The sequence below is a fragment of the Podarcis melisellensis genome (assembly GCF_964234715.1).
Source record: "Podarcis melisellensis genome assembly, chromosome: 13".
Classification (NCBI taxonomy): domain Eukaryota; kingdom Metazoa; phylum Chordata; class Lepidosauria; order Squamata; family Lacertidae; genus Podarcis; species Podarcis melisellensis.
The window spans coordinates 29,661,947-30,231,274 of record NC_138545.1 but is presented as its reverse complement, the minus strand read 5'-3'; the positions used below and the strand labels follow the sequence as shown (position 1 = coordinate 30,231,274).

The 569,328-nt window shown below is 46.1% G+C and overlaps 10 protein-coding genes and 4 long non-coding RNA genes across 31 annotated transcripts; 8 read left to right on the top strand and 6 right to left on the bottom strand.

The window, feature by feature from the left end:
- The first annotated feature begins 14,889 nt into the window (after nt 1-14,889).
- CCR7 (C-C motif chemokine receptor 7) lies at nt 14,890-30,752 on the top strand. 3 transcript variants are annotated; one of them, XM_081886392.1, is made up of 3 exons: nt 14,890-15,371; nt 20,569-20,618; nt 28,567-30,752. In XM_081886392.1, exon 3 carries the CDS (start codon nt 28,573-28,575, stop codon nt 29,641-29,643), a length of 1,071 nt encoding a protein of 356 aa, XP_081742518.1. In that variant the 5' UTR covers nt 14,890-15,371; nt 20,569-20,618; nt 28,567-28,572; the 3' UTR covers nt 29,644-30,752. The 3 variants fall into 3 exon arrangements, with proteins under 3 accessions (XP_081742518.1, XP_081742517.1, XP_081742516.1); XM_081886391.1 differs by lacking the exon at nt 14,890-15,371 and adding an exon at nt 19,088-19,250; XM_081886390.1 differs by lacking the exon at nt 14,890-15,371 and having other exon boundaries at nt 20,248-20,618.
- A 31,362-nt stretch (nt 30,753-62,114) lies between these two features.
- Nucleotides 62,115-83,693, top strand: TNS4 (tensin 4). Its single transcript, XM_081886268.1, has 12 exons — nt 62,115-62,710; nt 68,442-68,853; nt 69,486-69,901; nt 71,017-71,103; nt 72,184-72,291; nt 73,865-73,957; nt 74,646-74,723; nt 75,487-75,558; nt 76,578-76,746; nt 77,849-77,917; nt 79,849-79,875; nt 81,664-83,693. The coding sequence occupies exons 1-12, from the start codon at nt 62,227-62,229 to the stop codon at nt 81,791-81,793; spliced, it is 2,145 nt and encodes a 714-aa protein (XP_081742394.1). The 5' UTR covers nt 62,115-62,226; the 3' UTR covers nt 81,794-83,693.
- An 11,829-nt stretch (nt 83,694-95,522) lies between these two features.
- LOC309355605 lies at nt 95,523-142,222 on the top strand. The gene is made up of 4 exons (XR_014162554.1): nt 95,523-95,902; nt 136,402-136,653; nt 138,762-138,942; nt 141,478-142,222. It is a non-coding gene; the product is annotated as an uncharacterized lncRNA (long non-coding RNA).
- Nucleotides 105,420-144,153, bottom strand: IGFBP4 (insulin like growth factor binding protein 4). The gene is made up of 4 exons (XM_081886534.1): nt 143,696-144,153; nt 111,429-111,595; nt 108,733-108,867; nt 105,420-107,613 (listed from the first exon to the last, which is right to left on the bottom strand). Exons 1-4 carry the CDS (start codon nt 144,042-144,044, stop codon nt 107,479-107,481), a joined length of 786 nt encoding a protein of 261 aa, XP_081742660.1. The 5' UTR covers nt 144,045-144,153; the 3' UTR covers nt 105,420-107,478.
- On the top strand, nt 142,505-196,203 carry LOC309355420 (uncharacterized protein). Of its 6 annotated transcripts, XM_081886238.1 has the most exons (30): nt 144,287-144,426; nt 147,994-148,073; nt 150,538-150,693; nt 151,780-151,849; nt 153,168-153,738; nt 162,413-162,537; nt 168,735-168,881; nt 169,395-169,463; nt 169,962-170,033; nt 170,533-170,601; nt 174,486-174,554; nt 175,392-175,457; nt 175,666-175,722; nt 177,200-177,364; nt 178,498-178,848; nt 179,462-179,572; nt 182,168-182,209; nt 184,522-184,548; nt 184,728-184,796; nt 185,994-186,038; nt 187,070-187,150; nt 187,384-187,425; nt 188,052-188,079; nt 188,694-188,746; nt 190,514-190,648; nt 191,062-191,124; nt 191,699-191,767; nt 192,700-192,894; nt 193,172-193,287; nt 194,092-196,203. In XM_081886238.1, exons 5-30 carry the CDS (start codon nt 153,450-153,452, stop codon nt 194,285-194,287), a joined length of 2,751 nt encoding a protein of 916 aa, XP_081742364.1. In that variant the 5' UTR covers nt 144,287-144,426; nt 147,994-148,073; nt 150,538-150,693; nt 151,780-151,849; nt 153,168-153,449; the 3' UTR covers nt 194,288-196,203. The 6 variants fall into 6 exon arrangements, with proteins under 6 accessions (XP_081742366.1, XP_081742369.1, XP_081742364.1 ...); XM_081886240.1 differs by lacking the exons at nt 144,287-144,426; nt 147,994-148,073 and adding an exon at nt 142,505-143,560; XM_081886239.1 differs by lacking the exon at nt 147,994-148,073 and having other exon boundaries at nt 144,300-144,426.
- Nucleotides 196,204-199,573: 3,370 nt separating this feature from the next.
- On the top strand, nt 199,574-223,904 carry TOP2A (DNA topoisomerase II alpha). Its single transcript, XM_081886203.1, has 35 exons — nt 199,574-199,852; nt 201,465-201,617; nt 201,931-202,021; nt 202,322-202,385; nt 202,734-202,879; nt 203,173-203,270; nt 203,835-204,047; nt 204,235-204,408; nt 205,109-205,210; nt 205,759-205,896; nt 206,059-206,197; nt 206,605-206,762; nt 207,706-207,831; nt 208,803-208,913; nt 209,048-209,153; nt 210,249-210,358; nt 211,634-211,726; nt 212,526-212,640; nt 213,282-213,403; nt 213,749-213,897; nt 214,134-214,365; nt 215,004-215,138; nt 215,238-215,438; nt 215,557-215,752; nt 216,226-216,317; nt 216,890-217,045; nt 217,155-217,238; nt 217,596-217,793; nt 217,949-218,057; nt 218,271-218,417; nt 218,702-218,804; nt 219,402-219,466; nt 221,106-221,237; nt 222,780-222,997; nt 223,633-223,904. Exons 1-35 carry the CDS (start codon nt 199,820-199,822, stop codon nt 223,774-223,776), a joined length of 4,653 nt encoding a protein of 1,550 aa, XP_081742329.1. The 5' UTR covers nt 199,574-199,819; the 3' UTR covers nt 223,777-223,904.
- Nucleotides 221,204-222,783, bottom strand: LOC309355601. The gene is made up of 3 exons (XR_014162550.1): nt 222,650-222,783; nt 221,573-222,302; nt 221,204-221,322 (listed from the first exon to the last, which is right to left on the bottom strand). It is a non-coding gene; the product is annotated as an uncharacterized lncRNA (long non-coding RNA).
- A 5,125-nt stretch (nt 223,905-229,029) lies between the features above and the next one.
- On the top strand, nt 229,030-237,536 carry GJD3 (gap junction protein delta 3). 2 transcript variants are annotated; one of them, XM_081886507.1, is made up of 2 exons: nt 229,030-229,164; nt 234,219-237,536. In XM_081886507.1, exon 2 carries the CDS (start codon nt 234,224-234,226, stop codon nt 235,139-235,141), a length of 918 nt encoding a protein of 305 aa, XP_081742633.1. In that variant the 5' UTR covers nt 229,030-229,164; nt 234,219-234,223; the 3' UTR covers nt 235,142-237,536. The 2 variants fall into 2 exon arrangements, with proteins under 2 accessions (XP_081742633.1, XP_081742634.1); XM_081886508.1 differs by having other exon boundaries at nt 229,033-229,164; nt 234,222-237,536.
- Nucleotides 237,537-244,318: 6,782 nt separating this feature from the next.
- LOC309355617 lies at nt 244,319-246,479 on the top strand. The gene is made up of 2 exons (XR_014162566.1): nt 244,319-245,217; nt 245,248-246,479. It is a non-coding gene; the product is annotated as an uncharacterized lncRNA (long non-coding RNA).
- Nucleotides 246,480-433,314, bottom strand: RARA (retinoic acid receptor alpha). 4 transcript variants are annotated; one of them, XM_081886353.1, is made up of 10 exons: nt 433,143-433,314; nt 432,899-432,971; nt 357,170-357,660; nt 262,835-262,983; nt 259,813-259,954; nt 254,809-254,969; nt 252,786-252,962; nt 251,089-251,293; nt 248,435-248,593; nt 246,480-247,582 (listed from the first exon to the last, which is right to left on the bottom strand). In XM_081886353.1, the coding sequence occupies exons 3-10, from the start codon at nt 357,345-357,347 to the stop codon at nt 247,368-247,370; spliced, it is 1,386 nt and encodes a 461-aa protein (XP_081742479.1). In that variant the 5' UTR covers nt 357,348-357,660; nt 432,899-432,971; nt 433,143-433,314; the 3' UTR covers nt 246,480-247,367. The 4 variants fall into 4 exon arrangements, with proteins under 4 accessions (XP_081742479.1, XP_081742478.1, XP_081742477.1 ...); XM_081886352.1 differs by lacking the exons at nt 432,899-432,971; nt 433,143-433,314 and adding an exon at nt 403,795-404,036; XM_081886351.1 differs by lacking the exons at nt 357,170-357,660; nt 432,899-432,971; nt 433,143-433,314 and adding exons at nt 302,328-302,424; nt 303,757-304,257.
- On the top strand, nt 340,434-347,945 carry LOC309354662. The gene is made up of 3 exons (XR_014162370.1): nt 340,434-342,613; nt 343,358-343,497; nt 347,698-347,945. It is a non-coding gene; the product is annotated as an uncharacterized lncRNA (long non-coding RNA).
- A 14,051-nt stretch (nt 433,315-447,365) lies between the features above and the next one.
- On the bottom strand, nt 447,366-471,408 carry CDC6 (cell division cycle 6). 3 transcript variants are annotated; one of them, XM_081886335.1, is made up of 12 exons: nt 471,286-471,408; nt 468,356-468,541; nt 467,092-467,352; nt 460,529-460,728; nt 459,429-459,604; nt 458,256-458,362; nt 457,043-457,182; nt 456,214-456,314; nt 453,321-453,385; nt 452,063-452,280; nt 450,964-451,104; nt 447,366-448,495 (listed from the first exon to the last, which is right to left on the bottom strand). In XM_081886335.1, exons 2-12 carry the CDS (start codon nt 468,531-468,533, stop codon nt 448,409-448,411), a joined length of 1,674 nt encoding a protein of 557 aa, XP_081742461.1. In that variant the 5' UTR covers nt 468,534-468,541; nt 471,286-471,408; the 3' UTR covers nt 447,366-448,408. The 3 variants fall into 3 exon arrangements, with proteins under 3 accessions (XP_081742461.1, XP_081742462.1, XP_081742460.1); XM_081886336.1 differs by having other exon boundaries at nt 471,282-471,372; XM_081886334.1 differs by having other exon boundaries at nt 471,248-471,353.
- A 7,538-nt stretch (nt 471,409-478,946) lies between these two features.
- WIPF2 (WAS/WASL interacting protein family member 2) lies at nt 478,947-504,323 on the bottom strand. 5 transcript variants are annotated; one of them, XM_081886386.1, is made up of 9 exons: nt 504,185-504,307; nt 497,139-497,322; nt 487,741-487,853; nt 487,465-487,597; nt 485,422-485,535; nt 483,167-483,829; nt 481,652-481,864; nt 480,411-480,512; nt 478,947-479,086 (listed from the first exon to the last, which is right to left on the bottom strand). In XM_081886386.1, exons 3-9 carry the CDS (start codon nt 487,795-487,797, stop codon nt 479,046-479,048), a joined length of 1,323 nt encoding a protein of 440 aa, XP_081742512.1. In that variant the 5' UTR covers nt 487,798-487,853; nt 497,139-497,322; nt 504,185-504,307; the 3' UTR covers nt 478,947-479,045. The 5 variants fall into 5 exon arrangements, with proteins under 5 accessions (XP_081742512.1, XP_081742511.1, XP_081742509.1 ...); XM_081886385.1 differs by lacking the exon at nt 497,139-497,322 and adding an exon at nt 502,795-502,886 and having other exon boundaries at nt 504,185-504,301; XM_081886383.1 differs by lacking the exon at nt 497,139-497,322 and having other exon boundaries at nt 504,185-504,323.
- Nucleotides 504,324-505,895: 1,572 nt separating this feature from the next.
- Nucleotides 505,896-559,024, bottom strand: RAPGEFL1 (Rap guanine nucleotide exchange factor like 1). The gene is made up of 15 exons (XM_081886286.1): nt 557,604-559,024; nt 536,456-536,534; nt 533,992-534,145; nt 533,665-533,762; nt 532,361-532,473; nt 531,657-531,824; nt 529,799-529,896; nt 528,430-528,552; nt 527,139-527,317; nt 522,807-522,897; nt 519,044-519,094; nt 518,173-518,260; nt 517,402-517,466; nt 511,888-511,942; nt 505,896-509,611 (listed from the first exon to the last, which is right to left on the bottom strand). The coding sequence occupies exons 1-15, from the start codon at nt 558,019-558,021 to the stop codon at nt 509,487-509,489; spliced, it is 1,905 nt and encodes a 634-aa protein (XP_081742412.1). The 5' UTR covers nt 558,022-559,024; the 3' UTR covers nt 505,896-509,486.
- Nucleotides 559,025-569,328: the final 10,304 nt, after the last annotated feature.

The window sequence follows — 569,328 nt, the reverse complement described above, 5'->3', positions numbered from 1 at the left end:
CTGGGCAGGCCTCTAGATAGCCCACCAATCCCAAGGACGCTGGAGGACAGAGCCAGCCAGCTGTCTCAGGGCCCACAGCAGAAAAGCCTGCGGCGCTCCAACAGGCTCTGCTCCACTCGACAGAGGCTGTCGGCTGGCCTGGCTCTTCAATCCCCGGACTCCAAATCTCAGCTCCAGACTCTAGGCCTGGAGCCCCTGAGAGCTCGGCGCCCGGGTGCCCCGCACCCCTAGCACCTATGGGTAAGCCGGCCCTGATCCCAGTATATTGATAAATCCAGTGCCTGGATGGAAACAGCTCTGGGTCTCCAAGGGGAAAACAGCTTAATTTCTAAACTGAGTATTGCAGATTCCTAAACCTGCCTGGAGGTTATAGTGTGTAGGGTTTTTTAAAATCCTAGATTCAGTTGTATATCATAGAGGAGGGTAGTTGCCCTTTCAATGCAAGGCATTTTGCACATGCTCATATAAACTTTAAGGGAGGGGAAAGCAACCTTCAGCTATCCACGAGCCAAGCCATGGTCTCAATGCCACGGCCTCAGGCCCTTTGCCTTAAATTCAGCCTGCCGGATACAATTCTCTCGCAAAGGTATTTTTGTGCTTTGTTTCTCTGGCCAGAGAAATTGATTGTCAAAGCCTCCAACGAGCAAGACTCATGCTTCCAGCAAAAGACAGCCAAACTTTATTGTACAGAGACAGATTATTAGGGGAAAGGGTACAGTTTGATTGGTGATCTTATTACTGAAAAATTGTAACATGCTTCTCTCCCACCCCCACCCCCCTGCCTCATTGCCCAGTTTTCTTCTGTGCTTTCAGTTTGACGCTCTTATACTGAAACGAATAACTTGCGTCCATGTTACAATCCTATACTGAAAACAACCTACAAAGACAGGACGCTGGTTTATACTGAATCAGGCCATTGGTCCATGAAGCTCAATATGTGCCTGCACTGATTGGCAGAAGCTCTCCAGGGTTTCAGCCCTGCAGAGGTCCGAGGCCTACCTGGAGATTCTGGGAATTGAACTGGCAACACTAGGTCAGTGCATCTGGTTGTTAACCAGAAGGTTGGTGTTTCGAGCCCCCCGCCACACCGGGATGGCTGTGGGCAGGATGCAGGGGGTTGGACTAGATGGCCCCAGGGACCCCGCCGAACTCTATGGTTCTATGATTCTATGGTTCTATGATTCTATGGTTCTATGATTCTGATTCTAATTGCAAAGCGGATGCTCTGCAACTGAGCAGAAATCAAGGATTTGCATGCCTCTGCAGTGTAACCACCTTGATTGTGGCAAGGTTTTAATTCCCCCTCCCGGCCACTCACCTCCCATTCAAAGCCATTTTGGGTTTTCAACAGGTGCCCAAATTCTCATGGCAGGTTTTAATTAACAGTAATTAGCGGCAAAGACAGAATGTCTTGCTGCAAAAGGGCGTGTTGTGCAAAAGGGGAGAAGTAACACGTCTTGTTAATTTTTTCCCACAATAGAAGTGGTGAAACGGAGTAGCCTGAACCTCGGAGGATCTGCTTGGACGAAACCACCAAGTGAACAGCTAAGCCGCTAAGTCGCCGCGCTCTCAGTAACACGAGATCAACTTGTCAGATGAGTCATCGCTGTGTTCGTGCCGATGACGGGCTGGCGCTGTTGTAACGGTGGTTAAAGATCATCGTACGCAGACGCAAGCTGGCTCTCCGAGGCTGGCCTGCCACTTAAGTGCCTGTTCCACATAAGTAGCCTGGTATTTTGCAGGGCACGCCTTAGATCAGGTAGGCTTAAAGGCGTGTGGGCAATGCCTCCAGAGCTCAGGAACACAATACTAAGGCAATCCAAAACCATTTTGTTGCCACAGGAAAAAGAGAATCCTGCTGCCTGAAGCACCACCACCCATGGATTCGGGAGAAATAGATGAATTGCACATGCAAAGGCGTGATACAGTTCTCCAGCATTTGCACTTTCTGAAATAATTTGCAGACCTGAAGCACAACTGCCCTTTGAAATCCACGCTTCTCCGAAAGCCGCAACGCAATTCTCCAGCCAAGTAATGGGTCCAAAAATGCAATACAGGAAAGCGTGCACAAAAATGCAAATATTAGTGAAAAAAAGCAGAACGAAATGCATTCTATCTGGGGCCATTGCTTTGCAAGAAATGAGTACATTAGGCAAAATGGCGCACAAACCAAATGTGTATATTACAAGGAATTTGTTCTAAAGTGCTGGTGAATTTTCGTGAGGGCTTAAAGAAGAATTGTATACTGATGCGGAATTGTGGAGAACTGAATTTAAGGTTGGGGGAAAAGGTATTTATTTATTTTCATTTAACAAAATCAATACACCACAGAGTAGCTGGGAAAACCCAGCCAGAAGGGTGGGGAGTAAATAATAAATTATTATAATTATTACTTGATTGGGGGGGAAACACACCCTCAAAGCGGTTCACAAAAAGGTAAAGCGATAAAATCAGGAAAAATATCCTACTTTAAAACATACAACAGTTAAAATACTGAAACAGATTAAAATTACACCAGCTTTCTAAGCATCTGAGTAGGCTTGTCAAAACAAGATATATATCTTTTTGCAGGCACCAAAAACTGTCCAGGGGAATGAGAAACTGAGAGAAATGGAAACTGACAGAATTGCCCATTCCTACCCACACTCCAACTCCATGTACCAAACCTCATGGGACTAGTAGCTGACTCTTCCTTATTAGCAACAGGAGAGCAACTTCTACCAAATCTGAAGGCGGCAGACTAGCTTGGGGGGCTCAGACGAGAAGGCAGGGAGCTGTTCCACCCCTAGCATCTGCCAACTAAAACAACAGCCTCACGGCAGGGCTGGCCCTCACAGAAGAACCCTGCAAAGCCAGGCCAGAGTTTCCCAGACTTCAGTCTCCAGCTGATTTTGGACTACAACTCCCATCATCCCCAGCTGGCAGGACCAGCGGTCAGGGATGATGGGAACGGTAGTCCAAAACTGCTGGAGACCCAAGTTTGGGAAACAGTGGTCTAGTCCCACACCCTGTTTCTCACAGGGACCAAGCAGATGCTTCTTTCATATTGTTCTGAGTGATGCATTTTGTGTACAGCAAGCCCACAATTCACATGCATTTAATTTGTGTGCTTTCAGCTTTAAGCACGTGGCAAAAAAATAAATAAAAAGGGGGCAGAAAGAGGGTAGGGTTCTGGGGAAAATGACTTTGTTATAATCAACAGTTAATTCATAAACAATTACAGTGGTACCTTAGGTTACAAACACTTCAGGTTACAAACGCTTTGGGTTACAAACTCTGCTAACCCAGAAGTAGTTGCTCTGGGTTGCAAACTTTGTCCCAGGATGAGAATGGAAATTGCACGCCAGCAGCAAAAGAGCGCCTCAAGTTAAGAATGGTTTCGGGTTAGGAATGGACCTCTGGAATGAATTAAATTTGTAACCCAAGGTAAAAGGTAAAGGTAAAGGACCCCTGACAGTTAAGTTCAGTCGCAAACGACTCTGGGGTTGTGGCACTCATCTCATTTTACTGGCCGAGGGAGCCGACGTTTGTCCACAGACAGTTTTTCCAGGTCACGTGGCCAGCATGACTAAGCCGCTTCTGGCGAACCAGAGCTGCGCACGGAAACGCCGTTTACCTTCCTGCTGGTGCGGTACCTATTTATCTACTTGCACTTGACGTGCTTTTGAACTGCTAGGTTGGCAGGAGCAGGGACCGAGCAACGGGAGCTCACCCCATTGCGGGGATTCGAACTGTCGACCTTCTGATGGGCAAGCCCTAGGCTCTGTGGTTTACACCACAGCGCCACCCGAGGTACCACTGTAATTCATTACCAAAGCAATACAAACACACCTTTTGGGGTAGACGATGATGAGGGGGTTTAGTTAGGGGGCATGGGAGTGCAAGGGCAGGAGAAATCAAAACATACGAATACACGGACTCTCAAAACGATTCTCCACTTAAGCCCACAGTGGTGTCAGGGCAAACGTCTGCTACTTTATATACTGTAACTTCATATAATTAGATCCAAGGGAAGCTGAGAAGAGCTTGCTGTTTCACAGCAAGCCCACAGGAGGGCACTGGAAACAAACAGATAGAGCTGCCTTGTCAGTCTCGTAACTATATACACACCATTTCCTTCTGGCGGTGATCAGTGAGCCATTCTTCCAACAGTATGTCAAAATGCAAAAGCTTTTCGAGCAGACCCTGGCTTTGTTACTTGTTCCAGCAAGCCCTACTCTAAAACACCCCCAGGAATGTTGATAAAAGTTTCTCAACACGTTTAGAAAACCCTTTTCACAAAACCACGGGAAGGGATTGTCCCTAACGCAGCCCTGGCATACCAAGATGCTCTCGATATTATTTAAGTGCCAGCCATGTATGACACAGAATTTGTATTTGTTGACAAACTTAGGGAATATCACCAGAGGTCGGTAACAAGAGGCGGTTCCCAGCCGCCCCTCGTTGTTTTCTAAAACTACAACAATTTTGCCTACTTAAAAAATGTGTGCATCATCTACGTTTTGCTACAGAGACAGAAGGAAATAGAGATAAAAAAAGGACACCATTATTGCCTTGCTGTTTCAGACGCAGGTCCATTTAGGCTGCAATCCCAAGCCTGTTTACCTTTCGGTGAGACCCGCTGAGCTCAGTGTAGTTTACGTCTGAGTAGCGAAACATAGGATTGCAATGCAAACCCACTGTTCCATTTCCAGGGTAGTGGTCAGCCAGCCAAAAGTAGGGTTTCAGGAAGACCCGCAGTTTACCACTGAATTTGAACCAAACGGCTATCGGGTTTTCTGTAGATTGCTGTTTGTTCCAATTCAGCAGTAAAGAGCAGGACTGTTTGTTTAGCCCAATCACTCATCAGTGTGCAGAATTAGTGAACTGGCCCAAAATGAAGGTATGATAGTGGCCAAGGATCCTGCACCTTTAATAAGCATGTGAAAAAAAGATTTTAAAAAACTTAATGAGAAATTTATGAAATCAACAAATCTTATCACATTCTTAGTATTTCCCCCTCTGCCATTTTAACAAGACCAACTATGTCTATGGGTGGATCTACACATTGGGGGGGGCACGCTATAAATAAGTCAGAAATTAAATCATTATAACAAAAAAAAACCACTATGTAAGAATTGCATAGTAAATTCTTTTGTTCTTTGGCAACATCTGGTGTTGCAAGTTTATAACACATTCAAAGCATTGCTTTTTGACTAATGTAGCTGAGTCCTATGTATTCAACTTTATATTAAATTCTCTTTAAAAAATACTTACTGGCTACTCTGCTACTCCTTCCTTCCTTCCTTCCTTCCTTCCTTCCTTCCTTCCTTCCTTCCTTCCTTCCTTCTTTCTTTCTTTCTTTCTTTCTTTCTTTCTACAATTTCAGATTAGGTAAAGGTAAAGGGACCCCTGACCATTAGGTCCAGTCGTGGCCGACTCTGGGGCTGCGGCGCTCATCTCGCTTTATTGGCCGAGGGAGCCGGCGTACAGCTTTTGGGTCATGTGGCCAGCATGACTAAGCCACTTTTGACGAACCAGAGCAGCGCACGGAAATGCCGTTTACCTTCCCGCCGGAGCGGTTCCTATTTATCTACTTGCACTTTGACGTGCTTTCGAACTGCTAGGTTGGCAGGAGCTGGGTCTGAACAACGGAAGCTCACCCCATCGCAGGGATTTGAACCGTTGACCTTCTGATCAGCAAGCCCTAGGCTCTGTGGTTTAACCCACAGCGCCACCCACGTCCCTAATTTCGGACTATAGTAATCTAAAATATAAAAATGTGAGTTTTCAACTACAGCAAGAGAAATGAATAAAACAGGTTATATTATAATGGTTTGACTTAATTTGAGGCGTTGAGTTTAGATGGCATAGATTTAAAAAATGGAAATTTATATCAATGTCAGAAAAATTTACATTTTCTTTTCCATCTTACATCACTAAAATGTATTGCTACATTACGAGGGAAGAGACGGTGTGTTTGCCTAGGTGCAAAAGACCCTTACGATGGCCCCGTCTTCTTTTGACTCTGGCCACCCCATAGCCACCCCACCTCAACAAGAACTCTGTTTTTAACAAGCATACCTGTCTTCAGCATGGCACGCTCACTGCAGGAAGAAGGGGGCCTCCCGGTTAACAAACATGCGAGTGTTGTGGTTGATTCAGAGATGCAGTGTGAACAATCAGCCCCAAAGCCTGCAAAACCACCTTGAAAACAAACAATCCAGGATCTCGCAACCATCACCAAGCAAGGCTTGGGATCGGACACAGCTTGATTTAATTTTCTTGGGAACTTCACCCTTGTCCTTGTCCCATTTACTGGTATATTGCACCTTTTCCTCCAAGGCGCTTGAGGTGGTGTATGTTGTTTTACTCCCGCTCCCCATTTTGTCCTTGCCACAACAGCCCTGTGAGGTAGGCGGAGAGCCTGCCACCAGCCCAAGGTCACTCAGCGAGCTTTGTGGCAGAGTGGGGATTTGAACCCTGGTCTCCCGGGGCCACAGTCCGACACTCTAACCATTACGCCACATGTGCCCACTAAAATGCTTTCACCACCCTTCTCTTCTATAGAGAGCCAAGTCTCACGAGGCAGTCTGGACATAGGGAATTCACACGGAGCTGAATTTGGAGAGGGGGAGGCAGCAGTGGGGTTTTCTCCCAGGCAGCATGTTGTTTTTTGCTTTGGTGCAGAAGTTTAACTTGGGTGTTTACTTCGTTTAAGCGTAGGGCTGACACTGCTCTAATTAATGGGGAAATTGAAGAGGGCAATACTATTAGTGCCCACAGAGCCTATACTCTCCCTCCTCACTTTCTTGCTCTGTGTCTCTGTCTTTTTGCTTCCATCTTCCCCTCTGCTTTCGTTCTCACAGCCCCTCCTTTGCCCTTTCTTGCAGCCCCTTTGAAGTGGCTTCTTGTTTTGCAAGGCTGTGAGGTTTGGGCTACTGAGAGGAACACACATACGTTTGGCTCCATGCGGTTGCCAAGGGGTCCTCACTTTGCAGTAAGAACAGAGAGCAGAGAGAATTGTCATCTCATGTACCTGGATGCAGAGCTGTCCCCGGGCAGGTGGGCAGTGGGAAGTAGCTAGTACCAATCACACTTGCGAAGGGGGCGCCCTCATAGGGATGCTGTAGAAACTCGGTTCAGTTGACATTTAAAAGTAAACCTACCCAATACACACTTTTCAGAACAACGTGAGGACCAGAGCACAGCCATCCAGCCGTTTTCACAATTGTAAGTCGCTTTGAGCAAGTAACAACGTGGCAATAAATGCAATTCAGCAACAATTAGAGTCCTTTGAAATTTGCACTTCTCTGAATTTTTCAGCGCAGGTTTTCCAACGAGGTGATGTGCACTGAAAGACATGGATGAGGGTAAAGTGTGCATTAAGATGCATTTATTGGTGGAAATAACACACTCAAATGTCTCCCATTTGGGGAAATCTCCCTGTGGAGGTGTGCATATTAGGCAGAATTGCAAACATACATGTGAATGGTAAGAAATTCACTCTGAAATGCTGATGAAGTCTCATGACGGCCATAAATGTGGAGAACTGAACTTAAGGGTGGAGAAATGGAAAACAAGGAGCAATCGTAGAATTGTAGTGTTGGAAGGGACCACGAGGTTCATCTAGTTAACCAACTGCAATGCAGGAATCTTTTACCCAATGTGGGGCTCAAACCCACAGCCCTAAGATTATGATTCCTTCTAGCTCAGAGATAACCAGTGTTGTGGACTAGGGCTCCCAGCATCGCAAGGCAGTTTGGCCAGTGGTCAAGGATATTGGGAGTGGCAGTCCAAAACATCTGGAAGGCACCTCACTGTTCTAGTGGATCCCTGCCCTAGTGGATTGAGCTGGCCCTGATCCCTGCAGTGTATTCCAGAAAACAGAGGGCTGGATTTGGATCAAGGAGATCCAGGTTTAAATCTCACCATAATAATACTACAGAAAATGCAAGTATGTCTCATTAGAGATTGGTTCAGTGACATTTACAGCAGCACAGTAAGTTGGCCTGGGAGAACAGTGGCTTCCCAGTAAATCCACCATGGAGCCAGAATTTGAACCAAGACCTCTTGGTTTGCATGTCACACCCTGAACAGGCTCTTTGGCACATGCTGCTGAAATGTTCCAGCCTTGCCTTGGTGGCAACCATTCTAGAAGGACTTTGTGATAACATGCACCTCCGTGGGGAAGCAAAAGACACCCTTAGCTGAAATGTATTTAATTCACATTTATCCCCTGCTTCCTCCAAGGAAATCACATCAACCGGGAATTTTCTAACAAAGAAAATGCAGGGGAAATTCCGCCCTGCAGTCCTTACAAATCCCTCCCACTCAAAGTGCCCTTTTAATACTACGGTTTACCTTTTGGGGATCTGACATTGTCTAATTTACTCCAAAGCGGTGCCAAACGCCAGCAGAAGGCCCCCAGCAACGTTTGGCAGTTAAAACCCCATGTTTCATGTGGACAAAGAACAAATCATGAGTGTAGGCCTTGACTGAGGTCATTATGGGCATGCAAACCGTATTTGTTTACCTGTAAGCACACACCTTTAGTTTATCTTTTTAAAATAAAAAATACAAGTTTCTCAATCTACCAGCTTTGCACAAAACAGCAGCCGTGTGTGTGTGTTGCTCAAAGCCAGGAAACCTGGTATTCATGGGTATTTGTTCACATGTGCACATATACCTTTTGTGATCTACCATGCTTGCACAAAATAGCAGTCCAAAAATAAAAAATAAGCAATGCCTCACTCCAAACTAGGTAAGGATTTGGAGTTGTTCACATGAAAGGCTACCTGTCACTTTATTTCCTCCCCGTCTCCTCTACCCATGGGCATAGCCAAGGGGACAGCAGGGAAAAGGCAGACTGTGACCTTTCCTTTAGTCAGATGGAAACAAAATGGAAGTAGGGGGCATGGAGGGAGACAGCACCCAGCAAAACATCACCACAGAGAGGGGTGGGTTTTTTCCCCACCGTAACTCACAAAATCACAAGTCAGGCACCTCTCAGGTGGGCACCACTGACATTGTAAGAAAACAATGTTTGTGGTGATTTCCGGTACATCTTATTCTGGAAAAATAGCACTGACCACAGATTACTCAAAGCAGGAAATATCCCAACCAAACAGGTCTTCCCCACAAAAATACCCCAAATTTCACAACATAGGAGTGGTGTGACTGGAGACTGTGACTGGAGACCCCGGGTGGAGTAACAGGGGCAATCTCGTCCTTTTCTTCCACGCTGTGGCTCCAGACCAAATCATCTGTCAGGATAGCTATGGCAGTCACAACTTCACCGGAAACCCTATGAACCTGTGTTCATCTGTGTCATGAAAGGCACAGTCAGGGGAGCTGTGAGCTATGACCTGGTCAAAACAGATGCCTAGCCTAACACAGGATTCAAATTAGGCCTCAGTGTTTTTCTTGCAGCAGCACCCTCATGGGGGCCTCCTTTCATGCCCCCACCTCTGCCAGAGAGGTGGTGCCAGTATAGGTGCTGATTTCCTGCAAGATCTTGCGAGATCTCATCAAAGTCTTGCAAGATATCAAGGAGGGCAAAAGATCTCATGAGATTTGGGTGAGATCTTGCAAGCTCTTTCAGGGAATCGGAGCCAAAGCCAGCACTGCAGTGCTGGTACAGCAGCCCCTACAAGTGTCCCTATTTTCCAGGGATGTCCGTGATTTAGAGAAGCTGTTCCGGTTTCTGATTTCATCCCAGAATGTCCTGCTGTTCCTTAGGATGTCCCTATTTTCATTGGATAAATGCAGTGCTGGTACAGCAGTCCCTCTAAGTGTCCCTATTTTCCAGGGATGTCCATGATCTCGTAGGGTGTCCCTATTTTCATTAGAGGACACAGGCCTGGCCAGGACAGCCTTCCTGTTATACATTCTGGGCATGACGAGGCATCTGACACTCACCTGAGTCTACTCCAGCTGAGGAATCACACACCTGCTTCCCAAGCTAGTGAGCCCCACCTGGGCTGTGGGTCTGTGTCCTGACCAGGCCATAGCTCATAGCTCTCCTGCCAGACTATTTGGTCTGGAGCCACGGTGTGGAAATAAAGGATGAGATTGCTCGCCATATACCAAGCACTCTACTATCCCAATTAGGCCCCCAGTGGTTTTCTCATAAGGCCCTTCTCAATGTGCCTAATTTGCCCACCTTGCTTTGGCAGGTCTGCTATAATCCTGAAGTCTCTTATGTCCAAGTCCAGATGAACACAAAAGGCTTGGACATAGAGATTTCAGGATGATAGAAAACCTGTCAAAGAAAGGTTTGGTGAGAGGAATGGAAATTAGACCTTGTAAAGTTGACCTGAATAGTGAAATATGTGAAAGTTGTTTCTTGGGGAAGGGAACAAGACCTTCTACCTGCCAAGCAAAGCCAGGAAAGTCCAACAGAGTCTTGGCAACTTATTCATACTGATATATGTGGTCCAATTCAACCAATGTCTCATGGGAAAACAACAAAATGGGAAAATAATTTTTCTGCTTATATATGTTGATAATATAATTTTGGTTACTGAGAACAAACAAATGCAGATTTAAATGTTGTTCATGTTTTCCTCTAGGCTCTGTGATTCAGGATTTGACACCCTGTTTTAAGCAAAACCTCGGGTACCCATGTGGGCTGAATTAGACCTGTTACTTTTGGAAGACTCAAGACTTTCAAGCTCTTGCATGCAGACTGGTGTGGGCAGGGATTCAGAAGTCGTTTTGACTATGAGTGGCAGGAGTAGAATTCAGAGTGAGTTATTCATATCTGAGGGGCTTTCAAATCTATACGGAGGCAGGAGCTCACTTACAATTGTGTGTGTTTTTCATTATCAATGTTCTTTTCTAGAACGTAATACAAATGTGTCAGGTGCTCCATTTCCCAGCAAGCTGCCCAGCAGGGACTCTTCCCTCACTTTCTCAGCAATCCTGCCTTTGGAGGTTCAAGAGCCTAGATGAAAGAAAGTCTGTTGCTTGTTTGGACTCTCCAGTTACAGTTTTAAAAGCCTGTCCAAAGAAAGTTTTAAACTTGATCCCATCTTGGACCACAAGCTTAACAAGAGTCAACAGTGTGATGCAGTAGCAAAAATAAGCCAATGCTCTTCTAGGTTGCATCAACAGAAGTGTAGTGTCCGGATCAAGGGAAGTAATAGTACTACTCTATTCTGCTTTGGTCAGACCACACCTGGAATACTGTGTCCAGTTCTAGGTACCACAATTTAAGAAGGATGTTGACAAGCTGGGATGCGTGCAGAGGAGGGCAACCAAGACGATAAAGGCTCTGGAAACTTACGAGGAGCGGTTGAAGGAGTTGGGTATGTTTAGCCTGGAAAAGAGAAGACTGAGAGGAGATATGATAGCCATCTTCAGATATCTTTAGGGCTGTCACATGGAAGAGGGAGCAAGCTTGTTTTCTCGTGCTCTGGAGGGCAGGACTCAAGGCAATGGCTTCAAGTTACAAGAAAGGAGACTCTGACTAAACGTCAGAAAAAACTTTTTGACAGTAAAAGCTGTTCAGACTCTCCTTCCTTGGAGGTTTCTAAGCAGAGTTTGAATGGCCACCTGCCATGGATGCTTTAGCTGAGATTCCTGCATTGCAGGGAGCTGGACTAGATGACGCTTCCAATGCTACAATTCTATGTTTCTATTGTGCTAAGGTGGTATCTGCAGAATGCCCTCCAGGTATGTAAGATCCTCTTTCGGGTATTCTGCTTCCAAACTGTGCAGCACTTAGCCTGGTAGCTGACTGGCACCCCGTGTAATTCTTTCAGCAACAGCATAATATGATGACAACATTCTGCCCCAGCGAGCCACTGAATTTTGCGCTGGCTGCAGCTACTACAGAGCACTCTCGTCTGTAAAGCAGGGCAAACAGCCAGCCTACCTTCACTACTTAGGACAGAAGCTGCTGTTTCCTTTGCTGAAGTCTTTGGAGAGAGGTCAGTGGGCATTAGACGATGCACCACACAATCGCCACTTCCCTGCAAAGAAGCTGATCTTAAATGCTCAGCATGTTATGCATGCACACCGTGGTGGAAGATGCAAGGCACTGGTGCATAGCATAGCATAGCCGACAGGCAGAACGGCTGGCTGAACCTTTCCTTTAGATACGTGCATATATATATATATAGCTTGCAATGCAGTGTAACAACAAAAGGCAGGTTGTGGTTTGGCTTTGTTTTCCATCTTTAGCAGCAGCCAGGAACAGAAGAACCATTTGCATAGAGTGCACAGAGAATATTTTTTTCTATGATTTGGGCAGTGTTGTTGTTTTGACAGCGCAACAGCACCTTTGTGGGGGCTCCAGGGCTTAGGGGACACCAAACTCTGTGTGGACCAGTTTGACTCCTATGGCTTCTTCCAAAGGGCCCAAAGCATTACAATTTCACTAGCCGAACCTTATCACCAGGAGCTAACTGGTCCACACTGAGGGGATAAGCCTGTGCTGGGGGGTGGTATAGCACTTCAAGTGAGGCAATTCACATTATGGAATTCTTGCAGGGGGTGGAATGCTCTCCACATAAAAAACTCAGTCAGATAGAAGTGTTCAGCCCTAGCCTTCTCCCTGGTTTGTAAGCCTTCTAAGAATAAAAATACAACCCAATGGAGGAGCAGAACATCTTGCACACAAATCTTGAAGTGTTGTAGGACAGAGCTGTTTGCGCCCCACATGGCCTGCAACTCCTAGGACAACCTGCTGCCCTCAGGAATGGCGGATAGCACCATTCCATTACCACTGTTGAACTATTATTTCGTGAAGGCTGCCCTATTGAGGCAAAAGGGGCCTTGCTCCCTCAACCAGCCTCCACCTCCCTCCCTTCTGACTTTACAACCAGTCCAGGGGGTTTACAACCAGTCCTATCCGCTTCTTCATTCTCCTTAGTCTCATCATTGCCTTTGAAGAAACTCAGCAGGCAGCAGGATGGAGGCAGAGTGAGAATTAGTTGGCTCTGCCTTTCTTTAGCTGGAGTCACCTAGCATTTGGCCTCTCTGCTTTCCATCCCACCAGCCTCAAGGGGAACCCAGCCACCATGGGCAACTTTCACCTCCCAGTTGCGCACTCAGCTTTCCACCTGGGGCCAGCAGCCGCTGACATGTGGGGTGGCAGGACACATTGGGGGAGAGGAAGGGTTGAGACAAGGCCCTGTTTTGAAAAATAAACCTCCCCATGGCTGCTACAAGGAATTAAAAAATGACAAGATGTTGGAGCAAGCTCAACATCTCGTCTAGCTTGGTCCCACAGACTATGGCCTTATTGGCTGTGGCACCCTCCCTGTGCAATGCCCTCCCATCAGATGTCAAAGAAATAAACAACTCTGACTAATTTTAGGGGACATCTAAATGCAAACCTGTTTAGGGAAGTTTTTGATGTTTGACGTTTTATTATGTTTTTAGATGTGCTGGAAGCTGCCCAGAGTGGCTGAGGAAACAGGAAACTCAGCCAGATGGGCAGGGTATTATTATTATTATTATTATTATTATTATTATTATTATTTATTTTAGTGTCCATGTGTCTCTGCCTTATGAAAGAGCAGCAGCACTCACCTTTGCTGGCTGAAGACAGCAGAGAGATGCCTGCACTTCATCCTAACCCTTCCCTACTCAAGCAACCAGCATTGGGGTGTTAAGGGTGCAGCCTTGATCCTATTGAAAGAAATGGAACTTAACGTAAGCTGTGTTTGACTAGTCGCATTGGTTTCAATGGGGCCCAAATTCAGCTAGCTTAGTCTGACTCCAACCCACTGCGACTATAAATGAATTGAGACCGGCAGAGATCTCTTATGCACAAGGTTGTACAGTATTGTTCTTGTGGGTTAGACATTTTTACAATTTCCTGCTCGTGCATACTCGGTGCAGAACCTTTAAGATCCATTTCCTGGAAGTGGTTTTTAATTTTTCTTTTTTTATAAAAAAAAATCTCCAGAAGATAGATAATACACCTGTTTCTTCTGCAAAATATGGCTGTGCGGTTACAGAGTAAAGCAGTTGCTAAACCATTGAATGAATCTTTCCGCATTTAACAGATAAAGAAAAGGGCAAATCAGGCCGCAGCCGTGCAGAGCGATAGCAATCACCTGAAGCAAATTTTCAAGGAGAGCTGGTAAAATCACTCACGGGACACTCTCTGTAGCCATGCTTTCCACAGGGAGCAAGGTGAAAAGGGTCTTCCTTCATGGCCTTTCCCCTGAGGAGGTTGAGGTTTTTTCCTCCTGCTGCTGCTGCAATGGCTAAATTTAAGTAACTGTTCAAGTCCTCAAAGGTCCTTGAAAGTAATTAACACATATTGTTTTATTCTAAGCAAACTAGCTTGTTGCAAAAGATGGGGGGTTTAAAGGGGAGGGGTCTAATATAAATAAGCAAACAAACCGCTTGCTTAGTGTGGGCCACACTAAGATACACAATAATTGCCCCATGGTTACCCATTTTTGTGGAGGAACGTGTGATTTTGCCTCATCTTTTAGTGCCTCATCTTTAAGCTGGGGCAACAGTGGCAAAAGTGAGGGTGCTGCTGTTACCTCTGTAGACACATTTTTGCGTGTGGTGAAGGAGGGCTAGCTGCCTCTGCCGTATTTCGGATTTGCTCATGGTTTTTATGGTCCCCCTGTGTTTGTTGTTTCAGTTTATATTTTAGAAGATAACTCATCCCGATATCTGTGCCCCTCTAGAGTGCGAATTTTGTCATATTTTATTTCGTGGTGTTTTTTTAAGATTGTGCAAACTGCTTAGAGGTTTTCTTTCGAAACATGAAGTGGTATACCAATTGCCCAAATAAACCTGCCGTAAACGGAGGCCGTGAGAGCTAAGGAAGACGCATGCGGACCTACAGGGCTAGTCATGAAGGGCACTGTCATTTCTCCCAAAGTTACGGCATACCTCTGTGCCCCACTCCCAAGGCTGATTCTCACATGGCAACCACAAAACACTCTCTCTCTCTCTCTCTCTCTCTCTCTCTCTCTCTACCTGAAAACTGCCGCCCCCAGTTCTCCCACACATATACATACAGTGAGCAAAGTTGTCTGGGGATTTGGAGTGAATACGAGTCATCAGCATGTTGATGAAACTTAAGCCCTCTTTCTCCTTTTCATCTAAACCAGGCGAGACTCTGAAAGTGTTGATGGTGAACACGCCATAGCTTTGAAACAAATTCAAAGACTTCTGGTGGCTGTGGTTTGTGAAGGGTTGCTGGGAATAGTAACTCTGTGAGGGGTAAACTACAGGGCCCAGAATCCCCTGAGGGAATGTTATAGAAAAAATTGGGGGTTTGGCTTTTGCTGCCCAACTCCCCAAGGGACCGAGTCCCTTAAGTCCATGATCGGTCAAAGATGAACGGGTGGAGGCAAGGCAGATCTTTATTTTTCTGTTGCAACAGAGTTCCCTCCCCTCTTTGCAAGGAGGTAAGAGAGACCCAGAAAAATGGTGTGCAAGCCCCTATAAATAATTTTGAAATTGCCCACCCTATACCACCCCCAAAAACCAGAGGCATGGGAAGGTCAGGTGGTACCCGGTGCAGAAAATTTCTTGTCACCCCCCCCCCCCACACACACAATTGATTTTTTCTAATTTATATTTTTGCCTGCAAAAATGGTTTTATGTTATTTCATATTTTCTTACAAAGGAATATGGATTCTGGGCCTCTGAAAACAAGTAGGCAACTATGGACAGATACTTCAATCTACAGGGTGGATTGTGTTTTTGCTTGTGTTATTTTATTTATATTTATTGTTTATTTATTTAATAAAATTTATTTTTAAAAACCTGCAAAATGGTTTACCAAAAAAAAACAAAACACAGCAGTAAAATCAAGAAAAATTAACAATCCTACTTTAAAACATACAAAAGCTAAAATATTAAGATTAAAATCACTTCAACTTCCTAAGCATCTAGGTCTGCTTGCCTAAAGAAGAATGCTTTTAGCAGGTGCCTGAAAAGAGTCTAGCAAAGGCACGTGCTTTGTTGCAATAGGCAGAGAGTTCCAAAGTGCAGGTGCTGTCACAGTCAACAATGCAGTACAGATATTATGTGGAACCTGTAGTAGTGCTTGAAACTACTGAAGGGGACGGTTTTCTTTATTATGACTTCACCATGCTCTGTATTATCTGAAAAGGAAAACATTTATTTAAGAAACAGGACTGCACAGCAGCAATCTAGTCTCATCATGATCAGTGGGACTTATTCCCGAGCCGACAGTGCATAAGATGGGCTGCAATCCTATGCAGATACAAGGGAGATACAGATACACAAGCACACAGCACACAGAAGTAAATAATCCAGCCTTGGGGAAATTTCGGCCTTTACGACATAGGAAAACGGCCAAGTAAACAGCTTTTTTCGTGGAGGAAGGCCAAGATATTAACTGATATGCATGAAATTTCATATATAGCTATATAATCCCTAGTGTAGTAAGATAAGACCTTTGCAGCAGGCATTTTCAAAAAAAGGTTTTTAATGAACCGCCCTAGTAGGGCAGTAATTGTTCCTTGATAATTTGTCACCCCCCTCCATGATGGCACCTGGGGCAGCCCGGACCCTCCACCCCCCTTTCCTATGCCCCTGCCCAAAACATCACAGAAGGAGGCGGTCTCCAGCAGAATTCTGAGTGTTGCTTCTCTCCTGTCTGCCAGGATACCTGATAATGCCTTACTTGATTGCATTTCCTGGGTAGCCTGGCCATTCCTTTGAGATGGTAAATACTTTAGTTCCTGAATCTCTTACACATATTGATAGTTTGCTCAGCTTAACATATACTTGCCAGACTGTTTTTGCAGGGAAATGTAAGCCCCTACATTCCAAATACAATTGTAAAGCTTTTCCCGTTTCCTTCCTCCTTGCAGAGAAATATTTGAGGTCAATTTGGGAGAGTCAAAATGGCTTCAGGATTGCTCTCCTGTGCTATTTCAGACACATGGTTTATGTACTGTAATGATCTCAGGCAGGCAAGCAAGCTTCGATAAGAATTAATGAGTCTCTGGCAGTTTTATGGTACGTTTATTTACAATTAACATCCAGAGAGTAGTTTTGGGCCTGCCACTCTTATCTATGAGTCTCTGCCCCTTTTGCAGCATGAAGGGTGCCAAAGTCCAGTCCTTTCTCTCTTTTAACCCTTTCAACTCTTCTGCTTTGGGGAGAAGGTGGGTAGACTCCCCCCCCCCCGCTCTCAAATGAAGAGCCATCTAAATGCTGCCTCCCTCCTGGTTGCATAGCAAGCCCCTCAATGCCGTCTATCTCCTCCCCCCCTCTGCCTGTGATCTTTCCGGGTCTGCTGCTCTATCTGAGTCAGGGAACTCTTGATGAAGGAGGGCTAAACTAACCCACTCCTGCTCTATCTGTGGCTGCAATCCCTTGTCTCCAGAGTCAGACTCTGGCTCCCTCTGTATTGGCATTCCTTCATCTCCAGAGTCAGACACATCCCAGGCTTTCGATTCAGCCACGTCTCTGACATATACTTATGTATGTGTTTGCCTTGTACATTTATGAACATTTATTCTGTATCTGAGACCTTCTTATAACAGAAATAAAACTAACTCTCAAAAGATCATCAAATGATAATTAAATAGAAATTCACTCTCAACAATTACAATAATTATTAAACTATGATTTTAAAAAATAACTGCAAGGCACAGTGCATACAATGCCACAATAAATCCCTACTTGAGACCTTTTTTAATCCAGGCAAAAGCATTTCCAGTTCCCGAAGCCTTTGATATGTTACCTGAGTTGCTTTTCTTCTACTGGCCTTGCTTCTTATACTTCTGCTGCTTTAACTATGTTGATTAAATGTACAACTTCCCCCAAAGAATCCTGGGAGCTGTAGTTTGTTAAGGGATGCTGAGTGTTATGTACTGAAGTTCTCACCCTGGGTCAGCAGGGAGATACTGTAGATAGTTTTCACTCAGGTCCACATATGCAAATAAGGGATTGAAAGTGACGTTCAGTGATTGGATAGTTACAGAAAGTGGTTACAGTTGTGTTGGAGTGGAGCTCTATACAGTGGTACCTCGGGTTAAGTACTTAATTCGTTCCAGAGGTCCGTACTTAACCTGAAACTGTCCTTAACCTGAAGCACCACTTTAACTAATGGGGCCTCCTGCTGCCAGTGCGCCACCGGAGCACGATTTCTGTTCTCATCCTGAAGCAAAGTTCTTAACCTGAAGCACTATTTCTGGGTTAGCGGAGTCTGTAACCTGAAGCGTATGTAACCTGAAGCGTATGTAATCCGAGGTACCACTGTATAAGCAGGCTGGCTAAACCCTTCAGTGCAGTTCTGTTCTGGCCTGTGAATAAAAAAGAGCTGTTTGAAGAATCGCTGTGTTGTCTGATATGTTCACCCACAACTTAACACTGAGAGTCGCGGGGAGGCACCTAGTTCCCTCCCCCGCCCCGAGCTACGATTTCTAAAGTGGCTTAACAATCAGAGGGAATGCTGGGAATTGTAATTCTGGGAAGGGAATAGGAGTCTCCTAACAGATCTCAGTAAAGTTCGAACAGATTTGCTCATCCTTATGAGGCATAAACCTGACCTAGATGGTGCAGGATGGTGTTTTCATGTGCCCTGGGTTTGTCTTTAATCTCGTTTGTTGTTGTTGTTGTTGTTTGTTTGTTTGTTTGTTTGTTTTTTGGTATTGCTTTATTCTTCTTCTGGAAGTCACTTTGCGGCAGCACCAAGAAAAATAGATAGAGGGGCACAGAAGTGGGCAGCGTGCCTTTTTGTCCAATGTTTGGTTCCTGGAAGAAAGAAAACTCTGTTTGGGGACAAAGGCAAGTTACTTATTGCAGGGGGTGCTTCCCCTCCTCTGGTGGTCCTTGCGTGCTTTGTGGGCCTTCCTGGGTGAAAAGCGGGGGCTCGTAAGAATATAAATATATATGACACCTGTTCCTCGGAGACCACAGAGAAAGCCATTTTTCACCCTTTGCCAGAGGATGACTTGCAACAATTCATTCTGCAGGTTGTTCTTCTCGAAAAGGGCAAAGATCTCCTTATCACTTGGGCCATCTGCATTCTCTCAGGGCAGCAGGAAACACCTGAGGCTATCAAGGGCCTCCTCAGTGAGGCTGTGCTCCAGGCAGGAGAAGGAACAGCAAGTAAAATCTCTGCCTCTGAGCGCAACGCATCATGTGCTCCGTCCTTGCAAGGGTATGAGGGCTGAGCCAAAAAGAAAAAAAGAAAGAAAGGAAGTTCCTATAAATTGCTCTTCGCATAGTATCATTCTAAGCTCCCTTTCACTAGCTGTCATTGTCTGGTTACGTGGCAAGTTAGCAAAAGGCCATGGACAGAGGTAAGTCCTCTCTCAACCTCAACTTCAGGGTTCAAATTGAGTCAGAAGCTAGCTTCTGAACCTGTTTCTAGCTCCAAATCTACTAGGGAACAATCACCATGGCAGTGTGTTTCTGGGCATGTGCAGAGTAGAATTGGCTTGCCATTAAACGATGGCAGCCTTGTGCTCAGACGCCCATCTGGGAATGGGGGCAAGGGCTTCCAAGTGAAGGGGGGGTCAGGTTTAAAAGCCCTGCCATCTCTCCTTCCTTGGAAGGTGTGTGTTTCAATGAACACAATGTGCTACTTACTGCCTTGCCTTGGCTCCCAGTACAGCTGTTAAAAGAAGCCCAAATTTCAAAATACAAGACAGAGGAAAGGACCACAATGTGGTGTTTTGATTTATTCATGTTAAAAACCTCTTCTGTTAAAAGTGATAAACTCCACCCCACCCTCATTTCTAAAGCCAGAGGGTATAGAGGCTCAGACTATCTTTTCTGAACAGGAAGACCCTAATCTCTAAGGACCTACACACTCAGTGATAAGTGAGGCTTTCTGTGCATGCTCAATGGCACATACTTCTGAATGAGATGCCACTTTGATAGGAAAAATAAACATATATGTATTTTCCCCCAGCAACATTGGTTTGAATGATGTCAGTTCTGTTTTCTGTTGTAAATAATAATAATAATAATATAAATCACAAAGGGGGGAATAAGGAATGAACTGGGCAAACTGCTTTAGATAAGATGATGCAGAGCTCATGCTTGCTTGGGAAGCTGCTTTCGGAACAGCTTTTTGTAGTCCTCTGGGCACAATGCAAAGTGCAGTTTTGGACTTCCAAGCCTCCTGTCTTATGGTCACAAGCTTTGGCGACCATAGGATAGGTGTCAGCAACTGCTACCCTAGGGCCAACTCTGGCCTTGCAACTGCCATCCTTGAGGCGGAGGGGGAGTAGGGGTTGGGGGAAGCAGCAGCTATAACAGGGGCACACCTGCCAGCAATATAATTTGCCTGGAGTGATGGTGCAGCCATCGTCTACAACTCCCCCTTTGAAACAGCCATCCAGTGAAACCACTTTTGAACCTTAGAAACCACCTGCTCCCCTCTACGAAAATAAATCCCAAATCACAGCCCTGTTTATCACACCTAACGCATGATCTGTCCTCATTGCAGCCTTTTCTATAAGCATTTCAGAGTGGGCATGAACAACTTTGCTGAAAGACCACGATATTTCAGCCGTCACTTAAATTTGCAAGGCTGCCTTCTCTTCATGTCCTCTTCTGTGTTGTCCCAGCCGCTTTCTGTGTCACTGTGTGCATTGTGTTTCCCTCCTCTAGATAAAAAGCTGAGAGCGGTCATCGTCTTGAACTTGCCTCTCCTTTTCCAGGTAAGGAGCTGACCCAAACGGCCGGTGTCCCTTGAGCACTGCTGCTGTGGGATGGGGTGAAGTCATTTGATACAGGGTCTGTTGCATGTTCCCTTGCTCCACCTTCCCATGTCAGTAAAGGGAAGAAGTTGGGCAATGGGAAGGATTAAAGGTTCAGGGTGTTTGGCAAATGGCCACCGGGCAATAGAACTTTGATTCAGCTTGCATTTAAAGGCGAGCCTAGCTGGACCGCATGCTCTGCAGAGACGCATGCACCAAACCACAGCCATCCTTTGAAATCCACACTTCTCAGAATCTTGCCAAACCGTTCTCCAGCCAAGCAATGCGTACAAAAATGCATATACTCAAGTCAAGTGTGCAGGTGGGTGCATACATTACTAAAACATAACCTACAGAGATGAATGATTTTAGGGGGCATTGCAAAAATTAGCAAAACCGCATACCCAAGAATGTGCTCATTAGGAGAAATCTGCGCTAAAACGCTGGTGAATTTTCATGAGGACTATTTTTATTGGTTATAGATTAGTAATTCTTTATTGTAATTGATAAGTGTAAAGTGTTTAATTACTATCTGCTGGTGTTTAATTTTACTGCTTACTATTGAATTCCAATGGGTTACTGAATATCGCTTAATTGGATATAAGTTGTTTATTTTTAAAGTTATTGTGATTTTTTAAATATCGGATCAGATTGTTACTATTAATGTTTGACTTTTTTATTATTATTTATATGAGTTGGAAGCTGCCTAGAGTGGCTGGGGCAACTCAGCCAGATGGGTGGGGTATAAATAAATACATTATTATTATTATTATTATTATTATTATTATTATTATTGCCAAAATGTAGAGAACTGAAGTTTAGATTGGAAAAATGGGAAATGGAAAAGGGGCAGCTTTTCCCATCCTCCTGGGCAACCATCTCAAGGCGCATTTTATCCCCACCTCTGAAGAAAGGCGTGTTGCTAAGTTGTGAACTGAGGTTGACTCTGGAGCTCCTCTTTCCCTCATTCTCGCATCTTTCTCACTTTCATACAGGCTCTCTCTCACTCTCTCTCTCACACACACACATTCAAGGGAGAGGGTGGAGGTGTTTTGTGGTGGGCTGCCTCTCTTTTCTTTCTCTTTGGGCGATGCTCCTTCTGCAGGTCCACCCACAGGATGTGGTAGGAGCCCTCGCTCACAAGCCCACCGCAAGGTTTTCTTGCAGGCCTCAGAGCTCGGTGTGTTTTCCCTTTTAAACTTTGTGTGGCCGGTTCGCCTCCCAACCCGCTGCGGTTCTTTCTCTCTGCACCTCTGCCACTCCTCACACCCGCCATGTGTGCAGTACATACCCCTTCTCCCTCCCTCCCTCACTACAGATCCCTCTCCCCAATCTTTTGCTCTCTCTCCTTGCTATTTTTGCAACAAAACACACTAGCAAAGTCCCCAGTAGTTCCTGTCCCTTTCTCCAACCCCGCTTCCCACTGACCCTGTTCCTTCTCCATCTCCAGCACTGCTCAGACTCAGTCCTGGAATATCATGCCTCTTCCACGTTTGAAAATGGGCAACCCCAGTGTGTTGTTTTCATTGTCTGGACTTTCCAATGCAAATGTCAGGGAAACACACACCAAGCTTCCCATGTGACATAGCAAGGGACTGTAAAGACATGAATCACAGATCACATGCTGTGGTCACCCACAAGTGGCAGAGGGATTTGGAATCACCCTTTTCTAAGTGGAGGGAGAGCTTTTGACCACTAAACAGGCTTTTAAAACCTGTTATCTTAAGAGTGCATACATCATGCCAAAGTTAAACAAAGGATGATGGACACTTAGCTATGGTTTGGTATGATGTCTGAGCTGATAGACCATAGTTTGTGAGAGGCCAGCTAACCTGAATCAGAAACCATGGTTTGAAGTGCATGAACAGACCATGGCTTGTGCCAATTATGGTTTAGCACAATGACAGAACTCATCATGACCTTCCTTATGGTTACTTCTCTGCTGCCAAAGATTGGTGTGCCAAGGGATGGATGGATTTTTGGTTTGGGTTCATGTCAATTTTGCATATGTTTGTTCCTAAGTCTTTCCCACCATTTCCCCACATTAATCTGCGCTAAAATTTGTATTGAAATACTGCTTTATGACGAAGTACCTAGCTGATACATATTTTATCTCGCAGTACACCTTTCTTGAGGTATTTTAGTCAGAAATACACATGCTTTTGGGGAGTTGCTTCCCCCTCCCTTAATGCCATGAATAGCATCACAAAATCCCAAGCAATGCAAAATCCAAAGGATAATGAAGCCCTAATCCACACCTTTAAAAAGCAGAGACATCCCCTTGCCACCAAAGGTCCGTATAGTAAAAGCTATGGTTTTCCCAGTAGTGATGTATGGAAGTGAGAGCTGGACCATAAAGAAGGCTGATCGCCGAAGAATTGATGCTTTTGAATTCTGGTGCTAGAGGAGACTCTTGAGAGTCCCATGGACTGCAAGAAGAACAAACTGATCCATTCTGAAGGAAATCAGTCCTGAGTGCTCACTGGAAGGACAGATCCTGAAGCTGAGGCTCCAATACTTTGGCCACCTCATGAGAAGAGAAGAGAAGACTCCCTGGAAAAGACCCTGACGTTGGGAAAGATGGAGGGCACAAGGAGAAGGGGACGGCAGAGGACGAGATGGTTGGACAGTGTTCTCGAAGCTACCAGCATGAATGTGATCAAACTGCGGGAGGCAGTGGAAGACAGGAGTGCCTGGCGTGCTCTGGTCCATGCGCTCACAAAGAGTCGGACACGACTAAATGACTAAACAACAACAACAACAACAATCTACACCTACGTCTAGGAAGTGAGAATCAGGGCATTTCAATTCACATAACTTGAATTCCCCAAGCATTCTCAGCTTGCTTTCTTAATTTATTCTTGCATTTCTATCTCACTTTTCCTCCACGCCATTTTATCCTCCCAGCAACCCTGTGAGGCAGGGCTAAAAGATGGCAACTGGCCCAAGATGATCATGACGACAATACTTTTCTTTTTTTGTACCCCACCCATCTGACTGGGTTGCCCAACTGGGCTTCATGTGGCTGAGTGGGGATTTGAACCCTGGTCGCCCAGGGTATCAGCCCCATATATGCTACCTTGAGCTTCTTGGAGGAAAGGCGAAATATAAATAAATGAGTATATACTTTCCCACCAGTAAATATATTCACAGATAGGCACTCCAGACCATATCACTTGCAATGGCGGTTCTGATGCCTCTTCTCCGTTAGATTTAGTCACGCACAATCTTCTCATTCTGAACTTCGCCAGCAGGATCATGTCCCTAGTGCTGTCGGATCAGCACCATGAGGAATGTAGTGGAGAAAATATTCGTTCCATGTAACGAAATAGGTACTTTTCTCAGGGCAAAACTCAGCAACGGGACACTAATCTGGACTGCTGTCCAAGACCAGGTATAGATCACATAAACCAGGAATATTGGAAGGGGTGCCCTCCAGATGGGGTTGGACTCCAACTCCCATCAGCCCCAACCAGCAAGGATGATGGGAGCTGGAGTCCATCAACCTTTGAAAGGGGAATTCCATGCACTACCTTTGCCGTTAGCTTTTTGTTGTGAGTGAAACAGCTGGTGCAGACACACCTTTGTTTTTGAAATATTTCCACCACCATCCCCGGAACATCTTTTGTAATGATGTTTAGCGTGTATGTAGCATTTTCTGAGTGTTTTAAGGTGTTTCACCCACATTATCAATACTGTAATCTCTATACAACAGCCCTTGGCAGGAGATCAATGTTATTATCTGTATACTGCAGATAAAGAACTGAGAAAGAGTGGCTCATTTAACACCCACACCTGCTGAGCTCATGATAGGGATAAGATCTGAACCAGGAATTACATGATTTCTAGCTCAGTTCCTAAGACACAACCGTAACCCAGCTACTGCCTGGGAGCAGGTCCTGTTGAATTCAAAAGTAGGCAGCTATAGGATTCTGTTCTATCTCAGTTAACTGTGCCAGTAGCTAAGGAAGCATCCTTCATTTATTTTATTTCGTTGGGAAACTTTGGTGTAAGTACTGCACATCACATTGTCCTTATGTGGGGTCAGAAACTCCAAGTTTGAAAAAGAGAACCTCTTCTGCCTATGATGACATCCTCAAAAAGGAATGAACCAATCGCACGTGACCCTTCATAAGGCAACGCTCACATGTCCAAATCAGAATTTCCTCCTTGGTATCTCACAGGCCCAAATGTGGCAATTTTCGAAAATTTAACCGCTGTCATGAATTATTGTTCCGTCTGAAAATGGCAGACATTCCCTAAAGATAGAGTTGTTGTTTCTCCCCATTGATTTGCATCAGTTGTTGTTTTTTCCCAGAAGTTGATAGCCCTGTCATAAACTCATTTTAGTGATCCCCATGTTCCTCTTTTTACTGAGGACAATTCTCTATTCAACCGTGGAACAGTCTTCCTCGGGAGGTGATGCACTCTCATTCATTGGAAGGTTTTTTGGTTTTATTTTGTTTTAAATATTTTTATTAGTTTTTTAACATATCATTTTCAACAATTATTAAACATACTTTTATATCTTATTCAATTTTTTTGACTTCCATCAATCACATCTGAAAATTTTCCAATCTTAACTAATATCTCTCTTCTTTCTCTTCTTTGCAATATTTCATATATTCCTCCTTACAAAACTTCTTGTGGTCCTACTAGCGTAATTTGTTGATTACACTTGCTCTTCAAATAATTCGTATATTTCTTCCAATCTTCTGTGAATCTCTGGTCCCGCAGGTTTCGAATCCTTCCTGTCATTTTGTCCAATTCTGCGTAGTCCATTAATTTCATCTGCCATTCTTCTTTCGTTGGTATTTCTTCTTCCTTCCATTTCTGGGCCAACAATACTCTTGCCCATTCATTCATTGGAGGTTTTTAAAGCAGAGGTGCTTTAGCTGAGATTCCTGAATTGCAGGGGGTGGGACTAGATGACCCTCAGGGTCCCTTCCAACTCTACGATTCTATGATTTTATTGGAGAAGGTGCCAAGACAAAGTCAAATTTAAAGGTAAAAAAAAACTTTAAGAGGCGAGTGCAGGAGGGGGCCCCAGCATTGCCCATCACCTGGGAGCACCAGGGCAGCAAACTGAGCTGGCACAGAGCAGGTAGCTACGTGAGAGTGAGTTGCTCTATGGAGAGACATGCAACACATCTATATGAACATGGCAATACAGTGGTACCTCAGGTTAAGTACTTAATTCCTTCCGGAGGTCCGTTCTTAACCTGAAACTGTTCTTAACCTGAAGCACCACTTTAGCTAATGGGGCCTCCTGCTGCTGCCGTGCCACTGGAGCATGATTTCTGTTCTCATCCTGAAGCAAAGTTCTTAACCTGAAGCAATATTTCTCGGTTAGCGGAGTCTGTAACCTGAAGTGTGTGTAACCTGAAGCATATGTAACCCGAGGTAACACTGTAGTTATTTCTGCATTTGCATCTATAAATATAAATTAGCCTGTGCATTTTGTGTGCATGTCTGTGTCAACAGCACATTTCTAGGCAATACATTTCCTCTTTTTCTGGCAATGTAATTTTTGCTTGGCTATACAATTCCTGGAAAGCTTCGTTTCTGTAAGCATATGCCTGTTAGGTGGCAGGCATTTCTGCAAAATAAAAATGCTTTCAAACGTCACATACTGAAAATTCCCTTTACGTAGAAGTCATCCCGTCTTGGTGGGTGGGAGAAAAAACGGTTCTTACAGAAGTGGTTCCCAGCTGGTGGCTCACAGACTCCAGGGAGTCGGCGTAACCCACCCAGGGGATCTGTGGCGCCATTTGCACAACAAAAACTACTAGAGAGATATCATAGTTTTCAAAAATAGGGGGTCCATGTAGCTTGGCTTTTGCAAAACAAGGGGGTCTGCAGTACTTAGCTGATGGAGAACCACTGTGCTACAGTGTCAATCAGAGAGAAAGAGACCTGAAGGTCAAACCGGGTGTGACGTTATTCACGTCTTCAGTCCTTACACAGCAGGTTTGTTAAACAATTAGCCACTATGGTGGGGCTCATACTGGGAAGCTGATGGGGAGCAGGGGCGTTTTAACACTTTTGCCCTTCAAACCAAATCTGGATTGGGGCCAAGCGTTGATATTTGAAAGGAAGTGTGTACAGGAAGCCAAACAGATGTCTTATAAGCCTGCCCCCAAAACACAGAACCCACTTCTGTTCTCCCAACACACACACACACACACACACACACACACACACACCAGTGCCTCTGCGGAGTGTTCTTCTTGAGACCACACAGTTTACTCTCTTCTCTAATACTCTCTCCACTTGGGGCTGCAGGGATGAGCAACACAGAGAGTAGCTCTTATTTGCTCCAATCTCAGTCCTCTATTGTAGGGTTTTTATCTACATCACAGATAGTCAGCAGGACAAAGGCTGTCCTCACTTCAGTTTCAGTTCATCTCGCTTATTAATAATAATAATAATAATTTATTATTTATACCCCATCTGGCTGGGTCCCCCCAACCACTCCGGGCAGCTTCCAACATTAAAAGCTTCCCTGAACAGGGCTGCCTTTAGATGTCTTCTAAAAGTTTGGTAGTTATTTTTCTCTTTGACATCTAGTGGGAGGGCGTTCCACAGGGCAGGCGCCACTACCGAGAAGGCCCTCTGCCTGGTTCCCTGTAACTTGGCACAGGGAAAGAAATCAAACTATTAAGTAGCATACTGGCGACTTGCATTGGAAGAAAAGCTTCCATTGGTGCACATTTGAACCTTTCCAACTTGGGTGGCTTTACAAAGAGGATTAATCAAACTCTTGGCTGTGAATGGCTAGCTATGATGGCATTGGGGCATGAACCCTCCAATCTCTGTGGCACCTCCCTCCCCAATCTGGAGAGCTCATGGTCCCCCGTCCCCATCCCTATTTACTTTCTAAACAGCCTTTAATGCAGTTAAAGGCTGTTTAGCCTTTCGTGTGAATGGCTGCTCATCTAATGTGGAACCTAGAGACTTAAAAGTGGGCATCCACTCATCCCAGGAAATCCTTGGAAGTGTAGTCTCTGTGTGGCTAGATAGCTCTGAGAGCACCCTCACCTGGCAATGACCTCCAGGAGACCTTCATAGGATCATAGAACTGTAGAGTTGGAAGGTACCCCGAGGGACATCTAGTCCAACCCCTAACAATGCAGGAATCTCAACTAAAGCATCCATGACAGACGGCCATCCAACCTCTGCTTAAAAACTTCCCAGGAAGGAGAGTCCACAACCTCCTGAGGGAAACTGTTCCACTGTCGAACAGGTCATACTGTCAGAAAGTTCTTCCTGATGTTTAGTCGAAATCTCCTTTCTTGTAACTTGAAGCCATTGGTTTGAGTCCTGTCCTCCAGAGCAGGAGAAAACAACCTTGCTCTATCCCCCATGTGATAGCCCTTTAGATATTTGGAGAAGGCTATCATATCTCCTCCCAGTCTCCTCTTTTCCAGGCTAAACATACCCAGCTGCCTCAACCATTCCTCATAAGGCTTAGTTTCCAGTCCCTTGGTCATCTTGGTCACCCTCCTCTGCACACATTCCAGCTTCTTAAATTGTAGCACCTAGAACTGGACACAGTACTGCTAGTGTGGTCTGGCCAAGGCAGAATAGAGCGGTACTATTACTTCCCTTGACCTGGACACTGTACTTCTGTTGATGCACCCTAGAATATTATTAGCATTTTTGTTGCTGCTGCATCACACATCTACTTGTGATCTACTAAGACCACTAGATCCTTTTGAGAAGCCATGATAGTTAAACTGCGAATCAAACAATTATACCTAGATATAATTCCTCGATTAATGTGCCCCCTGATCTGAAGATTGCTTCATGGGGTTTTTTCGGGGGGGGGGGTCACTTGGCAAATGCTGCAGAGATGTTATCCCCTCCAGTGTGCAAGTTGTAACTGATTCTTTTATCTGCCTCCTAGCTCTGCATGAGCCAGACTGTGACAGCTGAATACGACTACAATAACAACTTCACAATTGACTACGATGCATATGCAGACATCTGCAAGAAGGATGAGATCCGGCGATTCCGTGCAGTTTTCTTACCTGTTGTATATTCCCTTGTGTGTTTTGTGGGGCTGGCAGGCAACTGCCTGGTCATGGTGACGTACATCTACTTCAAGAGGCTCAAGACGATGACAGATATCTACCTCCTCAACCTCGCCATAGCGGACATCCTCTTCCTGCTGACTCTCCCCTTCTGGGCCTTCAGCGCAGCAAAGTATTGGGTCTTTAAGGAGTTTGGTTGCAAAGCCATCCATTGTATCTGCCAGATGAGCTTCTTTAGCGGAATGTTGCTGCTGCTCTCCATCAGCATCGACAGGTATTTCGCCATTGTCCAGGCCCCCTCAGCCCACCGCCTCCGGTCCCAGAGAGTTTTTGCCAGCAAGGTCACCTGCCTCTCCATCTGGATACTAGCTTTCGTCCTCTCCATCCCTGAGCTGGTCCACAGGGGCATCTATGAGTCTGACCAACAGAAGCCACGCTGTAGCATCCTAGCACACAACTTGCTGGCCTTCAGTACCGGCATCAGGATTTGCCAGATGCTCTTCGGCTTCCTGATGCCTCTCCTAGTGATGACGTTCTGCTACTGTGTCATCATCAGGACCTTGTTCCAAGCCCGTAGCTTCGAGAAGAACCGGGCAATCAAGGTCCTCATCGCCGTGATGGTGGTCTTTGTCCTCTTCCAGCTGCCCTACAACGGCGTCGTGCTAGCTGAGACCATCTCGGCCTTCAACCACACCAATGGCGAATGTGAAGTCATCAAGCGCATGGATGTGGCCAATGACGTGACGTACGGCCTGGCGTGCTTCCGCTGCTGCCTCAACCCCTTCCTGTACGCTTTCATTGGTGTCAAATTCCGCAATGACCTGCTCCGGCTCCTCAAGAACCTGGGCTGCATCAGCCAAGCGCAGCTCTGGCAGTGGTCAACGTACCGGGAGAATGCAAGGTGCTCCATTGCCACAGAAACAGACACCACCACCACTTTCTACCCCTGAAAGGCCCCATGGACCGCCAGTCAACTTGGTGCCTCAACAGCAGCCTTTTCCTTTGGCCAGCATGAGAGATTGACACTTGGAACCTTTGAATCTCACCCGGTGGGTATGTTTCCAAGTTGCCTGAAGGGCCCAACGGACCGCCCCCTCCTCCACAGATCAACTCACATAATTCAGACTGTTGTATAGAGTAAAGAGATGTGGACTGCAGAAAAGTTGCTCACAGATCTCAAGGAAGTGAGCTGATGGCGGGGACAAAACTCTGCCTATGAACTAGAAGAGTGAGCCCAAATCAGGGTTTCCCAAACGTGGGTTTTCACCTGGTTTTTGTCACTACAATACCCATCACCCCGACCACTGGTCCTGCTAGCTAGGGATGATGGGAGTTGTAGTCCAAAAACAGCTGTAGTTGCAAGTTTGGGAAACCCTGGCCTAAATGAATGTAAGAAAAGTTGTGTTGGATCAGGCCAAAGGCCCATCTATCTAGTCCAGCATTACTGTTCTCACAGTGGCCAGGTACCTATCTGCCTTCTCACACAGGACTTGGTCTCCAGGCCCCTCCCTAGCTTTGTCTGTGGGACTCTCTATCGTTTCTCGGTGGTGAGGTAAACGCACTCTGCAGCTGCTCAGGGGCCCATTTAATCTACTCTTACTGAATATTATCATGTGTTTTCTAGCAGATTGCTTTGAACACAGCTATCCTGGGGGTTTACCTTAACGCAATACCTGTCCAGAGTCTCAGACTTGTCAGAGGAATGTTCATAGCTCGTTTTGTTCAGGAAATGGTCTCTCAGCAGGAGCCAAATCTTAGAAGACGGCCTCTTGAGACAAGAATATGTTCTAAACAGGAGAAACCCAGGAGAGATTGGGTGATGCAGCATACCTTCCCTATTCCCTCAAGTTATGGAAGGTCCGTGTTGGGGAGAGAAGCCGCAGTTAGTGACTGGGACTCAGAAGAGATCTTTGAACTCAGGAAAGTACTATTTTGAGGGCTGCCTCTCTAGCAGTCTGATGTGGGATGGTAGCATTTGCTGCTTGTAAGAGGGTTAAGCTCTGCCTCCACCTGTGTTCAACTTGTACATTTATAAATAAACTCAAAATATTAACAGACAGACCATAAGCCTCTGGTTATCTCTCCCTTCAAGAGGAAACAAGTGCTGCCCTTGGACCTTCTCCTCTCTTATTGTTATTATTGATCATCATCGTCGTCACTGAGTTATTAATTGCCTTCTAAACCACTGCCTCTTGGCAATTTGCATATAAGAGAATTCAAAGCAGTTAAAACCACAAAAGGTACATTTAAAACATGACCGGAAGCCTGACAAGCTCATGGAAAACCCACATTGGTCCAGCTGGGGAAAGCCTGTTGGAACGGGGGGGGGGGATGTCTTTAATTGTTTCCAGGAAATGCAGTTATTGGCCACCTGTCCCTGGGCACTTCCATAGAACAGGGGCAGCCGCACTTAAAGCCCTGCAATTTGTGCTTGGGATGTTATTGGGGCAGTTATACCCGATCCTCCTTTCAATGCTATCTGCACCTGCAAAAAAGGAAGGAGCGGATGGACTGCTTCTTTTCCAATTAGTGCATGCCCATAACTTTTTTTTTTTACAGCACAAATGTCTCGAGGGTGGTGTTCTGCCTAGACACTGAGATCCAGCTCTGAGGGCCTTCTGGTGGTTCCCTCACTGTGAGAAGCAAAGTTACAGGGAACCAGGCAGAGGGCCTTCTGGATAGTGGCACCCACCCTGTGGAACGCCCTCCCGCCAGATGTCAAGGAAATAAACATCTATTTGACTTTTAGAAGACATCTGAAGGCAGCCCTGTTTAGGGAAGTTTTTAATGTTTGATCTTTTATTATCTTGTTGGAAGCTGCCCAGAGTGGCTGGGGAGGCCCGGCCAGGGCTATAAGTATTATTATTATTAATTTTGCCCCACACTGGGAGAGCATTGCCGAGCGACTAATAAAGCAGAATGATGTATGGATGGTCCTGTATAAAACCACCACTAATACACTATTATTGTGCCCAGGCCATGTTGCAGAGTACACTTATGAAAGAAAGGGATCCCAAAATGTCTGGAGGAAACTGCGTAGACTGACCTCCATTCCAGAGCAGGTGAAGTAAATGCACAACAGGTGTGAAACTGGCCCTTGCGAACGAGGTGGGATCTTCCACCAGAACAGCAGCGCATGGGCTCTGAGCTTCCTTTCACACGGGCGCATTGATTATTCAAGGGAAGCTGAAGTGAAACTGTTTCTGAAACTGCGATCGAGATGTGGGGTTTCCCCACATGCATACTTCTCATTTCACTTGCTCATGCCACCCCCAAACATCAGGGAAATGGAATCCGAAAACAGGAGGCCGGTGAAAAACGTTTGGTGGTTTCACTGCAAAGCAATGAAGTCTCTCGTTTCCAGAAGCTGGTTGGTAAGATAATGGAAAATGGGGGTGGGGTGGGGAATGAGGGACTGAAAAATCAGCACTCCCTTTAAATAAAATAATGTGAATGAATGACACTTGACTTCAAGCCGTGGCCAAGCAGAGCAGCCATTGACAAACACACAGACACACACACTGAGAAAGGGGGGGGGGGCAGACTTGCATAAAACATATGTGCATTGATTCGTATGCTTCCTGATGTATGTTGTGCTCTAGGAGGCTTAATTTGGTCAGAATCGAGTATACACTTCCAGAATTGACCTTGAATACATTACGTCTGGTAAATGAGCCACCATTAGCCACTAGAGGAACGTGAAAATATGTGTCCTGGGCTTTTTAGACTCGTTTACCCATGTACTATCTGAAACCAAGGGGACGCATTGGTTGCCAGATGTGAAATAGATTAGCCTTATGTCCAGCTCTCCTATCCCTCTATAGACTTTTCTTCTAAAAACAGAGAAGGCGAGAAACTTTCTTTCAAAGTGAAATTTGCAATTCTCAAAATCTCACCTCCCCTATCAGCTTGGTCTGCTTGCATTTCATGCCTGCCCGTCTGTGCATGGAACATGCACCTTGATAATCTCCCACGCTTTGCACCTAGGTCGCGCCAAGTGAACGATGGAGATTAAAAGAGGCCTCGAGTTTTCCTACCCTTGCTTTCTGCCAACAGAAGCTGGCGAGCAGAAAAGATAACAAACAATCTTGCGGTGCCTTAACAGACTTAACAGATTTATTGTGGCACAAGCTTTCGCAGAATGAGACTCGGCTAGATGCTATCGGCAAGAGAGCGATGATGGAGGAGAAATCTGAATGAATCTGACCGAACACAGGAGAGAATTCATTCTGCAGCTGCTCCACGGTGGTTGTGGTGGCGGCGACAAAGAGATTCTACTTTGCACTCACCACTGTTGCACTGGTGCAGGCCTGTCCAACAGAACTGTTCTGAGTTTTACAACTTGTCACTCGGTGGGTTCCTCAATGACTCACATTTGCAAGATGTTTTGCACACAAAGTTGCTCATGGATGGTGATTTCCACAAAGTATTCGATGAAAGTGTTTCTACCCACGATGTGGATAGAATTCTTGAAAGTACCATATTTTTCGCTCTATAAGACACACTTTTTCCCTCCTAAAAAGTAAGGAAAAATGTGTGTGCGTCTTATGGAGCGAATGCAGTGCTCCGTCTCGCTCTTCTAGCTTCGGGGTTAGCTGCGCAAAGCCTCTGCAGGGCAGCGGGGGGCCTTCATCCTACTGCCCTCCGGAGGCTTCACGGGCTGTTTCAGGAGTCTCTGCAGGGCAGTGGGGATGAAGGCTCTCCGTGCCCTGCAGAGGCTTCGCGGGAAGCTAGAACAGCTAGAGGGAGCGCTTATTCTGGCTTTTGAATGGCCCTGTGAAGCCTCCACAGGGCACAGGGATGAAGGCTCCCTGTGCCCTGTGGAGGATTTGTGCAAAGCTAGACCAGCTATCCCAGCAGCTATCCCAGAAGCCAGAACAGCAAGAGGCTATCCCAGAAGCCAGATCTCTCTTGCTGTTCTGGCTTCTGGGATTCAGATCCTTTTCCCCTTGTTTCCTCCCCCCCAAACTAGGTGCGTCCTATCATCTGGTGCATCCTATAGAGCAAAAAATACGGTGTATGACTGGTCACTTGTATGCTCACATTTATTTCTTGGACTGGATGATCAAAAAGATCAAGGTTGGGTTGCCTGAATAGATAAGGCAGGAAATTTCTTGTTTTCTTCAGAAAGAGGGCTTGGCTCCAGCAATTCCAAAGGAAGCAATAGTCAGAGTTGGGTTGCCTGGTTAAATAGGGAAAGTATTTTAATGTAGGTGTGGGTTTGTTTTTTTGTTTTTTTTGCAGAAAGAGGGCCTGGCACAGTAGTGCTGAACCAAGTATTTGGAATTCTGAAATTTCAACCTGAATTTGGAGTGCTTTAAAAAGGGGACATGAAATTGTACCCCCTCCTTCAGATTTCAGCAGATTTTGAGAGTAGGGTGCAAAGCTCCCTGGTGCTCCTTTAGTTCCTGTTGGGGGTACATTTGAACCCCCAGAATGCTGCTGTGTAACAATGTGTCAAGGGCCACTGGCAGCTGTCCTGGGTGGCCACTATTTTTCCCCAGAGTGCCCTGCAGAATGATGCTTTCTTCTGATGCAATCTCAAGTCATTACAGAGATTTATGGTAAATGCAGCAGCCAGCAGAAGGGAGAATCCAAGAGGGTCCTTGATGCATATTGCCCCTTGACGCTCAACAAATAGCTGTCATGGTTGCCCATTTTCATGGTCTGTGAGTGGATCTATAAAAATGTGGGGTGGGAAAGGTTGTTGTTGGTTTTTTTGGGGGGTGTTTTTTTTTGCAGTGATACCATTATGGGGGGGGAAGTCCCTACTATTTTAGATCATCTGCAGCTGGCACCCATCACCCAGCTCCATCCCTAGCATTAGGCAAAGAGGGAACTGCCTTGGCAAAAGAAGGCGGCTGCAGGAGCCTAGATGTTCTTCCTGAAGCCCTCTGGTCATGACTTTCTGCTGGAAGGCAGAGTTTTGAGGGCTACATGGCCTGCCTTGCACCCCGATAACTAGCCCCGTTGCCTTCCTATGCATCACCCCCTTGCCAGTAGCAAACTAAGATTCCAGTGCCAGTCCATTTTGTCCTCTTTAGACAGCAAAATATATTGAACCAGCCCTGCAAACAGCCACCTTTGGGTTGAATGCTTGAATGCGGTGGTGTCTCCGTTCCGTGCTTTTCTGGATATGACTGATCAGATCCGTTTCAATCCGATTCCCAGCCTGGTTTTGTATAGAATCATAGAATTGTAGGGTTGGAAGTGACCACGCAGGATCACCAAGTCCAACCCCCTGCAATGCAGGAACCTTTTGCCAAGTCTGGGGCTCAAACCCACAACCCTGAGATTTAAGAGTCTCATACTTTACCAACTTTACCAACTGAGTTATCCCACATTTCTTCTTTTAAGTCCATTGTATTCTTCTTTTTGTGACATGGGTGGCACTGTGGGTTAAACCACAGAGCCCAGGACTTACCAATCAGAAGGTTGCCAGTTCAAATCCCCGCGACGGGGTGAGCTCCCGTTGCTCGGTCCCTGCTCCTGCCAACCTAGCTGTTCGAAAGCACGTCAAAGTGCAAGTAGATAAATAGGTACCACTCCTTCGGGAAGGTAAATGGCTTTTCTGTGCGCTGCTCTGGTTCACCAGAAGCGGCTTAGTCCTGCTGGCCACATGACCCGGAAGCTGTACGCCGGCTCCCTCGGCCAGTAAAGCAGGATGAGCGCTGCAACCCCAGAGTTAGCCACGACTGGACCAAATGGTCAGGGGTCCCTTTACCTTTATTCTTCTTTTTAACTATGCTTCTGGTTGCTGGCCATGTTGATCATCTCTCTGTGGGTGGAAAGGCAGAACAGAAAGATGTCTACAAAGCTAAAAGTATTTCATACTGTTATATTCATTTGGAATATCAAGCTTGAAATATATCGAACAGCAGAGGGCAACATAACAACATCTGGCTTTCTGCAGTTTGAAATTCCTGCTTCTGTAGACGGAGATGGCATGACATTCTGCAGCAACCTCCATACATACTCTAGTTTGAGTAAATAAACTCATTGGCTTCAAAACAGAAATGTAAACCTTTTATGAAGGCAACACTGTTTTTATTGTTTTTTAATCTGGTGCCCCGAGGTGGGTTTAGAGTGACAGCCGTGCTGTTTCTCCAGTGATTGCAGTTGTCGCATAACAACCATGTTGTGGGAAGATTTTGTGATGTGATGGTGACCCCGGGGAACAGATAAGAAATGCTTTGTTTGGCAGAGCTTTATCAATCTCTTCAAGCAGAGACAGTGAAACAGGCAATATTTTTCTAGCCCAAAGTTACTTTGTCTAGAGCAAGGAGGGCCAACTCTGGCTATTTGATTAAATAAGTATAACCCACAACAAATACTCAACATTTTGCTACAAACATTGGCTGTACTCGGTCCTCATTGAGCTGTTTTTGGGCGAGGGGAAAGCTTATGGAGTTTCCCATTCAAGTTTTTTTAGGGGATGGGGGGTATTTTGCTTTTGTTTTGTTTTGACTTCTGGAGATCTTGGGATTCCCCTGAGCCTGTCAACACATCCCTTTTCAGTAAGGGCGTTTCCATATTGGCTACATAAGGGGAATTCAGTTGCAATAGGTTATATACTATAATAGCATTAGTATATACTAATGTGGCCTGGCCAGGGCGAAGGCCTCTTATATACCTGCTGGGATTGACAGGGCATCTGACCCTCACCTGAATCTCATAACTCTCCTGACAGGTGATTTGGTCTGCAGCCACAGTGTGGAAATAAAGGATGAGATTTCCCACCAGATACCAGGCACTCTACTATTCAAATTAGGCCCCAGTGTTTTTGTTACAACCCCCTTCTCGAGTAAGTAATCAATTTTAATCTAGAATTTAAATTCTCAAAATTTTCTTATTTGTTAATTCGAGCAAGTAAACAATAGTAAAGCAAATAACAATCCGCATTGAAATAACAAACATTGATAAAACCCATCGGTTTTTCTCTTTTCATCATTCGGCCCGTCCCCTGCCCATCGTGAGATTTGCTCAACCGCAGTGTAGTGTGCTCTCGGCCTACGTCACCCCAATGTCTTTCCCAGCAATCCAGTGGAGCACCTCCCTTCCCTTGCCAGGAATGGTCGAGGTGAAGCCAATAACAGCATGGGTTCCTCCTATAAAAACTCTGGGGCAAGCATGATGTGGGCTTCCCATGCATTTGCATGAACACAGGGAAAGGCCAACCACAAATAATCCCGTTCTCGTAAACACTAGCCGACCCCAGGTTTTCCCACAAAGCGATGCAGCCAATGCCGTGAGAAAAGCCCTACTGCTGTGTCCCTCATGGCCAACGGGGAAGGCAAGAAGCCTTCCAGCTCGACACATAGGTCAGCCCTCCTGGTCCCCAGCTGCTAGCTGGGAGTTCCAAGTGGGAAGCTCTCATGATACAATCTCCTTTTCCCCCTTTGAAAGTGGCAGTTGTTCTCAACCCTTTTCTTTTATTGAGAGGGCGTGGAAAACTGCTGGGGGGTCTTGGCAGACTATGTAAAAAACTCTTTGCTGGTCGTTCTACAAATCAAAGCTCATACATAGCGCATGTTTTAATAACTAAAATATACTCGGAGTCGAGAGTGGATTTCATGCTCTTTATTCAGCTCTTAGTGGTGAGGAGGAATAGAAGTTCCCGCCCCAAGATGTCTGCTTTATATACATTATTTACACAATGGGCTGCACGTGATTGGCTAATTCCTGGAGTCTCCTGTAGGCCAATCAGACTGCGGATTCACTTCCACCTGGAGCTGGATTGGGTGGCTCCTGCGGACCAATCAGACTGCTGCATTTTGGATCCTATTGTTCTAGGACCAATAAGCCTGCTGCATTTTGAATCCTATTCAACTCAGTACATAACAATAACCATCTTGGTTTCCTGTTGTGATGGAGGAAGGAAAACAAAGTAACTGCACTGGCATCATAATCAAAACCAGCGCTATGGCATGAAATCATGGGCCTTAGGTAGAAATGCAGATTCACCAAGTGTCTCTATTTTCCATGGACGTCCCTGATCCTGGTTTCTGATTTGATCCCGGAATGTCCCAACTTTTCCCTAGCCACACTTGGATTTCTGAACATTTTGAAAGTCAAACGGACTTCCAGAACAGATTCCGTTCGACTTCTGAGGTACCACTTTATTATGAGCCAGATCAGGGATAACTTTCAGGTGCTTTGAGCCTTGGAGTTTAAAGGGCAACAAACAGATCGTGCACAACTGTAGAGAATGGGTTTTGGTGTAAGCCAATTCTCTTTTCAATGCCCTCCCTTATTAAGATAGAGCCAGTGAGTAATCCATTGTCTCAGGTGCCTTCCTTGTGGGCAAACCACCAGGAATGCATGATGCCACAAGGTACAAGACAAATAGGCCTATCAGGGATGGTGAAACAGATGGTGAAGACAGCACATGCCTCTCGGAGCCACAATGACACAAAAAAGCACATGCTATGTAACGTGCAGAGCCGAGATGATGTGGCAAGGACATGCCCAACTCCCATCGCCACCACATCATGCGCATGATAGACTCCCTTGCGGAGGAAGTTGCCATAAGTAGTGGGCTAAAACTGCTTTTCTATTAATAGCCTCGCCTCCTTTGAGTAACTACAAAACTTTCTCAAAATTGGGGAAGTGGCAGCGTCACTCTACTAAGACTCATTGAGGGTGTTGAGATGAAAAAGATGTTGAAATATACATTTTTTTTAAAAAAAAGAAGCATTTTTAACTTGGTATTATAGGTCAGGACATTAATAGGCAAGATGTTAAATTGTTTTTATATGCAACAACTGCGGAAAGAATATTGTTAGCCCAGAAATGGAAACAAGAAGAAATTCCGACGAAAGAAGAATGGCAGACGAAATTAATGGACTATGCAGAATTGGACAAAATGACAGGAAGGATTCGAAACCTGCGGGACCAGAGACTTACAGAAGATTGTAAGAAGTATATGAATTTATTTGAAGAGCAACTGTAATCAACAAATTACGCTGGTAGGACTACACGAAGTTTTGTAAGGAGAAATATGGGAAGTGTTACTAAGTAGAAAAAGAGATATTGGTTATGAGTTTGAAATGTAATAGGGAAGATAAGAAATGCATACTAAGAGATTAGATTGGAAATTTTTCAGACAGGTTTGATGGAAGTAAAAAAAATTGAATAAGATGTAAAAGTATGTTTAATTACGTACTGTTGAAAATTATATGTTAAAATACTCTCTCTATATAAAATAAGACTCATTGAGGGCGTAAAGGGCACAGGAGTGAGGAGATTTCAGGCTTGTTGGGTCAGCTTTGTTTTGCTAGAACCCTGAGATCCAGCAACCAGAGTCATGTGCAAAATATACACTGCAAGGACTAAAGAACTCGGTGCCTCTGAGTACGTCCAGAGCCTAGGAATTTTGTTTTCCAGACCCAGAACTGAACTGAGCTTATGTGAACGTTCTAGGAAGCTTCTTGTTCCAGCAGTTAAGTTGCCTTGTTGTTTCTATATTACTAAACCAGGGGGGAGGGGGTCAAAAGTGATCCACTGCAAATAACCCAGAGCTATATCAGTCGATCCCCAGAACACAACAGTCAGCTGGATCAGGTCCAAAGCCCACCTAGTCCAGCGCTACATCCAGCTATAGTGCTTCTGGCAATGGAAGTTCAACATTGTTGTCATATCTAGGAGCCTTATCCTCATGAATTTGCCTAATTCTCTTTTTTATGCAACCACTGCCTCTTGTGCGAGTGAATCCCATTTTTTAACTATGAAGAAGTAGTTCTTTTGTCCATCCTGAATCATCCAATATTCAATTTTGTTGGACGTCCCCAACTGCTAATATTGAAAGAGAGGGAGAACAACTTTCCCCCATCCGCTTCCTCCATAACCGGAATCATTTCGCACACCTTTATCATGTTCCCCCTCACTTGTCCTTTCTCAAGTAAAGGTAAAGGGTAAAGAGACCCCTGACCATTAGGTCCAGTCGTGGCTAACTCTGGGGTTGCGGCGCTCATCTCGCTTTATTGGCCGAGGGAGCCGGCGTACAGCTTCCGGGTCATGTGGCCAGCATGACTAAGCCGCTTCTGGTGAACCAGAGCAGCGCACGGAAACGCCGTTTACCTTCCACCAAAGCGGTACCAATTTATCTACTTGCACTTTGATGTGCTTTCGAACTGCTAGGTGGGCAGGAGCAGGGACCGAGCAATGGGAGCTCACCCCGTCGCGGGGACTTGAACCACCGACCTTCTGATCAGCAAGTCCTAGGCTCTGTGGTTTAACCCACAGCGCCACCCACGTCCCTAGATGTCCTTTCTCTAAAAAGCCCCAAATCTGCCTGCTACCTTCTGTTCAGCCTTGATCTACACTGCTAATTTTGGGCATGCCCAGGTTACAAGCTTACGCTGGTTTCAAGTTTGCTTAGGGGTGTCTTCATGGAACCCTGGAATCCTGGATAGAATAGTACTGGGAAGTGCTGCCTAGAAAATGGAGTTGAATGTGGAAATCCTGCAAGTCCCACTTTTAAATTGGCTCAGTTCACAAGTCCATAGCTAACCATACATGGAGGAAACAAACCAGGGGTCATGGACTGGCTGGATGCAGAGGAGTGGGGGGAAGCACAAGCTGGGGAACCCCCCCCCCCAGGAACCCCCCAGGGGAAGAAGACTCAGAGCCAGGGGATTGGTGTTGGGACAATGAGGAGTGGTCAGAGGGAGAAGAGAGAAAAGACTGGGAGGAGGTGTCAGAAACTGAAGAGGTAACAGGCTTTGGTGAGCAGGAAGAGGCTGTGGCAGAGGGCCATCCAGACTCAGAGGCAGGAGAGGAGGCTGGTGAGGAGGGGGGCAAGAGGCAGAGTGGAAGCAGGCTGCTAAAGAAGCCAGGGAGTCTCCCACTCCTTCTGCAACCAGCTCCCCTCCCCCCCTGGTTTTCCAGAACCAGAAGAGGTATGCAGAGGGTGGAGCAAAGAGAGACAAGATGGAAGAGCCTCAGATTGCTGAGGAAGGACCCAGAGGATGAGTCTTAGAGAACGGTGGGAAAACATGCAGTTACTGCCTCTTTGGGTCAAGACCTACTAGGAAGAATTGCTGTGATTGCTGGACCTGTGCTGTTTTGGTTTCTTTGACTAAAGAGTTAACGTCACTGACACTGGGTCATTGCTGACGTCATTGCTGACGTGCCCCTGACTCCGGCTCCTGACCCCAGGATCCCAGGCTCAGCGGCATGTCTAAACCAGACTAAACTACAGATGATGGTTTGTTGGGAGCAAAACGAACCATGATTCCCTGGTGCAGACATAACGCTAAACCAGAGATTGTGGTTCGTTTCCCCTGCGTGATAGCAAGGAGGAGCAAAGCAGGTGTTCTGTGGGAAGGAGGCCATGTTTCAAGTCCTCATGGGTAAAAAGAAAACTCTGGAATAGTGAGGGTGTGTATGCCTGTGTGTATCCGCTCAATGCTTTAGAAAACGAGCAGGGGAAGAGACGTTGAGAAGTGAGGTATAGACATGCCTCAGCACGTACAAACCTCCTTGGACCCCTCAGTGCAAGGCTCGGCTAGCTACTGTAGCTCCTTATATAGTCTCCTTCCTTTGTGAGACTCAGAGTCCAGGGCACCTGGAAAAGATGAAGTGGCTCTTTCTAGTCTTGTATTGCACCCTAACTAACGCTACCTTTTCCCCGAGGGCGACAGACAATGCACAACCCGGTGTGATTCACCCCTCTTCACTGTTACATAAACAGGGGGACGTGTTGGGAACTGTAGCAGGAGTCCTGCGTGCGATGACGTCCCCATTTCCGAAGAGGAGGAGGTCTGCATCGCCGTGTCATCTGGCACAGCGATGTAAGTAGGGGAGACTCTTTGAAAAGCCCAGGAAACACAGTGAGGAGATCGGAAGTCATACTAGAATTAGTGAAGAATTAACTCAATTCCGGATGTAAGAAATGTAAGCTTTTTTCGGATTGCTTTTTGTTGAGTACTACATATTTGACTTGTTTTTCTTTGTTATGCTATGTTTTTTCTTTCAAAACGAATAAAGCATTAAAAAACCAATTTTTTTTAAGAAGAAAAGCCCATTCTAACACACCGCCAGCAAGCTGATTTACATGGGCCTGTGCTTCGCTTGATATCTCTGTGACTCAGTGCTTGATTACTTGCAGCTGGGAGCATCAATAGCCTTCCTTCAAAAAGCGCTGGGTTTGAGTTCATTTGAGGCAAACAGAGGAGCTCTGCCTATTGACCACGCTGGCTGCTTCACCCAAGCACATCGTCACTTGGTGATGCAAAGGGATAGGCATGCAATGGTGGGTTCTCCTGGAGGGGAAAGACTGGGCTTGCATTTAGGGGAACCTGGCCTCTCCCTGCAGCCAGCAGCCACACAGGGCTAATTTTGTGGTGACTGGTGGATCACTGTTCCTCAGCTGCAATCCTCCTCAGCTGGAAAACAACAGTGACTTCGCCCAACAGTTCCCAAAAGGAAAACAGATTGGGCAAATGAAGGCTAGGCAATGGGTACCACTGAGCTTGGGGCCCTTCAGACTGGTATTTTTGGCAGGTGTGTCCTGTCACACGTCAATGACGCAATGAGAGCACATTAGTGGTGGGTTCGTACTGAACCATTCACATGTCATTCCACTTTAATAGTTGACCTGTGATGCTTCCCCAATGTTACTTTATTACTCCTGGCTGGGAGGTGCTCCTGCACTATACAAAAGCAAGTCAACAACAACAACAACCCAAACTATTTGTGATATACGAAGTTACAGTAAGCTATGGGGTGTGCACTGATTGGAAACAAAGTGGAGCTAGTGTGGTGTAGTAGTTAGAGCTTTGGACTAAGACCAGGGAGACCAGGTGTAATGGGAGTTGGGGTTGCTTGTGCATAAGCCACGAACTGCTCCACGCTGGTTGTATGGCTAAACCTTTCCCTGGCTTGACAGCCCCCTTAAAACTCGACTGTCTCAGTCACTGGCAGAATCCGTCAGTGGGCATTTCCTAAACTTTTTCCAACATAGAAATTCCTTGTCTCCCAGTCTCCTCCTAGCTTCTCTGCGCGGAAGCTTTCTGCGCAGCGTAGGCGTGCCAAGCGGAGGTCCTGTGCTCTCCCCGCTGATCTCACTGGAAGAGTCTTGGAGCCTTCCCTCCGAAGTACTCTCAGCCTCCCCTTTCTTCCTGTTGTCACCTTGATTTCCTTCCCCAGTGGAAGCTCTCCTTCTCTCCTTGCTAGTTCCCTCTCCGGCATCATTAGGGAGCCTTACCTCTCCTCTTGGCTCCGATGGCAGTTCCCTGACACCAGGGTTCATAATCCTCACTCCACCATGAAGCCACTGGGCTCCACCACTGGGTGACCTTGGACCTGTCATAGAAACATAGAAGTTACCCTCAAGGGTCAACCCCCTGTAATTCAGGAATCTCAGCTAAAGCAACCATGACAGATAATAATAATAATTTTATTATTAATACCCTGCCCATCTGGCTGGGTTTCCCCAGCCACTTTGGGCTGCTCACAGCATATATCAGAACATACTGAATGTCCATCCAACCTCTGCTTAAAAGCCTCTAAGGAGGGAGAGTCCACAATCTCTTGTGGTAGCCGTTCCACTGTCGAACAGCTCTTGCGGTCAGAAAGTTCTTCCTCGTGTTGAGTCGGAATCTCCTTTCTTGTAACTTGAAGCCATTGCCTCGAGTTCTGCCCTCCAGAGCAGGAGAAAACAAGCTTGCTCCTTCTTCTTTGTGACAGCCCTTCAGATATTTGAAGATGGCTATCCCATCTCCTCTCAGACTCCTCTTTTCCAGGCTAAACATACCCAGCTCATTCAACCGTTCCTCATAAGGCTTGGTTTCCAGACCCTTGCTCATCTTGGTTGCCCTCATCTGCACACATCCCAGCTTGTCAACATCCTTCTTAAATGGTGGCACTCGGAACTGGGCACAGTATCCTAGGTGTGGTCTGGCCAAGGCAGAATAGAGTACAGTGGTACCTCAGGTTACAGACGCTTCAGGTTACAGACTCCGCTAACCCAGAAACAGTACCTCAGGTTAAGAACTTTGCTTCAGGATGAGAACAGAAATTGTGCAGCAGCGGCGCAGCCGCAGCGGGAGTCCCCATTAGCTAAAGTAGTACCTCAGGTTAAGAACAGTTTCAGGTTAAGAACGGACCTCCAGAACAAATTAAGTTCTTAACCTGTGGTACCACTACAGTACTATTACTTCCCTTGATCTGGACACTATATTTCTGTTGATGCAGCCTAGAATAGCATTAGATTTTTTTGGTGCTGCATCACACTGTTGACTCATGTTAAGCTTGTGGCCTACAAAGACTCCTAGATCCTTTTGGCATGTACTGCTAGAGTCGTTGTGCCTCTCAGCCTAACCTATCTCACAAGGTTCTTGCAGGGATTAAAAGAGAAGAAGGGTGAACCATGTATTCCATCTTGAGCTCCTGGGAGGAAAAGGTGGGATGAAAATGCAATGGATAAATGATTGCCCCAAACAGATTTCAAATTGGGATTGCACAGAACTGCTCCAATACCATCATGAGCACAAACACAAATGCATCCAGAGGTGCTCTTACTTCTGAGTAAGCATGCATAGGCTTGCACCATGTACAAGACAAGGAAGCAGTGTTGGCACTCAAGCAAGTTGTTATCACCATAAGAGAGGTAGGGAAGAATTGAAGCTGAATTTGGAAACATGATCATTTGAAAGTGGCTCGAGAGAGGCATACAGAGTGAATTTTAAAAAGAAAGATATCTAACTTGGCCATTGTTAAGCAGAGTCGTATCTTGGTTTTCGAACAGCTTTGTTCTCAAACATTTTGGTTCCCGAACACGGCAAACCTGAAAGTGATTGTTCCGGTTTGCGAATGTTATTTAGGAACCCAAATATCCAATGGGGCTTCCGCAGCTTCTGATTGGTTGCAAGAGCTTCCTGCAGCCAATCAGAAGCTGCACTTTGGTTTCCGAACGTTTTGGAAGTCGAACAGACTTCCGGAATGGATTCTGTTCGACTTCCAAGGTACTACTGTACACCTATTGTTAAGCACATTGATTTCAACAAGACTATTCGTTTTCAGACTCAGTTCGAGAGTATTCAATATTTTTTTTAAATAAGAGTTTTTTTAAAAAAATATGTGATTTTTATAAAAAAAATAAAAATAAAAGAATTTTCTGTTATATTTAGTTTCATCTTACCTGCTTTTCAAAATAATATATATATCTAATACCAACAAACATCTTCCAAACCAGGAATGGGGAATCTCACTTTCTTTCACATCTGAGGTGAAAAATTATGAATATGAAAGTATGGTATTCATCACGGATGCAAATTATGGATGTTATGACTCTGTCAACCAAACAGCATGGATATTTCCTTCCCATCTTATGGAGAAATGCTGCTTTGCCTCGTAATTACTAGCCTTGCTCTTGAAAGTTATTGGCACTAAGTATTTGTTTCCACATAAATGGTCTTGTAAAATTACCATCTGAGTGATTTACCAGCAACGGGCCCCAGAAGATCAGGATTCTTGATGGCAAATGGGGACAGCTGGAACTGCAGGGGCTCTTTGTCAACTCGCTTCAACTCTGACTCACCCCACGAACATAAAAATTCAAGGGTGGTAAAAGCTCCAGCGTTGTCAGCCCAGCTTAAATAGGCCCTTAAGGATGAACCTATAATGCCAGAACAAACTGTGGAGCATTGCTTTTTGCTTCCTTATCCTGGTTCTTCTCAAAAGGCTGATTTCCAGCATATGCTCCTACCTGTGCCCATTTATCAAGCACCAATCCCTCAGTCTGAATCAGTGGCTCCATTTTCTTCATGCTTTACCTTTGCATAGGCAAACTCGCCCTCCAGATGTTTTGGAACTACAACTCCCATCATCCCTAGCTAACGGAACCAGTGGTCAGGGGTGATGGGAGTTGTAGTCCCAAAACATCTGGAGGGCCGAGTTTACCTATGCCTGTTTTAGGAGATGTGGGGAGGGCTCTTTAAAAAAAATATGCTTGTATGCAAGAATGGACGAATCTATCAGATTTCATTTATTTTGCATAGTCTTAAATTCAGTTCTCCACGCCATTGCATCAGTTTGCCTTCTCAAAAAAGTCCTCGTGAAATAATCACCTACATGTTAGTAGAACTTAGAAGATTCATAATTTGGGGATGCCAGATTTTGGCATTGCGCAGGGCGCCATGTTATGAAAGATTGCCAAACCCCGTCCCTGCAGTCAGAATGAATGCTCAATAATCCGGATGTGAGTTGAGGCTGTTAACACTTTGCAGTAAGAACGAAGCAACTGAAGCCTTGCCTCTAATTTTACCTGTGAAATGCTAGCACTTACTGGCTCCTCTTAAGACTTTGACTTGCATTTCGTAACTGCCTTCCCTATCAGCCTGGTATTCTGTGGAACTGGGTGTGGTAGCCTCAGGGCGGAGAGAGTGGGCAGACTGGGAGTCGGAGGCAGCTTCCAGTAAAGGTTTATAGAATTAAGTCACTGATATGTTCAACCGCAGCTGGAGAAAAAAAGGAAAAGCCATGAAGGAACTTTGAAAAATGCATGGTTGGGGTGGGGGGAGGGGGTTATTGGTTGGCTGTCTTGCACTGAGTCAACATGTTTTACAGCCCATTTAAAAAGACAAAAGTGAGTCACTTGAAAATCAAAAGGGAACGAGCAGAACCTACAAGCTTCTTAGGAACAGATTTTTTCCTTTCTAAACTATCTAAAATAGGGTTGCGAAGTCTCAGGGTCTGACTTTGTTTCAGGGGTTTAGCCTTCTTCTCTCGGTTCAGACATAGAATCGTAGAGCTGGAAGGGACCTTGAGGATCATCTAGTCCAGTCCCCTGCAATGCAGGAATATGCAGCTGCCCTTTACGGGGATCGAACCTGTGATTTCGGTGTTAAAAAGCACCACAGTCTAACCAACTGAGCTATCCAAGTTCCCAGAGCAAGGGAAAGAGTCAAATCTGTTGCTGCTGCTGCTGCTGGCATTATTATTGATGTACCATTTATATGAATGAGGGGTCAGGTTGTGGTTGTTGTTCACCATTTACCGTATTTGAATTATGCTTTTGAATTGTGGTGCTGGAGGAGACTCTTGAGAGTCCCATGGACTGCAAGAAGATCAAACCTCTCCATTCTGAAGGAAATCAGCCCTGAGTGCTCACTGGAAGGACAGATCGTGAAACTGAGGCCACCTCATGAGAAGAGAAGACTCCCTGGAGAAGACCCTGATGTTGGGAAAGATGGAGGGCACAAGGAGAAGGGGGCGACAGAGGACGAGATGGTTGGATAGTGTTTTTGAGGTTACCAGCATGAGTCTGACCAAACTGTGGGAGGCAGTGGAAGACAGAAGTGGCTGGCGTTCTCCGGTCCATGGGGTAACGAAGAGTCGGACACGACTAAACGACTAAACAACAACAACAACAATCTTCACTTTTTTGGCCAAATTAAGGTGCACATTAGATTCAATGGCACATTTATATTCGCCAGCAAATAATCTTTTTTTTTTTTGTTTCAATGTTCTGGAAATTGAGGTGTGCATTAGATTCGATGGCGCATTAGACTCGAGTGAATACTGAATTTATTATTACATTTGCATCCTACCTTTCCTACCAGGAGATCAAGGTGACATGCGTGGTTCTTCCCCCACCCCCTGCCTCTATTTTTATCCTCACAACGGCCCTGTTAGGTAGGTGAGGTTGAGAGGCAGTGATTGACCAAAGCTCAGCCAGTGAGCTTCGTGCTGAGCGGGGATTTGAATCCTGGTTTCCCAGGGTTCCCTACATTACAGTGCATTTCTGTAAAACTTATACAGGGTCTAAGATAGTTTCCTGCCTGAGGCAAAGGATAAGACAACATCCAGTGTATAGAAGCTAATCATTGAATCTTTGTTCAGAACTGGTAATGCAAGAGCATTTTTGCATCACAAAGGGCAGCAGACTAGCTTAGAGGGCAGGCCCTACGGTGTACGCAACTCTGTCTCCCAACACCTTGCTGCTGCTCTCCACCCTACACTATCTGCTGCCTGAAGCAGTCACCTCATTTTGCCTAAGGGTAGGGCCAGGCCTGGCAAGGAACAGGCTATGTTCTACTTTCCTTGAGGGTTTTCTCCTTGAAATACAAAGTCCAATCAGGTTCTCCTCCTGACCACAAGTACCATCCTCTACCTCGACCAAGCACAACCTTCTCTGTGTCTTGGCAGTAGAACCTATGCTTTTCGCACAGAATATTCCAAATTCAATCCCTGGTCTGTCAAGAAATGGCTGTCAGATGTCTTCCTGTCCCGTCTATAGTAGCTTGTAAGGTGGTAGGCAAATTGGAACACGTTCAGAGAGGTGGGTAAGAAAAATGGTTTAGTTGGTATGGAAAACGTGGCCTATGGGGAAAGGTTGAAGGAACTGGATATGTTTACGCTGGATAAGAGAAGACTGACAGGCAACTTGATGCAACTCTTCAAAACTCCAAAGGGCTGTCACTGTTAAGTTGTGGGTGAACATATCAGATGACACAGCGATTCTTCAGACAGCTCTTGTTTATTCACAGGCCAGAACAGAAGTGAACTGAAGGGTTCAGCCAACCTGCTTATATAGAGCTCAATGACAAAGCAACAGTAACAATTTTCTGTAACTATCCAATCACTGAATGTCAGTTTCAATTCCTTATTTGCATATGCAGACCTGAGTGAAAACTATCTACAGTATCCCCCTGCTGGCCCAGGGTGAGAACTTCAGTACATAACAGTCACAAAGATGATTAGGCTCTGTTACGCATTATACTTTTAAAGCACATTCAAAGCCTGTTTCCCCTCTCAAATAATTTTGGGCACTGTAGTTTATTAAGGGGCTGCTGGGAATTGTAACTCTGTGAGGCGTAAGCTACAGTACCCAGAATGCTTTGAGGGAAAGGATGAGTTTTGAATGTGATCTAAAGCTATATAGCATGTGCACCTTCTCTGCTGCTCCAGGTAACTGGGTTCAAGTTGTAGAAGATAGATTTCAGTTGTACAGTAGGGGAAACATTTTAACGCCCTAACATTTAAAAGCCCTGAAGTAAGGTTACCAGACGTCCCCGTTTCCCGGGGACAGTCCTCGGATTTACAATCAGTCCCCTGACAAAATCCATCTATTTAGTAGGAAGTTGAAAAGTGTCCCAGGATTCATTGAAAAATTGTTGTTTGTTTGTTTGTTGTTATATTCTTTGTTTTTACTTCTTTTTTCTAACTTTTTTGTTTTGTTTTGTTTTTCTTTTTTCTAACTTTTTTGTTTTTTGGTTGTGCAACATTTGTTGCAGTATGTGTTATATTTGTATAAGACTTAATAAAAAATATTGGGGGGGGGGAGGATTCATTGAAAAAAATCTGGTAACCTTACCCTAAAGCCCTAAACGGCCTTGGCCCAGTATACCTGAAGGAACGTCTCCACCCCCATCATTCTGCCTGGACACTGAGGTCCAGCTCCGAGGGCCTTCTGGCAGTTCCCTCACTGCGAGAAGTGAGGCTACACGGAATCAGGCAGAGGGCCTTCTCGGTAGTGGCACCCGCCCTGTGGAACGCCCTCCTATCAGATGTCAAAGAAATAAACAACTGTCAGACATTTAGAGGACATCTGAAGGCAGCCCTCTTTTAGGGAAGTTTTTAATGACTGATGTTTTAATGTATTTTTAATCTTTTGCTGGAAGCTGCCCAAAGAGGGTGGGGTATAAATAATAAATTATTATTATTATTATTAGTGAGGGCGCTTCCAGGGAACCTGATTCTTGAACATTTGTCCTGATTTGTTTTCATCGGGACGTTGGCTGTTTAAATCAATCTTCTTTCTGAGTTATTTGTGGGAAGGCTAGAGGACGACGTGTAAAAGCACATGCCGTCCCCTGCTTTTCAGGGCATTTCCCCCTCACTTTTTCTAACCACAAAAAAATTGATCTTTTGGGGAAGTGGGGTTTAATTGCGTAACCTGAACTGGCTGGCATATGATTGCATCCCAAATGAACATGGTGATGCAAGCATCCTATGTGTAGCTTAACAATAGAATCAATTATCAGGATGTTGATGCTTTTTTTTAAAAAAAGAAAAATTTAAAACAGCATTTCCCCCTCACTTTTTCTAACCACAAAAAAATTGATCTTTTGGGGAAGAGGGGTTTAATTGCGTAACCTGAACTGGCTGGCATATGATTGCATCCCAAATGAACATGGTGATGCAAGCATCCTATGTGTAGCTTAACAATAGAATCAATTATCAGGATGTTGATGCTTTTTTTAAAAAAAAGAAAGATTTAAAACAGCATTATAGTGTTATAATGATATAACACTCTTTTATCTATGTGGTACCCACTAATGGGTTAAACATCATAGTGAGAAATGTATTTTAGTACTGTTTAAAATATTATTATTTATTACTATCATTAATTAAATTTGTGTACCTCCCTTTACCCAAAAATCTCAGGGCAGTTTACAGTATAAAATTAGAATATAAAAAATACATAAAATACATAATATAAGTAAGAACAGAAACAAACCAATAACACACACACCCTTTCACAACACATTTAAAAGGGCATTGGATGTCAGTCGGCCAAAGGCCTGGTTTTCATGGTGTGATAAAATGCCACACAAGTACAAAGGTCCTAGTGTATATATGTGCTGAGCTTCAAGTGACCATGTGACCTACTCTCAGCAGCTGTGTCATGCTCACTTCACTAGTGTGAATGGAACATAGAGAGGTTCACATGTACAGGAACAGTGCAGTACTCTGGACAATGAGGAGCCTATTGCAATTCTGCTTGTAGCTTACGATGGAAGATCAATGCTTGGGTAAGGCCAGCAGCCCCCGACACTTCTTACTGGATGTTGTAGTGCAGAACAGGGAAATATTCTGCTTGTTCTGGAGAAAGTAGAACACAACAAACAGCCTTTATAGAATTCCTTCAATGCCATAACAAGTACAAAATGAAATCTTTAGTCTCAAAGTCTCTGAAAATCCTTAAATGATGCGAGGTACCAGACTTTGTACGATGAAAGACAAGCTGTGAAGCTTTTTGTATTCAGCAAATATGATGTCCAACACTGAACAGTGATTCCGGATATTGACTACTGTTTCGTAGAATTCTTCATCAGCGTGGTGGGAGGATATAGAATTGCTTCATAAACCCATCTTATTTTGAATGAATGTACGTAAATGAAAATATCAAATGCTGTGAAACAGTGCTCATGTCATAATATAGTCACTGCATATACCCTCCCACCACGCTGATGAAGAATTCTACGAAACAGTAGTCAATATCCGGAATCACTGTTCAGTGTTGGACATCATATTTGCTGAATACACAAAGCTTCGCAGCTTGTTTTTCATCGTACAAAGTCTGGTACCTTGCTTCATTTAAAGATTTTCAGAGACTTTGAGACTAAAGATTTCATTTTGTACTTGTTATGGTTTTGAAGGAATTCTATAAATTTGAAGGAATTCTATTGCGTATATACATGGTCATCGTGTTGCCTAGATATTGCTGATATTCTGGAGAAAGGCAAGAGAACAGTAGAAATGTGGAAATGGTTTGTAACTACACCACTGATACGAACACAAAGACAAGCATTGGTATATACAGCATCTCTCTCTAGTGTGGAGCATCTATCACCTTTCCGGTGTGTCAGACGAAGTGATCAAAGCCTGCTAGCAGCAGGGGCGGAGGAAGGGGGATGCGGTGGGGCAGTCCGCCCCAGGTGTCACCACTGAGGGAGGGTGACAAAATGCCAGGCGGCACTCACTGCGGGGCCTGCAGCATGCCCGAGCCACGCATCTCTCCTAGGAGTGACACAGTGGCTTGGGCAACCACAGGCTCCGTGCTGCTCCAAATGGTCCGCCCGCCGCTTCCCCCTCAGTTGTAGGGCAGCTGAGTGGGAGGAGGCAGGCAGAATCATTGGAGGCCCCGTCCCGGCTTGCCGTGCCCCACAGGCAGCTGGCCCCACCCCTGGGCGCAGGGCACGCGCACCGCCCCAGGTGCCCGATCGGCTTGCTCCACCGCTGGCTAACAGACCTCTTGTTTATCCAGAGAGTTTTCAATAATTTTAAAAGTGTGCTTCTTTATGTGTTCACTGGCCCAGCGAGACATATTATTTGTGCCTGTTTCCTTGTCTCCTGTTTGAACAGCTAGTATGAAAAGCAGCCTCGTAAAAGCCCTGCCATAAAAGGTTTCCTATCTGTAGGTTGCTGGCTTGTTTCATTACAGTGATCAGGCCCTTATCTTGGATATCACACCTTGGAGTTCTGCAGAACTCAGAGCACAGAGATAGGGGCAGAGGGCAGAGCAGTTGGAGGCAAGAGGGAAGGGAAGGCTATAAATAGGAGCTTTCCCCAGGATGGGATAGCTCAGTGGGCACAGCATGAGACTCTGAATCTCAAGTTTGTGGGTTTGAGCCTCACACTGGGCAAAAAGTTCCTGCATTGCAGGGGGTTGGACTAGATGACCCTCGGGGTCCCTTCCATCTCTACAATTCTATGAAAAGCACCCAGCATACTGGGCAGAGGCTGGACTTCTTGCACACATCGTCCCATTTTGCTAAGCAGCATAAGGCCCACTGCAAGAATCAAGTCATCCGCACGGTGACTGCAGGAATATAGATGCTCAGCCTGTGCTGAGTCCCAGACCCAGCTACATCAGCTCAGAATTAAGCACATCCACATCCACCATCATTGCCAGAACAGTGTCAAGTTAAAGGGCTATGTTGAATTTGGTGTGTGTGCTGATGATATACAAGTGGGAGCCCCAGCAGGCTTACCTGGCTGGCAGCAGTGGCAGAGAGTGTCTTCCCGCAGACGCTCTAAGTGCCCCTATTTTCTTTTTTTATATTAATTTTTTATTAAATTTTCTGTTTAGGAATTTAGAATATTCATTTAAACACCCTCAAAATATCAACGACTTCCCTTCTTCTCTTTCCATGGTTCATTTTGCATAACATAAATCCCTGCATATTTTACATAAACTAAACCATTCAGTGTTCCATAGTTACATCCATCAAAACTTATTTACACTGTTGAATTTATCTTAATGCTGCCAGCGTTTTCAAGTGCACACAATTTCCCCCCATATAGTCAATAAACATTTTCAATCTTCTCTAAACCTATGTTCTTCTTGTTCTCTTATTCTATATGTTAGATCTGCAAGCTGTGCATATTCCATCAGTTTAAGTTTCTATTCTTCTTTAGCAGGGACCTCGCTCCCTATTTTCCAGGGACATCACTGATTTAGAGAAGCCGCCCCAGTTTCTGATTTGATTGCAGAATGTCCCCTTTTCCTTAGGAGGTCCCTATTTTCATTGGAGAAATGTTGGAGGGTAGGTTCCCAGCGCCCAAGATGGGCATGCGGGGGCAGAGAGTGGAGGGCGACATGAGGAGGACACAGCAAGACAGGCACACGCCCTTCCAATCCACTCAGTCGCTCTAATTGGAAGTCACATGCTTGTTGCGTCCTCCTGACACCCTGCCAGCCCCACACTGCTTCATGAGGCTGGGATGTGGGGTCCGATTTGCAAAGTAGTGCAGGGCTGGCAGGGGCAGAATGTGCCCTCGGGGAAACTGTGCCTGGGGCAACGCTCTGCCCACGCTTTTCACCACACGAGTTCTTGTTGGTGAGTGAAGGGCGCTCTGCACATTCTCAGGAACACTCTCTGTCTGTTATTCCAGACTGTGAATGAGGGAGCCTGGATGCCAGCCAGAGGGCACTAGAGGGTATTGTTCTCCCTCCACCTCTCATTTACCAGAAATCAGGATAAAATCCCCCCACCTCCTTTTGTCAAATGCCCAGATTCACTTCTTTATTTCTCTGTTTGTTCATTCCCCCTTTACATTATGCAGCCATTTGTCTTCCTGCTAAGTGAAGCAACGAGTTGCGGTGGAGGGAGCATGCCTGGCCGGCTGCCAGCTTCCACAGTCAACTTCTTGGGCTTTTTTTCATTACTCCTGGACATGACTCGAAGAGACACGCCTTAGCAATCCAGGTGTGGCTGCCATGAGCTCACCTGGCATAGGCGGGACGGGACGACCATTAAAGCAACAGCACCCTCAAGGCACTCATATCTTCTCACACTTTCCCTTTGCCACACTTCGGAGTGAGTATATCACAGAAAACAGCTGCTGCAGCTTAGGTAATGGAATGATTCTTTCTCTTTCTTTCTTTCTTTCTTTCTTTCTTTCTTTCTTTCTTTCTTTCTTTCTTTCTTTCTTTCTTTCTCCCTCTCCCTCTCCCTCTCCTTCTCCTTCTCCTTCTCCTTCTCCTTCTCCTTCTGCCTTTCTCTTTTTTGTTTACCCCCTGTTCTTCACTTACGGTTGCAACTTTTTTCCAACGTCCCGTATTAAGTTGCATAATATCTGTCCCACTATGATATGTCATGTCTGATGGATTGGAATGTAAAATGCGGAGTCCCTCCATCCATTTTTTTCTTGTGACTGGTTTGGGTCCAGAGATCTAGAACACGGTGATAAAGAAACCCCCAAACCCTGCAGAATCCTTTCGGTTCTAGAGCAGTCATACTCTTCATTATGCATGTAGTATGCAAAACGTACGCGAAAGAACTGGAGTTGCTTGTTTCGACTCTTGACCTCACTTTTCTCTTCTACCTTTGCAAGTGCTGCTGGCACAGGGCGGGAAGGACAGCCTGGTTGCACCTGGCCTTTATTCACAGAGCAAACTGGATAATATGGGTTGATGTTCAGAGGAAGAGTTAAGTGGGTTTTGGCTTGTCAGGGGAAATTGTGGGGGATCCTAATTACTGCTGGACAGGGTGAGCCCTGACACTAGCTATGAACTTCCAAAACCTGGGGTGCTTCAGTATCAGGGATTTAGTATGGAATTGTCATGCTTCGTTGGCTCACTTTTTATGGGGCAGCCACATGACACCATCGTCCTGTCATTGTCATCCTGTCTTTTCTCAGGGTTCCTCCAGATGATGTTTATCGAACATTTGCCCAGATTTTCTTGCACAAAGCTTATGTGGAGGGTAGACTATGCATAGTCTTTTTTGAGCATTCCTTTTGATTTGTTTGCAGGGAGATTAAGTGTTCATCCTGATTTGTCTGTGAAGTGTTTATATGTTTTCCCGCAAATTATTTGTTCCGCCCACACTTTTCATTGGATTTTCCCGCCATTTTCCTAACAATGAAACGCCTGCAGTTGTTTTCTGTTTGAAGTGAGTTTGGCTAAGTAAGCACTATACCTTTCCAGTACATTTGCAGCACGTTTTCGCTGAATGAATTTTGGGCACTGCAGTTTACCTGTCACAGAGCAACAACTCCCAGCAACTCTTAACTCTGTAAGGGGCAAACTACAGTGCCCAGAATTTTGTGAGGAAAAATATATGCTTTAAATTTACACTGTGTATGGGCCCTTAGTTACATAAGAGTGCTAAAGTGCTGTAATCCACTTTAATCCAAACACCATGTCTTTAAAGCTTTCCCCCACAAATCCTAGGAACTGTAGTTTGTTAAGGGTGCTGGGAACTGTAGCTCTGTGAGGGGTAAACTGCAGAATCGCTGACTGCAAAAAAAGGGAAGGCTGGAGGGTCATGGAAATCATGGTCTAGATAGGGGAAATGGAATTAAAGGGCTGCTGACAGGACCAGAGTAAAAATAGACATGGGTTATTTGGATATGATACACTAGATTTTGATCCAAGCTCTGTAAGCTATTGAGAGCAATATTGCTGCATCAAACACTGACCTATAGTTAGGAAAGCGGGGTGGGATTTGTTTGTAAATTTGCACTTCCAAAACAATATGTGAACCAAAGCTCGGTTCTCCTTCAGACTGGGTCTGAATTTTGCAATTAGGTTCTCCAACCACAAGAACGTGTACAAAAATTCATGTTTAGGGGGTTTTGAGGGGTGGGTGTTGTTGATCTTGTTGGTGTTAATTTTTTATATCTATATTTTGGATCTTGTGATTTATGTGGAATTTTTCAGTTTGGGTGTGTACTTTTTGATTTTTTTATTGTTAATGACTAGTTTTGTTATGTTCGTAGCTATTTAATTTTTTATACATTGTAAACCGCTTTGCACATGGTGTGAACTTTGGAAAGGCTGCAAACAGAAGAATAAGTGATTGATTGATTGATTGATTGATTGATTGATTGGTTGGTTGATTAGTGGAAATAACATGCTGAAATCCATGCTGTTACAAGAAAAAAAATGTTCTTCCCCCTCAAAAAAAATGCGTAGACGAGGAGAAATGTGTACAAATTTTCAACTTTAAAACTTTAAAACAAACAAACCTCAAAAATATGTGTGTGAAAATGGAAAGAACTGAATTGAAGATTGTAAATATAGAAACTGAGAGAAACTGGCATTAATAACTTCATCCCTGTTTAACAGTGGGGGCCAACATTTATTCAAAGCTGACTATTTAGTCACTCTTTTTTGTTCTTCCCGCTTGAAATTTGAGCTGCAAAAGCAAACAAGCCCATTTCCTTATCCTAGAAATAACGTGGGAAGGAAGGCCGGATCACAGATTACACGCTCCTTAATCATCATTGGGTTCCTTTGTGGCGCTCCTGGATTAAGAGGGTGTGCCGGGGAGATGGCGGAATACCGTTGCCATACTGAGGCTTGTTTGTTTTGACTATAGTAACAAGAAGCCATGTTACTAGTCACACAGCCTAATGTTAATATGCCTCACGGACTTGGAGACACAAAGCACAAAACGGTGTGACTTTAGAAAGGCCCAGGGTGATTGTCTGTAGTCCTCATGGCAGGAATTTGACCCTCCTATTAGACAGGGTGAGTCAGCCGCCTCAGGCAGTCGATTTGGGGCATCATGAAAGGGCCGCAAATGGTCGGTTAATTCAGTTTATCCATATTATGTGTTTATTGCCAGAGAGGGCAGTTTTTGTGGTGTGTTCAGCCTCAGGTGCCAAAATAACATGGACAGCCATGGACAGCTTAACTTGGAGTGGGGGTGGGGTTGCTTTACCTCAGGAAGCAAAATATCTTGGCTGGTCCTGTTTGAAGGACTGGTAGTGTGAAAAGGGCTAGTAATAAGGGACAGGCATTTATAGCCTGCCTTTAAATTAAGAAAATGTCCAAAGCGACTCACAATAAATATCATCTCTGCCCTCCCCCCATTTATTTTATTAACTGGTCAATGACACCTCTAATAAACCACTAAATGCCTGGTAGTTAAAAAGAGCTTGTCTAGTATGGGGGCTAAGAGTATTTGTTGGAAAATTTCTGGGTCAAATCTCGCCCCACCCCTGAACTTACTAGGGGACTCCAGATAAGCCACTGTTCTCTCAGCTACCTATCTTCAATATGAAGATAATAATACTGGCATAACTTGCAGGACCGTTGTAAGGTTAACAGGAAATATGCCTATGAAGCATACTGAGCATTTACAAAATGTCTCCCAAGAAGGCTCTGTGTTTCAAGCAACCTGGGCTCCCCTGTTCTTATTGTTGTTCAACTCTTCCCAGACATTTAATTCCTAAGTATGAATCTCAGGACATGGTCTGCTAGCTAAAAGTGGTGTGTGTTTTTCTTTCAAATAGATTGTGTAGACCAGGGATGGGGAACTGGATTCCTCCAGCAGGTCATAGTCTGACTTCGCCAACCGCCCACCACGAGCCAGATTCTGACATCCCCACCACATACTCCATGTCCCACTTTTCACACCCACTTGTCAGTCGTCTGAAACCATTATGATACGCTTCCGAACCCCACGACCAAAGGAAACATTTCTTTTGCTAATCAATTGCTCTCCAAGGAGAGCTTGGGTTAGTCACTCTCTCCCAGCCTTGCAGGGTTCTTGTGAGAATGAAAATGGCGACATGCGGCCTTGAGCCCTTTGGAGGAAAAGTGGGGTATAAATGTTGTAAAAATCTTCTGCAAAGGGCTATGTTTCTACCTATTTTCTTTAGCTCCTCCTTGTCTATCTTGCAACATCATCTTCGTTTTACTATACAAAGCTCTTCAGATTTCTACTGTTCTCTTGCTCACTTTCTTCCCACTTTCCAGCTTTCTAACATTTGCACTACTCCATCTCCTCCTATTTATTTAAAGCAGCACCTGCAGCAAACTCATCTCCTTCTCACGGATTTTCCAAGAAAAGAGCTTATGGCCTGCAGCTTTCCTCCTTTCCATTTGTTTTTTTGCTCCTTATTGTCTGTCGCTATCAGATTGTGAGCCCGCAGGCAGCGCTCATCTCCTTTCAGCTTCTGAACAGTGCTTAGTTGTTAAAAAGCTCTAGAAATAATACCAGGATTCCCTTACTGTTTAGCAGTTGAAGAGGCTCTCTGGGCAAACCTCTTGGGAGGAAGGTTTTGCCCCGCTGTTTTTTCCTCCACTTCCAGTACTGTGCTCAGTTGTTGTTTTAATTATGCACACATCAGTGACGTACGGTGGGAACTTCTCCAGTGTTTCATTTCTCTGTGGGAATGTTTTCCATTCCACAAGTTCGTTAGCAGCAATGAGCGGGTGCCAACCGCAAATAAAATTTTGGACAAGTGTTTTGCTACAAGTAAATTCAATGGGTTATATTAGATCGCTCTCAGAGGCATCAGAAGAAGAATAAAAAACTCTGATGCAAATGGAAAAAGTTCCAACGTAGATTACTGTATTCGAATTAGCCTGATTTGCATAGGACAGGGGTCTGCAAGCTTTAAGACAAAAAGAGCCACTTGGACCCATTTCCGAAGAAGAAAAAAACTGGGAGCCGCAAAACTCGTTATTATAAAAATAACTTTTTTGTCACTTTTTTATTATTTCTTTGTTTGACCCCTCAGAATTACTCCTCCTCATAGAAATAAACGTTAAATTAACAAGTTACCTTTTTGTGTGTGTGTTCTTCAATCCCCTTCAAAACAGTGACCAGCGTACATGCCCCTTACAACGTAGCGGGCAGGCGGGTGGGAAGGTGACGTTGGGACAGTGCGTGACTAACGCACGCACCGCCCCCAAGCAACGTCACAGCCAGTACAGCACCCGCCACAGTGGGGAGTGTCGGGGCGCACAATGCGCCTCCTCCCCTCGCTAGTATCTGCCCCGGAGCCGCGGCAAAGGTGTAAAAGAGCCACATGTGGCTCCGGAGCCACGGGTTGCAAACCCCTGGCATAGGAAATTGTTGTGGTTCAAAGTTTTCCAAAACAACAACAGCAACCCATCTACACTGGGTGTGTGAGGGTGTCTGAATTTTATTTATTAATTTGTGACGTTTAAATCCAGACTTTCCTCCAAGAAGCTCCCCAGAACAACCCTGAGAGATTGTGACAGGCTCAATGGGCAGTCGATGAGTCTCATGGTCTAATGGTGGGGGGGGGATGTTTGAGCCTGGGTTATCCCACTCCTAGTGCAACATATGAACCACTGCATCACCCTGGCTCTCACTCAGTCCCCAAATCATCCCAACCTTATTTTTAATTTGGTGTGTTGTTCTCAGAAAAAGGCTGTGGGGGAGGGGACTGCTGCTCTATTTTAGCAATGCTGTGAAGCACTCCTTAGATCTTGGAGTAAAATCGTACTTTGACTCCCGAACGCCTTGGGAGTCAAACGTTCCGGCTCCCGAACAATCAAAGACCAGAAGTGATTGCTCCGGTTTTTGAACATTATTTTGGAAGCCGAACGTCTGACAGGGCTTTCACAGCTTCCTGCAGCCAATCAGAAGCCGCGCTTTGGAAGTCAAACATTTTGGAAGTCAAACGGACTTCCCGAACCGATTCTGTTCGACTTCCGAGGTACAACCGTAGTTGGAAATTCCAGGGAGTGACTGTACCCAAGCTTGGTTTCTTTTGCATGGGAGAGCAGTGAAGTTGATGACCTCTAGGCTCCTTTCCAAGCTTAACATTCAATGAGATCTCACCTCACCTTCATCTGAAGATGTGCAATCTTTGCAAGCATCTGATGGGCATTCCAAAACACTAAGAAATCCCTAATAATTTCTAAACAATTAGCTCTTACTATTGAGGAGACAATAGTCCATCCTGGACTATTATATAGAAATTTACCTATGAAAGGAACAGTCAAAGGTGTAGCCAGTATTAGATTTAAAAAGAAGTTGTGTGCAGGCAGCAGGTTTGGGGGGAGACTGTAGCACATGTTCAGTCCACCAACATCTCAAGGAAGGGCCGGGAAAGTCTCCTGCCTGAGCCCTGCACATCTGTTGCCAGTCTGTGTAGACAACATTGAGCTTAATGGAGCAATGGTCAGTCTCTATGTAACGCAGTTTCCTTTCTTCTTGGGTTGCTTCCAACGGTGCATGTAAAACAGATCATTGGTATGGAAGGGGCAGGAGATGGGTCATGTTTAAAAAAGGAACAAGTTCAAAAAAAATGTGAGAACCTTTCTTCCCCACCCCCGATTGTGCAAATCCTTACATATCTATGTAAAATGGCAGTAAACCTTCTCCCAAATCAGAAATACCTATTATGTGGGGGAGAAAGTCCTCTGAAATGCATTGATCTCTAGTTTCCTTTCCAGAGAAAAGGGGGACAGAAAGGAGCCGTTTTTGTTCACGTCCAACAGTTATATAATTCCCAGAGCATAACGTCCTGGCTATTCGTCAAGCCTTTTTTCATCTGCCTCTCTCATCAGCCTTCAGGGCAGTAAGTCAACAGTTGCTAGACATGACGTACGGCAGCAATTGCAGCCCTTACCTTCTCCCTGCCTTGAGCCTAAGCTATAAACTTAGCCTGACACCCATTTGTCTGTTCCTGAAAGGGCTTGCTTCGGTAGTGGTGAAAGCTTTGGAGTATCTTAAGCAGGCTTGCAGAAAGTTAACTTTATGGGTGCGCCTGAGGTCCAACAAGGAAAGAAAGGTAAACAAAGAAATACATAGCGGTGAACCTTTCCACAGTTGTTCTGACCACCTGCAGAGGAGCATGGTGTTAGCTGATACGAGTTACATCCCGTTTGGATTACTGTAATGTGGTCCTCATGGGGCTGCCTTTGAAAAGTGCTCAGGAGCTTAAATTGGCTCAAAGAGCTGCAGCCGGCTTGCTGACCAAGGCTGGTTATAGGGAGTACAGTGGTACCTCAGGTTACATACACTTCAGGTTACATATGCTTCACGTTACAGACTCCACTAACCCAGAAATAGTACCTCGGGTTAAGAACTTTGCTTCAGGATGAGAACAGAAATCGTGCTCCAGTGGCACGGCAGCAGCAGGAGGCCCCATTAGCTAAAGTGGTGCTTCAGGTTAAGAACAGTTTCAGGTTAGGAACGGACCTCTGGAACGAATTATGTACTTAACCTGAGGGACCACCGTATACAACTGTCTTGCTAGAACAGCTCCACTGACTACCCTTCAGTTTCCAGGTGCAATCCAAAGTGCTGATTATTACCTATAAAGCCCGAAATGACTTAAGTGCAAACATATTAAGTCCAAAGATTGCATTTGCTCACCTGAACCTGCCCAGGTTTTGAGATCTTCAGGGGAGGCCCTTCTCTTGGTCCTGCCCCTCTCACAGGCATGTTTGGTGGGGATGCAGGAAAGGGCCTTCTTGGTGGCTGCTCCCAGTCTCTGGAATTCTCTCCCTGGAGAAGCTAGACTGGTCCTTACTGTCCTTCTGCCACCAGGTTGAATACCTTCTTGTTTTAATTAAAGAACTGGTGCCGTGCTGCTTTTATTGTAATTTGTAAGCAGATTTTATATATGTAGTTTTAATTTTATTAATGTTTAATTGTTTTTTCAGTGGTAGTTCTTTCTGCTTTTAGCAATTCTTGTTTTTATCTGTAAGTTGCCCTGAGTCCCATCAGGGGAAAAGGTGGAGCATTAGTAATAATAATAATAATAATGGGAAGAAGCGGCAGAGTTTGGGGCGGGGGAGGGTTTTAGTGGGAAACCACAAAAGTGTACTTTTACCTGACTATTATATTCTCAACCCTGCCCTCTACTGACTGGAGCCATTCAAGGTTGCTTATACCCATCTCTATTCTCTGTCCACTTGCAAGGAATCACAGTTGTTATAGCACGGGTATGCAAACTAAGGCCCGCGGGGCCGGATCCGGCCCAAACGCCTTCTAAATCTGGCCCATGGACAGTCGATGAATCTGCATGTTTTCACATGAATAGAATGCGTCCTTTTATTTAAAATGCATCTCTGGGTTATTTGTGGGGCATAGGAATTTGTTCATTCCCTCCCACACAAAAAATAGTCTGGCCCCCCACAAGGTCTGAGGGACAGTGGACCCGCCCCCTGCTGAAAAAGTTTGCTGACCCCTGTGTTATACTTACATTTGTTAATAAAACTTTGGGCTCTGCATCTATTATTCCTACTTTGCTCAAGGACTCCATGTCTTTTCTTTAAAAAACAAACAAACCTGTTTTCTTCCCCACCAGCACTGCCTGAAAGAAATGCATTTTCTTCTGCTTACAATTAAATAAGTAAGCTGCCTTTCTCCCTCTCTGCCCCATTACCTGCCGTTCTGAAACTAAAGTGTACTACCAGAGTGCTCATAACCATTTATCTTCTGTTTTAACATTCTGTTTGCACAGGTTTCCTCCTTTGATGCTCCAGGAAAAGTTTGCAGGTGTTTGCAACATCTCAGCCGCTCAGAGAGAGAGAGAGAGAGAAGATAAACAATCCTTGAAGACTTCACACCCGAAGGATGTCAAGGGTGATGCCAAACCATGTGCTTAGGGTCGGACAGACAATATGTGTTTCGTCCCAAGAAGACCACGCTCGCTTGCAGCCTAACGGTTATTCGCCTTGCCACACTTCGCCATCGCAGTATTTATATTATTCTGTAGAAGGCTGGGACAGACAGATCTCATTGACCCAAGGCAAAGGAGGTCTACTGCCCAAGATGGAACTCTATGACTCCTGTAAGCCGGCAGAGGCCACACCTATGAAATCCCCAAATTTGGGGGATAAATGTCTGCCAGAGGAGCTGACAGAAACGGGCAATGACAGCTGCCCAGAATTCTCTCCCACTTTGGATGTGTCCATTGATAAACTGAACCGCCTGATCTTGGAAATTGACCCCACTTTCCAGCCTCTCCAGCTGAATCCGATCCAAAGCCAGAGTTCTAACCAAGCTGTTCCACAAAGCAGCACAGCAGTGGCCCCAAAACAGGAGCCAGAATCCCCAGGTAAGTTGTGGAATTCATTGAGTTACAGGGCTCAGTCTGCTGAGCTGATGAGAGGGTCAAATCACCGAGGGTTGACCTTTCTCCCTGTTGCCTGCCCCCATGGGAGTTTATTGCGTGGTGTCCCTCAGAGGAGCTCTCACTCTCCCAAATCGCTGGAAACTTAGCTCCCACCCAAAAACAGCTTCCATAAACCTGTAGTGGTGAATGTTTCACCATTCTGACAAACAGCAGACGCGGTGACGAATCTGTGACTGAGTTCAGGGCCAAATCAACCACAAGGCTAATAAGTAGCCTTAAGACCTCATAATTTTTAGGCTTTCAATTTCCCAGCTCAGCCAATGAAGCTGAGCTTCCCTGGACTAGTCATCTGCCCTTCGGCTTCCCTTCCTCATAGGTTGCTGTATCTGAGAATAGCAGAAGGATAGGAAAGCTGATAGTCTTCTACAGTAGTACCTCCGGTTACGTAACCCTCTGGTTACGTAAACTTCAGGATGCGAAAGCGGCAAAACCAGAAGAATTTGACTGGGTTTCGCCACGCATGCATTCGCAGAAGCGGTCCTCAGGTTGTGGAAACCTCGGGATCCGACCAGATCTCTGGAATGAATCCCCTCCGCAACCGGAGGTACCACTGTATTAGCCTTTGGTCTTCCATACCTTTAATCTAGGCTTGACCTGAGTTGTATTTCTTCAGACTGTAGATGGGGACATCATTGATTGCTCCACCACAAATGCACGCACACACACACACACCCAACCACTAAGGTTGCCATATTTCAAACAGTGAAAATCCAATGTTTTTAGCCAAAGTTGTTGAGCAAATTTTCAAAAAAAGAGAGAAGTTTTTGAGCTATTTTTAAGGAAAATTCTGGAAATTGTAGCTCTGTGAGGAGAAGTCTCAGTGGCCTTAACAAACTACATTTCCCAGGATTCTTTGGGGCAGGCCATGCCTGTTTAAAATGGTAGGAAGCTGCTTTAAATGTGCAGTGCAGATGGGACCTTTGACGAAGTTCAGTTCAGATGATGTTGACCACCTCACTGGCAGTTTGTGACCACTAGGCCTATGATGCATCCATTGACTTGTTCTAGTTTGTGGTGTTTCTCCCCTCTCCCCAATCTAAACTCCATATGATTGTTCCCTCTAACACACCTGATTGATTTTGCTTGATTGGATTAGATGTGCCAATTAAATGCAGCATCGTGTGTTTTGCCCATGACATGGGCTGGGGGTGGGGAGGAGCCTGTTGAGACAAGTCTGCTTAGTCATTTTTTAAAAACTCAGTGGTGATGTCTCAGAGGGTGTTCCCTGCGATGATTGCCAAGGGCAACATGAGATTAACTATCGTCTCCCCCACAGATTTATCTTTGAGCTGCAATAACCAAGCATGTCAGGAAACTAGGAATAAATTGCTTCTTTCCATCCCACACACTTCTTTTTTCTATGTTGCTGGAAAGGTTTGCACACACAATAGATATTCTTATCTAAAATGGAAATGTAGCCAATGATGTCTCAGCCCACATCACAAGATTTCCTGAGTGATGTCCCAGAACCCACTTGGCAACACCCAAAATTCAGGAAGCCACGGGGCAATGCATAGTTTTTCATATAAAGCCCGGCCTAAATGATTTGGGACCAAGGAATTTGAAGGCCCCCCTCTTCCTGCATGAACGCGCTCATCAACTCATCAACAGTCATCTTCAAAGGGAGCACCTACTCTGCACTTTGCCATCAAGGCAGGTGTCTATGGCGGGGATGTGAGACAGGGCCTTTGCAGTGGTAGCACCTTAATTGTAAGACTCTATACCAAGGAAGATTAGACCTGCTCCTTCTCTGTTGTCCTTTAGGTGGGAGTTTAAGACATTTTTGTTCTGGCAGGCTTTTAAATGTGTTGTTATATGGTTTACTTATCAATTTTATTTTGGCTTTGTGGGGGGTTGGATTAGATGATTAGATGACCCTCAGGATCCCTTCCAACTCCACAGTTGGGAAATCCAGCCAGATGATAATAATACACTTCTATGATTCTGTGACCTCCACTCTGGCAGGTGGCTATCATGCTCCCACTCGGTGCTTGAACCAGCTAATTGCCCATTAGAGCTTTCTGGTCCCCATCGATGATGACCGTGTCATGCTAAGCCTAAAGGAAAGGCAGAGACACTTTGCATAACAAGGCAGCATGACTCACACCACCCTGCTTTGTACTTTGTACTTTGTACTTTTTTGTACTTTGTACTTTGGCACTACTTTCAGAGTACAAAATACAGACACATCGCATCATTTCACAAAGGATGTGCATAGGTTATAAATTGCTATGTTGCCCTCTTGCAAAAAGCATGCAATTTGCTATCAGGAAAGATTCACGAGTGGGAATTGCGCACCTAGGACCCTGTTGGGCAACAATGGGCAACCTGTGGTCCTCCTCATGTTGCTAGACTACAACTCCCATCATCCCTGATCATTGGCCATCCTAACTGGAACTCATTAGCTTGTGAACTTTTTTTGAGGTGGGAAAAATAAGAGTATTTGTAAGTAATAGGTAGTTTGTCTCTCTATTTCAGTGTTTCCCAAACTTGGGTCTCCAGCTATTTTTTTGTGCTACAACTCCCATCACCCCTAGCCAGCAGGACCAGTGGTCAGGGATGATGGAAATTGTAGTCCAAAAACATCTGGAGACCCAAGTTTGGGAAACACTGCTCTGTTCTGTCAGGTTCTGTCTTCCTCCTACCCCTGCCCATGTGAGGATAATTGTACAGTGGTACCTCGGGTACCTCTGGAGGTCTGCTTTTAACCTGAAACGGTTCTTAACCTGAAGCACCACTTTAGCTAATGGGGCCTCCCACTGCTGCTGCGCTGCCAGAGCACGATTTCTGTTCTCATCCTGAAGCAAAGTTCTTAACCCGAGGTACTATTTCTGGGTTAGCGGAGTCTGTAACCTGAAGCGTATGTAACCCAAGGTACCACTGTACTGACCAAACATGAATGAAATAATATGATTCTGCAGGCCGGGGCTGATGGGAGTTCAGCAACATCTGGAGGGCTACAGGTTCCACGCAGCGGCTATATGTGAAGAACTTAGAGCACCCAAAAAGTGGTTGTAAAAAGTGGTTAGAACTTTGCCTCCTGTTTAGCGCAATTCCTTCTCGTTCTGTATACTTCCAAATCAACTGAAAAAAATAACATCTTCAGTGCAGATTACAGTTGTTGGATTGCAATCTAATCTCTAGAAAGAGATCAACTGCAGAGAAGAGAAAAGATTGAAATGGGAAGCCTTCCCAGAAGAATTGGGCAAAAAAAAAACCGCTGGGAGTTTTTGTGCCTCTATGTCCAAACTGAACAAATGTGTCACACACTTGTTAATAAAAGCAAATTTGTTCCCACCCCCCACACCCAAGGTTATTCCTCCAGGGTTGGTAAAGTGGCACTAATATTATGCAAATCCTGCACAAACTCATTGATGCTGTGATAGTTTATTTTATTTTATTTTTATGTATATGTATGTAATTGTGTATAACAAGGTTGGGAAACCTGTAGCCCTCCAGGTGTACAGCATTGGACTCCAATGGCTTAAGTCAGAATGGCCCATTGATGGCCCAGGATGATGGGATTTGAAGTCCAACAGCATATGGAGGGTCACAGATTTCTCCACCTCTGGAGAATATCAGAAAAAGATATTTCAAGATCATTGCCAATGCTGAGGTGTGGTTTTGCTTCTGATGTATTCTTGGGGAGTCACCAGATGTTCTTCATCTGGAGTCAGGTACAGACAGGACCTATGAGAAAAACTAAGGCATCAGCCACACCCTCCCATACAGGTGCCAACAAGTAATGGGCTCAATGATCATGACTGGAATGACTCTGTATAACCCATGTTTTGGCAGGGCTGTTTGCCTTCCAGATCCTGGAGGTCGTTTGTACCTGGAAAGGGAAAGTACCTGGAATTAAGCCAGGAGTGACCTTTGATCTCAGTTTGCTTCTTAAAAGGTTTATAAAATGCATTTCAGGGCCCTTGCCTTCATAAGCAGGGTACAAAATAATTCCACAGCAAACATTTAAAGCCTATTAAAAGCCACATTACATTCCTTAAAATGGGCAGTAAAACTCAACAATTAATTAAACCAGCTGATAAATTCTTTTTAAAGTCTCCAGTGAAATGGCTGTAAGCAATTCCATTAATATGGGGCCATCACTGAGAAGGCACTGTCCCTAGTTCCTGTCAGCCTAATGCTTCTTATTGACAGCCCAGATGGATTGCCCCATACCCCAAACATTCTTGTTTAGTTCCCTGTCTTTTTGCAGACCTCAAAACCTAGACTTATTTATTGAGCAAAGAGAGAACTGAATAGGAAAACGAAAGTAACTGCAAGAATGGTCTGAAGGTGGAATGTTTAGCTCTAACCCAACATAGTGAATGCATTTACTGTTTAACCCCATCATTTCCCATCACTACACTCTGCACATGCCCGGAGTCTTGCTCTTGGCTGCTTTTCTTACTGTGTGTATCCCAACACCAGGTCCTGGCATTGAAAACAGGTTCAAGGACAGAGGCATGATTTGAATGCGGCTTTGAAGTATCAGCAGCTATAAACATTTGAGCGTCACTGCGCAGCTGCTTGCAGTTTGATGCTGTAGGGTTGAGCTGGTTGAAAGGGGTTGAGGCGTTTCTGCAACTGGGGCGTTTCTCCAAGATTTGTCCCGAGGCAAATCTAACTGCCTCTCAGGTAGTGGATGTACCTTAAACCAGAAGTTCTGTCCTCTGCCCCCAAGTCATCCTACTCTCTTGTTAGGAAAGAAACAATAACTTTCATGAAAGATCAAAGAGAACAATGGGGAAAGAAACAAAAAGAGTCCATTTTTTAAAGAGTAGAAGCAGCCTTCAAATTGGGTTGGGGAGGGGCAGCCAAATTTTGAGCTCTTGAGGAAGTGACTCACACAACAGGCAACCAAGGGGAGATGGGAGCACGGTGAATTCTAACATTTGCAGATTCCTCTTCGTGAAAATGGTTTTCATCGAGTGCCTTTTCCTGGAGCCAGCCAGGATGAACTGATGAAAGCCAGTTTTAACTCATGAGTTATTGCTGCAATCTGCTCTGATTGTATATTTTATCTTTATGAACACTGTTTTTATTGTGTTATGTGAGCTGGTCTTTGACTATAATAAATTATCTATCTATCTATCTGACTGCCTCTCAGAATTTGCTTTAAGGGTGAGAGTAGCCAGAATTTTCCCGCCCCTCTAGCATTTCACAGTTGCTGAAAGCCAAATTCATGAAGGATGCTTTTCCTCACTCTACAGAGCAGTGGTGGTGGTGATTTTGCTGCAAGGATTACTGAATCATAGAATTGTTCAGTTGCAAGGGGACCCCATTTAGTCCAGCCTCCTGCCATACAGGAATAGTGTGAAATAGTGTAAAGCTCTTTTTACAATGCGCTCTCTCTCTCTCTCTCTCTCTCTCTCTCTCTCTCTCTCTCTCTCACACACACACACACACACACACACACACACACACACACACACTGCCCTTCCATGATGCTTCCAGGGCAATTTACAAAAGTACAGAACAAAACGCAAATATATATATAGATGTGAAAATATATATTGCTTCTTAGTGTAGCAAAAAAGGTATATTGTTAAAAAAAAAAAACAGGGTTGGAGACTAAGCTTTGCTGAGCTCTATTTCATCTTGTCTGTTGCTCTTTTTTGCTTCTGAAGTTTTTGATGTTTCTTTCTGCCAGATATAAAGTACATCGAAATGACACCTGCCAGAGCAAAGTGCCAGGAGTCTCTGCAGAACTCAGCGAGTCCATCCAGCGCTCCACATTCCACGTCTCCCCCAAACCACTGCCCTTTGTTCCCCCATGGAGGAACCCGCTCCAGTGGCCACATGACCTTCATGGTTGGCCACGATCCTGGTGGCCCCCAGTATCCCACAGGGAGGCAGTCGCCGGCTTGCATCCGAGTCTCCGAAAGCATCTCCATCCCGCAGCAGGACCAGAAGGGCTACGGGTCAAGCTCCCTCCTGGCTTCCTCCCCAGGCTTGGAGAACTTACGGAAGCTGTCTCAGCATGGGAGGCTGGTGCAGCGGTGCAGCGAGGCATCTCTGCTGTCGACAAGTCCTGGGTCGGACACCAGCTACATTCTTGGAAGGTAAAGTTGTTGCTTGGGAATCCTTTGTACCTGATCTAAAAGTTAACTCATTCGGGTTTCTGTACCTTTATAACAGCAGTTGTGCAGAAGAGGTGCTTTCAGTAGATGGAAGCTTATCATGCACATCTATTAAATGTACAGAAGCTCTATCATCTGGGCACCCTTATGCTAACTGACTATTATGGGAGAGGACTAGGAATTGAATGGAGTATCCTGGGGGAAAAGGGACTGGTTGAAATTCTGAACTGGAGCACTCCCCACTGCAACCTTTTGTTGCAGATCCCTTGCCTACTTGCAATTTTTGAGTTTGGAAGATAAGAGGCACCACATACTTTAAGACAGTAGCAAACAGGATCTGGTTGAACAGACTGGATCCTGAGCTTCACCACCTCCCCGCAGGTCATTGTGACAGGTGGGTGGGGCGGCACTACCTGTCAATTACCATGGTGTAAAGTCACTAAGTTTCCGAGGAATGTGTGCTCTAAGCACACTCCCAATTCTTTCCACAAGGCACAATTTGTGACTTGACAGTGCCCTTCAGGCCAGAAAGACCTGCAGGCCTTGACTTGGTGCTAATAGTTTTATGCCTCCTCCTTAATGCCTCCTCCTGTGTTTCCTTTCGTCTTTTGCAGCAGCTCCCAGTCACTGTCCAACAATGAGCCCGACACTCCTCAGACCAGGTCAACGGGAAGTCCTTCCTCTGTTGGATCCCTCAATGGTTCTTCCCTTGGTTCCTGGAGCTCAGGTTCCTACTATCCTGGTGTCAGTTGCTCCCAGAAAGGGAATTCTCCCCTACCTCAGCCGTTCCAGAAGGGACAGACCCATAGCTGCTCTCCTTCACCCGTCAGAAGCTCCCCATCCCCTGTGCCCATTGTGCTTATCAACGGCCGTCTGGAAGACAGTGAGATGTCCTCCAAACTTTACAGGAATCACCCAGGTTCTTTCAAACAGAAGATGGTCCCACCCAGTTCTGGCTCATTTTCAGGTGCCAGCAGTTCCAACAAAACCTCTTCAGAGAGCTCGCTCTCATCTTCTTCGTCTCTGGACAGTAAGTCATCTGACCCCTGTGATTAGAACCTATATATATTTTAAATTTCAAAACAACTTTGTTGCAAATGGGGCACATGGAAAGGATCAGTGCTTGGAATGTTTATTTGAAAAAAACAAACGAATTCAAGTTTGTCCCATTGAAAAGGAACCGGTTTGAGTTCATCCTTTAATTAAACAGTTCAAGTTCATCAAAATGAACTTTTTAGTTTATAAAAAGTTTGTCTTCAGCAAAATAAAATCCAACATTCAGAATATTACAAACTGTTCTGCTCACGTAAGGGGTCCAAAAGCAAATTGGGGGCCACACACAAGTAAAAAGATATCGTGACAGATAGAATGGTGGTGAAGCTTTCCCCAGAATTTTATTTACATACTAGAAAAGGCTTGCCCTGTTTAATTTGTACCAGCCACACACATGTCAAGGGCACAATGCATCACAGGCTTTTTTTCCTGTACTATTTGGTGCAAGCTACTCCTGTTGGAAGAGGGAAAATCCCTTTAGCACAGACAATACCAGAAGTGCCAGACATTCCTTCCTTCTGATTGCTTAGCAGCAGTAATTAAGTGACTTGGAGATCTTAGCAACAGCAGCATCTCCGTATCTGCCTAATAAGCCTTAGAGCACAGCCTCCACTTTTTGCTTTCTAACTTTCTTTATTTAAAAAAATGAAAGCTAAGTATTCAGTCATACTGCAGAGGGTAGGGAGAGAATGTGAAAATGAATTAGATACCTTTAAAAGATCTACCCTAAAATTAATTTACCTTTCATTCACCCGGCATTAAGGGGACTACTTTCAGGTATAGTTCAGTCAATGGCTAACATCTTTTAACAATGAATTCAACAGGTTAATTTTTGTTCTGAGAAGAGGTAACTTTCCTCTTACAGTATTGCCATAAATCTGTTGTCTAGCCATTTCAATGGATGGTTCATTTCAAATAATGTGTCTTTTTCCCCTGGATCTTTATGATTTCATAAGTCCCCTTCAGACCCCACTTAAGCCATCTGTTTTCCTAGCCTAAAATTTAAAGGAACAATGATTAGTCTCTCTGATCAGTGCAGTCGCTTTTTGGACATTGCTTCCAGCTTTTCCTGTATCCTCTTCCCTCTTGCAGGCTATTCCAAAGAAACCCAGACAACGATGAAGTTCGTGATGGACACCTCCAAGTATTGGTTCAAGCCTAGCATCACAAGGGACCAAGGTAAAATAAGTTCATGAGGGGGGTGAGGGAATAGCAGGGAATTTAAGAAACAGTGGGCGAAGCTGCAGCCATATTTTCTTCCTCTGATATAGCAGGGCCCAGGGTCATCCTTTTCAGTCATTTTTCCTAATTCGACTGGGCAGTCGGGGCAGGGGTGGGGAGGGTTAAGGATGCTCTCCTGAGCACTGTTTTCCCCAGCAACAGTGCCAGATTTATGTATAGGCTAAGTAGGCTGAAGCCTAGGGCCTCTAAATCTAGGGGGCCTCACCAGACTGCCCTCTCTCCAGTGCCACAGTCTCCCCTCTCCCAAAATTGCAAACCCAAGACTTCATGCAAGGGCAGGGCAACTCAGGCCTCTACATCTAGGGGGCCTCACCAGCCTGCCTGCTCCCCAGTTGTGAGGGTGGGAGTGGGGGTGGGGAGGAGCCTCACAAGTGGAGTAGCCTAGGGCCTCTCTTCATTTAAATCCAGCCCTGCCCAGCAAACGCCACTACCCCTGCCCTGGCTTTACAAATCAGGGGTAAGCACAAGTTGGACAATCCTCCTTCGCTTATTCTGAAAGTACCAAAGAGAGAAGAACACTTGCAAGTCCACATATACAAGAGAAAGGGTACCTATAGCCCCCCTGATGCTGATAGACTGCAACTCACATCATCCCAGACCACCGGCCATCCCAGACCACCTCCAGACTCCAACAACATCTGGAGGTCCAACCACAGGGTTCTTGCAAGGATTACAATGAGGGCAGGGAACTTCAGTGCAAAGTGGCCCTCCAGGCTTCTCTATCTGGCCCACAGAACTCTCCCTATCTCCACAGCCCCTCCCCCCGCACTGCCGCACACTGGTCTTGCTGTGCATAGAAAGTGTTTTTGCCTGCAGAAATGTGTCCCTTGCATTTACACAATGAAATGTTTTGAGCACTAGAAAGCACCATACACATTATTATTATTATTATTATTATTATTATTATTATTATTATTATTTATTATGAATCACAATATTGCCATCCCGCCTGCCTTCATAAAATAACGCCCTTCTTTGGTTATGGCGATGCTTTGCCTACTGTGTGCCGTTAAACAGCTGTCCAGATGCTAGCTGATGAACCTCCTGGCACTTTCATCATGCGGGACAGCACATCTTACCGTGGCTCGTTTGGCCTGGCCATGAAAGTCTTCGGCGGCAAAACAGGTACTGAGGCTTCCCTTTTGAGGGGGGGGAGGGGGTTGGTCTTGCTCAAGCAGGGGTGTGTGGTCAGTGGATTGTTCCCCTGGCACCTTCTTCCCAAAGCCCGAGAAGCTTCTGCCCAGCTTAGGGGGGGGGAGGCACAATGCTCATGTATGCAACATCGCCAACCCCCCCCAAAACCCCTAACAAGCTGCTGCTTCTGGCCCTGTGTTCCCCTATGAAAAATTTCACTGCATACCACTGTGCTCAGGAGCTTCTATTGCAAGTCCCTGCAGGGTTTACTGCCCTGAGGTTTCCAGTCTTAGTCTTGACAATATAGATAAAGGAAGGGGAACATAGAAAAGGAGATCTGAATACAGTGGTACCTCTAGATACGAACATCTAGAGGTAAACGTATCTAGCTGCGGCATGTCTGCGTACGCGCACGTCGCGTTTCGCCCCTTCTGCGCATGCGCGTGAAGTCACTTTGAGTGTCTGTGCATGCGCAAGCAGCGAACCCTTGAAGTAACGCGCTCCGTTACTTCCAGGTTGCCGCGGAGTGCAACTTGAACACGCTCAACTTGAAGCAAATTTAACCCGAGGTATGACTGTATGTGTCTTCCCCAAACTTCTGCTGGCTGAGGTGCACTTTAAACACAATAATAAAAAAATAAAACTGGAACCACACATCACTCTTGCAACTGGAAAGATGTGGTTTTAGGGTGTGACAGTGCCTACTGTCTATGGTCACATCTGCACCACCCATTTAAAAATACAAGGTTTTCTCAGAAGAATCCTGGGAACTGTAGTTCTTTAAGGGTGCAGGGAGTTGTAGTTTCTTTGAGGGTGAACTACTGTGACCTGGATTCTTTGGAGGAAGCCGTGTGCTTTAAACGTATGATGTGGGTGTTGCCTGTGTGTCTCTGCACATAGGATGTTACCTATGTAACTCTTGTTTTGCATTCAGGATTCCAACTAAACAGCTTACATTGAGAATGCATTTGAAATGGTATAACCTTTATTTCTATCATTTCTTTATAACATTTCTTTAAACAGATTTTAGGAACAGCTCTTAAAGTTGGTGGCAGATCACACGGCTCCTTTCACGAGAGACAATAAATAGTTGGGTTTAAAATAAAATGAAATCCATGTCTGTAAAACAACTGGGAGGTGGGAGAGGCAAATAGTAAATTCTCCCTCTCCAGCTGTTTTAATGTTGTACCACAGACATAGCATCGGTGATTAAAAAAAGAACAAAAGGCCAAGAATTTAGGAACAGAATATGCTTTGCTATGCTATGTTTGTTTTAATTTTTTGTTAAATGATACCTTTCTGTACAAAGAATACACAAGACAGTGTTCAGAAACTAATGGGTTTATTTACGAACCACTACTTGTGATTTATAATTTGTAAATATATATTTTTTTAAATGTGAAATAGCACTAAAATGAGTAAGGGGAAGGGAGTGGAAAGTGAAAGCAGAAGAGGATGCAAAGACACGAGCCAATTTTTAGAAGCCAGTTCAGTTTTTGCAAAGTCTCTGGTGCAAGAGTTGCATTTCAAATTCGTTTCAGCACTATTTGTTTTTGCTTCAAAGGGGAAGATGGCAGTGATCCCATCAGGCACTTCCTCATTGAGTCTTCTGCCCGAGGAGTACACCTTAAGGGCGCTGAAGAAGAACCCTATTTTGGTAAGACAGCCTTCCTGATGCATCTATTTGTTAAATGTCACTAGAGTTGGTTCAGGAGTTGTTGTTAGGAAGCTGTGTGTAACATGAGTGTTTCTGAAGTTACTGCATTTTGCTGTTAAGAAGAACCCAACGGGATCAAACCAAAGTTCCATCCAGTCCAATGTTAACACTCTTACTAAACAAGCCATTCTGCTTGTTCCCACTCTGGCTTTTGCTAAACATTTGGGGTGGGTCTCCAAAGTAATGAGCTGGCTGGTTTTCAAGGACAGCAGCAAGATCTCATATTTACCTGTTTCTGGACAACCCTCGGAAGAGCAAGGATGGATATGAGACATGATAAACTCTGGTTTGTCTCGCAATGTCCCGAAAAAGACATGTTATCTCTGAAAACTGTTTTCTGTTAGTTCTTCGATGGCTCCCCTATAACAATTTCCCTAGTTCATTAACAAACATTCAGTGCAGCTGAAACAAAATTTTAAAAATTCCTTCCAGTAGCACCCTAGAGACCAACTGAGTTTGTTATTGGTATGAGTTTTCGTGTGCATGCACACTTCTTCAGATACACATTCGGTGCAGCTGTTAATCAGTGGCAGAATGCAGGGGGGAAATGAGAATTTTGGCAGAGATTTTGGGTTCAGAGGTTTAAGAACACCGTGTACAAACCTCTTCCTCTACCTCTTTGTTACAGGAAGTCTCTCGGCGTTTGTGTATCAACACACCATCATGCCTTTAGCATTGCCCTGCAGACTGGTTATCCCCAGCCAAGGTACGTTTAGGAACTGAAGCAAATAATTGCTGAAGCGCTGAAAGGAATAGTGTGCTCTGTCTAGTATTCATGCTAGACATAGGAGAGGGATAAGGCTCTCCTGATTTACGTGCCGGCTGGGGCTGGACGGCCACAGGTTCTTGGAGAAGGGAATTTGACATATGTGGGGCCATCACCTGAAAAGGCCTTGTCTTCAGTGCCCACCAGCCTGATTAATCTTAGTAGGGCCTCTGAGGCTAATTTTAGGACTCAGGCAGGTTCATATAGGCTGTCCATCAAGCAACCTGATTTGTTCAGGGACGTAACGGTTTGTAACAGTCTTTTAAGCTGAGGCCGAAAATTCAAGCCAATTCAACTGACGCAAAATTGGTGTGATATGATAAAATCTTCTAGTTCTCACAAATACAAGTACCACCTTCAAAAAATAAAAAGGCAAACAGCCCACCTAAAGCACCGGGGGGGGGGCGGGGGGGATAGCTAGGTAACAACTGGATCGGCATTTGAATCACTAGTAAATGTGACTGTTAGTAGCACTGTGAAGAGGGAGAGGTTGCTTCATCCTGCAGAAGAATGAAGCAACTCCTGTTTTTATGATTCGGCTTTAGTTTTGATTTTGGTATGCATCTTTAGAGACTGATGTGGTGGTTCCCCTGTGCATCAAAACTGAAAATTAGAACAATGTGGATTGTAACTGGTACATTTTTGCCCTCTGTCTGATTAGTTTTTTCCTACTTTGATTTCCCCACCTCCAACCTCACTTCAGATTTCTTTGGAGGAAGAGAAAATCCTGCTGTGGGTTCAGAAGCCACTCTTCCAGTTTCAATGAAAGCTGCAGGTAAGTGAAATGGGAACATGCACACCTATCTGTTCAGTTTGTAGGGGTTGTTTGGAGTATCGGAGCCGAGTGTTGTAAATTCACACCTGTTCTTCTGTCTACATGCAGCTACATGCATGCTGTGAAGATATCCCATTTTGCCATCACTCAGACCAGCCTCATAAGTAAACTTAGCCAAGCTAGTAGCCTGCAAAATAATAATAATAATAATAATAATAATAATAATAATAATAATTAATAATATATTTAATGTACAGTATATCCCACCTTTCTCCCAAACTAGGATTCAAGGGAGCTTGCAACATTTAATTTTTTATATATATAAAATACGAAGTAATGGAGACAATCTAGTTAAGAGCAATAATGAAAATACAACGGAACACAATTGCCGTGATAGCAGCAGCCCAGTGATCTGCATCGTCTGTGCCTTAGTTTTCAAAGCCCTGCCTGAAAAGGAAGGTTTTGCAGTGTTCCCCAAACTGAGTACTTGATACCCAGAGGAGGAGCTAACTGTTCTGGCACCCAGAGCGGTGTGCATGCTGTGCACCCGGGGGCGGGGCAAGCGTCCCAGGGGGGTGGAGCGGCAATGTCACCCCCACCCCCCAGGGATGACACCCAGGGCAGGCTGCACCCACCATTCTCCTCCAGTGTTGATACCTCAATCCCGGGTTTGTTGATGCCCTGGCTAGAGGACAGATGGTAGCTCTTCTCCCCAGCATGCCTTAACCACACACACACACACACACACACACAAACGGGCTGTCCAACTCCAGGAATGCATATCTGGCCTTTTTTTTAAAAAAAGTGAGAAACACTAGCAACCCGAATACCTTTCCCATCACAGCCATTTGGAGGGATTTGGGTAGGGGGGGAGAGTTTAATTTCATTTTTACATTTATTAACATCACCCCCGGAGGTCAACAGCCACAACAGGTCATTAATCGTCCTTTCTTCTTTCTCTCTCTCTCTCTCTCTCTCTCTCTCTCTCTCTCTCTCTCTTGGCTTTCTGGCCTTAACAGTCTGCAATCTCCTGTACCTGCATTCCCTGACCATGGAGACGCTCACTGGCAAAGCAGCAGTTCGGAAAGCCGTGTCTGCCACTTTCGAACTGGAGGTCCCGCCTACGCCCACCATCGTCCACTTTAAAGTGACTGACCAAGGAATCACCTTGACAGATATCCAGCGGAAGTAAGGAAGCCGAATAGGACAGCAGGTGGCAGAGGAGGAAAGAGCAACTTTTATTACAGAGTTGCTTGCTCTGTTAACTTGTTGGGGGTGGGAAAGAGGGCAAACCTTTTGCAATGTCAGAAACAAAAGCAGAGGTGCTCCTGGTGTCTATTTGCAAATGGGAACATGCACAGGAACCGGGCAACACCCAAGGATTTCCGCCCAAGGGGGATATCAGAGAACTCCGACAGGAGGGGAAATGGCCGGTCTGTCCCATGTGTGAAATGGGAATCAAACCAGTGAATATGATCAATATTCGCTGCTGTTGTTGCCGTCCACAGAATCACGGAATTGTAGAGGTGGAGGGGACCCTGAGATTCCAGGAATCTCAACTAAAGCATCCATGATAGATGTGGCTTTCTGTCCACAAACGTTACATGATTGATTACATCCTCCCCACACCACCACCCCCACATTTGCATTCTGTTTCCTTTGCATTGAGATGAATAGGGCATAACCATAATGCAAGGTAAAGGTAAGGGGACCCCTGACCATTAGGTCCAGTCGTGACCGACTCTGGGGTTGCGGTGCTCATCTCGCTATATTGGCCGAGGGAGCCGGCGTACAGCTTCCAGGTCATGTGGCCAGCATGACTAAGCCACTTCTGGCGAACCAGAGCAGCGCAAGGAAATGCCGTTTACCTTCCCGCTGGAGCAGTACCCATTTATCTACTTGCACTTTGATGTGCTTTCGAACTGCTAGGTTGGCAGGAGCAGGGACCGAGCAATGGGAGCTCACCCCGTCGCGGGGATTCGAACCGCTGACCTTCTGATTGGCAAGTCCTAGGCTCTGTGGTTTAACCCACAGCGCCACCCGCGTCCCAACAACCATAATGTAATTTTCATCAATTACGTAAGTTACGTAATTTCATCACTAAGGGCAAGACAAATAATGTAGGGGGGGGGGTTCAGTGCAGCAGAAAGGAAACAGCACTGAATAGTGCACATACAAGGAGGGATAGCCATTTTTGAACTGACTTCTTAAGTAACTCATTGGTTTTGTTTTGGGTGTTTTCCTTTTTTTAAAAAAGTAAACATGCTTGATTTTTGCCTCCTCTCTACAGGGTTTTCTTCCGGCGGCACTATCCACTGGCTGCCATCAGTTTTTGTGACATGGACCCTGAAAACCGAAAGTAAGTGACCAGGCTGCTCCTCCAGTATTGCAACCAGCATTAACAGGAGGCCACATGCAGCAATTTTGATTTCTCCCCACCTCACCCACACAGTTTATTTCCCAAGCATCTTTTATTTTAGGGCCAGTGCTTTCTCTCCATGTGGTTGGCCATGGGAGGCTGAATACCAATACCAATACCAATACCAATAATAATTTATTACTTATACCCCGTCCATCTGGCTGGGTTTCCCAGCCACATCAGTTACAGATAGGTAGCCGTGTTGGTCTGCCATAGTCAAAACAAAACAAAAATTCCTTCTAGTAGCACCTTAAAGACCAACTAAGTTAGTTCTTGGTATGAGCTTTCGTGTGCACTTCAGGTATCTGAAGAAGTGTGCATGCACACGAAAGCTCATACGAAGAACTAACTTAGTTGGTCTTTAAGGTGCTACTAGAAGGAATTTTTTTTTTTGTATTGAAACATCAGTCATTAAAAAACTTCCCTAAACAGGGCTGCCTTCAGAAATAATAATGGCTCTCTATGGCTACTCCCAAAAGGGTGGGCAGACTTAAAGCTTGTCAGACCCACTCTGCCTGTTTGTTCCGCAAGATCTACCAGCCAGAGCCAGCTGCAAAAGACATAGAGTTGGAACTGAAGAACAGGGTGCCTTATTAGCCTAAGGAATTGTTTCTCAGTACCAGAACTGAACTGGGCTCACAGCCTTTTCACAGCAAACTGCACTCCTGGGACTCTGCTATACAGCTGCAAATATAAAGTTTTAAGTGCATTATACAAATGTGACACTAGATGGCAATGGTGCACTAATGGCAAATTCAATATATATTTTTAAAACTTTTTTTAAAAAGCGTTTTCACAGCGGGTTTGTTTTTATATGTGTCTAGATTCCACCTTGGTTAGCTTTTTTCATTTCACTAAGTGAGAAAAGTTAATTTGTTGTTGCTATTGCTTTTTTTTAAAAAATTAGTTTTTATAAAAAAATTTAATTATACATATCAAAATAAACATTTTACGTAATACCATATATCCAGTGACTTCCCTCATTCTCCTTCCATGGTTCATTTTACTTGCCTACCATTCCTGCATATTTTACTGTAGCCGTTTTAGTCAGTTTTCCAATTTACATCATTCAAATGTTAATCAAATTGTTGTATGTATCTTAATGCTGTCGTTCTTGCTGTTGCTAAACCATTGGGAGCCAGACACCCTTGCCTATCTGCTGCCAGTCACCAGGAGATCTACTAGTAGTAGATCCCAATGCACTTTCTGTCCACCCATGTTCCAGACTATTTCCTAGCAACCTACGTACCATATTCTTTGCTTTCATCTGGAAAACACTGGGTTGCAGTGGTTTGGCAGCAACCTACCCTGGATTCTTCATAAAAAAGAATGGCTGAATCAAAAAGGGGAAGCACAAATGTTGTGTTTTAAGCACCTTCTTCCAAAGTTTAATTGCTATAGTATGGTGGATCACAGCTGGCCCAATACATTTTGGCATCTGACACAAACCCCCAAATAGCGTCCCCCTCCCTACCAGGGAATAAGAGCTGCAGGAAAATCTGTACAATGGTACCTCAGGTTAAGAACTTAATTTGTTCTGGAGGTCCGTTCTTAACCTGAAACGGACCACTTTAGCTAATGGGGTACCACTTTAGCTAATGGGGCCTCGTGCTGCTGTTCTCATCCTGAAGCAAAGTTCTTAACCCGAGGTATTATTTCTGGGTTAGCAGAGTCTGTAACCTGAAGCGTCTGTAACCTGAAGCGTCTGTAACTCGAGGTACCACTGTATCAGGAAGGGGGGGCAGGGACAAAGATCTGCATCAAGATCTGCTGCCTTATATTGAGTCAGACTGTTACATTAAACAAGCCTGCTAATGAAATGATTTGTTGAATATGAAGTCTAATTCCCCCTTCCTCTCTTTTTTGTAAAGGTGGCAGAAATTTTCCAAAATTTCCAGGTAAGCTATATGGATGGGATGAGCAGCTTCATGGAATGAAGGCTATACGATGATATGAGGAATTAGAGATTGCTTAGGGAAGGCATAAGCAAACTCGGCCATCTAGATGTTTTGGGAATACAACTCCCATCATCCCTGACCACTGGTCCTGTTAGCTAGGGATGGTGGGAGTTGTAGCCCCAAAACATCTGGAGGGCCAAGTTTGCCTATGCCTGGGTTAGGGCGATTGTTTTCTCATAAAGCATATTAGTAGCAGCACAATCATGCATTCCTGCTCAGAAGGAAGTCCTACCGAATTCAGTGGGACTTGCTCCCAGTTAAATGTGTATATAGGACTGCAGGCTAAGGGTTGAGAAAAAGGCAGCAACAGAAATTCAACTAAAAGGTACCCTCATGGTAAGCTAGCACCCAGATGCTGAGGGTGCTTCCAAATGGGGGTTTCTTATGGAAGTGGGGGCTTCTCTGCATGTTTTTTCGCAGCCATTGGCATCAACAAGCCAATATGTAAATCCGTGCCCCACCCCCATTTAATCTGGATTTCCTTTCTGGGAAAATCCAGGTTTTTGTTTTTTTTTAAAAAGGGGGGGGAGCTAGTGTGTCACAAACACACACCCATTCCTGATACCTGATCCAATTCATTTACAATATTGAATCCCTGTTTCCTTGAACGCAAGTCCCGTTGAATTGAATTGAACTGAATGGGTCTCACCTGCGGACATGTGCTTAAGATTGCAGCTCCTGTCCCTTTGCTTTCTATACCCCTTCCTTCATTAATTTTGGATTTGAACCTTAATCTTCTGAGCCTTACTTTTCTAAAACAAATTATATAACAAAAGTGATTAAAGGGGTGAGTGGAGGTGGGTGTGGGGAGAGAAATAGGGCAGTCAGCGTAGGTGAGTCACCCTGGGCGTTGCCACCTCCCAGCTCCTTGCGTTCCAAGCAAGATGCCATTTGAACAAAGGAATGGAAGAGAAAAGGGGAGTGGGAATGCCTTTTGTAACTCTTTGCCCTTCCCCATGACTACCAGAAGCAGAATATATTCTGCAAAATGAGGACATGGAAAATTCCGTAAACCACAGAGTAATGCACCACCGCTGGCTGTGCATATGCGAAATAATAATAATAATAATAATAATAATAATAATAATAATAATAAATAATAATAATTTATTATTTATACCCCGCCCATCTGGCTGGGCCTCCCCAGCCACTCTGGGCAGCTTCCATAGAAACCAAAAATACAGTAAAATATCACACATTAAAAACTTCCCTGAACAGGGCTGCCTTAAGATGTCTTCTGAATGTCAGGTAGTTGTTTATCGCTTTGACATCTGCTGGAAGGGCGTTCCACAGGGCGGGCGCCACTACCGAGAAGGCCCTCTTCCTGGTTCCCTGTAGCTTTGCTTCTCGCAATGAGGGAACCTCCAGAAGGCCCTCGGCGCTGGACCTCAGCGTCCGGGCAGAACGATGGGGGTGGAGACGCTCCTTCAGCTATACTGGACCGAGGCCGTTTAGGGCTTTAAAGCACATTTCCTTCCCCACCCACACAATAAAGAATATTGGGAACTTTAGTTTGTTGTGGGTGTTGGGAGTTATAGTTTCAGGGGGTAAAATATAGTTCCCAAGATCATTGGGGAGGAAATGCGCTTTAATGTGCCCAGCCAGAGGTGGTGTGTTTCTCTGCGGTTTAAGGAATCATGGTGTGTCCAATGCTTGAGCATTTCTTCATCTGTCATGAGCGTAAACCTATCGCATAGGGATTTATTTCCTCTCTGTTTCTCGCCACAGGATCTTCGGTGTCATTGCCAAAAGCCCAGCAGACTCTGAGAATATCTGCCACCTCTTTGCAGAATATGACGCAGTGCATCCAGCTTCCCATATCGTTGACTTCATCAAGAAACTTCTACCTGCTGCTTAACGTTGCCCAAATGCTGGGGTACTCTGTTTCCTAGCAATGCTGCCCCACCACTCCCTATACCCCACCCCACCCAGAAGCGCAACAGTGCGCTCTTGGTCTTTGAAAGCTCTCTGGGTTGCATTTCGAAAAGGCTCTGGAGACAAACCATGGCTGTATGAGTGTTGTGAGGGCTGCAACAGAAATGTGGCAGTGGGAAGCAGCAGCAGGTCATATGTACTTGCAGGAATGATTCAGTGACTGGATTGCCTCTCTACAGGAAGGCCAACCGTGTAATTTCTGGGCTCCTATTTCAACCAGAATACTCTTTAGGCCAAAAAAGGTGTTTTTCTACCCTGTGGAAAAAAGATAGTCTTGCAACATGCAAAGTTGTACTGATTTGCCTTGGTAATAGCAAGACTTTGAGATAGGTCTGCCAACAGAAAAACCACTACAGGGATCTATGCTCAGTTTGCGCCTTGACTGGACTATTGTAATGTGTAAATACTTTACGAAGAATATTTAGAAGCTGCAATCGCTGCAGAATGCAGCTGTCAGAGTGTTAAGTGGTTTGGCACCAGCCTGCTCATGTAATGAGATCAGCAGCAGAGGCCCTTCTTGTTGCCCCGTTGTTAGGGGATACCCACAATGCAGGGACACAAAATAGGAGGCCACCATGGAGAAGGCCCTGTTTATGGAACTCACTTCCCTTTGCTATAGGGACAACACTGTCTTTATTCAACTTTTGTTGCTGGGTAAATATACCCTTTTTTCACCCAGCCTTTGAGAAATGGTTGAGCTGAGAGGGCCAACTGTAAACATGGCTGCCGTAGTGTGGTTATTTTGATACTGTATATTATTCTTATTAAATATATACTGGCCATATCAATAACTTCTATATGAATCTTATTACTGTAATCTGCTCTGGAACCAAGAGCGGCTGAAGTGTGGGCTAAATGATCAAAATCGTCAATTAATTAATGTCACCCCAGTTCTGAAAGATCTGCAGCGGTTGCCTCCATGTTTGTGTTTGGCTTACAAAATGGCCTGCTCCGTGGCAACGCAGGTCTCAGACTGGGTGCAAGGTGAGATTGAGACTGGATACAGAGGCAAGACGAAACAGGAAAAGGATCAAGCTTGAAGCCAAGATCCAGCAGCAGTAACAGGCGGTATGGTGGGGCAGTGGTGCTCACCTAACCGTTGAGCCGCTGATGCTTACAGGGAAGGAAAGAGCAGGGAGAAGTAAGGCAACAGGGAGGTTTGTGCAGTGCAAACACACCGGCGAAGCTCGTCTGGCTCTCCTGCTGGTAAGCTTGCACCGCACCAACCTTCCTGCTGCCTCACCCCTTTGTCGTTCTCAGTAAGCAGCAGCAACTCAGCCGTCAGGAGGCCAGGTGAGTGCCACCGCCACACCATTTGCAGCTCTAGAAATTCAGGGCTGTGATGTTGCTTGAGCAAGAAACAAGTCAATACTGAGCCCTGTAGAGCTCTATCCTAATGGTTGGCCCCCATCCACATTGTAAGGTGCTGCTTTAATTGAAGGGGCCCAGCCCTCTCCAGGAGTCGTCTTCTGCAGTACAGCAGGGGAGCTTTTGGCCTCTTCCACACTAGAATACACTGAGGCCAACATTGCTGCATCCTCAAGACATGAGACACTGTCCCCCACACCCTTGTTTGTTATGGTAGAAACACTTCTGGGACTGGCTCTGTGCTCCAGACAGCTCCATTCCATCACACGAAATGGATTTTAATTTCGTTTTCGCTTTTAACTTGTTTTTGTTTTTTTGCTTTTATATGATGTTATTTTGGGGTTTTGATGTTTTTATATTGCTGTGAACAGCTATAAAATTTTTTTAATGATACTGCAGTATATAAATATTTTTATAACTAAATAAATAAATCTGACTTCTGGTCCTGGACATAATGCCCTACATGACTTTTGCTTTAAATACCTGGAGTAGTGCCCCTCCCTGTACCAGCCTGCCTATGCCTTCTGATCTGCAGAGGAGGCCCTACTTACTGTCCCTCTGTTGGGAGAGATTCACTATGGAGTGAGGTAGTAAATGGCCTGTTGTACACCCTCCAAGTGTCCCTATTTTCCAGGGACATCCCTGATTTAGAGCAGCTGTCCTGGTCTCTGATTTGATCCTGGAATGTCCCACTTTTCCTATTTTCGTTGGAGAAATGTTAAAGGTTATGAAGTTATCCAACTCCCAAGCCATCTAAAGGCAATCCTGTATAGGGACTTTTTAATGTTTAATGTTTTATTATTGTTAAGTTGTGGGTGAACATATCAGACAACACAGCGATTCTTCAAACAGCTCTTGTTTATTCACAGGCCAGAACAGAACTGAACTGAAGGGTTCAGCCAGCCTGCCTATATAGAGCTCCACTACAATCACTTTCTGTAACTATCCAATCACTGAACGTCACTTTCAATCCCTTATTTGTATATGTGGACCTGAGGGAAAACTATCTACAGTATTCCCCCTGCTGGCCCAGGGTGAAAACTTCGGTACATAACAATTATTATTATTATTTATATGTTGGAAGTTGCCCAAAGTGGCTGGGAGTCGGGGGTGGGGAGCCAGTAAGATGTGTGAGGCATAAATAGTAAAATTATCATGATATTTCTGGGTTGCCCCAGCCACTCTGGGCAGCTTCCAACATATATAAAAACATAATAAAACATGAAACTTTTTTTAATAAAAAAAACACCTTTCCTATACAGGATTGCCTTCGGATGACTCGGAGGTCAGATAACTCCATAATCTGCAACATTTCTCCAATGAAAATAGGGACATTCTAAGGAAAAGGGGGACATTCCGGGATCAAATCAGAAACTGGGATGGCTTCTCTAAATTAGGAAGATCCCTGGAAAATTGGGACACTCAGAGGGTCTGGGCTAGCATTAGCGATATGTATAAAACCAGGGTTTTACGATCCTCTGAAAGGCTCCAAAAGAATGATGCCAGCAGCTTTTAGGAAGCAATGGCACAAAAAAACTCTCCCAACAAAAGGGCTGAAGTGCATTTCTTTGACTGATTCTGCTTCTCTTGCCCCTTGTGACTGACCCAATTTGACCTTCTCAGTGTTCGTCAGTATTGCCAGCGGCAATGATTTGCGTATAATGAAGGGGGGGCTGCTCTTGTGTTCTTGGCCCCTCTGCTGGAGATGTTTATGGAGCGCCTGGGTAGTGAGATTTCTCTGAGGTTTTTGCTCTTTTTCCTCATTCAGATAACAAAAGCACTCAAGCTAGGCCGCAGCCTCCCACTGGCAAGGGGGCCTGATTCATCCTAAACTGCAGGGGGTGCCAAAGTGTCAGATTTTAGCTGCATTCCCCCCTTTTTCCCCTTTTTATTTGCTCACCCTCAGTCCAAAGCATAGGAAGGGTCTACATTACTGGTTAGCGCAGGGCTATTTTGATTAAAGCAAAAACATAATCACTCTCATTAATGTTCAGTTTGCTTTCCTTTTCCCCCCCTTTTTCCTGGCACGTTGCAAGCTGAGTCTCCGAGGGAACCTGGAAAGCTTCTTATGCAATCTGTGAACAAGGCTCTGCTTTTTAATTCTGCAGATATTTATGACAATTCTCTCCCGTGAAAACACATTTATCATCACAAAGGGGGTTATGAAGAGGCAAACGAACGCTCTGGCTCCCCAGCTGTCAGCGGAATGGGCCACTTTCTAGACTGGCTGTTTGCCTTCTGTTTTGGTCGGTTTTTCCTTTCCTTTGACTTGGATTTTGGTTTCTGTTCCTATAATGGCCTCTGAGGCACTATCCCAAATTTGCAGCGGATGGGAGATTTGGCACTTGCGGTCAGGTTTCTGCTGCGGGGGGGGGGGCTGCGGCATGCGGATCTGGTCTGCTCTTAGTTCTGCTTAGTAGCAATGCTGCATAAATCCAGAAACCGTAAAACAAGACATAAAAAAGAAAAGGCCTCTTTTTCAAACTACATCCCACATTTCCTTAATTGCATTTAGATCCCAGCTTAAGAACCTGTGGCTATCACGGGGAGGGGGGTAGCCTGGAGCGGTCACCCCTTCCATACCCTCCAAGATTTCTCTGATGAAAGGAAAGACGTGCTCTCCAATGTTTCACCGATAAAAATAGGGACGTTCTAAGGAAAAGTGGGGCATTCCGGAATCAAATCAGAAACTGAGGCAGCTTCAGTAAATCCAGGACTGTCCCTGGAAAATAGGGACACTTGGAGGATCTGACCTCCCCACCCTGTTAAAAAGGTTGCCAGCAGGGCAACCAGGGGTGAAATGCTCCTTTTGCACTGAGCCAGCCATCACAACTGTTCGTATATTGCTCCTTGTGTCAAGTCTGCTTGCCATCTAAAAAATAATTTCTTTTTGCAATTCTTCTAAATTTTGCATATGTCTTTTGCTATCTTTGCTAGGCTATAAATAGAAAGTCTATGGTTAAAGATGTACCAGGTTCAGTTTCAAGATTCGTTCTCTCCATTGCAATGGCTCCCCAAAGTTCATTTTGTTTGGAGGATCAGCCTTTCTAACGAATGCTTTTGAAAGTCACATTTGGTGTTAGCCTGGCATCTCCCACAATGTTCTTTAACAGCCATTAAGCATAATAGTGCTGTACACAATTACATACATGTGGTTTATCAGGAAAACCCACTTGTTCCTTGACATATAATATTTACAGTTATTATTCCTTTCCTTTTTCTTTTTTGAATTGTGGGTTTCTAGTACCACAGAAAAACCAGGACTTGGGCATGTGATGAAGCAATGAGATGCAGCCCAAAGGTGTGCCTGGATTCCCTTAAGCCACATTTTTCTAACTGTTTGTGGAGGGCCAAATTAGCTTTGAGGAGAAGGTGTATTTGGGGTGGGTTGGCAGGGCCACAATGTTCTTTAAGAATCGTTAAACACAACTGCATTGTGCAGCGTTATGAATTATCAAGGACATGCATCTTGCAGAAATGGAAAGCATCTCTTGCCATACCCTACCCCCCGCATTTTGCACATGCGGCACATCGAATTGCATTGATAATGGGGTTGTAGGTAAGGGTGGGCGAGAAATGTGAGTCAGTTCACACTCACCTAATCCACACTTTCTGAAATAATTTGCAAACTGAAACGCACATCCTGCAGTCTTTTAAAATTCGCACTCCTCCGAATTTTGCAGCACTCCAGCAATCCAGTAAAGCAATGTGTAGCCAAATGCTACACAAGCATTTGAGACAAATTGCCCATATAAAAATAAAAAATAATATAACTGCAGGTGTTACTGAAAACAACATACCCCCAAAATGAGGGTCATTGCTTTGCAAAAAATATTAGGCAAAACTGCATACATTCGCTTTATGTTGTGAACTGCGCTGTGCTCTCCAGATGAGGAGCAGTCTACAAATAACAATAACAGTAATAATAATACAGAACTTTATACCAAAATGCTGATGAAGTTTCCTGATTGCAAGGTTGGAATGTGCAGGACTAAATTCAAGATTAAGAGAGGAGGGTTGGATGGGAAACAGACTAACTGAAATAGACAGTGGGGCTGCGCCTCTGAGTCCCTGCCCACAAAGCCTTGCAGCACTATGACACCTATGTGTCAGAAATGGACATCTGCAAGCAAAAGCCGACACGTGTTGACTTTCTCTGTGTTCTAGGACCCTGTGTGATGTGCAGAGTGCTGACACTCACAGAAGTCTTTCCCTCGCAAATGCCATGCCTGGCATGTGGACGTCACAGACAGAGTCCACCCCCACCACCATGCAATCTGGGGAGGGCCGGATTCTTTATAAACATACACAGGATCAGGCCCGACGTCTTACTATGATAAGCCCACCTATGTATATGCACACGGACCCCCAGATGTCCTGGCACCCAACACGCCTTTTGCACGCTCTGATAAAAGGAGCAGAATCCTCTTGCCGAGACAGATTTATTCAGTGGGAAAATGGTTGTCAGGTGCCAACTGGGGGAAGGGGGAGGGATCCGGGGAGGGGAGTCTCAGTGCCACGTCCTGGCACGTGTGTGGCAGTGGCGGGAAGGCCTCCTTTGCCCTGGGGGCTTAATTGAAAAATGATGACAAAGGCTGTCAGGTTTGGATCGCGAAGCGGAGTCCAAGGGTTTTTCCGAGCTGGAATGTTTGCTCTCGGCTGCCCTCACACTCCCCTTAATTGCTTTTTGAAAAGGAAAAGAAAACAGTTTAAAGATGGACTTTGGGAGGGGAGGCCGAGCCAAGGCCCCCCACTCCATTATCGCCCTGCCACAAAGGCTCAGCTCAGGGAAAACATTTGCGAGGGGAGGAAAGGCGGCTGGAGAGGCTTTTAAGCAGATCCAATTTCCAGGGGCTCTTTGCAAAAATAGACGGGCCTCTCACTTTGCAGCTTGTATTGCTTTTTCTTTTGTCACTGTAGTTTGCTAACACTTCTTAGGCTGAGGTTTAAAAATAAAATCTCCGCCTCGCCCCCTCCTGTGGACTTCAGCTCCTTTGCTGTTTCGGGCAAAGGGGTGGGGGAAAGGGAAAGATTTAGGAACAATGTTTCCCCACCGCCTGGTCAGCAACAGGGAACACAGCCTCGGAAACATCTGAAGTCACAATAAAGAAGGAAGTGCCTCTGAGCATCTGCAGAGTGGCTTTTCTTCCATTCCTGAGTTGTCTAGCCACAACCTGGAGGATTTGGGGGCGGGGGGAGGGCTTCTTAGGAAGAAAATGTGATGACCAGGAAAACGTTCCTTTCCGTTTTTTACGCCAAATGTTAGTCATTTTCCCTCCTCTATTCGGCCAACTTGTTACTTGAGGGGATGAGGGAAGTCATTACAGTTGGTTACCTAGCAATCATAATGTGGCAAAATGAGGCCTGTTGGGTGAAATGGCTTTTGACATCCCCAGATCCCCTTTTGTTGAGAGGATGGGCTTTTACAGGTGATGTCAAGGAAACTAAATAGGCAGCGGCCCTTCTGGAAAAGGACCCCCTGTCTCTCCCCTCCTCTCTCCCTCCCTTCCTCCCCCTCTACCTCTTACCCTGGATGGAGGTGATGTCATTCAGGTGCCTATGTAGGAGAAAGAAAAGAATAGACCAGCAGTGTTGGAACCGAGTCTGAAGCAGACAGAGCGAAAGAGATGCTCTGTGATGAGTGAATGCTATAGCACTGGGGAATCGCTTTGGGGAGCAGAATATGTTGGAGCAAGCTAGAGTGAACTCTTTATTCACAAGAACACAATCTGCACAGATTTGACAGGAGTGTCAGGACTAATGAACAGCTGATCCCCAGTAGGCCTTGCCCCATGGATCAGTTGCTGAGAGTGAAAGTCCCCATCTCCCCACAGCCATCTCAGTCCTAAGGTTTTTCCCGAGAAATTGGAGACCACGCCTGTGTGAAGACAACCTCTCCTCTGCCCTTTTCACGCCTCTTCTGGTTCTGGGAGACAAGCAGGAAGGGGAGCTTGTCTCAGCAGGAGGGGGATACACCAGTGACTCCTTACCAGCCTGACTTATCTCTGCCTCTTGGCCTCTATCCTCCCCTTGTGTCAGCTTCTGCCCCTGATTCTGGACTTCTACCACAGACTCTCCCTGCTCACTAAGCCCTGTTAGCTCTTCAGCTTCCAACACCTCCTCTTCCCAGTCTTCTCCCTTTGTCATCCAACCACCACTCCCCAGGCTCTGGTGGTTTCCTAGCTAGTTCCTCCCACCATTCCTCTGCGACCAACCAGACCCTGGCAATCTGTCATCACAGAACTACAGTATGTCTTAAAGAACCTTGTTCCAGAGAAGCCTACAGCTCAGAGATTGGGGTAAGCAAAACAACAGCATCCCTTTCTCAGGATGCCTTAGGACAGCTTTAGGATTTAATTGGACAAGATACTCTAAGTGGGATGACCTCCTCACCATTGTCAGCCAAGTGCCTTTCTCATTCATATAATCATGGAATTGGAGTGTTGGAAGGGACTCCAAGGCTCATCCAGTTACTAGCCTCTCCTTCTGTATCCAATGCCATCACCTCTGAAAGGGGAGGGAAAATTTGTTCCAGAACACATTAAAAAGCCGAATCTCTCCAATTCACATTTTCCAAAACAACATATGAACCGAAACTCAGCTATCCTTCAAAATTTGCCTTTATCCTAATTTTGCAAGGCAGTTCTCCGGCCAACAACAAGGCATCTATTAAGGGAAAGAATGCATAGAAATAGATATACAGTGGTACCTCGGGTTCAGGTTAGAGACTCCGCTAACCCAGAAATAGTACCTCGGGTTAAGAACTTTGCTTCAGGATGAGAACAGAAATCGTGCTCCGGTGGCGCGGAGGCCCCATTAGCTAAAGTGGTGCTTCAGGTTAAGAACAGTTTCAGGTTAAGAACGAACCTCCGGAACAAATTAAGTACTTAACCCGAGGTATTAGTGAAATGCACTTGATTCGGAGGAAATGGCTTGTAAGGATGTGTGTGTTAGTCCAAACTGCAAATAAAAATGTGTCTATTAGGAGAAATCTGCATTAATTTTCATGATGAGCTTTCATGATGAGCTTTTTTTTAAAGAAACAAATGGGTCACAGATATAATTTAAGATTGGAGAAATGAGAAACTGAGGAAATCGAAGTGGTCAAGTTCCTTCCATCCTCAGGTGTGCATAAACATAAGATAGGAAGTTGAGAAGCTTCCCTGCAATGTGAAAGCTCAGTGGTAGAAAACCTGCATTGGATGCAGAAGGTCGCAGGTTCAATCCCTGGCCTTTCCAGGTAGGGCTGGGAGAGAGACACCTGCCTGCTATCCTGGAGAGCTGCTGCCAGTCAGTGCAGACAATGTATAGCTAGATGGCCTAATGGTCTCCCTATGTTCCTACATACCCCAAAGCCCAATACATCCTTTCCACCTATTACAATTTCTGTCAGAAAATGTGCCCAAAGCTGTTGCAAAGGGAAATGCTCGATTTTGCAGCAAAGAATAATGTATGTAAATTTTTGTCGTATATTTTGCTCACGTCAACCTTGGTTCCTCCTCCACCATCCTGGCCCCCAAGTCCTCGATACAGAACTTTGGCATTCTTAGGACTCTGGAAGCTTTTCTTCGAACTTTCTGCTTCCTTTAATATTCTACCAGCGCGCAGCAGTTGAAAACTTTACTCCTGGCCAAAATGCCTTGCAAAAGGATCCTGGGGTGGGGGAGAGGCCGAGGAAGAAGAGTTATAATTTGATTCACTCTCGCTTTGCTCCAATTGTTTACAGGATCGAGGGTCACGGCGTGTTCCCCTCCTGTCTCCAAAAATGTATCTGGGGAAAGAACAGGCTGTTAACTACGAACAACAAACGCTGATGCCTCACGCATTGTGTTGGGCGCCGGGTGAGCAGGAGTTTGTTTTGGAACAACTCGAGGCCCAGTGGGGACCAGAAGCCATAATATAATGCCTGGGGTAGCATTTCTCATATTGTCCCTGACTCAGCTAGGAAGCCATGGCGTGCGCATTCAAGAAAGGCTTCACCTTTGTTCCGTCCAATTAACCGATGAGATTAAATTCCATGCATATAAACAGGAACTGAAAAAGTGAAGGCAGAGGGGGAGGGTGTCTCCTTTAGCAAGAGTTGACTAAACCTTGCATGCACTCCCAAACGCACAAAATGTTGAAAAGCAATTGCACTTTATCTCTGGATGAATATTGGAGCTAAAGTACTACTCTCTGTGATTGTATACACACCAACTTATATGTAGCACAAAAAATGTAGTTTTTCTTCATCCAGTATGCTGCTTTCAGTCAAGAGTGATTCTAGATCCTGCTGCCCACAGGGGTGTGTGTGTGCTTTTGAAAAAAAACCCTTTCCTCCCTGCAAATGCCCCAGAAGAAGGATGTGGAGGTTGTGATATTGATATATGCCCACATCATTGAGCAGTTGTGGATACATTCACCTGTTTTTAAATGGACAGGCTGTGGGGCAATACAGAATCAATCTGCAATCAGCTTTTATTTCCAGAATGCAATCAGCTTCTCAAGACACACTTTCCAGGGGCAAAAATATATATGCAATAGATCTAGACAGTGTGTGGACTATGGGGGGGAGTGCTCAGTCTCCATTGGTTCTAGAAAAATAATAATAATAAAATGTGTGTATAAAGCCTTATAATATGAGAAATCAGGTCAGTCAATTGGCAGTAGCTGTGAGTTAGTGGTTTGGAACCAGTTCAGCTGGGCTACAACTCCCATTATCCCTGGCCGTTGGCCGTGCTGGCTGGGGCTGATGGGAGTTGGAGTCCAACAACATCTGGCAGACCTCAGGGCTGACAAAAGGGAGCACTTCTTTGCTCAATGCTTGATTAAGTCACAGGATTCTTGATGTGGCACCTCTGTGACATAACACTGTTATGACTCTTCATAAGAAGAAAGTGAGGTGGAGCTCTCCAAAGCAGGATACATCTCTGCATATGCCGGAAGAGGATATTCAGTTTCTGTTTCAACATGGCTGCTGGTCTTTCTTCCAGAGATGCTACAACAAATGAAGACGTTGTGGACCTCCAGAGATTGGTCAACCAACTCCTATCAGCTCCCGCCAGCAAGGAAAGATAGGAGCTGGGAGTCCAACTAACCTATGGGAAGAGAAGCACACAAGTTCCTCTTCTCCACATTAGAGCATCTAGTAGTATCTATTCAGGAGATCTAAACAGAACCTCCACACTGAGAAGCAAAATACCTCTGAGTCCTAGAAGCCAGGTGTAAATAACAGAGGATGGTCATCCCTTCATCCGAAAGCAGAATGCTTGACAAGTTGTGCCTTGATCTGATCCAGCAAAGCATTTTCTGGTCCTTTTTCCTCACTTCCATGCTTTGATTTGCATGTATCACAGGGCTGTCCGGTCTGTGTGCATGTAGACAAGAGCTTTCTGGGAAATCTGTGAGTGGGTCTTGATTTCCTCCTATTGTTCCCTTGCCTTTCAGGCTGCTTCCCTTGCCACAAACTACCCATTCATCCCACCCTCAGATGAGCTACTAACCGGTGACAGTTGATGGACAGAGGTGGGTTGGCTGCTCAGCAAAGCTAGGGTATGGGGAGCCAGAATCACTTCTCTTCCTTCCCCCGCTGTAGCCTGGTGGAATATTTTATATTTCTCTGTCGAATCCTTGATGCAGAAGGACTGGTGAGATATAACCAGTAGCCATCAGTTTGAGTCCAGTGTGAGTGTGTGCCTTCCCAAGAAAAGCATCATCCAGGAATTCTGGGATGTCTGATCCCTGCTGTTCCCGCTTGCTGCCAATCTGATGCTCAGGGCTGGAAGGTGGAGATGCCAAGGATGTGATGCGTTCGTCTCATGGCTCATGTACATCCTCCCCCCCCCGGCCGGAAGTCACCCACCTGGAGATCATTCCAGCAAAACAGAAATCCATGTGAACCATTTCAGATTCCTAACATCTGCAGGAAATATCCAGTTACTAATGCTTTGCTTATTGCTAATGGCTGCGGTTGTAATTTTCCTTTTGGATGGTCAAAGAATTTTTTGTGAGGAGGAAATCTATTAGCAGTGGTGGTAGCATTAATAATAATATAATCATAACCTCTCTCCCCTTTTTCATATTTCTTTTCTGGACTTGTTTCATTCAAAATAAAAATGCCAGAGGCTTGGGTTGGCATGAATTTCTAAGGCTGGATTTTTGCATTCCTGGCACCCATTTCTCCCTCTTGGCTTTAACTGTTTCCTCTCTCCTTCAACAACAATTTTCTTCCGACCAGGCTAAATTGGTTCATCAGAAAGCCCTGCTGCCTCCTGGTCTGTTTAAGGATATTCATAGAATTTATAGAATTGTTTTCAAATGTTGTTTTTAATGTGTGTTTTTTCCTGAAGGCAGCCCTGTATAGGGAAGTTTTTTTATGTTTGATGTTTTGTGATGTTTCTATATATGCTGCAAGTCGCCCAGAGTGGCAGGGGCAATTTTCGTGGTTGCTGCTGTTCGATGCCTCATTTCTCAAAGCAGCTTCACCCAGCCCTGAAGCTGTTTGTAATCTAATTTGCCTCTGGCCAGAGTGTGAACAGTCAGAGCCATGCAGAAAGGGTCAAGGCACCACACACACAAAAGTGAATTAAGTCATGATGGTGTAAACAGTTAGGAGGAAAGAGCTGTCAAATGCATGGTGGACAACTTCACTGCACTTTAAGGTCCTAATGTGAACACAGTTTTTATTTAATAGCAATTAGCACTCCAAAGGGGAAGGAGGAAGTTCATTCTTAACCTCCTTTCCGAACCCAGAGGCTCAGGCCTGTGCTCCCAGTTGCTAGTGGTGAACAGGGCAGAGGCTGGAGGAAAAATGGGAGTGGGCTGTCCTTTTTCTGTCCTTAGCATCCCCTGAGAAACTCAGCAAACCTACTGGACCTGGAAGTGGATGGGACAGTGCAGCTGACTGCTTAATGGGACACAGCTGTGAGCAGGCTGAGGAAAAGCTAGTCACCTCAGACCTGCCCATCAAAAGCAAGCCTGGAGGGAGAAACTAGGGAGATCTTAGAAGCAACCCTTCTCTTTTGGGAGGCTTTTATCAGGTGAGCTGAGAACTTGTTTGGAACCTGAGTGAGAGCCAGGGGGCATAGGCGCCAACTCCATAGGGCTGAGGTGTTTTCAGCCCTCCTCCCAAAATCTGTTGGGAAGAGGCTAAGCCTCCCCACACCCCACCCCACTGGGCCTCACAGTAGCAACGGGCCTTGCAAGGCCTTGTGGTGGTGGCCTCCTCCTGGCGCACGATGCCAGTGACGTCACACGTGCATGACAGACACCCCCCCCCAATGTTGGGTGCAGCTCATCGCCTCTGCCAGGGTGGAAGGTGTGTCCAAAGGCCAAAGAATTGATATTGGTTTATATTTATTATTAATTTTGTATTAATGTAACATTTTGAGACGTTTACTCTGCATTTTTTATAATATCTGTTGATTTTTTCTGCTGTTGCTGTAGTTTTCTCTATACTGCTTAGAGATTTTTTTATATATCTATTAAGCGGTATGGAATTGGTGTAAATAAATAAATATTTGGAGCTCCACACAAGATGGCAAAACTAAAGCTTTACAATAGTCTTTTCAGTTTCACACGTGGATGGGGTCAGTTTTACAGAGGGATGGGTTGCTTTCCCCCCTGCTTGTTAATTTCACTATTCTGCCGCAGAGCAATTGCAATTTAAAATCAGAAAAATAAAATAAAGAGTAGCATCTGCAGCAGAGCTTGAGAACGGTAGCCTGCCAGGATTAGAGCCAGAACCTACACAGCTGTACCTGCTGCTGTTTTCTATGTAACCAACAAATTAAATAGCCAACTGAAGTGTGTGGGTTGTGGAAGCGTCATATTCCAGGAAGCAATTAATTAAGGTTGGGAGCCTGTAGATCGGGGAAAGTTTGCCTGGACATCCGTGAAACAGCCTGAAGGAGGTATGATGCTTGCACATTAAAAACCTCGTCTGGAGAAATCTATGCAGTTTTTGTACAATAAGTGCAGCCAGAATGACTGGACAATGAAACATCCTGTTGAGCACTTTAACACGCGTGTTTTATATATACAGAGAGAGAGAGTTCAGTAATGCAAATGGCTTCAGAAGCCAATGCAGAACAGCCTGTTTTCATAGAATCATAGAATTTTAGAGCTGGAAGGGACCCTGAGAGTCATCTAGTCCAACCCCCTGCATTGCAGGAATCCCAACAGTTTCAGCCTTCAGCTCAAGCACGCCCTTCTCCCTCTTCTGGGTTCCAGTTCCCTCCCTGGCTGCCAGTTTGTAGGCAAACCATGGTTTGCATGTGCTCTCCAAACCAAAACTGGAAACTAGTTTGAATAGGATTTATACTAAGCTAGGGTTGCCATACGTCTGGGATTTCCCAGACATGTCCTCTTTTGGCAGGTCAGCATGCCCGTTTGGGCAGATTTTTCATGGATTATCTGGATTTCGGGGTTTGCTTATTTTGGGGTGGGGCACATGCATGCTCAGAAGGCGCTGTGTCCCAAAATGGGAAGCGCCGCATCGGATGGCCTTGTGCGGCCTTCCCGGGGCCGTGCTATGCCTTGCGTTGCTCCCTGGGGCTGGCAGGCCTTGCCTGCGGCCTTCCTGGGGCATGCAAGGCCTCCCGCTGTTTTGAGTGGTCTCCAGGCCTTGCGCCACGTTCCCAGTGCCGGGCAGCATCTTCTGAGCAGGAGGCCGAAGACAGCAAAGGTAAGAAGAGCGAAGCGAAGGAGGGGGCGAGCAGACGGGCAAGGAAGTGGTCAGCGGCAGGGATGGGGCGAACAAAGGAGATGCAGAATGGGGGGGAGGTGTTCTGTGTTTTTTGTTCTTCAGAATATGGCAACCCTATACTAAGCCAACCAGACAATCCCATAAACAAAGACTGTTGGCTCTCTGTCTTACTGATGTATTCCCCTGCCCCCATCTGTTTGAGAGGTTGCATACTTCAGTGTTTTTCAACCACTGTTCCGTGGCACACTAGTGTGCCGCGAGATGTTGCCTGGTGTGCCGTGGGAAAAATTGAAAAATTCAAAAGATTTTAAAATAAAGTATTTTATAATTTTTCATATTTCTGTTTACTTACTATTTCATAATAAAGTAATTATAAAATACTTTATTTGTGTTTATTTGATTCCTATTCAAGAGAATTACTTTATATATAGTCAATATAGGCACAGAGTTAAATTTTTTTAACATTTTCTAATGGTGGGGTGCCTCGTGATTTTTTTCATGAAACAAGTGTGCCTTTGCCCAAAAAAGGTTGAAAAACACTGGCATAGTCGATAGGCCTTCAGTTTTGTTTGTTTAAAAGCATTTTTAGGCAAAGAAGAAGAAGAGGTTTTCCAGAGCACCAGAGAAATCTTAATGTGAGCCCGCAGGTGGCAGGGATTGTCCGGTCTAAAAATGGCTTGACACAAAAGGGACAGCGATTGGTTAGAGGGGAGGAAAAAAGCAAGCTCAGGCTTGCTAGCCCTTAGTTGTTACACATTTGTAGTGACCAGTGGGAACAGAACCATCGGGAGAGGAGGCACCAAAAGTTGCTGGTTATTCAGGAGAGTCAATGGAGAGGCCCTCTGGATGTTGTGAACTCTAACTTCCATCAGCTCCAGGCCACTAGAGCCAACGTCAGCAATGCTGGGAGTCGGAGTCCAACAACACCAGCCAAATGCCCACCACTATATGCTCTTTCTAGAAGGAGGGTCGCCATCGATCAGCTACTTGGCGCTGTGGGATCAATGCTGACCCATGGCATGTTCCCCCTGCCATGGAAATGCCCTCTGGCCGGGGTGGAGTCTGGGTGGGTTCCATGACGTTCATGCAGCTGATTATTGGTGATTTTAAACTCAGCATTGAGAAATCCCAGTGATGAACTGTTGGGGTTTGGTACAAATGTGCCCATAAAGCACTTGAGGAGAAGAAAGGAGGCCTAGGGCTTAGACAGTCTCCCGAGCCCCTTTAACTATGTAGGCGAAAGGGGACCCTTCTCGTTTGTTTTGGCTCTGCTCCTCAGTCCTGTTCTCATCCTGCTATAGTCCTCCTCCTTTGCTACTGTTGGTGCTCAAACGATTTCTAGACCCAGGCCTTGCATCGTTTCCTGCATTTCCCCCTTCTGTTTTCTTTGTAATATCTGATAAAGGGGGGGGAGCGTGAATTTTCTGAGCAGTGCTTGCAGTGGCCATTATGAAAACACAGGCCCGCGTCCCCTGCTGAATCTCTTGTTTTCACAGCCTCGTATTTATAGTAAAACAAAGTGCCCCCCCCATGAAGATCAATGGGAGCTTGATGAAGACGAGGGGTCCTGCTGTGGCCGGTTGGCTGACGTCGTTGCAAAGGGGGCGGGAGTCATCTTGGGCTCCAGCCAGCGATGTCATGGCGGGGCAGTGACTGTATTCGCTTTGGATAGGAATGTAGGGCCCCTTCGGACGCCCTTCGAAGATTCAGGACAGATAAAAGAATTTATTCACATAGCGCCGAGTTAAACTGCGGAACTCCCTCTCACAAGGAGGCAGTGGTGGCTGCCATCTTGGATGGCTTTAAAAGAGGATTTTAAAAGGGGATTCCAAGTACCAATTGGTGGAAACCATTGGGGAGAAGGAAGAACATGCTTTTGTGTTCAGTTCCCCCTTGCGGGCTCCCTAAAGGCATCTGGTTGGCCACTGTGAGAACAGGATCCTGGACTTAGAGGGGCCATTGACCTGATCCATCAAGCTCTTCTTATATTTTTATACTCTTATGACAACCAATATCTGCCACCAGAGGACCCAATCCAGACTATGGTGTGGGAGGGAGGAGTTGAACCTTTATTCCTTCACAGTGTTTCCTGGATGAAAACAGATGACAACCTTCCCACCCCAAAGCTGTTGTTTGCTCCAGGAAGGATAAGCTTTTGGAAACAAATAGTGGCTACCCTTCCAGGGCAAATAAACAGCTTCATGAAGAAAATTGAGAAAATGGTGTTACATATTTAACATATCTAGTTTGACCAATAAGAGTTCTGATTCAGGAACCATATTCTCACATAGAACTTTTTGTTTCTCGGATCAGAGAAAGAGATGCAGTTCTTTAGCATCTCTCTTTCCTGCCTATTTTTGGTATTCCTTACACAGTTGCCTGCCTAGCCCTCTCTTCAGTTTTTTGCTTGCTAATAGCCGGGGATGGCTGGTGTTGAATGGGTGAAAATGATTGGAGTTATTTTCCTGAATGACAAATTTACCTACAATCATTGTGTGTCAGGGAGCGAGGGAAGAAGGAGGAGGGTGGCATAGATTTGAAGATGGAGATAGAGGTTAGATTGGTGTTTTGGCTTGTGTTGACGACAACTAAAGCATCCTTGGACGGCAAGTGTTCTCTTTTGAAACCTGATAAAGGACTAGCAGTTTCTTGCCAGCTGTAGGACTGTGTATTTGCTCCCAACAGTGCTCATTTCAGATATTACATGTTAAGTTGTGGGTGAACATATCAGACGACACAGTGATTCTTCAAACAGCTCTTGTTTATTCACAGGCCAGGACAGACTGAGCTGAGGGGCTCAGTCAGCCTGCTTATATAGTGCTCCAGTACAACGTTACTGTAGCAACTTTCTAAAACTATCCAATCACTGAACGTCACTTTCGATCCTTCATTTGCATAACTATCTACAGTATCCCCCTGCTGGCCCAGGGTGAGAACTTCAGTATGTAACATTACAGACGACATCAGCAGTTGTGGTTTCTTATTATCTAGGTTTTAGGAAATAGTATTGAAAGTTTTTATACGTTTTTATATCAATTTTCTTGATTTTGTTCTTCAATTCCTATAAGCAAACATCAATTGCATAATACAAAGCATCTTGTTCTTTCTTAGAAAGAAAGAAAAACATGAAACCACTGTAATCAATACGTATTAGTATGAAACATACAATTCCACAACCTCGTTGGGCTCACAACAGCATTTGGCTTAAATCTATATTGGATACTCCCTATCTCTCTTTTGATATATGTTACTTCAGGTACCAAATTGGTCGCTATTTCTATAGTTAATTCACCAGGTTGCATCTATGCAGTTAGATTTATAATTTCCATCCGCCCCTCTCACCAATTTCCCTAACTAAGTCTAATTTCTTTGGTTCTTAGTGGGCAGAATGCAGAGTTCTCAGTAGATATGAGCCACCCCTCCACCCCATCAAAACATTGAGGCTAGTTTTTTTTAATTAGGCCATCTGGGCTCACCCTGATTTTAAAGCATTGCAGGTCTTGGGAAGCAGTAGGGCAGAAATGTACATAAAAGATATAGCCTCAGTGCAATTTTGGATTCTTTCTGGATTCAGTCCATGTTATAGATACCTGGCAAACTACAGGCAGCCTGTAGTTTAGGCAGCTGTTTCACATTTTGGATGGATGTCTGTAGAATAACTTGGGTAAAACAATTATATATTTGTGGGATGGAGAAAACCCATTTTATGTCAATTAAGTACTCTTGGCTCTAAAGTTCCCCATTCTCTCACTAATGAGAAACAATATTTTTCATATGCTCACCACTTTCCTAAATCAAAAGAAGTCAAGCGGTGGTGCAATGGGGTTTAGTTTCCTGTGGATGAAAAATAGTAATAGATCATTTATTTATTTTTAAAAAATATACTGCTCAATATAATCAAAATCTCCAAGCAATTTACATAAAAACAATAATAATTGGGGAGAAATTTGGTTTGGTTTACATTTTAGCATGAACCTACATGAAGTGAGTCTTGGGCAAATTAACAACTGCTTCAACACCTTCTGCATGCACTGTTTCAGGAAGATTTTGGGTATCATATGGCAGGACAGAGTTTCATGCACAATGTGCTCTCTCTCAAGCCCACATTCCCAGCGTGTTCGCACTCCTGTCTCAGTGATGTCTATTCTGGCTTGGTCACGTTCACCAAATAGAAGATGGCAGGATCCCCAAGGACGTGCTCTACGGGGAGCTGGCTTCAGGCATCTGGCCTGTTGTCAGACCAACTCTATGCTACAAAGATGTCTGCAAACGTGACATGAAGATGGGCAATATCAACCCCACCAGTGAGAATCCCTGGCAGATGACTGCAGTGCCTGGAGACAGGCAATAAGGTCATGTATACATAGCAGTGACCAGAGGAGGATTGACCGCTGGGAGGAGCGTAGAGAGAAGAAAGGCCATAATGCATCTGCAGCAGCAGCACAACCGGGCGCATTCATCTGCCCCAACCACAACAAACATGTCTCTCCCGCATCAGTCTCTATAACCACAGCAGTCGCTGCAACCTTCCAATAGTTTGACTCCACCCCCAAAGGCACACTCTATTATCTTCTGAGACAAGTGGGTGCCATCTCTTAATTGATACTTCCCAAAACAATACAGGAACTGAACTGCAGCAGTCTTTTAAATAATCCATCCAAATAATCTGAACAGCAACAAAAAGTGTGTTAGGGGAAAGTGTGCATCTATAATTTGTGGAAAACAACGCATGCAAAATTGGAGAAAATCCATTGCAAAAATGTGTATTGGGCAAAATGGGATGTCCAGGAGAAAAGCACACTAAAACACTGACAAAATTTCGTGAGTAAACTGTTGCAGAAAGGTGAAAAAGATGACTTGAATGGAAAAACGAGAAAATGAAAGAAACCTAGGCTTGAGTTACCCTATGACCTATGTGATGTAGAGTTAACTGTTATACTGCTATTCCAACTACAGGTGGCACTGTGTCCAGCTGAGGCATTCAGTCATGCTGTTGCTGCTCTAGACCAGGCATAGGCAAGCTCAGCCCTCCAGATGTTTTGGGACTACAACTCCCATCATCCCTAGCTAACAGGACCAGTGGTCAGGGATGATGGGAGCTGTAGTCCCAAAACATATGGAGGGCCGAGTTTGCCTATGCCTGCTCTAGATCGACCATTCTTGTTTGCAATAAAGCTGTTCCTCTGTGAAGCATCCAACTTCGCCTGGCCTGCTCTCTGAAATAACACAGCACCATACCACAAGGCAGGTGAGTGTTTATGTGCCTGGCATAAAAATAAAAAGGAGGAATCCACAAGTGGATGGCCTCCGAAGGCTAGTGCTGATGGCAACATGTATTTGCCTCCAGAATCTATTTGTGCACACAAAAGGCTCTCCTTGTAGCAGGTCACTGTCTCCAGTGTTTCCGTATTTCATGCAGGAACTGTTTGTACAAGAATGATGCATCATTGTCTTATTTCTGCATGAGTGGAGTTCCAAGTTGTCTTTGCTGGTTTGAGAACAGCTTCTTCCGTATTGATTCCATTGTTTCAGAAAGCCACCTTGATTTAAAAGGTAGAGAATCTAAATGTTATTGCCAACCTACTGGGTGGGTCCCCCTGCCCCCCTTTGGAAGTTGAGTAGCTGCTTCAGCAGCAGCAGCCCTCCATCACAGAGATGATATCTGGACAAGCTGGTACAAGGCCGAGGGTGTGATTTTAATAGACCAAGAAAAGTTGACTCTCCTGCATTCAAAATGCAGAAGCCTGTGGGATTCAAAACACACAAGCTTATTCCTGCTGGGTGAAAACAGCAATGTTGTTTTTGTAGACACCTTCTGGAAATGTAAAATTTCCAAAAGGTAAAATCTAAGATTTCCATGTTGGCTATCTCCGAGCCTGTGTGAATGACATTTATATAATGCCACATGATGAGAGACAGCATAATGAATTGGATTTTGGAGCTGTGCAAGTGTACTAGATGACTTATGGTGGATCAGGTGATTGATCCAACTAACTGTCAGGGAGCCAGCCACCAATAAATCACACGGCGTAAGTGAAGTTAACTCTTTATTAGAAGAAACAAGGCCTGCTCAGGAGTGCCAGGACTAATGAGCACAGCAACTATTCTTGGTAGGCCTCGCCCCATGAGGCAGTTGTGGAGGGAGACTGAACTCCCCGCCTTCCCACAGCTGCCTAATCTCCTCACCACCACCCCAAGTCATTCCCAAGCAATCTGAGACTAGGCCAACAAGCCTGTCTCTGCTCCTCCCTCTTCATATCTCTTCTGGTTCTGGGAGCCCAGGTGGGAAGGCAGCTTCTTGCAGTAGAAGGAGGAAACATCCTTCTTCACCAGCATGACTCATCTCTGCCTCATGGCAGAGCTTGAACTTCTGATTCTGGACTTCTCTCTGCCATAGACTCTCCTTGCTCACTAACTCCTGTTCATTTTCAGACACCTCCGCCTCCCAGTCTTCTCCCTCTGACCACTCATCCCACCAACACTCTCTAGGCTCCGAGACACCTTCCCTTGGGGTTTCTCCAGCTGGTGCCTCCTACCATTTCTCTTTGTCCAGCCAGTCCACGAAACTAGCCCAGTTTGCCTTTTCAAACTGCTTTGGGAAACCTTGGTTCCTCCAGTAGACCAGGAATGATGGACAAGTTTCCTTGAAAGGCAGCCCTCCCACCAGGACCAACGTTATTTTCAATGAAGAAGAATGTTGGGTATATTTCCGAGCAAAGTTTCACGTGGGTCAGCCCTAGTTGAAGCAAGTGTTACTGATGGCGAAATGCCTGCGTTGGAGAGCGATGAGGAGACTGATGAGGCTCATTGAGACCCAACACAGGAATCTCATCATCGGTCCCCTGCCCTCTGGTTGTGCTCATTCTTGGAATCAGCTCTAGGCTTCTCTTCCTGGATGCAAGCAAATCCCCTTCAGTGTTCACCCTAGAAAATTCCCCGCAATCCTTGACACAGCCACAGGGATTCCTTGGCAGACAAATCCATTTGGGAAAGCATTTCACGAAGGTAGACATTTCGAAAAGAGATAGAGTCTCAAGTAGGAAGGGTCTTTTCCTCTCCCAGATACATGAGATGATTTAATTGGAGATGCCTGGGATTTAACGTGAGACTTCCTAAATGCCAAACATGTGCTCTGTCACTCCAAATGCTTGGCCCTTCTCCAAACACCGGCTGGGAATGAATACATATTTTGACTGGATCCCCCCCCATCTCCCCCCCAAAAAAAAGCTGAAAGAGGAAGGTTGGCAACAGAACAAGCCCATTCATGAGAGGCAGGGCTGAATCTCAGGGTGGAAGTGACTCATGCAAGTCCGTTGTGGCACAGCTGGCATGATGTCAGAGAGTCCTAGGGCGTCACCACCACCCTCTCCCATCGTTCTTTGGGCTTCTCAGTTTCCTGTAGCGAGGTGATAGAGAAAAGATTGGTTGGATTGCTTGCATCTAGGTAGAGCAGGGGTAGGCAACCTAAGGCCCGTGGGCCAGATGCGGCCCAAACGCCTTCTCAATCTGGCCCACGGATGGTCCAGGAATCAGCGTGTTTTTACATGAGTAGAATGTGTCCTTTTATTAAAAATGCATCTCTGGGTTATTTGTGGGGCATAGGAATTTGTTCACCCCCCCCCCCAAAAAAAATATATTGTCCGGCCCACCATATGGTCTGAGGGATGGTGGACCGGCCCACGGCTGAAAAAGGTTGCTGACCCCTGAGGTAGAGCATGTCCCAGGTTCAATGCCTAGCATCTCCAGGTGCGGCCTGGAGAGCCACTGCCAATCAGTGCAGGTGATATTGAGCTAGGTGGACCAGTGCTCTGACTCAGTATGTGGCAGCTTTCTGTGTAGAGAGTTCAGGAGATACAAATGTCCCTTGCTTGTCAAGAGCTGAGGACAATTGCTTTGTGGGCCGAATGTTGCCTAATAAAAATGTTTTCTTCCTATTTGGCGCGCGCAGAATTCTTGAAACCGACTTGCACGGGAGGGAGGGAGGCAGCTGCGTGTTTTCCAGGCCTTTCTACCCCTGCCTCTGTAACTCTATGATGATCTCACTGTCTCCTCTCCTCTCCATCCCTCGCTCTTCAGAAAACCGATATGCCCAAAGAGGCAGGACAGCCTGCCAGAGGTGAAACGAGAAGACTTAGCAAGCGGCTGGCTTTTGTTCAGGATTCATGCTGATGGGGCCCTTGGCCAGCTGCCTCCATCTTGCGCAGCTTTCCCTCTCTCTGTGTGTTTATCAGCCGAGTCCTACAAGAAAGGTGGGGCAGGCCGGGAGGGGAAAACAAACAGGCCGAGTGCTCTTGGCCAGCTTGCCAAGAAAACGAAGGAGCAGCTGGAAACGGCATTTATCTTATCAGCACGTCATTCCCAAATGGAAGGGTCATTAAAATGAATGATTCCAGTGTGAAGGCCCACAGAATCTTCCTTATGAGTTGGCACCGAAGGCAGGGCGGAGAGTCGTAAATCTAACTATTTTCCGCAGCAGCCTCGCTGCAAGCTGAAGCAACAGGCATCCATTTGCTCAATCATAACAACCACAACCATCACCACCACCACAGCCAACACAAAGCTCAACAACCAGGTCAGGATTTATTTAGCCAGATTTGGGGAGCAGGGCAATGGGGGAGAAAGGGAGACTAGCTTGTTGTGCAGTAGGCATTGCCAGTAAAGATTATGGGGTTATAATTTTTGATCAACTGAGTCCTGGCACAAAAAGGGCACTCTAAGCAGATGAAGTGTTGGGCCCAACTGACTGTAGTGATCCGAAAGCATGGATTAGAACAAGGATGGGGAATATTTTTGGCCCAGCCGGCCAGAATCAATCCCCACCCCAAGAGGCCAACTTTGTCCGGTGAATGGAACAACCCACTCGTCCCTCACCTAGCATCATTAGTACATCAGATAATTGCCAGGTAGCTTGTGCTCCCCCAATACATGCACAAAGTCGTTGTGTGGCATTTTCCAAGTGCCTAACAGCCACCTTGTGCTTGGTATCCCTCAGGCCTTCCCTTCAGGGATGCAAACCATCAGTGTAGCTCCTCTGTATGCAGAAGTTGAGAGAAGTGCAGTGAGGAACTCCAACCAGCAGATGGCAGCAGAGAGGTGGCCGCAGGGTTGCAAGAGGGAACCCTCAACAGGTGGCAGGAGATGATGGTTTCTGGGGAAGATAGTAGGAATTGCCAAGCCAGGTATAGGGTAGCTCTAAGCTTCCCCTCCTAGGTGGCTTTCAGCAATAGTGATTTCAGCCAGTAGTGTTTCAGCCTGTGAAGTTAACTGAAGCATTCTAAAGGAGACCCTTTGTTCTTCTGTCCCTCACAGAGAAAGACTCCTTTTCCTTGACCAGATAAGTGATTCCTCCTCTTCAGGTTTATATTTGGGGCTTTTTGAATGTAGGCTCCTCACCTCAGGGCAATGATAGGAGATTTCCATTTCTCTGGAAGTGGCCACTCATAGTACTGAGTTTAGTTTTTGTTTTTGGATGAGAGAGAGAACAGGAGACTTGCAATATCTTTGTGACATTTCCTTTATTTACAAATATACAAGCATACAAGTGGAAGCAAACGGGCACTCCAACTGCAGGTAGAATATCTTTCGGAGAGCAACTGGAGCAGTTCTCCAAAATGGCATTCCTAGATTTCGGCTCACGCCACATAAAAATCCTCAGAACTCCCCGGAGCCATTCAGATGAAACACAAAATCATGGCTTGCTGTTACACGATGACCATGCCCTGAGTAATTTTAAGTTTGCGCACTCTATTCTCCTTCTCTCGTTTACCTATGTACAGCTATGCTTTTGATCTTTGCTGTGGCAAACCCCCTCCTCTGAAAATGTAGTTTACATTGGGAGGAAATCCCCCATTGGTGCTAAAATGGGGAGGTTTTCTCCAAATATTAGCTTTAGAGGACAACAGCAGGGAATGAAAAAATTAACCTCCCCCTCTGTGTCTGCTGGAATCCCAATAATTTCTCCCTGCCCACCAACCAAGACTTGAAATCCTGCATTTTAAATGCAAAGGCACATTTAATATCACACCTAGTTTGGATCTAATTGCTTCTCCTACACACCCACCACCACATACCTGCTTTTCAGGGTACTGGTCTAAGACCACCACCACCTCTCCAGGTGAATTGTCTAGGAAATACCCACAGCCATCAAAACAGGAATGGAGAGCCTGCTGCCCTCCAAATGATGTTGAACTACAAATCCCATCAGCCCCAGCCATCATGGCCGAATGGTCATGGATGTTGGGAGTTGTAGTCTAGCAATAGCTAGAAGGCTGCAGGTTGCTCGACCTCTTCATTTAACAAGCATTAGGATCCTTTTGCTTAAAATACCTGACTGTCATTGGGTGTCTTGATGCAAAACCATAGCAGTAGACCAATTCACAGTCATTGAGACCAGGTAAACCAGGTTACCTTATCATTGCTAAAGGAGGCTTTTCTTTATGTCAGTTCTCCTCCCACCCCCCACCCCCACTGCAAAGCCCAATTTAGCTTGCTAAGAAGTGTACCAAGTATACGGACCGTTCCTCGTTGTGCTGGATGTTCCTGGTGTGGAAACGATCCACACCCGTCACGATTGATTTCGATTTGTGTATTGCTTATTTTACCGTTTATAAATAGCTTTCCCGAGAAATGCTCAGACTAGGCGATGTACGACAACCATAACATTTTTAAAAAAAAGAAGTTTCAATAAACAATGAAGAACAGTAATATTCACAGCAATTTTTAAAACATTGCGACCAATATATTAGCAGATAATCACAGCACTAATTGCACGCGGAAGCCTGGTAGAGAGGCAGGGCAAGAAGAGTCGCCATGCAGCAGTATAAAGTCACATGTAGACTTTAGCCCTTAGTTGAAACTCATAAGAGAGGGATCATAATGAATGTACAGGGTTGACACCAACTAGATGTCAGAAAGAGGAAGATGGCTGCCTCTCTCCCAAGCCACATCTCCCTGTTTGCTGGGGTGGGAGGGTGAAGAGGACTCTGATGATGGGGATCTAGATCTTTCTCTCCAAAGCAAGGGCACTCAACATGGTGCCCTCTGAGTGTTAGGGCCCAACTCCCACCATCCCCAGCCATTGGCCATGTTGGCTGAGGAGATGGGAGCTGATGTCTAACAACTTCTGGAAGGCCATGTGTTGGCTACCACTGCTCTAAAGGCCAAAAGCGGAAATGGACCTACCTGGGGGGCAAACACTCTCAAAAGACCCATCCAAGTACTTAAGGTTAAAGCTTATACCTCTCCCCCACCCCCACCCCATGATGGCAAGTCAAATGGAATGTAGTTTCCAGAGAATCTGTGAAGAAGGAACCATGGTGGCTAATTCTTACCCAATTAAACACCAGAGAGATGTGGATGGGCTAGATCATGTCAGGCTTAGATTAATGTAGTTGTGAGGGGGTAGGGGCAGGTGTAACTGCCGTTATCAGTCCCCCTAAAGAACAAAAAAAAGAGAGCATTGTGGTAACATCCCCATTTGTGATCCATCTGTTCATCAAACAGCGCTATGGCAGTTCATCAAGGAAAGCCTCAGCGTCCTGTTCTCTTCAGTCAAGTCACTCTTGCACCCCATCTGCAGGTTGGTGGCAATCCAAGTCTCCCTTCAGCTCCAGGCTTCCCGGCAACTTGACCCCGGTTTTCCGATCTACACACCAACATTTGCCTCGTTGCCCATCCAACGCTGGATGACACTGAAAGGGCAAAGGAATAAAATTAGAATTGACAGTTCTTTATTAGGATTTAAAAGTACCTGATCCACCTGTGTCCACCTAGAGCCGCAGGGAAGAATATATTCTCAAGCAACATTTCTCCAAAGAAAATAGTGACATCCTATTCCATAATAATAACAACAACAACAACAACAACAATAATAATAATTGTTTATCCTCTACCCATCTGACTGGGTTGCCCCAGCCACTTTGGGTGGCTTCCAGCATAATAAAACATTAAACATTTTTTAAAAATTCCGTATACAGGGATGCCTTCAGATGTCTTCTAAAGGTTGTATAGTTACTTATCTCCTTGGCTCAGGGGTTGCATACCTCCATACCCTCCAACATTTCTCCAATGAAAATAGGAATGCCCTAAGGAAAAGCGAGGGTGGCGCTGTGGGTTAAACCACAGAGCCTAGGTCTTGCCGATCAGAAGGTCGGCAGTTCGAATCCCCGCGACGGGGTGAGCTCCCATTGTTCGGTCCCAGCTCCTGCCCACCTAGCAGTTTGAAAGCATGTCAAAGTGCAAGTAGATAAAGGTAAATGGAGTTTCCATGCGCTGCTCTGGTTCGCCAGAAGCGGGCCACATGACCCGAAAGCTGTACGCCAGCTCCCTCGGCCAATAAAGTAAGATGAGCGCCACAACCCCAGAGTCGGTCACGACTGGACCTAATGGTCAGGGGTCCCTTTACCTTTATGGAAAAGCGGGGCATTCCAAGATCAAATCAGAAACTGGGATGGCTTCTGTAAATCCAGGACTGTCCCTGCAAAATAGGGACACTTGTAGGGTCTGGCATTCTCCGTGGCAGTCCCTAAGTTGTGGAATTCTCTCCCAACAGAGGTGCATCTGATGCCTTCACTAAACAGCTTTCAGCAATTGCTGAAGATGCACTTCTGTACTTTTGGCTTTGCAAGGCTTGTTTTGTTTTTAAGCTGGAGTTGCATACTTGGGCTCACTTAACACAGCCTGGTTATGTCTTAACTAGTAAATACATAGCATATGCTCATGATTTATACACTAAATGATGCTGGTGAATCAAAGGGCAGACAACACAAAACTGGGGTCCACCCATCTTTCAGCCAATGCTCCAGTATTACCTGTTTGGGGTGGAAGTTCCCATTGTGGTCACAGTTGGGAATGGGGATTATGTACAGGTCCTCGTGGGTTCTGGTTTGGGAAGCTGCTAATCTCTCCAGCGCTCTGTGAAGTTCACTCTGACATGAGCCTTGGACCTGTTGGCAAAACAGTAGGAGGCAACCGAGTCAGAATGTGGACGGCAAGAAGTGGAGAAGGCATGGAAGCCCCAAGCAGAAGCACCACTGTGCTTGCAGCCTCCTTGTTGGAAAGGATGGAAATATCTCCAGGGCTGAACTGTATTCCCCTTTTTTCCAGCATAGGACAATATATAGCTGCTATGCAGCAAAAATGCCCTGCTCTATCTTTGCAGCTCTATCTTAAACATAAGCTGGAGTTATGAATCAAATGAAGGTGATTGCTTTGTGAGAGTGGCCTTGATTTGGAGAAAAGGCTGATGGGGATCTACACAAGCAGTGACCCACATAGCTGAACACAGCCTACCAGGCGTGTATGGTCACATATCAGTGGCTTGATAAACCCGTTTTGCTGCCTTACCTGGAATTGTAACCATGCACTGTAAACATGGTTGGTGGGCTGTGTTCTGCTTGGTAGGTCACATAAGGTGTGCTGCACATATGTAAACCAAATCATGGCGCCGTGTTGCAAAAGGCTGGAAAGTTAAGGCCTCCCAATGACATTTTTTTAATCAGCCACATTCTCTCTTGCACAGCCTTTCTCGGATCTCTGCTACTGAATTGTTCAATGGGATATGATGTTGAAAACTTGAGATTCATAGGTCTGCTTGTAGAACTACTTCCTCTTTGTGGTACACATATGCACAAGTGACATACTCATTCTGATTTAAGTTACAGTTTTCTGGGTTGACCTGCTGCCTCTTGGCCTGCACATCCTACTTTAGCAACAACTGTGAGAAAAACACTGGGCCTAATTTGAATAGTAGAGTGCTTGGTATCTGGTGGGTGGGCCTTGTGTGTTCTGCTCCGGAATTGGCCCCTCCCTTCAGTGTGTGTTTTGTTAAGAATGTCAGTTAAGAGGGACTAACTGCCTCTTCTTGTTTCTTGCCTCACACTTGCCTCATGATGCTGTATTTAGTTTCTCTCAGACATGTTATTTTGTTACAGTTTTCTCTCAGTTTATTATTACAGTAAATCTTATTTACGTTTACGTGAGCCACTTATTTTGTTCAAAGAAAAAGAAACTACTGAAGAATGGTGGAATATCCTAAACTTGGGTGAATGAGGGGATATTCCTAGTTTGCCAGGAGGATTGATTTTGTAAATCATCCCACCTCCACAACAACTTGTACATTTCTACAGAACCATGCTCCTCGCTATTAACATTAACATGTGATTTAGAAAATTCCATGGCTTCATTCATAACGCACTGGAGTTTTCTTGGATTATTATTTAGAAATATATATATATATATATATATGCAGGTTTTGGTGTCCTCGGGTGTCTTCCCGTGTAAAAGTTGGGGTGTCTAGGCGACGTTTCGACGAGGTCTCACTCGTCATCTTTGAAGATGACGAGTGAGACCTCGTCGAAACGTCGCCTAGACACCCCAACTTTTACACGGGAAGACACCCGAGGACACCAAAACCTGCATTCCTGTACCCGTGAAAATCTACGAAAGCATATATATATATATATATATATATATATATATATATATATATATATATAAAACACACCCTACTTGCCATATGTTCAGGTTTCCCCCAGACATTTTGCCAATTCAGCAAAAATCCACCTGGACGCCATTTTGCTGCCCAATTCCCGGATGTGTCCGGGAAAACCCAGACATTTGGCAGCCCTAGTTGAAGCAAGTTGGATGATGCCTTTATTAAAGCCATTGAGAGGCAGAAATGTTGCTTTACTTAGCTCTGCTGTGAAATAAGGAACATGTGGCCCTTCAGATGCATTTGGACTACAATTCCCAATCTCCTTGACCACTGGCTATGCTGTCAGGAGCCAATGGTAGTTGGGGTGCTTCCATTTCTGGGTGGAATTCAATCATATACTGGCAAATTCAGGTTGCGCAGTTGAAGTTGATTCAGAGCTAAAGTTTGCACAGTTGAAGTTGATTCAGTTACAGATAGGTAGCCGTGTTGGTCTGCCATAGTCAAAACAAAAAAAATTCCTTCCAGTAGCACCTTAAAGACCAACTAAGTTAGTTCTTGGTATGAGCTTTCGTGTGCATGCATGTGTATCTGAAGAAGTGTGCATGCACACGAAAGCTCATACCAAGAACTAACTTAGTTGGTCTTTAAGGTGCTACTGGAAGGATTTTTTTTTGTTTTGAAGTTGATTCAGTTGAACCCTGCACCCACCCCCAAATATGGACTTTTTGCAATAAGGAAAGAGATGGGGAAGTGCACTGGGTAGTGTAGGACGACACTTGCTTGTGGCAACACTATATTACCTCCCCTCAAGCAAATCAGAAAAATGCTCAGTAAAGAGCCATTGCCATTTCACCTCCCCACAAACTCTGGCCATAATCCTGATCTGAAAGCACACTGAAGTGCTCACAAAATCCGGACAAAATGTTCATTAAATGGCTCATTTGGAAGCAACCTTGGAGGGCCAAAGGTTTAAAGGACAGCAAAGTCAGGCGACAGAAGTGGAGGTACCTAATCTGCTCAGATGGTGGCTTTTCGTTCCCCCACCCCTGAAGAGAAACCAGGACACCTCACCACTGGCCGGGTATCCTCCCGGATGGGCAGGTTCCCACTGGTCCTCATTTTGACAACAGTGTTTATCCGCTCACGGTTCCTTGCTTGCTGCTTCTGACGGCATTTTCTGTCTTGGATGCTGCAGGGGCTGAAGTTGATGGTGGGCGGGAGGTCAACCTCCTCGGGATCTAAATAGGAATGAAGTCACAGCGGCATGAAAATAATTGCCAGAGGGGATTTGTTTTAGGGGCTGGAGCTTGCAAAAAGCAGTCTCAACAGGTTTTTGAGGACACGCACACCCCAACAGTTAGCCGCCGCGTTGGTTGCTTTACAGGGAATGTCAGTGTGGGGGCTTCCTGAGTCCAAAAGATTCTCCTCTTTCCCTGCAGTTCTCACTGTGAGGAAGCCAGGCACATTGACTATGCAGCTCATGCTGACCATTGTCGGATGTGTGGACCAGCTGGTCCTGCATGTTTGAAACAAGGCAATATGCTCAAGCAGATTGGTGCAGTTCCTAAGAGGAAATATATCTCAGGTTCAAGGCCTGTGACTGAGAAACCTTCCCCTGTTCACCTACCATTGCAAATCTGTCTGGGGTGCAAAGCAAATTATCCCTGCATGTTCCTAGCACTGAAAGCAGGTTCCATAGCTAATCCCCGGCTGAGGTTTTGCTCAAAAGCAAGCACCCCTGGAGTGGTGAGGCAGAGGCATTCTGCACATGCTCAGAGGCTAATACTTCACATATTCCAGCGATGGCAATCAAAAGAGGAGCTGGGCCTGTGTCTTGGCAGAAATCAAGTCTTAGAGAGGATGTGTGGCTAGCAAACTGGGCCATGAAAGGTATTTTTTTGCCAACCCTGCTCTGAGTTGGCACACATACAAGCCTTTCATGGATTGCCTCAGCCTCCCTCCCCTCCATCCTTTCTCTCTTCTAAAGCCTGCCCAGTTGGCTTCCTCTGAGTTTCCAAAGTATGGCTGTTCTCCCTTTAATCCCTCTTTTCCAAATGGGCCGCATCCAAGTTTCCATTCATTTATGTGCAACTTTGGATCAATTTCTCGTCAGCTAGCAAACACTGGAGATGCGGCTTTGCTTGCCTGTAGAGCAAGGGGGCAGGGTTTTTTCCTGTAGGTAAGATCTCTGCTGTTCCCTTCCAAAAAAAAAAAAACATAGGAGGCAAACTTCACAAGAGGCTGAAGAAATAGGATAGAAGTCTATTTTACAAAAACTCTCCTGTTTTCAGTTATTACACTTAACCTGTTTGAGTGTCAACTCTTTGTCAGATTCAGTAGTCTCCTTATGAGGGGTTCCTCTGTAGAAAACTCACACTGACCTTGTTAATACTTCATTCTAAACTATGGTTTGGCACAGGACAGGGGACCTTTCACCTTTCAAGTGTTGCTGAACTACATCTCCCATCAGCCCCAGCCAGCATGACCATGGGGGTTATAGTGCAACAGCAACGGGAGGGCCAAATGTTTCCAACCCCTGGTATATCATGGCATGCAGAAGCAAGACCTTTAGCTCTTCATCTGAGCCCTCTTTTGGGTGCCCCTTCTGAGGGAGGCCTGAAGGATGGTGGCAAGGGGGGAGAGCCTTTGCAGTTGTTGGTCTTCGTCTCTGGAATTCTCTCCCCAGTTAGGTCCACCTGGTGCCATCATTAATTTATTTCTGGTGCCAAGTTTAAAAAAACAAAAAAACTCCCTCCTCCCAGGCATTTGATAGATAATGGTGATTTTGCTATATGAATACAGTATATGGTTTTGCTGCTGTTTTATTGGCTCCCTTCTCTGGATTATTGCATGTCTTTTATGGTAATAGATGGTTCTTTTTTCTAATGTTATTATTTATTACCAACCTAAAGTCTCCAGTCAGGTCATAACCATTTACAATACATTAAAAACATTTTAAAACAAATCACCACCACAACAATAGAGTAGATCTTACAAATATACCTCTCAGGTACCAAATGCCAGAGTAAATAAGGCTGGGCAATATCTGGTTTTCAACATTGTGATATATCACCAGCTAAACATTACAATACAGTGGTACCTCCGATTCTGAATGGGATCCATTCCGGAGTTCCGGTCGGATCCCAAAGGATACGTAACCGGAGGTGCACGTAAGTAGAGGTACCACTGTATACCGATATATCACAATGTTTGAAATAAGGATGGACCTATGTAGAGGCATTGGCTGGCTTCACGGTTTTCCCCACATTGTGTTTTTTGCATAGCACGCACACACACATCATGAATAATAATATATATTGCCAGGTCAAAAATTATGAAACCGATATCACAGTATGGATTTCAAACCAGTTTTGGTCGATATATCATCCAGCCCTACTCTTCCACATTCACCAAAAACTGTATAGGGAATGTGCCAGTTGCACCTCTGTGGAGAGGGAGTTCCACAGTTTAGGGGCTGCCACAGAAATGACCTCTCCCAAGCAACATCTCCCCCCAGCATCTGGGGGGCGTCAGACCCCCCCCCAGTGGGCCCCCTCTCTTTTCTTAACACACAAGAGGCTCTGTAGGGAAGGAGATGGTCTTTCAGACACCTGGAGCTTACCTTCAAATTTTGTAAGTCACTTAATGTCTCTTTATGCAGCAAGCATAAAGAGTGTACAGCCGAGGGAAAGATCTTATGAGCTTTCGTTTCCACTTTTTTTATGTCATTGGGACCCAGAATTGCAGTTACAATAAACAGTGGTTAAATTCAACCTAAATTGCACTAGGGAGGATAGTCCGCCTCAGAAACCACGGTTTGAAGTTGGCTTGTTTGAAACTAACCGTAGTTAATAGAAACTGGAGTTTGTCATTCCAAGTGACATAACTTATCCAAATCAAAAACTCCTGAGCTCCTTCCTTTTGTTGCACAGGCAGAGGAGAGAGGATGAGGACAAGCCCAAGGCTTGCTGTGGCTCGTTCCTGCTTGTACACCTCCACAAAGATGCAGCTGCTATGCTCTTCCTTGTTCCCCCTCAGCCTTATAACCTCCAAATCTGCTTAGTTGGGATGCATTGTATGATCCCAGCCTCCCACTGAAGACAGCCAGAGAAGGCCTGTTCAGAATCGCTATCCATCATCTATGGGGGCAAGTTTGATGAGACATTCATCCTTTTTTCTAATATATGCTGAGCTTTCAAATTCTTAAAATTCTGCTGTTCAGGAGCCAGACTGCGTATGCATAACCAGCAGAAAATGCAGCGAGGTTGTTTCCTCCTGCCGTGTTTCAAATCGCATTTGCACGTGACTGTGCACATCAGTGTAGCTGAATGTGTTTCCAAGCCACCTGCTTTTCTGTCCAGACCAGCGGGTGGTGATGGGGCTTGAATGTCTTTGCATGGCTTTTTGTTTTCAAATCGGATTAAAGCTGGTTTGAGAGGAAATGCATCAATACATAGTATTTCTCAAGAAACTACAGGGTAGATGTGGATTGTGGCCAACTTCGCAAACCAGCAATGGGAGTGCACTGAAGGCAGAGTAAACGGGAGTGTGTACACAGCCTTTATGTTGCACTAGGGAGGTTCATCATTTGTATTTGCTAAATTAGCAGATACATATTTTTTAGGCACTAGGCAAAGGTGTAAGTTGAAGTGCGTGTTTTCATGAGGGAATGGGTCACATGTGTGAGAGTTTAATGAGACATGCCAACTCAGTCACCAAAGCCTCACGAAAGTTAGTTTTTTCTGCACTTTGCTCTCTTCTGTTGTGAGGGGCTATTATTTTGCCTCATGTTAAATATAATATAACTTGAGAGAGACAGACTGGGATTAAGGGTATGAGGAGCCTAAGGCAAATAGGAATGAAGAAGCTAAGTTACACTACTTCATACATTCCCTCTTCTACAAAACTATCAAAGGTAAATTATCATTGCAAATTTCGTTACCCTTGCTCTGGGCCCTGGAGGTGCTACTTGGGTCACATTACCCCTACACCAATTGAAGCACATAGCCTTTTTTTTTTTTTTGACCACACATCCTCACGTTCTGAGTGAAATGGTTGAGGAAGTGCCATTAGCTAGACAAAATCAGCACCTGAGGAGCCAGTGAGCAGCAGCAGAAGAAGAAGAAGAGGAGGAGGAGTTTGGATTTGATATCCCGCTTTATCACTACCCTAAGGAGTCTCAAAGCGGCTAACAATCTCCTTTCCCTTCCTCCCCCACAACAAACACTCTGTGAGGTGAGTGAGGCTGAGAGACTTCAGAGAAGTGTGACTAGCCCAAGGTCACCCAGCAGCTGCATGTGGAGGAGCAGGGAATCGAACCTGGTTCACCAGATTACGAGTCCACTGCTCTTAACCACTACACCACACTGGAAAGGAGATTGTTGCCTTTCATTTTCCACAGGTGCTGGGTGAGAAGCAGCACCTTGCAAGCTCAAGCTGGCCTGCAGAGGGGATGAAAGGGGCCAGAGTAATGTGGGCATTGTAAGTGGCTTATGGGCTGTAAGTCGGCCATCTCAAATATATGCCACCAGACTTCAATAATCAGCAGTGGCTGCAGGTTTATTTTGGCTCCTCCCGTTGCTGTTACCTGTGCTGCCATTATCTGCCCCCCTGCCCCTCTTCAGTGGCACGTCCAGCTCAGTCTTCCTGACTGTAGATCTACCCACTCCCACCCCAGGCCCAAAGAGAGAAGCCATGTTGGCTGGAATCAGACTGACACTGGAGAAAGAGGGCTGGCAGGATATTTCATGTTTGAAATGTCTGCATGCTCAGTATCTGCTTTCTCTTACTCTCCTTGGGGGCAGCCCAGCTCATTTCGCCACCTGAGGCAAAGCAGGAATTGCTGCCTCCTGGCACACTCCGCCCTAGTTCTCGCCAAATCCAGCAGGAATTGGGGCACTACTCAAAGTGTTGCTGCTGGCTTGGCTTTTCAGCTCTGCCTCTCCTCCAGCCCATACTGAGACCAGCACTGATTGTTATCAACCCTAAGCAAAACATGGGGGTAGGTGAGTCAGCTCTATATTAGGAATCTCTTTACCTACCACCTGCAGGGAGGGTTAAAAAATAAATAGAGGATTTCCTTGCAACAGCAAGGTACCTAGGATTATCAGCAGATAGTCGTGACAATCCCAGGCAATTTGGGACAGACAGCAGGACTCTGCAAAGCACTATGCACGTTGATGGCGCTGGAAATAATGGTGGTGACAACGGCAGCACCTTGAACATCTTAGCTTTTGTTGAAAAATAAGCTTCTAGCCCATATGACTACGGGAGAAAAACAGTTGCTGACATCATAGGAAGTGGGTATGGGCGAGCAGGACTTTCAGTGGACATAGAATAGATCATGGGTAGGCAAACTAAGGCCCAGGGACTGGATTCGGCCCAATCACCTTCTAAATCCAGCCCGCGGATGGTCCAGGAATCAGTGTGTTTTACATTAGTAGAATGTGTCCTTTTATTTAAAATGCATCTCTGGGTTATTTGTGGGGCATAGGAATTCATTCATTATTTTTTCCCAAAATATAGTCCGGCCCCTCACAAGATCTGAGGGACAATGGACCGGCCCCCTGCTGAAAAAGTTTGCTGACCCCTGGAATACATTGTCACTCTTCTGGATGCTGGCTTCTATACTAGCAGCACATCTACTGACAATCTCCTCCGTTTCGCCCCAGTCTCCAAAATCTTTGAAAGCCTGGCTCTTGGAAACAAAATAAATGGTACAAAGTAAGAAAACATAAGCCACATGCAGAGTTTATTCTGCAGGATCTAAGCCTCTTTGGTGTAGCGCTTGACTTCCATTAGTGCCAAATGTTAGGGATCCTAAAACTGTCTCTTAGGCGATAAAGCCCAAGCTGTGTCTCTCTGGAAAGACTCAGGGTTTCCTAAGGTGCTCTGACTTTACAGCAAGGAAGTGTGTATTGATAATGCCTCTGGCTAAGATTACATGTAAACACTGTCTGTTTACGCAGAGCCCATCTTTGGTTTTCTGTTGGTGCTAATTGCATTTAAATGCTTGTGACTGGGTGCAAGACAAGCAGGAAGGAAAGTGGGGAAGCAGCAAACCTATTTTAAAGCGGGGTGGGGGGTGGGGGGGTGGATGTGTGGAAGTGGGCCATAATATCTCACATCAAAAACCTGATATCAGCAGTACAGTTTAACAAACAATACACTCGTTCTCATACTGAAATAATAACTAAAATAAGTCATCCGGAAGAAAAAGAAATGTATTTTGAGCCAGTGACTGATGAAGGGCATTAATAATAAGGTTTCCGTTAAGTGAGGAGAAATAAATCTGAATCTGTCAGGAGTGCATGTATATTGCCTTCTTGGGCTGCCAGAAAAGTGGGAAATGCAACCCACAACTCATAAAAAGGAATCAGATTCCTCCCTGTCCCCTCATTCTTCAAACCTGGCAAGTTAACCAGCATAATTATTATATCCCGTAATCCATCTACCGGTTCGGGGTAGAGGAAGTAACCACTTCCCTTACAAGCTAAATCCACTTTGACTGCCAACAAAATACTGAAAAATAGAGCTTTATGTGGAAGCAGTGGGCTCTCAGATGGCAACAAATGAAACAGAATGATGTTAGGATATTTCTCTGTTGGCCTATGTAGAATAAAGCCGTGTGTTTGTAAAATCTGTTCCCAATAAGTCTGTTTCAGTGGGTGCTCTCACCAAAAACAGTGAAAAATCTCCAACAGCCCACACATTTTCCAACTACCGGTGATATAATGAAGTTGAATTAGATGCAGCTTGAAAAGTCTTGCATACCAGCAACTAATAACATTACATTCTAGGCTCCTGTTGCTATTTTATTAGTGGGATTCAAGCGGATACAGGCAAATTCAAGTTATGAAATTAAAGTGGATTTTGCACTTTTGCACAACAAACCCACTTCTTATTTAAAACAAAAACAAAAAAAACCCACAGACTTTCTGCAATAAGGAAAGCGATGAAAAAATGCAGAGGAAATTATAGGATGGCAATTTCTTGACATGACATTGTACAACAGAACTTTCCAAGCTTTTCATGTTGGTGACACACTTTTTAGACATGCATCATTTAGCAATTCAGTTTTACTAGCAAACCAGAGGTTAAACTAACCCCTTTCCAACCCTGGGAGGATCACGGGGAGCGTTCACATGGCACACCTACAGACTGAAAGCTGACACACGTAACATGTCGCGACACACAGTTTGGAAAGCTCTGCTGCACAACCTCCATGTAAACAAATCAAAATAGAGAGGATACAGAGAGAAGTTTGGAGGGAAGGCGAGCTGGATCTGGAATTTGCCTTAATATTGACAGATGTCTTCTGATGAAATTTAAGTCAAAGCCAAAGTCAGGGAAAAGAACGGGAAGTAGTCCAGGAAATTGTTATTGCTTATGTGCAAAGTATGGTAGATATTGGTACATTAGCAGGCTTTGATTAAACGTTTGCAATTAGTAGAGATGGGGATAAAACTAGAAGAAAAAAATAATAGTTAAGCATAGATGTGGAATGCATGCATGTGCGGCGAAACCCGGTAAAATACTTCCGGGTATGCCGCACGCGCACCCCAAAGTTTACGTAAACAGAGGGTTATGTAAATGAACAAAAGTACAAAGATTCACAAAATGTTTAGGGCTATGCGTACCCCTCCCAGAAAAAAAGCACTGAACTTTGATCATGTCACCTCTTCCTCACCTTTTCCCTAAACTAAAAAGTCTCAAACACGACAGCTTTTCCTCATACGGGGAATTGCTCCACCCCCTTAATCATTTGGGTTGCCTTTTTCTGAATCTCCAGTAATATTTTTGAGGTGAGCTGACCCAAACTGTACATAGTATTCGAAATGCAATTGAACCATTGATTTGTATAACAGCATGATATTGGCAGTTTTATTTTCAACTCCTTTCCTAATGATCCCTAGTATGGAATTTGACTTCTCTGCAGCTGCTGCATACCGGATCAATGTCTTCACTGAGCTATCTACTATGACCTCAAGGTCTCGAACATAGATGTGAAATTAAATATATTTTTTGCTATGACATGCATAACTTCACACTTATTACATTGAATTGCATTTGTCATTTTACCGCCCACTCTCTGGGTTTGGAAAGGTCTTTTTGGAGTGCTTCACAATTTCTCTTTGTTTCGGTAACCCTGAACAATTTATTATCATCAGCAAACTTGGCCACCATGCTGCTCATTCCTAACTCTAGATTGTTTATGAACAAGTTAAAAGGCACAGTTTCCAATACTGATCCTCGGGGGACTCCACTTTCTACATCTCTTCATTTGGAGAACTGTCCATTTATTCCTATACTTTACTTCCTGCAACTTAGCCAATTCCTGATCCACAAGAGGACCTCTCATCTTATTCCCTGACTACTAAGCATCCAATATCAACCCATTCACCTCTGTCTATATGCTTGATATTCTCAAAGAACTTTAATAAGTTTGTGAAACAGGACTTGCCCTTTCAGAAACCATGCTGGCTCTGCTTCAGCAAGGCTTGTTCTTCTGTATGCTTGTTTATTTTATATTTCCACCAGTTTTCCTGGGACAGATGTTAAACTAACTCTTCTGTAATCTCCAGGATTCCCCCCTGGATCCCTTTTTTTAAAAAAATTGGGTTATATTGGCTATTTTCAGTGCTCAGGGATGGAGGCTGATCTGAGGGACAAGTTACATGTTTTGTTAGAAGACCATCAGTTTCACATTGCAGTTCTTTTAGAACGCTCATGTGAATGCCATCCAGACCTGGTGATTTGCCAGTTTTAAATTTTGTCTATTAGGCCTTGAACTTCATCTCTTGTCACTACTGACTGCCTTAATTTCTCTGACTTGCCTCCTACAAAGATGAGGAGTATTCAAGGTTCTCCTAGCAACTTCCAGCAGCCTTAAAGAACTACAGTTCCCAGGATTCTTTGGAGGACACCGTGACTGTACAAAGTGGTATGACGCTGCTTTAAATGTATAGTGCAGATGAAGCCTATGAAGAGGTGGAGTTTTGACATTTTGGGAGGCCAGGCTCTGGCACCATGCCTCTTCATCTCCTCACCTGGATAAACCTTCATTTCCCTCCACACCAAAGGTGGGAAACCTTTTTCAAAACAAAAAGGTTTCTAGGCATCCTTTCTGGGGCAAAGTGCCAATGGTAGTCAGATGCAAAATAAGGCAAAGCAATGAAGGTGAATTTTACTGTTGTATAGTAGGCTGCTTTCTGCAGGCACTTGAACCTCCCTCTCTGTCATCCAACCGGGCAAGCAAGAAGCATTATCTGAATTCAAGGACACATTTCAGGCCAGCAAAAACACTCAAGGAGGGTGGGAAGCAAGACTAGTGAGGGATGATAGCCTAGGGAAAGGCACAGTGGCTGGTAAGGGTCCCAAGGGCCAGATTGTGAAGCTTGGCCACATTTAACCCTCTGGGAGCCAGTGTGGTGTAGTGGTTGAGAGCGGTAGTCTTGTAATCTGGGGAACCGGGTTCGTGTCTCCGCTCCTCCACATGCAGCTGCTGGGTGACCTTGGGCCAGTCACACTTCCTTGAAGTCTCTCAGCCCCACTCACCTCACAGAGTGTTTGTTGTGGGGGAGGAAGGGAAAGGAGAATGTTAGCCGCTTTGAGACTCCTTAAAGGGAGTGAAAGGCAGGATATCATATCCAAACTCTTCTTCTTCTTCTTCTTCTGAGCTCTATCCTTGGCCATTTTAGCACAATAGTCTGTGTCTCTGTTTTTTTAAATTTAATTGGCACAAACCCATCTATCTTTAATTAAATCATCATCATCATCTGCTGCACTATTTCAGCTAAGGATGAAAAAGCAGCCAAAGAGTTAAGATTCCCAGCAGAAGCTGAAGAGTTAACAACACAGGCGACAGGCTTTCATAAACATTATTGTTGGCTTGGTGCCCCCACCCCACCTCCCGCTTTTGGCGGGTGAGTCCATATGTGCTCGCGGTGGTGTCCATATGTGTTTGCGGTGGTGTCCTGCACTCCCTGCCTGATTTCTTCCTGCCTGCTGACCCAGGGCTATGGCTACCCCCACTGTCTCTCCAGACACGCCCCCATTTTAGCACCCTGCAGTGTTTTTAAAAAGCAGCTTTTAGGGAGCTGGGGTCGTGGTGGGGGGAATGAGGTGAGGCACCCGCTGAGTGGGTCTCGGCACCGTTTGAAGAGCACAGCGGGCTGGTGCCATGCGCCCCTCCCCGAGGCCGCTGGTACCAGACCGTGGAATAGGTGTTCATCAAGGTGGACATGCCTCAGGGGACCCGCACAAGGAGTGTGGACCAGGAACTGATGCGAATCACCTTGACAAAAAAGACAACAAGTTCTTTGCTTGAGAATAAGTATGCTGCTGATCCTTGGGTCCAGAACCAGATGCAGAGGAAGCTGATGCTAGAAAGGTTCCAACAAGAGAACCCTGGATTTGACATCAGTGGGGTATAAATTTCTGGAAGCTACAGCAAAGGAGGGCCATATTTCTCTAGTCTTGGAAGACAGCTGTCTGTTTTTCAAATGTAATCCCTTGAACTCAAGCAAAAATGTTGTAGAATTGGCCAAAGAACTCACCTGTGAGAACTAGGCTTAAGAATAAAAGGTAAAGGGAGCCCTGACCATTAGGTCCAGTCATGACTGACTCTGAGGTTGCGGCACTCATCTTGCTTTATTGGCTGAGGGAGCCGGCGTACACCTTCCAGGTCATGTGGCCAGCATGACTAAGCCGCTTCTGGCGAACCCAAGCAGCGCACGAAAACGCCGTTTACCTTCCCATTGGAGCGGTACCTATTTATCTACTTACACTTTGACGTGCTTTCGAACTGCTAGGTTGGCAGGAAGGCTTAAGAATAGTTCACTGCTTCTTCTAGACAGCTTTAAGATCACTGAACGATAATAAAAAATGGGGGGAAAGGCAGCTTTTAATTGGCACTCATGCAATGTGGCGAAATTGCTCAAATTTAAGAGCAAAATTAAAAATGCTAAATATAGGAAGTGGTAAAATCATTTAAGAGGGGAGGGGTAAGGAAGCAACATCCTAAATCAACTTGAGGAATGCATCAATTGCACTTAGCGGTGGCTGCTTTGGACGCTTTGGGAGAAGTGGAGGCGTGGAGGGAGAGGAAACATCTTGTTAAAGCTGATTTAGGCTTAACCAGGCAGCAGGACCAGCCCAAGACATGCTGCTGCCTGGGACTAAGGACAGGGTGGCGCCCCACAAACCCACACCCCAAATTTCACGCATGGAAGCCAGCTGGAGCAGCAATTGAACCTTACTTCAACACTGCCAGTAGGACAACAACAGGCCTGAGAGCAACAGACTGAGCTTACGGGGTACACACATAACCTTGTCTTCCAAGGCATCATTGCTATTCCCTATCCCAAACGTTCCTTGACTGAGGCAGCTGCTTCACTCTGCCCAATGACGGGGTCGGCCCTGCCAACCAGTCCCTTTATTCTCATAGCCAAAAGGTACGAACACCTTTCCCAACAGGCTGTAGGTCAAGGCTGCTCAGTAGCTACCCCAGAAAAAGCTTGATAACCATTGTAAAAGCCATCACCCACTTCCCTCCCTCCCCTACTTCTATTTATGTGCCTCTTAAACCATAGCAGTCAGAAGGCACTGTGCCAGGGAAACAGCTGCTTGAAGTTTAAAGGAGGCTGCGGTCTCCCACCAAGGCCCTGAAGAAGAGCCCTGTTGAGGGGAGATTGGCATGCGGTGCTTGCAGGCTGCCTGGGGGCATAGAAGGCTTACATCCCTGCAGTGCCACAGATTTCCTTGTGTGGATATGGGCAGATCAGCTTAGCCTATCTGTCCCTAGCCTTCCTCTTTTTTTATTGGGTTGATTTAATTGAGATTAATTCAGAAACTGTTAAGGAACCCTGATGTCCTTTGGAAACGTTTGTCATATGAGCAGGAGCAGTGGAGAAGTTTTTCTAAAAGACACCTTGCCTGAAATTTAAGAGTTTTCCTTTATTTTGTTATTTGTTCTTCACATTTATATCCCACTTTTTCCTCTGGGGCGCTCAAGGTGGTGTACTCTTATCATTTATGTCCACTTATTCACTTTGATCTGCAGAACAGGCACTATTACAGATGCCACAGAGTGCCTGTTCCATAGTTGTGGCCAGGTGGGGATCTGAACCTGGACTGTCCTAGTCCAACAGTCTAACCACTACACCACACTGTCTCTCTCCGAGTTGAGTGGATTCCAGGGCACAGTGCTAGTCGGTGGTTCGAATCCCTGCGACGGGGTGAGCTCCTGTTGCTCGGTCCCTGCTCCTGCCAACCTAGCAGTTCGAAAGGATGTCAAAGTGCAAGTAGATAAATAGGTACTGCTCTGGCGGGAAGGTAAACGGTGTTTCTGTGCGCTGCTCTGGTTTGCCAGAAGCGGCTTAGTCATGCTGGCCACATGACCCGGAAGCTGTACGCCGGCTCCCTTGGCCAATAAAGCGAGATGAGCATCACAACCCCAGAGCCGGCCACGACTGGGCCTAACGGTCAGGGCTCCCTTTACCTTTACCTATTGCCTGATCAAGACTTTATTGAGCTGCATGTACGCCTGTCCTCTCCAAAACAGCCTGTGTCCTGCACTAAGCCATTAGGTGGCTTCGTATGATGACCTGTTGCATGACTCTGCAGAATCAATGTGAAAAATGTTTCCCGAAGGCAGAATGTTTGAAAACCACTGGTTTGATTATTCATCCTGAACGATTAAGTAATGCAATGTAACTGGAAAGTGGCCAGAGTTAACAGCAGTCTGTTTGTTTTTTAAGTGTTTGCGGGTATTTAAAGAAATAACAGACCTGCCTGTCCACAGTAAATTTGTGGAAAGCATTACAAATAAGGCTAGAATTGTTAAACAAACAGGAAAAAAGCCATAAAAACAGAGGAGAACCTCCTTATATGGAAGCAGTATAGTTCCAATTACCAGGTGCTGGGGGGGGGCAGGAGCAGGACTCCATGGAAAGGGAACACAAAGCAGCAAATTTCAATGACTTATCCCCCACCCCCAAAAGGGGAATGGCATTATCTGTATGAACATCAGGGCAATTGATGGGCCCTCCTTACTCTGTCAAGGGAATGAGGTGATAATGGGGCTTTCAGGTCTGTTGTGGCCGGTTAGCATAGATGAAATGGGAATGAATGGATGAATCTTTATTTGTGTCAGCCATCGGCCATAGCAATAAAACAACAATACTATATACAAAGAATAGAAATACCAATAAAAGGTCAGTAATGAAATGGGAGAATGAGGAGGATAAACAAGCAAAGGCAAGATGCTTCTTTCCTTTTACAGAGATCCTACTTCGCACTAGCCATTTAAAATAGCAGCACTTCTTTGCAAGAGAGTTTGCACTTCTAATTAAAAGCTAAAGCTTGCAATTCAGCTGGCTGGAGACCTTTTGTCAAAGCTTGAAGTATCTTGCAAGCCGAATTTATGCAGTCAGAAGTAAACACAACAGAGTTCAGTGCAGCTTACTCCCAGGAAACTATTCACTCAGCATGGCAGTCATGCTAATCCTAATAAATTTGATTTTATGCAGTGTAAAGGTAAAGTAAAAGGGACCCCTGACTGTTAGGTCCAGTCGTGGATGACTCTGGGGTTACGGCGCTCATCTCACCGGCGTACAGCTTCTGGGTCATGTGGCCAGCATGACTAAGCCGCTTCTGGCGAAACCAGAGCAGGGCATGGAAACGCCGTTTACCTTCCCGCCGGAGCAGTACATATCTACTTGCACTTTTGACATGCTTTCAAACTGCTAGGTTGGCAGAAGCTGGGACTGAGCAAAGGGAGCTCACCTCGCTGCGGGGATTCGAACCACTGACCTTCTGATCGGCAGGCCTTGGACTCAGTGGTTTAGACCACAGTGTCACCCGCAACCTGCATTATGCAATGTACAGCTACTTTTTGGTGAGTATATGCATATGTGTGTACACAAACACCCCAATACTCACACAAGCAGAAAGACAGATGTATCTTGACCAACTCTGCTGCCTGCATTTTTTTACTGTCCTTGGGCACTGTCTCTGTGAGCTCTTGTGTGTTTCCCGTTGTCAGATCGGTAGCTTCACTCCACTTATACGACGTTTCTTCACCAGCCATATTTTCAGAGAGCCAGGGTAGGATGTTTCCACATTCAGTATCCATGTTAGAGATCATAGAATCATAAAGCTGGAAGGGACCACAAGGATCATCTAGTACAACCCACTGCAATGCAGAAATATTCCACCCAATGTGGGGCTCAGACCCACGGCCCTGAGATTAAGCGTCCCATGCTCTACCAACTGAGCTATCCGTCCTGTGTTCCCTGGTCTCCTGGATGGCCAGGCTGCCTGGCCATTGAGGAGATCCAGCATTGTACCACAGTCTGAACAGGTAAGCGTCAAGGAACCCCATGCTTAGTCCTGGCAAGTTGCAAACTGTAGCTTGTTTGACAACATGAAAGGGGAGCTGGGTGGGAGGGGGAAAGGCCAAAAGCAAATTTCAGCCGCGTAGAGTCTTGGCAATAAGCTTTCTGGGTTAAATGTGATTCCAGCGGTGGAATAACCAGATGTTGGCAGACGGGGAGGCGAGTGTCAAGAGAGCACATCTGCTTAGTTTGACATTTCTTGAAAGGGGAAGCAAGCCCAGGATGCTGTGAAGCCAGGGCATTTAAAGCTTCATATTTTGGTAGAGTAAACATTATTTCTCCCCAATGTGCGTGTGTGTGCGTGTGTGTTCTCCTTCGCTCTTCTTGCTGAACTTATCTGCAGCTGCAAGGTCGAGATGTCATGCCGCGAAGCACACGCTCCCACGCCCGCTGCAGTCTGCATCGAATTATCGATCTCTGCGAACGTAAAGTGTTCCGTGGCGCTTTTGCTTTGAGGATGAGCAACCCTGGCAGACTGAAACAAAACTGTCTGCCAGAAGAACCCCAGGCCTCTTGCCAGCTCTTTTGAATGAAACTGAACAGGGACCCCTCTGTGGAAGCCTTTGAACGTTACAGGACATGTTTTAGCACTGTCAGAGTGAGGCAGGCTAGCTCCGCAGAGGGTAGGCCTGAAATATTGCTTCTACAAGCCGTTGGAAGAAAAACACAGCTGACGACCCTCGATTATCCAGGGACGGGTATCCCATTTTATCCTGAAGATTTGAGTGTGGAGCAAATGGAAACTGAGAAGAAAAGGCGAAAAATAAAGATATACCAAGAACAGGGCTGTCCACACAGGATACTGAAGGCTCCTCAGGCAACTGAGCACTGGTTGTGCCTTGAATTTATGTTTCTTCTTATCAAATAGAAACCTTGGAAGAATACAGAAGAGGCTAACTTTGGGAGAGACTGATCATTGCCTTCTACTAAGCCGGCCAAAACTAAGTGTTGGATTCCATTCTTGGTTAAACACAATTCCATAAGTGGGATGTAACCAGTTTATTGGTTAGGTGTGAAGTAAGCTTGGTGTCTTTCCTGGGCACACAACCTGGCTCAGCCTAGCCTTTCCCAACCTGGTGCCCTCCAGATGTTTTGGCTGACAAGGGCTATACCGCAGTGGCAGAGCATCAGCTTTGCATGCAGAATGATCCTTGGCATCTCTGGGTGGGGCTGGGAAACCCTGGAGAGCTGCTACCTGTCAGTGTAAACAATACTGAGCTAGATGGAACACTATAACTGTTAAGTTGTGGGTGAACATATCAGACGACACAACGATTCTTCAAACAGCTCTTGTTTATTCACAGGCCAGAACTGAACTGAACTGAAGGGTTCAGCCAGCCTGCTTATATAGAGCTCCACTACAACGCAACAGTAACCACTTTCTGTAACTATCCAATCACTGAACATCACTTTCAATCCCTTATTTGCATATGTGGACCTGAGTGAAAACTATCTACAGTATCCCCCTGCTGGCCCAGGGTGAAAACTTCAGTACATAACAATAATCCACTATGGCCATCAGGTTGGAGAAGGCCAATCTAGCCTGAAACTGTCTACACAGTCTCTCTCTCTCAGGTTAAAGACATTCTCAGCTCTACTACCTCAGGCCCGGTTTTTACAGACATGAAGCAACAAGGGAAAATATTTTAAAAGTATGGTTTGGCATTTGAGGACAACAATGTCATGTGGACCCTGAAACAGAAAATGCTTGTGGGCATGAGCAACACAAGATTTCCTATCTGGAAACAACCCCAGTCTTGCTTGAAGCTGTGGCTTTTCTTAGAGAAGTAGTCATTGCTGAAGAGATAATGTGAGGTGAAACTGAAATGATGGCCATGTCTGTTGTAAATTAATTTCCCTGTTCTGAGATGCACTGAAAGATGTACAGGACTGCCCTGCTTCAGCCCACTTCCCCTCAGGGTTAAAGTCTGGTACCAGTAGCTGGTAAAATTTCTTTTGCTGTTTCCTTTTTTCAGCCTGCCCTCCCCCTTCTGTTCATTGTTTCCCATGGAAAGGAAGGGCTGCCCTCCAGAATACCAGCCAAGAGGCCTGTCAAGGCCTACGCTTGCAAATGTCAAATGATATTCTAAAGGTCCCTCCCTCCTTCTGAAACATGAAAGCTCCCTCAGTATTTTGCGGCATTTTTGGTTGGTTCTAAAAAATGCTGTTTCCTAGCTGTGGATTTTGGAGTTTTTTGGACCAGGACGGCTGCCTTTCCTTTTTATGTCCTTCTGCCTAGACACACCTGGGAATTATAGTTCCGAAAACCAGGCTAAGGGTTTCTCAATAACTCCTCTGCTTTATGTGTATACGACTATTACCAGGGGCCTTTCAGGGAAGCCACAGTGTCCCCTCCAACATTTCTCCAATGAAAATAGGGGCGTTCTGAGGAAAAGCAGGACATTCCAGGATCAAATCAGAAACTGGGACAGCTTCTGTAAATCTGGGGCTGTCCCTGAAAAATAGGGATACTTGGAGGGTCTGCCTTAGCAGCTGAAACAACTCCAGGCCTGGTTAAATCCATGTGGTGGCTTTTGACATGCTGGAGGACAGAAGTTAGCCTTAGAAGTTAGCCTGAGTTTAACTTGTTACTGAACTTCTTTTACACTACAAAACTTGTCAGGCTGCAGAAATAGTGGGTAGGTTAAAAAGAGTGTCTACATACCTTGTGGGATTGTGGGATAAGCTTCAAATGCATCCCCCCAAACCCCAGCCTGACCAAACTGCGTAACATGCAGAAATGTTTGCCTTTCTGGTGCCCATTACGGAAACTGCTTGGGGCAGAGGAAGTGGTCTTGGCCTGTTCTGCAAAAATTGAAGTTTCTCCCTTTCTCTCTCGATCTCCAAGAGTGTTGAATTTAAATGGGAGCAAATAAAAACATTTTGAATGGAACCAGATACAAACAGAACCTTTTTAAAATAAGGTCACTGGAACGTGGAAAGGAGGATGGAGGGAAGGAGGGAGGAATTGGCCACAACTGGGAAAGGAAATTTGATCACAGGTGCAGATCTGGAAGGAAAAGCTGGCCCTAATTTCCTAGACTGCACCATGACAAAGGCCTGTTTCCCAATTTGTCAATGTTCCTCATGCGGCAAAAGTCAGCAGTCTCACATCCCAATTCCTTAAGGGAGGTTATTTGGATTCAAGAGCAGAAATAGCAGTTTTCTGGCTTGGCGTCACAGAACTAATCTGCCTAGGCCTAGGTGGGATGTAGGTATGAGCTTAAAAAGAAGTAGTCACGTGTGTGTGTGCGTGTGCGTGTGTGTGTGTGTCCCTTATTTTATTCCTCATAGACCAAAAGTATAAAGTCTAGTGGTTCCAGAAAAGTCTGCCGGATATGGAGTCACCAAGTTACAGAGGACAATTTTTAAAAAGCCAAAATACTTCATATTTATAACAGGGTCTTTCCCCTTCATCTAAATATATATTGCGTGAAGGTGGCTGACACCAAATCATGCCATATGTCTGTCAAGCCCAGTACTCTCCAGTTATCAGTGGCTGGCCATATTTTTAACTGCTGTAACAGAATATACTGCTTTGCCATTTATTGTCTGAATAATTAGCGTTGCCGCCTTTCCTCCCCTCACACAGCTCTTTTCCTTTAACAGATGGAAAATCTAAACACTCTGCTAATTAATCTCCAGAATGTGGCAGTGTAGAGATGACCAACTTTTCAGCAAAAGGAATCGTGTATTTTAGAAGAGGGAATTGGCAAAAATGTATTTTCAAACCCTGGCAGCACTGAGACATGTCAAACTGGCACAGCATGAAATACCAACAACTTATCAGACGTGCAAGATCTCGAATGGTGGGCCATTCCTGTCAGAGACATACTACTGGCAAGTGGCTCAGTTGTCTTTGCACATTCCAAAAGGTGCACACTTGGACCTTTTGCAGTGTCAGCAAAAAATCTGAATGTCATACTCAAGTTTCTTCTATGACAATGCAAAAAATCCCATCGCCAACCTCAGATGACATTTATGGCTACATTTATATGGCCACCCCACCCAGAATCATCTCCCTAAACAACCGCTGCTTGAGTAGTAGACTCCTTGCTAGTAGACTGTCCATCTGGTTTAGATGGCTAAGTACCACCAGATCAACAATATTTATTACGGCCGTAGGCCCATACCGGTAAAAACAACACATAAATAACAGCCCTTCATTTAGTTATCAGTAGTTTGTTTTTTTTAAAGCCTTATTATGATTATGATGATGATTATCATCATCAATAATAATAATTCATCACATTTTGGCCTGCGCAGATTTGGGTAATATTCACTGGGGAAACAAAGGCCTCAGCCTTTGATTAGGAAAGTGGAAGCAGAGTAGAGAGAAAGTTGATCCAGAACAGGTCAGCAGCTGTTTCATCAAAGCCAGCAAGGGAGACCATGCCTGACTGAGGGGAAAGGACAAAGGGAAATTAAAACATATTTGGGCTGGTAGAGTATTTGTGAAAAAGCACAGAACCAAATTGGTAATACAGTGGTACCTCAGGTTAAGTACTTAATTTGTTCCGGAGGTCCGTACTTAACCTGAAACTGTTCTTAATCTGAAGCACCGCTTTAGTTAATGGGGCCTCCTGCTGCCGTCGCGCCGCCGGAGCACGATTTCTATTCTCATCCTGAAGCAAAGTTCTTAACCTGAAGCACTATTTCTGGGTTAGCGGAGTCTGTAACCTGAAGCGTATGTAACCTGAAGCATATGTAACCTGAGGTACCACTGTACAGGTATCTATACCATGAAAAAGACATAATTCAGTTCCTTCTACTACATCAAGGGTGGAAACCTGCAGCCCTCTAAACGTTGCTGGACTACAGTTCCCATCATCCCATGCCATTGACCATAATGGTTGGGGCTGAGGTAAGTGTGAGTTTTATCATCTGGAAGGCCACTGGTTCCTCAGCCCTGCATTAAAGAAGCATCCCTAATACCTGATAATACTTACAATGGTTAGTAACCACCACAAGAGGGGGACACAGTTAGCTGAAGAATTTTCAAATGTCTTCTTCCGTCACCATCACCAATACTCATTTAAAGTCATGTTTTTAATCTTAATTGGTTGCCTTTGCTTACTGCCAAAGAAAGTGACACAAAGTACTTTCCCCTTTACATCAGACTTGGGTCAGCAACAGGTAGACAAAGAACCTTCTTCCCAAAACACGGGCTTTTTAAAAAAAAAAAAATCCTAGAAAAGCAACCCTTTTGCCAACTTGTGCCTTTAAATCAACTTTGCTCCATTCCTCCCTCGGCACCCTCCTCCTTTCCTATCTCTGCCTCCTTCCTCACCACCACTGCCAAGGGCATCGATTACCCTTTGTCACCCTACAAAGGACAGAGCCAAAAATAACAGTTTCAGGAGATTCTGTTCCTGGTAGTGAGGAGACACACGAGGCATAAATGTTTGCTCTCTGGGCTACACATTAACCCACTCACCCAGCAATGTCTGATGGGTAGAAAATACAAGCAAGAAATCAGCAGTTTGGTCCAGGAGGATTCCACTCATCCATGTAAAGTTCAGGAATGGCGTTCCAGATCAGCACACTGTCTCGCGTGGCAGCTGGACATCCTAGGGATGTTCATCGCAGGAAATGTCTACAAATCTCTCTTGTTGTTAGACTTTAAAATACAATCTTCTGGCTCTCAAAGTTAGGAGCCACCAATAGACCTATCCCCTCACATATGTATGTATGTATGTATGTATGTATGTATGTATGTATGTATGTATGTATCAAGGAAGGAAGGAAGGAAGGAAGGAAGGAAGGAAGGAAGGAAGGAAGGAAGGAAGGAAGGAAGGAAGGAAGGAGAGAGAAATTATGGTAGCTGCCAACCCTGTTACAATGATTTCTCCACAGAAATCTTTAGTAAAAGGCAAAAGATTTATGCGATCTGATGAGAAACCAGGGTACCTTGGTTTCTCCTCAGATCGTTACAATGATTTGAAAATAAAACTGAAATTATATCAATTTATGGTGCAACCACATTTAGAATACTGTGTACAGTTCTGCTCACCTCACCTCAATTTTTTTTTAAAAAAAATTAAGTAACATACGGTTTGCAGATCTTAATTAGACCTTACATCTTAAGCGTGTTACCGGTACTCAGTTTAGAGGACAAACTGGAAGGGAAGCAAGCACACAACTTTATTTATTTAGAAAGTTTTATCATACCCTTCATCTTTATACACGCACAAATAAATATTAATTATTGTTCTATGTTATTATTATTTTCATTGATTTGTTATTATTTTAAATAATAAGATAATGATAATGCAACACTTAGCGCAAAAGAAATAGGTAAAACTGGCAGTCAAATCAGTTAAAATGAAGAAAATCAAGGTTTGCTCTTAGCTCTCATCATTTGTTTGGCAAGAAATCACAAGTAATGATTTGCACACAATGCTAAGACAACACTGGCTTGTTTTCAGCTTAGGGAAATGAGAAGCATGGCAGGTGCACATATGCATGAGCACAGTTGCTCGTTCATGGCGAGCCACTTTGACATACCACAATGTGCAGTTGAGGTCACTTCTCAATCCCAACAAATGATGGGAAAGTTTTTCCTGTCCGCTGATGGAGGAAGCCTTTCCGCAGCCTTCATTCTCAAAAAGTGTGGTCCTATGATGCCTCAGCTGTTTCCTGGATGCCTTGTCTTCCCAGTTTCCACTGGAGGCAGGGAAGCCAGTTTCCTGCTGCGATTTCCAGGGTTGCATCCTTTGGGATGCCATGATTCGAACCAAACAAATCCTTCATGATAACTCAAGTCTGAGAAGCAGCTGGGCTTCTGCTCTCTTTGAGCCAAACATCAGGAAGATATGTGCCCACACACTATCCAGCATGGGGAAAACAGGACCATCAAGAAAAGTAATGGGGGAAAGAACCAACAGAGGCCTTCACAATGCCTGCATTATAAGAAAAAAAAATCCCCCATTCCTAGTCAGGACTTCTGAATCTTTTAAGATGCAGTGATTTCAGGTGCAAGGCCAAATTATTTGAGCAAGATGGCATCTTTGACAAGGCAAACCTGTGCCAAACTGACCCTACGTTTGTGACTTGCACGAAGTGTGTTAGCTGAGCAAATGTTCGTGCATTTCTTATCCTACCATCTGGTGTGGAGCTTGGCGTGGTTCTGAAGCCCCATGCCTAGACTAGCAGAAATCGCATCCAGAAACCGCTCCCGTTTCTGTGACGCCACCAGGCATTGCCCACATACGTTCAAGACTCTGAGCAACTAGAAAGCCAAAAGTCTATTCTCGGGATGCTAACTCACCTGTATGTTTTCAACTCCCTGGATCCTTAATCCATGAAGACTTTTTGAAAGCCCTTGATCACACATTTCCACACTCAAGGGTACTTAAAGGCAGCCATTTAAGTTATATATTTTTTCTCAAAGGAAGAAGTTGATTTATTGCGTTGAATGAATGGGGTTGTGTAGAAGACTTGCAGCCCTCTGGCCAGTTGCCAGTAAAGATTCAGAGGCAAACAGCACATTTCTTTTCGTGTGGCGTAATGTGTGTTAGTAAGTAAGAGGGGCTGAATCTAGCGCAAAATGGTCATGAGTCCGTCCCCCCCCCATCATGCATCCTCAGTTCACTGGGACACACATTTGCTTCCATCAGTGGAAGCAAAAAGGAGACAACATAAATAATCAAGAGGTCACACTAATACTCCAATACAAAACTTATTAACTCAGAAGTAATTCTAATTTCAGTAGGGTTCATAAGCTTGTACGTTGGTGAACATTATTTTTTTCATTTAAAAATCTCAGTTGCCGTCTCTAGGTGTGCTTTCAATGCAATGTTAGGTTTCCCCCTGCCTAGAGAACAATACCAGGAAGCATTCTTGGTCAGTCTTAAATAATTGCATGCCTTTAAGAAGATGTTTTTCCCTGATGGAAATGAAGTGATGGGAAATGTCACCTCTTGAACTCTGCTTGTCATCCTGCTCTTTAAAGATGCAGAAGTCCTGGCTAAGAATGGAGGATTTTTCTTTTTATTAAAACAATTCAGATGCTTTAAGTAAATGAGCCAGTCAACATATTTCTGAATGGCGCGGCAAGTGAAGACACATAAGGGAAACATGGAAGGTAGAAGACATAAGAGGAGGGTTAAATATGTATTTAAAATCATGGGAAGATCCACTGATGTACAAGATCCCATCTTTTTCTTCCGTCTTTAGTTAACTACTACATTACAGAAACATTCCCTAGTCAGTTCTGCTGTTGAAATGTCCCATGGTGGTTAGGCCACTTCTGGATCCAGCCCTCTGGTTTAAATCTTTTAGGATCATCAGTTGCCCTGAAGAGTTTGAGGCTCTTCAGCATTTCAATCTAGAAGTAAAGGTAGCACAAAAGTACACTTAAGCGAGAGAAAGGCTCTCAAACTAGAGTTGCAATGGAGGAGACCATTGCTGGAATCTCAGCTTGCGTCTGAAATAGTATGACCTCAATGATGTCCAAGGTAAACCTACCTAATTCACACTTTGCGAAACAATATGTGAACCAAAACACAGCAATCCTTCAAAATTCGCCCTTCTCTGAATTGTGCAGTGCAGTTCTCCAACTAAACATTGCTTACAGAAATGTTTGTATTAGGCGAAAGTGCGGATAAAATGCATACATAGAAAATATGTTACATAGAGGGAAGTCCTTGCAAAAGTGTGTACCTTATTGAAAACTGCTTACAAAAAGTTGTAGGTGAAGTTAACACTAATATGTTGTCAAATTTTCATGATTTTCTTATAAATCAAAAATTGCTGCAGAAGTGTGGATAACTGAATTTAACATTGGAAAAATGAGAGAGAGAGAGAGAGAGAGAGAGAGAGAGAGAGAGAGAGAGAGAGAGAACCAAAATTGATAGATCTAGCCATCCCTACATTCCACACGAGACTGGCCCTACTGTTTGGCAGGGTGGGGCAGCTGCCTTGGGTAACAGATACGGAGGGAAGGGCAATGAGATGTTGAAGGAGAGCTCTCTATGTTACATAGAGCCCCCTAAGTGTACCTCCTTCCCTCAGGTGTGCTATCCTATCACCAGTGTTGAACTAAGAATCAATTGTTGCTCCAATCTACTTCTCTACATGGAATGGGAGGTGCCATTTTGTCCGCCTCAGGCAGCAAGATGTCTTGAGCCAGCCCTGACTTCACCTCTGTAGGCTCAAATTAAGCCAGGACCCTGATGTAGACATTTAAGTTCTTTAACTCATTACATTCAATGAAACTATATGTTGGGAGACTCAGGACAGAAATTTAGCAAGTGATGCCTTCTACACTGTTTAGGTCTGTGCCAATATATAATTTCTGCAGGTTCAGGCTGTTGCTAGAAGCATACCAACAGGACCAGCCCTTCCATAAAGCAGAGTGAAGCAGCCACCTTGGTTGGCTGATGCTGCAGAGCAGAGTGGCAGTGGCAAGGTTTTGGAGAAGAGAGGTGCGTGCCGTGTGGCCTGCCCTTTGTCCCCTGAGGTGGCCTGTCGCCCTCAAGTGGATAGAGGATGTTGTTGTGTTGCCAGTGCTGGAATTCAAATTCAAGTGGCTGGCATCTGTACCAGGAATAGGGACTGTTAGTGGCACCACCTTGTCTCTTGCCTCACACTGCCAAGTATCTTGGGCTGCCTCTGAGGCGTAGCTACACACCCCAGAAAGTGGTAACCCTCACCCTCATATTTCACAAATGAACACAGAGCGCCTCCTGTGTATTTGTAACTAAAACTGCTGTGCACACATTGCTGGCTTAAACACAGCGAGGTGGCTCAATTCCCAATTCGGTTCGAAGTCGGTTTGAGGTAGGAATGCATCAAAAGGCGGCATTTCCTGAAGAAGTGACAGGATGGGTGTGGCGTGTGGCTAATGTTGTGCAAAACTGTGGTTGGGAACATGCCAGATGCAGAGTAAAGGGTACACAGCCTCACACCAAGAATCACTGCCTCAGAGACCGCACAAATCACCAGCAGTTCGGATGAAAGCCTTTTCTGCTTCCCGTGTGCTGTGCTATTTATTTTACCCTGAGGGTGCTTCCAAACCACCTGTTTACCGAGTATTTATCGCGATCTGTTTTGCAAGGAGGGCGGTTAGATGACGTCGTGTCAAAGCAAGTGCTAGCCAATGGCATTTCCCCATCATTTGCCTTTTGGCAAAAGTCTTATCGCTGAGGGAAATGGATTTGCTGAGCAGGACTTCACCATCAGCTATCATGGCAGAGCCTGAATTTGTTGGTAGGTCCCACCCCCCAAGAGTGAAAGCCTGGAAGCGCCCTGAATCTAAGCCCATACACTCCGACATTCCTCAAGTGAAAATAGGGACATATCTCACTCCCCCACTCCACAACTGAACCTCCTCAGCCCCCCCCCATTTTTTGCCATCCCCCTGCCAAGAATTTCCTGTCAGAAGAAGGGTGAATACTACTAGCACTACATCAACGAGACCGAGCACACATGCCTTCCACTGTCCTGAGGAAACCCCTTAATACTGATTTTATTATTTGTAGATTTAGCAAAAGAAAAACACACCATAAATACATTTTAGAAAGGGGTAAGATTAGACGCAAAGCATTAAAAATAATAATTCAAGATTCCTTGTGCGCCACTCCTCTCCCCCTTTCTTCACGCCTTACTCTCTGTTTGCTTCTCAGAGCCGGCGCATCATGCAGAGCTGGGCCTTGGTGGCAGCAGCCATATCCACTACGAGCTGCCCAAGGGAGGAGGCCATCAGCAGTGGCCATGGAGAGGCAATGGGATGCTCCCTTTCTGCCACTCAGGACAAGGGCCGACTCATCCTCCTTCCTGAGCTAAAAGGCAACAGCACTGGCGGGGGAAATGGGGACATTTCAGAATCAAATCAGAAGCCGGGATGGCTTTCATAATTCTGGAACGGTCCCTGGAAAATTGGGACACTTGGAAAGGTATGATAGCCGCTGCATCTGAAGCAGTTTGTGTTAATAAGCTGGCCATAGGGGTTAAGGCTGGGGCTGGGGTTGGAGCTGCGAGAGCTTGAAGTTTAATATAATGTTCCACCCTGCCATGGATCGGATGGTACTCACCGCAGAATCAAAACACATTCAGCAACCTTAACACTCTAGGGTGTGTTGGCAGAAACTAAGATAGTGTACATGTGAGCACTCTACCAGCACGTTCTTTTAAAGGTATCCCTTCCCCCAAGGCATAACAGAGAGACAGCAATTTGCCAGGGACAAGTACCAGGAAATATGGAGTGACCATGATAAAATGCAGACAGTAGGAGCATCTAGCAACCTCCTGTTGTCAATCCCTCCTTAATCTCCTTGCATCCTGATTGATAATGGATGGCCCTTACACCAGGCAGTTCATGCTAAAGGGGAAAGTGATCTCAGTTACTTGATCCCCAGGCCACACATAGGGAATAAATTGCATTTCCTACCCAAAGGCTCATATACAAATCTGCCTTGCAAACAAGGACTCTTATCATTGCCATGGTCTGCTTTTTGATTTATACTAGAAAGGTAGAGTTGGGAAAGTACCACGAGGGTCATCTCCGATCTTGATTTGGTTTGGTATTTGCATTTCACTTTTCCAACAAGGTTGAACCCAAGGTGGTTTTCCAAGGAGCTCAAGATGTTAAATACAGGAAGGCTGCAACTTACGCGCAACTTATGTGCATTTAACTTCAACTTTATGCACTTGGCAAAATATATGAATAAAAGGGGTTGGAAAGGAGGTGGGCATTGGGGGGGGAAACTTTGGCATTCCCACCCACTGGAGTGGACAGGACATGGTGAGAACAACCCTGAAATTAATGCCATTCATTCTGTGGTCTGTAAGGTGCACTGCAATTACAGCATACAGACAATTTCATCTGACTTCCCAGTAGCATACCAAGTTTTATTATTTTTTGTGCTTGTGCGACACTTGGTGTATGTTACCATCAGTGGTGGACAGCCAGAGTCTAAGCTTACATACCCTCCAACATTTCTCCGATGAAAATAGGGACAGCATCCCATTCCGTAATGATAACTTTACTATTTAAATCCCACATATCTTACTGGGTTGCCCCCGCCACTCTGTGCAGCTTCCAGCATATATAAAAAGACAATAAAACCTTTTTTTAAAAAAAACTTCCCTATACAGGATTGCCTTCAGACGGCTCGGGGGTTGAATAACTCCATACCCTCCAACAATGCTACAAAGAAAATAGGGACAACTTAAGGCGCAAAGGAGGGACGCGGGTGGCACTGTGGGTTAAACCACAGAGCCTAGGGCTTGCTGATCAGAAGGTCAGCAGTTCGAATCCCTGCGACAGGGTGAGCTCCCGTTGCTCGGTCCCTGCTCCTGCCAACCTAGCACTTCGAAAGCACATCAAAGTACAAGTAGATAAATAGGTACTGCTCGGGCGGGAAGGTAAACGGCGTTTCTGTGTGCTGCTCTGGTTCGCCAGAAGCAGCTTGGTCATGCTGGCCACATGACCCGGAAACTGTCTGCGGACAAACACTGACTCCCTCGGCCAATAAAGCGAGATGAGCGCCGCAACCCCAGAGTCGGTCACGACTGGACCTAATTACCTTTAAGGTAAAGTGGGACATTCAGGGATCAAATCAGAAACAGGGACAGCTTCTTTAAATCAGGAAAGTCCCTGGAAAATAGAGATTCTTGGAGGATCTGAGCTTAATGGTATTTTGAGAGGAGCTAGACGGCCATGCATATTCTCCATTTGCAAGGCACACAGCTGAACACTTCCTCCGCTGCCAAACTGTGCTTTATAACTAGTTCTATGTCCATGGCAAGTTAAAACAACAAAAACTTAACTAGAGAGCCAGTTTGTCAACGGTGATTTTAAAAAAGGAGTCTTCTGAGCGGGATGTATGCATTGTCAATTAAACATCTAGTATATGGCCCCTTAAAAAGAAACTGCTGTGACCCAGGAAGCCAGTTCCTGGAGAGCAGCTGACTCAGAGGTGTGGCCTGGCTGGGTTAGTTACTGCTGGGTGCAGGCTCCCAAGCCTCATCAAGAATAAAGTTTGAATTTGCATTAATGCAGCTTGTGGAGAGTTCATACAGGAGACGACAACACATGGTGTCAGAAGTCTGTTGGACCGTGACCTTCACACAGAGCAACACAACAAACCTGCCACCTGTGGATTTCAAGACTGAAAGCACAGCAGAGAACCAGACAAGATGGAAGGAGTTAATGGATCTGGTATTTGCAGGCCCAGAGGCAGGTAGGTGGTCTGCATTCTGGCCCCCCACCCCAGTCAAGATTCTTATTTGCTTATATGTGTTGGGCCAAAGGGCAAGGATATCTGCACAGCATAGATTTCCAGCAGCCAACTTACAGAAATTGAAGTTCAGACATTAGAGCCAACTCCTAGGGTCGAGACCCCTTTGCTCCCCCCCCCCCGAGACCCCCAAAGTTGATGGGAATTGCCATTCAAATAGTGAGTGTGTGTGGTCTTGTGGTTGGAGGGACACAGGTGGAGCTGTGGTCTAAACCACCGAGCCTCTTGGGCTTGCCATTCAGAAGGTCGGCGGTTCAAATCCCAGTGATGGGGTGAGCTCCCGTAGCTCGGTCCCAGCTCCTGCCAACCTAGCAGTTCAAAAGCACGCCAGCGCAAGTAGATAAATAGGTACCACTGTGGCGGGAAGGTTAAAAGTGTTTCCCTACGCTCTGGTTTCCATCACAGTGTTCTGTTGTGCCAGAAACTGTTTAGTCATGCTGGCCACGTGACCTGGAAAGCTGTCTGTGGACAAACACCAGCTCCCTCGGCCTGAAAGCCAGATGAGCGGCACACCCCATAGTTGCCTTTGACAGGACTTAACGGTCGAGGGGTCCTTTTCCTTTACCTTTACCTTGTGATTGATTATGCAGTGTGGGGCTTACCTGGGACCCACAATATTTTATTCAAGTTGGTACCCCTGTGTTCCAACATTTTGCACGGTAATTTTTTCAATAGAAACACTGTGGGTTTTTGAAAAACACACAGAAGCATAGAACTGTAGAGTTGGGAAGGAACTAAAAGGAATTACTGAAGGAATTACTGATGTCCATCTGCTCTCCTTTTAGAAACCTCCAATGAAGGAGAGTCCACCACCTTCCAAGGTAGCCCATTCCACTGTCTAACAGCTCTGTCAGAAAGTTATTCCTGGTGTTTAGTCAGACACTCCTTTCGTGTAATTTGAATCCATTGGTTTGGGTCCTACCCTCTGGGGCAGCGGAAAACAATCTTGTGCCATCTTCCGTGCAACAGGTATTTGAAGAAAGTTGTCATATGCCTTTCAGTGTCCTCTTTCCCAGGCTAAACATACCCAACTCCCTCAACCGTTCCTCATAAGGCTTGGTTTCCACCTTGGTCACCCTCCTCTGAACATGTTCTATCTTGTCAATAGCCTTCTTAAACTGTGGTGCCCAGAACTGGACACAGGACTCCAGGGGTACACGAGATCCCTTAGTATGGTATTTCTTTGTATGTCACTGAAAATGTAGCACATTTAAAGGTACCCCTGACTGTTAGGTCCAGTCGCGGACAACTCTGGGGTTGCGGCGCTCATCTCGCTTTACTGGCCGAAGGAGCCAGCGTGCAGCTTCCATGTCATGTGGCCAGCATGACTAAGCCGCTTCTGGCCAACCAGAACAGCGCACAAAAATGCTGTTTACCTTCCCGCCGGAGTGGTACCTATTTATCTACTTGCACTGGCATGCTTTCAGACTGCTAGGTTGGGAGAAGCTAGGACCGAGCAACGGGAGCTCACTCCGTTGTGGGGATTCGAACTGCCAACCTTCTGATTGGCAAGCCCTAGGCTCTGTGGTTTAGACCACAATGCCACCCGCGTACATTAAATGTAGCACATTTAAAGCCCATTAATCCAAGGTTGCCAACTGACTCTCATGTCAGCCCCATTGCTGTGCCTTTTAGTGGATGGATCAGTCGCAATTAGGAGATGATATTCTCCCTCTCTACGCTGAGGAAGTATCACTTGCCAGTGGCTGCCTGTCAAGCTTCTGGCTGCTCGTAAAGGCAGAAGAGCTGACCAGGTGGATTGGGCCAGGCCATTGTTGCAGAACCTGTCACTTGCAGCCATATATGTTCTTAGAACACCAGCCAATGGTTGCTTCCAGACAGGAGCCTTCCAGCACTAACCATTCTCTTATTTCCCAGTATTTGCTGAATGCTGCAATCGCAATGTGCCTTGCACAGCATAGAATGAATCACATCCTTTCAGTGCCTTCTCCACCCCTCCATCTCACCACCATGCCCTGTCCACTCCAGTTGGTGCAGAGTAAGGCTTCACCTCGATTGCCTCTCCTCTCTTCCCACCCCCCTCCAAAGTGTTTTGTTTTTTAACTTTCTGGGCATACGCAGGTATAGGAACCAACTCATAGGAGCTGAGGGGTCTTCAACTCCCCTCTAAAATATTTGATGGGCATTGCCATTCAAATGGTGTGCATCATGTGATCGATTATGAAGGTGGGGCTTACTTGCCCCCGCCCCACAAAATTTTTTTATTCAAGTTGGCACCCCTGTATATAGGTGTGGGTACACCTTTCTGTACCAGTATGTGCACTGGTTATGTTTTTTCTACAGCATGATTGCACAATAGTGAAACATTTATATATCACTCACATGACTTCTAACACCATTCTTTGTGCATCTCGAAGGTTTGTGCATTGCTTCTCAAAAAAAATGGGTATGAGAGTTATGGGGTGGCAAAGAGGGAATACAAACCAAATTTCTTCACTGAAATTTCTTTCCTCCCAGTTTCAACGGAAGAAAAAAACATCGTTTGTCACTTTATCTCCAAGATCGACCTTCCATTCTTTCTCTCTTTAAGGTTGTGGCTCTATGCAGCAGAAATAGGTGGTCCTGATTGACACTAGCACTCCAAGACATTCCGGGTCAGAGGCACTGAACAGTCATGGCTGAATACTATTTACATGCCCTTGACGCGTGTGGTCTGCAACTTCTTGGCACAGCCTACGCTCTAGAAAGGTTTTGTATTGGCATGTTTGCATATCGGATCAGTGCACTGAAACAGTTGTTACTGGGGCAATTAGACGTGAAGGACTTATGCTAACACTGAAGTAGAGATGTTTTGTGTGGAAATAAAACAATTTAAAAAAAAATCTGGGATTTTCTTTTTAAAAAAAAAAAAGAAAAGAAAACCCCCTACATAGAATCATAGAACTGTAAAGGGTCCCAAGAGTCATTTGGTCCAACCTGCTACTCCAAGGCTGCAGCCTCAGTTACCCCTTATGTACTTTAGGCTGCAGTCCTCTGTACATGCAAATTACCTGGGAACCCGTTCCCACTGAATTTGAGCGTGTCCGAGTTAGATGTGTACAAGATTTCCCTGCACGCCTCCCTTTGGTAGCTGAAAGGAAAAGGAAGCTGAAATCTACAAGGGCGCATCTGATCTCCATTAGGAGATCATTAGGAAACAGCTTCAAATAAAGTGACAAATCACCTTCTTGTCCAATACTGGAGGGGGTGGATGCACTGCACTGGCGGAGGAAGAGGAGTGTGGGGGGAGCGCACTGCCCCTGGCAGTGCGATCCCGGTGGGGTGCCATAATGGCTGACCCCCCCCCCTGCACTGGGTGCCACGCCAGCCACGCCCCTGCCTGCTCTCCGCCCCCCGGTGCCAGAGCATGAGGCTCCGCTACTGGGTGGATGATAGGGTGGCTGGAAAAGCCTCCTGTTAGATATTGTGGGGTTCAGTGTTCTCCTTTACCTGCAAGCTTTCCCACAGTGTCTATGCGTTGTGGTCAGCATCAAAACATCAGCGTTTTCCCTCCTACATATTTTCAAATAATTTTTATTAGTAAGTAATGAACACTACCTAAAAATGAACAGTGAAAAAACTAAACAAGAGAGGTGCAAGCCATTGCTTAAACAGTCATGCCTTGCTGTAGTCAGAGAATCATAGAATTGTAGAGATGGAAGGGACCCTGAGGATCATCTAGTCCAACCACAAGGAATGGAGGGATCTTTTGCCCAACATGGGGCTCGAACCCGGGACCCTGAGATTAAGAGTCTCATGTTCTAATGACTGCGCTGTAAGCAGACAGGCTGTATTAATATTTGTTTTTCTTTCCCCATCCCAAGTTTGACCAGCATCACGTCTGTGCAGTTCACGTTTGAAGTGTGTACAATCCAGCAAGTTAAAACGAAAAGGGGGGTGACCCCCGCCACATGTTGCCAACACCCCATTTGCCATATCTGAAGGGCCCCCGTTTACAATAGTAAGCTCCTGTCTGGAATCGCCCTGTTTCTCCCATGTGCCAAAACCTATGCCGAGAGAGCTCTGAAGGTAAACAAAAGGAACTCGAAATACCAGTTATTTTCAGCCCCATTATATCCCCCGACTATTCACGCATAGGAAAAGGACTACCGCGAACCATGCTGCGCTAACAGTAGAACATACGAAATACATGTTCAAATCTTTCACCACAGAGCAGATGATCTCCCCACCACCACTATCCGCACATGTGAGCACACTTCCCTTGCCACAGAGGACAATGCACTAGGAAAATGCAGCCCTTGGAAACTCGACCTGCAACAAGTATTTTTTTTGCCACTTGTCGTTTTGAACATGCGCGCAGGTTATTTTTGTGTTACAAGTTGGCAGCCAAGAAGCATATTGTGAGCCTGACATGCAGCACAAAGCTCTCTGAAGGGTCCCAAGAGAGAGCGTGAAGTTGTTAAATCTAGCATCGGTCAAGGGTGCAGTGATGGTCGATGTGGCGTCAGTTTCCTTCCAGGTACTGGCCAATAGCTGTGGTTGTGCCCGTTTTCATAACTGGCAACTTGAAGACTGTGAAAGCAAGCCATTAGCCACAAAGGTAAGGTACCCCCAGACAATTCCACCCTTCCCCGCATCCAAACCATAGTACAGCATTTCCTCTGCGCCACAACTGGTGCGGCCAGTAGACCTGCCTGCCAGGCTTATGTGCCTGAGAGCCTGATGCCCCTCTTACCTGTGGACTGCATGCTCTCTTGGATGGCTTCCACTTCAGCCAGCTCCATGCAGACCCCTTGGCCGTGCATGAGTGTGTGCAGAGGCTTCTCCACTCCCTGCGGCGGGTAGCACCGCAGCCCAGAGCCGCAGCGCGGTGTGTAGACCCCGCAGGGCATTCCTTTCGCCAAGGCGCAGGTGGCGCAGCACCCACAGCCGGGCTCCTGCACAAGCTCCTCACACCCGGTGGGCGCCCTGCAGCGCGCCAGCTTCTCCTCGGAGCATGGCGGGCACTGGATGGCGTCGAGGCTCACGGAAAAGCCCACCTGTACCAGGAGCAGCAGAGTGATGGGCGCAGTCCCCGAGTGCATGGCAGGCAGGCAGGCAGGTGTTACAGGGCAGCAAGGGACCGACAGGCAAGGCGATTGCAAAAATAAAAATTAAAACAAAATAACTGTGTTGCTGGCAGAGCAGAGAATCTGATCTCCTGTAGAAAGGGGGACTCTGTACTGAAGGGGGGAGAAGCTCTTTCTTTGGACTTTATACCACTCTCTGGCCACACCTCCCTGTTGGAGGGAGAGGCAAAGGAGAACAGCAGCAGCAACCAAGGCAGCTTGCCCCACAGCTGAGAAAAGACCTCATTTGCCCTGAGGAAGGAAGCACAAAGAGCTTGCAGCTGCTGCAAAGACGGAAACCTGTGCCGGGACTGGAAAATAGCAGCAGCCCTCCAGCCATGCTTCTCCTATTACTTTGGTAAGTTACGAGTGCGCCTTGCCAGTGCCTGTTTGGTTTCTCTGTGAAAGGGAGGGTGGGGAGGCTGGGCTGGGGGGGTAGGTGGGGGGGAGAGAGAGAAAGAATAATGCCACAATTATATTATGCATGCCTCGTCTGAGGTTGTGGCCACACAGGCGTTGCATTGATTAGGCTCAGAACATGAGAATGGTCATGCTGGGTCCGGTGTTGTGGTTAGGTAATTTTAGATTTTGGATTTTAATGGGACTCTAGGAAGAGGAAGGGGGCTGTAAATTTGTGCTGTTTTGCTTATTTAAAAATGTGGTGGGCCACTTCCGCTGGGCTTGGGGAACCTCCTGATCGTTCTACTGAGTGGGGCCTTCAACGCCTGCCCTAAAGTCCTGTCCCAGTGGTACCACTGCCTGTGTGATATGATGGATCCATCTAGACCAGGCATAGGCAAACTCTGGCTCTCCAGATGTTGGGACCAGTGGTCAGGGATGATGGGAATTGTAGTCCCAAATATCTGGAGGGCTGGAGTTTGCCTATGCCTGATCTAGTCTCTTAAGAGTAGCCAGCTCACAAGCAGGCTCTAAAAGGGACGGCCAGCTCCTGTTTGTTTATTCCCATCATCCAGGAATCAGAGGTATACTGCACTTGGCTGTGGAAGTTCCATTCTTAGCAGCTGTGGTGTCTAGTGATTGATAGATGTACGGTATACAGTGGTACCTCAGGTTACATACGCTTCAGATTACAGTCTCTGCTAACCCAGAAATAGTGCTTCAGGTTAAGAACTTTGCTTCAGGATGAGAACAGAAATTGTGCTCCGGCGGCGCAACAGCAGCAGGAGGCCCCATTAGCTAAAGTGGTGCTTCAGGTTAAGAACAGTTTCAGGTTAAGAACGGACCTCTGGAACAAATTAAGTACTTAACCTGAGGTACCACTGTACTTCCATGAACTTGTCTAGGCTTAATTTATTTATATATATATATATATATATATATATATATATATATATATATATATATGCAGGTTTTGGTGTCCTCGGGTGTCTTCCCGTGTAAAAGTTGGGGTGTCTAGGCGACGTTTCGACGAGGTCTCACTCGTCATCTTCAGGCTGGTGCTTTCGGCTTCTTGTTACTGGAACAGAGCAGGATCTCAGTGTTTGAGTTCCTATAAATACTGTTGAGGGGGTGTGGTGTATAGCCTCCAATGTTCTGGGCAGAGAGGAAGTTCCCAGGCTAGTGTGCCTTTTCTTCTTTTGTTCCTTAATTACTTGAGGGATATCTTGAGTGATTTCTTGAGTGATATCCTGAGTACCACTTAGGTGGGTCATTAGGTGTGGATTAGTTGCTAAAGTCTTTGTGTCTTGACCTCTTGAACTTTGTGAAGAGTTTTTCTGAGAAGATGGCTGTACTGCACTTAGTTGTGCTCTGGCTTGGCTTCGTGTATAGGGGCGAGCTGTGGTTTTGTGGCCTGTGTCAGCCAGATCTGTGTAGGGATTGCAGGGGGGTGCAGCATCCGGAGGTGCCACCATGGTTTGGCTACTGGATGGTGTCTGTAATTTATCTGTGGAGAGGGTCTGGGTTTGGGTCTGGTGTGGTTGATTGGTGATAGCGTTCTGTGTGCCTCTGGATCTGGTGTCAGTTTTTGTGGGGAGGGCTAATTTCCAGATGTCTGGCAAGCGGGATGTGTCGTCACGCTTGTTCATGTTGTGAGGGTGTTTCTCTATCTCGATGGCTTCCATGATTATTCTCTTGTGGTGATGTTCCATGTTAAAGAGCAATTTGGAATCTGCAAAATTAATTTCGTGTCCTGTTTCTTTCATGTGTTGGAAAAGAGAGGAAGTTTTTTCTTCTTTTTTGACGGCATTCTTGTGTTCTGCGATACGTGCATTTATTCGTCTGTTTGTTTGTCCAATGTACGTGGCTGGGCAGACTTTGCAGGGTATTTCATAGACCCCTTGGTTTTCCAACTGGATTTTATCCTTGGGGTTTCTGAGGATATTGGCTATTTTTTGGTTGGTGCAAAAGGCTGTTTTGATATTGTGTTTATGGAGGATTTTGCTAATTTTATCTGTAGTGCCCTTGATATAAGGAAGGAGGGCCATGCCATTGTTTTCTTCTGTGTCTTGGTTTTTGGGGGGTGTTTCTTTTTGGATTAGCTTCGTAACCCTGTTTTGCTGGTATCCATTGGCAATTAACACATTTGAGAGATTCTGTAACTCAGTTGTCAAGTGGTCTTTGTCAGCCAGGCGTTTGGTTCTGGAGATGAGAGTCTTGGCTACGGAGTTTATTTGTGCAGGGTGGTGGTGTGATTGTGCATGTAAGTAGCGGTTGGTGTGTGTTTTTTTCCGGTAGATAGTGTGTCCTAGGGAGCCATCAGGTTTTTTGTAGATTAGGACGTCAAGGAAGGGAAGTTGGTTGTTGGCTTCTATTTCCATAGTGAATTGTATTTTGGGGTGTAGGCTGTTGAGATGTGTGAGGAAGCTATCCAGTTTTTCCTTCCCGTGTGGCCAAATTACAAAGTCTGCCCAGCCACGTACATTGGACAAACAAACAGACGAATAAATGCACGTATCGCAGAACACAAGAATGCCGTCAAAAAAGAAGAAAAAACTTCCTCTCTTTTCCAACACATGAAAGAAACAGGACACGAAATTAATTTTGCAGATTCCAAATTGCTCTTTAACATGGAACATCACCACAAGAGAATAATCATGGAAGCCATCGAGATAGAGAAACACCCTCACAACATGAACAAGCGTGACGACACATCCCGCTTGCCAGACATCTGGAAATTAGCCCTCCCCACAAAAACTGACACCAGATCCAGAGGCACACAGAACGCTATCACCAATCAACCACACCAGACCCAAACCCAGACCCTCTCCACAGATAAATTACAGACACCATCCAGTAGCCAAACCATGGTGGCACCTCCGGATGCTGCACCCCCCTGCAATCCCTACACAGATCTGGCTGACACAGGCCACAAAACCACAGCTCGCCCCTATACACGAAGCCAAGCCAGAGCACAACTAAGTGCAGTACAGCCATCTTCTCAGAAAAACTCTTCACAAAGTTCAAGAGGTCAAGACACAAAGACTTTAGCAACTAATCCACACCTAATGACCCACCTAAGTGGTACTCAGGATATCACTCAAGAAATCACTCAAGATATCCCTCAAGTAATTAAGGAACAAAAGAAGAAAAGGCACACTAGCCTGGGAACTTCCTCTCTGCCCAGAACATTGGAGGCTATACACCACACCCCCTCAACAGTATTTATAGGAACTCAAACACTGAGATCCTGCTCTGTTCCAGTAACAAGAAGCCGAAAGCACCAGCCTGAAGATGACGAGTGAGACCTCGTCGAAACGTCGCCTAGACACCCCAACTTTTACACGGGAAGACACCCGAGGACACCAAAACCTGCATTCCTGTACCCGTGAAAATCTACGAAAGCATATATATATATATATATATATATATATATATATATATATATATATATATATATATATATAAACACCTATGCTAGTGGCCATTGCCAGATATTGCATAAAATGGATTCCTGTTTTTGCAGGTTACCTGGACAAGAGAAAAAGGGAATTCACAAATAAAGTATCCATTGGTTTTCCTTGCTTCCACATGAGGCGTGTGCAGGTGGGGACCTTGTGCATCTCCTGCATTCTAGCAGAAAACGGGGAACCAGATGGGCAGATCTCCTACACATGTGCTTTGCTTCCTTTGCAAGAATGTCTGAAGCTGCTCTAAGGCAATTATGTATTCCTAAAAAAACATTTATTTATTATATATCTGTAAGGTCCTTTACCTGTCCTTCAGCATAAGGTCCCAGAGTGGGTTACAACAATGCAATACACAGTTCAAAAAACAAACTAAAGCCTTCCCACTGGAAGAGAAGAGTCAAAATTCGGCAAAAGAGGTGGGTCCCATGGAGTAAATACAGTGGCACCTTGGTTTACGACCTTAATCCGTTCCGGAAGTCCGTTCTTAAACCAAAGCGTTCTTAAACCAACGCATGCTTTCCCATCGCAGCGGGGGACTGAATTTACAAATGAAGCACACTCAACAGGAAGCAAAACATGTTCTGCTTCCAAGACAAAGTTCACAAACCAAAATACCTACTTCTGGGTTTGCAGCGTTCTTAAGCTGTTCTTAAACCAAGGTACCACCTGGTTTAAAGACCTGGGTAAAGTGGTACATCTTCAGCATACAACAAAAGCTATACAACAAAGACACTAGATGCATCTCTGTGCAGTAAATCACTGAAGACCATATTTCCCAAACTTGGGTCTCCAGCTGTTCTGAGACTACAGTTCGCATCAACCCTGACCACTGGTCTTGCTAGCTAGGGATGATGGGAGTTGTAGTCCAAAAGCAGCTGGAGACCCAAGTTTCGGAAACACTGCTTTAAACACTAAAGCGAGACCATTTCCTTTTGTTTGTCCACTGGATAATTCCAGAGAAGAGAGGATATTCACTCTTTTCACCTTTTCCCTCATTCTGCAAACTTGTGGTGTGTGTGTACCTCCCATTTAGGGCAAACACAAACATTTCCAAACCACTGTAGCCCAAGGATAGGGGCCTGTGGCTGCTCAGATGTTGCTGGACTCCAACTCCCATCAGCCACAGCCATCAAAGCCAATGGTCGGGGATGATGGGAGTTGGAGTCAAATAATGTCTGGAGGGTCCCGAGTTACCTATCCCTGCTACATCCTGATGGGGTTTTTTCCAGCTTGGGACAAGAATAAAGAAAGGTGAGAAGTAGCAATGGAACAACTGAGGGATGGCTGAGTTGGTAGAGGGCGAGATTCTTAATCTCAGGCTTGTGGGTTTGAGCCCCATGCTGGGTAAAAGATTCTTCCATTGGAGGGATTTGGAGTAGACGTGATCCCTTCCAACTCTATTCTATTAATTCTTTTCAAGTCCACTGTTTCCCTACCCTGAATTGCACCACCCTGTGGGGTCTTCAGACATGTTTGTGTGATTTGAACTTTAGATGATATATAGAGAAGCTAAAATAAACCCTCTCATACTGACAATACTTCATTTAAAAATAAAAAAGCATACGTACTTCTCTGGGGCTCAAGCTTGCCCCAGAGTTATGTCTCTGAGCTAAGTGACCTTAGTGGCAATTTCAGATGTATAGAAACTGGTTGTGGGCACTTGGTGATGATCAAGGAGAGGCATGCTGCTCAAGACTCAAAAGTAGGCTGTTCTGTGTTACTACTTCACTTGTTCTGGCTTTGAAAATAAATTCCAGGACAAAAACCTGGTGAGACCTGATTTATAGACCACCGTAGGTTTCTACAGGTGTATGTGAGCTTCTGACTTTAGCAGAACTCTTCTGTCCAACACAGAGTTCTTTGTTCCCTTTCATATGTTTCATAAACAAGAGCAGTGTGTTGTTACACCCACCCACACAGCAACACATGCCAAGCTTACCTGGCTTAACACATGACTTCCTGCCTCTGTAGTCAAATTAGGCACTCTCATTGTGGGTCTGTCTCTCAGAATTTCTCTTGTTAGAATATCTGCAGCTGCCTGACACTTTCCTAAGTGCAGTGAGTGTTCCACACAGTTATTTGTTCCACTGTTATTTCTTCGAGTTGTCTACTGTCATTTCTCAAAAGCTAAAAAACACTTTAAAAAATAATAACCAAAGCTTGCATATGCCTTTCATAAGTTAAATTGATCCAACTAGGAAATGATATCATGCCTACTTTTATCAAGAGTATATAACAGGTTGAAAACGCATAATCATAATGTTAAACAGACTGATCTCGTGCATATTTACTCAGAATATATTCAAAGGAGTTTACTCTCTGATCAAACATACATAAGAGTGGCACTGTCAAAGTTTCCTTCCTTCCTTCCTTCTTTGTTTCCTTCCTTCCATCCACCCTGTTTTGTTGAACCAGATAATTTAAGACAGTTGAATCACAGAGTGATAACCTGGAGTTCGAAGCTGAAGTGCAGCCATTGACAGTGTCTTCCTGCATAAGCCTTAAAGTGGCTTTTCCTTTGTGAACTAAATGTATATCTTGCATTGTCCAAAATGCACATTTGCATCACAAATGACTCTCCTCTTCTTTACCTTCTTTAGGGACAAAATAAGCATAATGTCAACTTCAGCCTCCTATGAAAAGAACCTGTCATCTATCACCTTGCCTGCCTTTGCTGCTAAATGAGAGTTGGAATATGGAAGAAACCAGAGAGAGTTATTTAGGCTATGTACACCTTACCGTGAGGGACGCGGGTGGTGCTGTGGTCTAAACCACAGAGGCTAGGACTTGCCGATCAGAAGGTAGGCGGCTCGAATCCCCACGAGAGGGTGAGCTCCCCTTGCTCGGTCCCAGCTCCTGCCCACCTAGCAGTTAGAAAGCACGTGAAAGTGCAAGTAGATAAATAGGTACGCTCCAGCGGGAAGGTAAACAGTGTTTCCGTGCACTGCTCTGGTTCGTCAGAAGCGGCTTAGTCATGCTGGCCACATGACCCGAAAGCTGTACGCCAGCTCCCTCGGCCAATAAAGAGAGATGAGCGCCCCAACCCCAGAGTCGGCCACAACTGGACCTAATGGTCAGGGGTCCCTTTACCTTTACCTTTACACCTTACCTCTGGTTCCAACAAAGAGTTCCCGCAGCTGGCATTTGAACATGGCGTTGCCCACAACCCTGTAGTTTCTTGAGAAAATACAGCTATTTGGTGCATTTTCCCTCAAACCAGCTTCAACCCGAAAGGAAAACTTAAGCCACACTCACTTTGCAATTGAGCTTTTACATCCTGCTTTTTCTTAAAAGACTGTTTAAGCTTTTTTTTTGAGAAGGGGGAGAGATTAAAGTCACTTAAAAATAACTTTTTCCCCCTCCGCCAAGTTTACATTCCTCCCCCCCTCAGTTTGATAACTTGCGGCAACCCTCCTTATGACCTTCCATTAAGACAAAATATTCTCCAGTAATTTCCCTTTCTTCTTTGCTTGATCAAGCCAAATCTGATATGGGACCTCAAGCCAGCAGTCTATCCAACTGGCAGGCACAACGCGGAAGACAACTCACGCCTGGTATCTGTGTGATAACATGCTTTTCATGTATCATGTATTTACACACTGCCAGCCTTCAAGTCTTCGTGAATGGCGCCCTCATGAGGTTTTAAAGATTACTCCTTATTTTGGGTACAGATGTGAGCAGGCCCCACTAGCTCAGCAATCTCCAGATGTGCCTGCAATTAATCAGGGTGTCCCTGATGATTTCAGAGCCTCCAAGCATCCCTGTTTTCCAGGGACAGTCCCAGATTTACAGAAGCCATCTTGGTTTGGGATTTGATCCTGGAATGTCCCGCTTTTCCTTAGGACGTCCCTATTTTCATCAGAGAAATGTTGGAGAGTATGGAGTAAAGCGATCACCAAGCCAAGAAAATAGGTATCTATACAACCTTTAGACAGCAGCCCTATGTAGGGAAATGTTTTGTTTTTTAAAAAGTTTAGTGTTTTAATATGTTTTTATATGTGTTGGTAGCCACCCAGAGTGGCTGGGGCAACCCAGTCAGATGAGCGGGGTATAAATAATAAAATGATAATGATGGAATAGGGTGTCTCTATTTTCACCGGAGAAATGTTTCAGGGTATGTTCATTTCCCCATTTTTTCCCTTCAAGATGAAGAGTTTTGCCAGGGGTCGGCAACACTTAACAGCCATGGGTCGGATCACTCCTGTAGAGATCATCCGTGGGCCGGACCGACGCAGCGCGACATCAGAAATCACATCTGTGCATATCCACGGTGCCGGAAATAGCTTCTGTGCATTCCCAGATGCCAAAAGTCACACCTGCAGAAGCGATTTCTAATATCTGCGTGTGTGCAGACGCGATTTTCCAGCGCCGTTCGGCAAGTCCCCGCACTGCACTGCGGAGGTTTAGCACAGCATGCAGGGAAGTTGCTTGGTTCGGGGGCAGCTCGGGGGCCAGTAAAACGGACTTCGTGGGCCGGATCCAGCCCATGGGCCACACGTTGCCGATGCCTGAGTTATGCAGTCCAAAAGCTTAAAAGTCATAAAGCATCTCAGTCCAGTAAGCCATTCATATTCCAGAGTCAGTGTTACTTAAAAGGTTTCCATTAAGCTATTCCTAATATAATGAAATGTAAGAGTCAGTGTGCTGTAGTGGTTAGCGGGTTGAACTCGGACTTGGGAGAACAGGGCTCAAATTCCCACTTGCCCATGAAGCTCAATGGGTAACCTTGGGCCAATCACTCACTCTCAGCCTAGCCTACTTCACTGGGTTTGTTATGTATTGAAGTTCTCACCCTGGCCACCAGGAGTATTGTGTATGTAGTTTTCACTCAGGTCCACGTCAGTTATTTTAGGCGGGAAACTCTGGGTTGTTGTTGCTACATTGTTGACAGCTGGCTGCCTATAAAACAGGCCGGCTGAGCTGTTTGCTGTTCAGTTTTCTGTTCCAGCTTACAAAAGAAAGAGCTGCTTTGGAGAAATCGCTGTGTCGTCTGCCATGTCTACCCACTATTTAACAGGGTTGATGAGAGGATAAAATGGGGAGGGGGGATAACTATGTATGTCTCCTTGAGATACATAGATAGAACCATGTAGGACGACAAAAAGACTTCCAGTGCCTCTTGCACTGTGGCCGAAACACATTCCTGAGCATTAGAGAGAAATTATGTATTGCAATAGCCTAACAAATAGAAATGTGTTAGAGAAAAATTAACAATAGATTACTTTGGCAGGCCGAGAATGCAGCAGGTTGACTGCAAGCTTCAGAAACAGCATCCAAATGAAAAGGAAGCCAGCCGGGCTGGGCTAACATCTGTGGACCAGAGGCATGGTGGTTTTGAATCCTGCAACCAGATAGGAAGCGATGCTAAAAAAGAGTCCCAGATAATTGTTTTCATCCAGAGATTCCCAGAGCTGAGTCAAGCAAGCACTTTGCGCAAGCACAGAAGATTATAAAATGACCAGATGCAACAACATGCTTTAAAGGGACCACTCCCTCCCACAAGGGAGTGTTAATGTCATTTTCAGTCCAGTTGGCCAGGACCTTCTCTGGCTACTTTAACCAGCCAGAATGGACAAGGGTCAAGTGCACACAGATGGTCAGCTGTATACTTCTAAAGAATTCTGACCACACCTGCAGGCCTCACAAATGGAGGAAAAATATCCACAGAAGTTGGACAAGAAGATGTGAATGGTGTCTCCACTGGTGTTCCATTCAATGTAAAATCAGGGCAGGGTGCAAGCAATTTTATTTGGAAAGAGTCTCACAGCGGGCAGAGGAGGACTTCTCCAGGAGGCTGGAAGGTAACAAATGGAAACCGCTCCAAACGGCAGGTGCAATGGTGGCAGTTGTCTCCACAAAATAGATCCTAAAATGTGCTTTAGTCTGCGTTTAGTCAGATTCAGTTTGAGGTTTTCTCCGCCATCTCTCCAGCAGCATTTGCTGCCATTTCACTTACCGGTAAGTAAGCATGCTTTGGAAATCTGTGAAGCGTTGCACTTATTCTAAGCAGCGATATCTAAATGTGCCCCAAGATTCCTAACTCTCCTTCAAAACAAGCTATTTGTTAATACACTTCAGGGGTGCTATGGACTGACAGAGCAGAAGGTGAGGTCTGGGAATATCCCAGGGGAGAGCGAGAACCCTCTGGGTATTGGACAAACACACTTTCTGCATTTCTGTTTCCTGCATTTTCACAGATGTCCACCTGAGGGCACCAAAGCAGAGAGGGAAAGTGAAAAGAAATGGCAGTTGTAAATTAATTTCTGCCAAAATCTTTTTGGGCCTGGTTTGCCAACAGATGTCAACACCCACCCACCCCATTTCCCATGCTTTGGGCATCCCTCAGCCCTGAAGCACTAAGATGTGACATGCTCCACCTGCCAAAAAGGCCTTGTTTTACCTGCCCAGAGTGATACCCATTGACAATGCCTCACAGCACCACCACCTCCCAGACCCGCTTAGTCAGCCAACTTCAAAATGTACCATGTCTAGCAACAACTTTTGTTAACTAGGGGCGTAAATGGGGAGGGAATCAATGGCAGGGGTGGGGAACCATTGAAGAGGAAAAATTGAAACAGAACGGACTAACTGATCAAAACTAAAATGGCCTTAACTGCTGTAAATGACGAGGACATTGCCCAGATAAGTTATATAATTTAATACAGTGGTATCTCGGGTTAAGAACTTAATTTGTTCTGGAGGTCCGTTCTTAACCTGAAACTGTACTTAACCTGAGGTACCACTTTAGCTAATGGGGTCTCCTGCTGCCTCTGCACCACCACCACACGATTTCTGTTCTCATCTGAGGTAAAATTCTTAATCCAAGGTAATATTTCTGGGTTAGCGGAGTCTGTAACCTGAAGCGTCTGTAACCCAAGGTACCACTGTACATAGGCGCCGACTCCATGGGGCCTGAGGGGGCCCGAGCCCCCTCAAAAATTCGTTTGGGGGGCTCCGCCCCCCCAATAATTTAAGAAAATTATTAGTTATATTATGCTTTGTAAAATCACAAAATTATGTTGGTATTTTTTATTTTCCTTGTTTGACGATAGTTACCTTTTAAAATACATTCAGTAATGAGTTAAAACAAAGCCACTCCCGATCTAGAGAGGGGGTGGGGTTGCGGGCTCTCGACCCATCAACAATCTCGCGGGGCTGGCGTCAGCCCCGCGAGAAGCGGGGATTCCCCCTAACTCATTAATATTCACCGCCCATGGCGGCAGCCAATCGGCTGCCGCAAAGGGCGGGCCCTCACAGGTTCACTTAAGGTCGGGGCAGCCCGGGGCTCGCCCCTTTCGTTCCCCCAGCAGCAGCGGTTTGGAGGTCTTGGGCCCCCCCAATATTTTTTATAAGTCGGTATGGGCCCCCGCCCCCCCCAATATTTTTTATAAGTCGGCGCCACTGTACATCAATATCTCGCACTTACTTGAAAATGCTCCGGCCAGGGGACATGCAGGTTTTGTTTTTATTTGTCATTTTAAGTCTCAGAACAATCCTGCAAGGTGAATTAGGCTCAGATGCAGGTCTTTTCCACACCTGCGCTTGTCCTGTGCTGAAAATAGTTGTTGTTATTGTTGGTAGTATTGTTGTTCTATTTATACCCCACCCATCTGGCTAGGTTTCCCCAGCCACTCTGGACGGCTTACAGCATATATAAAAAATTGTAAAATATCAGACATTAAAAATTTCCCGATACAGGGCTGCCTTCAGATGTCTCCTAAAGGTCAGATAGTCATTTATTTCCTTGATGGGGGGTGCATTCCACAGGGTGGGTGCGGATCTTAGCAGTTTTCTGCTTGCCCACACTTTGTAGGCACAGATCTGGGTTGTTTTGCCTTTGCTCTGCCTCTTTCCCCCAGAAAACCTGCTCTTTAGCACTAAATCGAAATGAGCAAAGCAATCTGCGGAAAAACCTGACGGGCAGTTGTTCTAATTCAGCACTAAAGACTGGGTTTCCCCTGGGTTTCCCTAGCAGGGCAAACAGAGAGGTGTGGATAAGTTAATAGTGACAGACCGCAGGTCAACCAGCAAACTGCAAGGCACAAGGAGTCTGCCACTCACACCACCATACCCCACTGACTGTTGAGGTTATTTTCTGCAGTGCAGACTGGTCCATTAGAGCATTAAAGGAAGAGGAACTACCCTGCCCTCAGCCCTCCTCTGGTCAGCTTGGCAGGGATCTCTTTCTCTGCAGGAAAAAGCTCCTGTTTGGGCTTCTTGACCGCTCTTGCGGTTGTTTTGTATGCTTTTGGCCTCTTGGCCTCTTCTCCTTGTTGTTGTCTTTCCTTCACTGAAACATAAGACATTTTAAAATCCCGAATGAAACGCCTGTGGGAGTGGAACTTTTCATCAGGCTGGATGTTAAGCAGAGGGTTGTGGGTGGGGAGAAAGAAAGCTGGCTTGATGCTGAAGCCACAAAGCCTGCATTTTGCCACACTCTGAAAATGGAGTAGAGGAGGGAGATAGCAGACGAGAATGGGGCGAGGCTGTCGTAGGTGCTAGGCAGATTTCACATTGCACTGGGGGACATAAGCTTGCTGTGCCTTGGATTCAAGCAGAGATCGGGCATGGCTCTGTCTCTCTGGCTTCCCAGCTTGCTTTCTCCTGCTTCTAGCTCTCACGCCTCCACTCTGGCCTTTTGTCTTTCTAACTGCCAGAAAGTTGAGGGAGAAGAGCCCACCCATGTGTTCTCTAGCACAGAGCCACTTCCTTTGTTACCTTAATGACTCATAGCATGCCTGGCTATTTCCACAGTTGAATCCCGGTTGGATCCATGACCTCAAGCATACAGCCTCCCCCCTTCCCCACCCAAAATCACAACACTATGTTGGGATTATGCCTCCCTTGACCTCCTTAAGACGTTTCAAAGAGATGCTAGAAAACACTGGATTTATTTTCAGCTGCTAACAAATGAAGAAGAAGCATTATGCCTTACAGAAAAAAGAGATTGCCATCAAACATGTATTTGTTGTTGTTGTTTAGTCGTGGTCAAACTCATGTTCATAGCTTCGAGAACACTGTCCAACCATCTCGTCCTCTGTCGTCCCCTTCTCCTTGTGCCCTCCATCTTTCCCAACATCAGGATCTTTTCCAGGGAGTCTTCTCTTCTCATGAGGTGGCCAAAGTACTGGAGCCTCAGCTTCAGGATCTGTCCTTCCAATGAGCACTCAGGGCTGATTTCCTTAAGAATGGATAGGTTTGATCTTCTTGCAGTCCATGGGACTCTCAAAAGTCTCCTCCAGCACCATAATTCAAAAGCATCAATTCTTCGGCAATCAGCCTTCTTTATGGTCCAGCTTCATTTCAATACATCACTACTGGGAAAACCATAGCTTTAACTATATGGACCTTTGTCGGCAAGGTGATGTCTCTGCTTTTTAAGATACTGTCTAGGTTTGTCATTGCTTTTCTCCCAAGAAGCAGGTGTCTTTTAATTTTGTGACTGCTGTCACCATCTGCATTGATCATGGAGCCCAAGAAAGTAAAATCTCTCACTGCCTCCATTTCTTCCTCTTTTGTTTGCCAGGAGGTGATGGGACTCGTGGCCATGATCTTAGTTTTTTTGATGTTGAGCTTCAGACCATATTTTGCCTTCTCCTCTTTCACCCTCATTAAAAGGTTCTTTAATTCCTCCTCACTTTCTGCCATCAAGGTCGTGTCATCTGCATATCTGAGGTTGTTGATATTTCTTCCGGCAATCTTAATTCCGGCTTGGGATTCATCCAGCCCAGCCTTTCGCATGATGAATTCTGCATACAGTATAAGTTAAATAAACAGGGAGATAATATACAGCCTTGTCGTACTTCTTTCCCAATTTTGAACCAATCATTTGTTCCATATCCATAACTGTAGCTTCTTGTCCCACATAGAGATTTCTCAGGAGACAGGTGATCAGGCATTCCCATTTCTTTAAGAACTTGCCATAGTTTGCTGTGGTCAACACAGTCAAAGGCTTTTGCATAGTCAATGAAGCAGAAGTAGATGTTTTTCTGGAACTCTCTAGCTTTCTCCATAATCCAGCGCATGTTTGCAATTTGGTCTCCGGTTCCTCTGCCCCTTCAAGATCCAGCTTGCACTTCTGGGAGTTCTCGGTCCACATACTGCTTAAGCCTGCCTTGTAGAATTTTAAGCATAACCTTGCTAGCGTGTGAAATGAGTGCAATTGTGCGGTAGCTGGAGCTTTCTTTGGCACTGCCCTTCTTTGGGATTGGGATGCAGACTGATCTTTTCCAGTCCTCTGGCCACTGCTGAGTTTTCCAAACTTGCTGGCATATTGAGTGTAGCACCTTAACAGCATCATCTTTTAAAATTTTAAATAGTTCAGGTTTTACTGGAGCATAAAAATATGGAATACATAGTTGTGGTCTCTGAATTTAATCAACAGAAGTCCATGTTCACGAAGGTGGGGAGCAGCAAGATAATGTTTGCTAGGGCATTTTTGGAATGATAAATGTGTCGGGTATTTTTAGTTTTTCTTTCCTCTTTTTAATATTTTGTTTTTCGAGAAAGAGAGAGGTGGGATATACTTTTGCCATGCAGTGGCGGAGAGGAGGCAGGCATCCCGGGGGCGGGGCGCGTGTTCTGGGGGCGGAGGGCCCAGCACGGGGGGGGGGGGGCAGCCGCAATGGAACCCCACCAGGATCGCACTGCCGGGGCGGTGTGCTCCCCCCGCCCCCTCTTCCTCTGCCAGTGTTGCCATACACTGAAGAAACTTCCACAAAGGAAATATGCTCTTCCTTAAACAGCTATTGGAGTGAACTCTTCCCCAGTTCCTCTGCCCTTCCTCTCAGAAGACAGAAGAGTTTGTCAGGCAGCCTTGAGCTGTTTGCAAAAAACCCAAACAGGCACCCTCACTGCATCAGAACTTTATCACCCAGTGGGATGGTGTTTAGTCTGTAACATGCTCACTGACAGAGGCAAAGGGCAGGGAGATGAACTTTTGGGGAACTAAATATTGGAACTGTAGAATTGTAGAGTTGGAAGGGACCCCAGTGGACATCTAGTCCAACCCCCTGCAATGCAGGAAACTCAGCTAAAGCATCCATGATGGATGGCCACCCCCTTCCCAGTTCTAACCTGCTATTCATCCATCACTGATACCAATCCACACCACTTCTTTTTCTCTTGCCCCAACCCCAAATATGACATTGCTCCTTGAACATCATGATTCCCCCCCAGCAAGCCGCAAACAGACCCTTTAATGTGAGTGACCCTTCCCTCTGTTAAATCAGCCCTTTATGAAGAACAGTTAGGAGTGGAATTTTCACTCTGAAAGGAGCATACATGGTTTGCATGCAATAGGTCCCCAGTTCTCCAAGTAGGGTTGGAAAAGACCATTGCCTTGCCCGGAGAGCTTTCTCTATGGGTTTCCCAAACTTGAGATTCCAATTGGTTTTGGACTACAACTCCCAGGACTAGTGGTGAGGGATGATTGGAATTGTAGTCCAAATGCAGCTAGAGACCCCAGTTTGAGAAAGCCTGATGTAGACAGTAGTGAGCTGGATGGACCATTGGTCTGACTTAGTATAAGGCAGATTCATAGGGATGCAGGTGGTGCTGTGGTCTAAACCACTGAGCATCTTGGGCTTGCCGATCAGAAGGGCTGCAGTTCGAATCCCCACATTGGGGTGAGCTCCTGTTGCTCTGTCCCAGCTCCTGTCAACCTAGCCATTCAAAAGCATGCCAGTATAAGTAGATAAATAGGTACCACTGTGGCGGGAAGGTAAACAATGTTTCTGTGTGCTCTGGTTTCTGTCACGGTGTTGCATTGTGCCAGAAGCGGTTTAGTCATGCTGGCCACATGACCTGGAAAGCTGTCTGTGGACAAACACCAGCTCCCTTGGCCTGAAAGCAAGATGAGCACCACAACCCCATAGTCGTCTTTGACTGGACTTAACCGTCCAGGGTCCTTTACCTTTTTACCTACCTAGGTACCAGGGAAGCAGTTAGGGCTCCTCTTTAATTCTGTGTTTTATTAAACCCATGACTTAGAGCAGCTCCCCAAACTATGATTGATATTTCAGGGTTTTTTAAAAAAATAGCAATCATGCAATGCAGCCTTCACAATCCTGCCCCCTCCAGATGTTGTGGAATCTTATTTATTTTAGATCTATACACCACATTCTCATAAAATATCAAGCTGGGATACAGCAATGTAAGCTTTTGCTGGGTGGGGCTGCTGGGAGTTGTAGTCCAGTGCATCTGGAGGGCACTGGGTTGGCAAAAGTTGATGCAATGTGTGGAACTCATCCAACACAAATGTTCACAAAGCCTTAAGCACTGGTGGACTACTAGGAAACGTGTGCTTTTCCCTATGTTTTCCTGATTCTGGTGTTTAAAGGCACATCGACCCCTGTGTGTGACATCTGCCTGGATAGCTCAGTTGGTTAGAGCGTGGTGCTGATAATGCCAGGCTTGCAGGTTCGATCCCTGCATGGGACAGCTGCATATTCCTCCTTAGCAGGGGGTTCAGCTAGATGCTCCTCAGGGTCCCTTCCAATTCTTCTATGATTCTACAGATTGTTGTAGGCATTAAATGAGGAGGGGGAGAACCATGTAGGCCACCTTAAGTCCCTGGGTGGGTGGGTGCAAGGAGAGGTGGGATATAAATACAACAAAAAACTAAAACTCAAGAGCAGCAACTGAGCACAAGAGTCCTCTACCCTCCTGCTATTTCCAACAACTAGTATTCAGAACTGTTACTGCCTTTGTGGACGCAGAGCCTAGGCATCATGCTGATGGAGAGAACTGACGTTTAAGTTTTGCCTGCCTTTTCCCCCAGAAAAGGAGCAGGCTTTGTATCTGTGGCCACCGATTGCTCTGTGCGGTGCCTTCAGCAGTACCAAGCAGTGCTGTGTTGTGAGATGCCAGCTGATTGGCAGAGAGCGCCTGGTGGGCGGGCATCCTAAGCAGATAAGAGCTTGGATCAGAAGTGCCAAAGGTTGGTCTGGGGAGAGAGAGGAGAGTGTGCCTGAGTTTGGGAAGCGCTGGGAAGAACACAGACAGAATCGCAGGATCATAGAACTGCAGAGTCGCAATGGGCGCTCTCAGGGCAGCCCCGTCTTTGCGTTGGCTCTGCATCGCCCTGGTGCTGGCCGGGCTGGCTCCCCTCACTGCTGCTCAGTACTGGTGGTCTTGGGGTCGACAAGAACCCACAACTGTGATGATGCCAACAACCCCCAAAGGTAGGTGCAAAAGGCTTTCCATTGCTCTTCTATGCGGTGAAGGGGTTGGAAATGTAGGAGGCTCCAGAAAGGTTAATCTCAGGTGTTTGGAGCAGAGAGGGCTTGGAGTCAGTTCACATTGCTTGGTTGGGTTGTAAACAGAGCAAGGTGGTACAGATGGGGGAAAGGGACTAGGAGTTTGCAACGGGAGGTATTCGGACTGCAGCTGTTTGGGGTTTGAGCGACCGCCATATAGTTGTGTGGCAGGCAGGATTTCAACAGGTGCTGCTTTCCCCTGCGTGGAGATGCAGTGCGATACACAGCTTTTGCTCCCAAAAGTTGCACATCATCTGTGGACAAGGGTCTGCCTGTTGAACAGCTGCCTTTTCTGCAGCTATGAGAGCTACAGGAGCTTTGCCAGGGGAATGTTGGGGAGAGTGCTGTGTGGTGGATAGCATGCTCTGACAGGGGAGACTTGGGTTCAAATTTCTGCTTAGCCCTGATGCTTCAAGAGCAGTATAGGCCAGGTTGGTCTCTGGCCTGATCTACCTCACAAGGTTGTTGTCAGCCCTACCCTGAGCACAGAAGGAGGAAGAATTGCAGAAGGAGGAAGAATGTACGATAAGAAAAGTTAGGAAATATGATTTGACTGTGATGTGGTTCAATGAAATAATGATACTGGAAACTGCTACATATAACTACTAAGAAATTCAGATGGAAGAGATTTGAGGAAGTCAAATAATATGTTCATGAAGATGGATTTTAATTAATTAAGTGTTATTGTAGTGATGTTTTGTTTTATTTTATATTCCATATTCTTTTTTCTTTTTCTTTTTTCTATTTCTCTCTTCTTCTTTTTTAGTATTGTTAATTTTTTTCTTTTTGTTATGTTTATGTATGAAAAATAACAAATATTATTGGGGGGGAGAGGAAGAATTGGATGTACTTACTTTTACTTACTTACTAAATATGTATGCCGCCATATACCTGTAGGTCTCAGGGTGGTTCACAATTGGATGCAGCAATAAGAAATAAAACGAACATGACATTCTCCTACTTTTGGCTTTTCTTTACTGATAGCTCAGTTGGTAGAGCACGATACTCTTAATCTCAGAGCCCTGGGTTCGAGTCCCATGTTGGGTGCATTGCAGGGGTTGGACTTAGATGATCTTTGTGATCCCTTCCAGCTCTTATGATTCCATGATTCCGCTGCTCTGGAAAACGGGTGTCAGAAATGGAGCGGTTTCCTTTTACATTTAGGATGCTCTGATGTGGTGGTAGCCCCCAACATGGTTTTATTTTGCCTTCCCAGCCACGGAAGCAGATGTGGAAGAACTCACTGAGAAAATGGTCCTGAGCACCCCCACCCTTTGGGACACACCAGGGACATTTACAGAGGTGGTGGCGGTCTCCTCTGAAGCAACAACACCAGACCTGGTAAGCAGTTGCTGTGGGATGGCTGGGTAAGGCCAGGGCATGCCTAGCCCCCATGTTCCTGGCGAATCATCTAGCAAATTTAGCAGAACTCTAGAACTGGAGGGAGGCCATCAAACTTGTACAGCAGGCATGGGGAATCTGTGGGGCTCCAGGTGTTGCTGCACTACAACTCCCAACACCCCTTGAGATACTGGATGGGGAATCCTGGGAATTGGAGTCCAACAACATCCAGGCAAGCCACAGGTTCCCTGTCCCTGCACTACAGCACAAGAAACCTCTGGTCCTCCAGATGATGTCTGGCACTAGTTCAGATCAGCCTCAGTCAGTGGCTAAGAATGACAAGAGTTATACAGTGGTTCTCAACCTGTGGGTCCCCAGATGTTGTTGGACTACAACTCCCATCATCCCTGAGCTCTGGCCTTGCTAGCTAGGGGAGTTGTAGTTCAACAACATCTGGGGACCCACAGGTTGAGAAAGGCTGCTTCCAGAGGGTCACAGGCTCCCCACCCCTGATCTGGTGTAACCCTTGGCTTCATGCAAGTGAGCAGGGTTGGTTTTTTTCATCTGGGAAGGCTCCTATGCCTTTAAGAGCAGTGTGGCAAGCAGAGAGTTGACGCATTCCCCAGCCATCACTATACTTCTATACAGAATAAAGCTTTCACCTCCTAGATTTCTGGCTTCCTCGCAGCTTCCTAATAAAGCAAGGGTTTGACAGTGTGACAGTGTGCCTGTGACAGATGTGTAAAATCATTATGAAGAGAGAGCGCGCTTCAAAGGCGTGTGTTGGTAACTGGGTGCATATTTGTTTTGTTTTACTTCTGTTTGTTGCATATCTATTCCACCTTTTGTATTCCAAGGAGCTCAAGGTGCCACAAAATATTCTTTCCCCCCCCCTTACTCATTTAATCCCCACAACAACCCAGTGAGGTAGGTTAGGCTGAGAGGCAGTGACTGGCCCAAGGTCACCCAGTGAGCTTCGTGGCCGAGTGGGGATTTGGAACCCTGGCAAGTAATAGGAGCAATTTATTATTTATTTTATATTGTAAAATTTATACACCTGTTGATGGTAAAAAAAAACCGAAACACCTTAAATTGCTTTACAAAATAACACTTTGCGTTTATGTAGTGTGTTCAAATCATACCATTTTGCGTGATTTCCGTAATCTTTTGTTTAGTTAGCCACCACTATCATCCCCCCTGTAATATAGGTTGTCGGAAGAGGACTATGGTTATCAAGTTGTATGTCCTCTGTGCACACACACATGGAATCCTGGGAACTGTAGTTTGTTAAGGGCGCAGGCAATGCTTTTTTTCTGGGGGTATGCATACCCCTAAACATTTTGTGAATCTTTGTACTTTTGTCCATTTACTGTATTTATTTTTCCCAATTTGAACTATAAAATGGTGACTTTATTGAGTCAAAATGAGAGTAAACATTTTTGTAGAGGAAAAAAAAGCCCTGGGCGCAGGGAATTGTAGCTCTGTGAGGGGTAAACGACACTTCCCAGGGCTTGGGGTGGGTGCGCTTTAAATGTATGGTGTGTGTGTGTTCATGTCCGTAGCTCAATTTGAACTGAGGACTTTCAGGCCAATAGCCAATGTTCTTCACTAGCCAGAGGTGATGTGTCTGACTTTGCATGTGAAATAAGTTTGTTTTTGAATCTGGATGAGTGAATTCACAAGTGAGTGGGTGAGTGTGTAGCGGAAATAAGAACAACATTGTACCCAGAGAGGTCACCCAGTGTATGTTCTGGCCTCTGGAAGGGCATAAATAAGCTTTTGCTAAAAGAACAACCCAGAATCAGGACCAACAACCCTATCTTTTTCATTTTTAAACACTTGTGTAAGAACTTGTCTAGTATCCAAAGTCTGTTTGGGGGCCTAATCCGGCCCGCCAGTTGGTTTAATCTGGCCCGTGTGGCAGTTTATTTGCTGGGGTAAAATCAAAATAAATCCTCAACAACTTCGGCCCCCACGGCCCTTCACTTTATCAAATCTGGCCCTCTTTGCAAAAAGTTTGGACACCACTGGTCTAGTGCAATATTAAATGTTCCATAATTATGGATATGCTTCATGTTCACACTTCACGTGCAAGAATGGGAGATTATATAGCGGGTTGGAAAAAGAGAGAGAAGATTCATCCTTTTGCAAGTTCTTCACTCCCTGAGCAGAAAAGATTTTAGAAGTACTGTACTGTATATCCATGAACACTATTCAGTGATTGGTGACCTGAAAGCTGAATGCCTTTGAATGAAGCTGCAGCTTTCAGCACATGTTGTCTCATTACTACCTGAGAAGGGGCGTATATACAAGATTGCAATCCTGTATGTAATAATTAATCTGTAGGAGCAACCACCTCCTCATTCCATTCAGTTATAAAAGGGGAGGGGAGCCCTTGGCCGTGAGCAATGAAGAAAGCATGAAGGACACACAGCAATCAAACAGTTCCTCTATTAAGTTCACTGAAGGAACTGGCATGGAAATAAGGAACTGGAACCCACTGCAGTGTAACATGGAGGTTCTGTTCTTTACTGTGCAAGACATTGATGCATCTGGCTGCGTATTATCTCCCCCAGGGAGAGGACCTGTAATCTAACAACATCTGGAGGACCACAGGCTCCCCATCCTTGGTCTATATCTGGTGTGGGGAACCTATGACTGTCCAGATGTTGCTGACTACAATTTCCACCATTCCTGTTTGCTGAGGCTGGTGGGCATTGTCCTTCATCAACATCTGGAAGGCCAGGGTTCCCCCTCTTTGATCTACACTAGCAGTAACCGTCCAGGGCTTCAGAAATAAGTCTTTCACCATCTTTACCTGGAGATCACCAGCAATTGAATCAGCACTGGATAGCTCAGTGGTTAGAGAGTAGTGCTGATAACGCCCAGGTGGCAGATTTTATCCCTGTATGGGACAACTGCATATTCCTACTGCCGTTGGACTAGATGATGCTCAGGTCCCTTCCAACTCTAAAGTCCTATGATTCTGTGATGGAACCTGAGATCTTCTCAAACAAAGCATGTGTTTTACCTCTGAGCTATGGTCTCTCTGCCCTGCCACCCGGTAGTCTGAGGAAATGGGGAATTTTTACATGCACACCTTTAAGGTAAAGGTAAAGGGACTCCTGACCTTTAGGTCCAGTTGTGGCTGACTCTGGGGTTGCGGCGCTCATCTCGCGTACAGCTTCCGGGTCATGTGGTCGGCATTACTAAGCCACTTCTGGCAAACCAGAGCAGCGCACGGAAACACCATTTACCTTCCTGCCGGAGCGGTACCTACTTGCACTTTGACGTGCTTTCAAACTGCTAGGTTGGCAGGAGCAGCGACCAAGCAACCGGAGCTCACCCCGCCACGGGGATTCGAACCGCCAACCTTCTGATCAGCAAGTCCTAGTCTCTGTGGTTTAACCCACAGCGCCACCCACGTCCCGTTGTGCACCTGTAACGCAGCATATAAACAGACTGATCAGTTATCCTTTAACCACCATGTTGTACTCATAGCCAAAGTGCTTCGAGAGAGGCATCTGCCTGCAAAGAGAATGCAAGACGAGACGGACCTTTGGTCTAATCCAACAAGGCAATTCTTGAGTTCTAGGGGTTGTGAGCGGCAGCACAGGAACATACGTGTGGCTGTGTTTCCACGCACACACCCTGTAAAGTACACCGTCCTCCTTTGCACTCCCACACCCTGCAGTTTAGGTGCACTTGCTGCCCCACAGCCTTTCAGCCTCCCTACCCCCTTGGCATCTCAGCATGAAAGGCTTATGGCAATTCAGGCCAGACAGCTGCTCATCTGAGCATGCTCCCGATGTGGGAGATGCAGAGCAAAGTCCCAAGGCCAGCTCCCCCACCCTGAGACACACAATTGCTTGCTTTTCTCTCTTGGTTCCTTTCTCTCCACTTTATCAGCAACCAAGGTCCTGTCAGACACAACAAATCCTTGGATTCAGTACATGTACAGGGCTTAATTGGCCAAAGGGAAATGGCTAGAAAGGGACCAGCCCAAGCAAGCGTTGTGTGTCCTGCTTTTACAGAGGAGAGTCCTCTGTTTTGAAAGGCTGACAGGACATGCTCCTCTGTTTGATGGTGTCTTCCATTGGAAGGTGCCCTTCCTCTTCCTAATTTTTAAACATTACTTTTTTAAGTGTAGGTTTTTGCCTTTATTTGGGCTGCTTGGTTGGGATGGCATTGCCTGTTTGGGCAGGGACAACGACTGATGTTTCCTGCTGGGGTTTTTTAGCTCTAGATTATTTGTTTGGGGGAAGGGTGGTGCTTTGCCCGTTTTGGATGGCGGTGGTTCTGAGCATTGCCCTTTTTTTATCCTGCCAAATGGGTAGTTTCTGGTGCCCCCCAAGAGTTGGTGTAGAATACAATGGCCAGACCGGGAACTTCCACCTGAGAACATGTGACACCATTGTTAAAACAGCTGCCCTGGCTGCCCACTTGCTACTGAGAGAGGTTCGAGCTTCTTGTGTTAATTTACAAAGCCCTGAACAACTTAAGCCCAGGGTACCTCAGGGATTGCCTTAACCCTTGTGTTATATCCCAGTAGAGGTTTAGGGTTTATGTGTGTGGTTTCTTTTGTAAAAAAATAAATTGGAATTTTTATGAAAGTGATACAAAACAGTACCAAGAACAAGGCAAAAAAATTTAAAAATACAGAATAATCAAACCAGATGTTCCTGATCCCAGTCACTGAGATCATCTGCAAGAGCATCGTCGGTCATTCCCTATGTTGGTGAGGCTTGTTTGACAAGATACTGAGCCTTTAGTGTCATCTGTGATGTTTCTATGTTTTTAGAACTGGGATTTTTGTATACTGCTACATTTGCTATAGAATTACTGTTCTATTATTGCTGCTATTATTAAATTATTCTTGCAATCTGTTAGTTTGGTGATGCCTTGCCCTGATTGTCACTTTCAGCATAATTTTGTGTGTATGTGAAAAGGTGTCATACAGATAAATTGATTATGATTTGGAATTTTCTGCTTGCTTTGCAGTTAATATTAGTTAGGCATAAGTCCAGTTCTAGGGATGTAGGTGGCGCTGTGGGTTAAACCACAGAGCTTAGGACTTGCCGATCAGACGTTTGGCGGTTCGAATCCCCATGACGGGGTGAGCTCCCGTTGCTCGGTCTCTGATCCTGCCAACCTAGCAGTTTGAAAGCACGTCAAGTGCAAGTAAATAAATAGGTACCGCTCTGGCGGGAAGGTAAACAGTGTTCCCGTGTGCTGCTCTGGTTTGCCAGAAGCAGCTTAGTCCTGCTGGCCACATGACCCGGAAACTGTACGCCGGCTCCCTTGGCCAATAAAGCGAGATGAGCACCGCAACCCCAGAGTCGGCCACGACTGGTCCCTTTACCTTTACCTAGGCCCAGTTCTGGTATCTCTCTCCTCTCCCAATCCCATGTTATTAACGCTGTATGAATAGGAAAGTGGGGGGAGCACTCTCACTGCCCCCCCTCATTGCGTCTCATTGCCATCCTGCTCCCACAGCCACTCACATGCCGAGAGGACTGAACCTCTGCCATGGGGAGCCTTTTTTCTACCCCATAGGCTCTCTAGATTTTCCACTGCAGGATTGGTTATTCTCAGCTATAATTGATCTCGCAGGTGGAGAATACTTATAAATCTTTATTATCTGTACAGCGAATATTTGTATGATTGAATGCTTTGTTATCCAGTTGTAGCTGTGCTGTGTCTTTGTACTTTTGTCCTTCTAGACTGTGAGGCTTTATAGTTTAAATTTCTGGTTCTTCTTTTCCCCATCCTTTTTTGTTATGCTTACCCTTTGTTTTCTAATAAAAAATAAAATTAAAAAACAAAACAATCAGGGGTGCTAGGGAACACGGCCCTTTTTCACCCTTACATGATAATTGTGTGAGGGGGGGAAACCTGAAGAGGACTATAGGGATTCAAAATTTATATATATATGGTCTTAACCCCTTCATGCATTAATTAGACCAGGGTTCCCAAACTTGGGTCTCCAGCTGTTTTTGGACTACAATTCCCATCATCCCTGACCACTGATCCTGCCAGCTAGAGATGATGGGGGTTGTAGTCCAAAAACAACTGGAAATCCAAGTTTGGGAAACATTAAATTAGACTGAAGCATGTTGGTTATATGAGACTGGTTATCCCACAAACATTATGTCAGGCTGTGGTGTGCCCACAAATTCCATTTTCCCCCCTCCCAGGCTACCTCTGCAGCTGACAAGGTGGAAATGTTTCATGGCATGGATTTTCCCTTTCAAAACATCCTTGAAGGCAGCACTGAGGATGAAGATGATGAATTTTTACACAGCCTAGTAACAGCACCGGGGAAGGAGGTGTCAACTGAGCTGGTACGCTTCGGTTATTTTCTGTAGCAAGTGGGTTGTTGTAATCTAAATATCTTCATCTGCCCCTGAAGGCTGGCTAACGCGACAGCTGCTGCCTACCTAGTTTTAGGGCTTATCCACATCTCTGCTCTTCCCAGGCATGGTCCATGCTTTAGAAAAACTCAGTGTTCAAGTGCCTTCTTTCTCTCTCTCTCTCTTTTGCTCCAGATGTTTCTCCATGGAAACCTGTTCTTTAAAGTTCAATCGAAACAAATGGCATTCCATGGAAAAACCTCTGCAAATGACTAAGCAAAGGGAGTGAAGAAAGCAACAAATTAAAGAATCGGCTACCATTTTGAAAAACAGAGAGATGTGTGCGTTGTGTAGCTCATGGGTCTTCCTACACCATTAGAAGATAGCAGCACTTTGCTTTGGAGGGTGGGAGGCCTGCTCAGTGGCAGGGAGGAGAAGACTTGGCATCGTAGTTGGTGTCTTACAAAATAGGATTTCCTAACTGTCACCATCTTGTTATCTCAGGAAGATGCAAAACCCTCAATGTCTTCAGTTCACCAAACCACAATCCAAGAAGATTCTGAGACAAAAGAGGTACCTTTGGGATTCTGTTCTGGAAAAAACAGTGCCACGTTGAAATAAAGGAATAGGGGGTGGGGGGAGTTAAAGGGATAGTAACCAGAAGAAGCAAGTCCTTTATTCAACGGAACCTATATCTGAGTAAACATCCATTAGTTTATTGCCTTCTGGTGGGGGGGGGGTTTGCTATGGTGAATATATAGCACTAAAGTGCCATGGGGAACCACCATTTTAATTCCCACTCTTTTTTTATGAGGCACTGAAAATTCTCTGTTAGAGAATCCTTGCTTTCCTTCAGAGACCTACAATTCTCAAGGTTCCTTGTGGAGACAGAGTGAAGCCAGTTTTAACCTGCAGTATGGATAGAATCAAAGTGGCTGGTCTTGAATAGCAACCATCATCAGAGATGCACTGTTTAGAGAATTCCCAGTTTCTTCATTTTGCCCAGTTAGAAAACACTTTTCTTTAAATCTCCCAGAATGTCTACTAACAGCTCCTCTGTACACCTTTCAGGCACAGCCTGTGACTGAAAAATCTTGGTGGCCTCCAGCGACTGTTACAAAGGAGCATCCTCAGAAGGCTGAAGTGAGTCAATACAGGGTTTTGGTAGTCCATGGGGTTTGGTAATCCATGCCATATTTTTGTGAGGCATCATCACCAATACAGTTAATCTCAGCCACTCCTCTGTAGGTATATTGCCCAGGACTTTTTGAAATATTTCAGGACCTCCCTGGTGATTTAGGAAGATACATTGAAATACATTGTACTGGTTATTTGGAAGGCCTACCCACCCACATGACACAGTCATTGACACTGAGACATAGACAGAAACAGCTTTGCTCAAAAACAATATGGCGTATTTTTCAGGATTCTACGAGTGGTTAATTTCTAGAGAGTGAAATGCCAGGCCTTGACTCTCTGACCAAGCTCCATGACCTCTGACTGACACTTCCCTCACCAAATCCCAGATTGATATGAATGGTTATCTTGATAGGTCTAACTACATTTTCATTACAAATATGCACCTTAACAATGTAAACAGGCAGGGAGGTTATCTGATTTTTGTCATTGTCTTGTGTCTCAGGAGGACCCACATGTCTCGACTCCTGAAGTTCACCAAACCGTGGGCAGGGGAGACTCTGTGGCGAAAGAGGTATGTAGGGAGTTCGCTATCAAGAAGCCAATGCCACTATAGAAGAAGGGGGAAAGGGGGAAAGAACTCAAGGGACAGTAACCAGGATAAGCAGAACCGTCATGTTTGCTATACCAGCTTCCTGGAAAGTATATGTGTATGTTTTGCAGGTAAGGTTTACTGGTAGATTTGGTTCGCATTTTAACACAAACTCTACCTAACCTTCACTTTGCAAAGCAATACACTCAAGATGGCGGGGGCGGCAGCTTTCAGCCTGAGGGCTGCATTCCCTTCTGGGCAAACTTCCGAAGGAGTCATGGCCTCCTCAAAGAATTCCAGGGACTGTAGTGTGGAAGGATATCGATCTTCCCTGATCGATGGGGCCGCGACCTCAGACAGCTTTACGATCCCAATCAATCATTTACAGCGGTCCGGCACGCTTCCTCCGAAGCTGCGCAATAACTCCTGCTGTCTCTTCTCAGTCACGGCTTGTAGCAGAGTAGCGTGTAAAGCAGCCTAGTTTCCAGGCAAGCACACATAGACAGGTGTGTCTATTTACAGCTCTTTATTCAAACATTACAGCATTAAAGTCCGTCACTCTTGGCCGCCATTACTCTCTCTCAGATACACAGAGAGTATGTCTTTCTCCCCTCAGGAGCACAGGGGAACTGAACAATACAGGGATTGTCCCGCCCAGCTTCTGTCTCCGCCCAGCTGTAAGCTGACGTCAGCAGGTGACACACACCAGGGGAATTTAACCAGATAAATTCTGAACTATAACACCCCCCCTTGTGTCCCTGCGTGATACCTGTGTAACATCTTCGGTAACACCTTGTGAGATCGATCCCTTCCCCAATGCCTTGTGCCCTCCCTTGGCAAACCTGTTTGGCATTTGTGGAACTACCTCACAACTCTCAGAATCGCACTGTGCGAAACTTACCCACGCACCTGTGGCTTGATACCTCTCTGGTGGGATACCTTTCGTTGTGCGACTGGACCTCCTAGGCACAAACTCAGGTGTTCCCCCTGACTCATTTTGATCAGCAGGTGTATCCTCTGCATCATGGGATTCACTCTCTGACTTAAAGCGTCTTCGAATCCTCTCCATTACACTCACAGGAGAACTAGGTTCACTTTTGGGCAGTCTCTTAACAGCTTGTGGAGATGCCACATCCTGCTCTTGACCCTGGTCAGTGACCTGGTCGTCATCAGCAGCCTCAGCCTCTTCTTCCTCTGCCTCATCAGAACTGTCTTCTGGGTCAGAGAGACAATCTGAGAGAACATCACGCCTGACAGGAGTCTTTGACCTCACCTCCTCCTCTAAGAACTCAGCGTGTTTACTGATCAGCACCTTACTCTGATCACCTGACGGGTAAGCAAACCGCCATGCACGGGCTTCTGGCTCATACCCACAGAAGATCATTTTCTGGACTTTGGCTCCATCTGGCCCTTGCAAAGCCTTAGGCAAAGCGACAAGCGCAGGAGTCCCAAAAGTCCGCAGAAAGTGAACCTGGGGTTTGCGGCCATTCAACAGAGAAAATGGAGTGTCACCTACCAATGAGTTGTAGACACGATTCCAGGTGAATGACACAGCCCTAGTAGCCTCCAGCCAAAACTCAGGAGGTAACCTGGCTTCTTTCAGCATCACCTGTACAGCCTTAACCAGAGCTCCACTCCTCAGCTCTGCCACCCCCCCTTGCTGGGGTGAATTAACTGTGTGACGTATCCCTCTCTTCAGAAAGAACTTCTGCAAAGCAGAACCAGTGTACTTAGCATTTCTGTCACTGATGATCGCTTGAACCCTGGTGGAGAACCTCTGTTCCACCCCCTCAATCCAGCTCTTGATCAGCTGTGCTGCATCCTCCCTGGATTTGAGACCGTGAGTCCAGGAATTCTGCGAGAAATCATCCAGAAAAGTTAGGAGAAACCTGGCCCCCCCAGACTTGGTTCCTTGACAGGACCGGCCAAATCTATGTGTACCAACTCAAAAGGTTTAGTGGCCACACGTTCCACCTTTGGGTAACTGCACCCTCTCACCTTTGCTTGCTTGCAAGTGTCACAATTAATGGCACTTTGACAATTTTTAATCTTACAACCTGTAACAACCTCAGGCAACGCCTGCAAATCCTCTAAAGGATTGTGAATCGCTCTCTGATGCCATACGCATGCACATGTAACATTATGAGCGGGAACTGTAGTACGCTGGTTGGGAACTGTAGCACGCAACGCTTGTGCTTTCTCAACCTTCCCCTCATCTCCAAGAGACGTTTTAAGAATGAAAAGGTCATTCTGTCCCTTCTGCACTTTGGCCAGTAACCTCCCCCCTTTGGAGATTGTGCAGACATCATTTTCAAAACAAACTTTGAACCCCTTACTTAACAAATAAGGCACAGATAGCAAACAGTGATGAATCTCTGGAACAATACAAAAATCCACCGTCTCCTGTAAAACAGAAAGATAGGCATTAGTGCATTTGAGAACTCTAGTTTTCTGTCCATTCGCGAACTTAATAGTTTGTCCCTTCGGAACTGCTGTGCAATTCCACCTCTCGACTGCAGGGGTCTCTGGAACCATGTTGCGGTTAGCTGCAGAGTCTATTACAAGGCTGAGCTGGAAATTTTCCACTCCGCCGTCTTCAAACACTGCCATATTCGCAGAAACTTGATAAGACTCTTCTCCCTGCTGTTTACCCCGACCACCTGGCTCAGTTCCACGCCTGCTCCAGCTGCTGGCCGGCTAAGGGGTGATTTTGGCTCCCATTGACTTGCTTCCCAGACGCCTTCAACCAAGAACCATCCCCTTATTCTTCTGGACCACGTTGCCCAACTCTTTAGAGTGAGCTTTTCCAGCGGTATATTCTGGCTTTCAGCCATCTTCTCCCGTTCTCCCAAGGTGCCCCAAGCTGTACTTACTCCGTACCAGCTTCCTCCGGCTTACCCTTCCGTGGAGAAACGATATTTCAGCTGCGTCTCAGCCTTCAGCTCTTTGTGTATCAGAAGCTCTCACTGTCTCACGGAAGCAGGCAATTAATCATCCTTGCTCTCCGGTACCCACGCTGACTTCAAAGCGTTCCTGGAGCTCACACCAACTGCTTTACGAGCGTCTTCTGACCCCATAACCTGTGGAAGGATATCGATCTTCCCTGATCGATGGGGCCGCGACCTCAGACAGCTTTACGATCCCAATCAATCATTTACAGCGGTCCGGCACGCTTCCTCCGAAGCTGCGCAATAACTCCTGCTGTCTCTTCTCAGTCACGGCTTGTAGCAGAGTAGCGTGTAAAGCAGCCTAGTTTCCAGGCAAGCACACATAGACAGGTGTGTCTATTTACAGCTCTTTATTCAAACATTACAGCATTAAAGTCCGTCACTCTTGGCCGCCATTACTCTCTCTCAGATACACAGAGAGTACGTCTTTCTCCCCTCAGGAGCACAGGGGAACTGAACAATACAAGGATTGTCCCGCCCAGCTTCTGTCTCCGCCCAGCTGTAAGCTGACGTCAGCAGGTGACACACACCAGGGGAATTTAACCAGATAAATTCTGAACTATAACATGTAGGAGATCCCTATTCCACTCAGAGAGCTACCAATCCCAAAGTGGTTTAACAATCAGCCCCTCTTCCTAGGGAACTATGGGATTTCTAGCTCCATGAAGGGAACAAGTCTCCCAACAACTCTTAATACCCTTAGCAAACTACAGTTCCCAGAATTCTCTGAGGGGAAGCCGTGTCTGTTCAAAGTGCTATAACACTGATTTAAACGTATACTGCAGATGGAGCCTTATTTTTGTCAGATACTGTCCCTTCCAGATCTGCAGTTACATGGAAAGTAACAATGCACCTTTAGCAACGTAAAATGGCAGGGAGGTTATTCGATTTCCTAACTGTTGTCATCTTGTATCTCAGGAGGAACCGCAACTCTTGACTCCTTCTGTTCACCTGACCGTGATCAGGGGGGACTCTGTGGGAAAAGAGGTATGTAGGCAGTTCACGATCAAGAAGTCAATGTCATGGTGGAAGAAGAAGCCTAGACAGAATTATGGCAGCCTGACAGAGAGGCCTGGAATGGCAGCACTATTTCTTTTAAATCAGTATTGTGACATTTATATCCCACTTCTCTTCCGTAAAGTTCAAGATGGCATATGTGGTTCTCCTACTCATTTTTTTCATCCTCACAACAATCTTGTGAAGTAGGTCAGGCTGACCATGTAACTTGGCCCAAGGTCACCCAGTAAGATAAAATATTGTCAGATAAGATATTGTCCTTCCAGTTCTACAGTTACATGGAAAGAGGGAAAGAAGAAAAAAAAAATAAAGTCTGGAATAATCAGGTGGAAATGACCCAGAAGGAAGGAACTCTGATGGGATGAAATAATAGGGTAGATTTAGAAAGTTGGGGGTGAGTTGTCACACACACACAGAGAGGGGGGGTGTCTGCTTTAAAGTTTCTGATATGGCCCTGGAGGGCCTTGAGGTGTGTCTATATTAGGGTTGCCACATTTCAAGTAAAAATCTGGACACAAAAAATGGTTAAACTTTTTCAGGGCAATCACCTGATAGCATTTCCACCACTGCCAAGCCTAAACCAGAGCCTGGGTTGCCAGAACCTGAAGCAGAGCCACCCATGCACATTTAAACAAAAAAAATCCAGGACATTTGCTTTAAAATGTAAAATTCTCCCCAGATGGGTATGTAGGACCCGCAGAAGAGGACATGTCCAGGAATTCCTGGACGTATGGCAACCCTAGATTACTGACCTGGTGAAAAAAGTTTTAAATGTATAATTTATTTATATTTTTGGCTTTTTGACAGGTGATTACAAAAGAGGAAACCTCATCCATTTCCCCTCCCAAGACAGCCGCTGCCTCCATTATTGGGGTAAAAAAGGGGAAAGTTGATGTTTGGGACTAAAATTCCCATCATCCCTGACCACTGGTCCTGTTAGCTAGGGATGATGGGAATTGTAGTCCCAAACATCTGGAGGGCCGGAGTTTGCCTATGCCTGCTCTCTGGGTTATGACCTTCCTCTCTGTGCTCCATTGGTGAGAGGTGATCTATTGCTAACTACTTTTTCTGTTTTTCTTAGATGCATAATCTTTCCCAGTGTGTCTGTCCGGCAACACCAGGCCCTCGTGGTGCAAAGGTGCGCATCTAAGCTTTCTCCCCCTGTGTTGGGTTGCTATGGTAATGGCAAGTCCAGGCCAGTCTGCAGCTGAGGGTGTGTCTAGTCTACAAAAGGCAGTTTCAAACACCGTCTTAAAGAACATGCATAAGGCAAATGAAAACCTATTGGGCTACCCCAGCCATAAAGAAGTCCACATCTATACTACTATGGTTGCTACCTCCCCCCACCCACCCACCCAAAGAATCTGTGCCTTTTGAGGGTGGCACAATAACCAGGCACCCAAAAGCTGCAACTGTCCCCCATCTCTGTATATCCTTGCTGAGAAGGGTTCATGCTGTTGAGCTGTACTGATCTATTGTTTTGGAGCTGTTAGTCCAGCCTTCACTAAAGGGCATCCTGGTGCTGGGACTGATGGGAGTTGTAGTCCAAAACATCTGGAGGGCAGCACCTGGTTGGCCGAATGCTGTGTTACTATGGGGACTCTAGCTGTTAGACAAATAAATCTCAAGTGGGAAGGATGCTATTGCACTTAGGTCCTGGGCGCCTCCTAGGCACCTGCCTGGCCACTGTGACAACAAGATGCTGGACTAGATGGGCCATTGACCTGGTCCAGCAGGTCTCGCCTTATGCTCTTTGCCTACAGTGAGCTGAGAAATATTTCACTCTGTATGGAAGAATCGTAGAATTGGAAGGGATCCCGAGGCCCCTCTAGTCCAACCCCCTGCAATGCAGGAATCTCAACTAAAGCATCCATGACAGATGGCCACCCAACCTCTGCTTAAATACCTCCAAGAGTCCTGTGGAATCCAGTTAAGATGACTTTAAAGCCCTAAACGACCTCGGCCCAGTATACCTGAAGGAGCGTCTCAACCCCCATCATTCTGCCCAAACACTGAGATCCAGCACCAAGGGCCTTCTGGCAGTTCCCTCGCTGTGAGAAGCCAATTTACAGGGAACTAGGCAGAGGGCCTTCTCCGTTGTGGCACCCACCCTGTGGAACGCCCTCCCACCAGATGTCAAAGGGGGGGGGGGAACTACCAGACTTTTAGAAGACATCTGAAGGCAGCCCTGTTCAGGGAAGCTTTTAATGTTTAATAGCTTTTTGTATTTTAATATTCTGTTGGAAGCTGCCCAAAGTGGCTGGGGAAACCCAGCCAGATGAGCAGGGTATAAATAATAAATTATTATTATTATTATTATTATTATTAGTCCCTAAAGCAACAGCCATGGCCCATTTAAGTTTCCCCAAAATATGTGTGCATAAGCTTCTCCCAGAAGCCATTCAAAATAAGTGTGCCAAAAGCAGACCATGAGTTGCCTGCTGGCATTGGCTCCAGTCTGCCTGTCTAAGCAAGTCCAAGACTCCAGAGGTTTCTAAGAGAGAAGGGAAGCGCTTTGCACAGCAGGAGATTGAGCACAGACCTTTGCTGTAGATATTGACTGTTGCCTGAATCCACAGTACACGCCTCTCATCCCATGTTCTTTCCTATGGCAGGGAGACAAAGGTGACCAGGGTCCTCCAGGAGAAAGAGGACTTCCTGGGGAAAGAGGGCTAGCAGGCAACCCAGGCCAACCTGGACCTGCAGGACCCCCAGGACTCCCAGGCCAGGCCCTTCCAGGAGCTCCAGAATGTGGTGGTGCCAATGGTGGAAATGAAAAGGTGAGACTGGGTCAGGGGGAGAGAACTGAGGTCACTTCCTCATGAGTTGTTTGTTGAGCATTCATCCTGATTGGCTTCCACAAAGTTTGTGGAGAGGTTAGACAGCTCTGAGCACTTATTCTGATTTATTGGGGAGGGGGTTATGACGTCACATGAAGCAACTATCATCACACACCTTCCTGTGTGTTCTCCCATCACTTTGGTTATCACACAAAAAAGACTGATGGAGGGGGAGTGTGTTTGTTGTGCAACAGCACCAAATCCACTTTAATTGGGAAACCAGAATGTGCCAATATGTAATTGATCCACAGCGGAAGATAGCAACACTTTGGAAGCACAGAGGCCAGGGGGGTTTTAGGGCCATGTGCGTTAAAATCTTTTTCCAGCGCTTTGAAGTATCATCAACTTTATGAGCAAATGTTTTCAGGCTTTCAGGGAGGTTTCTAACACTTTGGCCCATGCTACAGTCCCAATCTGGATTGGCGGAGGCAGCACCGGTTATTTGCATGGAAAGAAAAGTTTCCATTTGTGTTAACTGAAGCTTTTCTTCCAGGCATAGGAGAGATGTCCAATCCAGATTGGGACTGCAGCAGGGGGAAAGTATTAAAGCCCTCCCTTCCAGGTTCCCAATGCCTGCCGTTTATTTATTTTTTAAAAGCCATTCATGCAGCTGCTATTTTTTGGGAACGGCTTCTCTTCTGCTTTGGCCCTACAACACTCACACATGCATTATATCAGCACAAGGTAGACATGGAATTGCAGCCCTGTCATGTCTTGTTTAAACCTAGTTCTTACTGAAGCGATAAGCTTTTATCAGGACTTCGGATTGTGGGTGGGAGCACAAAGAAATTCCCTGCACACTGCGCCAGTCTTCTCCCTTACATGCTAGCTTTCTGCATTTGGGGTTTTTTGTGGAGGGAAATATTATTGTGTTGCTCCCACCTCCCATCTGAAGTGATCCAACTCAGACCCAGGTATATTCTCTTAGGAAGAACTAGATCTTAGCTTTGGTTTCCTATGAAGTCACAAATCTTGACAAATGCATTAGCAACTTCCCAAAGACGCTGAACGATATTTCTTCTGCCTCTTAAAATATCAACAATACACCTTGTGCCTCTTGTCATTTTTCCTAGGGGGTCAGCATCATGGAAGGGCCCCCTGGTCCAATGGGCTACCCAGGTCTTCCTGGACCTCCAGGATACCCTGGTCAGGAAGGACCCCAAGGGCCCCCAGGCCTTCCAGGGCATGAAGGTCAGCAAGGTACTCCAGGCCTCCCTGGCACACCAGGCCAGCCTGGCCCACCAGGATCCACAGGGCCTGCAGGCATGCCGGGGCCAGTGGGGGCAGAGGGGATTCCCGGAGCCATGGGCCCTGAAGGGCATCCAGGACTTCCAGGCCACATGGGACCACCAGGACCACCAGGCACCCCTGGGCAGAACGGGCCTCCAGGACGAGAAGGGCTTCCAGGGAAGGACGGGCCAAAGGTAAGCAGCGCCGAAAGTGGGGTCATGGGTGAACTGTCAGAGGTGGGCGGCCTAATAGCAGGAAGGCAGGATGGAAGGGAGGGAGAGGAAAGCTAAATATGACGGGCAGGAACAGGGACGTGAACTTGCAGCCCTCCTCCTACCTACGCCCTGTAACAATGACAGGTATTTTGCTAGCGGGTAGGTAAATGCCTGAATTTCCAAAGCAATTTGAGTGGGTCTCTGCTTGCCTTGAAGCAGAGGGGTGGGTGGGTGTGAGTCAGAGGCAAGGAGCACCAAGCCTACATTTCTCATAATAATAATAATGATGATGATGATGTTGGTGCAGTGGTACCTCAGTTGTTGAACGTCATCTATTCCGGAAGACCGTTCGACTTCCAAAACATTCGACAACCGAGGTGCAAAGGGCCATCTGCAATTTCCATTGAGAAAACTAAAAAACACACAGCAGAAGCCGTTCAGCTTCTGAGGTGTGTTCGAAAACAGAAGCAATTACTTCTGGGTTTTCGGCATTCAGCTTCTGAGATGCTCGGAAACCAAGGTACCACTGTACTTACAAACCTTGGGTTTCTGTTTTAGGACTTGTGATAATGTTCGTGGTTTATTCTTGCAGGGTGAGAAAGGTGAGGTTGGCCTACAGGGCCCTCCTGGCAATCCAGGTGTGAAAGGTGAAATGGGGCCTCAGGGTGTACCTGGGCCCATGGGTCCTCCTGGCGAAAATCAGGTCAGTGGAAGTACGCTTTGCTCTGAGCTAGCATGCTCTCTGATACCCATCTGGGATTGCTTACTTATGGCACACTAAGGCCGTGTACACATTCCTGCTTACTCTGCATCCAGTGCTCTCCCACCGCTGGTTTGTGAAGACACACGACACTAACCACAATCCACACCTGTCCTGTAGTGTCTTGAGGAACATTGCATTTTGACGTGTTTTCCTCCCACAAACCAACTTCCATGTAATCATGAAAGCCATATGAAGGCATTAGGGTTACCTGACCTCCAGGTCTGACCCGAAGTCCTCAGGTTTGCCAGGTGGCAGGTGGATGGTTTGAATGTCCAGGTGGATGGGAGTGCCTTTAATAATAAAAATTATTATTATTAACAGAACTGTGCATTCAGCTTGCAGGCTCTAGCCCAGCAGGAGCTGGCTGTAAATTATAGCATAGACACTCTGGGCGATCTGCCCTCCTTCTCCTCTCCCCTGTCTCCATGATCCACCGAGGGCCTCCCCCAGAACATCAAATAAAGAAATAAAAAGGAGTATTCTTTGCCTGGATCCAGGTTTGGGGCAAGTACTCTTTGGTTAGAGGAACCCCAGCAGAGATTTAAAATCGCAAAATGTGCAGCAAAGTAAAGAGTGGAAATATAGGTTATTAGATCTTTAAAACAATCCCTTCTAAGTTGCTTCCAAAATTCCCCCCAGTGGCAGACTTTGAGTTCTCAAATTTCAGTAGCACCATGTGCAACACTAAAATTCTGCACGCATCCTGCCTCTTGCACTCCATTCTAAAGCATTGTTTTAGCGCCTCCTGCAATGCGGGGCCCAGTGTGACCATACCGGTCATGCTACCCTTAAACCACTTCTGTTCCCTCTTCCCTTAGCACAGAAAGAGACCGCATATAAGTGGTTTACTTACAATCTCTTCAACAGTCATATTCATGTGTTTTTCCATACATCGGTAAGAAAACACAGGCAGTAAAACATAGGTTCCAAAGTGGTGAATGCTTCTAAATTATTTGTATAGAAACAGAAAGATAGCTTGCTTAAGCCACACAGCCTTAGCTTGAAGCATCCAACTTAGACCTCTTTACAGGTAGGGTTCCACCCAACGTAAGGGGGAGTGACCTAGCCAAGCCTGGCAATAATAATAATAATTTATTAGTTGTACCCCGCCCATCTGGCCGGGTTTCCCCAGCCACTCTGGGCGGCTTCCATAGAAACCAAAAATACACTAAAATATCACGCATTAAAAACTTCCCTGAACAGGGCTGCCTTAAGATGTCTTCTGAATGTCAGGTAGTTGTTTATCACTTTGACATCTGATGGGAGGGCGTTCCACAGGGCGGGCGCCACTACCGAGAAGGCCCTCTGCCTGGTTCCCTGTAGCTTTGCTTCTCGCAATGAGGGAACTGCCAGAAGGCCCTCAGCACTGGACCTCAGCGTCCGGGCAGAACGATGGGGGTGGAGACGCTCCTTCAGGTATACTGGGCCGAGGCCATTTAGGACTTTAAAGGTCAACACCAGCACTTTGAATTGTGCTCGGAAATGTACTGGGAGCCAATGTAGGTCTTTCAAGACCGGTGTTATGTGGTCTCGGCAGCCGCCCCCAGTCACCAGTTTAGCTGCCGCATTCTGGATTAGTTGTAGTTTCCGAGTCACCTTCAAAGGTAGCCCCACGTAGAGCGCATTGCAGTAGTCCAAGCGGGAGATAACTCGAGCATGCACCACTCTGGCAAGACAGTCCGCGGGCAGGTAGGGTCTCAGCCTGCATACCAGGTGGAGTTGGTAGACAGCTGCCCTGGATACACAATTGACCTGCGCCGCCATGGACAGCTGTGAGTCCAAAATGACTCCCAGGCTGCACACCTGGTCCTTCAGGGGCACAGTTACCCGCTGCACACCTGGTCCTTCAGGGGCACAGTTACCCTATTCAGGACCAGGGAGGCCTCCACACCAGCCTGCCCCCTGTCCCCCAAAAACAGTACTTCTGTCTTGTCAGGATTCAACTTCAAGACAGCTTGCTCTATGCCTTCGTGCATTAATTAGACTTAAGCATGTTGGTTATATGAGGCTGCTTATCCCACAGAAGTGGGGTGAGATGGCCCCAAAGGCAAGCTTGTGTATAACTTATTTTCATAGAAACTTTCAAGACATTATGACCACAGACACGAGCCTGCCAAAGCATAAGGTGATCCTGGTTACATTTTAGAAGCTAAATGGAAACTGGAATTGTGATAGTTATGAGGCTTCCGTTGCTTCCTATTGATCCTTGGGCCCTTGCCCCTCCATGCATGCAGGACAGCTTTTTATTCTTCCTTGCCCCTTCCATTTCCGCCTTCCACTCCCCCAGTTGTTGCAAAAAAGAGAGGAGAAAACCCGGGGGGGTTTTCTTAAGGGAAGATGAATGGACTTTGAAATCTATACATATGTTTTATAAATATAAACAGGCATGTGCAAAAATTGTTCTTAATTGGCACATAAACACCAAAGTCTGACAAGAACACAGGTCCGAAGGATCTGTCACTTGTGCATGGGCAGTTGTTGGGGGGTGGTGTTCCTTATGGGTTGCATCAATGCCCTTCTCTTCTCTCTTTGTAGTGCAACACTCATGCAAGAGTTCCTGGGCCTCCAGGTCCTAAGGTGAGTATGAAGCCTATCAAGCAACACGGCAGAGATGGGGGGAAGCAGTGGCCTTCCAGATGTTCTTGGGCTCCAACTCCCTTCAGTCCCAGCCAGCAATGTCAATGGTGAGGGATGATGGGGGTTGTAACCTGGCCTCTGCAGGGCTGCAGGTTCCCCTGCCCTACTTGCACTGGCATGCTTTCGAACTGCTAGGTTGGCAGGAGGATTCGAACCGGGGGGGATTCGAACCGCCGACCTTCCGGTCAACAAGCCTAAGAGGCTCAGTGGTTTAGACCACAGCGCCACCCTTTCCCCCCATCCCTGTCATACCAGCAGGAGAAACAAGGTGGTGCAGGAAGGGCACCCAAAATCTCTGTGTGTGGGCAACCACTGCAAAGACAATGGCGTGTAGTTAAGTTGTGGACTAGAGCTGACTTTGGATACCCTGGAAATTATTTTTCTTCCTCACTTTCACCACCCCCTGCCCCCAGTTACAAGAGGGAAGAGTGGAGAGATGGGTGGGGGGCTGCCTCTCCTTCCTTTCTCTTTGGGTGATGCCCCTTCTTCAGAAGGATGCGGTAGGAGCCCTCGCTCACTGAGCCCACCTCAAAGTTTTCATCATGAGCTGAAAGGATGGGAAAAGTGGGAAATCCAGAGAACCCATGATCACGAACTCTATTCATCCTTGTTTGTAGCTGTGTTTATTTTTGCTCATATCCTCTTGTGATATGTGTCTCTTCCTCCCGGAAAAAAACATCCTTTTGTGTGTCTCTTCAGCATTTATATTCCTGCCGTCTTATCTTCTCCCTGCTCTCTAGTCTCTGCTTTGCCTTATATCAAAAGCAGAGCGGGTGTGAGTCAGAGGCGAGGGACTCCAAGTGTACATTTCTCTTTTAAAAATAAAAAATTAGTACTTACAAATTTTGGATTTCTGTCCAACTCTCTCTCCCTTTCCCTCCACCATCCTCTGCTTCTGCCTTGCCTCTTGCCTATGTTTGCATTAGTGCTTTAAAATGCAGCAAGGTTTGCTCCAATTCAGCTGTAATATGGGAAAGTGCCGGGACAAAAAAAAACAACCCTGCTCCTACGTGGAGTACTAAAGCACAGATCTGTGCCTGGAAAGTGCAGTGCAAAAGGGAGTATAGCTAAGCCCTTAGTTTCAGGCCCACAGGGGGCTTGTCTAATCAGTTAATCGTGGATTAATCCTGGAATTGTTGAGCTGGAAGGGACCCTGAGGGTCATCTAGTCCAACCCCCTGCAATGCAGGAATCTCAGCTAAAGCAGACATGCAAGATGGCCATCCAACATCTGCTTAAAAACCTCCTAGGAAGGAGAGTTCTCTCCTTGCGAAGAGCAGTGAAAAATAGCCAATTCTAAGAACTTTTGGGTATGAGTTTGTGTGTGTGTTTGACTACAAGGCCACGGACTTCCTGAGTTCATACTTTAAGGTGCAGGGAAGCTGCCTGCTTTGCTAAAGGTAAAGGTAAAGGTACCCCTGCCCGTACGGGCCAGTCTTGACAGACTCTGGGGTTGTGCGCCCATCTCACTCAAGAGGCCGGGGGCCAGCGCTGTCCGGAGACACTTCCGGGTCACGTGGGCAGCGTGACAAGCTGCGTCTGGCGAGCCAGCGGAGCACACGGAACGCCGTTTACCTTCCCGCCAGTAAGCGGTCCCCATTTATCTACTTGCACCCGGGGGTGCTTTCGAACTGCTGGGTTGGCAGGCGCTGGGACCGAGCAACGGGAGCGCACCCCGCCACGGGGATTCGAACCACCGACCTTTCGATCGGCAAGCCCTAGGCGCCGAGGCTTTTACCCACAGCGCCACCCGCGTCCCTGCTTTGCTGGGTTGTGGCAAAAGCCCGTTTACTACTCCAGCCATGTATTCCCCTGCAATCTTTCCAGAAGCAAAGAGCTGCAACGAAACCTAGGGGACAAAGCAGCAGTTAATAACCCGGTTAGCCTCATCACACCCCAAACAGAATCAGCAGCGCAAGTTTAGGCGAAGCTGCTGTTTTGAACCTAGAGACTCTAAATACGGGGTGATTTAGAGTCCTCACGAACCATCAGCTTCAGGCAGTACTGCCCACATGTTCATTGAAGTGTCCCTTGAGTCGGTGAACCACCCTGTCTTCTTCCCAAAATTGGGTTAGGGGGGGAAAGGACCATCCCCAGGAGTGTTGTTCTCTAACTTGAGAGCTCCTGATCCTGGTTATATCATAAGCTTATGAATAGGCTTGTCGCTGTGTCCCTGGCTGTACAGTACTTATAAGTGTGTCATGGTGATTTGCAATTTGACCTCCCGTTGGTTGCTTTTCTTCCCCCTTGCAGGGTGAAAAAGGAGAACCTGGAGAACGGGTACGTAGTAGTGCAAAGAGGACCCACATCTTCAAGCACTGTGATGCATTCTTCTTCTCCTCCTCCTCCTCCTCCACTTCTTCTTCTTCTTCTTCTTCTTCTTCTTCTTCTTCTTCTTCTTCTTCTTCTTCTTCTTCTTCAACTCATTCTAAGGCCCTTCATTGTGTTTTCTTATCCAGGATTGCTGCAACTGCCCTGGAACAGCAAAAGCTGACTCGGACTCCTGGACACCTTTTACCTACCAAGAGGTACACTGAAATATGTTTGCCCCCACCCTGCCATTTAGGATCAGTGGTCTTAACGCTGAGTGCATGGGGCAGTGTTTCCTCCAAGGATCAGCTAAGGGGAAACTTGTGCTGAGTATCTACTATAAGCCTTTGTCTGTGGAGGAACAAAAAATAAAGGCGGAAGCCAGTGTAGGGTGAAAGGTATTTTAATGGGTTTTCAGTGCTAGTCTGGATTGTCATGGGCCAGGGGTCAGCAAACTTTTTTAGCAGGGGGCCGGTCCACTGTCCCTCAGACCTTGTGGGGGTCGGACTATATTGGGGGGGGGGGGATGAACGAATTCCCTTTCCCCACAAATAACCCAGAGGTGCATTTTAAATAAAAGGACACATTCCACGAATGTAAAAACATGCTGATTCCTGGACTGTCCAGGCCGGATTTAGAAGGTGATTGGGCCGCATCCGGCCCCTGGGCCTTAGTTTGCCTACCCATGTCATGGGCCTTATTGGAGGAGGCATTTCCCCAGCATCTCCTCTTAGGGTGCACACAGGTTGTAGAAAAAAACACCCCAAAAAATCAACCAACAATTCTTGAACGTGTCCCACTGCTTCTCCTCATCCCCAAGAGTTCCATCATATTGATACATGCAGTGGCGTAGCGTGGAGGGGTGCAGGGGGGGCCGGCCGCACCGGGCGCAACATCTGGGGGTTAGGGAAATCCATGGGTTAGGGGGCGCAAATTACTTGCCTTGCGCTGGGTGCTGATAACCCACGCTACGTGACTGGATACATGCATGTTCCAAAGCGATACCAATATTAATATTTAGTCATGGCTTAGTAAAAAAAAAAAGTTGCCACCGCTACTGGCCAATTTATTTATTTATTTATTTATTTATTTATTTACTTATTTACTTACTTACTTACTATTTCATGTCACAAGATTTATATGCCGGTTGACTGTAACAAAGCCTCAAGGTAGTTTATAAAAAGAGCCAAAAGTGCAGTGTCAGGAGACTCTCCCAGCCTTTGCTGACGGTGGTTGTGTTCCATAGTGTGCCCTGCCATGGGTGTAAACATCCTGAATTTCTGCAGTCATTAGGGAAAGAGGCAGGGGTGTGTGTGGATTATGTATTAAGTAAAAATGACATGGGTGGGCAAGATGTGCCCATGAGCAATATCAAGATATTGAGTTGGCGTCTTTTTCTTCTCCTCCTCCTCCAGAATGGCAAAGGAGACCTTGAGATATATGGCTCGATTGCCAGCCGTGTAAGCCACCCATTTCATCTTCTCCAACAAACCTTGGTTTGGTTTTGGTTGTGTGTTTTTTTTTTTAAAAAAATGTATCTTGCCTTCAGAATGTGCTGTCTTCCCAATCTTGGCCTTTTCCTTTAAAAAAACAGAACAGAACAGATAAAAAGAAGCACTTTTGCCTAAATTAGGAGTAGGGAACCTTTTTCAGTCTGAGGGCTGGCTTCCCCCGTGGCATCCTTATGGGGTCCGTGTGGTGGGTGTGGCCAGAGGCAAAAGTAGGTGGAGCAAGGGATGCGACTCCTACCTTTGAATAGAAGGATACATTCCAGCCATGCAAAAGTCACAAGTTTCAGCACACACGCATACAAACCATCCCTCCATCCAGGCTAGCAGGCAGGGCCAGCCCAGGACGCTAGAGGCAAAACAGAAATTGCTGCCCCTGTCCCCTCTGCTGCATGCTTGCATGCTGCTGTGCACCCACCACGCACCTGCCTGGCATGCGCCCGCTGTCGCATGCACGCATGGGCATGCGGCTGCGAGTGTACGGTGGGGGGAGAGAAGATCGTGATCATGATGGGTGTGCTCATCAGAGGCCGGACCTGCTGCCCTCCCAGCTGTCCAGAGCTTGCTGCCCTGAGGCGACTGCTTCTTCTTGCCTCATGGGTAGGCTGGTCCTCCTAGCAGGAGACGTAATCACAGTTCAAGGCACAGTCCAGCCAGGCAAAAGCACTCGAGAAGGGCTTCGTGATGGGATGCGGGTAGAGAGCCCCAGAGGGCTCTGCATTTGACCTCTTGGTCCCAGTTTCCACCCACCCACTCACCACCCCAGACTAAATGAGCATTGTATGGAACCAAAGATCCCAGGCTGACTTCCTTAGAGCACTGGAGTCCACCTGAGTCTTGCACGAGAAACAGTTGTGCAAGCAGGCAAGCTATTCACCAGCCCATTCAGATGTCAAGGTGTGAAATGTAATGGTGTTTGCAAAGTTCGGTTTCAGAATGCAGATAACACCCAGTGTCTCTGTTCCCTTCTCTGCTTCTTCTAGGGTCCTCCAGGCCCCGCAGGAAATCCTGGCATGCCTGGGCCCCCAGGCCCTCCTGGACCACCAGGAGTTATTTACCTTAATGTAAGTGATCATCATCCCTCCCCCCCAACCCCCCCCACCTCAATGTTAGGAGAGATGGAGCAGCCACATGGTATTTAGAGAGTGGCTTGTGGGAAGTTAGAGATCTGTCTCTTCAACTGTTTTTTAAACATCACATATGTGGGATGGGGGTTTTCTTGCTTTGTGGGATTTTGTATCTAATACTGAAAGCTTTAACTTGTGTTCTTACCTTCTCCTGCCTCCCATCTGTCCAGAGGGTGATCCCTATCCCACCCAGGAGGCATTGCAAGCAACCGGTGAGTTGGCAGGGCCAAATGGCTGCTTTTTCGCTGCTCTCTAATACGTCTTGCAAAGACAAGTAGCACCAGGCACCACCCAAAGCATTGTTCAGCAATCCAAGCCTCTGCTGCATGAGAGGACCGGCCAAAGGAATATTTCCTGTGTGGAACAAACAGAAATGTTTGGTTCTGGTGTAGCAGCAGCCTTGGCTGAAGTATTAGTAGCGGTGGTATTTATTACATAATTGGCAAATACATTTCATTAATTAATTGCCCTTTACAAAATAAAAAAAGGTCTCAAAGCAGCTTGCAATAATTTAAAATACAAAGTACCATAAGGTGAAACACAACCAAAATTTACAGAAATGGTTGGGTACAACACACTGTGTGTAAACAGGAAGTGCTGGTCTGCAGACAAAATTAATGCTGCTGGCCCCTGAACTTGGTAGAAGCTCCCCACACATAAGACGCAGCCCTGTGGGTTAAGGGTGCCTTGCTCAGCAAGGAGGCCGATTTAAAAATCTTTTGATTCCATTTTTCACTGAGTCCCACCCCAAACTGGGCAAGGTGTTTTCTGCACAGTCCATTCGTCTCTATAACTTGGCTAATGTGGTCTCATCTCTGTGCTCTTTGTTTTATTCCAGTTGAGCCAGGACCCATCTTTGGATTCAGGTGCGAGCCGTTTTCTCTCTGGCTAATAATGTGTGACTTCTCTTGCTTATCTGCTCTACTGCGATTTGATGTGGCTTGCATATCTATCCAGCATATGGCCAACCGGCAGCCTGGGAGGGCGCGAGGATATAGTCTGCAGAGGGTTTTTCTCTGACTCTGCAATCTGTGGTTCCACCAGTTCTTTGCTAAATGCAGCCTGTGGATGACACAATATTAGCCCAGGACTTGCATATACACTTCTAGTAGACGTTTAGCCCTAGCCAGTCCCTTCTTCACCACCTTTACAAAGGGAAGAAAAACTTGCGGAAATGCATGCAATGTGCCCTATTTGGGTGTTTTCCCACAGTCTTCCTTGCCACCACTGGCAGCATACTGGTCTTGGAATTTGAGCTGTGAGTGTGTTGCCAAGTCAGTAAGGAAGAATTGTTGTCTGCCAGCCATTCTGATTTAGAACCATAAATATTCAGCACTTCAGGATGTTGTTTACAGACTCTCCTCTTTGGGGGCAGGGGGTGGGGAGCTTTTCCTTGTACAGTTGATGGAATATTTTCTTCCTGCCACAAAGGGATGGATGGTGGCTGGTTAGTTCATTCTGACCTTTTTCTGCTGTGCAGATGATGGGCTGTCTTTGAAGGATTCTTCCAATGGAAACCAGTATGGGTTTAAGGTATGTCACCTTCATTCTTCTCCTTTCTGATACTCCCTCCAAGAGTTAGTCCAGAGTAAAGAGCTGAACAAGTACAGGTAGAGGGAACCAGGCAAAGGGCCTTCTCAGTGGTGGTGCCCGCCCTGTGGAACGCCCTCCCATCAGATGTCAAGGAAATAAACAACTACCTGACGTTTAGAATACATCTGAAGGCAGCCCTGTTTAGGGAAGTTTTTATGTTTGATGTTTTATTCTGTTTTTTCTGCTGGGAGCCACCCAGAGTGGCTGGGGAAACCCAGCCAAATGGGTGGGGTACAAATAAATTATTATTATTATTATTATTATTATTATTATTATTATTGTTATTTTCCTCCACCACCAGCTCCTCTGCACATGAGATTTAGAAATTCACTTCACATAATCTGGATTTCTTCACACCCTCAATGAAATCTCCTTCACCTATCTCATTTCTCAGTTATCAGAGAAATGTTTTTCTCTGTCCTGAGACAACATGCTTCTTATCTGAAAGCCAGGGGTTGCAGGTGGAACAAAAGTTATAAATTCTGCTCAAACAATACACAACTGCTAAGTGTTGGGTTAGTAGCTACTAGATTCTACAATAATAATCTAAGGATCACTGAAGCGGCTCGGAAGCACCCCTTTCGTTGAGTAGCAAAAACCAAACAAATACATTTTGCTAGTATAAACCTAAAACTTCTGTAACTTATCAAAATGACAGTAGTTGAACTAAAAATGTAAAGCATGGCATAAATTATCCACCTGATGAAGTCTAGCCCTGTGCCAAATTTCAAAATGATCCACTGAAAATCACCAACAATACGGTAAGTTAAAAAGTGCTGAAAATTGACACATTGACCCCTTTTACTCCAATTTTTATACAATCTTGTCATATATTTGTTTCCAATTTGGGTGGGAAGCTATGGAGTACCGGTAATTCAAGCTCCTTGAAGACATGTTTTCATTGGTTTCATGACGTTCTGAGGAGCACTTCAAACGTTATTATGGTTTTATTGCCCTGTTAAGGCCTATAATAGCCACTGTTGGCAAAATAATATGATGTGTGTGCCGTATAAATACTGAAGCAATATTCATGGACCGTTCTTCAGTGTTTGCAGAGGGAGCCACCTAGCGAATAGGATATGTAATGCTTGTTGTTTCAGTTGTGGGACCGACCAGGAGACACCAGCCGTTGGGCTGTGATCACATTTGGAAGCCTGATAAGTTACTGTGGGCACCGCACAGATCCCCCAAGAACATGATGTGCACATTCTCACAACCACACACATCCTAAAACACACACACACATTGCTACCCCACACATCCCAGCACATACACAGAAACACGCACACCACAGACACTCCACCCAGGCATAAACAGTTTACTCACTGAAGGATTCCTGTAGCAATATGGCAAGGCTCAGGTGTTTCATAAGTCATTACAGGGCCAAAACAACGTGGAGCATCTTTGCAGGTCCAGGCACTTCATTGAGGCCTGAGAGACCAAAGAAAAACGTGGGGGCACGGATGGCAAATTTTAAGCAAGCCCAGCTTGTGATGTGTCACAACTGTTGACGCAGCATGTTTCTCAAAGCATCGGCCTTAGCTTCCTGTTTGCTGAATTAGTGGAGCTTGAGAGGCAGCATGAGATAGCCTTACCTCTGGTCAGCCTTAACCGAAAGGTCTCTTGATCGCTGAATTGCAAAGCCTTCCACCAGTTGAGGGTAAGTGTGCTTTTAATAAAGGCACCTGCTCTTCCTTTACTTTCCAGCACTCCACGTGGATCTTCAAGTCAAAAGAGCTGATGTTCAAATCGGCCTCCTCCATTCCTGAAGGCAGCTTGGTCTACGTCAGTGAAGGGAATGAAGCTTTCTTCCGAACCCCCAAGGGATGGAGCAGGCTTCTGGTAGGAAAACATTGGGACACTGATGTGCATGACTCTGTAGATGTGAAGCACTCAGACTCGCTCAAGCATCTGGATGGCCACTATATGAAACAGGAGAATGGGCAGCCAATTACCAGGGATGATGTTGTAGTGGGTTTATTGCATCAACAGGAGGTAGGACTGCTCTACGATTCCCTGGACTGTTTAGACCCTTTGCCCTGATCCAAGAGTGCTGCTCAGCTGCTCTCTTTATTTTTAAAAATCAGGATGAGATTAAGTTATGCTTTTGTGGCTCGCTTGCTTGAGCTACCTGGGCAATGCTTGCCCTGATGGCATTTAAAAAAAAACTTTTCGCACATGAGAACAAATGCTCGTTTTTTTACACGTTTCGGTCCAGCCTTATCCCTGTTATGTTTCTATTGTCTCTTGATCAGCTGGAGGATTCAGAGTCTTTACTGGTTGGAGATGACCCTTCGGTGTCTACAGACAGAAATCAGGTGTGGACTTCTTCCAACTTGTAATGCTTTGCCATTGCCTGTTCAGCAGGTCTCCTGGGTTTTGCTGTGGCATAAGTTAAAGGGCTGAAAGTGGGGAGAGCAAAGAAACCGAAAGCCCATACAATTTTACATCCATTTGGGTGGCGCACTTGCAGAAGAGCATAGTTAACTGCTGGATAAAGTAATGATGAAATTAAGTGATATAAACCCCTTTGAGTAATAAATTTCATCTTTTTGTAAAGCACCTGCTCTACACACCAACAACTCCTTACTCCAGCCTCAGTGGGTCTATTTAATTCTTCTCAACAACTGCCCCACCACAGCTACGGACAGGCAGAAAACTCTTACTGGGAAGAGGCTGCATGCACTGCTGCTGCTAGCACCTTCATCACCTTCCTAGTTCTCTTACACTCCGTGCATAGCTAGTAGGAGGGGCAGATGGTGTCTGGGGGTGACAATATTTGCTGCAGTTTATGTGCGCATGCATTCTAAGGGCTCGTTGACACAGCATTTGAGTTTAAGCTGAGTCACATTAAAAAATGGTTTTGTTTCACCATGTATCCTGTCTTCCTAGGTCCCAAACGACAAGAGCCAAGCAACCGTCCAGACTGTACCACCTAGCATCCCCCAGAGGATCCCTTCAGTAAGTTCAACAGAAGAGGAGTATAAGGCAGTCAAGCTGCTGGCACAACAGCTTGCCTTTTCTTCCTCTTTTTGAGTGTTGTCTCAGGCAAAGAATTTAGCAGCAGTGGGTGGGGAGGGACACAGGTGGCACTGTGGTCAAAACCACTGAGCCTCTTGGGCTTGCTGATCAGAAGGTCAACAGTTGGAATCCGCTCAACAGTGGTGAGCTCCCATTGCTCTGTCCCAGCTCCTGCCAACCTAGCAGTTTGAAGGCATACGAGTGCAAGTACAGTGGGACCTTGGTTCTCGAACTTAATCTGTTCTGGAAGTCCGTTTGACTCCCCAGACCATTCGAAAACCAAGGCGTGGCTTCTCATTGGCTGCAGGAGCTTCCTGCACTCAATCAGAAGCCGCCTCAGACGTTCGGCTTCCAAAAAACGTTCGCAAACCGGAACACTCACTTCCAGGTTTGCAGCATTCGGGAGCTGATTTGTTTGGGGGCCAAGCCGTTTAACAGCAAGGTACCACTGTAGATATATAGGTACTGCTGCGGCGGGAAGGTAAACAGCATTTCTGTGCACTCTGGTTTCCTGGTTTCTGTCACGGTGTTCTGTTGCGCCAGAAGTGGTTTAGTCATGCTGGCCACATGACCCGGAAAGCTGTCTGTGGACAAACGCCTACTCCCTCGGCCTGAAAAGTGAGATGAGCGCCACAACCCCATAGTTGCCTTTGACTGGACTTAACCATCCAGGGGTCCTTTACCTTTTTTATAGACCTTGCTGTACCAATCTCTTCTTTCTGGAGGCCCCCTTGAAGATATGGTGCAAAACCTGGCAAGGCCATAACAAGAACCTGACTGGTTGATTGACACCACTCCTCTGGTTGATCTTCTCCACCTTGTTGTCCTCCTTAGGTGTCAGGTGTTTAACTAAAATCCCTCAATTTTTGTAGCTCCGCCTAGTGGCCCTCAACATCCCCCTGACTGGTAGCATGAATGGGATTGGTGGCGCTGACCTGCGGTGCTATCGGCAGTCACAGGAGGCGAAGCTGCGTGGAACTTTCCGGGCCTTCCTGTCATCATCCACTCAAAGCCTAGTCTCCATCGTGAAGAGAGCTGACAGGAACCTGCCTATTGTCAACCTTAAGGCTAGTAGCAACATCCTGTTGAATTCTTGATTTGATGCAGACATCTTTTCTGAGGAGAGCACTGGTACCTGGTGAAAAAGGCATGTGGTGCTCGCCTAGAAACTGCTTCTTATGGATAAGTGATGACCCTAGCAGGCACTCCTATGTTTTGGGGAAGGGCAGGATTCTTGTGCCTTCCGCTGCTGTGGCTGAGGCACTTGGGTTGTAGAATAATGTTGTGGGGCCTACAGCCTCTGTTGACTGTTTTCTAGCTTGAAAAGCATTGTTTCTGTTGCAGGGCCAGCTGCTGGCAAAGAGTTGGAATTCCCTCTTCAGTAGTGCTGCTCGTTTCAATTCCCCAAAGTCCCCCATCTACACATTCAATGGGCGCAATGTCATGACAGATCCTATGTGGTGAGTAACATGTGGGGAAAGAAAGCATCTGTAGGGATATGTGACTATATGGGAGGTACAAGCAGGGCATCCAAAACTATATTCACCAGTTCCCCCATAAGTGGGACTGTACCTAATTGTGGAATATCTAGGTGGGGGAAATATTCAGGAGGCCCAGAAGGGGCAAGTTAATGGGTAACGAGGTCAACTTTGTCCAGCATATTAGATTTCTGGGGAAGGTTTTTGAAGCACACAGGTGAGGAGTTCAGAACCTACATCTTGCCTATTGCGTACCTCCCCTGCTCCACAGCTTGTCTCTCCATGTGCTTTTCTTCTCCACTTACTACGAGTAATGGAAGGAACCATGACCATGGACTTAGCTATACAGCTGCAAATAAAACGTTTTAAGTTTGCTGTAAAGTGCAATACACAAATGTGACACTAGATGGTGACCATGACCTATGGCACATTCAATATATTTTTCAAAACTTTTTTTAAAAAGCATTTTCACAGCGTTTTTTAAATATGTATGTAGATTCCACCAATCTATGAAAAACACCTGGGCAGAGGAGCTGCTGGGAGGTGTAAATGGAATCTGCAGGAAACACTGGGCTGTGCTTGCCTTTTGCTGTTAAATTCAGATCCAACCTCTTTCTATGCTATTGGGTTGATAGTTCCAAATTTAAACACGTGCAACCACGGCCATTGTGTCTAGTTTGGCCCTTGGGAATAATGAATTGAGATAAGTCAGGATGGGTGCCTTTTTGTGCCTTGCAGTTGACTTCAGCTATCCACTTTTGTATGTCCTTCTATTTCTATGTTCAGGAGACAAAAGGCAGTCTGGCATGGTGTCAAACAACTGGGAGGCCAGGCCGAAAATCAAGACTGTCAGGAGTGGCGAACAGCCTCCAGCCAATCCAAAGGCCTTGCCTCACCTCCAGCCGGAGGCAAGTTCCTCACAGCGGACGCACATAGCTGCTCAGACTTCCTGGTTGTTCTGTGCGTGGAAAATGCCTTCTGAGATGAGTGCAGCTTCAGATCAGCAAGGAACAGCAGAAGGAGCCATTTGCTACAAAGGCTGGATCAGGATGAATTACCTGATTCATTCATTGACCCTTAAGACACATGAGGTGGGAAATGCAGGTACCCATCCTTCTACCCCAGCTGGGAAAGAATGTTTGAGAGGAAACCATGCATCGCCTGCACCTCAGCAAGCTGCCATGTGTGCTGATGTGTAGAATCAGCAACTCACGCGGGCAGGTGCAAAAGGGGCTTCTGCTTTGTTACAATGTGTGTACCTGGACTTACATGTGCACCACCAGCACTCATGTACAGTATGCTCATATACACACTGCTGAGAGGTTTAGGAACTTTTGCTGGAGTTATGATGTGTGCTTGTTATGGATGTGTGTTAACCCTTATGCCCACAAGAAGCTCTCACATGAAGAAACAAAGAAAGCTTGGTTTATTATACAAGGTGTGACCGGAATATTCGGTGAATGGTCACAGAAATCGGACAGCGAGAAATATTCAAACATACATACCTTACAGGCCTTCAAAGTAGGCCCTCTCTGATACAGTGCACCACTGACAACATTAGTACAGTAGAACTGTTGGAAACGTCTGGAGAAGTCCTCTTTTCATACTGCTTTCAGTTCCCTTGCACCTTGGAAGTGTGAAATGTTGAAAAATCTGTGCCCTTTCAGTGCAAATTTCAGTTTTGGAAAAAGAAAGAAATCCGGTGGGATAGGATTAGGAGAATATGGAGGATGGGACAACTCAGTAACCTCAGTAACGATTTCGCACGGAATATGCAATTCTTCCACCATCATTCAGACGGACAAACACCAATCCCACATCAATAACGCACAAACTATGTCAACATTTGCCGCCGTTCTGCTCATTGACAATCTGCCAGACTGAGGGTTATCTTCAGTGGTTTGCCACCCTTCATAGAAACACTTAAACCACTCATACACTGTCTTTCGAGTTACAGCTTCATCTCCGTACACAATTGTGAGCATTTTGTGAGTTTCCGGTGCTGATTTACCCAATTTGAAATAGAATTCCATATTGACTTTCTGCTCCATTTTCAATCACAACGCACTGCACTGTTAACAGCTACTAAACGCTACCACATGAACGTAGGCCTGTTAACAAATGCCGAGACACGTGCATATATGTTAGCTGAAATATGGATGAATGCCTACCATGTATCTCCGCGAATCCAGCAGTTCTCATTATTGTATACAGGGGTGATTCACCCAAATTACTGGTCACAGGAGCGACAGAATATATAAAAATGCTGCTTTAGACAGCAAAGTTACAGTCTAAGCAGGTAGCAAATTACAATACATACACACTTTGATTGGAGATTCCCTAACTATTCTAAAGGCCTACAGAAGCATGGGCATGACAATTTTGCCATAATCCCACACTAGAAGGAAGGTGGGGAAGGAAACCATACCTGTCCTTAAAGCAAAGCAGATATGTGCCGAGTCCTAAATATCTCTGGGTTAAGTGCTGTCCTGTTGGAGCTGTGAGAGCTAACAAACCTTTGAATCTAGGTTTTTAAAATACCTTTATGCCATGATCTACGGAGATAAACCACATCATAAATTCAGATTCACACACCCTTCTTTACAACTTCATCACATAGGTAAATCTCTCAGAAGATATGTGTGTGTGTGTGTGCATTTGTGTGCACGCACTCACAGAGATACATGTGAGTGCACATAGTTTCCCAACCTGTTCTGTTTAGCAAAAAAAAAATGTGGCAGAAGGGATGTATTGTGCTCAGGAATTTTTATGGAATGTTGTAGCTTTTCCCCCACAGTGTTCCTGCATAGGCAAACATAGATCTCACGAAGAAAAGGCAGCATCTAGGTTGCAGGCACATTTACATTTTTGGAACTATTTAATTCTACAGCAGGGAGGTGTTAATAATAATAATAATAATAATAATAATAATAATAATTTATTATTTATACCCCGCCCATCTGGCTGGGATTCCCCAGCCACTCTGGGTGGCTTCCAAAAAAATATTTAAATACTGTAATACATCAAACATTAAAAGCTTCCCCAAACAGGGCTGCCTGTTAACATCTGTGGGGCAGCTCCTGCACACTCCTGCACTAGCAAAATGACCTGCAACCAAAGCATTCCTGGCAGGTCGAGCATCCTCTTGAAAACAGCCCAAAGAACTGCAACAGCGACCTTTCTAGGCAGCTTTATCTGTTCCTATACTGTGTTTATAAGGCTGATACTACACTGTTACATATCGCAAATACTAGTACGGAAAACCCATACAGTAGAGTTGTCATACGTCTGGGGAAACCTGGACATGCCAATCCAGGTGGATTTTTACATTTTAAAGGAAATGTCTGGGGGTGGGGGCTCGGGCTAGGGCAGCTTGGACTTGGGCTGCTCTGCACACCACAGCTGCTGCCAGCCTGAGTCAGGGAAAGAGCCATATGGGGAGCAGCAGAGGCCTCATGCACCCACATGTCTCTTTCTTCGCCTCAGGCTGGCAGCGGCTTGGGCTGCCCTCTTTTTTGCTCTTCAATATATGGCAACCCTATCATACAGTCACCTTCACACATAAAGAAAAGTTGCACTTCTTGATCTGAAAATTTGGTAGAGTGTTATTTTAACTTCAAAATGCCGCCCCCATGGGAGAAAGTTTGGTTGCTTGTTTCTTTTTAAAAACTGATTCCAGTTTAATAAAGATGCTATTTTGAATAACCTTCTCCAGCTTTCCCTAAACCTAACAAAGTTGGTTGATTTGAGCATATGAAACATCAGTTATAACAATGATAATGAAATGAATGAGAGGCTCTTTATGATCTACTGGGATCAGATAGTCCAGCTAAACCCAAAATACTCTCAAGAGTGACAAGAGGATCAATATATATAGAAAATTCCCTAATTGCCACGAGGTTCTCATTCTAGCAATGTGGAATTCATTTGTCCTGGACTCTGAACAACACCAGTGCAAATCTGGAATCATTCCATTACATCTATTAAACTTAACTGGTGAAAGGTGCCATTCGTGTAACACTTTAATCCCCCCCCCCTCTTTGATTAGTTGCAATGCAGTTACTTATTTTATTATGAAAAACAGATCCTCATTGTCCTATAATTTCCTCCCTACAATCCTATTTCCTCTCACCTTCAACTTTTGAATCTGTTCCTTGTTTCCTCACTCCTGTTTTAAGTCATTTTACTGACTGTATATTTGTTTACAATATATCAAAAGAAATTAATTTATGTTAGCACAATATATTTTTCAACAAGTTTTTTTAAAAGGATAGCTTAATTGGTTAGAGGGGTTTTTAATCCCATCCATCTTTTGACATGTTTCTTCACACTGTAATAAAGCTCCATGATGGAGAAGGTCTGATGTGAAATAAAAATTGTTCGTTTGTCATTCTCTTTTGCTTCTGTGTCATGCCTTTTCAACTGTCAGCATCCAACTACTAGTGGACTTTTATAGCGCACAATAAACAAAGTTGATCAGCATAACACAACCATAAAACAGCATAAAAATACTGTTCAATGGAGTCTCACAGACGGGTCTCTCCTGGGGATTTGTAGTAGCCCAAAGCTTATTGAGAGTTGTGCATACCTCGTTTTTTATTCTTTAGTTTCTATGTATTTTAGAAATTATTGGCATGAAGGAGCCATGCTTGGCAGTGGGCTTGTCCACACTTCCCTTGGGAAAACCCACTCTTTACTGCTGAATCAAAGCACACATCAGTTGGGCTTTTTGTGCATCTGATTCAGTGATAAAGAGTGATTTTTCCCAGGGGAAGTGGTGGGGCAAACGGAAAACCACTTGGTCTCGTGTTTTCTAGGCGTGAGACAAGCAAAGTGTGGACAAGTCCAGTGTCTTACATCAAAAGGAAGAAACATTGGGCAAGAGACAAATCTCCTAGAGCAGTGGTATTGAACTGGTGGGTCAGGAGAACCCACTATTAGGTTATGGCTTGATCTAAGGTGGGTCACAACAGCAGTGTTACCACCATGCAAATATACGGCCAAAAAAAGCCATAAGAAATGGGTCCCCAAATGCATGTTTGGCTTGAAGGGGGGTCCTGAATTCAAACAGGTTGAAGGCAAGTTAGAGGACGCTTTCCTGATGCATGTGCATTCGTGATGACCCAAAGCTTAGCATACCCAGAGTTACTCATTTTTTGGGTCACCACACATTAATGAGCATTTCCAAAACAAAAACTAGTGGTTTTGAATGGAGAGGATTCCTCCGTTGAACTCAGTGGGGCAGCTTCCCAGTCACCAAGACGAAACATACAAAGCAAATTTGGGGGTGCACCTTTAGTTTCCTACCAAGTTTAACAATCAGGCTGCTTCAAACTTTACTGGTGAATAAGGAGCTGGGAAAAATAGTAACTGACTTCAGAACGGCATGAAAACGTCCATCATGACATAAGTCACGACGATGCTGGGAATGATTTGCCTTAAGATTATATGTATGGTATTCAGCAAGTTAGGCCGAAAGGCAATAACAGGGGCCAGGGCCGACCCACCCATGAGGCAAGGTGAGGCGACTGCCTCAGACAGCAGGATCCACAGGGGCACCAGAGCCAGCCTCCAAGAAATGCATCACCCACTGCTGCTGTGGTGCACTCACTGAAGGACAAATTTGCTCCCCCTCCATGCCACCTCCACAGTTCCCTTTTGGTCAATAGGAGGCACTGTTCGTCTCCTCCCTCCTTTTTCCGCCTTCCCCCCTTTTTCCCTTGAGGTGGGGAGGGGAGGGCGGTGGGCGCCATTTTGTGGTTCGCCTCAGGTAACTGTGGCCCGTCAGGCTCCATGTCCACTACGCCACACTGACTTTAAATGCATGAGAGAGAAAGGGAAAAAATCATTGCACTCTTATATGCTGAGTGCCAGCAAACATCTAACAAACGATTAACGAAGAAGAACGATAACTTTTAACAAGCGCCTACAAAACAAAACGTGCAATTCAATCCATCGCGCTGGCGTCGGGTTCATTGGCCCAGCCCCACGCCCATCAACGCCATTCCACACGTCTATTGGTGGAACTGAGCGGTGCGCCTGCCCTCGCTTTTAAACCTGGGAGATAACAGTTTGTGCTTTTGAAGAGCGGTGTACTGTTTTTCGGCTTTTATTTTTTCATGTGTTCGAACGCTCAGACTTTCGTTCCGATTGGCTGCGCGAACTCTCCTTCCCCGCCTCCTTAATCCGTATTTCCCTGTGCCGAACGGCGATTGGTCCGGCAGCTAAAGCAGGCCGGCGGGGATTGGTCGCGGCCGTTTGAGCGGGCTGAGGCGACGCTTTTCGAAAGCGCTCTCTCTCTCTCTCCCTCCGTGAAGCGTTTCCTGCCGCCTTTGTCCGGCCTCATTCGCAGCCGCTTGGCTGAGGGAAGGTGGTTGGCTCTGCTCACAGCGCTCGGTGACTGCCAGTCTGAGGGACTCGGCCGCTGCTCCCCTCTCAACGGCCGCTTCCCACCCCCACAATCCCCGCTAGCTCTGTTGTTTCCTCGACACCCCTCGCTCCGACCGGGTCCACCATGGACTTAGAAGACTCCTTTTCCCCGCTCAAGGTGAGTCTCCCCCCCCACACACACACGTTATTTCACACACCCGCCCTCATACCGTCTTCCCAGTCCCACGTAACTCAATATCGACTGAGGGGTTTTCATTCAGGACAGCGCCATTGAAATTAAACGGGCCTTAATTAGTGGCGGCCTTTAACCTCGAGCGTTGGGCCCTTCTAATTCATTCTTAATCCCAGCCATCTTACTACTTCTCTATCTTAAAAAAAACCCCAGCGTCCGCATAGATGCCTCCAATTCCCTTGTTTCCTGTTTTTTTAAAAAAAAATTTATTTTAGCTTAATATGTGTTACAACAATCCCATCATGACCCGCGGTTCCTTTTTATCTCTCAAAAAAAAAACCCCTCAAAAAAATACGTGCTGGTTTGGAGGTCTATCCTACAGAGACATTACGATAGGGACAGGCTTCTCATGGGAGGGGGTGCAGAACCTCAATTCATTGAGGTTCATGGAGCTTTTCAATAATTTTTTGTGGATCTAGGGGGGCAAATTCCTACCCAAATTCACAACAACGTTTGATTGTGGATGTTTTTGTAGCTTCAATATATTGCTGATGCTGGACGTAATAGGTTTTCTTTCTAGAGAAAATATAAAGTCGTTTGAATGTGGGGATTAGTATCCCAAAAACGTAAAACTGTTAATGGCTCTGCTGGATTACATCAGAGATCCATCTATTCTAGCTTCATCTTTTTAAGAGTGGCCAGCCAAATGTCACAGGCATGACATGGCGACAACTTCTTTGTCTGAACAGTCTGATGTTCAGAGATAGATGTCTTGAATCTCAGGCTTGTGTCTGTAAAAGGCGAGCACAATCTTTTATCCCCTTTCTCATCCCAGTTTCAGGTGTATGGGATGTTAGGAGAGGGCTTGTACCTTTGGTGGGCTGGCTAAACTAGGTGAGGGGGACTTCCCCTGCATGTAGACAGGCTCAGGAAGGTGGTTTCTGCATGTGCTGTAGAAGGAAGTGAGGGGTAGATGGGGCTACTCAGCGTGGGAATGAAGCCCCTCTAGGAGAAGGAAAACTGATCCTAAACCTCTGCTGCTATTTTTGGGAGACGAAAAGGCTAAGGAGTAATCCCTGCACAAGTCCCCAAGGAATCTGGATGGTGCCTTGTCTGCCACCTTCCAGCAACTCCTGCAGCCAAGCAGGTGTCAAAGGTATTGCTCTGTTTTCCTTTGGACCACATCAGCAAGACCAAGAGGGGTCTAGTCATATTTTTATGTGGAAATTGTTCAGTTTGGTTATGTAGTTTTTAATGTGTTGAGCATTGTTTTAACTGTGGAAAGGCAGCATGCAAATAAAATTATGATGGTGATCTGGGCCGCCCAGGACCTCCATAAACACTGACCAGATGTGCTCCCTGCGGAGGTCACTTCAGTGCTTCTAACTCAGCAGTTTGACTTCACCCCCAAATGTGCAATCTGTCTCGAGACAGATGCCTACAATATCTGTTTGTATTCCTTCTTTCAAAACTAGCTTGGTGGTAAATTCATGTCTTGTGTGTTTTTATTTCCATCCTAGCATTGTTGTTACAGAAACCCACAAAGTTAGCTCATTTATGCAGTGACTTACGATGTTTTCATTTTGCTTCCATTCAGCCAGTAGATGCAAACCCTAAAGTGGGTAAGATCACGGATGGAGATTCAAAAAAGAGGCTATCTGTTGAAAGAATATACCAGAAGAAAAGCCAGCTGGAGCATATATTGCTTCGGCCTGATACCTACATTGGCTCTGTGGAACAAGTGACTCAGGTAAAAAGCTTTTTGTTTGGGGAGTTAAGGTAGGGATTGAATGAGAGGGAGCTTTTCTAATTCGTTTGTTTTGCTAATTGCAAATCAAGTTCTAGTATCACAGAGCAGAGCTTAGACTGTTATAATTTGGGGAGTTGAGAGGGTGATTTTTCCACAACTGTATTCCAAGGTCATGGCATCTTAGGACACCTCCAGTCAGGCCACATGGCTTATGGGAATCACTGGACAATGCTGACCTTGTGTTCACTGAATGAGCAGAGTAAAAGTGTCTGCTTTTTACTGAATATCTTCTTATTTTTAATTATCTTTTCAGCAAATGTGGGTGTTTGATGAAGATATTGGACTGAACTGCAGGGATGTTACCTTCGTACCTGGCCTTTATAAAATATTTGACGAAATCCTAGGTATGGTGAGAGCAACATCTTTTAGTTCCAGTGGACTGTCAGTGGGTTGAATTACAGAGGAATTGCAATTGATGTTAAGTTGGCTTGGGGAATTTTCTGGCTTATCCACAAGCTCAGTACTTTAGCAAGTTGCTACCATAGCCATAAAATGGGAATTGCAGTACTGTAGTGAATGGCACAACCACAAATGCAGTTAACTTGTGATTACTGGGACTGGTTCCTAATGCCAAGCTAAGAAATATCATTAAGTACTTCATTTTTTACTAACAAGCTTTGTTTGTGTTTTCATTTTTTTTTCAGTCAATGCTGCTGATAACAAGCAGAGAGATAAGAAGATGTCATGTATCAAAGTTATGATTGACCCGTAAGTCCTATTCAAATCCTTTCTGGTAAACTATTTTAAGAATTGCAGGCTTAGATTGCCCCCTGTTGTCTGTTGCTCATTTTTGCAGAATTTGTATATAAATACGACTTTCATTTCAATTATTTATGATGGGCTTAGTTTTGAATTCTGTATTTGTAAACAAACCCAATAGTGGGTTTGCAGCTGAAAATCATAAGGTGAATAAGAATCTTGTTCGGGGTCTTTAGAGATGAGAAATTTCTGGAGCAGTGGGCAGGCGGTCATTGCTTGTGTAGAATAGGGAGCTAATTCCATTAACGGAGGTTTTTTGTGTTCCTGATTCATAAAGAGTTTGGTTTCTTTTTCTAGAGAGAATAACACAATCTCTGTGTGGAACAATGGAAAAGGGATTCCTGTTGTAGAGCACAAAGTAGAGAAAGTCTATGTGCCAGCTCTTATTTTTGGACAGCTTTTAACCTCCAGCAATTACGATGATGATGAGAAGAAAGTCACAGGTAGAGGAAAACCTTAACAGAAAATATTAACCACCTGGGAAATTATGTCTTAAGGGACTAGCCCTATTGAAAAACCTGTCTCTTCACTACAGCTTTGTCTTTTTCATTATGTGCAGAAGAGTGGTTGAAGGGTAAAGAAGAGTTGATTTAATATGCATTGGGAGAAAGCTTCTAGTGCCCTCATTGGGACTTATTTCTGAGTAAACATGCCTAGGATTGGGCTGTATACCTCCTAAACTCTGCAAAGCTTCATGGTGTGTAAGTAACTTGATTTGTTTTATACATTGTTTTAGGTGGCCGAAATGGTTATGGAGCAAAACTCTGCAACATCTTCAGTACCAAATTTACTGTGGAAACTGCATGCAGAGAATATAAGAAGCACTTTAAGCAGGTACATGGAACCTTGTAAGGATAGGTATTGTACGCTTTTAAGATCCTGGGCCCAAATGTTATTTGGGTACATACATGGACACATGCGCATGTGCACATTAAACCAACTTCTAAATTTACTCCACATACAGTGGTACCTTGGGTTACATATGCTTCAAGTTACAGACTCCTCTAACCCAGAAATAGTACCTCGGGTTAAGAACTTTGCTTCAGGATGAGAACAGAAATCAGGCTCCGGTGGTGCAGCAGCAGGAGGCCCCATTAGCTAAAGTGGTGCTTCAGGTTAAGAACAGTTTCAGGTTAAGAACGAACCTCCGGAACGAATTAAGTCCTTAACCCGAGGTACCACTATATTGTAAAGGTTCAGGCATCAGCTGGTCAGCATTTTTAACTGTTGTGCTTGTACATCTTCAGTACCTAACTGAAAATTGCAAAAGTGACTAAGCTAAAAGTAGAGCCCACAAAAAATTATATGCTGTTCTTTGATTAGGAACTATCAGCTGTAGCTAAAGAAATTCATCTAGTTGTTTCTGTACATAAAATTGTAAACTGTTTTCTTCCTCAGAGTTGGACTAATAATATGTCTAAGGCTGGAGAGATGAAATTGAAGCACTTTGATGGTGAGGACTTCACATGCATCACCTTCCAGCCTGATCTGTCAAAATTTAAAATGACCACACTGGACAAAGATATTGTGGCTCTAATGTCTCGGAGAGCTTATGATATTGCAGGATCAAGTAAAGGTGTCAAAGTTTTCTTGAATGGAAAGAATCTACCCGTGAGTGAATGACTTTCACTGTTTTTCTTCCCCTTTTTGGCAATGAGGTGTTGGATTGGGATTTGGGGAAACCAGTCTTAAAATGTTTTAGAGTTAATTGGATGGCTATACCCATCTTCACCTAACACGTTAACAAATGAGGTAAAAGCTTTCTGCAAACATTGCAACATACCTATCTCATTTACAGATCAACGGATTCCGCAGTTATGTAGATCTGTATATAAAGGACAAGGTGGATGAAACTGGCAATCTACTGAAAGTAGTCTCTGAAGAAGTGAATGATCGGTGGGAAGTCTGTGTAACAATGAGTGAAAAGGGCTTCCAGCAAGTCAGCTTCGTCAATAGCATTGCTACAACAAAGGTAACCAGCTACAGCTCTGTAGTCTGAATATGTTTAATCTGTCTTGTTTATGGCGAAACAGTTATGGTATTGCTAAATTATAGGAAAACAAATCATCCGTTTAAGAGGGGAGAGAATCTAATATGGTAGCTATTGGATTTGGAAATGAGACCTTAAACCTAACAAGTCTCCTTGATTTATTATAGAAGCATTGTAAATGTTTTTACTGTATTACATAATACAGTAAATATATAATATCATTGGGGCCATTAGCTTACAGGCCAGATCCATTCTTGAAGCTAGTTTGGAGCTTTTATTCCTCAGCCAATCTATCTCTATCTAATTAATTACTAGATATAGCAAGGGTGGAGAACCTGTGGACCAGATCCTGAGCTTCCCCCATAGGCCATTTTGACAAGTTAATGAGGCTGTCTGCTTGTCAGTCACGTGACTGTTGCATGTCCATGAAGTCAGATGAGTGACCTTCAAAGGAAAGGATTTGGAGTATGTTCCAATCATTTCCTTCTTTTGCAGTCCAGCTTGAACTCAAGTCAGGCTGATCAGCAGGAATTGGCTCCATCCAGGAGCTCTAATTTCAAAGCTGCTGAATACAAATCCTGCTTGCCAAGGCACACACTTTAAGACTCCCCAAACGCATGATATGTTGTGGTAGGCTCTCCTTGAAACTTTTATTAATTCTTGGATTTTCTTTTCGTTATAGGGTGGTAGACATGTAGACTATGTCGCTGACCAGCTTATCGCCAAACTCATTGACATGGTAAAGAAAAAGAACAAACTTGGAGTGTCAGTGAAGCCTTTCCAGGTATAAATCTCAGATTTCCCTGTTTAAGCTTAGGCTTCTTAGACCTCATTTTGAAAGTTTGCCTCTTTGCTGTCTTACAGCACCCTACAATTCTAGTTGCAGATTAGGCAATAGTTTTAACAGAAAAATTCCTTAAATAAAAGCATTGCTAGATGCTAAGGTAGATGGACCTCTTGTACCTTTAATTGTTATATAGAAAATGGAACATTGTTATATAAAACTTACCTGATACAGCTTTTGTTACCTGTGCCTGAGAAGCTCAACTTGGTAAAAATGCTGCTTCCTACATGTTAGTTATTTTTGTCATGTTCTCACATCTTGTTTGAAGGCATCTTGCTTCACACACCCCTCCCCACCATCACTTTTTAAATAAACTTCTTTTGGAAAACAATTTCCATAACCTGGGAATAGATTCTACTAAATGCCAAGTTAGTCAACTTAATTAACAACATGGGTACATATCACATTTGCAGCTGGGGAAATTTGAGAGATGGGGTTGTCCAATAAACTAAACATTAGTAGTTTATAACACCTCCATTTAATTCTAGGTGAAGAATCACATGTGGGTCTTTGTAAACTGCTTGATTGAAAATCCAACTTTTGACTCCCAAACAAAGGAGAACATGACCCTTCAAGCAAAGAGCTTTGGCTCAACATGCAAGTTGAGCGAAAAGTTTATCAAGGGGGTAAGTGCTGTAGGGGTGCATTGTGTTGTCATCTGTTTAATTGTTTTGGAGATGTCTTGAGCTGGAATTGGGTGCAAAACAAACTGAGAAGCAAAAAAAAAACTTCAACCTTATGTTTTGTATCATATTTGCTTCTACAGACAGCTTTTTCTTTCTTTCTAGGTAAGCAGTTGTGGCATAGTGGATAACATTTTGAACTGGGTCAGATTTAAAGCCCAGGCTCAGCTGAACAAGAAATGTTCTTCTGTAAAATACAGCAGAATTAAAGGGATACCTAAACTAGATGATGCCAATGATGCTGGTATGTATCGCAGTATGGTTACAAGCATAAAAGCCTTTTGATACTTTTTAGAAGTTAAATACCCTTCTGTACAGGAACCCAGATTCCTGACCAGTGGTGGCAACTGGCCTGATTGATGATTAAGGACTTAGAGAGAGAAAGGACTGACAGCTTTGCTTCCACATAAGCTGCAGTTTGGGAAAGAGCCATATCCTTCCTTCTGTGCATATAGAGCTTTCTTTCATCATGGGTAAAGCTGCTGTCTGTTGTCTTGCCCAATACTCTATGCTTTTGCTAATTGTGCCTGACTGAAACATGAGACAGATCTACTCTTGCAATCAGAAACTTGACAGCCAGTCCTGATTAAACAGGATGAGCATGTAGGTAAATGGAGTTGTCTGGATTAAGGTGCTCAATTCTCATTCCAGGGAGCAAGAATTCTACCAGCTGTACCCTTATTCTGACAGAAGGTGATTCAGCTAAAACTCTAGCTGTTTCTGGTCTTGGAGTTGTGGGCAGGGACAAATTTGGAGTGTTTCCTCTGCGTGGAAAGCTGCTGAATGTTCGGGAAGCCTCCCACAAACAGGTGAGTTGGCAATACTTTGCAAACTCCATCATGAATCTTACTTGGCCTTGATTTGCTTTAGGTATTGTATATAAAAGCTGTCAACTGTTTTCTAAATTGTAACAGGAAAGAGATTGCGTTTCCAACCTTGTCACAATGGAAGCTGTTGACAAGGACAACTTGTGCTCTGCTCAGTGGATACTCACTGGATTGTGAGGTGCAAAATCTGCTTGGTTAAAGTGCTTTTAAAATGAGTTAAGCACTTTGAGACTAGTAACCTATGGCTCAGGTATCTCCAACCATTTCAGACTCAGGACCCACTTTTAAACTAAACATACATTTTGGGGCCCATTTCTTAAATATTTTACCATATTTTTGCCTGGTGGTGGTGCTCCTATTGCAACCCACTAGTGGATCCCAATTTGCCCATTGTGGATCAGTCTTCTAGACAAAAAGGGGTTGAGCCAAGTTTAAAAGCAAGATATCAATATCTGTCTAAATGGGCAGCAGAATCCATAAATTGATAGTTCATGCACTGAATCTTAGGGACGCGGGTGGTGCTGTGGTCTAAATCACTGAGCCTCTTGGGCTTTCCGATCGGAAGGTCAGCGGTTCGAATCCCCGCAACGGGGTGAGCTCCCGTTTCTCGGTCCCAGCTCCTGCCAACCTAGCAGTTTGAAAGCACACCAAAAAGTGCAAGTAGATAAATAGGTACCACTCTGGCAGGAAGTTTCTGTGCGCTGCTCTGGCTTCGGTGTTCCACTGCGCCACAAGCGGCTTAGTCATGCTGGCCACATGACCCAGAAAAATTGCCTGTGGACAAATGCCGGCTCCCTTGGCCTGTAAAGCAAGATGAGCGCCGCAACCCCAGAGTTGCCTGCGACTGGACTTAACTGTCGGGGGTCCTTTACCTCTTCCCCCCCACCCCCAATGAATCTTAAAGAGAAAAACCAATCCTTTTCAGATAATGGAGAATGCTGAAATCAACAACATTATCAAGATAGTTGGCCTGCAATATAAGAAGACCTATGATGATGAAGAATCACTAAAGAGTCTGCGTTATGGGAGAATAATGATAATGACAGATCAGGTCAGTCTTTTTCTCATGGGCAAGTATATCTCCTGCCAACAGTAACAGTACAAATATTTTGTTTGCACACGTGGCTGATAAAATAGTTAAAACTATAAGGGTTGGGGGTATATGAGGTGTTAGTGGAGGGGTAGTACCACTAGTGGGGGACATGTTGTGCTCCTTCTGGGGTAGTTTTGTCCACCTTTGGTCCCTACCCTGCACTCAGCTTCTAAGAACCACAGGTGAAAGCTATCAGCATGGAACAGTACTTATCTTTAGTTACCACACCTCTGTATTGCTTTATAACTCAAAATTTCTAAATAAAACAAATTTTAATTGTTAATTTTATTATGAAAATTAAAAAATGAAGCAACAATAAATGCACACTTCTAGTTAACATCCCAAATGTCTGATGGAGCACCTTTAAAAGAAACCTGAAGAAAGACTGGAGGTGGGCCCTTTAAGGGAGTGTTTTAAACACCTATCAATGGAGTTGTTCCATCATGTAGCCCACCTTTTGCTACGTTGGACCTGCTATCCTCTATTTAATCCTTTCCATGTACAGTGGTGCCTCGCAAGACGAAATTAATCCATTCCGTGAGTCTCTTCGTCTTGCGGTTTTTTCGTCTTGCGAAGCACGGCTCTTAGCGGCTATTAACGGCTTAGGGGCTTTAAGAAAGGGGAGGAGAACTCGCAAGACGATAAGGAAATTCGTCTAGCGAAGCAACGCAAAAACCGAAAAACCCTTTCGTTTTGCGAGGCATTCGTCTTGCGGGGCACCACTGTACAGATCCAACTGAATATGTAAGAAGATCCCTTGACTCAACCATAGTGAGTTAGAACCTAGTCCAAGGCCAAGTGTTTGATCATACTGGTAATCGTAATGAGTTGTTGGCTAGCACTGGTCACTGAAAAGATGGGTGCTGCATGCTCTTGAGTTCTACTTTCACATTGCCAGTGGCTAAAATTTGTCTTCTGAAACGCTTTAGGATCAAGATGGTTCTCACATCAAAGGCTTGCTTATTAACTTCATACACCATAACTGGCCATCTCTTCTGAGACACCGTTTCCTTGAAGAGTTCATTACTCCCATTGTAAAGGTAAGCTTGCTCTCCCTCCACCCCCCTTCCTGAGTGACCACTTGAGCCAGTTGAGAATATTTCCCCTAAATTCCACTATTTAGAATTTTAGGTCTTAAAATGTTTTCCCATTGTTACTTTTTACTTCAAACTAGGTTTCCAAAAACAAAGAGGAGATTTCTTTCTATAGCATTCCTGAATATGAAGAATGGAAAGCCAGCACTCCTAACTACAAAAACTGGAAGATCAAGTACTACAAAGGTTTGGTTAAAACTATTTTTAACACAGCTAACTTGAATCATATGAGAAGTGTTGGGTGTCTGCTAGATAGTTAAGACTAGTAAACAGCCTCCAAGGAAACATGAAATATTCCATGTAAACTCTGGCAGAAAAAGCAATTGAAGGGCTTTATAACCACATTTCCAGTTTCTATGTAGAAAAGACGGAGAATGTGAAAGGGATATCTTGGAGCACTTAACTTACCCTAAGCAACCCAAAGGTCAGCTGAAAGTACACTTGACAATACCTCTGCTATACAGGCAGTGACCATTTTGCAAGGGGGTTCCCCCACATGTCAGCCAAGCACACATAAGCCTGCCCCATTTCGACTTCCATTTTGTCCAAAAGGATCCGCACATTGCTGGTCATGCAACAATTGGATTCATCCAAAATGGTCTCCACCTATAGTAACATAAACAGTTGGTGTTCTGTTTGGAACTCCCTTATCCTGGAGGCAGGAGTCTACCAGAAACCTAATATATTTTTATATATTGTATGGACTGGCATTTTGATTGCCAAAGTTTCAACAAATAAGGTACTTACCTAACATTTTTGTGTCTGCTAGAGAGAGCTATGATAAGCTTACATGAGACATACCTGAAAAAGGAATCCCGCTATTGTACTTAAACCACCTTCCCTGCTGCAATTCTTTCAAAACAGCTGTCTTCTTCCTCTTTGTAGTGTTCCATATTGGGTTGATGCACTGTTTAATATTGGACCTGGACTGCAGTTGTAGATGATACAAAGAAAATAAACTGCATAGCATGGCACCTAATAGCTATGGGATACTAACTCTGCAGCCTTTGGTTTGGTTTTTTATCTCAGGGGTGGCTAACCTGTCATCCTCCAAATGATGTTGGTTTCCCATCAACCCAAACCAGCATTGCAATGATCAGGATGGTGTGAGTTTGGAATCCAACAATATGTGCAAAAGCTTAGCCACCCCAGATTTATGTAAATGTGCATTGCTTCAAGATATATATAGAGAGAGACTTGTACACGCAGTGGAGAATGTCTTAAGTTGCCTAGGTTTTATTTGAGGATCTTAGTGGTGTTATCTGTCTTTAATCTCTCTAGGTCTGGGTACCAGCACAGCAAAGGAAGCGAAAGAGTACTTTGCAGAGATGACAAGGCACCGAATACCTTTCAAGTATTGTGGCCCTGAAGATGATGCTGCGATTACTCTGGTAACAAAATTGCTCCTATCCTCTATTGCTTGGGGATTACACCTGCAAAATAGTTAGGCAATAATCATCTGCTTTTAAAATGTTGAGTGATCCTACCAGAAATAAGCCTTTCTCTTTTTTAAAGTTGGAACTATCTGATATATCCATATATGTCCCTGGACAAATTTGTCAAGAATTCTGCTCAATATTGATCCAGAGCAGATTCTAACATATAGTTGGAGTAAAAAAGACTTAGACACATTGCAGGATTTCAAAAAGAAGAAGAAAAAAGACCAGAGGCAATTAATATTTCATCCATCGGAGCTTTCCTGCTACTGAAGGCAAATGTGCACAACGGTCACAAATCAGATACATCTGGATTAGCACTATCCATAAGATAAGTTGCAGCAGGTTTAACCTAAACTTACAATAACTTATAATAAGACTGAAAGCTTGACATGTAAGTATGCTATGTAAAGAACAGCACACGAGAAGGAAAGAGAAAGGGTGAAACCCAGGCTCCTTCTGGCCTGTTACTATACTCAGCATGACCTTGAGTGAATAACAAACAGAATGAGTTTAAACCAGCTGTTCAGCTTCTCTGAAGGAATATCCCAAACATCAGGAGCCTTCTGCTTGTTTCTAGGCAGAATAGAAACTTGCGTGTCAACTAGAAGCTTCCAGCTTGCATCATGCAGAGAAGCTTCCAGAGTCAATTAGAATAAACAAGAAGAGCACTACACTTTAGATAGCCTGGAAACAAACGTTCAGAAACTTCTGGTAGCTGAATCTGGCCATTTCCCATCATTAAACACCAGCAAAGCTTGTGGTGTTTGACTTATCAAAGTTTGGAGAATGTCTTTCTGGCATGTAATAGCCCAGCGTTGGGGGGGACAGGGAGCGACTTCAAGATTTTATGGCAGTTAAATTGACAGTGAAGTGAGGGGAAACCCCATCAATTACCAAAGCTGTACATATTTGCATTATGGTTGGCTGCAATGTAGATAAGCCCTCTAACTCAATGGCCTTCCAGGGTGTCTGACTGTATTTGTCCATATTCCTGATCTTGTATGTCTCTTGATTTAAGCTGGATCCAGTCATTATTTGACTTTACTAACTTCTCTTAGTGGACTTTGGTACTGTCCAGCTCTGAGAGAGAGTTCTAGACTGGCAACCTAAGCCTGTGGGTAATTTAGTGGAAACTGAGAAGAATTTCAACGGCTTCAGTAAGTGACAATATTTTTCTCACTCTCCATCCCAGACTAGTCTGAGTTAATCATTTTGTTACTGTCCTAGGCCTTTAGCAAAAAAAAGGTTGATGACCGAAAGGAGTGGCTGACAAACTTCATGCAAGATCGAAGGCAGAGGAAGCTTCATGGCCTTCCAGACGTGAGTTGCCATTAGAACAGCATGGGATTCTCACTACATGGTTTGGGGAAGGACTAGTTCAATGGCAAAACACATGCTTCACACGCAGAAGGTCCAGGGTGAATCCCTAGCATTGGCAGGTTGCAGGAAACTTGAGAGAGATTTCTGCCTGGATCCCTGGAGAGCTGCTGCTAGTTAGAAGGAACAGACCAGACATAAGGCACCTTCTTAAAAGACTAAGGTTTTTGACAGTCAAGCATTATTTCAGTAGTTGGCCCAGGGGGTTAATGCACTGTGGGTAAAATGCAGGACAATAGAGCAGTCACCTTTCTTTTCTTTGGAGCTAATGAAAAGGTAAGGAGGAAGAAGCTTGTTTTATGGTGTGGTAATGGATTAGAATGGAAGTAAAGGAAGAAGGGCTAAAGTGTCGCTAGCATATAACAATTGAAGTTTCCTGCAATTTCTTCCTGTGCCCTCTTGAGCTCAGAGTTTGTTGCATGCATGTTCATCACTGTACAGCAACAAATACCCAGCTGCCAGGGCTAAACACAGACCAAGCTTTTCACAGCGGTTGTCATATTAAACATAAGACCTCAATGCAGGCAGTTAACATTTTCACTTGGGAGGCAGCAGTGATGAGCTCAAATGATGACTGCATTGCTGGATCTGCCCTTTGCTAGCAGTTCTCAGTACCTATATATGTTTGCATCAGAGTATATTCTTTCCTTTGTGCTATGATGGGGATAACACTTGAAGGCTACTATAGTAGAGGCAACAGTTTTGAAGGTTTGATAACTTAATCTTGCTTTGTCACTTGTAGGTTTACTTATATGGCAAAAGTACAAATTACCTGACCTACAATGATTTTATCAACAAAGAACTTGTCCTCTTCTCAAATTCTGACAATGAGCGATCCATCCCATCACTGGTTGATGGTAAGTTATCTGTTATACTTCTTCATAATCTAAATCATGTTTCAAATTATTTCAAACATAGTTCCCCTTATAAACATAGCTGTCATTATTTTATTAGCAGACCCAGGCAACAAGGGCAGGTTGAGCGGGAGGGGGGGACATAATAATAACAACAGGTGTAAAAGTATAATAATTTTATTTTGAACACTCCTGCTTGAAGCAGAATTCAGAGTACAGTATTTGAAAATGTAAACTACTTTAATTATTTGCTGTGATATAAGGTGGGTGGGTGAGTGTATAGAAAACCAGTGCTAAGAGAACAAAAATAGGTTACTGCACTTCTGTTTGCACCTAAGTATTCAAAGTGATGCAGCATTGGAGAGAGTTTGGGTTTTTTTATCCTACTTTTCTACTAATTTATCCAAGCAGCCTGTACAGTAAAAAACAAAATACATCATAGGAATAAAAACAAAATTAAAAAATGTGTATCAATAACCACTAAAATGTGGGAGCAGCATTTGTCTATAGGTACCAAACTATCAAAGTTTCCAGGGAATCTTGTGTGCTGAACTGGCATCCTTGCCTTAACTGAGAGGTGCTGGTTATCGAAGGAAAGAAGCCTATTGCTTGACCTGAAGCAACCTGCTTGTCGTTCTTTTCAGGACTGAAACCAGGTCAGAGGAAAGTTCTGTTCACATGCTTCAAACGAAATGACAAGCGGGAAGTGAAGGTTGCCCAGTTGGCTGGATCAATAGCTGAGATGTCGTCTTACCACCATGGAGAGGTAGTTAAAATGTGGGTGGGGATTGGGCAAGTAATGACCATGAGCTGCCAAGGAAGCAGTACTACTGCTCAAACAGTGTTTACATAATCAAACTTGTATTTGTTGTTGCTTTATAGTTATAATGATATTGATGTTATTAAATGTCAACCCTACTCTGTCCCAAATGGTCTGAGCAGCATGCACAAATGCTTAAAGCGTCTTGTCAGTTTCTGTTCTTCTGGCCAATGTTTGTGGCCAGTGTAATCTTGCCTTTGCAGCACTATTTCGTCAGTCCCAGGATGGTGGCCTTGTCCCTCTTTTAAAAGGAGATGCTTTCAGCTTCAGTTTGTTATGTTTTGGTTTCAGAGCTCACTGATGATGACCATCATCAATTTGGCTCAGAATTTTGTGGGCAGCAACAACCTCAATCTGCTTCAGCCCATTGGCCAGTTTGGCACCAGGCTGCATGGTGGGAAAGACTCTGCCAGCCCTCGATACATCTTCACAATGCTCAGGTTAGCAACTCACTGTCCAACTTCTGCTTTCTTGGCTTTGGCTGGGTTGTTTTGAAAGATATAATGGTGGTTTTAACATGTTCCTAAATCTAATCACTATGATAATCTTGATGTAGCATGCCCTACAGCAGGAGGTTTAGCAAGATGGTCCTCTATCCTTCCCAACCTGGCACTTTTCCTATTTCCAGGATTCCTATCTCAGAACTGTTTTAAGCACAAGCCACTTTCTTTTCTAGCTCGTTGGCACGTTTGGCTTTCCCACCAGCGGATGACAGTGTGCTGAAATTTCTGTATGATGACAACCAACGGGTTGAGCCTGAATGGTACATTCCAATCATTCCCATGGTGCTAATCAATGGTGCTGAGGGCATTGGAACTGGCTGGTCATGCAAGATTCCCAACTACGATGTCCGAGAAGTGGTGAATAACATTCGGCGCATGCTAGATGGAGATGAGCCACTTCCAATGGTAATGCAAATGTATTGATGGCTGAGTGAAATAGGACTGATCATAAGAGAAATGCTAATTGGCGTGTGTGGGGCAAGGGCAGATTGTTGCTTTCTAGCATGATACTTCAGCACCTCAATTTGTGAGCCATGAGATTTCAGCCCTTGCAAGTTGACAGTGAATGTTTACTCCTTTTGATGAAAGTTTTAGTGACACAGTCTTGAACATTATGAAATGATGAGTAACCTTTGCATTCTGAAGACATCCCTTTTGTTCTTCATTAAAATCCAGTGCCTGCTCATTTCTCTCTATACAGTGGTACCTCCAGTTGCAAACAGGATCCGTTCCAGAAGTGGCTGCATCCCAAGGAATTTGCAACTGGAGGACCACTTCTGCATATGCGCGAGCGGCGAAACCTGGAAAAATATTTTGGGGTTTGCCGCTTTCACAACCCAAGCCCAAGTGTCCGCTGTACAAGTACAACCCTCCAGCAGCAATTCTGCTTTTGTCTGCTTTTCCTACAATACTGCTCTTGTCTGGCCAAATTTGCAAAGGAGTTGGCATGGTCTTGCTGAATTGGAGTCAGAGCACACTGTACAAACTACAAAACTGAGTGCTGTTTGGCTTACTCTGTTACAATTTCCTCTCTTTTTTTAAAGCTTCCAAGTTACAAAAATTTCAAGGGGACAATAGATGCGCTGGGACAAAACCAGTACCTTGTCAACGGGGAGGTGTCTATTCTTGATTCGACCACCATTGAAATTTCTGAACTTCCTGTTCGGACCTGGACCCAGGTGAGATGTTTAATTTTCTACTATGCTCCTAGAGCCTTCCTGATGAGGTGGGGGAAAGGTACAAAGTACTGACCTCTTGCTTGCTTTCCCCACCCTTAGGTATATAAAGAACAGGTTCTGGAGCCTATGCTGAATGGCACAGAGAAGACTCCCCCCCTAATAACAGACTACAAAGAGTATCACACTGACACCACAGTCAAATTCATCATAAAAATGAGTGAGAAGAATCTGGTGGAGGCAGAGGCTGCTGGTCTACACAAGGTCTTCAAACTTCAGACTTCTCTTTCCTGCAACAACATGGTATGTGATAAGTGGGTAGGGAAGTGCAAGTATCAAAGGAGCTCCATGCAGCCTTCTGAGCCATGATCCATATAGGTTTGCAGGTTACAGACTTCTGGGTTTTTGCTATTTGCTCCAGGTACTCTTTGACCACGTTGGGTGCCTGAAGAAATATGAGACTGCAGAGGATATTCTGCGGGAATTCTTTGAGCTCAGGCTGCGCTATTACGGCTTAAGGAAAGACTGGCTTGTTGGGATGTTGAGTGCAGAATCTGCAAAACTGAACAACCAGGCTCGCTTTATCCTCGAAAAAATAGAAGGCAAAATAGTGATTGGTAAGTAGGTATTGCCAGAGCTTACCGTGAGCAGTTTCTTATCTTGTAGATGGTAGGGCAGCTGGTTCCACTTCTGAGGCTGGGGCAGGCAAACTCAAATTCATTTTCACTGGAGGAAAAGGCTCTCCTTCCAGAATTCAAACCTGCTTCAGATAGAGAGGAAAGCTTCATTTTCTAAAGATGCACCTTATACTAATGTTTATTTGTGACCCCCCCCCCAAAAAAATTAATCCTGAAGTGATAAAACATGAACTATGCCTTGAGAATGAGGTAGTTGAAAATGGGACAGGAGAATGAAGTTAAGTCAATTTGATTTTGATTTTCTCCATGTGGTATGCAAATTGACCTTGCTCCTTCCTAATAGAGTGCCCAGATTGCTAAATTGATATACCCATTGATTTTTGGTTGCTTGTTCAACTGGTTTCATTCATTCCATGTGGTGACCTGAAAATACGTGTGTGGTTTTTTTCTAGAGAATAAACCCAAGAAAGAATTGATACAGGTCCTTATCCAGAGGGGTTATGATTCTGATCCAGTAAAGAAATGGAAAGACTCTCAACAGAAGGTAGTGTATCTTCTCTCTCTCCCTTTTAATTTAGCTGTTCTCCAGATTCTATGTCCTTTGAAGGGGATTCCACCAACCCTACTGCCATGGCAGGTGCTGCAGCACAAAAATAATGCAAGTTTTATTAAATTTCTGTGCCGCTCTTCAGCCAAAGATCACAGGACAGATTACATTAAAAATCCCAAATTTACAATATTGAATCATAAAAGGCAATATTTTATTCAGAATTTTGATACCTAGTAATGTTTTTAGTTTTTATTTATGTGTGATGTTTTTCCCCTGTTGTTTTGCCCTGAGTGTTTTACAAATATCCCAAATAAATCTTCATCCTGAATTTCACACTGTCTTAAGAATGACTGGCCCTTTTAAGGCAGAAAGGCAGCCCTATTGCAGTAGACATGGCTGATGTAGTGGCAGGTAATTCTATCTTTGCCCGGGGGGGGGGGGTTGCTATTGAGTTCAGCAGGCAATTACTGCTGCTTTCCTCAGTCCAAAATAAAGTGTTGGGCAAGAGGTACATTGCCATGGATAGCGAGCAGCCTCAGCAAACAGATCAACTTTCTCCATTCTAGGGCAATGAAGAGATTGATGAAGAAGAGGGAGACAGTGATAAGGAAACTGCACCTGCTGCAGCCTCTGGACCAGATTTTAACTACCTTCTGAACATGCCTCTCTGGTACCTGACGAAGGAAAAGAAGGATGAGCTTTGCAAGCAAAGTGGTGACAAAGTAGGTGAAAGAGCTGTTATGGAGAAACTTGAGAGATGACATTGTTGAAGACTCAAATACGCATTCAGCTGTTTCTCCTAAATATTTCTTCCTCACTGGTTCTTATTAGGAAATGGAGCTGGAAAACCTGAAACGAAAGACTCCTAATGACTTATGGAGAGAAGATCTTGCTGCCTTTGTTGAAGCTCTTGAAGTAAGTAACTCTGGGGGAAGAGTAGCTGACCAGTTATTCAGTTTACAGCCTATTTTGATCCATCATAGCAGTAATCTCTCTTAAGGGTGGGAAGAATGTGAGCGTTCAGCAGAGTTCTGTCATCTCAAAGAATCTGAAACCCCACAAGTAAGAATGCTGCTGAGGCTGACGGTGGCCAAGGGCTGCCCCAGTGGCAGTTGCCGTCTGGCCTATGCTGATATGAGCATTTTGCTTGCTTGCTTGCTTGCTTTGGGGTGGACTGGGCTTTGGTTACACCAAGATTTAAAATCCCCATGCTGCCCATTCTTGCTTCTGGTTCTTTAGCCCACTTTCTTTCTACCTACCTACCCCCTCTAGGAGCAAGAAAACAAGGAAAAACAGGATGAGATGGCTGGGACTGCAGGCAAGGCCACCAAAGGGAAAGGAGGAAGGCTGAAAGTACAGAAGCAGCAGCTGCAGGAGATTATGCCCTCTCCACATGGCCGGAGGGTCGTCCCCCGTGTGACTGAGGAGATGAAAGCAGGTGCAGAGAAGAAAGTAAAAAGGAAAATCAAGGTAACAGAATATTAGCCTCTGTTAAGGGGTATGTGTGCGTGCGCACGCTATTAAAGTGTATTATGCATATGTATATATTCCCACTTTCTTTGATACCTTTGTCCTGTCATCCATTGTATGTATAGTGACCAATTTCCCCCTTTGCTTACCTGTAGAGTGAAACAGCTGAGCCTAATGGGATTCAAGAAGAAGATGGACCAGCATGCGATAAGGAACCATTGACTCTTAAACAAAGATTGGCAAAGAAATTTAAAACAGAACCAGGTAACACCTGCTCACAAGTGTCATTCATTTTCTTTGGTAGCTTTTCTTTAGTAGATTAAGCTTCATTTAGGTTTTAAAGATTGTTTGGATATTTGTATTTAGCAAAAAATAATGTGCATAGGTGTAGATGCATCGTCTTTTAGTTCTCAATACTTTTTTCTTTTGGACAGAGCATGCATTGTCTTAAAATTTAGCCAATCTGTTTAACTTAAGGTACCAAGAAACAATCCACACTGCCATTCAAGCCAGTAAAAGAAACAAAGAAAAACTCTTGGTCTGACTCGGAATCAGACAACAGTGGTGGTGGTGATATGGAGGTTGTGCTGTCACCTGAAAACATGTCAAGCTGCCCAGCAAAAGGTAGGTTTATGGTTAAAAATGATGTGGGAACTTTTGCTTGCTGCTGTACTCTTGCTATAATTAAATTACCTTTGTTAAATATCCTTGGTTTAATTTTATTTTTTTTAAAAAGGAAAGTTTGGAGCTTTGGAAAAGCGATTAAGAATGTTGATTCTACTTGACAGCATTTTCTAAGGCTACAGTCCTACACACATTTATCTAGTAGTACGTCCCGCCAAACTCCGCAGCATGTACTGAGCTGGCATGTGTAAGGTTGCAGCCTAATTTTCTTCCATTTCTTTCAGCAAAAGCAAAGTGTGTGTCAGATTCAAACCTCAGTGACACTGGTGGTGACATCCATGAATTGGTTGAGAATGCTGCATCTGATGAACAGAATACTATTTCCATGTGAGTGAAGTACACACAAAATGTAATTCTTGTTAAAGGTAAAGGACCCCTGACAGTTCAGTCGCAGACGACTCTGGGGTTGCACTTTACTGGCAGAGGGAGCCGACGTTTCCAGAGCAGCGCCGGAAACGCCGTTTACCTTCCCACCGGAGCGGTACCTATTTCGCTACTTGCACTTTGACGTGCTTTCGAACTGCTAGGTTGGCAGGAGCAGGGACTGAGAAATGGGAGCTCACCCTGTCGCGGGGATTCCAACCACCAACCTTCCAATTGGCAAGCCCTAGTCTCAGTGGTTTAGACCACAGCGCCACCCACTGCCCATCTCGTTAGGTTATAATAAAAAATATGCAAAAAAGGTGGCAATCTACTTGCACTAACCTCATGTTACCACAAAGCTCTTCATAATGGGGTGAAGCAAACAAAAGAAATGAAAAAGCGAGAGGTGTCTGGTTTGTAGGGTTTGTTGTCACTTCAATACCAAGAACACAGTCCATGCTATTTGTCCATTCAGTCCTATATAGTCTATTTCTATACCGTAGGGAGCAAACACATGGAAATGGGGAGAATTTGCTCCATAGTATGTATTATGTGTTCTAGGAAAGCCAAGGGACGTAAAGGCAAAGAAGCCATCAAACCACAAGGGGTACAGAGCACCATCTCCAGTAAGTACCACTCAAGTTTAACATCTATTGTTAACGCAGCCAGGCATCGCTCTTTATTAAAAAATTAATGTTCTGGTGCATAAAAGTAACAATATCATACCATAGCTGCATGTGATTAAATCGGTGTTACCATGACTACCAGCAATATGGGACTGCCGTTAAGTTACTTTCTCATTTTTGTATCTCCACCCCCAGCTGAAAGTAGATAGTTTACTGTAGGGGTCAGCAAACTTTTTCAGCAGGGGGCCGGTCCACTGTCCCTCAGATCTTGTGGGGGGCCGGATTATATTGGGGGGGGGGTGAACGAATTCCTATGCCCCACAAATAACCCAGAGATGCATTTAAAATATAAGGACACATTCTACTCATGTAAAAACATCCTGATTCCTGGACTGTCTGTGGGCTGGATTTAGAAAGCGATTGAGCTAGATCCGGCCCCCGGGCCTTACTTTGACTACCCATGGTTTACTGTTTCTCACTTCATGCAAGAAGCATCTGCTGGCCAATTCCTGCAAGATTTTTTTAAAGCCTCAAATTGTATGGAATAAAAGTGCAGAATCACCAGAATTTGGAAAAAAGCATACTTTTTGTTTTTAGTTTTAATAGGATTTTGTAGTGCATAAAGCTGCCAAAATCACTGCAGTCCAAGTTTAAGAGCAGCGGTCATTATTGTAATATGACAGATTGCAAGGCCTTAAAAAATGAGAACGAAATCCCATCTGCATACAAAAGAACTGCCTAATACTTTCATATTTATGTTTGTGCTTCTATTTCCCTGCATGGTCTCTTTTCTTTGCAAGTTCTGTAAGCAAAAGGATTTTGAAGCCTTGAGGTATATCTTGTTACATTGTTTTGGAACATTTGGTAGTTTTGCTTACTCCAGAGCTTTCCAAACTGTTTATCACGACACGTTAGTATGTTGGCTGCAGTGTGTAGGTGTGTCACGCGCTTGTCCTGGGGCTTGAAAGGGGTTTAATAACCTCTAGTTTGCTAGTAAGACTGAATTACTGTGTCGTGAAATGAGGCATGTCTAAAAAGTGTATCACCAACATGAAAAGTTTGGAAAGCTCTGGCTTACTCCCTTGTAAAGAAGCAGTGAATATGTTCATCTACATGTTCATCTTAAATCATTCTGAGGGCTACTTTTACATTTTTATTAACTCAAGAGGACCATATTTCTTCAGAGGGGCCATTTTTGTTACCATTTTAACTGCCATTTTCTGTAGTGCACCTGCTTTTAACTGCTATACTTCTAGCTGACAGATTTCCATCATTATATTTGCATGAGATTTTTATATTGGTGCATTGCCGTGGACTACAATATTTGTATCCAACAGTGTGGCTGTAATTGGAATTCCCTTAGGGAGGTGCAGAGATAGCAAGAGGACTACAGTCAGTCAGTCCAGGGGTCTTATGCTGTGCAGGCCTGGCATTGGGAGCATGTTACAATGTTTGCATTGTCTTTCCCCTTCCCTGTTTCAGAGCTAAAGAGATTCATATCCTTGCCCGTGGATGTTTGCAATCTTTTAAAAGTGGCTTGGTTTGTTCTCTGTGCAAAAAAAACTATACTGAATTTTTCAGTATAGAATTCACGATGTTTAGGACATGTTAGCTTAGTGGGGACTTTTCTTTATTCAAGTTCACGTTGAGGACTATGATGCAGGCAAACCAGTTGCAGCAGCCTCTTCTCTGCCTGCTACCCTTGATGTGCCAGCCAAGCCTGCTCCCAAAAAGAGAGCTCCAGCCAAGAAAACAGCAAAGGTAGCTGAAGGTAAGATTACTACTGATGTCTGTATGTTAAAAGGTGAGTATTCAGTGGCATTACTATAAGTGCCCCAAAAGGTCTTTGGTTCTGGCTTACACTAGAAGAAGAAGAGTTTGGATTTGATATCCCGCCTTTCACTCCCCTTCAGGAGTCTCAAAGCGGCTAACATTCTCCTTTCCCTTCCTCCCCCACAACAAACACTCTGTGAGGTGAGTGGGGCTGAGAGACTTCAAAGAAGTGTGACTGGCCCAAGGTCACCCAGCAGCTGCATGTGGAGGAGCGGGGAATCAAACCCGGTTCACCAGATTACGAGACTACCGCTCTTAACCACTACACCACACTGGCTTCTACATAGGTAGAAGCAGAAACTGCATGATGGAGGTTCACGGTTTCACTGATAAGCTTAGAAATTAAGGGTCTGGAAAAGAGAAAGTCAAATCAATTACTCTAGTTCTGTAGTTAGTTCTCCTGCCCACCTAGCAGTTCGAAAGCACGTCAAAGTGCAAGTAGATAAATAGGTACCGCTCTGGTGGGAAGCTAAACGGTGTTTCTGTGCACTGCTTGGTTCGCCAGAAGCAATTTAGTCATGCTGGCCAGATGACCCGGAAGCTGTCTGTGGACAAACGCCGGCTCCCTTGGCCAGTAAAGCAAGATGAGCGCTCGAGTCGTCCGTGACTGGACCTAATGGTCAAGGGTACCTTTACCTACCTTTACCTATGGTTAATTCTCATGAAATAAATGAAGTAGTAACTGTTACCTTGAAAAGGGATATTATTCTGAAATCCATCAAACCTCTATTGAACATTTCTTCTGCCCCTGGAAATTAACACATCATTTTTTTTCTTGCAGAGTTAGTGACCATTTTGGGCTGAACATGTCTTATCTTAAGCCAAAATGTGAACAAGCCAAGATTCCGTAGGTTTTTTAGTAGAGCCTGTTCCGTTGTGGAGTTGCTCACACAATTAAATAGCCATGTTTCTTTCCTGTTGTTGAAGCACATAGTTGTTTCCAGCCTCGACTGACATTTGAAAATGGTGGCTATACTTCAGTTTTATCAACTGTAGTTCAGCCCTTTGTTGGGTGGCGCTGTGGGTAAAAGCCTCAGCACCTAGGGCTTGCCGATCGAAAGGTCGGCGGTTCGAATCCCCGCGGCGGGGTGCGCTCCCGTTGCTCGGTCCCAGCGCCTGCCAACCTAGCAGTTGGAAAGCACCCCTAAGTGCAAGTAGATAAATAGGGACCGCTTTCTAGCGGGAAGGTAAACGGCGTTTCCGTGTGCAGCTCTGGCTCGCCAGAGCAGCGATGTCACACTGGCCACGTGACCCGGAGTGTCTTCGGACAGCACTTGCCCCTGGCCTCTTGAGTGAGATGGGCGCACAACCCCAGAGTCTGGCAAGACTGGCCCGTACGGGCAGGGGTACCTTTACCTTTACTTAACACTGCCTTAACAGTTTCAGAATGAGTTTCTGAAGCAGTGTCTTGAAAACATTGTGGTAGATCCAGGTTTTTGTGGGAAAGAAACAGAGATTTCACTGATTCTTTTGCTCTTAGGCAATCAGCCTTCTATTATGGATGCTTTCTCTAAGAAGAAGGCAACCGCAAAACCCAGGAAGGCAACAGCAAAGAGTTCGGAGTCCAGCACAGATGAAGCAGCCTCCCAGAAGTGTGCACCTCCCAGGATGAAGAAACCTGCCAAAAGGAAGGTTTCTAGCTCTGACGACTCTGATTCTGACTTTGGCCCAGCTCTTAAAAAAACTACAGCAATTAAGGTTTGTTTGCCCCCATTTTTGTTCTCTAAAATTACTCTCCATCTTTTTTGTTGCCAGTTAAGTATAGAAGGAGAATGTCTTTAAGGCATACCTAAATGCCAGAATTGAAAGAGCAAAGGGGGGGGTGGAAGTGCCATAGTTTTAGGGTGCCACTGAGGTCGATTTTGGCCTATGGGCAGATACGGGTGTTCTCCATAACCTATAGCAAATTCTAAACATTTTTATCAACCATACATGGGCCTCGCACCATCTTGTTCACTTTGAAGTCCTAGCTAAAAGTGCATCAGTATATGTTGGTGACTGGTTATGAGTGCCCTAAACAAGTTAACATGGGGCACGCCTGCAGTGCTCTGCTCTGCAAGGAAACCACGCCCTTGATAAAATATGTAGTGTTTTATTTCGGGTGTGCTGTGGAATGACGTGCCCTAGCGCCTGTGGCTCAAGTGGTTTCTCCTACATAAACCAGGAATATTAGTCTATCCCTCAGAGTGCTTGTAGAGCACTAAAAGTTTTTCTTCCCCACAACTGATGCATTAATGCATCCATGTTCCATAAGGAGGGGCTAGTTGTGGCCATTCCTGAGCCCACATAATACCTATGAGAGCTAACCAGGCCCACTTTTTTTTTCCTTGCAGAAATCCAAGAATGTTGATGAGTCATTTTCCCTTGAATTAAGCTCGGGTGAGGACTCACCATTTCCAACTGTCACACGTGAAAGGTTGGGTCGAGCCAGGAAAGTTGTCCAGTACCTTGAGGAATCGGACGACGAGCTATTGTGAACTGAAAGCACCTTGTTCAAAAATGGGGTGTCTGCCTTTTGATGTTTTAACATTATGTCTGTCCCTGTAAATATTTGACCCTGTTCACTATCATTTTCATCTTAATAAACATTTTTTTTCCATTGGAAGTTGTCACTTAGAAATTCTGCTACTTCTGAATCACCATGTTTGTTTGTTTTTGTGCTAAAGAAAAATACATTGTGGGGAGGTGGAGTGCACAAGTTCACCGTAGCATGTTCTTGTAACACTAAGCCAGAGATGGGAATCCCATGACTCTAGAATTGTTGGACTACAACTCCCATTATCCCCAGTCCAAGCAGGGATGCAGAAACCTCAGGCCAGCGACTGTATTTCCCCAGTACAAAAGATTCATGTATGCAAAAGTGCCCTATGTTCTAATTTTGCCCGTTTGGGTCAGGGCCTTAATGCACATTATTAAACACGAGGCAGTCACTTCTGATGGTATTTACCTAGATCCATATTAAAGCTGAACATTCTCCCTTTGGTACTTAAGGTGCATTGTGTTTTCAATAGAAATTAGGCTGTGCTACATTCTGGCACTTCCTGCATTCCAAAAAAATCTTTTTGTTGTAGAAACCTTGTCATCCTTTGCTCCAGACCAGGGACATTTTTGAAATCCTTGTCAGGAGAAGCCCTCAAATGTTACCCTAATTGTGCCAAAGAGTTTCAGGACCTCAAATGTGTCTTCTCTTGAGTCAGAAATCTCTAAGGAAGTCAAGTCTTGTCTTGGATTTTTGCAATGTAGCTTATTGCAGCCAATATTGATTCATAACAGCACATCAAGGGAAACAGATGCCTGAGCATCTCTCTCTGGAAAACTGCCACTTCAGCTTTCTAAGGTAACATTCCTTAGGACGATGGTTTGCAATAAGCTACACTTATTGGTAGCTTGTCTCGAACCTAGCTTGTATCAGTGGCAGGGAAGGCCAGAGCTGAGCTTATTAATAATATCCCTGTCCAGTTATTTTACTCCTGTTTTTCTAATGGGAAAATGATGTGGTATAGAGCAAGAATTGCCAGCATGCTGCCCATGGGCACAATACTCTCAATATTTCCTCCTGGCACCCACTTAACCTCTGAGCTCTCACTGCCCCTTATGGGTGACTCCAATCTAGATTCCAATCTAGTGAATGTTCCGCTTGCCACAAAGAGGCTTCAATGAGGAAACCCCTCCTTGGGGGGAAGTGACACTGTTCCTTTGTCCTGTTGTCCAAGAAAGGGGATTCCCAGTAACTGAGGCTGCCTTGCTCCCGACTAGGAACAGAACATTGCAGGTAGGAGGACAAAACTTCTCTGGCTTTTGCTTGGTGTCCTAAGAATGAGGAAGATGAATTGTTAATCCGAGGAGGTGTTGGTGGCCTTGCACAATTAACCCTCCATGTCACTATGGAAGCAGGACTTCCCCGCTCTCCTAAGCCCAGTAGTAATGACTCAAATTGCTTGCAGGGGTGCTCCTTGTGCAGACATAGCACTGCTGTAGGCTAATTACTTTTGGCTTAGACCATGAGATACCCCCTGCCAAATGCCAGATGAAGGGAGCTTAACAATCAAGCCAGGTGAAGGGAACTTAACAATCAAGCCAGGTGAAGGGAGCTCATCAATTAATCCTCATGACTGGGGCAGACAAAAGCCATAGGGCTTAAGCAAGAGATGGGGGAGCTTTGATGCAGGCCTAAACTGATGTAGGTGCTGCATAGCCTTGCCAGAATGAGGTTGACTGAGGTGCTACTACATCCCTGGGGGTCCCAGCAGCTGGAAGAAGAGGCTCTTGCCAGGTATGTTCTGTCCTTGTTTAAAGAAGGGATTGTTTGCCTGGTATCCTTGTGTAAAAAGGAGGGCCTGGTATGTTAGTCTGTCCTATTCCTGTGTCCTGCTTTATTCCAGTGCTTCCCAGTTGGCTAAGTACTGCAAACCCCCTGTTTTTTCAAAAGCCAAACCATGGACCCCCTACTTTTGAAACCTTTGGTATCTGGTAGTTTTTATTATGTGAATGGTGCCACCAATTGACAGTGCTTTTTTATAGAAAGAAGGTGTCAGTACTCACCATGAAGGTGTTGCAGTCAGTGCCACACTTACTAACGTTTTGGGGAGGGGGGAAGAACTGTGTACCCCAAGGGAAAAAAGCACTGCCCATTGGGATCCACTGGTCTATTCTATTGTGTTTACTCTTGTGTAAAGGAGTGGTTCTCTATCCTTGTATATGAGAAGTCTGCTGCTGAATAAATTCCAGGCTTTTTTCCACTTATTAGTGTTTCAATCCTTAACAAAGAATCCCTTTGCCTTTGTTTAGCAAAGCACTTGGCTCCAGTTCTCGAGGGTGGAAAAGGGAATGTGTCGAGGAAGGAATACCGTACTTGTATGTTGTTTTTTCTGGTTCCATGCAACACGGTTTGAGAGTCATGCTAGTTCTGGAATATCAGATTTTGACAATAAAATCCTGCGAGTAGGAGGGTGAACTGGCAAAATGAAAGATATACAGTAATGAAAGTGGACTCTAGGCATGGAAGTGAATATACCTCTCCAAGTTGTATGGAAACATCTTTGGAAGATCAGCCATACTCTTTCTTCATGCATGGAAATTAAGAGAAAATGTGTCAAAATGGTTTATCAGGTGCTGTGTTAGTCCACTACTGATAAGTGTAACATAAATAAAAGTGTTTTGTTCAAACTGCTGGAAATGTCAGGCCATAAAAAGTGGTGTTTTTTTTACTGTCTGTGGTAGAGTTGCTTGTGAGCCAACAAATACTGGAAAAAGAGATATAAAATGGAAACGTTACTGTACAATTTGACTCTAGGGATGATAGTTCTCTAACTTTTAATAGGCAGGCCAGATATTAGTGACATGCAAAAATCACAGAGTGTCTCAAGGAAAAGCAATGTATTTAGAAATAATTGGACACTTTTATTTTTGTAATACCAACAAACAAGTTGAATAGCCATGTGAACAAACTTGCTTTTATTTGATCTACTGTGATGGGCGGTTAAAATTAAACCAAACAATAGTTCTCCAAATTTTCCCTCTCTGTGTGGCTGGCTGAAACAGTAAAATGTACTGTATTTGAAGTGCACATTTCCTTACTCTTATCTGCAGTGATTTTATTATTAAGTTGGCATCTTCCTAGAGGTCCTAGAATAGAAAGAGAAAGAGGAGTGCTTTGAATAAGGTCTTCATTGGTGGGAAAGATCACAGTGCAGAGGAAATGGTGTGGGGTACACAAAACCTGCCGCTCCAGAACTATTATCTGTAGGTGAATTCCATGCTCCACTGTCAAGCGATAGCCTTGCCATTCGCATCTACTTTAAGCAGTTGCTTCCCAAATGTCTGATAGACACACTTCACATTTTTCACTCTCAAAAAATTAATCTTTTGAGGGGAACTTTAGATGTTGACTTACACTGAGTCAGGCCATTTGTTCCTCTTGTCTACACCTGTCTATCCATGACACTCCAGAACTTCACAACAATCTCGCCCAGTCCTTTCTGGAGGTTCTGGCAACTGAAGCTGGGATCTTGTAGATGCAAAAACAAATGCTCCGCCACTGAGCTGCAAGTCTTTCATACCTCTCATGAAAGAGGGTTACCTGTTTGCAGGACAGTCTTTCTGCCCCTCTCCTGCCCATGTATAAATTGCACATGTAAGCGTGTCTCCTGAATAGAAGCAAGCTAGCTCAGAGCAGGGACACAGCAGGCAACTCTTGATGGTACAAAGCTCTACAGTCTGCGCTGGGACTGATTGATTGTACCCAACGCTACAAATCGGCACAGTTACTACCAGTGCTTTTTTTTTTTCCTACTCAAGGGTACGCAGTACCGGCACCTTTTTTTTTCTAGAAGAAAAGTACAGTGGTACCTCGGGTTAAGAACTTAATTCGTTCTAGAGGTCTGTTCTTAACCTGAGGTACCACTTTAGCTAATGGGGCTTCTCGCTGCTGCCGTGTGATTTCTGTTCTCATCCTGAGGTAAAGTTCTTAATCCGAGGTACTATTTCTGGGTTAGCAGAGTCTGTAACCCGAGGTACCACTATGGGTTACTACCCACCTTCTGTGGAAGCAAGTTGGAGGGAACAAGGGCAGAGCAAGGAATTATGCAGAGACACAGCAAGGAGCCTCCCTTCACATGCAAATATTAATATACATCGTTCACAGCACGTAGTCCAGGAATAATGGGGCTGGAATATGTCTCCATTGGGAATAGGGGAAGGAAAAGCTCTTGCTCTTGTGTGGGTGCCTTTGGGGAAAGAGGCAGGGCCTGCACTTTTACTGTAGATATACTTTGATTTCTCTTCGGCTTACATGGATATTTCACCATTTTAAAGTGTGTCGCTGCAGAGTGTTGATGCTTTCTGACAAGGCCAGTTGGTGTGGCCCCCTTGCCCTCCGCCCAGCGCCAAACATCAAAATGACATTCCAGGGCCCCGTATCAGTTAGACCAAAGTGTTTATTGGAAAGCAGTCAAGTGTCGAAAGAGCTGTCAGATTTTCCACTGGGGTGGGGATAGAGATGGGGGACTCTGCACAGACTCAGCCAACACTTTATACACTCGTGTGCTGTGCTATTTAAAGGCTGTTACTACCAAAAAAAAAAAGCCTAGTGGATGAGTGTCTGAGCTCTGAATGCAACGTACAGAACTGGAAGTTGAGAAAGTGCTCTGTGTGTTGTGGTGGTTGTTGTTAATTTTATATACTGCCCTATACCTGCAGGTCTCATGATGGTTCACAGCATAAAATGACAATACTGTATAGAAACACAAACTGGGTTGCCTCAGCTACTCTGGGCGGCTTCCAACAATTTATAAAACTGCATCAAACATTAAAGGCTTCCCTATACAGGGCTGCCTTCAGATGTATTCTAAAAGTCAGGTTGTCGTTTATTTCTTTGACTTCTGACAGGAGGGCGTTCCACAGGGCCACTGCCAAGAAGGTCCTCTGCCTGATACCCTGTAGCTTTGACCTGGACCATTTAGCTGTTCAGTTGAACTGTAAATTGGGATTATTATATTGATAAATTTGAAACCTTTGTGTGTGTTTTTTAAAAAACTGGGTGTGTCAAATGACTGCAGGCCTCCCCCTTGTCCCTTACGCCCGAACCACTGCCTTTGCCCCAGCTTCTCCTCAGAGAGCCAGTGCGATTGGGTAGGCCTTTCTCTCTCTCTCCCCTGAGCCCTGGGAGGGGGGTCCTGGCACAGAAGTAGGCAGGACAGGCCTGTCGCTTTAAAAGCTTCCCGGCTGAGCTACAGAGGGAAGCCCTGCCTCTCCCTCCCTCTGTCCCTATGCCCCTCTCCTAGGCAGAGCTGAAGCCAGCCCAGTCCAGGGAGGAGAGCAGAGCGAGGGGATGCCAGCTAAGCTGCCTTAGAAGAGCAGGAGGAGAGGTAGGCACCATTACAGGTGGCAGGAGGAGGTGATGTCTCTGGGCCCTGGAGGAGGAGTGGGGATCCAAAATATGAGGTAGACGGCCGGCAGGAGGGACAACCTGTTGAAAATGCACCTACCTAAAAGTCAGGGGTGGATTTGCATGGTGTTTATTTATTTTTTCTTTTAATAGTCTTTATTGAAAAATAAAAAGTACATAGTTACAGGTGCACAGAGTAAGATAAGACACAAAGGAGGAGGAGAAAATGCATGTTAAATTATGCCTATGCTTAGAAGAGAGGGGAGCTGCGATGGAGAGTCTGTAGGCAGGGCACTACCTTGGGGCAAGGAGCATCTCTCCACCTGGACTGTGACCATGCGCTCACCTGGGTGCACAGGTGTTGAGGGCCGCCCTGCTACTAGGCCTGTGGCCCCTTCTGCATCTTTCTCCCTGATGGAGATTATCGGTGGCACAGATAAGGATAGCAAAGGAGACCTGGGGGCAAGGGCCATAGCTCAGGGACGGAACACCTGCCTTGCAGGTAAGAAGGTCCCAAGAAGTCCAGTCCCTGCATTTCCAGGTAGGGCTGTGAGAGAGTCCTGCCTGGAACCTTGGAGAGCAGCTGCTGGTCAGTGTGGGCAGAACTGAATCAGGTGGACTCGGCTGTAAGGCAGCTAGCTAGCTTCCAATCCCATTCTGCTGCCCACACAATAGATTTCAGGCAATTGTTTATTCCGTGGCCTCAGGGGAGCTTCCCTTGCCCTGTTCTGCAGCTTCTGGCATTGGCGGGGTAGACAAATAAGGGACCAGGGAACTATCCAGAGGAAGGGAACATCTGCGGCTGGGGCTGGAGAGACTGGAACCCTGTGGGGATGTTAGCCTCTAGGAGACTGAGCGCTGCATGGGGAAGGGGGCTGGCTAAATAGGAAAATATGTGCTGTGCAAATGAGTAAGAATCAATGTGTATAATGATCACCACCTTCATATAAGTTTACGCACTTCATTAAATGAGGTTTCTGATGGAAACCCCTAATAAACAAAAACAAAACCCCGTAGCTTTTCTGTTGTTTTTTGCTGTATAATTTTTTATTACATTTTCCAACATTTTCACAATCTCATGGAATTATTACATTGTTTCATAAGTTGACTTCCCAACTCCACGGTGTTTTTACTCAGATCTTTTCTAATGCATTATATCTCTACCTATCACAAAAAAAGTTTCTGTTATTTTATAATTCTTTCTAATGCTGCTTTTATCTTGAACCCTGCCCGCGATTTCATTTGACTAAAGTATTTTTTCAAATAGTCCAGGAGAGGCCTCATTCTTTGCCTTTCTGTTTTTTTATTTTAATATAAAAAAAGTAAATATTTAATTATTCCAGAATTTCTAATAAGAGTGTTTTTGCTTAAGAAGATAAGGCAGCTTGTGACTTTACATGAATGTGTAATGCATGCTTTGATGCTTTGATGTAGCTTAGCTGTGTCATGATATATCCACTAGGCCTGCCAGCTATCCTAAGATTTTAAAGCTGCCATCCTATACACAGTCAGCTGACAGTGAGTCCTGCAGAACTAAGGGGGACTTCTTTCTGCATAAGCAGTCAACTGCTAGCTGACTAATCATTTGCCTTACAGGGCAAACTGACACTTGTCTCCTTAGTGAAATAACCGTGTTGATTTGATGAAATGTACTTCCATGTACAGGTGTGATTGCAGTCTTAACAAATCGGTAGTTAAAGTCAGAATAAACTGCCCTTTTCTAGCCCACAGAAAGGCATCCTTCATAGTATGCAATAATATGCAATTTAATGAACAAAAGAAGGAATGGTGTGTGCCTTTAATACAGCATACCTTCATCCGTTTAAGAATCCTGGATGTGGAACATCTCCTTTGTTACTCTAATACAGGCATAGGCAAGCTCGGCCCTCCAGATGTTTGGGGACTACAACTCCCATCATCCCTAGCTAGCAGGACCAGTGGTCAGGGATGATGGGAATTGTAGTCTCAAAACATCTGGAGGGCCGAGTTTGCCTATGCCTGTATTAGAGTAACAAAGCAGAGCAACAGGCCTTTAAAGTTTTAGTAGGGTGAGATGCTTAAGATCAAGGTTTATTATATATATATATATATATATATATATATGCACTGATTTTGGCTGACTGCCATCCTCTTTTTGTGGTCAGTGATTTTGATTGCAAGAAGGGAAACTCTAGTTGGTACCTGCCTGATTTCTCTATCCCACCTCCATGATTCTTCCCCTTCCCGGTTTATGACCTAGTTTATCTTTGCAACAAGGATGCCAATGATAGCTCAGTCGCTAGAGCAAGGGTCAGCAACCTTTTTCAGCCGTGGGCTGGTCCATCGTCCCTCAGACCATGTGGTGGGCCAGACTATATTTTGAAAATAAAAATTAAAAAAAATAATGAATTCCTATGCCCCACAAATAACCTAGAGATGCATTTTAAATAAAGGGACACATTCTACTCATGTAAAAACACCACGCAGGCCCCACAAATAACCCAGAGATGCATTTTAAATAAAAGGACACATTCTACTCATGTAAAAACAGCTGATTCCCAGACCATCCACGGGCCGGATTGAGAAGGCGATTGGACCGCATCTGGCCCCTGGGTCTTAGGTTGCCTACCCCTGCGCTAGAGCATCTTAATCTCAGGGTTGTGGGTTCAAGACCCAGCTTGGGCAAAATTTCTTGCATTGGAGGGGTTGGATGAGATGACCCCCCCCCTCCCATGGTCCCTTCCAACTCTACAGTTCTATAGGCCAGACTCAGACATAGTGACTTGGTCCAAGGTCCCTCAGTGAGTTTGGTGGCTAAATAGGGATTTGAATATAGGTATTGGAGCCATCTTTATAAAGTATTGGGTTGTTTGTTGTTGTAGTAGTGGGGGAGAATGATGTAAAATTGGCACTGGGAATGGGAACGGTTTGTGCGGCCAGCTCCACTAAGTATTAGTATCAGTGGTGGGTTTTAATCTGCAACAAGGATTTTTAATTGACTAGTACTGATTTTAAATTAGTAAAGTTGCAGCCTTGGTTCTGTAAAGTATTATGAGGTGTTTGGGGGGGAATCAAGAGAAGGAAGGTGGTAGGAATCTAGAATGCATTTCTTAATTCTATCAAGGAAGGGGAAAGAAATTTGCAAGAGAATGCTCACCTTCCATCTCCCTTTAAAAACAAGACAACAGCTGACAATTTAACACATGGAGCTTTCTTGATCGTTGCATCTCAGTGCTGGGGAAGAGCATAGATCTGTTGAGTTTCTGCGTGTCAAATAGCTATTAAAAAACCAGCAGTGCAACCAGAAAGTGGCAACTTTCTCTTCCCTTACACACGCACGCACACACACAAACACACACGCTCGCTCGCTCGCTCGCTCGCTCGCTCACATACACACTTCCCCCATCCCTGCAACTATGGCATTTCCCCTATTTCCAAAACAGATTAATTAATAAAATAGATGCTGTACTGTACTTAGTCCCGTATCAGCAGTTCCCAAACGGTGTGCCAAGATCACTGTTGCATCTCTGGTGTTTTGTTTGTTAGGTGGCAGTGGATAATTTCCCTGCTTCCCTACAACAGATCATGTGCTATGCAGAGACATAGCAGAGTCACCCGCTTTCAGAGGAGGCTGCCTGTTTTATCTCTGAATGAGTTACTGTTCCCTGTATGGCTCATTCCAAACAGGTGGCATACTCACGCAGAAACACAATCTTCCAAGAGCGGTGCAATTTTTACATGGTTCTAAAAGCAAGTCATCCCAGGTGCAAGAGTTTAGTTCTGAAGTTAAGGGTCCTTAAGTTATTAGACATTTGACAAACACTGCAAGATAGTGTATTCATTTTCTTTAAGGGCTGTGTCTTTCTGCCCAATCCCTAGCGGAAAGGACCTTCCCCGGCTGGTATACCAATCTGTTGCCCTAGAAGTCTGCGCACTCCAGCTGGCCTGGACCAGTTTGAGCTGTCTGGTTTTATCTTCTCCCCTCTCCAGATAACTTGGCAACAGACATAAAACATCCACCAGCAACCCCCCAAGCTCTCTCGGTGTTGCCAAGGTCATACCCCTTTCACAGAATTAAAATAGCCTTGCTTTGATACATGGGGGCAGGGAGACCTCTCCAGTATAGATGCTCTGCGCTTGCTGATTGCGGCTCAGTGCGCCATAGGAAGAAAAGTCATCACGGGAACAGCCTTGTGCTGAGTCAGACCACTGCTCCATCCACCATGGTAATTGTTGGACTCGAACTCCCATCGGCCCCAGAGATCATGGCCAGCAGTCAGGGGTGATGGAAGTTGTAGTCCGCCAACACCCAGAGGACCACAGCTTTGGTCCGCACAGACTGGCAGCAGCTCTCCAGGATTTCAGACAGTGGTCCGGTCTGGGTATGTTCGGGATTGTGCACGGGACTTTCTGCATGCCAAGCAGGTGCTCTGGATAGCTCAGTCAGTTGCAGTGTGGTACTGATAACACCAAGGTTGCAGGTTTGATCCCCTATCTGAAACCCTGGAGACCTGTTTGCAGTCAGCATCAACAGTACTGCCCCAGATGGGCCAATGATTTGGAGTTTTTTTAAAGAGAGGTTGGGTGGCTATCTCTCAGGGATTCTTTAATTGTTATTTCTGCATTGCAGAGGGTTGGACTAGATGATCAAAGCTTCCAATCATTGGCCTGTCTAGCTTAGTACTGTTTCGTTGACTGCAAACAGGTTTCAGACAGAGAGAACAGCCTTATATTATACAGAGATGTTGGGGGATGAACCTGCAACCTTTTGCATGCAAAGCAGATGTTCTACCACTGAGCTATGGACCAACCTTCCTGGTTCTTCCCCAACTTTGTTCTTTCCCTACCTTGTTCCAGCAGCTGCCCTTTGTCAGCCAGGCTTCCCAATCTTCCCCCGCTTAGTGGCTGGCCTTTAAAAGTGAACGCTTTCGTCACCTCCCCAAACTCATGGAGTAGGTGCATGTGTCAACCCTTAGCAAGACCGCCAGTCCCGGGAAGGATCTCCAGTGAAGCTGACCTCTCGATTTATTTCCCTTCCTCTCCTCCCTGCTGCAGCAGCCATGGGTGAGTGGGGGTTCTTGAGCTCCCTTCTGGACGCAGTGCAGGAGCACTCTCCCATGGTGGGCCGCTTCTGGCTGGTGGTGATGCTCATCTTCCGCATCCTGATCCTGGCCACGGTGGGCAGCGACGTCTTCGACGACGAGCAGGAGGAGTTTGAGTGCAACACGCGGCAGGTTGGCTGCAAGCAGATCTGCTACGACTTGGCCTTCCCCATCTCCCACTACCGCTTCTGGGTCTTCCACATTGTGGTGCTCTCTGCCCCGGCGGTCCTCTTTGTCATCTACTCCATGCACCAGACCACGAAGATCAACCAGAAGGAGATGGAAACGGGAGAGGAGGAAGCCAGCCGGGTGGGGGGAAAGGCGCCCGCAAAATTTGGGCCTCAGCCCAGCCAGCGCAGCCAAAACATCAAGACCTTCTACATTGTCAATGTGGTGGTGAGGATCTTGGCTGAGATAGGCTTCCTGGTCGGACAGTGGATGTTATATGGCTTCCAGGTGGGCTATCAGTACATCTGCAAGCATCACCTGTGCCCTCACCTCATCGACTGCTTTGTCTCTCGGCCAACCGAGAAGACCATCTTCATCCAGTTCTACTTCATGGTGGGGCTGGTTTCAGCCTTGCTCAGCTTGGTGGAGCTGGCCCACCTCTTGTTCAAGAACCGCTGCAGGAGGCGCCGTACGATTGCCCCACCCACCACTGCCTCTTACGAACAGCAGGACAACTGGTCCAATCAGAAGCAAGAGAAGAAATCGCAGCACTTCCTGGCCCCGGCAGAGGGAGGCGCCAATGGGATGCCTTCTCATGGCGGGATTCCCAGTCACTATGAGCCCAAGGCTCACTTCCACCATAAGAGTTCCACGAAGAGCAGCCGGTCCTCTCGCTCTTCTTCTGCCAGAGCTGATTTGACCGTGTGAGGCCAGGGAGCTCCCTCTCTCGTCTGCCTCGCTGCTTGTTCCCTGGATGAGCTGGACTCCTCCGGCTGGAATAATCGCACCCGTGAACTGTTTGCAGCCTGGCCCAAATTAATAGCACAGACCTGATATTGGATCATCTGTTCTAGCTTGTAAAGGAGACCTGCTGCAATCTTTGGGGATTCGTGCTTTGCTTTCATGTATGTTTCGGGGAATTGGGGTGGGCTTGGCTGGCATCTTTCATTTATACAGTGGACGCTCGGGTTGCGAATGTGATCCGTGCGGGAGGCACGTGCACAACCCACAGCGCCACGTCTGCGCATGCGTGGGTTGCGATTTGGTGCTTCTGTGCATGCACAAAGCACGATCTAGTGCTTCTGTGCATGCGCGACCGCCAAAACCTGGAAGTAACCCATTCCGGTACTTCCAGGTTTCGGCGCGTCCATAACCCAAAAAAACGCAACCTGAAAGATCTGTTACCCGAGGTATGACTGTAGTGTGTTCCAAAGGATGCATGGGCTTGAAACCCCTAAGAAATGAGTCAGGAAGCTACACGTATTGGAAGGAGTGGAAGTGGGGAGACAATGACTTTTCCGACAATGAACAAAACTCTTGTCCAGATGAGCAACTCCTGCTTGAATTGGCCAAAGATTTGGCAGCAAACCTAACTATACAGAAGTGTGATGTCAGATGCAATTGGGGATGCTGTTGGGCTTGGACCGATCGTTGGCGGGGAGATTGCAATAAAAGGGGATTCCTTTTTCTTGTTAAGAAAACCATCGAGCCACTGTGTGTTCTGAAAGAGAGAAAAGAACTCGGTTTTAGTTAGTTGAAAACAATTAGATGGATGCCAGGTACATTGATTTGGCTGGGATGCAGCTCTTGAGGCCAGGAGGGTCTGTAAATCTCTTCGTAGGAAGAATTGATCCATTCAGGAGACTGTCCCCAGGGCATTCTGCTGAAGCAAGAGGTGGGATAGCTGGCATTTTGACGGTCACTCACACAGGGTAGGGATGCTATGCCTTCCAGGAAAGAGGCAGTCATCAGGTGGTGGGTCCTTTGCTGTGTCAGAGCGAAAGGTGGGACAGTCATGTGACTAAGAACCATACCTGCATAGGTTGTGCTTCCGTCTTCCAGGAGCTTGCCAGTGTCTTTAGCATTAAATAACTTTCCATCCCATTTGGCCAGGCAGAATGAGCTATCCCAACAGAACCAGACATCAGAAAGACAGAAAAGTGTGGTGTAAAATTGGGGGTGGGAAACCTCAGGCCCTCCAAGTCTCTCTGCCTGGCCCTTGAGTTTCTTCCCAGGCCACACCTCCTCCCCAGCCACATCCCTCATTGGCCCTGATTCACACCCTCCTTGGGTGTGGTTTTTTGCCTGGCTGGAATGTGCCCTTGATCTCTGTTAATGCCTCTTGCTTGCCTGGGCAGAGGTTAGAGAGGCATGGTGTACAGAAGCTTTTACCTTTACCTAGCAGGCTTTCATATAAAGCATAGCTGTCAACGTTTCCCTTTTTAAGGGAAATTCCCTTATTCCAAATAGGATTCCTCAAAAGAAAAGGGAAAAGTTGACAGCTATGACATAAACTGTTAACATTACCAGAATTAAGTATGGCTCCCATCAGACAGGGAGATGTCCCTGGAGCCAAAACCCTTGGGTGTGTTGTATCAAAACACTCTCCCTGCCCGGAAAGATTTTTATCCAGACTATTTTTAACATTTCCCATGGCAAATGTTCCTCCTCCAGCTCCTCTCTTGGGACCATATTTCCCTGTCCAATTGTTTTTGAAATAGAGAGAGAATTCCCCCCTTATAACAGTAGCTCCACCACTGGAGATTCAATATAGTTTCCTCAGTCTGAGACCCAAGCCTCAGCCTGTGCAGTCTCCAGGATCTCGGGATCTCTGAGCACCCCAGGAACCCTCCCTGAAGCCTTTAAACTCTCAGGTGTATGAAGGCATCAAGCTTTTCTTAGAGCTTAGTTTGCTGCTGTCCTTTGGGCGAGGAATCCACTGCCTCTTTAAAAAACAAAAACAAAAAAACACCCCCACAAAATCATGTGGATGAGTGAAGGAAGAGGGAAAAAATTCAATTCAGTTCATATTTAGACCTGAATCTTGTGAACGAAAACATTTCTGTGGATTTTTACTCTAGCCAGGTAAGGTGTGCAAAACTGCATATACTAGGGTAAACTGTGCTTTAAAATGCATATAACTGTGAAAATAACACACACAACAACCCTGTATTAGTGGGGATTACTTTGCAATAATGTGTATATTGTGCACATTAGGAGAAGTTTGAATCTTCATGAGGACTTTAAAAAATGCAAACCTGTGAGGAAATGTAGAGAAGTGGACACAAAACTGGGAAAATAAAGAATCGGAGGGAAACCAGAATGATAAAGTTCCATCAGTTCCTAGATGAGGATCGTGTAGAGGGGCCTAACCTTATCAGGATGCTTCTTGGAAATGCATTAATAAAACAGATATCCCTCCCTCCCAAACAAGCCCAGGGCGGCAAACACTTATATGACCAAAACTGCAGTTAAAAATAAAACAAAAAAGGATTTAAAACATTTTAAAACTAAAAAAAACAACCACAGCTGAAAATGTTAAAATGCTCAAAGCAAAAGACCAGATGTAATCAAATGGCGTGTCTGGATGGGCTCAACTGAAACAGAAATGTTTTCATCAGGTGTCGAAGAGGAGGCAGCGACGGCACCTGAGGAGATAGCCCTATGGGGAGCCATGCTGAACTTGCTCAGAGGCTGCAGTGTCTTGAGGCCTGCTCTTGGGACGTATGAGCCTTTGCAAATATTAAGCCCTGGCTGACTGATGAGGGGAAAGAGCTGTCTGTTGCAGGATAGCTAGGTAAAAGTAAAGGACCCCTGGACGGTTGAGTCCACTCAAAGGTGACTATGGGGTACAGCACTCATCTCGCTTTCAGGTCAAGGGAGCTGGTGTTTGTCCACAGACAGCTTTCAGGGTCGTGTGGCCAGCATGGCTAAACCGCTTCTGGCGCAATGGAACACCATGATGGAAACCAGAGTGTACGGAAACACCGTTTACCTTCCCGCCACAACAGTACCTATTTATCTACTTGCACTGGCGTGTTTTTGAACTGCTAGGTTGGCAGGAGCCGGGACAGAGTAACAGGAGCTCACCATTGTCTTAGGGATTTGAACCGCGAACCTTCCGATCGGTAAGCTCAAGAGGCTCAGTGGTTTAGACCACAGCACCACCCTTTATAGTTGCAGGATGATGTCATATGGCACCTATCACTGTTACATGGATTGTTTCTACCCATTAACGGGATGCGTTGCAAATGGTTGCAAAGTTGACATAGTCTCTTGGATATAAACCTTGGATCTTGTAGCTTGTTTCACTGTTTCGACAGGCAAAAGGATGAGTTGGAGAGCTTGCAGATCAAGAGGTTGGGTGGCTCTGAATCTCAAGCGGCAAAGGGAGCAGCTTTGTTTCTCTAGTAAGAAATAATTCCTCTTCTTTCTCTCTCTCCTTACGCTTTGGGCTCTGCTCAGATGGGATCTGCCCAGGGGCTTGCAGTGGCGTCCACTCTAGTGTGGTGGGGGAGAGGCTGGTGGCCTGGGGCCAAGAATACTTGTTATCACCTGCTTCCTGCTGCGGATGGGATGGGACCCTGGCTACAGAGGGGGCTGGAAAAAAAGAGGAGAGAAAGAAAAACAAAAACAGGGAGGGATGTGGAGCCTCTTCCCATTCTCCTTCCACCTCTCCCCATTAACCCCTTCTTTCTTGCCCTCGAGGCTTTGTGTAGACACAGGGGTCTATTGGCAAATTCAGAAGCTCAGGGTACCTTCGTGAAAGTCACAGCCACAGCCCCTCACTGCCACGTCCCTTCTCAAATTATACAATCCTATAAGATAATATGGTGATCTTATAATACAGTAATAATCATCAGGGATGTATTGCAGCTATCTGTATCCATGTGTGCATTTCAGCTAGATCTATTTTCGATGCACATAGACGGGCAAATGATCTGGACTGCATCTTTCGTGCTTTATAGAATTGTAGAATTGTAGAGTTGGAAGGGACCCCAGGGCCATCTAGTCCAACCCCCTGCAATGCAGGAATCTCAACTAATGTATCCATGACAGATGGCCATTTGGTCTCTGCTTAAAAACTGCCAAGGAGAGTCCACCTCCTCCCAAAAGAGTTCTTTCCACTGTCAAACAACTCTTACAATCAGACAGTTTCTCCTATTGTTTAGTCGCAATCTCAAGTGGTGTTTACTATGAAGTTCCATTGTACTTAACAGAACTTGCCCCCGTTTTTTGGTGTGTGTGTTTTTTAAAACAGAAGCACAGTGTGTTTTGAGTTTTGCTAAATGCCTCGCTTTAGAGGCTGCAGTGGCTAAAAAGCTTCCCCTTTGCACTGATTGGGCAGTTCTAGGATGTGGAAGATAAGGACCTTTCTGTGGAAGGAGAAAGGCATCTTCGACCTACCCACAACCCCAGGCCACTAAACTGACTATACCTTCAAAGCACATTTGAAGCACATTCTTTCCCTCACACAATTCTGGGCATTGTAGTTTACCCCCCCCCCCATTACCATTCTCAGAAAACCCCTAACAGGGCCCAGGGGGGGTTGCCCGGGGGGGTTGCCTTTCGAATGTGCTTTAATGGTATAGCATGCACACACCCCAAGAGAAAATGTGATTTGCAGATGAAATTAAGGGTGATTTTGCACCCAGCCAGCCTGCAACCCGAGATGTGATAGGTTTCTTTATGGATTTCTGTCAGACCAATCTTCTTTCCTTTTCGGCCTACATGCTCCCTCAGTGGTCTGTCCTAGAACCTGTCTTTTTACCTCTCAATTGCTCTGAATGTAAGACCATAAGAGCTGTAAGTGTATGTTGAGGTTTCTTAATTGATGCTGCCATCATCCTTTGATCAGACCATGCCTTCCCAGTTCCCTGCCTCATTGTCTTGTCTTCTACCTGCACTACCTTCAGGTATCTGTTTCTCAGTCTATTGCCTACCCCTCATCCTTCTTTCAGCCTCATTGCCTTTGAGCACCCTGAACCTTCAACCCCCCTGGCACTTCTTCCTGTTCCTCAGCAATCCTCCATAGGGGATCTCAACCCAACTGACACTTTCCCCTTCCCTCATAGGAAATGTGACCCCTCTTTTATTACTCTCATTGCAAATGCATGGTTTGCAGTGGCCCTCTGCTGACATCTGGTGGCCAGAACTGAAAGTTTCTGCCTCAAAGAAAGGCTTTCCTATTACAGTACAGTACTTGGTAATATTTGCATGCACACAAATGGCACTTCACATATCTGCTTCAAGAAACAACAACATGCAACTAACTTCCGACGAGTAGTGTGTGAAACACCAACAAGAAGGCAGCTTAGTGGCGCAAGTAGCATCTCCAAAAACAAATTGTGGTAGTAGAATGTCGAAAGACCCTGCACTTTCAACTGTGGGGAGGGCCGTAGCCTAGTGATAAGAGCATCTGCTTTGCAGGCTGAAGATCCCAAGTTCAATCCCCAGGATCTCTAGGTAGGCCCCATCCACCCAAAAAAATTGGAAAGCTGCTATTGGTCCGGGTGGACGATATAAGAGCTTGCTGTGCATTGCTAGACCAGTACAGACTGACTGATAATAAGGTGGATTCATAAGTTTATAACACAATCATTTAGTCTTCCAGGTGTTGTGGCCTGCAGCTCTCAGCAATACTGGCCAATGTGACCAATGGTCAGGGGTGATATGGGAGTTGTCGTCCAAAACTTTTCTGAGTCGGAGAAGTGCGGAGAGATTTGCCCCACTACCTGTTTAGGGAAGTTTTTAATATTTAATGCTGTACTGTTCTTAACACTCAATTGGGAGCCGCCCAGAGTGGCTGGGGAAACTCAGCCTGATGGGGGGGGGGGGTATAAATAATAAATTATTGTTGTTGTTGTTGTTGTTATACCTGGACTGGTAAAGTCAAGAAAGCCCCTCCTTCTATAGCAGACAGAAGGTTGGTGAGCTGGTGATAGGAGTTAGGGGACAGGAGTTAGGGGGCATCCACCAGCCACAATGGTAAAGGTAAAGGACCCCTGGACAGTTAAGTCCAGTCGAAGTCGATTATGGAGTGTGGCGCTCATCTCGCTTTCAGGCCGAGGGGACCAGTGTTTGTCCACAGACAACTTTCTGGGTCATGTGGCCAGCGTGACTAAACCGCTTCTGGTGCAACGGGACACCATGACAAGTGCCAGAGTGCAAAGAAACACTGTTTACCTTCCCGCTGCAGCAGTACCTATTTATCTACTTGCACTGGCGTGCTTTCAAACTTCTAGGTTGGCAGGAGCTGGGACTGAGCAACGGGAGCTTCACCTTGTTGCGGGGATTCAAACCACCAACCTTCTGATCAGCAAGCCCAAGAAGCTCAGTGGTTTAGACCACAGCGCCCTCTGCACCCCTGTTCTCAGCCACAATATATATATGATAATAGTATTAGGGTGAACCACCTTGAGCAATTTGGTTGGAAAGGCAGCACAGTTTTGCTTCTCTGTTGTTAAGCCTAGTAAATTCATGGTCAGCCAAGGTTTTGTTTGCTAAAGTCTAGCACAGGCTTCCTCAACCTCGGCCCTCCAGATGTTTTTGGCCTATAACTCCCATGATCCCTAGCTAGCAGGACCAGTGGTCAGGGATGGTGGGAATTGTAGTCTCAAAACATCTGGAGGGCCAAGGTTGAGGAAGCCTGGTCTAGCGCCTCCTTTGCCAATGCATAAAGTGTAAAGTAGGTAGGAGCAGGCCTTTTTTTGCAGCAGGAACTCCGTTCCAGCACCTCTCAGGTTGCCATTATGTATTTCACACTCACTCTCAAAAGAGAGAGTTGTTTGGGACACATGTATAGGATGTATCCTCAAACAATAAAACATATAGTTAGCCACATTGGGTACCCAATGTTCTGCTGCATGGATGCTTGCAGGCTGATGCCAGCAAGTAAGGAATGATTTATTCATTTTTGAGTGGTGGCGGGACTTCAACTTATTGAGATCATTCACCGGCCGTGCACAGAGAATGCTTATGCACGACACATTTGAATGCAAGAGTCAGCTAGTGTAGCTGATCCCGAGGAAGCCCTTGATTCAAATCTCGCCCCAGTCGCCACTTTCCCAGATTGCTTTGCACCTTTCAGGACGTTTATGAAAATTTAGGTCACAGGTTAATGTGTTTGTACTTTAAAGTGCCCCTGAGCTCTTCTGGTGAGGCTGTGAAGGGCTTCTTGATCTCTTCCACTTACTAATGGGATCAATCTGCTCAGCGTCCTCACAGCCAGATCCTATTAGCTGGGGTGAACAGTGTCAGCTCTGGTCCTCTAGAACTTCATGAGCCACCTCACCTTTTCCAAGGTGAACACAATCCTCATCCTGTCCCCTCTTTCTAGACAACCTCCACCCCACAAGGCTTTTTATTCCTCTCCAGTGGTCAAGACCTCTGAAATGGCAGAGTGTCCTACTTTGCAAATCTGTTTGAAGAAGTCCTCTATTTCAAAGGGCAAAGAAATCTTAAGAAGGGAGAGCAGGGGCTGTACCAGTTTGTACCTGGGCAGCAGACTGAGCTGGCGAACAGGCCACATGGTTGCATTCTTCCCGGCGATGGCAAGAGTTGTACAGGAGTGCCTTTCCAAGGGTGAGGAAGCTGTAGCCTTCTGTATGCCGTTGCCGCATGACAACCACCCTGATCCTCAATCATGGTCTGTGCTGGACAAGGCTGATGGAAACTGGAGACCAGCAGCACCTAGCGGGGTGCCCAAATCTTTTTCAGAAAGGGCCAGATTTGATGAAGTGAACATGTGTGAGGGCCGACCAAGGTTGTTGAGCTTTTTTTGTTTAGCTTTTTTTTTTACAATTATACCCCAAAGTTGTTGAGCTTTCTTAGAATTGAAGTTTACCTCAAAGTTGTTTAGCTTTTTAAAGGATTTAACCCCCAATTTGTTGCGTTTCTTTTAGGATTTTACCCCAGAACATATACTGCCACAGGGGCCGGATTAAATCAACGGACAGGCCAGATTAGGCCCCCGAAACAGACTTTGAACATGCCTGATCTAGTGCCACAGCTCTACCACCCCTGACTTATTACAATAATTATTACCAAAAATTACATCTGTACATAACAATACTCACAGAGCATTTAATGCAAATTTGTGTCCTCCTTTCTTGGCAATGCATAATCAGCCACGCTCCACCCTTACTCATCCCACTTTTCCTTTTTGCCTCATTCTAACTGGATTCCTCCCATCCAGCCCTTTTGCTCAGGCTCCTCTGCCTCGATCGGCCTCCCTCTTCCTCACCTGTCAGTCCACTTCGCCTCGAGCCATCACTGCTCTGCTCTTCCTTCTTTGCTCAATGCTCCACTTGGGGGCAGAATTCGCTTTAGGCAAATAGGTGCCATTGCTGAGGAAAGCTTCCATAGGATCCCAGGGTGGCAGTCAGTCAGTTTGTAATGCACAGTGAGGAGTTGTGTCAAGGAGCACTTACTCTCAGCAGGAGCCTAGCCAGGATGCTTTCGGGCCATTACCTATTTTGGGGTGGGATTCAATCGCATACCGGCAGATTCAGGTTGTGTTGTGCACCTACTTACACATGATCTGGTGCTCTCCTGCAGCGAAATCTGCTTCTTCCCTTCGGGAGATGCACTGGAAAGCAACAATTGCTTGATGCATTGGCTAACCTCCCTGCAAAGTGATCTGCATGCTGGTTAACTAGCTGGCTAACCTCCTTGCAAGCTTTGTGCAAACAACTCGGGATGAACACTCAATTTAAAACTCAGCTGGCAGTGACCCAGTGTCTAGTATTTGGGGCTGGATGTGTGTAAAGCAGAGTGGGATGTCAGTGTTCTCAAGCAGACCTAATGCAATTCCCAGGGGGCTGGGACACAGAACTCAGGTTGTACTGGAGCAAAAATATTTATACCGAATATAAGCCACACCTTTTAAAATTCAAGGGCGGGGGGAGAGGGAAAAAAGACAATACCCGAATATAAGCCACTCTCTTAAAATACCACAGGCACTCACACCTGTCTGTCTGTTTCAGCAGCGATATCGTGTTGTCAGGGTGTTTCTTCCAACAGCACCTTTCCCTCCATATACACAGATGGAAGGACTAGAGGCCTGTTTTCTTGAGACTGCAAAGTCTACATAATAGTTTTGGCAACATACAATTTTTCTTTCTGGGGGGCGGGGGGGGGCGGTCTCGTGCGCCCTCGGTATTTGTTAGATGGGAGCAGATGTCTAACAACAACCTGGAGGGGTCCAGCTTCCCTAGCACACTTAATTTGTTGTTGTCGTCGTCATTTCTTTATATATTTTCTCGTTTCCCGTCTTGCCAACATCTTTCCTGAATTGAGTTGAACCGCACACAGCATTCCAGATGTGGCCATACCAGGGCTAGAACAAGGCTTTTGGTGGATGCAAAAATTGTGTTGTGGGCTCACATCAAGTTTAGTCCAGTGTTCTGTTTTTACAGATTCTTCTGAAAGTTTGTAAGCAAGGCCTGAAGCTTTCCACACCCCATACCCCCCGTTAATTGTCCCTGGCAGCTGTCATTCAGATATACACTGGTTCAGTGTATGGAGCTTCTACTGAACAACCACAATTAATTTGACGGCCTTAGCTAACCCCCACCTTTTTATTTATAAAAAAGGCCATTTAAGCATTGGCTGAGCATTACTTAACTTACTTTCAGAAAACAGCTATCTGTTTAAATAAATAAGCAAATAATTTGGTTTCTTTCTCACACACTTACCACTGCCCCCCAACCAAATGCAGAAATTTTGGGAGGATTTAAGCTCACAGGTATCTTTTTTTATATGAAATAACAGCTTTATATACATATCTGAGAGGTGCGCAGCACATGTCCTTTGAACTGAGGAAGGAGCACTCGGGTGGGTGTGTTCTTGCTTCAACTCTCACCCCGATTTTATGTTTGTAGATTCAAAGACACAAAAATCAATAATAAATTTGTGTGTGGGCCCTTCTCCGTTCCCCCACCCAAATCCCTCATCCTTACCCCAGTACATGGTGCCAGTCACATTTTTCTTTCCTCTTAAGTGTGGTGGTGATTTGTGTTTTGAATCTACAGATAAATCGGGAGTTTTCCTTGCCGTTCGTCTTAAACTTCTTGGCCAGGATCCAAAGCAGCTTGGAACTAGTTCTACAAACCCCAAAGGTCTGAGGGCTGCCATTCTGTACCCGGTGACCTGGGTTCAAGTCCAGCTCAACCCAGTAGGACTTAATTCTGAGCAGCAGGACATCTGTTCTTTTAGATAGCTGTCCTATACACATCTACTCAGAAATAAGTGTGACTGAGGCCAATGGGGCTCGATTCCAGGTACATAGAACAACAGCCTTACAGTACAATGCTGTGTCTACTCAAAGGTAAATCCCACTGAGTCCAATGGGAGCTAACCCTGGGCATAGCATGGCAGAATTAGCGCTGCTCTTCTTGAAAAGCAGCCCAACATCCACCCTGCCTTTACCCAGGTGTGATGGCAAGTGGTTTGTGATATGGCACAAGGGTAAAGAAGAGGGAAAAGGACCCGCACTTTTCACTGGGATTGTGTAAGGCTCTAGAACTGGCTCTTTAAAAGTCCCAACTGGCTTTTATCCCTCCTGCCCTTAAAAAAAGTGGGACAGGCAAAAACTATTCTTCCCAGAAAAGAACAAAGTGAAAAGAGCCCAAGGAACTGAGAGATATTTCCTCTCACAAAATGCTCTGTGACAATTCTTATAAAAGGGAGTCTTAAGATTTAAGGGCGGTTGTTGTTGGGGTGGTTCTTTTTGGTTAGTGAAAATGTGAAACAGTGCACAATGCTGAGTTTGGGTTTTTTTTGACACCCCTACCTCAGAAAGCTGGAGGGCTTTTGCTCAAAAGAATTTCTGTCACAGCATTCATAACCCAGTCTTGTTCTCCCTCCACAAATCTTTTCAGTGCCTTCTTGAAGACACGTTCTGTCCATTGAAAGAAGCCCATAGCCAAACAACACAAACCCAGCCAAAGTTAAGTACCTTTTATCTCACACTGATTTTAAAAGTGCTCAACTGTGGCTAGAGAAAACGGGTTAGCATTTTAAAAGAAAATTGTGACCCAGCCGGTAGGAGAATCTGTGTCCCACCACCCTGATCTCCTCCTTGCCACACACCCCTCCTAGAAATCCTCCAAATTCCAAACTTTTACAAAGTCTTCTTTTAAAATGTATTTATATATATTTTATATATATTTATATATATAATATTTCTTCTTTCTTAAATGAATGAATCCTTCTCTCCCTCCTCCTCCTTTCTATGTGTAGAAGAAAAACCCTGAAGAACTAATTTTACTTCTCTCTCTCTTTCTTTTTTAATTATTTGCTGGTGTCGGATTTTTTTTTTTTAGGCATGTGGGGGGTGGGGGTGGACAAGGAGTGGGGAAAGGCAGGGTAAAGAGAGAAAGGTTAACTTTGGGTGGTCAAGTCGAGGATGGAAACGGAGCAATAAAATAAAAAAACAGGAAACAAAACAAGAAAACATTACACCCTTTCCCCTGAAACATCTGAAATGCAAACTCAACTGGGAAGAAAAGAAAAAACACCACTTCATTTTCACTGCAACAAGAAGCAGGCAACTCCTTAGTGAAGGTGTATAACGTGTGCACGACAAGGGTGAGTGTGTGTGTGTCGAGGGGGGAGGGGGATGCGTGCCACATAGGAGGTGAATTTTTCTGTAATCAGTTGGGTTTTCTTTTAATATATATATATATAGATATATATATGTATGTAAAGTCTCGCTCCTAGATTTTGAGCTTCTGTCCTTTTAGATTGGCTCGTTGATCTTTATCCGCAGAGTCCAGAACTTCCTGGATCAGATGATCTGTGCCTCTCCAGGGGGGGGGGGAATGTCCCGCAAATTGGGGGGGTCTTCATTGCAAAAGTGGAACCCTGTTTTGCTGGAACCGTTGAACGAAGGGTAGCGTGCTGGCATGGAACAGTACGTGTAAGCCCACCCCCCCTTGGGCCCAACTGCAGCCCACGGAGTGCCGTGGAGGGGGAGGGAGGAGAGACCACTTGCAGCGGCCTGCTGTCCCATGGCTCCCCAACCCCCTTGCCCCAACCCTGCTCCTCAGACGTTTTGTCCAGGCAGGCCCCAGGGAGCAAAAAGACCAAAGTGTGCAGCAGTCAGCCGGGAGGGTGGGGGTCAAGCAGCTTGTCCCGGTGGCCGCTGCGGTCACGGCGAATGTGTGGCAGGACTGCTTCTGTTGGAACTGGGGGAGAGGCTGGGGCTGCAGCTTCCCGGAGGGGGGGCGAGGCTTCCTATGCGTGACGGGGCTCCCGCTGAGGCCCCCAAAGTGTCCATGCCTTCCGAGTTCTCCAGCATCTCCTGGATCAGCGGCGGCATCGATCCAGGGATCTCCATCTTCAGCGTGATCACTCTTTCGGCACCTGCGGGGGGGGGGGGCGAGGCAGACAGGCGACTTAATGCCAGAGGTAGGTGCCAAGTCAGCGAAGTTAACTCTTTATTCAAAGGGCAGCTTAGCAGACTAGGCCCAGTCAGCACAGAAACTCTTCTCTGTAGGTCTTGCCCAAAGGAGGCAGTTGCGAGGACTGAAGGTCCCCGTCTTCCCACAGCTCTCTAAGACTCCTCCCTCCCCCAGGCCCCAAGCAATCTGAGATTCTGACGCCTTGCCTGTCTTTGCTCTGCTCTCTTCATACCTTTTCTGGTTCGGGAGGAGGGGAGGTGGGTACTTGCAGGAGGGGAAGACGCCCTGGCTTCTTCAGCAGCCTGCCTCCAGCCTGCTCTCTGCCACAGCCTCCTCCTGCTCACTAAACCCTGTTGCCTCTTCTGCTTCCAACATCTCCTCCCAGTCTGACCCCTCTTCTCCCTCTGGCTACTCATAGTCACCCCACCACCAATCCCCTGGTTCTGAGCCTCCTTCCTCTGGAGATTCACCTTAGGGGTTCTCCAGATGGTGCCTCCCCCCCCCCCATTCCTCTGCATCCAGCCAGTCCATGTCTGGGTGGGAGGAGAACATAACTCACACCACCTTTTTGCTGAGCCTCCCCTCCTCGCCCTGCACTGGACAGCTCAATAATGGGATGATCCTTGCTTTGCCCCCGGGTCACACACTCTTGTCAGGGAGCTGCAAGGAATCTCTAGCAGATGCTTTTGAATACCTGTCTGCTGCATTCACGCTTGGGAGTTTTTAGGCATTTTAGGCACGTTTCAAGTCTCTAGTGCGCATCTAAAAATGGAGAGAGAGACTCCCTGTGCAGAACCCGGAGCCCTGCCCTCACCCTTTGCGCTGATGCTTCTCAGGTCCGTGATCTTCATCAGCATCTTGGGGAACATGTGGGGCTTGCTAGGCCTCCTCTTCCTCACGTAGATTTTCAGGGCTTCCAGCAGTGGCTCCTGCAACTTGTCCACACGGTCCGGCTGCTCCAGGTCTTGCCGATCTGGGCAGAGGGAGGGGAGGGCAGGCATTTAGAAAAACAACAGGCTAAAAATACATCTGCACAACACTCAGAATACAAAAAATAAGAGAAAAATGTGCCTAGTAAGAGCCATTGTCTATGAACCTAACAGGGAATTTGTGTTGTATTTATTGATGCATGCATCACAATACATGGATACACACCCACACCCATGGCCAAAATCACTTCTGAAACTATGAGAGATATTATTCCCTCCCCCTCCCAATTGCTTTGCACGTTTAAAAGATGCACAACAGGCAGAAGTTACACAGCTGCAGTTTCTTCTTTCACACCTGTGGAAAAGAAGCACACACCCCATGATCACGAGACCAGGTGGGAACCACTGCGTTCCAGACAAGCCTAGAAAATTTCTAGCGGGTGGAACCATACAAATACAGAATTCACACATGCTGCTGCGTTTTGAGACCACGGTTTTCCTTTGTTTTCAATGTCCTTCTCTTGTTCTAAGCCCCAGGCTCCACAAATGAATTTGCCTTAGGGTATGGGTTACATCTCACACTTGAGGGCCACAATGGGGTTTCCTACACCCAAATCACTTCTAAAAAAACTCCACAACCACCCACAAAAAAAAAACCACCACACATGTTGCTTGCTGCATGTGATGATCGCACCATAGGTCTGTTTTGCAAAAGGCGCCTGCCAGCGAAAGTTGTGACTTTCCAGTGTCATGGTGTGCAACTGGCGCATGCTTAAAAGCTACAGATCGCAACTGCGCATGTGGTTTTTGCACAGTAAAAGTCAGTGCATGTGGGTTCCCCGACAACATTGTCACCAATGTGGGGAACAAGCTTCCTCTAACCTTTCAGTCATTAGCATTGGTGTTTGAAAATATTCTGAACCTCACAGCGCATGAAGGCAACCCCATCTCTCCTCCCCACTGCTGAACCTTGCAAAAATCTCTCGTTCATCAAAAGCTTTCAAAAAAGTAAGTAAAAAGTTTCATGCCTCCCACCAAAATAACTTCCTGCCACCAGATGGTGCTGTTGGACAGGGATGTCCCCTATTGAAAAAGCCCTGGCAAAATATAAGACGTGCAAGGGTTTGCGATAATTCACAGATCGTAGTCAACAAAAATGTTTCTAAAGGAACAATATCGGGTGAAGAAAGGCCCAAGAACTATCTCCCCTTGCTTCAGAGGAACCTTGGAAACAGTATTTTGGTGCAAAGGCACAGGGGTCTCAATTCTCAGCATCTGTAGTGTTCTTTTTTTGGGGGGGGGGTTTGCACCCAAATACTTTGCTCTAAAATAAATATAACATCACTCATAGACCCCCTGTGGAGGAGGGCAGGCTTACAACCATCCTTGTTCATGTGAATATAATTTTGCCTTGGGAGACTCAAAGCCCCGTGGCTGAGTCTCAAGCTTAAGAGTTTTAACATTCAGGAGCTGCAAATGGCAAATGATTTCCTGGTCTTTTAACCCTACTTCAGGCTGCAATAATAAAATTCAACAAAAATCCCTGCACATGAATAAATAGCTTATCAGGGAGAGAACGAGACCAAACTCTTGACACGTTTGGTCTATGTACCAAGGAGTTACTTTGTTTTGCTTTAAAGGAAGATGGGAGAAAAAGTCACAGAAATTTAGATGGAATGGTTCAGGGAAATGTTTGCTACAGGATTCCAATGGCCGTTATAAACTGGCTTTTTTATTAGGTCTTCCTTAAGCGATTCTCATTTCAAGCAAACAGTTTTGGACTGCTTCCATCACTACAAATATTCACTTCTGGGAACACTTGCCTAAGGGAAACAACAAAAACCAACTTAAGAAACCAACACTGGGGAACTGGACTTAACACTTCTGAGTGCAAGGAGAATCCTAAAATCTGAATTCTAGGAGAATCTGGCCTGTTCCCTCCCCAAGGCCCCATCGGCACTCAATGTTTAAAGCAACATCACGCCACTTTAAGGAAATGTAGTTTGTTAAGGCTGCTGAGACCATTATTTCCCCCGTAAAGCTACAAATCTCATGAGTGGTTTAACAATCCATGTGTCTTCTGAGGGAACTCTGGAGGGGCCCAGGTGAAGAAGCTGTGGTTTTGCAAAACTTTAGTTTTGTCTGATTATCAGGGTTTGAGGGACAATACACACACACATACAGAGAGAGCCAGTGTGGTGTAGTGGTTAAGAGCGGTGGACTCGTAATCTGGGGAACCGGGTTCGCTTCCCCGCTCCTCCACATGCAGTTCCTGGGTGACCTTGGGCCAGTCACACTTCTCTGAAGTCTCTCAGCCCCACTCACCTCACAGAGTGTTTGTGGTGGGGGAGGAAGGGAAAGGAGAATGCTAGCCCCTTTGAGATTCCTTCGGGTAGTGATAAAGCGGGATATCAAATCCAAATTATTCTTCTTGTACATACACAGTGCAGAGCTATGATTATGACTATATGCATCCACTGACCAAACCCTGAGAATGGAGGACATCGGTCCTGCTCTCAGTCCCAGTAATGGTGCTTACCCCCGCATATGAGGCAGATAGCGCTGAGGAGCCCTGTTTCGGCGTCATCCATCTCGAGTGGCAGCAGCTGGTTGGCGAAGGCGAAGACCAGGTCTGTGAGGGGCCCAAAGCCTGCGTTGTGCATCTGAGTGCGGTTGAGCGTCAGGCCGTCCGAGAACGTCATGGTGTCCTGCTCTGGGGTGTAGCGCGTGCATATCCGTAGGATCTAGGAAGGAGCATGCGGGGGAGAGGCATGCATCACACAGAGGCTCCCAATGCCTTCCACATTCCGCAATGCTATTACAGTGGTACCTCTGGTTACGTACTTAATTCGTTCCGGAGGTCCGTTCTTATCCTGAAGCACCACTATAGTTAATGGGGCCTCCTGCTGTTGCCGTGCCGTTGGAGCACGATTTCTGTTCTCATCCTGAAGCAAAGTTCTTAACCTGAAGCACTATATCTGGGTTAGTGGAGTCTGTAATGTGAAGCGTCTGTAACCTGAAGCGTCTGTAACCCGAGGTACCACTGTAATTGGTTACTATGAGGTGGTGGATACGGGTTCATTTGTATGCTTTTTTTAAGAGATGAGAACCAGAGTATGGAGCAAGCTTGTTTTCTGCTGCTTCAGAGGGTAGGAGGAACCAAACCAATCAATTCAAACTACAGTGCTACCTCGGGTTACAGACGCTTCAGGTTACAGACTCCGCTAACCCGGAAGTACTACCTTGGGTTGAGAACTTTGCTTCAGGATGAGAACAGAAATTGCGTGGCGGCGGCAGTGGGAGACCACATTAGCTAAAGTGGTACCTCAAGTTAAGAACAGTTTCCGGTTAAGATTGGACCTCCAGAACAAATTAAGTTCTTAACCCAAGGTACCACTGTACAATCATATCTCAGAAGTCAAATGGAATCCGTTCCAGAAGTCCGTTTGACTTTCAAGAATGTTTAGAAACCAAAATGTGGCTTCTGATTGGCTGCAGGAGTTTCCTGCAGCCAATCAGAAGCCACGGAAGCCCCATCAAACGTTCAGGTTCCAAAGAATGTTCGCAAACCGGAACACTCACTTCCGGGTTTGTGGTGTTTGGGAGCCAAAACATCTGAGTACCAAGTTGTTCAGGATCCAAGGTACGACTGAACAAGAAAGGAGGTTCTGGCTATACTTTAGGAAAAACCTTTTTGCTGGTGAGAGCTGTTCCAAGAGTGGAATGGATTGTGGACTCTCCTTACAGAGGGGTTTTAAAGCAGTGGCTGGATAGCTTACCTGCCAAGGATTCTTCAGCTGTGATTCCTACATTGCAGCAGTTGAACTAAATGACCCTTGAGAGTCCTTCCAACTCCACAATTCTCATGTACTCAGGCACCTCTACCCCCTATAGCATAGATGCTTCGACTAGTCCAGGGTTTCCCTAACTTGGGTCTCTAGCTGTTTTTGGACTACAATTCCCATCATCCCTGACCACTGGTCCTGCTAAGCTAGGGGTGATGGGAATTGTAGTCCAGCAACAGTTGAAGACCCAACTTTGGGAGACACTGCACTAATGCATTGGGGATTCACTACTGGACCGTGGAATGATCTAGGGTGGATAGCAATGGCAGCACGGCCACCATAATGATAAAAAGAAAAGGGTTCTTTGGTTCTGAGGAGGCTGAAGATGTCTGCCCTATAGGTTCAAGGATTCCAATGACTTGCCCCTGTTGGAAGGAGGGGTGGGACTCACCAGGATGTCTAGACAGGCGGCTTTCAGGAGCGTGATCTGGTCAGCGATGGTGAGTGTGGTGAAGCCTGGCAACTGCTTGGCGAATTCGACTGTCTTGATGATACACTTTGTGGACAACTCACTGAACTTGTCCCACAGGTCGATGTCGAGAGAGACCCGCTGATCCGAACTGTTGTTCTGTGGAGCAGGGAGGAGAAGAGACCAGAAAGTCAGCATGAAAAGACGGAGAGGAAAAGAGGGAGAGCTGAATGCATTTGAGATGGGAACAAAGGGGGGGGGGTGGATTCCAGCCCACCCCCGCCTCAATTGAATTGGAAGATTAAGAAGAAATAGATTCTCTGGCTACACTGTCTGGCCACCTTGCCTTCCCGTGAAGTACATGACTTGATCACGTTTTACATTTTTTTTTCTTTAAAAACCTTTTTATTTTAAGAAACAAGTAGTATTCCAATGTAACATATACAGAATAAACACCTCTAAACAGTGACAACAATACACGAAAACATAAAATCCAGGCACAGGTGAGGAGAAGAATTTATTATATTTTTGTGTTTCTCTGTCATTTTGGGGGCTAGCTTTAAAAGTAACATCTTCCAACTACGGACAGCTTTTACAAATGCGAACGAACATTTCATGAGTGCCACATCTGCACATATCGGGCTGGGACTTGTGTCTCGCCATCTTTCTGAACTGCTGGCCTAACTAAGCAGCTCCTCTTGAGACACTCAGCTTTCACCTGAGCAGTCCTGGAAGCTGCCTTGCGTAGGCCCTGTAACTAAAAGATGGGATGTATTTATAAAACAACACAAGCAGGTTCCTTGCCCTTGTGGCTGGATAGAGGAGCCTAAGTAATGTGGCAAGGGCCCAGGGGAAGCTCAGGAGCAAGGAGAATGGGGCTGCCTAGTCCAGCTAGCGGAAGGGCCATTGCAAATATCTCAGATTCCATCCCTGGTTAAAAGGACCACAAAGGAAGTGATGTGGAAAGACCTTTTCTCTGCCTCAGATTCTGAAGAGCTGCTCCATGTGGAATGAACGGACAATTAGTCTGGACTCTGCAAAAGGCAGTTTCAGAGGGAAAGCAATGGAATAATAATAATAATTTATTATTTGTACCCCGCCCATCTGGCTGGGTTTCCCCAGCCACTCTGGGCAGCTTCCACAGGAACCAAAAATACACTAAAATATCATGCATTAAAAACTTCCCTAAACAGGGCTGCCTTAAGATGTCTTCTGAATGTCAGGTAGTTGTTTATCGCTTTGACATCTGATGGGAGGGTGTTCCACAGGGTGGGCGCCACTACCGAGAAGGCCCCCTGCCTGGTCCTTGTAGCTTTGCTTCTCGCAATGAGGGAACCGCCAGAAAGCCCTCGGCGCTGGACCTCAGTGTCCGGGCAGAAGGATGGGGGTGGAGACGCTCCTTCAGGTATACTGGACCAAGGCCGTTGAGAGCTTTAAAGGTCACCAGCACTTTGAATTGTGCTCGGAAACGTACTGGGAGCCAATGTAGGTCTTTCAAGACTGGTGTTATGTGGTCTCGGCGGCCGCCCCCAGTCACCAGTCTAGCTGCCGCATTCTGGATTAGTTGTAGTTTCCGGGTCACCTTCAAAGGTAGCCCCACATACAGCGCATTGCAGTAGTCCAAGCGGGAGATAATTAGAGCATGCACCACTATGGCAAGACAGTCCGCGGGCAGGTAGGGTCTCAGCCTGCGTACCAGGTGGAGTTGGAAAAGCAAACCAGCAAGGACTAAGGTGCTCAACTAGCAAAACTGATCAAGGTTGCAGAGTTATGGCTTGTTTTGTTTTTGTAGAGGAATTTCAGGGAGTTGTCCAGCACAAGTAGAGCACAAGACACTTAATCTCAGGATCATGGGTTCAAGCGCCACACTGGGCGGTATCATAGCCCCAGCTGGGGTTCCCCACCCCAGCTGACTGCCTATGGTTCCCACCTTCCCGCCAACTGCACCAATCAACACTTCCAGCTCCCACTTCCCTCCCACTGCCTCTCTCGGGTTGCCACTCACCGTGGTGTACTTGCCCAGCTGGCAGAGGGCAGGGAAGGTCTCCTGGTGGGCTTTGCGCACTTTCTCTATGAGGTCCTCCACCTCAGGCGTGATGATGTAGCTCTCCGAACATTCCTGCTTGGGGGCGTCTTTCTTCTTCTTGTTCCTGTCGTTCCGGACGGCTGGAGAGGAAGGCAAGCAAAGAAGAGAGGATCGCAAAAGTGAGGACCGGCGCTTTCCGAGAGAGTGAGAAATCAAGAAGAGCCCTAAAGGGAGAACCAACCCACCCTTCCTCATCTTTGGCCATGGCCATTATTTGTGATTCGTTATATAACAACAACAACAACAACAACGATAAATGGAAAAAGAAATGCACTTGAGATGTCTGATACTGAGTCACACCACTGGTCCATCAAGCTCTGTTACTGTCAACACAACCTCAAGGATTTAAGGCAGGCAGGGGGTATTCCCAGCCCTACCTGCAGGGATTGAATCAAAGAGCTGGAAGGCCCCCCAACCCATGGCAATGCAGGAATCTCAACTAAAGCATCCAAGACAGATGGCCATTGAACCCGGGGCCTTCTACAAATGAAGGGTGCTCCACCACCTCCGCAAGGAAGGCATCCAAGAAACAAAGCCACGCAAATACAACAAAAATGCCTCCGCTGATTGTCGTCTCTCAGCATCCTTCTACTGGCTGTCCGCCCTGCTCTAGCTCCACCGACAGATCAGCCTTCCCAATCCAGGCCACTGTGTGTTACGCTGGAGAGTGAGCCTGCAAACTGAAAGTGGGCCTGCAGATCGAATAGCTCCTGAAGTCCCAAGAAAGTGATCACAACAGCGTTCGGAATTTGCCAGGTGCATTTGGCACCTGGCCATCGGCCACTTGCTGCGACCAAGTGAAGGTGCCTGACGCCTCCACCATCTGGAGGTGCATGCCTGGGGATCCTTGGATCTTGACTGTTTTAACACACTAGCTGAACACATCCTGTAGAATTCTACCCATGATTTTTTATCTGCACAATCAGAATGGGATTTCAGGAACCAAAAAGCTTCATTGAAAAATACGACTTTCGAGCTGTCTGGACCACCAAAAGGCAACTAGACATTCCGTTTTGGTGACTGGTTTAAAGAGGCATTCGGCACCTAGCTTATATAGCTGAGTTTCTAACACTGGTTGGCAACTAGATGTTGCAGGAGAGGAGGGAGGGAGACACCTCCCCTACCTGCCCCTATAGTAAACTGGAGCCGTTCCCAATCCTACCTTAGTCCTGGAATGCAAACAGAATGTATTCATTCACCAAATCATTTACTTGGTGCCACAACATGCCACAAGACATCTTGTTCACTATGTGGCAGCTTTTCATGCCCCTGGGAAGCTAGGAAGACACAACCTGGCCTCATGACGGATGTGTGTGCATGCAATATGTCCAAAGGAGCATGTGTGTGGGCCCACATACCCACATGCATGTGTGTCCTTTCCAGAGCTCAGTGACTGGCAGCCGAAGCAACAGAAACCATTCATTTATCCAGCTAAGTGTGGTTTTCTTTGCTCCCAGAAATATTTAACCATTATATTCTTACTTCCAATCTCAGTCTGTTTGTTTAGTTCAGCACTTCTATACCTTTTTCCCCTTGGTGCCAAAAAAAGCAGCACCTGAGATCACATTCAATCATCACAGTTTTTAAAAGTCATTTCCAAAAAAATCACAGAGATGCTTAGAAATAGTTATCAAAGAACAAAGCGAAAAGAGAAAGACGTGCTTAGTATAAAAATGACCAGCCGCCGTTAAGAAAGAGCCTTCTTCACGATCAATGAAACTTTAACCAGCAGCTGAAATGTCAAGAAATGTCAGTTTGAGGTGCCTGCTCTGGAGGCACATATTCCAGAGCTTGAGAATCACCACTGAGAAGGCCCTGCACATGCGCACACAAAAATCTATCAACCCAACAGAAAAGAAGGGTCCAAGTGAACATGAGATTGCAGGCATTTTCCTTCAGGGGGAGTGCAACCCCATCAAGGGAAAGGAGAACAGGCAACCCTCCAGACCTAAGCTAGCCTGCCATCCTAACCTGTGCCTTGTTTGACCTGCTCCACTTTCAGCCATTAGTTCCTGAAATGTCTTCCTCCCCTACATTAGTGCTCCCTAAGACCTACCAGGGGCGTCGTCCTCATGAGGACCATCCACTCAGCAAACTAAGAGTGGAATTCTCTTCCACTGGAAACTTGCCAACGCCCAAATCTCTTAAGGAAGTGTTTACAACCTTCTCTGCACAAGCTGTTTATTGGCACATTGGGGGGCGGGGGAGAAAGCTAGCAAAGGGAGCAGAGCTCTAAACATTTGTTATGTTGTGCCAAGGTATCTGAAATGGGTTGTTTCCTACATGTCTTCCCGTGAGCAGCTCTCTCTCTCTCTAACCTGCCAGGAACCCTAAACATGAGAAGGGGCTAGAAATTCAAGCAGACAAAAGAAAGTCAAACCAGAGCCTCTTAACTAATTTAATTAACCTACATAGAACAAAAAACTGTTCGCAAATTACAGAACTAAGACCCAAGGGCTGCTAAACAAGACGTGGCCACATGCATCAGATTTGTGGCGTTGCCTCTGCGTGGAAGGGATTTATCAAGGCAAGCACAAAGCTTTGTGTATGGTTTTTTTTTTGGTCTCTCTTGTGGTATTATATCCTTGCATAGGACTCAAAAGTAGGATAATTCCTGGAGGAAGTCATGTGGGAATGCATGGTTGGTGTGTACCCTTTTGGGGTTTATTTTTTCCTTAAAAACATACACACACTTATATCTATATATTAATAAAATAAATACAAATTGTGAGGCGGCGGTAACGCCAGATGAGTCTTTCGCTCACAGTGGGCTGGTACATTTCACCGCCCTGCCTGAGGGAGGAGGTGGGGGCGGGAGGGAGGGGGATAATTCGGAAATCAGTCATGTCTGCTTGGCAAATTCAATAAAGCGCAGTCCAGACAAGCAGTTGGGGCGGGGGGGAAATACTGCATCCATCATCACATAGGGGCTGGGGGGGGGAGAAAAAGCAGCTGGCACAAGGAGAAGTGTGTGTGTGTGTGTGTGTGTTGTTGGCGGATCTTAAAAGCAGATTTGGGAAAGGTGCCCCCGCGTTCCTCATTTTCTGCGCCCGCTCCCTAACAAACATTTCAGTTTGGTTTGTACTTGAATTCCCTTCCTCCCTGGAAAAAAGAGTGGCTCTACATCTCAGGAAGACATCGGCTCCTGCCCTGCCTTAGCTCTGTACCTGAATTCAACGAGAGTCGTCCTCCTGCTGGCTATTATTTGGTCAGCAAAGTCATCTTTCTCTCCCTTAGAACATCTCCAGGGGCGACAGATGGACTGTGGTCATTAAAAAGGGACTCCAGGATTATATATTGCTACTCAGCAAAAATGGGTGGAGAGCAAGGCCGGGACTAGGCCAGAATAATGCCTGCCCCACCCCACATCTTCCTGATTGCCCTATTTCTTCATTATCCTGTTTCTCACCTAAAAGGCAAAAGGGGTTGGGGAGGGCAGGACCGCCAATGTCCCAGATCAACCACCGATTCCCCACCCATCCAGCCCTCCCTTTCGACTGGATCAATCTGCTATTTCCCCACCCCAAGGGTTTATTAATCTCACCCTTGGAGTTGTCATGGCGAAGTGGGGTTCCCTCCGCCCCCACCCCCATTACAGTCGGGAGCCATGACAACTAGGCACTGCAGACGCCAGGAGGGCCCTGTCTGCGTCATTTATCTCTGACATCATCAATCACCGGTTGCCGGGGAAACACCCTCAAAATTAGCACAAAGCAGAGGGGCGAGCTCCATGCACCATCACTTTGGGGTGAAAGCTGGAAAAATCCCTCCATCTCAATGGCAGCTGTTTTGGGGGAGGCTGGAGGAGGGAGAGGGCAGTCATGGTGAGCTCCCCCCTCCAAGAACCAGCAAGAATGGGGAACCCTTCCCCTTTCCCCCCAAAATATGTGAAACTGGACGTAATGTCCTACATATCCACACAGCTGCAACATCCTATATTTGCACTGGTCAATTTGATGATTGATTTATTTTTAAAATGCAAACACTGCATTATTATTATTTCCGCAAGAGATGTCGTGCGGGAGGAAAGATACGGCTGAGTGGGAAGTAGAGAGCGCATTGGCAGGGAAGCCATAACCAGGCCTTGAAACCTCAAGGAAGGCCTAGCGATCATGCATGGCCCAGACATTCTGGGTTGCAGCCAAGACAAACCCTGCTCAGAACAGGCCCCTTAAAGTTAAGGGACATGACTAACTTGGAGTCACCAATTTCGATTGAGTCTCCTCTGAGTACAACTAGCACTGGGTACAACCCTCTCTTTGCTAAACCCTAGAAGTTTCATCAACACAACCACAAACTTTGAAACGTACCTCCGTAATCCTGAGGACTAGAAATCTGACTTTCAGAAATGAACATCTCTTGCCTCTCTCATCTCCCTTACCTTTTTCTTTTCTTTTTGCTCTTCCACCGCAAGTGAATATGCCAATGGCCCCTGTTACATTCTCTGTTCCATGTCAGGTCTGCTCTTTCCTCTTCTTCCTCCAAAGTCTTTCCAGGACTACTTTAGCCCTCACCTTTCAAAGTCCGTCTCACAGGGGACTCTCTGCGGCACTCTGTTTTGAATTATGATTTGAAAATGCTCTGCTGTTCTTAAGGGAGACACAGCTTGTGGATTGGCCAACAAAGGGGGCCAACAGCCTTTGTGGAGATTCGAATCAGGATCATTGACTTTGCTCAACGGCCCCTGTGAGTTTCGAATGTGGAAAGGCATTCGGGGTGGGGGTGAGGACCTGTTACTTTAAGACAGTGGTGGGCAAACCTGGCCCTCCAGCTGTTTTTGGACTACAGCTCCCATCATCCCTAGCTAACAGGACCAGTGGTCAGGGATGATGGGAATTGTAGTCTAAAAACAGCTGGCAGGCCACGTTTGGCCACCACTGCTTTAAGAGGATGCATAACAGCTTCCCTTCCTCCCCCACTTACACTCCTTGGACATGCCAACTTCGAAGCACTTCTGCAGGCGGCAGTATTGACAGCGGTTCCGCGTCACTTTGTTGATGATGCAGTTCTTGTCGCGGTGGCAGGTGTACACCATGTTCTTCTGGATGCTGCGGCGGAAAAAGCCCTGTAAGGGGGAGGGAGAAGAGGGGGAAAGCAAGGCATGAGACCAAGGCAGACCCTTCCTTCCCTCACTTTCAGCCCCCCAACTGTTGCTGCTGTGTGAGACCGGGTGGGTTGTATGTGTGTGTCTGTGTGTGTGTGTGTGTGTGTGTGTGTGTGTGTGTGTCCTTCCCCACCACCACCCTGCTTCTATGTCCTGTCTTTTTATATCATAAGCCTGAAGGAAGGGGCTGCGTTATTCTTATTGATTTGTAAGTACGCTCTGGGAGCGAGCTTTCCTGGCTCAAGAGCAGGGTATAAATCCTTTCGAGTGAGTAAATAAAAAAACAATGTGCATGAAGCTCTTTGCACATGCTAAAAAAAAGTACTACAGCAGGGGTTGGAAACCTGCAGCCCTGCCCCCTCAGATGCCACTGACTACAACTCCCATCATCCTTGACCACTGGCTGGGGCTGATGGGACTTGGAGTCCCAACATCCTCTAGAGCAGTGTTTCCCAACCTTGGGCCTCCAGCTGTTTTTGAACTACAATTCCCATCATCCCTGACCACTGGTCTTGCTAGCTAGGGATGATGGGAGTTGTAGGCCAAAAACATCTGGAGGCCCAAGGTTGGGAAACACTGCTCTAGAGGGCCCCACAGGCTCTTCCTTTTCTGCTGTTGAAATGTTAAGAGCTGCCCAGGGCACAGTAGTGGGGTAGGAGAGCTGAAGATAATCCCAATATATTTCACATCTAGCAACCAATGTGCCCCTTTGGTTTCAGATAGCACATGGGTTGACAAGTCTAAAAAGCCCAGGACACATATTTTCACGTTCCTCTAGACTAGAAGCTAATGGTGGCTCATATACCAGAAGTAATGTATTCAGCATTGACTCTGGAAGTGTATACTTGATTCTGACCAAACTAAGCCTTCTGGTGTCTATTTTATGCAACTACATCCACAGGGATGGGCCTTACCGAAAAAGGCTTTGCCTACGCTCTCACTACTGCTGCCCCCACCTCAAGAAATCCAGGAAGTCTGATTTACACTCCCAGAACTAAGCAAATTGAATATATTTGATGTTACAATAAGTCGGGGCTTCAGAGAATGTAGGCCTTTAGTAATGACTGAGGAGTAAGAGGGAGGGGCAAACATTGTTCTACACATGAGGGCTAGAAACCCGAGACTCTCAGGATTACCACCTCCTCTCTGAAACTACACTGGGGTTCAGAATATAAACAGCCCGATGTTGCACATTCTCAAGAGAACCAAATGTCAGCAGCTCTCTTAAGTGCTAAACCCCCCAAAAAGGGCCAACCCTGCAAGCAACTGGGACAGGCACGCAGTCAGAAGTTGAGGCCCATTGCTTTGGGGGTGGCCGTGGCAGAGGCCCGGCTACTCAATGGCAGAGGGGAGCGAAGACAACATTGCCACGTCCCTCTAATGAGATTAGGAGACTCCTGGCGGGGAAGGAGAAAGGCCTTTCTTCCAGGCTACCAGAGGCACAAAGGGCCTCGTGTTAATGAGCCAGAGGGAAGGGATTTGCTGTTGGGGACTGAGCACATAGCACAGCGCCTGCCCGCTCAGGCTGATCTCTGCCAGTCCTACAGGGTCACACTGCCAAGCCCGGTGCAAGTGAGGGCATGTGTGTGTGTGGCGCACAGGTAGAGCAACTGGAGCTCATCCTCTTAGCAGAAAGACAGAGGAATAAACAGGAATTTTGAAAAAGAAGAGTGAACACAACTCTTGTGAATACACTAAAACATACCCTTGTGCCCACGCCAGCTATCCTCATCTTTCAAGAAGAACCAGAACTATCGATAATTAGGGTCCTTTTTCCAGGACATGTCCTCTTTTTCATGGGTTTGTAAACTGAAAGTCATCCTAGCAATCCATCGTTAAAAGTAGAAATCGACAAGTGTGTCCTCTTTTTCCCCCCCTCTTCAAAATATGGCAACCCTACAGGCACAACGACGGAATTATCTATTTGCCGGGGGGGGGGGGGTTGGACTAGATGACCCTGGGGGTCCCTTCCAACACTACAATCCTATAACCTCAACTGCATTGCTGGACTGTTGCTTGGTCTTACAACAATTTGCTTGTCTCAGTCTGCAAGAAGGAAAAACGCACACAGTGGAAATGGCCTTAACTATGAATAAGGCAGAGGTTTTTAAACAGTGGTTGTCAACCTGGTGCTCAGAAATCTCCACTGCTGAAGACACGCCTCGATACCTGAGATGTATTATTTTCAGGACTCAGCTTGTTGTTGTTTTTTGTAATTTTAAGTTGTCTTGCACTATTTTTAATATTGTGCTTTAATATCAATGAGGCTTTTAAAACTGTAAGCCACCCTGGGACATTAGAGTAAGGGGTGGGTAATAAATTCTAACAATAATAATATTAGCAATGACAACGATGGTGATAATAATTCCTCCTAGCATGGAAGAGTTGAGAGCTTGGCTTCTAAGCTCTGCGTGAACACTGTTCTGTCCCCCTATACCCATGGGATAGGGGCAAAACCTAAGCTTAGTGGCCTCAGATTATTATGGGACATGGCATTGCAGTACCGGCCCTAATAGCTGGGGAGCAGGTGGTAGCAACAGGGAAACAGGCTGTGTGACTATCAATGGGGCCTAGCCACAAGGCCTGTGTGCGGGGGGGAAACACGCCAGCCAGGAGTGAACGTGTGGTGTGCTTCACTTTTTATCGTCCCCACTACATCGCAGTACCTGTCTCAAGAGTTCCATGTTCATGGCCCATCTTTTGTAATTGCCTGTGGTCTGTCTCGGCCGCTAAAAACTGTACTTGCAACTCGCACAACCAACCAATTGGCATTCCCCCCACCAATGTCTTTCCCCTGCAGAATAGGTCTCCTTCTTTCCCAGCTGCCCTTTCCGTTCTCACCTTGCATCCTTCACAGGCGCTGACCCCATAGTGATAGCCAGAAGACTTATCCTGGCACACAAAGCAGGGCTTGTAGATTCGGGGCAGTGGGGGCGGTGAAGGGGGGCTGGGCACAATCTCTTCCGAGCTGGTACTCTGCGTTTCAATGGCTGCAGGAAAAAAGAGAAATCAGGTGAGCTTCTCAGGGCCTAAATACGCAAACAGAAGAGGCTGCATTTGGGGTGAGGGGTGGGGAGTCTGCCTGGAACCTACATGATGAAATCACCCGACCAATTCACTTTCATAATGCCACTTATGGGCCTTGTGTTCATACATCACTTCTCTTCCCTATGTTTGAGGACGAATGCTTGGCTAGAGCTGAATGTGTGAACCGTTTCAACGCAAAAAACATTGCATGTAAGGTGATGTGAGGAGAAATGAAAGCTGTAACCATGGTGTTTGATCTGTGACATGGTCCATTCACACATTTGATCTGTGATGGGAAACAGACGCAAGACAAGGAAGCAGCAAGGGCATGTGCTCTTGAGACATTTGCACACAAAAATAACTTACTTGGTTCTGCCTACTATTAACTGCCCTAAAGAAAAAGGAAAAGAAAAAAAAACCTTCCAAATTCTCTGCAGGGATACTAACACAGGATGTGAAGAAGATTACATTCTAAAACAATTGCTGTTTGGTCATCAATTCGTATCCTTTGCACTGAATTTGGGGTTTTGTCTTGACTGAACTTAGAAATCTGGGGTGGGGTAGGCCCCCGCAGATCATGCAACGGCTGCTAATCAGAGGCAAATCCCAGTACAGTGGTACCTCGGGTTACATACGCTTCAGGTTACAGACGCTTCAGGTTACAGACTTCGCTAACCCAGAAATAGTACCTCAGGTTAAGAACTTCGCTTCAGGATGAGAACAGAAACCCGAGGTACCACTGTACAAATGTCAGCTGGCCTCCTGGCATTCTGTGGTTTCAACAGCAGGATTGGAGCCTGAGCTGCCCCAGCGCTCTGTCCTGGAGGGATGCTGCTCAGCTGCTCGTATTTTAGCAGGCAGATTCTGCAACCGTAAAGCCTTTACGTAAGATACCCTCCCCGAGAAACACTGAGAAGTGGGAACAGGACAGCCCAGTAGGGAAAAGTAACCCCAAACAGGGATGCCCGAAGGCCTGGAAGCTTTGGAAGCCGCCTCCAGCATGCTCTCCGCAAGGGTGGGATGGCACCGCAGCGATATGCGATTTGACATTTTCAGGCCAGAGAAATAAGATGTGGGATTGAGCCAGACACAGCCAATCCCAGGAGCTTTACATGCTTGGCACAGCAGCTCAGCAGAACAGGGCGGGGTGGTGGGGAGGGGAGGGGGAAAGGGAGGCAGTGCAGTAGGGACTTGACGCTGCTGGATTCCTGGATCTGGAAGGAAAGGGGTTTGCTTTCGGGAAGGAGGACGATAAAACAATCTGGACGCTTGTCTTAAAAACAACAACAACAAAACCTGCAATTTAATGCCAGAAACACACACACACACACAGAGTGTTATTGTATAGACCAAAGTGCCTCTGTGCTTTCACAGAGTGCATATCTGCTTAACAACGGAGTTTAGCAAAATAACCGGGGTTCGGGGTTCTTTTGCTTCTAGGGCGAAAGGGGTGTGAATAGTTGTTGCGTGGTTGCTCCAAGTTAATTACCACTGACTACAAGAGTGCAATCTTGTGTCTGTGATATGAGGCAGGGAATCCCCTATAAAGTATGTCACACATCTCTGTGGGTGGGGAGATATAATGCAGTTGCGACAAGCGAGACCTTCGTTGCTGGTTAGAAATGGTGCAGAAGTGTGACGGAAGGTAGAAAAGGGTTTTTAGAAGACATTTAAAATGCAATATATCCTACGGATGATCCCTAGAGGAAGAAAAGCCTGGGAATCTGGACTCCTAGCCACCGATGCAGAAGGAAGCAGGTCTGGGCTGGTTGTAACAGGATGCAGCTAAAAGCCTGGATATTATTCCCATCTCAGAGAAGGAAGCAGGGGTCTTGAGATGGGTTACAGCAAATGGGATGGGAAGCCAAGATTCTGAGGGGCCAACTTGCAGGATTAGTTAAGGAGGGAGCTCCCTCCTGCCAAAAAACAGCAGAACAAGGTGAGCTTAATTTTACTGAATCAAAAATCTGTTGCCATAAAAAGCACGCAAGCTCTGGAGTTATACAGATCCTTCAGCAGGCAAAATGAAAAAGGGGCCTAAAGGGAGCTGGGGACAGGAGGTGGCGAGACAGAGGTGCTGCTGGCCAGCAGGGAAGCTGATCTAAGGATGGGATTTGGGATTATCCTGTGCTCCTGAATGCTCAAGTGGTGGCTGTAGCCGGAAGTACTTTTGCACAGCTCGGGCAGGTGGGCCAGGCTGGTGTAGTGCATGGGTAGGCAACCTAAGGCCCGGGGGCCGGAACCGGCCCAATCGCCTTCTAAATCTGGCCCGCGGACGGTCCGGGAATCAGCATGTTTACATGAGTAGAATGTGTGCTTTTATTAAAAATGCATCTTTGGGTTATTTGTGGGGCATAGGAATTCATTCATATTTTTTCCCCAAAATATAGTCTGGCCCCCCTCAAGGTCTGAGGGACAGTGGACCGGTTCCCTGCTGAAAAAGTTTGCTGACCCCTGGTAGTGGTTAGAGCACTGGACCTGGGACTCAAATCTCTACTTAGTCATGAAGCTTCCTGAGTGACAGGACAGTAAGACCCTCCCCCCCTTCTCTCCCAGTCTAATGTAAACAAGCCCTAAGTTTATGGAAGTGAAGGTGGGATAAAAATGCCTCAATTAAAAAAACAACCCCAAAACAAACCAACACCACAGCCCTTCCTGAAGAAGACAGCCACTATCACTCATGCTCTGGTCACATCTAAGGTTAGACTAGTATGCTCTATGTGGAAATGTGTCTGGAAACTACAACTGGTGCAGAGTGCGTTTTCCTGGGGTCCACCACGTGGAAGCCATGGCTTTTCTATTTTTTGAACAACTCTGGTTCCCAGTTTTTTTAAATTCCAAAGCAACTTGCATCTATGGTATCAGAAGGAATTCTTGTTTCCAAAGGAGGTTGCTAGACCATTGAGATATTTGCAGGGTTTATTGCTCCATGTCCTGCCATTGTACAAAGGACGACGAGCCTTCTCCATGGTGGCTCCTAGGCTGTGGAACCTCCTTCCCTTGGAAGGTCTGTTTACAGGCTCTTCCTTCCGCTCCTCCCAATGGATGTTGAAGGCCATCTTACCATCTGGAGTTTTGCGGGGACAAGAGGACAACTTGTGTTCATTGCGCGAGGCCCCTGATTTCATCCTGCTTCTGTTTCTCTAAGATGTTATCAGGACTTACTATTGTTTTTCCCCCCTCTCTCGATAAGTCTTGTTTGTTAATTGGTGTTTTATTGTTTTATTTTGCGCTTTTAACTTGCATGTGCAGCCTTGGGGCTGTCCTGGCTGGAAAGCAGCATAAAAACTAACTGTAATCCAGCGTAACATGACGGCAGGCCCTGAGATGCGCCCCCATCCGATCTGTTCAACTTGTATGCCACAAAATGGAGCCACATGGAATCTTTTAAGGGAAATCTGACCTAGCAGAGAGGTGGACTCAAGAGGGAAACCTCCCTCCAAGCTTCTAGGCTCCAGTCCCATGAAATGCTCTGTGTGTGTGTGTGTGTATACGCACGTGCGCGCGCACACACACACGCACACACACACACAAAAGTTTACTGATCTCACCTCCACCCTAGCACAACCTTGTTCAAATGTTTTGGTTCCCACGACTCCTGGATTCAAGACAGCTCACCAGAGGGGGTGTGGTGGCATGTATAAGACATAGGGTCAAGAGCAGCCGTCCTTCTCCAGAGGGGAGAAGGGAGGGAAGACTGGGAACCAAATGCTGGGTTCTTTTCTTTCTTTTTTCTTTTTTTTGCTACACTTGTCAAAAGGCAAGGTGGGTCCTAGCAGCTTGTCAATAAAAACAGACGAGAAGCTGTGGCCGTGCAAATGCGCGGACCTGCATGGGCACAGTCGCAAAACAAGGGCAGCAATGAAAAGAAACACAGCCTGCACATGTGTGATGCGTTTTCCGCTCCCCCAGGCATGAAAAGGTTAAGGCACTTGGCTGTACACCCACAGCCCCTTTCCTGTAGGATGTCTGCCGATGTTTTTCTTCAAGCCGGAGTCCGGAGTAAACCAGTCAGACAGGATATTAAAAGGCCTGGCCCTGCGCAGGGTGAGCAGGCCTTCAGATGGGAAAGGCCTCCAGGCCAGTCCCCCAAGGATGGGTTTGATTAGCTCCCCCCTTCTTAACCACTTTTTTTAAAAAAATAAAAAGCCCCATACACACACACACACACACACAAACCTTGCAGGGAATAGAGCCAGGATGTGGCCTGCCAAACAAAAGGGCTGGCGCATGCCAGGAGATTAGACATGAAAGGGGTTTCGTTTGAGTGGGGCCTCTGCGCAGGAAGAGGCTCACAGCTGGGGAATGCACCCTGAGGACTTTGCACCAACTCACGGCCCATGACGTCCTCACCCTGATGGCCCCAAATGCAAGGTCTCACAAGGCCGATTCCCCCTCCCATCCCTACCCCAACATGCGTGCGCGCGTGCGCGCGCACACACACACACACACACACACACACCCTAGTGTGGCCCAAAGCCAACCACAGGGGAGACACAGAGGCACATGGCTATCTGAGCAACTAAGATGCTGGATTCTATTCCTAATTCTAAGAAAGGCTGAGAGCCCAGCAGGTTGGAGCCAGTGCTGAATTGGAAAAGGGAGAGACTGTCTCTCCTGGAAGCCCTTTACAGTGGACGCTGGGGTTGCGAACGTGATCTGTGCGGGAAGCACGTTCGCAACCCGCAGCAGCGCGTCTGCGCAAACGTGGGTCGCAATTCGGCACTTCTGCGCATGCGCAAAGCACGGTTTAACGCTTCTGCGCATGTGCCGAAACCCGAAAGTAACCCGTTCCGGTACTTCCAGGTTCGGCGCGGTGTGCCACCTGAAACTGCGCAACCGAAGCGTCTGTAACCTGAGGTATGACTGTATTCATAATCCCAGATACATAGGGGACAGGTTGTGGTTAAGCCAGTGATGAGAGAGGGGCACTCTACAGATGCTCAGAAACACCCTTTGTTATTTCATTTGTTCCACTGCTGAACAGAAAACAGGTCTGAGACGAAGCCCTGACTCAAAATTGCTCATTTATCACAATTGTCATTATAGCTAGTGTAACCTGGACTCCTGGGTTGTTTCCTCAAATCTGCAGAGTCTGTTGGGTTGGGCTCATGAGTAAAACAAGGAACCAGGCAAGAAGCCAAGACAGGATTCTAACGAGGGCCAAGTAATACATTTAGCAGAATCAAATCATCAAGCTTTTCCTGGACTGTACAACTTCAGGTGGAAGTGTGTGAGAGTGTGTGGGGTACATTAGAACGCTCACTCCCTACACACAGAAAGGCAGCGCATCAGGGAACAGGGCAAGCTGAAACATATTTACTTCCCCTTTCATGCTTATTTTGTACATGTGAGGTTTCTAGTTTTGTTTGTTTTCTTTAGGATGCAATTACCTCATCTTCATTCTGAAGTGGTACCGTCCAGGAAAAGATATTTACCACATGAATATGCCTGAAGGTATAAATTAGCATTCAGTTGGAAGCAGGGGTTTGGGGCCTGCTTCTGTCATTGGGAAAGGGAGCTGGTTTGTCGCGAGGAGAGGGAGGGCTCTTTTTGGAGGGCAATGGAGTCTTAAGAAGAAGGGAAAAGCAGAACATTTTGGAGCAAAGGCGGCTATGCCATGTTTCTAGCTATGGAAAAATAGAGTCGAGTCTAGGAAGATACAGTGGAAGGGGAACATTTAAGCTCTTGAGAGTCCTATTAATTTTCTCTCTCACACACACAAACACAGAATTCCAGCTACCCAGCTTTCTTAAACCTGGGGAACCAATCAGGAAACCTGAAGGAAACACACCGTGACTGCATTCCAAGGTATTCACTGTCAGGACTTAAGATAGCTCAGTGTGGTGCTGATAATGCCAAGGTTGCAGGTTTGATTCCCCTATGGGTCAGCTGCACCTTCCTGCATTGCAAGGGGTAGGACTAGATGACCCAACTCTTAAAATTCAAGGGTGGCAACGGTTTAGATTTATTCCGTATAGCCCTATTCAGACATCCACCATTTCCGACCTTTAGCATTATTAGACCTCTTTGTTCTGCTTAGAAAAGTCAGTGGTGGCGCCCTGCTTGCCTCCAATTTCCTGTTCGGCCATGACACCTACTGGTGTCTCCCAGCACACGACGCTTCTACATTTAAACAACTTTAAGCACAGCCTGCCCTCGGTGGTCTCTTATGCAGCCAATATGGACTCCAACTCCCAGGATGGCCAATGGTGGTGGTGGGGTTGATAGGAGTTGGAGTCCCAACAACATTTAGAGGTCCCCGTGCTGCTTTTTGCATCCTAGACCACTGGCCCTCAACTGGTAGGTTGAGACCCACAACTGGGCCTGGCCACAACAGCAGCAGCACCACCACCAGCACACACTATGACAAATTAAGAAGTGGGTCCCCAGATGCACACATGGGGTTAAAAGGTGCATCCAGGGTCTGAAAATGTTGAACGCTACTATCTGAAGTCACCAGAAATGTCCCCAACTTGAACATATATATACACATGTAATTTTAAAAGCTTTTGTTGTTGTTTAGTCATCTTAGTCGTGTTCGACTCTCCGTGACCCCATGAACCAGAATGAACAAATTTTATTATTTTGGTCACAGACCAGTTCCAGCCCACATACAATATCAAGGAAGTCATAAAACACGATAGGGATACATTTGAATTTGCAATTAGGTATAACAGGGACAATACGGATATAGCAACAGTTTAAAAATATATAAATTAAAACTTAGTCACTAACATATAACCTAAAATTATAATTTACAACCTTAATCATTATGCTAGCACAGCTTGTTCCCTAGGTTTTATGGAAATCGCACAGAATTTGGCAACCCTTAATGTGATCTCAGGATCCTCGTCCTCTACCAGGGATTTTAGAGATTGCCTTGGAAACAAACTACACTTCTTCAAAGCAGGGGTCTGAATGAGGCCCTCTTTGCCTCTCCATCCCGTCCTTGGGAGTCTCCCCAGGCCACCCCCTTTACTGTGCTGAAACATTTCCTTGACCTGTGATAATAATGTCTCTTCCCTGACAAGAATGTAGCCTCCTGTACAAAGATAGAGGAGTCACATCTGTTGCCTTGAATAAGCTTCCCCACCCTTGCTTTATAACATCTGCAGTTCTGCCACACGTCCTGCGCCGGTGCTACCAAGATAATCGTGAAACACTTTTAAACACTGCCAAGTTTTGTTTTTTCCTGCAGCTTTGTTTTTTTAAAAAATGGGATAAAATATATTTATTCAAAGCAATAAAAAAAAAAATCCTGCAAGCTGTCATGTCCCTTCTACAGGAATGCACGATTATTCGCCTCTGTATGAAAGACAGTATGGTATAGTGGTTAGTGTGTCGGACCAGAGCCTGGGAGAGCAGGGTTCACATCCCCACTCAGCCATGAAGCTCACTGAGTGACCTTGGCCCAGTCACTGCCTGTCAGCCTAACCTACCTCACAGGGTTGTTGTGGGGGTTAAATGAGGGACAATGACGACCCATGTAAGCCACCTTGGAGGAAAAGGTGAGAAATAAATGCAAATAAATAATATGCTTTTACCTCATCACTCTCCTGTTCTACAGAAATGGTCCCAAGTCCCGCAAGAGTTTCATGGAAGAGACACTCTCATTCCTAGCAACTCCATTTTGCTAGGCAAGCTGACCATCATCTCACGGCCTACTATAAAGTTTCAGTTCATTTCAGGCTTTCGTAGAAAGTTTTAACGTCCTTCACTGTCAAGATATTTTGCCCCCAGTCACCCGGCTTGTCCTAAATCCCTTATTCGTCAAAATGGGGCAGTTGCCATAAGGGTTTGTGAGGGGGGTGGGACACCTCCTGCAAAGGAGGCCAAGGCACCAGAACAGGGAATGTACAGTTCACAATGGATTGTTCCCAGCCCCCCATCGCCTGGGGCAAAGACAAAAGGGAAAGCCAGTAGCTAGAACAACGAGATGACTGTTCCCCTTGCCAACAGGACGGCTGTCGGGTCACCCAATTATGCCCACGGAGGCGCAAATTAACTGCTCTCCGACATGCCCTTGCTGGGCCAGAGCCAAGGGTGCCCACCTCCCACCCAATGGCAGCAAACAGAGGTCGTATTCTTTGGTGAAAACTGCAGGTGCAGAGGGGAGGTCAGGGCTTCTGGAATCTCTCTCAAAAGACGGGGAGCACTGCTGCCCCCCTTCCCCTGTCACAGCCCCCAGCAACCCCTCCCAATTTAGCCAGCAGAATATTTTCTTTTTGCAGGGGGGAAATGTTTGCAAGAAAACCTGTCACAATTCCCCAGGCCACACTGCAAAAAAAGAGAGAGCTGTTACCATGTGTGCAGAGCCACTATTTTAGGGTCAGAAAGGTTTCCCCCATCTTTTCCAGCATACTGCAGTGGGCGGGGGCTGTGGGGCAAGTGGAAGCAATTTCTTGCAGGCCCTATTTATCTTGAACCCACACAGCCCCACCCCTCTTCGTTCAGCCATATTTATTTAGCAGTACCTGCTCCCATCCTAGTCCCTGGCCCTTTTTTTTAGGTAAAGGTAAAGGTAAAGGTACCCCTGCCCGTACGGGCCAGTCTTGCCAGACTCTGGGGTTGTGCGCCCATCTCACTCAAGAGGCCAGGGGCCAGCGCTGTCCGAAGACAATTCCGGGTCACGTGGCCAGCGTGCCGAAGCTGCTCTGGCGAGCCAGAGCCGCACACGGAAACGCCGTTTACCTTCCCGCTGGTAAGCGGTCCCTATTTATCTACTTGCACCCGGAGGTGCTTTCGAACTGCTAGGTTGGCAGGCGCTGGGACCGAGCAGCGGGAGCGCACCCCGCCACAGGGATTCGAACCGCCGACCTTTCAATCGGCAAGTCCTAGGCGCTGAGGCTTTAACCCACAGCGCCACCTGCGTCCCTTAGGTACGAGCTAATAAAAGAGTGCTTCTGTGCGTGTATGAAATGCCCTCTCCTCACCTCTGAAGTCTGATCCCATCTCCTTAAAGAGTTAAGGGCCAGGACTTCCTTTTAGAGCAGCTCTGCTCTAAATTAAGCAGTGCCCACAACTCCCTTGGGAGAACACAGTCCAAAATGGCTTTTGAATTTTCTAAAAGCTTAGATATTCCGCACCACTGTAAAAACTTAGGCTGGGCTTCCAGAATGTGCCAACAGATAGAGACAATGCTCTCCCCACCCACCCCTCACAAAATAAACGTGCCTTAGAGGTGAGTTTGGGGGCAGGACAATGGGCTGACACAACCGCAAAAGGTGCAGGACTCCTACTCCATTTTCACCTGGTCCACCCTCCATTGGAAGCGTAAAAAGATCCGCTCCCCATCAGCTGTGGTTTCAAAAATCCAGCTGAACCAGCATTCAAAGGAGACAACACACAGCTTCCTGGATCCGTCCTGACTATATTATAGGTCTTCCGGGAAACGAAGAACTGCAGTTTAGCTGCAGCTGCTTTTCCCATTTCCTCAATGCAGAGTTTGTATTTGTAAACCAGGCCAAGACACAAAACGTAGGGAAGGAGAAGTTTCTGCCGGAGCAGAACCCTGACTGCAACAGCCCGTGATAGATCTGTACCCTCCATGAATGTCTCTCGCTCTCTAATCCTCTCGGAAAAAGCCACTTTAAGCCAGTGGACACCACATCATTCTGCCAGTTAATTATGCACTGTGTAAAGGAGGACAACTCTGGAACGTAATGGAGGGACATTCCTCCCTCTCCCCAGACGGACGGACGGTGGGGACGTGATCTCCCCTGACTTGCCCCCTGGAAAACAGCCGGGACTAGACTGTGATGAGGGAGGTGGAGGTAATCAGCAGAGCTGCCTGGAGGCCAAGAGGAGGGGAAGCGAGGCATTAAAAAGGGCACTTGACAAAAGAGGCAAGCTACCAGCCGCACAAAGGCAGCCATTGTGGGGCCAGAGAGGGCCATGGCACTCGACAATGGACACGCCAGAGGAGGGGGGTGGGTCGTGGCAGAGGAGTCAAGGGGAGTGTGTGGGGGGGGTGCGGATCTGGCAGGACCTATTATCTCCCTGGGCCAGAAAGGCCCGATAATGCAGGAACGACTAGTCTCACCCATACTCTGGTACAGATCTGAACCACATACGCATATGGCTTTGTAGCACACACCTCACAGAAAAAGAGAACAAACACACACCCCAATCTGCTCCAGCATATGCATACACACGCAAAATAATATTACAACGCACTTTCACTACAGAAATATCCAGTACAGTGGACACTCGGGTTGCGAACGTGATCCGTGCGGGATGCATGTTCGCAACCTGCAGCGGTGCGTCTGCACACTCGCAGGTTGCAATTCGGTGCATCTGTGCATGTGCAAAGCGCGATTTAGTGCTTCTGCGCATGCGTGACCGCCGAAACCCAGAAATAACCCGTTCCGGTACTTCCGGGTTTTGGCGGTCCGCAACCCGAAAAAACACAACCTGAAGCGTCTGTAACCCGAGGTATGACTGTACAATTCTTTTTGAAGAAAAGTTGCATTTGGTTTCATGTGCTATAGGAGAGTGGTAGGATTCTGCAAGATTTTTAACAGAATGAATCTGACGCAGTAATATTAATGATAATGATGATGATGATTTTATTATTTATATGCTACCCCATCTGACTGGGATGCCCCAGCCACTCTGGGCAGCTCCCAACAAAATACAGGGAACCAGGCAGAGGGCCTTCTTGGTAGTGGTGCCCACTCTGTGGAACGCCCTCCCATCAGATGTCAAGTAGATGAGTAACTATATAACCTTTAGAAGATATCTAGAGGCAGCCCTGTATAGGGAAGCTTTTGAAGGTTTAATGCACGCATCCTCAAACTCAGCCCTCCAGCTGTTTTAGGACTGCAACTCCCATCATCCCTAGCTAACAGGACCAGTGGTCAGGGATGATGGGAGTTGTAGTCCCAAAACAGCTGGAGGGCCAAGTTTGGGGATGCCTGGTTTAATGTTTTATTATATATATTAATGTTTTATTTTATATATGTTGGAAGCCGCCTAGAGTGGCTGAGGCAACCCAGTAAGATGGGTGGGCTACAAACAAACAAACAAACAAACAAACAAACAACAACAACAACAACAACAACAACAACAACAACAACAACAACAATAATAATAATACCCAATAAAACATCAACCATTAAAAACTTCCCTGTACAGGGCTGCCTTCTAAAGGTCATATAGTTATTTACCAGTTTGACATCTGATGTGAGGGTGTTCCACAGGGCGGGTACCACTACCGAGAAGGCCCTCTACCTGGTTTAGTGATCTAGTCCACAAGGAGCACAGTACTTGCACATGGAAGAGTCCAGAGAGCATACCAGAGCTGTGTTTTGCTCTTCCACCCACTGTGCAAACAAAGATTGCGTGGGAATGAGAGGCTTGGGCACACCTCCCATGTCGGAGCTCATGTTTCTTGATGGAGCAGAAAGTGCTCCCTTTCCAGAATTGACCTGGCATGCTGACTGCCCACATGCATATACCAAGGAGGGAAAAATTAGGCTTTGCTGTGGCCACCTCTGAGCTATCCCTTCCTTGCACTGGGATGGTGCCTGTGATGTACGGAGTGAAGCCCATCGTTTTTACTTATGTCACATTCCAGCAAAACCTTCTCTAATGCATCCCTTCTTAAATTTCAACAGGACTCCCACATGATAATTTCACAGTGGTTGTACTCTTAAATATTTTAATTCCCCACCTTTTGAGACCAAGCTCAAGACAGTTTATCACAAGAATGTACTAAGATATCTCCATTAAAACACCCCTCAGAAAATCTAACACCTGTGTGCTTTGTTCCAGGTCAGACTAGTTGTCTCTCTAACCCAGCACTGTCTCTTTCCTCCTTCCTGATTCTTTCAGGGAGATGCCAGGGAATAAACCCGACACCTTCCATTTGCGAGGCATGAGTTTTGCCAATGGTGTTCAAAAGCCTGTTAATGTTCCCAACATATTCTATTGGTTTGTTGGGTAATACTAGTTTTTTATCTGCTCTCAGAAAAAAACATAATGTATCACGTTTGAGACTTAATTTTCTCTTCCACTCTCTAAATCCCCAATTACAAAATATTGGAAAAACAGTAAAATACTTCATTAGAATAGGGGCTGGTGAAACATTGGTCATTGTCAGATTATCCAACAATAAGTAAATATCTAAAACATTTGTTTAAGGGGAATTGGTCAGAACTGGAGCGAGTTTTGAATTTCAGGCTTTTTATGGTCCTTGGCTTAAATGGCGGCTTTAATCTCAAATGAAGACTAGAAGTAAGTGTATATAGTTGGACACAAAAAAGGCAGATGACTCCTCTATTACATGTGCACACTACAAACATATCCAACATTCAGGATCATGTGCCTTATTGACACACACCTGCCTATTTCATATACTGTACACAGTGTGGACATTATGTAATCTGTCTCATGTTACAGTATGCCATATCCTAACCCAATTTATATTTACAGCCTAATGCTAAGCATGATTTGGGGAAGAGCCATTACCAGCATCTGTTCTCTGGAACAGATCCCGTTCGCAACCAGAGGTACCACTGTATAAGGCAGCTTCCTATGTTCTTCTGAGTATTTGGGAGTCAACACTCCAGAGCTCAAGGTACCTGATTTCCTACCATCTGTGCTTAGGACTGCCGCCTTAGCCCCACCAGACAGGTAAGCATGTCACAGAAAAACACATATTCCACAAAACATTAACAAAATAACATGCCTACTCTGTTACCAGCACTGTGGAATGTAATTTTTTGATAACTGTAGGTTCTCTTGCATATAAAGTTTGTTTTATGGTGTGTTTCTCTGATCCATCTGCTGATACATTTTGGGGAAAACTGACTTGGAACGATGCACAACCATCCAATACATATGTGTGCATGCGCATGCATACTCCACAAATCTACAACCTGATGCCCTTTTAAAATGTAGTGTGGAAAGGGGGGGTTTATTGAGTTGTCTTTGTTTTTATTTTTTGAATGTATTCTGTGTTTTATGTTGTGAACTGCCCCGACATCGATGGGCAAAGGGTGGTAAACAAATTTAATAAATAATAACGCCCACATGGATAAATAAAAATATAGGACATAAAAAAATCCCTCTCTCCAGCTTGATATCCACAGACTAACACACACACACATAGAGCTGACTCAAGTTGGCACAATCAAGGAAATTTCCTACACAAGGGTGCCCCCCCACAAGCAAATCCACAAAGCGCATCTTCTTTTACACACCCCAAATCTGGACAAAGCGTTCCAGAGGGGCAGTGGTACAACTAGCTTGTAACAAAAATGGTGGCACCTTAAAAGACTGACAAGTTTACGGAAGCTAGATATTTAAGTTGGGGAGCAATGGATGTCAAGTGGGGTCAATGGAGACTCAACCATCCCCTTTCCTCTAAGCAAATACAAACCATGAGCGCAAGCACCATGTCCCTTTCCTTCTCAACCGCCAATACTCGCACCCCCAATCAAAACCCAGCCTGTGCATCTCAATATTTACCTGCATGCCTTGCTATAACAGACTGAGCAAAGTGTCAACTGCGTAGATAGAAAACACAAATGCCTACACACTTGCCAGTCAAGAGCCTCTTTTTTAAAGCAAAATCCTTCACACACACTCCCTCTTCTCCCAGCTTTAGTGCTCAATTGGAGCAAACAGCAATTCGGGTTTTTCCCCTGGATTGGCGTTTGTTCCGATCTGTTGCTAAAGAGTGGGTCCTCCCTCGGAAAGCAGTGGGGGCGAGGGGAAAACTGCATGGATCCATGCTTAGAAAGTGTGGATCAAGCAGAAAACTACTCAGACACATACTTTCTCGGCCACGGCACAAGCAGAAGTGTGGAGGAACCCTAAATTCTGGGGACTCACAGGAAGAAACTGGCTGGTTCAGACAGATGCTGATGGTGTAATGGTAATCGTGCCTCTTTGAGGCATATGATGTAGGGAGGACCTGAAGTGTCTTCTTCTGAGTCAGAAACTGCTGTTCATGTTATTTTTGCTATGGAAAAATCCTTGGTGTTTGCTGATGTTCACAAACATTTAAATTATATTCCTCTAATGTGGGGGCAAACAACTAAAGTTAATCCTGAGAGCCCTTATGTGTGCAGAAAGACTTGTATTGCAAGGGTGGAAGGATAAGCAACCCCATCCATTACTGCCCTTTCTACAAATATATTGTAATCAATCTCGTTTGGATATCCATTTGGACATACCGACTGCCTATATTAATATACATGTTCAAATTAGGATTGATGGATTTTTCTTTACTGTTTATGTGAGCTAACGTTGCTTCTTTCTTTTTTCCTTCTGTTATACTTGCAATAAAGTTTTTGGGGTTGTTTTAAAGTCACATCACAACAGCCCTCCAAGATTAAAACCAGCTCACCTGGATTCCTCCTTGTGCAATAAACAGAAGTGAACAAGAAAATGAGCCGAGTTCTATGCAAGCTTCAACTTTGATGGTGGCACGTTGAAGAGAAGTCAAGGCAATAATATGAAGGCATTTCCTAACTCAATATGTGCCTCTCAGATCTGCTGAGAACATCCTCTGAATTAATACATTTTCACAGCATATTCGTACAAAAAGGGCATACGGAAAGAGACCCTCAATCACCCCCACCCCTGCCCTACAACTCTGTAACCTGGTCACCCTATGGAGAAACACTGACTCCCAAACCCCTTTTAAGAACAATCAGAGTCTTGTGGCACCTTAAAGACCACCATTTGTATAATGTCATGGATTCAGGCACACCTCATATGATGAAAGCTTATGCCATTATACATTTTGCAGGCCCCTGAAGCTCTTGGTTTGCTTTTGCTGCAAGATAAAATCGCAGTTGCCCCTCTGGAAACCTTTAAAATCTTTCCTTGCTTGAATCAGCTTTCGTTGGCCACGGGTAAACCTTAGCGGCTGATTATTGCTTTTTTAACAGCTTCGTTTTCAATGTGCTTTTATATGGGGTGTGGGGACACTAAAAAGCCTGACGAATAAAAGATGTCATAGATCCTTGTTGTCATGAAGCAAAATCCACTGACTGAGAATGAGCAATAATGCGGTGAAGGGGAGACTTTAAGGGCACCTGCCCCAGGTACAATCTAGGCAGGGCTGCAAAACGTGTAATATACCGAGAGCATTCTGTAATTGCCAAGAGTGTCGGACTAGGACTGGGGAGACCTGGGCTCATATGCCCACTTATCCATGAAGCTCATTGGGGAGAATTATGCATGGCACTTCTAAGCTCCTTGAAGGAATCACAGAATTGCAGAGTTGGAAGGGACCATGAGGGTCATCTAGTCCAACCCCTTGCAATGCAGGAATCTTTTTGCCTGATGTGGGGCTCAAACCCACAACCCTGAGATTAAGGCGCCTCATGCTCTACCAACTGAGAAAGGCAGGATATAAATAGAATAAATAAATCGTATGAGTAAACTAGTGAACTGTATAATCCTTTCTTTTTCACCACGGGAATAAGCATGTGTCCTAGGTCAGTGTTTCCCAACCTTTGGTCTCCAGCTGTTTTTGGGCTACAATTCCCATCATCCCTGACCACTGGTCTTGTTAGCTAGGGATGATGGGAGTTGTAGTCCAAAAACAGCTGGAGACCAAAGGTTGGGAAACACTGTCCTAGGTGGTAGACGAAAACCATGGCTTAACATCAAGCTGTTGGGAAAGGTTTGCACGTAACTATGGCTTGCTTGCTGTCAACAAACCACAGTATGAGGCCATGGTTTGCTGTTGGTTTATGAACCTCGGCTTATGAGCCTATGGCTTGGTGTTACTTATGAACCCAGCACCCTTCCTTAGCTACGGTTTGCTTGGCCACCCCACCCCAGATGCTCATCAAACTGCAAAGGCAGGAGGCAAGAGAAGATGGAAAACAAATTAAACTTTGGGGAAGCAAGCCACCATTTGTTTGCACGTCCGGGTTCACCTGTGTTTTGTTAAACAAACCAAGACTTAAGTGTTATTGGCAAACCAGACCAGAGTGGCCCTGTCATATAGCTCCTCACTGGCCCTAGGTCAGCAGCCTTACCTAGTTTATTGCATTCCACCACTGAATAACTCTGGTATGGGGAAAGAAATTACACTAACACTGGACAGCAAGGGCTGGCAAGTTTTTGTTCCTGCTCAAGAGCACTGGGCAAATCTATTCTTCTAGTCCAGGTGCCACGACATGCAATGCACCTTTAAAGCACATGACTTCTCCCAAAGAATCCTGGGAACTATAATTTGTTCAGGTTACTGTGAATTGTAGCTCTGTTAGGAGGAAACTTGAGCTCCCAGATTTCGGGGCTGGGGCGGAGAGAGAGAAGGGAAGTCAAGGTGTGTTGGATGTGCTTTAACGTTGTGATGTGGACCTGCCCTAGAAACGACTAGTTACAGCACTGGTACCAAGCATCCCCAGGTGAAAATGTTAGCTTAGAAGAAGTGTTTTAACCCAGACGTACAGAACACGCTTTCCTTGCAAAAGACAGGGCTGGAAAAGTTGCCTGCCTGAAATCACCTGACTCGGTAGGTTCCTAAGTTTCTAAAGGCATTTGTTCTTCCAGGAGCTTAAATGAGAAATGCTGTATGTTAGGGAATAACAGAAATAGAGTTTCCCAGCTCTGCCTTTTGTTTTCTTGCATACCTGCTCTGAAGTCAGATGTCCACCCCGTGCTCCCAAGTCTCTACTTCCCTTGATTTCAGGAGGGCAAAGCTCAGGCCGAAACCAGGGAGGAGGTGACTCTCCTCCCCCCCCACCTCTCACACACTCTCCACAAAGGATCCCAGGAGGCCTCAAATAGGGCATTTTACCTTTGTGTTTATAGAGCACACCTTTGTTTGACAAAGTGAGTCAACAGGGATTCTTCCCCACAGTTGTTTGGCCACCACCTCACAGTGAGGAATGAAATATAAAAATTGGTGGGAGATGGGAGGAGCTTTAAAAAAAAAAATAGGAAAAAAAATCAAGGCAATGAAGTGTTTTTACAGGGCAACGCTCTCGCTTGTAGACTTAGCCTATACTTGTTGGTTTTTAGGACTGTTTTCCCAAGGCGTTCAACAGGGTCGCGACGCTTTCTTTCCTCAAAGGCTCGAGGCCTCCGCTCTGCCAGTGCTCCTCAAGTGTTGTATTTGCACACACTTCAACGTTTGGCAGAGGAAAATAGGAGCTCACGATACAATTGCGGCTGGGAGAAACAAATCTGCTTCTCTAAGGGCATGCCGAAAGTTTTCTGAAATGTCAGAGAAGAGGCTGTCAACCGATGACAAGGAATTACATTAGCTGATTAATAATGTGCCACTTTATAAATGAATCGATTAGATCCATTAATTAAGTGCAGTTGCATAGGACCAAAAAAAAAGCATCAATGGAGGTTCCTTTGTAAGATACTGAAGGGAGTGTGGGAGAGCTTGCGATTCAACAGAAGTGGCCACCCACTGTTACACAAGGGAGAGCTGCCTTTAATATTTCTCCCTTCCCTATTACAGGCACACAGCAGACCCAAAACAGCATCCAAAGGGTGCCCTTTATACACAGCCCCATTAAAATTTGCTTTCATAGATCAAAACTGGCCCCCTACCAATCAGTCAACAGAAGCCTTTGTGGATTAATCTTTCAATTAGAGCCCTACTACAATACCCAGGATTCCTAATACCCAGGATTCACACGTGTGAGACGACAGGTTTTCCTATGACTGCTGGCCATTCAGCCACTGATTCCTTTTTAACATAAGGGATACTGTGAAAAGTTATGGGAGGTGGCTGCGGTTTTTCAATAAAGAGCTCTTCCTCTTCTCCTCTTAGTCATTGTTTCACATGGTCCAAGGCTCAGCCACGCCTCTACTTAGCAACTGTTGGGTGGTAACCTGATGTTCTTAATGCTAACATGTGAAAATGACCCTCAAAGACCACCCCAAAGATTCAAAATGTGAGGGAGAAATAGGCATGTGAAGAGGCAAGATGTCACCAAAGGGCAGGATATAAACCACACAAAATCAAGGGGGAAAATAATCCTCCCCTTGTCTGCTGGCTCTCCCCTGCAAATGCACCCCACATGCCAGCAATAGCTCTGAAATTAAGCAGTTAAGAAATTGATATCTGGGGGGGGGGGGCATGTGCAAATAATGATTGATAAGACGCAGGAAAAATAAAGCACCTTCCCTTCTCACCCATCGATTCTCCCCTGCAAATGTTACCAAAGCAAATACAGTGGTACCTTGGGTTACAGACGCTTCAGGTTACAGACTCCACTAACACAGAAATAGTACCTCAGGTTAAGAACTTTACCTCAGGATGAGAACAGAAATCGCATGGCGACAGCGGGAGGCCCCATTAGCTAAAGCGGTACCTCAGGTTAAGAACGGTTTCAGGTTAAGAACGGACCTCCAGAATGAATTAAGTTCTTAACCTGAGGTACCACTGTACAAGCTTGGGAACACACCTGCAGAGAAATATAAAAGTAGCACAAGGCACCCTCTGAACAACCAAGGTTGCCATTTCAACACAACATACCTCCAGCTACTTCAAGTGTCTGTCAGGTAAGGGGGCTGGGAAAGATCCTTGTTGAAACCTTAAGAGTCGACTCCAAAACTCACAGGCCTTTGGGGTTGAAAATATCGGTTTGCATCCTCACATCCCAAAACGATAGTTTTCCAGCTGTGTCCTAGAGAACACCGGGGTTCTTCATTTGGAAGCATCATCAGGGGGTTCTCCAAGGAGAAAACGGGACAAGAGAGTTTTGCCCACCCCCTACTGAATGCTTTTGGACGCAGGTGGCGCTGTGGGTTAAAGCCTCAGCGCCTAGGACTTGCCGATCGAAAGGTCGGCGGTTCGAATCCCTGCTGCAGGGTGCGCTCCCGCTGCTCGGTCCCAGCGCCTGCCAACCTAGCAGTTCGAAAGCACCCCCGGGTGCAAGTAGATAAATAGGGACCGCTTACCAGCGGGAAGGTAAACGGCGTTTCCGTGTGCAGCTCTGGCTCGCCAGATGCTGCTTTGTCACGCTGGCCACGTGACCCGGAAGTGTCTCCGGACAGCGCTGGCCCCTGGCCTCTTGAGTGAGATGGGCGCACAACCCCAGAGTCTGGCAAGACTGGCCCGTACGGGCAGGGGTACCTTTACCTTTACCTTTACTGAATGCTTTAACCTGCCCTTAGCACAGCCCCCTGCCCAAATTACCAGGGGGAGGCCTCCACTGTCTATCAGGTACACAAACCATTTGGATGGGAGCTGTGCTCCCAGGATGGGGGTTGGGATGAGCCATTTTCAATGTTCAGCAAAGCCCAGCATGTAGTAGAGGCTCGCTTTGAACACCCTCCCCCTCCTCCAGCCCTGTACACTGAATAAATCACAGCTCCCATTTGAGGAAGCGGATCCATTAAAGTGACGGAGAGAGAGGTGTCAATAATTTATCGCCTCTTTTATATAATTTAAGAACTTCCTTGGCAGAGAGCAAGCACCGGCAAAGTATGGATTTGACAAGATTCTGATGCGCAGCGGCATGTCGCTGGAGGTGGGGTGAGGAAGAGGAAGGACTTTCCTTCCCTCCTTTCCCCAACACACACACATTTCAAAAAATAAAAAAATGGAACGAGCATTTTGGTTGTATACTTAAGTGTGGCTGCTGGCAGGTAGGAGAGGGGTGCTGGGACAGCCTCTCCTGCCAAAGAGAGCAAAACAAAGAGGTTTTGCGAAACGCCACTCATCTGCAGGCCAAGTATGGTGCGCTGCGGAATGTGGACAAGAGCTGCTTCCAGACGGGTGCTCCTGGCGCTAATCAATCATTGCTCTCCCACCGCAAGCAAAACTGCAATCGACTTCCCACACTATAGGGGATATGGCACTTTTCCTAGATGTTCATCCTGCTATGTTCCATCCACAGTCGTGCACGTGACATAGCTGCTGGATCCAATTCAGTTGAGCACCCTTTTTTTTTGGGGGGGGGGGAGAATACATCCGAGCGAACCTTAAAAATAACAACAGTAATAATAAACATCAAGTATTCATTTAGCACCAACCACTTGGTGTGGTGTAGTGGTTAAGAGTGTGGTGTAGCGGTTAAGAGCGGTAGTCTCATAATCTGGGGAACCGGGTTCGAGTCCCCGCTCCTCCACATGCAGCTGCTGGGTGACCTTGGGCCAGTCTCACTTCTCTGAAGTCTCTCAGCCCCACTCACCTCACAGAGTGTTTGTTGTGGGGGAGGAAGGGAAAGGAGATTGTTAGCCGCTTTGAGACTCCTTAAAGGGAGTGAAAGGCGGGATATCAAATCCAAACTCTTCTTCTTCTTCACTTATCCATTTTAGCATGATTGCCCCCAAAGTTCCATGCAGGTGTTTGCCTGAAAAATGCAAGGGTTTCAGGATCTACAGATGTCCAATTCTTATTTGTGATTATTTGTGCTCATGATGGTATCAGGGTAGTTATACGCAATGCTGCTTTCAGTATCGTTTATGCCTGCTAAAGGTTTTGGGGAAGTCATGCTGCTTTGTTTCCAATCAGTACATGTCCCGTACCTTTCTATCAAAGGTACTTTTCATACCATGAATGTTCTTGAGGGCAGGGTCTCACTTTTGTTGACTGTAGCATTAAGGATGCCCCCTCCAGATGGCAATTGTGCAGTAACACAATGCAGAACAACCAATAAAGTGGAAAGGTGTGTGGAATGTCTTGTTTAAATCCACCACTAATGAATCATTATTGTGTAGCAGGAAACCCCACCAATCTGGAGGGGCCATCAAAATTTGGGTGGGGGACACTGACATCAGTGGGAGTTGAGATTTGCACATGTTTACAATGAAGAGCTGAAGGGGGGTTCGAAGCAGAGTCCATTGATAACAGACTATTGGCCATAATAACTTAATATGTCTATTTCAACCTCATGTTGGCCACACTGTTTTATTTCTTCTGTAAGTAAGTTAAATGCATTTTTGTACATCGCCTTATGATGTTTACAAGAAGGGCTGTAGAGAAATAGTTTTGATAAAGAAACCAACCAACCAGCAAAGTGTGGTTGTAGTGGTTAAGAGCAGTAGTCTCGTAATCTGGGGAACCAGGTTCGATTCCCCGCTCCTCCACATGCAGCTGCTGGGTGACCTTGGGCCAGTCACACTTCTCTGAAGTCTCTCAGCCCCACTCTGCTAACAGAGTGTTTGTTGTGGGGGAGGAAGGGAAAGGAGAATGTTAGCCGCTTTGAGACTCCTTAAAGGGAGTGAAAGGCGGGATATCAAATCCAAACTCAAATCCAAACTCTCAAAACAAATGCACTTGGGAAGCTTCCTGTGGTCAGGAACCCTGAGACGAAAAGGGTTCCCAATCCAATGCACTTGGGGAAAGGGCAGTCTATACGTAAATGCAGCAAGTTAAGTAAAATTGTGCATTATGTGGAAATCATTCGTCTTGGAGGATTCTCCACATTCTCTGCTTCAGCCCACTGGACCTCCGCTCTTTCCTCCCAACAAATAATAAGCTCAGCTGCTAATCTGTTTCTGGTGCAGCTTCTAAGGGAACCTTCCCTTCCTTCTTCCACCAAGGGGAATGGCCACCTCACTCAGCAGCCTGGAATCCACATGGCTTTGCTTTCCTTAAGTCCTTTGCACAGGAAACCCGGTCAGACACACCCCAGACATCCCCACTGGAGGGGGGGGCTCCTGCTGACCTGCTCTCTCTCTCTCTCTCTCTCTCTCTCTCTCACACACACACACACACACACACACACACACAACCCCACCTCTGAGCCAGCAGGATGCCACTGAATAAATAGGAACCTTGTCCCTACCGGAACTCCGCATCTCCCAGCTGGGTCAACAGATGCCTCTCTCGGCACAGCAGTCCCTGCACAGCCCGTCTCAACTTGCCGTCCCCGCACTTAATCCATAACCCGGTGGCAGGCTTGGAGCCGAGCCAGAGAGAAAGCAAAACTGGCTTGCTTAGACCCGGTGCTTTACTTTAAATGATAGTCATTATTAATTAAGCACCTATAAATTAAGTGCTGTACAGAACAAGAAAGTCCTGCCCACAGGCTTACGAGCTCAAAGAACAACCCCCACCACAACCCCCAAAAAAGATAAAGAGCAAATAGCAGGATACAGAAAGGAAGGGGGACAAGAAAGCGACCCACATTTTTAAAGGGTGGGGGGGGGGGGAGAAGAGAAATATCTCCAAGATATAGAAGGTCTTGGGGCTGGAACTGAGACTAGTAAATGCTTCATTGGCCTTGGATCTTGACTGTGATAGAGCCGGCTGTGTAAGCACTCTGGCTATGCTCTATGGCACCAACTTCTTCACTGTTGCTGTTTTTAATATCTCGATTCAATTCCCAGTACTCTCAAAAGGTTCCTGGGCTCTGCCGGGATCCAAATGAGCCCGTACTGCACAGAAAGGGGAAGGCAGCTAGGGCAGTCAGTCTTGCAAGAAAGCCCCCACAAGTTTATTTACCTATTTAGAAGTATTTATCGGCCACTTTTCAGGGCAGATTATATTAAGAGTTTTGTCCTTTTGCCTCCCCCCCCAAAAAAAATAATTTGATGAGCATTGCCATTCAAATAATTGTCTTGTGATCAATTACATGGGGAAGGCTTACCTGGGGCCCCCAGTATTTTGTTCAAGTCAGCACCCCTGCCATGAACCTCTGCTAATCATAGACTGATAAACACTTTCAGTTTCCAAAAGGAATCAAGGTATCTCCATCACCCCCCCCCCCAATTTCCTCTCCCAACAATTCTGTAAGGCAGGGCCCTGTTTACAGTGGCACCTTGGGTTACAGACGCTTCAGGTTACAGACTCTGCTAACCCAGAAATAGTACCTCGGGTTAAGAACTTTGCTTCAGGATGAGAACAGAAATCGTGCGGCGCCAGTGAGAGGCCCCATTAGCTAAAGTGGTACCTCAGAATGGACCTCCAGAACGAATTAAGTTCTTAACCTGAGGTACCACTGTACATGCTTACGAGGAGAATTTGTATCTTGCTATTCAACGGAAGTCCTCGCAATAGTTCGTAAAACCAAGAAACAACAAGAAGCGATGGATTTATTAAAAGCCATCCATTTAAAAACAAAACACTGTGACTTCCATTCTGTTTTTAAAGAGCTGTGACTGAAACACGACAGCAAAAGGTGGGACTTGGAAGACAGCTGTGTGTGTCCCATTCCCCCTGGGAAGGACACTAAAATTCCTTTCCAAAGAATGCAGTAGGGAGAAGAGAGTCAGGAAAGGAAAGCCAGAGGCATATGACCCAAGCCCTTGTGTTTTGGATCAGTCTCTAGGAAGGCAGGGCTCCCGTCTCTCTCTCTCTCTCTCTCTCTCTCTCTCTCTCTCTCTCTCTCTCTCTCTCTCTCTCTCTCTCTCCTCCTTTCGGCTCCTGTCAGCTACATCTCAGGGCGTGGTTGGGAGGCAAAGACTGTGTGCAGCTTCCTGAAGATAAGATCTCCGGCAGCGAAGGGCCCCTGCATGCTTTGAATTCCTGCGCTGGCTGGAAAGAGACAGAGTGCTCTCTTCGACAAACAGCAGCTAGCAGATAACACAAGCAGAGGAAAGGTCTTTGGACTCCATGCTTCATAAGCCACCCTTCACGGGATCAAGTACTGCCCTGGCTAGGGCTTGAGACTTCAGCGGAAGGCTCAGCCCTGGAATTTATTTTCAGTGCTTGGTCTTCGAATTCTTGGGAGCAAGTGCCTCTGAGCAAGTGCAGATGGCCCTTGCAGCTTTGGCAGGGATAACATCTAAGTCTATAGCTGGGCCTTCCAGCCAACCCACCCTCTCTTTTAATTTACTTTTTTAAAAAATCATTTAGACACAAGACACGCAATGCCATAAAACAAGAATCAAAACAAAACAACAGCATATGCTCTCTTTTGAAAAATCAATGGATCTACCCTGTGGTAAAGGATCATCACCAATGTCTCTGCAATTCAAACCCGACACTAGTTGTATTTATAATAAAAAATAATTTGTCTTGTTTGTTTGTATTCTTGCTTAATGAGCATGCCTGAACTGCAGCTCAAAATCCTCATTTCGAGCATTTTCATAGGGACATAAGAAGTTGGCTTATATAGAGTCAGACCACTGGTCTACCTTGGGTCACTATATAGGCAACTCAGACCAGTTTCCAGGGTTGCAGACAGGAGTCTGTCCTATCTGGAGATGCAGGGGCTCAAACCTGGGGCCTTTCTCGATGCAAAGGCCGTGCTCCAACACTAAGCTGCAGCCATTCCCCCTAAAGGACTGGTCACCCCATTGCTCCATTCTCTCAATAAACCTGGAATGTGGGTTGGGATGGGAGAGTGAGAAAGTGATCTAAGGTGAGCGTGGAAGATGATTAAGCTGGTGCTCTAGAGCAGAGTTCTTCCATCTTGAGTCCCCAGCCAGATTAACCAACGGATGGAGAAGACTGCTCTAGATCACTGCTTTTCAGTAGTTCTTTGGAGCACCTTGTCAACACCAACTTATCTGCCAAAGAGCTTGTGTGCACATGCAAGTTGTGCAAGAGGATTATGGCAAGTGTTCTTGAGCCCATGCATTGGCCAGGCCTACTAAGCTTCACCACTGCCCTGTACAAATAGTGTATGTGCTAGACTGAGCACACCCAGTCTAGCAGGGAAAGATAGGCAGTGGTGGGCAAGCTTGTCGCCATTACTGAAAACCCCTGGTCTAGAGTTATAGCGGCTTTCAAGAACTTCCAGGACACAATTTAACCATCTGCCCATGATATGGGGAGAGCTGCGCATGCCCCACACTAGAAAGGCGCCACCCACACCATGCACTTAAAGCACTACGATACCACTGTAAACAGCCACAGGTTTCCTCAAAGAATTATGGGAGCTATTGTTTATTAAGATGACCCCTATTCCCCTCAAAGAGCTGTGAGGAGGGACTGTCTGTTGAACCATTCTAGGAATTGTAGCTCTGTGAGGGGAATGGGAGTCTCAGGACCCTTAACAAATGACAGCTCCCAGAATTCTTTCAAGGCAGGCATGACTGTTTACAATGGAATTTTTTTCTTTAAACGTATGGTGTGAATGTGGCCAAACCTTTGGCAGGTGTTCCATAACTATGGAACACCTTTCTGCTGCCAGGGTTTTTATTTTCCATTTGGGTGGACAGCCAAATTGGGAAGCCTTATTTTAAACGGACCTCATTTCATATAACAGTGTTCTTAAAACAGAGGAATAGCACTACTTGATTATTTCAAGAAACAGTTATTTCATTGCACACACTGCTATTTTATAAGAAGCTCAGTCAGCGACATATGTCCTTTTCTTAAACCAATAAATTACACAAAAGATTCCCAAACAAACCAGAGATGCACCAATGTGGGATGGAATTTCCTCCCCTGTTTCATAAGCTCATTAGTAACAGCGAACAGATGCCACTTGCTAATGCAATATTAGGCAAGTTTGGCAGTTTCAAAACTGTTAAGCTTTGTTTACTAAATACAAGTAAAGCAGACATGCTAAATTAGGTATCTCAGTCTAGGGCATCAGAATCCCCCCCCCCCGTTTTTCTGATGCAAACTGCCCCATGCCAATCATTCCAATTCAAAATATTCTGGCAAACATACTGCGCTAGAAACATGGGATATCTAAAAATGAACACTTCCACCATAGCAGTCTAATGCCTCAAATCCTAAACTTGGGAGTCATTCCTAACTGGAATAAGTTTTGCTTTCTTCTGCATAAGCATGGCTATAACTGGGCCGAAAATGTTTTAAAAAACAAACGAATAAGGGCAACTGGTATGAACCTGAACAGGGGAGTGGGGATTTGGGAGACGAGCGGTGGAGGAAGCCACTCGGGTGCCTAGGGTGGTGCGCCCAGGGGCGGGGGCAAGCCACCCATAGGGCGGGACACACCGCAGGGCCTCTGGAGTCTGCCTGTCTCCCAGGAGACAGTGTGCTGCAGGCCCCGTGGTGAGTGCCGCCCGGCATTTTGTCATCCCCCCTCAGTGGTGACACCCGGGGCAGCCCACACCCACTGCACCCCCATTCCTCCGCCCCTGGGGTAGACAGTAAATGAGAGAGAGAGAGGAGGGTTCCATTATGCTACTATATGACCAATGCAAAAGTGATTAACTCTCCACTCTCCCCAACACACGCACACTCACAAGATGATAGGATTTGGGGATACCTCTAGAACTGCTTACTCTCTAAGCGCTAAATCAGCTGTCCAACAGCTTCCAAACTGATGAAGCTTCATCACACCAGATTTCCCACCACAGACCTAAGGGGGTGTGGAGGGCAGACACCAGCAACCTTATTACATCCCATCAATTTGGTGAAGCGCCTCCTCACACTTCCCCACAGAGCCATCCAACATGCAAACAAGCTGCCTTTCTTTAATAGCCAGCCCACAGGTCCCAAAGAGAGAATTTGCTCCCTTACAAATAGCGCTTTTAATTTCCTCGTAATGAAACGGTGCGGGGACTTTTCGCCTGGTCACCATCCACCTAAAAGCATTTGGAAAACGGAACAGTCCTCCCTTTTGCATTTCATTGCAGACAGCTGTCAAGGTGCTCACCCCAGAGAAGCATATTGCACTGGGTGGTACGTTGTCGACATGCAGAAATGAACCTGTGGATTGTGGACATTCAAAAATACTGTGTGTGTGTGTGCAAATACACAGGCGATTGCTACATTTGCACATGGCAATAAGTCAAATGCTGTCCAATCACTCCCACTTTGCTTCTCCCCTTGTTAAGAGAGGCTAGCTCACTTGGTAGAGCATGAAACTATTAATCTCAGTGTTGTGGGTTCCAGTCCCATGTTGGGCAAAACATGGGTTGCTGGGAGTTGGAATAGACAGATGGCCTTTGGGGTCCCTTCCAACTTCTGTTAATCTACGAATCTATTCTGAGTGAGATGAAAAAGCCTTGGCTTCCCATTACATTCAAACTAGAGACTGCTGTTTGTTGCTCCTGAAGTTAAAATAGTTTCTACGGCTAGATGAGGATGATAATGATAATGTTATTATTTGAGCAGCTTTGGGCAGCTTCCAGCATATACAAAAACATAATAAAACAAACATTAATAACTTTCCTATACAGGGCTGCCTTCAGATGTCTTCCACAGGGAGGGTGCCACTACTGAGAAGGCCTTCTTCTGCCTGGTTCCCTATAACTTCAATTCTCACAGTGAGGGATCCGCCAGAAGGTCCCCCTACATGTTCATACATAATTGTAGAGTAGCCTCTGCCCTCCAAAAAACCTAACACACATACAAGCGGCCACAACAGCTCTAGATTTCAATAGAGAGGATGGAACAACCATCCAGCTTTCACACTGGCATTTGACCAAGCAGCCATGGGTTTAAATTACATGGGGCAAGGTGGAACAGACTTAAACTGCGAAGTGAAAAATATATAAAAGTAATCCAGTGCTGGAGCAAAAGGAATGGTCAGGGGTGTTTCAGATGTAAGAAGTTCTCCAGATTTTGCAGGCAAGCTAGACAGACCCAGAAGGCCCTTCCCTTTGCAACCTGGCTGCGTTTTGCATACCAGCCTCCTACCAAAAGAGTTCCTCTCAGAGCAACATGTGTGTGGTTCCTTTTCATCTTCACATGAACCTTGTGAGCTAGTGTTTACTTCCTGAAGGCCTAACGGAGCCATGACCCAAAATGGAGGGGGGGGGGAGAATTTGACTCTCAGCCTTTAGTTCTTACTGTGGTGATAAATCTGTGTCATCTGAATCATTTCAAGATGGCATCAGGTGGCATCTGGGGTGAATGTGTGTGGGGTGCCCACCCACAACATCCCCATGAACACTGGCTCTGCGTCAGACTTTCCTGCTTTGAGAGTGAAGATCCAAAAGGAGATTCGAAGTGCATTTTGCTTAGTATGTGCCCTTCAGATCTTCCCCCTCAATGCAGGGAAACTCTGAAGCAGACACACACATGCGTATTGAGGACCTTTAGCCCATGTGCACTCATGCAAATGCCTGAATAGGGCCAGGATTTCCGTCAGAAGGTTTCTAGCCTAGCCTGACAGACTACTTTTCTACATGCGGGGAATCCTTTTCACGGAACGCTACTAGGGAATGGGAGCTCCCATAACTGCAGCCTGAAGTGGTACAACTCAAGGCCAAGCGTTACCTGTTTAAGAGTTAGAACAAGGTTTTGTTTTGTTACACTCTAGTCAACTGTACCCTTCCAATCCTACCTGCCAGCACTAGTGACCACAGGTTGTTGTTTTTTTTTTTTAAAAAAAAAAAAACACACCTGATTTTTTTGTGGCATGAGAAGTGAAGTAAAGCACTGAAATGTAGGAGCAGGCCACTTTATCACAGAAACATGAGAGTAATATGTTGTTTTAAATGTGCATTTTAAATTTGACTTCACTTAGCAATGGAAAGCTGAAAATCTGGGTTCAACTGCAGGGGACAACTGCCACCCCACACCTGGAGGGCACCCAAGTTTGCCCAGCCTTCTTGCCACCCCCACCTCCGCAGAAGCCCTCCTAACTTTGATTAAAAAACCCCATAATCTATCACACCCCTACTGACCATTTCTCACAGACCCTCCCTTTGCAAGAAAACAGCTAAAAGATCACCCACCCCAAAGTCCTTAATGACTCAAAGCTGCTGGGGAGAATTCCCTTTTGCTTCCCACACCAGTCCTCAAGTATTGTAGTTAAAACATTTCATGGAGGCAGAAGGGGTTGGGAGCACTAACCGGAGCTCACGTTCTCACCCCCAAAACTTTCTGAAGTCTTCAAGTTATTAAAACAAACCACCTTGGCCACTGATCTAGTCAAACCACAGGAGGATAAGAGCAAAAAATTAACTCCAGAGACAATGAGCTTTGTTCGTTATCAAAGTGAGGATTTGTTTTAGGTTACAGAAGATGGCCTTGAGGGATAGGATGCTGCTACGGAGGACTTCCTGCAATTTACAAACTTTCTACTCTCAGCCCGAGGGGGACCTTTCCACGTGGATTTGCCTGCAGAGGAATTCCTATCATGGCAGAGAATTCTGGGACAAGAGCACAAATTGCCAGAGCCAATATTCTTGGGAGCATTCTGGTGCAGTGAGATGAAATCCAGCACTCTCCTGCAACTCTGGACTGCGATAAATGATTGTCAGTTCAGTGGTACCTCGAGTTACAAACACTTCGGGTTACAGACTAAGATAACCTGGAAGCAGTACCTCAGGTTAAGAACTTTGCTCCAGGATGAGAACAGAAATCATGTGCTGGTGGCGGGAGGCCCCATTAGCTAAAGTGCTACCTCAGGTTAAGAATGGTTTTAGGTTAAGAACGGGCCTCTAGAACGAATTAAGTTCGTAACCAGAGGTACCACTGTATGGGAACTCCCAGATTATGTGAAAACCACTAGACGTGGAAGGGAATCTTGCCTTGCTTTTGACATAAACAACAGGGGTAACCTATAGAGTACTTTCCAGATATACTGGACTACAACTCCCATCATCCCTGACCACATGGCCAAGCTTTCTGGCAATCTGCCATGACTGGAGGACAGGCTATTCCTAGCACAAACCATTTCTGCAAATTATGTTATTTTAACCTCTCTTTGGTTGACTTGCAACCCAACTTTCCTGCTAAAAACTGCACCAGGGAGCCCCCTCTATTACAAGAGTGAAGACTATGGAAGGGCCTCCTTAGTCCCGTATGGTAATGTGATTTTGTCTGATGGTATAACTTTTACAGTGGGTACCTTGCAAATCAGATGGATTCCTTTACTTGTATATGGTCTGATGCCGACTAAGATCAAGGCCCTCGATAAAAATGTCCATTCCACCTTATCCAAGGCCTTTTCTCAGCACCAGTAAAATGTAACACAGCTTTATTATTATTGCCATCTGTAAATAATAATGTTCAAAACCTTTTGCTATGGGTTAGTTTCCTCCCCTTCAAAAAGCCTGATTGGTTTCTATGTCCATACTTAAGATATAATTCCACTGAGCAGTTTTAACATGGACATCAACATTTTATAAAATCAACAGTGGTGTAGTGGAGCAGGAATGAGGAGGAGCACAACTCCAGTTGTTTTTTTCACATGAGGAGCAATGACATCATCTACTGGAGCAGTACTTGACAGTGCTGTAAGCTTGGGGAATTGGAGGACGGGTCTGGCCTTGCATATGATCCCATTGTTAGGTATGTGAAGCTCAGACAGTGAGTGTCCTGAGATCACCCAACTCTCCCGAGGCTGAATAATTGGACTCTCCTTAGGGGTGTAGCTATGGGAGTTGACATGATAAGCTCCTGCACTTCAAAACGTACCACTAAACCACTGTATGATATTGAGCAAGGATGTAAGTTGACGTGACTCATCTGATTAAGGTTTTCCCCCAGAATTAAGAAAAACACAAACTCTACCATGTGTTCAATATCCTGTCCTTTGTAGTATATTCTGGGAAAACATCAGTTAATTGGCAGGCTAATATATTATAAATCTTTCTGCGTTATTCTGAAGTGACGCAAGATCTGGTGCCTTATTAATTTTCAAAATCTTAACAGCTTCAATTGCTTCTTGTTCAGAAACTGGAAGATCCAGTTCTTGTTTATCATCTTCTCATATTTCTGGCAATTCCGTTTTACTTAAGAGTTCATCTATATCCTCAATAGAACAATTTAGCTGCTGTAATAAATTATAATAACATTCTACAACTTGATGTAAAGTTTATTTGCCCAACTATATTTCTTTTTCTTTTATATCTCTGTTGGACAGCTTTTTTAAAAAAAAAATATCTATAATAGTAACATGTTTTAATTTTTCTCAGAAATGCTCAACTTACATGGCACCCTCTCAAATATGCTTTGGAAGTTTCCCACACTGATAAAAATCAATTAGCTGAGCTAGATTGGCTTTGAAAACAATTGCCGCATGTTCAAACCTACAGTCAAAAGGCAACCATATCTGGTTTGGACAGAACAATAAGCCAGGAATTGTGGTTTGTTGATCCCACTTCCATCAGGAAAGGAGTGGGAGCAATCACTAAACTCACAGCAAACCATTAACTATGGTTTACTGTGACATGTGAACTGGGTCAGTCTTTGATCCCTGCATTGTAATAGCCACACATAGCTAGTAAGGTATTATCCTGCAGACATTTCTTTCTTTTTTTAAGGCTATTTATTTCCTTGGTAGTTGATCTTTAATTTTGTATTATTGTGGCTTATATTGTGCTGTTTCTAAAAAAAAACAGGTGATAAAAAGAATTAAATAAATTATTATTATTATTATTATATTTTTACTAACATTACAGTGGATCTTCCGGATACGAATTAAATTTTGCAACCCAAAAAGTCCGTCAGCAGAGATGCTGCTTCTGCACACACGCGGCGCGATTGAGCGATTCTGCGGATGCGTGCGCAGCAAAACCCGGAAGTATACACTTCTGGGTTTGCCACGTTCATAACCTGAAAGTTACATATCCAGAGCGGTACATAACTAGAGGATCCACTGTATTATTATTATTATTATTAAGTCATTATGCATAAGTCAATTCTGCTGAAAGGAACAGGGCTTACTCCTATTACAATTTCCATTTGCAGTTTTTATCTTAGTCCATCTCTCACAACTATCCTATGAAGTGGTTATTTAATGTGCCCATTTTTTATGGCTGAAGGAACTGAGGCTGAGATAATTATACCTTATGAGGAATGCAAATGAAACATTCTGCCAGAACTCCATAATCTTCCCTTGAAACTCCATAGTTGTTTGACTCTGCCCAATTCTACCACTGATGATATGTCACCGCTCTCCCTTTGCTTTCATAGCTCAGCTATGATTTCAGTTCAAGACTCCTGGTCATATTGTCACAGCTCACCCAGTAAGCGCTGGCTGGAGAATCAATTGCTTGTTAGACAGACAAACTAATTCCATTTAGTCCCAACCCCTCAGTAACCGCAAAAATTAACGCCCTTTGGGAAAAGATGATTATCTGACTCCCTCCTTACAGACCAAGTTACTAGCAAGAGCGCAGGAATGTATCTGAGAAAGGATTTGAACCCATATCTTCAGAATCTGAACTGTAGCTGTAGTCAATGTGTTTTATTTCACCATCAAAGACATGGACTTACTCAAACAAACGTATAAATTATAGAACCTGAGATATGGGGCCAGATTTAACACAACTAAATTCTAGTCTTCATGACTTTGGAAATAAGCTTGAAGATGTGCAGTAAAATTTCAGAACACAGGGGCTGCAAGAATCATAGATTCAGAGTTGAAAGGGACCCTGTAGATCATCTAGTCCTACCACTGCAATGCAGGAATATGTAGCTGTCCCATACAGGGATCGAACCTGCAACCTTGGTACTATCAGCAGAAACTAAGCTATCCAAGAATTTATGCTTTGGTTACCTGTGCACTTCCTTTGCCCTATTACTGACCTTACAACAGCCCTATATCTCCACGCCTTCCTGCCCTATTGATGATTGGTTCATGCCTTGCAATTTCATCTCTGTAAACATAATGCATTATGCCGAATCTGCTTAAAGCACAAAGCTTATTTCAGATGCGGAATTCTGGTCTCCTTGAAGTAAGACTTGGAGTACCTTCTTGGACTGTTTTGTTCATTCTAGGCACGATTCTATTTCTAAGATATCCAGATCTAACGGGAGGGGGGGGGGCTTCCCACTGAGCTACGAACATGTATGAAGTGGCGGGTAGGGAGAATGGCAAAAGCTGCATGTCTGTGAACTCTGGACCATGGCCTCATCTGAACTCATCTGTACCTGTGGGGCTATGGTGTATGTGTTGGTGTGGTCTATATGTGGAACTGCATAAATAAATGTCTTTCCTATTGAAATGTTGGGGTGATGAACTGGTCTGGTAAAAACCCTGGAGTCTTAAGCTGCCTGTACGCAGGGGAAAATGGGTGCTGTCTCTTTAAAAATCTGGCATATTTTCTAGCCTTTGGTGGACGTGCTTTTTAACACAAGGTGCCCTCTTGCAAACACAAAAAAGGGGGGAGTGGAGAGAAAAGAAAAGGAAAACCAGGGCCAGCCTGGAAAACAAGTCCGCAAGGCTTCCGAAGGAGCCCGCCGCCTCTTTTGGTGATGCAGAACGCCCTCTCCCATTTAAATCTACGCCAAAAGGATTTCCCTTGCGAGCCATACGGAATTGCCAGAGATTTCCCTTCTGCGCCACTCAAAGCTCCAGGAAAGCCAGCCTCAGCTATAAATAACCCCTTTGCAGACATCCCTGACTTCCGGTTCTGCAGCTCTCCCCTGCTGACGATCCCATCCTCCTCCCCGCCCCCCCCCCTCCAGAAGGCAGGAACCAGAAAAGAAAAAGGATGAAAGCCAAGCATGCAGATTCCCAAAAGGAAGCAGCCAGCTGGGTTTTGGAGGGAGGGCTTGGGATGAAGGTATCAACACAACACACCCTGACAAGCCTGACATTCTACATAAGCACCCCTAGAACCTATTCGGACACAAACACCTTATAATATTGGAGATTCTGAAAGCTGTTTTCATTGTATGTGGGTTTTTCCCTCCCCATTCCAAAACAAACAGCAGGGGGGGGCAGGGCATGGAAACACCAAAGAAAATTATCCCCAAGAGGGGGGAAACCCTCCTGGTCCGCCAGGAGAAGGTAAGCAGCGGAAAGAAGAGACTTAACAACCCAGGAAACAAACCAGAATCTGAAGAAGTGTGGGGAGGAAAGAGAAAAAGGCAAAAGGAAAGGTGGATGCACTGATGGGGAGGGGGGGTTCCCCAAGGTATGGGGGGGGAAGAGCAGCTACTCACAAAGTAGCTCCTAAAAGCTTTAATGAGCCCCTATGCGGATTGAAGGCAAAATATTGTTCACAGGGAACACCCCAGGAAGCTACTGAGCTGCAGGAGCCCAGTGGATGTCAGGTTTGCTTGAAATACAGGTAGACCAGGTTGTGTGATGGATGTGGCCAAGTCCCTTTGGAGAACAACAGGAGTTGGGTGGGTGGAGAGAGAGGGAGGGAGGGAGAGTCTTTTGAGAAAAAGGTGGGGGGCGGGAGGGGAGAGAAAAGCCAGCTAGGAATTTCAGACATTGATGGTAAGCAGCAGCCGGATATTGGCCCTTAAATTCCTCTTTCCTGCCTCTCTTCCTCCCTCCATCACCACACACACACACACACACACACACACACACAGAGCTATTCTGTGCATCTGCATTTTCTCTTGTCCTGTGCCCTCTGTGTTTAAAGGAAAGGGATACAGCAGTGTAGAGCTGTGTGTGTGTGTGTGGAGAGATGCAACATTAGCCATGTATTTACTTTGTGTTGAATCATCACGGCAGAAATGTGACTATGTTTGAGCGTGTTGGATTCTGCATTTTATTGTGGCTGCCATTCTCCGCTTAGCTGCTTTGCAAGCTGCTCTCGAGGGTGTGGCTTTTCAGCTATATGTTCTTATCCAGACATATGTTTCTCTGTTTGCACATTCCTCATTGTGTGTGTGTGTGTGTGTGTGTGTGTGTGTGTTTGTTTTCCTGCTCCTTGGGTTTCTTTGTGTGTGCGCTCCTGTTATTCTCTTGGTGTGCACGCATGCACATTTGCTCCAGTTTGCTCTCGGCTCCAGGCGAGCCTATCCACATCGAAGTTTTGAAAATGGTGGCTGAAATAAAAGGGACTTGGAAGCGCAGAACGGAGCCATGGAGGACCTCCGTTTCTTCTATGGTGTGGCACCAACCTAGAATTCGAAGGATGGGCCTTTTCAAGCATGGAACTGCCCTTAAAGACATGGCAACTACAGTGCAAGGGTTCTCAACACGAAACATGCGGACGTAGGAGCAGAGAGAAGCCACTTCCTAGATTAAAGCCCTATCTTCTCAACTTTGCAGTGGAGCAGGAAAGAGCACATGGACTGGTTAGTCTGATGGGCTTGGTTCATGGAGGAACCTGAGCTCAGGCTCCACATTGACCAAAGGCTCACCTGTATCCTTCCATATGTTGCTGGACTATAACTCCCTTGAGCCCCGATTATTGGCCACACTGGCTGGAGTTGTTAGGGTTGGAGACCCACAATATCTGGAGGGCTTGTGCCCCAGAGAGGAGGCACTCCACTGTCTCTCAAGACAGGCAGATGCCAAGAACAGATTCCTCGTCCCTGCGCTATAGTGAAGCTGATCCTTAGCTGTGCCCCAGTTCTTCATTTATAAAACAGGAACAGAGTAAGGTAAGACACACACACACAAAAAGAAGTCTTATCCTACTCTGCACACTTGCCCTTATGCACTTTTTATTTTTCAATAAAGAAATACAAAATATGCATAAAACAGGAACAGAGGCTTTCCTACATGATGAAAGGGGAGGATGGCCGCAAATGTTAGTTATTATCTGCATTTGTACCCTGCCCTTCCACCAAGGTCTTCTGGGTGGCTCATGGGGGATTATTCCGTTTTATCCTCATATCAACCTTGTTATGAGTCTGTGTTATCTAACACACTCAAACACAATCACATCTCCGCCTCAGTGATTCAATACAAACACAGCTCATGGCGCAAACACACAAACAGAGATAAATAGGATAGCCTAGGAGGAAGAGGGACAGTGACCTGGGCCTGCAGCTGTGTAGAGATGTGAACCCTAACCTCCCAATCCCATAATTCTGTCCACAGGCCACTAAGTCACGCTGGAAGTGGGCTCCAAACCACGTCCTCTCGCTGGAAGGAGCAATTCCCTAACTACCATTTGTCCATGGCGACGGCGGCAGCAGTAACAGCAGCAGCATAAAGAACATGCAAACTAAAAATACTGCACACAGTTAGCTACTAGAGTATTCATCCTTATCCAATATTCATCCAATACCTCAGGGCAGTTTAAACGAAGACCGCTCTCTACACCCCCACAACACAAAAAGACAATCTTCCCTGCGACAGCACCCTATGCAGAAACTGGTAATTTCTTTGCTGCGTGCATACTACTCAGACATGGGCCACATCTGCAAGCCAGCAGCCCCCAGGAAAGTGCAGAGCTGCCCTGGGAGCTCTGCGTGTCTTTCACCAGAGTTGGCAAGAAGCTTTGTGATGTCGCTGCATGGAATATTACCGTGGGGAAGAGACCTGGCAATAAATGTTTTGAGCAGTGTCAATATTCATATGGCACACAACATACAGGCTAGGTACATAGAGACTTGCATTGGCTAACTGTGCTGAGGAGGGGCAATGGAAATCTTTGGATTTCGCTCAGGAGACTCCTTTCTTAGAGATATTAACTCAGCCGCCAACAGATCGAACCAGCGTAGTTCTTTCCTGTTTCCACTGGGCCTTGTAGGATTTGCTAACCACATTGTACCCATTCATAGACTCAAAGAATTGTAGAGTTGGAAGGGACTACGAGGGTCATCTACTCCAACTTCCTGCAACGCAGGAATCTTTTGCCCAACATAGGGCTCGAGCCCCCAACTCTGAAATTAAGAGTCTCATTCTTGTTTTGCCTTGATCTGTGTTTGCAAAAACAGAAGTATAAATGCAAAACAATGTCACAGCATTCATGTGGGCGGTTCTCTCACTGTGAGAAGTGTAGTTGCAGGGAACCAGGCAGAGGGGCCTTCTCGGTAGTGGCACCCGCCCTGTGGAATGCCCTCCCATCAGATGTCAAGGGAATATATAACCTACACAACTTTCTGAAGACATCCCTGTATCAGGAAGTTTTTATGTCTGGTGTTTGCTGTGTTTTTATTGGGTTGGAGGCTGCCCAAAGTAGCTGGAGGAACCCAGTGAGATGGGCAAGGTATAAATAATAAAATTATTATTTTACACCACAGTGTCCCACATCAGTTGCTGGGGATGTCCCTAGTTCAAATCTCACCTGAGCCCTGAACTCATGGATGGCAAGCGTCTATCTCTTAGTTTTAGGCCTTGCATCTGTAAAATGGGGATAATAATGTTGGCCTGCATTTCAGGGTTGCTGCGTATGAATTACTGGGAGTTGGTTGGAAAAGTCAGCAGAATCAAGCAGCCCATGTTCCCTTGGGACTGTTCCACCACAAGCAGAGGAGGTGCATACCTGAATGATCTCCATTAGAGGACAACCAGTGGAATCCCTCTCCCCCCCCCCCATAGTAAAAGAGCATAGCACTGAGAATGTTAAGGTAGAAGCCTTCTCTCTCACACAAGTGGATTTTCTGTATGCAGAAAGACCCCCTTCTTCCCTGCCCCCCAAGGAAGCATTAAGAAACGGAACCTCCCCCCCTTTAGCATGATTTGGCACAGGCCAGTAAAATCTTTACCTTTCCTGCTGACTGCAATCACTGATCCCAAAAGAATGTAAGTAAATGCCCAAAGCTCTTATTATTCATACCTGTTGTTTATGTGCACACCACACTTTTGAGGAGGAGCAAATTCTCACCTCTGCCCAGTTTGCAAGAGAGGAAGGCAACTAGAGTGAGCCTGGCCCCCACCCTATTAATAATGCCCACCTAAGATCCTAGTCCTTTTTTGCTCTAACTCCTCTCCAGATAAGAAAGCAGAAGAGAAGTTAAAAGTGTGTTAAGGGTTAAATCAAAGTCACCATTTTTGCAAAAAGTGAGGGGAGTCATGAAAGTCATGGTGTTTTTGCGGGCTGGCTCTCTGGGAGAAAGTTTGAGAAGTTTGTCTTTTCAGACCCAGGCAGCCATCTCTGAAGTTTGGGTTTCAAACCGACAGGACAGTATATCTAAGTAGTATGCAGTTTGGGGTTAAAAATAATAATAATCACTGCAAATTTCACCCTCTGCACCGTTTCCCAGATGGGAGTGCACAATGATCCAGCCCCCTCCCCACAATCCTTTGCAACAGAAACAACAGTTTCAAAAGCAACCCTACCCTATCCTACACATAATTCTCTGGGAAATAACTAAAGGGAGAGAAATTGGAAGGGAACGCACATAACTCAATCCAAATCACAGACAGATTAGAAACCCACACACTCCAGGAAGGGCCTGGGATAGCAATTAGGGAGAGGTTTAGGAAGAACAATAAGGTTTACTTGGACAAGAAAGGGATTTAGGGAGGGGGGGAGAGGACACAGGGAATTGAGGATTTTTGCAGAGAATGAACTGTGGTTACAGTAAGGCTTGTCCATTCTGGGGGGGATGTGAAGATGCAACACTTGTTTTTAAAGGCATCACTTTGCAAAAGGTCCTGAAGGATCCACACCCCAAATTCAGTCTATTTTCCATGCCACCATTCTCTTTCTCTCCACCCCCCTCTGTTCGCTCACCCACCCACTCACTCACCCACAGAGAGAGGCCGTTCGCATATGTATATATAGAAAGATTAAAAAGGCTTGGTGTACTATTTAGTTAATTGGATTTTGTCAGAGACCTTATCAGGAGCTGGGAACTGAACACCCAGCTGGAGGGGTGGGGTGGGGAGGGGAGGGGAGGGAGGAGAAGGGGGGGATTACTTGACACAGCAAACCACTGCTGTGTTTCCTTCCACTTCAGAAACCGGCTCAAATTTACAGAAACAAAAATCACAAAAACAAAAACACCCCTCCCTATCCAAATGCGATTCCCAACTGTTACCTAGAAACAGTGGCTTAACAACAGATAGAAGAAATTAAATAGGCCATGGGACTGTGTTATCCACCGCTGGGGAATATGGGGGGGGGGGGAGAGAAGAGAGAGAGAGAGAGGGGGGGGGAGCAAGTGAAAATGTTTATGTGGAGCAGAGACAGATTAGAAGTTTTTGCCTTGTTCCGAACACGGATGACAATATTTCCGATCTGGGTGATCGAGAGTTTCCCGAAAGTAAGGGAGGAGCCCCCAACAAACGCTTGGTGGGGTGAAACACACCAGCACTCTTTAAAAAAAAAAAGAAAAAGTGGTGGTGGTGGGGGGAGTCCCCTTGCCCAAACGCAAAACTCTCACTGTGTGTGTGGGAATTTTTCTTATGGGCAATGACGGCTTTCCTTTCCTCTGCACAGAACCGGCATGCACAATCAACCAGCCAACGTAGAATTAGCTATATTTACCAACACCCACAGATTAAGCGGAAACCCAAAGGCGAAAACCTGAAAGCATTCAAGGGAGTACGTGGAAGGGGAAGCCCCACGTCTTAGAAGAACCTGGCTCCCTCAAAAAACACATATTAAAAAAAGATATGAACATGCAATGTAAAGCAGCAGCACAGCAGCACATACACATTAGAAGCACACTGCAGTCCCAGCTTTTGATCCTAAAGCCCCCCCCCCATTCTCTATCACAACAGGGTGGGGGTTGACACAGTCCACAAACAAACCAAGGCTTTCAAATTTCAAAGGTGACACAGAGTCCATGTTACCCAGCTACCCACTACCACTCGTGGTATAGCTTCTGATCTTTCTTAATAAGATCAAAAGCTGGCCAACAGGGGGGAGAAGGGCAATGGACGGCGGGGGGGACGGGACCGGTTTGTCACCCCAGGTGGTTCAGGCCCTGGAGAGATCTCGTAATACGTACAGTGGTTGGAACTGTTCCAATGCTGGTTTCGGACAGGGGTGCTGTAAGGATTGTTGGGATTCCCGGGTCCTTTGTCCTGGATCAAGCACGCACGGTTCTGGTTGTAAAAATCCATCATGAAGAAGGGGTTAGGACTGCTGTTTAAACCAGCTACATCCACACTTTCGTACATCTTCTCCAGGCGGAAGAAGAGGGTAAGAGGGTTGGGGGCTGGTGGGGGAACGGGAAGGAGGGAAGCAAGAGGAAAAGTTTGGTTTACGAAAGACCAAAGAGCAAAATCCTACAGTGGTGGTGATGATGAATCCAGAGGGATGAGGGGAGGTTTGTCTGGTTGTTTTCTGTTTTCTGATCTCTCTCTCTCTCCCTTTCTCTCTCTCGATCCCTAGTGGGGAGGTATTTAGGGAATCCAAAAGCGGCTGGGGAATCCGCCAAACAGGCTGAGTTGGCCACCAGTGTTTTTGCTTAAAGTTGTGTGTTTTTTTTAAAAAAAAAGAACACACACGCATACACACTCACACCAAAAGATAATATTCAAGTCTTCAATCTTCTATTCCAAGCATATCCCTTGGGAAACAAGCCGGCCAATCCAGTCTGAAATGCTTCTCCCGTTTCAAGACCGAAACATATTTATAAATCCAAAAAAACAGAAAAGAAAAAATGGAATTCTTACTTTCAAAAAAAGACAACAATAAAATCCAAGCCTTTCCAAAAGCAGTATTCTTTGAAGAAGTCGGTTCCCTAGTCTTAGAGAGCATTTTGGTCACAAATCCTCCTCCTGTTCAGTTCCATGGTTCTCTCTCTCTCTCCCCCTCTCCTTCTCCAGAACTAACCAGAGGAAAGAGGAGAAAAGGAGGGGGGGGGTTATTCTTTTGCAGCAACTCCTTCCAGAAAAAGGGTAGAAAAAGTTACACACTCACGCGCTAAAAAAAACAACCACCCAAGTAAAATAAAATAAAAATAAGTAAGACTTCCTGCTTAGGATTCAATAGCTTTTCCTGTCTGGCAAGAGGACTGAAGACAATGCACAGAAACTGTGCTCATGGGTTTTATATATATACATATATTAAAATTCCACCTCTGTCCTCCCGCCCCCCCTCCACGGAAAGAGGGTGGAGGGGGAAGAAAAATAAGAAGAACTGAATTGTACGAATGTGTTGCCAGGTTCTCAATGCCTGGGGAGATGCCAGAGGCCTGGAACCCTCGAGTCTCCTTGGATGGAAGAAGATTTTTCTCCAGCTGCTTGCTCGGTCTCTTCTCTCCCCGGGAAAAAGAGAGAGAGAGAAAGAAAGAGAAAGAGAGAGAGGGGCGCCGTGTGCGTGTGCGCACGTCGCGTGGTGTGTGTGATGTACAGGACTGATAGATTAAAGGCAGCGCACAATCTTCGCTGACACGAAAAGTCGCCTCTCAGCTGGCTTAACTCTTTCCTTACCTGCCGCGGTCTGTGTCTTGCGCAGCCCCAGCCAACTGCGGAAAAGCGCAGGCTGGGGGAGGAGGGGGAGGGGAGGAGGAGAGAGAAAAATGAATGAATGAAATCAAGGAAGGGGGGGAGGAGGAGGAGGAGGAGGAGAAGGGGGAGGAGGGATGGAAGCGGGTGGGAAATGACAGGCATAGAAAAATGCCTCTCCGGCAGCTGTCTCCAGCTACAAAGGCGCGGCGGCCACGGCATCCTCCTCGTGTGCCTTCTCCATCCCTGGAGTGGAGGGCAAGCCGGAGGAGAGCCCCCTCTTTCCCGGTTGCTGTGGCTCGGCAGCGGCCAGGGCGGCCCCTTCTGCCTGCATCACCCCTCTGCGAAAGGGAGGTTTCTGCTGCTCCTCCAGCCGCCCCTCATTTGCGTAATGTTATGCAGCTGAACTCCGCCTGAACTCTCCTTGCAAAAAAGCTTCACCTCCAAATGACCCACTCGCAGGCCTTCTCCTTCCCAGTGACATCACGGGGGCGCTCCCCTCCTCCTCCTCCTCCTCCTCTTCTCCTCCTGCCAAGGGCTGCCACCGGCATGCCGCCGCCACACCGCACAGCCAAAAGCCAGACCCACCAGCAACAACGCAGGCGGAGATGCCCGGTTTTCCAGGGGGCTGTGCAGAAGGGGCCAGCCCGGAGAGACAGGGGAAGAAAAGCCTGCTTACATACCCATTAGAAAGGCAGGAAGAAATAAAAGGAATAAAAGACGTACACACACAGAAACACACACACACCAGACCTGCCAAAGGCTGCGAGTTCAAATCCCACCTGGCCTCAGAGCACCTGCTAGCTAACTAGGCGCTGGAGAAACTAGGAGGTGCTGCGGAAATGTTGATGCTGAAAATGTTTTGAATAATGAAACAGGATAGAAAGCCGCCTCGGTGGCCACTCTGAGCCCTGCAAAGTGGGAAATGCAAAATAAGGGAAGACAACAATTGCCTTTAGGTAGGCCAGCTAGGGGTTGAAATGTAGGCAGCAAGCTTTTAAGTCACACGGGTCTCTTTGCCAGGCTGGTGTTTGAGGAGAAGGGGGACGGGGAATACACTTGCAAAAAGGATTTATGTAATTGTTTTTATGTGCTCCAAACTATTTACATACAGTGACTCGCTAACAACCATTCTGTAACCTAGGCTTATGTTTATCCCCACAGTACAGAATAGTAGTCTGCTTTTGCCTAAGGACACCTAGTGGATTTAGAGTTGAGCAGAGATTAAAACAGGGGAATTTCCAGCTCACAGTGCATGCTTCTGACCACTATGCGACATCAGTTCACCTGTTTCATTGGCACTGGCTTCTGATTTTAGAATGTGCACGACTTCAAAAATGAGAACTCCCAGAATGAAAGGTAAGCAAAAGAGTGAAAATGAATTTTTAAGTCTGCATGAGAGAGCAGGGATGCAGAATGTGGCCTCTAGCATAGATTCTAGCAGCCCCTATGGAAAATCACATTTCTCATTTAAAAGAAGTAGCAAGTTTCTACTCCTTGCAGCTTTGGAGTTGTATAAACATGTTTGCGACTTTGCGGGCAGAGGACAGCAAAATGTTTGCTCTCCACAGAGCAACATCACGTTCAAGAACACATGCGAGCACAGAAAACCTGCAACATTTCACTAATGCATGCGCATTCATGCGAACACCTATTCTCACACCAGTGAATGCTGCAGGATCTACACACAACCATTACATATTTCCAAAAGTCCTCCTCTGCCTGCTGTATGCTATTCAATTATTTCTTAATAGCTAGGTTTCTGACACCAGGCTGGGGAATTGATGAACCGACTTTTTTCCACTGAAACGAAACTAAAGCTTCCTAGAAATGTTTAATCTCACAGATCTGCATGTGCCCCAAATAGAACTGCTACAGCTCAGACAAACCGAGCAACCTTTGGGATCTTGATAGGCAGTTACCAAGAGGGGAAGCAGTTCGCAGTAATTTGGTGTTTGGGCAACCAAGAAATAATTTTCCCTACTGACAGCTTGGATCCGGTCGTGTGTTGTTCCAGAAAAGCGCAACTGTCCCCATAATGTTATCATCTGCTTGCTGCACACTCTTCCAAAAGAAGCAGCATGCGAAATGACAGCATGCTGTGTTCTTGATATGCCCTAGTGTTCGTGCACATGCATTTATGTGCATGCACACTGAAGGCCTGAGTGTTTCCCTTCTCTGATCTGAGGGAAGGCTTGCTCCCACAAGGCCTTCCCTGGAGCCCGCAGGGTTCCCACCTCCCTAGCAAAACTGGCTTGGAAGAAGCATCCTTCTGTAGTCCATAGAAAAAGTGTAAGGTGTGTGCTTGGTTTCAGCAGCTGGGGGGTAGGATGGTACCCATGCAAATATGCCCACTGGGGGCAAAGAAGTTGGCAACCCTTGTTCTAGGAACTGGGTGGAGAGGGGTGTGTGTCAAAAATTCTCTAGGGTGCATGAACTTAAATAAATACATTTGAGACAGTCCCAAAATCTTCCCCAAAGGGAAAGATGAAAACAGTGGCTTAGCTCAGGGACATAGGAAGCTGCATGATGCCAAGTCACATCACTGTTGCCTCTAGCTCACCATGGAATAGCTCAATTGGTAGAGCATGAGAATTGTAATCTTAGGGCTGTGGGTTTGAGCCCCCCATTGGGCAAAATATTCCTGCATTGCAGGAGGGGTTGACTAGATGACCTTTGTGGTACCTTCCAACACTACAAATCCATGATTCCATTTTCTACACCAGCAGAGGCTCTCCATGGCATTTTTCAGCTTTACCAGTGCTCTATCCCTGAGCCACAGCCTGCCCCTCTTTACAGGGGACAGACACAATAGATAGATAGACAGACAGACAGACAGACAGACAGACAGATAGATAGATGGCATATGAGAAGATTACAGCAGAATTTAAAGCTAGAGCTATACCCATTTTGCAATTCTGCATGGGGTAGAATTGGGTACTGGTCAGGACCTGAGATTCTCCAATTTGATAAAGCAAGAGCACACCTTTCGAGTCTTAAGTCCATAAGCAACACCTGGTAGCAGTCAGGAGACAAGACATTAGTCTCATCCTGCATGCTCCTTGCTCCCACCCACGACTAGCTTAAGGAAAATAAATTATTCAAAGTAAGAAATTAAAATAATAACGTGCTTAATACAAGCAATTTAGACAGGTTGTCTTAGAATTCAGATATTCACAGCAAAGGGTTTTTGCAGCCCTGTGTATGATTGGCATGGATTTTGAGAGAAGATTTGTCCACAGAACTAGGAACTGATCTAGTCTTCTCTAGAAAAAGAAGAATGCATATCAAGTTTGCATTCCAGGGTCACAGATGAATTGTACAAACAAGAGTGGTCTGAGCAGGAGGTGAAAACCTTCTGGAGTTAAATTAGTGCAACACTTTTGCTCTGTATATATTACATTTTCTACTCGCCCAGTACTTTACTCCTCAGCTTCTACACAAATATTCACCTGTTCAGAAATGGCCCAAATACCTTGAAACACAAATTTTCTTTGCTTACTGCTTGCAAGACAGGATCTTTCACAAATCAGGCACATAATTCAGATGACACAGGAAGAGGTGTGGAACGCTCAAGCAAACACAGAAAGCAAAATAGTCCCAGGTGCCTTGAGGAAGTGAGCCAAGCCCTGTGTTTTGGACAACTTTCCCCTCCCCATCAGGTTTTCTTAGCCAATATGAGCAACTCCTTTCCAATGCTAAATGTTATCATCAGGCCCTGAACAAAAGCTGAAGCGACATCATCCTCCCATAGAAAGTTTTCAGAGGTATATATATATCTAGGCCACCAAACATCACGTATCCAATTATAGCCCAATGTTTTCCACGCAGATTCCTGCATTGCCTTGCACATATTTAAAGATGTGTTCAGGAATTCATCTCCTTCACTCTAGATTTCCATGCATATGGAGGGAACAGAACAAGATCTACATTTGTCTCTTTTTATTCTATTGTAGTTTTGCTTTTACAGAGTAATAGAATTGCAGATTTGAATGGGACCATGAGGATCATCTAACCCAGTGGTTCCCAAACTTGGGTCTCCCAATGGCTGTTGAACTACAACTCCCATCAACCCTAGTTAGCAGGACCAGTGGTCAAGGATGATGGGAACTGTAGTTCAGAAACAGCTGGGGAGCCAAGTTTGGGAAACACCGATCATTTTAATTTCATTATATTTTACGGTTGGCCTTAATTGTTGTCAGCTGCCGTGGGTCAGCACCAGAAGGTCAGGGTATAAATTTTCATATAAATAAAAATATGCTAATTATATATCTTTTTAAAAAATGCTCACAGACTCAGAGGGACAGAGGAAGCTGCCTTATACCAAGTCAGACTATTAGTCTATCTGGCTCACAATTGTCTGCACAGACTCCAGGATTCCAGACTGTTCTCTCCCGGCCTTACTTGGGAGATGCTGGGGACTGATTCTGGGGCCTTCTCAATGCAAAGTAGACACTCTCCCACTAAACAGTCCTTCCCCAAATCACATGACAGGGACTAAGTCACATGATGGGACCTTGAATGGTCCACCATTATGGTAGCCCATTCAGGTTCTCAGCATGTGACTTAGTCCCTGCCATTTGGTTCTTGTATATATCTAAAATGTTCCACAACTGTTTGACTGGGTATCTCTGGGTAGTGCTATATGCAGGCCTTGATATGTGCCGTGCTCAACAAGGCTCAGCCCTGTTTTAAATGCCAAGGTGAAACCCAGGCTCATAGGAGAATAGAATAGATGAAAACGCCACTCAGTGCACACAGAGTACACCTTCCTCAACAATAACAAGAGAACGCCCATGAATCAGGGAAACAGAGGGATGGCTAAATTTGAGAATGGCTTTCAAGGATAAAAGCATACATTTCCCCTAGAAATTAAGCAGTGGGTTTATATAGGATGATGGGCAGCTGTTAAGCCATCCTGTCAAGAACTCAGGGATTCGCATCAAGAGGCAGGCTGGATAGAAGAGGATCACACTTTCTTATCACTTTCAAATTCAAAAGAAACCCAAGTTGGATGTTTAAACAACAACAAAAACACAGCTAGAAAATAACAGCCATTCCTCATCACTGATAAGGAGACTCCTCAGGGCTTTCTGTCAAAAGCTACTTGATGCAATGTGGAAGCACTTATAAACAGCCCTACAAATGTGAGGCAAGTGCACCCCCACACAAACACAACCCCCCCCAAACTCTTTCTAATCAAACCTTCAAGGCATGAGATCTCCCCCCCTCCAACACATTCACCTCCCCCCCAACCCCCAATCTTCTTTCAAGAGAGAAGTGCTTACATGAGATATACAACCCGGGTTTGGTGGGGGGGGGGAGTTGCTGCTGTTTATGGTAAGCACTGTTAAGAAAATGCCTGGGAAGAGGGCACTTTGGTGCTATTTTCCCTCTCTGACAGGACAATGCCATTCTGGTAAAACAGTAACAGGTAAATAAATAGGGAGCAATTCAAGCCTTTGAAAGCCCTGTCATCCCTTCTCAAAAAAGACCCTTAAAAAGGTGATAAGGTCAGGGATCAACCCCCACCCACTATAAAATACATTCAAAACCCTCTCTCCCCCCACCCCTTGCCCCCTGGATGTTTTGAAAGGGCTCCTTACCCACTTTTTTTTTTAGCACTGGAAACAGTGAAATAAGCCTGCATTTTGTGCCCCAAATGCATCTCTAGTCAAAGGAGTCTGAAGGGTTCCACTGGACCTTGGACTTCCAAATCAGCACATTAATTTCAGGTGAGGGACCGAGGCCGTGTTCACTGCAGGGGGGGGGCGATGGTGGGATATTTCTGCTTAATAAATGCTTTAACAACAGCACCCCACCCCACAAGGTAAGGTGAAGGAACAGCAGGCATACAAGGTGTATGGGGAGGTATCCCCACCCCCTCACCAAAAGAACCTTCCCTTTTAAATTTTAAATTACAGTGGGGGGAAAACATTCTAAAGAACAAAAAAAAAAGCAGAATTGGAGCTCACAATATCTGTTTAAATCCAGTACCGAAAAAATGAGAGAAAGAGAGTGGGGAAAGGGGGGAGGGACTAATAAGGTTGATTACATTAATCAAATTAATGATAATATACGCAATTCTACAATATGATTTAGAAATCTATTATACTAGTATATTAAAAAAGGTTCTTAGCTGTCATAAAAAAGTCATTAGTTTAAACTCTTAATGTAGACAATTAAAATACTTCAATTTGTTCATTTCCATCACAAATTCTATTGAGCCATGGAATAATTGGCTTTTACACACACACACAGATATGATTAACATGGGGTTCTGCTTCAAGTGGAATATGCACCTGCTCTCTTTAATCGTGCATCATGGGAACGCAGAGTAAGGCCCATCCTGGCTCGTAAACCTTCTCTAAAAATCAGAGGACAGGGAGAACTCCTACCCTTAGAAGACTTAACTAAATGAAATCTCTCTCTCTCTCTCTCTCTCTCTCTGTGTGTGTGTGTGTGTGTGTGTGTGTGTGTGTGTGTGTATTCCTGTACTTACAGCATGTGTGAAGGGTGCAACATCAAGAGTGTTGCCCTTAAATAACCTCAATGGAAATACCCCACCAGGAATGTGTAGATGCAGCCTAAGGTCAATAATGAGCTCAGCTGGTACAGCATATGACACTTAATCTCGGGGTTGTGGGTTCGAACCCCACATGGAGCAAAAGATTCCTACATTGGACTAGATGACCCTCGTGGTCCTTGCTAACTCTACAATTCTATGATTCTATACGGGCACCAAGAGTGCAGATTTTTAAAGGATAAATGAATAAAGCCTAACTAATCTGTGCTCTTCTCTGGTCCTTCGAAATGTGTAGAGTCTGATGCGCAATTTGATGGGGACTGAAATCTTATTTTCAGAGATTGAGTTTTCAAACCTGCCTCCCACCCTGCCAGGAATTGGCGGTTTGCATGTGCATGTGTGCGCTCCATGCGCTCCAGAGAAAAAAGCTCAGTGGGGCCTGTTTAAATAATAATAGAAAGTCAGAGGCTCTGCTTAGCCAGCAGCTTTTCGAACAAAAGCCCCCAGTACTTCCTGTAGGGAACATGACAAATGTCTGTTTTGACTCATTTAGTAAGAGACTGCGATGAAAGAGAAAGGGAGGGAAAAGACAAAGAAAGAAAAAGAGCATAAGAAAGAGGGGGGAAAGATCACAAGTCAGAGAGAGAGATTAAATATGGGAGGAGAGCGAAGATACGCATGAGAAAAGGACAACACAGAGATATGTATGAGAAAGAGGGGGGGGGTAGATAAATAAAAAAAGAGAAAGGAAGAGGAAGAGGAGAAGAGCCAAAACAACAGCAAAGTAGATGTGAGAAGAGGAGAAATAATAGAATATACCAAAATGAAGAGGGGTGTGTGTGTGTGCTGATTATATGAAAGGAGAAGGAACAATGAGAAAAGATGAGACAAGAGATAAATAGGAGAGAAAATAAATAAAACGACCAATGCTGAGAAACCTACTAACTGCTGGCCCTGCTGTTAAAACGATGGGCAAAGTCCAGCCAAAGTTAAGCACTTTTAAGACCCCTTGTTTACAATGGAAGAGAACTACGCTCACGCTTAAATTTCCCCCACTGAAATGAGTAGGAATTCAGGGTCTTAACTACGGCTTCCAACGCAGCCATCTTCCCAGGAAGGACGAATACCAAGTGCCTCGCTATTTCAGCTACCGGTTCCTCCACCCCCAGCCCAGTGCTTCCATCCAGCACCACCTCCAAGAGCCAGCAAGACAAAGACAGCTTGCATGCAAATTGCATCCTCCCCTATGTGTGAGACTGTGAAGACATATGAATTTGTGCTCCCCCCCCCCCCCCGCATGCATCCAGGGACGCACTGGTAGATGCATTAAGTAATCATAACACCAACCAGCAATGAGGAGAGGATGGAGAGTGGTGCTTGACTTGGCTTCAATCTTGGACTGTGTCTAGTCTTGGCTGCCCTCGTTTTAAACAGGCATGAGGACAAACGAGGAGGTACGGTACACACAAGCGAAAACACGTAGAGAGCATTCTCTTCTAATTACTATCCCTTCTGCAGTTGTCATCAGGACAGCTAATGCAGGAGTGCAACAAGGGGTGTACTTGGTTGCCTGAGCTGAGTAGCAATTGCCTCTGGTTAACTCAGGGGACAGGGAATACAGTAAAATTCTTCTTAAATTGCTGTTTTAGGGATTGTTTTTAAAAGTCTGGAACGGATTAATTCGTTTTGCATTACTTTCTTTGGGAAAGCACACCTTGGTTCTGGAACACTTTGGTTTTGGAACGGACTTATGGAACGGATTAAGTTTGAGAACCAAGGCGTTTGAGAACCAAGGTACCACTGTACTGGGTTGGAACAAGAGCAAGTCAGTCACTGAAATCCATGGAACAAGAGTCATGACTGACCTAAGCCTTGGTGATTTCAATGAAAGTAGAACATGGCTAACTTGCTATGAATCCAGTCTACTGTATTTAGGAAATGGGTTAATGACCTGGAGCAGGCATCCCCAAACTCGGCCCTCCAGATGTTTTGGGACTACAATTCCCATCATCCCACTGGTCCTGTTAGCTAGGGATGATGGAGGATGTAGACTTTCGCCTTGGGACCAAGGTCAGTTCCTTGAACAAAAGCTAGGAATCTGAACCGTAGCAGGCAAATGGTACTAATCTATTGGCAAAGCAAGGGCAGAAAGCCTTTATACCTGACTTGTCCAATCCAGCGGTCTCTTACCACCTGCCCAACTACAGGGTGGGATGTGATTTTGAACAGTCTTATAAAAAAATTCATTCCTTCTGTGCATGAAGCTTGAGCATGCACAGTCACTGGAAGCTGAACTTGGCAGAGCCTTGCAAGCATGAAATTAACAAAGCAGGACGTAGGCTAGGCTAGAAACACTCTCCCTGGCGTGTTAGCTTTCTACTTGCAGGGAGGTAATTATCATATGGCACTTTAGCCTTCGCCTGCAAGCCAAAGTGGTGCAGTTCCCTCTACTGCATCACTCTGCTACACACGTACAGCAGGTCACACTCAGGTTGGCGAAAGTGGCACAATGTGGTCGCATCAGCACCGCAACATCCATATAACTCAGGTCAGCAAGACGGTTGTGACACTGCTGCAGTTGTGTCTCCTAGACAAGACATGTCCCACAAATGGCTAGTTCCAACTCACTGCTCAAGAAGGCGGGTTGAGGGGGCTGGTTGAGTAGGAGACAGAAGCCCTGGGTTTAGGACCTTGAAAAGCCCACCTTAATTGTAAGACACATAGGGTAGCCCTATGGACAAGCAACAGACCCTTAGCCTAAACTACTGCACAGGGTGAATACAAATATAAGAATTATATATGGAAAGGGTTATAGAAATTATGAAAAATTATGATGATGGAGTTGGACAACTATTGCAAAAGTTTCCCAAATGAGAAGGGACAGCGGGACTGCTTCCACATAAGGGCTCACATTAATCTAAGGAAAGGTACTTCAAGGGCATTTTAGCGCACGACAGTGAGTGGCACCTCTGAGCCTCTCTCGTGCTATTTGTGAGGATGTGTGAATATTTTTAACACCAAGTAGAAAAACGTGGGAGACAGGCATTTTCAGATTATGTGTATCTCCGAGCCAATGTGGGTCTTAGTATCAACTTTATGGTTGCAGGAAATGCAAGAAGAAGAAGAATTTCTTTTTTTCCAGGGTGGGGTGGGGACGAAATACTAACTCTTGTGCTGTGTTCACCACGTGAGGGGTCCAAATGATGCCAGAGTAGAAATATCCCTATTCCTACACAGGTTGTGGTTGGATGACATGGTAACACAGTTGGTACTAGAGGACAAAACCAAGAAGCAGGACCAATGAGATACAGCAACGTCCCAGAGGCTCAGGAAGACTATGTTGCTCAAGCAAAGCTCAATGGAAAAGGGAAGCCTTTCTGCCCAAGAAGATCCAATGGCCAGCCTGGGTGTGCAGCAGCCCAGAAGGCTGCCTCTAAGAGTTCCATGATCCACCACATGGGGCAGTCACACACAGCTTCAACAGTTGCTGACCAGGAGCAGCAATCACAACCACCACAATTTGCCCTCTTGCTATGGTAGCATGGGGGAGAGGGCTCCATGCTACCTGAGAGAAAGGGAGGGTGGCCATCACTGCTCATTCACCTGGGGGCACCTGCCAGAGGATATCTTGCTAAGGGTCTCCATCAAACTTGGAAGTCATATCTGCTCTGAGTCAAAAGAAAGGGTTGCATGCATTTATTTTAAAAAAAGCTTTCCAAAAACAGTCATTCACGGTTAGCAATAGGATGTAGAGATCACAGAACTGAATTCTTGGTGCAGAATTCCTACTTGTTTATTTAAAGCAGAGAGCACAACACACATCAGTCAGGGCTTCGCCATTCCCTCAAAAAACACCTTGTCTAATACATTCAAATAGCCTCAGACTCCTTTTTCTTTTCTAAATAAAAAACAAAAAAACTACTCTCTGGGGGTCTCATAACACTAATCCCTCTAAAAGCATCTTTATAGGTCACATCATAGGGAGTGAAAAATAAACTGAGCCCCCTATTATTGAGGAAAACAATATAAGGATGAAAATGGGTGGGTGGGTGGCTAAGCATGAAGAGAGTCCTGTGCTCTGGACCACTTTTTGATCTTGCCAATTTCAAAGCTGCCTCCTGAAGCTAATTTGTTAGAGGAGAACCAAAGTCTCCTACTCACAATGGATAAAACAAACCCATGCTCAGCCAACGCCAGGTGTGACAAAAGAATATTGTAATTGTTTTTACAGTCAGCTAATAAACGCCAGGAAACGGATAAGTTAAAATAAAAGGGCCTGCTGCACACTGATGTTTCAGCAGGGTAAAGGTAAAAGGTAAAGGTACCCCTGCCCGTACGGGCCAGTCTTGACAGACTCTGGGGTTGTGCGCCCATCTCACTTAAGAGGCCAGGGGCCAGCGCTGTCCGGAGACACTTCCGGGTCACGTGGCCAGTGTGACAAAGCTGCATCTGGTGAGCCAGCGCAGCACACGGAAACGCCATTTACCTTCCCGCCAGTAAGCGGTCCCTATTTATCTACTTGCACCTGGGGGTGCTTTCGAACTGCTAGGTTGGCAGGCGCTGGGACCGAGCAACGGGAGCGCACCCCGCTGCGGGGATTCGAACCACCGACCTTTCGATTGGCAAGCCCTAGGCGCTGAGGCTTTAGCCCACAGCGCCACCCGCGTCCCTTTCAGCAGGGTACCAACACCAATTTCAGCCCTTAAGATCCGAGAGCAGAGATTATATTCTCTGTGCCCCAAGCCCACATCATGAGGGAGGATTAAGGAAATCAGGAGCAATTTAACAGCTTCCTATAGGGGAGGTAAGAGACTGTAGCCTCCAGCCATGCAGATAAGTCCACCATTAGTGCTCACCTGGTCTAGGCTATGGCTATACCTGAAATCCAGATACGGTTGTTGGGAGTCTGAAGTACATCACACAGAAGGTACTGTTCTGTTGACCAAGCAAGAGAGGAAGCTCTGTCTTCTAGTGTTTACATCAAACTCTGCAGATCCAGAAGTCTCAAATCACCTGTCTAGCACAGAGGCAGGTGTTGCACATCTCTGTATTCTCTTTGGTGCTTGACACAGAGTCCCCCATTAGGCCAGCATCAAGCTCTAGAATCCCTGACCCAGCCATTGGGGTATTTATGAGCCACTGTGGGGGGGAAAGGGGGGCAAGAGGAGACACTGCCACCCCTCATAGGTTGAGAGAGCACATGAGGGTGTGGCAGGGCCAGTGAGAAGGAGATAATACATGTAGGGATCTTTTTTTCAGCCAGATCTCAGTTCCGGCACCTCTCGGATGGGCGCCATTGCCATTCTAATAGTACAAGGGAGACATTCATGGTGGGTTCCTTCCAGCACCTCTTTTTCTAGAAAAAAACAGCAGTGCCTACAGGTGTGTGTCGTTATGTGCATACAGACCCTTCACACAGCTGCCGAAATGTGCAGACAGCAGGGCGCATGTCTGGTGCGCATGTCAGCAAGGGCTTGCCCCATCCTATTATGTGGTTTCAGTGTATGCAGAGGGTCATCTGATGCTTCCTAATGGAAGGCTTTATGCATGGTCACAGGTTACTGCTGGCAAGTCTTCCATGGAGATACAAGCATGGAAGGTACTTCTTAAAGGGCTATTGCGTGAATTCCAGTCATCTGAATCCATCCGTAGAGAAAACACTCTCAGCAGCTAAGAGACTTTGATTGGGTTGGCTAAGCAGGATCGAGGAAGTCATGCAATGGGCATTGCTTTTAACTGGGTGTACTGGACCATTGGTGGTGCTGTTCAGGTCTGAGGCCTCTAACTAGGGCATTTATGCAATAGCAAAAGATGGGTGTATTTCTCAACAGATTGTGCTAACAGAAGACTCAGGGTTGGGAGGCTCGCACCTTTCATTCCCCAGAAAGGTGGTGGTGTCTTTAAGTCAGAGAAGTTGCCCACTGTGCGTGCTCAGGGGCACTCTCGCCCTCCAGAGAACAATGAGGGTACAATAGGCACATTATGGAGGAATGGCTATTTCAAGACTTTTAAAGCACTGGGTCATGTCTATCTCTCCCGAACATCTTACCCAAATACTATACCCATCCCTTCTGGGACTAAAAATTATTCTAACCAGCTCCCCGACCCAAAATGAAATCAGAAAATTCATGAGTGCCTGGCTACTGGTTTGCAACTGGGGGAACTGGGGAATCCCTTCAGTTTCACTAATCTCCCATCAGCTAGATTACCACAAAACCCTGTAATGCTCAGCTAAGCCGAGCTGCAGGAGTTCAGTTCCCAGGATCTCAGCTGCCCTACATCTGCTCAGAACCCCCTTTTCATGTTGTCATTTAATCACTCTGGAATCCATATAAAGCGTCTGGAGGAATTTGTATGCTTCCTCCCCCCCCCAACCTATAAAGCTTGGGAACCTGAAGAGGGGAGGCAAGGGAGGGGATCTGTTCAGTCCCACCACTCTCCTCCTCTCCTTTCTGCAAAAAAACACAACACACACACACACACCCGCAAGCCTCCAACAACCCCCCCCCCACACCAAAGATAAAAGTATTTCGAGCTTTCCATTTAAGATTTAAAACTAGGGCAAAGTCAAAATCCTGACCCCGGATGTGTGAAACGCAGGAGGGGAAGCTTCGCTCCAATTCGCTCTGGGCTTTTAGTCAACCAAGGTTGTTGCAGCAAAAATATATATATATATACAAAAAATAAAAAAGCATGAAAGGAGAGAATGGCTGGGTGGAGGCGGTTGGAGCTGGAGCAGCAGTGTGGGGTGGGAGGGAGGAAGAAGAGCATGAGAGAGAGAGAGAGAGAGGGGCGGGCAGGGAGATCTCTCTCTCTTTCATATAAGTGCCTAGCAATCATACAAGCTAAGCTCGTATTGCCAGTTCAGAGCCAAAGATCTCAATCTGTTGTCGGTGCTCTGTGTCCTAAAGCTCGCATGTTGGGAGGAAAGGCAGCGGCAACAGGAGCCAACAACAGATGGGCGAAATTTGTTTTCTAGAGATCAGCCGGCCAGGTGAGGGTTCCATGCTGAATGAAGGAACTTTGAGTGGCAATCAAGGTGCCATCACCATGGCCTGCAAAGCTTGGGAGACGCTGAAATCTACAGGCTGGCTCGTACACATGCATTCGTTACTTGGTGGCTGTCAACATCAAGCACTGACCTGCACATGCATGTCTTCCGACACAGGTCTAATATGCACCAGAAAGAAGTTTGTACAGAAAGAAGTTCCATACCATCTCCAAACACAATGTTTTTCAGCCGGTTCCGTTCACACATTCAGCTGTTAGTCATCAAGCGTGTGAACCCAGCTTGGGAATCCGTCAACTTTTTTTTAAAAAAAAAGATGCCAAATCTCTTTAGAATCAATGTCTCTCTGCCCCCCCTCACCCCAGTGCATCTCTAAGGTATGTGTTTGATTTAGATGCCTCCAATTTAAAATCCCTTTGGAGATGGCCTCTTTCCCTCCATCTCATGAAAATGTTTCCCCAAATTGCCTAAGAAACTCTCTCTTGAACAATACCATCTGTTGGGAGAGATGAGCGGTATAGAAAAAATTCTCTGCTGCGTCTCACTTCCCTAAATGATGGTGGGCAAATTTCGGACTCTTGTGTCAAAGCTCCATTTTTTACAGATCTGGAGAAAGCAATGGGCCTGGAAAAGGGTCAGGATACAACTCATTTGCACTCAATGTGCATGTTATCCATTAACCTTTGTGCCCACTGAGACTTACACAGTACAGTGGTACCTCGGGTTAAGAACTTAATTTGTTCTGGAGGTCCATTCTTAACCTGAAACTGTTCTTAACCTGAGGTACCACTTTAGCTTATGGGGCCTCCCGCTCCGCCACGCGATTTCTGTTCTCATCCTGAAGCAAAGTTCTTAACCCGAGGTACTATTTCTGGGTTAGCAGAGTCTGTAACCTGAAGCGTCTGTAACCTGAAGCGTCTGCAACCCAAGGTACCTCTGTATTCCTGATTGAATTGTATATATAGAACTTTAAAAAGCAAAAACTGCTTTTCTGTCCATCCGTCCCTGCAGTTCTGGTGGGCTACAGATACCCTGCACTCCCTCTCAACCAGAGATTAGCCCACACTATCAGGACAGATACATACAAGCAGATGAACAAGCTGCACAACTCCTACCCAAGCGTTTACAAAGTACATCGGATCTCTTGAGTCATAGGTAGGATCACCATTCCCATTTTACACATGGAGGAACTGTTTCACTTGTGGCTGCACTAAGTTAATGTTCAGGGAGAATCTGGAGCAGGCTCTACTTAAGAATGCAGAAATACCTAAAACCAAGGGCGGGTGGGAATTGCAATTGCTCCATGGCTACTTCCACTGGGTTTGGACATTTCTCCAGATTCAGGGAAGGGTTCCAGCTCAGTGCTAGAGCATCTTGTTTGCATGTATGCATGAGCTCTGGCATTTCCAAGTGGGACTAAGAACGACTCCTGCCTGAAACCCTGGATAACCACAGCCAGTCCATGTAGACAATACTGAACCAGATGGATGCACCATCTGATTCTGTATAAAACACATATCTTCCTGTGTTTATAAGACACTCTGGTGTGTGTTTTTAATTGTTCTAAACATCGTACCACCGACACAAATGTCTCAATAAAGCCCTCAAAGGGCCTTGAGATGTCCTGTATTTCAGGACCTGAACCTCCATCCAGCCCAAAAGAGTGGTGTTGACACCAAGGATTCAAGACACTTTCCCCCAAGGAATATTCACACCGCTCCAAGGAGAGCAAAAGAAAACTCCAGTCGGCATTTATCACAACGAAAACAGCTAACTTCGCAAAACCAAAGGCTTCAGTCACCACAATTCACCCCCGATAAGAGGCCGTTCCAATGATTTCATACACCAAGAGGGAAAATAAAGGACAGCGATTCTCTTTGTGCAGATCTAAAGGAAATGTTCCTCATCTGGATAGATCCATCCTTGCTACACACCCTGCCTGGGATAAATATTTAACTAAAAGTAGGACCTGGTCAGCAAATACATGGTGGTACCCCTTCAAGCAATGCATAGTGGGGGCTATTGTCATGTACAATTCATCTCCTCTTTCTTTTCCCTATGCATTTTTTTTAGAAGAAGAAAACCCAGAATGGTCTGATGAAATATTTTGGCTTTTGTTCCAGGGACTCTCCCCTCCTGCCGCTTCCGTCAGCCTCCCCTCTCTCCCTCCCCCTTATTCCACCCCACCCCACACACAAAAAAGAGAGAAACTCATTTATCCAATTCGGCAAGCCCCCTTTTTAAAAGGCGAACGAATTCCAAGCTGAGAATCGCGAGGTCGTCCTGTACCACCAGCCGCTGACAGAATGATAAAAAGCTATCCTTCTATTAATGGGTATTTCCCATCCGCTCAGCAACCCAGCTGGGGAAGACCAGCTATAATTAATCTTTAACTCTGCGTCAAAAGGGAGAAAAGCAGGTGAAGGGGGGTGGCAGAGGAGAAAAGGGTGGAAATGAAGAGCAGAGGGAAACCTACCACCGATTTGCACCCGCTCTAGGGGAAAGTTAAGGGGGAGAAATGCGGAATGTGGTTTTGCAATACTAAGGCAGAACGACTGGGTATCTATGTGTTTTTCCCCTCAAGGTTTTTTTTTTTAAGTCTATATACTTCAGTACCAATTCGCAAGCAAATTAGCTAATCAGAGGGTCTTTAAGAATAAGCCCCTATTCCAGAGGGCAGAAATCCAAGTCTTAGGAACATACAACACAAAGCTAAGGCCACTTTTGTGCAAGGACACACACAAAAGACAAATAAATGGCTTTTCTAACTTTCGGTGCCTACGCTGACATCGCATCACCGCAAGTGCAAATGTTAATTCTCTCGAGCTCTGAGAAGCGTCAACTTTTAAAGTGCCTGCAATGTTGTGCGTCATTTATCTCCCCCGCCCTGCTGCAAGACGAGCGTGGACACCATATTCTTCCATGGCAAAGGTTGCCATTGTCAATGGATGAGGCTCACCTTTAAGCCCGCATCGCTTCACAGAACAAGGAAAACACGCTGCCACTGAATCATTTGGATTAAAACAGCCGCTTTCCAAGAAATGAATCACCCCACTTCAAAATGGCCATTCTCCTGAGTCATGAACCCCTCCAGCTATACTGGAATAGTTTACCTAGGGAGGCTCACTGGAGTCGGAACCTTGGAAGCTTTTTAAAAGGATCCGAGCTAAAAAGTATTTGTTGTCATTGTTACTTGGCTGACTGGCTTAAGACTTCATGGTTCGAGGCTGCAATTTGACAAGTTGAGAATATGTTTTTACTTACTGCTAATAAGGTTTGTTATTGCTAGCATTTTTATTATTATTATGTATGAGCTTAGTTGCCTTGGATTTTGAAAGGAGCGGGGTATATAGAATTTTTAAGAGCCAGCAAATCTCGCGCATTTCAAGATACTGTAATGATCCTCACCCCGGCTGTGTTCCGTGCAGGACTTGTAAACACAACCCCATTGCCACACATCCTAGGGGATGGTAGGTGAGACAGAAAGGGGAGCACCTGAGCATCTCCAACATTATGCAAACATTGTTTCATGTAAGAGGACTAAACGTTGTGTTTTTTAAAAATAAGAATAAATGTCATGTTTCTGAGACCACTGAGGTCTGCCACAGACAATCATGTTCACATAACCGGCTGCCAGGATTCCCAAAGAGGGTTTGGTTGTGATGACCAGTTTGAGTCATGTGTGCAACCAAGAGTCTTCTGTTCCCTCCAAGAAAGTATAAAGGTAATTGTCAGGGGCCTGGAACCCTAAAAGCCCGATCTATGCCACTCCACAGAAATGGAGAAAGACCTGGGACAGCTGGGAAGAGGTCGAGAGTGGCAAAGGGTTGCACTGGTGAAGAATCACTATATCTGGAGAGCCCCAAAAGATCTAAGAGCAGGTACAGAATGCCTGCAAAACTAGTCAAGCTCTGTTGGGTTTAGCCGAATAGCAACCTTAGAGTCCGCTACACTTTCACTCCTGCTTCTTCCTTCCATTGTTGGATTGGGGAGATAGCGGTTGGCACCACTGCAGCTTCCAGGGGATTTTGCAAGTGCTGTAAGTGTGAAATGAGGAGAATGGAGGGTGTTGACAGCAAAAAAGAAATCAGGGGTGCGGACAGAAAGCGTTAATGGACTCTGCTGCAAATGACCCCCAAGGAAAGGGAGGGGGGAGTGTTAATGGGGTGGGTGGGCACAAAAGGAGAGCAGACTGCTAGAAATGTTTTATTTGCCTTCTTTTCTGTTTTGGAGGGGAAAGACTTAAGGAGCCAAACAAATGCCCAGGGTTACATATGCTATGATTCTACCATTGCATGGAATTTGTGTGCGAACACCAGCACACTGAAAATCTCAGCTTTCATTCCTGTTTCTTGCTTTTCTTTTCTTTTAAAAAAGCAGCAGCTATATAGCCTTGGTGTAAATCAAGGGCTACCAGCCATGATGAAGGCTATGGTGTACTTCCATTGGATAGTGGCAGCATTGCTTCTGAATACCAGCAGCAACTGAAAGCCAGAAGCGGAGCATGCTCTTGTGCTCGGATCCTGCTTACGGCTTTCCCACAGGCACCTAAGCTGGCCACAGTGGGAACAGGATGCTGGACTAGATGGGTCACTGGCCTGATCCAGCAGGCTCTTCTTATCTTCTTATGGTGTCTTCCAAATACAGGCTGGGTACTTGTAGTCCAAAACATCCAGTGGGTAGCAAATTGAGGGAGGCTGTTCTAGTACTCAAAGGGAAGGGAGGAAGTGGTTCAGCATCAGCTGGAGAGAATCTCAGAAGCCAGAGGCAGGGTTTGAGCTGGAGCTCTGGTGGGTCAGAGTGCAGCTGGGAATGCTTCTAAAGGTAAAGGTAAAGGTAAAGGTAAAGGGACCATTAGGTCCAGTCGTGACCGACTCTGGTGTTGTGGCACTCATCTCGCTTTATTGGCCAAGGGAGCCGGCGTACAGCTTCCGGGTCATGTGGCCAGCATGACTAAGCCGCTTCTGGCGAACCAGAGCAGCGCACGGAAACGGCGTTTACCTTCCCGCCGGAATGGTACCTATTTATCTACTTGCACTTTGACATGCTTTCGAACTGCTAGGTAGGCAGAGCTGGGACTTAGCAATGGGAGCTCACCCCGTCACGGGGATTTGAACCGCCAACCTTCTGATCAGCAAGTCCTAGGCACTGTGGTTTAACCCACAGCACCACCCGCGTCCCTGGGAATGCTTCTAGCTGCCACCATAAAACCAATATGCAGAACATGTACTAATCCTTTGAGGTGGCAAGCAGCAGCTGGCTAGCCTGCCCTACAATTTAAACCACTAATAAACCCACATCTCTATGGTAATGGTGTGCATGTGCCTGTACACAGGTAATAGAACCATGAGACAAAGTTTATGTTCTCACCATCTTTCCCCACAGTCTGTTCCTGCAGAAGTGGAGCATGATGTTACTGTATGTGGTTCTTGAAAACCAGCTGCTGGGGTTCGTGAGTTGAAGAGTGCTGTTGTGCTGTGGGTTTCAAAGAGGGATCCGGTTGATCGCTATGAGAACAGAACACTGGACTAGCTGGGCATTTATCTGATCCAGCAGGGCTGTTATATTCTCCCATCCCTCCCCTCCTTTCTAGAATCAGACATCACTGTCAATAGGAGAACTTAAGATTCTGGGACCTCCACTCCCCCCCCCCCCTTTTAAGCAGGGATGTAGCCAGAAATATCGGTTTTATAAACATCTGCTAGAATGTGGTCCTCTCCTTTCTCTTAGACCAGTGATGGCCAAACTTGGCCCTTCAGCTGTTTTGGGACTACAATTCCCATCATCCCTGACCGCTGGTCCTGTTAGCTGGGGGTGATGGGAGTTGTAGTCCAAAAACAGCTGGAGGGCCAGCTGTTAGACACATATATCCCGTAAGATGACACACTCCTAAGTATGAAGGAACGTTAAGGTTTTCCCTTTTTAGAAGAAAAGGATAAGTCTGAAGTCGTCAGCTGGATAGCTCAGAGCATGGTGCTGATAATGCCATGGTTGCAGGTTCGATCTCTGTGTGGGGCAGCTGCATATTTCTGCATTGCAGGGGGTTGGACTAGATGATCCTCAGGGTCCCTTCCAACTCTGCAATTCTATGATTGTCAAGTGTCAAACTCCCTGGTGTTTAACCCTTGTACCTTTAATGTGGGAAGGAGAAGATGGTCAGGGACTTTGCAATAAGCGCAACACCAAACCGGATTTTGTCAGCATGCGGCCAGCTACAGCCTTGCACCTAACCACTGGTTCCAGCTCCTCCACCGGTTATTTGAACAAGAGTGTGTGAAGGGAATTCTAGGTACGCTTCGGTTCTGCCAGGCTGCACCCAGAAGCCAGTGTGGCTCCTGAAATGCCTCCTTTGCACCCCCTACAAGATGGTTCCACAAATGCTCCCCGTGCATCTCTCGCCCAATTCCATCCTTAATTAAGAGGCAAACATTCCCCCCCCCTACCCCCTTTTCATTTCTCTTTGCCCAGCAACAATCATGCAATGCATGGGAGGTCCTGAATAATGGACGCTCAGTTCACGGCACTCTCTAAGCCATGTAAGAGAGTGAGAGAGATGAATATTTTATCGGCCACGCTTGGCTGGACCCCTTCTGCTGTGGCAAGAAAACAGCCGTGGCAGGGAACAGAAGAGGGAGGCAGGCTGGCTGGCTGGCTTGGAGGGGGGAAGGTGGGGAAAGAACTACATGTAATCCAGTTGATGGCGGAAGGCATGGTGCCTACTCACTTAGCAGAAATGGGAAGGATTTGGGGCTTGACACACCCAGGGCCGGCTCTACCGTTAAGCGGGGCCAGATGTCTTGCCTCAAGAGGCGGATCTTAAGAATGCAAAACGAGCCTTCTGGATTAGACCAAAAGATCCACTTAGTCCAGGATGCAACCAGGTTTGCCTGAGAAGTTGACAAAAAGGCGACAGATTTGTCAGCTATTTAAAAAGCGTTATATTTTTACTGCTGGAAATGGGGAAAGGTACCCTTTGATTTTCTGCCCTGCACCCAGAATGAGGTGAGATGCAGTTAGTGTGATAGAGCAAAGGATCAAGAAATCCTGAATTCAAGCACCAGAACTAGAAGGTGATTTGAGCTATGTGAACATTTCGGGGGTGGGGGGTTATCATTGCATGCCACCTTTCTGCCAAGGCACCCAAGATAGTTTAGAACTGTAAACTAACAAATAAATGGTATAAAATGTAGAGCAGCAGAGCTCTCTCTCAGGGTGACCAATGGTCTCCTGAAATTCTCACTATTTATTTATTGGCAGAGAAGTTGGTGAAGGAAACCATTCCCCTAAATTTATCCAAGGAGAGGATAAATACTCTAACAGCTTCTCAGGGGCAGGACTCCCAATTAGGAGTACAGTGGTACCTTGGTTCTCGAACTTAATCCACACCCGGAGTCCGTTCGAGTCCTGGAACCGTTCGAAAACGAAGGCACGGCTGCAGGAGCTGCACTCAATCGGAAGCCATGTTGGATGTTCAGCTTCCAAAAAACACTCACAAACCGGAACATTTACTTCCGGGTTTGTGGCTTTTGGGAGCCGATTTGTTCGACAACTAGGCCGTTCAGGAACCAAGGTACCACTGTATTTGCAAACGAGGCTTTCTTTCCCGCCTAAGCCACACACAGACATTCATAGCAACTGGTGGCAGCAGTAACTGCGTTGAGAGCCTGGCTATCGTTTTGCCGCCATTATTTTCCACTAAGGGGAAACGGAGGCTGCTGCAAAGAAGTGAGACCAGTCCACAGTTTAGTTGAGAGGCTTGAAAAGGCCTTTTCTCTTGTCTTCACCAACTTTACTTTCAAAGGGCCTAAGAAACTAATGCCAGGTCTTCAGCAGGTTCTTCCAGCCAGTTGCCAGTTGAGGTGGGCTTTCAGTGGATGGGGCTTTTGTTTTTGAAAAAAAATAAAGGGAGAGAAATTGAAAACAATAAAAAGTGAGTAATAAGAAGAGAGGGGAGACTGTCAGCCCCTCCCTATGAAAGCTCAAGAACTATAAAGCAGCCAATGCTGTTGTTGCTTGCAGAGATGGGGACTGTACTACCAGGGCAGTGGGAGTGGAGACTTGTGGGTGAGCCTTAGAAACTTGCCCACAGTACACAAGGCGTCAACCGCATCTGCCACTTCACGACTCACATGTGGCCCCCTGAAGGTTGCTTAGAAAGGAATGCTGCCCTCTGGCTGAAAAAGTGTCCCTGGCCTAAACTGTGCGGCCCGTAGCCCACAAAAAAGGCAGGGAATGACTGCAAAGGATGGGTAGGCCTCGATTTCTGGATATCCAGTGAACCGAGGAGCAGCGCAGGCCTCCCCAACAGCAAGGAAGAGGGACTGCATGCCTTCTTCCATAAAACGGGCAGCAAGTGCTTTCTTGCATAGCCTTGGCTCTCTAGTTGCTATGAACACACAGACCCTCTAAAGACAACAACACATCGCCGTTCTCATTGAAATTTAAATATTTCAAATCAAGTTACGTTAGATAACCTCAAATCTAAGCCACGTTCTCCTGCAGTTAGAGGGATTTATAGTACCGTGCTTTAAAGTTCTGGGGAGAGTGGGGTTGAGAGGCAACCCCCTTCCCAAGATCCCTTGTCATATTTTTGCCCTTCGAAATCTCCCCACCTCCTCACATTCCAAGCCGCTGTTTTCCACCGACTCTACCGCAGCCTGATAAGCTCTTGACCTACTTTCCCATGCCAGAGCTGCGCCACGCTCTCCCTTCCTCCGCATTGGGTGGCTGTTGTGTCGACATTCCTCTAAGACCCCCCCTCCCAAAACGAACCACCTTCTTCAGGCTGGTGGAAAAAGCAACTCTACCAAGATATCCAGAGTGATTTACGCTGGGGGTGGGATTTTAAATCTCCGTCCACGTCCCTGGACACGCAACGTAGACCCTTGTCCAGGCTTTGCTAAGGCTCATCCCTTAAAAGTAAGAAGTTGCAGCAATCTCTCTCAAATCCGGCCCGTCCGGTAACTTCTCAATTTTGGGAGGTGCAAAGCTGAGCTTCCAAGTCCCTTCCCTCAGTAATTGGAAACTCACAAAAGCGTGAGGAGGTGCAAATTGTGAACTGGGCAGGGCGGGGCAAGATGGGAGCAGGCAGAAAAATCGGAGTGACTCGATATAGAATCACAGAATTCTAGGGTGGGAAGGGTATCCCTCTAAGGGTCATCTAGTCCAACCCCCTGCAACGAGGGAATTACAGCTAGTATGATTTAACATGTACATGCACGGTAAGAATTTAGAATGACCCACATGTCTCCTCTTTCCTCCCATCTCTTGCCTCTTTTAACGCAGATCAGGGATAGGGAACCGAGGACCAGATTTCCTTCTGGACAACTTTCCAGGGGCCATATGCCAATCAATACTGGGCCGGGCCAACAAATATTAATACCTTTGTACAGTAGGCTCGTTTCTGCACACATTCACACACCCCTCTCTACCAGGCATTGTGAGAGTTCAAGGAGACACTTCAGCCACACACAAAAACACTTGAGGAGGATGCAACGTAAGGCGTGTGACTTGGGGAGAAGAACCCCAAAGGCCTGCAAGGCCACATTTGGCCCTTGCCCTGAGGTTTCCCCACCCCTGGCGTAGGTTATAAGCTCTGTGGACGAAGCATGGATCACTTGTGGAATTCCTTAACACAAGATGACAGCTAGCTTACATGGCTTAGCCACCTCTCCCCCCCCCGCCCCCGAGACTAGACAAATTCACGGAGAACAAGTATATAAATAGCTCTTAACTGCAATATAGGGCCTCCCTGTTCAGAGAAAGCATACGTCTGAATACCAGACAAGCAGGGGACGGCTGCTGCTTTCAAACCCCTCTTAGGAGCTTCCCCGAGGCAGCTAGCAGGCTGGTTTTCAGAAGAATGCTAGACCAAATGAACCTTTCGGTCAATTCTTATGTTCTTATTCCCCCCCAGTCCCAGGCACAGCATTAATGATGCTGAGTAACTAGATGGAGGAGTAGGAATATGTTGCCCTGGGGGAGAGTCTTATGCTCCCTCTGATCTGTCTGCATTTACCCCTCCACCCCACATGGAGAAGGGGGGTGGAGAGAGATTCAGGTTGCGGGCATTTAGGAAACTCACACGCTGCCAACAGGCCGGTTTTTCTGGCTGTTGCCCAGGGGGAAGCGAGATAAAAATAGAGCCAGCTGCCAATGCCCTTCCCATCCACACATACATACTGCCGCCTGTCTGCTGCGCACGCACCCCCTCCCTGCTTTTCCACCGCCCCCGCACATTCCCATACAGCCCCCACAGCCTGTCCGGCACAAGGGATTCACTAATAACGCCCCCTGAATGCAGCTGACAGCTTGGATCACGTCAGATGTTCAACTGGCGACGCTTTAAGTGTCGCTGACCTGGAAGGGCGGATGGAACCAGAGAACTAACTCAATTCCAGGCCCAGAGGGTGGAGGGGGAGACGGGACGGCAAGGGGGTGAGCTAAGAGGACGGCGAGGGTAAAGAGTAGGGCTGCGAGGATTTGCTGGCCGAGTTTTTTCCGCCAAGTTCCTGCAAATTGAAAAGTTCCCCCGCCCAGCAGAGTCTATGGACCTAGATGGTCATGCCACCCCCAGCCCAAACAGACAGAAGAGTCACGGTGACACTAGAGACCGCTGTCTCACCAGCACGGTATCTTCCCCTGAAAGCCTCATACTTCCATCACATGCACCCGCCCTCACGTCTCCCATCTAAGCCCCAAATCCCCCAGATTAGAAAGGCGCGCGCACACACACACACAAAACCTTGACCCTGTGTCTGTCAGAGTATAACCTCAACTTTGCTCTCAAAGCCTTGTTCTCTCTGGGACAGTAAGACTGCTACCCCTTCCTCACCAACTACTGAACTTATACCCAATGTCCCAACCATAAAACCCCCACAAGAGATGCATGGGCGTGAAACTGACACAGTCGCGGCAATTATTTAATAAGCCGTTCTGTGTGTTTTGAGTGTCTTGTCTTCGTTAGGGGAATCTACAAGAGACGAACACATGCACAATAAATATTTAGTAGCACCTTAGAGACCAACTACCATAAGTTTGTTCTTGGTATAAGCTTTTGTGGTCATGCACACTTCTTCAGATGTATTTCAGACTTATCTATTTTTATATATTTCGACTGCGTCAGACCAACACGGCTACCTACCTGAATAAATGTTTGCTCGTCTTATACCCAAGTATATTCCCAACATTTTTTTTTAATCAAATCATGAGCGGAATCAACAAACAAAGACTAAAAATGCTGCTTGTTCCTATGTCATAGTACAATCATAGGATAGTCCTAAAAAGTCTTTAAGGGTGAGAAATTTTTTATCCTGTGTGAGATTGGCTGCTGATAGGAAAGGGGTGGAAGTGTCCCCTGCAATTGTCTGACTTGGATCACTTGCTTGACTTGCCTGGAGACACCTAAAGTGTAAAGCAGTAAAGGTTTGCTCCTGGTTTCTGTCCATGGCACAAGCTGGTATGGGTCTGATATCAGGGAGTGCAAGTCCTTGCATTTCCTTCTGATTAGCATGCATGCGTGTGTGTGTCCCCCATGCACAAACTCTCTAACACACACCACCCAGAGATACTTCACACCCAAGCACGTATCTAACCTACAAATGCATGTCTGTTTTAGATCACTTTAATTGCCATGGCTTCTCCCAAAGACTCCTGGGAAATTATTGTTCATAACGTGGCTTTGTTTTTGTTTAGTTTTTTTAAAAATGTTAAACCCTAAGAATTGATACCATACAAAGTTATTTGCCTGCTGGTGACCTCTAGCTCCCTAGTTTCCAGGTTCCTCCGGGGAGAGGGAATGACTGCTAAACCAGTTTATAACTGTGATGTAGAAATGCCCTTAGAGGTCAGTCTGTCACTTGGTTTTTTTCCATTGCACTGTCTACTCAAGTTTACATGTGCTGGGCAGCCACAATCAACTGAGGCTTCTCAATGTTTGTCAACACCCTTCAGCAAGGTATTCTGATGTAATGATCTGTACACATCAGTTACCACTGTGTGGATGTGTCTTCCATACAGGGATTTTATAACATGTGCAGTAGCCCACAGTAGTTGTGATAGACCTGGTGATTAAAGGTTTAATCAATTAAATAACTTGCAATTATTTGATCAATTAATTACAGGTAAATGGTGAAGGCAATATCTCTTGCAGCTGTTTAAGACTATCATCATAGTTTTTTTCTGAACCTAATTCCACAAGCAAAAATAGCTCATTCTTTAGTTGAACTGTGTGAAAACTAGAAATGTCCATAATTTGCAAATAGGGATCTATCTTCGTGTTTCCATCGTTTTTGTTTGAGAGACACAATAATCTTCATCAAGCATGATGCACATGGAATATATTGTTACTTTTTTAAAAAAGAAGTTAAGAATCTGGGAATGTACAGAGGGCCATTACTTCAAGTAATAGATGAAGTGGTAGAGTCTGAACAGGGGAAACTGAAATCAAATTCCCACTCAGCCATTTAGCCCACTGGCTGGTCTTGGGACCAAGCCAAACTCACAAGATTATTACAATGATAAAATGGATAACACTCTTAAGTATGATGCTTTAACACTGAGGGAAGGGAGGCATTGAGTATGAAACAATTTCTCTGCCCGCCCACCCCATTTACAAAGATTCATTCTACACATCATGAAGAAAGTAAGTCCCACTGGCCAGGTTTGTACATGTTACACTACTAAACCATAGCTTGGTATGAATGAGTCAACATGCAGGAGGAGATTGCAGCCACTTGATTTCTCTACCCATTGTTTTGCTGCTGCACTGTGCTGACCTAATCCATGGTTTGGCTTAGTGTTTTGTCTGAACTTCAACCTATGGCTGTAACCGAAGTCTGTCCTACAGTCCCACACTTTTGCCTGTTCGCTCTAAGTCATGGTTTGGCTCAGCAAATGAGGGCAAGGACTAAACTACTCACAAGCTCTATCCAACCTGATCTGTTCAAAGCATTTCTTCCGGGCTTAATTTGGAACAGGACACAGGTCCAGCATTTGTTTTCAATCTGAGAGCTCAACCCTTGAACGCAGCAAGAAAGAGTGGCTTAAAGGATCCGTGAGCAGGTCCAGAATGCATTTTCACCGCCACAATATCTTATTTAGTCCACTTCTCCTCCTGCATTAGATTCCCTTCATTGGCTTTGGTTTCCCGATGGGATGCAGTTAGAGTAACTAGTTTTTGCCTCCCGACATCTGCACCTCTCCCTCCTTTCCACTGTTTAAACAAGAGTTTGAAAGCATACCTCTTCCCTGGAGACTGTGACCTCTACTCTTTCCTCCTCCTCCTTTTCCCCTTCCCTATGTCTCCCTCCCCCCTCCATTACGGTCTTGTCTTTCTCAGACTGTATGCCTGCAGGCAGGGTTTGCTTTTTGCTCATTTAATTATTGTACAGCACCTAGTCTCTGAGGCACTTTATAAATAATAAATATTATTATCCACCGAGTCACTACAGAGGCACCTTCGCACAGCCCCTTTGCTCCTCCCATCGTGTAAACGGAGGAAGGCAATACGAAGTCGCAGTTAACCACAGTTTTGAACTATGTAAAGATAAAGGTACCCCTGGCCAGTAGGTCCAGTCACGGACGACTCTGGGGTTGTGGCGCTCATCTCACTCTATAGGCCGAGGGAGCCGGTGTTTGTCCACAGACAGCTTCCGGGTCATGTGGCCAGCATGACTAAGCCACTTCTGGCGAACCAGAGCAGGGCACGGAAACGCAGTTTACCTTCCTACCGAAGTGGTACCTATTTATCTACTTGCACTTGACGTGCTTTCAAACTGCTAGGTGGGCAGGAGCTGGGATCAAACAACGGGAGCTCACCCCGTTGCAGGGATTTGAACTGCAGACCTTCTGATCGGCAAGCCCTAGGCTCTGTGGTTTAGACCACAGCGCCATCTGCATCCCTTTTGCACTATGTAGGCACCAGGAAACTATTGCCGACGGCTTCCAAACAAGACGGAATCTGATGCAATCGTTTAAAACGGGCTCACAAATCCTGGCTTGTTTTGGAAGGCATTGTTTGGATGGGATACCTAGTGGTGCAGCAATAAAACTGCTAGCACATTTGCAGAGCTAAGGAGGGTCCTGTATGGTTTCAAATTGGATGGGGAACCTTGTGTTGCATTGCAGGGGGTTGGACTAGATGGCCCTTGGGGTCCCATCCAACTCTACAATTCTATGATTCTAACAAGAGTTTCCCAGTTTACACATTAAGATGAAGCTGTGGCTTTCCTGGTTGGCTTCCCTGCTTGGGCAAAGAGGCAGTGTGTGGGTGCACAGAGCTCATGTACATCCTGGCTTATTAAGCCAGGATTTGATAATGTGATCCAGGCCATTCCCAATCCCTGCATAACTTCTCCTCTTGTTACTGCTGGAAGCTATGCAGCAGCAATCGCTACTAGGATTTTCGGCACCCACGCCCAACTACAAATCCCAGGATCTTAGGCAGCCATGCCAGTTAAAATAGAATAAAACAGATACAAATTTGTATTAGTATAGATATGCCCAAAGGCAACGTGCTTCAGGGATTTTGCACGAGGGGCGGGACTTTCAGATCAGCAGGCAGTGGTATCCCTTTGAACTACAGCAGCTGTAGCAATGGGGAGGCTTCAAGGACACTGTGGGACTCCAGAACTCCCACCAGCCCCAGCCAGCATGGCCAATGGTCAGAGATGATGGGGAGCTGTAGTCCGGAGCATCTGTAGGGTACCACGCTGGCTACCTCTGACCTGCAGCATATATTTTTCTTGGAATGAAGGACCGCATCTCATAAGCAATTAAAAAATAAAATGAAAATTAAGCTCATCGCGGAACTGAAATAACGTGTTCCTCGCACGGAATAAAGAAAATACAACAATAACTGCAAAGGAACGGGTGGCGGAAAAACTGATTACCAAATCCAAACGGTGCGGTGCAATTGTCTTTAATGGAAAGCTCATTACAATACCAATAAAATGGGAATTAGCATTGCAGGAGAGAGTGGATGAAGGCGGCTTCCCCACCCAACCATCACCAGGTGACAGAAAGGTAGAGCCACTCCCAGGATCTCTTTGGAAACATAGTCCCAGCACAACTAGGAAATGGGGGGTGGGGGGCAGAGGGAGGGGAAAGCCAAGGAAATGATATGGCAGAGATCCAATTCCCATCACTCAGCCAAAAGGACAAAGAGAAGCAATCTCATCAGCCCTTCAGCCCCCTGCCTCCCTGAAATACATCTCTGAAATGAAGTTTGGGTGGTGGTGGTAAAAAAGCATAGGGAGAAGGGGAAATCAAGCTTGGTTTGAGACACTCAGGATGTACGGTAAGTGGCAGCCCTGGGCTGTGTAGTTTACGTCTACAACCCAAATAAATTGTGAAAAGCAAGGAGATTTGCATATATGCACGAATGCTTTGCAAAATTCATTCTGCGTCTCCTAGAGGTGGTGAGAACTAAGCTGTACCACTGGAAATCCTGTTCAACTAGATTTCAACAGGCATTGCCCCCCCCCTCCCACCCACAAAAAAAACACCTTCTGATTTCCAGTTCCATATTTGCAACAATATGCTGGCACAGCAACTTGTGAGCAACCTCAGGACAGTCCAAGCCCCACCTATTTTTGTTCAGAAATGTTGAACGCAGCTAGCTGCACAGGCTTCAAACTCTGTTCTCCTGTGATTCTCGGGCTGGTAGTCCCTTCTGCAATGAAAAGTCATCTGAACTGGGCATGTGTGTGACTGCTCTCTCTTAGCTGGCTTCATTGCCTTCTTTCAGAGTGGATCTTTCCAATATACTGTGATTAGCTGTTCTCTCATAATTAGAGCTATGTGTATTATATAAGCCGGGTTTCCCAAACTTGGGTCTCCAGCTGGGACTACAACTCCCACCATCCCTAGCTAGCAGGACCAGTGGTCAGGGATGATGGGAACTGTAGTCCAAAACCAGCTGGAGACCCAAGTTTGGGAAACCCTTGACTATTACACTGAAGAAGCTCAGTGTTCAGTGCCGGATGCAGAACTCACAGTGTCTTTGAAACCTCAATTTTTAGGGGTTTCCCCTTCTCCAACGCCAGATTCTAGCCCTCAAGATTCTGAGATCACAGTCTTGACAGTGAATAAGGAACAGCTAATGAAACCTACTTAGGCGTGTGGGTGGGGGAAAGACTGGGTTTCCAAGGGACAGGCTTTCAGTAACCTACACAGCTCTCGGCCCCTTGTCCGTCAGTAGCGGAGCTAGGATGTCTTATACAAACGTGCACAAGTTTATACCAGGCTTCCTCAACCTCGGCCCTCCAGATGTTTCGAGACTACAATTCCTATCATCCCTGACCACTGGTCCTGCTAGCTAGGGATCATGGGAGTTGTAGGCCAAAAACATCTGGAGGGCCGAGGTTGAGGAAGCCTGGTTTATACCGATCACAGAATCCAACCTCTCCTTGATGCGGAATAGGCATAACTTTACTGCTTAGTGGTTGTTTGTTTGTTTTAAACATTAATTATACATGCCCCTCCTGCCAATGCCTGGTTTCACAATACAGAATTGTTTCCCCTCACTGCTCCCTCCCCCCTCCCCCCCATGCACCGGATAAATGGAAGTGGAGGGAGAGCTTTTCAAAACCACTTGCCAAGACAAGCAGAATCAAAAAAGCAGCTGCAGTCTCATCTGGCCACAGCTGGAGTGCTTGGGGGGAGGGAGGAGGGAAGCTCATGATTGAGCGACACAAAACCAGAACAACACGTCAAGTTCTCCAAAGCAGGGAGCTGCTTATCTCAAGTCCATTTGACCAAGGAGTGGGGAAGACATTTCTAATAATGCTTACAATTGACTTGCTGTGTTTTTCTTAAATGCTCCGCATATATTGTCTTGATAGTCCTTACAATAACCCAGAAAGGTTGGCAGGTATTGTTACCTATAATGTGGGGTAACAGGACCGGCAGAGTGGCTTGTCTAAAACTATCCTGCAAACAAGAGGAGGTTGAATCAAGAGGCCGGCCAACTCATAGCACATGTTCCTAACCACCAATGCTACACAGTTATTAATTCTATAATAATTTCTTTCTCAACAGTAACTAATATTCTCATAATCCGCTCCCACAATCACTAACTGAATAAAAGCAAAAGAACATGAAAATTATCCCACAAATTTTGGACTTGCTTCAGGTTTTCCCTATCCACCTTCCTCAGATCACTCCTAAATTGTGGCAAAAAGACAGTAAGTGATTTTCAACATAAAATACAGTGACTATGCTTTAAAGATGTATTGGGAAAAATCTGAGGAATTCCAAATGAGCTAAATAATGATGAAGAATAAGAAAAAAAATGAATAGGTTTAGAAAATTAAATGTTTAAAAATGACTCCATTTGGGCCTTACCTTTTAAAAATATTTAAAAATATAACTAAGATGATGCTGCAGAATATTTATAGTTCTTTTACTTCCTGAAATTTTCAGAAGTGGAAACAAGCCATTTTGTTCACCCCTAATCTCCCCATTCTGGTGCAAAGGACACTGCATATGCTAGGTTCTTTTAATGTGGAGAAACAGGGGCTATTTTCGCATGCATGACTTTAGAAATGAGATACCAGTTACCCGGGAACAGCTTCTGCTGGACCTGAGAGGGCAGAGCATGGGCTGTTTGCACTTTTATTAGTGCTCAGGTCACTACATCTCTTACAAAACCTGTGATCCTGTTCCTTAATATGGGATATGGTAACGATTCAGTTGCAGCTTACAGAACTGCTAACCTACACCACAGGATCTACATTGGGCTTAAAATTTATTTGGGAAGGAGATACAGGTGAGAATGTACCAGTACATGATGGTGTTTGGAATGAGGTATGGTCTGATTGGCCGATAAAATCTGTCTTGGCCCATGCCAGGGAAACCACAGAAGCACAGGACCCACCAGTGCAAAACCACGAGTGACACCCAATATGCCTCCCACCTCTTGCTAAGACTGTGGTTCTAAGGGCAAGTACATCCACCTCTGGTGGGAGTGCCCACAGGTAGAGATACCTTGTGGCCCCTTGCTTTTCAAAGTAACAGCTGCAATTACTAAGAAGCTGATTCAATTGTCTCCTCTTTTTGCTCTCCTGTTTCTGGACACAGTAATAAGAGGGTTATATTGCAAGATCTAGGAATTTTTTTCATGCATGCTTGTCCATCACACGGAAACAAAAAACATTACAGGACTCAGACCTTATGTTTTAGTTCAAGAACGTTTGGAATAATGCTATTTGGGGAAAAGGTTATACTTTACCTTCAAACATTGAAAAGCACAAATACACCATTTTTAAATTTTTTTGCTGCCTTCTAATTTTATTTCGTGCACAAATGAGCATCACTTATAACATCGCCTGACACCGGCCAGAACTCTTGAGCTAACTTTTCTTCTGCTGCAAATATGACTATTTGCCCCTATGGCTCAGTGCTGTCTTTTGTTGTTCTCTTTTTCTTTGTGCAATACTGTTTATTTCACGTTAAAATAAATGAAGAAATAAATACATTTTAAAAGACACAAGAGTTTAAAATCCGTGTTCTCAACCTTCCTATCATTTGCGTGTGCAGAGAGCGCTATGAGGGTCTTCTTGTTCATATACAATTGAGGCTGTTAAAACGAGGTGTGAGGAGGGGAGGGGAAAATCCCTCTGCCCCAATTTTCAAAACCATGTTTTTTTATTTTGATTTTTTTTTTAAATGGAGGAAGCATCCAGCCTGTTCCAACCCCCCATCGAAGTTCAAGCATCCGTGAGGATTATTAAAAGGCCGTTATGTCAGCGTTGGTGCGGCAGGCACTCCATCCCAGGCTCCTATCGATAATTGAGGATCTTAATGAACGAATCTGGCGGAGAAGAGAGTTGCCGTCAGCATGGAGACAGCTGGGATCATTTGCTCACCCGTCACCACTGGTGACGATGCGGTGAAAGATTTATCCAGGCTGATTGGAATCTCTCCCCCCTCCCCCCTAAAAAACCCCCCACAAACCCTTCAGAAGGTATACAGCTGGGTTATAGCCACTGTCACCCACCCCAGCGTGGCCAAAGGATCTTGTTCACAAACCCAGCATTGAATATCCAGGACTCCCTAAGTGGCACATGAATATTGTATTGGCATGTGAGACTGTGCCTTGATGGAGGAACAGCTTTCAGAGTAATGAGTTTAAATAAATTAACTCCCCCACTATGTATCACTCTCCCCACCTCTAAAGAATGCCCTTTTCTGTCTCCTCATGGTTACTCTCTGAAAGAGTCCACAGTGCAAATTCCCAATAGATGGAATAAGAGCAGGGATGGGGAAACTGGGGCCCTCCAAATGTTGTCCACTACAAATCCTTTCAGCCCCAGCCAGCATGGCCAATGATCAGGGATGATGGGAGTTGTAGTCCAGCAAATATCTAGAAGGCTACAATCCCTGGTTTGGTGAAAATGTGACTTTCCAGGTTCCCAGGGATTGGACCAGATGACGCATTACTGAAATGCACTCGCTTGATTACAATATGGAAATAGCAACTGTGCAAAGACCCGGATTCAAACCAGGGACCGGCAGTGCAGGTGAGAGGATAAAATTAATATCTCCTCCTCCACCCCTCCGCCTACAAGCACCCCTACTCTTGAAGCATTAGGTGAACTTGCCAAACAAAATACTGTACCCTGTATCCTGCACACATGTGTGTGCGCGCACACACACACACTCCCCCCTCAATTCAATACTGATGTCAGAACAACTAAGTCACACAATTTCCTAACTCACATCTGCTACAAATGCTCCAAATTTTACAAAATGTTTTTTGGGGGAAACAGCAGTAACACGGAAGGAAGAGACTGGGAGATACTGAGAGATACGTGATAAAGTGGAAACCAAGAGGTAGGTGGTGTGTTTACACTTGCACCCCGTCTTGTAATGCGACATCTAAAATTCACTTTAGTTCCCCCACCCCCAATCCTTCACACCTCTCACACCCACGCAGACCCATGAGGCCGGCTAACTCACTTTTAGGGTTTGATGAAAAGTTCTGATTAAATATGAGATATGGGTCATGCCGTTTTCCAGACCTCCGACTCTGATCAACCAAGATAATCTCCCCACCCCCTCTGCCAATACTCTTTATAGAATGCAGACAGCAGAACTCCTAGGCACCTAGAAAACTGAAGCCGGCGCCTGGAAACTTGAAATCTCTTTTCTTTTTCCTCGCCCCGCCTTGATATTGTGCAACTGCTCCCCCCTCCCCCAGAACACCCCAATTCAATGCACAGCCGTTATCCAAACGACAGCTACTTCATAGATTAGCTTTGCATAATTTATTCTGCCCCCAAGGTTCAGGTTTTCAGATGATTTAGAATTCCTTTCGACAAGGACTGAGATGAGAGAAGAGAAAGGAAAGAAAGGGGAGATGACAAGTGAGGAAGAGGGGGGAACCGGACTAGGCATGCATGTAGCAAATTAGCTAGCGATGGGAAGGAGGGGGGATCTTTCCCCCAAGGGATATTGCTCAGGCTTTGGGTCTGACCCATTCTCAGACACTTCCACATAGGTTTGATTGGCTAGTGACCCCTGTGAGTTTTGCTCCCCCACCCCCATTTGTTTGCATTCAGTTGTCTGGGGGGAGAGAGGAGGTTGCCCTCAAACATAAGCAGGCCAGCTACATCAGGCCACCTATTCCACCATTCTGTTGCCCATAGTGGCCAGCCAGGTGCCTTAGGAAAGCCCAGAAAAAGAATGAGGACAAGCAACTTCCTTTGTTGCTTGTCCTAGGTAAAGGAACTCCTGACCATTAGGTCCAGTCGTGGCCGACTCTGGGGTTGCGGCACTCATCTCGCTTTATTGGCCGAGGGAGCCGGCGTACAGCTTCCGGGTTCTTAACCTGAGGTACTATTTCTGGGTTAGTGGAGTCTGTAACCTGAAGCGTCTGTAACCCGAGGTACCACTGTACATGTGAGCGGCAAACCAGCCCTCATCCGGAAGGGGCAGGACTGGATGAGCAAACAGTCCAACCTGGTATAAGACAGCTTCCTATCTCCGCATGAATTCATCTAATCCTTTTTTCCCCACCCCAAAGGCCATCCATGCTAGCAGATCATCCCCAGACCTTCCATCATTGGATAACTAACTAACTAATGCAGGAACACTGTGTGAAGGAATCTACTGACAAATCAGCATCCCTGAGTGATCCAGTTCAGTATTATATTGAAGGAGGGGAGCAAATCTTTCTCCCTTGCCCACCAAACACAGCTTGGCTCATTTGCTTGGGTTAGCTGGAGGCCAGGCTAAATGAGATGGGTCTGCCAAACATTATGGCAGCAGACCCATCTCATTTAAACGCATGTCTGCCCCGTCACGTAGGAAGAGGATACCCCGATTTAAAGAGAGAAAAGGGTGTGCTAACTCTGTGTCCATAACTTCCTGGCTCTCATTCTAGATGCTCTTCCTTCAGCCAGGCTCTAACATCAGAAGGAGGAGGAGGGTGCTGCAAGGAGGGCCATGTTCAGTGCCTCTTCTCTTTCTTTCTTTCTCTCTCTCTCTCTCTCTCTCTCTCTCTATATATATATATATATTAGGGTGTCCCACTGGTGTCTTAACACCAGCAGAAGATTGCTGCTATTGACGTAAAACCAAAGTTATGATTTCCATTGTGCACGATATGCATTTTTAAGAGTTCGTGCATGTTTATGATTGCCAATAAAATAAAATAAAAAGACTGTATATTGCAAATTTCATTATTTATTTTTTGCTTGTTTATAGTTTATACAAAGAGCGAGCAATTTATGCTGCACACCGGGCACAGTTATGGTTAGTTACGGCAGTGGTGTTCCACCAGTGGTGTCCCGTTGTCGTCCCAACATACACACCCACACCCTACCGCTTTATACCTTTAAGGGGCAGGCCCACATTTAAAGGGGCAGGCCTGCCACTGTCATTTCTCTTTTGCCCTGGAGCTATTTGCTCTGCAGGCACCTTTGTGCAGCAGCACATCTGCTCTCTGTTTGTGGCACACAGATACCAGCAGGGGGGCGAGGAGAAAGGAGATTTCTTTTTTTCTTTTCGCTGTGTGAGAGTGCTGGGATGGCGGAGGGGAGAGATCTTTTATCTCCAAAGGGACAATTTACACTTGACAAGACAAGGGAGGTTGCATGAAGCAAAGAAATGGGCATAGCCAAGCAGTTGGGGAGGGACACACACACAACACAGAAACACAGAACAACTCCAGGTCATTGACACTTGCTCCTGAGTGTTTGGAGATGTAGGTTCCCCTTTCTATCGCCAACACAGTTATGCACACAGAAAATGCAGTGGTACCTTGGGTTAAGAACTTAGTTCGTTCTGGAAGTCTGTTCTTAACCTGAAACTGTTCTTAACCTGAGGTACCACTTTAGGTAATAGGGCCTACTGCCGCCACTGTGCCGCCACCGTGCGATTTCTGTTCTCATCCTGAAGCAAAGTTCTTAACCTGAGGTACTATTTCTGGGTTAGCGGAGTCTGTAACCTGAAGCGTCTGTAACCTGAAGGTACCACTGTACATGTGAGCGGCAAACCAGCCCTCATCCGGAAGGGGCAGCCGTATAGCTAAGGAACTTAACAACCCAAGTCCCTCGCTCTCTTCCCCTTGGCAGCAATTGCCCCACTGACTCTTAATGGTAAAGGGACCCCTGACCATTAGGTCCAGTCGTGGCCGACTCTGGGGTTGCAGCGCTCATCTCGCTTTATTGGCCGAGGGAGCCGGCGTACAGCTTTCGGGTCATGTGGCCAGCATGACTAACCGGCTTCTGGCGAACCAGAACAGTGCACGGAAATGCCGTTTACCTTCCCGCCGGAGCAGTGCCTATTTATCCACTTGCACTTTGATGTGCTTTCAAACTGCTTGGTTGGCAGGAGCAAGGACTGAGCCACGGGAGCTCACCCCGTCGTGGGGATTCGAACCGCCAACCTTCTGATCAGCAAGTCCTAGGCTCTGTGGTTTAACCCACAGCGCCACCCGCGTCCCTCACTGACTCTTAATTTCTCCCAATTTCACCCTCGTCTCCACTACACTGGAGGGCACGGAATGCCCTGCCAGATCTTACTCACCCCAATTCCCACTCTCATTTGCTCTACCCCCACCACACACCCCAGCAAAGCCAGTCTGCCAAAAAAAACCCCCCATCCTCCTGCCCTACACACACACACACACACACACACACACTTTGCAGACCCTTCGCAGCATGTTTGTGATTATCCCGGCCTCTCGTGATAAACGATGCTGTCAGGAATAAATTTAATCAGAAGCAGACAAGATTATTGTATTTATCACTTTTTACCGATCGGGCGGCTTCCAGGGGCCCGGAGGCAAGCAGACGCTGGAATGGGGGGGGGGGAGTGGTGCTAAGTGAGGGGGGAACACCATAGGTTGAACAAAAGACACCATTAATAACCACCAAAGTCCTGGGGCATCGTGGAGGGAGGGAGGAGAGCAGTGAAGGCAAAAGAGCACCGCATTTTTATTTACTTATTTATTTTGGGGGGGGGTGTGAGTGTGTGCTATTTTGTCCATCTCTGTCATTTGTGCAGAGCGTGGAGTTTTTATCAAAGAGTTTTATCATCCCAGCGTTACTCGCTCTGGGCTAAATTTATTTTACACATTGATTTAAAGGCATAATTAAGGTCTTGGGGGTCTCCCCCTCCTTCACACACACAAGGCTCGGTGGCATTATTTCTTCTTCTTTCCCCCTAACCGCCCCCCCCTCTCAAGACACCCCGCCAAACTAATCTTTCAATTTAAATAAGGAAAGCAACAATGGGAAGGGAGAAAACAGTCTGTGTGGATTTTCCTCCTCCATCTCAATTGCCAGCACAGGGCAAAAAAAGGAGAAAAGATGGGGAGGGGATTTTATTAAGAAATATTTTTTACCACTTTTTAGGGTTAGCACCCCACCCCCAAAGACATCTTCCAACATATAAATCCCCAGTAGAAAATCAATAACAACATTTACAAACATAACACCGTAAGAAAACAATTGGGGGGGGGAGAGACAGAAAGCAACAACATTCAGCCCACTGAAAATAAGAAAAGCAGACAAATAATTATACACTACAACAATGTTATTTCAATCCTCATTTAAGAGAAAGCAGTAAGGTAAGTAAATAATGGGTCTTTAGAGTCCCGTTAAAGGCCCGCGGTAATGGGGCTTTGTGTATTTCAACTGGAATAGAGTTCCACAGGTGTGAGGCTACTGCCTATATCTCATGAAATTTAGCGATATTATTTTTAAACAGAAACTGTAATACTTCCTCAGAACTTTGGGGGGAGGATGCAGGCAATAAACTGAGCTCCGAATTCAAAACATGCACCGTCATTTGTATGCATCAGTATCACTTATTAGAAGCCTTTAAACTGTGCAAAATACTTTAATAACTCTTTTTTTGCTCGTCTCACAGCAGTTGTGTAATGCATCTGATTCATGCCACAATAGCTAAACCAGTCTCTAAGGTGTCAGAAACATCTTGCTTTTCCTGTTAGGAATTCTGGGATGATCCCCATTTTACAGGTACGGAAAACTGTGGCCAGGCCTCACCCACAGGAGTAACTAGCCAGTTCAATTTTAACCCTCGTTTTCCCACAATCAAATCTCTGCAGCACACTGAGAGACTTTTCACACGTTATGGTTTCTATACGGACAGCTAGCATTTGTTTTAAGCATATATCTATGTTTGTGAAGTATGAAGAGAGGAAAGGGGTGTTTGTGGGGTGAAGTATTCAGCAGCTTTGTATAGTTCAGGGGTAGGCAACCTAAGGCCCGGGGGCCGGATGAGGCCCAATCGCCTTCTCAATTCGGTCGGTGGAGGGTCCGGGAATTAGCATGTTTTTACATGAGTAGAATGTGTGCTTTTATTTAAAATGCATCTCTGGGTTATTTGTGGAGCATAGGAATTCATTCATTATTATTTTTTCTAAATATAGTCTGGCCCACCACATGGTCTGAGGGACAGTGGACTGGCCCACGGCTGAAAAGGGTTGCTGGCCCCTGGTATAGTTATTTGAAAATATGCATATTCCTGAAAGGCAACAGGGCAGGGTGAGGCTTGTTGTTAAATGTGCGCTGTGCACTCTACACAGCATTTGCCATAATGTGTGAAATGGCCCTGAGCATTCAGGCCTTGCCTGCTTCCGGTCCATCCTCAAAGTGGTAGCAACACAAGTCACAACATGAAAAGTGGGTCTCAGGGAGAAAGCCCCATGTCAGCTGCCAAGCAAGCAATTGTGGCCCAGCCCCCACCAAGTGAAGAACCCCACCAGAAAAACATGTCAGGCTAGGCTGGAGGAGACCAGGCACAAATCCCCACTCAGTCAAGAAGATAATGAGGTGACCTTGGGCTAGTCTCTCTCTCAGTTTACCTCACAGCTTAACATACTCTAATTCCCCAAACCTCTCTAAATCTCACAGGGATGTTGTGAGGATACAAGGGGCAGGGGACAAGAACCACCTATGCCACCTTTCTGAGCTCCTTGGAGGAAGGATGAGATTAAAAAACAACAACACGTTACAGTTCTTTAGAGAGAAAAAGAACCTGACCAGACCATTTTAATAACTTTGATTTAAATGCCTATGCAAAGGTCTTGTGGTAGAAAGCTACAGGGCCAAAAAAACAGACCCCGGGGCTCCTTTAAGTGGCATTTCCCTACATATTTGATGATGGCACACATATATTCTGCTGCATAGCACGACGCACCAACAAAAGCTGAGGTAATATGCAGACAGTATAAGGTTGTTTTTTTTAGCATGGGGGGAGGGGGGACTGGCCCAGAACATGTGAAGCAACAATAAAGTGCCTTTTCTATGCCCACCCCTCCAGTCTGGAAATAGAGGGAGGCAGAACCTCCCTCAAAAATAACCCCATTTCTGGATTGTGGCATTGCAGACTGCAGGTAAGCAGGCTTGCATGGTTGAATGTTCCTAAATACTGTAGAAACACACACAAAGCAAAACCTTGTGCATAGGAAACTATGGTGTCAGGAAAATGGTTCTAGCTCCCTTTTATAGGCACAGGGATTGGTTTATATGGAGAACATTCTACTGCACAATTAATTACTGCCTGTTACAATTAAGGAACAGATCTACCACCCCATCTTAAGTTTGTGACAATGGAGTCTGAGTCAAAAGAGCACCCACGGGCGTCACACTGCCTCTGAGGTCTTCCTCTAGCACCCATGAAAATTCGGAGTCCACCCCACACCTTCTCGTGGCAGGTGTGACTGAAGATGGTTACCCTTTTCTCCCTTGAAAATGTCCAAAAGGAAAGCAGAGCGGCATGTTTGGCACCAGCTTGGCTGCAGGACTTGCAGGAAGGAAGAGTACAAACGATTCCGCTCTTGATTTGTGCAGCGTTTGCTCTCCCAAAGATGTTTACTCACGAAGCCTTTCTCACGAATGAGTATAGCCACAAGGCAGCGGAGGTTTAGGATGAGAGTTTTCCTTTTCCCAGACGGGCTCCCTCCCCAGGAGGACAAGCCCCATCTGCCCCTCACTTCCCTCTACAGCATGTACAGAAACTGCCTTCTTGACCGCTGGACTCGTCTGCTCAATCCACTGGAGCCTATATTTGCATGATGGGGCAAGTCCCAACTCACGGAGGGTTTGAGAACCATCGTCTACTACCCTCACCTGGTCATTGTTGCATGGTGATATCTTCTAGGGGTCACAGATGAGAACTAAGTGTAGTGTGGGGACCAGAAGGAGCACAGTGTGTCCCTCGCTAGAGGTAATACCCATCCCCTAATACCCCACACACTCCAGAAAGGTTGGCACACCTGTTTTAAAGCAACTGAGAAACCACCGTTCTTTTCCTTTACATGCAATCCATTCCACTGACATACACTCACAGATAGCATGTCATGTCCCACACACTGCTTGTACATATTAAAATGCTGTGGAATGACGGGCCTCTTATATAAGCTTTTTCTAAAAATAAATAAATAAAATAAAAAATAAAAAGCCCACATATTGCTTATACCTCTTCTGGGTTTTGCTAATTCCCAAAGACTTTCAGTCCAAAACTCAGTTGGATTGCTAGATGCCAGATTTCTATATTGCTTTTTTTAAAAAAAAAGCTTCTCCACCCACCCCTCCCATCTTCTTTAATTCTTCTGTTGTGTGTTTCTCTGGCATCTCTCTTTTGTTTTTGCTGGACCTTCATCACGGTCCCAACCCTGGACCTTATTTCCACTCATTTAATAAGGAAATGACGGGAGGCCCAATCACCTTCCTATGAAAAATGGCTTTTTGCTTGCCTGAATTTGGGGGCAGGGTTCAAATTTACATTTGAAGCAATTTGAGCATGGGCAGAGGGCCTCCCTCCCACCCACTGCATAGCCTTGGGAAAGGGTGCAAGGCTTTCAAAACAGGCAGGAGGTGCAGCGCTCCTTCTTAGAATTAATCCAGTGTCTCCCTACTGCTTGAAAGTTTTTCTTTGCCCTCATGGAGTGGGGGGGGGGGTAGGTAGGGGGGAAGAGGACCCAGCGGAAAAATATATCAAGTAACAGAATGCAAGGAGGGCCCCCACTGGTGAAGTGTTGGGGTGGGGGGTGGAGAGGACCAATGCATAGCTCTGGGTCATGAAGGAGACTTTTAATATGGGCGGCGGCAGCAGGGGGGTGGGGTGGCGGGTGGAAGAAAGGGGTGCTTTGGTGAAAACAGGATCGGGCTAATCACAATGTGGAGGAGGAGGAAGAAATCACTCTGAGGAATTTTTGTGAGGTGGGAGAGGAGACATCATAAAGCCCATGTGCTTTTAATCAGCTCTATGGTTCAAGCCATGACCCCAGAAGTTTGCATCAAAGGCCAAATTTGGTAGAAGCAGAGGGAGTATATGTAAGGGAATTTGGGGGCGGGGGAGGGGAAGAGAGGGGGGCCTGGGGAACTAGACCTGGCAATTTATGAGAGCGGGGAGGGGGGGTGCATTTCTGTGCACACACGTGCTGCATCAGGACCCAAAGCAGTTAGAACAAGAGAGGGTTCCCTTCTGTTGTTGTTTTATAAGAGAAAGAGATACTACCAGGTCCAGATTCCGGCAGAGGCCTATAGGCACAAGCTCTGGGATCCTACTGTCCCTTCTCAAAGGCACCAGCCTCTAGTCTCCATCCTCTTCCATCCCGAAACCCTATAAGTGCTGGGCACTTTCTGTGTTGAGGTCCAAGAAAGCTGGACTTTCAGATTAGGGCGAGCGTGTGTGGAACCATTTATTCCACACACACTCGCCCTAATCTGAAAGTCCAGCTTTCCTGGACCTCAACACAGAAAATGCCCAGCACTGTCTTATCTGAAGAAGTGTGCATGCACACAAAAGCTCATACCAATAACTAACTTAGTCTCTAAGGTGCTACTGGAAGGAATTTTGTTTGTTTGTTTGTTTTGACTATGACAGACCAACACGGCTACCTACCTGTAACCTGCACTAACCATCAGACTTCTCCCAGTACAGGTAGGCCTCAAAGTAAGAGGACAGAACCTAGGAAATCAAACAGAAGTCCTGGGATAGAAAGGGGCCTCATCCCCTTCCCCTAAAAACCAATGCCCTATAACAAAAAACTACTGTTTCTGAGGGAAAGGATCAGACTCTTCCATTGCTGAACTACTCCCAAAACTAGAAATTCCTCCTTTAAACCCAGCGCTTCTTTGCCAATTTTTAGCGATGCTGGCCTTTTGGACAAAACAGGGTGGGTGGGTGGGTGGGAGAAAGCCGTATTTTCTTATCCATGTTAAATGGATAACGCGAGCCCAGTCCAGTGGCAGAACATCCTGCCACTCATAATGCCAGTCCTGAGGCAGAAGTTTGGGGAGGGGGCTTGCTGCAATTTGGTTACTAAAATGGGCAGGGCGCAGTAAGTTCTATCTTCCATTCTTTCATGCAGCCAATGATGAAAATTACACAAAACCAAGTCTGCAAAATAGGGCGGAAAGCTCCCGCTTCACTTACCCAACCACATTTCACACTTGTGCTTGTTGTGAGGTTGCCAACTGCTTTGCCCCGGCTGGAGTCCTGCAAGGACTTCCTCCTCTGCTTACCAGAAGTGATAAACCTCTTCCTCCATGCCCCACTGTCTCACAGCTTGCTAGCTGCCAGTGACCACACCTAGCTAAACCAGACTCCCCCCCCCCCGCAACCACCACCCCTACCTGCTATTGTGCCTTATTCACTGTTAATTAAAACAAGGCCTACTTCACTACATCCGTATTAACTGGATCCAGCCGGGCTGTTAATGTGGCAGAGGCATAAACACTGCAATTATCAAATAAAGGCAGTTTGGAATGGGCAAAGGGGGGGGGGGCGCACGGCCTGCATCAGGTGTTGCACTTTCCCCTACTATCTTCCACCCCACCAAAAAAACCCCACCTTCTTCCATGGCAAGCCATAAACACAAGTTAGGAAAAGCTACTTCCAACGTGACACAGAATGCAGCAGCTCCCTTAGATGGAAGGGAGTTTACACATTTTGTGTGTGTAAAATTGTGTGTGCGCGCGCGCGAAGACTGTGCAGACTGTTTTGTAAAACAGGCTGGTTCCAGATTCCAAGAATGATTTGGAGGTGGGGGGACATTTACAGGATGGGAAGAAATGTAAACAAACGAAATACTTTATTGGGGCATGAGCAGTGTTTGGATTTGCATCCCTTACCATTAGGCAAGAGAGGCCTAGGTGCGCCTGATAAAGGGTGGGGGTGGGTCTCACCTTAAGGGACGAGGGTGGCACTGTGGGTTAAACCACAGAGCCTAGGACTTGCCGATCAGAAGGTCGGGGGTTCGAATCCCCATGACGGGGTGAGCTCCCGTTGCTCAGTCCCTGCTCCTGCCCACCTAGCAGTTCAAAAGCACATCAAAGTGCAAGTAGATAAATAGGTACCGCTCCGGCGGAAAGGTAAATGGTGTTTCTGTGCACTGCTCTGGTTCACCAGAAGCGGCTTAGTCATGCTGGCCACATGACCCGGAAGCTGTACATCGGCTCCCTCAGCCAATAAAGTGAGATGAGCGCTGCAACCCCAGAGTCGATCATGACTGGACCTAATGGTCAGGGGTCCCTTTACCTTTACCTAGGTCTCACTAGGATTTCCTGCTTACTATTAGGAAGCAGGGCTACTACCTCAAGCAACAGAGGCTGGGATTTTTTTTGGGAGGGAGCAGTGGTAGATGTCCCCTTCAACCCTTCCCCCAGCTATTTCCCTGGAAGATGCAGCCCAGTCCCCACTGCTCATGAAAGGTCCAGATTGGCAGCTTCTGTGCATGGGTTGGGAGCAGGAGAACACATCAGGTGGAAAAATATTTTGGGTTGGCCCTGCTCAGGTGCCCAACTATTGGGGACATGACCTAGGTGAGGAAAGGGACATTTTTTGAACTGACATTCTACTGCACCCGATCCTATCCTGCTTTCTAAACGGTTACTTCATCCATTTAAAGGTGGGCATCGGCATCCATAAGAGGTTCTGGGAGGAAGCCCTGGTTTCTTTTGAGATTTGAACTGACAGCACCTCATGATTCCACCAGTGAGTCTGTGGAAGAAGACATGAGAGGACCAAAATGACCGGACAGAAAGCTCAGATATTAACCATTCCCCTCAGAGATTAGAGGGAAGAGGTATAGAAATTTAGGGCTCCTCAAATCTCAAATGCACACCTGTTGGAGGGAGGGAGGGAGGGAGGGAGGAAGGGAAGGGAAGGGAAGAAGAAGAAGAAGAAGAAGAAGAAGAAGAAGAAGAAGAAGAAGAGGAGGAGGAGGAGGAGGAGGAGGAGGAGGAGGAGCAGCAGCAGCAGCTATAAAGACCACCTGCAACCCAATTTTTAACGTCAAGGCTCTGAAACAACAACAACAGTTTGATTATTTGTACCCTTTCCATCTGACTAGGTTGCCTCAGCCATTCTGGATGGCCTTCCAGCATATATAAAAACATCATAAAGCATTAAACACTAAAAGCTTCCCTATACAGGACTGCCTTCAGTTGTCTTCTAAATGTTGTATAGCTACTTAACTCAACATTTTATGAGAAGGCGTTCCACAGGGTAGGTGCCACTACCGAGAAGCCCCTCTGCCTCGTTCCCTGTAACCTCACTACAGTGGTATCACAGGCTGCAGACAGAATCCGTTCCAGAGGTCCGGTTGGATCCCGAGGTTTCCGCAACCTGAGGACCGCTTCTGCGAATACACGCACAGTGAAACCCGGTCAAATAGTTCCGGGTTTGCCGCTTTCGCATCCTGAAGTTTACGTAACCAGAGGGTTACATAACTGGAGGTACTACTGTACTTACAATGAGGGAACTGCCAGAAGGCCCTTGGAGCTGGATCTCAGTGATGATGGGGATGGAGATGGAAAGCAGAGCCTCTGAGCATGTGCAAAGTGTCTTCATGTCACCTAGTTAAACCAGTCATTGCTATTTCCAGGGCAGAAGATGTTAATTTGTGCAACCTCTCGGTTTTGAAACTACACATGCGAAAACACCCCCAAGTACATCTTGGGCCCCAGAAGAAGTGGGCACCATGCCAGCGCAACTTGGAGCCTTGAGGCAAAAGGAACCAGTCTTGTCAGCTCTGGGAAAGCTGAGGTGGGTGAACTTTGCCCCACTGAGCAAATGCTAAGAATGTGCTAGACAGAGCAGGCAAGTAGGTGGAGAGAAGGGCAGGGAGCCAGGATTCAGAGAGAATTCCCTGACCTGAGATTCCAGGCTGGGAGGAGGGGAGTCTAATGGCATTTGCGGGGTGAAAGGGAGCAGCTAGGAAGCATGTGAATCGTGGCCTTCTGCAGCACACTGGACTTAATTTAAGAACTGTTTCCCCAAAGTTATGCACTGAATTCCTGAGGCTATTTAGTGCTTACAGGCTAATGCTGCTTCAACAGTCCTCCAGAATCTGAGCCCTTGCCTGTTGCACATTGTACTTGAGAACCAGCACTACATGAATTCTATGCAATGTGTTCTAATGAGAATATGCAAATTGAGGCACTATCCCTTTGTAAAAAAAAAACCTCTCAAAACCAACCACAGCCAGGATACATCAAAGTTCAGTGCCAAGCCCTAGAACATGCAGAAGCTCATGTTCTCAAGGCGTCCTGCTGCACGCAGGACGGAATAACCCCTGGGAATCAGCAGGAGTCCCAGATCCAATGGCGCAAGTCCCAGGCAGTCCAACTTAGGGGTACCCACATCAGCCAATATATTTCACACCCACCCACTCTGGGCCTCCTCATTCATTGAACATGGTTCTCCCTGGGATGCAGTCCTAGGAGCTTCTTGGCAGGTCTGCAGCTTCTACTATTAAGTCCAAACTAAGGTGGGCTAGAGGGAAGCAAACGGCCAAGAGAACTGAGAAGCTACTAGCTTCCATACCTCATACCAGAGCAAACGGATTTAAGTATCAGCTGTGACCAAGAAAGGGCTCTTTGCGCTTCTCCTGTGCCTAGAAAGCAGGGTCAGGGCAGCCTTCCGCTTGCCCCGTGCTTTCTAGCCATCCACCAGAGCGGTTTTGCCTTTGGCCTGCCACCCTCCCTCTCTGGAAAACCCCTTTCTTATTGCTAAATCAGAGCAAACATCAACCTGGAGAAAACCTGATTGACATTTGATCCAATTCAGTGGTAAACACTGGGTTTCCCTGAGGGAAAGAGGCAGGGCAAGCAGAGGTGTGGATGAGGTTAGAAGAACGTAGCATTTCCCACAGAATGAATAGAAACCCAAATTCTAGATTCAGTCAACAGAGATTTAAGCGCTGGCTGCATTTCCTCAAGAAGAGAATGCACATAACACATGAGGTTTTGAAAACCCACTTTTATCCACACTTGACAGTCACACTTTACGTTTTCAAGTGCATGCTCAAATATCGTAGGGATGCACTTAAAAACGGAATGTGAATTCACTTCTTAATTGACCATGCCAGAGGTCTTTATAGGTAGCAACCTGGAAAGCAGAGAACGACCTGCATTTAGCAGGGTTTTTTTTGTTTTTGGATAAAGCACTTTAACCAATTTTGATATTTGGCCTTCTCGGTCCGTGTGCTTGCTGTTCCGTTAACTAAATCAATCTGGGTCTACAGTTTGCTTTAATGTATACGGTTTGACATGGATGTTGTGCTGACGATTATTTTGCTTTTCGTTTCAACGTTTTAAACTCTATTACTGTCATCAAGGCCATTTTGTCAGTGCCTTTGTTTATTTTTCAATTGCACTTGTGCTTGAAACGAAACACTTAACAGAAAGCTGAGTTTTCAAACATACACAAAAACACAAACACGCTAATTTTCTTGGTCCCATACCTCGCCAAGCAGACCTGAAATCTTACTCCATCCGCAAACTGGACAGACTAAAATTCAGCATCAAAAACAGAAAAAGCACCCATGGATGAGGAAAAGTGAAACCTAGGAGGCCCAGCTCCTTATCCTACTCGCCTTCCCAACTCTACACGCAAATTGCTGAAACAGAACCAAAGGATCTTGACCCTCAAACAGAGGGCAAGAGAGGTGAGTGATCAACACAGGCTCTCACTTGAACTATGCAGCCCCCACCAAACAGCCCCCTCCCAAACTGCGCCTCCTTGGCCTCAGCATATGTCAAGAGGTTTGTTTATTCCTTTTAAACCTTTGTTTCCTGTTATTCAAGTTATTTATAAAAAGGGCTCTCTTGCCTGGAGAGTGGAGAGGGGAGGAGATAGAGAAAAATAAGAGGGAATGAAAGAGAAATGTTAAAAAGGAGGTGGGGGAGGAGGGGGAGGAGGAGGAGGAGAAGAAGAATCATAGAATCATAGCGTTGGAAGAGACCACAAGGGCCATCGAGTCCAACCCCCTGCCAAGCAGGAAAGAAGAAGAAGAAGAAGAAGAAGAAGAGGAGGAGGAGGAGGAGGAGGAGGAGGAGGAGGAGGAGGAGGAGGAGGAGGAGGAATGGATTCTATTCAAGCTATTCTTCCAAGGTTATCCAAAATACAGGCTCCTCCATGCTTCCCATCCTGTAGAACAGGGAGATATGCCATTTGGGCCTCTCACCCCATAGGGCATAGCAAAACACAACACCAACACCAACCCAACAACAACAGGAAGGGGAGAGAAAATAAACAACCAGCAAGAGATTCGTCAAAGAACTGTATGCAGGGATCTCAACACAAGGTTCCCCATCCAATTCGAAACCATACTGGACCCTGCTTAGCTTTGCGAATGTGTTGGCAGTTTTAATGCTGTACCACTTGCTGCCATGGACGCAGATAATAAAGGACTCTCCAAAATCTGTAAGCAAGACATATGCCAAAACGCACTTCCCTTCCTAGCTCTAAAATGAAGCCGGCCTGTGCTCCTCTGGGAAATGCAGATTTCCAGGGGCAAAAGTTGTTGGATGGTACTATTCAGCATAGAGATGCTGATGTGCCCCTACAATAAGCATGATTAACACTGGATTTCTCCTTTTATTCTTCCTGGTGGGGTTCACAAGGAATATGTAACCTCCCACCCCCACAATGTCCCCAAGCGCACCCTTTTATCTTTTCCTCCGACAAACATGAATGACCCACTGGGGAAGAGTAAAAGCACAGAGCTTTGGGGTGAAAACTGTGTTAGGGGCAAAACCTACCTAACCCCCCTACTGTGGATGCCACAAAGGGGTGTGCACAAGATGGGTGGGTTTGCATGCAGAAGACATGCAGAGTTTTCTTATACATGCCCAGGATCACTGCAATATATATAAGCCTCAGACAGTACGCTCCAAACACACGCCAACACCACAACTGAATTCTTACCATTTATATATAGTAATTTAAATGTTCAAAACATGTCAACTGCATTAGTTAGTCAGTAAATCCTTGCAGCAACCTTATAAAGGAAGGGAAGCTTCATTCCCATATTGCAGGCAGAATATTGACTGGCCTTAGAGTCAGCAAACAAGGAGGCTAATTTCTACAAGGATGCTAAAATACTCTTGCAATATGTCTTGTCTAGCCATAGGGAATAAGCTGCACAGACACCAAGTTGTTCCTGAGAGGTCCTCCTCCAGGTACCTCTGCTGTCTCAATTGAGGTGGAGAGCAGTGGGGGAAGAGGGATTTTGCAGTTGCAGTGGGACCCCTTATTGAACTGTCCCCCTAGGAATGTTCAGCTGGCCTCTAGTCTTTAATGTCTTTAAGGCAGCAGGTTGCAGCGGCTGCAGTTGCTTGCAAAAGATACAAGGGTTTAATCCGTAGCACCCCTGGCTAGGGCTGGGGAAGACTCCTGCCAATGTAAACAAAGCTCAAGCTAGATACAGGAAAGACCATTTCACTCCCCCCTGCTGTCAACCTCTGATGAATCTCTTATTTTGCTGACACTGTTTTACTGTTGATGGACGGTATATTGATTGATGTTCTATTGTGTCTTAGAAGATCTATTACTGTATAAACCGCCCTGGAAATTTATAATTTAATGGCAGTATTTAAAGTGCTTTAAATAAATACATACTTAAAATATTGATTAAAATAGTAGTATTTAAAAATAAGGACAACTGGCTTGCGGAGCTTGAAAGAAACAAGCGAAGTTTGCTCTGAGATTGTAGGACGCTTGGCTTGCAACAATTCTGCATTGGGTACATCCTTAAGATTCCTTCGGAGCCTGCAATCAACATTTTTACAAGAACACCAAAAGTGCTCACAGTACATCCTGGCTCCCCTCCAGAGGAAATCAACCATACAAAGCTTGCCTTGAACTTTATACTGCTTAGAAAGTTGTGGTTGGGTTTTTTTTAAGCCTAGTGTCTGCAAAAACACTAGGCTTAAAACAAAAACTCCTAGTGATGACAGCTTTTTATTTTTAAAAATAGATGTTTCTAGTCCCTAAGACTGCAAAGATAAGCTTGGAAAGGTGTAGGTGATGCCTGGTAACACTTTTTTGGGGGGGACGGCTGAGCAAGATTTCCATGCATCAGGAATTTGAAATTCAATATCCCACATACCGTAGTTCCTTGCTCCATCCCATAATGAGTAGCAGAGAGTATTTAAAGTAAGCAAATAAAAAAAACTTATAAAGTTTACAGATTTCAAGATTCTGCTTTCCTTCCTGCAAAATCTGCAGTGTTTTGTAGCTAAGGTTATTCACAACCTCCCGGTATACACTCTTAGACTGAAAAAATGGATTGTTGGGGACACAAACACCAGCCTCTCCTATAAACCTGCAGTGGCACTGGGCACGTAATCTTTCTCCATCTGTAAATTGGAACCACCACTGTCTCCTCCCATTCACAGGTTTGCTATGAGGATGAACAAGAAACAGCGTAAAGCCTCGTGCTGTGTAATTTTTTTTTTTTTTTAGTTTACTAATGCTAAAAATGAGTTTTGGAGCAACAAATGTACAAGGAAATGGGTCCAAGGACTTGGAAGGATCACAGAAAATTTCAGAGAACCTTGTGGAGCACTAAACCCCACCCCTCCAAAATGCAAACAAAAATGGCTTCAGTTATTGGCTAAATATCACACTTTTCTTCTTCAAAAATGGATTAGAAGCATTTTCTTCATCCAAGATGCTAAGAGTAGTGATTCCCCAATCAAAGGAATTCTAGGGAACCACTGCATTGTTTGAACCACACAACGTTTGTTAGAAAAAACATGGAAGGGGATACAAGAGTCAAGAGCAGAGCTCAGGAGCTGCCTCGAAGCATGCAAAGAATGGGGGGGGGGGTTCCTTCATTGCCTCTTGATTTGCGGGCAAAGCAGCAGCTCACTCAACTCCTGTTTTTTTTAATTTCCTGCCTAGTTGCAAAACGATGTTCCTTGCCCTCCGGCTCTACAGCTTCTCCCAAGTTGCATCACCAGTTATATTGAGAGAGATGCAGCATGTGCCAAAATCTGGGGGGCTGGAAGGGGTGGGTGGGGAGGTTCAGTGGGTGCACCATCATACTGAAGGGAAGAGATGTTTTGTTAGTAGTTTTCAACCCACATGCTGTGCTCAAGGATACCTCAAAGCTCAGTAATTCACAAGTCCTCATGGCAGGACCCCAAAGAAATCTATTACCTCCTATTTGGATTGGAGGGAGGGAGAGGGAGGTGCTAGTCTACTGGGCGTTCGGCCATGTTAAGAAAAACAGGTGTAGAGCTCAGGGGCACACAATATATATAATTCCCATGACACTTGCATGAGATCTAAGTTTCTAGTTCTGATGGTTATAGGGACTAGTTGGGGGGTGGGGGGGATGAGACAAGGGAAAACAGCAATCAGACAGAAGGAAGCAATTACGCAGAGAGCAGAAATATTTTCACAGCTCCAATGTTTTTGTAGGGCTGACTTGAGTTTTCCGTGTTCAAGGATAGCGATTTGAGGATTAAGTTGTCAGCCTTGAATTGGGCGCAAGAGCACAGAACCTGGTAGGCAACCCAACATTAAATGAAAAGCTAAATTTTAAAGGGATCTTTTTTTATTAAAAAAATAGATTGAAAAAGACACCGTTTGTTAATATTAAAGGTAAAGGGACCCCTGACCATTAGGTCCAGTCGTGGACGACTCTGGGGTTGCGGTGCTCATCTCGCTTTATTGGCCGAGGGAGCCGGCGTACAGCCTCCGGGTCATGTGGCCAGCAGGACTAAGCCGCTTCTGGCGAATCAGAGCAGCGCACAGAAATGCCTTTTACCTTCCCGCCGGAGCGGTACCTATTTATCTACTTGCACTCTGATGTGCTTTCGAACTGCTAGGTTGGCAGGAGCAGGGACTGAGCTCACCCTGTCGCGGTTTAACCCACAGCCCCCCCCCGGTCCCTTTGTTAATATTATAGAATGGTAAACGTATCTGAAGTTGAAGACTTCACTCTCGACCTCCTTTCCATCTCCATCTCCCTCCACACTTTTGCTCAGCTCACTCCCAACTCCTCCTTCCGCAGCAGAGCACTGTGTCTAACACACAGCAAGCAAGATGGTGCAGTCAATTGCGAGGACATAGAAGGCAAGCGCGTTTCGCCTGGTTGCCACGGGGTGGGGTTGACAGCACTATCACCCCACAAAGCCAATCTGGAAGAGCTCAAGCCTGCTCTGCACCCCTTTTCTGAGGTGTATTCCACAATTTTACTGCACAGGTGAGAGGCCTGGTATTGAGAGGAGCAGCGTCCAGTTGTCGTGCAACAGTTGACGGCAGGTCCTTTTGGACAAGCACCTCGTGCAAGTCATGTGACCCGCAAGAGACCACAGCGCCCCAAAATGTATGTTTTTGGACACTGCGATCTTGCACATTTTGGAGCGCCCCCAAAATGAGATGTCCCATACAGTTGATGGGTATGTGCCACAGAACCCCCTGGGTGGGTTATGCAGACCCCCCCCCCCCAGGGTCCACGGACCACCAATTGGGAACCATTGTCTTATAGCACTGATTTGGGTGGAGGAACCCAAAGTCAAATCCTCTCTCATCTATGAAGCTCACTTGGTGAGTCACTGACTCTCAGTCTAACCTACCTGGAAGGGTTGTTGTCAGTTCACAACATTGGTTCACATTCCATGGAGGAAAGGTGGAGTGCAAAATGTGATAAATAGATATGTAATCATGGGAGTGTCGAGATGTTTAGCAGGGCTGCCTACCCAAATATTCATATGCATATAATACATCAATTATTGTATCTTGGTGCTGAAACTTGGATAGAAGCCCAAAGAACCTTGTTTTCAAAACTTAATGGAGTATCAAACACGCTTCACAGTCAAAATAAAAAATTCCTGAACGTGTTAGAAGAGCTTGGGCGTGTGTCAAGTCACATGACTGTGGATTTTATGGACAAGTTGGCAAAGTTTGCTGTTATTTAATTTCCGAATGTTGAAACAGCTCAACTGTTATAATCTCAATTTTTAGGTAAACATTAAAGCAGGGGAGGGGAAGGGGAGAGAGATTAGAACTCCAAAATGTTAAGCGTTTTCTTTTCAAAAGCTAGAAAGTGCGCCAAGCTTCAAAAACTTTGCGTTATGTTTTCATGCCAAATTTAGTAGAGGCCTGGCAGCATCAAGACACAACTTCACGGGGTCTCTAGATGAAGGGGAAGAACGCTACAACCAACCAAAAGAAATGGCCAAGAAGAGACCATTCTACGAAGAGTAAAAATAAGTGTTTAAGATAAGACACAGCACGCACTTTGTTTTGTAACCTGCACTATAGACTTCTGGCCTTCCAAATATAGAGAACTACAACTTCCTTCAAACCAGGCCAGCATTGCCAATGATCAGGGACGATGGGAGTTGTAGTCCACAACATCTGGAGGGCAGCACACCGGCTACCCTTGCGAAGACCAACATTCCGGTAAGTTGCATACTGGAATTGACCTTGCCTCTCTCCTAACATGCCAAGTGGGCTATCCACTTCTTTTTTAAAAAGTTTTAAAGAAACACACGTTTCTTCAGCTACAGATCTACTCTTGGTTGTCTTCCCCACGCTGCACTCACCCCAGAATCATGAACAATTTTTTAAAAAGTAGCAAAAGTGCTCTGGAGGCCAGAGAGCGCGAAGTTTCACTGCTTTATATCAGTCAGACTATTTGCCCATCTAAGCTAGTATTGCCCTACTCTGAATGGCAGCAATGCGCCAGGGTGTCCAGCAGAGCTCTTCTCACATCACCCTGACACCTGTCAATCTTGCCTGGAGATGCTGGCGAACTGAACCTGGAACCTTCTGCATGCACAGCAAAAGTGTGCGCATGTTGGTGACGCAAGCATGGCATAAGCTTACTTCGCCACCCCCACCCCAAAATTAAAGCTGTCCCTCCTGGAAGACTCACAGAGCCAGCTTTTCCCAAAAAACCCCCCACCAAACTAAGACGGGGAAAGAAAGGTGCATTCTGCGAAATGCAGCGTGGCAGCTTTCAAAACCGGCCCCCGCTGCTCTAAACCTGTTGCCTTTGCGCCAAGCGAATCCATCTCTCTCTCACATTGCACACATTGCGCCCACCAGCCCCTGACTCTTGACCATAGGGTACTTACTGGCTGGTGATGGCGTGCTGTACCCGCTGACCGGCAGCTGGTGTTGCATCCCTGGCAGAGCTCCTGGAGGCGAAAGGCCCCCAATCATGTGTGGAAAGAAGAATGCATAGTGTGGGACTGGGTAGCTGTTGAGATGCCCGCTCCCTGGCGTGGAGCAGGAGCTGCTGTTGCTCGCCATGGCTGGTACACTCCGCAGGCCTGATCCTTGGGCAAAGGGATTCACATAGGGGCTGAGTAGGGAGCAATCGCCATCGAAGCCTTATTCATCCAGGACCGCCAACGACTCAATTCGGCGTCAATGCAGCCTCCCCTTTCCAAGGGGCCAGGCAGGGGCACGCAGCACGTTCCGTCCGCGGGTTGACCGCTCAAGCAAGAATGAGCAAGTGCCGAGGATTCAAAGGTGATCTCCTGCAGTTCCCTCTTGAGTCAGGCCCTCCAAAGCGGGCATGTAGGGGAAGGCAAACAGGATCACTCCAAAGTCAGAGCTGGAGCTGTAAACACAGAAGGGTGAAAAGTGAGCAAGGCACAGGTGTTGCATGTATGTTCATATTTATTACATTTACAAACTACCTTTTCTTCCACAAGAACCTTGTGAGGCAGGCTAGGTTGAGAGATGGTGACTGGCCCAAGGTCAGCTTCATGGCTGTGTGGGGATTTGAACCCTGCTCTCCCAGGACCTAGTCCAACATTGCGCCACACTGGTGGGAACCTCTGGCAATTATGCAGAAATGGTCCCCCAGAACCCCCCCCTTTTTTGCACCAGCTAGAGATCACCTTCTTGCTTTACTTCAAAGATAAATGCAAGGCAACCCAATTCTAAGTATCTTGAATTGCATTTCCCTGTAGATCAGATTCTGGAGCCCTCTAGATATCTGCTCCCATTACCCGGCCTAACCACTGGTAATGCTGGTTGGGACTGATGGGAGTTGCAGTTCATCATGATTTAGAAGGTATCCGATCCAAAGACACATCTTGGACAGCATCCTGACCCCACAGTGGCCCATCAGCCCCCAAGCAGGGCATGAGTGCTGCAGCCCTCCCAACTGTCTTCCCCAATACTGGAGGCAGTCCATGGCCTTCATGATTAGCTGCTGTTAAGATACTACATTGGTTCAGATATTGTCTGGCAAAAATAGTTAATCCGTGCATTTTAATTAAATTCACACATGTGAATTTGTTTCTAAAAACTTTAAGTATAGATGATAGATGATAGATGATAGATAGATGATAGATAGATAGATAGATGATAGATAGATAGATAGATAGATGATAGATAGATAGATAGATAGATGATAGATAGATAGATAGATGATAGATAGATAGATAGATGATAGATAGATAGATAGATAGATAGATAGATAGATAGATAGATAGATAGATGATAGATAGATAGATAGATATAGATAGATGATAGATAGATGATAGATGATAGATAGATAGATGATAGATAGGTAGATAGATAGATAGATAGATAGAGATAGATAGATAGAGATATAGATAGATGATGATGATAGATAGATAGATAGATAGATAGATGATAGATAGATGATAGAAAGGACTCGAGGCACGAACCATAACAGAGCCTCTTCGAACTCTATGATTCTATAAAATAGACTCTATGTTACCTTACTTGTAGAAATATTTGGGGTGACACACACACACGAGAGACTTTCAGTGTGGACAATATTAAGCAATTGACTGGTGTGACTCAGTAAAAGATAGCTTCTGATGTTCCTATACACACACCCCTTATGCTGCTAAGTGCAAAATAAATAAAATTTAAGGGGCCCGAGTGTTTAATGTAACTTAAGCCCCACTGCTATTTTTGTTGATACATCAGATTTGCCTTTTTGGTATCTCTCTGCTCTGCTGTGCTTTTCCTCTGTCTTGATCCAGAATAATGACCACACACTCTCCCTCATTACACGTGCTGCCGTTGACTTTACATGGCAGCAGCCTACCCTCACTGAATTCTATAGGACTGAGAGAGATAAGTGTTAGACAACGCACTGTAAACTGGCACTGAGAGGAGAGTTTTGGTGAGCAAACGTCACCATGTCCTCCTATACTCTGCTGTTCTGCCCAGGCAGGAACTTCCCCTCCGACAACGTCTGCAGAAGCAAGGCCACCTCACAGACATACCAGGAGAAAGAAGACCCCTTTCATTCTGTCATCCCATCCAAGGGGGGACAGGTGGAATGGGGAGGGGGTGCAGAAGAGCAACAGGACCACAGCTCAAATCCAGAAGAGGGCAGAGATCTTCGCACTCTGGTCTCAGGCACCACATACAGACGACTCTCTTCCTGCACCCCAAAGCTTGGGTGCCGTTCCTCCTTGGTCTCTGCCGCCCAGCCAGCCCTGGCTACCACCAACACCCAATCTCCACCCCTCCCCTCCGTGGGTAATTACCACAGGAGACCATTTATTGCTCTCCCTTGACAGGAGGTGACAGGTGGCCCAGCCCCTCCAGACAAATGAGTTGGAGGTCGGGAGGTTTGGCTACCTGCTGCCCCTGCCGAACCATAAATCACCGGGAAAAGGGGGGGAGAGAGAGAATGGAGTGCAGACCACTAAGGGAAATGCTGATTAATGAAAAACAAAATAAAAGGTCTCCTACCTTCCCCCCCTCCCCAAGGAAGCAGATGGAGGAAGCCGATTCCTATGGAAGACTTTGAATAGAAGGGGGGGGTCGTCTCTGCCCTAGACGTACTCTATCATACTGCTGCACACTTAATATTTTGTTATGTATATACACACCCCATCGGGGCAGGACCACAACATTCTGGTGCCAGAGGCAGAAAATATGAAATGGCAAAGCACCACACACCAGGAAAGCAATCAATTCCTTGGTTTAGTTAAAGCTTTTAAATCAAGACGCATCATGTCAATGGGCATTTGCAGTTGCCATGTTTGTTGCAATGGGCCTTCTGACAGCGCCCGTCGATTCCAGTGGGCATACTTGCCATTCATTTTTAGCATGCCCCGCTGGGAAGTTCTCCTTCTCGGGTCCCACTGAAACGAACAGGAGATCTTGCATGGCCCCCGTTAATGTCAACGGTGCTTATGCAGAAGAAGTTCCCAACAGACTGTGGCCCCATGGATCTGGGGCTTGCCCAATTCCCAACTGTACCAAAAGAGCTCTGCTAGAGGCAGCCACACCTCACACCGTCTGCATGGTCCCAATTACAACCCCAACACAAATTTGCCCACTAAGGACATTTATTAATCCAGCTAAAATCTCCCTCTGGAGTGCGTACTTTAAATATTTTGGATAATTGTTATGTACATAATTAGCAGAAAGAGAATCGCAAGGCTGACTTTTTAATTCTGTTTCTCTCCTAATCTTGCTTTTTCTGTGACTTTTAATGCTAGCTCTCTGTTAACTCTATTTACATGTATGTTTTGGTTTTTGAAGATTGATATTTGGGGATAAATGAAGATACACACAGGCAGGTGAAGGGCAGAGGATGGAGAAATTTGCATGAGTGGCAGGCCAGATGAGCTCACTCAGGGATGGGGCTGAGGGAAGAGGGGGAAGCTCCCAGGTGAGAGCGGGAGGGTTCACTCTTCGGTGTGTAGAATAAGGGTTAAGATATAATTGTGGCATTACCATGGTACTCAAACAGCTTGGTTCCCGAACAAATCGGCTCCCAAACGCAGCACACCTGGAAGTGTGTGCGAACACTTGGAAGTAAGTGTTTGCGGTTTGCAAACTTTTTCAGAAGCCAAATGTCTGACGCAGCTTCCGATTGAGTGCAGGAAGCTCCTGTAGCCAATCGGAAGCCACGCCTTGGTTTTCAAACCGTTTCGGGAGTCAAACAGACTCCCAGAACAGATTAGGTTCGAGATGCAAGGTACCACTGTATATACACAGTCTCTCTGTCTTCCTCTCTTTGCTTCCTTTCTTATTTTTAATTTTATTGGTTTGTTTCTTCTCTCTCTTTAGATTAGTTCAGCTTAAACTGTATCTTATGTTGAAAAATCTCAATTAAAAATTAAGTAAACAAAAAACAAAATTTACCCACCAAGGTGGGTGTCTGGGTTTTTTATTTCAGTTTCTTTTGCAACATGTCACTGACACAGCAAGAGTGCATTACAGGTGGATTAAGGCTGGGTTCCACTTTCTTAATTCTTCCACGATGCTTTCTCAGTATTACTACATTATTGCCGTCTGGAGGGGCGTTCTTGCGTTACAGCGCAATAAAAGTGGGAGGGGAAAAAGAAACTGAAACACCTGTGGTATAAAAAGTTACAAGGCTCCAGCAGGAAATTACAGGACATGCACTGATTGAAAATGAAGTATCGCACCGGTCCCAAAACATGCGCAGGAACGGACTGTATTGAAAGTGAGATCGTTTGTAAGTGTCCCAATGCCATCATAAGCTAGGGGTTTACACCTCTGCTCCCTCTATTCGCCAGCCCCACCTACCTATCTACCCCTTTGCCAACCCCTCCTCCATTTATACTTGACTCCCTTTACACTTCACCCACCCCCTTCACTTATTCCCACAGCCCCTCCGAAGTGCTTTCCCTTCTGCTGAGGAGCTTGCTTGGGCAGTTTACCCCCCTCCCCGCTTGCTTGCTTGCTTGCTTGCTTGCTTGCTTGCTTGCTTGTTTGCTTGCTTGCTCACCTGCCTGCCATTGTGTTGCTGTGCTGGACTTGGTGCGGCCCCCTATTGGCAGCCACACAAACTGCAGCATGACAACAGCCTTACACTTTTATGTGTATAAAAGGAAAGGAGAAATCAAACATTTTGCAGAAGAGTTGGTGGGGGAAAAATTAAAATCATTCATTAGGTGAATGAAGACGTTCCAAGGGGTGTGTAGGATTGTACTCCCAGTTAAAGGGGGATGGGGTTGGATCACACATTGGAAATGACAAGAACTGTTTCCATAAGAGTAACTCTCCCCTTTCCCAGGGCGTCAAAGGTTTACATTTTGGCCTGGGGTAGGAGGGCTGCTGCAAGACAGGCTTTTCCTCCCTTTGGCCAAGCAGGAGAGTTGGCTGCAGTGTGTCTTTCGCCTGGCACTAGAAAGCGGATTGCAGGCCAATCTGGAAGAAAGGAGACACCCCAACAGGGCCCAAGTAATTGCAAAGACGCTTCGACGGGGCACAATGCCATAGAAGCAACCACTGGGGGAGGGGGCATATTCCCCTCTTCCCTAATCATGAATTGTCCTAAGATATTTTTACCATTCCTCTCAAAATACTGCATGCATGCGTACACCACTCCCAAACTGCTGCTCCTGGGACACACGATGAAGTTGTTGATGTTGGCACAAGGCCTATGAGAAGCTGGAAATGCACAGCCCCATTCCACATGCTGGTAGACGCTTAATTAAAAAAACCTTTCCATGTGCCAGCTCAAATGGCATGGACAACCAGCCTGCGGCCTCTGCCCAAGCAGTAAGCCTGACATTGCTACTCCAGCATCACTGCTCCCTTTGGCTTCCATGTGGTTGCAGGTCAGAGGCAGGGAGCCATTAGCTCTCGAGGAGCTGTTGCGACTGCAGCTCCCAGCCAGCATGGCACCATGGGCAGGGATGGTGAGAGCTGGAGCCCAACAGCTGCTGGAGGGCCACAGGTTCTCCACCATTGTTGCACAGTGTGGCCATACTTCTGGCTGCCTGGGTGGTCAGAACTGCCACAAAGAATGCTTTAATGCATGCAGGTTCGTGTGGCATGTGTGTATAGATGTTCTGGATAAATAAATATCCACACCTCACAATTCTTGAGCGAGGACAAAGACGTTGTCCTAGGACCCTGGCAAAGGCACAGGTCCCCAGATAAATGCCCCCATTTCTCACCAATGCCAGGAGGGTTTACGTTACCATCAACACCGCCTTGTGGGTGGTTATCATTTTACATATATTTAAGTCGTTGCACAGAGAAAAGAAACGCCATGATGCATCTGCAACACCACAACGGGACACCTTCTTCTGCCCCAGCTGCAACAAAACATGTTTCTCCAGCAACGGTTTCTACAGCCACAGCAGGCATTGCAACCTTCCAACAGTTTGACCTCAGCCCCAAAGGTGCACTCCTCTGTTGTCCCCCAAGACAGACAGATGCCAACGATTGTCTACATTCCACTTCCCCAACCTCTCTCTTCTCCCCCCCCCCTGCATCATGTGTATATGTGCCTGCCATCCCAGAATAATACTCCGTTCATCTGATGAAGCAGACTCTGGTCCACAGAAGCTTATCCCATAATAAATTTGTCTTGAAGGTGCCACAAAACTCTGCAGTTTTTGCTGCAACAGACTAAAATGGGAAAACATTAAATCATATTAGCACCCCTCTGGAACTCCCAACGTTTTCACAGTTGCAACTAATTACAAGTGGTGGCTTGGTGTTGAGGCAATGTACCCACAATGCATACAGGTGCCCTTGTCTACAGATTAGGGCAGGAATGCAGCAGGGGCTAACAGCATTTTCTATGTTCCTCCGAAGAGGAGGAAAAACCTGCTTCCTGCCCTCTGCCCACAACCTAGATGCCAGCTGTTGGGCTCATTTTTCTGAGGTGCCAGGAGCTACTGGGTGCCTTGATTTTCACACTCCTGAAGAGTAGAGTTCTTCATTTTTACACACACTTATACACCCACCCACCCCTCTCAACCCAGGAACTCCAGATTCTGCAGTTGGAATCATTTTGGCAAATGCAGTGACTCTCGTTTTTGTTTCACACTGGTGTGCAAAATACTTAAGTTGTTCTCTCCCTCCGTCCCCAAAGCACAAGACTTTGCAGAATGTCACAAAAGAGTCTATAGAGACCTCAGAGCCACCACAGGGAAGGAATGAGTCCATGAGGCTGGGATCTGCATTACATGGCATTCTACCATGCTTTGGCTCAGACTTTTAAATAAATACTCACCTGCGAGGAGCAGGAAATGTCTCCTCCACACAAGCTGGTGGGGAAAGCTTTGATGAACTGGTCTGAGATGAGCGTGGGTTGCCTTTTTATCTGGCTATTCATGTGCCACAAATGATGAATGGCATGGGTATGCAGGGGCAGACAGACAGGCAAGTAAGTGCGTAGTATTACCTTCAAGACAGCAGCCACCATTTGAAGACTCACATCCTTCTGATTCTAAGAATTTTACAGAAAACTGCCCACGGGTTTCCTCTGCTCTCATAAGAAATAGCAACTTGCCCATCACCAAGTGAAAGGGGACGGAATCACAGAACCAGACATTCGCCCATGCTCCATTGCTGTGTGTGTGGTTTCCAGGTGAGTCATACCTACGTAGTCTTTGGAAACTTCCCTTGCAGACATACTACTATGGTTTTAGAGGTGGGAGAGGGGAGTCATATGTAAAGTTTGAAGGCTTTATCAGGTACCTGTTGGCACTCTCCACAAAAAAAAATATGGCAGAAAGCAGCTTCGTGGCCAGAAAGCTCAGGCCCTCAGTAGGACAGAGCGGCTGACTCATTTGCTATTGCCTAAATTGTGGTCAGAATCACCTTCTCTCATACCTTGTGTGTTTCTCGGGCTGTTCATGCCCCAAGTTATAGCAGTCTTTGCCGGTGGGAATGATTGCTCCTGTGGTCCAAGTGTGTGCCCTTTTTTTGTCAAGTTCCAAATATGCAGAATCATAGAATTGTAGAGTTGGGAGGGACCCCCCCCCAAACAAGGGCTATCAAGTTCAACCCCCTGAAATGTAGGAATCTCAACGAAAGCACCCATGACAGAAGGCCCATCCAACCTCTGCTTGTAAAAACAGACAGGTCTCCAAAGGTTCAGAAATCAGATAGAAATTAGAACTTAGAAACGCCGCCCTTGAATTCAGGTGGAACCAACATTTTGGTGAAAAATTATGGATGCAGCCAAGTGGAGACGAGCAATTTGACACCATTGTTTTAGGGGGTTCCCCCACCTGCTTTTATCCTCCAGACAGCAAATCTACAGGGAGCTGACAGATCTGCATGTGGAAAATCTGGTGCTTTCGCAAGTATTGCTTGAAAAACACACACACACACCCTTACTGGCAATAGCTTGACTGCTTAATGCCTAGGTCTATCTGTGGAAGTCTTTTGCCACCCTGGTAATGGATGAGAGACTAGAATGGGAGCAGAGCTGCAGCCAAGCATGAAGGATGCAATAATTCACTTGTGGGGTTTGTGTATGCCCAAAGAGGAAAGAAGAAAAGAAAGAAGAAAAGGGAAGGGGGAGGAAAAGGAGAAATCAGTGTTTTTGTTCCCAGGTGCTGGCCTAGCAAGGGGAATTAAAACACAAAGACAAAATGGTTGGTATTTACTTCCCAGTCTGGCAAATATTGGTTTCATATTGCACTCATCTCTGTTCCAAAATGTTTAAGAGTGACTTCAACAACCAGCAATTTCAAAAATCTTTTTTCCTCAAGGGAAGACCAGCGGAGGAACCTGTGAATCCTTCTACGTTGCAGGGGCTACTGGAACATGGGCACCAAATGAGGTAACTAGATGCACATTGCCAATATTATTATTATAACTGGGGGGGGAGTGGGGATCCCAATAACTAGATTTTTACCATACAAAGACTGAAAGCAGCACACTTGAAATTATTAGATACTTTCAGGCTGCATGGATACCAAAGGACTCCTTCTCCATTATGCAATACCCATCAACTGGGGAGGGGCAGTAGAGCAGCACCCTCAAATATTTGGGGGGGGGCAAAGACCTCTTGGCCCCAAGGAGTTGGCGCCTATGAAAGAGTATAAACCTCAAGTAAATAGCTGCTCTGGCTGCCTGGCCCACAGTCAGATTCTATGCCTGACAAGGGACAGTGGCACTTCCAAGGAGCAGGAAAGCAGACAATATGTGACTGGAGAGGCCTGCAAGGTGGGAGGAGGTTTTAAGAGGGACGATGGTGTGGCAGTGAGTTTATATTAATCGCCATGCAGAGACCTAAAAGAACAGAGATTGTAGCTCAAGCGAGGACTGACTTCCAAGAGTGTGTGTTTATGATTCAGCTGCAAGGCTTGTAAAAAGCTAAGAGGCGGATAATTTTTTTGGTTTTGTTTTTAAATCTGGCCTAAAAATAGTGGGAGCATTCGTAATAACTAGGGTAAAAGCTAGACCATGTGCTCAGGAAGTTAGAGGTTCACTTCAGAACTGCAGAGGTAAATTCTAAGACACCCGCCCCCCTCACTGGGACATCAGAACATACCCTAGGCCTGTGAGCCCTGAAAGCAGCTGCCGGACAAACAAGCCGCCACCCTCACCCACCCTGGCACACCCCAAACACGATGCCAACCAAGGACTTCCTGTCAGGCCTGCAACCAGAGCGTGCCCACCCGCAACTTCCCCGTTGCTGATTTCGATTCCAAGCGCTGCCAAGTTTCACTTCTCCTCATAACCCGGCAGAGAGGTTGGTTCCAAGGATGACATCCACCAGATTCTGTGCTTATCAGAGGCTGATAAGATGGCCTGTGGGAGGACAGAATTAACCAGCCCAGGTGAAGATAGGGTCTGGGGCTGCACAAGGCCCATCAATCTCAACCTGAAGCCACTTGGCTCGATTTTTGGTACTTAAGCAGCACAGGCGCCAAGCCCCAGAACTTTTTTGGCCAATGCCAGCAATCAGAACCCTGGATGAACTGCAATGATTACGAGAGCACATCTGACATGCAGAGAATCTGTTTCCCTCACAATATCAGCTCCTCGCTTTGTGCCACTACTACCACCAACAGCAGCTGCTTCCTCATCTCTTTCTTTTGCAGGACTCTGGGGGCCTCATGCACCTGGGATTCGAGTCACATCTGCACCACAAATCTAAAGCACGATTACACCTTTCTGACAGTCGCGGAAAATCCTGGGCAGAGGTGGGCAGGGGGGCGCTGGGTGCCACACTGCGGGGGGGGGCGGCACTTAACGTGGGGCCTGCAGTGGCTCAGGCACCTGCAGGCTCTGCACTGCCAGAAACAGCAGCATGGGGCTTGTATCTGTCCGCCACTTCTCCCTCTGCCGCCCTACAGGTGAGGGAGGTGGCAGTGAGGCTCCGTGCAGCGTGCCCTGCCCAATGGGTGGCTTACCCCACCCTACTGGGTGGCCTGGGCGCAGGCGCCACCCCGGGCACCCAAACGGCCAGCTACGACGCTAATCCTGGGAACCATTGCTTATGGTGGGTGCTGACTACACAAAGCTCCCAGCACCCTTAACAGACTACAGTTCCCAGGATTCTGCAGGGCTGTTTTTTTACGCCTTTTTACGCCTGTCAAGCGTGAGCCCTGGGGTCTTTCCCTTTAGCAACCACCATGGTCCCTTCTCGGCAGTGGTGCCCTCCCTGTGGAACACCCTCCCATCAGATGTCAAGGAAATAAAGAACTACACAACTTTTAGAAGATACCTGATGGCAGCTCTGTACAGGAATGTTTTTAATGTTTGATGTTTTATTATGTTCTACATGCAGTGTTTTTTTTCTTTAAAAAAGTTTAATGGTACTCTCATTTCCCTACTCATATTGAAATATTGCCCCTCAATGAGGCCAAACTTAGATTCACAAAATGTTTAGGGGTATGTGTACCCATGCGTCCCCCCAGAAAAAAAGCAGTGTCTATATGTGTTGGAAGCCACCCAGAGTGGCTGGGGAAACCCAAGCAAATGAGTAGGGTATAAATAATAACGTTGTTGTTGTTGATAACCTCAATCCACTTCAGCAAACTAAGATCAAGGGTTAGTCTTCAACCTCTGGTAAACGGTGGGGCGGAAGAGATATTACTTTCTCACACCTTGAAAGCCTGACTAAGGTTGATTTCCAACCAACATGCCTTTCGAATCTGCATCCAGCTGCTGTGGTAAGGCACTTTGCACTCTCCCAAAAGCACTCTCACCACTTCCTCTGTTCTACACTGGATAAATGGGTTCTGACGCTAATGCCTGTGAGCCTGGGACCCATGTAAGTTGGAGCTGAAGAGGCCATTTGGCAAGTGAGTATTCAGTTGGCAAAAGATAAGGCAGGCCTAACACCGCAATAATTATTATAAACTTGTTGCTATGACAGTGCCATCCTCTTTGCCGCCATACCCGCCCCCCCCTTTTCCTGGCCGCTCGCTTCCCCGTTAAGTGTGAACTGGGGACAAGGGAGGAAGTATGATGAAAATCTGATGTGTGGTCGCAGTTTTGCGGTTTTCCTTCTTGCTCTTGGGGTTGGGCTCACACGCGACCGTCGCCAGTGTGTGGGGAGAGGAGAAGAGGAAGGACCCAAGGACCCAAGAATGAAACACAACCATGGCTCACACACCCCAAAATGTGAAAGAGGTAAAAGATGCACGGCCACAATGCCACGAGTTTATGAGTAGAGGACACCAACGCCCAAACGCAAAAACGAGCCGGGAGATCAGGAAAATGAGTTGACACTATTGCCTGTGCCCCACAGTTCTGTGGCATTTTGAGCGGCAACCTTTGAGTCATAGTCATGTTCCTGAAAGGGGGGGAGGGTGACCGAGAGAGAGAGAATAGGGCATGAATCACTCCGGATTTTCTGCCCACCCCCACCCAGCGAGGCCTCTGCACATGGCTCTCGCAACTGGCTCACAGGAGGGTAAAAGGATAAGAAGGGGAACCTGGCTTTGCTGGGTACCTCAAGAGGGCTGAGGAAGTTGGCGTCTGCCTGGAAGACAGACAGACAGACAGACACACGGGTGAGAAAGCTCCCCAGTGGGATAAAAAAGCGAAGTCTGTAAGCCTCCCCTACTCTCGCTCCATTCAGCAGGCATACCAACCAGATCCCTTATTAAAAATGTTAAGCTAGGCATGAAGTAACCCAGGATGGTTGTGCCCACAGAAGGAAGTGTGTGGTTGTGTGCCTCTGTCTGTACAAGTGTTGTGTGTCTAAACTTGACGTTTGGGGGGGAGAGAATAATTAATTAATTAATCAAAAGATCCCACATAAAATGATGGAATGCTTTAGGATACCTGTGTGAACCGTAACACACAAGCATAAAATAAGTTATTTGAAAGGTTAACTTTCAATCTCTAGTTATCACTGCCAGGACTTTATGCATTCGCTTTTTGTATCGTTCACAACCCTTCCACCCCACAGCAAAAAAACGAACAAAAACCCATGTGTAAATACTGGTACACCTATAATTCAGGCTCATCACTTCATACAACTGATGAAGTGGTCAGCAGATAAGAGTTGAAGGCTTACGCCGTAAGCGTACTGATCTTTAAGATGCCACAAAACTATCTCCCCTCCCTCTTTCAAAACTGTACTACAGAACTACCCTGCACAAGGAAGGCACACCCCTGCAGATTTTAGGCATTCGTAGATACCAAAGCTACTAATTTATTATTCAAGTTTTACAGGGAAGTGTTAGATGTTAAAACTCAGCCTCCAGGCACAAGAATCCAGCCCACGGATCTGGAGAGAAAAGGAGCAGGAACTGCCCTGTTCGAAAACGATTGTAAAGCGCCATGATTCTGCAAAGATAAGCAGCACTCCAAAAGGAGAAACCAAGGTGCCTGCTACTTGTGTCTTCTCCTTGCCCCACTATAAGAAGGATGCACAAGGAATCAGGTGAGGGCCACAACTAAAAGGCAATGTTGCAGTGAGGATGTATGGACTGGTAAAAGCACAAGGTAGAAAATGAATGGAGGCAGGTGCTTTGCTTTGTCATCCTCAAATTCCCTAGGAAATTATCTTACTTTCCCAAACGTGTGATAAATAATTTGGCTTCTTCTTGTTGCAGTTTTCTTGTTATTGTTATTTTTAAGTATTGGGTTTTGCTTTGGTTTTTTTTATACTGCTAAGGAAGCTTTATATCGTTCATAACTATTTAATTTTTTAAACATTTTAAATTAACTACGTAATTAATTATTGCTGGTTAACTGCTTTACAGAATAAGCTGCACTGGGGACAAAGGAGTGGGAAAGGGAGATATAAATACTTTGAAGCAAGTGATTAAGATGTTTGCGGGTACAACCGAAATTTTCAAAATATGTATTTAAGGTTATAAACAAAGAATGTGTGTGTGTGTGTGTGTGTGTATGCAGTGCTTTTATTCTGGGGAGACGCAGGGGTATGCATACTCCTAAACATTTTGTGAATCTAAGAATCATTGAGGGGTAATATTTCAATATGAGTAGGAAAATGAGAGTACCCCTAAATATATTTTTTTAGAAAAAAAGCAGTGTGTATGTATAACAGTCATAGTATTTGCAAGTGACATACAACAGGGAAAATGTACCCACTTTCACTGCAGCTAAGGACTATTGCTTGATGAAATGTTGTAAGACTATAAAAATGTTTTGACAAAATAATAATAAAAGTTAAAATGTTACAACTCAAGTCTTACATGTTTACTCACAGAAATCCCGCTCAGTTCAGTAAGACTGAGTAAACTTGCTTAAGGAGTTGCAGCCATGGTTGATTGGTTAGAAAGACATAAATCTGTGTTTGAATACAACAGCGTTGAAGGAAAAGACACCCAGTTTTATTTTACAAAGGATGCCCACTACTCGCAACAGGTCCCATCCAAGAAGAGAAACTCTGTCCCGGGTGCGAGATAAAGGCCTCTTTCCCAAGATGCCACCTGCATTTGCAGTTTTTATATTAAAAGCAAGCAAACCTTGCTGCAAAATGCCCTTCCCAGTTGAAGGTGCTTTTGCATACATTTCAAAATATATTTAAAAACCAAACAGAAATTATGTACATGTTCCCCTGCATGATTCAGACCCTTCTTGGGTATTGTTTGAAATTATGCAGTTTATAGAAAAGCCTGCAACTCACACCATAGCTGTTACATTTCTAGGAAACTCAGGAGAGAGAGAGAGAGAGAGAGAGAGAGAGAGAGAGAGAGAGAGAGAGAGAGAGAGAGAGAGAGAGAGGAGGGTTGAGTGCCAACATGCCACAGAAGCGGAGGCAACCCTGCTGCTCCCCACCCCTACCCTGGGGTCTTAATGTTCAGAATAAATTGCATATCTATTTCTTCCTTCTCTCCCCCCCACCCCCAAGGATACAAGCAAGCAGGCACAGGCAGACACACACACACACACACACACACACACACACACACACACACTCTTCCCAACAACAGGCCTTTCAATGACAAAATGAAATTCCACCTGTTGGAGCAGCTCAGCCTAAGCAGCTAAAATTACCGCTAAGAATGCGCCACTCCGGTTACCCTAGAGGAGGCCCAGACGCCCCATCCTGCCCAAGCGACAGGTGGCGGGGCCCCACCCATCCTCCCATGCCTTTGGGAGGAGGGGGGAAGAAAAGGACTATGGCTATTTGGATGGGTGGGGGTCATAACTGCGTATACAGTGGTACCTCTAGTTACAAACTTAATTCATTCCAGAGGTCCGTTCTTAACCTGAAACTGTTCTTAACTAGAGGCGTGCTTTCGCTAATGGGGCCTCCTGCTGCCGCTGCGCCACTGGCACACGATTTCTGTTCTCATCCTGGGGCAAAGTTCTCAACTCGAGGTAACTCTTCCAGGTTAGTGGAGTTTGTAACCTGAGGCGTTTGTAACTCGAGGTACCGCTGTATCTAAAATACAACAACCGAGCAGTACTTAATTCGTTCTGGAGGTCCGTTCTTAACCTGAAACTGTTCTTAACCTGAAGCACCACTTTAGCTAATGGGGCCTCCTGCTGCCGCTGTGCTGCTGCGGAGCGATTTCTGTTCTCATCCTGAAGCAAAGTTCTTAAACCGAGGTACTATTTCTGGGTTAGTGGAGTCTGTAACCTCGAGGTACCACTGTATAAGGGAATTTTGGCTAGTGAGGAGAAAGGAGCTTTCACTGGGGCAAGTGTTCTGCTGTGCTTTCTTGCTCTCTCCTACTGCAGCCTGACACCCCCCCCCAAAAAGAACCCCATAAAAAGGAAGGTTTATGGCATATTGTGCAGCTTCCGCAAGGGACAAGCCGTGTGTTAAGAGACTCAGCATACACTTCTGCACTCCAAGCCTGAACCAGTTTCAAACTGGCTTGGCTTTCCCAAGGGAGCCCTGGAGACTGTAATGTTGGAAGTGTGCCAGGAGTTAAAGAGATCTTGGGCAGTCCCCTCTCCCTTTTAACGGAGCAGCCGTTCCCTTCTCAGAATGATGCCATGGAAGCTAAACCAGTTTATATCTGTTGTGTAGACATGCCCAAGAATGCTTGTATATATTTTTCGAGCCTCACCAGACATCGAGGAGCAGGGGACCCGGTCAGAAATGCACAGGGATTGGGGTGGGGGAAAGGAGAGAGATTAACACATTCAATATATAGCACTTTGCTAACCTGATGCCCTCTGAATGTCACTGGGCTACATACAACACTGGAGGTCCAACTGCATCTGGAGGGCACCAGGTTGACAAAGGCTGATGTGGTTCAACAAATAAAAAGCAAGGGTGGACAACTTTTGGGTTTTCAGGGTCAGTTCAATTTTTTAGGAACTATAGTATGGGTACCAGAACTCTATATGGCCACAAAAACTGACCCTCTTGCAAATTGTTGTTGTTTAGTCATTTAGTCGTGTCTGACTCTTTGTGACCCCATGGACCAGAGAACGCCAGGCACTTCTGTCTTCCACTGCCTCCCGCAGTTTGGTCAAACTCATGCTGGTAGCTTCGAAGACACTATCCAACCATCTTGTCCTCTATCGTCCCCTTCTCCTTGTGCCCTCCATCTTTCCCAACATCAGGGTCTTTTCCAGGGAGTCTTCTCTTCTCATGAGGTGGCCAAAGTACTGGAGCCTCAGCTTCACGATCTGTCCTTCCAGTGAGCACTCAGGGCTGATTTCCTTAAGAATGGAGAGGTTTGATCTTCTTGCAGTCCATGGGACTCTCAAGAGTCTCCTCCAGCACCAGAATTCTTGCAGATAGTCCATAACAAAAGCTGGTCCCGTCTCATAACAAGGGTTCCTCAGGAATGGAGAATGCCTTCTTTAGGCATTCTTTCCATATAAGTAACACACAAGATAGATGTGTGCAGACAGGGTAAATAAAACGGGTGACCTAGCTTTTTTAAAGCTACACTCTTGATGTAGACTTGCAAATAATTCTGCACGAGTATACTATAACACCTGAACACACGCACACCTATTTTAGTCCTCTGCGACTTTAAAAAGCAGCAACATTTTAAAATTGACACAATTGGGATGGTTCTTACACACCAGCAGGGACCCCAGCGAGTGGCTATTTACAACCCTGGACAAAACACATTTTAAATAGCAAAGCAGCTGACCCAGATAGCGTCCAGATGAAGTACTGACACTACAGCCAAGAAAAGCCAAATCTGGCCATAGCCATAAATTATGCAAAGCAATGTTGCATATGTTTTCGCATTTTGCATAATTTATCCTGCTTCTCATAGTCAGGAGAAGGGCGGGAGGAGATGAAAGAGCTACACCCCACCCCCACTGAACACTGGAAATCCTGTTCAGCCCCCTCCCCCTTAAGGTAAATCACCAGGCACTGGCCACAAGCCTCTGAGCTGGTCTTCACTGGGCTAGAAATTCCAGATGTGCGCAGCACAACTGGTGAAGGAAAAGACGCACTTTGCAACAAGAGGCCAAGCTGAATTGTGCAACAGGCAGGGCTGGCCTCCACCCCTAATCCAGCAGCGGGGCAGGGCCTAGGCCTCAAACCACAGAAACCTCTGTCCAAGCCTGGCTATGAGGTCCCTTGCCGACTCATACATCCTTCCTCCAAAACACGTAGCCTGTGTGCAATCGCCCAACCAGCTGGCTGGCTTTGTTAATGTGTTGGGAGGAGAGGGGGGGTTTGCCCTCCACCCAAATACCCCCTTTCTAAAGAGCTTCCTTTCGGCATTTTTTTTCTTTCTCTTGAAGACTGTGCAAAGGAGACAGGCAAGAACTTAGGCCACACAGGCGTGCAATCGCACAGGTAGAGAAAGGGACCGTGCGGGGAAACCGTAGAGGTGAACTTCTTTGAAGCACTAACCCAATCCCCTCCTCCCTTTTGCTTGGCCTGCCATACCAAGGGGGTTAATGAAGCTGTCCACTCACTGATCCCCCTGCCCCATCCACTCTGCTTGCCCCCTTTGATATTGGGAGGAAGCGCCCCCCCCTTTCTCCATCCCCACTAAGCCACCTCCAACAGTGGTAGGCGGATTAACCCATTTTCTTTAATAACCACATTTGTCACCATAAAAGTGATTACAGTTTGCTGCCCGTGTGGGTGTGCAGCGGCCGGTTGGGAGGGGGGCGGGGGAACGAGGAGAACAGGGAGGGGGGAAACAGCGGAGGAACGGACAGGTAATTACTCCTTCCCTCTCTGGGGATAGCCGTGCTGCCTACATCTTGTTAATGCGGACACTTTATTCACTCAGTTCTCATTTACTTCAAGATCACACCCAGAGAAAACACTCTGACGCCAAGGGCTGTGGCTAGGGGAATAGAAAGGTGCAGCAGGATCAATGCGACTCTGCATATACAAGATTGGAGACTCGGACACGGACACACACACTGACCCCAAATTGACAAATTTTCTAAGAGCAACTCAGTTCTGAGATCATTTGAGAATTATAAGACAAGCCCAAAGACCACAGGGCTACTCAGAACACGCTTAGCTTTATGTACTGCTTTAAAATGTGCATGCTTCTAGCCCTTGTTGCTACAGAGAAAGGCCTGCCAAAAAAAAAAAAAAAGCAGTTTCTGTTCAAGACACAAAAGTTACAAGGAAGGGAACAGATGGAAGGGTTAATTGCTTCACTCAAACTAGGTCTCTGATGACCCTCCACCCCCAAATCCTGGACCAGCCTCCTGCAGTTTCTTAGAGGGATGTTTCACAGTTTACTATAGAAAAGTGCATATTTAGGGTCGCCATACGTGCAGAATTTACCGGACACAGTCGGAATACAGCAGTTGGAAGCAGTGTCCGGGTGGAAATCGCTGAAATGTCTAGGAGAATCTGGCCATCTGGCAACCCATGTGAGAAGTCTAGATTTTCCTTGAAAATAGCAGCTTCTTCTTTCTTTTTAGTTTTTTTTTTAAAAAAAATCTCAACAACTTTTGTGTCTGGATTTTCACTTTATGAAATATGGCAACCCCACTGTCAGTGTACTTCGGAGAGGGATTAAGTCTTGGACTTTTGACTGTGGAGTCACAAATTCAGATAACCTTAGATGCAAAGCTTACTAGGCTAGTCACAGTTCTAAACAGACTCCATCCCTCCATCTATAAAATGGCGGGGGGGGGGGGGAAGATTCCTATAGCATGTCTTCAAGTGAGACCCAATGAGTCACTGAAAGTTTGCCGCTGGCCCCCAAACCTACCAAACAATGAAATCTTAAGGGGTTTGGTTTTTTTGAACAACAACAAAAAAACATTCAAGGACAATGGGTGTGAAAGACATTTCAACATAGTACTACTAGTAGTTGTTTTTTAATTCACTGCATTTAAAAACTAGAAGTGGGGAGAGTTGCATTGGGTAACAGGAGCTTCCTATGCAACCCCAGAGTCCTTCACGACTGGACTTAACTGTCAGGGGTCCTTTACCTTTTTATGGAGGTAAATGTGTGTGATAAAGACTTGGTGTTGGAGAGAAGGGAAACACCCTGAAATGTATGGTTTTTGCTCCAACATCCGCTCAAAAAAACACCCGGAGCTATTCAGAGGGTCCGGGCTGCCAAGTCCCTTCCCCTGCTCACTGCCCCCCGCCCCACTTAAAAACCCAATTCCCCTTCTTATAGCTGGGAAAGAGAACCCAGGCGTCCTGGCGCCCGGCCACCTCTTTAAATCAGAGCCGCTGACACTTCCCCCGCCAGTTCTTCGTCGGTTGTGGGGGCGGAGGCGGCGGAGAGAAAGCAAAAGGGGAGGAATATCATATACATTTTTCTGGCTCGCTCGGCGTGGGAGGGAGCGGGAAGAAAACCATCCACCCTCCGTAGTAACGGGCTGGGGAGGAAGATGCCAGAAGGCTCGAGGAGAGAGGAGCGCTCCGCGGCGGCGCAATCTGCCTGGGAGCCGACCAGCGACATGGCAACAGCAGCAGCTTCCCGGTTATAAATAGAGACGCCGAGCGGCGGCGGCGGCGGGCAGCGGGAGATAGGTCCGTAAATACCAGCGCTCGGGGCCACCTGGGAAGGCGGCGGCCGGCGCGCCGCTCCGAATCCGTGCCCTTTCCCCGGGCGGGAAGGCTCGGCGCGCAAGGCAGCGCCGCCCGGCTCCGCACCCGCCAACCCACTCGCGCCGCCGCGCGCAATTGCGCCCGCCCGCCCGCCCGCCAGCGCGGAGAGGGCGGCAGACAAATGCCATCCTCCGATGATAAGCAAACGCGCTCTCCTGCCCAACTCTCAGACAGAGTGGAGGTGCATGAAATGCGCGCCAGAGAGAAAGCACTCATTTCTTCAGCCAGCTCCTTCCGGGCTTTGTGTTACTAACTTTTTTATATATTGGTGTTTTCATCGACCTATTGCACTGTCACGGTTTAAACGGTGTTTTTTATCGATCTATTGCATTGTTCTGGTTTAATTGGTGCTTTTCCTCTTTGCATATGTAAAAATGTGTGTTTGTAGTATGTAGCCTTCAGGAATTAAAGCAATTCATAAATACTTCTAATGTCTATTCTCTGCCACAGATTCACTGGAAAATGTACACAGGTAACTTGAGAAGGGGGTCAGGAGAAACCAGTGGGGGCAGGGGAAAACCCAATTCTCCCAGGCTCACTGCACCTCTTCTTCCTGATACTAGTAATATTCAGCAGAGTTCCGACTCACAGGAAAGTTTTGTACAAGTCATTGACTGCCAACCCCATGTCCCTCCTGTTCCTCATCCTTCCACTATATAAAGGGGGAAGAAGGGGCAGTCTGAGCAAGGCCAAAAGTTGGCACCACCAATGATCTTCTCAATTAAGGATCTTCTCAGTTTTGCGTTCCCTCTACTTGACACCCTATGCGGGGGAACCACCCACACCATCCTAAATCCAGAGCTGTTGGATGCTTGCAGCCCCATTCCAACCCTGTATAAAAATGGAATGTTTCGTGTGTGTCAGCAACCCAAAGCAGAATGAGGCTATAGGAAAGTTGCAGGTGGGGTTGCAGAGGAATAATCAAAATGGGAGGTTTCTGGGCCATGACCATTTTGATTATCATGGTGTTGTGGGGGAAGGGGGCTTGGCCAGTGATCAGGGGTGATGGGAGCCAAGGTCATAGGCGCCGACTCCATGGGGCTTGAGGGGGCCCGAGCCCCCTCAAAAATTTGTTTGGGGGGGCTCCGCCCCCCCAATAATCTCCGGCGCCCCTCCAGCAGAGCGCCATCGCCGCCCCTCCCCCAGCCCAAAATGCACAGGGAGGGGCGGGCTGCATGCCTCCTGCCCTCCCTCCCGAGCAAAAGCTCCACCCAATTTCCTTTGGAGCTGATTAATAGGCGCAGCACGCTCTCCCCTATTCGCTCACGAGGAGGCGGCGCCACTTTATTTGCATATTCATGAGCTTATTTATTATTCATGAGCTTTCCCGGGCCCCCCCAATATTTTTTATAAGTCCGCGTCCCTGGCCAAGGTCCAACAACACCTGGTGGTTTAACATGTGGAACTTGCGTGGGAAAGTTGCCCAAGGGCAACTCTTTGTTCCTCCTCTGCAACTGCTGGGCATGCTATGTGCCAAGGCAGCCTAAGGTCTGTGCCACAGAAGCTGAATTTTGCAGCCGATGTACAAAATTCTCAACTGATGGAAAAATTAGCATGTGTTCCCCGATTTTGCATAATGCATTCTTGCTTCCACTAACCACGGGGACCTGCACAAAACTATGCGACATGCAAACTCTGCCCCCTGACCACTGGGAAACCCCACTCTCCCCATCAAACTTCCTAGCATTCTTAGGTATTCTCCCCCTACACTTTCAAGCAGTGTTAGAAACTCAGATATATAAGCTAGGTGCCAGGTGGATCCTTGAATCAGGGTTACTGTCGCCAGAACAGAATGCCTAGTTATCATTTGGGGGCCAGACGGCTTGAAAGTCGTATTTTTCAATACAACTTTTTGGTTCCTGAAATTCATTCCAATGGTGCAGATAAAATATAATGGGATAGAATTCTACAGGATGTGTTGTTGGTGTATGAAAACAGGCTCCTCAGGCATGTACCTCCAGATAGTCGAGACTTCAGAGGCCATTGTGGCACCTGGGCACAACGCGCCTGACAAATTTAAAACGCTGCTTTTCAAGTATACTTGGGCACCCTTAAAGGCTGGAAACATGCTTTTGCCATAACCAAAGCCTCTCTTCAGCTGTTGTGTTCTGTGAAAAGAATCAGTTTTCTCCACACACAAAATGAGCATTTTCCAGGAATGGCAGCAGGTTGAATATTGTAACTCATGCACCCCCAATGTAAGGCATCTACTGTGCTGCAGTGCTCAGTTCCAGCTTGGCGCATCCTTACCCACAACCCCCTGCCTGATTCCTTCAAAGGCTAACCTTGCTTGTTCAACACCTCTTGTTGTGCTATTTGGATCGGCCAGAAGAAAGCAAAGCCTGGAGACATAGAGACATTGCTTGTTGCCAGTGGCAGGACGAAAACATTTAAGGAGAGGAGAAGAAAAAGAAGAAGAAGAAACAGCTGGGTGAAGAAAATCCCCCCACCCCACCCTTCAGCCCTAACTATCATTAGGTTTAAAGACTTTATCTCAGAGCAAATCTCTCTCTCCCCACCACTACCCCAGATTGAGAGATTAACAAAGTGCTGCTTGCAACCAAGTAGATGAGGTTAGGAGGCAAGGGCATGTTGGAAACGTTTGCTCTGAAGTTATGCCTAGAGAAGGCACCCAGTAAGGAATTAGGGGCGTGGAGGTTTTCAGGAAGGATTAAACACACCCCTTCCCAGTCCCATCCCCAACACCAGCCCCAGTATTGCTTCACTGGTACTGTGGAAAGACCAACACTCTCTCTTTCTCTCTGATCACAGCAGAACTGAGCAGACAAGACACCTCTGTGCAAAGGACAGAGAACAGCTAACCTGAGGAAGTCTCCTTACTGGTGACATATGGTGCAAACTGGCCTTAATTAAGGCAGGGGTGAAGGGAGGGAACCCCTCCCCCTTTCCAGAATGCATTTGGAAATTAGCTATGATTAATTACAGCAAACTGTTGTCCCTCTGCGCTCGCTAACACACACTGGAAATACCTTCAGCTTCCAGAAACATGAAAAATGTAAATAGTACCAGCCTTCAAGAGGGAAATCCCCAATACAGAGCGCTGCTTAAACATCTGCCTAGGTGGAGCTGTGAATGCCATCTTTTGACTCCCCCTCTTTTGAAAGCAGTCAGATATTTTAAAACAATATTAAGAGTGAAGACACACAGCATTTTTTAAAAAAGAGAGCACAAATAAAATCATTTTAAGATTTCCACAACTTTTTGCAGGAAACTTAAGAAAGCAAAATCATGTATCTAGCAATAAATAATCCCACCCAATCTGGTGGCTTCCAGATGTTCACACACACACACACACACACACACACACACACACCACGGCATCACAAAAATGTACCAAAGTGGTTTACAACTCTCACCAACCCCAGAATAGCAGTGCTGGCTGGGGGTCCACAGGGAGTTTTGCATTCCAAACAACAATATTGTTGCCTCAAATGCCAATTCATTTTTCTACAGAAACCCCTTTCCCCAAAGGTTCACACATCCTACGCCATTGGCACCCAGGCTTGAAGGTGGGATGGTTCTTTTTGTAGATTAAAGCAATAAGTACAGTTGAGCTTCGTTTGTTTATCTTATCGTCTCGGTCTGGCAAGTAAGGGTTGGGGCTATTTCTGTTATCCTAGTTACTTCCTATCCGATTAGGTGTCGCTCAGCTCACTTGCACACAAGCCGCCAGGAACTGTACAATCTGTTGTGTTTCCTCCCTCTGTTCACACATGCACATCCCTGCACACAGACAAGAGCTCTTTGCTTGTGACAAAACGTGACCCAGGCAGTGTGTCCTAACGCTGATGGGAGCCGACATGTGATCTTCGAAAGAGGGGTTAGACGTGATGGCCTTTGGATTCTCTGCCATCCCTTCAGGTTGCTACAAAGGTGCAAGTCAGGTATGACTCCTGCCACATTCCACATGGGCTCAGGCCTCCCCCAGGTGCGTGAGGAGCCGAGGTTTACTCCTTCCCATTTAAAGGTCACAATGGCCAAGTGATGGGAGGGAAGGGGGGGCAGGGGAAAAGGGAGCTGCTCAGCTCCATATCCATGTCAAGCTGTATTACAAGAGTGAACCTACATCCCCCTAGGTAAGAAGGAACAGCAAGGAGGGCACCTGTCTGGACTCCTGTATGCTCCTTCTCCTGTCATGCTTGGGGGCAAAGATCTGTCCAACCAGCTTGCCATGCTCACATGCTGGCACGCAACCGTTACCCCACAGGAGTAGCACGAGGCTTTAAAAGAGGATTAGGCAAGTTCGCAAAGGAGAAGGCTACTAGCCATGATGGCTAGATTCTACATTCATTGTTGGAGGGAAGGATGCTCTGAACCCCGGTTGCTGGGAAACACGAATGGGGAGAAAGTTGTAGTGCTCGGGTCCTGCATGCTGGCTCCCCATAGGCATCTGGTTTGCAGTGTTAGACATTCAAAATAATATAAGCTAGGCACCAAATGGCTCCTTCAACCAAGGTTACAGTCGCCAAAATAATGTCTAGTTGCCATTTTCGGGCAAGGCGGCTCTAAAGTCTTATTTCTCAAATGATGGACTGACTGACTGGTGATGATAATAATAATGATAATGATGAATTAAATTTCTATACTGCCCCATGGCCACAGGTCTCAGGGCAGTTCACAGGATAATTACAGTCATACCTTGGGTTGCAAACATGATCCGTGCGGGAGGCACGTCCGCAACCGTCTGCGCATGCGCGTGACACAATTCAGCACTTCTGTGCATGCGTGAGCACCGAAAACTGGAAGTAAGCTGTTCCAGTATTTCCAGGTTCGGTGCAGTCTGTAACCCAAAAACGCGCAACCCGTAGTGTTCGCAACCCGGGGTATGGCTGTATATTCACAGGGCGATTATCAGTTAAACATCTGGCTAGTAGAGCTAGGCTAAGAACGTTGAGAACTTAAAGAGGAAAAGTCCCTTGATCCAGGGACAGTCCACATATATATTGGCCCGTGTGCCTACCTCTTTTTCTTAATGGTGACGTGGACCATTCATAATGTGGGGATATTCTTCACAGCTGTGAGCTGGGGTAAGTGAAGACAAGCCACAACAATTAACTACAACGTTCTTCATTGCTCCTGCTCAGGCTGCATAGAAAAATCATTTTGGTCCCTGAAATTCATTCTCATTTTTCTGATGAAATATAACGGATAGGAATCTACAGGGTGGGGTATTAAGTGTATGAAAGCAGTCCAGATCCAATGATCCCCAGGCATGCAGCTCCAGATCGTGCAGATGTCAGGCACCATCCTGGTGTCCAGGCATCTTCACTTGGTCGCAAGTGGTCGAGAGCCAGGTGAAAAATGAGCCTGGCGCCTGGCTAATTTCAAACACTGATGATCTGCCACTGTGAGAAGAGGATGCTGGGTTAGATGAGCCATTGGCCTGATCCAGCAGGATCTTGTTATGTTCTCAAGAGACCAAGTGATCTATCATTCCCAGGGAAATAAGATGTTCCTTGTCTAAGTACCAGTCATATCCAAAACGTTATCTCCAGAATGCCCTGGACCAAAGGACACTTCCTTCAACAGGCATCAACAATGACAGGACCCATCAATGGTTTGCATGAGATCCTCCTCACCAAAGCAGGACCTAGTCAAGAAATTGTACTTCTGGTCATGAGAATCCACTGTTCAGTTCTACACCACCCTTGAGCTGAAATTCCTTTTGTTTTGCTGGGTTGTGACACTCGTGTGGCAATGTAGCAACCCATATGCAAGGAAGTCCCAAGAAACCATCATTTTAGAATAACAGGAAATCAGTCCAAAGGCCCTCTTGCAAAGCTAGGACTTCTTTGGAGGGGAGGAGGAGAAGCTTGTGCGATGTCACAGAATGAGGACAAATGGCCTCTTAACACCCTTTAGCCATCGGGTACCTCTGGTTACGAACGTAATTCATTCCGGAGGTCCATACTTAACCTGAAACTGTTCTTAACCTGAAGCACCACTTTAGCTAATGGGGCCTCCCGCTGCTGCCACGCAATTTCTGTTCTCATCCTGAAGCAAAGTTCTTAACCCGAGGTACTATTTCTGAGTTAGTGGAGTCTGTAACCTGAAGCGTATGTAACCCGAGGTACCACTGTATAATAATTTTAAGCCAAGAGTGGTAAGTAGGTAGAACCCTTTTACCTACAGATGACTATTTATGGGAGAAGGGGATATTAAAGAGGGAATACTTTAAAAGGTAAACACCAACCCAAAAATTATGTATCAAGGTATACTTCCCCTTTAACATACTTTCCCAACATTCCGGTCCTACTTTTACCCATGATATAGCAAAAGAAAAAAGATGGGGGGTGGCCTTTTGTTTTAGATCCGGTGAGGGGCAATTTTGGTCTTCTAGATGTTGCTGAATTGCAACTTCCACCAGCCCTAGCAAGCATGGCTAAAGGCCAAGGATTATGGGAACTGTAGTTCATTAGCATCTAGAGAGCCAAAAATTACCCACACCTGTTTTAGATGAACAGATGGGGTCACTCACACTCAGAGCAGAGCTACTGAAATTAGTGGGCATGATTAACATAATTCTACTGTTTTTGATGGGTCTACTCTGAGTATAACTTTTTTTGGTAACTGCTCCCCCAGAAAGTGCTTAAGTCTTGTATTTTTGCTGTTTCTTTCGTTTATAATGGTCTTTTTAAATAGGGAAGGAAAGAAGGAAGGAAGGAAGGAAGGAAGGAAGGAAGGAAGGAAGGAAGGAAGGAAGGAAGGAAGGAAGGAAGGAAAGAAAGAAAGAAAGAAAGAAAGAAAGAAAGAAAGAAAGAAAGAAAGAAAGAAAGAAAGAAAGTAAGTCACTCTGAGCTATGCCAAATCAGGGTACAAATCTAAAAGTAAAAAAATTAATGTGCCATTAAGAGCATGAAGAAAAGGCAACGACACGTCTACCAGGGACACAGTGAAATAATGGCTACAATTAGACTGATAAGAATCCACCCAGGTCAGACTTTTGTGCCTACAACAGCAGTTAATGAAGTGCCATGGAAATCCACAAGCAGCAAAGAACCCTAACAAGAACTATCCTCAGAGTCCCATATCATTCAATAGTTACAAACATTTTGTCACTGAAAAGCTTCTGGCGATCGTGGTTAGTTGTAGCAGCCACTAAAGTTGCTCTCTCACTCTCCCACAAAAACACATTTCTTAACAGTGAGAAAATATTTCAAATTCCTAGAAATCAGCAACAAACCTCTAGGTACTGGCTGTGCACAGAGAAGCAGGAAGAGATTCTGAGAGGCCCCAATTTCACCACCACTACCACCATACTATTATCAACATTTTGTATCCCACCTTCCCTCGCAGCGGTTCTCAACCTGTGGGTCCCCAGATGTTGTTGGGCTATAACTCCCATCATCCCTAGCTAGCAAGGCCAGAGCTCCGAGATGATGGGAGTCGTAGTCCAACAACATCTGGGGACCCACAGGTTGAGAACCACTGCTCCGAGGAGCTTAAGACAGTGGACAAGATTTTCCATCTCTTCATTTCATCCTCTCAATACCCCTGAAATGTAGCTTAAACTGAGAGACAGTGACTGGCCCAAGGTCTTGTGTGACGTTTTCCAGCCCTGTATGTTTCTGATCCTTAAAAAAAAAAAAAGGTAGTGACCATCACAGCATCTAGTAGCGAAGAGTTCCACAGGTACATGGTACTTTTTTGTGTGTGTACTCACATAAGAAATAGCTCCAGGAAATCCTAACCCAATTAAATATGGCATTTTCGAAGTACAGTGCTACCTCAGGCTAAGTACGTAATTCGTTCTGGAGGTCCGTTCTTAACCTAAAACTGTTCTTAACCTGAAGCACCACTTTAGCTAAAGGGGCCTCCTGCTGCAGCTGCGCCACCGGAGCACGATTTCTGTTCTCATCCTGAAGCAAAGTTCTTAACCCGAGGTACTACTTCTGGGTTAGCGGAGTCTGTAACCTGAAGTGTATATAACCTGAAGCGTATGTAACCCGAGGTACCACTGTCACATATACCTTTCATGTTCACCAGCCAGCCATGAGGGCAAAGCATGATACTCAGAAATGTCCCCACTACTTGTCTCACAAATATCTGATTTAATCTCTTTCTCTCTCTCTCTCTCTCTCTCTCTCTCTCTCTCTCTCTCTCTCTCTGTCTCTCACACACACCAACCCCAGTAACACAATTTTCCCAGGGAAACCCAAGTTCCCTTTTTAAAAGAAAGAAAGAATCGGGTGACGAGAATCAGCCGTCAGCCTTGACGCAACATTTCCTGATGTCACCCACATGGTGGTTTCATTCCACCTAAAGAGGAACAGCTATAGGAAGGCAGGCTGGGCCAGCCCAGGAGAGCAACAGAGAGAGAACAGAAACTTTAACATCACTGCCTTCTCACCCAATTTACCAACCGCTGCAGTAGGCAGCTTCTCAACAAGAGGAGGTGAATACCTAACAAGAAAAGGGAAGCTGGTTGCCAACCTGCAAGTTCAAAGTTTGGATACTAGTGTATATGGCCCCAAACAGCTCACTCAGGACCAGGTTACTTAAGAGATCACCTTCTTCTTCTTCTTCTTCTTCTTCTTCTTCTTCTTCTTCTTCTTCTTCGGCAATCACTCGTAGCTGAGTAAGATTGTCTTCCATAAACACAACTTTAACAGTGGGTCTGTAAGTGACTGTGGAGGCCAATTCTGGATCCACATGTCCCACAATGGGGACATAGGTTTCTGGGCAGGAGTTGATCACGGTGAGGGTTTGCCAAGTGTGCCTTCCTCTTAGCGCGTTTCTCCCTTGTGTCCTGAGTTCAAGCATCTCCAAAACCCATGGCACCTTTGGTAAAGGCTGTTCTCCAACTGGAGCGCTTGCAGGCTAGTGTTTCCCAGTTGTCAGTGTTTATACTACATTTTTTTAGATTTGCCATGAGAGAGTCTTTCAACCTCTTTTGCTGACCACCAGCATTACGCTTTCCATTTTTAAGTTCAGAATAGAGTAGTTGCTTTGGAAGACGATAATCAGGCATCCGCAGAACATGACCAGTCTAACGAAGTTGATGTTGAAGAATCATTGCTTCAACACTGGTGATCTTTGCTTCTTCCAGTACACTGGCATTAGTTCGCCTGTCTTCCCAAGTGATGTGTAAAAATTTTCAGAGACAGCGTTGATGAAATTTTTCGAGGAGTTGGAGATGGTGTTTATAAGTGGTCCATGTTTCACAATCATACAGTAAGATCACCCTATCCCTTACATACCCTGTCAACCATTGAATTCTAGAGAGTTTCTCCTTCAAGTCCCAGAAATATCAAATGTAGGGTGGCTTTCACTATGGCTGTCCTTGTTCTGTGGAACAGCATCCCTATTGAGATAAGAGAGGCACCCAAGTATCTGTACTTTCTAGAAACAATTGGAGGCAAAAAAATTTTTTTTTGCTCCAGCAAGCTTCTCCTGCTGTGTAAAAAGCTCTTTGCCTTAGGTGTTCATTTTGTATAACTTTTAAATGCATTTTCATATGGTTTTTAGACCTGCTTTAAGACATATGGACAAAGTGACTCGTAATAAATTATTACAAAAATATAGGAATATCGGGATTGAGTGTGAGGGCTTATTAGTGACCTGATCTCACTCACTGAGTCCAGCTTCTGCCAAACGGGATTCAATTCTCATTGATGTCACTCCTCACTAATTATTAAACCGCTATCACCTCAGTCCTCACTAAAGACCCGGGCCTACTCTGAGAAACTAGTGGAGGTATTAAAACCAAACATATACCGAAGGCCGGGGACCCTCAGAAGTTAATGTGAAACAGAAAAATGTAAATGCAAATAAGTCTCACGTGTTTAAAAGTTAATTATCTCAATAAAGCACACATTTTAATACAGTTGTTAAAAGTACCCAAGTGCTCGAAAATCTGCCCAGTCTTTGCTTTCATTGGCTAGAATATGGGAAGGTGTGTTTGTGTCTTACGGCACATTTGCTGCACAAATGACCGTAAGGAAAAGAGTCTCCAGTTTTCTTACATTAGAAAAGAAATAAAAAGTTGAAAATGCAAAGAGGCCACCTGGAATAACCATGTGAAATACATGCACATGCAGACTTCCAACAGCTACCTGCGCGCGCACACACACACACACCTCAGCCTCACTTTGTTACATTGGCTATGACTTTATTTCCACCAGCTCCTAATACAGTGGTACCTCGGGTTACAAATGCCTCGGGTTACAAACGCTTCAGGTTACAGACCTGGTTATTTCCACCAGCTCCTAGTACAGTGGTACCTCGGGTTACAAATGCCTCGGGTTACAAACGCTTCAGGTTACAGACTCCGCTAACCTGGAAGTAGTACCTCAGGTTAAGAACTTTACCTCAGAATGATAACAGAAATCGTGCTCCGGCGGCGCAACAACAGCGGGAGGCCCCATTACCCCATTAGCCAAAGTGGTACCTCAGGTTAAGAACAGTTTCAGGTTAAGAATGGACCTCCAGAACGAATTAAGTTCTTAACCAGAGGTACCACTGTACCAGATGACATTTCTTGAACACTGTTTCTTAAATGCAGACTAGCTCCTTCCTTGGGCAGAGACCGGCAACTTTTCAACATTGTGTACAGGGGGTAGGCTGCATTTGAAACTTAGATACAGAAGCTAGGTGCTGAATGGCTGCTTAAACCAAGGTTATAGTTGCCCAAATGGAATGTCTAAAAATACAGAACATATCGTTTCAAACTCTTCTGGGTCCTATTGAACTATCTGAAAAGTAATCGAAAAGAAGGCTTTTTTTTAAAAGAGAAGAACAGGATGGGGGAGGAATAGAACTAGCAGAACAGCTCTCTATAATGTACAGTGGTACCTCGGGTTAAGTACTTAATTTATTCCGGAGGTCTGTTCTTAACCTGAAACTGTTCTTAACCTGAAGCACCACTTTAGCTAATGGGGCCTCCTGTTGCCGCTGCGCCGCCGGAGCACAATTTCTGTTCTCATCCTGAAGCAAAGTTCTTAACCCGAGGTACTATTTCTGGGTTAGCGGAGTCTGTAACCTGAAACGTATGTAACCTGAAGCGTCTGTAACCCGAGGTACCACTGTAATTCATTCTGATTATGCAGGTAAAATATAACTGGCAGAATTCTACAGGATGGGGCATTAGTGTGTGAAAACAGTCCAGATCCCAGGCATGCACCTCCAGACGGCAGAGCTGTCAGGCGCCATTCTAGCACCCAGGCATGTTCACTTGGTCACTAGTAGTCAAAAGCCCGGTGCAAAATGTGCCTGGCTAATTTCAAACACTGATGGTAGGGCATACTCAGTGCTGTGCATCCTCTGTGTTATGCTAAGATTTTACAGACCGCAATGCCAAATTGTTCCAAGAAAAGCTAAAATCTGTGGCATATGTGAACATGTACATTTGCACACATTTTTCTTTCAATTTTCAATTTCACAAAAAATAGAAAAACAGCAATTAAAACAGATTGGAACAAATATAAATTTAAGGTTGATACATTCGGATTTTGTAGAGAAAATAAATTATATCTGAGTAAACAAAATCTTTTGTCTAAAGCTGCAGGCATTTTAGACACGCTGTTTAAGCGGCTTTCAGTCATCTAAAAAGAAAAAACTCAGCTTGAATGCTGGATTTATGACAAGCAGATCACTTCACCCGAATACATGATTAAGTAAACATATCTCTTTATTCTGAAGACTTTACTCTGATTTTTCCTAATCACAGGGAGGGGAAGTATACTATGCAAGATGCTTAAAACACAAATCCTGGCAATCTTATATGTCAAAAAGTATATATTTGCAACTGTAACAGCAAGGAACTTGCTTTCTTTTTTAAACAAATGAAATCTAAGATTCTCAGGAAATTGAAGTTTGTGTCAAATGCTACATTCCATGCTATTGCTGTGTTTCACAGAATCTCTCTCTCTCCCCCCCCCCACACCCTCCATTCATTTATTTGCTTAAGCTATTCCACTTACTCTAGAGGAGAAAGGTAGGTTGCTCCCAAAGCAAAGCCCATCTCTGCAGTCAACACTGTTTGAAAGCAGGGGTAGAGAGGACTTAGTGCTCCCATGTTGTTGGACTACAACTCCCATCATCCATTGCCACTGGTCACACAGGCTGGGGCAGATGGGAGGAGATGTCCAGCAACATCTGGAGACCCACATCCCTGCAGTGAGGTCCTTCCTGCTCATTAAAAAGGAGGCCTATACCAGGCATAGGCAAACTCGGCCCTCCAGCTGTTTTGGGACTACAACTCTCATCATCCCTAGCTAACAGGACCAGTGGTCAGGGATGATGGGAACTATAGTCTCAAAACATCTGGAGGGCCAAGTTTGCCTATGCCTGGCCTATACAGTCGTGCCTTGGAAGTTGAACGGAATCTGTTCCGGAAGTCTGTTCTACTTCCAAAACGTTTGAAAACCAAAGTGCAGGAAGTTCCTGCAGCCAATCGGAAGCCGCAGAAGCCCCGTCGGACATTCGGCTTCCCAAAGAAAACCGGAACAGTCACTTCTGGGTTACGATCGTTTGGGAGCCAAAACGTTCGAGAACTAGGCTGTTCGACTTCCGAGGTGCGACTGTACATTGATACAAGACTGCAGTTTTTAGAGGTGCAAATTTAAGAGGCCTGGTCCATGAAGAAGTTAATGTTTTGACAAGCCATTAGGGTAGGAACAGAGTTTTTCCATCTCTCTCTCTCTCTCCCCTCAACTCCACCTCACATAGAACTGCTTCCCCATCAGGTCAAGCTACCACCCTGCCTGAGTTCCCTCTCCAACCGATTCCTAGAGAGAGATCAATAGAGCTGCATACACAGCCATACAGGTGTCAGCCACAGCCCTAGCTGTGAAAGTCCCAGGGGGAAAAGACAGGGTGGGAACTGGGAAGTAAATTACACTTGTGTATCAGTCTCCAGGCGAAATTCCTATGCCAGGGAACAGGCAGGGGTGCCAGTTTCCTGAGAATCCAATAAACTGGAGGTGGGGTGGAGGAGAAGAGAGTCCTTCGCAAACAGCAGGAAACCTGCACACAAACTCTCTCATGCATATTTTCCCTTCTCATTGTCTTTTCTTTTTCTTTTTAAAAAAAAGGCAGGGGAGGAGAAAAGCAAATAGAATATGCAAGCTAATCTGGCTACTTTCCTAGATCAAGAGACACCAACATGATTTGGTCCACTCACGAGCTTTTTCCTTTCCTTTAACACGGAATATATTTGAAAACGAAATTTAAACTACAGGCAGGGGATAGAAGGAAAGCATGTGCATAACAATACAACAAGATTTCTAATCAATAAATCACTGAGTACTCGGTGATTGTTAAAAATTTAATCAGAACTTATTAGGCAGTTCACACTCCAATGAATTATCATTTTTGAGGAGCAGAGCAAGAGTTTTACTCCTCCATTTCTGTTGTTTGCTTTACAGAAAGCAATACAAACAACGCTATGTATTTTAGCCGGAGTTTCTCAAGGACAAATATCTCACTCCTCCACTTGTCTGGCATGGGAGAATACCCTTGTGTTGACATCCTGTGATGCTGATATGGGGATTTCCCAGGGTTCCCCTTTGCTCTGTATTTTCAGATGGGGGTTCCCAAACATTCCCCTCCACTGTCCACATGAACATTCCTGAGTCTCTTGGAGGACTATGTTACATTCCCCAACACCCTGTTGTAGCAATTGTCATGCTCTGTGCTAGGCACAACATGAGTTCCAATGGCCTTTTTATTGCTTCTTATACAGAAAGCTTGCAATTTCGGGGTGGGGATTAAGTTGCCAGGATTTCACCTGAAGCCAAAGTCATGTATTGTCAAAACACACTGGGTGCAATGGCAGGTGAGATTGCTGATGTCTTTTTTTCCTAGACGTCCACCCCATTTTCACCATTTTAAAATAAAAAATTAAAAAAATTACCAAGCGCCTATGCACAGGTAAAATGCGTGGAAGTTGCAGGCTGAACTGTATGTTGCTGAATTACCATTTGAATCTGATAGGATTCAAAATTCTGTGTTTTTCACATGGGGACTACCCAAATGAAATTCACAGACCATAGCTGGGAACCCCCTAAACTGTTCTAGAAGTCATCTTTCCCCCTAGAACTGGGCAGCCCACACTCGAGAAGATCGGTGGAGAATACCCTACTCCAGACTCTTGTAACCTGGTGCCCCCCCTACATCCCTTGCCTTCCCACCCCCCCTGACATTGACCATGCTGGCAGGGGGCTGGTGGGAGTTGTGGTCTGGAGGGCACCAGGTTGGGGAAAGCTGTCCTACTCAAACAACAAAGAAACCTGTCTAAGTCAGGAAACAAACGGCTTTTAAGAACTGTGGGATCTGGTCCTCTTAAACACAACCCTACTCTTTTGGTCATTTTCAACGAACAGCGGCCTCAATAAGATCATTAGCCCATTCTAAGCCTAGCCAGCAATCGCCAGCAGCACCAGAGGTCAGAAAATCTAGTCAACTGCCAGGAAACTTTGTTAAATGGTCCACCTGCCAGGAAGCAACGCCACCACCTTGGTTCTCACTTGGCAAGGGGACTGGCCTGAACAGAAGCATTATTAAATACCATATTTTTCCATGTATAAGACATCCCCATGTATAAGACGCCCCCTATTTTAAACCTAATTTTTTATTTAAAAAAAAACCCTAGTCATATAAAGGGGGGGGGATTGTAATTACATTTGTTAGTTGCTTTATCTTGCCAGGACAACCCAAAGCAACTCCCTCCAACTGAGCCAAGTCCTGTGCCACTAGTAATGGCCACCTCAGTCACTGTGTGGAGAGGTGGGATATAAATCTATTAAATAAATATGCTAGCCACTGAAGTTTTGCAATGGAACCAGATTGCTCAGGACACAATGCAACATGACCAGGTTCACACTATTGCCAGTCTTGCAGAAGGCTAAAATGCACCCCCCAAGGTCTCTTGTGATGCTCTCTTGGCTTGCAATTTCTTCCACTCCACTATTAGATGTAGGGGCTTTTCAGACCATGTTGTCCAAACACCCCACCCCAAGCTGAAGACAGCGCTGTTGGCAGGGTGAATCCAGGCTGGGTCTGGTTTTCAGCACATCTCCACTAGCTCGCAGTGGTGTGCTTGAAAGTCAAATTAAGGGGCAAGGGCATACTTAAAATCAGCTTGGCCATGGGCAGAGGCGGCTAAAAGTCAGTGCGGGCTTTTTTCCTGGAAAGTGGCACATGCTGAAACAATGGCACAAAACCACTTTCACTTAAGACAGCCAAACAAAGCATTAACGCTCTCCCTGTCTTGGATCGTCCAAGGAGAGGATTGACCAGAGCTATTAACAGTTAACACTTCCTACACCACCACAGTCACACGGCATCCTTTCCCAACTCCCTGTTGCCATCAGGCCTGGAAGTGCCAGGCAGGTACCCAGCCAAGGGCTGGGAAAGGCCTCTGCTAAAGAGACCATGACGTCAGGGCTCCGCTATTCTTAGCTCGCCCCTTGTGCAAAGAGTCGCAGACGCTGACCTTCAGTCCCAGTTCCCAGTGCCAGCCATTTTCCTTGCCTGCCTACATTTCCAGGGACTTGGAACGACACTTTCCCCAGACTGATGGAAGAACTGGGTAGGCTCCGCACAACTAACACAGGGAAGAGAACCCAGGAATTCTACTGCCCCGTTCAGAGAGCTCCATAACCCCACGGAGTCAAGCCAGGGGCTTTCATCCCCTTTCCAGCCAAATTCATAGTGGCTAGGTGCCTTTTATCGGGAACAGTATTTAAGAAGGCAAAAAACCAGCAGCAAAAGCTTTCCCCACAAATCCATTCTCGCTCTCGCTGTCTCATGGCTTCAAGGCAGACCACAAAACCACAAGGTGGGGATCGCCCATCGTCGCCTCAACTGACCCACTGAGAACTCAACGAGTTGTGCTGGGTGCGTTGCACAGCTGGGTAGTTGACAACGCCGGAGATTGTGCAAAGCACCAACCTGCTTACATGCAGCAGGGAGCGCCAAGTTGTCCTGCCCCTTCTCTTCCGCTGAGGCCCATGTGCACACACACACTCCCCAAGGGCACCCAACAAGTGTTGCTTTTCGTTGTTGTCACTGTAACCCTATCAACAGACAGCTGCAAAGGCAATAGCTGTTTTGAGTGTGTTTGCGCATGTGTTTCGGTGTGGGTTTTTTAAATTTTAAAAAAGGGAAGTAACCAATTGCTTTCCCTGTTGTTGTGCTATTGTAGTTCAAAAGTAATCACCGAAGTCCCCAGTTCTGCAAAAGAAGTGAGCTTACGGATGAAGAAACTGCAAACCTCCAGATGTCTGTAAGGCTCTGACTCAGGGGTGATGGGAGTTGAAGCAAAACAACATGGGGGGGGGACACTTCCCATCCCTGATGTAGTGGAAGCAAGTGAGGCATTGGGCTTCTTATTTTTAAAATCCCAGAGACAGGGGAAATGAGTAAAAGCAGAATACAACTGATCTGAAAGCACATAGAACTTTGGACTCCATTCACAGCTGCAGAGGTCTAATGCCACGAAATGGGAAGGCAGGGACCTGCCTGGGTCTTTGAAGGGGCTTGGACCAATCTGGTTATTCCCTCCCCCGCCCCCTTACCGCCATAGCTCAGTTGGTAGAGCATGAGACTCAAAGGTTCCAGCATTGTAGGGGGTTGGACTAGATGACCCTTGGGTCCCTTCCGACTCTACAATTCTATGAACGTTTCCAGCTACCCCACCCTTTGCCCTTGGAAGCCTTATAAGAAGCTGCTGCTGCTGCTGCTGCTGCAGGAGAGGGAACAGTGATCATCATCAAAGGAGGGGTTTTTCTAGGACCAAGGTGAAACTGTAAAACTCCCCTGTTGTGTTTGCTATCGGATGCTAGATGCTGTTTATGTTATCTTGCTATATTTATAATTCTGAAATATTGTTTTTTGGTATGCTATTATATTTGTTATTGCATTATTTTGCTGTTATTGTGAAACTGTTTTTGCAGCACTTAGGTTTCGAAATGCATTCCCGTTTCCTTTGCCGTAAGCCGCTTTGAGCATATTTGTATGCTGCTGGAAAAGCAGCATACAAATAAAAGGAATGGATTTCCTGCTCCTCCGAGTTTAAAAGCAGGGATGGGAAGCCTCTGGTACTGCAGGTGTTGTTGGCTCCCAATCTCCCATTGGCCCCAGCCAGCATCAAAAGCCAAAAAGGTTTTCACTGGTGCTCCTTCGCAGGTGGCCCAACCTCTGAGCATTCTTTTTGGGGGGTGGGGAGTAAGTCTCTAGTCCACATGAAAAGAAAGTTATGGGGCAAAATGTGCAGGTACCTTCAAAATGAAGTGAGAGTGAGAGTAAGCGTGGCGTGTCCACCTTGTATATATTTCCTGGTATGCAGGAATGCTCCCTGTTGTTGTTATCGACAGAAACAGCATCAGGGTGTCTCTGTGTGTGGTCCAAAAAGTTGGCAACCCTTGATCTAAGCAAACAGAAGAATGGGCAACTCAGATGAAAGGTAAGTTCAGCAGGGACCAACCCATGCTCCACAGAACAGAGGAGACAGCAAGAGAATCGGCTTCTAGGAGCAGCACAGAGACCTCATTCCAACAAATCCCACAGGATGGATTGAAAAATGCACAAAAGTATTCCTGGAGCTGCAGGATCTAGAAGCCCTAGGGTAGTGATGGCCAAACTTGGCCCTCCAGCTGTTTTGGGACTACAGCTCCCATCATCCCTAGCTAACAGGACCAGTGGTCAGGGATGGTAGGAATTATAGTCCCAAAACAGCTGGAGGGCCAAGTTTGGCCATCACTACCCTAGGGGGTCACCTCTGCTAAATACTCTTTCTTGGGCTTCGAGCAAGTCATTGCACTCTTTCCACCCTCAGTCTGTAAAATGGGAACAGCTACGATCTCCCACAGGCAGGTTTCAAAGAACATAAAAGGGCTTTGAAAAATGCTATTTTTATATTTTTAAGAAATCTGCACTTAGAACTTGGTTGACACATGCTTGGGATCGTTTTGAAACAGGCTAAGTTAGAACAAGAAAATGGAAACTGTGTCAAGGAGAGATGCCGTTCCATTGTACCTTTCACAAACAAACAAAAATGATGGGAGCTCAATGCTGCTCTTATGCAACTGAGCCCCTGTTAAAGACACTTGTGTGATGTATTGTCTTAATATTTTTAACACAAAAGGGCATGCTAAAAGAAACGTCCTATGAATTATGGCTTCTTCTTCTTCCTTTTTAGTTCAAACGAAGATGAAAATTGCTTGAATCAAAAATTACGACCTTATTGGACCATGGGGCTGCTTTGACCATCATGCTTTGACCATACTCTAATCCCGCCTTCCCAACCTGGTGCTCTTTGTACGTTTTGGACCAGCATGGCCAGAGGGCACCAGGCTGGGGAAGGCTGTTCTCATCTGTCACCTTGCCCTATTGGGATGGATCCTTCAGGCAACTCAAATTTGGTCTCCACGTAAACAAAACTGGGGTCGCTTTTAATATGTGCATACATATATTTATTTATTTTTGCACACCCACAGGGGGTTTCTCCGCTTGGGTGAGTGATGCATCATGTGACCCAGCAGCTTGCAGAACTCAGCTGGCAACCACAATGAGCTCAGCCACAGATTTCAGGGCTTCAAGAAATTGTGGAAGTTGCCACACAGCAGCTGGCTCACAAGTTCAATGCGAATGGGAAGGAGACAGTATGTGGCCTGTCCCCCCGAGTAGAGACCCACATAATTATGTGAACAGCGTTTCAGTGGGTCCTCATTATTCAGGACTGGCTGAGGCGTGGGGATTGCTGTGAATGGTTGGATAAATTCCTCAGGTGCCAGGTGTGGTTTTGCACCTGGAAGGGTCCAACTGCGACAACGTGTAGCTCTGTTCTGTGGGTGGCAGGTTGGCAAATGGCTGGGCCCTCCAGCTTTCTTAAGCAGAAGAGCTTTAGTTATTGCATTTTTATCCCACCTTTTTCTCCCAGAGAGTACAACAACACTGTGAGGTAGATTAGGAGGCTGTGGCTGGCCCAAAGTTACCCAGTGAGCTTCATGACCGAGTGGGGATTTGAACCCTGGTCTCACAGGTCCAAGTCTGACACTCTAACCACTACACCACACTGGCTTCCTACACTAGCTCTGCTATGGGGCTGCTATATAAATTAAGTAAGTAAATAAATATGGAGACAGCAAAATGCCACTTAGAGAAGGATCTGAAATATTTTCCTCACAGCTTGAACTTGTTTTATTCTGGATTGTTTAATTTGATGTTTTAATGCGTTGTAAACCGCTTTGAATTTCTTTAAAATATAAAGCGGCATAGAAATGAAATGAATAATAAACAACATGGGGGGGGGGGGGAGACAGGGCCCAGACATTCTGTTGTGGCAACAGCAACCTAGGTTTAAGGTGCCCTTTGGAGAATAGCTTCTATGAGTTTCTAACACTGCACCAAGCCCTTAAAGGAGCAGATGTGATGATGAGTTTCAGTTCAAAGATGTCTTCATTTGATTGATGCTCTTTTCCATAGAAGGAGAAGGAGGAAAAGGAGGAGGAGGAGGAGAAGTAGTGGTGGCAGCCGCACCAGCCTCAGTCTGCCCTCACCCAGTCCCCTGGGTCAGCTTACTTCTGCTTGTTTGCTTCCTTCTCCTCAATCTCCATGTTGTCCTTGCAGAACTCTGCAGGGAAGAGTATGGGGACAAAACTAGAGTTCTCTGGCTCTGCTGGACATTGGCTCTGGCTCCCCCTACTGTTGGCCTCCGGGCATTCTGCCCCAATGGGCACCAACCACCACTGGCTTCCTCATGAAGGAATACTGTGTCATGATCCCCTCCACTTGCAGAATGAAGAACAACAGCCTAGGTGGCCATGTTGCCCACTCTTCACATGGTAAGGCCTTTGGTGTAAATGTGGTCCAAGTCCAAGTCCATTTCAAAGTTAAATAGCCTGAAGAAGCGAGAGCAGAAGGGGGCCTTGAAGTTACCCAGTCAGCAACCAGTGAGTAGACCGAATCAGCTCATCACGGGCTTCCCTGCTGTGGTGAGATGTGCTGCATCTGTATTTAAATTGTGGTACTTATCTCTACATTATTTGATTTAGATTCACAGCCTAGATTTACTAGACTGCAAACTGAAGGGCCGGAAACCACCTTAGTGCTGATTTTTGATTAACAGGTAAGGTATATTGACACAAACAAACAAATTTGCACCCACATTAGCACATGCAAACTCCAGGCAAATCCGTGTCCTCTTTTTTTTGTGTGTGTGACACATTTCCTCTTTGTTGAGGCAGCGTTAAGTGGCCACCCTCCTAGACACGGGTTTCCTGTCTCAACGAGAACCAAGCCACAGACATTGTTTTGAGTGTGCCGCTCAGACGGGCAAAGCCCCCCCCCTGCCATTTTTTAAATATTTTTATGGCACCTTTCGCTGTATCAGATTTCAGGGTGTTGTACAAAACATAAAAAATAAGCAATACAATAAAACACATTCACCAAAGCAGAAGCAACCAATCAAACCTTTAAAAACAAACAGACAGACTAGTAGCAATCTGACTGAAAATATTAAAATCCCTGTGCAAATAAAAAGGGATGTCTAAAAGATATCCATGCTAGGCAAATCTCATTAAGAAAAGTGCATTCCACAGGTGTGGGTATTTCTGCCCCCCCCCCCGCAAAAGCCCTCATTGTTCTTTGTTACTTCTTACCTCAAATTTGAGATGGGCTTCAGCAAATAATCTTATGAAACTGGCAGGTTGGCATGGGAGTAAAGTGCCTCCTAAACCAGGAACATGGAAGATGTTGCTGGACTCCAATTCTCATCAGCCCCAGCCAGCAGGGCCAACGGTCAAGATATGACAGGAGCTGCAGTCCAACAACATATGGACGCCACCAGGTTCTGCACCCCTGTTCTGGAACCTCCCAAAGCTAAAGAAGAATTATTTCCCCTTACACTACACCCAAGCAGATGGACGCGCCCAGAGGAACCTCACCCCAATCCCTATTTAAAGGCAGGGAAGCCCAACACATAGCTTATTCCTCTCACGGGTCCTACCTCATAGCTCTTTTCCTTGCCTCACTGTTTACACTGCCTGCTCATTCATGGGGTATCCCCTTTCAGATCTGCATATGGGAGGGAACAGAGTAGTAAAGGTCCTAAGAGACAGGGCTGTCTCTGGAACAAACAGAGAGGAACTTAGGGGTTCAGTCCCATTGCCTCTGTATAGGAATTCTGGCCGACAGACAGCACCACCAGAAAGAGTCAGATTTCTGAATGCAAAACAGCATCTCCCGGGACACATGGAGGACTGCACTGGCAGGCAGAGATGAGCAGGTGTTATTTTGTTTTGTTTCTATTGATTTATTATTACATTTATATGCCACCTTTTCTCCAAGGAGCTCAAGGTGTTGTGTACACAACAGCCCTGTGATTTAAGTTCAGCTGAGAGGCAGTGGCTGGCCCAAAGTCACACAGTGGCCAAATGGGGATTTGAACCCTGGTCTCCCAGGTCCTAGTCAGACGCTCTAACCACTACACAACACTGCCTTTCAATTCTTAAATGCAGCAATAACCACATCATGATATTACACACACAGTGGGATATGGCAGGAGGGAACATCTGTTCAAGCGGGATCAAATAATAACCCAGTAGTACTTAATACAATGTCACGAAGACCTCTCACATGACAAAAACAAACCTGCACATATGAAGGCATTAACACGAGAATCTGTAGACACTTGCCCATGTAACCCATCATTCTCATTATTACCATTGTTTATTAAATGAAGACCCTGACCTTCCTTCCAAAGGAGCCCAGGGAAGCAACCACACAGCCAACAAAACACATAAAACAAAAACCATTCCAATCCAGATGCAGACTGGGAAAGAGGAAGGGTTTTAGAAGATGCCGAAAAGACAACAGAGATGGCACTCATCTAATATTGAACAGGAGCGAATTCCCAAGGGAAGGTGCCACAACGCTGAAGGCCTGATTCCTATATTGTGCGGAACAGACCTCCTGATAAGATGGCACCTGCAAGGAGGCCCTTCACCTGCAGAGCACAGCGATCACAAAATACGACCAGGCTATAGGTGGACTTAGAATAAGACATGGAAAATCAAAGACATAGCTCTCCACACCATGACAACACCCGCCCTGGGGGAAACCACCTCGTCTCAGCCTAACCTGCCTTGTGACAAAGATAAGAGTATCACCTTGAGCTTCATGGAGGAAGGGCAGGGTTTAAACACCCACACACCAAAAATAATTCCAACAAATACAAACTTCATGGAGAAATAGCAGACATCTACGGCTGGTTACAAATCCCACTCCAACTAGCTCATATTGTAAGATCTGGTCCCAACCCCCCCTAAGCTGGCAGGGTTGTAAAGCACAAGGAACATATTTGCATATGTGGTGGGGGTGTAAATTTGTACACAAGTTCTGGAAGCAGGATGTAACGGAGATTAGTATTATTGTTGACAAGCAGGTCACCTTGGACACTAAGTTGTGCCTCTTACCCATTTTTGACAGTGCCAGTGCTGACTTTACTTCTCAATAATTAATTCTGTACCTGTTGTTTGCCGCTTGCCTAGTGATCTCTCAAGGGTGCGAGGACACATCTTGTTAGTCTATGGATCTATGGTTTCAAAAAAGTCATGTTCATTGCCATTTCTGAAAAAATCCTGAGGAATAAAACATGTGCCAGCAGGGGAGATGGCAGACCCCTCCTACTTTGCTTGGGGGCCCGTTTGTGATTTATATAACCAATCTCACTGAATTTGAGTTTATTTGGCAACATTCGTTATTATTTGGTATGTTTGGGACAAATGTGAACCTTGTATTTCACCATGGAATATATTTTACGCCACTTATTCTTTTTCAAGCTTTGTACAATTATTATTAAATTATGATATTGTAATTTTATTCTCCCTGATTTTATGACTTCATTATTACCTTTAGCTTGGTGTTTTTGTCTGTTTGTTTAAACAAAAATTAGAAAAAGAGGGTGGGGGATAGAGATGCTGCACCCAGGAAGCTGGTAGCACATAAACAACCCCGGAAGTTGGGAAGCATAGCTCTGTGAAGGGTAAACTATAGTTCCCAGGATTCTTTGCAGGGATGCAGTGTACAGTGGAACCTCGGGTTACAACACCTCAGGTTACAAACACTTCAGGTTACAGACTCCGCTAACCCGAAAGTAGTACCTTGGGTTAAGAACTTTTACCTCAGGATGAGAACAGAAATTGTGCGCTGGCAGCACAGCGGCAGCAGGAAGCCCCATTAGCTAAAGTGGTACCTCAGGTTAAGAACGGTTTCAGGTTAAGAATGGACCTCCGGAACTAATTAAGTTCGTAACCAGAGGTACTACTGTACTTTAAATGTTTGGTGTATATGCAGCCCTATATGATCTTCTGGCATTGGGTCTTCTGGAAAGAAGTTGTGGACCTCTCTTCCCAATAATATCCTTTACACACAATCAAACTTGTCAGACGAGCAATAGGAAGTGTTTCTTCATACAGCGTATAATTAATTAGCTGATGGATTTTATTGCCACAACATGCGAAGGCCACAAACTAACACGCTTTTTAGAAAAAGGAGGATTAGACAAAATCATGGAAGACAGCGGCTTCTATTTTTCAAGAGGACATTCCCAATTTGGTTTGTGTTTCTGCGCAGCCTGGGCAGGCTTGTATTTTCACACTCCTATGCCTCCCGTGAAAGCTGAAAATGGAACATCCAACTTTAGGAGCACTATTTCTCTGATCAAAAGGCATCAGGAACAAACAGGAATGGCCATCTCAGTCTTGCCTTCCTCGTGAGCTCCCTCGAGGAGTATCTGGCTATTAGCCACACCATAGGAAGCAAGAGTGCTTGACTCACTAGACGGACCTTTGATACCAGTCCACAAGGCTGTTTTGATGGCCTCATGTTCTTTGTTTGCCTTTATGGTATGAACCAAGTGCATAGCTGGCATAAATTGAGAGCATTTAACTCAAATGATCCCGCAAGGTCACACAGCACAACACACAAGGAGCTGGTTTCTTTTGCAATCGCAGAAGGGATTATGAGGAAGTAAGCCCCACTGATTCGAAAGGCGCTTGCTTCCCCACTGGGGTCTCGCATATTCAAGACAGCTAAATGCAGGCCCTGCCTTAGGAGCCAAATGTGACTCTGAAGGTTTTCGTGCAATGTGCACTACTGTATACAGCTCCATTGGTACGTGTTTTATTTCGAACACCCCTTCGGCCATTTTCATTTAAAGAACGAAACACGAAAAAGCAAAATGTATTGCTGTCTGGAGAAGAGATCCCTGAAACCTGGAAGATTACTGCTTTAATCTGTTCTACACACATGGGATAAAAAAATACAGAACATATCGTTTCAAACTCTTCTGGGTCCTATTGAACTATCTGAAAAGTAATCGAAAAGAAGGCTTTTTTTTTTAAGAGAAGAACGGGATGGGGGAGGAATAGAACTAGCAGAACAGCTCTCTATAATGTACAGTGGTACCTCGGGTTAAGTACTTAATTCATTCTGAAGGTCTGTTCTTAACCTGAAACTGTTCTTAACCTGAAGCACCACTTTAGCTAATGGGGCTTCTTGCTGCTGCCGCACCGCCAGAGCACGATTTCTGTTCTTATCCTGAAGCAAAGTTCTTAACCCAAGGTAATATTTCTGGGTTAGCGGAGTATGTAACCCGAGGTACCACTGTAGTTTGTAGAATGTAGTGTAAAGCTACATTAGGAGGGACCTAAAGATGCAGTTTGAGTGCCACTTAGCATATGGAAAGGAATGCCATCAAGGGGGCAGAACTCGCACCCAGAGCTCGCGTGGAAAAACCTCACGGGCACAAACAATAGGATTTGGGTGTTGGCAGCAGACAATGGGAAGCCCTGAATTCCCAAGATGCACCTCAGAATGGGCAAAAAACCCCATTCATACATCAACCCTGGAGCTGGCCCAGTGATTCCCAACCCAATGAATGTCAATATGAGGGAGAGGTTAAAACTGGCATAGGCAAACTCCAGCCCTCCAGATGTTTGGGACTACAATTCCCATCATCACTGATCACTGGTCCTGTTAGTCAGGGATGATGAGAATTGTAGTCCCAAACATCTGGAGGGCCGGAGTTTGCCTATGTCTGGGTTAAAAACAAAAAAAGGGAAGAAAGGAAAAGGGAGAAAATCCTCTCCAAACTCATCTCCCACCTTGGACAGAGCAAGTTGGCATGCCTGATAGAAGTATTGGTTCTTCAACCACTGGATCTGTCTCCTCTGCTCCCACCCACACCCCCCAAAGAGAAAACCCCTCCACCTAAGGATTCTTCAGAAAGTGGTTAAGAATGCAAGGTGCCTTTGGTTCAGATCTCCGGACAGAATTTGGTAGGCAAGCTCCCGTTCTTCCTGCCTCCCATCTGCCACATAGGTACAAAACTGACTTTACAGGGCTGCTGCGAGGAGGATCGCGGAGATAATGGCTTTGAAGCACTTTGAACGCTCCAAAGCACTGCCTACGTCCTAAGCTTTATCATTATTAAGATACGCAACGAAAGAAAGAAAAAACAATGAAGAGTGCAGGGCTGAAAGGGAAACGCAGCACGATTAGAACTTGGACTTCTCAAGGGACCAGGATGTGTTATATAGTTGACAACCAAGTTGAGCAAAGTTCCAAGGCTGGCAGAGAAGGAAAAAAAATTTTTTTTAAAGGCACAGGCATGTCCACACACTATGCATGCTTTTCTTCTTCCTCCCGACTTTGAAGTCCTGCCAGCTGATAATTCATCTCAATGGATGGCTGCTCCCCTTCTTAAGGGTTTACCTTTTCCTCGATGACAGCTAAGCACCCAACCAGAGTCTGGTTTCTTTCATTTCTTTAAAACAGAAAAGCAGCCAACTGGTACCAGCCTCAGGCTCGCACCCTACCGCTGAGCACCTCAAGAAAACAAAGCACCACCCAGGCACCAAGGAAGCTATTCTTCACACCCTTTGCAAAAGCCACCTTGCGCGCTCTTTGTAGACCTGCACAATGCCACCCATCGGGCACTAGATGCACACAAAAATTACTCCCCAACTGGCCACCAAGTCCCAAAGCAGCAGCAGCAGCAACACCACCGCAAGACTGGATCTCCCAAGCTATGGAGACTTGGGCACAAAAATGCAAGAGCCACGGCTCCAATTTCACACCCACAAGACTGCTCAGACTTTGCAAAAACACAGACCGAGTTGGAAACGTCCTCTTGAAAGCTAAGCCACGGTCTTGTTTTTCCACCCACGGGTCGACCAACCGCTGGCAGCTTGGCAAGGCGGATGCCGCTAGCTCTGCCGTCTTTTATTTGGACACCGAGATTCCCTGCAAAGGACAGGGACTGCCATCGTGCCGAGGGAGGTGGCACGACCCAAGGAATTTCTTCCGACAGTTATCTTGAAATAAAGAAAAGGGGGGCGGCAAAGGCGAAACTGAAGTGGTGGTTGGGTTTGCTGCCACCCCCACCCCCGCCACCCACTAATAATATAAAGCGAACTGCAAAGCTGTCTTCTGAAGGCACCAGAAGCGCCAACCACACCCACACGTGGCACACAGCACATATCAGCCTTTTCTTCCAAGCTCCGGAAAGAGAGAAAGATCCACACGGCTCACAGATTTTCTTAAAAAATGAATGTGCAGCAACCCATCTAAAGACTTCTTCCCCCCTCTAAAAAAAGAAAAAAATAACCCTTAAATGGGAGATGCATTTAGTGATGAGAAAGTCAGGAAGAACCATCAGCCTAAACCCTAGGATGCCTCTTTGACCAGAGCATGGGGTGTTTCCCCCCACACACACATTTACACATACGTTTCTTCCAGAAAGTAAGTCAAAGTAGGAGAGACGGAAATAGAAAATGGGTGGGGGGATAGGGGTGCGTTTCCAGAAGAACGTGGGGCTTTATAGGATCAGAGGGAAACCTCTTCCCTTCCACCCTTGTCGCAGGCGGTGGCGTGGGGGGGGGGGGAGCGGACAGCCCCAGTGACAGCTGGCCAGAGCTACTGGAAGCAACAGTTGGTTTTATTAAGCAGCCTCATGGAGAGAAGGATGGGGGTGTGTGGAACTGGAATTGAAGAATTCACACACACACACACCCCTCAAAACGGCACCCCGAAATATCAGGCCCGCAGCTTTGCTCACCAAACTAAGACAGCAATTCCGGATTTAGCAACTTGCGCCAGGAGGGTGCCCCTTAAAGATTACTTTGGGGAGCGCATCCGATTTCAGCGCAACGGCTGCAGTTCAGAGGGGTGACGCGAGGATGAGAGATGTCATTGGCGAAGGAGGGGGTGCAAGGACGGGGAATGAGAGAAAGACGGGCGATCCTCTCCGAATCAAAACACAACTTTGGGAAAGGAGGAGGAGGGAGGAGGAGGAAAGCGGCTGGGGTTTTGCAGTGTAATCCTAGACTTCGATCGGAATCTAGCAGGAACCAAACAAGCCCAAAAAGAAAGAAAGAAAGAAAAGAGAGACACGGACAGACTCCCTGCCCCCTCTCGCAACTTAACGCGCATAAAAGAAAACGCAAGCTAGCCTCCTTTTTACGCCCACCGTCTCCCAAACACACCCCGAGCAAAGTTTGCCAAAGAAAGGGAGGCGGGTATTCACGCTGGATCTCTTACCTGGAAGCAGGTCTCCTTTTTTTTTCTCCCCTCGGTCGTCTTCTCGGCCGCGTACGAAACTCTCTACCGACCCCCCCCCCCTTTTGCGCGCGATAGACTCAGAAGCGAAGCCTTCCTTCCCGCGAAGACCAGGAAAGACAGGCAACCCTGCGCGTCCAGCTTTGCAAAGTCGCACCGAACTGCTTGCTCGAGCTGCTTGCTAGCCCTGCTCGTGCGGGGACTGGGACGGAGCAGCGGGGGGAGGAGGAAGGGGAGGAGGCAATGGAACGTTGTGCTGGCCAGGGCGCGCGCCCCGGCGCTCAGCAGCCATTAAAGCCAGTCATGTGCTTGGGTGAAACTTTACACTGGAGCGCGGGGCTGAGGGATGGGGCGGGGAGGGGAGGGGGATAGGAGACCGAGGGGGAGGAGACCGAGGGGGCCCGGGCCACGCCTATTTCCATTTTCCCAGCCAATGGCGCTGCTGCGGGAGACGGGAGGGAGGAGAATGCGGGGGGCGGGGCGGGGTAGGGTGGAAGAGCTGCCCTTGGCGGTTCAGGAGAAGTAACCCTTTGAAGTGTCTCCGGCTTTGTTGGAAGACGGGGAGGGAGGGGGGGAGCGGAACTTTCAGCCGAGACTGGCGGCGCTTACTCGGAAGCAACACTCGCGGGCTTCCGCGGAACTGGCTTCCGAAGGCTGCAATGCATGCCCACAGCTGGGGCGCACGATGCAAGCCTTGCCCGCGCCTGTTCAGGAGTCAGCCCCGCAGCGGGGCTAATTCATGTAACGTGGGTGGGTGGGGATTTGCAGAACCGCTGCCCTGATTCGCGAGGAGATATGGATAGGATCTCTCGAGGATCGCCGCAGCGCAGCCCTGTGCACTGCGCCTTTAACTCCCAGAGAAAGAGCGCAGAAGGAAGGAGTTGCAACTTCTGGAAAGGGAGCGCAACATTTCTAAAGAGCGGGGTGCCAGGGAAGGTGGCGGGCAGCTGTTAAGAGGCTGAGCTGTGAGCCAGATAACTGCCCCATTCACATCTCCCGCCTCTGTCCCAGCCTTTCTGTCCCAACGTGGGGTGTGGGGTGGGAATTACAACAGCCCTGGCTTACTTTGCAGGATGAATGAGAGAGTTTTTGGAAGATAAACGTGCTGTTATTATCACCACCAGCATGGAGGCTGCGTATGAGACACCCTCTGACCTAGGCTGTCTCCCTTAACCCAAGCTGTGATTGAACGATGGGGCGGCAAGAGTGATGGATCTGAATGTGGAAGGACTACGGCCGAGTCCAATCTCTGCTGTGGACTCCCTGTGTAGACTGGAGGAAATCCCTCTTTCAGCATCCATTTCCCCTCCCTGTAAAACAAGGAGCAACTTTTCCACCCAGGGATGTTTTGATTAATTAAATAAACGTTGCTCTATTGAATGGGTAGGCAACCTAAGGCCCGGGGGCCGGATCCAGCCCAATCGCCTTCTAAATCCAGCCTGCAGATGGTCCGGGAATCAGCATGTTTTTACATGAGTGGAATGTGTCCTTTTATTTAAAATGCATCTCTGGGTTATTTGTGGGGCTTGCCTGGTGTTTTTACATGAGTAGAATGTACGCTTTTATTTAAAATGCATCTCTGGGTTATTTGTGGGGCATAGGAATTTGTTCTTTCCCCCCCCCCAAAAAAATAGTCCGGCCCCCCACAAGGTGCGAGGGACAGTGGACCAGCCCCCTGCTGAAAAAGTTTGCTGACCCCTGCTCTATTGGATTAAACAAGCTATAAAAGTGAGAAATAGCCACCATGGTATATGCCCTCTGGCAAAGGTGGCTAACCTGTGCCCTCCCAGATGTTGCTGGACTCCAAACTCCCACCAGCTCCAGCCATCCTTAGTGCCTGGAGGTGCCGCAGGTAAGTCACCCGTGTGGCACTGGTAATGAGGAAGCGCACATGCTCGCTGCACTTTTTGTGCTGCTTCTGCATGTTCTGATACTGACAGCACAATCCTATACATGCCTACATGAAAAGGAAGCCCCATGGAGCTCAACTGGTCTTATTCCATGAGGATAGGATTGCAGCCTGAGGGTGGCTTTTCTTTAAAAATGAAAAAAATGTAAGGTTCCACAGCTTTGGATTAGGCTGCAAAGGTAACCATAGAGTCAGAAGGGACTCCAAAGGTCATCTAGTCCAACCCAGGAATTTTTTGTCCAATATGGGACTTAAACCCACAACCCTGAGATCAAAGAGTATCAGGCTCTACCAACTGAGCTATATGCAATCCTGGAAAGTGAGGTACCTGTGAATGGCATGTGTATGAGCTGTTTGGGGAGAAGCACAGATAATGCATTTGTAGAAGAAGAAGAAAATCAAATTGCCAAAGAAAAAAGTGGTTAGGGTGTTGGACTGGGTCCGGGGAGACTAAGGTTCAAATCCCCCACTCAGCCATGAAGCTTTCTGGGTAACCTTGGGACAGTCACAATCTCTCAGCCCATCCTACCTCGAAGGATAAAAAGGAGTGACTGTTTAACTTTATGCCACCTTGAATTCTTTTGGAGGAAAGGTGGAGCATAATAATAATACTAATAATATAAAAGCATGGGAAAAATCAAATCCAGCAGTAAAAATAACCAAAACATTACTCCAACAAAGTGCACACAATCTTTAAATAAAAGATCCAACTATATTGGTTATTTTGTCCAAGGTAGTAATTGAAGGGAAGGCTGAACTTTGAAATGAGTTTCTGTTAAAGGAACAATGAATCTAAAAGCCCAGCTCTACTAAAGCCATATGTCTGCAGAACAGGTACCTGTTCTCTATCCCCGGTTCACTGGGAAACAGCTGTAGGCTCGCAATCGAGCAGGGACATCAAAATGAATTCAATTAAGTCCAGTTGAGGTCATGGTGCCCAGGCTTAAAATCCACGTGGCGTCTTTTTCTAAGAGAACTCCAACCGTTTATTTTAAGCATTCGTTTCTCTGCAGCCCAAGAAGTTAAGGCTCTTACACTAGAGATGACAGACTTCAGTCTTAGGTGGTCCACATGCTTTGCTTTTTAAAAAATAAAATCCCCAAGATTTGTTTTTAATTTACAAAGCAAGAGTGCATACTCAGAATCTCTTCACACTTTAAGACATAATTAATTTGTGTTAACACGATCCTGAATTATGCACACATTTAAGAAAAAGTGTCTTGCAGACGAAAATCCACTCAGCCCTGTGTAGTGGGTTTTTTTGGTTTTTTTTACAGAATCCCAAACAACCAGCAAGTCCCTAGGTTTCTACCAGAAACTTGTGATGCCCATCTCTGCTTACCCAAAATTCCTAACCTGTATGTCAAGGGATGCTGCTGTGCCGTGAGGGAGCTGCCAGTATGCCACAAGTTGATTAATCAATTAATTGCAAGTTTCTGTGAACTGAAACATTCATCCCAGAGTTGTGGGTTCCAGTCCCACATTGGACAAAAGATTCCTGCATTGGACCAAATGGCCCTTGTAGTCCCTTCCAACTCTACATTTCTATGATTCCATGATACACAGAGGATGTTGCTTGCTGCATCCGCATCATTTATTGCTCTAGTGTTGACTCCATCCAATCAGCTTCCACTTGAGAGCAAGAAATTCTGCCACATCTCTCTCCACTATATTGATCAGTTCGGTCATTTGCAATGAGTAGACGGAGCCAAACTCCCTAAGCTCACAGAACGCTGCCCAATGGACATCTGTATCAACAGTGGCGTAGCGTGGGGGGTGCAGGGGGGGGCTGGCCACACCGGGCGCAACATCTGGGGGTTAGGGGGCGCAAATCCACGGGTTAGGGGGCGCAAATTACTTGCCTTGCCCCGGGTGCTGACAACCCACGCTACACCACTGTGTATCAAGTCATTGATATGGCCAAAAAAGGGGTCCTCACCACTCCTCTAAAAAGGAATTTTTATCAGATATAGGAGAGAACTGTACCTAGCTCTCAAAGTTGTGGAAATGCTTACATTATTGAGATTGCCAGGTCACCTGCTGCTCAGACTCTCATGGGACAGAGCCTGGGAGCAAAGGAGTTGTGTGTCACAGAACAGAGGCTTATGGGGACAGAGGATGATCAACGCTGGATTTCGGGCGGTTCCCCCCGTACAGGATTCAGCCCCCGAGGGAGCCTGAGGATCCCTACCGCTGGGGTAGTGTCTAGCTTTGCCCAATGACCCAGTGTTGGGCCTGATAAACACGGGAGCAGAATGAACAGCAGAATCTCTTGAACTAGGCAGAAAATAAGACTTGCTCTCAAAGGTAGTCTGTCTCCCCCCCCCCCATCACAATGTTCCAGGAATGAGCACTGACGCAACTAAGCTCGAAATTATATCCTCATTTTAAAAAAAAAGTTTAGATACCAACCTTTTGGGGCCTAAAGGTAACCTAATTAGGATCCCACAAAATGGGAATAATCCTAGGATCAGAACCAAAAGCAATGTTTTTCCTTTTTAAAAAAAAAAAAACCACACAACTGTATGTATGGGAAATCAATTTTGTTGGGTCTTTAGCTCTGAAGCTATCCCAAAGCCAAGACTTAGCTTGTACTAAGGGGTGGGTCTGGCTGTCCTTGCCAGAAGCAGAAGAAAACTGTCTGCATAAGGAGCAACTCCCCCTCCCAATCAAAACTCCAGTTACACACACACACACACACACACTATGGCAAAGACTGCATTTTCCTTTGCCAAGCTCCTTGCTGTCCATTTATATTAATTGCCAGAAAGGGACCGGAAACGGATCTGAGGGGGAGGAGAAGCAGGAGGGGGAAGTCTCTCCCCCCCCCTTCAGTCCAGGCTTGATTTATGGCCTGGAGTCCCAGGCGGGAGTTTCTGGGCGTCAAGATGGGGAGGGTGGGGAGAGAGAGAGAGAGGAAACAGAGATGAGATGGTCTGAAATGGACATCTTGCATCTTGATGAGGAACAGCAATGCTTTTCCAAGATTGGGGAGGGGAGGGTTTTGCTAGATCCATTTGGCTCCTGTGGCCAGAAAACCAGAGTGGGTCTGCCTGCATTACAGGGATGGGGTCTGGGAGCTAGGATTCCTAGGTTTTATTTCCCCCTGCTCCCCCTCCCCAGTTCTGGGAAGGAATTCAGGTCTAGCGTAATGGTTTTTCGGAGCACACAACAGGAGTCGCTAGGGAGGCACAGATCTTTGCCAGGAAAGGCGCAAGACCCTTGCCAAGGTGTGTCTTGATCCAACTAGGAGGCAGCGACAACCCATATATCCCTATGTGTTCAAGGCATGACAGATGGGGTGGGGGGCTAGGCCCTCCAACCTCTGTGCTACGTGTTAGTACTGGGTAGCTAATGAGGGAACCCCTCTATTCCCCTTTATAACACTTGTTTACTCTACAAAGACCCTTCAGAGAAAACTGTGTTCATGCAACCCCACTCTTTCCTCTTCCCCTTGGGTGAGCACACAGCTGTGCCCTCCTTTACCTCTCATGCCCCACGAAGGCAGGAACAACAAGAAGGATACGCAACCGCCATGATTCTTGCAGTTGGCTGCTTTTCCTTCCTCTGGTTGCAGCTAGTACACTATCTGAATTGCCTTTCCACATACTTTGCTCTAGGTTTCCATGCTGCTGCTCACAGCTGGCCAAATTCAGCTCAAGGGGTGGCATGCAAGTGCCTTGGACAGTATTCGTTGACCAGCAAAGTTCACCATGGCAAATTGTGACAACTCTGGACACTAGGAAGGCTTGAGCAGCACATGGCTAAGAAGCAGGACTTACTTGTCCACTTGGCCCTCTGACACTGACTCAGTGTGAGTTCCTCAAAATCTGTTCCTCCTTCGTGATATTGATCAGAGTATATTTAAAATGAGCAGTGGGAAGGGAAGGAATGGTGGGTCGTTTGCTAAGGAATGGTCACGTGTTAAAACCCAAAGGCAACCTTTTTTAAAAAAAAAAAAAAACCTCTTGCCCATCCTCTTGCTATTAAAGATACAGCATTCATATATTCTGAATGTTATTTTTGTAATCTAGGATGAGCGCTGGAGTTCAGATCTCCAGTTCCAAAGGGACCAGGCGCTTATCAGACCAACATGTGCTTTCTCTCAAACCATGCAAAGTGTGCTTTCACATGACCTAACTCACCATGCTTGCAGAACCTGAAATTATTACTGTAAAGAAGCAGTGGTGTAACAGGGGGAAACTTTTTGTGTGTGGCGGTGCAGGGTGGGGGGAACACACAGACAAGGAAACGCGGTATGTAGCCACACGGGACTCAAAATGTCTGATTCCCCTTTGAGAGTAAACATGGCTCTATAAGCATGAGATCAGGACTGCAGTTCCACTTTTCTGCAGGTGAAATTCTGAAGTGTGCACACCCTAGAACAGATTTTCAGATTTGGCACAAAACTCTCCAAACCCGGAAATCACAGCAAACAGGTTCAAATGGCTTCAGTGGCAACTGCAATAGCCATGCTCTTAAATTATGGCTCTCTCACTGCTCAGAGGCAGATGCACCAGCTTATCTAACAGAGGGGCATGGGCCATTTTAATCTAGCCTTTTAAATGTACTTTAATCATCCTCTTAGCAACCCTCCAAATCCTTCTAGGATCGTATCCAGTATTAAGACTGTAGAGTACAATTTCTGAATCTACTCCTTCCTGAAGGCATAGTGTCCCTATTGTTAATTTAACCTCCCTGGTGCGTACTTACTGCACCCAATACTGATCTGCCCCACTTCAGCTTCTTCTCTCTTGCTTGGTTTCGTGATCCGTTTCTCGCCCCACAAGCAACTGGATCCCAGCAGAATGGGCCACTCTTCCCTCAGCCAATTAAAAGACCCTGCTAACCCAACCCACCCCTACAAGCTGGGTTGTCAGTCTTGATGGAGCCCAGCCTTCAAGTTCCTTCTCCAACGAAGCCAGGGGAGAGTGGCAGATTTATCTTTTCCTACAAAGCAAGGGGCCTCCGGGACCCTTTGAAGCCAGCAGAGGGGCCCAGGCAGAGGGCAGCTGGCTGGAGAGCAGAGCCTGCTAGAACACCCCCACCCCACCCCACGCTGACGCCGTCCCCCACCACCGCACGCCCTCCCCATCCAGATTGCAAAGAATTCCTGCCTTCAGAAAGCCCTTGTTTTATATTCAAGTAACTACCACCCCGACCCCCTGCCGAAAACAATAAGAATGAAAAATATTTTTTTGAAGAACAACCACCGTAGGAACGGCTTGTCTTCTTCTTCATGCACCCACAAGAGGGAACAGAGCTGTCTTGGAGCAGAAGAGGACTCTTGGCTCACCATCAGCCTCTGGAAAGGCGAATGCTGATGCCCATCAGCACCATGCCTTTTAACACACTATGCTGTCTTCTGCTGCAAAAGCACTTCCATCCTGGCTCTCACTCCTCCTAAGCCTTCATACTGAAGCTCTCACTTAGCATGTCCCTTGCCTCTTCCACCCTGTAATTGCTCTCCTACTCCCAATCAGTGTGGTCAAGAAGCAAGGTAAGAGGGTTGACCTGCTGTTGCGCATGTACTTTACTAGCCCAAGATGGACTTTACTAGCAAATAAGTCCATAAACTTCACTGGCCCAGCCCACAAACCTTACCAGCCAGTCTGCCTACCAAGCAATTTGCCTGGAAGAAGAATGGAACCAAATCTCTTCCACTCTAGAAAAGATTCCCTGCCCGGTGCTTTTGCACTAGGCATCTACTCTGGAATATTCACTCTTCATTTACTCACACTTTTTACAACCTGTACCAGTCAATTTAAAAAAGAATGGAATGCTAGCCTGACATCTGCGGATGTAAATAAACTGAGCGCTACTCTCCATTTTTTTGTTTTTGCTTTAAACCTTTTCTCACATGTGCAGTGACATTTTGTGTGATTGAGCCTATAGCCACTTCAGGAAACGGTTAAGTACTTTTTAAGTAGTGTTTTAAATCTCTCTTAATTTGCACTAAAATGCTTTTTCACCTACATTAAAGATATCTTAAGGTGTTTTTGCAATAGCACACTTGAATTAATAGCATTTTAGTGCAAATTTTAAAGCGGACAGCCTGATAAACTAACATGATTGCATTGCTACTTGCTCCCCACAAACAGGTATCTCATACTCGCTAGTTTGGATGGAACATAGCGGCAAGTTTTCACACAAATTTACCATGTACCCCCTAGGTATGGAAGCGCATTTGCAATTCCACATCTAAGTACAGAGGAAGGACTTGGTAGCACTAAAAGTAACCAGTCCTGAGTATCATCCCTATATGAGCACCTTACTCGACAATAGGTGACCAGGCAAGCGGCTATTTACAAGGCTTAATTGTGGATTTTTGTGCATCCCAACTCTGTTACTGATTGCAAACAGAGAGTCAAAATGCGTTAGCTATTCCGAACTGATTAACATTTGCATAACAATATGATCTTAGGTATGTGACAGACTTAGCTTCCATTTTGTGACGAATGCAGAGCACTGTCTTCTCCCTTTGTAGCGAAAATTGGTACAGAGTTCTGTTTCCTTCTAAGAGCCCAGAAGCCTTACTTACCAGGACAAAGTGCTTTAGTACATCTTAAGAGACTGAAACAAATATACAGAAAAGACCCCATTGCCTCAGAGACTGCACCCTCCATATTTTTGCACTGGGTTCCCAAGATGAGAAACAGCTGGGGGGAGGGGAAATGGGGCTTATTCCCAGGAAGCAGGGAAAGAGATCCCAAATGAACAAGCAGAGACAGACAGATACACTATATTCCCTTCTGCAAGGCAAGCCCCCTCTCCCCAGGCCCATCCATCCATCAACACCATGTGCTCAGCATCTAGGAATGGTCCAAATGTTTGCCAGATGTGTGCGCTGCTGCCCCTTCCCAACCCTGGCAGCAATAATCCCAGGGCAAGCACATCCCTGTGATCTAGGAGATATTGGACAGAGGCGAAGGTGAAGGGTTTAAATTAGGGTGTGTTTTGTTTTTTTAAAGGTCTTTCCTCAGAAAACATCAGCTGTAATACAAAGGGTTGCACACAGCAACCAGTTTTCTCCGACTGGACCGAGGTAACTCTCACCAAACTATATGTTACTTGCTTGGGGATCACTGTAAGCAGACAGTTAATAGATCCCAATCAGACTCTGTCTGTCTCATTCTGTCTCACTCACACACAATTCTTCCACCAGCAGCAGAAAAAAATCCCAAATCCTGGACAGGGAAAAGAAAGGGGTGTTGGGGTTCCCAAGCCTCTCTGAAAGCCATTCCCTCCTGCTTGAAGGCCCTTTTTCCTAACCATGTAGAGTCTGGCTGTGAATACTTAACGGCACTCTCCACATGCTCAGAGGCCCTTCTTTCCCCTTACAATTATTCCTCATGCCCTGGGGGTAACCCCCAGACACTCACAAAAGTTCCCCCAACTCTGCTCCCTCTCAAATTCAGGGCTGGGATCACATGGCTGACACAATTAGCCTAGAATATAGTAGTGATCCCCCCCTTAGAGAGCTGAAATTATCTGATTGGCCGCAGCAGCTCATCCTCTTCTAGCTTCCTGATGGGAACTTGAGACCAACCCAAGCTAGCAGGGGAGGCTCCTTGGAGGGGGTACAGGACTGCACCAGCCCCTGAACGTTATCTGTCAAGTCTCCTGCAGCCAGCCAGCCAGGGAACACAGCCTGCCGACTTCCGCCAGCAACTGGCAACTCCTGGTTCCATCTGGAGTCCAAACACAATTCAACCAGCTGGAATAGATTTGCAGGGACAAGGAGTGAACACAAAAGTGGGGGGGGAGGGGGAGCCTCTGTAGTCCTCCCCGCCCACCCGCTGCCCCTTTTGCAGCATGGGGGCCCGTGGCCCAGCTGGGAGCAATATGGGGAGGGATACCGACCTGCTCCTGCTACCGTCCTGTGAAGTTGTGAGTGATGGCTCTAAAAGCAGCCACCCATCAGATTTGGCGGCAGTAGGAGAAGTCGGTAGTTTGAAAGCACTCGCATACTTCTAAACGCCCCCTGTTCCTATCCTATGGGCCTGCCCTGATCCCCCACACCCCAAATCTGGGTACAGTGGTACCTCAGGTTACATACGCTTCAGATTACATACGCTTCAGGTTACAGACTCCGCTAACCCAGAAATAATACCTCGGGTTAAGAACTTTACCTCAGAATGAGAACAGAAATCGTGCGGCGGAAGCGGGAGGCCCCATTAGCTAAAGTGGTACCTCAGGTGAAGAACAGTTTCAGGTTAAGAATGGACCTCCGGAACGAATTAAGTACGTAACCAGAGGTACCACAGTATATCGCAATATCGCAGGAAGGAAAGAAGCACACATTGCTTTAGCACACATACAAGTACCACCGCAGCCCCAGGAACCGACTCCTCACTGGAGAACGGCAAGGGTTGGGAGCCAGATTCTCCTTTGTTGAAGGGGGTTACTCGGGGTCCCCATCCCCCACCGCCGCTCCTGCAGCAGCAGAACAAGCCCAGCCGTGTGGAAAACGCTTGCTGTCAGAAGAAATCTGGGCCAAGCCGGTGACATCGCCACGTGCAGCTTATGTAAGGGGAGGGCAGGGGAGGACAGGGTGGAGAGGAAGAGGCTGGCACAGGCGCGCAGAAACGAGGGGGCACTCTTGGAAACTGCGAGGTGGTTTGTTGGGCGGGGGGGGGGAGATGCGGGGATTCCTCCCCCACGAGGCAGATGGGCCAGAGCTCTTCACACCACCCGAAACAACCCCCGCCACGTTCTGCGTTCACACGGAACGCGATGAGGCTGGGCGCAGGTTGGCGTGACGCAGATGCCATCGCGGCGGCTGGAGTTGGGAGGCCGGGTCCAGATAAGGGATTTGTGGAGGCTGTAGGGAGATCAGAGAAAGAGAGACCGACCGAGATAAGCCACAGTTAGAGGTAGAAAGGAAAGCATGGCTGTGTCTGGCCTAGCAACCCAGAAGGACAGTGGGCCACAGCTGTCTTGTGGGGGCACAGCGAGGGCCGTTCCAAGGGAAATAGGGTACCATAGCTTGCTGCTTATAAACTACTGTGAAACAGAGGCAGCACCATGTTTCTCTGTCCAGGTGAGTAGCCACCATTAGAGGGGGACAGAGGACCATGATCATCGTGGGGGGTCTACCAACCAGTTGTAGAGGGGAAGGGAGAGGCACAACTTCAGTGTTGCCTAGCAACAGCTAGAGGGCTCTCCAGACAGATAGCGTTGTTTTTGCTAGGCTGAAGCCCCAGAAGTGGGCAGGGAGTCACAGTTCTGCATGATGTAGCCCAGAGGTACTCGGGATTTGGGGGCAACTGTGCCACAAATCAAACCCAGAATACGGAATATTGGCAGTCCGGTGTACAATACAGCACATTGGCAGCTTCTCTGTGGTTGTGCTTGATTCTTGCCCACTTAATCGAGAACCAAACAGCCCAGAAGAGGCAGGCTGAAGTTCAGGCTCGTAGGCTCCTCAATCCTTGCCAGAGGCAACAGTGTGCCTTGCAAACATCACAAGACAGGAGCAGAACAGCAGGACTCCTAGCCCTGACTTCGGTCTAGTACAACAGCCAAACGTTCTCGTCTTTCCCAGTGCTTTCCCACACAAAGTACTCCTTGCTATTTGACATGTGCTGCTCACTGAGGACGCTTTCTAATGATCCTTTGAATCAATCGGTCCTACAATTGAGCTGTTTGAAGTCTCTTAAGATCATTTCCATAACATATATTCAATTCACTGTGATGATACCATTCCAAACACTCATGGCCTTCCCCCAAAGAATTCTGGGAGTTGCAGTTCGCCAAGGGTGCTGAGTGGGGGGGGGGAGGGTTTTGCAGCTGGAACTCACTGGAACTCAGTTCCGGCACCTCTCAGGTGGGCGCTATTGCCATCCTAAGAGAACAAGGGAGGCGTTCTCGGGGAACTCTGGAAATTTTAGCTCTGGGAGGGGAGAATAGGGACATCCTAACAACTCTCAATACCCTTAATGAACTACAGGTCCCAGAATTCTTTGGGACTGTTTAGAGTGGTCTCATAGTGCTTTTAATATATAGTGTGAATGTGGCTTGTCTGTCTCTACCACCGTGGTTTGGATATTGGTACAGATATCCATCAATTTCACCACAGGGACACACACATGACACCCCAATTGCCCAAGCACCGCTCCCCCACTTAGGCTTGTGCCTCACAGACCAAACCAGCCAGCCCCCATTTCTCTCTTGATCCATACACAAATTTGTGGGGCAAGGCAGGGTGTCTTTTCTCCACCGCCTCCTCCCCCTCCCATCTGCAACCCCAGCCCCCAACATATTCCCCCTCCAGGGAACAGTTGTTTATGAGCTTCTGGTGAGGGAATTGATTAACGGTTCCCGTGGGAAGGGGGGAGTGGGGTGGGAGGGCTTTGCCGCCGGCGGGAGTGAATCAATTTGCGCCATCGATTTTTCACGCACTGCGGCAGAAACGGGAGCCGAGGGGATGGCGGGAAGATGAATTCCCCTGCGGTCAGCCAGCTTGCACCAGGCTTGGCCACAAAGAGAACCCCCTACACAACACACACCCTTCCACCATATACACACTAGGGCTGCGCATGTAGCAGATATTCTAGGTCCCTTCCCACCGCCGCCACAATTTGGAGGGCTTTGGTGGGCTATGCTGATGGAGAGGGTCTGTATGAAATACTAATGGGGAAATTTTTAAGCAGGGGGTGGGGGGAAGGACTGGGTAAACTAAAACTAAATGCTAACGTTGCTGGAGCTCTGAGGAGAATGGGGTAGACCTGGTAATAACTGCAAGGCAAGGTTGTAGAGTGTTATCATCAACTAGAACGGGATCTAAAGTTCAGAAGAGGAGGCTAGGACTATGGGCAGTGTCTAGGTACCTAGGCCCACCTACTTGAGGTTCTGTTTAATTCATTAATTAATTTTAAATTTACAGCCTGCTATCTCCCAAAAGCTTGGGTTTTCGAGCGAGCCTGGCTGAAAAAAGACTTGGAGGAATTTCCCCTCAGGCCCTGTCTAGACATAGGAAGGTGGCAGGAGTATTGAAGGGGTCTGAACTTGAATTTTGTTGTTGTTGTTGTTGTTGCAATCAGTGTTGGGAATTATTGGGGGGTGGGGAGTGAAGACATTCCTAATTTGGAACAAATACACGGATTGGTCAGCCTTGGCCACCATGGAAGAAGATTAGTTGGGAGAACCAAACAGAGAATTGAGGACGGAGGCAGATGGAGCGAGGGAAAGTGGACATGAGGCAGTGTGCTGTAGTAATAATAACGGGTAAGTCAGATGGAACTGAGAATCTGCACTATAAAACAAACAAACCCCCAAACCCCACCCTCCTCTGCTATGGATCCTCAGGATCGCCTTGCACACAGACCGCTACTTCCGAGCCACTCTCCCACTTTTCTTTAAAATAGAAAATATCAATCCACCTCAAGGGGCACAGCAGCTGCAAGGAAAAGCAAGACGGGAGAACAAGATTGAAGAGCACTCCACAATAACAAAGACATGCTTTCCGTATATAGCAAGCTCTGGGGGTACAGCAATTGCGCAGAACAGGCCGAGGGACTAGCTGAAAGCAAAGTAGTGAAGACAGCATAGGGTAGGAAGGCATAGGGACTGGGGTGGGGGTGGGGCCAAGTGCAGCTCTCTAGGCCTCTTTACCTGGGCCACATTCCTCACCAGCCCTGCTTTGCAACCCCCTTGAGAGTTTTGTTTCTTTGGATTCTGATAATACTTCTCACTTGCAGGGATGGAGGATAGAGAGGGGTGTGTGAATGAATTAACGTTGGTTGCGCCACCCATTTTTGCTTCTGGCACTGGGCATGTGGCCCCTGAAAAGTTACCTTGAAATGAATGCGGCCCTGGTATTCTCCACACCCGCAATGTAGTCCGGAAATGCGAACAAATTGAAGGAAAGCCGCACAGGGTCAGAAGCTTGGCTGCAGTAGTAGTAACTCAGAGGATGGCACTAATTCATGGCTCCATTTTGTTTTCTTATACATAAGCTGCCCTGGTTATTACTTATTTATTTAAAATATTTACACCTCACCTTTCCACTAGTTCTCCCCAAAAGGCAGTTCAAAATAAACAACAGCTAACCCAAATACATATTTGAAAAAGAACAATTGAAGTCTAACACAAGTCTAGTAGCAGAGTAAAAAAAAAAAAAGCAGGATGTCAAATTTTACATTTATTTATTATCCCATTCATACCCCTACCCTTCCTCCAATTAGCCCAAGGTGGCATATATGGTTCTTCCCTTCCTCATCTTATCCACACAACAACCCTGTGAGGTAGGGTTGGGCTGAGAAAAAGTGACTGGCCCAAGGTCACCCAGTGAGCTTCATGGCTAAGGGAGGATTTGAACCCTGATCTTCCATGTCGTAGTCCAGCATTCTTAACCACTACATACCAGAATGGCTATCAAAGGCTTGAGGGAATAAAACAGATTTGATCTGGCACCTAAAAGAGAAAATAATAAGCCGCAGGCAAATGTCTCTTGAGAATGTGTTCCACAATCAACAAGGTGTTCCACCATCTACATCAGGGCCTCTAATGACCAGATCCAAGATAGAAGATGGTCCTTCAGATACCCTTGTCCTACTCTGTTTTGGATTACCATTTTCCAGTTTGCACCCGTAACCATGCTGGTTGCTAAGTTAGGGTAATTACATAGTGGCAAAATATATTCAGTCTATCTAACCACCCCAAGTTTGACCACCAGATGCTGAACCAGCTGATGTTTCTGAAATCATGTATAAAACCTTGTGGTAATGTGACCTGGCCCTTTCCAATGTGTGCAATTGTAGCAAGATTCCCCCTCTACTCCCAAGTAGTGTTGTTTTTAGGATGGCTTGATGTCAGTTGGAACTATCAGGTTATGACAACACCAGAAAACCTGTCCTTTTGGGTCAACATTGCATTTGGAAACAAGTGGAACGAGAAAAACCGTTGGTTCACGTAATCCAGTGGCGTCTACTTTTTGCAGTGGTCTCAGCAAAAGGGGCTTTTAAGAAATCCCTGCTACCTGAGATCCTTGTTTGACAAGAGATGCCAGGGGCTAAACCTGGATTCTTGTGCACTGAAACTATGCGCTCTGCCACTGAGTTTCCCCACCCACCCACCCCTTAAACCTGTTGGCGAAAAGCAGGAAGTGAGATGGGAAAATGTTCTTTAATCTCACGCCCCCCCCCCCAACCAGAGAATGCTACAGTTTGCTTCCCTTTCTCCCAGCACTGCTAAAGCTGCTTTGGTTCTGAAACAATCATTTTCCCACCTTGCCACTGCACTTTCGGGTTCGACTCCCTTCGCCAGCCCTCGGTACCCCTGCCTACTCAGTGTAAAGCTGTTATTCCAAAGAAAAAGGCTGCTATCTATGGAATCTATAGATTTATCTACCTACCCCTAAGGTACAGTGGTGGCTGTTGCCCAATGGTACGGGAGCAGGCAGAGAGGCCAGCAGTAGACCGGAGGCACAGCCAACTCATTGCAGTTCTTTTTCCCATCCCATTCCTTCCTGCTCAGTTTCACAGGGGGCAACCCTGATGCTTAAAAGCTGCCAAGCAGTGCCACCCCCTGGACTAGATGTAAGCAAGAATGTCAGGAAGGAAGAGGGCGTCTGGGGCAGACCGAGGGTGGTGAGGAAGGGCCCCCTTCGCCCTAACTAGTGGCCACTGTCAACACACCTCAGGAACCTCCAAGGATGTCTTGGAGGAAAGGAAGTGTGTGTTCGGTGCCCCCCACTCCAGTCCACTGTCTCTCTGTCTCCCCCCCCCCCCAACCTCTATTTTCGCCCCACAAGAGGCACTGCGCTGCCCGGGGACTCCCCAGGGCAGAGCCAGTCTCCATAGCAACGAGATGGAGGATTGGAGGATGTGCCAAGCAGCTGGCACACAAGCCATGCTCCCTGAAGAGGCCAGAATCCTGATCTGAACCTGGCGCGCGTTTCCCTCCCTCCGTGGCCGCCTCTTATGCTGCCGAGCACGTACCACACACACACTAGGGACCGTAGACTATAAATAGCCACTGGGGGGGGGGTGTTATCTGCTTAGTCGTGGAGGGTGTGGAGGGAACGCGCGCAGCTCATCTGGGGAGGGAAGAAGCAGCCAGGACTCCTCCTGGGTTCTCCCGGCAGCTCTGGGAGAGAAGCGGAATAATGGGTTACAGCGAAGCATGCAGGAGCTGGGATTTGGGAGTGCTCTGGAGTAGGTGGAATCGGTAAGAGCAAAGGACCCTGGCAGCAAAGTCACCTTTGGGACCTTTGGAAATAACTGTCCAGGGAGACAGAGCGGAGGATTATGGGGGCATTACTTCTGCTTCCCCCGAGGACGTGGAGTTGTAGAAACAGATCTGGAAAACTGGAACTTCATGATCCTGGGGGAATATAAACGGAGGGGGCTTTTCCCGAATCCCCTGGGAAGCAAATGTGATCTATTGGGCTAGAGCAAGGGCTGGCTTTTTTGGGGGGGGGGAGCAAGTGACTCAAGGCAAACTATTCTGAAAACCCAGGAAATTTTGGGGACTTCTGATGAGTAGAAGAGAAAGTCTCACATTCCTGGAAAGAGGGGCTATACCGGATTGTCATATTTGAAAAAAGGGCTCCCCCCTCCCCCGCCTGGACAGCCATTAGTTAATCCTTGGCTAGGAAATCTCCCCAGTGCCCCCGCTCCAATCAGGCTCCAAGCCACAACCTTTGCTCGTTGCCAAGTTGGCGAAAGGTCAGCGAGACATCAGCTGTTTGCCAGCGGAAAGGGGCGGGGTGGCCCTGGTACATGAAGCAAGGGGAGCCAGGCCTGGGTTTCAGTCCACTGTGACCTGAGGAGGCCACGGAACCCCAAACAACACTCTCGAGATGCATAGCAATGGTACCCCAGATCAGATGCCAGCTCAGGGGGCTTGAGGGAAAAGCTGAGGGGGTGAGGAGGTGTGCTCTTTAAGAATTGGACATCGCACTACATGTTGGTTGGTAGGTGCTGGATGTGTCCAGCACACTCTGCGCTCTCACCCATGTCCACACCCAGGGTGTCTACCCCAAAACAGTTCTCTCTTATACTGAGTAATGGCGACACCCAGTGGCAACTCTGCTTTATCACAGCACCAACCCACTTTCTCCCACACCTTCAGATATTGCTGTCTCTCAGTACGGCCCTTTCGTCTTTATGTTCTTTTATTACTAGGTTGAATGTGCCAGGGCTAAATCCCGCTATCAAGCTCAAGTCCCTAAATCAGCAAGTCAAGTCTAGCTCCCCCTAATGTCCAAGTGGCTGGTGTTTCGATTCAACAGGAGAACACTCTATATATGCTCAGAGATAACTCTTTTGCATATTTCTCGCTTAATAGAGACAGCCTCGGTTGGCAAGGCTCACAATTTTGAAGCCCAACATATGGATAGACTTACTTCCCCAGTCAGTTCACTAGAAAGGCCCGGGAATAATTAAGTCATGATTTGATCATTCTTCTAGCTACACAAGCAAACAGAGGTAGTAGACAACTATATTCCTCTGGGTCTTGGAGGGGAAATAAATAACCTGTGTATTTATGCACAACAAAAGAAGACACCTCTGAAATCATCTCTAGCAGGCAGAAGGAGAGCTCCTGCTCCAGAAGAACCAATGCAAAATGTTTTGTCAAATTTCCCAAATAACACCACTGAAATGGATGAAGCATGTGTGCATGTGTGTATTCAGGGGGAACCAGGAGTTGACTTTGGAGTGAAAAGACTGAGCACTCTACTCCGTCCTGATATTCAGAACAAGTCCATGGGCTCAGAATGTGCTGTTTCTAAATGGATTTATTCTCCAACAAGCACTAGTTGGTGGATCTTGGTGCTCTAGTAAAAAAATAGTAGATCTTACAAGCCTGAAGTCCTCCCACCTCTGGGTGAAGGCAAATTGAATGTTATAAAAGAGACTGATGAGCAAGAGAAAGCCTGTTTCTTGCAAAGCGTCAGAGGCAAATTGCTATATTTCTTTGCCACTACAGTTCCCAGGATGCTTTGAGGGAAGCCATGAACTTTAAATGTATGGTATGGAGGTGACCTGAATGCAGGAGAGGAGAGGGGCTTTCCACGGCAGTCTCTTTGTTCCTCAACTCTCTGCTTATTGCCCGACCCTCCTTCCTACACCAGCTGCTCAGCACCCATTCCACCTGAGAGGGGATGCTTCTCTTGCAAACTACTGGAACTCCCTGCTGCAGGAAGCAGTGGTGCCTGGGCTCAGAAACAGCACAGGGCCTCGCCTTGCAAGTATCCAAACCCAATTTCCTCTCCTTCGAACTTTCAGCACCTAAAGGTAGACTCTGTAGCATTCTATAACCAAGTAGTCAGGGAAAGCCTCCCCCCTTTAAGATCGGTCTGCACACAAAACATACATTTCCTTTCGTACCATGCCTCCCACCCCGCCCGTTCCCCACTCTCTCTGTCAATTTCTGGCCTTAAAAGCCAACATAGTATTTTCTCAGCTGTCAGATCTGATTAGCTCACACAGACATTCAATTGGTCGGCTGAAACCACAGGGACACAGAAGCGGGCAGCCGAGCAGGATGGGGGGGGAGGACAGGATAACTGGCATCTCATCCCTCCCCTCCCCACTTCGCATTCTTTCTTTCTATCACAAGAAGACGCAAAGCTTTGACCTTCCAAGGAAGGGAGTTTGGCACCCAAGAGGACACCCTCTACACAGCCTCCACTTAGCACTAGTGGCGAGAGGAGGATTGCCCCACATCAAGGGAGGAGGGGGTGGTGGAAAGAGCCAAGACTTTGCAAGCCCTTTCCCCTCCAAAACACTCTCAGGCACAGAACAGAGGGGAAAGTGGGTCATGGAAGGGGGAAAGGAGAGCTGCAAAAATAAAAAAGGGCCACCACCCAGCTCCCATTAGCTCAGCCCCACTTCCCTCCCTGCTTTGGACCACTCTTTGAGATCTGATCATCAGCCCTGGCTGCTGCTGTTTGGGGATGTTGGGGCAGAAGGCAGGGAGACAAGGCAGGCCAGAGAGCCAGAGCCAATAACAACACAGAGCCTGAGCTAATGAGAACAAGACACAAACAGTTCTACTTTTCGTCCCCATCCTCATCTTCCTGCCTGTTGAGTTCCACAGCAACCAAACCAAGACTAAGGAGGGGGGAAGCTGGCAGCCAGGGCCACCTTTTGGACTGGTTGGAAGTAAGAAGATAGGTGGGCTTGGAGGAATCAAGCGTGAGGTGGGTGGGGCAGGGCCCTCTTTGCCTCAACAGATCAGCCCCCGCTGCAGCCATACACACCCCTTCGTTGCTACAGCATCGTCTAGCAAGTTTCATGCCCGAATAAGCCACGGAAGAGCAAGGACCGCAGCTGGGATTTTCCTTGCCACCTTGGACAGAACGCCTTTTCAGCGGAGCCTGGTCAGGCACGCTCAAGCTGAAGATTACAGCCAGAACCAGGATTCAGCTCTGAAACGTGTGCAGGCATCTTCAGAGTGTGGCCCCAACAGGAACCTCAGCTTATTCCACCCAGGGCACACATACCACCATGGCTGCGGCCACTGAAGCACAGCTGGAGGTTCCTGGAGAAGGGTTTCAAGACAGACAGAAGACACTCTTCCACAATCAACTTTGTCTTACTTTCTGGCGGAAACTATTGCTTTATTGACTTGCTTTTCTCAGAGGCGCAACAGAAAAAGATTCATTCGGTTTTGAAAACCACCAGCAGCAGAAGCTCCATTAAGAGTTTCAACTATAGAGTTCAGATGTTTTGGACTACAACTCCCATCCCTCTCAGTCAGCTCAGGCTGCTGGGATCCATAGTCCAAAAAAAAAAAGCCTGGAGGGGACCAGGGTGGGGAATGCTTACCTATAAGCCTTTCTGGGGGATATGCTCGTGAAACCGCACAGCCACACTCCATGCAATGCAACCAGATAGTAATACACACACATACCGATTGTGAGCTGGCATGCAGCCGTCCTTCAGTCTTCCTGATGCCGAAGGGAGGAAAATCCCTGGGGCTCCTGCAGAGTCCAGAGCCTTCAGAGGTGTCTTCCTCTTCAGAGCTGGGAAGACTGAAAGATGGACGCCTACTCAGAAACTAGCACCTTGTGTTTAACAGCAGTGGACCCAAGTGCTGCTTGGGAGCGGCAACGTGGGAGAGACCATCTCTGAGTCGGCCACTGCTGGTGAACCAGGTGCAGGGGGGATAGGGGTGGCCCACAAGCCTTCAGTATGCCGGCTCTGTCCTATGGAAACAGGAATACAGTGGTAGCTCAGGTTAAGAACTTAATTCGTTCTGGAGGTCTGTTCTTAACCTGAAACTGTTCTTAACCTGAGGTACCACTTTAGCCAATGGGGCCTCCCGCTGCTGCTGCTGCGCGATTTCTGTTCTCATCCTGAAGCAAAGTTCTTAACCTGAGGTGCTATTTCTGGGTTAGTGGAGTCTGTAACCTGAGGTACCACTGTATACAGAAGAGCTAAGAGTCTGGGGAACCTGCTGACATGGCGCCTGGTACCTGTGTACTTCCTATCGGCAGCGCTGAGGGTTTTCACTTTTGGTCAGCTTTCAGCAGTGGCGTAGTGTGGGGGGTGCAGGGGGGGCCGGCCGCACCGGGCGCAACATCTGGGGGTTAGGGAAATCCACGGGTTAGGGGGCGCAAATCCATGGGTTAGGGGGCGCAAATTACTTGCCTTGCCCCGGGTGCTGATAACCCACGCTACGCCACTGGCTTTCAGCACTGGTGGATGGCACAGAGGCAGAAATGGGCAGATTGCCCTTGTACAACAGTAGCTAGTTGCTGCACACAGTCACATACTCTCCTCTGTCCAGGCAACCAAGATACATTTTGGGTGTTCCAGCACATGTTCCAGCTAGGCAAAAGCACTCAGGAAAGGTGGGAAAGAGGGCTAGCAAGAGGGGAGTTCTGGGGAGAGTCCCAAGGGGCCCCCAGACATATGACAGGACATGTCAGGGGAAGCGGTGGGTAGATTTTAATTCACTTAGGGCAGAATAAACACACACACACTGAGGGTAACCCTGGCTGCATTCTGCGCCCAATGGCAGCACAAGGCCAACGTACAACTGGCCAACTGCATCAGGCCAATTTCATTCATTTATTTATTTAATCCGTAAGCCTACCCTCTGCCAAAAGGTCCCCAGGACAGGTTACCAAAAAAAGAAAAAGGGGGGAAAAACTCCATCCCCAATTAAATCAAGTTCAAATTATATTGAAATCAAAGAATGAAACTACAAAACAAAGCAATAACCAAAACAAACAAAACAGTAGCAGAGAACAGCAATGCAAGAGGAGGGAATGTGGCCACTCAGTCTAAGGCCTTGCTAAAAAAGGTCAACTTATCCTAACCTGGATGCTTTGCACTGGCTTGCATACCTGTCTACTGGAGTTTTAAGAAAGGTGATGTAAAATGAATGTGCACGTTGACATGCGAAGGAGAGGTGTTTGGATGGTTGACAATGGTTTGGAGTTTAAAAAAAAAATCACTGTGGCTGTCTCCCTGCATGTTCTTGGTGCAGGCCAAGGTGGAAAGCTTGGCTTCAAAGGGGTTCTTGAACTCAGGTCTTAGAGAAAGATGTCCCTGTCCATAAATCCCACAAATGACTGCAGGTTTTGGGGGGGCAGTCAAAGACACCCTTATTTGGCAAGTGCAGTGGATCCCTGGGACTGCGGTATCTCAGGCTACATACGCTTCAGTGGTATCTCAGGCTACATACGCTTCAGGTTACATACGCTTCAGGTTACAGACTCCGCTAACCCAGAAATAGTGCTTCAGGTTAAGAACTTTGCTTCAGGATGAGAACAGAAATCGTGCTCTGGCGGCGTGGCGGAGGCCCCATAAGCTAAAGTGGTACCTCAGGTTAAGAACAGTTTCAGGTTAAGAACGGACCTCCGGAACGAATTAAGTACTTAACCCGAGGTACCACCGTAACATAAAACATGTACAAAAAGCCCTGGGGAGTCAGGCCAAAGGCCTCTCTAGTCCAGCGTCCTGTTCTCACAGTGGCCTACTAGATGCCTATGGGAGGCTCTCACGCAGAACCTAACTACAGCAACGCTTTCCTAGCAATTGGCATTCAGAGATATGCTGCCTCTGAAAGTGGAGATAGGACCAAGCCATGATCGCTAGTAGCCAATGAGAACTCGTTCCAATCCCCTTTTAAACCCATCCAATTTACATCGTCCCGTAGGAGCGAATGCCCTGGTTTTAAGTTTGCACAGTGGGGGAAAAGAAGTGCTTTCCTTTGTCTTTTCTGAGTCTTCCAACAGGTGGTTACGGATGCATAAAAGTTGAATTCTTTGAATTCTTCATCAGCCAATTAGTTCAACACTCATGCGATGTTCCAGAGTATTTTTCATTCTCATGTATATTATATCTATTCGAAAAAAGATTGGTTAATGAAGAAATTACATATATTGAGTGTTGAACTAATTGGCTGATGAAGAATTCAACGAAGCAGTAGTTGTTATCCGGAAACACTGTGCAGCAGAGTTCAGAGTTGGACATCAGAACTGGACATTTGCTGATTATACAAAGCTTCACAGCTTGTTCTCTGCTGGGTAAAGTCTGGCACCGTGGTTCATTTAAGGACTTTCAGACACTTCAGTTTGTTAAGTTTTGATGTTTTGAATTATTCCATAAAGTTTTTCATATTGTAATTGTTTCTGGCCATCGCGTTGCTTTTGATATTGCTGACTCATATTTTGCAACACAGGGGTTTGTTTAAATTACAGCTCAAGGCAGCCCTATTCAGAATCTCCCAACGGTCAGGGATGATGGGAGTTGTAGTCCACAACATGTGGACGGCCACAGGTCCGCTGCCTCTATGATAACATCTGCCCTTCTAGGCCCCCCACTCTCAGCCATCCCTATCGCTTATGTTTTCTCTATATTCCACTGACAAAAGCAGCCGGGCCTCTTTGCTTTCTCCCATCTTCATGACCCAGATTTGCCGCTAGCAGATTGTGGCTTCGCAGGATGATGATGACAACACGGGAGAGGAGGAGGAGTAAGAGAGGAAGCTTCTGCCGCTGTCAGCAGAGGGATAAATGAATGCACAGGAGCACCCTCCCAGCCCACTGGAGCAGGACACAGACACCATTGCACTGTGAAGAGAGAATTCTACGTGGCACGAAAAGCTTGCAAACACACACCATTAATAGCCATTTACACGAGCCACTGGACCTTGTGTTGTTGTTGTTGTCGTCATCATTATTTACCTGCCTTTCACTCTAAAGTCCAAAGGAAAGTTACAACAATTTAAACACAATATTCAAAACAGTGTAAAGCAACTTTACAATCATATAAATAAGGTGGGCTCCAAAAATATACACTTCGTCAAAAAGCCAGGGTAAAAGAGGTGCATCTTCAGGACTTGCCAAAAGCTGCACAGTGAAGGTGCCAGACACACTTATGCATAGAGTCCCACAATTTAAGAGGCTGCCACAGAGAATGCCATAGATTTCACAGGCCGCTGGCCAACACCTAGCCACAAAACAACAGTTTGGAGCTGGCTGTAGCTAGTCCACTTTGCAAAGGTGGAGGGACTGGAGGGTGGGAGGCGCACAGGTAAGGCCCTTCATGCGCACATGCGGCTGTTAGAATTCCTGCTCCATGATTGCAGTCATGGGATTGTTGTCTATCACATGACGGTATATGTTTTGACTCCACAAAGTGGGAAGTGACAAAAACAGAATGTTTGTGTTACTGTGTTCTGTGAAGTGGGACTATTGTCCTTTGTTCTTTTTCTCTTTGCTGCCTGATAATAGAGAGAGAAGGAGCCATGTTGCAGTGCTCCGTGTGTGTTTATATGTAAATAAAGTAGATTAGCCAAAATGCTGAGTTGCTGAGGTCTGTCACACAAGCTGTGAAGACTCTGCGGATCCCTAAGTGTGTCGATGTCTGTTGGCATCAGTCGCTGTGATGTTCAGGCTGAGGAAAGCTTTTGAAGCTCCCGAACAATCGACCAGGAGGGAGAGAACATGCCAATCAGGCATGTGTCTCTACTAGGGTCCTACTCGAGTGTAGGATGAGTTCCTGACAGCAGCAACCACCACAATACAGAGATGCTGGGAAGTGGACTTGCTGTTTGTGTAAGCTGATGAAACCACAGGTCATTTGGCAGAATGAAGAAACAGGGTAAAAAGAGGCCACCACTTGCAGTTCTGGCTTTCTGTAGAGTCCCTTCACAAACACACAGACAACTGTGATTAGTCAAGCATCAAATACTTAAAAATAAAAAAACCTATATCCTGCCTCCTTTCCAAGACGGCTGGCAAGTCAAAGCACCAAGGACAATTTTTCAAATGTGAAGCAATTTACAAGTGACACCCAGTTATATTAAAAAGCACCTCAAAATCATCCACACTAATAATTCAAACACAACCAAGCAGACACACACACAAAATAATAATTGAAAGGTCTTTTCCAGCAAACATGTCTTCACCAGCCACCCAAAACCACATAGTGACGAAGCCAGACACACCTTGCTTGGCAAGGCAAAGCTATGAGAAATCCAGTGATTTTTCATGTAGAAGTGAATCAGTGCACTTCCAGGTTGCTACTATTTTGGGGGTCGGATTCCAGCAAATTCAGATTGAGCAATTAAAGCTGATTTGGCATCCTTGCGCAACAAGCCCGCTCTCACTCCCCCGCAAAGAAATCCCCAACCCTCCTTTTTCTGCAATATGTCAAGTGATGGGAAAACTGCACTGGAAAGTGTGTGAGATAACAATTGCTTAACCGCTCCGGAGGTTCAATAAATAGCCAATGTTGTCTAGCCTTCCCGCAAACTTTATGCAAACGAACCAGGTTGACTGCTCGATAAACAGATTGCCTAGAAGTGACCTATGATTAAAGAGTGGAAGTTGGAGACGCTCCGATTTGTAGGTTCTCCCCACCTCTCTAAGAAGCCATTACCATCTCCCCCATCCCCACAACCAAGACACCAAATACGATAGAAGCAGGGGGTAAGAAGAAGATGGAGGCTTTTGATCATAACAGTTTAGGGAAAAGACATGCACCAGATGCTCTGATCAGAACCACAAGCTCATGTCACTATTTCAGGTTTATCTACACATCACACAGGCAGAGATCATAACATAGACTTCAGCAGACGTTGCAAAAAAAATATGGAAAGAGAAGATAGGTGAAGCCAAGAGCCAACTCTCAACATCACCATTCAACCAACACCCCCCACCCCAAACAGCTGAAGTTTTTCAGTAATGTATTCTCAGCTGCTGACTTTCTTCCTTCCCCCCAAAAAACTATCTGCCCTTAACATCTTGGCTTCAGAGACATGATGTTCCTGAACATGGAATCTCCATTTAGCTGCCATAGCAAATAGCCACTGATACAATTTTAAATTATCCTTTAGAAAGGGTATCTTAAGCAGGGCCTTCACCATCTCTCAAGGTAGTTGTTGATAAGAATATAAGTTACAGAAAGAAAAACTTCACTTTAGCAATCCTGGGGGAGAAACAACAGCTTCATTGGGTGACCTTGAATTCTTGAATTACGAGGGAGAGAAAATTGATCCATTTACTATAATTTGCATACGCTTACCCAATAACACTGCTTTCTGTATAGCTCACAAACCTAGAAGTATAAAATACTATGGAAATACATAGTAAAATAACCATATCATAAAATTGCTCGCAGAATTTAAAATAAATAAATAAATTCAGACGAGAGAATAAAACCAGAAGGTCCAAGAAAATTCTACACAGCACATAAACAGTGGTTCAAAACAGTAAAATCATAGTTCATTGTCTTTGATTAAGTAAGACCTGGGAGAATAAAGGGGGGGGGGAGAGTCTGGCACCAGAATGATCATAAAGAAGGTACCAGATATGCCTCTGTGGGCAGGAGCCAACATTCTGTGTTTTAATATTTTACATAACAGCAAACTACAAAATATTACAATAATGGATTTTGGTTTATAGTAGCTGTTATAAACCGCAAATGTCAGATGACATTTCCTAGAGAATGCAAGAAGAAGGATTCACATTACAACATTTCTGTGATATTTTCAAAGCCAGAGAGGAGGTGCCACCACGGAAAAGGCCCTTTCTCCCTTGTAGCCACCCATCTCACTTTACTTGCTGAAGGCACCCAGCGCAAGGCCTCTCTTTCTTTCTTTCTTTCTTTCTTTCTTTCTTTCTTTCTTTCTTTCTTTCTTTCTTTCTTTCTTTCTTCTCTCTCCCTCATATTCCATCTTGTTCTCCCTTTATATTATTTGCTGTTGCCTCTCCCTAACCCCCAGAACTCCAAAAGTCCAAAAATATTTAGCCATTTCTATAGCAGCCGGGTCCCTTCTAGATGCATTAGAATACAATTTCCATCAACCCCAACCAGCACTACCAGAGAGTAACCCCTATGGTGTTCTTTTATTTTGCTGAAAGCCGCCCAGTGTATCTGGGGCAACCCAGATGGGTGGAATTAACAATAACAACAATAACAATAACAATAATTCTTTATAAGCTTTATTGACTCCTGGGGATTGTTTTGATTTTTCTTTCCTGCTAGGAAGACGGAAGACCCTAGTACAAATTTGTGAGTTTATCTCGGAAACATCACAAATAAGACGGCGTAAGTTTGGGGGGGGTTGTATGTGGGGGGCAGAGTATGAAGCCAGGATGTGTGGGTGGAAATTGGAGTACACTGAGCACAAACCAGGCCATTGTATAAGTCAGCACTTCTTGCAGACGTTGTGTGTCTCGCCTCCCCATCTCACGAGGCTGAGTCATCTACACAAATCACTTTTATTGTGCAATGTGCTCAAGCACCTCTATCTTGAGTTGCCTTGCAAAATCCCTACAAAGAGTGGGGCATAACTAATCGGGCATTTCACAGATGAGGTAACTGGAGCCAAGCCATTTTGCTGCCTGAGGCAAAGGTAAAGGTGGCAGCACCACTCCCCCCTCTACATATCTATATACAGTAGCCAACTCAACTAGCAGCTGAATCTTCTAACACTGGTGATGGGGAGCACCCCTAAGGGATGCAGGCTAGCTTAGTGGGGTGCAGCACAGCAGCGCTTTCCTACAATCCCTCAATGCTGCTCTCTGCCCCCACATCGTCTGCCACCTGAGCCAGCTACCTCATTCTGTCTAATGGCAGGGCTGGCCCTGACTGAGGCCAGCAGAGGGGACCTGCCCAATGGCATCAGCAATCTATGATGAGAAATGGATTTGAACCCACACATCCGTTCAACACAGCCAAGAAAAAGACACAGGCCCCCATCTGTACTACACATTTAAAGCAGCGTGATACAATTTTAAGCAGTCATGGATCTTCTCCGCTGCCACCACCGCAAAAAAAGAATATTGGGAACTGTAGTTTGCTTAGCTATCTGAGAGATGATAGGAGGCTGTTATTTCCCCTCACAGAACAACAGTTTCCAAAGTGGTTTTAATAGCCAATCCCTCTTCCCAGGGAACTCTGGGAATTGTAGCTCCGTGAGGGGAATAGGGGTCTCCTAACCACTCTCTCAGCTCCCTTAAGGTTCTCTGGGAGAAGATCCACAACTGTTTAAAATGGTATGATACTGTTTTAAAACATATAGGGCAAATGGGGCCCGAGGGAGGCCTAAGCAGCTAAGGAGTTGATCATGGGAGCTTGATCAACAGCTGCTAACTTGCCGTGTGGGACACTGACTCAAGCTCCCCATTTGAAATGGGGCAACTAACCTGTCACCCTACAGACATGGTTGAACTGCAACTCCCATCACCCCTGGCCATCCTAGCTAGGGTTCATGGGAGCTGTAGTTCAGAACACCTAGAGGACTACAGCTTAGCCACTCCTATGATTTTTTTTTTAATGTACATTTTTTCCAGTGTTAGAAACTTAAGATATGAAAGCTTGGAGCTAAATGGCACCTTAAACCTGGGTTATGGGAGCAACAATGGAATGTCTAGGCGCGCTTTTTTATAGCAAGAATACAAAGCTGAAAATGAATGAACCAAAACAACAACAAACCTATGGTTACGTGAAACATACTCAATAAATACACAAGATGTAACCGGTTGTACTTTTGAATAAATAAGGTATACTATTCATTGTATCAAATTGTAGATTTCAATAGAAATCTCACAAAGTTCAACGAAAAAAGCAGAAGACCCAGTGGATCAGTTCATTTTCTAGTCAGTTCATGCATAGGTCCATAGATGTAAAAGTGTCTATTCCACCTGTCCACTATCCTGTAATATTACAGGACAGTGGATCTTATTGCATAGTAGTGGTTGCAATATTACATATGAGCCTGTTCTACTGATGAAGCCTAGAATGGCAAAACAAGGCTAATATTCTGGAAATCCTTCTTAGAAAAGGATTCTGTGGAACTGTAACAACCCCTTCATGTGGATTACTGGACTCTTTTAACAGACAGGTGGAATAGATACTTTTACATGTATGGACCTTATGCATGAACTGACTAGAGAATGAACTGATCCACTGGGTCTTCTGCTTTTTTTCTTGAACTATATATGAGACTTCCGTTGAAATCGACAATTTGATACAATGAATAGTATACCTTATTTATTCAAAAGTACAGCCGGTTACATTATTGAAAATGAGTGAACTGCAGCTAAAATATGATGTTCATTTTTCACACGGTCTAGTCCTTCCCCTGCCCACCCCACTGATATTCTTAAGAGGGTCTCTTCTCCAGCCTTCAGAGAGTAGCTGGAAGTGGGGAGGCAGAAAAAGGTCCCCCTTTCCTTCCATTCTGCAGTTTTAATCTGTAATTTTAGGCGCAGTACTACGCCCAGAGCTCAGAAACTGCTTGCGCTAATGAAATTCCACGTCGCAAAATGCGTCTGAAGAATGGGAGTTTCGAACACCGATCTTGCTATACCTCTCAAGTGTGCGCATGAGGTTTCTACCCCCAGTCTGTTGAGAGACCATGAGCTACCCCAAGACACCATGAATGGATGAGCAGCATTTGAACCCAGTTCTAAGGTCAACTCTCCACAGCCTGGACACTTGTTTTTCTCAGCACCAACCGTAGGACAAACTATAGGTGCTATAAGCAAAGTTCTCAACACCAAACACACCTGAGTTCCCAGGAGGGGAATCTCCAAAAAACATTACCCCAACTAAACCGAGGATGATCTGGATTCCCTGCTGAAAGGGGATTCCATGGCTGAATTTAAAGGGGAGCACTTTGCGCGCTGAGGGGGGAGGAGGAGGAGGAAGAGAGGGAATTGATGCAAAAAGTGGAGCAGTCACAGATTCAGCTACTCACCTCCCTTGCACAACTTTTAAGTGGGAAGAGGTCTCTGCATGGCCAGCATCTGCGGACTGGGGGGCTGTGGAAGCTAATATCAGACAAGAGGAAAAAAAGGGGGGGAGCAAGGTTTAAAACATTTTTTTAAAAAATGGCAAAGCATTTTCTTTGTACCTTTAATGCAGCGAGGGATATATTTTTTTAGCGGGGAGGGTTGGCATGTGAGGGGAGCGAGGGACGGAGAGCTGAGCTTCCTTTTTACCTTGTCCAGGTCCAGGGCAGGGGGCTGCCGAGGGAGCCGGGTCTCCTCAGGTCCTGGGGGAAGCCCTCCTTTGGTGGCGGGCAGGATTCCCCCTCTGTCTCGCTCAGCGCATGGACTGTCTGCACACGCTGCAAGGCGAAGTCCGCTCCCACTGGGTCCTAACACCCTCCTTCCCCTTCGCCCAGGCCCCTCTGCGCTCCCCACAGCTGCTGCGACGACGAGGCGGCCAAACGACGCCGCGCCGGGTTTGTTTGGAAACTTCCAATTCGGCGCCAAAGGTCGCTCGGGAAGAGACGCGGCGGGGCAGGGCGAGGGCGAGTCCAAAGTTCGCTGCCACAAGCCGGAGTCGGAAATCGATAGGAGGTGCTGCTGCTGCAACCACCGATTTTGCAGGCTGGCTTAGGAGGCAAGCGGAGCAAACGGCGTTTCCTCTGGGCGGGATCCACCTCGGAAGGGCCGCCGCCGCCGCCGCTGCTCCGCGCATTATTCGCCCCTGGGAGCGAATCCGAAGGCTTACTTGCTTATTCAATTGCGTGTGGACGCCGCCTTTCCTCCAGGGGGCTCGAGGCGGCGGACATAGTTCTTCTGCTCGCCATTTTACCCGCACAACCACCCCCGTGAAATAAGTTAGGCTGAGAGTTGAGTGGTCGCCCAGGGAGCTTCATTGGCTGAGTGGGGATTTGAACCCAGGTCTCACAGGTGGAGTAACTGAGGAGGGGGCGGAGCTCGCACAAATTCGAAGCAAATTACCATTTCAGCATTTATTGGTTGTCTCCAATGGTTTAAAAACGTTTTTAAAATGACATTCATATTGGCATGATGGTTTATAATTAAAAAAAAAACCAACAACAACAATAATAATAATAATATATTTGTACCCTGCCCACCTGACTGGGTCGTCCTAGCCACTCTGGGCAGCTTCCAGCATATATAAAAACAGAATTAAACATTAAAAGCTTCTCTAAACAGGGCTGCCTTCAGGTGTCTTCTAAAGGTTGTATAGTTATTTATCTCTTTGACATCTGATGGAAGGGCGCTCTGTAGGGTGGGCGCCACCACCAAGAAGGCCCTCTGCCTGGTTTCCTGTTGTAGGAGGAGGAGTAGTAGTAATAGTAATAGTAATAAATTTAATTTAGCACCGTCAGTGGAAATCTATTGCAAATGGGGCCCTGCCCCACCATTATAGTCCAATATGGCAGATAGGGCCCTGCTCCACAGGCCTCAGCCAGCCTTCGCCTGCCTGCCTTCTGATTTTCAGGGGTTGGTTCTGCCTGCCAGCTTCCTCCCCGTTTTGCTCTCGTAAAACTCAGCAGGGAAGAGAATGGAGGCAGAATACTTACTGGGCTCCCCTTGGCTCTGGCTCCATGCCCTTGGCCCTACAAGTCCCAATGGGCGCCAGCCCTCCACTGCCAGATACCCATTTAAAACATATGGATTAGTCAGTGTGAGATTTAACCGAAATTTGATAAATTTGCATACAAGGAAGAACAGCAGTTTTGAAGAAAACACACACTTTCTTCGCCCTGAGGTGCATGCAGGAGTCACTGGGGCCATCGTCTTAAGCCATGTACATACTTTTATCTCCAAAGCACATTCTCCTCAAATGAATTCGGAGCACTGTCGTTTGTTAGGGGGTTGCTGGGATTTTTAACTGGCCCCGTCTGCAGAGCAGCATTGTACAACCTGAAGCAGTCGTGACTTTTCCCCCAGGTGCTGAGATTTGTTCGGAGACTCCTTGTCACAGGAGCATCAGTAATCACACAGTTCAAAGGAGGAGTTTACTCTTTTATTAGGGGGGAAAACTCACTCTCTGGAGGGTTGGTTGAGTGTCAGGCCTAATAAGCAGAGAAGCTCATTCCTAATGGTCTTCCTTTGTAAAAATCACTTGCCGAACCTGCCAGTCCCCACCTCCTCACCAGGGCTTTCCCCCAAGCAATTGGAGAATGGACCTGCGTACAGCCAACCTCTCCTTCACCCCCTTCTGGTTCTGGGAGACAAGGGTCAAGGGGAGCTTGTCGCAGCAGGAGAGACACCCTTGATTTTTCACCAGCCTGACTCTTGGTCTCCCTCATCCCACTCTTCTGCCACAAACTCTCCCCTCACTAAGCCCGGTCACCACCTCAGCTTCTGACATTTCCTCCTCTTCTCCCTCTGACCCCTCATCATCGTCCCACCACAACTCCCTGGACTCTGAGCCTTCTTCCCCAACTGGTTCCTCCCACCATTCCTCTGTGTCCAGGCAGTCCATGACACAGACCTACAGTTCCCAGAATTCCCTGGGAAGAGGTACTGAGTGTGAATCGCCACAACATCTACAGTGGTACCTCGGGTTACAGATGCTTCAGGTTACAGACTCCGCTAACCCAGAAATAGTATCTCGGATTAAGAACTTTGCTTCAGGATGAGAACAGAAATTGCGTGGTGGCGGTAGGCCCCATTAGCTAAAGTGGTGCTTCAGGTTAAGAACAGTTTCAGGTTAAGAACGGACCTCCAGAACGAATTAAGTTCTTAACCCAAGGTACCACTGTATAAATATTATTTGGGAACGCCGAAATCAAGAGCAGAAGCAGTTAAGTGCAGTGGTGCCCGGTGCCCACTGGGACTGGAAGACGGGTAGCTTGGGCAATAGATGGAGCCCAAGCTAACAGCAGGCATAGCAAACTCATTCCAGTTTCGCCCCTGCTGAATTCTACACTGAAACAGAGGAGGAGGAAGCCGACATTTAGGATCACCCCCTTGGACTGGTCTGAATCCTGTCCCACCTTGTGTTGCCTGGGGGGGCAGTTTGTCCCCTTTTCTAGCACCCCTGTTCACCAGTGGTGGGGAAATTGGGGGGCCATGTTGGAGGAGAATCACAATTCAGCTTTTTCTAAGCAAGCGGGAAGGGCTGTGTTGGAGAACACCTGCTTTGCATGCAGAAGGGCTCATGTTCAATCCCCAGCATCTCCAGGTACGGCGGGAATGTCCCTTGCCTGAAACCACAGCCTTCTGCTGCTTGCTTGTGTAGGTAATATTAAGCCAGCTGGACCAAAGGTCTGACACGGTATAAGGCAACTTCCTACACCTCTAAGTTCAAACTAGAAAGCAATTGTTTTAAGTGCTTCTTTACCAGAGTTCACTGCAGCCCTATTAACTTCGTATTTCGTGAGCTGGTAGCTTGAGCTACGGCGGCTGGTTCTGCACACTTCTGTATTTTAACTTAGCACATAACTTAGAACTGGTTCACACATGCATGTATATCATTCAGTTACAGTTAACAATATACTGAGGTTTACACAGGTCCGTGTCCAATTTGTCTTTTCGTAATATACTCTTTTTTAAAAACCCTGCAATATTGGTCAGCTTTACCGTCCTATTTCACGTGGAGTGTTGGCCTAAGAAAGAGCACAAGTTGCCTAAGGCAAACTGGTGTTTTATGCTGTTGTCAGTTTTATTGCATTTTAAAGTAGCTTTTGTTCTACTTTTTTCTGTGTTTACATGAGACAGTTGCAGTGGCGTAGCGTGGGGGGTGCAAGGGGTGCCAGCCGCACCGGGCGCAACATTTTTGGGGGCGCACTCGGAGCTCTCTGCCCCTACCTGGTCCTGGTGGCTCACTCTCTCTCTCACAGTGCTGGCTGCGAAGGAAAGGACGAGGCTGCGCGCTCCCCAGCCCAGGCGCCGCCTTCTGCGCGCACACTCGCTTGCAGCTAGAAGCCCTGCAGAAAAGGCCGTCGGGTGCAGGAGCGGCGCCTACGTCGCGCTTCCCGGAGGGGGCGCGTCGCCCGGCATTGGCGCGCGTTTGGGCGGGCTGCGGAGGGCGCGAGCGCTGCGTGCGCCCCAGGAGGCCGGCGAGGGCGGGAAAGCGGGCGGCTCGCTCCTCCCGTGCGCCCGAAGGGGCTTTTTTGGCGGTTCCCCCGCTGCTACGGAGTCCTAAGCAACGAGAAGGAAAGCGCCTCATGAGCATAGCACTGGAGGGTGAGTCTCAACTTTTCTGGACGAGCACTCAATGTGTTGCAGATATTAAGCATAAGAAACGCTCCTCATTGTCCACACCCATAAAAATATTCATTTATTTATAAATATTTTATTAAATTTTCAAATACATAATACAAGATCCCTACACCAAAAAGCCAGAACCAAAATACCAAAGAGCCATATAAAAAGAAAGAAATAAAAAAGAAAAAAGAGAAAAATATAACCAACCATTCAGTACAACTTTTCTTATATAACTGATTGGACTTCCTCACATCTCCTTACCCTGCATTATTTATAATAAGAATGTCAGCAAATTATTACCTTGTTTCATACCTTATTTTGTACTTTCCAAATATTATACTTCTAAATTTAAAACAATTTTTATCAATTGCTCATACCTTAAAATTAAACGTAGTGTTGCCTTAAATTTCGACCTTTTCTTACTTATAACTTAATTTTCTATTTTACAAAGTCTATTTGCTGGAACTGATATTTTCTAAATCGTGCAAATACTTAACATTCATACAACTTATAATGTTTTTGTAAATAGTCCTTAAACTTCTTCCAGTCCTCTTCCATTGTTTCTTCTCCCAAGTCTCGGATTCTGCCAGTCATTTCAGCCAATTCCATATAGTCCATCAATTGCGTCTGCCACTCTTCCAGTGTGGGCAAGTCTTGTGTCTTCCAATACTTTGCAATAAGTATTCTTGCTGCTGTTGTCGCATACATAAAGAAACTTCTGTCCTTTTTTAACACTTTCTGGCCGACAATGCCCAAGAGGAAGGCCTCCGGTTTCTTAACAAAGGTATATTTAAATCAGTGGCGTAGCGTGGGGGGTGCAGGGGGGGCCAGCCGCACCGGGCGCAACATCTGGGGGTTAGGGGGCGCAAATCCACGGGTTAGGGGGCGCAAATTACTTGCCTTGCCCCGGGCGCTGACAACCCACGCTACGCCACTGAGAAGTCGGGATAACTTTCAGGCGCCAAGCTCCTTCTCCTCTCAGCCGACGGAGCGCCTTTCCACAAAGAGGGGAGGCTATTCCAGGTTTCTCGGCTTTCAGAGAGGTCGGGCGGTCCAAGCGGGGAGGCGACGGAGGAAGAGGGAAAGGTGGTGCGTTTCCCCACCCGCTCGCTCTCCCGCGGGCGCCCCCGTTTTCCATTTGGGAGCTCCAGGCAGCCGAGGGTCCTTGGAGGCTCCCCTTCGCGGAGCAGCCCCTTCAGCGCCTTCGCAGCGGGTTCTGGCCAAGACCTCCTCCCTCCTCTCTTCGGGCCACTTAGGAGGGGCACTGCACCCCCAGCTCCACCAACACCCCCTGGCTTTAGAGAAAGCGACCAGCCTGAGCCTGGCGGGGCCGAAGCAAAGCGGTAAGGATCGGGCCCTTTCCGGAGGCAAGGGGAGCTTTCCCCCAGAGCAGTGGCGTAGCGTGGGGGGTGCAGGGGGGGGGCTTCCGCACCGGGCGCAACATCCACGGGTTAGGGGGCGCAAATCCACGGGTTAGGGGGCGCAAATTACTTGCCTTGCCCCGGGTGCTGACAACCCACGCTACGCCACTGGACAGTTGGGAGGGGCGTGTGACGGTTTTTAGGGCTGCAAAGCAGCAAAGAAATAATGTTACAAACAAAGGGAGTTTATCAGCGTATCTGAAGAAGTGTGCATGCACACGAAAGCTCATGTCAGTAACAAACTTAGTTGGTCCCTAAGGTGTTACTGGAAGAAATTTTTTATTATTATTTTGTTTCGACTATGGCAGACTATGGAGTTTATGATAGAGAAATTTAAGTAAGAGGGGGCTGTTTAGGAAAAAAACCCAAACTCTTGGTTGCTTAGTCACTACACAAAACCCCAGCAACTTGGACTACTTGCCCCTTAATTAATACCGGTCTGGGCCCAGTATACCTGAAGGAGCATCTCCACCCCCATCGTTCAGCCCCGAGGGCCTTCTCTCACTACGAGAAGTGAAGTTACAGGGAACCAGGCAGAGGGCCTTCTTGGTAGTGGCGCCCGTCCTGTGGAACGCCCTCCCATCAGATGTCAAGGAAATAAAAAACTACCTGAGGTTTAGAAGACATCTGAAGGCAGCCCTGTTTAGGGAAGTTTTTAATGACTGATGTTTTAATGTATTTTTAATCTTTTGTTGGAAGCAGCCCAGAGTGGCTGGGGAAACCCAGCCAGATGGGCAGGGTATAAATTATTATTATTATTATTATTATTATTATTAACAACGCCCTTTGGGTGAGAAATGCTGCATTCACTGCAATATGGAAGTTCCCTCTGGGACGGCTCCTTTCGCCCATTCGGTTCCCCACTTGTTGCTGCAGACGTCAAGTAACAAAGGTGCACATGGGAAAATACTCTTTTGTCTACCCTGTTCTGCAAAACGGATGAAGCGTGAGATGATGGTTGTCTAGTAAAGCTCCAGCTGCAGAACTTTTTGCATTTTACGCCTTGTCCTTTCCGGCTCCGGCATCTTATCTTCAGTGCAACATCTTTCCATTGTATCTTGTTCTATGCACAGCTCCACCTATTTTATTAGATTAGCCCTCTAGGACTGTTGCAAATTCCAGAGTTGCTCAGCGCATTCTTTATCGGGCAAAACAGGGGCTTAATTATGAATCACTTTATGCAGGGCTCCGTTGATGATTGAGAATCCTGGGGCTTTCCCTCCCAAGTTTCATTCTACATATGATCTCACAGCAGTGGCTTTCCTACTGTATTCCGGTGAAACCTGAGAGTTCCTCTGAAACTCCTCAACGAGAAAAATCAGTTACTTTAGGAACATAGGAATCTCTCTTGTTCTAAGTCGGTCCATTTAGCTTAGTACTGACAACACAAACTGGTAGCAAGTCTCCAGGGTCTTTTGCTGTTGTTGTTTCAGTCAAGAGACCCTCGGAGCCCTACCTGGAGATACCAGGAATCAAACCTGGGACTCTCTGCATGCAAAGTTGATGTTCTATGGCTGAGCTACAACCCTTCCCCAACTCATCTCTGGCTCCAGTTCAGTCATAGATGTGGGGCTTGCTCTAGAGGCAGTTGCTTGCTTCATCTGAGACAATGAGGAGACCAAAGGAGCCTGGCCTGTGCTTCATCCGAGTTGATGCTGTGTCTGTCCTCTGCATGCATCCATAATCTTTGCAATATGCAGATTCCTCTGCAGCAGGTGCAGGAAGCTTGAAGCTAGATCCATGCAAACCTGTTTTTTCCCCCTCTGGATAGATTCCCCCAGGGAATTAGAATAGCTGGTACAGCTTATGGCGAACCAACCCAGGATATATTCTCATGAAGGACAATGCAACAATTCTCCAAATTTTTATTAAAGGGGCAGTTGAAATTATTAGGAAGGCTGGGCACTTTCCCGATTGAGATCTAGGATTCAGAGAAATATTACAGGGTGAGACAGGAAGGCAGAGGTTTACATCAGTGAAATGATGCAAAGAGGATAATATTGGTGCAGTGGTTGGAGCGCAGGACTAGGACCTGGGTAACCAGAGCTCAAATCGGCACTCACAGGGCGAGCTTGGGACCAGTCACTATCTCTCAGCCTAACCTACCTCACAGGGTTGTTGTAAGGATAAAAGGGGGGGGAGACCATGATTGCCACCTTGAGTTCTGGAGGAAAGGAAGGCTATTTGTGTAGAAATAAATGAATAATGGAAGTGGGTGGGTTGTGTGTGGGGGACTATCTCCCACTACCAAAACGCATGTGACAATTTACTGAAATGTATTGGTAGCAAGTTCAGGAATTAACTTTTGGAATTTACAGCCACAGGATATAATTCTATGTCTATGTATATACAGTGGTACCTCAGGTTACATACACTTCAGGTTACAGACTCCACTAACCCAGAAATAGTGCTTCAGGATAAGAACAGAAATTGTGCTCCGGCGACGCAGCAGCAACAGGAGGCCCCATTAGCTAAAGTGGTGCTTCAGGTTAAGAACAGTTTCAGGTTAAGAACGGACCTCCAGAACTAATTAAGTACTTAACCCAAGGTACCACTGTACACAGGGAATATCCCTTCAACTAGTTTGGTACAGTGGGTTGATATGAAAATATTCCAGTTGTGGAAGAGTCCTCTCTATCCGTTTTCTCTTCCTTTCCTCCATTCTTTCTTCTTCCTTTCATCTCTCTCCCAGCCCAAATTGGGAGTGCAAGCTCCATGAAGCGGGACCGTTTCCATTTCCCCCTTTCGTTTACTGTGCAAAGCACCGCATGCAACCATGTTGGCAGCGTTATAGAAAAGAATACCAAGAGGAGAAAAGTTCCTTCAGGGTCAGAACTTCCCATCAACGTACCTCTGGTCAAGCCGTCGGGGGGCCTCGTGTATCACGCTCCGATCTCCGCATGATTGCGCTGAAGGTCCAGCGTGGATCCAGTTCAGGGACTGAAGGTCTTGCAGCAATTGGACACAGATGCAAGAAAAACAACCACCAAGAGCCCCGTGCAACCACACCCTCGGCACTTCTTGTTAAAGGAAGGATTCAGCCCGTTCTCCCCCTCTGGGCTTTTAGTAATCAGATTCAGCTCCTTTCTTTTTTTTAATGTCTGGCAGATGGAAGGATTATTTTTTCTAAAAAAGGTTGTTTTTTTCGCGTTTGAACTCTGACTTGAAATGAGGTGAGAGAGTTTAAGTTTGGTATCTCTGGGGGGGAAAGATCACATTGCTCCTCTCCCTTAACGCACCCCCCCCAGAGGTATTCCCTTATGTTGGCTCAGAATTAACTTCTGGGATGAAATTCAACATGCGGGATTTCAGCTAGCAAGTTTTAATTAGCAGCAACAACAACAATAATAAAGGAGAGAGTGGTGAGCCCCCAATTTGTGCAGAAGCCACCTTCTGAATCCCAGGTGTGTGAGGAGAGCTCTGGGCACCGCAGTGAGAGAAAGCCTAGGTGACAGAGCAACCTGGACCTTGGCAGGAGGCGGAAGGATGGGTGAAGCTGACATCATCCCATCCAGTTTCTACCGCTTTTCTTTGCCTGCCCACCTTAGCTCTTCTCCTGCCTGTAACAGCTGGAATTAAGGCATCCCTAAATCCTCTGCCCTCTCCCACCAGGGCATATAGTGATAAAAGAAAAAGAGACAGCAGTCAAGAGACGTTCTGTGTCAGACTAGGAGTGCAATACAGGGGTACCTCAGGTTACATACGCTTCAGGTTACAGACTCCGCTAACCCAGAAATAGTGCTTCAGGTTAAGAACTTTGCTTCAGGATGAGAACAGAAATCGTGCTGCGGTGACACGGCAGCAGCAGGAGGCCCCATTAGCTAAAGTGGTGCTTCAGTTTAAGAACAGTTTCAGGTTAAGTACGGACCTCCGGAACGAATTAAGTACTTAACCTGAGGTACTACTGTAATCTGGAGACAAATAAAATGCATAGGACCAGCAGCTCTTAAAATAGGCACACATTACTCCGCAACTACCTCATGAGAAGAGAAGACTCCCTGGAAAAGACGCTAATGTTGGGAAAGATTGAGGGCACAAGAAGAAGAGGACGACAGAAGACAAGATGGTTGGACAGTGTTCTCGAAGCTACGAACATGAGTCTGACCAAACTGCGGGAGGCAGTGGAAGACAGGAGTGCCTGGCGTACTCTGGTCCATGGGGTCACGAAGAGTCGGACACAACTAAATAACAACTCCGCAACCCCTGCTCCCATCAGGCACAGTGACCAATACACCATACTCACTTGCCCAAACTCTCATCCCAGGTTGCCTCAAATGATACCTCCGGTGCCATACCCAGGGGAGAAACGAGGCTGATCAGTCTCTCACCCTATAATAATAATTTATTATTTGTACCCCGCCCACCTGGCTGGGTTTCCCCAGCCACTCTGTGCGGCTTCCAACAAAGATAAAAAATACCCTAGATTCCCTTTCCTGCTCCAGTCTCTTACCCTGAAGCCATTTCTCCCACCCTCTTATAAACAGGTGGCTTACAAATCCCAGAATAAAAACAGCTCACACCTTTTGCCAGCAGCAGAGTGTAAGACTCTATAGTGCAGGGGTAACCAATATGCTGCCCTCCAGATGTTCCTGAACTCCAATTCCCATCAGCCCCTGACCAACATGGGAGTTGCAGTCCCAACTACAACAGGAAGGCACCAAGTTGGCCATCCCAGATACACAGATGATATAAAGCAAGTTTTAATATACAGAACACCCCCCCCCCCAAAAAAATCAGTGGATTCAAAATTACAGGCAACCCCCTCCATTTACGTGATTGCACACACATGCATCACACCGAACACAGAAGTGACCCGAAAACACCATGGAACAGGGCGGAACCAGGTGTTTGCAGGCTTTTCCAATGGTGTTTCGAATATACACAATTTTACTGACGTGCATGGCACCTCGGAATGTAATTCTCACTTAAGTGGGAAAGTTGCCTGTACAAAATTTGTAAGTGTGGGCAGCTGGAGGAAGGGAGAAAGGTATTCACTAGGTGCTAAAAAGACCACAAATGTAATGCCTAGCACGTCTCTCTTTGGGGAGTGTGCACCAGACTTGTCAAACCTTGGCTCCACCAGCTGTTTTGACCTACAACTCCCATCAGTCTAGCTAGTCTAGCCGATGGCCTGGGCTGAAGGGAGTTGCAGTGCAATATTGGGAAGGCACCAGGTTGGGGAAGGCTGTCTGACCATAACCAGGGTGCCACCACTGAGGAGGACCTTTCCTCGGGAGACCTCACATGGTGGAGATGGAAGGGCCACTGATTTCAGGGTCTGAGTATATACAAGAGGGAAGTGATTCTTCAGGTAACCTGTTTTCAAGCTCTTTAGTACACTGGAGACCGAGACCAACACTTTGAATCAGGAGTGGAAGCCAACGCAAATGCTAATGGCCTAATATGATGAAATCACCCAGAGCCCATTAAACAGTATTGCTATTCTGGACGAACAGCAGCTTTCAAAGGCAGCCTGACAAGTAACACATTGCAGTCAAGTGACCACAGTATGGATCACCCAAGGAGGGCTGTATCCAGCAGGTACAATTCATCAGCAACTCCAATATATCCCGTAATGGTGAACACCTAAAGCACTGATTAGCTGCCCTTTAACCTCCTTGTCCTACTCACAGGAAGGGTAATAAATGATAAGGCAGCATCTCTCCCTTCTTCCAAATCTCCACGCATGCGTTTTGAGTAGGCTGAAGAATCTCATGTAAATTATTGAGTTGGGAGCAAATAATTGGGCGATGGGCATTTATTCTGGATTAAGGCAGAGCAGAAGGGCTTGACCTCTCATGAACGACGCAGCGCACACCAGCAGCAGCTGTAAACCAAGGTAGGAGGAATTCAGAGCAACCTCATTTCTGTCCGCTACCTTCCGACAAGGGGGACACGGAGTCGCTCCAAACTTTACACTTGGATTGCCGAGGCTAGGGCCAGAGGCATGTCTGAGCCCCGGATTTCTTTTTCGCTGCTTCATTACCGGGGAAGACGGGCCTGAGAAGACCAACGGCCCGCTCATTAGAAACTGCTGATGAGGCTGTTCTTGAGGCTGTGTGGGAACCGGCTGAGAGATCAAAGCAAGCTGATGTGATTTAGAACCCAATTAAGGGCTTTGGATGCGGGGAGTGGGGGGGGGGAGAAGAGGAGAGAGAAGAGAGAGAGATGAAGATCCCACTTGCTACCTTGTTCCCAGAAAACAAGCAGAAAGTGGACAGAAGAAAACCAGCCCGTCCAGGGTTTGTGGGGAAGACCTGCTTAAGTTTCCACTGCAATTAATTTTCCAGGGAGATTTCTGTCTCTTGATGTGGGCAGACACGCTGCAACAGAGTTGGGAGTTTCAATGTTTTCCATGAAAGCTTAATCATGCAAATGCCTTGAGAGTAAAGAGCCAAACACAAAAAAGTTAAGATTCTTCTCTAAGTGACATTTTCCTTTCCCCATATTTATTTGCCTAGTTAATTGATATAGCTGCTCCATAGCAGAAGTACTTAGGAAGCCCTGCGAAATAGTGGTGTCAGACTAGGACCTGGGAGATCAGGGTTCAAATCCCCACTCAAGTCATGAAGCTCACTGGGTGACCTTGGGCCAGTCACTGCCTCTTAGCTTAACCTACCTCAAAGGGTCATTGTAGGATTAACTGAGGAGGGTATGTGTGTGTGAACCATGAACTCTGGAGAAAAAGGTGGGATATAAATGCAGTGAATAAGCTCCCTTGCTTAAAAATGCTGAAGAGATTAGCTAGATGGAGATGTCAGTCGCCAGCCTGGCAACCAGAGGTGGTCACAGTTGGACCTGCACCAGTTGCAAAATGAGCCTGGCTAATTTCAAACACTAAAGGTAAAAGTGAAGGGACCCCTGACCATTAGGTCCAGTCGTGGCTGACTCTGGGGTTGCAGCGCTCATCTCGCTTTATTGGCCGAGGGAGCCGGCGTACAGCTTCCGGGTCATGTGGCCAGCATGACTAAGCTGCTTCTGGCGAACCAGAGCAGCACATGAAAACAGCGTTTACCTTCCCGCTGGAGCGGTACCTATTTATCTACTTGCACTTTGACATGCTTTCGAACTGCTAGGTTGGAAGGAGCAGGGACCGAGCAACGGGAGCTCACCCCATCACATGGATTCGAACCGCCTACCTTCTGATGGGCAAGTCCTAGGCTCTGTGGTTTAACCCACAGCGCCACCCGCGTCCCTTATTACTTCAAACACTGGCCATGTGTTAAATTATCTTGCAGAAAAACACTCCCCCCCCCGCCCCATAGCAAAAACATTTGAACATGTCCTCAGAAGTCACTAGAAAATTAAGTCTCTCCCAGAAAGTGGGCCTTCACTGTACCTATGTGCTCCTCTCCCCTAGCTAACACTCCCTGCGAACGTTTATTCAAGTCTGTGGGGGCACCTCTCATCTATCTTTCCCCTATCCACTCCCAACCCCATAGACTGAAAACATGAATTCCAGATGGAGAAAACATCACGTTGTTTATCTGCCGACTCTCCCCACCCCGCTTTCTTTTCACTCAAAATACATACAGCCCTGGGGTGGAGAATAGATGCCCATGCTGTACGAAGCGCTGTCTCGCTTTCAAGGTCCTGGTAGCTAGCAAAATATGATTTAAAATGCAGCTGCCCATCTGCTCTCAATCCTTCCCAAAGCCTGCTTTCTATTAGCCGTGAATGCTCTAGGCCTTTAACTCTTTGAAAGCTGGCTTGCCGTGGTGCACAGTCTTCCTTTACTAACAATGTTAGGAGCCCAAAGTCTCGGTGTGGATCTCTAGGCCCTACAGAGGACAGCACAGCTATTAAAACTGGAGGGGGAAGACAATTGGGAATCTTGCAGGTTAGCAATACTGAACTTTGGTGGCGATGGGCCTGAGCAGTTTATTCCAGAGGGTATTGCAAAGGGTTAACCACCTAAGGGTTAGACTAGGAGACAGAGCCACAAAATCCCACTCGCCCCCCCCCTTTTTATTACTGGGCTGGTTTCTCTTAACACTGTCACGGATTTTTAACACCCGATGCCATTGTGGTTTACAGGAGCCAGCCATCAGGGCTGCAGATGGGTCAAGTCAACCCACTCTGCTGTGTTTGAACAAGCAAGTTGCCAAAGCCACTCTGACTTGCCAAAAAAATACAAAAAATGCATGTAGTACGTCTCCCGGGTTTTCTGCCACTCAGCTGTAAGCAAAGTTCCGCAAACTAGGGTACTGGGCAGCATGGAAACTTAGGGGACAATATGGATAAAATGGAAGGTCCTTGGCAGTTCAACCATACTTGGGCTAACTAGAATATTTGCAAAGGGGTGAATGCTCCTAATATTTTGTCACACACCAAAGTCATACAGAACCAACTGCAGCAGATGCTGAATGCAAGCACAAATCTGTAAGAAGACAAGGGCAGCATACGGAATGCGTAAAAGCACTACTTGCAAGTACATTGTGACGTGACATTCAAGGCAACACATGACAAGAGCCTAGTGAGCACTAAACCACAATCCGCAGGGCTTGTTGCATTTCTAGATGAATGCCAATGTATAATTAGCACCCCCAAACGTGCACCCTTGTGTATAGGAAATCTTGAGCGGTTGCTGCTTGAAGATACTTGAAACACGATTGCAGCCCTGCTCTAACGGACAAGAGATTAACACTGGGTGCTCCCTCACTTACAGAGCCGCCACTGGGGAAAGCAACGCACCACACGACACGAAGGATGCAACTTAGGAATCCTATGCAAGGGAATCTGCGCCACCTCGTTGCCTTAAAGGAACCAACACACAAATTTGTGAATCTGAGCCCCAACTAAACAAAACGCACACGCCACACATCAAAACCATAATCAGGACTGTTTTAATCTATAAAAACTTTAAAAAGCAATGGGAATATACTCCATCTGTTTTTTTTAAAAAAAAACATCTGGCTGTAAATACGCATTTCAGTACATCTCAAATACTATAAACTCACGGGGTGGGGTGGGAAAGAGACGTTCTGAAATTTCCCTCACCAGGGCTGCAAGCCACTCAAAGAGGGAGGGGCAGCATTTCATGTTAACTATAAGAATTTTGAGTTCCATACAAAGGCATCAAACTAAGCAGCCGGCAGTTCGCAGAAGTGGCTCAGAAACGAAACAGACCAGCTCTTTGCCCCAGGCCGCAACCAGTTCCAGCTCTAAGGCTGCATCCACAGTTCATAAACGTTAAGACGCTTGGAGACTTCAGGTTTGTGTGCCTCTCTCTCTCGCTCGCTAAGCCCCACTGCAGCTCCTGAGATGCTAAGCCTCAGCATGACTGACATCTGCTTCGCGGAAACAGCCTTGACTTCAAAGGAGCCTGCGAGAGAAGCTGCTGCCTCCTTATTTCCTCCTGTGACGTTAATGGTTTTTGTTTCTGGCAAATGGGCTCTCTTGCTGACAGCCTTCATCCTCTTTCATCTCGGGTGCTTAAGACAGGCAGACGCCCCAGGAGTGACACAAGCAGCCCCAGTATGTGTGCAGGTGGAGGGCGGGCGGGGAGAGATGTTAACACCGTTGGCGTGTGTTTTTCCCTCCGGGATTCATAAAAAGAAAACGGGAAGTGTAGGAAAGGGGACATACCTAGGCGAAGGGTGGGAGTCTAGCTCCTAAAAATTAACTGAGTCAGCGCCATTCCACCCATTGCTCAGGATACCTTGCAGTTTAAAAAACACCCACTGGAAAAATAGACAGGGCATCTTTATAACACTGATGCTGCTGGGGCCGGGGGTGGGGTGGGGGGAGGAGGAGGGATAACTATAATCGTCCACCCACTGATATGCCTCATGAAATGTTTCCGGCAAGAAGTTACGGTCCATTAGTTAGGAACATTCTGTGCAAGAAAGGAGGTGAGAGCAAGAACTCTTAAATCCCCTCGGCCAAGATGCTTCCAACCAAAACTCCATCCTTGAGGGCATGTTCCACGTCCTTCTCTTCTATCTTCAGGAAGACCTGGGAAGAAAAGGATTTGTCAGGCTGGAAACTGGTAGTCAGCATCCACCGTTGCAAAAAGGCACGGTGTCTACAGGAGGCCACTCCTTGGAGGACGCTGGAAATCACTAGGTCTCCGTAATGGGAAGATGAGGAGAGAGAATGCAGGCACATCTGCTATACACAATGCCATCCAAACAGCTCCGCTTCCACCCAGTGCCCAAATCCCGCATTGCAACGGCAGCTAAATCGTATGGTGACTCTTGCAGAATTTCACAACCTGTCATGGGATTCCCCCATTGCCAATTCCCAAGGTCGCAGAATCAAAGGATTTGAAGGGAGACCTGAGGGACCATCTAGTCCAACCCCTGCAAGGCAAGAATCTCAACACAGTCTGCCATCCAATCTGAAAGCATACTAGGCCCTGCATAGCTTTGCAAATGTGCTAGCAGTTTCATTGCTGCGCCTCTAGGTGGAAAGTGGAACATTTGTGGGCAGAGGGAGGAGGCCCCAAACCATCAGGTACAATGGGTGTCTTGTATCTTTATACTTCCTTCATCCAGCACTTGCTTTCTTCCTCAAACCAATTTTGGCCATCAAACAAAATTCAGCCATCACGGCTTCTTCTCTTGACAGCTCCTCGCTCCACAGAAGGATTCCCAAAATGCCATCCTGCTGCAGGCATTCCCCGCCTTTTCGAAACTTACTTAGCTCAGGGCTAAGGTTTTGGGGGGACAGGATAGCAGGGGGACCTCCAATATCTCCGTGCAGCAGAGCCAATGGTGCCATGGCGGCCCAAAAGTGCCCTGTGGTGCTCCTGAGTCTTTTCACAGCTGCACTGGTGGTGGCAGTTCTTACACAGGCAGATCAACTGATGTCAGGGAATGGTTGGACGCAGAGGAGTGGTGGGAGGAACCCATCTGGGGAACCCCCAAGGGAAGAGAACTCAGAGCAGGGAGTGATGGTGGGACAATGCTGAGTGGTCAGAGGGAAGAGGAGGTTTCAGAAGGTGAAGAGGTAACAGGACTTAGTGAGCTGGGAGAGTTGGTGGCAGAGGGCAGTCCAGAATCAGAGGCAGAAGCTGAAGCTGGAGAGGAGGAAGGCCAAGAGACAGAGGTTGGTCAGGCTTGTGAAGAGGCATGGGTGTCTCTCCCCCTTGCTGCAACAAGCTCCCCTCCCCATTGGCCTTCCAGAACAAGGAGAGGCATGAAGTGGGGAGTCTCTGATTGCTTGGAAAAAACTCTGAAGAAGAGGAGACACTGCTGGCTGTGGGGAAGCAGGGACCTTTAGTCTTGGCATCTGCTTCATGGGGGCAGTTGTTGTGATCATTAGGCCTGACACTCCTGTGCAGATCCTGTCTTGCTAATAAAGTTATCTCCAGCTTACTCGGTGCAAATTTCTGTTGGCTCGCTCCTGTCAACTGACCTGGCAAGGAACCTCTAGGTTTTGCACTTCTGCTCCCCTTTGGGCACACCTACATGCAAGAATCCTGACATTTAATTCTCCATTATTTCTACACTTCTCCCTCCTATAGAAGGGCACAGCCTCTTTCATCAGACTAACAGGAGGGGCTGTGCACTGTGGCTCTCCCACAGAGCTAAAACAAAGGAGAACAAGAAAGATGCGGCAGTTTTCCCACCAACACAGCTAAGGCAAGCTGAGGAGGGAGACAGATGCATTTAAGGAAGCCAGTAGTGAATTTTCAGGCATCAAAGTAGCCTGGCACCCAAAGTTTTCCATAGGAGGCTGGGACCATGAACCGCTGGGGCAAATCATCACTGCTCAGTGTTATTTCTTCCACTATACTGTAGTGGTGGAATCAGCATGTTTCCAGTGACTGTGCTGAGGACCAATGAAATAAGGAAACACTGCACACTGAGTCCTTAGGGAGAAAGTATATTCTTAATCTAAATCGGTGCTTCTGAAACTTGGGTCTCCAGCTGTTTTTTGGACTACAGTTCCTATCATCCCTGACCACTGGACCTGCTAGCTAGGGATGATGGGAGTTGTAGTCCAAAAACAAGCTGGAGACCCAGGTTTGGGAAACACTGATCTAAATAAATGTAAAACCACTTTAAAAGGCAGGGGGCTAATTCCAATGCCATGCATTTCCACGGCAAAGCACACACCCCTTTCTCAAAGGTTTATTTGCTGAGGGACACAAAAATCTTCGGATCTTGGCACACAATTTAGTTCTGATGTTTACTAGCAAACTGCCCCATCAAATATATTCAGCAGCCCCATATGGAGTGGTACTATTGGGATCATCTACCATAGTACAGTCCTTTCTGAGTGGTGGCGGCTCTCTCCTTGCCTTGAGATTCTTTTAGTTAGAGATGATGAGATTAAACATGGGTCCTTCAGCATGCAGAGCACATGTCCCACCACCAGATTATGGCCCCTTCTAAGAGGTGAAGGGGACCTTGGATACTGCCCTCGCCACCCCTGCTGGAGTCCAGGCCATAGCAAAAGTAGCTCTGCAGTAGTACCTTAGTCAGACGCACTTCTTTAGTCTTCTTCAAGCCCACAATGCCTCTGGATTCCAGGAGAGCCGAAAGCGACAGGCATTCTGATTGGCCAACACCTCCTACTTTCTGCTTGCGGCAAACCTTGCTGTAGGCCTCATGCAGCTAGGAGGAAATGCCATTGAAAAAACACAGTGTTTTTGAGTAGAGGAAACAGAAAAGTGTGCATAATGTAACTTGCTCTCTATGGCTTCCTCCAAGTGCCCCGGGCTAGCTAGATCCCTCTTTGTGACTTCTAACTGAATAATAGGTCTCCTGTTTATATCCTGCACAGCCCAGCCAAAGTTGCTGGCAAAGCAACACACAAGTGCTGCTCCACACCTCTGGCATATGAGCACTGCTACTACAACCTATACTTCCACACCAAGTGGGGGGGGGGCAGACCACAGAGCTGGAAGGGACCCCCGAGGACCATCTAGTCCAATCCCCTGAAATGCAGGAATATGCAGCTGTCCCGTACAAGTATCAAATCTGCAACCATGCTCTAACCGAGTGAGCTATCCAGACTGACTTGATGGTGGAGAGACACAAATCCCTTCCACCCCAAAGTAGTTTAGGATGGGTAGAATAATACTCAAAGACAAGACAGAGGCTTTTAGGGTGCAATGCATGTAGCCTATGAGGTGCCCAAAAAACTACTAAAAGACATTCCAAGCCGTCATCTTCCACTCCGTTCATACATAAAACTTACTTCTGTAAGCAAACAGTTCTCATTAACTCCCATGGCCTTAAAAAACAAACAAACAAAAAACAAGGACGGGAGACATAAGAGGAGAGGAAGAGAGAGGCAGATGGAGCCAATTCCCTTGAAGGTTTTTTTGGGGACTCTAGTTCTTTGTGTACTGCACGTCCCGCATAAACAGCCAAACATTTTTAAGTGGGTCCATGGTAGGACTCAGAGAAACTACTTGTGCACTTCTCCCTTTGTGCTCCCGAGGACTCTGGTTTTAAGAGACGAACTCTTATGCTGCAAAGCAAAGCCCCTTGTCAAGTAAGAGGGACATAATACACTAGCAGTGGCAATTTGAAGAGGTTGGGGGGCAGAGAGAATCTGCACACTCACCTTTCCCAGCGTCACCTCTTTGGTTTTCTGTTGCCTGGTTAAGAGCAGCAAAGAACAGACCAAGATTTTCTGCTGCAAGGGAAAGGTATTGGCATCGTCTCGGCCTGCACCTGAGGCCAAACGGTCACCGTACACATCAGAGATCACCCGGGATACGTGGGCCAGTCCCACCCGCTGGGGTACTGCTGAGTCTGTGGCTGGCTTAGAAGATGATTTGCCTGAGGACGGGAGAAGTCAGAAAGACGACAGTGAGCAGCTGAATGAAGAGTAAGGCAGCGCAGGTAGAGTTCAATAGGAGGGTCCTGGCATGGGTTGTATCTTCCAAAGGCAAAGCTTCATTCCCATATGATTATTGCACAGTGGTACCTCAGGTTACATATGCTTCAGGTTACAGACTCCACTAACCCAGAAATATTACCTCGGGTTAAGAACTTTGCTTCAGGATGAGAACAGAAATCGTGCTGCGGTGACATGGCAGCAGCAGGAGGCCCCATTAGCTAAAGGGGGCTTCAGGTTAAGAACAGTTTCAGGTTAAGAATGGACCTCTGGAACGAATTAAATACTTAACCCGAGGTACCACTGTAATGTATACACTCTTCTTGTGTTTATATGCTGCTTTTGGGCCAAAGAGCTCAAAGTGACATTGCTAGAGTTCCCAGGCAGTCTCATACTCAGGAAATGACCAGACCCAGACCAACTTGCCTAACACAGACTTAAAACGGTGTTTCTGCTCTCCATACTGCTCATTCCGAAGCAGAAGTGACAGATGTCCACACCATTTATACATTACAGCAAATGAGAAAAAGATGAGGCAAGGTGGGCCCAAAGCTATTGCAACACTACACATTCAGAGTACAACATCCCTAAGCTGCTCACATTTTCAGTTCATTTGGGGAGATGCTTTGAAAACCGAAATCGCTTGTTTTTCCACTCCCTGGACGTAGTAGTAGCTTCACACCTGCATTTGCACTGCTCCAGTTACACTTAAAGCCAGTGCAGAAAAGACAAGGAGCAGGTGTTCGCCTCCTTCTGCAGGGCTGACTGCTGGAAAGGGAGAACATTTTTCCCGTACCAGCCAGCTGCACGTTCCTCTGTCTCCCTTCACCGCTGCCCCCCATATCCCTCAGCAAGGCCTGAACAAGTCCCTGGGAAGAAACGCTACCAACTAGGGTCAGGAAAGCATTTAATGAAACATGACAGCACTGCACAGCAGCCTAGGACCTGCTCAGGGGGAAGAGTGGGGAGGAAAGCTACTTACAGGCAGGCAGCAGTTTAAGCACAGTTTGACTCTTCACATCTGACTCCACAATTTCAATGGCCCTCCTAAGGACAAGAGTAACATTTCAAAGGCGTTAGTTCCCTGCTAATGCTTTTTATCAATCTCCAACACTGGGCTACTCCAGATTTTCTCATTAGGTTGTCCACTGAAAGACCAGTTCCATTGGGCTATCCATCCTTCAACTCTCATCTAGTCCCCTTGAATCGATGGATGGAAGACAGGGCAGCACTTGCAACATAGGAACAGACTGCTTATAGACACAGTTTTGTTTGGACAAATATATTGATATTTGGAACGAGGTTATACAGAATATAGTTGGCTCAATATTTAATATATACGATATAGCACTTTTCCCACTTTATTTTGTGCGATTAAAAAACCCCACCACTTTTAAATATTATGAATAATAGTAATAGTAATGATAGCCATAGTGATCATCATCTCCCATCTGGCAGCAGATATTCCAGCAGGCTGCAACAGTGGGAGGCATGGAAAGCAGGGCCCATTCTAGGAGCAGCTTAACCTGTGGTCCTCCAGAGGTTGCTGAACACTATACCACCCATCATCCCTGACCACTGGCCAGGCTGGCGAGGGTTTCTGGGATTTGGAGTTCCATGACAGGTGGAGCCAACCTCCCCTGGCCCATTCCGTTAGGCTCCTCCCATTTCCATTCTGGCGGCTCATTTGTAAGAAACTAGCATTTTAAGGACTGGCTCTTGAGTTTCCTTATTTTGTCCCGCTTCCCCATCCCTTTACAGCTATGGAGGTAGGGAGCAAATGGTTGGATTAAGCTTATCTTCCAAAAGCAGTTGCCCAAAAAGATTGAGAGAGAGAAGAAGAGAAGAGACTGTGCCTGGATGTAACCGGTTATGGCTCCTGACCCATCAACAAAAATCAACAGTCCAGAAAGACTGTGTTTCTAGGCTTTTGTCTGTTGTCATAACAAGGTACCTAACCAGCCCGTAATTTTATCATACCATGTGGCTGTTCTGTCTTTCTCACCCCAATCCTGCTCTCAAAGCAGTGTTGAAAAGTCACAAGAGGGAAAACTATGCAAGCAACCCCCCCACCCCCACACATGGGAGACCTGGAGTGGCACATGCATGGCCCATTAATGGGAGCTCATTACAATCTTGCCTCTTAATGAGAATAACGCTCTATTTGTTGTAGTGGAAGCGATGCTGGAGGCAGTTCTCAACCCAAAGCCCCAGTGCCAACCACTGTCTAATTTGGGCTCCCCACGGGTGGTGTGGAGCACGGCTAAATCTCTGTTTAAGTTGACAAATACTCAAATCAGACTTAGCTTAGCCAAACAAAACTTAACAAAACTTAGCCAAAACTAAAGATGTTTGGACATATACCCTAACTAGGGTTGCCATATTCCCAACATTTTTTTTAAGGTCAAAGTTGCTGAACTTTTTGGGGACATCTTTTTGTTGATTTTTTTAAAGTGTACCCGCTTTGCCATATGTCAAAGGGAAGGGGGGCAAATTAAACTCTTCTAGTTTTCATTTATTTTAGGGAAAGAGAATATATTTAATGCTCCCATTAAATTCAATGGGCTCTGAACATTGGCTAAATGCTCCCCTGGAATCTGTTGATAGGTTTTGTATCAACTTTAATCAATTCATGTATTTCTCCTACTAGTTTTCAGTATTTTACAAAATTATTCAGGGACAAATTTTAATGCGTGGAAGGATAATCTGCCTCTTACAAGATTGCAAAGGTAGGAATCTAACAGGCCTAGCTGGAGGGTGTTGGGAGAAGAGCATAATAAACAACAACAACTTATACCTTGCCCATCTGACTGGGTTGCCCCAGCCACTCTGGGTGGCTTCCAACGGAATATAAAAAATGTAATGAAACATCAGACATTAAAAACTTGCCGATACAGGGCTACCTTCAGATGTCTTCAGAAAGGTGTATAATTGTTTATCTCCTTGACATCTGATAGGAGGGCATTCCACAGGGAGGGTGCCACTACCGAAAAGACCCTCGGCCTGGTTTCCTGTAACTTTACTACTTGCAGTGAAGGAACCGCCGGAAGGCCCTCGGAGCTGGACCTCAGTGACCAGGCAGAACGATGGGGGTGGAGACACTCCCTCAGGTATACAGGACCGAGGCCGTTTAGGGCTTTAAAGGTCAGCAGCAGCACTTTGAATTGTGCTCAAAAATGTACTGGGAGTCATGTACTTCTTTTAGGACTGGTGTTATATGGTCCTGGCAGCCGCTCCTAGTCGCTGGTCTGCCAGCCGCATATTGGATTAGTTGTCGAAACCTATGATCAGCTAAACCCTATTCCACACACACGCAAGAAAGATCTGTGCCAACATCCCTGAAAAGTAACAGCTGTGCCCTTCCTTCTGCCAAGGGGTCACGTCTATCATCAGCCTGTGCTGAAGTACATGTTTTTATTCCCCCCCCCCAAAAAAAAAGTTGAGTCAAACAGAGGAAGAGGCAGCCACCAAGCAAATGCCTGGGCAAGGTCAAGGAAGGCAGGAAGCGACTCCCGTAAAGCCAACTTGCAAGGGAAAAGGAAGTACTTCTAAGCACCATAAAGATGTCTGCTTGAGAACTGTTAATGAGAGCCTTTTGCAATCCAAATGTAATTAACCAATCTATAATCGCAGCAGGGAGGACCAATTCCTCTCACCCTTCATAGGTAATGGGCTGTGAACGTTTCCAGACATTAACACAGTCAGGAACAGGAAGCACCCTCCCCTCTCACCACAAAGGCATGAGGGCTCTCCCCCGCTCTCTCTCTCCCTCCACCTCCCAGGCAGGGGGACCAAACAGCATAATGAACCTTTAAATCACATCCCACATGCGCTGTAATTAGCTCGGTTTTTTAAGAGTGCTATATATTCTTCACCTGCAGATGTCCAGAGCTTTGCGTGCATCCCCAGAGACCGCAGAGACTTTCCGAGCACAGAACTGGATGGCGGCGTGGTCCAGCACCTGCTCCCCTGACACCTAAGGGACAGGGAGAAGAAAACAGGAGTTGCAAGAGAAATCTTGGAAGTTCTGCTGCGTGACATTTTCCTGGATTCAGTAAAAAAAAAAAACCAAAAGGGTTTGGGGGGCAAGTGTAAAGGCAGCTCCTTTGTAACAGCCCAAGAACTCTTGTTTTGTCCAACTCACAGTCTTTAATCCCACCCCCCCCCCGACTTCCGATCTTATTTGTTGCCACCAGGAAGTGGCATAGATAGGTGGAGAGCAAAGGGCTTAGCAAGCAACAAGGCAGGCTAGGACTGATTTATCAGTAAATACAATGTCAGCATGCTGCTGCCAAGGGGGCTGCGTGGAGCTCCTGGATGTGCATGTATTGCACCAAAACTGAGGGAATTTAATTGACTGGTGATCTGCTACCAGGCCACGTTCCAGGTCACTGCTCCTCGATCTCACAAGAGGGAGAAAGTGGGCTGGTTCTCAAATGCAGGGAACCTGGAAAGCGCCCCTAGTGCCAAGGCACAGGAGAGGTATATATTTTGCATGTTAAGATAATAACAAATTTAGCAGGGTTCCAAAGCAGAAGTGATTGTGCCTTCTGCAAGTCATTTAGGTGTATTTTGTATTCTCATTTTGTATTTTTCTGTTGCAAACCGTCCTGGGATCTTTGGATGAAAAGCAGAATACAAATTTTACAACAACAGCAACAATAACAGGACAGGAATTTTGGAACTCAGCTTCTGAGATCTTACCTGCTTAAGGCGTTCCTGGAGGATGGAGGCAAGCTGGTCTTTGTTGTACGGGGGAAAGTTTAGGAGCTGTGGCCTGCACTTGGGACGGGCTTGCAGGCGGGGCAGGATGCGATCTGTGAGGTCCAGAGCATTGGCTATCCCTACCAATGAGAAGATATACTTAGAGGCCTTGGAGACATCCAATTTCTATCCTTCTATACCTTTCTATCCTTCTTACCCCATAGCTTCCCACTCACATAGCTTGCCTCTTAAAATAGGAGACCACACAACAAAACCAAGAATTCATATACAGCTTGAAGTGTTCACCTAGAATGCTGACCTTGCACCTGCTGCCTGAAATACAGCTCCACATACCTTCCCTCTGCATTTGAGGGACCAAACGGACTCACAAAATAAGTTCACGAAAAGACCTTATATTCCATCAACGCCTAGCCAATGAATATGACAGAAAAGTGTAGACCTCATATAGAAGCTTAAGAATTAGCAACTTTCTTGTGGCATGCTGTGATAAATTTGCATGTTCCATTAAGCCACCTGGAGCTCCTGGGTTTCAGGCCATTGCTCAGCCTTTGGTCTGTATCCCATAGGCTGGTCAGTGGAAGGCTGGTGGGTGGGTGGTCCTGCATTTTGTACAGGGAACTTGCCCAGGTGGCTTTCCCATCTCCCTTTGGATGTTCTATTTCTGTCAAAGGATGCACTGAACCGATTTAGGAATAACTCATTCCTCCACCAAAGGGAGTGAGGTGGGCAGTGGCATACAATCCTACTGGAGCAAGTGCCTGACCTGGTTTGGGGAGGCCTTCAGGCCAAATGTCCTCAGCAGGTCCACACGTTCCTCACTGCCTCCCGTTGTTCCTCCCCCCTCTGCCTTCATTGGCCTTGTTGCCTTCGCCATGCCATATTCATGTAGCAAAGATGGGCCGAGTCTGCGTAAAATCCTTGCCTCCAACTAGTGGGTTCAGACAGGTGACTAGGAAGGTGGTGGCTTGCTCCTGCTTTCCAGACACTTGTGTCTTCTGGGCCACAGAGAGAGGACAGGCGTACAAGCAGTGAATGGGAGGGACAGCGGCAGGAGCGAGGGCACTGTGGCTGGCAGTGTGTGGGTGCTTGAAGATTTCCAACTGTGCCACCCACCCCACAATGCCAGTCCTGAAGTCACGCTCTCCTCTTTCCTGAAACATAGGATTGAGCGTCATTAACTCTTGACACTCACCAATGAGAACGAGCCGGGAGTTGGGGAGGGAAGGCCACTCAAACATCGTGTACAGCACATCCTGTCCTTTGCTGTCCAGCTGATCCATCTCATCTAATACAACCAAACTGTGAAGATGAAAGACGTGAGCACGTGAACACCACCCCAGCAACGTGCTGCGGTAAGAACATCTTTTCTGCCACACTGTCGCAGCATCCAAACACTCATCAAATGCAGGTAGCCCCACGGCATCCTTGGCACAGGACGGAAGCTGCACCTCTCCGGCCAGATACCCTATGCTATTGAGGCAGGGTGGGATAAAATATTTCAAATTATAATCACTACCTTCTTTTTTAAAAAGAAAAAATAGTAGATGTTTCTAGCCCTGCAGAAGACTGAATTGATCTCTCAAATTCTTAGGTCCAGAATCAAATTTACCATTATTCAAAAGACTGTGTGCCCCCCCCCTCGCAGTCTGTTATCAAAACACGGGCTTTTAGACTGACACTGCTAAACTCTCTCTGAAAGCAAGGTTTACGGCTCAGCCACATATACTGCACCAAGTGCATAGCAAAAATAAAGTGCCCAGTATAATAGGTTTTTTGGGACGCGGGTGGCGCTGTGGGTTAAACCACAGAGCCTAGGACTTGCCCATCAGAAGGTAAGCGGTTCGAATCCCCGTGACGAAGTGAGCTCCCATTGCTCGGTCCCTGCTCCTGCCAACCTAGCAGTTCGAAAGCACATCAAAGTGCAAGTAGATAAATAGGTACTGCTCCGGCGGGAAGGTAAACGGCATTTCCGTGCGCTGCTCTGGCTCGCCAGAAGCGGCTTAGTCATGCTGGCCACATGACCCGGAAGCTGTACGCCGGCTCCCTTGGCCAATAAAGCGAGATGAGCGCTGCAACCCCAGAGTCGGTCACGACTGGACCTAATGGTCAGGGGTCCCTTTACCTTTTATAATAGGTTTTAGATATTATAGCTGTTGAAGTACTAGAATGACCTTTCACACTAAACCCATATTTCTCAAAACCTCATTAAGAGGTTTATAGCACAAAATGTGCCTTGCCACTCAAAACACAACAGTGACGTGAGGATGCCTGTCCAATAGAGGTTATGGCTATCCTATGACAGACCTGCTCAAAACTGGCGAGTTTTAAGAATGCCCCCCTCCTACCACAAAGGGCTTGTACTTACACCATGGGTGCACTTTCTGATGTCAACCGTTTCACCAGCCTTCTGATCACGTCACCCCTGGCTGCTTTGTCAGCTCCAGCCTGGCCCAATTGTTCAGCCATTGCTGGAAACACAGCCTTGGAACTTCTCAGGGCCATGCAGTTTAGGACTATGGTCTGACACCCAGCGAGCTCCGTCTGCCAGAGAGACAAAGGAGTGTTTTAGAGCAGATCAAACTTTGCAATAGAGTACAAGTAGTGCAACAAGGAGACAGCAATTCCACAGACTAGCACTGAGCAGAAGTACCTGCAAGGAAACTGTGGAGGACAGGAAATTACAGGAGGCCACTTTCTTGTGCCTGGGGGACCAATAATCCAGCATGAGGGATGGTCAAATATACTCTCTTTAGGCAAAACTGCTAAGCTGCCCCCATCAGGCACAAATTATAAGCATACCGCCCTGGAAAGGCAGGTCCTTGAAATCCATGGAATAGCCACGTGTTCACATATATCTTGTAGGGGCAAAATATTTTCAATTCAGGCAGCACATCAAAGCATGGTCTGTGTCAACCATAGCTTAAAACTCATATCAGTTTGAGCATCCAAATGTTCAGCTAAGCTACAGTTTAGAGTTATTTTTCTGCTTTCATTTCCACACTTCTTCAGCACTTCCTAAGTTCACTCCTACTTTTGGAAACAAAGCAATGGTTGTCCCTATGGTTTGTCAATTCAGATACCACACCAAACTTTAGTTAGCACAAAACCAAGGTTCCTATACCCATCTTAAACCAGGGATATGATTTGTTGGCCAAATACAAACCACAGTAAAGCTTCCTTAACCTTGTCTTGGACCGTTAAAAGTGGAAGATACACAGGCAAAAACTCTTTTATGGGAATTGGAGAGTGATTGCAGGAAAAGGTTCTCACTGGGCTCTGAATTCACATAGTTCCCCTACCCCTAATGGCATATGAGAGAATTCTGAAAGAAGAGTAGACGCAAAGCAGTATCATATAATGTTAAATGCCATTTGTCAGAGCTGGGCAATGGTTCTTCTGGCATTATTTTTCATAGCAAAAGTCTGAAAGAGGACCAGTGTCCAAATTCAAATCCAGCAGTTTTACCTTTAAGTCCATCAGGGCCCTGTTGAGGCAGGCAGTTTTCCCAGTGCCTGGAGCTCCAGAGATATAAAGGCTTCCTGGGATCTCCCTAGAGACATGCTCTCTCAGGAATCTATGCAAAACACCTGTCTCTTTCTCCCTTGCATGCAGCTGGTCCGGAACAGCCGTGTGCAGGAGACTCTTTGCCTGCTGGTAACAGGTGCCTGTATAAACAAAATGAAGACAGGTTTAGAACAAATAAAATACTTCAATATACCTGTCAGGGAACTGACATCTAAAGCGCCGCAGGTGCAAAGGCTCCCTGAGGTTGAGAGAGCAGTAGCAGCGGAAGAGGGAACCAGTAGAGGGCGAGCAAGAACTCCAAGGGAAAGTGAGTCGGAGGGATGGCTCAGAGACGCTTCAAGCGAAACCAGTGGGGAGGTCTCAGGACCTCCTATAGGGACACCCACACCTCGACGGAAACTGTCACGCCGAGAGGCCAGACGACGTGTTTCCGTTAAGGAGCTTTTATGTTGGAAACGTTTCCGAAAGCAGCCACTTTCGGATTCTACTAGTGATTGACGCAGCCATGCTGGAGGGGCTCCGTCACAGGCAGAGGTTTGAAAACCTGATCAAACTCTGAGGGACTTGCATTTTACGCACAAGCAGCTCATCGTCCCATCACAGCAATCCGAAAGTCACCGAAAGCCAGCTTGTGCAGAGAGAAGCATCATGAGCAACCCAGCCGGAACCGGGGGTGCAGGAGCAGCTGGAGGGGGTCCAAGCCTGGAAGAAAGGTACAGAGCGTTGGAGATCCAGTTGGCGCTGCAAACGGCGAGGCTTGAGGAGAGGAGGGCTCAGGATGCAGAAAAGGGAAAGGAGAAAACCACCCCGCTCGCCAGAAAGGTACCAGGATTGGTGCAGAAATTCGGGGGGGATCCCAGGAACTATCATGCCTTTAGAACAGAGATGCAATACGCTCTAAACTTGCAGTTTGATGACTTCCCCGACGAGGAATCGCGAGTGGCGTATGTGATTGGCCATCTCGAATCCGGGGCGAAAGATTGGGTTAGACCCCTGATGGCAGCGAATAATGAGATCTTAAAGGACACGAGGAAGTTTTTTCGTGCCATGGACCTGATGTTTTCCAGCGATATTGAGCAGGGGGTGGTGCGAAGGCAGTTAATGGCTTGCCAGCAAGGAAGCAGATCTGTCCGTGAGTACTGGACTGAATTTACTATGCTGATTCATAAATTGGGGTGGGACCTATCGGCGGAGCCCATCCAAATGCTTTTCGAAGAGGGGCTTTCTTCAACCGTCAAAGATGAGCTTTCCTGGGGGCCCAGGGCGGAGTCTATGGACCAATTAACCAAATCTGCGCTGGCCATAGGAGCGCGCCAGGAGGCGAGGGCTTTGGAAAGGCGGGAAGGGAAAGGAGACCGTTGGAGGGAGTTCCGCATTCCAGACATTCCAGAGCCATCTTTCCCGCCGGCAGAGCCGATGGAAGTTGGAACAGCGCGGGCGCGCGCAGTTTCAAATCCCAGTGAAGGGCGGAAGAAGGAGGGAAAGAGCGCCAAGAGATGTTATCTCTGCCAACAGCCAGGGCACTTTGCCAGAGTCTGCCCACAAAGAAAGGAATGGCAAGGGATGGCAGGAGCTGTTGGGGGAAAGGAAGAGGAAAGCAAGGAGCAAGTAAAAGCCAACGCCTGGCTGCCACCGTCGGGGCACAGCAGCCAGGCCAAAGAGCAATGAAAGTGCCCATGCCAGAACCTCCCAGACCTGCTTTAGTGATAGAGGTGTTACTAGAACTGCCAAACGGACACCCACTAAAGGTCAAGGCGCTTTTGGATTCAGGCAGCTCCTGTAATTTCATGAGTAAGGAGTTTGCAGCTGAGCACCAGATACAGACCATCCCTTTAAGTAACCCCTTGCAGGTGACTACGATTGACGGCAGAGAGCTGTTGGGGGGAGAAGTTAGCCAACAGACTGTCCCGATGATAATGAGAGTGGCAAGGCACACCGAACAGATAGCGTTTAATGTGGCCATCCTGGGAGGAGCGCCCATCATTTTGGGGATGAGCTGGCTGGCGCTACACGATCCGCTAGTGGGCTGGCATCAGAGGGTGGTCTCCTTTGGGTCAGCGCATTGCCTAGAACACTGCAAGGAGGGGAAGGTCTCGGGAGGAGACAGAGTCACCCTAGCGGGGATGGAAGTGATGGGCAAAGGGAAGGTGCCCCCGCAATACGCAGATCTGAGCAACGTATTCAGCGAAAGGGAAGCAGACAAACTGCCACCGCATAGACCCTTTGACTGTCAAATCAACCTACTCCCAGGGGCCCAACTCCCAGTAGGCAAGCTGTACGCCATGTCAGACAGGGAGATGCAGGAGCTGAGGGAGTTCATTGACAAAAACTTGAAGCGAGGTTTCATCAGAGAGTCCCGAGCGGTGGGGGGCAGCCCAGTGTTTTTTGTGGACAAAAAGAACACAGACAAACCGAGACTGGTGTGTGACTTCAGGGCCCTCAATGCAGTGTCGGAGCCCCTGGCTTTCCCTATGCCCCGAATTGACGACATTTTGACCAGAGTAAGGAAGGGAAAGATTTTTACAAAACTGGACCTGCGGGGGGCGTACAATCTGATACGCATAAGGAAGGGAGATGAATGGAAGACCACCATGTTTACCCCTTTGGGAGCCTTTGAATACCTCGTTATGCCCTTCGGTCTACAAGGGGGCTCCGCCTGTTTTCAAGCTTTTATAAACCACGTTCTGGGACCTTTGCTCTACAAGAACTGTGTGGCCTTTTTAGACGACGTGTTGGTGTATTCGGAAGATGAGGAACAGCATGTGAGGGACGTTCGAGAAGTGTTGGGCAGGCTGCAAGCCAACCAGCTGTGGGTGAAACTGGAGAAGTGCCAGTTTCATACCAAGGAGGTGGAATTCCTGGGGTACCGCTTGTCAGACAAGGGATTGGCCATGGATCCAGGCAAGGTTCAAGCGGTACTGGAATGGAAGACACCGAAGACCAAGAAGGACGTGCAAAGATTCTTGGGGTTTGGGAACTTTTATCGGAAGTTCATCAAGAACTTTGCCCACTTGACGGCGCCCATCACCGACTGCCTCAGCAGCAAGAAGAAATTTGTTTGGACGGTGGAGGCGGATCGAGCCTTTGAAGAACTGAAAAGGGCTTTCGCCTCGGAAGAACAACTTCTGCATGTGGATTTACAAAAACCCATGAGAGTGGAAACAGATGCATCCGACCGGGCTATAGGGGCGGTCCTTCTTCAACCGGGGAGGAGTGCGTCGGAGTGGAGACCGTGTGCATTCTTCTCGCGGAAACTGAATAAGTCCGAGAGGAATTACACGGTGTATGACAGGGAACTACTTGCCATTCACGAAGCATTCCGGAGGTGGAGACATTTATTAATTGGGGCACAACACAAGGTGCAAGTGTGCACCGACCACAAAAATTTAGAGTATTGGAGAACAGCTCGAGTGCTCAACCAACGACAAGTGAGATGGGCACAGGAATTCTCCAAATTTAACTTTGAGATTTGTTATGTGCCAGGCCCAGAAAACGTCAGGGCGGATGCGCTCTCACGCAAACCAGAATATTGGGAAGGGGAGGAGGTGATCGAAGAGAGACATGTCATCCCGGAGGACCGCTGGGTGTGTGGGGCGGCGCTGGTGGGGCAACGGGAACTGGTGGAGGAAACGGAAAATGATGAATATGCCCAGGATAAGCTCAGAGGTCTCAGGGGGGAGGGCGAGAGCCCCGGAGGTTTTGAGGAAAGAAATGGGGCATTGTATTACAAAGGGGCACTGTATATACCCGAAGGTGAATTGAGGGGGAGAGTACTCAAGCAGTTGCATGATAGCCCCACGGCGGGACATTTTGGGCAACACAAAACCATGTGGTTGGTTACCAGGGAATTTTGGTGGCCTAAGGTGAGGGAAGATGTAAGGGAGTATGTAAGAGGGTGTGACCAATGTCAGCGAGCCAAAGGGGAAAGAAGGGCGCCGGCAGGGTTATTAGAACCTTTACCCACACCAGAACGGCCTTGGGAAGCGATATCAATAGATTTTATGACGGATCTGCCAAGGTCCAAGGGGAAAACAGCCATCATGGTAGTAGTAGACCTGTTAACTAAGATGTGCCATTTTGTAGCATGCTCACATGCAGTCACAGCGGAAGAAACGGCGAAGTTGTTTGTGGAACATATCTTTAGGTTGCACGGGGCTCCCTCGAGGGTGATCTCAGATCGAGGCAAACAATTTACTTCCAGGTTCTGGAGGAAGCTCATGAGCTTGCTACACGTGGAAGTTAATTTTTCAACTGCCCGGCACCCTGAAACCAACGGGCAGGCGGAAAGGGCAAATGGCATTCTTCAACAATATCTTAGGTGTTATGTCAATGACAGAGAGAACGATTGGGTCGAAAAGTTGGCGTTGGCAGAATTTGCCTACAATAATGCGGAGAATGTGTCCACAGGGATGAGTCCCTTTTTGGCTAATTACGGGTGTCACCCCAGGGCATTTCCAGGGGAAGGAGGGGAGAGATGGAGCGTTCCAGCGGCTGAACATTTTGTAGAAGAGATGGAAGCCATCCATCAGCAGCTCCAGCTCAACTTAGAAAGGGCCAAGGCACAATATAAGAAGCAGGCAGACAAGAACAGAAGGGAAGGTGAAACCATAAGGGTGGGGGATCAAGTGTGGTTGTCAACCCAAGGGTTGCCGTTCAAAGGGGGTTGTAAGAAACTGAGGCCCAGAAGATTGGGACCCTTTGAGGTGATTCAGCAGGTCAACCCGGTAGCTTTCAAACTCCAATTACCCAACCACATGAAATTGCACCCAGTGTTCCACAGGTCGTTACTGTCACCATACAGGGGGGGACGTGAAGGGGAGCACGTCAGGGGACCAGCCTTGGAAGAGAGGGAACGCCGCAACCATGTAGCGGAAATCCTCGATTCCAGGTGGAAGGGTAATCAGGTGGAGTATTTGGTGGCGTGGGAAGGGGAACCGGAGTCAGAAAACACCTGGGTAAGTGCAGAGGAAGTCAATGACGAGGTTTTAACAGAAACGTTCCACCAAAGGTTCCCGAGGAAACCTCAGCCTATAGCAAGGTTTAGGAGGGAGTATTTCGGCACCACCGATGAGGAAGAGGAAATGGAAGGGTTCGCGGAGTCGGAGTTGGAAGATGGAGTGGACTCTGATGACGAAGAGTACCTAGAGAGTAGGAACAGCAACAAGTGGAAGGAAGTGTTCGCGACGTCGGAAGATGAGGGAGGTTCTTTCAGGGGTTTTACCTCCTCACCGCCAGTAGGAGAGGAGACGGGAGGGGGTGAAGGGGGCCCTGGAGGGGAGGTGGATGTCAGGGAACTGACATCTAAAGCGCCGCAGGTGCAAAGGCTCCCTGAGGTTGAGAGAGCAGTAGCAGCGGAAGAGGGAACCAGTAGAGGGCGAGCAAGAACTCCAAGGGAAAGTGAGTCGGAGGGATGGCTCAGAGACGCTTCAAGCGAAACCAGTGGGGAGGTCTCAGGACCTCCTATAGGGACACCCACACCTCGACGGAAACTGTCACGCCGAGAGGCCAGACGACGTGTTTCCGTTAAGGAGCTTTTATGTTGGAAACGTTTCCGAAAGCAGCCACTTTCGGATTCTACTAGTGATTGACGCAGCCATGCTGGAGGGGCTCCGTCACAGGCAGAGGTTTGAAAACCTGATCAAACTCTGAGGGACTTGCATTTTACGCACAAGCAGCTCATCGTCCCATCACAATACCTAACAAAAACTATACAAATACCAATTGTACAACTCTCTTCTAACAGACACAACAGTAGACGACAACAACAACAAAAAACTGGATTTAGGAAGAGGCCTATTACAATAAATGAAAAATTACTTTTACTGTCTCTTTCTAAAAGTTCCTTTTATTGAGCTGTTCTATCGTTGCAGCATGCTGCAGTTGAAAGCAGATTGCTAGACTAAATAGACCCTTGCCTATTTAAACGAGTCTTGTACTGCTCTGTTTTATACTACTGATGTATTGCCTTGCTTTTTTGAACACTGCCTGTAGTTGTTATGATTGTCGACATAAGAATCAAATCAAATAAGAATGTTCAAGAAGGGACGCCATTCTAACATTAACGTTGCTAATAAAACTTACTTGCAATATTCTGACCAGCAATAAATGACTAAAGATGAAAGGCAGTATGTCAAGCCCCTCTGTGATCACAGCTAAACCACAAATTTCAATGGTTTTTATTCCTTGGCTTCCCTCAAAGCATCCTAGGAACTGTAATTTTATGAGGTTGCTGAGAATGGTGAGAAATATTCCAACCCCTTCCATGGAACCACAGCGGGTCTTGCCTGCGGGTAATGTAACAATTGAAAAAGTCTGAAAACCATTTTGAATTTATGACACAGCCATGCCTTAAGTTTTCTCATTTTGTAGGAATAACAGTGAACTAGCCTTGGATTCTGAGGTCTTAAGAGACTGAATTCTTTATAAACCCATTTTTTAAAATCCAAGCAACCACAGAAGATGTAGTACCCAGTTTTTCCACCATACACAATGCTATTACATACCTTCTTGCTTAAAGAGACGAGTACACACCAGTTCTTTCCTTGGGTGGCGATGCGGCGGTGAAGCGTCAGGGGTTTCTTGACCACCACGAAAGGGAGAGGGAACCAAATTGCTGCCCTTAGTTGGAGATTTGGGGGTTGAACGCTCGCTGAAGAGTAAAGCCCGGCCCTTGGGAGAAGTGGGTGGAAAGCTATTCTCTTTTTTACCCTGCTTACTCGGAGAGCAAGGCAGCAACTGGGTGACATTGCAGAGATTGTCATCTCCTGTGGGAAACAAAGACACACCATGCCAAGTTTAGAAGAAAGCAGCAGCAGAAGAAAATGAATGTGAAATACAGACAAGAACCCAGATGTAAAAGACAAGTTTGTCTGCCCTCTATTTTACCAGAGTTCATGTCTGCCATGCAACATGGTGTCTTTAAGATGCCTTTTGTTATTTCATTTAAAGTTTCAGAGCTCTTATTATCATAGGCATCATTTAGGAAAAGCACAAGCACAGGGCCTGTCAAATGCCCCCTTATTCAGAGAAGTGTTGCTGCGCTCTGCCTGCTCCTTCCCTCTGGACCCTTTGCAATGTACACTTACTGCATCAACCCTACTTGTTCCGACTTGTTACTGCAAAAACTCCAAATGCTGGGTTTAGAATACAAATAACCACTTCAATCTTTGCAGATAAGCCTGTCTGTAGGAATACTATTGAGCAGAGCAATTATTTCAAGCACAGACTCTTCAGCAGTACACAAACAGGCCTGCCCATGAATTACTTTTTATCTTTCGAGTTGGCCTCCATGGGAAATAGACCAGATGCTTTGCAAGAAAAAAATAGTCCCAATTCCACTCACTAACTCCGGGTAGGACCCGTCCAAAGCCCTGCAGCCACTACCAGTCAGTGTTGACAATACTGAGGTACATGGCCTGACCTGAAGCTGTATAAGGCAGCTTTTCCTGTGTTCTTAACTCTGGTGTTCAATCTGAGAAAATCTTGGCATCACTTAGCATTCATTAATCCCATGAAGTCCCATTCAATAATTATTATTATTATTATTATTAATAATAATATTTTATTTTATTTATACTCCGTCCTCCCTGGCCAGGGCCAGGCTCAGGGTGACTAACACCAAATATAAATTACAGTAAAACGTAATAGGAAAACAACAACAGTTAATTAAAATACAGCCGGTTTAGTGCCAAGCGGAATGGCTGAGCAGGCTTTCTATATAAGAATGTGTTAGGATAGTTTGGTTTGATGAAGAGAAAGGCAACTCACCAAGCCGTTTACGTGGGCTGAGAGGCAAGACCTGCTTGTGGGGTGAAACTGACAGTGGACTTGTGTCCAGTTTTGAAGCCTCCTCATTCTCTATAGGTTTGTGACATCTCCTAATCGATTTCCGCTTTGGGAATTTGATGGTGCTCTGGCTTTCAGACTGAGATCTGGTACAAGGCATGATGGACACTGGAGCCCAAAGAGAGCAAATGAAAGAAATTTAAGTTAAGTGTGCATGCGTGCACACACACACTTTTAAATTTCACAAATAGTCTCTAACAGTTACAATTATCCTGTCCCCCAGTGATGCCTTTCCTCCCGCTAGGTGAACAACAAAATAAAGACCTGATTGGAACAGAGTATTTTCCCCTCCTTATTCACCAAAAACACCTTAAGTCTTACAGGTCTATGAACCCACACCTCTCTTTTTAGCAAGTTATTCACTATCCCCAGACGCCCTTGCCCCTAATGATTAATCATGCTCACCTCAGCACAAGCAATTTATTTCCCATCCTTTGTTCACAACATGTCCCTCTCACCCATTCCTATACCTTGAAGGTAAGCTCAAGGTTAAACATTGATGACTGTCAAGGTGATAAACCTACCCACCACCTAACATAAAAATTGTTGGCTGAAATAGTTCCAAACCCAAATTCCTGCTGGATCCTTGCTCTCTGTTCCAGGAGCAGAGGCGTACTGCGTTAAACATACTCACCCCAACCTGCCTCGTTTTACTCATTTTGTGGCAACACTGTTGTTCTCTTTTCTTTTTATAGTGATAATTAAAAACAACAACCCTAAGACTGATTTTGCTTTATCTGTTTTAAGTACTGTAGCCTATGTTTTTAAATTATTAATTATAAATACTGCTACCTAAGTAATTTGAATCTGTACTATTGTTTTTTTTATTATGTGTGAGCCACCTATTACTTTATGCCCCCAAATGGTGGCCTATTAATAATTAATGAAATATTATTAGTGCCCGTAATGGATTCCCTAAAAATAAAAATCCACAATGGATTAGACCAAAGATCCATCTAGCCTGGACCTCTGCTTCCAGTGACAGCCAGGTAGAAGCTTCTGGACATCATGCAAGCAGTATATAATGCCACTCTTTCTTTGTTTCTGTCTTCTGGCATACAAGGATGTTGAACATGGAAGTTCTGTCTTACAGCACAAAAACACAAAAGCTAGCAACACAGAACTTTATCTAATTTAGTAGAACTTTCTTATTGCTTTCCAACTTAACTCTGACACGCCTCCCCCAAAGGCTACCAAGCAGTTTTACAGGCTTCCAATAAATGCTGAGGCTAGCATTACGAAATGCCTACTGTGGGAGAGCTCCACAATGGGGTGAGGGCAGCTACCAAATGGATAGGCTTATACACCACACATTGGTTCTAACTGTTTTAAACAACCAGTTCTGGAACAAAGTTAGAAGGTGGCAAATAAGAAAAGCCCTTAGTATCCATTCATTAAAAAGGCCTGGCAGTAAATTCTGATGCCAGAGTTGCCTGTTTTTCTCTACACTCTCCGGCCTTCCTTTCAGAATTAGGAAGGCCGGGGGAGGGAGGAGGTTTCCACTTGCTGATTTCAAAGATAAGACTGTTGGATATATATATACATATATATACATATATATATATATATACACACACACACACACACACATATATATACACACACACACACATATATATATACATATATATACACACATACATATATATATATATATATATATATGCTTTCGTAGATTTTCACGGGTACAGGAATGCAGGTTTTGGTGTCCTCGGGTGTCTTCCCGTGTAAAAGTTGGGGTGTCTATGCGACGTTTCGACGAGGTCTCACTCGTCATCTTCAGGCTGGTGCTTTCGGCTTCTTGTTACTGGAACAGAGCAGGATCTCAGTGTTTTAGTTCCTATAAATACTGTTGAGGGGGTGTGGTGTATAGCCTCCAATGTTCTGGGCAGAGAGGAAGTTCCCAGGCTAGTGTGCCTTTTCTTCTTTTGTTCCTTAATTACTTGAGGGATATCTTCAGTGATTTCTTGAGTGATATCCTGAGTACCACTTAGGTGGGTCACTCAAGATATCCCTCAAGTAATTAAGGAACAAAAGAAGAAAAGGCACACTAGCCTGGGAACTTCCTCTCTGCCCAGAACATTGGAGGCTATACACCACACCCCCTCAACAGTATTTATAGGAACTAAAACACTGAGATCCTGCTCTGTTCCAGTAACAAGAAGCCGAAAGCACCAGCCTGAAGATGACGAGTGAGACCTCGTCGAAACGTCGCATAGACACCCCAACTTTTACACGGGAAGACACCCGAGGACACCAAAACCTGCATATATATATATATATATATATATATGAGAAAACAGAAAGAAATGAAATGCAATTTCAAACCCCCACCCAGCTATTAAAAAAAAAACCTCTTCAGTAACTTTCGGCCAGTCTTCAAGAGCCACACTGAAGGACGAGGTTGCCCATGAGATACGTGATCAGATCTCCCGACTTTTTATTGCGGCCGGGGGGCGGGAGCGGGGAGGAAGCAGAGGGCTTTTGAGTTTGAATGGGAGTGGATTCAGGGGAGATGTTTTAATATCCCCACTCGCGCTTTACCGCTCTAAACGACTCTTCCCCAAAGTGAGCCAGGTGGGTCTCACGCCCCTCAGAAGCACATTTGAGCGGATCCTGCTCCTTGGCGAGCGTGTCCTTAGGGCCAAAGCGCCCAAAAAGCCTTTGAGCGAGGCGTCTCACAGACGAACCCCCTTTTTCCCCTGCCCTTTCCCTTTTAACTATTTATTTAATTCATTGATAACAGCAGCAATAACCGCTTCGCCTCCCCTCAGCCCCCCACGAAGCCCCTCTCTGCTCCAAGCGCCTCCTTACAGCCAGAGCCTCTTTCGCGCGCAAACATGCGCACCTACCGTCAACCCGAACCTACGGAGCCAAAGGGGCGCGAAGCTTCTTCTCGCAACCAACCCGCTTGACTAAATGAAGCGACTCCGCCTGCCCGCGCGTGGCCAGCCGGCCCCGGTCCGCCCATTGGTTCTCCGGAGCGCGCGCGCCGGACCCGCCCAGCCAATCGCCGCTCTCCGCGCCAAACCTGAAACCTTCCGTCTGCCCAACTACATCCCGCCGCAAACGCCCTGCGCGTTCCAGCCAATCGGCTTCTTTCCCGCATCGCTCGGGCTCCTCCTATAAAGACCTAATATTGTTTCCCCCCCCCCCTTCCTCCTGCCGAGGGGCGAAGCAGCGCGCAGGGACCCAACTTCCGGTTTGATTTTGGAACGTTGATCTTGCGCTCTGGGCGGGGCTTCCAAAGCGGCTTCTTCTGATAAAGCCTTTTATCTCTCCCGCCCTCAAAGCTCTTCCCCCCCATCAGTGGACTACAATCCCCAGAAAGCATTGCTGCAAAATCGAAGCGAGATATTGGGAGGAGCACGCTGGGATATGTAGTCCGGAAATGCGTGAGCGGCATTTTTTGCAGGCTGGGAATGCAGACGAACACTTCCGAGGCTTTCCGTGGCTGCGGCTTTCTTGAATTCCACGGCTTATTGAAGAGCAAAGCAAATAATACTTTTAAAGATAGACTACTAAGCCGTCTTCTGTGGTTGGTGAGGCACATGAAACGTTTTCTCCAAATGAGGGATAGGAATACATTTCTGTGCGCTGCATAGCACTGACTAGAATACAGTACACTAAAGGTGGAGTAACAGTTGCTTTGTATTTCAATTGCAATAGCATAATTGAGGGCCACCTAAGAAACGGAGCAGAAGGAATTAAGACAGGCACGTCACCCTGGTTCCATCTCCTTACTGAGCTGCTTCGAATTCCTTCTTTCCTCACAGTAGCCCTTTAAGACCAATTGAACAGTCAGGAAAGCAGCTTGGTGAACGAGCCCTAGACAATCTTGCACAGCAGCTTCAATCTGGACTTATTCCTTTCCTCTTAAATAGCTTTTATAGAAAGAAAGGGTGCAGTCCAGGTCTTGCAGAGGCACACCTGGGATCCCTTTGTGCCATTAGCAAGGAGTTTTATCTGCAACCCACCCCACAAAAATACCACTATAGCCACATTAGAATTTACTACATTTTATGTGACCCAAGTACACAAAGCTTCCAGAGTGAGGTCGAGAAGGGTGAAAAGTTTGCACAACTTTGGGCCAAGGTGTAAGGATGGGAAGCGCCTCCCGTGTTTGATCTCCGTCATGATAGAGCCATTGTGTTGCCACACATGTATACATAATAAATTCCAGAGTCTGATGTATCATTTTTACGCTCTCAGCATGGCCGGTTTCACCAACTCCTAGGTACGCTTTTGAGGCCTTGGGGTATTTCTGTTCAGAGTCTCACATTTCAAGCGGGTGTGTGTGTGTGTGTGTGTGTGTGTGTGTGTGTGTGTGAGAGAGAGAGAGAGAGAGAGAGAGAGAGAGAGAGAGAGAGAGAGAGAGAGAGAATGGAACTAGAATGAGGTGTACTGTGTAAGAAATACGTGTATTTTTGTTATTTATATCTGCCTTTCCTCCAGGGAGCTCAAGGTGGTGTATAAGGTTTTCATCCCTCTCTATTTTATTCTCACAACAACCCTGTGAGGTAGGATAGCCTGAGAGACTAGGTCACTGAGTGGGAATCAGAACCCTGGGCCTGTGGGAGAAAAGGGCTAGGTGGCAGTGAATGGGAAGCAAATATGTTTGTTTCCCTTCCTTTGCTTCTTTCAAGGCACCCATATCTAACATAGCGCTTGGAAATTCTGAAGGGTTTTAGTCAGATATTTGTGAAATTTCAAGTAGCCTCGAGTCCACACAACAGAGAAAGATATCAGTATAAAAAAATAAAGCTTCATTGTGCTTACCCATGCTCTACACGTTCAATTAGCAATATTCATCTTGAAGGCAGAGAACAAATTATGCAAACCACTGTTTGTATTTGATTAATTTATTAGATCATGGACACAGACTCAATTCTGCATCAGCAGACGCAGTTACAATTTTAGTAAAGACAGCACCACTTACTGTGGGTCAGGTACAGTGTCTTGCAAAGTATTGAAATAGTAAAAGAGAAGGAGGCACTATCAAACATAGTAGGTTGGGAGCAAGAGTAAAATCCCTCCACCCTCTCTTCAGCCAGCCTCTCAAGAGGCTTCAGCAGATACTACCTTCATGTGTTAAACCCTCATCTCTATGGAAATGATGAAGACTAGTCATTTCCCCATTAAAAACAAAGATAGGATTACTGTATGATGAATGATATGGATTTAGGAGGGAGAGGAGCTGACCTTGAAAACAAACATGCTCTGCAGAGTGGGCAGGATACTGTGCTGTACTGGAAGTCTCAGGGTATGTTTTGTAGCACAGTTATTCACTAACCCTTCTCACAAGCCCTCTACCAGCAGGTTTGTGAAACAGGAGAATACAGCTGCTGCTGCTGCTGCTGCTGCTAACTCAAATCTTAAACTACTGCCCTCTGCAAATAAGCCTTAGAGGAAACTGGCAGGAATTGCTCTTTGGAGCTCCCACTAAGAAATAAATTCAGGAAGAGGGATGCTTAGTATAAAAAACTGATCACGTACTCCATTCATACGGGAATACCGAAACCGTCTGTGCTTATTGTGATAGCTCACAGTTCATGGAATTTAAGACTCTCTCAAAGCATTCTGACCATTTTAACGGCAAAAAACAAACAAACACCAAACCGAAGGTTTTAAAAAATTTCAAGGGTTTCTCCAAATGCCACATCAAGAACACAGTTGCTTATCTTGTAATGGAATAAGCAAATTGTGTAAGAATGTTATAACCCTCACAGAGAAAGATGCCTCACATGATTCTGCTCACAGCAAACGACTCAAGAATCCTGGGATTCTTCACTTGCAGGCAGTCTAGATGAAGCTTTTCGAAACCTTTACAAAAGCAAAGCAAAGGTCATGGGGCAAATGAAAGGGCAGTTTTATCTTAAAGGCAAAGGGTAGACTTGAAACAAAGTAACAGTGCAAGAGACCAAAATTCTAGTTCTTGAAACCACAAGAAGTGGCTCTCAGTAGTGTTTCTTCACTTAACAGTAATGATACTGTTAAACCAAAGCTTAACATAGGATACAGAGTGCATATAAGCTTGCAAAAGACGAAAGATTGACCAATATCCCACACACACAAACCCCCAATGGGAGCCACCTGAGGATAAGGCACAGTGAGTGAAACTCTGAAAACTTGCTATCCAACAATGGGCGTGTTGCACCCTCCACAACAGCCTCTGCCCTGGCACACTCATGCAGTTTCACACTTCAGTTACAATGGAAGACTAGTGAGAGAAGGGCTGGGTGCACACACAAGAACTGAGCCAAGATAACTCAAATCCTATACCAAGAAATGTGGAATTCTACAACCTATTATACAAATTTAGCCAATTTGCATGATTCTGTTTCTGCCCCATTTTCTATTTCTAATGCTGCCAGTCATGCGTTAGTGTCAATGAACCACACAGAACAATGAAGGCTTCCCTTGACCGCTAGTAAGCTTATCCAGCTGTTCCACTGGTTAATACTCCACTAGGCACTGCCCACACGTTTTCAAGCACCTCTTGTTGGCTACAAAGGACTAGAACCATTTTTGACTCCCCATTCTCAGAAAACAGAGTTCTGCACCAGGACACGTGAGCATCTACTGTAAAGGTAAAGGTAAAGGTACCCCTGCCCGTATGGGCCAGTCTTGCCAGGGGCCAGCGCTGTCCGAAGACACGTCCGGGTCACGTGGCCAGCGTGACATCGCTGCTCTGGCGAGCCAGAGCTGTACACGGAAACGCCGTTTACCTTCCCGCTAGTAAGCGGTCCCTATTTATCTACTTGCACCCGGGGGTGCTTTCGAACTGCTAGGTTGGCAGGCGCTGGGACCGAACAACGGGAGCGCACCCCGCCGCGGGGATTCGAACCGCCGACCTTTCGATCAGCAAGCCCTAGGCGCTGAGGCTTTAACCCACAACGCCACCCGCGTCCCGAGCATCTACTGTACTTCCATGGAATAATGGCACACACAGTACTACTGATTCAGAGCTGTAGGCAGCCAGTCCTCTGAATTTGCATCTCCAATATCGTGCAGTTATTCTTGGCAGCATGTGCGTCTTTCACAGCTTCACAACATAGAGGCTCCTGCATGTCTGCATTGTGCTGCTATGTTCTATCAACCAGCATCCAAATCTGTAAGGCAACCATTTCAGGAAACCAGGCAGATGAGGCCCAAAAGCTGCAACCGGCATTACACTCTTAAGATTGGTCTTGTCTGTATTTTCCATATTAAGCCATAGTTAAAATTACGGTTTAAAATGATGGCTTAGTGTTATGTCTGAACCTACGCTGCAAGCGGTAAGCCAGGAACAAACCTTGATTACCAATCATTGGTGGTTTGGAGTAAAATAAATCAGGGTTGTGGGTTTCGACGTAATGGTAAGCCATAGCAACACCAGGAGTGCAGGAGCAAACCACCCGCAACTTCAGCAGTGCCTAGTAGCACACTGCATGTTCACATTAAACCACAGTTTATTATAACTATGGTTTAATATGATGTGCAAATCAGGCCGCTATGCATTTTCTTGCAGCTAATCCTGGAAAACAAAACACTTATCAATAGGGACAGCTGTGGAAATGAAATCAAAACTGGTATCTTGATCACCATTCCTGAATCTTTGTTCAGAGAAGGAAATATTTGGAACAATAAAAACTTATCCTGGACTGTTCTTCAAGATGTATACAGAAAGACACATGCTTCAGTCCTCTTTCTGAAAACAAAAACAAAAACAAACAAAAAACCCATGCCAGAAGATGACCAGGCTGAGCATGGTTTTTAATATACATAAACTTTTTCTAGAAGGAATTGTATTCAAATATGAGATTCCTTCATCTGCAGCCTGAAATGGTACAGCCCAGGGGAAAGAAACTTCATTGCTTGACTTTGCTAAAAACAAAACTAACTGCTAAGGGTCTCCAGGCATAAAGTATGTCTGCCACCTTCAGCAAAACTCAAATACCTTTTGCCAGAGTCAATGATTTGGGAGAGCAAATTTGAGGTTTTCATCTTGGTAGTGGGTGATGCGAGTTTCCCATTTGTGGTTTTTAAAATGCTATATAAACCTGGTCTGAGGTTTTAGGACAGGATGAAATAGGAAAATGTCTCTCTGTGTGCCAGTTTCCCCTTGTACAAACACACCTGGTCAATAAGGAAATGCAAAGCCACCCCAACCCGTCCCCCCCCCCCCGGGAATAAAAACAGATCTAACATGGGGAAAAAGGAAGGAGGAAGCAAGCAAGCAGTGCTTTGGCCCAGAACGTGCATGTATAACACAGGTGCCTCATTTAAGAAATTTTAATTCCACTGCCATTTTGAACTTAGGAACCCCCTTCACAGTTGCTTCACAAAGGGTTTATCTACGGGAAGCTAACATTATAGGGAACATAATCTTTAATAAAAATTAAACACACACATCAAAAATGCACAGTGCATTTAACTTCTCTTCCCAGCAAGCTATGCTGGGTAAGACTTAATTTTCCTCCAGAAGAAAAAAGGAATTCCTCCAACCAAGCATTAGCCCTCAACATGAGGGACTGCCTGGTCATTAACATAAAAGTGGATGAATTTCCATCATCGTTAAAAAAAAAAAAAAGATTAAGTAGAAGGTGAGGGAGCTTTTGTAGTGTATGGCCAGCAAGCCTACCTTGATCCTATATTACAAACTTTTTACAACATACAAAATATATCAATATTTATGATTATAACACGTATTTCCCAACCCGCAAGTTATTCAAGAGTAAATATACACAATAATTATAACAAATCTGGTACCAATCACATGACAGAAGTACTGTGTAAGGCAAAAAAAAAAAATCAACCAACCAGCTAGCTAGCTAGGTCTGATGTTATAACCATCCAGTAAAAACAAGAGCAGGGGCCAAGAAGATGACAGGAGTTCTGCTTCTGTTTCAGGATCAATAATGTTCAGCAGAGAAGGGGATGCATCTACTTCTGGGAAGCAGTGTAGCAGTGATTTCCGAGCAGGCCTCCACGCATGGAGACAAAGCCACACCAAGAAGAACATGTGCAATCTACAGCTGGAGTGTATTTCTTGCTTACTGGTAAAAAGGCAAATGAGAATGCCGCTGCTCTGACCTCAAGCACCAAAACAAGCACTATGAGATCTCCCTCCGATGGCAGGCCAGGTTTTCCGTGCTACAACCAAGGCACCTAGATTACACAGGCGACACTTCCACAGGGGGAGCAATAAGCACCCCAATGGTCATGTGCACAGGTGGCAACTCTCTTCCTCCTCCTCGTGTGCAAGAAGCACCGAGAACATGATCATTTGTGTACAAAATATATTGCATGAAAGAGGCTCTCTAGTCACCCCCAACCTTAGCAGCTACTTTGCTGGAGTATTAACCGTCACAATGTTCAACTCCGAGTTAGGAGTGATCAATTTAGCGTTTAACCGTTTGCACTTGCACGCACTGGCTGGTGGCTACTGCTTAGGATACCACTCATAACCAGAGCTGAATGCTTCCCTATCTGACTTCCTTCCGGTGCCTCAGGGTGGGCAGGCAGCCGGGACCCACTCAACCCTCAGCACAATGGTAAGCCCCCAAAACACGCCTGCTGCCAGAGGGCATTAATACATAGGACAACTCCTTCTCAAAGCTACCCACGGCTGAAGGAGACAAGATGGGGCCGTGGCTTCATTCGTGGAAACAGGAGGAAGTGATCTTTCCAAAGAGGCAAGACAGTCAATGTCACAGTCTGAAGAACAACAACAACTACAACTTGGGGCCTAAAGTGCACTCTGCCCTGCATGGCCGCAACATTTGCGCCCATGGCTATGCCATACATGTGGCAGTAGCGGCTGACAGATTATAATCGGCATGATTAGGAGTCACAGGGACTTGTACTGGAATGCTAGCAGCCGACACTCAAGGGAAAGATGACAGCTTCAGATCTGCAGGACAAGGAGCGCTGCAGCGATGGAGTGTAAATGTGCACCCTGAATTTCACTTGTGCTACCATGGATGCTGCTACATTTGTATAGCTTTCCCCACTTAGAATTATCTCCAAGCGATGCTGTTTATACTCATTTTCTCCCCTCCTCTCTTCAAGTTAACCACAATTTTAACGTGTTAGTATGTAGTGTCTGCATTCAAAAACGGAATAGCTATTTCAGTCCTTCTAATGCTCACCTCTTAAAAAGGAAAAAACCAGAATTCCCCACTTCGCAGGCATTTCTCTGCCCTACGCTAGGCAAAGATCAGTTGCTTCAACCTGGCCCAAGAGATCCAAAACAGTCCTGTTTGGCTTGCGTTTCTGGAAAATATTCACTGGACCCTTGATCTTGAACAGTAGTTGTTTATGAACTGGGGTGGCTCTTCCCTCCATGACATGAGTGGCAAGGGAAATGAGAAACCCACACAGATCTGCAGACAAGGGTTCTCACCCAGCTGTGCCAAGAGACGTCCTTTTAAGTCCAGGTGTGAAATGCATAGATGGAAGTGAGTAATGGTAAGTTTGTCCGGGTTCTTGAAACAGTTTGGGGGTTGGGGGAATCGACAGCAGGAATGTATTTTTCATGCAGGTTTCTGAGGGATGGGAAGGGAAGGGAAAATCTGAGAACACAGGTCCATTTTTTTGGTGCTGTGGAACCATGCCCAGCTGCTTTTTTTCACCTTGGGATGGGAGGCAGAGGAGGGGCCCCACGAGTAGCTGAAAAAGAAATAGACCGTTAATGCCACAGATGCATCACCATAGGAAGTTAGGCTCTACAAAGATGCTGATCACAAAGCAAAATAGATCCCAGGATGGTTTACAACAGAAAATGAGAACAAGGATAGTTCACAATAGAAAATCAGATACAAAATACAAAACAAAACAAAATCAATAACCTCCCGATAATCAATACGAAGTTTCCACATAGCTACCACTATCCCTAGGTAGTCATTTTGCCAGGGCTGAGGAACTTCCAGGTGCAGACCTCATTAGGCCCACCAGGCCTCCCTGTTTGGCCCAGGAGGCTATTTTTGCCAAGCTGCATCCACCTGCCCTACACCTGACATCAAGCACAGGGCAAGTAATAACCCAGCTCAGCTGAAGGGGGCTTTGCAGGCATTACTGATCAGCTGGGACTGCAAAGCCCCGTACCAAGTGCTCAGCAAGGCCAGGCTATCAGCTGACAGTCAGTGTTTTGAAATCCCTTGTAAAGTGCCAAGCAAGACCTGTTGGGTGAAAAAAGGATGACCTGGCACCACTGTGATATCAGATGACTTACAGGTGGGTGTCCATCCATAAAACTTGGTCCACGTGGGAAGGTAATAATTTGCCGCACAAGCCAAATTCAGTTCCCCACCACTGCATGATGCAGATTTGAGTTACGCAAAATAAATAAATAAATATTAAAGCTGAATCCTATTGAATTGTAGTGTTGGAAAGGACCCCAAAGGACATCTAGTCCAACCCCCTGAAGTGAAGGAATCCTGCCTACAGCCATCCTTGGGTGGGCTCAAACCACCAACCTTCTGATTAACAGCCAGACACGCTAACCCATTGTGCCACTTCAAACTTGCACATCGTTCTCATGTTTTCCAGGTAGCTAGGCTTCTGCATCTTGTTCAGCCCATTCCAGCAAATCCTTTGTCATGAAGAGCAGTGAGTCATCGCGTTCCCACCCCCGGGGCTCCCCAGTCGGTCTGCTTCTGCAGCTGCTCCTGTAGCTCCTGCATTCCCTCTTCCTCACAAAAGCACAATGAACTTGGACAAGTCTAAATCAGAACCAGTATTAAATTTATGCAATACTGCACAGTTTGCATAATTTGAAAAGGCCCGGAAACAGAATGAAGGAATTGTTGATGATTTTAAATAAAATCATCTCATTCGTAATGCTGGCAAGCCATATTCTCAGTCCCACAGAATTAAATTGCTTATCACAACTTGCCAAATTTTCAAGCGTGGAGCTGAAAATAGTTTGCTTTATGAACTATCAGCCAGATACCTGGGAGACCAATAAGCAGATGTGAGCCAAATCAGTGCTCACCTCTATTCGTTTTGCTGGGATAAATCTTCTGGAAGTGCTTGAACTCTTCTGGCGCTGGGAAATCTTCCACTGGATGAAAGGAGTATTTAGATTCAAAGTCATCTGCAGAAAAGGAGGAAAATAAGGCCTGAAAACCATTTCTGGTCTGAAGGATTCCCACTGCCCTACTTTTCGCATCCATAAAACCCTGAGGCTGGAATGATGGCTAAAATGGCAAAACTTGAAGAAGCCCCACCCTGAAAGTAAGGCATGGGGCCGCTCTCTCCAGGTGCCAAATTTTGGTCACCATTATATGCAAATGACAGACTGGGGGCAGAATCCACCAGGAAATCAGAGTCACCTGGTAATAAGAGCTTTGTGCAGAGTGTCAGAATGGGAATGAGTCAGCATTTCAACATTCCTATAGATCTATCTATCTATCTATCTATCTATCTATCTATCTATCGTTTGTGTCACTGCTTCCCCAAGTACCTGTTTGGGCATTCTGTACAAAATGAAATGTACCTAAAATAAACTGGTACAGACTATAAATAAAAAGATCCAGCGGATATATAATTCAAGACATCAGATGCTTAACAAGCTGTCAACACCAAAAGCGAGAAAGCGACTCCATCTGTACACATGCTAAGCCAAACCCAACGAAGGATAATGAGGAAGTTCCCAGAGAACTTTGCACCTCCTTTTCTGGGTTGCTAGAAGTGAAGCCACAGTTTGGCTTAGCTTCAGACATTTGGTCTATTTTGCTTCAGACCAACCATGAGATGTTGGCAATGTTTGTTCTGTGGCTGGACACGCCGAGTTTGTCTGGAGCAAGAAAAGCCATGAACCCAAATTTAGACATAGCATTAGGGGAAACCATGGCTTAGTTCACAGCAGTGCAGCATCAGCAGGATGAAAGGAGGAGCAAAACTGCAGCAATCTCCTTTCTGGGAACCCACAGGGTCACTCATTCATGCCAAGCCATAGTATGACTTGGCAGTCTACGCTAACACGTCTGTGCCAGTGTCTTTCGTTTTAGAGCTGCTTCCTAAGCTTGTATGAATGAAGTTTCATCCCCAACACACACACTTCTTCCTGGCTGATCACAGTATTTTTTATAGCCACCGATACCAGCCAAACCAGCAGAAGTATCGTAATTCTGGGCAGGCTGGTTTTCCTTTGAATCCAGCACATGTCTCAAAGCCAACTTAAATGCACCTGACACCTATAATTTAAGGTAACAGCAGGTTCTTTCTACTCACCTCCTAAGAAAGACCTGACAGTGGAAATAGAGTCCCGGTGTCCATTTCTCATGGGTGGGGGAGGGGGAGGAGGTCCAACTGGCGTCCTGGTGGGTGGGGGTGGAGGTTTCCCACGGCTCGTAGGGTCTGACGTCCCGTGCATTCTGTAGGGTGGGGGAGGCGGAGGCGCATCTCTACCGCCATTTCGGATCATGGGTGGCGGCGGTGGAGGGGCTGCAATGGAAATTTGCCAGGTCAGGATTTTATGAGCTAGCTTAGTAGCCAAAAAAACGAAAAAGCAGAGTTCCCTAGGTAGCCAAGCAAACAGCCCTCGGCCTTTCATCAACATCATTGACTCTGCAGGCCCTTGACAGCCTTGTCTTTTCCTTGCACCTGCTATATAGGGTTCCGAGTTCCTTTTCCTGACCTCCCAACTCTGTTAAGGAATTTTCTTACTTATTGAAGAGGCTAATTCACCTATGTGACCCTTAGCATGGCGAGTTGTAGGCTACCAAGCCTTTGGCGAGCATTGTGCGCAGGCTGAAGTGACTGATCGCGACATACCTGCACCAACTGTCCTCTCTGCTTCTTTTTGGAGGGTTTGCAGCTGCATGGGGAGTCACAATCTGAGCACAAAATAGGCTGATCAGATGACTGTGCTCCACAGTAACAAACACCCCACACTAAACAGGTTGGCTTATTTGTAGGGCAAGAATGTAATACTTGCTTTTTGTTGTCACTGTTCCGAAAATCACGAGCATCTACTAATTAATGACCAGCTTTTTAATAACTATGAAGCTGTGGGGTCCTTTTTAGCAAGTCAGCTGTTAGGAGGGAAAGGCATACTCTTCTGCACAACACCGAAAACTAAATTCGATCCCACATGTCTCGGTAGCAAAGACTCTCCCCGTGAAACTTGAATTTATATTCCAGTCTTCCAAGCACCACTAACATGCTATGGTGGCAGTACCCTTTGTGCATGATGCCTGGGATGGGGAAGCTGGTCCTTCGGGTGCTGAGCTGGACTCAAAACTCCCACGAGCCACAGCCAGCATGGCCTGCAGTAAAAAATTGGCTACAACATAAAAACGACGGAAACTGCATATCCACACCATCATCCTTGTCTTTGCACAGCTCTTTCAAGCCTTCAAATGTTTCACCTGCAGATTTAGGAGGAGTGACAACTCTCCGCTGGCATCCACCTGCCTTGGGAAACAATGGAAGAAGGGTGTGCCTTTGGGGACAACTAAGACTGTGAATTTGTGGCTTGGCCAGGTGACACCTAGCAAGTTTGTGGCAAAGGTATGGTTCAAACTGAAAACTTCCTAATTCACAGCTCACTCGTAGCTGCTATGCTACAGAGCATGAAACCAGGCCATTCCTAACCTTCTTAAACCCACCGCATACACATCCTGGCACCAAGATCGGAGACTACGAACAAGGCAGCATTTTTTTCCCTTGAGAGATTAACGAGAGGCTGTCAACGCCAAGACCACTTCCAGTTTTTCACAAACAAGGGCTAGGAGATGCTCTTACCTGCGCCCCGGCTTGGAGGGTCACGGGCAGGAGGTGGGGGCCGACTGCTCTGTAAAGAAGGGGAGGCTGAAGGGGGCGGGGGAGGAGCCATACCCCTCCCAGGCCCTGGTGTCTTTCGATGCAAGGAATTGTGTCTCTGCGGAAGCTCGGGAGCGGACTCATTGGTGGGGCTGGCGGGGCCGTTGGGTACACCGGGGGGTTGGCGGTAAGGTGGAGGAGGGGGCGCCAGAGACTGGCCCTGACTGCTTGGTCCCGTTCGGATATTCACTGGGGAAGGGGGCGGCTTGATAGGGGGAGGAGCTGGTGGTCCATCCCGAGTCCCTGGGAGCCGCTGTCCTGGCGTTGGTGGCAAGGGCTTTTCGCGGTTGTAGGAAGGTGCTTTGCTGCTGTGCATGGGAGGAGGGGCAGGGGGTGCGTTGGCTCGGCGTCCCGGGGGTGGAGGCGGCGGAGCCGATGAGCTGTGTTTCATGCCGGTGCCGCTGGCGGTATTTGGCCGCGAGAGATCTGGCAAGGAAGGTCTCTGCATGCGCGGAAGTTCCGGAGGGGAAGCCCGGCTGTTGTCAGCGTCATCTTGGGGCCGGCTGCTGGTTGCAGACACCGGGGGCCGCGGAGCTGCTGATCTGGACCCAGGGACCTGGAGGCACTGCTTCCCAGAGGGACTTTCTGAAACCAAGGAAAGCCAGCACAGAGTTGCTTATTAGAGAAGCGAAATAGATCAACATCTCCTTCCAATATAAAGCAATTCCTTTTGGCAAAAACCACCATCCAATTAAGTGGAAACTGACAACGTTTGTCCTTGTACTGAGACCACAGCCAGTGTTATACTGTTCATGCAGAGCCTATATTCTAAGTGACTGGGAGGTTTTCAGATGTCTGGACACAAATGTTTCCCACAGCAGAAGGGATGAACGACGCAAGTCAAATTTTAATTGCTGGACACAGAAGGGACATCAGGGGAAAGAAAAGGGCGACTTCTTGATTGCCAATGTAATCTTGGCAGGCAGCTAAAGCTTTGGACAATTCACTCATTTAGGGGTGCAAAATTCTGTTATTCCGTCCATTAACTTCCTACATCTACAGCTTCCTGAACAAGGGTCCTCTGATTCCCTTGCCTGTTCAACCCACTTGGCCTTCCCGGCATCAACAGCACCACCCCTCATCTCCAGGCACTGTGAGAGGCCTCACTTCCAGCACTTTATCCTTGGCCAACCCCACGTCCACATGCAGCTCCTTCGGAGCCCACTGCCTCCTACTTTCCAGTGAAACTTTTCCTCACTGGATTCCCAGCTTTCAAGCTCCTTGTTGCCCCTTAACTTCTCTCGCTTCTCCCCCATGTTTCAGAAGCCCGAATGGCTTCAACTACAAGTCAAGTTAAGTGCTGATGGTCCCTTGCTGTGGAATGCTATTCCAGCAGAAATTCAGCAGGAATTTCAGCTCTATCATCTCTCCCAGACCCTATTCACTTGCTTATACTTTTCTCCATTAAGTCAGTTTTTAAAAATTAGTTTCCATTTTTAAAATACTATTTTATATTGTGCTGTACTTAATGCATTTTGTTGTAAACTGTCCTAATGTAGTCATATGAAGGGGAGGTCAACAATACACACAAATACACACACACACACACACACACACACATATACAACATAGACATAAACAGCAGCTAAATGACAGTGTTCAACCCCAAGGGATTTTCACAGCAGCCAACAACTTAAATAATCAAGTCAAACAATGATCAATATTAAAATTCAGAACAGAAACTTATCAGAGGTAATGTAAACACACATGTCTCTTTGTGCAAGGCATTCCATAGACATGGTGTGCTTCACCCCTACCCTCAAAAACCCTCTCTTGGCCACCACCAGCTTCACCTTAGATGGCCAAGTATCCAAAGGGGGACCTCAGAAGAAGATCTAGAGGTCCAAGTAAGCTCATGTAGAAGCAAGCAGTCTTGTAATACACCGGTAATACACACAGGCAGACAGGTGGGGGTGGAGACATGGTTTCCACCCTTGATATTAAGCCTGACTAGTCTCAGCTCCACAGGCATTAAGTGCCACTACAAGGCGACATAAATATTCCTGATCGTTTCAATAAGGAATGGACTTGCTCTCAAAACCAAGTTGCAATCGCTCTTCATCAGGAGCTAGGGTAGTTGATTACTCAAACACAAGGTTCAATGTCTGGTATTTCACAAATCATGATTTAAACCACTTTTATTCAGTCTAGTCCAGTCCACATTCTGTGGTCCTCACCTGAACTGTCCTTTACTCCCACAGGTCGAAGCTTGGGGACACCACCCTGGAAGAGGCCGCCCTTTGGTGGCAGAGGGGATGCGCCGGAGTTGTAGCCCCCACTGCCCTTGGATTCTGGAAGAAAAAGGCCCCTGGGTTATTTATTTAGTTTCTAAACACATTTTTTAAAATACCACCTCAGGAACATAGGGAACGACCTTATTCTGAGACAGACCGTAGATCCAAGCTGCTCAGTTCTGTCTATGCCGCTGGGCAGTTCTTTTCTCCAGGGTTTCAGGCAGGAATTTCCCCCAGCTCTAACTGGAGGTGCCAGGGATTGACCCTGGGGCTTTCTAATTACAGTGGAACCTCTACTTACCACCATAATTCATTCTGGTGGCCCGTCCTTTAGGCGAAACGGGTCGCTGGTACCATTGTATGCATGTGCAGATGGCAGCAGCCACTTCTGTGTGTGTGCAAACAGCAGAAGCCGTTTCTGTGCATGCACAAATCACGGCAAACCCGGTATTTACTTCTGGGTTTGCTGGTCGCGACTTGGATCGGGCCCAAATAGAGGGCAGTTGTAAGTAGAGATTCTACTATACACGAGAGATGCTCTAAAGAGACGCTCTGCTCTCCTCTACACTGAGCTATGGTTCTTCTCTTCTGGGCTTTACATAGGCAGCCTCCACCATATTCTTTTACTCAAGATGCTGCTTCTCAGCATGTGGGCAAGGCAAAGACCCAGTGGTATTGGAGTCATCTCCTCCTGAAGTGGCAGTATGAAAGCAGAGAAGGTAATAACTTTACTGCTCAAGATCACATGGGTGTCAGACAGCGGCTGCTGCCTGAAGAGCTAAGCAAGAATACATCGTAGGCTGTGCATTTACCTTCCCGCCAGGATTTAGAGACACCTGTTTCCGAGGATTTAAGTGTGCAGCTGCCAGTTTTATTTTACTGCTAACTGCAACACTTTATTTCAAGCATTTGCACCACTGGGACCTGTGCAGTTTAGGAGGAAGTTTGCTGCCTTCCTTCAGAGAACAAAGAGAGCATATTTTGCAACTACAAACACAGAGAGGAGAGTGCTGCTTGTGAGCTTCCCAGAGGCATCTGACTGGCCACAGTGGGAATGTTGGATTAGCTAGACCTTTGGTCTGATCCAGCAAGGCTTTTCTTATGCTGGCATACAGAGGGGGACTGTGCAAGAACTCACACTGCCAAACAAGGAGGCTTCTATGCTTTAGGCTGTCAGAGGGAATGATGGCCTCAGTCACAAAACAAAGGGACTGACTGCAGAGCCCTTCCTCCAACAGATCAAGGGAGAGAGCTATTGACAGTTCAGTCCGTAGAGCCTGAGACTTTTCATCTCAGGGTCGTGTGTTTGAGTCCCACATGGGGCAAAAGAGTTCTGCATTGCAGGGGGTTGGACTAGATGACTCTCGTGACCATTTCCAATTCTATGATTCCACGAAGGGATGCAATCCAGACCACCAAGTTCCACAAGCTATGAGTTGAGTTCAGCACAGAAGGTACCCTCTGAGAGGTGACCTGAGCAGCGCAGTCAGTAATTGCTGCTCCTGCGAGGTTCTGCTCAGGAGAAAAGTGGGGAAATAGGCTGGCAGGTTGAGAATGACTCGCGGCATATGCCAGCAAATGACTCCAGGTAACTCAAGCGAGTGAACCCAGCCACATGCTGCAGTGCACAGGGGAGAAGAGTCCTCCCCTTCCGGCCCTTCTGTCTTTCCCCTACTCCTCATACGGCACAAAGCCAGATCAAGCACACAGCATATCAAACAGACAAACGTAAGCAAAAGCCTCACCCCAAGGGCAATTTTGTGGGCCACAGCCTCTCCCTCCCCACCTGCTTCATCTGATGCCTCTGTTCGTAGAGATTCTAGGCCACTTCCTCCCATACCTGCTGCTGAATTATTTTAAGAGAGAATGCTCAACAGAAGGGCTGAGCACCATCTGGAAATTTTTTTTGGGGGGGGGGAATCACCGTGAGCTTTCACAATTAGATAGCAAAGAACTTATTGCAATTGCCCCAGACCCCATGCTTACTCTCAATGACGGGTGCACTCCGGTCATTGACTTGGGTCACCTTTTTCAACTTGGCCCCTTTACAGATGTCTTGCAGCAAGGCTCCCCTCCCTCGCTGCTCATCCCTGCTCAGTTTTGGAGGGTCTGTGTTAGCCTGAAAGGAGAATATCGGCAACCAGGTTAAGTGGAGAAAGGTAAGCACAGGAGTAGTTCTTGGTTGCCCCTGTGAATGCTTCTCAGCAGGGCTCTTTGTATGTGGACAGAAGGGAAGCAGGCAGGGACAGGAGGACCACCTACCTGATTGAAGGTTGGGGGTGGGGGTGGTCCAGGGGGAGGGGGAGGAGGTATTGGCATCTTTGCCCCACTCCCTGCCGACTCAGTGTAAAAAGAACTTTTGGTCACTCATAAACCTGCAATGACAGGGGTGAAACAGAAAACTGTTACGAAGGAGAAACAGCAGCAAATGAAATAGCAGGAGGCAGTGACGGAACCTGGTGGGCGTTGCTGCAGTTTCATGCCCACTTCACTAGCTGTCACGAGAGAATGCTATTGAGATAAGTATTTTATTCAGCTGATTAAAAAAAAAAAGAGTATTTCATACAAGGTGACTGCAAAGGAGTTAAGAAAATAAACACAATAGAAGCAGGAGCACCACCACATAATAAACAACACACCAGGATAAGAACTAAAATGCTTTAAAGGCGAAGGGAAACGAAGGTAACTGCAAGCCAGCTTTGAAGCTGCAAACCCAGGAGACACACGTGCAATCTAGACCATATTCAAGACAACATAGGGGCACACATGGAGGACAACAGGTAAATCAAAATTATCTGCCTTAACTGAAAAATTGAAATGCAGTTTTAAAACAAAAATGACAACTCAAGTATTCCACCCCCTCTCCCTCCCCCCTGCAAAAAAAGGCACCCCACTTTTTACCGGATTATCAACAGAGATTATTATTATTATTATTAATTGAAATTATATACCGCTCTATTAGTGATGTGAGGTGAGAATATTCTCTGCTAGAAAATTCTCCGGAGAATATTCTCCACACACTGCAAATTCTAATGTAAGAACTAGTTTTACAACCCACATTTTAAAAATCTAGTAAAATAATAAGTCAAGCTGTGATATTGCCAGTGTAAGTAGTGTAAGTTAGTGGCAGGCTTAGTGATTAACATGAGTCATTCATATTGAATTTTCAATTTCAAGTTTGGTGCAAAAAAAATCAAAGAATGTGAATTCAATGCATTGCCCCACTGAATAAAAGTATCTGTACAGTTTTTGGTTGCCATCTAAACAAGTTTACCCATGAATAAACATGCATATTAACTAATTATATCATTTTCAATGCATCAAAATGAATATTCTCCTATTTTAAATGAAAATTCTCTAATATTGTCATTAATCGAGAATATTCTCGAGAACTTAACATCACTATGCCCTATACCCAGAGGTCTCAGGGCAGTTCATAAAATAAGATTAAGGAAGGGCCTTTTTATATCGTGCTATCATTTAACAATGCTGGCATTCTGAGCTGCTCTCTACCATCCTTTGCATAAGCCACGGAACTAGCCAACAAAATGGAAGGATAAAGGAAAAGAGTAGCTGGCAGAAGTCAAGTGTGCTCATACCTCTGTACGATATACAGCATTTTAGTTATGGTACCCAGATTTCTATACATGGATAGTGAATAGGGTGGGCATTGATTGGTTGCTGCGTCTATTAGTGACTATTGTGCGTGTGATTGGTTGCTGCATCAATAGGTGGTGTTAATTGGCTGACACTGTGGCAATTGGGCAGGCAATCAGCAGCTTCTGCTGGCGAGGGGACAGAAAGGAGGCGGGTTTTGTGACACGTGCAGGTGAGCGATTTATAGCAATCCCCCCCCAAAAAAGCTGAACAACCCTGTGTAATCTCCCCCCCATTTTCTGGAATTTGAGTCCCCAAAAATATGGGGCGTCTTATCCATGGGGGCATCTTATAGACGGAAAAGTACAGTAAACAGCCTCCTAACAAGTGACACTCTGAACATAGGTATACCACAAATTTAATGAGGTTTGAAAAACTCATTTAACTGCCACGGTTCCCGACCAAGGAACCACCCAGACAACTATAGTCTTGTGAAGAGACCGAATATCTCTTAACAACATACTCAACACTCTCCCAAATCGACCGTTCCAACAGTTCTCCGAAGGAAGCCGTGACAATTTAAGTGATATAAAACTAGTTTCGATTTGTAGAGCAGATTGACTCATAATGAAAACCGCCCCCTGGTGAATATATTTCATGAACACAACTATAATAAGTGAGCCTGGAAAATTCCCAGGATCAAAAGCACTTGAAGTCTGGTGAGGGGGGCGGGGATCAAAGAATTTGACATGTTCATATCCCATAACTGGGAATAAGAATGTGCAAGGGTGCTTCTGACGCTTCTAAGTGCCTGCCAACCTATACCCTGGGAAAGTGAACAGGAGTTCAGTTTTAATACAGCACCGCGTTAGCTGGCAGTGCTATAGCAGGCTCTGCATAACCTGATTGACAGGCAGAAACATCCGCCACCACGTCACCACAGAAATACTTTGGACGAAGCAGATACAGGAAGAAGGGGTGTGATTCACCCTAGATACACAATGCCGATACCTGTCAGAAGCACAAGCCCAATGACATCAAATTACCAGTCGGAACTATTACAGACAAGCCAGTCTAATGCTAGTGGAATGCACCCGGTTTCAGCACCTGCCCGTCCAAGGAAGGGAGTTGCAGCAGCTCAAGGCAAAGCAGAGGAATGGAGTACTGAGGAAGTCCAACCAAGGAGGAGCTGCCAAGAAAGCTGACTCCCCTGAAACCCTCATGCAAGGCAACCCATAATAGTACTTAAGAGACCGGATACCTTTGCCAAACCCCAGCTCTGCCAGAGGAGGTGTGAAGCTTTTTAAAATACTGGCTAAAAAGCAAGTCCAATACTGAATGAAAAAAGCTTGTGAGACCGCAACTCCAGGCATCTTCACCACCACCCTAAGAGCAGGCGAAAGTAGGCATTTCCCAGCCAAAAGGCACGATCCACTAAGAAAGTTTCCCATACGTGAAATTAACAGAAGCTGCAAGAACACACATCTGTTCTGGATATGCTCTAGGGCACCTGCAGTTTCCAATGCTGAAAAAAACTTTGTTTTTAAAGAAATGCTTCTGACCTTCGTGGATACAGAGATGTGAAAGAAGATGCTTGCATCAGCTATTTCCCCTAAAATATAGATTCCCAAAGTGGTGCCCTCCAGGTGTTGCTGGACGACAACTCTCAACATCACTGATCACTGGCCATGCTGGCAGAGGTTGATAGGAGCTGCAGTCCACTAACACATCTGGAGGCACCCAACTTGCCTATCTCTGGTCTCAAATATCCAGGGAACAGAAAATATTAGGTACCTCCAATTTCAACTTTCATGAGAGGCGCGCAAGCTATGTGGCAGGAAGGAGCATTTCCTCCCAAATAATCATTTTGCTGTCCTTTCCCTAGGTACGGCAATGGCAAACACAGAACTGTAGAGCAGTGGTTCTCAACCTGTGGGAGATGATGGGAGTTGTAGTCCAATAACACCTGGGGACCCACAGGTTGAGAACCGTTGCTGTAGAGGAACAGAGAATTAAATGCACTAGGGGGGAAAGCACAATGCAACATAGCACCTTGCGGCAAGCAATCCAAGTTTGCAAAGATGGTCTCACAGGCTACCCTTAAACAGCTCTTGCAAATAAAGTCATTAAAATCACCAGCCTACTGGATGTTTTGCCCGCCTGTTTGCCTCCACACAACCTTGGCTAGTCACTTGTGGTCCCCCCCAAAAAGAAGGGGGGGGGGAGAGAAGTGTTTCATTCAGGTTTTCCTACTTGGTCTTCTAAGGAAGATTCCTGCTCGCTACAGACAATCTGTCTAGTGGCTACCTGCCTCAGAATTCCTTAAACTGCAACAGGCTGTCTAGAAGTCATCACTGGAAATCTCAGCTCTGCCTGGTTCTCAGCAGCAGTTGACAAGAGATGGCACAGCCAAGCATCCAAACTCTGGCAAAGTGACTGAGCCTTCAAAGAGATCAACCTGGAGAAGTGCTGCCACCATGTTTCACACCATTAATGAAATGGAAACACTCTCCCTATTGTCAGGTAAATGCTTTTTTTGTTTGTTCTTTTTGGACCAGTGATATTTTGTTTGACTTATAAGTCGGTCTCCCTTAAAGCTGGCTGGGCGATACTCCACAAGAATATACACGCTTCTATTCCACTGCTTATTTTCCTTCTTCCCGTCCCCACTTGTTTGCAAATCGGGCGCCTCTACCTTTTATTGTTTAGAACAGGCTAGATATTAGAACTGCAACCCGATTAAACAAATGTCAATTCATTGTCAGACGTCTTTGCCCCAACCAGCTGTTGCTGAAAGTATTTCATGCTACCAGGATCTATGCATCCTCTGCCTCATTACTTGTGGTCAATGTCTACAAGCTTACTGGTGCCCAAAGGACAGGCAGTCTAACCTAACCTGAAGCTGTCCTCAGAGAGCTTCTTTTCTCTGCCTGGAATAGCAGATCCCCTTATTTACTCAGATCTCCAATTTAGGAATAAAAATGCTAGATACTAACTTATTTAGTATGAAAGCAATCAAATCAGAGAAATGTATACCCAAGGCTAGACATTTTCCACCACTCAGTCATGCCTTTTTTTAAAAGAAAGTTCATAGCATTGTACAATGGAAGTACTAAAAGATCCTCACAACTGCTTGAAAGGGAGTAAAATTGGATGAAAAATAAAACATACCTAAGACAGGAGCTTTCAATCAAGAAGTCCGAGAACACAATTTAGTTTGTTTCATCTACTGAAGCTCTGCCTCTCCGATTCCATTCCTGTTCCGACTCTCATCCCAGTGTGCAGTCACACTTGGGTTTACAAGCATGCAAAGACGCAATGCCCATGATGTGACTACAATGTTATGGGGGCGGTGTGATGGTTTCAAAGCATGGTCACCTGAGGAGGATGGGAAGTGACTGGTCCAAAGGCAGCAAGCACTCAATTAATCACACAGTCTCTGGGAATGCATGTGCTGCAAGACATGTAAGTTGGCAAAGATAGCCGAAGCTATGCCTAGCATGAAAAACCCTTGATTGACTGGTGGAGTTTGTCCCATTGCTTCACTTGCTGTATGTAGTAGAACACTGACTTTCTTCCCCTAAGCAAAACACTGAATCAAGCAACTGTGGAGCAACTTGCCTGAGTCTCCTCTGCTTTTTGCTCGTGAAAATTTGGTGATTAAACTGTGCACATGATTACTGGGGTGGAAGGGAAGGATCTGAATTTAGAGAGGAAGGATTTAGAATTTACAAAAAGCACCAAGTGAAGTCGCATATATTTGAAACACCATTGAAAAGGTATACAAACACTCCATTCTGCCCCTTTTGTGACATTTTCATGTCACTTCCGCGTTTGGCGTGATGCACATGTGCGCAATTGCACACATAATGAACATGTCTAAATGCCTGTATCACAATGTGCTGGTCAGCCTTGAAGGTGCCAAAGATGACCCCCAAGGTACTATGTCACCATGTTGAAGCTTACTAGTGACTTGCGTTGGAATTTTATTTTTTTGCTGTAGCACTGCTACTGTGGGAATAGAAGTGATTTAATCATAACAGATGCCTGGCTCATTAACTTCCCAGAAACACAGTGAGCCAGATATAATCGCCCTCATTATTGCAAAAACAAGATGCTGTTTTCTCTCTGCCCAGCATTTACGATATTGACAATTACTTTCCTAACGATGGTCGCCTTTTGCGTGCCTCATATGCCCTAAACGGAACCAAGCAAACATGTTTACTCCCACAATGCAACTTTCTGTGAATGGCAGCAGCGAGAGAGTGATAAATGCAGCAAAACTGTACAGTATTGGTGAAACGCCTCCTCTCTCTTCTAGCTATTAATAGCTAGTAGCAACATGGGGACAGTGATCTCTCAGACATGGGGAGCAGGCTTTAACCCAGGGGTCGGCAAGGTTTACTGTGCCTGGGCTGGTTCATGTGGGGCCACAATTTTCGCCGTCTGTGTAGACACAATTTTCGGCATCTGAGCATGCGCAGACGCAATTTCTGGCACCGCAGAAGTGACTCCCCACGCCGTGCTAGTTTAGTGCAGTGCATGGGGACTTGCCGAGCGGGCGGCTCGGTTCAGGGGCGACTCAGGAGCTGGTTAAACGACCCCCATGGGCCGCTTGTTTGCCCATGGGCCTTAGGTTGCCTACCCCTGCTTTGACCTCTTCCTAGAGCTCACTATTCACCCAAGCACTCCCTATTCTCCAAACTGCTAACACCTGTCAACAATGCTAACTGTGGTCTAAAAGCACAGGGTGAGACTTCCCATAAAGGCACCCAGCTAAGGGACTGGGCCAGCAGATTATGCCTTTCCTATACCTTACCAAGATCAGCCAAGAGCATCCTCTGAATGTCACTTAAAACGACACATTTGGACAGCAATGACATGCCAAGAGCCAGTCCGCCGACAGTCCTCAATTACAGAACTTCCCCCCTCAGGAGCTGGTGTTGCATGGGCACTAAGGGACTGAACTATGTGCCATGATGTCCTCAAACAAAATTCTACATTTACCATGAGCTCACCAAGTCCTTTCTCTCTGCCTCAGTCACCAGGCGGCAAAACGGCAACGGCAACAGAAATTTTGCTTTAATCCCAGCTGCATACCCTCTCGCAGCCTATATTTGAAGTGACTTATGAAAAATCCAGGTATTACCATGGAACAGTTACAAATATATTGTACTGTGTCATTTGTGAAACTCATCTCTGTATTCCACAAAGAGACAATAGCTTTGATGGAAGCACCAGTCATGAAGCTTACAATATTCAGAAATTTGGGTAACCAAGAACCTAAAGAAACTATTTCTGGCCAACTTCAACCTGATGGTAGAAAAAAATTAAAAGTGATTTTAGAAGGTGGACCTCCTTTAATCTTTCCATACTGGGAAAAATTGCTTCCGTAAAAAAATATGTCTTGTCTGCCTAAGTTATTATCTCTTTTCAATTTTTCAGCCCAAATTTTGGCCATTGAAATATTTGGATCTAAAGAGGCTTGGGTGAATAAATCTAATCTGTATGCAACAGGCAAAACAGGTGGTTGGGGAACACCAAAAATTAACCTGTATTGTGAAGCCCATGAGTTAAGACAGGCTACATCCCTAATAACTAGCGATACATGAAACGCATGGGTTCAAATGGAAGAAATGCACAATATGGAAATTTCAATAGATGCTATTCTTTCAATGGGCATGCAAATACAGGATGAAAATGTTTTCCCCCCCCTTTTAATAAGAACAGGCTTCAGTATTGTTATGGCTGGGGTAGGGGAAAGGTTTACATCATTTAAATGAATTTTACTTGAAACTCTGAGCCACTTGGAGGAAGGGTGTTGCAGGAGAAACTTGGAACCCTGGGATGTAATTGGCTGGTGTTGAAACAAACCACCTCTTTTATATCACAACAAGAAATAAAGGCTCAAGCTGCCCTCACTCTCAAAGATTTTGAACAGCTTGTACTTTCAAGTGTTGTTTGTGAAAATGAGAGGATGGACATCTAAATGATACAGAACATTTGTGTCTCGTGACCTAAAAGAGTGTTGGGAAAGTGACCCAGGAGATGCCGCAAATGACTCTGATTGCAGGGGGAATCTGCAATAATTCTGTAAGGGCTGAAAGAGCTATGCTCAAAATAGTATTGGGGGGGGCATTATGCCACCGTAAGATTACCTCATATTAAAAACATCATCTGCAAAATGTTGGCAATGTGGTCAGCATAATGGAATGTATTTCTACCTTTGGTGAGAATGTCCTCAGGCAGCCTCCTTTGGGGAATTAACAAAACTGCTCCACACCAGGTACAAACACAAGTACCCCAGAGAGGAAGACCACATCCTGATGAATCACACGCCCCTCCTGAGACCTCCAGTCGGTCCAGCTTGTCTATCCACGCCTTGGTAATTCATGCCAGGATCAAGTGCTAGATAGAAGCAGGCATGCCCTGGGCTCTGCTCCTGGCCACTGGAGATGCCCCCATCTCCTGGACCAAGCTGATCCCATATATAAACTCCATTGCTTTCTTTTTCTTTTTCTTCTTCTATTCCTTTTTCCTTTAATGTTGAGAAGCTTTTTGTCATCTGTACATTGCTTAGAAAATGTTATGTTCTTTATTAGCTGCTACTGCTAATAATAATAATAATAATAATAATAATAGCACAGTCATATCTTGGAAGTCGAACAGCCTAGTTGTCGAATGTTTTGGCTCCCGAACGATCCTGCAGCCAATCAGAAGCCGCGCTTTGGTTTCCGAATGTTTTGGAAGTTGAGCGGACTTTCAGAACAGATTCCGTTCGACTTCCAAGGTACAACTGTAATGATGGGATTTAACAGCAACATCTGTTGATAGAGTAACTCAAGGGGATGGGGGAGGTAGTGGAAAACGGGGCAACTTTTATGTTTCTGATCTCCCTTTCCCTGGAATGGCTTGTCTGCCCCCCACTGCCATATCTGCTCCTGCCCTATCTCAAATATTTCAACAGGGCACACATCCCTCCTCCCCAGATACTAATCCTGTAGTCCAGGAAAATGCTAACCATTATTTTAAGAATACCGCAGTACTACAGCAAGGCCAGAAAACAGTGATGGTAATGTGATTAGTGCATATGCAAACCAGTAAAAGGAGCAGCATTAATAGGCTGAAGTACAATTATCAAAATCAACACACATTATAGTACTTTAACATATCACTGACCTTCTCCCCCAAAGCCTGTGGTATGGAGAGTGTTAAGAATGCTACCTGAACAGACAGTTGGGGCAAATTTCTTACAACTGCATAATAAGAGGAGCCAAAACACTTATAAGACATGAATAGGTCATAGCAGTCTTCCCATTAACCTCCTGCCCAGGGCAAGTAACTGACTAGATCCTTACCTGAAACTGCCTTGTAACATCTAGGGACAAGTGTGGGGGCCATCTGGCATTTCTTAAAAACACACAATTTTACTTTATTTTTTGAAAGCCTGACCTGGAATGCTAGAAACATATGGGAGATGGGCCTTCCAAGCCGGAAGACAAAACCAGCCCATGATGGAAGTGCTGTAGGAGACAAGCTAAGGTGGCAGGGCCCAAGAGAAAGCTCTCACATTGATCTGAACACGCCAAGTAGGGCACCGTCGTGGCTTAAATTGAATCAGCTTGAGACACAAAGGGATGATTGGATTGGCAACATTGCCACGGGCTGGCAGAGGTGCCGCATGAACAGACACGGCTTCTCAAGCAAGGCCTGAGAAAGGTTAAATGGGGACTTTGGGATGCAGGTGCCAAAACCCACAGCATCTTGCAAGGAACATCCTAAACCAAATATTGAGGGGAAAGGGGGAACACTTCAAGGAAGTAGCACCTGCTTCCTCCACCCACTCCAATTTTAGTGCTATTTGTTGCCTAGACTCCTTTTACACAAAATGTTAGGGCAGAGACAAAACAGAGCAGACAAGCTGGCTCGTTCACCTCTAATATTTTTGCTTATTCACACCGTTCCCGTATTTTACATTAAGACCCTTTCCAAGATCTACAACGAATCTGCAGAACAGGACAGAGTTTTCAAACATTAGTTATACATGGTATTTCCCACACTACCTTTGGCAGGAATATAAACGGTGCTACATACTTCTGCATGAATTACGATGTGCACAGACTTTCTGCTTAAGCATTCTTGATACACAGGAATGTATTCCTCACAAGGCTGCTTGTGTTCAGTCAAGCAAGGCCTTCCTCCATTTGGTTTTCTGAAGATGCTATCGCTTCCTCTCTATGGTGGACCCTGAAAAGGGGCAGAGCAGACTTATCTTTTTATATTCTGGCAACATTTAAATAACTGTTCCAATGTACAAGGACATGTTCTTCAAACAACAATCCATGCTCCCGCTTCCCTCCTTTATTCATTCAGTAGAATGGACAGCAGGTATCTTGTGTGCGGTGTATGGGCGTGCGTCACATTTTTTATGCTCTCCTAAGGGAAAAGATCCCTGAAAATATAAAAACAGAATAGCAAGCAAAGAGGTAGGCTAAAAAAATTGCTTGTTTTCTATTTCCAGGGAGCGGGTGTTGTTTCACACAGGGGGAAACATTAAAAAATTTTTTATCCCCACCAGCATTCTGAAGTGGAAAAGTTCACCTTATTCTGCCACATTTGTTGACCCAATCTCAGAAAGCGCACTTTGCAGACTGTATACTTCAGAACGTAAGGAGAGGAGAAAAGGTTGAATACTCGGTCATAAAAGCTCCGCACCTGTGAAAAGCCAGCACACGAAGGAGAAGGTGTCCAACCTTGTGAAGGTACATACTTTTTGATGTCAGAGAATAAACATGCAGTCCCTAGCAGCATTCCCAAGTCCTAGGAGGAGTATACAGTGGGGTTTTTTCCTGAAATGAGCAGGAATTAAACTACATTAGCAGTTGTTAAACTGAAATCATTCAAGTAATGACTACTTCTCCCACAATTACAGAACAGGGAAGAAATGCAAACCATCAGTGCTGTTCATACTTGTTCTTATAAGAACTAAATCTATCCTTAAAATAAAGGATGCTAGCCAGATGTACACACTTCAGTGGATCAATTTACTCAATTTATTCTGATGTCATCGTTATATATTCAAACACGGGGAAATGCAACATCCACTTCATATTCCTCAAGAAGGAGATTGATTAAAACTTGAGAAAGCGCCAAAGGAATCAAAATGCTCTAAATAACGTTAACCTATCAAGCCACACAATTCCCTCGAGAAGAGCACTTATCTGGCCTTGTGGCCCATCCTTCCGCCCTAAACCTGACATACCATAGGTATGTGGTGACCTTGAGTCACTCTTTCACAACCTGTGAATTCATTTCCCTCACACACAGCTACTCAGTGATCCAAACCCATCAACATAATCCCAGACTAGACTGTTACATAGACTGCCCTCAGTCTCAGGCATGAGCCCAAAATTACCATCACTCTTAAGGATTTTGTCTACCAATGTGAGGCAGAACTATGATTACTACCCCACAAAAAACCCTTTGACACTTTTTGTCTGGTTCCAAAAATTCATAGGCCAGGGGTTTGGAAAATCAGTGCTATAAAGGAGGGTAACATTCGGAAATTCCTAAGAAGAACCATAACGACCACCATACATACTGAATCATGACATGCCTAGATGGCCATGTGAATGGATTTCAGGCAATCATGATCATTCCACACAGAACAGCTCATACCACCACTGTGGTGCTTAATCCTCATGCACAGCTACCATTACATTCGTGGATAAATGAGCACACACATCACTACACTATGCAAACTTGTTACGGCTGACATACAACAGTGCTTCCTGAAAAGCTACCATCCGCCTCACTTAATATGCCTCAATATATTAATGACTTGTTTCTAAGTTAATTAATAAGGAGCTGTTCAAGAGGTTTCATCAGGATTTTCACCTTCTCCAGCTCCACAATTTACTTGAGCTTTACCTAACAGCAACATATTATTTCCAGGCACCACAGCTATTTTAAAAGAAAGCCACCTAGAAATCACCTTACACTGTAAGCCGACTGTTCCCTATGCATACCTTTACATAAATGACTATTATCCACAATGCAGAAAGCCCCTTCTGTATCCAATGATGCAGGCTCTAGTGCATGAAACATTATGCCGTAAGAGATGGAAAGTACTATAGGAATCTTATTTGAGGGCTAGTTTTTTGTTGGTATAACCAATGCTAGTTCTGGCTCAAGGTAGTAGTTAGCAAGTTTTCTACATCTCTGTAAATCACTTCCACACTGCCCTGTCTGCCACCATTCCCCCAAGAAACCTTGCACGTTGCAGAGGATTGAAAGATGTTCAAGGCAGATCCTCAGTCCACAAAAGTGCTTCCCAGGCTTGTCGGACTTCGTTGTAGGAGAGCGCCTGGAACACACCCAATACTCACCTGCAGATGTGTATTAAGGGATAACCAGCAGTGGTTGGTAAGCTGCCTTTCGGGGAAGCCTGTCTGCTAGTCTTGATTTACTCTTTGAGGAATCTCTGCTATAAGCTTCCAAGGAAACCCAGGGCTCCCCAGAACATCATTTGAAAGTCACTGGTTTAGTGAGAATATTGTTTTGTTGGTTTCACTTGATTTTGTGTCAAGTACCTGAGTCATTACAAGGGGGAAGGTGTACAGCAAGCTGTACAATGTGAAGCGGTGGATTGGTGTAATATTTTACAGGTACCTCATGCAAAGCTAACATCCCTCAGGCATTCATAAGTTACGGTTCTGCTGTATGCACACTTAATACAGCAAACAATCCAAGCTTATTTAATGCAGTACTTTGGGGTGGATAATTCCGCAAAAACAGCTATGTTTTTTTGCAGAATTCTTTTTGTCTAAAAATGAACTATTTTAGAAATCCAATTAGCAACGTATTGAATGGATACAATGAGTTGTATTCAGCTACGTTCTGGGTGAGATTAGCCCCATTAAAATTAATGAACCAGTTACATACATTAACTTCAATGGGTCTACTCTGAGTAGCATTAGCACTGATCATCCTCCAATACCAGCCAAAATGGTATTTAATAAACCTTTTCTCCAGGAAGCACATTTTTATGTATTATATGCCTATAGAATTTAGTTATCTCCAAAAACATCATCAATATTCCCATATTGCATACAGGGGAAACAGACTTATATAGGGGACATGCATGGCGCTGTGGTCTAAACCACTGAGCCTCTTGGGCTTGCTGATCAGAAGGTTGGCCGTTCGAATCCATGCAACAGAGTGAGCTCCCATTACTTTGTCCCAGCTTTTGCCAACCTACCTAGCAGTTTGAAAGCACGGCAGTGCAAGTAGATAAACAGGTACGGCTGTGGCAGGAAGGTAAACAGTGTTTCTGTGTGCTCTGGTTTCTGTCGCAGTGTTTAGTTGCACCAGAAGCAGTTTAGTCATGCTGGCCAGATGACCCAGAAAGCTGCCCGTGGACAAACGCCGGCTCCCTCGGTGTGAAAGCGAGATGAGCACTACAACCCCATAGTCACCTTTGACTGGACTTAACCATCCAGGTGTTCTTTACCTTTACCTTATCATAGGGGAAACAGAGACTGTGAGTGGCATGCCAAACGTAATCAAGTCAGGGGTCGATAAAACCAGGGTGGGGGAACCTGTGGCCTTCCAGATGTTGCTGCACTACAACTCCCATCATCCCTGGTCGCTGGCCATACTATAAGGTGAACAGCATCTAGAAAGCCACAAGTTTATTGACCCCTGCTTTAAAAATTACTGGAGCCAATCTGCTTTTCCATAAGTGGCTTCTGTATCAATGAGGTAATGTTTAAATGACCCTATCCAATGGATCCTTCCCATAGTATTTCTTCTTATTATTATCCTGCCTTACCCCAGGTGCCTTACAAATAAAACAGGATAAAACAGAAAATATGGATGTTAAAAGTAATGAAACACTTACAGAACTGAAACACTACAAAAATATATATTTGAAAATATAGCTAAGTGGAAGAAAACAAAACATCACAGCATGAGCCTTTTTCCCAGTCAGTTCCTAAAGACCTGCTGGAATAATTGGCCTCCCTTCTCAGTGTTGTACCAATTACACTGACCAGAACCCCACAATCAAGTTTAATCACCTTGAGGCCTGTCTCTTGCTCCACTCTTCTGCCTACTATAATCAGAAACAAGGAGGACTAGCATCTCTATACAACAATAGATTTTGGAAGATGGAAAATGGAAAGGCCAAGGACAAGACTACAGGCGGAGAAAGCAGCATGTAGAAAGGAGATACTGTAGTTATTGCTCAGAAAAGAAACACATGCATCATTCCAGAACTGGCACCAATATTTATTTTATTTATTGGATTTACATCCCAGGACAGCTGACACAGTAATGACAAAACATATTTTTAAAATCTAAAAGCAGTTTAAAAACATTCTTTAAAAGTTAAAAACATTCACAATCAGTGTTCAGGGTTGTCAGCAACAGTTTCCTTCTGTCATCAAATGCTTTGGTATACAGAATTTTTTTAAAATTTCTCGTGAACATCAATAATGAGAGAGAACACACCTCACTAAGGAGGGCATTTCAGGGTCTGAAAAGGCCCTGTCACCGGTGCCAGCACAAGAACAAAGAGCAATACTCTGGCAGGCAGGTGCTAGAATCAAACCCAGAATTGGGACCAAACTAGATTATGCAGGTGGGCAGAACAGGGAACATGGAGCCTTCCTGATGCTTTTCATGACTACAGTTCCCATCCTCCCCAACTACAGACTATGTTGACTGGGGCTAATGGGAATTAGAGAGTCCAACAACGTCTAGAAAGCACTGGATTCCCCATCTCTGTAGTAGAGCCTTCTCATGTTTACAGGGTATCCTGTACCAAAAGTAATCCCTGACACATAACTGTGCAATCTGTCCTGTTTTATAAAACTTCAAAGAACGTTCCACACATTTTGGAATGACAATTACCCATCACAGGCATGCAAATAGCAACACATTTAAGAGGGCAAGACATGCAAACCAGGAGTGCCATGCAATGTTGACCGCAACAGGAACAAGTTACATTGCAGTCTTAAAACGCACAATGCTTTGCAAAGCCAAGGACCATATCCAATTTAGAATACAGTGGTACCTCAGGTTACAGACGCTTCAGGTTACAGACTCCGCTAACCCAGAAATAGTACCTCGGGTTAAGAACTTTGCTTCAGGATGAGAACAGAAATTGTGCAGCAGCGGTGTGGCAGCAGCGGAAGGCCCCATTAGCTAAAGTGGTGCTTCAGGTTAAGAACAGTTTCAGGTTAAGAAAGGACCTCCAGAACGAATTAAGTTCTTAACCCGAGGTACCACTGTATAGGGAAGCTGAAAAATTATAAATTGCCCAAATCCACCATTTTACTCCAGCAAGCCATCATAGAACCGAAGCAGAACATGATCCCCAGTGAGCAAGGACTGCAATGAAGGAGGAATCTAATGGAAAGAGAAAGCTCTATGGGGGAAAGGTATATGCAAACAACTGTTCAGTGAGAAAGCTGTATGCCAGCATGCTGTCTTAATACATAATCCCACCCCACCTAACTTGCAGGTATTTGTGCACTCTCCACTTCCAAGTATGTTGAGAGTTTTGAATACCACACATTTAGTGAACAAATACTACAGTCAGACAAGCACTGATAACATTCTAAGAAAAGCAACTGAGGAAGGCAACTCCACCTGCAGAAAGGTGAGTGCACAGTTCCTTGAACTAAAGTTATTCACTGACTTGACAACACATACCTCTGAAGGAGGAACAAGGAGACCACACCCAGCATATGCCCAAAAGGCCATTTACAGCAAAGGGAAAGACAACATATAATCCGGAAAAGGCCCTGGTTTGGAAGAGAGCAAAAAGGAATAGAGGACTTTGGGAATTAAGCAGATGCAATTTGCCTGTAAGCATGTCAGATTCCAAGCGCATTCAGCTCATATTCAGAGGACATACTAAAACTCCCTCAATCTTTGTGTGTATCTAAGTTTCAAGTACCTCATTTGGAGCTTGAGAACAAAATATTATGGGTGACACTCCAAAGAAACTCATATCCCTCCTCGTCACCAGTTCTTGTTGTGTCTGACCCTCAACATCCAGCAACTTAGAAGAATAAGGAAGAAAGAGGGCAGTTTCCTCAATGCCACACCCTCAATCACCCTCTAAATAACCTAGCCCCCTTCCACAGATACTTCTCCATGCCACCATTTCAGCAGCAAAGTATATCATGTATAGCCCTCACAAAATTCACAGCAGCTTATGTAAACCTACCTCCCTCCTGACAGTTTGTCACCTGCTCCTGTTTTATTCACCCTCAATGCATCACCCAGATACATAAACCACCACATATTTATCTGCTTCACCTGTTCAGCTTACGTCTAAATCCTCAATCACCCGCAGACAAAAACCTCTGGCGCTGCAACACACCCCTTCCCCCGGAAAGCACCTGCTCAACACCAACTACAATATTTCAAACCGGGCTAACCAAGCCCCGCAATGCTCTCGACCCACCTCTCCCATAAATTCTCGCATGCGTAACCCTCCCAATATCCTCAGCCTGTACACACACCAAGGGTCTCTCCCCCCCCCCCCGCCCGCACTCCTCTCTAGCAACCCCTGGCTTGAAATAACCCCAGTACCTAAACAAGCGGCGACACTGGGGGGAAATAAAATTTAAATACAATTTACCAATCTCTCCTCCTCCTCTTCCTCCTTCCAGGCCCCTTTCTTTATACTAAATTTCTCCTGGTCAACGAATCAAAGTATCCTCTCACCTTTGCTCACCCCAGAAACCCCTCTTCTTCCCCTTCACCTCCCCCAGCGCCCAGGGGCTCCTACCAAAGCGCCCACCCGCTTCAACAACAGGCCAATGGGGCCCACCCCTCTTCTCCCCTCTGTTCCCAGTCCCTCCTGCTGGGCTTCCTCCTCCCGCCATCCCTTTGGCCCCTCACCGCCGAGCCCTCTCTCTCCACCCCGCCCCTGCTCGCCCACTCCCCAGCCCCGTGACCTCCGCAGGAACACGGGTCAAATGTCAAAGCGCAGCCCGCCCACCCACCAACCCAAAGGGTTCTCAAGGAGGCCACGTATCCCACACCCAACCAGCCGCCCCCCGTTGTAGATTTCGCAGCCCTCTTCGCTTACCCACAAGCTCCTCTGCCTCTCTGGTCTTCTCTCTCTCTTTCTCTCTCTGCTCCGGGGCCTGCAACCCGGAAACAGCCGTGTGCCCGCCCGGCGGCCACGCAAAATGGCGTCGAAGAGCACTCCCCGGGGCCAACGCGCACGCGCAACGTGGCCCCGCCTTTTCCCGTTTGGGGTAGGTGGGAGGAAGTGAGGCTGGGTGGGTGGGTCGCCATATTAAGAAGGTCCAAGAGGCCTGAGCCGAATCGGTGCTGCGTTCGGCCATGTTGGGAAGGGCACTGGAAACACGAAATCATAAGAGTCGCAACTTTCAGGCTCGTAATTCCAGCGCCCGTGAAGGGGATTTCCCTCCCCGCCGCCCCAATATCTCTTCAGGCAGTTTGCTTCGCCCAGCAAAGGAGGATAGCGGCAGGTTTAGGCTGAGGATAACTTTTGAGTTTCCAAGAGCTGTGCAATGTACGACGTAGCCCACCGTTTTAAACTGTAGGGGGATGGATGTTGGACGGGGTTTTGCGGCAATTCTGGATTGTTTTCCACTTTGCAGGTTGAAAGCCCTTGCAGGATTAGGCAGGGAAGGTGGCTCACGACAACCCTGCAATGTAGTCCGGAGGCGTTGTGTAAATTAGAAACATCTAACCACATCGAAGTAGCCACGCCGCTGTACAACAAGAATCATGAAATCTTAGGGATCTCAAAGATCGCCCGGTCCGACCTGCTGACAAACGGAGGATAACGTCCCCGAAAAGCGGCTATGCAGCCCCTAAAAGGTGCCTTATATTTTGTATAATACAGCGGGTGTTATACTGCCCATTATTTTGTGCCTAGAGACTTTCTGAAGTCTTCGTCTGTAGCCTGTAAATTACAGTAAATCTCGACTGCATATGGGATGTGTGTGTGTTTTGCCGCCCTCCAGTGCATATCTGCAGAATGAAGCCTCCTTTTTTCCCACATAGTAGCAGCTGGGCTAGCTCAGTCGGCGAAGCATGAAACTCTTGATCTCAAGGCTTGTGGATTGGGCAAAAGATTCCTGCATTGCTGGGGGTGGGACTAAATGACTCTCAAGTCCCCACCAACTCCACAATTCTATGCATTTGTCTATGCAATCTGTTGATAACAGATTGTAGAATAAGCATCATCATGATTACTGAAACAATGAAAGACGGGCTGTTGAATGAATGAATGCAGCAGACTGGTCTTGGCATGAGAATAGGGGTGTTGCTAGCATGCCCCGTTTGCATCTGTGAAATGCTGGAGGACAGAGGCCATGATTAAAAGCCCATAGTTGCAAGCAGGAGGATTCCCTGTTGTGCTGGGGTTGTTCTCACACTGAGGGGCTTCGTGCTCTTAGAAGGCACAGCAGTGATACCTAGGCATAATTCCTTTTCTGGGTTAAAACCAGAAGCTAGTTTCACTCTCAACTTCAAACAGATTTATATATACGAAAGATGGGTGCTCTATTATCAACTCATGGGTTGCTTCCACGTTAGAAGTTTACCTGTCTGAAATTGCCATCCTTTGTTCACTCACATTTCATATGAAGAAGTCACAATATTGCTGCCCGCTCACTGCGTTCCACTGAATTTTGCATTTTAAACTACTCATTTTTCTTGTATCTGTTTTTTTAGATTGTATGCCTTGTGTGCAGAGCCACATACATTGATGGCACTATATAAAAGAATTTTACATAATAATCTGTATAAAAGCCGACCACTGATTTTATTTTTCACAATTATTTATTTCCACCATTGGCTTCTCACCCAAGTGCTGCAGTACCAAAACAATAACAACAATAATTATTATTAATAATAATATCAACAACAGCCAGACCTCCCCCCCCCCCAAAAAAAAACCTAAGCTTCCCCAGAACAACACAATACATCTTACATTCCACCTAGCGGAAGCTTGTAGGGTTATATTTGTAGGCAAGCGATCCCCTCATTCCAACAGTAGAAAATTCACTGTACAATTGCCCAATGATACAAGGCTCTTCTTTAAAAAATAAATGTACAATTCAAGAGTGTCTTGTTAAAAATATATATAAATATATACACATCCTCGCATTAGGACCTGAAGCTCTCACCGGGAGAGAGAAAAAGAAATATAGACAAAAGCGAGAGACCCTGAAATGAAAAGTCCCTGAACAGAAAGCCACTAGATCAGGTATGAGAAACCTGGGGCCTTCCTGATGTTGCTGGAACCCCATCAGCCCCAGCCAACGTGGCCAGCAACAATGATATATAGGAGATGGAAGTTCAGAAACATCCAGATTGCCAGAGGTTTCTCATCCCTGCAAAAGAGGCAACCCCCCCCCAAGACACACAAATAAAAACAACCCTTATCAAAGAGGAGGGAGGAGGTCAGCAAAGAGAAAAGCCATTTTTTAAAAAAAATGAGAGAAATTCTTTACAACACCTGCTCTTTGATATCAATTTTTGACCTAATATTAAAGCTGTTAGAAACATGGTAGGGAAAGCAGTTCATTTCTAAAAAGAGAAGCAGGCACCTTTCTCTCTTGACCTGAAATCCCTGCCCCCTAATCAAGAAATGTGTGGGAATGGGCTGTGGTTATTCAGTAGTGTGGACAACGCACTCTGGACTGGCTCAGAGGCATTCTTATTATTACTTCACATTTCCAGGATTAGATCATGGCACTGGAAACAAATTCCAGGGGGAACACACAGCTTTTGGGACGTAGCCCTGAGATATGATTGTTCCATGCAGAAGTTATAGGGCAAGACCAAGAGTTTTTACTTGGTATCACAGGGGTTCCCTAAGCTCAAAGCAACTTTTTAGATCTCTCCAAGTATAACGAAAATAAATAATTCACCTGTGTTTCTTGAAAGATGCTAGGAGGTTCAATACTTTTGCAAGATAACAGGACTATCCCGCTGCAACCCACTGCTGACCCTCATAATCAACTGTAGGGTGGATTATAAATTCTCTATGGGGGAAAGGGCTGGCCTATATATGTGTTTGGCAATCTGTGTCACAGAAAGTTGGTTAAAACCTATTGGGAAGGTCCACTAAATTCTATCCAGTTGTCCCAGATTAAATAATCCAAAATAAATAGTATCTCTGGTTCTGATCTCACAATTACCAGCATGGATTAAATTGAACACTTTTGAGAACTGGTCTTTCTTTGAGGTCACTTGACCTTATTCATACAGTACACTTCAAATCAACTTTTTGTTCACACAATTGGAGGGGAAGTACAGAAAAAGATCATCCCTCTTCCAACATGCTGTTTCCATAAAGGTTTATGGAAATCTTCCCCAATCTTGTATTAATCTCAATAGTTTATTCCAGATTAACGTGAAGATAGATTGAAATCAACACATTGCATCCTTTAAAGGCACTTTGGAGAAGTGAGAACAAAAATTGTTTTATCACTGTGTAACCATCAAAACTGTGTGAATAACAAGGGACAATATAGTTAAGTGTTATTGTGAACGATCCTGTGATATTATAGAGAGGGGAAACCCCACTATCCTATCCTGAGATGAAAATCTCCCTGCCCCTCCGAGGCTCTTCGAAGTTGCTGAAGGACACATCCCAGGACTCAAGAGTGACCTATATCTAGAGCCCAGTTCAAGAGGAAGAGACAATTGGTTTCTTGCCACCCCCCCCCCAAAAAAAATAACCCACCTAAAAATAAATTTATTCAACACAAAGAGATGTAAAAAACATTCGGACAGCAGCCAAAACCAGAAACTGTGTATATCTAGACTACAATTAAAACTGTCATGGCTTCCCCACAAAGAATCCTGGGAATTGTAGTTTGGTGAAAGTGACGAGGATTCTTTGTTAAGGCAAATCTTTAGCCCTAAGTCCCCGTCAGAGAACAGCAGTACTGTGGGGGCCTGAAATGACTTTTAGGCCAGTTAAGTTTGTAGCCCATTTTATCCTCACAACAAACAGCCCTGTGAGGTAGGTTAGGCTAAGAGACAGTAACTGACCCAAAGTCACTGAGTAAGCCTGAGTGGGAATTCGAACCCTGGCCTCCCACACTCTAACCATTATACCGCACTGGCTCTGCCTCAATAAGGAACTACGACAGCCTTATACCAGTAATTTTGGTGCCTGTTTAAAGTTCCTGTAGCTTAGGTCCCAAAGAATGGAAATCGTTGAATACTGTCTTATCCGTCACAGCCAATCAAAACTGAATTTTAAGAAGACCAGGGAAAAATATTTTCCCACTTCAGTTTACCTGGACCAGCTTTTTAAAAACAAAGCAACGTTCTGTGAGAACAGAACCCCAAAAATACTTTTGAGAGTCTCCTGTGAATTATTCTTAATAATAATAATAATGTTTCCACATCAAACCTTTCTAATACAGAAATAAAAATGCCCACTGATAAAGAGTAGTGTAATAGGAGAAATGAAAGGTAGAAAACTGACATTTCTTGACGTTTCTGCACACACTGCCTCTGGCAACTGTACTATGTCCGACTCATGAGACCGGAAGCTTATTTTTCTGATTCACAAACCGTTCGTTTTCAAGGACTTGTTCGATTACAGTTATAGTGGGGGAGGGAAACTGCCAGAAAGGGCATTGGCAGCTAGTGTGAGTTGTCCCACAAGCAAGTCAAGATGTCCTGCTTTGTCTTGACCTCCTCCACAAAACACTGGTCCATCTGCTCAGGCCATTTTGGGTTCAGTCCTCCAAACCGCTCTACACTCTGCCGTGAAGCAAAGTGAGATAGTCACCTCAGGCAACCGATTTGGAGCGCCGTTCCAGGTGGTGGAGAGGGAAACCAACAGATGGAGGATAAGGGGCCCCAATACTCCCTGGGAGATTCTTCTACACAAGTCCCTCTCACGGGATGCTCTGGCGGAGTCTCCCTTCCTTTAAATGAAGCTCACACAGGAGACCAAGAGAGCTCTGCCAATGGGCAAAGGCAATAGATTTGGGGGCACGGTTAAAAGAGCAGCACATTTTTCGGTTACTTAAGTAGTTGTTTGCTTTTTTACTGCTGGGGGAGGGACGAGGGGACAGGAAGGTGCTAGTTAGATTTTCAATCTCTGGCATCAAAATTATCTCGGGGCCAGCCCCGGCAGGAGAACTCTGTGGCAAATTGTGTCCCAAGCTCAAACCGTAGGAAGGCGAGGTGCTGTTTTGATTTTGCACCTGTCACCAGGATTTCTTGGACCAAGCTTGGCCATCCCTGCCATTTGGCGACTCCGTGCTCTCCTCTCCCAACAGGGTCAGACCCTAAGGAGGAACCCCTGTACATCCAAAAAGTGCTCGAGTATTGCGCAGAGTAAACATTCTTTGCTAGTGACGCCTGCCCTGTGGGCATCTGCCTCATTGGCTGTTGGACTCCAGCTTGTGAGAGAGCTCAAAGAGCAGGTTCTGATTGTCAATAACTTGGAACTGCCGGACGTAAGCTTTCGTCTGCAGCTGTTGGGGAGATGACTCCATTTCCAGGCCTGGGGGAAGAAGGAGAAGACAGTCATTTGGGAAGAGACACCATTCTAAAGCTAAACACAACAATCATGCCTAGCATAAGCAGATACTCTAAAGCAGGAACGGGGAACTGGTAGCCCACCAGATATTATTGCATTCAGTCTCCCATCATCCACACACAATATGGTCAACAGCCAGGGACCTTAAGAGCTGCAGTCCAATATACAGAGGGCCACAGATTCCCCATCTGTTCCTTAAGGAGTCCAGGATTAGCCCCACCTGATAAGATCTTGCTGTCCCGAATTGTTTCATATTGAAGGCAGGGGAAGGAATGTGTGCCCCACATAAAATTCCCCTCCACACCCAAGACCTGTGGATCCAAAGACTCATGTCTGACTCTCTCTGACATGATAGTTTTGTAAGATGAAATGAGAATATGATGGGTGGGAGCATTTGCACATGATTCCCATGCCTGAAGAATGAAACGGTACCATCCAACAATAGATACCTCAGATATGAACTTCTGCTCATTTGTTTGACGCTCGTATCCTGAGGATTTTGGCACTCAAACACGGCTGGCCAGACAAACCCAGGGTGGTGTGTATTTTGCAAATCTACAGCATTGCTCAAGTATGGAAATGAGTGTGAGGTGCAGAATCTTAAGGAAATCTGCAACTCATATTTAAAGTGAAAGCAAGTTTCTTCAAAGTTGCAAAGATAGACTTAAAATGTGATATATGGGCATCGATGCCGAATGAAATCTGGTGACAGCTTGGCCAACCCCAAAAACCTCCTCATCTCTGTTGCTGGGATAGTTCAGTTGGTAGAACATGAGAGTCTTAATCTCAGGGTTGTGGGTTCGAGTCCGAAATTGGGCTAAAAGATTCCTGCACTTCAGGGGGTTGGACTAGATGATCCTCATGGGTCCCTTCCAACTCTACGATTCTGTGATTCCACAATTCTGCTTTATGTAGACTGTAAGCTCTCTGGAGAAAAGACCATGCTTCTTCTATGTTCTCTACAGCAGCATTTTCCAACTTGTGGCTTGTGACCCGCAAATGGGTCACAAAGCCTGTGTGAGTGGGAGCTTCATAAGTAAACCCTAAGTAATTATTGTTTTTGATTTTTTAACAGGTATGATGAATACCTTGTGCAATTTATTGTTTCGTTGGCTTATTACAATACTGCGTTGACGCTTGTAACTGAACATCAGAAAGGCTTAAATTTTACACCTTAACACTTGGGAACTCCTCACTGGCAGCTGGTGGCAGAGCCAATGACAGTTTACAGGGAGCTGTTTTGAGTGACTATTACAACTCACCTTTGATGCCATTTGAGTAATAATAACTACTCAAAGCAACTCCCTCTATGAGGACTTTATGGTGAGCTATCCACAGATCTGCTGCCAAGGTTAGTTAATAGTCAAGCCAAGTGTGATTTGAGATTTGGTTAGCAAAAATAAGAAATACAGTCGTACCTTGGTTTTTGAACAGCTTACTTCTCAAACGTTTTGGCTCCCAAACACCGCAAACCCAGAAGTGACTGTTCCAGTTTGCAACCAATTTTTAGAAGCCAAACGTCTGATGTGGCTTCCGTGGCTTCCAAAGCTGTGCTTTGGTTTCCGAACGTTTTGGAAGTGGAACAGACTTCCGGAATGGATTCCATTCGACTTCCAAGGTATGACTGTAACACCTTTACCCTACTGTGTCCATAATGATCTGGGATGATGTCTGAGAACCAACAGAACTACTCGATGGCAAAAGGCAAGCTCAGCACCCCACCCCCACAACAGTTGCTAAAATGGGTTTTATCATGAAGAAAACTATCACAAATATCCATAGCTGGTTATATCTAACACGGCTCGTGCAACTGTATGTTTTTAGAATAAATTTTTACAGCTTACAAAGCATGATTCTGCAATCTGATGGTTGGTGTTCTTATTCCCATAAACATAACTGAGAATAACTTTTTAAGTACTGCACATATTTCAACAGTTTCCACATTTTTTTTTTTTTTTTTTTTTTTTTTTTTTTGCTTAGATGCCTCAAGTAAGGGTTATGAAACAGGCAAACTCGCAGTTATAGTGCAGAAAACTGACAGCTGCTGGAGACCTGTTCATGTGACAATAAAACAATGGGTCACCATACCAAGTGAATTTGGTCTTGTGGGTTGCCATACCAAAAAGGCAGGCAAGCACCGCTCTGCAGCACCTGGTACTGAGCACCTGTCAAAAAAGAGTAGCAGTGAAGTAATTGCATTGGCTTCCCTTTGCATCCTTGGTGAAGGCATGGATACTCACAGAGGGGCCGACTCCGGCACTTCCTGATTGTCCGAACTTTCTCTGCTACTGAGTGCTGCATAAGAGAGGAGGAGAGAGAGATGCTTCATTGTTCTAGGGCACCAGACCTTCAAATCTGCAGCTGGGAATCCCATTCTGCAAGAACCTTGATGTTACTGTAGCTAAGATCTAAAACAGAGAGCAGCAGTGTTGTGCAGTGGCTAGAGTGTTGGGACTAGGAGCTGGGAGACCAGAGTTCAGTTCCCCGCTCACTGGGTGACCTTGGGCCAGTCATTTTATCTCAGCCTAACCTACCTCGCAGGGTGGTTGTGAGGATGAAAGGGGAAGGGGAAGAACAATGTTCACATACCACCTTGAGCTAAACATAAATGTCATAAATAAACAAATGATCTGGCACTGCTTTACATTTTCCATCAATATTTACCAACTGTTCAGTAACACCACAGAAAAAATGCTAAATTTCACAGCCACAGAAACACCTAGTACGTGAGTTGGACAGGAGATAAAAATGGATGTGTCCGAAAGGTCCGTTATAAAAATGTAAGAAGAGCCTGCTAAGGAGGCTGATTAAAACTTCTGCTTGTTGAAAGTTGGGATTTAGGGGACTGGATAGCTCTGGGCCACTTTGCATGGCTAGCAAAACCAGAGTTATGCAGAATAATAAAGGTGGGAAAGCTGACTAGATTCTGCAAATTAAGAAAATGCACATCTTTTGCTCTGATTTGCAGAATTTATAAGGTCACAGAGTTTCGCTTTCCTGGATGAAATGTAAAACATAATATTCATGGAGTACACAGGATTAACTCTCAGCAGGGGAGAGTTAATATAATAAGGAAATTGCTTTTTTAAAATATACTGAAGGATATATAATTTCAATTATTCGTTTGCATTAATTGGCCTGTAGTTTCCAGTGTGAATAGGACAGGGATTTCAGTGAATGAAATAAATCACACTTTATTATTAATATTGTTAACTGCCTCAAAATTATACTGTGCTAGAGGTCAGCAATTAGAGGCCCAAAGGGCAGACCTGCCCCCCTGAATAGTAGCAGCAGAACTGCTGCCAACCCAAAAGCAGAGAGAGGAGAAAGAGGTGGTTCTGGGGGAAAAACCTGTTGGCAATCTACTTTTGAGGATGGATTATCCTTTCCTCAAAGCACAGCTGTTGTAAAATTAGTTGCTGACCAGAAAGCTTGGGTCTCTGCACAGTTATTGTTATATGCATAAGGGCCTTGAGAGACGAGGGCTTTTCAGCAGACTAAATAAAATGCCTTTATAGTTCTGTACCAGTAGAGGGAGCCTAACACCACTCTCTCCACTGGCAGAGGTTTTATGCTGATATTATTTTCCATCAAGCTATTTGAAATTGTGCCTGCTGGATATATTGCTCCCTTTGCCATCAGATTCCAAGGAGTAAATTTAATAAGTCTGACTTTTATGCTTTTTAAAAAAGAAGACACTCTTAACTTGTTGTTAAGAGTGGGGGAAGACGGGGAGAAACCTTTCAAACCTTTTAAAAGGTGGGGGAAGGTGAGAAAAACCAAGACACTCTCTTAGGCCTCACTCATTGCACCGCTTCAGGGGTACAGAAGATGTAGCCCTCCAGGTGTTTCCAGACTACAACACCCATGACTACTGGCCATGCTGCCTGGGGCTGATGGGAGTTGTAGTTCAACAACAGCTGCAGGGCCACAAGTTCCCTACCCCTGGTCCAGTGTGTGTGAAGAAAACCAAAAACATTTTAAATGGGGGGGGGGTACATGAACCACCTTTTACTTTTGTATTCTGAAGTCGATTCACTAAGTTGCCCTGATTTTCTACAACACCCAGGGGTTAAAGCAGTGATTTATTTTTTAAAACAACCTCTCCTGCAACGGGGTCCTCAGAAGCTAGTCAAGGGGTTCCTCAGTGGGGAGATCAGTGGACAAGCTTCGCTGAAAGACTGTCTCACTCACCTACCCCAAGCAATCCCTACAATGTGCAGAAGAGAACTGGATGGTGCTCTCAGAGTTCTTGAGGGAGGCGGGCGTGGAGATGCCTCACCACCAAATAAAGAAAACCAATTAATGCCAAAATGGGCTTCTAAGCTATTTATGAAGTACGAAAACCAGTTAGACGTGCATAATTAAAACACACAATAAAACAATCCCATTAAAACAACACATTAATTAAAGCAGGAGGCTCAGGTAAAGAGATCAAGAAAAAGGCCTATGTATAAACAGGCATCGTCTAAACCCCACCTGATCCCAGCCTTTTCTCCCTCTGCTGCTTCTCCTGCCAGGTGAAAGGCAGCACCTGGATTGCTGTAAAAAGACAGTGCTGTTGTGCGCTGCTTCTGACCTGTACAAATGGCTGCTTTCTGTAGAACTTTGCAACCAGCAAGTTTCTGCTCCCGGCAGCTGAGAGCATTATTCACGGAGGACAGCTAATGTTGTCATAGCTGATCTCCTTATAGAAATATGTAACTCGTCCCAAAGATCAGCCTCGCTACACAGGGACTGGAAAACCGGCCAATCCTTTTGAAAAACACATTGAGCAGGAATCTAGGAAATTACAGGCCTGCCAGCCTAATGTCTGCTCCAGGAAAACTGCTGGAAAGGATCATTAATGATGCATATCTACTTATCACAACTGTAAGAGAAGTTAGGAGAGGGAAAAGAGGACTGGATTTCCCCTGCAACAAATATGACTATTTATGGCTGGTAAAATATTGTTTTTCTCCTGAGAGATGCCTTTCTCAGTGCACACGCATATATATTGCTGGGATTAACTGGCCATGCTTCCATGTTTCAGCTGCTAAGATATACTGAGGAGGGTAGGTTTGGCTGTGATCCCTCCAGTACTGAAAAGAGCATAAGGGGTTTGCATACGCACAAAGTCAGGCTTCTATATTTCTGCATCACATATTTTACAGGTTGAGCCTTGGTACAGAAAATCAGGTTCCCAACTAAACTCCAGTGAAACCCTGATTTAAATGAAGTCTCACTTATGGCTATCAAATGCTGGGGATTAACCAGGAGTAGATACAGTCTGTTAACAGTCTAAAGGCACAAGTTTGGCTCAGTTAGTTGTTTGAAGACAGAATGCTGTGCTTAGGGGAATTACTGGGGTGCCACAGCCAAAGTAATTAAGTTCTTAACGATTCCCCAGCAAAAAGGATTCCTGGAAGCTCTCCAACACATATTTTGAACTACTGAGGACCTACAGTTTTATGATTTACACATCAGGTTTCTAGTTCTCATTGCTCAAGCTATCAGCAAAGCGCCTCTAGCACTCTAAGGATGGAGAGCTATTGCCTTGCATGACTCCCTTATTTCTTTTTTTTAATCCCTTATCCTCCTACATATCCTCTCCGCTCCTTCTTCCTAAATAATTCCTTGCTGCTTCTCCCGTATTCACTATCCAGATTCTTCCCCTTAGCAGAGAAACCCCACCTATTTAAAAACACACAGGGGAAAAACAGGTTCAAAGTAGACAAATTGTCACATTTTGTAAAATAAGCACTTTTGTAGAAATACCCTTGTTTGGAATACATTAATAATTATACGACTTTTTTTTTTAATTGGAGGATATGAATGTTCAGCACAGGAATAATTCTGTGTTCTGCACAGTATGGGGTTGAGAAGGAAATTAGAGCTCAGCTGACAGTGACGTAGCTTCATCCCTCTCCCCCCCTCATCCCCTCCTCCCTAGAGGCCAGGAAAATCTGGGCCAACTCCAGCATTGATCTCACATACCACACACACACACATGCACAGACGCACACTCATCTCTTGACAAGGAGAGCTGGAGGAGCTTCTGTGAAGCCATCGCCATGGCAACCTGACTGTCCCACTGGGCTAGAAACCATACAGAGGACCAACCAACCGCTAGTTAATCCCCACCACCACCACCACCACCGCCGTGGGGGGGAGGGAGATGGCAGTGGGGGTGGGGTGAGAGAGACCACCTGAGCGCTGTAGATCCTCACAAGGTCATGCTGCATTTGCCAAGCAGAGCTCAATGCTCAAGCCTGCCAGGCCGTCTCTCCTCTTTCCCAGATACGCAGCAGGGACAAAATTCAGGCTAAAGATCCTTTGCTGCCTCTCTTTAAAGCCACTCTGGGGGAGCAGTTTGAGAAGGAAAGGGGAGGAAAAGGGGCAACAGGAGGAGGAGGAGGAGGAGGAGGAGGGCCACAGTCTTCTACAAATCGCATCAGTTTCCCCTGAAGGATGGGGAGGGAGAGGAAGGCCTCCGGACACATAGCTAAAACACACGTGGCTCCTCCAGATTGATTTGGGGTCTTTTTTCTTTTTTTAAAAAAAATCTGCAACATGTCATTGGTGCAGCTACAATGCACAAGGGGTGCATTCGTCCTGGGCTGTCTGCAAATTGCTCCATTTCACAAGCAGCTCTGCATTGCTTCTCCAATGCCGTCACACGGAGGGGCGCTTCTGCACTATAAGCGTGGCAAAAGCAGAGCCAAACACAGAGCCTAGCAGGAAATCTGGCACTAACTCAAAACCAAAGGAGGTAGCATATAAATGCAACTGGAACCTAGGAAGCTGACTGGAACCTAGGAAGCCCTTCCTGTAGTATTTGCTGGGTACTGAACCTGGAACCTCTCTCTGTATGCAAGGCAAGGTGTTCTACGGAGAGACCATCTTTCCCTGCTACCATTAAAACAAGGGTGGGGAAAGCTTTCCAGTCTAAAGGCCACATTCCTCCATGGGCAACCATGCCAGTCGTGGTGGGTGGGGCTCCAAGGCTAAAGGGGGTGGAGCCACAGACGGAACTCTTAGCTTTGTAGAGTTGGCAACATTCCAGCTGTGCAAAAGCCAGAGGTTTCTGGTTTCTACGCAGACACACACACACACACACCTTCGTCTTGCCAAGCCAACAACGTTATCACAGCTCAAGGACTCGTGTCAGGAGGGCATGGGGCAGGGAAAGGGAGGGGTGTGGCCTTGGGGGAGAGGAGGGAGACTAGGGGAAACCCCCAGAGGTAAGGTAAAAAAGGCTAGGTGGGGGGTCAAATCTGACCCCTGAGCTTGAGGCCCGGGCAATATTATTGGCAGTATTATTCGACACTTTCACTAGGGAGATGAAAGCGTCTCTGCAAGACAGACAGACAATTCTTTACAGCACCTCCTATCTTCGATTGCCTTCAGTTTCTGTATCCCCCCCATATCTGAAAATAAACATCTGCAGCTGCCCTCAGGAGTGTCTCTGGGGACGAACGTCTCATTTCTGCAGCAGGTGGTCAGCCCTGTTCCTGCTTATTCCCGTCCAAAATTTCTGCAGTCGTTGCAGTGCTTTTAAAAACTGCCCGATCCTTTATCATATGGATAACTTCACAGCCTTCCACTTTAGGGTACAGATTTGTCTCATGCAACAGGTTGGAATAGATAGCTTTTGGATTCCTCCCGGTTCTCTGGTTATTATTCCCATTGTAGAGATTAAGTAATTGTGCTCGGCACTGAAGACAGAAGAACATGCAGGGGCAAAAGACTTGGGAGGGGAGGGATGTTCTTACCAGCTTCTCTACATTGACTAGTCCGTCCACCAAGGTTTTGCTAGCCTCATGCAAAAATGTCAGATCTGAGTGTTAGAAGGGGAAAAAAGAAGAGGAAAAGTTTATGAGAGGAGAGAGGAGGAGTGGTAGCCTGGCAACAGTTAAATTCTATTTTTTTAAAAGGTGCCTGGTTGTAACTATGGCCTGGAAGCGCTTCCCTCCAAGCCCAGGCACCCAGGATGGTTTGTGGCAATTAAATGATGAGAGAAAGGGGAACTCTGCACATGCTCTTATGACAGCGTCTGTATACAGTGTAGGGAGGGCTTATTAACTGCAAGGACTCATGTGACAGGGGAGGTGAAGTGTTTGAAACACACCGTGTGTGCACTTGCACACACTCACGATCCCATCCAGTGATAGCTGGTTAAAAACTCATCACAACACAAATCTATCTTTCCCATAGGAGTAAACAGAAAACATTCGTGTATAGGGAGGAAAGACAGCATGCACTCATGGTCACATCTGGCGTGTGAGTCAGACATGGTCACCCCTTTCATTGGCAATTGAGCCTGGCCCTATTTTGCATAGCCCCACCCTTTCTGGTTCAGGGTTCTCTTTCTTGGTCACACTTCAGTGTGACAGGACACTGCAAGCGAGCTTTTCCTACAGAGGTACATTATTTTTTCAAGTGCCCCTAGTTCAAATTAAGCCCCGACCAGGATAGCCAAGACAAAGCTTTCTACACACCCCAGTTCAAAAACAGCAACCCCCACTCCAGCGAGTGTGACTCACCTTTTAGGATGAGGGGCACGAAGGGGATAATGGGGGGCTTCATTCTCGAGAGGACTTCTCTGTAGCTTTTATGATTCCTGCAGGGGTCCTGCAAGGCGAAAGAGAGAGAGAAAGACGCTGTTGTTTCTCGGCTGGAGGAAGATACAGAAAAACAACTGCTGCCAAAGTACACCTGGGGCCACAATACCAAAAATTTAACACTGTTAAGTGCAGGTGCATCTAGAGATGGGACTTCTTAAAATATTATTTTTAAAATATGAAGAAAGTCTGGACTAGAAACAAAGGGCTTTAAAACAAAAGGAAGGTGAGAAAAGGAAATTGAGGGGGAAAGGAGAAGGGAATGGTGTCCAGGAAAATCTGGACGTGTGGCAACCCATGTCGGAAGTGTATATTTTGGTGAATTTCCATAAAAATAGCCCAAAACTTCAATTTGACACAGCTTTTGTGTCTGGATTTTCACTTTTTGAAATATGGAAACCCTAAGTTACATGACAGTGATCATTCATCCTGCATCCTTCCTCACTTGGTTGTGGGATATTTATAGGTCTCCCCGCTAATTATTGGTTCATCTCACACTTTTCAATGCATTTCTATGTCACTTTCCTAACAGCAAAAGTCTGTAATTTTTTTAAAAAAATGGATTTGTGGAACTTTTGGAACAGAGAACTTTAATCCACTTCAACTGCACAAACCTAAAGTTCTGGTCAACGCATGACTCCTTCCCACAAAACAGTGACAGTCAGGAGGCACCATAAGAGGAGAGATAAGGGTTTGCTTAAGGCTAGACAGAAAATAGTTAAAGCAGAGAATATTTAGAGTGCGGGCCTCTACTTTACTCCAGCTCTAAACAGAGGAAGTGCAAAAGGCTTACCGTTAAGTTCTCAAATTTCCGGAACAGGTTTTTAAATTTCCCTGGAAGCTTCTGGAAAAAAAACAAATGAAAAAACTCAGTTCAAAACAGTGACTCGATAGGTCTTGTTTATTTAGGTCTTATTTATTTATTACATTGATAATACTATCTTTTCCTCCAAGGAGCTAACAGGGGAACGCAACATCAGGGCAGGCCGTATGAAGGTCCTGAGCTGGACTAGCTGCAGTGCAGGCTTCAACTCTGTCCAAAATGCCAATTCCAGAATGGGACTGGAAAACCTGCATTCCATGGATCTGGATTTGAGGTAAATAACAAGTCTATGGCCTCAATGGTGCACAGTTATAATGCATACCTCCAAGGCTATATGAATAGGCCTGGTATTAAGAGCAGTCAGACGTGTATGTGATGGATTTACACGGAGGGTACAGCTATCAATGCCCACTGTAGTCATTGTGGCTATATACTGCCTTCGGTATTAGTCAAGGCACACTAGCAGCAGAGGGCTAATTCATACCGCACTGGCCACTGTGAAAGCAGGGTGCAGGACCAGATAGGCTTTTGGTCTGATCCTGCAAGGCTCATCTTAGGTTCTTATGGAAGACCTGTCTCCCGTTTGTCTCACGGTAACCTCGTTGCATATTTTGGGGAGTGGATGAACCAACCCGGGGAAATGTGCCAAACATGATTTGTCTCATGCAATGAGTCAGTCTAGGTGTTGGTGCTGAACTAACTCCGATGGGCAGCATGTCTGGGAGCGCACATGCAATGTGCAGCAACTTGCCCGACAGCAGGCACTGCCCTCTGCCCTCAAGGGTGTGGCAGGCTCAGTTTTGGGAAAAGGAAACCCAAGACTACCCAGCAACATAATCATCTGTAGGGGCACTGTCCTCCGTGTTATAGAAACCTCAACCAGAAGCCAGACATTTAGTGTCACTGGTCCCATGTTATGGAACACACTTCCAGTAGAGATGCGACAGGCACCCTCGCTTTTGACTTCCAAGCATCTCTTGAAGACTTTTCTTATGCCAACAGGCCTTTGCAGCTAACTTCTCTTTCTTCTTATTAGCCAGTCACTTTAATGATTATCTGTATTGTTTTGAATAGTTCCTTATGTTTTAAAGTTGCATATCATGATAATACTTTATGATACTGAGGTACGGAAATGCTTTTATAAGTAAATACGATTAAGTAAGCAATAAGCAAACATGAACATAATCCAGAAAAACCTAAGAACCGCCTTTGTGAATCAGATGGTTTTGATGACGTTTGATGATACCTTGGCTTAACATGCCAATATATGACAGAGCCCTTATGAATGGGTCTTTCACCTATATAGCCCCTTTGCGCCTCCCTCCCCTCCCTGCAAGTGAGCAATGACACCACAAACTCTTCCATTAACTACAGTTTCACATTTCACTGAAGCCTGAAAACAGCTTTGGAACAATCCAGGATATTAAATCTACTTCAAGCCATGGTTTAGGATCCTCCAAAGCTGCTGCTGCTGTTATTTGTTTATTTGCAATATTTATGTTTCACCCGTTAATGAAAGTTCACTGGGTGGCTCACAGAGTTTGGGCAAAACAGGAAGCTAAAATCAGTGGGGAAATTATTGATTTGTTTGCTGGCTCGTGTAAAAGGGAAGAGAGCAAAAGGGGATGCATGTATAGGCAAAAGCAATTGCCTGAGGGAGAAAATAGCATCCTGCCCCAGTTCTGTGTGCAGACGCCAACCAGACTGATAGCTGGATTATATTGCAACACTGGTGACGGGGCAGAGCCCTCCAGCACAGGGCAGAAGGCTCACTTTTACAGGGTGCAAGGCAGGCTGTGTGGCACACCTCACTGCTCCTGCCTACCCTCTACCCCCAGCAATTGCCTACAGACGCAGCCAGCTCACTCTGCCTAATGACAGGGCCGGCCCTGAGCCAAAAGCTCATTCACACCTCAACTTATTATGCTAAAATATGGTAATCCATCCTCTCCCACTGAGTCCAGTGTTGTACTTCTAACAGCAGCCTGCTAGCCTGATGCCTCTTGGAGCCCCCAACCAAGCACTGCAAACGACATTCCAAAATCACCTAGTATTCAGAAGCGTTTTGCCCCTATACCCGGAGCTCGTGTGACATTCATTTGTCACAGCTATCAGCCTCCAAGTGAACGCTTAAGCTCTTTTGAGTCTCATTGATTTTCATCAGAAAGCAGTTGCCTAACTCTCTCCGACAGAAATCAACGAGACTTAAAATGTTCTTAGATTTGGCTGGGGTTGCGCCCTCAAAGTGGCACGGTAAATACAGATATTATCCTACAAGCCATTTTAAGCGCTGGCTTTGGCGGTGCAACAGCTAAAGACCTAGCCAAACAAGAATATATTCACTTGACACCCAAGCTTAGAAAGCATATAATATGGTGACGGGGCCAATCCACCTGAGGTGAAGGAGAAAATTGTCCCTTCCCCATTCCATTCACAGAAGTTGATTGCAGCGGCTGCTGAATCTTACTTCCACGGGCTTGTCCACATTTGAGGCAATATAACACTTTGTGTTATAGAATTCACTCAGGGAGGCAGCGGTGGCCACCAATTTGGATAGCTTTAAAAGAGGATTCATGGAAGGTAACACTATCAGTGGCTACTAGCCTTGAAGGCTATGACCTGCCTCCACAGCTGGAGGCAGCAGTGCTTCTTGAATGCCCAGCTATGTTTAGCCAGTATCAGGACCATTTCCCACAGGGGAGGATCCTGTTGCTTCCAGAAGCCTGCCGGCTCCTTGTTTATCTCCCTCCTCAGGGATGATGACCCAGTTTGATGGCAAAGATTATGTGTGAATTCTTAGGGAGGAGCACAAGAAAGGAAAGGAGGGGAAAACCCTTTCATAAAAGTACGTGTACCCACAACTCCTGGCAAACAGGAAAGACGGCAATTGCAAAAGGGCTGGAAATACAGAGAGGAGGAAAGAGTGTGGGTGGATATTAAAGAGAAAGTGTTTGTTTGTGTGTGTGTGTGTGTGAGAGAGAGAGAGGGGGGGGGGTCTGGAAAACTGAACCCAACCCACACATACCAACCTGAGAGCTGTGAGTGTTGCCTTGCTATGATCCACCTTGGCTTCTGAGAATCTGTTCTTATTTTGGGTGTTAACATAAAGTGTTGCATTCATTCACTTTTAATTATTTTTTCTAAAGTATACACAAAAGCATAGCTGCTTCCACAACTAGATCCTTTTAGTGTCTCTGAAGCCTTGGTTTTCTTGCTGGTTCATCTCGAGTTCCCGGGTTCTGCAGAAGTGCTTTTGGTTCTCCAGCGTTTCTGCATTGTTTCTAAGCTGCTTATTATATTACACGTGTTTTACATTTGTTCATTGCCACAAGGGCCTACTCTTGGCTGAACTCGTAGGATAAAGGCTACAACAACCCCGCCCCAGCAGCGGCCAGTGGGGAGAGGGCAAACGACGCTGGGGTGGGGCAGGACGGTGATGAGGTTGAGGGCAGAGTAGGTACTGCCCTGACCTTACCAGGGCCTGGCCTCACCCCAACTCTGCCTAGGTAAGCTACAATGACAGCCGTGTCAAGCTCCACCCCACCAAATCAGCTGTTGCTGTTTTAAATAGCCAACGAACCAATGTGTAGATTTTGGGGTTTTGACTGCAGAAGAGGAACTGCTTAGTTGCAGAATCTGGATGGAGTTGGGCGGGATTACACATAGCCCTGCCACCCACCCACCCACCCCCACATACATATGTGAACAAATCAGGCTCCCTGGTTCTTCTTACCTCCCAGGTGAGACGCAAACGGCTGACAGGTGCGTTGTTGAGCCCTATAACCACGGCATAGAACGTCAACATGTCCTGGTTCTGTTTACATCTGTGGGGAGGGGGAAAAGGGGGCAGGTAAGAAGTCAGACACTGATAAAGCTCAAGCCTGCAATAGCCTCTCTGCTGGGATAACTATTGTAAGCTCTCTAGAACAGCAGCCACTTTGCTCCTACATTCAGCATCCATCACCTAGCATCCTCTGGACAGAAAGCAAGTGCAAATCAATAGTAACTGAATTATGGAGGGTGCCGGAGTGGTTCCCCTTAAGGAAACCCACAAGCCCCAACCCATAGCTCCCACCACCTGTAGCAAATGGGGGCCACTGCAAATAAATAAAAACCAGGAGGCCACAAGCTCTCTCTACAACCGAAGCACTTCTGATTCATAGTATTCAAGACCAGAAAGCCTAACCAAACCCGCTTCCAAGTACATGGCTCTGCTCAGCTCCTCACTCCAGCCTCCAGCCTTTCTGGCCTCCTTTCCCCACTCCTCAATGCAGAAAGCAAGCTGAGAAGGAAGCCGAAGCAATAATACAGCTGTCGTGGGCTGTTAGAGTCACTCTGGGTGATGGTGTCAAGGTTGTGACTTCACCAGCCACTAGCGCCCAGGGAGGCGGGAGGCAGCCTGAGCATGCAGGGGAAAGGCAGACAGGGATTCCCAGCAGCAGCTGAACACAACAAGACCAGAGCAAAGTTGGGAAGGCAGGGGAAAGCAGCAGCAATTTTGTCGTGTAAAGGCACAGACTTTGGGCATCTGCAGACATGAATATTTCAGGGTGAATTCACAGAATTGGAAGATGACCAAAAGCTGACTACATGGAACATGGAACCACATGGGAAGGTGGTCGCCTGTAGTCTCCGCTCACGAAACCCCACACTATCCCTTCCCTGCATCTGCAGACCATTGGCTTCACCGCCTCATGGTTTCTCCCCCATACTAAACTCTTAATCCACCCCCTTTCCCCAACATCTTCTTTCAGTCTCCCTTTCTCTTTCATCTTTCTTTCCTTCCTTTCGGTGGGAAAGAGTGACTAGGAAACAGCTAACCATAAAGGTTCATACATAACACAAAGCCACAGTCTGCTTAGCTGAGGTATGGCTTGTCCAAATGTTTGAAGTCAATCCAGCAGCTTGTATTTCTGGATACAAGCCATAATGTGAAGCCATGGTTTGTGGTTGGCTTACAAACCATGATGTCATTACCATGGTTTGGCATGTCTGACCCCTAACAAACTATGCTTAACTGTGGTTTGTTTGGCTACTTCCCCACCCCCACACCACACCCAATACACTAACCAAGCTACAGAGGCACAAGGCAAAAGCAACTGGGAAGCAAGCCAAGCTTTAGGGAAGCAAGGCATGGCTTGTTAGCTTATCTGTGAAATCTGTGGTTTGTTGAACAAGTTATGGGGAAGCAAACCATAGATTAGTGTTCTGTGCTAGTGCAGCCGAAGTGTTTTCAAAACACTTGGGACAGAGCAATAATCCTGCACTGGAATACAGTTAGAAGAAGAGTCTTGAGATTTATTTATTTATTAATCGCCAAATGCCACCATGCTCAGATCTCTGTTTGACAGGCACCACCCTGAGGAGGTACGGTACACTTTTAGCATGGCTGGGGCCATGTGCACTTTGTGTGAAGCAAACAAACATAAATTAAAATTCTAAATTCTACAACATGTAAAAATTACATAAATTAAGTACATTTGCACAACTTATTCTGCAATTCCCCTCTATTTTGCAGGGCACTGAAACCCCACCCCAATCTTCATCCAGTGAAATTCTCGTTCAGCTCAGTCTCCCACGGATTTCTGGCACTGCACTCTGGTAGTCTGACTCAGAATAAGAAAGCTCCTTATAGCCTCTTTGCAAACAATTGCACATCTTAATAAAACATTTCCTTCTCCATGGATTTATTTTCCTCAAAGGTTTCAGATTACAACTTTGCAAACCAAGCCTATGCAAATGAACTTTATGCTTCATTATCAATTCCAAACACAAATTTTGCCCAGCCCTAGTTATAAGCAGTTTGACAGACAAGGGACTTGAGTAATGCTGAGGCATTACTTTTCTGCAATCACCTGGAAACAGAATGAAAATGGAAGTTCAATGGGCTGCTTAATATAACAGGACAAAGCCAGACCCCCAGATCAATATATTTCTATACCATTTAGTCAGAAGTTAAATCCTGTTCAGCAAAAACACCCTACAGCTTTAATTAGAAGCTTCCTTTGTGCAGTTTCTGCTTCCAGTTTGCTTTCTCTTGAGTGCAGCCAAGCTATTACTGATTAATTCCCCTTAATCAATCCGTTCCTATGCATATCTGCTGATAAATAGGTTAATTACAGTCATATTTTCATGGTCATCATTTGCTTTGTTACAAAAGGTAAGAGAAGCTCAGGCATTAACCCACCCACATGAGGAACAGGACTGACTGTGGGGAAATGAAGGGGCAATTCACCAGTGTGCTCAGCAGGAAGCAGTGAGGCAAAGGAAGCTATTGCGTCCAGGTGCTAATCAAAGCAGGGGTGGCTAACCTTTTCAACCCAAGGATTGCACTGACAGCTCCCTAACTTTCTGAGGGCCATGTCCAAGTGGTGGGCACGGCTACCACACATACAGACACATGTACCACAAATGCCGAACATGCACAACACATCCTCCCCATATAGACACATCCACACTCACCACACAGACACAGTGGCCCTGAGAAAGCCGCCACTACTGCAGTTATGGTGGGTTGAGTGGCAGGTTCTGTAGCAAAGCTGAGAAAAGCCACCACCATGGCTGGCTGGTGGGAACACCCTGAAAGCAGGAAGGACCGCTCTGATCCTCTCCAGTGTTTCAGCAGCCTTTGGGAAACATCAGAGGAGATTGGAGTGCCTCTCCGCATTCCCAGAGCACTCCAACCTGCTCTCAATGTTGGCCGCTTGCTTACTCACTGCTGCTGCCAAAACCACCTCAGTCATTCGATGCCGCTGCCACTACCAAAACTACGGTGATGACTTGGAAGCAGTGGGTAGATGATTGTGGGTTCAGATAGCTCCAATTCTTCTGGGTAGGATTTGACACCTTTTTCTTGGTAGGGCTCCAATGCTTGGAGCAGCGGTGGAATAGGCAGGAATTTGGCAAGTGAATTTCCCCCCACTGTTGCCTCTCTGTGCCTGGAAATGCCCCCTGCGATGGCTCTCTGCCTATCATGCAGCCCTTTAGGATACAGGAGCCTCAGAAAGAAAAAGGGGTGGCAAACATAATTTGAAGGCTCCTTTGAAGGTAACTTATTCTACTGGTGTGTGGGGCACTTTTGCTCAATAAAACATGACCATCCATTCTTAGGGGAAAGATTTTAGCGTGTAAACCCAACTACATTTAGCCCAAATTACTGCACAGGCAGTGGCGGCCAGTGGTGGGATTGGTGAGGAGGAAGACAGTAGGCAGACTGGCAGTAGGCAGGCAGAGCCAACTAATTCTAGCGTTGTCCCCACCCTCCTCCCTGCTGAGTTCTACAAGGGCAACACTGGGACTAAGGAAGAAGCGGCCAAGCAGTGTCACCCACTGGACAGGTTCTAAGAAAGAAGGTAGGGAAGGCAGGGATTGGTTTAAAGCAGACTGAGGTTGATGACACAGTGCCCCTTTTGCCCTATCAGAACAGCCTCCACTTTGGACAGAACTGAAACTGGCACCCCATGCAAGTAAAGGCACACAATCTCAGAGAGGGGATTCAAATTAATACATGCTATGTAGCAGCCACTTAAGAGACTTCTCAAATTGTGTCTCTTACTGCATGGAGAGCCAGTTACATGTCCAAGCAGCGACAAAGCAAATTTCACCAAAACCATTGCAACCCTGTTTTCTCAGATTTTAGAGTAGCTGCAGGAACTCTGTTGGACAGAGGCGACTACTTTGTAAACTTGAGGCTGGGTGTGCGATGTGATTCTGTAGGAGTGCAGAAAAAGCGCAGCAGGTGCAGAATCTCAGCTTTCAGATTTAGTAAAGTTCCTAGCCCTTGTGATGCTGGAAAATGTGTGGACAAGCTCCTGCTCAAATCTCAGAAAGCCAAAGGTGCACCTGAGCAACATTTCTAACATGCAGAGCTTCTTACGCAACTCCGTAACTTAGTGACACCGCCGTTAATTGGGAAAACGGGGGGGGGGGGGATTTCAGAATGCATTGTGAGAAAGAAGAGAAGCTGTTCAGGTTGTGCAAAGTCTTCAAACAGTCGCCAAAGGCTTGATCTTTGCATGTCTCTACCCTGGCCCCAGACAGAAAAGGGTTAAGATGCAGCACTCACACGGCTGCCACCTTGATGAACTTCTTGAGCAGGTGGGCCCGCTTCCCCAGCGACTCGCACAGCAGCACCTCCGTGGCCACCCAGTGCTGAACTTCACTGCAGCGCTGCAGCAGCAGCTCTAGGTTGGCTGTCTCCCGCCGACCACGTTCCCCGTGGAACACGTAGTCCACGAATTCCAGCTACAAAGAAAGATGCCAGAGCAGAAGTTAATAGCCTGCGTGCCTGTAGCCCTCTCCTGGCCTGTAGTGAAGGGAAAGGATGCCTCACTCTACACAGCAGGGGTAGCCAATGTGGTTACCCCCCATATATATATATATATATATATATATATATATATATATATATATATATTTTACTGGGCTACAATTCACATCAGTTTCAGCCAGCACTGCCAGTAGTCAAAGGTGACAGGAATTGTAGTTCAGCACCACTGGGCAGGGGACACATTGAGTGTCCCTGCCTTACAGCCACAACACCAGCTATCCGGTTAAAAGGAGTGGCTTCATCCTTCAGTCCTCTTTATATATATCAAGGATGGAGAAGGGGCAGAGGAGTGATTACACAGAGGGAACATAAGAATAATAGAATTGAGGACCTAGTTCAGATTGAGATGATCAAACCATGTCTCTGGGCTTCACCACTTCAGAGGGGTGAGGGGCTCCCATGACTGAATGCTCCTTGGGATGGGGCAACGGTGGAATTCCCTCCACATAGAAAGCTAGCTGCCAAGGAGACACCTATCCCTTTCCCTGACATGCTAATTGTCTCCTGAATCGTGCACTTGAGGGCAAACCATGCGATTAATATCCCGTGCAGTTTGATCCTTCATCTGCGGCTGCTCTGAATGTGAAGGCACCACCCTATCAGGACAGGGACAGGGAACCCAGGGGCTGACAGCCTCTCTATCTGGCCCTTAGGACTCTTCCCCAAGCCACACCCATCACCAGCCTTGCTCTGCACTTTCCTTAAGTGCCTTTGCTCTTTTGCTGAACCAAGGTAAGGCTCACAACTGCTGCTCCACCCATTTTGGCCTCTGCCCTGCCCACCATTGTCATGTGACTGCCGCTCAAAGGTTGCCCATGAAGGAATGTGGCCCTCACGCTGAAACAAACTCTTCACCCCCTGAATTAGGGCATCCAGCCTGTAATATTGGCCCCTAACCTAGCTGCCAATCACTTCTGAAGGCCATGCACATCCTTCTTAAGTTGCAACATTTTCAGATTCCCAATCCAACTCCCTCACCCAGTTTCCTCCGTGCTCACCAGCTATGGGGCAAATTCATTTTTCTTACCTCATGGACACAGCGGAACAATTCCCAATGGAAGGCTGTGAGGTGATTCGCCACGTCCTCAGCTTCAACTCGATGGATCTCCGTGTCACCTGGCGACACCTGGATTTCCTCAGGGAGAGGGACCTGGGGGAAAGGCCAAGTTTGTGGAGAGCAGGGAGAGAGATTCCAATGTATGTGTTAGAACCAAGAAGAAAACCTGGGTGTTTTTAGAGCACAAGGGGTGGGGGTGGGGAGTCTTTCTGGCAACTGCAGCTCCCTGATCCCACAGAGGCACAGAAGCTCACAGTGGGGCAGGGGCTGGGAACCTTTTTCAGTGCAAGAAAGGCGATGTCGCCTACCAGATCCCACCAGGGTGATTGAGGGGACCTCCTTGTTCTGGAAAGTGAATGAGTTGATAACAAGGCTTTCAGGTTTTACTAGTGATGGTTTAGGACAGAGGAAGTGCAGATAAATAATCAAGCAGAGATTGGACACTTTCCCCCCTTTTCCTTGATAGGGTTCCTACTTCACACTGGCAATTTAATGGTAACACTTCTTTGCAGGGTTGTTTGCACTGCTAATTAGAATCTAAAGGCTGCATTTCAGCTGGCTGAAGGCCTTTCATTAAATCTCAATGTGTTCTACAAGCTGAATCTATGCAATTAGAAGTGCACGGCCCTGAGTTCAATGGCGCTTACTCTCAGGGTAATTATGCATAGGACCGTAGTCATGCCAACTGGCTGATCAGGGATGTCAACCCAGGTCTCCTCAGCCAAATTCCAACATACTATCAATACACCACCCTTTGCTAGCTAACAAGACCCCTCGACGGTTAAGTCCAGTCAAAGGCAACTATGGGGTTGCGGTGCTCATCTCACTTTCAGGCCAAGGGAGCTGGCATTTGTCCGCAGATAGCTTTCCGGGTCATGTTGCCAGCATGACTAAACCGCTTCTGGTGAAATGGAACACTGTGACAGAAACCAGAGTGTATGGAAACACCATTCACCTTCCCATGAAGTGGTACCTATTTATCTACTTGCACTGATGTGCTTTCGAACTACTAGGTTGGTAGGAGCTGGGACAGAGCAACAGAGCTCACCCCGTCGCAAGGATTCGAACCACCGACCTTCTGATCGGCAAGCTCAAGAGACTCAGTGGCTTTGACCAAAGTGCCACCTGCATCCCTAACATGCCCTATGGCTGTCAGCTGAGCCTGATAAATTGGGTATTACACAATATACTGCTATAGAAGCTGTCATGAAGAGCTCCTGCACATCAAAATTTACCTCTACACTACTGCTTACACCAAGAAACACAGCACCCGCATGAGAAAAAGTCCCTGCCAGCCAAGGGAGGAGCAGAGCAGAGGGGAAGAAAGGAGCTCACTCACCAGCGATGGGAAACTCTCCTTAGTGCAGGCAAAGAGATGGCTGTTTATCCCCAGGGTAGTGAAAACACACTCTTCATTGGGCTGTAGCACAGATTTCTCTGGCAAAAAGCAAGGAAAGAAAGAGTTCCTGAACAATCTGGAGCAACAGCAGGAACATATCTCAAAACAGAGGCGTATTATCATTTATATTGTGGAAATGTTATATATATATGCTTTCGTAGATTTTCACGGGTACAGGAATGCAGGTTTTGGTGTCCTCGGGTGTCTTCCCGTGTAAAAGTTGGGGTGTCTAGGCGACGTTTCGACGAGGTCTCACTCGTCATCTTCAATGAAGATGACGAGTGAGACCTCGTCGAAACGTCGCCTAGACACCCCAACTTTTACACGGGAAGACACCCGAGGACACCAAAACCTGCGTTATATATATATATATATATATATATATATATATATATATATATATATATATTTGCTTTCGTAGATTTTCACGGGTACAGGAATGCAGGTTTTGGTGTCCTCGGGTGTCTTCCCGTGTAAAAGTTGGGGTGTCTAGGCGACGTTTCGACGAGGTCTCACTCGTCATCTTCAGGCTGGTGCTTTCGGCTTCTTGTTACTGGAACAGAGCAGGATCTCAGTGTTTGAGTTCCTATAAATACTGTTGAGGGGGTGTGGTGTATAGCCTCCAATGTTCTGGGCAGAGAGGAAGTTCCCAGGCTAGTGTGCCTTTTCTTCTTTTGTTCCTTAATTACTTGAGGGATATCTTGAGTGATTTCTTGAGTGATATCCTGAGTACCACTTAGGTGGGTCATTAGGTGTGGATTAGTTGCTAAAGTCTTTGTGTCTTGACCTCTTGAACTTTGTGAAGAGTTTTTCTGAGAAGATGGCTGTACTGCACTTAGTTGTGCTCTGGCTTGGCTTCGTGTATAGGGGCGAGCTGTGGTTTTGTGGCCTGTGGCCCCTATACACGAAGCCAAGCCAGAGCACAACTAAGTGCAGTACAGCCATCTTCTCAGAAAAACTCTTCACAAAGTTCAAGAGGTCAAGACACAAAGACTTTAGCAACTAATCCACACCTAATGACCCACCTAAGTGGTACTCAGGATATCACTCAAGAAATCACTCAAGATATCCCTCAAGTAATTAAGGAACAAAAGAAGAAAAGGCACACTAGCCTGGGAACTTCCTCTCTGCCCAGAACATTGGAGGCTATACACCACACCCCCTCAACAGTATTTATAGGAACTCAAACACTGAGATCCTGCTCTGTTCCAGTAACAAGAAGCCGAAAGCACCAGCCTGAAGATGACGAGTGAGACCTCGTCGAAACGTCGCCTAGACACCCCAACTTTTACACGGGAAGACACCCGAGGACACCAAAACCTGCATATATATATATATATATATATGTTCAGGGTCTGGTAGGGTTTTTCCTCAAGTTCAAACTGGACAGGGATTCTTGCTCCCCCACACCCCAAAACACCCCTTCTGCTCTGGCATGTAGATCACTTCTTTGAAGCATATGGAAATAGGGCATTTGCTCACAGTGCAATGTGGCCAGGATTCTATTAGGGCAGAGGGTCAGAAACCCATGGCCCCTTCAGATATTGTTGGACTATAGCCACATTCACACATACATTTAAAAGCATTATACCGTTTTAAACAACCATAGCTCCTCCTTAAAAAATTTGGGAAGCTATAGGTTGTTAAGAATGCGGAGGGTTGTAAGGAGACCCGTATTCCCTTCCCAGAGCTACAATTCCCAGAATTCCCTGGGAAGAGGGACTGATTGTTAAAACCTTCTGGGAATTGTCACTCTGCCATTCTTGCCTTGTCCCCCACCCCAGCTCTCGGGAGTTACCTCCTGAGGACGCTACTGCCACCAGGATGAGAGCCTCCTCCCGGGTGGGCTGCTCATCCGAATACTGGAGCTTCTCAGTCACCGAGGCGAGGATGTCCTGCACGGAGGCCGAGAGGCGGCTCCGGATGGTGACGTATGAGTGGTCTGGCATGTAAACACGGCAGAAGACTAGAAAGAAACAGAGGCTGGAGGTTGGAATCCATAGCCAGCAAAGGACAGCCGTGGTGAACAAATACACTTAGGTTGGGAAAAACTAAAAATAACAATCATCCTGCAATAAGGAGGGGATTCGGCCTACTGTCGCTGTGGGATTCAATCCCCTCTGTCGACTCATCCTCATAACCTTGAGGGGCTTCCCAGAGGCTCTTCTCCAGCCCCCTCCTCTGAGGGACACTTGGAGGGTGATGTCAGAGGGAGCATTCCCAGCTGCGGCTCTTAGTCTGTGGAAGGCTCTCCCCAGTGAGGTCCGCCTGGTGCTTTAAGCACCAGGTAAAGGTCTACCTTTCACTCAAGCTTTTGAAGTGATTTTGTTCTATTATTTGTGTGCTGCCAAAGCTTTCTATGGTTGTAATTTGATGAGGAGGATTTATGGGTGGAATTGCAGAACCGTGTCTGCAGCTGCACTCATCAGCCCTTTTAAAGACAATCCAAGTGGGAACCCCAACACGACCGTCACCAACGCCCTCATCTCCTTTAATACTCACTTTCATCTGAGCCACGGAAAGCGACCCGTGTCTGGAGGCAGGAATCTATGCGCCGGAAATGCCTGAAAAGGGGTTTGACTTGCTTGCTGGGGGGATGGCTTTCTTCAGTCACCCTGCGGCCAAGAAGGCAAGATTTAGAAGCTAGAAAAGGGGCAAGCAACATGGGCCACAATGTGGAAAATTTTCAGAGGAGCAGGGCATCCGTGCCACTCTGTGAGGGGTTAAGGAGTCTGAATTTCTGAATGCAGTTTCTAAGGAGCATTCAGGGCAGAAGCAGGGAGCCAGGGGTCCTGCAGATGTGGCTTGACTCCCATCATCCCCAACCACTGGGCCATGCTGGCTAAGGCTGATAGGAGTTGGGAGTCCCACAACATATGAAGGGCCACGGGTTCCCCAATCATGATTTAGGGATTTCAGAGGCAGTTTGGCCAGGGAGACTGTTGTGAGAATAGGCTGCTGCTTGTAATAACCCACCATTAGACAGCTGGCCACTATTAGAAGAGTCTAAACATTTACCCCAAGAGTTGTCTCCTGGACCTGGAAAGCACAGGACAGGGCAAAAGGTAAATATGGAAAAACCCTAAGCCTTCTATGTTCTTATATACATCAGTACCATGTAAGGTATAAGTAAGTTGTTTGGGTTGCAAAGTAACAAGGATTGTGGTGACCTCAGCTTTATGAAAGCTTCGGCTATTCAGAACTAGGTATAGCATAGTGGTTAAGAGCATGGTCCTCCTTGATTTCTAGTTCCAAGGAGATGACCTCTTAGTTTGCAACCTTTGGGGAAGTTCATATCATCCCCTCTAAGCAAAGAAAGAAAGTGTGTAGGTGTGTGTGTCGCAGGACTGCACAGGAGGGATCTGGCCTGCACACCACCAAACACCATGTTCAAACGTTCTACTTGGGTGCCACTGTATGCATGTAGCTCCTCCATATGGAGAGGGATTGTGATTGCACGAGGAGAACAACTACTGACACAGAAGTTTGAATTCCTGGATTCCTGGGGCTTATTTAACCTGAGCTATCTTGTTGAAACTTTGCCCAGCAAATGCACAAATGAAAAACAGTGGTCTGCCCAGGAAGATGCGGTGACAGAGGAACATGGCAACTGTGGAAAGCGGCAAAGTTTGTGCAGGCGAACCTCCACAACAATTGTTTTGCCAAGATGTGGAGGAGGTTATATGAAACCCGTTCTTGTGAATGCAGTACCGGCAATATAATGCACTTAGGAAAAGCAGCCTGAGAGGTTTCCCCATGCAGGAGAAATTCTGCATTCCATATTCCAACTCCCCCTCTCCCCTTACTTGAGTTCAACTGTCTCCACAAGCTGATGAAGCTTCAAAATTTCATCTTCCAGTTTGTGATAGAGGGAGGAGTCCTTCATAATGAGCAGATACAGGTCCTAGGAGAAAAGAGAAAGTGGCCTGATCCATCATGCTCTGATATAAAAGGAAGGGGTATCTTCTATTTTGCCCCCCCTGGATCTATGGCTATTTGCCACCAAGTAAGGCAAAAGGACATTGGGGCAGGGGACTGTGGCTGGACTAATACTTTGCAATCTGTTGCTATTCTTCTTTTCTTAAAAAGTTTCTCGTTGTAATGAGAGTAGGGTTAGGGGTGTCATGGTGTACCTTGATAACTTTGCCTGCTTTCTCCTCCTCCTGCAAGATCCCCTTGTACGTCTCGAGGAAGTGAAGCAAAATAACCAAAACTGCTCGCTTTCGGTGCATGGCTTCGCCTTCCTTCCAACATGGCGGTGATGGGATTGTCGACGCTGTCATGAAGGTGACCACATGGAAGTCAAGGGAAAATATCGGGGCTGCAGCCACAGAAGGGAGTGGTTGGAAGAAAGGAGAACAGCCAAAGTGATGAGGTTTGGAATGGGGTGGGTTGATTCTGGGTCCAGATAGCAAGATGGCAAGTACAGATCACAGAAACTGCAAAGATCACTAACGGGCCAACAACCCCATTCTCCATTAATGGATATACCGTATTTTTCGCTCTATAAGACGCACCAGACCACAAGACACACCTAGTTTTTGGAGGAGGAAAACAAGAAAAAAAATATTCTGAATCTCAGAAGCCAGAACAGCAAGAGGGATCGCTGTGCAGTGAAAGCAGCGATCCCTCTTGCTGTTCTGGGTTCTGGGATAGCTGCACAGCCTGCATTTGCTCCATAAGACGCACACACATTCCCCCTTACTTTTTAGGAGGGAAAAAGTGAGTCTCATAGAGCAAAAAATACGGTAGTTTGCATATCCCTCAGCCATCCAGGAGGCTGTGGACTTTGGTATCTTTTGGTGCAGATTCAGAATATGGAGAATCTCGATTTATGTCAGTGGTGTGGTGGTTCACATTTCAAACGTGAACCGGGAGACCTGCGTTCAGATCTCCACCCAAGACATCCAGCTCACCACCTGACCCTGGGCCCAGTCACTTTCCATTAGCCTAACCTACCTCAGAGGGTTGTTGTGAGGAAAGACAAAAATGGGAACTAGCGCCATGTAAACTATCCGAAGAGAGAGAAATGCAAATGAAAGCAACAATGGCTGTCCCTGCAAGCTACGTAGCCTGAAAATCCCAGTTTATTTAAGTTCAACTGTCTCCACGAGGGGGGAAAAGAAAGCAAGTTTTGAGATTTTGTGGTTGCAGAGATGAGATGGGAAACAAACAAATAGGGGTAACTGAGATGGCTGATAAGAGTAGACAAAATGTCATGTACAATTCGCTCCTAAGGAAATGCAAAAAACCAGGGCTGATTTTTTAATGCAGTGTTATATGTTTGTGTGTATGTCATCACCAGAAACTCACAGAACCAGAGAAGGTCACATTCCGCACACCCACATCCACACCCCCTTCTGTCTATCAATACCAGAATTTGTGATGGTGGTGGGAGCTGTTAACAGGGAGGAGCAGCTTAATTGCTACCTGTTGGCTGAAATTAACAAAGTCAGCCCAGGTTGTTTATTTTTTCAGAGCTGTGTAATGTTATCTTATTCTCTCGAGAGCCCTGTGTGACAAGAGAAGTTGACAGATGAGGCTAAAGGAGAGAGATTAAGGCTGCAATCCTATACACCCTAAGGAAGAGGAACTTAGTTCTGAGTAAACATGCGGAAGATTGATCGGCAGACCCCAAAATGCAACACACTAGAGGCTGAGATTTAATCTGCCTGGCAAATGATGTGGGATTGAGCAGATTTCTTCATAAGATTATTATTAGGTGTATGGTTCCCATCACCATGACCACCAAAACTCCAAAAAGTTCAAGGACACATACATGGGAAAATAAACTAGGACTGTATCATCTAATGTTATCCTCATAGCAATACTGTTAAGACTGCTTAGAGTAAGACCCAAAGCACAAGTGAGTGGGGACTGGTGGGCATCATCAACGCACATCTCCCCATGTGATGTCATTATGCTAGTATTTCCTTGCTTCCTTCAAGCAGCGGCCAATAAAGTGAAGCAGGAAGTGAAGAGATGCTGTGACATCATATATTTTCTTTCTACTACATATTACCAAGAACACACTGGAAAACACGTGGATCAGCGGTTCCCCCACACGTCTTGCTATAACGTGCTGCTTGGAACCGAAAGGGTGATTTTGCACAACAACAATAAGAATTCACACTCTCAAGAGGTTAAATTTGTTCTCCAAAGCCAAATTTCTGCATTAGCACATTCTGCCCACTCCCTCCCATTAGAAAACTGGCAGGCACCATCACTGTTACATTGCAGATGGTTTCATTTCAGAAGGCCTTTGCGCTATATAACATTGCTCTGTTTCTATTTTTTTGATGTAAAAATCTGTGCTGTACATTTTGCACGCTTTGTTTCTTCTTCTGCAAGCTGCTTTGAGACACACAGTGAAATGAGAGGTATGAACCTTTCTTAAATAAGAAAACTAATAAATAAAACCTGTGGAACTGCAGAAGCCACAGGGTTCTATGCAACAAGAACGAGAAATGTGAGGTGACCCGAACAGAGTTTCTCCTGCAGGAAAGTGTCTCAGAATGGCATGCATTCCTCCCCCACTTCTTCCCCCAACCCTTCGACCATTATGGGATGTTCCAAAACATCACGCAGAAAGGATATTGCTGGTGCAGCTGGTGCAGGAACTGCTCTGTGGGCAGGAACAGCGAGTGGGTGAGGACGATGTCGTCTAGCAGCAGGTCTGAGAAAAGACAAGGAAGGAAGAAAAGAGAGGGATTATACTGCTGTCCCGCCCTGAGAGTGCAAGGCGACAGAACTAACAAAGAATTCGGTCCACCCTTCCTTTTCAGTGATGTAACGGGATAGGGCACGTAGGCAGATAAGCATGGTCACAAGGAGTTTATAACAAGGCCCAATCCAACTGGTTACAAAGGACCCGCCTCCTGTATCCCAGCACTGGGGACAGAGAAGGCTTTCAGGGTAAGGCAGCATTGCAAAACCTTCATCTCAGATACGGAGGAGGGAAATGGAATCTCTTCCTGCTTTCCTGTTAGCTCTTTCTTCACGCCGTCGGAAAAGTGGTGCGCTGTGGTGTGACCCAGACCCGGAAACTATTCCTAATGTCCCATCTCACATCTGGAACAGGTTGTCTCTGAACATGTGGCAAAATTGTGTCTATGTAAGGCAGCATGGAATGAACCAGAATTTCACGTGAGGGTATCAAAGAGTGCAACTTTTAGGGCAGGTGTGGGGAACCTTTTGGCTCCAGGTGTTGATGAAGATTAGTAATGTCCACACTGCCTTGCAATGGCTTCCCAGGGTTTCTGACAGGGGTCTCTCAACCCTACCCAGAGATGCCAGGGAATAAGTGAACCAGGGACCTTTGACAAGGAACAAGTCTGCAAATCAATCCGCCAAAGACCAGAAGACCTCCCTAACCATCCATTCCTAAAATTCTTCTGTTAATAAAATTCTTCTGTCTACATATCCCTCCCACAACGAGACTAAAAATCAAAGCTCCTCCACCTACCGTATTTTTCGCCCCATAGGACGCAAGGTCCCATAAGGCGCACCTAGTTTTTTTGGGGGGGAAATAAAGGGGAAAAAAATATTTCACCCCCAGGTGCGGGGCTGGGGAGGGGGAAGCCCCGACCCCAGCCCCAAGAACAGGCAACTCTCCACGAGCCGTGGGAGCCCAGCACCGGGCTCCCACGCCTTGCGGAGAGCTGCTGAGAGTGCGCACCGACCCCTCTCCCTCTCCAGGCTTCTGCAAAAGCCTGCATTCGCCCCATAGGACGCACACACATTCCCCCTTCATTTTTGGAGGGGGAAAAGTGCGTCCTATAGGGCGAAAAATACGGTATATAATAACTACCCCTCACCTCCACCTATAACCAACTGATTTTTGTTGTAAAACAGAAAAGTAATAAGGCCTCCTAAGCTGCCTCTTCCTTAAAATGCCTGAGGGGGAAAGATCTGATAACAATTAAGCAGCAGAGTTCTCTTAACAATTGTTCAGCTTCTTCCCAGAACATTTGCTCCACTAATTTTGAAAGCTATTATCTTACAGCTTGGCTAATGTATCAGCAAGATACTAATCAGAACCAAAGCATCTAGCCATTGAGCCTGAAAAGAGTCTGATTCCTCATGTTTTCCTCAGTCTGTTTCTCTCCCCTCTATCAGAAACCGTCCTGAGTCTTCTTTCACTGTCCGTATAATGGCCAACCAAAACGTTAGAAAACCATATGCAAGCTTGTGAGCTTTCCAGAATTCTTCATCCAGCTAGATGCATGATGAAGCTGAAAGTGAGAAGGTAGGGGTTTTTTGGCTTGTGTTCAAACCATCCATGTTTGCATCTAGTAAGAGACTGAAGATGGAGTGTAGGAGGTAACAGACATTCAAACGAGGTCCTTTTTAGGTTTAAAAACTGAAAACATAGTTTTATCAGGGGCTGGAGAGAATGTTCCCTTGGAGAACAAAGTTCCTAAAGCCTAGATGAGGTTTAGGTCACATCACACCTTTTGCAGACCCCCCACCCCAAAGTGTACCTATTTTCCAGGGACAGTCCCGGATTTATAGAAGCCATCCTTGTTTCTGATTTGATCCCGGAATGTCCCTTTTCTCCTTAGGACGCCCCTATTTTCATCAGAGAAATGTTGAAGGGTATGGTGTTATGCAATGGACAAACCAAAGAGATAAGTGACTATACAGTGGTACCTTGGGTTAAGTACTTAATTCGTTCCGGATGTCCGTTCTTAACCTGAAACTGTTCTTAACCTGAAGCACCACTTTAGCTAATGGGGCCTCCTGCTGCTGCACAATTTCTGTTCTCATCCTGAAGCAAAGTTCTTAACCTGAAGCACTATTTTTGGGTTAGCGGACTCTGTAACCTGAAGCGTATGTAAGCTGAAGCGTATGTAACCTGAGATACCAGTGTACAACATTTAGAAGACATCTGAAGGTAGCCCTGTATAGGGAAGATTTTTGTAATGCTTTATGTTTTATTATGTTTTTATATATGTTGGAAACCGCCCAGAGTGGCTGAGGCAACCCAATCAGATGGGCAGGGTATAAGTAATAAAATTATGATGATGATGGAATAAGATGTCCTGGTTTTCATTGGAGAAATGTTGGAGGGTATGCTTTTTGTTTCTCTACACCAGAGGTGGAGAACCTCAGGCCCGGGGACCTCTAAGCTTTCTATCTGATCCTCAGGACACACCTTCTCATTGGCACAGCTTTGCACCCTCAAGTGCTTCTGCCTGGCTGGAATGTGACTTCACACTATGATATTATCTCTTGCTCGTCTGGATGGAGAGACTGGTGTAGGTGTGCAGACACCTCTGGCTTGTGCCTGGCTGCTGGAATACACAGGCAAGAGTTGCATCTGTTGCTCCACCCATTTTTTGTCTCTGGCCAAGGCCACATGTGGAGGGTTACCCATGAAGGAATGCGGGCCTCAAGCTGAAAATGTTTCCCCACCACTGCCCTATATATTCCCAGGGAAGAGAAGGAAGAGGAATAGACAACAGTGTATAACCTTTCTATCCATTCTGTGTTGTCCTCCAAGTTGTTTCTCAGCTCTCCTACTGGAGATTTTGTGTGTGTGTGTGTTTGTGTTTGTGTGTGTGTGTACATGCGGTGTCAAGTTATATGCAAAACATATTCCCTACCATTAAACTATGGGTTGCTTAAAGAAATTGCGCAAATAGAAAGAAGAGGTTCCAGTCAGAGACACCTGGGATGTTTGCTCTTGTGCATCTTTCTCCCGACAACACCACCTGATTATGGCTACTGCTTGGGCTAAAGCATGTGTTTTAATTTGTCCGTATCTCTACCTCCTCTGCACAGCAACACACACACACACACGACGGGAAAGGGAGTAGTGTGAACTTATTGCTTCCTGGCAAATTTAGCATAGCCCTCGTGAGCAAGAAAATCCTATTGGATTCACTTCAGTATATTGGGGGCAGGGAAGAGACAGAGAAAGGAGGCCAGCATGTTAATCCCTTGCATCAGCCAGACATCAAAAGACAGCGGGATCTTCAGAGCTAGGCTCCCAGACAATCAAAACTGTCTGACTAGGAGAGAGGGAGAGGGAGAGGAAGAAGAAGAGGAAGTTAATTAGCCACCTTTGTGCTGTGCCTTTGCTAGCGACAGGGTTCTAATCCGAGGCTGACACCCCCTAAATAAACCGTTAAAACGTACACAAGCTTCTATATCAGGAGCAGAATGCCTCAGGGTGGGCTGGATTAATCACTCTGCTAAGTAAGGATGTATTCAGACTAGGAGGTTATTGTGCTAGCATGCCTGTTTCTAATCTGTCACAGTTTCTAACGCTGCATTTACACTGCGGTACTGGTTGCATTATGGAACTGTGCCTTTTTATATATCTATCTACTGCCACGTCACACTAAATTTCACTCAAACCGGGCATGACATAGCAGCAGGCGTCGCTGGGCATTTCACCACCCTTCATGCACATGAGTGCTTCTGTTCCCCCAGGATTCACCCACGTCAGGAAAGAACTGTACACCAGGATACCGCCCCAAATTTTATCGTCCAAAATTTGTGATCCATGTAAATGGCGGGAAAATCATAGCGGAAAATCCCCACGGATTTTCCAGGCTAACAGGGTTTGAAATGGATTTTGTTTTTTGTTTTTTTTTCTGGAAGTGCTTAACAAATAAATAAAGTGCTAAACCTCCACTAGATTCCGCTAGATTTCCAGACATCATCAGGTAAGGATACTTCAGAAAAACATAACAAAATTCTGCCTGAATTCACCTTAAGGTGGTAGCCTTCTTCCCCGCCTACTGTGGTCTATCTATCTACAGAGTTGACTCACCTTTTGGCCCCATTTGGGGCTCTTCAAAATGTCTAGACATCCAGAATTTCACTGACAGCTCCTCTTCAACAAGTAAAAGTAAAGGGATCCCTGACCATTAGGTCCAGTTGCGGACGACTCTGGGGTAGCGACGCTCATCTCGCTTTATTGGCCGAGGGAGCTGGCGTACAGTTTCCAGGTCACATGGCCAGCATGACTAAGCCACTTCTGGCGAACCAGAGCAGCGCACGGAAACACCATTTACCTTCCCGCCAGAGCGGTACCTATTTATTTACTTGCACCTCGAACTGCTAGGTTGGCAGGATCAGGGACTGAGCAACGGGAGCTCACCCCATCACGGGGATTCGAACCGCGACCTTCTGATCAGCAAGCCCTAGGCTCTGTGGTTTAACCCACAGCGCCACCTGCGTCCCTTCTTCAATAAGTAACAGCTCCTTAATTTTCTACTAGTGAAAAATATTGTACTGTTCCAGCGGGTGTGCATTTCCAGTGGGGAAAAGTCATGAGAACATAAGAAGGGCCTGCTGGATCAGGCCAGTGGCCCACCTAGTTCAGCATCCTGTTGTCACAGTGGCCAACCAGATGGCTATGGGATGCCCACAAGCAGGAATTGAGCAGGAGAGTACTCTGCCCTTCTGTGATTTCCAGCAACTGGTATTTAGAAGCAGGCATACCAACTCGATGGAGCTGAGGCCTCTACAACTCCCCCATGTCCACTGCGATGGGGCTAACCCACCTACCCCAATCTTGAAGGGGGCAGAGGAGGCCTGGTGGGATGTTGTTCCAGGCCAACCAGCACAGCCTGGCGTGTGAATGTTGCATAGGGAGGAGGCCTGGTAAGCCGATGCAACAGTCATCACGCGCAAATGCAATGTGTATGATGTCGTGCACGTACACACACACACACACACAATATTGGGCGCATCAAATGCAGCACCCAGTTAGCTCAGGGAAGATTTTGCGAGCACTGCAGCTATGCACATTGTCAGCGCACACAGAAGTCTATGTCCACCTGGCCACAAGATAATTGCTTTCTGAACTGGCCATTGATATGTGTTTATACTCTGTGTGTGGCAATCACCTGGTGTGCAACTCAGGAGATAATAAAAGGTATTCTTAATAATTTAGATTTCTCCTATTAATATTCCTTCTGCAGCAGAGGTTGTCAGAGGTTACATGCGCGCGCGCGCACACACACACACACACACACAGTTAAGAAATAGAATATATTAAATAACACTTTCAGTAGGCTGAGAAACACTACAAAAACGAATTGTGGCAATTATGTCACCCATGCTGCCGCTAATTAACTCCTGCCAAGAGAGCTTGAGGACATCTTCTAAAGAGTTGATTCTGTAAGTGATCATAAAGATAGAGATTCTTCATGGGGTGGGGGCAATGCAGTTTAATAAAAAGGAGATATTGTGAACCAACACCCCACTGCTACAGTGCACACAAGGGCCTTTAGGCTGGAGACATAGTCATCACACCACTAAAAGGTGTTTTCAGTTTTGCTCACCAGTGCGGAGAGGGGTCCAGCATCTTCCCCAGGAAGGGCAGAAGGTCTCAGGCAAGCGCTGGCCACGGCTAAACACCATTCAGCAGAGCTGATCACAAACTCTGCAATCCAGTGGGCTTGCCAAGCTGGCTCACTGCCTGCTACTGAGCTAAGCCTTAATTAATTGGAAAGGGAGAAACAGTCCATGGAGAGTGACGGTGGAAAAGAGATCCCTGCCTCCACTGCACCAGACAGTATCCCAGAAAGGATGATAAAAGCCTGAGCGAGGCAAGAATCCAGGCCAAACTGGCCAGGGTGCAGATTAGCAACAGAGAAGGGAATGCCCCATCGCTGATGCCCACTTCAGCCTAGTCAGCTCCAGCTAAGCACCAATGTAGCAGCCAAACTGACTTGTTGCTGGGAGAGGAATTTGATTCAGTTTTTGCGTTTAAAGGTGAATCCACCCGGCTTGCTCTTTCCAAAACTATACACAAACCAAAACACAGCGGTTCTTTGAAAATCTTGCTTCTCCCAATTTTGCAGGGCGTTTCCCCCGAAAGGTAACGTGCACAACGATGCACGCATTCGTGAAAATAACATAGAGAAATGGACTGCATATGGGAAAACTGCTTTGCAAAAACATGTATGTAAAGCCAAATTGCATACAAAAATTTGTATGTCGGGAGAAATTCACACTGCTTATGAAATTTCACGAGGACTTAAAAAAAAATTGCATAGTGATGTGGAAATGTGGAGAACTGAACTTGACTTGAAAAAATTTGAAACTAGGAGAAACCGATATTGTCACATTTGCTTATTCTTACTAGTTGCTGGGAAGGAAGAAGTCAGACTCACAGACAGCCAAGTGTATCATCTCCCAAACTGAAAACCAATGCTTAATTCATTTCTGAATTATAATTGGAGGCACCCTTCTCTACTGTACCCTCATGAGCTTACTTTCAGGTGGTGAAAAAGTAGTAGGAATAAGCAGCCCTTAGAAAAGTCTTCGGTGTGAGTTGGTTGAATGATCTGACCATACCTGATAGGCCCAAGAATCTTGCTGTTTGAGGGTGGGGAGGGGGGAGCAAATGCTGTTTGTGTCCCCACCTCCATGTTAGGGTACATAATACTGAAGGCCAGCCAGGTTATTTTGGAAACTGAGGCAGAAAAGTCCACAAGGACCTCTTGCTCTCATTGACAGTAAAAATAAAATAATAAGACATTATTATTGGTATAGTACAATGCTGTCCTTTCATGACACTCAAAACAAGTTGTCTCAATCTGGCCAACAGCACAGCCGGCCCCATACATGATGCAGAGATGGGGCAGAATATGACTTACAGCAGAGGTTGGTTGGAACCTCTTACCAACTTACAGCAGAGGATGGTTGGAAATACCGTAATTGAGACCAGAGCAGCAAATCATGCAGTGATACAGCAGCATGTGTGGGTGAGGGTGACACACACACACACACACACACACATCAAACCTTTCATTTTTCTTGCTTTTTTCATGATACAGTAACTGTTATCTTGCAGCACAGTGTTTGGGAATAATTGATCTAACGTTAGGAATATGCTTTTGGAAAGAGGCAGCCAGTGCTCTCAGATGGACATGCACTTTCCCCTTTATGAACATACCCAGATGGGATCTTTCTAGCGGTTACCAGTTGTCAATTTCCCACTACCGTATTGGCCCAAATATAAGCCACACCCGAATATAAGCTGCACATTTAAAAGTCATGGGGGAGGGGAGAGGGGGGGAAAGACAATAACCAAATATAAGCTGCTCCCCTCCTTGCTTTCTCCCTTCTCGGCCTTGGGGGAGGGGACAGGGGACTACACGCGGGGCAAGCACCACTTTGTCACGTGCCTGGCACTCCTTGTCCCACGCTCCTGGCTGCATACTGGATAATTTTTGTAAGGTCGCAAGTATAAGCCACACTTTAACTTTTCACGGTCGGAATTGGGGGGGGGGGGAGTGTGGCTTATATTCAGGCCAATACGGTATTTGCTGCATGCAGAATAATGGAAAGAATGAAAGGGTTTTATACTACAGGAGGAGATCTTAAACAGGGAATCTTATCTGATGCAACAACAGGGCAGCACCAGAAAGCAGGTCGAGGTTTTCCAAAAGGGTGGTCTGAGCAGCCATAAAACTGACACCTCCCCTGTGCTGTTTTTGGCCTCACAAGATTTTAGGGCCCTCCAGACTGGGGTTGGTTTTTAGGGTGTATTCCACCACACATCCTTTGGTTAATTGGTTGTTCTGTGAGGCTTCCCCAATGTTACCACATTATTGCCATCTGGAAGGAGCCGTGGAAGGTGACCTTCTGAAGTGTGGAGCATTCTGCACTCCTGAAAGCTCCCCGTGCACTCAGGAATTCTGAAAAATCAAGGTTCCAAAACATGTGAGGAGCCTTGGCAGATACGGAAGGCTTCCTGCTTCTAAAGGCTGCTGTTGAATGCCACCCCAGTCTCCGAGTGGTGCTAGATTCCAGGTGCAAGGTTCCAGGCACTTACCCAGGGTTTGTGTTTCCACTTGGAAATGAGGCACAGCAGAGACTGTGGTGTATTTAGGATATATAGTTTATTTATACATGTATACAACCTGAACCTACGATGGAGGGATTTACAGCATCAGCACCTCAAATGGGTCTTGTTTCTCCCACAGTTGCAGCCTTGGATTCAAGCAGACATCAAATTCTATGCTTTTTTAATTCTATGACCATGCTCTGCCCGCAGCCTTTTCCAGCCTGCAACCTTTAGTCTCCTAAGTCACATAACAGCCAACTCTCAACCCTGGCTTTCTTTTCCTAACTCACTCTGAAATGATGGAGGGGCTCCACCCACTTGGCCCAGGGCCATTGCTTTCTTAATGGCACATTACATTTCCTTGGTTGTCTTAATGGCCCATCTCCCAGATGATCTCCTGAACACAAGAAGCTGGGTCCAGGAATTAGGAGTCTGGCATCCAGTTCAACCCCCCAAGTCTTGATTAAATTCTATCAACTATTGGACCCAGAAATTTAGGGGAGTCTGGCACCCACAAACTCATAACATTCACCTTCCATGAACTGGAGGGAGACCAAAATGGTGTGGACGGGGGGAGGGGTGTTAACATTCTCACTCCTGCAGGCCCACTCTGCACATTTATTTAAATACATTTGATAGCCTGCATATTGTTTTTGCTTTGCTAATATATCTTTAACCAGAAGAAACCCTTTCCTTTTTGCGTTAAAACCAGCACAGGACAGGCTATTGTAAATTAACAAAGCAAGTGAGGTGAGGGGGAGTGTGAGGCATGAGGACTGCAGACTCACACAGTGAGCCACGGTGTGAGAGTCAGGAATGACGCAAGCAGACTTGTCCTGATTTCCATCTGTGAAATGATGGAGGAAATTATCGCCCGAAAGGTTCGCCCAGCGTCTTCATTTTATTTTCATATTGCGCCCAAGGACATGTGATCTGATCTGATTCCGTAAATCAGACTGAAAGAGCCATCTAAGTCTAGCAATCAATGCATACCCAGATCATCTGAGGACCTTCACAAGCATGACAGCATGGTGGGAGACAGCCATTGTCTGTGTTTGCCTCCAGTATATGTTCGTCAGAGGAATCTGGGCTCTGAACACAAGAACCAATGTGGTATGGTTGTTAAATACTGGATGAGAAGAGGAGACAACCAATTTCAAATCCCCATTTAGTCTTGGGGTTCACTGGGTGACTCTAGCTAAATACATTCAAGCACAATTCCCACCACCCACCCAAAATAATTCTGGGAATGTTAGTATAAATGCTCCTGCAATCTGCAGCCCAAATGTTTTATAGATCAGTCCCCACTGGCGACTAAGTCCAGAGGTCCTTTGGGCTTCAGCCTGTGACACAGCTGGGAGCTTTAAATTTTAACCACCAGAGCAAAACAAGAGATACCACCATACACCCTGTTGCTGGAACGGTCTGTGCAAATGAGCACAATATGACAAAGGAGTACTGTTAATAACACTTAGCATTTTAAAAAGTGCTTTAAAGTGGTCAGCCCTGTAGAGCAGGCCAGTATTATTATCCTTAGGGAGCAGATGGATGGGATGAGCCTGAGGAAGTGATCCGCCAAGAGAAGGAAGGTACAGTGGTACCTCGGGATACAGACGCTTCAGGTTACAGACGCTTCAGGTTGCACTTCGCTAACCCAGAAATATTACCTCGGGTTAAGAACTTTGCTTCAGGATGAGAACAGAAAACGCACGCCGGCGGCACAGTGGCAGCAGGAGGCCCCATTAGCTAAAGTGGTGCTTCAGGTTAAGAACAGTTTCAGGTTAGGAACAGACCTCCAGAACGAATTAAGTTCTTAATCCGAGGTACCACTGTATTCCTAACTTACAGCTCAGTCTCTTAGCTACTGTGTCACATGGGTTGTACAAAGCAGTGCAATCCAGCAGTTTCCCCATGTTTTACCGCATTTCGGAATTATTTATCCCCGTGACAGAATTCAGGGTTCCAGGTCAGCAGAATCTGACGGTCTGGGATGGTTTATGTGTAAAATCCCAGGCAAGAAGGATGGCCAGTCAGATGAAGCAGGAGGAGCGACGTGAGGTTGGGACAGTGATTCGCCAAGTGCAACAGCAAGCATGACAGCAAATCACAGAAAGGGGCGACAGCCCTGGATATTGGCTTTCTTAGCTCAGCAGTGCCAGTCCAGTGTGATTAATAAGCAAAAGGACACCGAAATGGCCAGCCAACTCTGGCAGAGAAACTGCTCAGAGATTGGAGAGCAAGCCAACAGGCTCTCGAGACTGCTCTACAGGGGAGGGATTAGCAGGCAAGAATAAGTGTCACAGAGTCACCCCCTTCACTGCAAGGAACAGCATGCTGCCAGCTGCCTCCAGGGCACAGAAGCCTAGAGACGAATGCTGAGCATTAGGCAGGGTCCAAGAAGGAGTAGGAAAAGATGAAGACAGACAGCAGTGGCTGGATTAGGTATAGGTGAACCTGTCAGTTTCAGTTTCTCTTGCATTTCTGCATTTTCCCAGTTTTAAATTCAGCTTGGCCCATTTCTGCCTCGGGTTGCAAACATTTTTTTTTTAAGTCTGCATGAAAATTTGTATGCATTTCTGTATGTACTTCAACTAATATACACCTTTCTGCATTTTGCACATTTTTTCATTAACAGATACATTTTGGTGCACACTTCCCCCTAATATATCCTTGTTTTTTTTAATACATTTTGCTGGAGGGGTGTGTGTTGGCGATGGTTGGAGAACTGCATCACAAAATTCAGGGAGGTGCAAATTTCAGTTTGTGCATTGGTTTGAGAGCTGTGAATTGGGTAATTTCGCATTAAAACGCAAACTGAATTAATTTCTCACCCATCCATAGACTGGATAACAGTCAGAGAGCAATCACATGCACACACCTTTTTTGTTACTCCTGAATAGTTGCATAGCCCCAACAAAGTGCCAGAGGGCTTGCAATCTATGGCTGTGTGCACGTTACAGTTTACTCTTATACTCCACTGCGCTCCCACTGCTGGTGCTTGAATGTACACATGACATTAGCCACAATCCATACCTATCATGTAATTTCTTGAGAAATACTGCCGCTTGGTGCATTTCCCCCTCAAACCAGCTTCCACCTGATTTGAAAATGCAAGCCACGTTCGCTTTGCTGTTAAACTGAGGTGTGTACATCTGAGACAGTCACTGCTTGTGTGCAGATGACAGTTCATGCCCGGGTGACCCCTTCATGAATAAGAGCACAGGGGTGGAGGTTGCAGGCGTGGAGAAACCAAACAAATAACGCACATGGGTTGAAGACATTCCCTGCCCCCTCTCTGGTGTGTACAGCAACATGCAAATGTGACTTGAAAAGCAACGGGGGAAGAAACGACCTCAATGCAGTTTAAACCATTAATGTGTGCACAGCCTATATGCGAGTCTGATTGCAGGGTAGGGAGAGGAGCAGTCACAGACGGTCAAATAAGCAGCAAGCATGAGATCAGGGAGAGTCAAGTGACTGTGTAGGTAAGATGCGGATAAAGTGGTTCAGCAAAGCTTCTGCTGGAGAAAAGGATCTCAAGGAAAGACCTCCAAAGGAAGAGAAGGAAACAGCTCAGTGAATGGAAAGGCTATCCTGGGTATAATGAACAGACAGACTGGGGGGAAAGGGGGCAAAGAGAGGAGGTGGATGATGAGTTCGTAGGAGAGCTGGAAGGGGAATATAGCAGGCATGTTAACAGTCATCCTGCCGGGTGGCCCCTAACAACTGAGAATTGCCTCCAGAAACTTCACCAAAGCTGGGCTTTTGTCCACAGACAGACAGGCATGTTTGGACAGGCAAACTAATCTAGATTTTTAGGGCCAAGTCACTTGGGCAGGCTTAACAGGCAAGGCTATGTGGTTTCTGATGCTGATGAAGGAAGAGGTGCATGCAAGAGGCAGAGAGGGAACAGTTTGGGAAATGAGAAATGGATGCTTATGCCACAGAGGGAAAGGGAGACAGCAAGAGAGGGCAGGAAGCCACGGCAGTCTTAGATGGAAAGTGGTGAGGAATGGATGCCCCAAGACCATGGGGAGCGCAGCGAATCAACTATCTCCATCATGCCCTGCTTCTGAGCATCCCAAGGACATTAGCTGACCAGGGTGCAGTTGGACCAGATGCATCCCTGGCCTGATCCAGCAAAAAGATTGTCGCTTGCCTTCTCTGGCTCAGATGGGCGAAGCTGCCACTCTTCTTTCACCGGTGATGTGTGTTGTGAGCCACCGGGAGGGAAAGAAGTGGTGAGGCATGGGAAATCCTCCTGGCTCCAGCAGAGAGGCACAGGCCTGGATGTCAAGCTCAGATCAAAGCGATTCTGGGCTGCTTTGCGGGGAGGGAACCTTGGACAAGTGACGGCGGCAGCGGCGGAGGCAGTGCAGTGAGGAGAGGATTAAGGAAATCCTTGGCACAATGGGGAGCCATGCTCTGCGGCTGGGGTGGTCCTGCAATTAGCAAGGATGCGCAACAATAAAGGAAGGGAAAAGCAAGCCTCGTGGTTTTTTTTTTTCTTTTCCCAGGCGCGGCAGGCCTGTGCAAACATTTCAGCCAGCCCTCAGAAGCCTACAGGCCTTGCCTTTCTTTTTGAGAGGGAGAGAGAAAGGGCATATAATTATATCCTAAGGGGGAACAACATAAAAGGAGGTTGTGTCTCCAGTGGTTGGAGTGGGAAGCTGGGAGCAAGGACGACTGGAGTCTAATAAATTAACAACAAGAGGTCTTGGAGCCAAGAGTTCTGGGTTGCACTCCACACCCTCTGCCAGAGGAGGAGGAGAAGGGGTGCCCACAGCAATGGGTGGGGGAGGAAGGGGAGAAAGGGGAGAATCTCTGTGGTGGCGGGTGGGAGTGGGGAAGGATGCAATTAGGCTTCTGAAAGGAGCCCTTCTAGGGCACCATCCTCTCTGAAAGCCTCCCACCATGACTTGGAAGCCCCCACTTCCTCCTAATCCAAAATGTATAGGAGGAGCAGACTGTGGTTAGCCAGCAAAGACTGGAAAAGAACTCTGCACAGGCTCAGAGAAATTCAGCTCCCCACCCCCATTGCAATTATGATCACTGCTGCCAGGTGTATCCATTTCTCCCTTGTTCAACATGCCATTTTTTTCTCTGAACATGTGCTGAACGTTTTTGGTCAGAACTTGCTGATTTGCAGGAATATCAAACAGTACAGACTCCTGTCCTTAGGAGTCTACCATTTTAGGGTGAATTTATGCATTTTGTACTCTGCCTTGCAGGTCTTTAAAACTGAGCATGGAAACCTCAATTCCTTTCATCCAGCTATTCATGGGAGCCAAGTTTGCTTTACTGGAAGTCTATTTTCATCTCCCAGCAGTTCTAGTTAAAGGGCCCTGGTTAGGACTGGGGAAAAAATTCTGCCCATTGGCTTGCAAAACTGGGTTTCGGATAGGCTACCAGCAGTTCCACTGCAGGGCTAGACAACCCACTGGTCCGAGTCAATGTATAAAGTTGCTTTTTATACCCACAATTACCACAATTTGAGAGCCCTGGGCTAGGGTGGAGGGTTTGCGCTGTTTTCACACGATTCAGTCCTGAAGATCAATGCTCTAGTTAATTAACAGCCTCCCCACAAGGCAAAAAAAAGCTATCTTCCCACCCTCCTTTCCATCACACAGTATTGCAGAATCTCAGATTTTGTTGTAATTATTGTTATTTTTAAAAGCAAGTTTCTAGCTCTCATTGTGGCTGAGCAAATGTTTTAAAAACAAGCTCTATCCCTTGAATGCTCAGAGAGACATCTTCAAATAATTCTGCCTCTTTTTGTGGAACTCTAATCCCTGGCTTTACATACACACACACTCGAGGGGCACCCATGTGTTAGTTTTGAAAGGAGGTGGATATATTCATAGTAAACCAAAAAGTCCTCTCAGCCCTCAAGCTTCAGTCTTCTTTAATTTCTACCTGTCTCCACCAAGACAGGAGGTGGAATGTAGCCAGCAAAACACACACACACACACACACACACACACACTTTTATTGCTAGCTTAGGGGCTGCTGTTTGAATTTGAGGGGAACTGACACTGCTTTAAAAACCAATGCTGCCTGCCCACTCTCAAGCTGTGAATGTGCCATGCCAAGGTCAGGCTGGGGCTGCGAACGATCCAGGAGAGAGCAGCGTCTAAGGCCGAGCTGCGTCTACAGCTCAGGGCAGTTGCTGGATCAACCTGAGCAATAAAAGGCACCATTACTGGTGTTGGAAGCCAGAGTAGAGGTTTTAGCTCACAGGACAATCCCAGGTCTGGGTGGAAGAGGAACGAGGCAAGCGGCAGAAAGGAGTGAGAATAAGCAAAAGAAGGCCAGAAAGGGGGAAGCTCATCGTCACCTGCTAAGCATTTCTCTTGTGTATATTGCACAGACATACACATTTTGAATTTGTCAATGGCGGCATCAAGACAGACATGTGTGAAGGAGCCAGCACGGATTAACGGCCAGAGAGAGAATTTTCATAGCATTCAAGACAAACTGAAACGAAATACTTTTCAAGGGATGCATTTCACACATTCAGCTGAGTCACTGGGTACTGTGGAACTGTATAGTGGCTGGGTGTGTTTGCAGTACAAATCCGCCACAGCACTCCTGTCCTTAAACTGAGGTAGCTTTTGCTTGGCTAACATCAATGTGCCATGAAGCAACGCATCTTATAGACTTTTGATGACTGGTGGCCACCAGAAAGTGAAAAGAGTATATGAGCTGAGAACAGTGTTCCTTCTTTTTTTGGCACAGGGCTAGAAAGAAAGCTGGTCTATATAGTCGGAGCAGAAAGCAGCAGCTTGGATGTTTGCAGGTGGTTGGGTAGGATGTAGTGGTGCTCCCTGCTCTCACATTCAACTTCTTTCTAGTAACCTCACAAGGAAACTCCCCATGTAAAAGCTCTCCTGAAATGGCCCACATCTTTGATACAAGTTGGGAACAGGAAACTATTTCAATATCGTTCCACTCCATCTGATGTCCCTAACTCCACCCAGAAGATAAGGCAATACGATCAAAGTCTGCAGCAGCAATTATTCCATATGTAGGAGGAGTCTGAAGTACACAATACAGCTCTCGCTTTCACTTCCTGAGTGTGTCCTTCTTGTTTTAACCTTTGTACCATCAAGATTCCTGCAGTCCTCTGCTTTAAATACCACATAAGAAAGAAATAATATACATCTTCCAAAGCTCTCCAATGAGCACTGGGAAGGGACATAAGCCAAGCGCTGCTGCAACCTAAAAAATAATAATCCACCAACAGGTAGAAAATGAACACCTGAAAGGGGCCTCTGTTTAATGAGCATCCTTTCCCAGACAGAGCATAAGCCGTTTCTGCCTTTTCCTTCTTATACTAGCTAACCTTAGCATTGGAGTGGTGTTAAAGATTAACAGAGAGGTTCAGGGACTTGGGGCCTATGATATCTGTGTTACATACGACACAAGACTTGAAACCAAAGTCCACTCCAAGTCATCTGGCTTGATACAGTTTGTGCCCACCTGATCTTTTATTGTGCCCAAATAGTAACTGAAGGAAGTATGCATGTAGCCAACCACTCCAGGCAACTTTGATTTCCTCTGCCCCGTTGGTCCCTTTAAACCGCAGCTGACTGCAAATTTCTGCTTAAGATTTGAAATATTCACCACCCAGAGGCCAATCTCTAGGAGATCTCAAGCTTGTCTGGAAATTTAGTTTTTTTATATATAATATTTTTTATTAAGTTTTCAATTGTACCTTTCAAAATAAAATATTTTACAAACTTTAAAATATCAAATGACTTCCCTTCTTATCCTTCCATGCTTCATTTTACATGTCATACATTCCTGCACATTTTACTATAACCATTCAAATCAGTTTTCCACTTTTACATCAATCGAATATTATTTAAGCCATTGAATTTATCTTAACGCTGTCAGCGTTTTCAGCTGTATACAGTAATTTTCCATGTATTCAATAAATGTTTTCCACTCTTCTTTAAATATATGTTCTTCTTGCTCTCTTATTCTATGTATTAAATCTGCAAGTTCTGCAGATTCTGTCAACTTAAGTTGCCAGTCCTCTTTAGTTGGGACATGGCTCACTTTCAATTTTGGGGCTAACAAAACACAGGCCGCAGTTGCTGCATACATAAATCACCATTTCTGACACCTAGCAATTTCTGTCTAGGTTATTCCCAATAAAAATGACTCTTGGGAGTAATTTTAAGCATTTTTTCCCAATTCGTTATAGATCATTTCCCAATACAGTGGTACCTTGGTTCTCAAATGCCTTGGTACTCAAACACCTTGGTTCTCAAAAGCTGAAAACGCAGAAGTAAGTGTTCCGTTTTTCGAAAGCCAAACATCCGATGCAGCTGTCGGCTACTGTTTCTGGGGCGCCTGCACCTATCAGAAGCTGCGTTTTGGTTTTCGAAAATTTTGGAAGTCAAACGGACTTCCAGAATGGATTAAATTTGGCTCTTTTGTTTTTGTTATTTATTTTGCATTTTTGTTTTTGAGGCTTTTTTGGTTAATTTGTTTTTGTGACTGTGTGGAACCCAGTTCAGCTACTGATTGATTGATTGATTGATTGAGTGAGTGAGTGAGTGAGTGACTGCAGAAATGGATAAAAGCCCCCCATCCAAACAATGACTATCATCAATGCAGGTAAGAATTTTTTTTTTAATCATCTACAATGCTGTCTTATTTATTTTATAGCACAATACATTGAATATTACTTTCATTTTATGGATCAATGGTCTTGTTAGATAGTAAAATTCATGTTAAATTGCAGTTTTAGTGGGGTTGCTTTTCAAAGTCTGGAACGAATTACCATATTTTTTGCTCTATAAGACTCACTTTTTCCCTCCTAAAAAATAAGGGGAAATGTGTGTGCGTCTTACGGAGCGAATGCAGGCTGCACAGCTATCCCAGAATCCAGAACAGCAAGAGGGATCGCTGCTTTCGCTGCGCAGTGATCCCTCCTGCTATTCTGGCTTCTGGGAGTCAGAATATTTTTATTCTTGTTTTCTTCCTCCAAAAACTAGGTGCGTCTTATGATCTGGTGCGTCTTATAGAGCGAAAAATACGGTAATTCATTTTGCATTACTTTCTATGGGAAAGCGCACCTTGGTTTTGGAATGCTTCAGTTTTGGAACAGACTTCCGGAACGGATTAAGTTTGAGAACCAAGGTACCAATGTATACTTTTACCTTTTTACATTTCCACCCTTGCTTGGAAATTTTGTGCCTTCTGACCTAGAAGCTCTTCCTTCTATTCTCAGATGTATAGTCAATCACACAACCCAAAAGCACTTTGCACATGTCCAGAAAGAATTTGCATATTTATTCTTTTCTTGCCTGCAACAACTGTTCTGAGCTTAAGTAACTGGGCATGAAAAATCCAGCCAGAAAAATTATCTCACTGCTAAAATTAATACACTCCTAATTTTTTAAAAATAGTGAGTAGAAAGTCCAGCTCTCCTCAATAAAAAAGGAGAATTGTTCCCAGTATCCTGGAGAATACTTTCATTAGGGAGCTGGTGTAGTGTGCTATAGTCCAACTACTTCTGTTTACCAAAGGCAGTCCTTATTTCCTACTGCCTTAGTGACACTTCTAAGGGCCTTTAAGCTAAGTATGCTAAAAGCATGAAGTGGGAGATTGAGTCCTCCCATCTCCCAAGTCCTGTGCATGTGCCAGAGACTTTGGGGCAAAGGGACCACAAGTAGCAAACACAAATAATGGCTGGATACCAAGAATGCCTACTCTGCAGCTGAATGTCAAAATTGTTACACAACACACACACAAACAAACAAACATGTACTGGCAATGCTTAACTTTTTGTTACCTTACAGACAAGTAAGGAAGATGGTAGCATTTTAATGCATGGCTCATGTACAGACCATATATATATATATATATATATATATATATATATATATATATATATATATATATATAAAAGAGCTTTGCACAGAACACATCAAAAAAATTTTTTTTAACTGTTTCTCTTTAATATTCATCACCAGAGTTTCACATCAGTGAATATAATTCTAGGTTTGATTTTCCAAACACTGAAGATAAGCCCTACACACACAGATAGCTATTTCTTTTTTAATGCGTTCTCATCAAAATTTGTGGTGTGTATCTGGCTATGGCTTGACGTGAACAAACAAATGTACGGGCACCCAAAGTAAAAAATGTGGCGGCTTTACTCCTCCTTCAATCCGACTGCTGCCACGCTACCTAGACTTAAGCCATGGTTTAGCACAACATTCCACCAGTCTGGGAAGTCAAACCATGAACCCATGTTCAGACTTAATGCTAAACCAAACCACGGCTTAGCTCTGCATAGTGCAGCAGAAATAAGGCTGAGGAAGAAGCAAATTAGCCATGATTTTTCTCTGAGTACGCACATGCTTGCTTGGCCATGGTTTGCCTTAGAATTATGTGCAAACTGTGCCAATGTCCTAATGCCACTTCAAATCTATCTCTCCAATATTCATCACCTAAGGGCCGCAGCATCCAGCAATGACTACAGTCCATGTGTGGATGAACCAACATGGATCTAATGCAATGGAAAGAACTTGGATATTACTTTGCATCACCACACATACAACGCTTTGCAATGGAGCCAGTTCACACGTTCAGCTGCCAGGGGTGATGTACATGCAAGTGTGAACAAGCCTGAGTTCAAATGCCTGCTCAAAAATTGATTCCTTCTCTCAACCTTGTTTCTTCATGTGCAAAACAAGGATAAAACAGCCTTGCAACTCAGATCACAAAGATTACAAGTCCACATTTCAAATTAGTTCTATTATTAGTCATTCAGTGGTCTGAAGAGGGGGAGGCTTCTCTCTCTCATCCCTACAAACACATTCCTTTCTGGTCACTTGGAAGTGTTTCTTACTCACCACAGGTGACTTGTCAAGCAGTTATTTACAAGTGTGCAGTAAAAGTCAACCTCTCTCACGAGGCAGGACAGATGTGAGAATAATCGCTGTACTGTAATACATTTTGTACTTAAAAAAAACCAAAAACCTAATTACAGTGGTACCTCGGGTTAAGAACTTAATTCGTTCCAGAGGTCCGTTCTTAACCTGAAACTGTTCTTAACCTGAAGCACCACTTTAGCTAATGGGGCCTCCTGCTGCCGCCGTGCTGCCAGAACACGATTTCTGTTCTCATCCTGAAGCAAAGTTCTTAACCCGAGATAATATTTCTGGGTCTGTAACCTGAAGCGTATGTAACCTGAAGCGTATGTAACCCGAGGTATCACTGTACAGAGAAATTAACCATTACAAAATATTTAGCAGTTATGTAGCACTTTTTGCCAAAGGGTTCGAAACCCTACATACTGTATCCTCATTCACTAACCTTACAACAACGCAGCAAAGGAGACCAGAGATTATTGTCCCTATTCCCATAGAAGTGGGGGCTGAAGCTATGAGTTGCTTGATGCGAGTCAATGATTCCGGGATCGAACAGACCTGGCACTTTCTAGCTGACAGTTCACCCTCTTAAAACTCCACTAGCTCCAGTACTAAGCTCTGGAGAAGCCACTCACCTCCTTTACCCATTTCCTAGATGTCTTTTCTCTTTGACCCCAGACCTTCTTCCCCAAAACCCCTACCATACAACTAGCTGTGAGCCATCCAAAGTGGCTGGGGAAACCCAGCCAGATGGATAGCATATAAATAATAAAGTTGTTGTTGTTGTTGTTGTTGTTGTTGTTGTTGTTGTTGTTGTTGTTGTTGTTATAACTTTCACTGGAAACTTCACCATGTGGCAGAAGCTCTTTTGCATCCATTTTCACCTTTAAGCCCCCCAAAGTTTGATCTTGCCACATAGTCTCCACTGAACTCCTCTAGGCAACCCCAGGAGCAGGCAAGCCTTCAACATCATAATTCCACCCAACCCCAATCACGAGTACCCCTTACACCAGGGATGTGGAGTCTGGAGCCCTTTAGGGAATGTTGAACTCCTCCTCCCATCAGCCCCAGCTGGCACGGTCCATGGTCAGGGATGATGGGAGTTGCAGTCCAGCAACATGTTGAGGGCCACTGGCTCTCCACCCCTGCCCCAACACAAATGGTCCATCTGCAGCATTCCTGCCAGCAGAGAGTGCACTCAGCACTCAGTCTGCTCTTCCTATGTTTGCCATCATCCCTTAAACAGGTGCAGTCACCAGGCTGAAGGAGAGGGAAGCCCCCCCCTAAACTTTGTTACTGCCCTCCCTGCTCCTTCACTGCCCCACCCCCCATAAAAATTATTCCTCCATGCTGGGCCTATTTCTCCAGATCAAAGATCCCAAACGGAGATGATACTAGCTGATTATGATGGAAAGGTGAGAGAGTCTGATCATTCCGAGACCATATCCTGCTACCTGATTCTGTTCCCTAAAAATGAGGCCCTGCAGACCCTCTCAAACACAGGGTAACATGCTTGCTTGGAAATCGCACCTGGAAGCTCTGTGCTCAGTTTGGATTCTGGAGAAGCGGGAGGGAGACAGGATTCAGTTACTGAGGAAAGGGCACTTTGCACATGCTCAGAGACACACTTCAGTATTATGCCACATGTTCTTGGACTGATTCACAAAATCATAGAATTTTAGAATTGGAAGGGTCGCTGAGGATCATCTAGTCCACCCCCTGCAATGCAGGAATATGCAGCAGTCCCAATACAGGGATTGAACCTACAACCTTGGCGTTATCAGCACCACGCTCTAACCAACTGAGCTATGCAGGCCAGATAAATTGGTTCCAATTTCCAGGGCCCAAGTAAAGGGATGTCCATCTGATCCTACCCTTGCCAGTCCCTACATCGACCTGTATTCTGTGCAAAAATGTCAGCTACTGCTGCTGCCTTTCCCTATGGCACTATCAGCCCCTGATATTCGAACTGTGAATTTTCCTTTCCTTAGCTTGGCACCTCCCACTCTCGTTCCAGGGTCCCAGCCTCGTTCCCTACCTGCACCGCAGCCATGCCCATGGGGGGCTGTCGGGTCGCCTCCCAGCCTCTCCAGAAGTCTCCCCAGCAGTCGATCGGGGCTCTCGGGTTCTGCCAGCGGTGCCCAGCAGCAGGTGGGTACAGACTCAGGGCTGAGCTGGGTTTCGCCTCCTCCGCCACCGCCTGGGGACAGCTCCTCGGAGGAGAAGGACGTTGGGGAGCGCAGAGAGGAATCGGGGGGCCGCAGCTCCAGCCATCGCCCATCGCCAGCAGTGTCCGTGCCTCCTTCGGGGGGCTCTTCGGGGGGCTCCTTGAGGAATCCAGGCAGCAGGATCTTGGAGACGCTTTGCCTGCGAGGCAGCTGCCCACCAGCCCCGGGGCCAGCCCGGGCAGCCAGGTGAGACCCCTGCTTCTTCAGAAATTTCTCCAAAGGCTTCATCCCGCCGACGGCAGTGGGGGCACCCAGGGGCTCAGCTGGGCCCCAGGACGAGGGGTGATCCAATGTGCCCTTTTCAGCTTAGGCCAAAATTGGGGATCAGGGGCGGCGCACTCTGTGTGCCTGCGGCGGGGGTGGAGAGACGTGCGATCAGAGAGTCATGGCTATGCCAGATGTTGGAGGCGGGCGAAGATCTGGCCAAGAAGGTGGCAGGGAGCTGCCTCTTTGGAGAAAGAAAACGTGTCCGGCGTTGGGGAGGGGGTGTGGAGCGGGGGCGCTGCTCTGGCCAACCTTACCGAGCGTGGAAAGGCTTTAGGGGGCGGGGTGCGCGGGGTCCTGCTTGACTCTCCCTGCAGGGGGAGTGACCAGAGGCGCCTCCGGTGGCTTCGCGTCCTGACGCCCTCCTGAAGTGGTAGGCGGTGAGCGGCAGACAGGTGGATTGCCGTCTACTCCAGTCTTCTCTTCGGCCGCGCCAGAAACGTGGCGAGCGTAAATCCCCTTTGGAGAGAGAGAGGGGGGGTGGAGATTCTTCCCTCCCCACCTCTGCGCCCAGCAAAGCGAGGCGCGTGCCCTTGGCCCCCGCAGGGCTTTCCCCAAGCCGACGAAGCGTCCCGGCTTGCTTGCAATCTGAATCTCTCCTGTTCCTCCGCCAGCCCGCAGCCTCTGCCTCGTCTCCTTCGCCTTTGCCACTCCGTGCGCCCTGCGCGCGCGCGCCCTATTCGCCAGGCTGCTGCTGCCGCTGCAAGCAGGATCCTCCTTTATGGATGCTCATGACAGCGGGGGAGGCAGCTACTGGCAGCAGGAGCGGGGGCTGAAGCATGCCTGCCTGCCTGCCTGCCGGGGAGTTTGCATGGGGGAGGCTCTCTGCTTGACCGCCCCCGCCCCCTCCTGCAGGAACCTCCCCTCCTCCTTCTTCGTGCCTCCTGGCCTGGAAAGAAGCAGGCGGAGTCGCCAGTCGGCAGGCTTCTCTCGCAAAGCAGCAGCCAGTCTCTTTCCCTCGCCGCCTCTCCTCCGGAGGGGAGCAAGCCGAGCCCCGCCCCGCCTCCTCCGGCCCCTCCCCCGCCTTTGCACCGGTTCCTCGCCCACCCGCTAATTTTGCCTGCACTTGTTACGCGGGGGCAAGGAAGCCAAAAATCCCCACCTTAATCATGGACTAGAACTGGGGGGGTGGGGGGAACCCAACTAAAAACAACAAGCATGATGGTGAGAAATCAGGCTGGTTGGGCAATGTTGCAAGATTAATCGGGGCTTTATTTGCATCTTGATGCAAAACATTGCCCTCAGCTTGCTTGGAGTGAAAGTCAGATGATTCATTTTGGGTCGTTAACGCCGGCTGAATTATTAAAGATTTTTTATTCTATTGCACACTCAATTTCATATTACTTAATGATTGTGTCCGTGTGTGTGTGTGGTTTAATGGGTTCAAATGGAAACAGCACGCACAGACACCAAAAAAATATAAACTTTTGAATTCCGGGATGCTTTTTAAAGTGTGGGAGAGGGAAATCTTATATCTTCAAGAAAACTTCAGGCACTTCTTGCCGACCATAATGGCTCATGGCACAAAGAAATGTTGTAGTCTTTAAGGCAGGCACAGGCAAACTCCGGTCCTCCAGATGTTTGGGACTACAATTCCCATCAACCCTAGTTAACAGAACCTGTGGTCAGGGATGATGGGAATTGTAGTCCCGAACAACTGGAAGGCCGGAGTGTGCCTATGCCTGCTTTAAGGGCTCACAAATTTCTTGGTTATTTCTGATACATTCAGAAACATCCAGGTGGATAAATATTGGTTACACTAAATAATTTCAAAGCAGTGGTTTCTTCTTTTTTAAAGAGTTCTAAATCACCTTTATTCAACTGTGTGTGTGACCCTGAATGTCTGCCTTTTTCCTACTCGGGTATATATGCATCTGAATGTCACTACAGCTGGCATCCCCCATTACTACACACACACACCCTATTCAATTTATTTATGTCTATACTTATAGGGCTCCTTTCTGAATACAGTGGTACCTCAGGTTACATACGCTTCAGGTTACATACGCTTCAGGTTACAGACTCCGCTAACCCAGAAATAGTACCTCGGGTTAAGAACTTTGCTTCAGGATGAGAACAGAAATCGTGGTGCGGCGGCAGCAGGGGGCCCCATTAGCTAAAGTGGTGCTTCAGGTTAAGAACAGTTTCAGGTTAAGAACGGACCTCCAGAACGAATTAAGTACTTAACCTGAGGTACTACTGCACGTAAAAGAAAGGGCACCCTTCAGGGAGGAAGGGCAAGATATACGGTAAATTGAATTAATCAATACACAAATGAACACACATATGAAGCTCAGCTGCCTTATAGGAAGGAACGCGGGAAGGTGCCATGCAATCCCACCACTGGTCCACCTAGCTCTCTGCTGTCTACACTGGCTGGCAGTGGCTCTCCAGGGTTTCAGGCAGTAGCTCTATCCTGGAGATGCTGGGGATTGAACCTTTTGCATGCAAAGCAGATGCTCTAGCACTGAGCTACGTGCCCTTTCTCATTGGTCGGTCTATTCCAGCCCAGTGTTGTCTACTCTCTGGCACTGACATCATCTCTCCATGGTGTCAGGCACCATGTGCAGATCTTGTGCAGCCCTGCTGCCAGCAGCAATCCTTCTAGTGAAAGATGCTGAGAACTGAACCAGAGATAATGTGTGCACAAAATGTGTAATCAGCCACTGGATAATATCTAAACAGGTGGACTCAACAAGGAGCCCTCCTTTTCTTTAAAAAAATGCTTAACATGGACTGGTGCTCCCACCAAATGTCAACACTGGACTCCTGAGTTTGTTTGTTAACAGATGTTATCTTGTATGGGTTTTGGGGGCGGAATACATCTAAAGTACGTAATTTGCTTTCAAATGCTTAGCATGCGGTACAAGTTAAGTCATATTGTCACAAAGCATAAAGAAAACTACATCAATAATAAGCTCCACATACAAAATAATAACAATGCTGTTGAATTCTGTTCTAATCTGTTAAAGCGTTTCTGGTGTCTTTCTTTTTTTTAAGGTTTTAATTGGTAATATTTGCAGGTTGCTTTATGGAAGGTTTTCTCCACCCCCGATTTGAAGGTTACAATTTTAACTGCATATTATTTTTGAAATAATGTCAGGACCCTGCGGGACCAAAAGGTAGGATATTATTTATTTATTGTATGTGATTTCAGTTCTAGACTGCCCTTCTCCCTGGGGGAGCCGAGGGCAGTGAACAACGGAGGAAATGCAAGCTGTACAATAATTACAACATAGAAAAACGCACCTCTAAAACCAAAACTTATGCAAAAAATTAAAGAAAAAAAAGAACACCAGCTGCTGAAATGCCAGTCAATATTCATGCTTCAAAAGCCCAAGCAAACAGATATGTCTTCTTCAGTTGGCACCTGAAGGCCATCAGTGTTGGGGATGGATGCACTCCTGGGGAAGGAGTGCCATGAAAGAGGCCCTGCCATGGGGAAAAGCCCTGCCATGAGTTGCTGCCCCACGGGCCATACTCATCGCACCATCCCACAGATCTCAAAACACAGGCCAGTAGATATTAGATGGAGGTGTTCCTTTAAGTACTGGGGCCCTGAGCTGCTCAGGCCTTTGTACAACAGGACCAGAACCATGAATTGGGCCCGGAGCTCACAGGCAACAAGTGCAGTGTTTTCAGGATTGCTGACATGCTTCATCCTGCTGCCCTGCTTAACAGACCCATTCTGCACCAGCTGCAGCTTCCGGACAGTCTTCAAGGGAAGCCCCATATAAAATATATTACAGTTACTAGAGCATGGACTACCATAGCCAAGCTATCCCGGACCACGAATGGCCATAGTTGATGAACCAGCCGGAGCTCGTCATAGAACTCCAGTGAAGCCACCTGGGCCTCACACTCCTGAGCTACACACCTGCTCCTTCAGGGGAAGTGCAACCCCATCCAGAACAGGTTCTCTCTCTAAATTCCTGGGCATGAGAAAGGCCTCACCACAGCACCATCGTCTTATCAGGAGTCTGCCTCAATCCATCACTGGAAACACAGGCAGGCTTCTCTGATTCAGAGGGAATAGACTAATAAAGCTGAATGTCATCCACATGCTGATGACACTACGCTCCAAAACCCTGGATGGCAGCTACCAGCAGCTTCCTCTTAAATGGCATAAATACGATGGTTATACACGTACATGTGCAAACACCAAGTGCACAGAGCACAGAAGTTGCATAATTATCCCTCAAAGCCTGATGGAAGGCCTACGTTTTCAGCAGTCTTCTAAAGAAGAAGAAGAAGAGTTTGGATTTGATATCCCGCCTTTCACTCCCTTTAAGGAGTCTCAAAGTGGCTAACATTCTCCTTTCCCTTCCTCCCCCACAACAAACACTCTGTGAGGTGAGTGGGGCTGAGACCCTTCAGAGAAGTGTGACTGGCCCAAGGTCACCCAGCAGCTGCATGTGGAGGAGCGGAGACGCGAACCCGGTTCCCCAGATTACGAGACTACCGCTCTTAACCACTACACCGCACTGGCTCCTAAAGCTTAGGATGGTGTTGCACGGAGGGCTTTGCAAGGCAGAACAGTCCACAACTGTGGGACCACCACCAAAGGAGGGGCACCATTTCAGAAAGGCACAGTGGAGTGGGGCTTTTTTGGAGGGGAGATACTCATCAAAGTCTAAAGGCTTTCACCAAGATATATTCAAGTTTAAATTGCAAAAAAAGTATGTTTGTGTGTGTGTGTGTGTGTGTGTGTGTGTGTAGTATGAGTATTTATTTTCCTTTACACCTTAACGATTGTGAAGGTGTGTCAAATGAAACTGGCAAGAGATCTGTGCCTTTGGCATCCATACCCAATTCACCTACTGCTTCCTAGGGAGGGGTCAGTCCTGTCCCCCGCGCCCCACTGCCATGGCTGAATAACAGCTTCCAAAAGGGTTACTGTGACTCTGGCAGCAAAAGGCAACAAAGAGTATTTTCACATGCATTAAAGTGTCTATGAGAGTTTATGCCTTAATAAATGTATTAAAGGTGCCACAAGACTCTTTGTTGTTTTTATTGCTAATACTGTTACTGATCTGTTTTATCCATTATAGTTTGATTTTTAACTGGATATTTTCTGTGCCTGTTTTCAACATACCTGACTACTCAGGGGCAAGATGAATAAGTGCTATTTGGGGGGGGGGGACTGTGCATTGACATAGTCTCATCTTAAGATGTTCAAACTAGTATTTCAATTGGAGGCATAATACCTGACATTTTTGTCTGCCCTACTTAGGGCAGCCTTGATAAAGCCCTGCTTATCATTATTCTATTAAAACATTTTAATTAGAGCATGTTCCATTCTGGAAAGTGTGTGTGTCCTCACACAGCAGGAGCCACAGAGGAATCTGCACATCAAATTTGTTAAATTGGTTTTAACACATTTAACAAATATGTGAATAATGCTGCATTCCTTCTTACCTAGGAGGAAGCACTATTGAATTCAATTACTTCGGAATTGCTGCCAGCCAGTGTGGAAAATACTGAACTAGGTGAATCAGTAGGTCCAACTCAATACTGTATAAATCAGCTTTCTGAGTTCCTTTTCACTGCATTTTCCTTCCAAAAGCTCGTAGCAACAGCAGTTGCTTACACAGAGCCAGGGCCTCAGAGGTTAGGAAAGTACAAATTTTTCACTAAGCTCAGAAAAATGGTCCTGAGGTCATGACCTGGTTGTGGGTCATGAGCCACTAGCAGACAAACAACAGTCAAGGGTACAGTGAGTTCTCTGCTGTTTGCCTTTGTTATGAAGCAATACTTAAATGGCCACAGACATCACCATGGACCAGTCTGAGAAGCCTGGAGCTATTGCTTTGCCTTATGCTGCTCGCACAGGTTAGGTTCCCAAAGAAAAAGAAAGGAAAAGAAGAGGTGTGGGGATGAGGAGAAATCAAACATTAGAAGCTGGTGATCTCTGAGGAGTAGGTCCTTCCTTCCTTGCAGTATAAAAGTGCACTCAATTAAAAGGAGTGGCAGCAAAATAACCAGCCAGATGAACCTGAGGAACTGCCTGCAACAGGATGTGGGGAAAACCACAAATGCATTGTGATTTAAAGAGAGATAGGGCATCCCTAATGGTGATAAGAACTACAGTATTCTAAGATGGCAGAATGAGGGCAGCCAAATGTCTGGAATGCATCCTGGAAAGCAACAAAAGTGGGCCCAAAAATGAACAAGAATGTGTGCCCCCTGTGTCCTTTTTATTATGCAATCATGATTATTTGCACTCATGATGGTGTTCTGGGGTGCTTGTTGTGCTGTAATGCAAGAGTTCCACCCGCCCCCGGTGGCAATAATGTAGTAAGATTGGAGGTAGCATCATGGACCAACTAATAAAGCAGTATGATGTGGAGTCGGTCCAGTATAAATCCACCACTAATGTACGTACTATTGCTGTGTCAATGCCATATACAGTACTGTAACTGCCCCAGTGCCATCATGAGCACACACTAGCAAATTAGCTACTGAGCTGTTCAAGGTGCTGCTTCTAGGATATAAAGCCTTATACAGTATAGCTTGGGACAAAGATACCTAAGAATAATAATTAAAAAATATAATCTAATTCATTATATACCAAATCAAACACTGTACTCTGCAGGAGGTCTGTTCTGCACAAGGAATCGGGCGTTCCATTACGGACAGCCCACTGAACCTACACCAGACACTTTCACTCACGGAGACCTGGGGTGGCCCTGTCTAGATTGCAGGCATCGCAACTGTGAAGCAACACCCTCCGTCAGTGTGGTGCAATCTGACAATCAACCAAGATAATCAACCAAGATTAAGAATTAATAAGATGAAAACTAATAATGTTGATGAAAAACATACCCTGGTTGGGCCAATGCTCCAGAAATGCCATGAAATGTACACTCAGCCAGGAAAACCACCTCCAATCGTATAATGCATGTGTTCACACACACTTGTACAGCACATTCACAAATTGCAATTTTAGCCTTTCCCTTAAAACATTTTAGATATATATACGTAAAAATATACAGTGCTGCAATCCTCCTGCAAGTTATCCTTGCACAACCTTTGCTGAAATTATTTATTGCACGGTTGTGCAACACATAGCTCCTATGTATTCCAAAGTAGCTGTCCCAAGAGAACTTCTGGGTGGGTTGCATGTGTGGCCTCAGTGTAACATGATCACAGTGTTCATTAATACAATAAAAGACCATTACTGTTTGCAATGTCAGCAACACCGTGAGATGCTTTTCCCTTTTTGCTTCTGTAAGGCTAAATATTTTCCAAATGGCATCCATTAAAAAAAAAAAGGAAACCTAAAATCTGAATCACACCAAACTACAGACAGACAGAAACACACACAGACAGGGGATGGGGAAATGTACTTATCCACCCCTAAAATCCTTCCTGATTTTTGAACATGTTAACAAAGGACATGCTTTTACAACTTGCCCATACCTGTAAAGAGAACAGGGTGCACACGCCCAGTTTTGAAATTCATGATCAACCTTAGGTAGTCTGAAAAGCACCATGAATGGCACCTTCCTCAGTCTTACCCAGAGGATGCAACTAGAGTCAGGGTGCAATGCACACCTGACTGTCATACCTTCTCCCCCACCACCAAACTAAGACATATTTTACTGCAGTAGCATCTCCTAGCAGTGCCACAGTGTGGAAACTACTGTTTCAAAAGACCCATCTGCAACCTGGTGCCATCCACAGCTCACAACAACACAACATCCATCATCCCTGACCATTGGCTATGCCGGCTCCAACCCCTATTGGCATTTGGAAGCCACCAGGTTGAGGAAGGTTGCTTCAGAGCATATATAGTCTTGGGCAAAGAACTTATCCATCCACCTGCCTGCCCATCCATCCTGCCATCCAAGGCCCCTTTTCCAGCGTTCTGACACACTCCAGCAAGCATGACCAAAAAAACAGCACCCATGGTGGGTTTATGCAGCTAAACTGGCTACAGTCAACAGCCATAGGGAAGGATTTTAGCACTCACATTCATTCGTATAGAGGTTAACCTGGAAGGAATGCTGCAAGGAGTGTAAAACCTACACATCACAGGATAGCACCCGACTGCTATCCTGCAGCTTACAGAGAGGCAAACCTCCCCACAAGAATACTTGCAGACATACAAGTCATCTTAAGCAGGGTTTTTTGAGCAGGAACATACATGGGGGAACTGAGTTCCCTTAGCTTGTTAAAATTAAATAATTACATTATTTTTGTCAGGAGGGGGCAGCTGGAACAGCTATACACCCAATGCCTGAGCCAAAAAATCCACCTATGACTGTAATCAATAAAGTTGTGGCCATTTCGAATCCAGATCATTGTCTGCTTGATTTATTAATCACATCTTCCATTTAGCCATGGCCCGGCACTGCAACTGGCCCTGCAATAAACAAACTTCATGTTGAGTTCCCCCACCTTCTTCCAGAAAAAAAGCACTGATTTTAACTCACACACTGTTCAACATAAGGATGATTCTGCTAATCTGTATCTGTGGCCATCCAGATATATTTGGACTACAGCTCCCAGCATTCCCTGCCCATTGGCCAGGGTAGCTGGGCCTGATGGGAGTTGGCGTCCAACAATGTCCAGAAGGCTAGGCGTTCCCCATCCCTACTTGACGTCATCATTCTCATTACATTCAATAGTGAACTTGATGGCAGTGCCTGGTTCTTCAGATTGGATGGGCAAAATACCCCTAGCGTGTAGGACACCAAAATTGTCTTAATGTATAGAAGGCCTTGCCAAGTGCCCAGTGATGCTGGTCCCCTAGCTGCTTGGTAGTCCTGCACCTAGTCAGCCTACTTGTGAGTTTCCCCAAGTACATGCAGGTGTGGAATAATTTAAATAAAAGAAAATAAAAACTCCAAAACATCCTTATGGAGACTGAGGATGCTCACTGTCTCATGGTAGACAGTAAAAAAAAAAAAAAGTTAAGAGCCTCACTTTAAAAGGAAAACAAACACAATCAAAGCCATGTGTGCTTGACTGAACCTCTAATAACCTGGAGGAGGCGGGTGGCATTAGGGTCTTTCCCTCTGGTCCTAAATTAATTCCCCTCTGAACTATTATGTTTGAAGAGGTTGGAGCCCTTAAGAGCTTACAGCAGCTGACCCTGATTCACCTTCCCTCCCATTCCAGGTGGTATAAGCTTTTAAGGGTCATTCCCCCACCCTCATTGGGAATTTATGGGTAAGGTTTCCAGTTCACAGGGTAGGAGTTTGAGGTATGCTTGAGACATCGCACCCCCTGCAACTCCCTGCATAAATTAACCGCTGTCAGGGGAATTCAGAGCCACATGGGTTGGAGAGTCATTACTTTCTAGAGCATTATGTGCTGGTTTGCCCTAACAGCTCGCCCCACACAAATATGATCTTACTTGTACTGTATTTCGGAGTCAGATTTATTGAGTACTACCTAGCTATCAGAGCTCCCAAAGCCATTCACAGAACACGGTTCAGACAACAGAACTCAAATTCACAAACACTTAGCAGCAGCGATAGCAACCATAGTTTTCAGAAAGCCTCGCAGACTAAAAAAAACCTCTTTACGGGTTCCTTAACGGTCATAATGGAGTGAGCACAGCAAACATCTCAGTGAGGAAGCTCCACATTGTGGGGCACCACTGTTGACAAAGCTCACTTTATCGTCTTTGGGATCCTTTCTGCTCTGACAAAGAGAAAAGATGTGCTTGAGCTGGATAATCCTTTCCATTTGCCAGCTCTCCTCCCCCTGTTACTGTTTCTCTGGCCGTTCCACGGCATCTCCCAACCAAGAGCAGGTTCAGGCAGCTCCTGTCCCTGCCTCAGCCTCCTTTGTTGGCTTCTGGGCTTTCCTCTCCTTCAAGGTGAACGGAGCCAAGCAGAACAGGTGGTTGCGTGCCCCCATGAGGCAAGGGCGTGGGGGAACCGGAATGTCAAGGTGGATGAGCAACAGGGCCAGCAAGCCCCAGCAAGCAGTGCAAGCGAGATGTGCCAGGGCAACCTAGTGGCGGCAGCAGCTGTGCCAAGCAGAGGCAGAGCAGAGCAGGTACTGGTGGGAAGGAAAAGTAGGGCCCACACAGGCCCCTAGGTGGTACAATGTGATGGGAGGCAAAATGCAGCAGGTGCCACCTCTGCCCTGGATTCACTATGCCACCTTCAGCAATTCTCCATCCCTCCATATATATCTATAGCACACATATTTATGGTGTAATTTCAACTGAGAACTACCCTTCGAGAACTGCAGTTCCCTGGGGTGATACAATGACTGTTAAGACATGTATATCAGTAGAGCAGAAACATGGCCAGGATATGTATCACCACATATAGAGTAGATATGGCTTAGTTATAGCCCATCTGTAAAATAGGTATAATGGTAACTTAGCCATTGCTTAAGCTCAAGAGTTAGGGGGAACCTCCCTGTTTTAAATTGTCCCTGTGCAGGAGCTATAGAACAGAGGAGGGTCTTTTCTCCTGTGGCCCCCCTGTTCTTTATTATTGTTGGCAGAATCCCTGTTCAGCATACCTGTGTAGATTTGAAACACAGTGAAAGCACTACATAGAAGGCTAATCAAGGTCTGAGCATTTCACAGTTGTGTTGTTTATGGTTTGTGCTTACAGATTATTTTCAGTCTTTATAATGCTTGATTTTATCAGTTGATAGCCATCTTGAATTTACAGACACATAGTCACAGGCTTTTTGGTTTAAATCGCATAGCCAAGCTAGTGCGTTGGACTCAGACTAGAGAGAGAGATTCAGATTAAAAACACACTCATCCATGAAGGTCACTTAGTGACCTTGGGCCAATCAAGCATGGGGCATTGCATGTAAGGGCAAGTTAACTAATAGGGTAAGAGTTGGAGAAGGTTGACAACTTGATAGCCTTTTGGTGGAGACGTTGAATGTTTTTGAGTGTAATAATTTACAAGATAATGCAGACCTATATATGTACTCCTGTGAACTTTATGACATCTGTATGGTCTATCTGACTATATAATGAAAGTGTAATGATTCTTTCTATACCCACTTATTTGTTTTATATATATTCAAACTTGTTTACTTGTGTGTTTTTTAAATGTGGAAGTATATCTACCACCTCCAGAAACTTGGAGGGAATGCTATAAATGTGGTAAGCACATTACTAAATATTTTTGATTGTTTTCATCAAAAGGCACTGAGATCACCCAATTGCAAAAAAAAGGGGGGGGGAGGAATCTATTCAAAGCCTACAATATACTAAGTCAGAGGAAGGGGGCAGTTTCTGTTAGGCTGCTTACAGAACTCAGATTTCCATTTCTAATTTCT

What these genes read in the sequence shown, in the direction of transcription:
- CCR7 (XM_081886390.1), top strand. Translation starts at nt 20,385, where the DNA reads ATGATCTGTCCTCATTGCAGCCTTTTCTATAAGCATTTCAGAGTGGGC. An exon ending in ACTTGCCTCTCCTTTTCCAG is followed by an intron (nt 20,619 to 28,566) that starts GTAAGGAGCTGA and finishes TCTGCCTCCTAG; the next exon opens with CTCTGCATGAGCCAGACTGT.
- TNS4 (XM_081886268.1), top strand. Translation starts at nt 62,227, where the DNA reads ATGTCAAGGGTGATGCCAAACCATGTGCTTAGGGTCGGACAGACAATA. An exon ending in ACTGGTTATCCCCAGCCAAG is followed by an intron (nt 74,724 to 75,486) that starts GTACGTTTAGGA and finishes ACCTCACTTCAG; the next exon opens with ATTTCTTTGGAGGAAGAGAA. An exon ending in AAATTTTCCAAAATTTCCAG is followed by an intron (nt 79,876 to 81,663) that starts GTAAGCTATATG and finishes TTCTCGCCACAG; the next exon opens with GATCTTCGGTGTCATTGCCA.
- IGFBP4 (XM_081886534.1), bottom strand. Translation starts at nt 144,044, where the DNA reads ATGCACTCGGGGACTGCGCCCATCACTCTGCTGCTCCTGGTACAGGTG. An exon ending in AGAGAGCATGCAGTCCACAG is followed by an intron (nt 111,596 to 143,695) that starts GTAAGAGGGGCA and finishes ATTCCTATTTAG; the next exon opens with ATCCCGAGGAGGTTGACCTC. An exon ending in GGAACTTCCACCCCAAACAG is followed by an intron (nt 107,614 to 108,732) that starts GTAATACTGGAG and finishes TTGCCCTTTCAG; the next exon opens with TGTCATCCAGCGTTGGATGG.
- LOC309355420 (XM_081886240.1), top strand. Translation starts at nt 153,450, where the DNA reads ATGTCATTTTCAGTCCAGTTGGCCAGGACCTTCTCTGGCTACTTTAAC. An exon ending in ATGGCTCGATTGCCAGCCGT is followed by an intron (nt 186,039 to 187,069) that starts GTAAGCCACCCA and finishes TGCTTCTTCTAG; the next exon opens with GGTCCTCCAGGCCCCGCAGG. An exon ending in TCCCCCAGAGGATCCCTTCA is followed by an intron (nt 191,768 to 192,699) that starts GTAAGTTCAACA and finishes CAATTTTTGTAG; the next exon opens with CTCCGCCTAGTGGCCCTCAA.
- TOP2A (XM_081886203.1), top strand. Translation starts at nt 199,820, where the DNA reads ATGGACTTAGAAGACTCCTTTTCCCCGCTCAAG. An exon ending in ATAGCATTGCTACAACAAAG is followed by an intron (nt 204,409 to 205,108) that starts GTAACCAGCTAC and finishes TTTTCGTTATAG; the next exon opens with GGTGGTAGACATGTAGACTA. An exon ending in AACAGCAAAGGTAGCTGAAG is followed by an intron (nt 221,238 to 222,779) that starts GTAAGATTACTA and finishes TTTTGCTCTTAG; the next exon opens with GCAATCAGCCTTCTATTATG.
- GJD3 (XM_081886507.1), top strand. Translation starts at nt 234,224, where the DNA reads ATGGGTGAGTGGGGGTTCTTGAGCTCCCTTCTGGACGCAGTGCAGGAG.
- RARA (XM_081886351.1), bottom strand. Translation starts at nt 303,993, where the DNA reads ATGCCGTGGCCGCCGCGCCTTTGTAGCTGGAGACAGCTGCCGGAGAGG. An exon ending in GCGCCTGTGAAGGATGCAAG is followed by an intron (nt 259,955 to 262,834) that starts GTGAGAACGGAA and finishes TCCCCCTTACAG; the next exon opens with GGCTTTTTCCGCCGCAGCAT. An exon ending in AGTTGGCATGTCCAAGGAGT is followed by an intron (nt 254,970 to 259,812) that starts GTAAGTGGGGGA and finishes CTTCCTCTCCAG; the next exon opens with CCGTCCGGAACGACAGGAAC.
- CDC6 (XM_081886334.1), bottom strand. Translation starts at nt 471,275, where the DNA reads ATGTTTGCGCGCGAAAGAGGCTCTGGCT. An exon ending in TCCAGGAACGCCTTAAGCAG is followed by an intron (nt 456,315 to 457,042) that starts GTAAGATCTCAG and finishes CCTGTCCCTTAG; the next exon opens with GTGTCAGGGGAGCAGGTGCT. An exon ending in AAGAGGTGACGCTGGGAAAG is followed by an intron (nt 451,105 to 452,062) that starts GTGAGTGTGCAG and finishes ATTTCCTCCTAG; the next exon opens with CTGCATGAGGCCTACAGCAA.
- WIPF2 (XM_081886383.1), bottom strand. Translation starts at nt 487,797, where the DNA reads ATGCCAATACCTCCTCCCCCTCCCCCTGGACCACCCCCACCCCCAACC. An exon ending in CCCTCCAAGCCGGGGCGCAG is followed by an intron (nt 481,865 to 483,166) that starts GTAAGAGCATCT and finishes TTTCCATTGCAG; the next exon opens with CCCCTCCACCGCCGCCACCC. An exon ending in TGTCAGGTCTTTCTTAGGAG is followed by an intron (nt 480,513 to 481,651) that starts GTGAGTAGAAAG and finishes CCTTTTCTGCAG; the next exon opens with ATGACTTTGAATCTAAATAC.
- RAPGEFL1 (XM_081886286.1), bottom strand. Translation starts at nt 558,021, where the DNA reads ATGAAGCCTTTGGAGAAATTTCTGAAGAAGCAGGGGTCTCACCTGGCT. An exon ending in GGCAGTAGCGTCCTCAGGAG is followed by an intron (nt 529,897 to 531,656) that starts GTAACTCCCGAG and finishes GCTTTTTGCCAG; the next exon opens with AGAAATCTGTGCTACAGCCC. An exon ending in GTGCCGGAGTCGGCCCCTCT is followed by an intron (nt 509,612 to 511,887) that starts GTGAGTATCCAT and finishes TTCTTCCCCCAG; the next exon opens with GCCTGGAAATGGAGTCATCT.